Source organism: Artibeus jamaicensis, unplaced genomic scaffold (genome assembly GCF_021234435.1).
Source record: "Artibeus jamaicensis isolate MK-2021 breed Jamaican fruit bat unplaced genomic scaffold, CSHL_Jam_final contig_729, whole genome shotgun sequence".
In the NCBI taxonomy this organism is placed as follows: domain Eukaryota; kingdom Metazoa; phylum Chordata; class Mammalia; order Chiroptera; family Phyllostomidae; genus Artibeus; species Artibeus jamaicensis.
The window spans coordinates 6,581,146-7,154,601 of record NW_026521939.1 but is presented as its reverse complement, the minus strand read 5'-3'; the positions used below and the strand labels follow the sequence as shown (position 1 = coordinate 7,154,601).

At 47.2% G+C, this 573,456-nt stretch overlaps 10 protein-coding genes, 1 non-coding gene and 2 pseudogenes across 21 annotated transcripts; 5 read left to right on the top strand and 8 right to left on the bottom strand.

Annotated features, from left to right (window-relative positions):
* The first annotated feature begins 6,267 nt into the window (after window positions 1-6,267).
* Window positions 6,268-24,631, top strand: NUBP1 (NUBP iron-sulfur cluster assembly factor 1, cytosolic). Its single transcript, XM_037151201.2, has 11 exons — window positions 6,268-6,314; window positions 6,397-6,501; window positions 8,638-8,771; window positions 14,629-14,697; window positions 18,555-18,587; window positions 19,215-19,305; window positions 19,974-20,128; window positions 21,902-22,012; window positions 22,240-22,342; window positions 23,550-23,633; window positions 24,354-24,631. Exons 1-11 carry the CDS (start codon window positions 6,296-6,298, stop codon window positions 24,452-24,454), a joined length of 1,005 nt encoding a protein of 334 aa, XP_037007096.2. The 5' UTR covers window positions 6,268-6,295; the 3' UTR covers window positions 24,455-24,631.
* A 29-nt stretch (window positions 24,632-24,660) lies between these two features.
* Window positions 24,661-55,669, bottom strand: TVP23A (trans-golgi network vesicle protein 23 homolog A). 2 transcript variants are annotated; one of them, XM_037151202.2, is made up of 8 exons: window positions 55,611-55,669; window positions 52,690-52,769; window positions 28,369-28,513; window positions 27,711-27,800; window positions 27,393-27,521; window positions 26,285-26,413; window positions 25,583-25,642; window positions 24,661-24,747 (listed from the first exon to the last, which is right to left on the bottom strand). In XM_037151202.2, exons 1-7 carry the CDS (start codon window positions 55,650-55,652, stop codon window positions 25,583-25,585), a joined length of 675 nt encoding a protein of 224 aa, XP_037007097.2. In that variant the 5' UTR covers window positions 55,653-55,669; the 3' UTR covers window positions 24,661-24,747. The 2 variants fall into 2 exon arrangements, with proteins under 2 accessions (XP_037007097.2, XP_037007100.2); XM_037151205.2 differs by lacking the exon at window positions 25,583-25,642 and having other exon boundaries at window positions 24,714-24,747.
* A 46,372-nt stretch (window positions 55,670-102,041) lies between these two features.
* LOC119053600 (uncharacterized) lies at window positions 102,042-102,192 on the top strand (annotated as a pseudogene).
* LOC119053584 (serine/threonine-protein phosphatase PP1-beta catalytic subunit-like) lies at window positions 102,143-106,896 on the bottom strand (annotated as a pseudogene).
* Window positions 106,897-136,461: 29,565 nt separating this feature from the next.
* Window positions 136,462-188,369, top strand: CIITA (class II major histocompatibility complex transactivator). 4 transcript variants are annotated; one of them, XM_037151188.2, is made up of 20 exons: window positions 136,462-136,829; window positions 163,025-163,171; window positions 163,412-163,507; window positions 166,150-166,212; window positions 166,387-166,467; window positions 168,612-168,656; window positions 169,813-169,965; window positions 170,423-170,563; window positions 171,508-171,672; window positions 172,623-172,691; window positions 173,532-175,182; window positions 176,007-176,165; window positions 176,855-176,926; window positions 179,576-179,656; window positions 180,225-180,317; window positions 181,642-181,728; window positions 184,044-184,127; window positions 184,291-184,374; window positions 185,008-185,105; window positions 185,685-188,369. In XM_037151188.2, the coding sequence occupies exons 1-19, from the start codon at window positions 136,547-136,549 to the stop codon at window positions 185,081-185,083; spliced, it is 3,630 nt and encodes a 1,209-aa protein (XP_037007083.2). In that variant the 5' UTR covers window positions 136,462-136,546; the 3' UTR covers window positions 185,084-185,105; window positions 185,685-188,369. The 4 variants fall into 4 exon arrangements, with proteins under 4 accessions (XP_037007083.2, XP_037007084.2, XP_037007085.2 ...); XM_037151189.2 differs by lacking the exon at window positions 136,462-136,829 and adding an exon at window positions 147,468-148,040; XM_037151190.2 differs by lacking the exon at window positions 136,462-136,829 and adding an exon at window positions 149,499-149,592.
* Window positions 188,370-189,588: 1,219 nt separating this feature from the next.
* DEXI (Dexi homolog) lies at window positions 189,589-202,424 on the bottom strand. The gene is made up of 2 exons (XM_037151191.2): window positions 201,582-202,424; window positions 189,589-190,254 (listed from the first exon to the last, which is right to left on the bottom strand). The coding sequence occupies exon 1, from the start codon at window positions 202,021-202,023 to the stop codon at window positions 201,736-201,738; it is 288 nt and encodes a 95-aa protein (XP_037007086.1). The 5' UTR covers window positions 202,024-202,424; the 3' UTR covers window positions 189,589-190,254; window positions 201,582-201,735.
* A 2,171-nt stretch (window positions 202,425-204,595) lies between these two features.
* Window positions 204,596-423,902, top strand: CLEC16A (C-type lectin domain containing 16A). 4 transcript variants are annotated; one of them, XM_053672128.1, is made up of 24 exons: window positions 204,596-204,831; window positions 217,539-217,667; window positions 220,712-220,845; window positions 226,099-226,247; window positions 229,402-229,507; window positions 231,175-231,298; window positions 234,060-234,234; window positions 235,743-235,796; window positions 239,703-239,816; window positions 264,251-264,482; window positions 280,193-280,322; window positions 284,307-284,407; window positions 299,128-299,250; window positions 302,727-302,836; window positions 303,584-303,628; window positions 306,649-306,699; window positions 308,659-308,787; window positions 316,931-317,051; window positions 369,908-370,059; window positions 372,279-372,483; window positions 374,142-374,309; window positions 411,040-411,201; window positions 417,702-417,825; window positions 421,183-421,266. In XM_053672128.1, exons 1-23 carry the CDS (start codon window positions 204,752-204,754, stop codon window positions 417,776-417,778), a joined length of 2,871 nt encoding a protein of 956 aa, XP_053528103.1. In that variant the 5' UTR covers window positions 204,596-204,751; the 3' UTR covers window positions 417,779-417,825; window positions 421,183-421,266. The 4 variants fall into 4 exon arrangements, with proteins under 4 accessions (XP_053528103.1, XP_037007088.2, XP_037007087.2 ...); XM_037151193.2 differs by lacking the exon at window positions 417,702-417,825 and having other exon boundaries at window positions 264,251-264,434; window positions 421,183-423,902; XM_037151192.2 differs by lacking the exon at window positions 417,702-417,825 and having other exon boundaries at window positions 421,183-423,902.
* Window positions 423,903-462,464: 38,562 nt separating this feature from the next.
* Window positions 462,465-464,218, bottom strand: SOCS1 (suppressor of cytokine signaling 1). Its single transcript, XM_037151238.2, has 2 exons — window positions 464,119-464,218; window positions 462,465-463,569 (listed from the first exon to the last, which is right to left on the bottom strand). Exon 2 carries the CDS (start codon window positions 463,517-463,519, stop codon window positions 462,887-462,889), a length of 633 nt encoding a protein of 210 aa, XP_037007133.1. The 5' UTR covers window positions 463,520-463,569; window positions 464,119-464,218; the 3' UTR covers window positions 462,465-462,886.
* A 10,757-nt stretch (window positions 464,219-474,975) lies between these two features.
* On the bottom strand, window positions 474,976-475,332 carry TNP2 (transition protein 2). Its single transcript, XM_037151227.2, is given in 1 exon segment — window positions 474,976-475,332. A coding segment is annotated over 1 exon segment (357 nt).
* Window positions 475,333-479,207: 3,875 nt separating this feature from the next.
* On the bottom strand, window positions 479,208-479,506 carry PRM3 (protamine 3). Its single transcript, XM_053672117.1, has one exon. It carries the CDS (start codon window positions 479,504-479,506, stop codon window positions 479,243-479,245), a length of 264 nt encoding a protein of 87 aa, XP_053528092.1. The 3' UTR covers window positions 479,208-479,242.
* A 1,894-nt stretch (window positions 479,507-481,400) lies between these two features.
* On the bottom strand, window positions 481,401-481,694 carry PRM2 (protamine 2). The gene has a single exon (XM_053672135.1). It carries the CDS (start codon window positions 481,692-481,694, stop codon window positions 481,401-481,403), a length of 294 nt encoding a protein of 97 aa, XP_053528110.1.
* A 39,621-nt stretch (window positions 481,695-521,315) lies between these two features.
* Window positions 521,316-562,270, top strand: RMI2 (RecQ mediated genome instability 2). Of its 4 annotated transcripts, XR_008392805.1 has the most exons (5): window positions 521,316-521,631; window positions 525,639-526,569; window positions 543,017-543,095; window positions 557,778-557,971; window positions 562,177-562,270. XR_008392805.1 is itself a non-coding variant. In XM_053672191.1 (4 exons), exons 1-3 carry the CDS (start codon window positions 521,331-521,333, stop codon window positions 557,920-557,922), a joined length of 525 nt encoding a protein of 174 aa, XP_053528166.1. In that variant the 5' UTR covers window positions 521,316-521,330; the 3' UTR covers window positions 557,923-557,971; window positions 562,177-562,270. The 4 variants fall into 4 exon arrangements, 2 of the variants coding, with proteins under 2 accessions (XP_053528166.1, XP_037007126.1); XR_008392806.1 differs by lacking the exon at window positions 543,017-543,095; XM_053672191.1 differs by lacking the exon at window positions 525,639-526,569.
* LOC119053599 (small Cajal body-specific RNA 4) lies at window positions 531,594-531,720 on the bottom strand. Its single transcript, XR_005083332.1, has one exon. It is a non-coding gene; the product is annotated as a small Cajal body-specific RNA 4 (non-coding RNA).
* Window positions 562,271-573,456: the final 11,186 nt, after the last annotated feature.

The following is a 573,456-nucleotide window of genomic DNA, read 5'->3' as shown; positions in this document are numbered from 1 at the left end:
CAACACCTGTAGTGTATAGCCAGTGAAGCCATGTACTCTCTGATTAGGGAGGAGAGGCATAAACCATTCACTCTCAAGTGTCCTTGATTGGGGGAAATAAGGTCTTGCTATTCACCAGCAGGCTGTAAGTTGCTCAAACTCTTTGGCCTCGTTTAATTTTCTTGTCTCAGTTTCCCCATTCTGCTTGCCCAGGAATCTTTCTAGCTTCTTACTATTCTATCTCAGTTTGACCCAAGCGCTAGTCTTGTTTCTGCTATTAACCTGCCATGTGACTTGGGGCAACTTTCTCCATGAAGGCCTTAATCCCCCACCTGTAAGTCGTCTCGCAGGAGCTCACCTCCACAGCTGTCATCTACTACCCTGCAAACTGCACAGGCAGCCCTTCATTTTCTTGCTCTTGGCTTTATAGCTCTTTACAGGTGTTACGTTTTTCACAACATAAAGGCAAAAATGATTATGACTTGTTTCATTGCAGCACTTGCTTTATCATGGTGGTCTGAAATGGAACCTGCACTGTCTCCAAGTTATGCCTATACTGGAGCTTTGCTCTCTGGATGGTCTGTGCTTGATGCTTTGCATGAGTTAAATTATTTTATCTCTCCAGCAACCACACAGGGCAAATGCTTTTATTATCCCCATTTTAAGATGAGCAAAACAGAGGCTGGGGGCATTAAAAGGATTTGTCCAGTGTTTTTGTAGCAGGGTACAGCCATACGGCCACAAAGAGGGATTTGTATTTGGGTCCACAACTTGGGGTGTCCAGGAAATATTGAAAATATAGGATGTCCTCACCCCCACCAGTCTGAACTGGGGAATGGGACACATAGAGCAGGGCCATTGAGAGTTATTTTGCATATCAACAGTTCTGCAAATAAACACAAGAATGGTCATATAACATATCTATAACTTTTTACTGCTTTCATAGATATGTTAAGTAGCTGTGGCCAAGCCTTGAGCCAGGGAGTGACTTTGACCCCAGGACCTAACTGGGAAGCAACTCCCCCTGGTTACAGTACCTGTGGCAAGAGGTTGGAGGTGGTTCCCTCCATGCCACAGGGCCGCGCCTGCCCGAACTTACTATGGCAGCCCAGAAAAGCTGGAAAAATACAGGAATGCTGGCAGATGTAGCTGATTGTGGGAGGAGTTGGAAGTAGGGATGCAGAGGAAGATTCACACTGGGATTTAAACCCAGGTGTGGCAGCCACAAGGGTGGTCTTGAGGTTGGGGGAAACATGTGATTTGTGGCCAGGTGTGGAACCACATGTTTTGGGGGGGAACCACACAGTTTGGGGGCTCCCTTTGCCACACAGCTTAGGAAGCTGGAAAGTGAGATGCAGCAGTGATGCAGAGCTCTCTTAGCAGTGTGGAAGGATGCAGGAGAGACGCTGGAGGAAGGAAAGGGGTGAAAGGACCCTTGCTGGTGGGCCATGAGAAGGTGCCATGCAGTTTCAGATTAAGAACTAGGGATCCTGGCAACACAGCTGATGCTGCTGGGAACCATGGGAGGCCTGCAGCCGAGCAGCACAGATTACTGGAAGGAACTGGGAGAAGTGCTCTGTGCACTTCTGTTCTTCTTCTTCCGGAGGACTGTACTTCTGATTGGCATGTTCTGAGACTGGCCTGACTGGGCGAAGTGGGGAAGAAAAGCTATGTGTCTGTGGGTGTTTTAAGGGACTTTGGGATTTTAACGAAGACATTAAGTCATTATTCTAAGTCTGTATAACTTTTGAATAAATAATTCCATTTCACCGAACTCTGGCATTGAGACCCATAATTCCCTGGTGTCGGGCAAGGTACACCTAGTACAGGGGGACCCCAGAAGAAGGGGGATCCATTCCATAACAGTATTTTGCCCCCCCCAATCAGGTCCATTCTGTAACATTTTCAGCTCATAATGGTTGGTTGGAGTTAGGTTGTGAACATGAGTCATATGCTTTGAGTGTCAGAATGTCCTGGGACTTGGAAAACCTGAGCCACCGCCTGTGCTGAAACAAAGTGGGCTTGTGTCACAGGCTATGTACCTGCCTATGAGGATCCCTCTTATCGGAGGCTACCGGGGCATGGCCACCAGCATCCTGCTGGAAATGAGTCGAGCCCCCACTGCCCTCTCCCCTCTCCTTTGAGTATTCCCCAGAAACAAGGCCCATAACCCCTGGACTTTTTCTCACCAAATCAGTCATTCCTGACCAAAGGACATTGTTGTTTCGCAAACGCCTATACCCTGGACATCTGGAACAGACCAGCAAGGTGACTCACACTCCTGGGGGTGTGCTCTGCATCCTTAAAAACCCTTCCACCCCTTCCCTTGGGGCTGCAGTCTGTTCAGACTCAGCCTGCCAGATTGCAGTGTCTCCCCTCTGATAAAAGCCCTTAACTGGACTTTTCTGACTCCGGGTCCTTTCTTAGCCACTTCAGTTACCTAACACAGAGCATGAGCTGTTAGAGCAGTTGGTGACGTGGGCTGCGAGAGAATTCACAAAGAGAAGAAAGTGTAGCAAATGAAGTTTATTCACTCTCCAAGAAAGGAGAGGGGCATGGTGTGGAGAGATGCACCAGCACTAAGGGGTGAGGCTTTGAGATTTTACTGAATTATAATCGGATTAAAAAGGGTGGGGGGATTGCTGTTGTGTGGCCCCTGGGCTGTTGTAAAGAGGCTGCAGTTTGTTCCCATGTTATCTTCTGCCTGTGCCTGTAGGCGGCCATTAGTTCTGTTTTTGCTTTCTAGTAATTTCCAGTCCTGGAGACAAGCTTAGAAGAGTAAAATGGGAGTCAGGTTTAACAAGGTCACAGGCCTGCTAGGCAAATAGTGTCACATAGCAAATGGCGCTAACTTTGCCCTTTCATGAGCTGCACAAATTATGTAATCGCCCCTCACCCACTGCAACCATCTCCACCATGGAAGCTACAGTGCGTCTCTAGAACGCCCCCCAAAAGTTTTAAAACCATGCTATGATGTTATGACTTGTGAGAAATATATTTTTGGTCTTTTCCCCCCATTCCTAGCACAGAGCCCCTAAAACCCCAGTAATTCCCTAAGTATTAAGAGTGATAAATGTGTCTCTTGTTATATTAATGAGTGACTTTTGGATCTCACTTAAGGGTGGGAGCTGGTTCCCCTTGACAGCCAATCATGTGATTGAAGGGCTGGAACTCTGAGTCCCACCCACCCCACCCCACCCCACCCTAATGTCCAGGGAGGAGAGGAGGCCTGGAGGCTGAATCAACCACCAGCGGCCAATGATTAAATCATCACTGCTTTTGTAATGAAGCCTTCATAAAAACCCAAAGGATGGTTCCGAGAGTGTCCAGGTTGGTGAACCTGTGGTGGGAGGGTGGCAAGCCTGGAGAGGGCATGGAAACGCAGTGCCTTTTCCCCGTACGTTGCTCCATGCATCTTTTCCATCTGGCTGTTCTTGAGTTATATACTTTTATAATAAACCAGTAATCTAGTAATTAAAATGTTTCTCCAAGTTCCTTAAGGCGCTCCAGTAAATTCAAACAGGGAAAAGGTCATGGGAACCTCTGGTTTATGGACAGTCCACCAGAAGCACAGGTAACAACCTGGCCTTTAAACTGGTGCCTGAAGCATAAGGAGGAGGTCCTCGGGACCCCCAACTGATAGCCCGTAGGTCAAAAGCACGGATGACAATGTGGTTTGCAACTGGTGTCTGAAGTGGGTGTGGGGAAGCAGTCTCTCGGACTTTGGTGGGATCTCTGGCACAGTGTCAGAACTGAGCCGAATTGCAGGACACTCAGCTGGGTTCCTTGGAGAGATGGCTGAGGCAGGGAAAGCAGAGGGGAACCTGGAACATCAGCCAGAAAGTGCTCAAAGCAATTAGATTGGTGTTCAAAACACAGATGTTGGTTTGATGAGGCTTCGCTGGCCAAATTCTGTGTGTGTGGTGGGGACACTGACCAGAAAAAATAATGGTAATGTACTAGTGTGGGGTCAGTGGATGTGGCCCCCCTCCTTCACATAACTGAGGGCTAACCAGGGGCCTCTGGTCAGAAGAAAGGTATTGTTTTGGAAATGGATTGTAACTTCCTCCTTATCACTTTTTGGGAGTGGCTTCCTGTCCTGTGGCTGCTTCTTGACCTTTTCTTTACACTGAGGTAATGCAGTTTAGAGGCACGTGTAGGACATGTGCCTGCTCTGTCTGGGACCCTTTAAAACAAGTCTCGTACCCAGAGGGGTGTGGTCCTGCTTCGCTGACCTGCCACCGTCAGTGCTCCCTGTAACGTGAGTAATAAAGGCAATGTTTATTCCACCCAGCCCTTGTGGATTTTTTTTTTTTTTTGGCTTATCCGAACAAACAGTCAAGGTTACCAAGGCTTGACCTCCTGCATTACAACTATAAAACATAGAATGTTTTAAAATCCATAAATTCATAGTGATTCTTAAAAAGGAGGTGGGTGGTGAGCTCTTATTTACAGAAGCAATGTCAGTTAATAAAAGTGGATATGAATAATGATGGAGTTAGCAAAAAAGCACACTTTGGCAAATAATGATATGAATGATTCAGGCAAGAATAATGCTAAAACCACTTAGTAAAAGGTTGAGGAACATATTTTCAACAAATTACTCCAGAGAGACTTCATAAATTACAAATGAAAAAGGATGCCATTTGTTAGCAAAACAGGGCATACATCATCTTTACGAAGTAACCAAGGTTCATGTATCATTTAAAAACAAGACACAGGCCCAAAGTGGGGTCACTGCTAAGCCCCATATCATCAAACCAAGACTTAATTACAGTTTTGGTCTCTGGTTCTAGAGATGGAATCTTAAACTAGTCAATCAGTAATTACCTGATCATCACTAGTAAGGTAACCTGCATAAAAGGCCCTTGCCATCCCCTAAAGGAAAGTACCCTTGCCACAACCAATCCACTTTTGCTAGCATAACTTCTTTGTCCTGCTTCCTTCTGTCTTTCATTTTATACAGCTCCTCAGATCTCCTTTCTGTCTGCCAGACAGGATGCTGCTTGATTAATTAATCATTAAATAAAGCTGCGAGCCATGAGAAAAGAGACACCTGCTAAGAAGGGCTCTTGGTGGCCAACTGAGCTCAGATTTTAAAAAACAGAGCCTAGCAGCTACTTCCATACAAGGGCCTCTCACACAAACTGCATTTCAAGGAGAAAGCACTGAATTACCTGCCTGCTTCCACTGTGTTTTTGCCATCTGAGCCAATTTATAAGGGAGTTCCTGGAATCCTATTTCAACCAATAGGACTGAGGTTTTTCTCTCCAATTGGAGCCATCAACCAGAGCAGCTCTATGGTGATTAATCGGCCTTTGGACCAATCAAACCATGAGGATTTAGAGTCTTCATTTGCATGAGGACTGACCAGCCAGGGAGCAGGTACTCCTGTATGAGCCGGCTTTTCATTGGCTCCGGAAGTGCACTTTCCATTTCCACCGAAGACTGCGTTTTCCCAGCTGAGCTGAAGTGCTTGAAGCCATCTCACTGGGAGCAGAGATGTCTAGTCAGAGAGGGGCCTGATGTCATGGCTGCCTCACAGCTGTGCTGTTTTCAACTTGCTCTGTCCCAGCTGAGCTGTTTTGCAGTGAATATTAAGTTTCTTTCACCCAAAATGCGGGTTCCTATTGGCATTGAGCTGGCACCAAAGACTATTGGTTAACAAAACCAGTAAGATCTTTAAAATTTATTCAGTTGAATTTTTTCACATCAGCACACAATTGGCATGTCCCTCCTGCTGTGAAACAAGTGCTGTATGTTACTCAAGTGTCTTCTGACAAAAATTCAACCTGAATCTAATCATGAGGGGTGGAGGAAATCAAAGATTACGGCTATTCTACAAAACAATTGGCCTGGACTACTCAAATTTATTAGTCTCACGAAAGACAAAAAATGTGGCCAGAGGAAGGGGAGAGAGCTGTTCTGGATTAAAACAGACTAAAGAAAAATGAAGGGAAAGGAGCGACTCTGGACTGGATCCTGTATAGGAGCATTTGGGACAATCGAGCAAATTGAATAGTGTATATCGGATAATAGTTTTGCATCAGAGTTAAACCTCTCGGGTATCAAAATCGTACGGAGGTCACGTAAGATAACGCCTTTGTTCTTAAGAGATACATACTTGGGTATTTACGATAGAAGTTTGTAGCAGTTTCGAAGCAGATAGTAACAAAACCACCGGCTTACGGCTCACGCGTGCGCATTGGTCTCTCCTGAGACAGCGCTACTCTAGGGTCAGATTGGATGCGACAAGGCGGATATACGCAAAAGGAGTTTCCGGGGATTGCGTAGTTCTTGCGACTAAGGCGGCAAAATGGAGGAGACGCCTCACGGTGAGCGCGCGGAAGGGGCGTGGGCAGCGGGTCTGAAAGGACAGGAGCTGCTCTTACTGTCATTGATTGTGTCTCTGCGCAGACTGTCCCGGGACCGGCAGCGCCCAGGCGGGCCGAGGGTCCGCATGCCAAGGGTGCCCCAACCAGCGGCTATGCGCATCAGGAGCCGGCGCAGTTCCGGACCCGGGTGAGGAAGGGGCGAAGCCTGAATAGGAAGTGAAAGCCTCTAGCCCGGAAGAAGCGGGGAGTATGGGAAAACTTGGCGGTGACGGTAGGAGGGATCTGAAGAGTGATTGACAAAGACGGGGCGTGGAGAAGTCAGCAGGGCTGAGGGGCGGGACTTGAGAAATAAGTGGCTGAGGCGGGGCCCGAGGGGCGGGACTTGAGAAATAAGTGGCTGAGGCGGGGCCCGAGGGGCGGGACTTGAGAAATAAGTGGCTGAGGCGGGGCCCGAGGGCGGGGCCTTTAGGCAAAAATCACGGAAGGTGGCAGAATGGGGGTGGAGCCTAAGGATCAGTGACTTGGGTGAAGTCAAAAGGTCAAAGGGACGGGGCACTGGAGAAAGTTGGCTGGATTGAGGCATGCGGTTAGAAGTTAGAGGTTTGAGTAACAGTAATTGTCCTAGACGAGGCCACTAGCGGAATAGGGTACAAACTTTGAAGTCTGGGAGTTTGGGGTTAAATCCTGGCTCCATCAGCTACTTACTTTGGACAGAATTTCTTTTAAAGAGCGATTCTTCCATCCACCCAACAGAAATATATATTAATCGGCCCCTAGGCCGAGCACAGTGCTCTGTGCTGGGAATATAGCTGTGAAAAAGAGGTTATAGCTTACTTAAACAAGTAAGCAAGCAAATAAGACATTACAGCAATAAGTACTATGAGGGTCAAATTGGATGGTGGGGAGGGCTCTGGGAACCTACTAAAAGGAACTTTAAAACAGGAGGCTGCAGAAGAATTTTGAAGGAGTTGAGAGAGAGACTTGGGTTTGATTCTTGGGTCCCACAACCAATATTGACCTCGAGCAAGAGTCTTAACCTTCCTGAGCTTGTTTCCTCACCAGTAATGGGGAGAAAAAGTTACTTCACAGTTGTTTGAAGGATTTGAAATAAGGCGAAATAGTGAAAGCACAGCAAATGTCTGATAAGTGATAGTCATCCGTGACAGGTACTTACCAAGTGCCTGCTGCGTGTCAGGGTTTCTCACCTTGGGCACTGTTGACTTTGGAGCTGGATAATTCTGTATTGTGGGGGCTGTACTGAGCATTGTCAGATGTCTAGCAGCATCCCTGGCCTTGGCCCACTGTATGCCAGCAGCACCCCTTCCTTGTGACAACTACAAAAGTTCCCAGACATTGCCAAATGTCTTCTGATACGTTTTGCCCCCAGGTTGGGAATCATTACTATAGTCATACCCTGAATAATGACATTTTGGTCTATGATGGACTGCATATATGGCCATGGTCCCATGGATTAAAAGGGGACTGGAAATTCATCTCAAAAAGCATTCCTCACATGTTTGTGGTGATGTTCATGTAAACAAACCTATGTGCTGCCAGTTGTATAAAAGTACAGCACATATAATTATGTATAGTACGTGATAATGATAATAACCATGTTACTGGTTTATATATTTACTACAGTATATTATACTTATTATTTTAAAGCAGCATGCTGTGTTACACTGACAGCTGCCTTATACTTCTCATGTTTACCTTTTTTAAAAACTTATTTATTGTTCAAGTACAGTTTTCTGTTTTTTACTCCCATCCCAGCCAGTGCTCATGTTTACCTTTTGATTACATCATCTTTGTGCTTGATTTAAACTTGGGTTATTTAATGCAGTAACATGCTGAATAGGCTTGAAACCTAGGAGCAATAGGCCATACCATATAGCCTAGGTTTATAGTAGGCACTGCCATCTAGGTTTGTGTGAGTGCAATCTATGATGTTTGCAGGATGAAGTTGCCTAACAACACATTTCTCAGAATGTATCCCTGTCATTAAGTGATGTATGGCTGTATATTTAAAGCTCTGTTTTGGAGCCAGGAATAAAGTGGTAAATGAACACTTCAGGACAGAGTCCCAGCCTTATGAAGCTTATATTCTAGGAAGAGATAACAGGTAAACCAGTAAGTAAAAAAATGACAGATATGATGATAGCCTTATTTTCTTTGTAGCTCTCATTACTATCATTGACTAGGTGGTATTTCAGTCATGATCCTTTGAAACAGCCCTAATGACTTAGCTCCTCCTAGCCCTTTGGAACAGTCACATCCAGGATTTAGTTGGAGAATGTTATCACCTGAATTGCTTTCTTTGCAGCCGTGGAGGAAATCAAAGAGAAAATGAAGACTGTGAAACACAAAATCTTGGTGTTGTCTGGGAAAGGCGGTGTTGGGAAAAGCACGTTCAGCGCCCACCTTGCTCATGCCCTAGCGGAGGATGAAAACACACAGGTAGGACCTCCAGAAAAACTAGGAGAAGCTCCTGTCTGACGGTTCGTGATAGCTTGTAGAGAACTGGTTCCTTAGACTCAGTTGAATTGGCCTCTTTGAATTTAGCTCCCTGCAGAAGGATGAGGAAACAAACACTTAGCAGTCAAGCAGTGAAATGATACATTTCATTGGATGCTCTAGTTAGGAAAGTGGATAGCAGGTGTACATTTCTCTTGGCATGCTGATTATTTAATACAATATGTTCAGGCTTCTTTCTCATTATTAACTCATTTTTGCCTTTTTCTAGGCCAGGGATCTACTAACTATAGCTCACAGCCAAATCCAGCCCATCTCTTATCTTTTTATGGCCTGTGAACTAAGAATAATTTTTATATTCATAAATGGTTGCTTTTATTTTATTTATTAATTGTTTTTGTTATTTTGGGCCTTTTGTTTGTTTTTAAATAGTTGCTTTTAAATAGTTATGTAGGTGCCTACATAGTATTCTTAATTTTTCCCACTAAGCCTAAAATGTCTTTTATTTAGCCTTTGAAGAAAACATTTGCTGGCCTCTGTAGTAGACCACTAACTTATACCCAGGTACACAGATGAGCAGGAACATTCAGTACCCAGGGCTTACTAAAAAGTATGGTAGGGCAAGGAAGAAGAAAAATACTTTTTACCAAAAAGGTCCAGTGGAAATGTACAGTGCCTGTGAATTTTCAAATACTTTGGGTCATTCATTTGGCACTCCTGGTAGTTTTGCATTGATTTTAGACAATGATCCCAATATTCACTTCATCATTTTATATCTAATAAAACCGTGATTATTACAGTTTTCAGGTTTGTTTGTTTTTTTAAATACAGAACACGTTCCACCTTTTTGTTGTTTTCATACATGTCAGAACTGTTAGAATAGCATGGGTGTCTCTCAGAACCCAGCTGCCCAACGTGTTGACACCTGGAGTGAGGGGCCTCGCTGAGGACTCGTGTGCTCACGCTGTGCATTCTGCGGGTTAGAGAGCTCACTGGTCACTCCCTTTCAGTCGCCAACTAAATGCCATTTTCTCCTGGATGAAAATGGCATTTAGTTGGCAACACTTTTGGGGGCCTACAGAAGAGTTCTCTGCAACCCAGTTTTATTTTGTTTGTGTTGAAAGCCACTCCCTACCCTTTCATGGTCTTTGTGTGTGCCTTCATTCGTACATTGTCTTATGTCTGAATATTATTTTTCCAACATTTTGAATATTGAGAGTTATTTTTAACAGATTTTATTTATTTATTTTTAGAGAGAGGGAAAGAGAGGGAGAGAAACATTAATGTGTGGTTGCTTCTCACACGCCCCCTACCGGGGATCTGGCCCAGAACTCAGGGATGCGCCCTGACTGGGAATCAAAGTAGCAACTCTTTAGTTCTCAGGCCCATGCTCAGTCCTCCGAGCTACACCAGCCAGAGCTGAAAATTATTTTTATATATAAGGGCTAACACTTTCACTTCAAGTTTCTTTGTTTACTCGTTGACAAATGGCCCTTTTCTTTTGTTTGATTTTTATTTTTAAAGGTAATGCTGAAAGGGACTGTAGAGGTACATTTAATATTGAAATTTCAAAATTGCCACATATTACCTCTTAAAATTCTAAAAGCTGAATAAATTTCAGTACTTTCTGCTTGTGTGAAAACCATTCTACTTCAGCATGCAATAGCACCCTGAGGTCTCAATATGATAAAGACCTTATTTTCTCCACAAAACAAACAAACAAAAACAGTAGAGCCAGCTGCAGTGAGCAAGGGGGATCAAGCCCACTATTCTCACATGCACTCAAACACACATACATGGCCCCTGAAACACCTCACCGGTATCTAAGAACTCCAGAAATACATTTTTAAAATTGTTGGATTGCAAAATTACAATAGAATTTGCTTCAGGGGTTTGCAGACTTTCTATGTTGGGAGCCAGATGGTAAATATTTTAGGCTTTGCAGGCCATACATTTTCTGTAGCAGCTCTTCAGTTCTGCCCTTAAACATGAAGGCAGCCATAGATAATCTATCAACCACAAGCTCGGCCATGTTCTAATAAAACTTTACTGCTACTGAAATTTGAATGTCAAATATTTTTATAACATAACAGAAGTGTCCTTTCAATTTTTATTTTCCCAACCCTCTAAAAATGTACTAGCTTGTGGGCTGTACACAAACAGGTGGCAGCCTGGGTTTGGCCCTCCGGGCTGCAGTCTGCTGGCCCCTGGTTTAGTTTGTAACACCAGGAGCACCAGTGCTGGCTGGGGAAGAACGTCTTTGGAGGACTGAAACCTTAGGCAGGCCATAGCCTTCTTGGGGCAGCAAAGTGGCTGCACTAGGTGATCTGTAAAGCTCAGTATTCCTGTCACTCACTAGGGCTCTGAATTCTGCCTAATCCCTCATTCTGTTCCGATCATTTTATAACATGTGGAGCTGCTATCACTGGCCTATGTGGCTTATGTGGGCTTCTCTAGAATCTGGTATCTGCCATCCAAGGGTGTGGTAGGGATTTAGGGAAAGAGAGAGACTAGTGGGGGTGTGGGACACCTGGGTTTTGGAGAAGACTGCATCTGGACTGTGATGGGGACTGATGAATGGGGGTGGCTGAGGTGCTGGCAAATGCACAGAAGTGGAGCCATCAGGGCAGACATGGAAAGGCAGGCAGTCTGGGGGGACTGCTCCAGTGAAGGGAGCCAGGATGAGCCTGAGCCAGACCAGTACTTCAGAGTACCGCTGTGGCAGTCAGCCAAGTGTGTGGTTGAGTAATGTTAGAGGGTGGTGGGAAGCCAGCCAGGAGGTGTTGCTCATGTCTCCGTGGGAGGCCCCAATGGTCCAGACTAGGGCAGTAGCTGGAACAAATGGCAGAGAACAAATGAGGGCAAAGTTGGGGAGACAGAAGAAGCAGAACCTCCCAACTTTTGGAGAAGAGAGGAGTCAGAACTCTAGTTGAGCATCTGGGGTGCAGTCAAGCATGGTGACCAAGAACACAGGCTCTGGAATCACGCTACCCAGGTTCACACCCCACCCCCACCCATACCACTGCTGTGACCTCAGTAGGTGAGCAGGCTCTCTCTTCCTTGGTTGTCTCATCAATAAAATGGGGCTCAGGCTGAGTGAGGTGATGCATGTAAGTGTTGAGTGCTTAACACGGTACCTGGTATGTAGTAAGTGCTCAACAGATGTCCCTGGTAGCAATCATTATTTATTTCACCACTGAAATCTAGAGGAGTGATGATATTTCTGCTTTAGTGATAATGAGTTTGTAGCCTACCCAAAGTACAGTGCTGAGCAGGTTCAAAATATGCTTGTTAATTCATTCTTCTACTAATCAGCAATCTCTTGCCATTTGAGGGTCAGATTTGTATTGGTCCATTGGCTAGCCAAGAAATCTATTTTCTCAGCTTGCCCAGATTACCCAGAATAATTGTTGCTTTTAGAAGCTATTGGGCATATCCTTCACAGCTCTGTGCAGATGGGCTTTCACCAGGCCAGTTGCAAGTAATCACTTGTGGATCAACAGCTGTTTCCATATAATTACACTTCCATATAATTATGCCCAGAAGTCCCCACTGCTTCTCCACTGTAATGTCTAGACTTTACAAAATACTGAAGGAAAGCACACCATCCAAGGATGGCTAGATAAGCTGAATTTCTTTATGTCGTGGTGTTTTTTAAAAATGCCAGCACTTGGGAAAGTGTATTTTCCCCAGCAGACTTACTTGTATCTGAAAACATCACTGTCTCCAGAAGGTGCACGGTGTCAGCACATGGTGTATCTTGTAGATGACAGTCAGGTCGCACACATTCCTCCCTCCCTAAATTCAACAGAATGGTGGGAAGCACCCTCTCCCTTTTCTAACTCTGGGGAAGGCTGTTTGTGTTAGCACTCAAGGCAGGCAGTATCTGACAGATTTTTGCAAAGGGTGTCGCAGTAAGAGGCAGCAGAATTGGGAAACACTCCTGACTGCTCACAGGTGGGCTGGGAAATGTGTTCAGCTGTGGTTAAGGATGGCGGAGGAGCCTGCCCTGTGACATCAAAGAAGCACATGCCATCTTTCCACTGCAATCACCAGCTTCCATAAATTACCACTTCATCTTGCCTAAAGATGAACTCGATCATTAAAAGAGCCACACTAAGTGCTTCAGGACTACAGAGTTTTTAGGCCCATCTCTGGGGTTTGTAGACTCTAAAGTTGGAAGGGCCCTAACAATCTCCCGAAACACTTTTTCACAGGTCAGAAGCTGAGACAGAGAGGGCTGGTGGAAGAGAAGCAATCCGTACGGTGACAGCCTTGGAGTGCCAAGAGTTGGGACTAGACCCCACTCCACCACTCCACGGGTGGGAGAGGTGTGTCAGGGCTTCCTCTTCCCCGCAGGCTCTAGCACCTTCCACAGAGGCCCTGGTGAGAATGAATGCAGGCACGTGTCTCTTAGCTAGGGTTCTCAGGCTTAACGTGAGTAGAAGGTGAATTAATTGGATGGATATTGGGGGTAGTGACAGAATCAACAGGAAGTTTGGAAGGGACAGGACACAGGGTCCCTGTGGAGATCTGGATAGCAGGAACGTGTCACAGCCTTTTTGGTGCCACCACAGGAGATAAAACAGTCTGTTTCTTGTGTCCATCCTTGTGTCATTTCACTCACTCCCTTGGTTGTGTGAGTTTAACGCCTCAAAAGGAAACTGATTAGATTGTTCCCAAAGAACCTGGAGGCAGGGCTAGAAACCACAAGTGTGGGTGAAAGTCTCTGCTGGGGTCGTAATGATGGTATGATTTCTAAAATCATGAAGTTGTGATGTAAAATGTCTGTGGATCATTGACATACATCAGTCCCCAAGTATCAGGGATCAAGAAGACCAAGGAAGTCAGGTTGTCAAGTTGTGTCATTCTGTTGCACTTCATGCTGAGTCCAGCAGAGAGCACATGAGGTATTTGGCTGATCTAATGTATGAGAAGCTCTTCTGACCCGGATCTGAGAGCGCGTGAGGATGTAGGAGGTTGGGATCTGTTGAGAGGCCTGTAGAGGCAAGCAAGAAGTGAATTTGGGGCAAGTTCAACGTTAATCCAGAGATGCTGCACTTCATATCTAAGACATTAGAGCCTGCGAGATGAATACTAGCCAGCTTCTCAGAGAGTTGCTGAAGGCCACTTCAGACCTCATTTATCACACAGGGAAAGCAGGGTGTTTGGGGCAGAGGGAGTCATCCAGGGCTGTACTTACACTACTAGCAAAGAGGTTTTCTAGATTTCCTTCTTATTTTCACTTCCTTTTCTGGAAGTTGAGCCTAAGGTATTATTAAACTTGAGGATCACAGGAGAATGGGATTTGGTCAGAGCCCAGCTCCTCACCAGGCCCCATCAGGTAGTGGAAAGAACCCTGGCATTGGAGTCGGAAGACCTCAGTCTATATCCCAGCTCTGCTCCTTGCTCATTGAACAAGTCACGGGGCCCCTCTGAAACTTTGGTTTCCTCTTCTGTAAATCAGAGATGACACCCACCCCCAGACACATGATAAAGGCTAAGTAGACAGTGCCAAGACCTGAATTTCCAACTGACCTGACACCTAGGTCCACAGGATTGCCCTGGAGCCAGGTCAGACTGGGGCCAGGACAGGGAGTCCGAATGGATGTGCGCTCCCAAGTTCTCTTTCGGAGTCTTGGACTGTATCTCCATGGCTGGGATGATAAATGTTGTAACTCTTCCTCATGAGATTCTACTTGGTCCATGTTTGACCCAAGTTCTTCCCACCTTCTCCCATCCCTCTTTCTCTTAGAGGCAGGACCCTAATGCTCTCCCAACTGTGTATTTGTGGAGGATTGTATGTTGTTTGTTACTGTTCTGGTCTCTTTTTGTTTCCCAGGTTGCTCTTCTAGACATTGATATATGTGGCCCATCAATTCCCAAGATGATGGGATTGGAAGGAGAACAGGTAAGAGCTATGTGACAGAATACGGTAAAGTGGTCTCCTATAGCTAAACTATTCAATCTAAACAAGGGGGTTAGCAGAGCCCATGAATTTTGACATGGACATGAAGAAACCAGGTAAATGTTCGCTAATCCATCTGTCTACTTTAACAATAACTGGATTGGGAGGTCGGGGAGCATTATATATAAAGTTCATCCAGACCATTCAAGAAGTTGGTTTTGGTACCTTCCCAGAGAGGAAGGGAAACAGCAAGTGAAATGAAGAAGTAAGACACGGAAACTTAGCTGTGACTGGGAAAGCTAGACCAGGGTTGGCTGGGGGTTTGTACCCTGGAAGCAAGGGAATGTTTCTGCCTTGTGGTCACCTTTGGGGAACTGAGACTGTGAAGCAGGCAAGTGACTGCTTCACAGTCTCAGTTCTGTGGAGTAGGGGTAAGGGCAGAGCCACAGCAGTCAGTTCAGGTGCTAGTGCCTCGCTCTTCAGAGTAGCAAGAAGTAATCCAAGGAGGAGTTCCCCGAGGCGTGGTGCATTAAATCTGGCTGGAGGGCTAGGCTGTTCCAGGGGTGTCAAGATTGATTCATTGTTTACTTAAGCACTGGCTCTATTCTGGGTTCCAGGGTACAGTGGTGAGTAAGGCAGAAAAGACCCCGGCACTTATGGAAAGGAGCAGGTGATAACAGAAAACTAAGGCAGGGTGGTAAGAGGACAGACAGGGTGGAGCAGGGCAGGCAGGGAGCTGCTCTCTGGGAGGGGGTACTCCAGAGCAGCCTGCTACAGAAAGCCTAGGAAGAGCCTTCTTGGCTCAGGAAAGTGCAGGAGCCCTGCGACAGGAGAGTTGTCATTTTCTCTGCAAAGTGGCCAGTGGGGCGTGGCCTCAGGGAGCTGGAGAATAGCCAGAGACCAGTGGGGTCATTCCTGGTGGGCTGTGCTCAGGGGTTGAGGTTTATTTCTGAGGCTACTGGGAAGGGTGTGACCCCATGCAGAGTCAGGGTCCAGCAGTAGGATCAAATGTCTGTGACCGTATACGCTTGAGTACCAAGCTTTGTAGCAGACACCCACAGTGTGGGCATACATTCATTGTATTTACTTATAAGTGATATACATCCACTATTTAGTGTACCAGTGTATAAGATTTTATAAAAATTTGAAATTTGTAAATGGTGAGATGAAATAGAATCTCAACTGTTTTCTTCTCCTATACTATTGGGTCATCATATTTAACCCTTTCTGAAGACCAGTGACTTAAAGAATGAGAATAAGTAGGAATGAGTGAGTTTTTTAAAAAATGAGACTTCGGAGCCAGACACAAACGAGGTGGTTGCATTTCTGTGAGATGCCTGAAATAGGCGCATTTGTAGAGACAGTCTGTCCATGGTCACCTAGTTCTGGGAGGAAGTGTGGGATTGGGGGTGACAGGAGGTACAGGGTATCTTCTTGGAGTAACGAAAATATTCTAAAATTGACTGTGGTGATGGTTGTACAATTGTGTGGCTATCCTGAAAGCTATTAAGTTGTACACTTTAAGTAGGTGCATTGTATGGTATGTGAATTATATCTCAGTAGAGCTGTTTTAAGAAGTAAGACTTCATTAAGAAAAACAGACTTTCTGTTTTGGCTCCTGTTGTTGCTCCAACTTCTAAGATTGATGTGTAATTGGGAGTTGCCTAAGTTCTAGCTTTATAACAGAGGTGATGTGGGGTTGAACCCTGGCTATCGATGAACACCTGTGTGTGTCTGACTCTTGAAGTAGCCCCAGTGAGCTTCCCGTTCACACCCTTTCTCCCAGTTCTTGCCCCTGGGAAGAGTAGGCCAGAGCTAAATCCCAGGCCACTGACAGGGCAGGTGCTGTGTCACCTGGCTCACTAAAGGTACTTTCTTCACTCCCAGACTTTTAGAGGCAACCTCGCTGCTCCACAATTACCTGCATTTTCTCAGTATCCCCTCAAAGAATTTGTCACTCTGAAAATACCTCAGATCCCAAATTATATTTGAACTCAGGTAACTTTGGTTCCCTGACTCTATGTCTAAGCAGAGTTTCAAAATAATCCAATTTGGTGGGGAAAAGGGTATTTTTTAAGTATATTTTATTGATTATGTTATTATAGTTGTCACTATTTTTTCTTCCCTATATCCCCCTCTACCCTGCACCCCCCCTCCCTCCAGCACTCCCCTCTTAGTTCATGTCCATGAGCCTTATGTATAAGTTCTCCCATCCAAGTACTAACCAGGCCCGACCCTGCTTAGCTTCCGAGATCAGACAAGATCGGGCGCATTCAGGGTGGTACAGCCGTAGACCTTATGTATAAGTTCTTTGGCTTCGCCGTTTCCCATACTATTCTTAACTGCCCCCCCCATCTATTTTGTACCTACCATTTATGCTTCTTATTCCCTCTACCTCTTCCCCCATTCTCCATCTTCCCCCTCCCCGCTGATAACCCTCTATGTGATCTCCATTTCTGTGATTCTGTTCCTGTTTCAATTTGCTTAATTTGGTTTTGCTTTTAGGTTCAGTTGTTGATAGTTGTGAGTTTGTTGTCATTTTACTGCTCATAGTTTTGATCTTCTCCTTTTCTTAGATAATTCCCTTTAACGTTTCATATAATAAGGGCTTGGTGATAATGAACTCCTTGAATTTGATCTTATCTGAGAAGCACTTTATCTGCCCTTCCATTCTAAATGATAGCTTTGCTGGATAGAACAATCTTGGATGTGGGTCCTTGCCTTTCAAGACTTTGAATACTTCTTTCCAGCCCCTTCTTGCCAGTAAGGTTTCTTTTGAGAAATCAGTTTATAGTCTAATGGGAACGCCTTTGTAGGTTACTGTGTCCTTTTCTCTTGCTCCTTTAAGGTTCTCTCCTTATCTTTAATCTTGGATAGTTTGGTATGATGTGTCTTGGTGTGTTGAGACTCACTTTTTGGACTTGTGCGTCAGTTTCCTTTGCCAGACTGAGGCAGTTCTCCTTCATTATTTTTTCAAAGGGGTTTTCAGTTTCTTGCTCTTCCGCTTCTCCTTCTGGCACCCTGTGATTCAGATGTTTGAACATTTAAAGTTGTCCCAGAGGTTCCTAAGCCTCTCCTCATTTGTTTGACTTCTTGTTTCTTCATTCTGTTCTGGTTGAATGTTTATTTCTTCCTTCTGTTCCAAATTATTGATTTGTGTCCTGGTTTCTTTCCCTTCACTGTTGGTTCCTTGTATATTTTTCTTTTCTTTTTTTGACCTTGGAGATTTCTGATTTCAATTCACTGACTATGACACTTATTCTCAGGAGTTCCAGAGTGTTATTTTTCCCCCGTGTATTTTTCTTTATTTTACTTTTTATAGCCTTCAGTTCTACCTTTATTCTCATCTGTACTCAATTGTTTCTGTGAGCATCTTGATTACCAGTGTTTTGAACTCTGCATCTCATAGGTTGGCTATCTCCTTGTCACTTAGGTGGGGGTTTTTTTGGAGTTTTGATCTGTTCTTTCATTTGGGCTACATTTCTTTGTCTTGGCACACCAGTCTGTATGAATGTTTCTTTTTTAACTCCTCGATAGTTGGACTTCCATACAATTCAATTTTCTGGCGGTTCTGATTGTTTTTTGTTTTAAAATTAGTTGTCATCCATTTTTTGGTTGTGCGAGGAAGCAAAGCTTGTGTACCTATGCCTCCATCTTGGCTGGAAGTCCCAGGGTATTTAATTATAGCTTTCATTAACCCCCATCCCCCAAGCTATTCCCTCCCTATTAAGAGTTTAGTAGTAGCATTTTGGGCAAATTGTATTTTATAAAATTGTCTTACTGCGTAAAATTTGTCTTTACATAAAGTGTGACCAGGGTGCAGAATTAACAAGTGAATCTTGATGCCCATGTTTACACAGGTTCACCAGAGTGGCTCGGGCTGGTCTCCAGTGGTGAGTTTTCACCTGTTTGCCTTATTCTCAAGGTATTAAAAGTATGGGCCATGTGTGCATAATAGATTATGTGGTGGGCTGGCAACATTGTTTTCAACCCACCTGTTTATCAGTCAACACATATCTGTTGAGGCACCTTTCTAGGCATAGGGACCACATTTAGGACCAGGGATTGGCAAACCGTGTCTGTAAAGGGCAGGCAATACATATTTTCAGCTCATGGGCCATACACCCTCCATTATTGTAGGTCAAAAGTAGTGATATGTAAATGAATGACCATGGCTGTAGTCCAGTAACACTTTATGTACAAAAACAGATGGTGGGCCAGGTTTGGCCCATGGGCCATAGTTGGCCCCCCAGGTTCAGCCTGTTGAAGATGAGATACTCATTTATTCAGCCGAGTGGACTGTCGTCGCAGCTGCAGCCACACGATAGCTCTTTGCATCCCCCCAATTTGGTAACTTTCTTTTTTTTTTTCGAAAATGATTTGAAGATTGCATGAGTGAATATACTCATAGATCTCACGGTAATATTGTCCCCCAAATTTTTTTTCCAACCAGAAAAGACATAGGGAAGTGCCTTATGCTATGGCTTTAAGTAAAATGTTTCCTCCCTCATCCTCTCCAGTTCCTGGAAGACAACCTGGGGGTGATGTCAGTGGGTTTCTTACTCGGCAGTCCCGACGATGCTGTTATCTGGAGAGGACCAAAGAAAAATGGTTTGCCGCTCTGCTTTTCTGTCTTTTATCACATTCTTCCAAGGGCAGAACTCTGGGTCTCCTCTGTGTCCCGACCTGTCCGGAGCGGTGGTCTCCTGCTGGGCTCCGTAAGGCAGGATTTTTAAGCATCCAGTTGCCTCTTTCTTCACTGGTTGAAGACAGCTAATAGAAATATCGGTTTTTGTTTTACAGATTTTAAATTCTTTTATGGGTTTGTTTCTCCAGAAAATGATGTAGCCCTGAAATTATTTGTGTTGTGGTTTTGTAGTGGCTTATTTGTGTCAGAGAGAGAAGTGTATGAGGTGAAGTCCATACCAGGTTGATTGGGCACTCAGGCTTTGGGTGACAGTATGAAAGTGTCACTTAAGGCAAGATTCCTCAAACTAGGCACTGCGAACATTTGGGGCCAGACAATTCTTTGTTAGGAGTGGGCGGACTGGGCTCTACACCACGGATGTTAGAGGCACTCCCGGGCACTGGATGCCGGTAATACCCTCTCCCTCATCGCGGCAACCAGAAATGTCTCCAGACATTGCCGGATAGCACTGATATCGAGTACAGACCAAATGTACATGTACATGAGAATCAAAACTGTGTTTCTTTAGAGAGTCCTAAATACAGTAAATGGAAAAGAGAAATCTGGCATCATTGTGGATTCCTCCCTTCAGGCATGATCAAGCAGTTCCTCCGAGACGTGGACTGGGGAGAGGTTGACTACCTCATCGTGGACACCCCACCCGGGACTTCCGACGAACACCTCTCGGTCATCCAGTACCTGGCCGCGGCACCCATCGATGGGGCGGTGGTGATCACCACCCCTCAGGTGAGCAAGTGCCCAGAGGGAGCGGGGCCCAAAACACGCCGCCTGGAAAGCTTTCTTCCTCACAGGGCCTGGAGACCTTGGTCTCCGAATGGCCCTGCAGAAACCTCATTTATCTTTGGTCCAAGCATTTTCCATCAACAAATAAGCATTCCACAGTCGCATTTTTGACTCCAGTAGTGGTTTAGTGTTGCCTTTCTATTTCCCCTCACAAAGCCAGTGAGACCGTTGGTGCTGTTACAATTTGGATTGGCCCTCGTGTCGCTTCACCTTTATTGTGCTCATGCCTCGGGTCCCCACAACCTGCAGGGCCTCTTTACATTTCAGAACAACTCAGGAACTCTCCCTGGTTTTCTCCAGAACCAGTCCTGGGCGTAGACGGGGACTTCTGGGCAAGCTACTGTGGTCCTTGCCTCTTCTTTGGTCTTTGCCAGCTCCTTGTATCCCACGAGGCTATGGGATAGAGGCTGCCACAAGGCTGTGCTGAACCCAAACTGAACATAAATCCAGCAGGCAATAAAAGCAGTCAGGTCTGTGTTGTGCTTTATTATTATTGCCATTGATCTTAAGGGGCCCCAAGAAACTAACAGATAATTCTCTTCAGTGATGCTTCTCTTCACAGTATTCTTCTCCACTCCTGAGAAAGCATAATAAAGAGGGTATATCTTAGTTTGCCTCTAAATCAGTCAGTGCAACCCCTGATCCTTTACCAAGCCCTCACTGAGCACTTACTATGTTCAGGCCCTGGGCCAGGTACCAGGGCAATAAAACAGACTGGTCCTCCCTCATGGCCCATGCGGTTCACTGAGGAACGTGTCACAGTGGGCCACGTGAAGGGTCCCAGATCAGGGAGTGGTGTGACGGGAATCGTGTCGGTCAGATCACTCTGGGCCCCTATGGAGAGAGATGTTGGGGGCACATGGAAAAGCAAGACACTGCTTAGGTGGCTAGAGACAGGGCATCTGGCTCGGGGATGTGGGTGGAGAGAAGATGGACTTGTCCTCAGGAGTGTTTTCTACTAAATTTTGGGGACCTAGCAAGGGCCCCGATGAAATTACTTAAAAGCTGGAATGTACCACTCGGGATGTAGATGTTAGTAGGGAAGGTTTTCTGTGTGGAAGCAAGGGGCCTGTGAGAGGCCTCAGCACTTTCTGCTCAGTTTTGCTATGAGCATTAAGCCGCTCTAAAAATAAAGTACTAGGAAACAACAACAAAAATCTAGTTGACACAAAGATGGTTTCTCCCATATCACAGCGGTGAACGGAAATGAGGAGTCCCGCTAGGGTTCAAGAAGAGGGGGCAGACCGAGCAGGTGCTGGCTTTTCCTCAGGAAGCCATGGGGCACACTGTACAGCTGTGTGTGCCATTTGTAGAGAACTCTGGGAAATGTGACTTCAGGCTAGGGACACCCACTTCCTCCGAGCTCTTCACATCTGGCGCCTGATCCAAGAAACAGTGCACACACTTTGGGTCGGTGTAGTGTGCTGACGAGAAAGTAGACACTGAGATACGTTAAAAGGTCACTTTCCTGTAGATTCATTGTACATTTGATATTTGGCTGTTTGGGTTTATCCTATCGGGGCTTGGGGGAATAATTACAGCCTGGACAGAGCGTAGCATATGCTTGGCACTAAATAAGTGCTCGTTGAATAAATGGCTCATACCTCTAAGACTTTATGATGATAACCCCCTGCACTGCAACCATCCTTCAAGCATACAGACACTCTCTTTCTTGTACTTTAACCTGGAAACGGTCGGTCTTTTGAATCTTGACAGGAGGTATCCCTCCAGGATGTCCGGAAAGAAATCAATTTCTGTCACAAGGTGAAGCTGCCCATCATCGGGGTGGTGGAGAACATGAGCGGCTTCATCTGCCCTAAGTGTAAGGTGAGCCTGCTGCCTGACCTGCCCCTTCTGGAGTTGAGGAAGGTTCCGCTTGCCCCATGGTCTCCACAGGTGGGATCCCAATGAAAATCCACCATTGCTGCTTTAATGAAAATTCTTTTGGTAGTTAGTATTTCACATTCAAAATTTAAAGTTTCTTTAAAATGTGGTCTAGTCTTATGATTCTGAAACAAAGTCATGATTCTTCTTCCATTTAACTTGCCTCACAGAAAGAGTCTCAGATATTCCCGCCAACCACCGGGGGTGCCGAGGTCATGTGCCAGGATCTGAAGATACCTCTCCTTGGCAAAGTGCCTCTGGACCCACACATAGGTGGGTGAGTCTAAACACCCCAATTTGGTTGCTCTGTGGGCCTTCACGCTCTGAGGCATGGCCCCCAGAACCTGCCCTCCAGGAGCTGACCCTCCAGCAGAGAGAAGCTGTGAGACAGGCGGCAGGTAGCCAAGGGAGCAGGCAGACCTCAGGGAGGAGGGTGGTAGGCTTGGGGCTGGAAAAGCAGAGTAGAGATCGGTCAGGCAAATGCCAGAGTGCGGAAAGGCACTAGGAAAGGAGCAGAGTGACTCATAGGGGACTGTTCTGGGACCTCTATTTCCTGGACCTAGTCCTGCTACTGTTCCACAGTGGGCCTCACCAGGTCCACCTATGGTTGGGGAGCAGCTGTGGGTCATGGAACCCTGGCTCCTGCTTCTCCAGCAGTGCTCAGCATCTGGGGAGCGGGGGGAGGGGGGCGGGGGAGCTGACCGCAGGGGTCCACCCGGGATTGGGGGTGGGCAGAGCCAATGGAGGAGGTAAGAACACCACATGGCTCCTGGGGCAGGTACCCGGAAAGTGGGTCAGCATGTGGTCCCAGGGGCAATACATGTCCACAGGAAGGCGCTGGACTGGACAGTTTTGTGAAAGATTAGTAGACAGATGGATACCAATGTGGAAGGCCCCCCAAGATGAACTTATGCAAGGCAGAAGTAATGGGTAGAACATGTATAGTTTATGCTCCCATTCATTGTCTGTTGTTTTTTTTTTAAGTGTATGGCTAGGTATGTACACATACGCCATATTGATACGCACATATCATTTCTAGAAGGACATCTGAAATACCGGTAGTCTCTTTTGGACTCTCTTTTATGGTATAACATTTTGTATTCCATTCTTTTTTACCACGGGCATTCATTATCATTTTACTCAAAAGAACTAATTAATCTTTTAAAATACAGACACCCAGGAGCTGCTGAACTGTTCTTCATGGCACCCTGGAATCTGGTTTGTAGGCACTCACACTATACACCATTGGCCAGCTGAGGGTCTGAGCTGTGTTGAAATGCTAGCTAGGGCCCCTGCTGGATGGAGAGGAAGCAGATGAGGTCCTTTGAGACCCCTGGCGTTCTTTCTGGGCTTTGCTCTTCCTCATGAATGTGGTGGGTTCAATATCTTCTTAATATCACAGGCACAGGAAGAGCCCCAGGGTCATGTTACCACTTTGTTTTCTTTAGGTATTTAATTTTCTTTCATTTGTTTCTTTAAGGTAAGAGTTGTGACGAAGGACGGTCTTTTTTGCTTGATGTGCCGGATTCACCAGCCACATTAGCCTACAGGAGCATAATTCAAAGTAAGTGGTTATGTGAGTCTTGTGAATCCAGATGGCTATGGAGCCAGGAAGCAGCATAAATGAGCAAAGTGGGCTGGGTGTGAGAAGATCCCATTTGGGATCACAAGTGGTCACTGCCACACAACAGTACGGACGGGGGTCTGGGATGACCTGGAGAGTGTCTACCTCAGCGCAGGAAGCCAGGAGTCAGTGAGACATCTTTCAGTACATCAATATTGTGAAATAGGTCATAGTTTAAAAGACACAGTGAGGGTGAATTTTATAGCATAAGAAACACATCTAAGTAAAGCTGTGAAAAGAAAATTTAAAAACCCTGTAAAGCCTACTGAGCCAAACCAAGCCCACATGCAGGCCTGATTCCACCAGATGTAGGGCAGAGGTGTCAGTATTACAGATCAGAGGCTTGGTGTGTGTCAGTGTCGGGTTTTATTACCTAGTGAAGTGGTGTCAGGGGCAAATGACATCATTCCCAGGCTTCTTGACCTGTAGAATGGACCAAGGAAAGGCCTCCAGCTGGTAGTTTAAAGCACAGATGGGCTTTGCGAGGTATTCAGGTCACTTCGAAGATTCAGGGCCTCAACAGAAATGGGGCTTTTTAGGGCATCCAGCCCTCTGGGGATTCCATCCCTGTCTAGAAGTGCCCTGGCCGGGCACGGGGCAAGGCTGGCTGGGGGACTGAGGAGCCATCACTGCCTCTCTGCCTGCCATCTTGTTTCCCAGGAATCCAAGAGTTTTGTAGTCTCCAGCAGCCACAAGAAGAGAGAACCTCGTTAGCTCCTGAAACCCAGAGGAACATTTTGGACGAAAGCAGCCCATCCTGACCAGCCCAGGCAGAGTGGGGGTCGCAGGCAGAGGGACCAGACTCTGGAGTGGTATGAAGTCACTTTTGCAGAGACACTTTAATCATCTAATATTTGTACAGTTTTCTTTAGAACATATGTAAAGGGCATCCTTTACAAATGTGCCATTAAAAAAATAAAAACATTTTCTCAAACCTTTCCCCAGGCCTCCTTCACTGAAAATCCAACAGTTTGTTGGTCATGGAATTTTTTCCTGCAAGCTTGTTTGATTACAGACCCTCTCACTTCAGCTACTGTCGCCTCCGAAGATAAGCCTGGAAAGGAAACGAAGATGACATGTGGCTTCAGCGCAAAATACAGGGCCATGGTCCTGGCAGTCCATCGCCTTAACCACTCGGCCACCCATCCCACTCACAGTCATAGTTTTAAACAGCACAGTCCACAGTTACTCTTCAGCTTGAGGAACAATTAGAATATTAATTGAGCCTCAAGCTAAGGCTTGTTCTGAGGGGAAGCATGTGATGCAGCCAAGATAGTCAAAACACCCATGAGAAGCCCGAAAATCACCCACATACACAGAGTTGGGGGTCTGCGTCAACCCTGTGTGGTCATGTTACACCACATTCAGCAATTCTCAAATGTCATACAATACCTTTCATAGGGGTTTTGTCAATTACATAAAAAGGGAAGGCAGATGAAAACTCTAGAATTATCTGTGTTGCTGCGAGATGCTCACTCTTTGCATGACGTGCACAGGAACTGAAGACGGCCAAGAGAAGAGTAAATTCCTGTTGGGCATCTTACTGTGGCCATAAGTGGAAGGGTGGGCAAATCCCCCTGTTCTTTCCCTCCCATTTTTCTCATTTCCTCCCTGACCCCCTGCCCCTATCCCCTTCGTGTCTATACATATGGCCAAATTGGACAAGTCCAATGTGAGGAAGTTGGGACCCTGGTCAAGGGTGTTAAGGTCACAAAACCCCAAGAATGCCCAACGCCCAGGCTAGTTCCCACCTGGCTCTGCACCTGGCCCTCAGGCCTTCGGGGGAAGCCCACCCAGACCACAGGCACAGCTGAGCCCAGGGAGGCTGCTCTTCTCACAGGCCCCCCAGCACCGCACAGTCCAGACCCTGCCTGGGTCCCACCTCTCACCTAGCACTTGTGAATCTCCAGCCCTTCCAGGCCAGGCTTCTGAAAGTCACTCGGGCAGGCCTACAAGGGGAAAGTCAACCATGGTTTTCAGTCTCCACCTGTGCATGGCCCGATGCTGATTCAAATCCAGAGCAAACCCATAATGTACCCAGAGCCCGCAAAGCTGGGTGCTCAATGTGTTGGCATAAAGCAGCACCGTAAATATTTAACAGGTTCAAACCACTCCAAGATGAGCCTGGTCAGATTTAAAATATTTCTCACTTGTGGAAACCATATGCGAGGTTAAAAAGTTTTTTGCGTGGTTCTTAACCCTACAGGTTTTAAAATTAACAATAATAGTCACAGAAGGATAAATACCATATGATTCCACATAAGTGAGGTCCCTGGAGTCACCACAGTCGTAGGAGTTGGAAGGAGAATTTTGGCTTAATGGGTACAGAGTTTCAGTTTGGGAAGGTGGAAGAGAGCTGGATGGAGACAGATGCTCACACAGCACTGTAAATGTACTCGATAACACTGAACCGTGCACTTAACATAGTTAAAATGGTAAACTTTATGTTTGTGTATTTGAACACAATTTTAAAAGCTAACAGCGGCAGACTGGCTGATATGGAAAACATTAAAAACTGCAGTTGCCAACAGGCCTCCTTCACTTGAGCTTCCGGAGAGCAGGGGTCCAGGAGTCGGCATTCAGCAACTCACCGTCTGGAACACTGTCTGGGACAGAAAACCGGCTGTGACTTTGCTGATGTCACTCTCACCTCCCATCTTACAAAGGATGTAGCCGTATAGGTTAGCGGCCTGGAGAGAAATCCCAGCTATCACAAGGGCCTGCACTCAGAAAAAGCAAAGGGAAGTTTGCTCAGCATATACTGAAACGCTCCTTCCAACCCAAGCAGCGGGGGCTCAGGCCTACATGTAAGCAACAGCTAACCTTTACTGAGCATTTACAAATACTCATTGACACCTCTCAATGATCAACACCCTGATAAGCTGGTGCCATTATCATCCCAAAGAAACTAAAGTTGCCCAAAGTCCAAGAGCTAATGTGTGGCCAAGCCAGGATCCTCACTCCAGAGTCCACACCTTTAAGCACATTGTTGCCTGTACCATCTGTGGATATTTTGTCTTCTCAATGAATGAACCCAGTCATGGCAACAAATACAGTAACTCTAAAGAAAACTTCAGAGCTATGAGGCTAATTTATCCCCTACTGAAGAAGGGTTCTCTGTCCAAGGTAGGATGTCATATGCTTTTTCTAAAAATGCCTCTCTTAGCCACATCATTTGTATGTGCCATAGATGGAAACAACCAGTGGATGAAGGGACAAATAAAATGTGGCCTATCCATATAATGGAATATTATTCAGCCATGAAAAGGAAACATCGATGCATGCTACAACAGGGATGAACCTTGAAAATACTATATTAAGTGAAAGAAGTCAGTCACAAAAGACCACATATTGTAGGATTCCACTTACAGGAAATGTCCAGAATAGGCAAATTTATAGGAACAGAAAGATAAGTGGGTGTTGGGCTAGGTGAACAGGGGCATAGGGAGGTGGTGAGGATGAAGGGTATAGGGTGTCTTTTGGGGTGATGAAAACATCCTGAAATTGATTGTGGTTGCACAACTGAATATACTGGAAACTACTGAATTATACCCGTTAAATGGGTGTACTGTATGGTATGTGAATTATCTTGAAACAGCTATTTCAATAACTCTATTGCTAATAAATAACAATCCACTCCTGTGACCCCAGATTCTGTACAGATGTCAAAACAATGTCAGAATCAAGATGTTGTCTTACCAGCCACTTCAGCTTCAAGGAAAACAAGGTGCTAAAAAAGAACACAATCCAAATCATCGGGCAAATAATGAGGCCAAGCCAGAAGATTCGGGCTTCAGCTTCTGTGGCAGCAATATTATTTGGAGAGACCTGTTGTGGGAAAGTGATCATGCTATCATTTTCATTTATTTTACCATGTGCTTCTGTTACATGCTGGGGCACTAGCAGCAGAGAGCTTTGTGCAGGGCAGACATCAGATCTGCACGAAGTCCAGAAGGAACCCAGAGACTTTCCACAGCCGTTTTCCCCCATGCTGGTCAGAGGCGTCATGGAGAATACCTTTTTGGCTTCAAAAATCCAGTGGCTTTTCCCATCTTCATCTATCTGGTTCCACCAGCGGAGGCCCACCATGAGCCTTCCGGTTACATTCTGAGGGAAATGGACAAAAAGACTCTAAGCACGTCACGGGTAAAGAGAAGGTCCTTACCTGTTTATTGGCGAATAAAAGAAAAGTCACCAATTCAGTCAGGTTAAACTTGTACTGGGAGCAGAGAAGAGGGGAATTGAACTGTGGTAGTTTCAAAGTCATCTTTTAAGGCTTCTAATTTTTAATTAAGCTTACCTTAAAAAGTGACGGACTCCTCAAATATATATATATATATTCATATTATATAATACTTTTAAATATTTATATATTTATTACATATAAATTTTACTAAAAATCCAAAGCCATATGGAGTTGTCATGCTCACATGGCTCATATTTGTAACCATGACAATTGATATCCCGAAGCCATTTAATTAACACCAAACAATGTCTTTTTTTCCTCTAATGTTAAGTGTGACCGTAGCTCAGTCATTCTTAAGTGTGTATCAGCAGTTTCAACCAGAACACGTCCTGGCTCAAATCAGCCACGTTCATCGGGACAGTCACCATCCAGAAACACAGCCCGCATGTGTCGGGAGCAACAGCATCACAGGTGAGGGGACTGACTTACCTTCACAGACCAGAAGTCAAAGGACAGAAGGAGGAGCACAGTGACAAAACAGCCCACAAAGCTTCTGCTGAACCAGTCACAGCACACGTAGGTGACGATGGCACTCACTCGGAAAAACAGGTGGAAAAAGGTGGCCAAGGGATGCCTAGGAGACAACCCAGAAGGCCCTCTCACTCCAAGGGCCAAACGGGCAGTTGCTGAGCTCACTCCGTGCTTTCTGACTTTCCATGTTCTCGCTAGTGCTCTTCAAGCCAAACTCAACCAGGACGGACGCGTCACTAAATTAGGAGGTTAGCAACAGTCATTACTACACTAGCTTGTTTCTTTCTCCCTCTCAAAGAATCCCGTACTTTCCCCTAATTTGATTCCAAATATTACTTGCCCTCTTTGAAACTGGGTCACATTTGAAGTGAAATGTGACTGACCGCTCACTGCCTTCCCACCTAGCAGTGACAGTCACCAGTTCCCTAAAGGTAAAGGTTGGGTTATTACCCAGTAGTGGAGCAGCGAGGCCACGTGCAGCCCATGGGTGCTGTCTCTTGTCATCGGGGCATGCACATTCCTGGATAGAGGGAAATGAGAATGACGTGACAATGACCAGTCTAACTTGTAGTTGCTCATAATGAGTGGTACTTGGATGGTGAAATTTAATCTAAGGGATGATGGTTTTTGTTCACTGGGCCTGTAGGCACAAAAGAAGGGACAGAACCAAGAGGTTATATGCTCATCCTACATCCAGTGCTTTAAAAAATGAGCCTGAAAGATGAGAGCCCCAAGGGTAATCACTAACAAGGGTCATCCATCTATCTGGAGCAGATAGATAACACATGCCTGTAGGGGTCAGACAGGTGGCGGCCATGGGTGACATGGGCCAGGTAAAGACACTCATAGATTTCTATTTCTTTTGTAGAAATCCACTTCCAGTAGAGCACAGGTAGAGAAAAGCACTCAACCAAGATCAAGAAAGCGACGGTGCAAGCCCAGTGATGATGGCAATTAAAGCGCCACCCCACTGCCAAGGAGGGGGGAGGGGCAGGCCTCCCCACAGGGCAGTTGACTCTTCTTGGCCAGCCTGCCCTATTCCTGCCAAGTCCAGTATTTTGTAAGAAGCCAGAAATCCAGACTTGTGATAGCAAATAGGATTTTTAAATGATGTCTACTAATTATGTTAATAAAATAATGAAGGCTATGTATCTCCCTGGCCCACAAACTGCCAGCTTGCAGCATTTAGGTGATTGAAGAGGCGGCCAGCAGACCTGCACAGGGATGAGTTTGCTGGGTCTTCCCAAAAAGAAGTGTGGTTAGAACAAGCAGACCAGGGGCTCCCACAGAACTGAGCTGTTTCGAACTCCCAAGGGTCCATGAACTCAGGTTCAGAAGTGGAATTTAGAGTGACTTCTGCATGTACTCATGATGTTCCAAAGGAAGGGGGCCATGGCCAAACACCAGCTGTGCACCTGAACGCTTTTCATCTGTGCCTTTCTGATACTGAGCTCTCCTGGCAGCCTGGTAAAGCCAGCCTAGGAAGAGCACCCAGCATTTCAGAATTAGAAGTGATGACATTGATATTCTGAATCTGGACTGTTCCAGAAGACAAGACCCTTGGCAACCTCTTACAGTCTTTTTGCCTTAAATCTTACTGAAGATTTTCAACAAACTGTCTCAATACGATTTCACCCCTTCGCGCTGAAGATAAATGAGTCTTCTTGCCATAACTGAAAGTTCTTCAAAAGCAGAAACCATGTTTAAGATAATTTTTTATCCCAACAATGAGCAACATTTAAGATTCTGGGCAAATATTTGCTGTGTCGGAACTGCAATTGGTTGAGTCCATTGAGGACCGCTGGGACAGCTGCCCTCTCTGTGGAACAACACAGACCTAGAAGATGTCAGAGACCCAAGTGTGCAGTGATCCAGGGTAAAACCTGGAAGTTGATGTATTCGAATAAATCCCCTGCCCACCACTTTTTTCTTTCTTTTTTGGCTGTGGTTTCCTGAAATAAAACAGAAAAATTTCCAATTGTTGGAAAGTTCTGCTTGGTTAAGAGGTATTACTACTATTATTCAATCAAGTTATTATTATTCAAACAAAGTCCAAAGCAAGTAGAAAATGATGCCAGTTGCACTTTCAAATATTGCTTTAATCCCGTTTGGTGCAGGCTGTTTGTTCTCTGGGCAACCCCACAAACCCTCACTCAGTCTCTCTCTGGAGTCTGGCCTTTGCCCCCAGCTAACCTTGATCTGGCCTCAGACCAGTTTTCTAGCTTTGTGAGTTCTGAAGGCCATGGCTTAAACCTGTCCACTCTCCCCTTGCACAGGGTCCTCCGTCCTCCCAGCGTTCTCTCCTGCCACCTTTGCAGCTGCAGAGTAAACACACGCACCAGTCGCTTTCACATCTCCATGCCACTGGCTGCCAGTTCAACCCCCCAAGGCCCCCACCTGGTCGCCTCTTGAGAGGTGCCCAACTGCCAGGGTTCCAGTCCTGACTCCAGCCTCTGAGTAGCTCTACGGTTTTCCTTAAGCTGTGTAACCTCGAGACACTTCGGTCTCTGCTTCTGTACAATGGGAATGCCAACAGCAGCCGCTTCCTGGGACACTAGAAAGATCAAGTGAAGCTGGCACGTATGCAGTGCTGGAGACGCAGGCTGTGCTCGGTAACTGTGAGCAGCTGTTGTTGTCTCAGCCCTCAGAGTCACTCGAAACTGCTCCACCTCGAGGAGCCACACTAGAAAAGTCCCCCCCTGACCACAACTTTCCTTCTCTCTCTCCGGGGGAAGACTTTTCATGCCAGGGATCCCCCAAGACTCCAGATTCCATATTTCCCCAGCCCCAGTGCTTTCACTGAAGAACATTGTTCACTCCTCCACTTGAACACAGACCATTTCCCACTGAGTGGCCAGCACTCCCTCCACCTGGCCAGGCAGGAGCCTGTTAAATCCAGCGGAGGAGGTGGAAAGAATGACATGGCGAAAGGGGGAAATGAGACAACTTCAAGTGTTGTCGAGATGGGAAGAGTCTCAATGGGCTTTTGTTTAAGTTTAAATCCATTTTCATAGTTCTGGGTCCCAGGACACCTATTATCTTCCTCCTTAGAAGAAAACCCAAAAGGTTCTCAATCTGAAATGTGTGGGAAAGTCTCCCAAGGGCTTAAAATGTGCACAAGCTACTCCTGTCCCAAGACACATGGGTCTCGATTTAGAATGGGGCTTAGATATGAATTTTGCAAAGGAAAAGCACTGCTCTATACTGGATTCACCAACTCTGACCCAAGGGCCACATCAGGCTCACTTCCTGTTTCTGTGAATAAAGTTTTATCGGAACACAGCCATGCTCCCTCACTCGCTGGCCTGCCAAGCTGAAAATATTTACCCAGAAAGTGTGCTAATCCCTGCTACAGACCAGCAGAAACAATTTGGTGATGAAAATCAGGCTCCATTCAAAACAAAACAAAAATGAAAAAACTGCCTCTTTCCCCTAAAAAATCCACTTTTGAAAGTGGCAATGTGGGAGCTGCCTGACTAGCCATACCAACAGACTATGCTGCATGTCAGGCCCCTGTTATCTCAGGACGGTGAAGGGCCCTGACGGGGAAGGTGCACAAGGAACCTCAAGGATGAGGATCTCGTGTGCACACATGTATGCAAATCCATCAAACCGTATGATTAGGATTAGTGTACTTGACTGTGCACCATACCTCAATTAAAAATTTTCTGATTGAATCCACTGACCAAAGAAAAATCTTTCCAAGTCACTGTAAAAATTCCTCCTGTGATATAATCCAGCAATTGCACTCCTCAGTATTTACCCAAATAAGTTCAGTAAACACCTATATCTGCACACAGATGTTTATAGCACCTTTATTCATAATTTTCCACATTAGGAAGCAGCTAAGATGTCATTCGGTAGGTGAATGGATGAACTGTGGAATGGACAAACAATGGAATATTATTCAGTGTTAAAAAGAAATGAGCTATCGAGCCATCAGAAGACATGGAGGAAACTTAAATGCACATTACTAAGTGAAAGAAGCCAGTCTGACCAGGCTCCATACTGTATGATTCCAACTCTATGACATTCTAGAAAAGGCAGACAGGAAAAAAGTCAGTGGTTATCATGGTTGCCAGGGCTTGGGGGAGGGCAACCTCTCCCAAGATGGAGCACAGGGGATTTTTCGGGCTGTTGGAATGTACAACACCAAGAGTGAGCCCTGACGGAAACTATGGACTTTAGTTAATAATAATATGTTGCTTCATTGATTACAACCAATTATGACACTAATGTTAGAGGTTACTAATAAGGGGAAATTTAGGATGGGGAGAGGCTTATGGGAACTGTATTTTTGCTCATTTTTTCTATAAACCTAAAACCACTCTAAAAAATACATTCAGGTCAGCGCAGGGGTGTTCCGTCTAGACAGTACAAAGAGTAAAATTGGGGAAGATGCCATAGGCATGCACGTCCTCTTTCCCACAAGCTTCTAAGGCAGGTTTGGTTTGGGGAGCAGGGGAGGTTGATTTAATCCTAAATTCAGCAGTGATTGAATTAAAATTTGCCCTTTACTTAACTGTTGAACAGATGAGTAAACTATACTCAGTTTGAAAACTGTACTCTGATTTTTTAAGAATGTCTCCTACTTGAATTCCCCATTGAACATCTTATTTTAAATTCTCCATCATGTTTCAGACACTCTGCAAAGTTTCTGACTTTTTCCGGAGGTGAGGGTATGAGGAAAAATGGTATCTTTCCTCTCAGGTTTACTTTGCCACTACACACAAAAAAAGCACCTGTGCCCTGGCTCGTGTGGCTCAGTGGATTGAGTGCAGGCCTGTAAGCCAAAGGGTTGCCAGTTCAATTCCCAGTCAGGACACATGCCTGGGTTGTGGGCCAGGTCCCTAGGAGGGGGTGCAAGAGAGGCAACTACACATTGATGTTTCTCTCCCTCCCTCCCCCTCTCTCTAAAAGTAAATAAAACCTATTTTTTAAAAAAATATATCAAGAATTTGCTTCACGATAATTCAGGGGTAGGCAGTGAATGGGTGAAGATGAAACAGGATGGCCATGTGCTGATCACCACTGAAGCTGGGCCACCGGAACACCAAGTTCATTGTTCTATGTACTTTTATGTAAATTTGAATTAAAAAGCAGAAAATAAAGAAATCATCAGAGGAAACCTCAATTTGCATTGAGGCAAGACACCTTTCAGAATAAACCAAGCCCATTGGTTGATATTCTGGACACCATGTGGTTAAAACACACACACACACACACACACACACACACACATGAAAACCTAAAATTCCCCAATTGGGTAATTGGCCATTACAGTTGGATGCATAAGACAAATTCCAGAAAGCAGGTCTTTTCTTCTGGACTCACCAGTCCCTCTACAAAGAAAGAGCCAGTGTGGTATGGAGTACAAGTGCCCACCTGGCCCCCACCCCAGGCCCCACCCAGACAGTGAAGGTTGGTGAGCTTAGATCCACATTCGAGCCCCATCTGTGCTGTGTAGCACCCCAGAAAAGCTACTACACTGCTCAGAGCTTCTGTTTACTCATCTGTAAAATGTAAGAACATTTACCTCAGATGTCTGAAGCTTCCAGGAAATAAAATACCTACAACGCCAAACCAGAGGGTGGTTGTGACTAATAGTAATCTACTGGTTTGACTTCTTAACGATCAAGATTTTTGAGAACTGGGAAAGTTAAAAAAAAAAAAAGCCTTGACCAGCGGTGCTCTTTTTTGGGTATTGTCTGTCAAATATGTTTTCCCCATTGTTAAAAATGATCAGGGTGCTACTATTTATTTCTTCAGCCCTGACGCCCACTTGGAGTCAGGTGGCTCTTCTGCTAACATCGGTATGTCCCCGTGAGGATGTGGGAGGGAGGGGACCTTCAGTGTGAGAGGGCCACAGCTAGGATGGCATCTGCCTGCCTGTCCCCGCCAGCCAGATCTCCATTTATGAGCTCCCCACACACCCTGGAGCTTGTTAGGAATGCAGGGTCTTCATTTTAACAAGACCCTAGGTGACTTGTGTACTCATTACAATTGAGCCATCCTCTGTTCCATTTTCCAGATAAACTCAGCTCCAGGAACAAAGCAGAAAGGCACTTAAGGGTTCCATGCTTAAAAAAGGAAACTGCTAGGAGCCCTTCAGAAAACACATAAGGACCAGCTAACACAGGGGTTGAAGCCTCTGCATGGAATCTTAACTTTCCCTCTCCAGAATGCTCCAGACACAATGTTAGCAACATCGTCCTTCAGGCTCTGACTTCTTGCTTCAAATGACAGCACCTGCTCCTCCTCCCCCAACATCTGAGCCTGGGACTGGCAGGTTTTTGGACTGTGGGGATGTCTAAGTAGATGCTGATTGCCAACTCCTCATAGCTCTGATTCAAAGGTCAGCACAACAGAGGTTTGCATGTGGAGGAAATAGAACACACTTCCCTCTGGTTACCAATGCTTTCCCTCTTGTTTGTTCTTTATTTCTTTTTAAAGAGACATCCCAACCTTAGAAGCTAGATATGCTCAGCCCTCAAAATGAAAGTGAACTCCCAGGGACAAGAGGCTAGGCCCTGTGTGGAAATCCTTACCTCTCTGCCTGGAGCACCCAGCAACTCCCATCCAGCCCACACTCTCCAGTTAATGCGGCTGGAGACGTGAACCATGTTTCTTAGCTAAAGGCCCAGGGTTTTGTGTTTTTTTTTTTTTAAAGCAAGCAAGAAAGAAAAAAAGGAGCCCTAAAGAGCTAAAAGAAGGACTCAAACGAAAACTTGTTTTTGAGTACCTGTAGCACCATTTACCAAAAGATAGAAATAGCCCAATTGTCCATCAACAGATGAGTGGATGAACAAAACGGTAGCCTAGCCATACAATGGAATATTATTCAGTCATACAAAGGAATGAAGCTCTGATACCTGCTATAATGTGGATGAACCTTGACAACATTAGGGTAAGTAAAAAAAGCCAGACCCAAAGCACAGATACTGTATGACTCCATTTAGGTACCTAGAATAGGCACATTTATAGAGACAGGAAGTGGAACAGGGGCTACAGAGGCTGGAGGGAGGAGGTAATGGGGAATTACTACCAAAGGTAATACCATATTTCAGGGTTAAACAAAAAAGTTCTGGAGATGGATGGTGGTGATGGTTACACAACAGTGTGAATGTGCTCAGTGCCACTACAAGCACATTTAAAAATGGGGAATTTTATGTTATGCATATTTCACCACAATTTTTAAAATTAAAAAAAGGAATGAATAGACTTCCGCCAAGATGGACGCACAGGTGGAGATGCCGTGCTTTCTCACACAACCAAGTTTAGAGACAACAAAATATTAGCAACAGAAAACACAGCCAGAACACAGAAAATTGACTTTTTGGAAGTCTGATAACAACAAATTCTTCAGCCTGACCGGTAAGAGGGACGAAGCCAGCAGCTGGAAGAGCGGGGTTGCACAGGAAAACTCGGTCAGACAGACTCAGGTGCATGGATCCCAGGTGTGGGGTTGCAAAAGGCTGACCCAGTGAGCGACCAGCAGACCCAGCAAGGGCACAGGGCAGTGGGTTGACTGTGGTCACACATTCCTGCGCAGATAGACCAGCGAGGGAGTGGGCAGTGAGATGGGACCGACCAGGCCCCAGCAGCCAGAGGCAGCAGAGGGAGCCACCATTTCCCCACTCGGACCCCGCCCCCACATACAGCATCACAATCCAGAAACCTGGGCGGCCCTACCCTGGTGAACACCTAAGGCTCCGCTCCTCATACTTAACGGGTGTGAACAGACCAAAAATGGCTCAAGAAGATCTCAAAGCCCCAGAGCCCATAACTCTAAGTGACAAAGAAATAGCAAAACGTTCAGATGCACAGTTCAAAACACTGGTGATCAGGATGCTCACAGAACTGGTTGATTTTAGTCACAAATTAGAGAAACATATGAAGGCTAAACTAATCGAAATGAAGGGAATTGCACAGGAAACCAATAGTGATGAAAAGGAAACTGGGACTCAAATCAAGAGAGTGAACCAGAAGGAAGGAAAAAAATAGCCAACCAGGAAAATATGAAGAAACAAGAATTCAAAAAAAAAAAGGAGAGACTTAGGAACCTCCAGGACATCTTTAAACGCTCCAACATCCGAATTATAGGGGTACCAGAAGGGGTAAAGGAACAGCCACCAGTGGAAAACTTATTTGAACAAATAATAAAGGAGAATTTCCCCAGTCTGGCAAAGGAAATAGACTTCCAGGAAATCCAGGAAGCTCAGAGAGTCCCAAAGAACTTGGACCCAAGAAGGAACACACCAAGGCACATCATCATTATATTAGCCAAAATTAAAATCAAGGAGAGAATCCTAGAAGCAGCAAGAGATAACAGGACAGTTACCTACAGAGGATTTCCCATCAGACTGTCAGCTGATTTCTCCAAAGAGACCTTACAGGCAAGAAGAGGCTGGAAAGAGGTATTCCAAGTCATGAAATCCAAAGACCTACAACCAAGATTACTCTATCCAGCAAAACTTTCATTTAGAATGGAAAGACAGATAAAGTGCTTCTCAGATAACATCAAATTCAAGGAGTTCATCATCACCAAGCCCTTATTATATAAAATGTTAAAGGGACTTATCTAAGAAAAAGAAGATAAAAAAGTTGAGATGAACAGTGAAAGGACAGCAAACTCACAGTTGTTAACAACCACATCGAAAACAAAAGCAAACTAAAAGGACAGCTAGATCAGGAGCAGAAACATAGAAATGAAGATCCCATGGAGGGTTAGCAACAGGGGAGTAGGAGGAGGAGAAGGGGGGAGAAGGTACAGAAAATAAGTAGCATAGACGGTAGGTAGAAAATAGATAGGGGAAGCAAAAATAGTATGAGAAATATAGAACCTAAAGAACTTGAGACACATGGTCATAAACTAAAGGGGGGAATGGTGGGGGCGGGGGGGCAGGGTGGAGGGGAATGAAGGGGGGAATAGAACAACTGTAATGGCATCATCAATAAAATAAAAAAAGGAATGACTACATGCTATTGTACAACATGACAGAAGCTCGAAAACATTCTGCTAAGTGAAAGAAGCCAGACACAAAGGGTCACCTCTTGTATGATCCCATTCATATGAAATATCCAGAATAGGCAAATCCATCAAGACAGAAAGCAGATTTGTGGTTGCCAGGGGCTGGCAGGACGGGAGGGGGAGTGGCAACTGGCTTAATGGCCATGGGATTCTCTCTGGGATGATGAAAACGTTCTGGAACTGAATGGTGGTAATGGGAGCACAACACTGGGAATGTACTAAATGCCATTGAATTGTTCTCTTTATTAAGGTTAAAATGGTCTGTTTTACATTATGTGTAGTTTACCTCAGTGTAACCAAGGGAGGGAAGAAGTGGGGAACAAGAGACGCCCCTTCACTGGCTCTCCCTTGGAAAGAAGGCAGCAGAGAGGGTGAGGTGTGTGTGGGGGGGTGTCATGGAGGACCTTCGTGACCTGGGGCGAGTGACTGAACCACAGCGTGTGCCCAGTTTCTTCCTCTGTAAACAGATAGGAGCCAGAGGTGCTGCAGTAAACAATGCCAGGAGGTGCCATTCAATCCTGGTCTCACTCCCCGGAGCAGTGCAGGCATGCCCGCGTGGCCACGCTCCCCGAGGATGGTACTGACCGCGTGGCGTTGCTGGGAAGACTACATGAGAATAACGGTGCATGTAAGGGGCTTAGGTTACTGTCTGGTGGGCAGCAAGTGTTCAATTAATGCCAGCTAATTAGTGGGGCGTGATCATACCACTAACTTCCTTTCGTATGAGGCAGTGCTTCACATAGGAATCAGCTGGTTTCTTCTTAAAATGAAGCTTCTGATTCAGGAGGTCTAGGGGTGAGGGGGTCTCAGAATCTACATTTTAATGTAGATCACCCAGGAGATGCCAGGGCTGCTGGTCCAGAGACCGAGGCAGGGAATAGAGGAAACACGCTGTATAAGTTTCCCAGGGCAGCAGCAACAAAGCAGCACAAACTGGTGCTGGGTGACTTAAAACAATTTCTTTCTCACGGTCTGGAGGCCAGGAGTCTAAAATCACATGTAAGTAGGGTTGGTTCCTTCTGAGGCCTTTGAGGGACAGTCTGTCCCAGGTCTCTCTCCTAGCTTCTGAGGACAGTTGGCACCTGGGCATTCCATGGCTCAGAGCTGCATGATTCCGATCTCTGCCTCACTGTCAAATGGCCTTCTCCACACATCTGTCTTCACATGGCTGTCTTTTTACAGGGACACTGGTCATAGTGGATTCGGGGTCCACCCAACTCCAGGATGACCTCATCTTAACTAACTACATCTGCACAGACCCTATTCCAAATGTCACATTTCAAGATACTGGGGGGTTAAGACTTCAACATATCTTTTGCGGGGAGGATATGAGTTAACCCATAACCCCTGCCTTGGGACAAAGGAACCCAAAGAAAGTAAGTGAGGTAAGAAGGGGACAGACAGCCATTCTGCAGATGAGGACATGGATGCTGAGAGAGGTGAAGTGAACTGTCCCAGGGTTGGCGCACAGAAGCAATCACACAGCTGGTGCAACGCTCTGCTGGAATCAGGCACATGCACTATCGGCCAGCAGCACATTCTAGGGGAAACTAACGCCCTGAGAAAGGGTCATCTTTTCTAGTTCACGTGAAGTATGGGCTAGCAGCTGCTCTGATGGCAGAATTAGCACCAGACCTGAGGTCTTCACTCAATTGCAGCCCAAAGTTTCTGCAGATCAACTGAAAGGGACATGTGCTTGATGACCTCAGTGACTTCCCAAAATACATCCACTAAGGGATGATAACCGGCCCTGCTTGTTGCACTTCCTAGGCTTGGAGGCTGAGAGCTGATGCAGGAGGCGAACCCAGGCTGTAGCTTCTAAACTCCATCCTCCAAAGGAGCCAGGACCCCTTGGAGAAAAGGCAGTTCCAGGGGCAGATGGAGAAGCGCATTCGAGGAGGCTGAAACCTCGGCATACCCCACGAAGCAAGGAGGCTGTCAGACACCAGAGTCAGGTCATAAAGACTCAGAAGCCAGCTGGAAGAGGCGCCCACGGGCCACAGGTGAGACCATTTAAAGAGCGATGAAAATACAAGGTCTGTCCAGGAAGTATCCATCCATGTACTATGAAAAGTAGAGATACTTATTGAAGGAAGATACAAGAACCATTATACACAGGACAATGACACCTCAGTCCCCTTCAAAGTGGGTACCTTGGGACCCCACACAGTTCTCCCAATCACCATCCTCTGCCCCATTGTATTTTCCTGAATCTCATGGTCTGAAATCTCTTTCCTTTCAAATAGTCTGATATCTCTTCTCTTTCAAAGGTGATTTTAGTTTCAGGAAAAGCCAGAGGTTGCAGGGTGCCAAATCTGGGCTGTAAGAGGGCTAAGTCACCTGGGTAATTTGATGTTTCACCAAAAAACTCTGCATCAGACGTGATGTGTGAGCAGGTGCATTGTCATGATGAAGCTGACAATCACCAGTTGCACAGAGCTGAAGCCTTCTGAATCATCCAAATAGTTTCCACAGAGAACTGTTCAAGCTTAACACAAAATCTGATGCAGATTCATTGCTCTATTCGCTCAGTCATTTTGAATGCAACAGCCACACAGTACACTGCCCAACTGGCTAGTACAGTGAAGTCATCATTGTTCATGCATGTGCATTCCAGTCCACCCTCTGTGGCTGCCAAGTTACATCAATGTTGAGCAAACCGTTCTCATTATATTAACAATGGCTGGAATTTTCCCGGACAGACTGTTATGTCTTAATCCATGAGTCATGTGATACTTGAACTCTCAGTGGTCACCTGTGGGGGATGCTGGGGAATGATCTCATTACTTGAAAACAACAACAACAAAAAAAACACAACAAAAAAGAAGGGTAAGAATCAAGTATCTATTTTACCATTTCTCTATAAAGTATGTCTTGCAATGGCTATCTATTTGAAGAGGGAGGGTTTCTCTTTCCAGATTTCTTCGGCTCACAGATGAAGACAGAATGATAGAATTAGAGTGCCACCATGATGCAGCCCTGATGTTACAGAGTAGCAGCTGAGGACAAGCAGGCAGTGGGAGCTCCTGATGGAAGAGCACAGTAGAACAACCCAGTGCAGCTGCTCCCAGATTCCGACCTTCAGGCACGGTGTGAGATGACAAATATTTTTTGTCTGAAGCCACTAAGTGAGATAATAAATATTTTTGTCTGAAACTGCTAAGTTTGGGGGTAATCTGTTATACAGCAATAGCCAGCTGATAATATAGGCTCCAGTGTTGCAGAGTTTTAACTCTGTATCATCCATGTTATATTTCGTCAGATGGTTCTCAAAGGCAGGAAGGACAAGGAGATCAGGTTCCTCTAAGAATCAGGGTGTAAAATGAAGAGTCCCAGACTTACTTAAAAACAGCCAAAGATTGGGGGGACCACTCACCCCTTTCAGAGAGGAGACTAGGAGTTACTAACTGAGGGAGAGGAAAAAAGCCAAGAGGCCAAGGACTGACTTTCCAGAAGGCCGGCGAGGAAGGCAGCCAGTAGGAAGGTGTTCAGAGCGGGTGGCGCCTCAGAGAGGTCCAAGAAGGTAAGGAACCTGGATTCTTATTTGTTTCTACCCTTGCTCTAAGTAAAGTGTCTCCCCCGCCCACACTGGAAGTAGAAAGTAGAATTTAGCCATTTATGTGCTTTTGTTTCTAAAGAGCTACTAGATTCTTCTAGAAAACGGGCAGAATTTGAAGGCATCAAATATTAGCTCTTGTGTGAGCTTCGGTCTGTTACTTGGCTCTTGGGAGCTTCGGTTTCCTCATCTGAAAAATAAACAGAATCCTGTCTAACTTGCATGTTTTTTATACTCACCCAAGGAGATTTTTTTAACTGCTTTTAGAGAGAGGGGATGAGAGAAAGAAACATGGATTTGGTGTCTCCTGTACACTCCTAGGTGTGTACAACACCTGGACCAGGGATCAAACCCACGGCCTAGGTGTGTGCACGACCGGGAATCAAACCCGCAGCATTTTGGTGTTTGGGATGACACTCCACCCAACTAAGCCACACTGGCCAGGGCTTAACTTGACTTTTTAAAAAATATTTTCTTTATTTATTTTTCAGAGAGAGAGAAAGGGAAGAAGAAAGAGAGGAAGAGAAACATCAATGTGTGATTGCCTCTGTCATGGCCCCCTGTGGGGACCTGACCCGCAACCCAGGCATGTGCCCTGCGTGGGAATCAAACCAGTGACCCTTTGGTTTGCAGGCTGGTGCTCAATCCATTGAGTCACACCAGCCAGGATTAATTTTTTTTAATTTTACCATTTTAATGTTTTTGGAATCAGGATATACCCACTAATAGTTGAAAATATTAATATGGTATTTATTTTCTACCCCCCAAAGCTATAACCAAACCAGTACACTTTAAAATGATAGCATCTTAGAAACAAAAAAGCTCAATATACAGATTATTTAATGGAAGAACCAAATAAAATCATATTCATTCATTCATTCATCAAATACTGATCAGTACCACAGCCTGACCTGTAGGGGCCCCATTAAGCTGGTGTCTTCATCCCTTATAATAGTCTGTGACGTTTAAAAAAATATGTGTGCTTTCTGGTAACAAAAGGATGTTCCCAATCCAGCTGAACTTGGAACTGACTCTCCTCTAAGGAGCCCTGGATTCTTTGGGTGGTGAAGAGAATCAAAGACCAAATAGGGGTCTGAGATGCAGACAAGAGGTGGTGCAAGGCAAAAAAAAGTGCCACATCTGGGCTACCTTTAGTAGTGACAGAGCTTGAAAACAAATGTTCTTTTAAGACAGAACATCATATTCATACTGTTTCGGCCCAAACTCATAACCTGGATCTAATCATGAGAAACATCAGACAGACCCAAGTCCAGGTACATGGGTCAAAATAGGTGGCCTTTACTCTCCAGAACTGTTCACATCACGAAGGACAAAGAAAGGCTGAGAACTGTTCCAGAATGACTAAATGCCATGGGCGAGCCTGGACTGGACCCTGAACGGGGGTAAAAAGGGCACCGGAACCTGAACTACAGGTAAGTTTCTCAGCCTCTGTCATTGCACCCTGCTTATGGGAGAAAATGTGCTATTCTTACAACAGCCACTGAAGCATTCAGGGGTGAGGGAGCATGGGATGCGCAAATCACCCTCAAACACTTCAGCAAACAAAAACACACGCATACACACATGAGAAGTTGTGAACAACTGGTGTGTCAGTTCTTCTTACTATTTTTGCTATTTTCTGGTAAGTCTGAAATTATTTCAAAGTAGAAAGGTTTTCTTTCCTAAGTCCTTACAAGGACATTGATTCAAAATATTATTTTCCAACTTCCAAAACTCCATCACGCTGAAAGCAGAGTTTTGTAATTGCCGTGCATGTGTATGTATTGTTGGCAAATGAATGTGGTACTCAACCAAAACTGAAATGGAAACTGTAGTTACACTGTTTAAGAACATAGAATTAAATTTGTAATCAACACATAAATGTCTTAAAATGATTTTCTAAGTTATTTAAGAAATACATGATCTTAATAAGTTGAGCTCAAAGCAGCAAAACCACACTCACTAATCACCTATACTATTTACCAGGCCCCGGGCTGGATCTGGGCCAAGTGCAGTGAACAAGATGGACTTGGCCCTGCCCTCAGGGACATCCCTAGTGACTGGTTGTTAGGGGGTAGGGGTGGGGCAGGGCAGAGAAGCAGGTGGACAATTTCAACTCAGTGCGAAAAGTGTCATTAATAGGGTAGAAAGAATCATGATCGGAATTTCCAACAAATGCCATGGCGTGACCACTGACTATGCAGAACAAACATCAGAGCAGGGTCCCACGAGCCGTCCACATCGCTGTTTCAGACGCCAAGCCTTTAGCATGGGAGTTGGGAAGGGCATCTATGAGGCTCTCAACTATTTACTGACATTGTAAGAAACCCAAGATATGGACACAAATTGGTCATCAGGCCTGGGGTAGACTCGGAGCTGTGGGGGCGGAGAGAAGAGGCACTTGGCCCAGAGTAGGGAGGGGCTGCTTCTTAACTGTGTAAGGGTTCACATCTAAAAAATATGGGGTTTCTCTGGGGGGGGGGTGGCAGCAGGGGGCACAGTGACAAAAAGGTCTGGGAATTAGGCAGTGATGATGGTTGCATACTCTTTTGACTATGCTAAGTGAAAATTACCAAGTTAAACTTCCTTTACTTCAAAGGGGTGCATTTTATGATATGTAAATTATATTTCAATTAAAAACATGAATTTTTAAAAATATTTTAATATCTAAGGGACAAATTTAGGTGCAAGAGAGCAAGGTGTATACAAAGGCTGGGGAATGAGCAGGAATGCAGGGGTCGGGGGAGACCGGCGCGGATGGCCATGCCCAGCCTGACCCCTGGGGCTGCCCCCGACCCCACAGGCCCCTCCATCACCTGGCAGCAGTGTCTAGTAGTTTGGGCAGAAAACCAGAGCATTAGGGAGGAATTCCAACTCAAAGCCTCTCGCACCCCTAGAAAGTGTAGAGATGCTCAAAGGAGTAATACTTGCTCCTTACTGTCCTTAAGAGGTGGGGATGGGCAGCCGGCGAACTCAGGTGCTTACAGGGCCAAGCTGGGCTGGTAAATAAGTCAACCAGGGAGGTGACGGCTGCAGCTCACCCAGGAGGGGAAGGCCCCAGAGTAAAACTGAGCCCACCCTTCCAACTCAAGCAGCTTCTCAAAAAAAGTCTGCAATCCAGATTTTTTTTATAAAAATGATTTAATTGCATGCTACTAAGTGAAAGAAGCCAATCTGAAAAGGCTATATACCATAGCGTTCCCAATACATGACATTCTAGAAAAGGCAAAAGTATGGAGACAATAAGTCAGTGGTTGCCAGGGGCTAGGAAGCAAGGGGAGAGTGAATAGGTGGGGCACAGAGGATCTGAGGGGCAGTGAAAATGTCTATACGACACTGTAATGGCGGATGCACATCACTTTATTGTCCAAAGTCATAGAACATATACCACCAAGAGTGAACCTTAGTGTAAACTATGCACTTTGAATGATTACGACATGTCAGTGTAGGTTCGTCCATTGTAGCAGATGTTTCACCTGGTGGGGATGATAATGGGGAGACTATGTGTTGGAGGGGGCAGGAAGGTTGTTAGGAACCACCCTGTCTGGTTTCAGAAACTGTAACCCTCCATGGCTAAGGCTGAGTGAGCAACCTTCGGACCATAAGCTGCTAAGGAGACAAGCTTATCTCCCTGGCAGGAGTGCAGCTTCTGCTCCTTTTACTTCATCCATAACTGGCCCCCAATGCCTGATCGGTTAGCCAATGATGGGTAAGATTCCCCAAGCGGCAAACGACCTAAGACAGGCATGATCACAGGGAGGCCCCAGGGAAGGACTTGGGGGGCTATGGAGAAAGGGGGTGATGGACCCTCACCCCTTGGCTTTGACGAAGCCTGACTCCCCTGAGTCTGAGAGAATTCTCCCAAAACTCCTTGGCTATCTGCCTCCTCTGCCTGACCTAAGCCTGAAACAATGACAAAGGGCAGTACAACCCTGTGCTGGAAAGGGCAGGCTCCCCAGGTGATCAGGCCTGAGAAAAAACATGTAAAATCCTGTGAAAACTGCTTTGCTAAGAATGCTCTTAATTAAATGATAATGGTTCAAGCGGGAAATGAGTTTGTTTTCCAAAGTTTTATAGCCCTTTAGCTAACAGACCCTGACTCAGGATAGGCCCTCAGAGTTCTCTGTATGCTATCTATTGTTTGATCCTTACTGCTGGACAATAATTATTGAACTTTTACTGTATTCCTGTGCTAACTGAACCCAATAAAAGCCTGTCCAGGCAAGGGTCGACACACTCTCCCCTTGAGAGTTGCCAGGCTGCTCTGAGGCACTCCCCCCCTTGAGGGAGCAGCTGTGCTGTCCCTTTTCCTCCACAGGACTTGGTAGTCCATGTGAATTTGTTTCATGTCTTATCCATAACACCGCAGACACTGTGGGCCAGGGTCTGTATCAGAAGGTATATGGAAAATCTCTGTACCTTCCGCTTCATTTTGCTGCAAACACAAAACTACTTTAAAAAAAAAAAAAGAAAGTTTAAAAAATAAAGGTAAAACAACAAAAAAAATTGTGGAGGTGAAATTCACATCACATATAATGAACCGTTTTAAAGTGAACAATTCAGTGGCTTTCAGCACTTCCCAATGCTGCTTCCAAAACATTTCCATCAGTGCAGCGTAAAACCCCACACCCACCTGGCAGTTGCTCCATTTGTCCCTCCCCACAGTTCCTGGCAATCACCAGTCTGCCTCCTGCCTCTGTGGTGAATCACATTTCTAATGTGACCCATTCCAATTTTTAGATTTAAATTCACATATATTTAAGCTGCCTCCCCAGGCCCTGACTGGTGTGGCTCAGTGCCATAGGCATTGTCTTGCAAACTGAAAGGTCGCCAGTTTGATTCCCAGTCAGGACACATGCCCGGGTTATAGGTCTGGGCCCTGGTTGGGGGCATGTGAGAGGCAACCGATTGATGTTTCTCTCGCACATCAATCTTTCTCTCCCACTCTCTCTCCCTCCTGTCTCCTCTCTCTAAAAAGAAATAAAAATTTTAAAATGCCTCCCTGGACCAACAGCCTATACCTGAGGCTTGCAGTCAGTCATCTGACTGTCTTTTTGCAATCCCTATTCTAAAGTATTTTAAAATTCAGGCGAGAGAAACATCTGTATTGACATGCAGGAAAAATGTGAGGATCCATTCATATCTGTGGCTGTTTCCGAGTCATTCTGGAAGCCTCCTTACTCCTGCAATGAGTGAGGAATGAGTCATCGGCCTTAAAACACCCAAGGCTGAGCCCCTGGGAGCATTTCCTTGGATCTGGCAAAGGGCTAGCCCCGGGGCTTTTCCCCTTGGATTCCAGCTAGTATTTATTAAGTTAGTATTTACTAAATGTCATTGGTATCAGTTGCCAGAATATCTGGCCCTATGTCAGCACCTGCTCCCGCCCCAATGAAAGTGAAACACACACACACTGGCATGTGCATTCCTTACTTATCCAGAAACAAACAACTAGAAACATATTCTGAGTCCTAGGGAACACAGCAGAATCACACAGCAGGAGCCCTTCACAATCATCTCTATACCTACGAGTCAGCATCCTCCAGAGAGAGAACCTGAAGTTTTGGGCCTTCCTTTGTTTGAGGTCCCTGGAGATGCTGATGAACTTAGGATCTCCTGGGAATGCAGATCCTGAGACCTGCACCTGGGAGCCCCTGCCCTCCACCCTCTAGCTCCAGTCTGCGGAGTCCCAGACCTACAGCTGGCAGAACGCAGATAAAGGTCAATGTCAGGAGTCCCAGACCTACAGCTGGCAGAACGCAGACAAAGGTCAATGTGAACCACGTTCACATCGCATCCCTGGCATCCAGCTAGTGTGGGTCAGCAGCATCTTTTACCCTTCCTTGGCCTCCTGACAGCCCTCACTGCCTCTTTTCTTGCCCTACAGGCCACACAGCGGTCGCGGGCAGCTTTCTCAAGTGTCACCCAGATCATACACGTCCCCTGCTCATCTACAAAGACTGGCCATCAAAAGCAGACAAAATTCCAAATTCCCCACTGGAATCTTCAGAGCTTTCCACATCCTTTTCCCTAACAAATCCCGAACTGTGTCTCTTCTTCCCACTCCCCCACTTTCTACGCCCTGGCCTGGTTCCAGTGATCTGCAGGGCCTTTGCACTTGCCATTTCCTCTGCCGGGACTCCCGTGCCTGGCTCCTCCTTCCCATTTGGGTCTCAGTCCAAATGCGCCTCCTCAGAGCCCTCCGTGATCTAAAGAAGCCCCCCGGTCCTGGGCCCCCTTTTCTCACATTCCCCTGTGTGGCCCTTACCACACTCTGATGTTACTTTGTCTAGATATTTGCTTACATGATCACTGTCTTCCCCCTAATTAAAATGCCAGATCCAGGAGGGCAGGGACCTCTGTGTCCCCTAGAACAGTGTTTGGCACACAAAGGTCTCTAAACCTGTTTGCTGATTTAATGAATAAATGAGTGGGCCAAAGAATAAACCAGTGGTTCTCAAAAGGGAGTTGATTTAGAGCTTCCGCAGCAATGTCTGGAAGCTCTGGTTGTCATGACTCGGGGGCCACCACTCACATCTAGTGGGCAGAGGCCAGGGAAGCTGCTGAACACCTTACAGCGCACAGGACGGCCCTTGGAACAAAGGATGTGCAGCCTCGCGTGTCAGAAGCATCAACCCCAGAGTGAAGGAGTGAGTTCACTCCTCCAGGTCCGTGCAATCGAGCTGTCCGATATCAAACATCAAGGGTCCTGACCACCATCCCCTTCCTGTCCCCAACTTCCCTGAACTGTGTGGATCACAGTTCAGCAGAAATCTCCCTTTAGTGAGTTGGGATGCCTTACGCAATCAATTTCATGCTAACAAAAAATATAAATAAGAGGAAGTTAAGTGACTGTAGATGTAAGGAGTTAATTTCAAAATATGTAATTCTGTGCCCTAATCAAAGAGAACCGAAATTGGTCTAGTTCCCTGATTCTGTGGGTTATTTTCCTTGGTAATCATGGACCTTCCTCAATGTTGGTGAGACCTGCTTATGTGTTACATTTCTACATTTTTAAAATAGATATTCGAGTGGAAGAGGGGCTGGGTGACTTGTTCCCCAAAGTCAGTGGGGACAGGGAGACCCCAGAGGACACAGGGTCCTCACTGACGGGAACATACTTCCTGGAATAACAATAAAAAAACTAGAAGTTCTCCTCCTCAGTGTGTTGGAGCATGATCTCTGTGTGTGTGTCTCTGTGTGTGTCTGTGCCTGCGCCTGTGTGTCTGTGTCTGCGCCTGTGTGTGTCTGTCTGTGTCTGTGTGTCTACATGTCTCTCTGTGTGTGCCTGTGTCCATGTGTCTGCATGTGTGTCTCTGTGCCTGTGTATGTATGTGTATATGTCTGTGTATATCTGCACGTGCGTCTATGTCTGCATATGTGTCTGTGTCTGTCTGTGTCTGCATGCGTGTCTGTGTGTCTGTGTGTCTACGAGAGGCAATTAGAGACGTGCCTGTGCTGATTTCTGAGAATAATGTGCAGCCTGTGCCATCACCTGTGCCCCCTTCTCCCTTGCCCTGCACCCCACCAGCTTCCCTGAGGTCAGTGTCAAACACAGAGGTGTCAGGAATGCTCTGAGCTTCTTCAAATGCAAGTTTAACTTTTCCAAATCCACACCCCAGAGAGCCAGGGAATAATCTAAGCCAGGTATCTCACCCGGGTGACTTTGCCCCTAGGAGACATCTGGCGACATCTGGAGTCACACTGGGGGGAACACTGCTACTGGCATCTTGTGGGTAGAGACCAGGGGTGTCACTGAAGTCCTACAGTGCACGGGGCAGCTCCCACAACAGAGTTATCCAGCCCCAAATGTCAACAGTGCTGAGGCTGAGAAAGCCTCCTCTAAGTAGGGGGGGCTGGCAGTCTGAAGCCCTGGAAATGCTGCTCCCACGGCAGAGCTCATCCCTGAGGGTCACCTACCCGACTACACACAGTGTAATCCAAGATGCAGGTCCGAGCGCCAAACTCCCCATCCTGCCACTTAAAAGCTGTGTGACATTCTGCAAGTCACTCACCCTTTTCCTCAATTTCTTTAATCTTGAAGCTGATGAAAATCAGTATCAACCTCATAGTTTTGTAATACAGATTAAATGAATTATTATAAGTAAAACACCTAGCATAGTGCCTGCATATAGTAAGTACCACGGAAGTGTTTGCTATTATTATTTTTCATTCACTATAACTTCCCCTAAAACACAGCCAGGAAATCCAGCTGCAGCTCATTTTGAGGAACAGCTTTTGTATCCAACGTGGGAAGATGAATGGACAATGAAGAACTACTCGAAAGATTAAATGTTGTTCTACTTGACAGGGTAGCTCGAGATTTGCAAGGAAAGTTTTGATTTCATGTTGTTTTTGCCTTAGGGCCTGGTCCCCACTAACACGTGAGTCCCTGTCACCCCCTGGGCTGACACCCCCTGATACCCCCTGGGCTGAATGAGGACCAACACTGACCCAACCCTGCCGACAAACCGGCCCTGACAACAGAGACCCAAACCAGGCCCAAGAAATCCGTCTGAGGCAAGACAAGAGCATCCTACTTTGGGTGAGAATTCACTGGAACCCATGACCTTTGGGTCCAAATGAATTTTGTGGAGACAGTGCCTTGAAAGCATACACATAACTTTCCACTGGAGGGACGGTCTCCAGCTCCAAGGACAACCCCAGTGCGACGTCCTGGTGTAGCTGAGGACCTGCCTCCACCCCAGTCCTCCCACAGAGACAGGACCTGGGAGCCCCACTTAGGGTCAGATAACAGGTACCATTTGGGAAGTTGGCTGCATAAATTACCGGGGTCCCACTAGCTTTTGTTACACATGTTTGTCACTTGATTTACTCCTCTGTACACAGCCCTGCAATGGAACTAACATTATCCCCATTTTACAAATGAGAGCACGGGGGATGGGGAAGGTATCCTGACTTGTTCAAGGACACGGTGAATGAAGGGTTAACATCAGACTTGCCTGGGAGTGACCTGGGTGGAACAGCCCCTGGGTCGGGGAACTATGAGCTGGCAAGCAGGCCGTGGATGTCAGTGGACAGAATCATAGAAAGGTTTGCAGGAAATAAAAGGCTGAAACTTCTAGGCTTCAGGGTGTCTCACAACACTCTGGCTTTTGCCTCTGGGAGCCCAACACGGCCCGTGTAGGAGACAGGACAGCAGGAATACTCCTATGTGTGGGGTTAGAGGCTGTGTTGCCAGCCCGTGTGTGTGCATCCTCTTGAGTCAGAGCTACGTAAGATTTGGATGCCCCTGCCCTGCGCCAATTCCAGCTCTTGGGCTGTACTGTCCCATATGGCAGCCGCATGAGGTTATTGAAATTAAAATCAGATGCTCAAATTTTTGACCCACAGTCACACTAGCCACATATCAAGGGCTCAGCAGCCATGTGTGGCTGGCGGCTACCACATCAGACAACACAGATATAGTATATTCCGCCCTCATAGGAAGTTCTAGTGGACATCGTGCCTCCACAACTTCACTTTCAAGGCCTGGTGCGGCCCCAGTCTCTGTCCAGACGAGTCCCCAGAGAACCACACTCTCAACTCCGGAAACTCATCTTACTTCTAAGTCTTTGCATCTGACACCCTCACTCCTTCCCTGCTTAGCTAATTCATACCCATCCTTACCCATCCATTCGTACCCATCCTGCAGGTCTCAGCTCAGCTGTCACTTCTTCCCCTGACCAGGATAACGATGCCCAAGCACGGAAACACTGAGTCGTAACAGGCATGGGCACACCTGCACCCTGTACCCCCACACCAGTGGTTTTCAACTGGGGGCAAGTTTGCCTCCTAGGGACATTTGGCAGTGTCTGGAGACGTCATGGGTGGGGTACTACGGGCATCTGGTGAGTACAGGCCAGGGATGCTGCTAAACATCCTACAATGCATGGGCGAAGCCCCATAGCGAGAAGTACCTGGCACGGATCATCGGCAGTGTCAAGGTTAACCATCTCTGCTCTGGACTGGGCAACTCCGTAAAGGCAGGAGGTGTGCACTTATACTGCATATCCCCCACCACCAGCCCAGAGTCGGGCAGACAGGAGGTGCTCAATCAAGACGGAACATGCGATGAGTTTAGATATTGTGTAAGATTCTTTCCCCAGGATGCCAGTTCTTTTACAATGTTTTTCCTTAGACAATCACTGATCATTGTGGTGGGCTGAATAAAGCCCCCGCACCAAATATGCAGGAACCTGTGAGTGTCACCACATATGGTGAAAGGGGCTTTGCTGTGTGATTAAGGATCTTGAGATGGGAAGGTTATCCCAGATCAAACTGCTGGACCTTAAATGTAACCACAAGTAACACTATAAGAGGGAGATTTGACACAGAGAAAAAAAAGGCAACGTGAGAATGAAGCAGAGAAAGACTGGAGGATGCCACACTGCTAGCCTCAAGGATGGAAGAAGGGACCCCAAGCCAGCAGCTGCCAGAACCTGGAAAAGGCAAAGGACAGATTTCCCCCTGGAGGCTCCAGAGGAGTGTGGCCCTGCTGACACACCTTGGTTACAGCCCTAGTGAAACTGATTTCGGACCTCTGGCCTCCAGAATCGTGAGAGAATATATTTCTGTAGTTTGAAGCCAACACGTTTAGGGTAGTTTGTTACAGTGGCCCCAGGAAACTAATACTGTCCTATTTCATTATTGGATCTGGATCAGAGGATTTAAGAGAAATGCATGTAGCTGCCAGGCCCACGTGCCTGCTGGCTGTGAAGGCGGGAAGGAGTGGTGGCAGATTCATTCATTCATTTACTCAAATTCATTCATTTACGTTCATTCACTCCCTCGCTCACTTATTCATTCACAATGTATTGAGCACCTAGTGTGTGACAGGCATAAGCTGGGGACACAACCTGGACCAAATCAGACAAAGTCCCTCCCTTCTGAAAAAAGGGAGGGACTCCCAAAGTCCCTGCCTTTCTGATGGCAGAAATAGGTGGGTGAGTGCAGCTGAGCTATGCGTTTCTAGGTGTAGCAGCTGTCTGGGTCATCAGCAATCTCGTTTATTTTACACACCTTATTCCTGCCATTTTCTGTGATGCTGAAGGGTCTCAGGCAGGTAAGTGATTTGACCTAGGACACTATGTTTGTCTGACTAGAACTGGAGCAGGGGTTAGACTAAAAATTCAAGCTTCTGCCTACCTCTCCAGCCTCCTGCCAACCCCTTTATCCTCTCCCACCATCCTCCAGACATAGAGGCTTTTCTCTGACCTTCCAACAGGGTCTTGGGATCTTTGCACCTGCGAACTGTTCCTTCCACGTGGGACACTTCCTCCCAGATCTCCCAAGACTGGCTGCTTCTCATCATTCAGGTCTCAGCTCAAATGTCACCTCTTCAGAGATGCCCTCCCTGACTGCGCTAAGGCAAATAGCCTTGCCCTGTTACTTTCCCTTTCATTGCCCTGTAGATTTTCTCCCCACTCTTCTCACAGGCAGTAATTAATTCTCTTAACATCTTTGTTTGCCTATTCAGTGTTATTCCCCTTCCCTCCCTTCCCCCCCAGACCGCAGGATCCAGGAACGGAGGGACTTTGCCTGATTCGGTCCAGGGTGTGTCCCCAGCCCAAGCCTGTCACACACTAGGTGCTCAATACATTGTGAATGAATAAATGAGTAAGCGAGTGAATGAACGTAAATGAATGAATTTGCAGCTTTGGGGGATGCTTGCCCAAAGCCAGTCCAAACATACCTGATCTTGGCTTTCCGAAACGCCAGCTCCTCCTCGTTGCCGAAGTCCAAGGACACATCCTCAGTATCGTCCACCAGGGCCTGGGAGTGGGGACACCAAAGGTGAATGGCAGACCCCCCCCCCCCGGGAGTGCACCGTTCCACCCCCACCCTCCCTGGAGGCAGGACCCCTCCCCTGCGTCTGTGATTCCAGGCCTTCCCCACCCTCATGCCCCTTTGGAGTCCAGCCCAGGCCCCTGACACGCCTGTCCCTCCTCCTCCCGGTTTCTCATAGCACTCCACCAGTCTCCTCCTGTCCTCACCGCCATCCTTCCACGCACAGCATCCCCGCGGCCCTACCTGCTTCATCCTCCCTTTGGGCCCGCCTGGAGCCCAGACCCCACACTCGGGCTCCACCTCTCCCAGTGAAGGGGTTGGTATGCCCCGAGAGCCACAGGCCGCAGACCTGGCGAGGTCAGAGCCTGCGGCCCGCAGTGCGGCCTCCGCGCAGATCTCCTGTGGGGGCGGGGCGCGCCAGGCCCAGAGCGCAGTCGCGGGGTGAGGAGGTGGGCGCAGAGGCCCCGGAGGGGGCGGGGCATGAAGGGTCTCGGGGCACTGGGATTCGTTGTGGACCCGACCTAGGAGAGAAAAAGCGGGTTCTCACAGTGCAGAGATAGCATAGGAGAAGTGGTGGCAGGGAGAGGACGATTCAGGCTCAGAGGGGGGGCTTGGGGACCATGAACTGTGATCCTGGGAGCAACACAAGGGTCAGATCAGTGAACGAGGTAATGTTCCATAAAAGTTCCATAAATGCAGAATGACCTAGCGAACGAACAAACGAATGAATGAATGAATGTCAGGGTTGAACAGCCTCATTCAGGGTTTGGAGAAGGTCGGTGTTTCCCAAAAGTCTCTGAACCCAAGAATTTCCCAGGGCCCTTACTGAACGCAGATTTCCAGGCCTGACCCTGGAGGGTCAGAAGTCTGGGGTAGCGCCACTGCTGTGGCCACTGCTTGGAAATCATTCGCTGACCACGGTGACAGCTGCATGCATCCGGGTGCCAGACACATACTGAGCACAAAGTAACTATTATTGGCGGTAATAGCAGTGTTCCTGGATGTAAAGTCCTTCCAGGTATCTCCCAGAAAAGAAGGCTTACCACCTGAAAATCTTTCCTGGCCCAGGACAAGGTCACTTCTCCTCCCTTCTGCCCTCTCGCTCTCCTGACCTCCCACCCGCAGTCAGAGGGCTAAGTGTCTAGATGCCAAGGCCCCTAGTCCTGCCTTTTGCCCTCTTGCCACAGGCAATAGGGGCCTGTCCCCCACCCCTGGTGACCCAGAGAAGGGTTGCTGGTCCACAAGCTTCTGACATATGCAACCACCGCTGGCACCCCACAGGGGAGATTGCCCTGGGATATGCCCAGGAGGAGGAGGAGGGGGCAGAGCTGCCGAAGTTCTGAGCCCTGCATCGTGGGTTGTCTCTTCATTCCCTAAACGGACCCCACAAAAGGCCTGCCAGGTGTGTATGGAGGGAGGGTGCTTTCTTCAGGGGACAGAATGTCACTTTAGGGGTCAAAGGGCTGGGCAGGGCCCAGATGCTGCGGCTCTAACAGGCTCTCAGGTGATGTGGAGGCTGCTGGCCCCTGGACCACCCTTTGAACTGGTAAGGATCTAAACCACCAAAGCCTGGTTTCCTACAAAGGCCTGTTGGCTCTTCCAGCCCAAAGCTGGCTCCAGGCACATAAGAATGCCACACTGAGAGGCTGGGCCCCAGGTGCCTGGGAGGGGTTTGGGGGGGAGGGCAGGTGGAGGTGAAAAGCCATTGCAGAACATTTAGGGGCTTTTCCTCTTACCCTGAGAGTCACCAGCTGTTAGTATCTATTAAGTTGGGGCTCAGAGAGTCCCCAAGGGGGTGAGGAGGTAGGAAAACCCCTTTAGAAGCCCCATTTAGGGACAAACTGTCATTGTCCGCCATCGGGTTAGAGGTGCCTTCAAAATCAGCCACATCTCCAGGCATGTGGAAGTCACTCCAAAACACAGGGTCATGCCGTCCCCAACTCCCAAGCTGTCCTCCTGGAGGCACAGGCTGAGGATGCAGATTATGGGGCCGGACCTGGGAAGTCCAGCCTTCCCTCCCCGGGAGAAATCCCCCTCCCATGGCCGCTGCAGAGTCCGCAGAATCTGAGATGTGGGCAGAGAGCTCAAGGCTTCTGCAGGGAATTCACCATTGGCTCTGAAACTGGTTGCCAGGGATTCCCTTGTGGCTGCTGGTTAAAAAGGCAGATTCCAGGGCCCCGTTTCAGACTTCTGAATCGCCAGGACCTGGGAATCTGCTTTTAATGAGGGCTTTGGGGAATTCTTGGGATCAGAGACTTTCAGGAAACACTGAACTTCTCCCCTGACACTATTACCACTGCAACTGGCCACTGGGATCCCGATACAACTTACCTTCTGCTGGTCTTTGCCCAATAGGGGCTTGGGGAGCAGAGCTATGAGGGGCAGGAGCTCCAGGCTTAGGCAGCGCTGGCCTCTGAATGGCCCTTGGAGGTCAACATCTAGAGCTGGGCAGGCCAGGCTGGGAATGGGCCTTCACCACCCCTTAGCCGGGCGGCCTTGGATAGGAGATTCCACTTCTCTGGCCTTAGTCTCCACATCTGTAAAATGGGACTATATCTACCCCCGCCTAGTAGGGATTTTGCCTCAAATAAAGAAAACATGTGCAAAATGCCTCCTCAGAGTAGGGGCTCAGGTAATAGTAGCCTTGGTGACAGTGACTTGTGGTCATCAGCAGAGGGGCCTGGGGTCCTAGGAACCCCATGGGCTTTGTAGAACACAGGAGGGGAGCTTCATGCTGGAGTCACTCCTTCCACTGAGGGGCCTTTGTCTTCATGGGGTAACAGGAGATGCACATCCGGCTCAGTTGGCTGTTTCCTGAGCACCTACCGTGAGCCCTGCACTGGATGTGTCGGGACAGAGGACGTGCATAGCCCTTCTCTCCAAATGGAAAAAGGCCCTGGACCGGAAGGCAGGGGCTGAGGTGTGAACTGAGTGGCTGAACGCTGGAGTCCAGAGTACGGCTGGACGAAGTGGGAGGAGGGGGATGTTGGCAGGGTTGCACCATGCCCAGCTCCAAGTCATCCAGACATCCCACTCTGTCCTATGGGGAAAGGGCACTTGGTTCAGAGGGTTAAATAGTGAGGGCAGGGGGTGCACATGATCAGACCTGGGGCTGGAGAAGGCCCTGAGTTGCACCCATTCCCCCATCAGGCAGGGTGGAAGTGGCACCCTCAGGCCTGCCATTCCCAGGCCAGTAGCCTCTCCTCACCCTCAGCCCCACACTTCCCATGGGTGGCATTCCCAAGATCCTGCTAGTCTCTAAGATCTGCCCACCTGGCCTCTGGCAATGGCCCTGCCATTCCCCCCCGGAAGGGTTGCCAGATCAAGCAAGTAAAAATAGGGGAAATTGAACTTCAGATAAACAATAATTTTTAGCATAAGTATGTCCCAGGCAATATTCGAGACATACTTATATTTTTTAAATTATCAATTGTTTTTCTCAAATTCAAATTTACCTGCTGTTCTGTCATTCATTTGCAACCTTACAGCTCCAGGCTAGGGTGTATCCAGGCCCACGAGGCCTGGGGCTCTCATGCTGGTGTCTGAGCACCTGCCCCTGCCTTTCTCCCCCTCTGCCTCCTGCAGAAGCTGTGCCATGTCACAGTGCTCCTTCCACCTGGCCTGGCCCCTGTTCTCCACACCGGCACCCAGGAAGGCAGAGCAGATTGCTAAGAGAAGGTGGGGCCCTCCTGTGAGATCCCCTCAGGGCCCGATGTAACCCACCCCACCATTCTTTTAACATTATTTCTGTAAATGACAACCTGTTCACTGATGTGTGACTGCAGATAAACAGCCTGTTTGCTTGAGCATTCTAGGAACTAACTTCAAAAGAAGCAGACTCCGACTTGCAGACATTTCAGCTTCGGGAGATTTGCTGACCTCCTTCAACCACGTATGTGAACAGACTGTGTTGGCTTACACGAAGTCCCCGCAGCGGAGAACTCTCAAGCCCCTCCTTTTGATTCCTCTGTTCTGGTTTTTTTTTCCTCCTCCCTCCTTGCAAAAACCCTTGCCCCTGTCCCAACTGTTAGGATGATCTCTGTGACCTGGGTCCACCATCTTCTCAAGCTGCTGCTCTTGAATAAACCTACTTTCCTTCCACCAGGCCTGGTCTTTCAATTATTGAGTTCCAAGCAGCAGGCAGCCAATCCTGGGTTTACTATTACCTGCTATGGCCAAGTGGTACGTGGGGTGAGCCCTGGATTTCTACCCAGATGGACCTCAGCTGTGCCTGGGCCTCCATCTCCCCACCTGTGAGATGGGGAATCGCTGCCCTGCACCCTCAGGGGTCCTTCACTCACCCACCTGCTGTGTGCTTGAGTCCCACCCTCACTGACCTGAGATTCTAGTTAAGAGAGAATAAGAATTACCAAGCCTGGCAAGATTTAAAAAAAAAAAAAAAGGAGAGATGTGAAAGGTCTCTGAAGAACAAAACAGAGAGAGCAAAGGTGTAGCGACACTGGTTGCATGGGACCTTCAGGAGGAGGTCAGGAAGGGCCTCGGAGCTTCACATTTCCCGCCTTATGAAAACTTGGTGTGTGGTGGGGAGCACTGAGTCAGAGCAAACAGCAGGCACAAAGGCCCTGAAGTGGGAAAGACCTGGGTGTATTCTGAGAATGATCACCTCTGGCCTGCCTAAAATATAGCACAGTGCCTCACGGAAGCCAATGGGGAATGGGAAGCCACTCCTGTCCTCCAAAGTTTCATGGGTCCCTGAGGGGAGTTGGGCGTCTACTTGAAGGGAAGGGGAAAGTCGAAGCCACCTGACTAAGGACAGAGACTCAGGTTTCTTGGTGCCCAACTCCGCACAGGGCCAGGAACAGCTCTGGCAGGATGGAAGGAACCTGCGAAATCCATGCCGAGTGGAAAGGTTGGAGGGCCTGAGAAGGGTTTTATCTCTTGGGGACCCCCTGGTCTCTCTGACAACTACCACAATTCACTCAGCAAATGGTTTGCAGATGAGGCCCAGCCCTTCCTACTCACCTGCACCTGGCTCAATGCCACCCCTAACTGGGCAACACTATTTCTTTGGCAAGTTGTCTGCCACATCACTAACTGCCCCTGAGGGTGAGGGGGGGTCCCCACAGGCTGAGAATGTGAGGTTTTCCACCCCAGGGACGCAACAAAACTCAGCCTGTGGGAAGACGCAAAGGGCCTAGGTCCTTCCGCTAGGTCCTAGGTTGCAAGAAAAATGTGGGAGAGGAAGTTTCTGATTTAAAGAGATTTATCACATGCCATGTGTGGACCTTACTATGATGTGACTTGAACAAACTGTGGGAAATAAAAATATTTATGAGGGAATCAGCTAATGAAAATTGATGGGATATTGGATAGTACTGAGGGTTATTATTCATTTTTTAAAATATATTTTATTGATTATGCTAGTACAGTTGTTCCATTCCCCCCCTTTATTCCTTAGGTGTTCACCAGGGTGGGGCAACCCACGTTGCTGGTGCTATATATGAGGGAGGGGTCTGAGAGGGAACAATGCTGCTTGTTCAGCTCTCTGCCAGCTTTCAGTCATTTCCCCCACTACCCACAGCCAAATTGGACCCTTCTGTTGCTGATTCCCCGGTGGGTGGGTTTGTGTATGTTCTAGGACCCTGTGGGTCTCTCCAATGAACTCTCCTGTGGGGCTGTGAGTTTCTCCTGCTGCCTCAATCCCCACAGGTTTTTTTAGTCAGAGGTTTTGAGGCTTCATTTCCCCAGGCTGGAAACCTGGATTATGTGGTCTCACTCCCCAGTTGTTCCTCCAGATTTATCTGTACATGAATGTGGGACCACCCTGTCTGCCAGCTGCTGCCTGGCTGTGAGTCCTCTCTGCCCAGCTGCCCTCCCTGCCTCTCCTACTGGTCTGGGTGAATGTTTTTTTCTTTAACTACTTGGTTGTTGGACTTCCATACAGTCCAATTTTCTGTCAGTTCTGGTTGTTTTTTGTTTTTAAATTTGTTGTTGTCCTTTTGGTTGTGTGAGAGGCACAGTGTATCTACCTACTCCTCCATCTTGGCCAGAAGTCTTCTATTCATTTTTTAAGATATGATAATGATATTGTGGCTTTAAAAATTTGATATATACAGCAGGTCCTCAAAAAGTATTGTTTCATGCAACATCATTCTGTTTAATGTTGGTGAGAAAAAGAATGTATTCCTTGCCTGAACCATGTGTGTGGAGCTTGTACCTACTCTCCATGTCTCTTTGGGTTTTCTCTGGAAACTTTAGTTTTCTTCCACATGTCAAAGATGTGCACATGAAGTGACTTGGGTCTGCACTGTCCCAGCCTGAGTGAGTGTGGGTGTGTGTGAACAGCCCTGTGACGGAAGGGTGTCTGGTCCACGGTGGGTCCCTTCTTGGGCCCCAAGCTGCTGAAATAGACTGTTCCCCTTGTCCCGCCCCCCAGGACCCCGAAGCAGAATAAGAATGTTGGAAAATCATGATCTTATCTGTTTTTTATTAGTCTTTTGTAAGTATGTATAGCTCACATTGATTTCAATGTTTAATATTAGAAGTGTTTGGAGTCTTTATTTAGAAATTTGGTGACGTTTCTGTGACCAGAAATCTGCCATAGGGACTTAACTGGTTTTTTTAAATCAATTAACCTGTGGGAAAATTGGTTTCATGATACCTCATTTCACTTAAAGTCAGTTTCCAGGAACCTATCAAAAATGTTAAGTGAGGACTTAATGTACAATTCACGCACCATAAAATTTACCCTTTTAAAGTCTAACATGCAGTGGCTTTTAGCACATTCACAAATTTGTGCGATCATCACCACTATCTAATTCCAGAAATTTGTCATCACCCTAAAGAGTGGGCAATCACCCCTCAGGCCCTGGCAGCCTCTAATCTACTTTCTGTCTCTATGGATTTGCTTCATCTGGACATTTTATACAAGTGGAATCATGTAATGTGTGGCTCTTTGCATCTGGCTACTTTTACTGAGCATAATGTTTGCAAGGTTCGTCCATGTTGCAGCATGCACTGGCACTTCATTGTTGTGGAACAATATTCATTGTGTGTACATGGCGCACTTGGTTTATCTCTTCATCCACAGATGAGCACTTGGGTTGCTTCTACCTTTGGGCTGTTATGAATAATGCTGCTGTGAACATTCCTGTACAAGGTTTTGTGTTGTGGACCTTCCTAGGAGGGGACTTGTTTTGTTTTTTACGAGTCCGTTTTTAGAACTGCATACCAAAATGTTCAGGTGGAATGATAAGATGTTGGGGTTTGCTTCAAAATCATACAGAAGGAAGAAGTAGCAAATGCATTAATGCAAAGAGATAGGCTGTGTGAACTGAGAATTTGGGGATGAGTATATGGGGTTTTGTTGTGCTGTTTACTATTGTTTAAATGTATGCATAAAAAATTTTTAATGATGAGGCTCAGAGTGACTTCCTGTCCTCCTTTCAATTTCACACCCAATCAGAATAGAAATGTAAAGGGACTTACTTGTCATTTAGATGGTCTAGTAGCTACATCTAGAAAAATACAAAGAAACAAGAGAAATTGATTTAAATCATTTTTCTTTAACCCAATGCATCAAAAACATGATCACTTTCACATGTAAGCAATGTAAAAACTATGAGAAGGCTGTTTTACGTTCTGTTTTTCCTGCTAGGTCTTCCCACTCCAGTGTGGGCGTCACACTGGTGGCTCTTCTCCACTCAGCCTTGCCCACTTCAGGGGCTCACAGTGACTCGTGGCTCCCGGACTGGACGGCTCAGCTTCATTTGGTGGCATTCAGTGCACTTTTCTAAAGGCTCTTGTGACTTCTTTTACTTCATTGTTTTCATCTATCTAAACTAGAACATTGGCCCAAAGAGGGCAGGTACCTCATCCGTCCCGCTGAGTGCTGTACCCCTGGGGCCAGCCCCGTGAGCCAGCACACAATGGGTGGCTGAATGAGAACCCTGGCCTGAGGGTGCAGGGCAGCGATTCTCTTCCCATCTCACAGGTGGGGAAACAGAGGCCCAGGCACAGCCGAGGTCCATCTGGGTAGAAGCCCAGGGCTCGTCTCATGTACCACCTGTCCCCAACAAGGTGAGCAGGGGTCCTGGGGGCAGCCCACGGGAGGGCCTCATCTTCTTCTCTCAGCAATCTGCTCTGTCTTCCTAGATGCCATGCTCTGCCCTGGCCCAGGAATGACAGGCCTGGGGGTGCCACTTTCACCCTGCCTGATGGGGGAATGAGTGCAGCTCAGGGTCTTTTCCAGCCCCAGGTCTGATCATACATACCCCTGCTCTCACTATTTAACTCTCTGTTTCAACTGCCCTTTTCCTATAGGATACAGAGCAGAATGTCTGCGTGGCCTGGGAATGTCCAACCTGTGGCCCGCAGGTCACGTGCAGCCCAGGATGGCTGTGAATGTGGCCAAACACAAAATGGTAAGTTTTCTTAAAACAGTATGAGATTTTTTGTGTGCTTACATGACACAATGTATTTAATGTGTGGCCCAAGACAATTCTTCTTCTTCCAGTGTGATCTGGACACGCCAAAAGTTGGGCCACCTCAGCAGTTGCTCATCTGGTTTGTGGCTGTTTTCTGGCTGGTAGTGTTCTAATGATAGGAACCCCTCCCTGGTAGGGTGGTGTGCAGGTGAGTCAAGTGCCTGTAAACTGAGGACCTGTGCTCTGACTGTGCTTTCTGCAGCTGCCGCTCCAGTCTCCGTGTGGCCTCTCCTGGCCACCCACCCTTACGGAGACCTCCTTCACTGCCATTCTGCGATGCTTTCCTGTCTGTCCTGGAAGCTTCTGCCCCTTCCAGGCTGCCCTTGCCTGGCATGGGAGGCCCTTGCTTGGGGCATTCCCCAAGCCAGGCATTCCCCTGAGGGGAAAAATTCCAGACTGGGGCACGGGAGGGACAGCCAAGCTTCAAGGTGTCCGGCCTGGCCTTTCAAGTAATCTGCCTTCCTACCAGGCCAAAGAGAAGTCAGCAAGTAGGGCAGAGAAAGCATCTTGTCACTCAAGGACTGGGACAGGGAGCAGAAATGTCCTGTCCAGTAGGACTGGGCCTTCTCTTCAGGAAGCTGGAGGAGTGGGCAGTGGTTTTTATCCCTCCTGCAGCCCTGGCCTCTGCCTGCAGTAGCGGGAGCTTGGTGGGCCCCTCCCAAGGGTCCGGTGCCAGGAAGATCATAACGCTGGTCTTGCCCCTAGCAGCTGGAGGTCTGCATGGGTAGTTCCCCACCAGAGAAGAGAGCCCCCACCACCATGGCCCCACTGGGCCCTGCTTGGTGTGGACCTGCCAACCTGCCCCACCTCATACCCCACCATTCATGGCCTGCTAGCACTGCCCAGACTGTGCTACCGGATTTCCAGATTTCCAGAAACTCACAACCCCCTTCCTACCTCAGGGCTTTTGCAACCTGCTGTTGCCCCTATTCTCCAGATTTTCTTAGGACTGAAAATATGAGGTCTCCCTTCCTTGACCCCCAATCACTCAGTCCCTCTCTAGGGTCTGGGATCTAGACATGTTTTTTCCTCTTTCTTGAACTTTCCATGATTTCCATCATGTTTTCTCATCAGTTTAGCAATCTGGCTCCTCTCCATCCCCTCACTTGGTTATATCTCCATAAGAGCAGGTGCCCCTTCTGTCCACCCAGCACAGTGCCAGGTGCACTGTGGACGTTGGACAAGTGCCTAGTGTGCAAGTGAAAGAAGAAATGACCAGCCCTTGGAGATGTGTGGGCAGTGACTCTCTGCCTGTTGTGCAGAGGAGGGTCCAGGCAAACAGAGGCCTGGACACCCACTCAGGGGTCTAGTCTGGATCCTGATTTTTCTAAGATAAACTCACATCACAGACAGAGACTGGGATGGGACAGGCAGTGAGGACCAGGTGGCCCAGGCCCCAGCTTGGGAGCCCTGCCCTGGCTTCACAGAGTATATCTAATCAAGGCCAGGCCTCTCTTGGCTGCCAACCAGATAGGACTACGAGCCAATGGGCAGGGAGCCATCACTTATGGGAAATGCTCGACTAAAGAGAAAGGGCGGATGGTTGTTTAGCTTAACGCTTGCCCCTATTCAGACCAGTCAGAAAGCCTGTTCAACCACATCAACCCACGCCCAGTTCCTCCCAGGGAACTTGGCTGCTGGCTGAGAGAGCGTCTTGGGAGAAGGCTAAGGGCCCCCATCCCCCCTTCCTCCCCATTTATTTAATTTATTTTTTTTAAACACACAGTTTGTAAAGTATTTTAACTTTACAATACAGTTTGAGAAAGTTTTGTCACAATACAATCTCACAAAACTGTTTCAAATGAAGTTAAAGACAACTCAGCACTACTAGAGCCATCATAAGGGAAAAACTGAACAAACTTTTGGGCCAGCCCAGTATTCACCCACATGCTCAGAACATTGCTTGCACATAGTGTTTGCTAAAGAAATTATGTCAACCTGCCTCCATGACCATCCCAGGAGGTGAGCAAGGTGCACAAGATGGTACCCACTTTCCAGATAAGTGGCTGAGGATCAGAGAGGTGTTTTTAAAGCACATATGCACAGCAAACAGATGGTAAATCCACGAGTAGATCTCAGGCCTCCCGCCTCTGACTCAGAGCACTTCTGAGCACAAAAGGCAGTGTGTTCAGTCCCTGCCAAGCTTTTGACCCGAGGTTGCAAAGCACAGGCCTGAGGAGAAAGTCTGGTCTCTGGACAAGACTTTGGCCTTGTTGGACCTGAGTAGTTTAAAAGAACAAACAAACAAATGGAGTCAATGGAGTTAATTGCCAGTATTTAAAAATCAGACGCTACTTTAAAAAAATCCATATTTCTGATTTCTCTTGAAAAGCTGGGACTCAGGCAACATTGCGTCGTATCCCCCATGGTGAGAGCTGAGCAGTGGCTGTCCCTCCCTCTTCAGTGGGGGTTCACTCCGCCCAGGAGCCAGTTAGCTCATCTGCACTTTCTGTCTGCCCCTGCTAAGTTGCCATCACTCCCTAGAACCTGCTGTCTTAGGTGGGATTTCCCAGAAGCAGACCATATGTACCTTGTGACCATGGTGCAGGTGGATGTGAGGTATTAGGCAGTGTCCCCAGGGAGCGTGGGGTAATGTGCTGGGGTGGGGGAAGGCCACGCAGGCGTGTGATAGTAGGTAAAGTCCCACAGAAGGTGTATTCGCTTCCTAGTGCTGCCATAACAAAGCACAACAAATTGAACGACTTAGCAACAACAATTATATGTCCCAGTTCTAGAGGTCGGAATGCCAAGACCCAGCTGTTGACAGGCCCGTGTGCTCCCTCTGAAAGCACTAGGGAGGGGTCTGTTCCAGCCTCTCTCCTGGCCTCTGGTGGTTCCTAGACTTGCGGCAGCACCACTCCAACCCTCACGTGGCGTTCTCCTGTGTGTCTGTGGCCAGATTTCACCTTTTTCATAAGGATACCTGTCCTAATAGATTAAGGGTCCATCCTACTCCACTATGACCTCATAATAAGTAATTACATTGGCCACGAGCTTCTTTCCAAACACAGTTACATTCTGAGTTACTAGGGGTTAGGCTTCAATCTTCATTTTGCAGACTCACGTGGTCTTCATGTCTCCAGGACATGGCATTCATCCTCCGTAATTGTACCTGAATTCACTTTTGGAAAAAAAATCAGCCACCCAGTGGAGGCTTCATTCTGAACTTGATTGGCCCAGGCATGGCCACTTCTGCCTCAGGGGCTGTGTTAAGACCCCTCCCTCTGCTCCAGCCACAGCCAAGGGGGCCCTCACCAGACTGTGCTCAGGGGCTTCGTGCTCAGGTGACCTCCACAATCACTGATGCCTTTCTGAGACAGATGAGGTCAGGCTTGTGGGCCTCACTTTTCAGATGGGAAGCTGAGGGCCAAAGAAGGACAGGGACTGGCCCAAGGCCACACAGTTGGGTGAGACAGAGTCAGGCCCTTCACAACACTGTCTCTCCGCTTTGACCCTGCCTCCTGCCCTGCAGTCCCTCCTCCACAGGGCACTCAAGGTGATTGTTGTCAAACGAGAACCAGATCCTGCCAATTCCTGCTTACAGCTCTCCAAAGGCTTTCTATTTTGACACAATCCAATCCCAGCTCTGGATGCTGCAGGATGTGGCCCCGGAGACTTCCAGCTCCTGCCACCTCCCTCCCCCTACCCCCTGCCCCCCCCCTGGCCTCACCAACTGCAGCCACACTGCCATCCTTGCTGTTCAAGGGGCCCACGCACTTGCTCCTGCCTTGGGGGTGTTGCTCTTGCTGTCTCCACATGCCCTGGCATGCTTGTCACGTGTAGCTGGCTCTTTTATACCCATGTCCTTCAGGTGGCAGTTCAAATGTCACTTCCTAGAGCAGCCGCAGTTGGCACCCCACCAGGACCTCTCAGCACTCATGGTTCCCCATCCGGTAAACACACTCCATTCTTCACTTGGGGGCTTCTCTGTCCTCTAGAACCTGCAAGGCCAGTGGTGGGGGGAGGGGTAAAGTCTCCAGGAGCTCCTCCAGCAATGACCTTCAGGAGTTGGTATCTGAATGCCTCCAGGAGAGTGGGTAGCTCTGAGGCTCCTGTTCTATGCAATATCCCAGAGGTCCCCAGTGGGACTGAGCCCCAATTGCCCACGATGGTCATCTGCTCAATAACACACCCCAAATTTGTTCTCTCCCTTCAATGTCTCCCAATAGCATTTCCTGCAGCCTCCTCATATCCTTCATGTGGAGTTGGCTTCTGGTTTGAGTTTCACTAAGTCTCGTCCTCAGGGGTCTTGCCTGCCCACCTCTCTACAGGGGGTTAGTTGTAGCCCCAGAAAAGATAGGTCCACATCCTAGCCCCTGGAACCTGAGAATGTGACCTTATTTAGATTAAGAATTTTTGCAGCTGTAATTCAGGATCTAAAGATGTGATAATTCTGGATGACCAGGGTGAACCCTAAATCTAGTGACCAATGACCTTATAAGGAGAGGAGAGGACACATAGAAAGAAAAGAAGGCCGTGTCAGGACACAGAGGAGAAGGCCATGGGTAGACAGAGGTGGAGATTGGAATGATGCATCTACAGGCCAAGGAATGTCCGGCATTGATGACGGTCCCCAGAAGTTAGGACAGGCATGGGACAGATTCCGTCTCAGAGCCTCCAGAGGAAATCAGCCCTCTGAACCTTGGTTTTGGACCTCTGCCCTCCAGAGCTGTTGGAAAATGAATTCCTGTTGTTTTAAGCCTCCCAGTCTATGGTAACTTGTTATGGCAGCTCCAGGAAACAAATGTACTAAGTAGTGCTGCACCCCACACACCCCAGTTCACTTGGCACATCACTCAGTTGAGCATCTTTCTGCAAAAGTATCCAGGTGGTGTCTTTGTTTACTGTGTGTGTCCTCCACCACAGTGGAAGCAGGCCCTGACTGTCCTCATCCCTCTACCCCATATCTCCAGCCCCAGGACAGTGCCTGACCCATGACGGACCCTCTGTACATAACTGATGAATGAACCTCTAAGAACCTCAGCCCAGTGGTCCTTGTTCACCTATGCTCACCTCCCACCTCATCTAGAAGACAAAAAAAAAAAATCATCCCCAAGTAAAGTTGGTACAGCTGCATTCCCTCCAGGACTAGGACCTCTCAACCCAGCTGCACATTAGAATTCCCTGGAGATTTTTTCACAAAACTTGTGTCCCACCCCTGAGACTCTGAAGGTGGGACCCCAGCAGCATATTAAAAAGTTCTTCCGGGTGATGCCAATGTGCAGCCAGAGCTGAGGAGTATTGGTGTGGAGGGAGGTCAGGGGTAGGAAAAGACAGGATCAGAGTGACCAATCACACAAGTCTGCCCAGATTGAGTGGGTTCCCAGATCCAGGAGTTGTGGACCTACAACGAGGATCATCCCCAGCAAACCAAGACTGTGAGTTGGTCACCCTAAGTGTTCTCTAAGCCACCTGAATGATATCCCACTCAGCCAGACACACCCGCAGTCCTGGCCATTTTTAGAAGAAAAGATCCCCACTGCCTCTAGGAGAAACTGATGCATACCTTGGATGGCAGGAAAGAGTGGCAGGGCAGCAGCTGGACAGTGTGGGGTGGGGCAGGGGCCCAGGCATCAGAGTAGGCAGCTACCTCCTGCCAGCCTCCCAGCAGGCATGATTCTAACAGAAGGATTTTCCCATGTGGCTTGTGGGTGCTGCAGATTCATTGTGAAAGTTTTCAGGGCAAGGTTGGGTTTGTTTCCTCCTCGGGCCTGGCACAGTGTAGTATATATAGTAGTAAACAGAGGTTGAGTGAATAAAGGCATACGAGTAACTGATAATCATATCAGCTGGAAACAACCAGGCCTTTCCCCACTTCTGCTCCACACACCCAGCACCTGCTGTTAGTCAAACACAGTATAGATGCATATTTATTGATTGACAAAAGAAAAACACTGACAGGGTTTTGGGGGGTTCTCTTTACACTACTTGGTCTGACGTGGCAAAAACTACTAGCTAACCTCAAAACCATATGATACTGAAAGAGAATTTTTAATTTTTACTCATACTCTGATCAACTAAAGACTACCTTTCTCAGCCTCCATTGTAGTTAATGTGGTCATGTGACCAAGCTAGTAGAAGTCAATTGTGCTTCTTTGGGGTTCTACCTTTACCTCTGGTGGGATGCAATTGTGATGACAGGAGCTGGAGCAGCCATTTTGGATAATGAGGTGGAAGCCATGAGTGAAGCTGGGAACATGAAGCAAGAGAGGGACCCTGGGTTTCTGCACCAGAGGGCCACTATTTTCTATTCTGGGTGGCTTGTACTCAGACTGTTATAGGAGCAAGAAATACACTTTCTACACTGGTCTTTATTACAGCAGCCACACCTATAGCTTTTCTCATATACTATATCATACATAAATAGCTAGGTAGATAGTCATCCACTGTAGGGTTATGTTTGAGATGGTTTGAGTTAAATGTTGGCTCCATAACCCAAGTTTGGGGACACCTCTTAAAAAGACAAGCAGTCATCCAGGCTCCGAAGGAGCAGAAACCAGCCATGATGAGTTCTCGAGACTGACAGATGAAGACACAGAACTTCAGGTTAACATGCTAACAACAAAAAACAGGGGTTTCCATGTGAGTCCCGATCTAAAAGCCACACAGGCTCCCCAAAATCTGAGTGGTGCTTTGTATGTGTGCTGCTTTTCCCATGGCCCAGGGAGGTTCAGCAACTTGACAAGGTTCTTTTTTTTTTTTTTAAGATTTTATTTATTTATTTTTAGAGAGAGGGGAATGGAAGGAGAAAGAGTGGGAGAGAAACACCAGTGTGTGGTTGCCTCTCACACACCCCTTGCTGGGGACCTGGCCTGCAACCCAGGCATGTGCCCTGACTGGGAATCAAACCACAACCCTTTGGATCACAGGCCCACACTCAATCCACTGAGCCACACCAGCAGGGTTGGGATTTGAGTTCAGGTGTGTGTGACCCAAAACCTGCACTTGCCTCTGAATCACACTGCTTAAAATTGGGGGTGCGTGTTGAAGAGTGGGGAGTCTCTACCGCTAGTTCCAGGCCCCAGCGATGGTGCTGGCTTCTTTTCTCATTGACCACCGGGGCATCTCTGGGGTTTGGGGGGTGGGGGACACAGAAGGTCTATAGCAGGGTTGAAGCTCACCAACCCAGGGCCTGGGAGCCCTGAGGGGAGAGTCATTCCTGGTTAGCATGAGGTCAGCCTTCTCTGGGTGCACTCAGGGCTTGCATTGTTCAAGCGGGAACTCACCTTTAGCTCCTCCCAGCCCAGGTTTCTCCACTGCAGCCCTATGGACACTTTGGCTGGATAACTGTACCATGGACTTCTGTTCTCTGTGCTGTAGATGTTTACCAGCATCCCTGGCCTCCACCCACTAGATGCCAGGAACTCCCACCAGTCAGTTGTGACAACCAAAAGTGTCTGCAGACATTGCCTGTGTTCCCCAAGGGGAACACTATATCCTGGTAGAGAATGCTGCCCTCATCACCTTCTCTTTGTACTTTCCAGATAGGGAAACTGAGGCCTGCAAGGCTGGGCACACCCAGGGTTCCACAACTCCTGAAAGCTGCCCTCCCACACCCCTTGGTACACACCAGTCCAGTACATGCCCAGTGTCTCACTGCAGATGCTGGCAACTCTCCACCTGCAGGCTCTCAGCCTGTGCTGGGGGATGGGGAGGCAATGAAGCTTCAGAAGTGACCCTGGGGTGTAGGAGACATATTCCAGAACCGTTACGCCGAGGTGGGACTGAGTCTGAGTTACTCATCTCCTGTTTTGGCTTCCTTTCCTTCATGTGATTCCTCCCTAAGTAAAATATTTCCATCCACATCCTTATCTCAGGATCCCTTTCTAGAGAGCCCAGGGATTGGGCCCAATTTTCCTACATTCCCTGCATTCAGGATTCTTAGCCCCATTTGTGCTCCCAAGTGTTCCTAGGCCTGAGAAGCCAACAGGCCACTCATTCTTTCTGAGTGCCTGGGGTCACCTGGTCAGCACAGCTGTAGCCCTGCAGGTGTGTCCGGCTGCTATTCTTTCTGATGTCTGGTATCCTTTCTAATGCTGGTGCCCTAGTGTACTTTTTATAACAGCTTTATTGAGATGTAATTCCCACATCATATAAGTCATCCATTTAAAGTGTACAATTTGCCATGGCTGGGTGGGGCTTAGTTGATAGTCATGTTGTCCTGTACATCAAAAGGCTACAGGTTCAATCCTTGGTCAGGGCACATACCTAGGTTGCAGTTTCGATCACTAGTCAAGACAGGTACAGGAGGCCACTGATCAATGTTTCTCTCTCACATCAGTGTTTCCTTCTCTCAAATCAATAAAGTGTACAATTCAATGGCTTTCAGTATATAAAGAGTTGCCTACCACCACCACAATCAATTTTAGGACATTTTCATTAGCCCAAGATACCCTGTACCCCTTATTTGTTACTCCCCAAACTCTTAATTTCCCCCTCACCCAGCCCTAGACATCCACTAATCAACTCTGTCACTGTAGACTTCCTCCTTCTGGACATATAAATGCAGCCATACAATACATGCTCCTATGCAACTGACTGGCTTCTTTTCACCAAGTGTGATGTATTAAGGTCCACCCATGCTGTGGCATGCATCAGTACTTTGCTCTTTTTTATTGCCAAATGATACTCCATTGCACAGATAGACCACAGTTGATTTATTCATCCACCCACTGACAAACACTTGAGTTGTGCTCACTTTTGGCTGTTATAAACATGCTGCTATAAAAATTCATGGGCAAGTTTTTGTGTGGATATGTTTTCATTTTTCGTCAGTAAATACTGAGCAGTGTAATTGCTAGATCATGTGGTAACTCCTTGTGCCTTCTGTACCTTTTGAGGAACTGCCAGACTGTTCTTCAAAGCCCTGCTAAATTAAAAAATAATTTAATGGAAGCATAATATAATGTACGTAAAAGTGCAAAACTATAGATGTACCACTTTATGTGTTTTCACAAACTGAGCGGTCCCGTGTAACCACCACCCAGATCAAGAGGCAGGCTGTTTCCAGCACTTCTGTCCCTTCTCAGTCCCCTCCCTCTAATGGCCCTGTTTTGTTTCCCTTTCTGGATTTAAAATTTTCCACCCTGGTGAGGAGCGGCAGCTCTTATTCATAAACATGACTTCCACCTCACTGCCAAGGAGCCTCTTTTTCCTGTTTCCAAGCCGAAGGAAGAAGGAAGGTCAGGGAGACTGGGTGGCCTTGAGCTGAGGACATACTGGGAGGGAAACTACACTCCCAAGTCTAGAGTCTCCAACCTCCCCTGGGAGTTTCAGGGGCTTTCCTGAGGTTACACAATCAAGAGACAGGAGCGTGCTTGGCCTCAGCTTCGCCTCAAGCTCCCCATTCAGATCAAAACCGAAAGTTGAGGCTTGGGCTGGACTGCTACTCTGGGATTGGGCACGGGCCAGACACAACAACTTAAAAGGCCTAACACGCCAGGCCTGAGAGGCCGGGATAGTGCAACTTCATCTTGATATAACAAGTTATCTGGAAGGCCCAGATGTCTTAGTGTGGCTGAGACACAGCTGAGGGCTAGTGGGGATCCAGTGCTTGGGAACACATTCTCCAGAAGAGGGACCTTTTCAGGACTGTGCTAAGGTAAAGCAACGACACAACGGTTGATAGACTGCAATGAGAAGACCCCAGAAGAAGCAGAGTGTGCCCTTCAGCTACCCTCCAAATGGGCCCTCCTGCCTCTGCACAGGGGGCTGACCCACAAGGACCACTCAGTGGACAAGCTCTCAAGTGCTCAAGCTTCCATTGACCAGCAGGGACCCAGACAGGAGATGGAAAGGTGGATGAGACTGACCTTGACATAGTTATTCCTCTGGTTCCCTCCAGTGATAATCAACAAAACTGGACACTAACTAATGAAGTGCTGAAGACAAGTTTTGTTCAGCAATGCTATTGCAATCAGCCAGAGGGACCCCAGCATGAACTGGAAAGAAGCCTGGGTTCTGCTGAGGGAAAGGCACTGAGGGGTTGGAAGGCAGTTTGTTCATGTGACTAGGCCCCTTGGATTCGTTAAGTGACACTTGTCTGGAGGAGAAACAAGCTTCTGCTCTCTGGGTGACAGGAGGCAGCTGTGCCCGTCGGAGCAGGCAGGGGCCCGGCAAGATTAGACCCTTCTCCTCACACAGGACCTGGAGAGGGAGCAGCAGTTCTCTCCTTGAACATTTGCATTTCAAAGAGACCACACTCTGGTCCTGGAGGAAACAGTTTTGGGTGGAAATCTTTACATCTCAAAAGGCAGAAAAAGGATTTAGAAACTCTCCTCCAGCCTTAGGTTAGACCCAGGTGACCTCCACAGCCCCAGCGCTTACAGATGATCTCCAATGCACTCACCCCACCCCAGGCATCTCCTGTTGGACAGGCACAGTCTCGGGCCAGACCCACTGAATGAGACTCTGCTTTCAACAGGGTTCCTGCAAGATTTCTGTGTGGATAAATACTGCTTTCAACTTTCAGTCAGTGGGGCTCACCTCGGCTGCTCATGGAAATCACTAGGTGCCTGGATCCCACTTTCAGAAGTTTGATTAGTGGGACGAGGTGCAGCCTGGACATTAGACCTTTTAAAAACTCCAATATGATGTTGATATGCAGCCAGAAGTGAGAATAACTGGTCTAAGTCTGTGTGTCTCAGTCTTGGCACCACCAACATTCATGGCAATTAACTTGTATTGTGGGACCACCCTGCATCCCGGGCCTCCATCCACTAGACACCAGTAGCAGCACATCCCTGTTTTATTAACCAAAAAATGTCTCCAGACATTGCCAATGTTCCCTGGGGGCAAAGTCATCTCTGATAGAAAATCAAGCTTCCAGATTTTCTACTAACCCCTTTCCAATGCACAGCCCAACAGCTTTCCTGCTTGTTCTCTTTGTTTCTTCTCTCTTAGCTCCCTTCTTAGTTTTCTGGAGTTGACTTTTTCCTAATTGGCCCAGTTCTAGGATAGCAATGGCTCTCTATGTGTGTTCTGGGACCCGCAGCATCAGCACCTCCTAGAAACTTGGTAACATGCAGGTTCTCAGGCCCTGTCCAGCTCTCCTGATCCAGAAAGGTTGGGGTTGGAGACCAGAAATCTGGGTTTCAACAAGCCCTCTGAGGAATCCTATGACTTGCTAAAGTCCAACAACCCTGTAAGAGTATATTCTTGTCTCCTTGTCCAGTTTGTGGAGGTGAGAACTGAAGTGTCACATGCAGAGTAAATTGCTCAAGATCACACAAATTTGAATCTAGCTCTATTTTTATCTTCCAGGGCTGCCACAGCGAATTCTGACAGAACAACATAAATGTATTATCTCACAGTTCCAGAGGTCAGAAGTCCAAAATCAAGGTGTCAACGAGGCCACACTTCCTTCAAGTCTCCAGGGGAGTGTTTGCTTGTCTCTTCTGGCTTCTGGTGTCTGCCAGAAAGCTTTGGTATTCCTTGGCTTGTGGCACTGTAACTCCAATTTCTACCTCCATCTTTTTATGGCCTTCTTCCTGTGTCTCTGTGTTCCAAATCTTCCTGCCCTGTTCTTTCTCTTATAGGGTACTAGTCCTTAGATGTGGGGCCTACTCTAAGTCTAGGCTGAACTCAAGATGCTTCATTACATCTACAAAAGCCCTACTTCCAAAAATGGTTGAATTCATAGGTACTGGGCATTAGAATTTGAACATATCACCAGGTGGACAAAATTCAACCCACGGCACTCTACCTGTCTCTATTTATTTCCACCACTCTTCTTTGCACAGACAGCAAGAGGGAGACTGGGGCAGAAACCTGAGCAGGTTCATAACACAGGCGGGTTTCTGGGGGGAACTGTGTAAAAAGATTTTATCAGCATAACTTGTACAGGAAAGGACCCCCAAAAAACAGAGAGGAAGGGGGGTGGGAGGAAAAGAATGGAAGAGGAGATAAAACTGGGCGAGAGAAATAACACATTTTTGGAAGATAAAAGCTAACAGAAAGGGATTGACTAGCAGAGCAGGCAAAGGGGACATCTGAGAACTGACCAGAAGAGATACCAATGTACTTTTTACCTCACCTCCTGGAAAGCAGAACAAAAAGACAAAGATGCAGAAAATAGGAGGGAAAGGATGAAACAATGACAGGAACATCCGGGATGCCTGACATCTGACTAAAAGGGGCTTCAGAAAGTGAGAACTAAAAAAATAGAAGAGGGGAAATTAGCAATGAGACAAAGATGTCCTGCACCTGAAGGAAACAGGACAGGGGATGAATGGCGGTTCCTGAAATAGCTTGCTCCTGCCAGTGTGGTGAGGAAGCATCCTGAATGGTTTGGCAGTCATAGGAGGTGGTGGATCAAAAGTAGTTCTTACCAAAACTTACAGGATACAGTGAAAGCAGAGCTAAGGGGGAAGTTAATAGTTACAAACATTTACATTTAAAAAAAATAAGATTTCAGCCTTGACCAGCATGGCTCAGTTGTTTAAGTATTATCATCAATTCAATTCCCAGTCAGGACACATGACTGGGTTGCAGCTGGTACCTAGTTAGGGGCATGCAAGAGATAACCAATCGATCTTTCTCTCACACAGAGATGTTTCTCTCCCTCGCATTCTCCCTCCCTCCCCTTCTCTTTAAAGTAGATAAATAAAATCTTTTAAAAAAAGATCTCAAGTGAACTTTGCAACTTAAAGAACTAGAAAAAGAAGAATAACCTAAACCCAAAGCTAGCAGAAGAAAATAACAAAATTATCATATTTTAATAATACACATTATAAAAATATTTTAATAAACGCATACAAATTAGAACAGAGAAAAACAAAGTAGAGAATAGAAATACAATAGGGAAAAATTAATAAAATCAAAAATTTTCAAGAGATAAAAAAATCAACAAACCATTAACTAGATAGACTAAGAAAAAGAGCAGACTCAAATTACTAAGTTACAAATGAAAGTAATGACATTACTACCAATTCAACAGAAATAAAAGGGGTTATAAGAAAGTACTATGAACAATTGTATGTCCACAAATTGGACAACCTAGATAAAATGAACAAATTCCTAGAAACACAAAATTACCAAGACTAGCTAATAAAGAAATAGAAAATCTAAATAGACATAACTAATGAGACTAAATTAGTAATCAAAATTTCCCAATAAAGTCCTGGACCTGATGGCTTCATTGGTGAATGGCACCAAACATTTAAAGAAGAACTAATACCAATCCTTCTCAATTTGCCTAAAAATATTGAAGAGGAGGGAATACTCCCTAACAAATTCCTTGAAGCCAGACTTACCCTGATATCAAAGCCAAAGACACTTCAGGAAAACTATAGACCCATATCCCTGATGAGCATTGATGAAAAATCCTCAACAAAACACTAACAAACCAAATTTAACAGCATGTCAAAAGGATTATATACCATGATCAAGTTGGATTTATTCCCGGATTGCAGCTATGTTTCAACACACAAAAGTTGATCCATGTAATTAGCACATTATCAAAATGAAGGGGGAAAATCATGTGATCATCTTATTTGGTACAGAAAAAATAATTGTCAAAATTCAACAACCTTTATGATAAAGACATTCAACAAACTAAGAATAAAAGGAAACTTCCTCAAATTAATAAAAACTATATATGAGAAATGTACAGTAAACATCATACTCAATAGTGAAAGGCTGAAAGTTTTTCCTTTAATATCAGAACAAGGCAAAAATGTCCACATCTGCCATTTCTATTCAACATAGTACTGGAAGTTCTAGCCAGAAAAATCAGTCAAGGAAAAGAAAAAAAAGGCATCGAAACTGGAAAGTAAAATTATCTCTGTTTGTAGATGGTATAATCTTATATGTAGAAAACTAAAGATTTCACACACACAAAGAACTGGTATAATTAATAAATGAATGTAGCCAAGTATCAGCCTACAAAGTCAACACACAAAAAATCAGTTGCATGTCTATTCACTAATAATGAATGATCCCAAAAGGAAATTAAGAAAAAATTTTCACTTACAATAGCATCAAGAGGAATAAAATACTTAGAAATTAGCTTAACCAAGTGTGTGAAGACTTTTACACTGAAAACTATAAAGCATCATTGAGAGAAATTAAAGATGACATAAATAAATAGAAATATATCCTACATTCATGGACTGGAAGACTTAATGTTGTTAAGATATAGGTATTACCCAGAAGCAATCTACAGATTCAGTGCAATCCCTATCAAAATTCCAATGGCCCTTTTTTTTTTTTTCAGAAATAGAAAAATCCAGCCTAAAATTCATATGGAATATCAAGGGATCCCCAAAAGCCAAAACAATCTTGAGAAATAACAAATTACAGTTCCTAATTTTAAAACTTACTATAAAGCTACACTAATAAAAAGTGTGGTACTGGCATAAAGACAGATATATGGACCACAGGAATAGAATAGAGAGCACCCCAAAATAAGCCCTCCAATATATAGTCAAGTGACTTTTTACAAGAGTATCAAGACCATTCAATTGGCAAAGGACAGTTTTCTCACCAAATGGTGCTGGGAAAATTGGATATCCACACGCAAAAGAATGAGTTGGCATCCTTACCTAACACCATCTACAAAAAAAGTTCATGCAAAATGGGTCAAAGACATAAATGCACGACCTGAAACTATAAAACTCTTGAAAGAAAATATAGGACAAATGCTTCACAACACTGGCTTTGGCAATGATTTCTTGAATACAACACCAAAGTCATAGGCAACAAAAGAAAAAATAGACTTGATGAATATAAAAAGAAAGATACTATCAACAGATTTAAAAGGCAACTGACAGGGCTTTGAAGATGGCGGTGGACTAGGATGGAGCAGATACCAGTTCCTAGTACAAAAGGGAGAGAAACCTGTCCGATCGGAGGAGGTGAAACCAGCAATCCAGCAGTTGCCAAGCATATATGAAAATAAGAGACCAGAAACCTCATTGGTCATGGAGGAACCAGACGGTAGGGAGACAGCATCGGTACAGTAGTCTCTGGGATGGAGCAAAGAGAAACAGCCAGTGCAGGGTAGGGGAACCAGCGCCCAGACAGCTCCCTCCCTAGGATTTTTGGGCCCGGGGACCTGCCAAGTGGCCCAACCAGAGGGGAGCAGAGGTGATTTCAGTCTGTGCATAGTTTGGAGGTCCGGCACCTGGTGGGAACTGTGTCTGGGAGAGTGCCTAATGGCGCCTGGGACAGCATTCAGCGCCCAGATGGCTCCCTCCCTGGGATTTTTCCACCGGGCAGGCCAAGTGGCCCAGGCAAAGAGGTGTGGAAGAAATTTCAGCCTGTGAGCAATTTGGGGAACTAGTCGCTCCACACGCAATATATCTGGGCAAGTGCCTGAGGGCGCCTAGGCCAACGTTCAGCGCCCAGAAAGCTCCCTCCCTAGGATTTTTGGACCCGGACCTGCCAAGAGACCCAACCAAAGGGGAGCAGAGATTTCGGCCAGCACACAGTTCTGGGTCCAGCGCCCGGCGTGGTGCTGCTCCATCCCTAGGGTTTGTTTTTTTTTTTGGCAGAGGTTGGCCAGGGGACCCAGACAAACACAGGAGCAGAAGGGATACACACCACGCAGCGTGCCATGATGTGCGCACAGAGTTTCTAGGTCGGCGCCCAGTCCTCAGATCAGCTCCCGGCTTCCAGTCCACCCCCCTCAGACTATCTGGAAGCCCCTGGCGCTGAGGGGTCCTGGGAAAAGAGCTGAGACCCTCAACCCCCTCTCTTTCTGGTCAAGCAAGGTGGGGGGCCAGGAGAGACTTGTTTGATAGAGTTTACAGAGAGGGTGCGGAGGACAAAGGGCCCCAACCAAAGACTCTGTGGTTGCCAGCCCAGGAGAACTCAGAGGTGCAGCCTGGGGCTCTGAATCCAGTAGACACCGCAGCCTGGTCTGCTTCACACTCAGCTTGGCAGCGAGCCCAGGATTGGACAGAGGGCCGGGGGCTTCCCAACGGAATGGGGGCAGGTCTGTGCTCAATCCCGAGGGAACCAGGCAACTAGGCCTGTGCAGGTGCCTGCAAACACAGCAAACCAGCCTATGGCGGTAACCCCTGGGAGGGGAGCGCTGTGAGGAAGTCCTAGTTCCCCATTGTAGGGAGCTGGGGAGAGGGGCCAAGTGTCTGGATCCTGAGAGGGGCTGGCTGAAAAAAATCACAACAATCGACCCTCAGCCAACTGCAACCAGAAAAACCGGTTCGGCTAGTTTGAAGCCAACAAGTGACATTTCCTTTTCTGATGTTGTTTTTGAGGGATTACTTTTGTTTGTGCGTTTTTTGTTTTTTGTTTCTTGTGGGTTTTTTTTTACTTTATTTTATTTTTATTCTTTCTTTTTTTTTTTTTTACTTTTCTTCCTTCTCCATTCCTTTTCTTTATCTTTTTGATTTTTTAAAGTAATCTGTTATTTCTTTTAAATTTTATTACTGTTTCATCTTTCCATACTTTTGTCCTCTTTTCCCGGATTTTCTGTTTTATTTCTTTTTCTTTTCTTTCTAAACTTATTGCTCTTTCTTCCATTCCCCTACCATTTTTTTCTTTCTTCCTTTTATTTCTTTCCTTGTCATTTCTTTCTTTTACCCACAAGAGGCACAATCAACTTGAAAATATGAAAAGACCAGAGCTGGACCCATAGAAGAGGCCTCCCAATAGTAGAGTCAGAGAGACAAATTGCACATTGTTGTAGGAGAGAAGCCAAAAGTTGCTGCATATTTGAGTAGGTGGAAGCAGAGAACGACAGGATAACCAAAAGAGACTGCACCACTGAAATTCACAGGCATTCCACCACAAAAGTGCACACCATAAACCCAGGGTGGCAAAACAGATTAATCTAAGAAGCTGAGGCTAACAAGAAGAGTCTCACAAACAATTGGAAGACAAAGAAATAATCCCCAAATGAAAGGAAAGGAGGAACCCTCAGAAAGAATGTTAGATGAAATAGAGGCAAGTCAATTATCAGATTCTGAATTCAAAGCACTGGTTATCAGGAAGTTCAAACAGCTCACAATCAGCTACCAGAAACTACAGGGGAGCTACAATGATCTCACCGCGAACTATATCAACATGAAAAAGGAAATGGAAATTATTAGCGACGGCCAAGAGGAAATGAAGAATACAATTTCTGAATTAAAAAACACAGTAGAAAGCATTAAAAATAGGGCAGATGAAACAGAAGATCGGATTAGTGAGTTGGAGGACAAAGTAGAAAGCATCTCACAGAAAGAACAGGAAAGGGAAAAGAGGCTCAGAAAGAATGAAGAGAGATTAAGAGAAATGCAAGACAATATGAAACGTAATAATATCCGAATAATAGGAATACCAAAAGGAGAAGAAGAAGAACAAGGGATAGAAAACATATTTGAAAGAGTAATGAGAGAAAATTTCCCTAATTTGACAAAAGAAAAAGTCACACAAATCCAGGAATCACACAGAGTCCCATTCAAGAGGAACCCAAGGAGGCCCACTTCAAGACACATCATCATTAAAATGGCAAAATTCCAAGACAAGAGAGAATCTTAAAGGCAGCAAGGGAGAAAAGAGAAATAACATACAAGGGAGTCCCAATAAGGTTAGCCACTGACTTCTCAATGGAAACACTCCAAGCAAGAAGAGAATGGCAAGAAATATTCCAAGTAATGAGAACCAGAGGCCTACAACCAAGGCTACTTTACCCGGCAAGGCTCTCAATCAAGATAGAAGGCCAAATAAAGAGCTTCCAAGACAAAAGAAGTCTAAAAGAATTTGCTGCCACCAAGCCAGCTCTACAAGAAATACTAAAAGGTCTGCTTTAAGGAAAGGAAGGAAAAGCGAGAGACAGAGAGAAACACAGGTACAAAAATGGCAATGAATAAGTACCTATCAATAATAACCTTAAATGTAAATGGATTAAATGCTCCAATCAAAAGACACAGAATAGCTGCATGGATAAGAAACCATGACCCGCACATATGCTGCCTACAAGAAACCCACCTCAGGACAAAAGACCATCACAGACTAAAAATCAAAGGCTGGAAACAAATTTTCCAAGCAAATGGACAAGAAAAAAAGCTGGGGTAGCAATTCTCATATCAGACAAAATAGACTTCAAAAAAAGAGCCATAAAGAGTGACCCAGAAGGTCACTTCATAATACTCAAGGGAAGAATCCACCAAGAAGACATTAACATCATAAATATATATGCACCCAACATAGGAGCACCAAAATATATAAAGAAAGTCTTAGAGGAATTCAAGAAAGATATAGACAGCAACACAATTATAGTGGGGGGTTTTAACACCCCACTATCAAAAATGGACAGATCTTCCAAACAAAATATCAACAAAGACATTGTGGCATTAAACAACACCCTTGATGAAATGGACCTAACTGATATATACAGAGCTCTTCACCCCAAAGAAGCTAAATACACATTCTTTTCAAATGCACATGGAACATTCTCAAAGATAGACCACATGATAGGACACAAAACAAGCCTCAAAAAATTCAAGAAAATTGAAATCATACCAAGTGTTTTCTCTGACCACAAGGGACTGAAACTGGAAGCCAACCCCAAAGGAAAAAACCCAAAATACCCAAAATCATGGAGACTGAATGGTATGCTATTAAACAAGGAATGGGTCAAGAATGAAATTAGGGAAGAAATCAAAAAGTTTCTGGAAACAAATGAAAATGATCTCACAACAACCCAAAACTTATGGGACACAGCCAAGGCAGTCCTGAGAGGGAAGTTTATAGAAATACAGGCCTACCTAAAGAAGATAGAAACATTTCAAACAAACAACCTTGCTCTACACCTGCAAGAACTCGAGGAACAACAACAAAAACAGCCCAAAGCAAGTAGAAGGAAGGAAATAACTAAGATCAGAGCAGAACTAAATGACATAGAGACTAAAAGCACAATTATAAGGATCAATGAATCCAGGAGTTGGTTATTTGAAAAGATAAACAAAATAGACAAGCCTTTAAGTAGGCTCATCAAGAAAAGAAGGGAATGAACACAAATAAACACAATCAGAAATGAAAGAGGAGAGATTACAACTGATACCACAGAAATAGAAGGGATTGTAAGAAATTACTATGAAGAACTGTATGCCAAGGAATTTGAGAACCTAGGGGAAATGGACACATTTCTAGAAAAATATAATCTCCCAAAACTCAATGAAAAAGAAGTGGAACACCTGAATAGACCAATAACAGCAAAAGAAATTGAAGCAGTAATCAAAAAACTCCCATCACACAAAAGCCCCGGACCAGATGGGTTCACAGGAGAATTCTACAAAGCATTTAAGGAAGAGCTAACCCCCATTCTTCACAGACTATTCCAAAAAATCCAAAAGGATGGAAAACTCCCAAACTCCTTTTATGAAGCCAGCATCATCCTGATTCCAAAAGCAGATAGAGATACAACAAAGAAAGAAAACTTCAGGCCAATATCACTGATGAACATAGACGCTAAAATCCTCAACAAAATATTGGCAAATCGCATCCAACAATATATCCAAAAGATTATACACCATGACCAAGTGGGATTCATCCCAGGGATGCAAGAATGGTTCAACATTTGCAAATCAGTAAATGTAATTCATCACATAAACAAAAGCAAAGACAAAAACCACATGATCATATCAATAGATGCAGAAAAAGCTTTTGATAAAGTACACCACCCATTTATGATAAAAACACTCAGCAAAGTGGGAATAGAGGGAGCGTTCCTCAATATAATAAAGGCCATTTATGAGAGACCTACAGCCAACATCATACTCAATGGGCAAAAACTAAAAGCCTTTCCACTAAGATCAGGAACAAGACAAGGATGTCCACTTTCACCACTTCTATTCCATATAGCATTAGTTTTGGCCACAGCAATCAGGCAGGAAAAGGAAATAAAAGGCATCCAAATAGGAAAGGAGGAAACAAAACTGTCACTGTTTTCAGATGACATGATAGTATACATGGAAAATCCTATAGACTCTACCAAAAAACTGCTCAAACTAATTAATGAATTTGTCAAAACAGCAGGATACAAAGTCGATATCCAGAAATCAAAGGCATTTTTGTATACTAACAATGAATCAGCAGAAGCAGAATTCAAGGAAAAAAATCTCATTCAATATAGCAAAAAGAAAAATGAAATTATCTGGGAATAAACCTAACCAAGGAGGTAAAAGACCTGTATGCAGAAAACTACACAGCTCTGAAGAAAGAAATCAGGGAAGACACAAACAAATGGAAACATATACCATGTTCATGGATTGGAAGAATTAACATCATCAAAATGTCCATACTACCCAAAGCAATATACACATTCAATGCAATACCTATTAAAGTACCAATGGCATATTTCACAGACAGAAAACAAACACTTCAAAAATTTATATGGTATCATAAACGAGCCCGAATAGCAGCTGCTCTTTTGAGAAAGAAGAACAAAGTAGGAGGGATCACGATACCTGATATGAAACTGTATTACAAAGCCACTGTAATCAAAACAGCCTGGTACTGGCATAAAAACAGGCACATAGACCAATGGAACAGAACAGAGAGCCCAGAAATCACCCCAACTCTCTACAGTCAATTAATATTTGACAAAGGGGGCAGTAACATAAAATGGAGTAAAGATAGCTTCTTCAGCAAATGGTGTTGGGAGAACTGGACAGCTATGTGCAAAAAAATGAAACTTGAGCACCAACTTACACCATACACCAAAATAAATTCAAGGTGGATAAAAGACTTAAATATAAGCCGTGACACCATTAAAGTCCTAGAGGAGAACATTGGCAAGAAATTCTCAGATATTCCACGCAGCAACATTTTTACCGATATGTCCCCTAGAGCAAGGAATATAAAGGAAAGATTAAACAAATGGGATCTCATCAAAATAAAAAGCTTCTGCATGGCTAAAGAAAACAGTATTAAATTAAAAAGACAACCAACTGTATGGGAAAACATAATTGCCAATGATACCTCAGACAAAGGTTTAATCTCCAAAACATACAAAGAACTTACACGACTCCACTCTAGGAAGACATCGAACCCAATTAAAAAATGGGAAAAGGACTTGAACAGACACTTCTCCAAGGAGGACATACAGAATATCCAGAGACACATGAAGAGATGCTCAATATCGTTAGCTATCAGAGAGATGCAAATTAAAACCACAATGAGATACCACTTTACACCAGTCAGGATGGCTATAATAAACGAAGCAACAAACAACAAATGTTGGAGAGGTTGTGGGGAAAAGGGGACCTTAGTTCACTGTTGGTGGGATTGCAGACTGGTACAACCATTATGGAAAACAGTATGGAATTTTCTCAGAAAAATAAAAATTGACCTGCCTTTTGACCCAGCAATTCCACTGCTAGGATTATATCCCAAGAATCCTAAAACATCAATTTCAAAGAACCTATACACCACAATGTTCATAGCAGCACAATTTACAATAGCCAAGAGTTGGAAGCAACCTAGGTGCCCATCAGTAAATGAATGGATTAAAAAATTGTGGTACATATACACAATGGGATTCTATGCAGCAGAGAGAAAGAAGGAGCTACTACCCTTTGCAACAACATGGATGGAACTGGAAAGCATTATGCTGAGTGAAATAGGCCAGGCATTGAAGGACAAATGCCATATGATCTCACCTTTGACAGGAAGCTAAAGAATAAAACAAACAAGCAAACAGAATAAAAACAAAGACACTGAAATAGAGAACAAGTGGGCAGTGACCAGAGGGGAGAGGGAAGGGAATTTAAGGGGAAAAATGGGGAGGGATTTTGAGGAACAAGTATGAAAGACACAGGGATGAGGACTGGGGGGGGGTGGAAATGGGAGGGAGGTGGGGAGACGGGGCAGGGGGTGGGGCTGGGATGGGAGAAATAGAGAAAAAAATGTACTTGAAAAATAACTAAATAAAAATTTTTTTAAAAAGAAATTTGATGGGCACACGTAAAATGTGTGATCATAAAAAAATAAAATAAAAGGCAACTGACAGAAAAATATTTGCAAATCATATATCTGATAAGAAATTAATATCCAAACTATATAGAAAACTCCAAAAACTGAAAAACAAAAACAAACAAAACAACCAATCCCCTCAAAAAAAAAACCCTAAACTGATTCAAAATGGGTAAAGAACTTAAATAGTTATTTCTCCAGAGAGAATATACAAATGGCCAATAAACACATGAAAAGGTGCTCAACATCACTAACCAGTAAGGAAATGCAAATCAGGATTGTGGAAAAAAAAAAACAGCGGTGAGGATGTGGAGACATGGGAACACTTGTGCACTGTTGGTAGGAATGTAAAATGGTACAGCCACTGTGGAAGGTAGTATGACAATTCCATAAGATAATAAAAACAGATTTACTATGTGATCTAGCAATTTCACTTCCAGGTACATGCCCAAGAGAACTGAAAGCAGGGTATGGGAGAGATTTGTACACCCATGTTCATAGCAGCAACACTCACAAGAGCTAGAGCGTGGAAGCAACCTGTGTCTATGGATAACTGAGTAAATAAGCAAAATGTAGTGTATTTATACAATGGGCATTATGCAGCCTTAACAAGAAAGGAAATTCTGAGATATGCTACAACATGAATGAACATCAAAGACATTATGCTAAGTAAAATAAGCCAGTCACAGAAAGACAAATACGGTATGATTCCACTCATACCAGGTACTTAGAATTGTCAAATTCAAAGGAACAGAGAGTAGTAGACAGCAGGGGCTGGTAGGCAACGGTGAGGGGGAAGTTATTACTTAATGAGTACAGTTTCGGTTTTATAAGATGAAAGTGTTCTGAGAAGGGTGGCGGTAATGGTAGCACAACATTATGAATGTATTCAGTATCACTGAACAGTACACTCAGAAATGGTTAAGATGATTCATTTTACGTTATGCGTATTTTACCACAAGAAAAAAAATTTGGGAGAAAAAAGTAGCCACCTTTTTACGTTTTATTTTATTTTATTTTTTTTATCCTCACCCAAGGACATGCTTAGTGATTTTGGAGAGAAGGGGAGGGAAGAAGACAGGGAGAGAACACTGATGAGAGAGAAACATCGACTGGTCCCCTCTTGTATGTACCCTGACACAGGCATGTTTTCTGACCAGGAATGTTTTCTGACCAGAAATAGAACCTGTAACCTTTCAGTTAGCAGGACAACATTCAAACCAACTGAGCTACACCAACCAGTGCAAGTAGCTACCTTTTTAACTTTCCACAAGTAACCTTTTAGCAGTATAAGCTCAAACACCATCAGGAGATAAAGAGGCAACAAAAATGAGTAAAGCAGGCATGTACAAGGCAATAGGGAGTGGTGGAGATTGTGTACAACTAAAGAGGACGTTTTCTCTGTATTAGTTTGCTGGGGCTGCCATAACAAAGTACCATAGGCTGGGTGGCTTAAACAACACAAATTGATTTTTTCACAATTCTGGGGCTAGAAGTCCAAGATCAAGGTGTCAGCAAGGTTGATTTCTTCTGAGGCCTCTCTCCTAGGCTTGTGGAAGGCCATCTTCTCCCTGTGTCTTCACATGGGTTTTCCCTTTGTGTTCTAATCTCTTCTTTTAAGGACAGCAGTTGTATTGGATCAGGGCCCACATTGATGACCTCATTTTAACCTAATCACCTCTCCAAAGACCCCCCATCTCCAAATACAGTCACATTCTGAGGTACTGGGGGCTAGGCCTTCAATATATGAATTTGGGGAGTGGGGCCCAATTCACCCATAATACCTCCTTCAGAATATTCCCTTTCACATTAAAAAGAATTTCATTCTGTACACTAACCACATATGCCCCTGAGAGTCTGCAGGCTCTGCTGCAACATGTTTGTTGACTGAAGAACAGTGAGCAATAAATGAGGCTGCTTCCTAGGTGGCAGGAGCTGGACTTTGCTGCAATAGGGGTGAATCTTTGTCTCCTGCACAGGACAAATTTGGAGAAGCAAATTAATAAATTTATTTGGAAAGAAGAACTTCCCCCCTTGGTTTCTCCTTCCTGGGAGGAAGTTCTATGAAAAGAAAAAACAAACAAAGCCTGTTTTCAGAACAATTTCTTCCAAAATATGTTGGATACTTAGAATTTCCTAACATTACCACAATCCAAGTGATGTGTGGAGAAGCACAGGCCCAGCCTCGTATGGGGACAGGAGAATTTCTAGGGCTCGGTGGGTCTAAGGCAGCAGCTCACCGCCACTTGCCTTTCTTGGCTTTTCCTCAGTATCTCTGTAGAGGGTCCTTGTCCTTGTGCACATTTATTGTCACCCACTCTTAGGTGGCAGCTTCAAATAAGCACAGATTGAATGCCTGCTGAATGCAGAACTTCTGCTGACAGGGAGAGGAGACGAGAGAAGGCATGCGAGATGGTGAAGGGTGAGTCTGGGATAGTTTTAATGATGCTTTTCCACTGTTGTACTATGAGACCATGGGCAAGTGGCTTTTCCTCTCTGAACCTCAGTTCTTCTGTCTGCAAAATAAGGATGCCTCTCACCCACCTTGTAGTGTAAAAACCTAGATGAGTGTGCTTTCAAAAGTCATGAAGATCTGGGAAGCCTGGGGCATTGTCATCAGTGTTAGGTGAAACCTGAAATCTGAGAATGACTCAAAATTCACACATGAGGCAAACATCAATGAGTGTAAAGCACAATATGAGAAAAAGAAAGAGTCCCTAAAGGACAAGGGGGAGCAGAGCAGAAAGGCCGGAAACTGGTTTTGAGTTCCAGCTCGCGACTGTGAGCTGCACACTCTGCTCCATCCCCTTGCTCCTCAAGTGTCTCTTCTGTAGACGGGAAATCAGAGAATCTACTTTGCAGCATAATTTGGAGATAATAATAACAAATACCAATGTGTGTTGCACTCGTACTACATGCTAGGCTCAGGTGTTTCATTTACCGTGTCTCGTTTTAGCCTCTGACAAGAGGTAGGGACTAATTTCTACTTCCATTTCACAGACAAAGCTCAGAGAAGTCAATTAACATGCCCAAGGTCACAAAGCTTGGGAGAGTTTACCAGGGTCCCCAATGCGAGCTATTTGATCTGCAAAAAATGCTTGTAAGACATCAAGCTTCCAGCAAACTGCAATGTTGTCAGAGATTGCAAGTGGATGAGGAGAGGGACGAGGAGAGTGTGGAAGTGGTGAGCAGTGAGCAGATTAATTTGAGAAGGCTTCCTGGAGAAAGCAGATGTAAAGTCAGGCAGTGAGATAATTTAGGGTCATTGACAAGTACAGAGAAACAGTAAGGGAATTCCAGGTGTGTGGATTTCCGAGGACAAAGACAAGAAGGGAGCAGGGAATTGGCATGCTCTGTGCATGGGTGTGGAAGCGGATTGTGTCTGATTGGAGGGTACTGGCAAGAAGGGTGAGATGAATTGAGGTTTGGTTAAAATGTTAAGTAGGAAGAACCCGTAAAAACAACCACAACAGTGTTAATTAATTGAAAACTTGCTTTGTGCCAGGTAGTGTGCCAAGAGCTTACCTCTCAACTTCAGTTTTCTATCTGAGAATATTCCACACTGGCAGCTTCCTGGTCCTCATGCTCTTGGGGGTGTTCCTGAGCATAACCTGTGTACACTTCATTTATTCACATATTCAACAAGCATTTACTGAGCATCTAGTAGATGTCGGATCCTGGGGGCTCAACAGTGGACAAGACAGAAAACATCCCTGTCCCTGTGTAGCTCACATTCAGGTGGGAGACACATGCTATGGAGAAAAGTAAAGCAGAGAAGGAGGGTAGGGAAGGAGAGAGCCATATGGATAATGGAGAGGAAGCGCATTTCAGGCAGACAGAGCAGCAAGTGCAAAGGCCCTGAAATGGCTCAGATGTGCCTTGAACTTGAGGAATAGCAAAGAGATCAGCAGGCCTGGAACATAGTGGGTGAGGTGGGGAGGGAGGAGCAGAGGGCAGAGAGGTAGTTGAGGTTGAAATGTTAGGGTCTTACAGGCACAGTGAGGGGTTGGGCTTTTCCTCTGAGCAAGATGGGAGCCATCAAATGCATGAGCAAGTAGAGGAGAGACATCCTCTTGTAGAACACCTACCTGATAGATCGAGAATACATTGTAGTGATTACAGGGAAGAGTAGTTGATCGGGCACAGACAGTGGAAGTGGAAGTGGTAAGAAATGATAAGAACTTATAGTATATTTGGAAGGTAAAGCCAGCAGTCTTCACTGATGGCCTAGATGGAGGGTATGAGGGACCAGGTGGGTGTAACTGTCAACACAGATGAAAAGGTTGGTGGCTGCGTAGATTTGGAGGAGGAAATCATGAGTTTGTTACATTTTTTTAAAATCTGGAAGCAGTTTTAACATCTTTTAAAAACTTTAATATAAATTCACATAACCCTAAAATTTACCCTTTCAAAATGTACTATTCAGTGGTATTTAGTATATTTACAAAATTGTGCAACCATCATCACTGTCTAATTTGAGAACATTTTCATCAGCCCGAAAGAAACCTCATTGGCTGTCGTTCTCCTTCCGTCTCTTCCCATCCCTAGCAACCACCAATCTACTTTCTGTGTCTGTGGATTTGCCTGTTCTGGATGTTTCATATTAATGGAATCATACAATATGCAGCTTTTTGTGACTAGAGTCTTTTGTTGAGCATTATGTTTTCAAGGTTCAGTCATGTTGCAACATGTATCAGGATTCCACTCCTTTTTATGGACAGTGTTCTGTGGTATGAGTATATCACCTTTAATTTAATCTACTCATCCATTGAGGGACATTTTGGTTGTTTTTACTTTTTGGCTGTTTTGAATAACACTACTATGAATGTTAGTATACAAACTTTTGTGTGTACATGTTTTCACTTCTCTTGGGTATACACCTAAGAGTGGAATTGCTGGGTCCCATGGTAACTTTCCATGTAACTTTTTGAAGAATTGTCCAACTATTTTCCAAAGTAGCTGTGCCATATTCCATTCTCAGCAATGTATAAAGGTTCTAGTTTCTTCACATCCTCACCAACACTCACCATTCTTCATCTGCTTGATTATAGACATTCTAGTAAATGTGAAGTGGTTTTCATTTGCATTTCCCTGATGACAATACTGAGCCTCTGTTCATGTGTGAGTGTATTACTTTAGAGTAATGTCTGATGGACAACTATAAGGAGATGATGCAGAGACTGTTAGACATACAGATCTACATCTAGAGTTCATGCTGGAGATCTGGGATGGTGATGTAAACACTGGAGTCCAGAGCAGATGGATGGCATTTAAAGCCGTGAGACTGGCTGTGATCACCGAGGGAGTAAGTATGTGAGAAGAGAAGAGGTCTGCGGACAGAGCCTTCAGTGCTCTAACTTTGATAGGTGGGGGTGATGAGGAGAAGTTATAGGAGGAGAACAAGCCCAGGTCAGGAAAGTGTTTCAAAGAGAGAATGATGGACTGTGCCCAACACTGCCTGTTGTTCAAATTAGCTGTGATTATTGATTTTCATGGCATGGAAGCAACGGTGATCTTGACAAGTGTAATTTCAGTAGGAGTGACAGCCTGATTGGAGAATATTTAAGAGAGAAGAAGAGGAGAGGACTCTGACACAAAGGTGTTTAGATAATGCTTTCAATTAATTCGACTTTAAAGGGAGCTGAGACAGATATTACCTCATACCTGTTAGAATGTCTATCATAAAAAAGACAAGAGATAACAAGTGTTGGTAAGAATGTAGAGAAAAGGGAACCCTTGTGCATTGTTGGTGGGAATGTAAATGTTGCAACCTTTAAAGAAAACGGTATGGAGGTTCCTCAAAAAATAAAAAATAGAACTGCCATATGATCCAGCAATCTCACTTCTGCGTATATATCTAAAGGAAATGAAAACAGGATCTCAGAGAGATATCTTTGCTCTAGTGTTTATTGCAACATTATTCCCAATAGCCAAGAGATTGAAATAATCTAAGTGTCAACAGATGAATGGATAAAGAAAATGTGGTAAATATTTACAAGGGGATATTATTCAGTCATAAGAAAGAATGAAATCCCGCCATTTACAACACGGATGGACCTAGAGGACATTATGCTAAGTGACATAGTCAGACAGAGAAAGATAAACACTGTATCATATCATTTATATTTGGAATCTAAAAAAGCTGAACTCATAGAAACAATAGATGGGTAGTTATCAAAGGCTGGGGTGGGGGAAATGAGGAGATATTGATCAAAGGGTACACACTTTCATTTATAAGATGAATAAGTTCTGGGGGGATCTGATGCACAGTACTGTGAGTATAGATAACAACACTGAAGTATATACCTGAAAGCTGCCAACAGAGTATGTGACACTATAGAAGTATTAGCTAACACTGTGGTGGTAATCATATTGCAATATTTAAATGCATCATCACAAACAATGATATGCCAAGAAATTTGAATACCTGGGTGAAATGGACAATTTTCTAAAAAAATATAATCTTTCAAAACTGAATCAGGAAGAAGCAGAAAGCCTGAACAGATAGATAACAGCTGGTGAAGTTGAAGCAGTAATAAAATGACTCCTGGCATGCAAAAGCCTCAAACCAGACAGTTTCACAGGAGAATTTTACAAAACATTGAAGGAAGAGCTAACTCTTATGCTTCTCAAACTATTCCAAAAAAAAACAAGAGGAGGGAAGACTCCCAAACTCTTTTTATGAAACCAGCATTATCCTAATCCCAAAACCAGATAAAGACACAACAAAGAAAGAAAACCACAGGTCAATATCACTGATGAACAAAGATACTAAAATCTCCAACAAAATATTAGCAAACCACATCCAGCAATACAGTGAAAAGATTATACACCATGATCAAAGGGGATTCATCCCAAGGATGCAAGGATGGTACAATATATGCAAATCAATAAATGTGACACATCACATAAACAAAAGGAAAGACAAAAATCACATGATCATATCAATAGATGTGGAAAAGCATTTGATAAAGTACAGCATCCATTTATGGTAAAAACACTTGGCAAAGCAGGAATGGAGGGAGCATTCCTCAACATAATACAGGCCATATATGAGAAACCTACAGCCAACATCATACTCAACAGGCAAAAACTGAAACCTTTCCCACTAAGATCAGGAACAAGACAAAGGTATCTGCTTTCACCACTTCTATTCAACATAGTATTGGAAGTTCTAGCCACAGTGATCAGACAAAAACAACAACAAAAAATAAAAGGCATCCAAATTGAAGAGGAGGAAGTAAAACTGCCATTGTTTGCAGATTACTTGATAGTGTACATAGAAAACCCTATAGACTCCACCAAAAAATGCTCAACCTAATAAGTGAATTTGACAAAACAGCAAAATGCAAAGTCAATATTTAGAAATCAGAGGCATTCTTGTATACCAACAATGAAATATCAGAAACAGAAATCAGGAAAAAAATTCTATTTGCTATGCAACAAGAAAAATAAAGTTCCTAGGAATGAGACTAACCAAGGAGGTAAAAAAACTTGTACTCAGAAAACTACACAACACTGAAGAAAGAAATTAAGGAAGACACAAATAAATGGAAGCAAATATCATGTTCATGGATTGAAAAAATTAACATCATCAAAATGTCCATACTACTCAGAGTGATTTATAGATTCAACACAATCCTTATTAAAATACCAATGCTATATTTCACAAATATAGAACAAACATTTCAAAAATTTACATGTAACCAAAATGATCCCTAATAGCTGCAATAATTTTTAGAAAGAAGACCAAAGTAGGAGGGATCGCAATACCTGACATCAAACTATATTACAAGGCCATGGTAATCAAAACAATGTGGTACTGGCATAAGAACAGACAGATAGACTAATGGAACAGAATAGAGAGCCCAGAAATAAACCCAAGTCTCTATGGTCAATATTCGACCAAGTGGGCAGAAGCATAAAATGAGTGAAAATAGCCTCTTCAACAAATGGTGTTGGGAGATCTGTAAAGCTGCATGCAAAAAAGTGAAACTTGATCGCCAACTTACACCATACACAAAAATAAGCTCAAGATGGATAAAAGACTTAAATATAACTTGTAACACCATAAAAGTCTTAGAGGAGAACATAGGCAGGAAAATCTCAGATATTCCATGCAGCAATGTTTTCACCAATATGTCTCCTACAGCAAGGGACATAAAGGAAAGAATAAACAAATGGGACTTCATCAAATTCTGCACGGTTAATGAAAACATTATCAAAATGAAAAGGCAACCAACCATATGGGAAAACATAGTCTCCAATGATACCTCAGACAAGGGTGTGATCTTCAAAATATATAAAGAACTCACACAATTCCACTTCAGAAAAATACAAACATTCCAATTAAAAAATGGGCAAAGGATCTGAACAGACACTTCTCCAAGGAGGACATACAGAGGGTCCAAAGGCATATGTAAGGATATCTAGCCATCACTAGCCATCAGAGAGATGCCAATTAAAAGCACAGTGAGATACCACTTCACACCAGTCAGATTGGCCATCATAAACAAATCAACAAACAATAAATGCTGGCAAAGTTTGGAGAAAAGGGAACCTTAGTGCACTGTTGTTGGGAATGCAAACTGGTGCAGCCACTGTGGAAAACAGTATAGAATTTCCTAAAAAAACTGGAGGACAAGTGAAACTGCCTTTTGACCTGGCAATTCCACTGCTGGGATTATACTCCAAAAATCTGGAAACACAAATTCAAAGAACCTGTGACCCTGGTTGGTGTAACTCAGTGGACTGAGATCCAGCTTTCAAACCAAAGGGTTGCTGATTCCATTCCCAGTCAGGGTATATGCCTGGGTTGAGGGCCAGGTACCCCCAGAGGAAGGCACATGAGTGACAACCACACACTGATGTTTCTCTCCCTCTCTTTCCCCTCTTTCTAAAAATAAATAAATAAATAAATTTTAAAAATAAATAAAAATACATCTTTAAAAAAAGAACATATGTACCCCAATGTTTATAGCAGCACAATTTACAATACCAAGTTCTGGAAGCAACCTAAGTGCCCATTAGTAAATGAGTGAATCAGAAAACTGTGGTACAATTAGACAATGGAATTCTATGCAGCAGAAAGAAAGAAGGAGGTCCTATCTTTTGCAATAGCATGGGTGGATCTGGTGAGCACGATGGTAAGTGAAATAAATCAGGCAGTGAAAGTCAAATATCATATGATCTCATCTGTAAGTGTAACCTAACCAGCAAAACATACAAGCAAGCAAAATATAACCAGAGACATTGAAATAAAGAACAAACTGAAAATTACCAGAGAAGCAGGGGGAGGGTGATAACAAGGGGAAGAAGGGGAAGGATCATTAAGGAATATATATAAAGGACCCATGGACAAAGTCCAAAGGGGGAAGATTGAGGGTGGGAGCTGGGAGTGGGTGGGGTAGGGGAAAGTGGTGATGTGAAAATAGAGACGACTGTACTTGAACAACAGTAAAAAATGCAATAAAATGCATTAAATAAATACACTGTACACATTAAATTTATAGAATATTACATGTCAATTATATATCATTAAGTTGGAAAAAAAAGAAAGGGAGCTGGGGCTGGGAAAGGATGTGCAGCTCGATGAAGTACCTCAGAGCATTGTCTTCTCCTCCTGGCCATCCATCATCATCTTCCTGAACCCTCCTCCACTTGACATCTCATGTGGGCTTGGCATAAATGTTCATGAAATAAATAATGATTATAATAGCAACATCAGTAACTGGTTCCATTGTCCCCATAATATTGTTAGGGGATTGCTGGAAGTAGGACAAAAACAGCTTTAAATACTCATTGCCCAGTGAAGTTTATTATTCTCCTATATGGCAAACATCATCATTATGGGTAATGTGATTTTTTTCTTTGAAAACTCAGCTTCATTGCCATATGCTGTAGGTGGGAGTGAAAACAGGTGCAATGTTTTGGGAAGGCAAGTTGACACTAGCCAGCAACACGTAGGCATTTTGAGGTGTATGACCACTACAGCATTGTCTGCAACAAAACCAGACCAAAATCATGGCTGTCATTAAGGGGAACTGGGTAGGTAAACAATGATATAACCATTCCATGCAACATTATACAGCTATGGAAAGAATGAAGGAGATGTACACACATGGACATAGAAAGATGTCCAAAATGTGAAAATGAAGTTGCTTAACCATATGCACAATATGATGTTAGAAAATTTCCCTAAATTGCCTCTAGGAAGAGGAACTAAATATAAGTATCAGAATTTATTTTTTAATCAGTTTTATGGAGAACAAAGGAGGCAAGGACTGTGCCAGAATTGGTACTGCTTTGAAGACAAAATTGTTCAATACCAGGAGAGTCCCTTACTGGGCCTGAGAAGGGGAAGCATGGGAAAGAAGTGATTTGTAGCTTCAGGGCACCTTCCAGGAGGCACTGGAGGTGGCTGCACCCAAAACTGGGCTTTCCCAGACATACCACCCCTGAAATTCCCCAAGCCCTCCTCACTGATTAGGGTAGCCAGGAGAGGTATGCGCATAAGCACCACCTGCTTGTATCTGCTAAGAGCAAGCAGAACATGTCCTGGGGTCAGGCTTCCCTTCCCCTGTGGCAACTATTGTTACATGGGAATCTCACACCATACCACCTCTAGAGGAAAACATCATCAACACTGTCCTTCTCAGCCAGGGCTTAGCTATGCAGGGACCAAGTTAGAAACCCAGTCTTTTAGTTTCTTTGCTCACATCTTCACTCATTCATTCACTCATTAAGTTTATATCATAGGCTTAATCTATGCCAGGCCCTACAATAGGCATTCAAAACAGAATTATGAGTAAGATCCATTCCTAGATTGTAAGGAGCTCACAGTCCAATGGGAGAAGGTAAATAATTAGATATCAGACTTCCGGCCAAGGTGGAGGCATAGGCAGACACACTGTGCTTCCTCAAACAACCAAAAGAAGGACAACAACAATTTAAAAACAAAAAACAACCAGAACTGACAGAAAATCAAACTGTATGGAAGTCCAACAACCAAGAAGTTAAAGAAGACACATTCATCCTGACTGGTAGAAGGGGTGGAGTCGGGCAGCTGAGGCAGAGAGGACTTGCAGCCAGGTGGCAGCTGGCAGACCCAGTGAGGTGGCAGATTGTGGACTAGGGTGCTCAAGGCTGAAGCTGGTGGACTGGGTGGCCTCACACTCACATGCAGATAAACCAGGAAAAACAGAAGGGGAGTGGGAACACCCACCCTCACAGGAGAGTTTGTTGGAGAGACCTACAGGGTCCTAGGATATACACAAGCCCACCCAAATGGCCCAGAAAGGCCCAGTTTGCTTGGGGGAAGCAGGGGAAGTGACTGAAATCAGCAAAGAGTGGAGAAGGTGCCATTATTCCCTCTGAGACCCCTTCCCCACATACAGTATCACAACCCAGTGACTTGGATTGCCCCATCCTAATGGACACCTAAGGCTCTGCCCCTTATATGTACCAAGTGCATCAAGATGGAAAAAAAATGGCCCAAATGAAAAAACACATCAAATCTCCAGAAAAAATACAACTAAGTGACGAAGAGGTAGCCAACTTATCAGATGCACAGTTTAAAACACTGGTAATCAGGATGCTCACAGAATTGGTTGAATTTGGTTGCAAATTACATGAAAAAATGAAGGCTATGCTAACTGAAATAAAGGAAAATGTACAGAAAATCAATAGTGATGGGAAGGAAACTGGGACTCAAATCAACAGTGTGGACCAGAAGAAAGAAAGAAACATCCAATCAGACAAGCATAAAGAAACAAGAATTCAAAAAAATGAGGACAAGCTTAGGAACCTCCAGGACGTCTTTAAACATTCCAACATCTGAATTATAGGGGTACCACAAGGAGAAGAGGAAGAGCAACAAATGGAAAACTTATTTGAACAAATAATAAAGGAGAACTTCCCCAACCTGGTGAAGGATATAGACTTCCAGGAAGTCCAGGAAGCTCAGAGAGTCGCAAAGAAGTTAAACCCAAGGAGGAACACACTAAGGCACATCATAATTACATTACCCAAGATTAAAATGAAGGAGAGAATCCTAGAAGCAGCAAAAGAAAAGAAGACAGTCACCCACAAAGGAGTTTCCATCAGACTGTTGGCTGATTTTTCTAAAGAAACTTACAGGCGAGAAGGGACTGGAAAGAAGTATTTCAAGACATGAAAGGCAAGGACCTACATCCAAGATTGCTCTATCCAGCAAAGCTTTCATTTAGAATGGAAGGGCAGATAAAGTGATTCCCAGATAAGGTCAAGTTCAAGGAGTTCATCATCACCAAGCTGTTATTATAGGAAATGTTAAAGGGATTTATCTTAAAAAAAAAGAAGATGAAAACCATGGACAGTAAAATGACAGCAAACTCACAATTATTAACAACCACACCTAAAACAAAAGCAAACTAAGAGAACAGCTAGATCAGGAGTGGAACCATAGAAATGGGCATTACATGGAGGGTTAGCAACAGGAGAGTGGCAGGAGTAGAGAGAGGGAAAAGGTACAGAGAATAAGTAGCATAAATGGTAGGTAGAAAATAGACAGGGGGAGGACAAGAATAGTGTGGGAAATGTAGAAGCCAAAGAACTTATATGTATGACCCAAGGACATGAACTAAATGGGAGGAATGTAGGTCAGAGAGGGTGTGCAGGGTGGAGGAGGGCAGTGAAGGGTGAAAAATGGGACAACTATAATAACATAATCAATAAAATATATTTAAGAAATAATAATTAGATATCCATAGAAGAATTTAGTGAAAACCCAAATATTTTGTTAAAACTCCTTCTCCCCACATGGTGATGAAATTGCCTAGGAAAGCAAAAGTGATCATTACAAGAAAATTTTAATGAAGTATCCAGTCATTTATAAGTTTAACTGATAAGTTTTATTGTCATGCATTTAGCCCCCATGTTTCCTTAGGCTTCCCTTGGCTGTGAGTTATTTTTATAATATTTTAGCTATTCTTTTTCACAATAAGTATAAACTCTTAAGATGTGGCAAAAATAGCACCAATTGAGGGGCTGTGACCCTCAGCCCACTTCCTCTAGTGGCAACAGCTCACGTAACTACAGTGCATTGTTAGACCCAGGCAACTGCCATTGGTCCAACAAAATTAATTGCACTATGAACCAGAGGAATGCCAGCACCTGCCTCTGTCCATCACACCAGCATCCTCTTTCTTGGGTGTTGGCCAGACTGTCTGAGTGTTTGCAATCCTCTGCAAAATAAAATTGCCATCCTTGCAAAGTTACAGAATTTCCTGAAGTTGATGTAAATGATGTTGGAGAAGTACTCAAAGTATGCCCAACAATATTGACAAATGAGCATCTGACTGATGTAATCCTCAGACCAAGAAACAACTAAAAAAAGAGGATATTAATGCAAAGAAGACAGGGCAGATTCTTAGAAGAGAATAATTGCATTGTAAAATACTAAGAAAGGCTTGCTTGGAAACTGACAACATCTGCTTTTGCAAAAATGACTCTGCATGATTATGGTATGAAACTTGTAAGAAAAGGATGTCATTTCATGCTTTCAAAAAAATTGTCAGGAAATGATGCCAAAGAGAAAAAACACATGTATGTGTTTAGTCTAAGAATTCATAAAGAATTGCAGTGCAATTTTGTTAGCTAAAGGTGGACGAATGTCCATAAAATAAATTTTGATTTTATTTTTTAAGGTAGACTCTCAATCAAATCTTTGATATTTACTATGAAATTTTAGTCCCATTCTAACTGGATTTGTTTTTGCCTGACTTCTTCTGGTCCTAATAATCCTCGAAGATCAAGAATTTCCTGCTGATGTATCATAGAGTGAAGGACACAATGACTAATTCTACCTGGGGGAGGTCAGGAAAGTTTTCTACTAACAGGTGAGCTGAGTATTAAAGGATTCGTGGGAGGAATTCTCCAAGTTTGAGGAAGAGGATACAATGTGTGCCATTGGAGAACAGTGTGAGCTGAAGGCACAGAGGATGGAAACTGGTGGTGGCTTCCCTTCAGATACTGTGAGTGGGCTGCATGCGGCAGCAGCAGAGTAGACTGGGGCAAGGGGCAATTCTGTGCAGCAGAAGATGAAGCTGCAGAGGCAATAAACATGAGCCTTACTGAAGAGCTGACGCTTTTTCCCAAGGCTGTAGGGAACCACAGGAGGGTTTGAGCTGAGGAAGGACACGAGCAGTGTTACAGTTTAGAAAGATCCCTCTAGCTGCCATGTGGGGAGAGGGAATTAGAAAAGATGAGGCTGAAGGCAAGAAAACACACTTAGAGAATGGTAGCTAAGATCCAGGCTCTAGATTAGACTGTTGTGTGGAGTCAGGCTCCAACACTGACTAGCCCTGGGACCCTCATATAACTTTTATAAACCTCAGCTTCTTCTTTTTTTCCATGTCAACTAGACAACTTTTACTAAATCAGAAAACTACATTTAAAATGTTCTTTAAAACAAAATGGAATTAGAAAAGAAGATCTGTGCACTTGAGACGGCTATGCACTGTGCTGAAAATCAGATCTCCTGCAATAGTAAAACACACCAATTCATAAAATGTAAGTTAAAAGAATTCTTAACTTAACATTTTCAAAGATGATTTTAAGGTCAAGAATTTCACATCTATGGTAGCACACATAGAAGGGCATTATAAATATGTTGTCCATCCCTATGAAGCTTACAAACTTGACAATGTTCAATAAAAGTTTTTAGAATCACATCCAAAATCACAAATCTGTGTCCTCTAAGCTCTCCTTATAAAATATTTATGCTCACTTTTCTACTCTTACTATTTGTTTTTTTTTTAAGAGAGATAACAGGAAAAGAAATGCTGCAATAAACACTTGATCATGTACAGAAATCAGTGCTACCATAGTTCACCACAAAGCATATCTATATAATACCACATGAACTTTGATCATTAAAAATAAAAATGTTTAGTAACATAAGCTTTACAATCATAACAGAAGTCCCCAACATCCAGGCCACAGACCAATACTGGTCCCGGTCTGTCAGGAACTGAGCCACACCACAGGATGTTAGCTTGAATGTAATGCCCTTGAACATCCCAAAACCATCCCTATCCCCCTCACCAACTGTAGAAAAATTGCCTTCTACAAAACTGGTTCCTGGTGCCAAAAATGTTGGGGACTGCTGAACACAACATTCATATGGCAATTTTAGAAGTTAAGTACCCAGTTTTTTGATCTACTTGTTTACTGATGGCCACTTAGGCAGCTTCTAGCACTTGGCTGTTGTAAATTGTGCTGCTATGAACACTGGGGTGCATAGGTTCTTTTGAATTGTTGTTTCAGAAGCCTTAGGGTATAATCCCAGCGGTGGGATTGTCGGGTCAAATAGCAGTTCCATTTTTAGTTTTCTGAGGAAAGTCCATGCTGTTTTCCACAGTGGCTATACCAGTCTGCACTCCCACCAACAGTGTACTGGGGTTCCCTTTTTTCTACAACCTCTCTAACACATGTTGTTTGTTGATTTGTTTATGAGTGGATCAGAAAATTATGGTACATTTACACAATAAAATACTATGCAGCAGGAAGAAAGAAAGAGCTTCTACCCTTTGCAACAGCATGGATGGAACTGGAGAGCATTATGTTAAGTGAAATAAACCAGAGATGAAAGACAAATACCATATGATCTCACCTATAAATGGAACCTAGTCAACAAAACAAACAAGCAAACATGAGACAGTCAGAGACATTGAAATAAAGAACAAACTGACAATAACCAGAGAGGAGAGGGGAGAAGGATAATGGAGGAAAATAGGGGAAGGGTCATCAAGGAACACGTGTAAAGGACATATGGACAAAGCCAAAGAGGGTAGGTTTGAGGGTGGAAGGTGGGGATGAGAGGGACAGGGGACCATGGTGGAGTGAAAATGGAGACAACTGTACTTGTACATCAATAAAAATAAAAATTAAAAAAAGAAGCTAAGTACCCAATACCTGTAGTCGACAAAATGTGCCACTGACCAGCCTTGATTTAAATTCATCCTTTATACAGAGGAAGGAAAAAAGAGATAATGTCAGCTTTCTAAAGATTTTCATGTTTTATGTATCTAAAAACAGAGAAGCAAACAAAATTCGACCAACCCCCCAAACAAAATTGATGTAGGTGAGGGTGTTACCAGAAAGTTAAGCATGCCAAAGGGTGTTTCATGCACATTAAAACATAAAATCAAGGCACCACAAAATCACATCACCAACTAGCTGGCTAATATTATATGAGCCTTATCTTAAAGTTAAATGGAATGGTACTGCACTACAGAGCATCAGTAAGTTAAAAATTAAAATGCACAAATCCAAGTCAGTGGCAATTTCTATAGGGAGCAAAATATCTGCCATCAGCTGTAACATTTTCCCAAAACAGATTAAATCACTGGATTGAATGATTTGCATATTTTTTAAAAGATCAACCTCTAAAATTCCTTTTTATGGTAATGATGAGGCATAAATTTTTTATGGTAATGAGGTACATAAGTAAATAAGAAAGAAAACAATAGTTGGTAAATGTCTGCAAAGCTCACCCCACATTTAACTTGTAAAAATGTTTAGAAAAAAACATTTAAAATGCTCTCTATTATCCTATTAAAAACAAACAAATGAAACAAGGTCAACATAATTAACCAACCAAGAAACACCAAAACCACATTACACAGAGGGATTATCATGCTTTCATCTGGTTTAACTCTCGAATCTAGTTTAACTGGGATGCATTTCAACTTTATAAACTGGTAAGTGAGACTTCCGGCCAAGAGGGAGGCGTAGGTGGACACACGGTGCCTCCTCTTACAACCCAAATTAAGAACAATAAAAATGTAAAAGCAAAAAAACAACAGACAGAAAATTAAACTGTACGTAAGTCCGACAAACATTCATCTAGACTGGTAAGAGGGGCGAAGTCAGTGGCCAGCCGAGAGGGATCATGGCAGGAAAAAGTGGCGGTTGGCAGACCCCAGACATGGGGAGTCAATGAGCAGACCCAGTGAGGTGCACAAGGTGGAATCTACACAAGCCCACCCACTCGGGAACCAGCACCAGAAGGGCCCAGTTTGCTTGTGGGAAGCGACAGAGGGTGTTGGGAACCTTACACCTGGCTTCTAGCTAAAAACATTGCATTGATTACAGGAACCTGTGCGCTCCACAAGCCAATCGGCTACAGGTACATGAGGTGTGCATGTGCTCCACAAGCCAATCAGCTACAGGCACATGAGGTGTCCACGAGTACCAGTTGCACCCAAGTAATCAATAAGCGGGCCCTTCTTTGTCTCAAGCTAGCCAATAGCAAGCAACCTAATCTCTCCCTCCCCCCCCCCCATATATATATACCCAGTTCGGAAAAATAAAGTTTGCAGCTTGATCAGAATCTTTTGTCTTACTGCCATTCTTTGAGCCTCTTGTCCCCCCAACTCATTTGTTCTAGGTAGGTGGTCAAGCCCCAGTTGATTGCTCCGCGGGCCGGAGCAAGAGGGGACTAAAATCCAAGAGAGAGAGCAGAGCAAGTGCCATTGTATCCTCTCTGACCCTGCCCCCAAATACAGCATCACAACCCACCGACTGGGTCTCCCTGCCCAGGGGAACAACTAAGGCTCTGCACCTCACTTACGTAACAGGTACAACCAGACCAAAAAAAAAGGGGGGGGCTCAAATGCGAGAACAAATCAAAGCCCCAGAGCCAATACTTTTAAGTAACCAAGAAATAGCTAACTTATCAGATGAACAGTTTAAAGCAGTGGTGATCAGGATGCTCACAGAATTGGTTGATTTTGGTTGCAAATTAGATGAAAAAATGAAGCCTATGCTAAGTGAAATAAAGGAAAATGTACAGGGAATCAATAGTGATAGGAAGGAAACTAAAACTCAAATCAATGGAGTAGATCAGAAGGAAGAAAGAAACAACCAACCAGAACAGAATGAGGAAACAAAAATTCAAAAAAATGAGGACAGGCTTAGGAACCTCCAGGACATCTTTAAACATTCCAACATCTGAATTATAGGGGTACCAGAAGGAGAAGAGGAACAGTCACGAGTGGAAAACTTATTTGAACAAATAATAAAGGAGAACTTCCCCAATCTGGTGAAGGAAATAGATTTCCAGGAAGTCCAGAAAGCTCAGAGAGTCCCAAAGAAGTTAAACCCAGGAAGGAACACACTAAGGCACTGCATAATTACATTACCCAAGATTAAAATGAAGGAGAGAATCCTAGAAGCAGCAAAAGAAAAGAAGACAGTCACCTACAAAGGACTTTCCATCAGACTGTCAGCTGATTTTCCTAAAGAAACCTTACAAGAGAGAAGGGACTGGAAAGAAGTATTTCAAGACATGAAAGGCAAGGACCTACATCCAAGATTGCTCTATCCAGCAAAGCTTTCATTTAGAATGGAAGGGCAGACAAAGTGATTCCCAGATAAGGTCAAGTTCAAGGAGTTCATCATCACCAAGCCATTATTATAGGAAATGTTAAAGGGATTTATCTTAAAAAAAAAGAAGATGAAAACCATGGACAGTAAAATGACAGCAAACTCACAATTATTAACAACCACACCTAAAACAAAAGCAAACTAAGCAAACAACTAGAACAGGAACAGAACCACAAGAGCAGAGATCACATGGAAGGTTAGCAATAGGGGAGTGGAAGGAGGAGAGGGGGGAAAGGTACAGAGAATAAGTAGCATAGACAGTAGGTAGAAAATAGACAGGGGGAGGGCAAGAATAGTGTGGGAAATGTAGAAGCTAAAGAATTTATGACACATGAACGTGAACTAAAGGCGGGAAATGTGGGTGGGAGAGGGTATGCAGGGTGGAGGGGAATGAAGGGGGAAGTGGGACAACTGTAACAGCATTATTAATAAAATATATATTTTTAAAAACTGGTAAGTGATATTTACCTGGCAAGGAGATACCATGATCACCATGGTGGTTTTCCCAGGGTGAGGCTTACCCGTCGCACGCTGGATGTGTTGAGCCCTGCACTTTCCCACTCAACTACCTGATTTGTGATAGTGGGGGAATGTGTTCATGCTCTCCCAAATTACAGATAAATAAATAAATAAATACTGATAAGTGAATGTGTAACTTTAATGGGTACTTTTAAATTTGGATTTAACTTTGAGTTGAGTATTATAACAGAGTATACTTATTACACTAAAGTGTAGTACATCTTTCTATGAGAAAAAAAAATGTAAGGTCCTTCACCCGTCTCTTTAAGTTAAATGTGTGACGTCGTGAAGGGTGTCAACTGGCTGGACAGTTTTACAGTGCACACATATATTATCAAGTGAGTTTTAACAAAGCTGGTGGTTAATTTACAGAGTTCCTGTCTTCACCTTTTTTTTTTTTGTGTGTGTGTGTGTGTGTGTGTGTGTGTGTGTGTGTGTGTGTGTGTGAATTAACTGTTTGAGGCAGAGTGATGGCACATTCCAAATTCAGCCTACCATGCGGGTACGTAGCTTTCTTTCCAGATGGTTCAATATCTGAAATACACAACTCAAACTTTCGTCCACATCCATCATTCTACCAGCACTATCAAGGTTGCCACAATAATTTGGGGCTGAAAATATGGTTGCCTATTGTCATTTAGCAAAAAATTCATATCCACTTTTCACCACCTGATTTTTACGAATCAAGTCTAAATCATGATGATTCAGATATCCTTACTGCTTACATCAGGGAGGAAATACCACAATTATTTTCTCCCCAGCCTTGCAGGTCCTTCTCTGCAAGGAGGTCAGACCACAGCAAATCACAGAGCCAACTTGTATCAGGAACATCAGTGCATCTCATAATTTTCCAAACCTGCTTCTTGGATTGCAGGTCTGTTGATAGTCCTCCGTGACAACACATCTTCTCATCAATGGCAGCTACAGGCAGACAGTTGAAACAATCCGTGAAGGCCTTCCATAATTTAATATCAAACCTCTGTTTGCATTCATCATAGAATCCATAAATGCAATTGATGCTAGCACACTCATGGTTTCTTCTTAAGAGAAAGAAGTTCTCTGGATATTTGATTTTTTAAGCCAATAGCGAACAAATGGTTTCCAAACACTGATTTCCTCTGTCCACAAAATCTTCTAAGAAAAGACAGTTGGATCCTGGCCAGATGGCCCAGCTGGTTGGAGCATCACCCCATGCACGAAAAGGTTTCAGGTTCATTCCCAGTCCGTACACGTACCTGGGTTGCAGGTCCAATCTCTGGTCAGAGTGCATATGGGAGGCAACCAATTGATGCTTCTTTCTCACATTTATGTTTCTCTTTCTCTGTCTCTCTCATCAATGAAAAAAATGTCCTCAGGTGAGGATTTAAAAATAAGAGAGTAACTTCTGCCAAGATGGAGGTGTAGGTGGAAATACCTTGCATCTGTGCACAACCAAATCTAAAAACAACAAAGTTTTAACAATAATAAATGCAACCAAACCACACAGAAAATCGACAATACGTAGTCCAAAAACAACGAAATACTCAGCTAAACCGGTAAGAGGGGCGAAGCCAGCAGCGGAGCGGGTTGGCCAAAAAGATCCCCGACCGGGGTGGTGCACAAGCAGCCGAAGGCGTGGATCCCAGGTGAGGGCTAGTTACGGGCAGACACAGGGAAGAGGCACGTCTGACTGTCTGCGGTCAGTCAAGCATTTGCGTCCAGATAAACCAGTGAAGAGGCGAGCATTAAGACTGACCACACAGGCCCTGGCCCAGGGTGGCGGGCTCGCACATTTCCACTCAGATAATAGGCAGTGGTGAGCGGTGGGATGGACTGGGCAAGTGGAGAGGACCACCATTGCTCCCTCTCTGACCCTGCCCCCACATACAGTGTCACAAACCAGCGACCTGGGTGGCCCCACCCTGGTGAACAACTAAGGCTCCGCTCCTCATACTTAACGGTGTGAACAGACCAAAAATGTCTCAAGAACAACTCAGAGCCCCAGAGCCAATAAATCTAAGCGATGAAGAAATAGCCAAACTTTCAGATGCACAGTTCAAAACACTGGTGATCAGTATGCTCACAGAACTGGTTGATTTTAGTCACAAGTTAGGAACATATGAAGGCTAAACTAATTGAAATGAAGGGAAGTGCACAGGAAACCAATAGTAATGGAAAGGAAACTGGGACTCAAATCAAGGGAGTAGACCAGAAGGAAGGAAAAATGACCAAACAGAAAAGAATGAAGAAACAAGAATTCAAAAAAATGAGGAGAGGCTTAGGAACCTCCAGGACATCTTTAAATGTTCCAACATTCGAATTATAGGGGTACCAGAAGGGGAAGAGGGACAGTCACGAGTGGAAACCTTATCTGAACAAATAATAAAAGAGAACTTCCCCATTCTGGCAAAGAAAATAGACTTCCAGGAAATCCAGGAAGCTCAGAGAGTCCCAAAGAAGTTGGACCCAAGAAGGAACACACCAAGGCACATCATCATTACATTAGCCAAGATTAAAATGAAGGAGAGAATCCTAGAAGCAGCAAGAAATAAGGGGACTGTCACCTACAAAGGAGTTCCCATCAGACTGTCAGCTGATTTCTCAAAAGAGACCTTACAGGCAAGAAGGGGCTGGAAAGAGGTATTCCAAGTCATGAAATCCAAAGACCTACAACCAAGATTGCTCTATCCAGCAAAACTTTCATTTAGAATGGAAGGACAGATAAAGTACTTCTCAGATAAGACCAAATTCAAGGAGTTCATCATCACCAAGTCCTTATTATATGAAATGTTAAAGGGACTTACCTAAGAAAAAGAAGATAAAAAAGATGAACAGTGAAAGGACAGCAAACCCACAGTTATCAACAACCACACCTAAAACAAAAGCAAAGTAAGAGGACAGCTAGATCAGGAGTGGAACCATAGGAATGAAGGTCACATAAAAGGTTAGCAACAGGGGAGTGGGAGGAGGAGAAGAGGGGAGAAGGTACAGAGAATAAGTAGCATAGACGGTAGGTAGAAAATAGACAGGAGGAGGGCAAGAATAGTATGGAAAATATAGAATCTAAAGAACTTGAGACACGTGTTCATGAACTAAACGGGGGGAATGGTGGGGGAGGGGTGTGCAGGGTGGAGGAGAACAGAGGGGAGAATAGAACAAATGTAATGGCATAATCAATAAAAAAAAGAAAAAATAAGAGAGTAGCTTCTGTGGAAACCTCCATATTCCAATATTTGTAGTAAATATGTATACCGTCCATGCATACCTTCACACATTCTCAGTGGTGCTTTCAACTCCAAGAGAATAAGGCCTCAGCTTCATCACTAAAATGGAATGATAACAGTACCTACATCATGGAATTGTCAGGAAGCTTAACTGTCACACAATGTGCCACATAGGAGGCTAGATGAGAGACAATTGGGAAGACTTAAATGAAGGATTATAATTTCATCTGGGCAGGGATGAAGGAGGAAGGTGGACGAGAAACTCCAGAAAAGTATTGGCCATATCGTTAAATGACCTGGGGGATGGGGAGGACATGGTACAGGAGGAAGGTGGATTCCAGGTCATTGACCTGGTGACTCAGGTGGAGGGATTATCATTTGCTGACTCAGGGAACAAAGGGGGAACAGAAGGTTTTTAGGTCAGAGCCACTGGGCTTCTTTTGAGCTTGTATAGAAGAATGAGATGTCATATGATAGTTAGATAGCTTTATTTCGAGGTTAGAAGTGATTTTATTTAATCCAAGTCATAAGTAATTCTAGAAGGAACTATAGCAACTACAGTGGCTATCTCAAATACTAAAAATTATGCCAAACTTTTATAGTCTGAGGAACAACGAACTTTGGTCAGGGAAAGAGAGGATGACTAAGAAAACATTCTAGTAAATTTCATACCTCTTGAAGTCACTTATATATTAAAATTAAGAAAGAGACTCCTAATTCTAGTACTCTGGAGGATGGGATACCCAGATACTCAGCCCACTGAAACAACTAAAATGCTGGATAAAATACTTGAATGTATCTTTTAAACACTTTGGTGATCTAGTACAAAGGTAAGGGATCAATAGAGTTCCCGGAGACATGAAGTCAGGGATGCTGATTGGTGAGCACCAACCAAAGCTGTTTTTTTTTTCCTGAGGGTTTCTTACAAACTTCAGAGAATTTGAGCTTCTCCTTTAAAGGCTGCAGAGGGTATAAGGGCAGAACACAATTCCAGGGCACACCCCAGGCAAGAGTTTAACAATCCATCCCTCACCGAGCTAGACCCCGAAAAACTATACCCTCTTTGCAAGAATGAATGATATGTAACTCCCACCACCCAGAGAGAAGAGATCGCTTATGAAATTTGTTCTCATTGGCAGAGTTGAGTGTCAGGAGAGAAAAAAAAATCTCTCCTGAGAATTGTCATCAGCAGGGGGTCCTCACTCATATTTGTGCCCTGAATTCATGCTACCTAAGTAGTAAAAAAAAAAAAACCTCAAGCAAAGAATTTAAAGATGTTACAACTTGGAAGTAGAGTCCCCAGAGATTAGCAAAATTGAAGTCAAGTCAATTAATTACATACTAATGGAATGTTACACTAAGACTCAACGGTCACCCACAATAAGGATCTAAAGAAATGTACACCTCACAGACAAAAAAAAAATCACGCAAAGAGAAAAGGAAGCACAGGACCATGAGGGTAAACAAGTAGAAACAATGGACAGTAGAAACAGACCTGAAAACTTCAGACACCAGAATATAAATACAAATGTTTCAAATTGGTGAGGTGCTTAAGCCAGCTGAGGCCATCTCACCAGAACCGATGGTGGACATCTCTTCCCAACTCCATGTTCAGTGGTATCATGTCGGTCACTTGAGATTGGCTGTGGTGGGAGTATTCCTACCATGAAAGTTGGCAACCACTATAATATAGGGTATTTATTTGTATATTTAAAATGTACTTTTGTAGAGCAAGCTCATTGTTAAACATTGACTAAAAGACCAGTGAATATATTCAAGGGTTAAAAGAGAAGCTTGAAAAAAAAATCAAAGAACTATTGCTTTGTAACCTCTTCAGGAGCTTTCTGAATGACATTTGAAACTGGCACCCATACACAGAGGATAGGGAGGGACCAGAGAAGGAGGCAGACCACTACACATCGGTAAGTAGCAGGTATAATAAGCAAGGGGACTTACTTATGAGGCTTATGGGCAGCTGCAAAGCAAGTAGTTTTGTACACCTGACTGCCAAATCTTAAAAGTTTATGTGGCGGTCCTAATTGGGTTTGGTGATGTACCCTGGGGCCTTAACTAGGATTAGTCGCATACCCAGTCCAGACAGTCTCGTCACCACATTTCTATCTCAAGGCTGTATCCTTGGAGCAGCTCAGAGAGCAGGGAAGGCAAGCAGAGCATCACCACATTCCAATTATGTGGGAGGGGATGGAGAGCCTCCTGTTGCCCAGGGCCAGCTCATGGATTAAACCAGCAGGAATGTCTTTTGATGACCTCTCCCAAACTCCACACTTTGTGACCAGCTCTTACAATGTCACAACTCCCCCCTTCCACAATGTGCTTTGAGCCATCAGCAAGGGCTGTCACTAACATGGAGGTGGCCTATTTGGTTGATATCTGGCTATATGGGAGGCAGATACCACAGCAAAAATACAGAGAAAATACAGCTGAAGACAACAATTCCCAAAATCAGGGGCAACTTTTCTTAACCAAAAGCTTCATGATTTGAACCATTGGTTTACTAAGTCCCTTAGGCTGAGACGAGATAGATCACTCAGGAAGTCCCCTTGTGCTCTCATGTGATTTAATCAAGATGACACATTAACACTAACAGGTCTGAGCAAACAGCATTCTGTTTAGGTAATAACACAGGTGCCTCCTTGCAAGGGAATAATAATGTCCAAGGCCACACTATTTAGAACAACTTTTATCATTAGAGACAGTTCAGTGTTCAGTAAGGACAGGCTTTGTTGGCTCTCATTGAAGGCTTGCTGGGTGTGTTCAGTAAGGATTTCCATGTGTGCTGTAATGGAACAAAGATGGTAGCCAAATGCTCGTACCAATGGGAAACAGAAAGGTGGAGTGGACACAATATATGTGTCCACCTGGCCTGGAGGAAAGGGAGGTTGGTAGCTTTAGGAGCTTGACCTGGTTGTGCATGCCATCCATGTCGGCAGCACTGTTAGGAGTGAGGCGATGGCCTGGGGGTGGGATATGCCAGACCTGAACCCCTGTCTTCCTCCCACTTTCAGCAGTTCTTGTTCCATTCCAAGTATAGTGCATTTCAATAGGCTCAGCTTGCAGCAGGACAACAGGATCCCAGTGGAGACTGACTATTTCCCCCTCCCCCAAGGGCGCAAAGTAACTCCCTCTACCGGATGGGGTATCCCACTGTAAATTCCAGCCGCTAACTCCTTTCCCAGATGTGATGGGGCTCAGTGTTCTCAGCAGCACAACACATTGATCCACAGTGGGAATTGGGGAAATGGCTGCTTCCTGAAACTTCCATGTCTTTACAGTACTGGGTGCCTTGGCAGGGGTCCCCACTCTGGCATATGTGGCAATAGTCTTACTAGTTGATCATTCAAATGTATTAAAGACCGGGATAGTACATTAGTCTACCCAGCCACAGTACTTTGCTTGTTAGTAAATTAATCTGCTGCTTTAACATTCTACTTTTCCTTTTTAACAACCCTGCTACTTGCCAGTTATAGGGGAGATGGAACCTCCATTCAACATTATGTTCTTTTGCTCAGTCTTGCATGTCATGACCTTTGAAATGTGACTCCTAATCACTACCTATCTAGCAAGGGTATCCATATATGGTGCTCAGCTTCTCTAATCCCCTAGTTGGTGGCCTGGTGTGCATGGTGACAGGGAAAGCTTGGGTTAAACCAGAGATGGTGTCCACACAAACCAAGGCGTATTTAGAAGCCTCACTCACAGAGAGTGGCCAGTGTAATCAGTTGCCAACCCCTTACCTGTTGGGAACTCCTGTGGATAGGCTCAGGCTCCTTGGGCAGTTGCCTTGCATGTTGGTTAGAACACACATGACGTGCTGTTACTACATCAACCAAGTCCCTGTGTTTCAATGGCAATCCAGTATCCGTGGCAATATGCCACCCTGCCTGGGCACTGTGATGACCACTGTTTTCATGCACCTTTCCTGCTGTATCACAGGAGCAATTGCGAGGGCTTATACCCAAACTAGGGCATCAGCTTCTTGATTGCCAGGGATGTCAATGCCTTATTAGCTGGGGCATGAAAGTAAGGATCACCTGAGGCTCTTGCTGGTGAATCTGGATGTCTCCCCACACATCCTGACCCTACAAAGCCCACTCATCAATCATCCACCCCTCAGCATCCCATTGTCCAAGCCATAGGGTTGATCTGTTTACAATAGCCTGATCGTCAGTGCAAAGGGTTAACAGCCAGGACTCATGAGTGGTCACCAGCCAAACCTCACTGAGTTCAGCCCACTGGCTGCTATCTTCCCTTCCTCCTGAAAGGCTCCATGTAGAGGGGTACTGTGTACTTGCTTCATGGACTATGTAGGATTTCTGCCCCCTTCCAGAAATCCTCAGAGCACTCTCCCCTTCTGTGGTCTCAGTCACAGTTCCTGACCCATGCCTTCTGGAGTCACAGACGCATCTGACTCAGATGGTAGCCCCGCTCAGGAGAGGCCTGGAGCTCTAATGGCTTCACTAGTATTTTTGCCTTCTCAAAGGCAGCTCATTGCTCTGATCCCCAGTCCCACATGTGCCCTTTTTTTACCAGGCAGCATAAGGGATGGAGGCACTGTGCCAGGTGAAAAATGAAAGCCCTCCAGACCCCCAAATTTCTAGTCTTGCATCTCCTTTACATTCTTTGTGGTTGGATGGGGTGGCACCTTATCATTCACAGCTTTTGGGACAACACAGGTCTTACTTGGCCAAATGACAACCAAAATCTTCTGGTGATGCCTAGGCCTTGAATTTTCTGTGAGTTCACTGCCCATCTTCTCCCTAGATGTTCCAGTAAAGCCTACAGAGTTTCCATAAAGTCATGTGTGTCACATGTTAACATTCTGTCAACAGTGCCATGGTCTCATTTTCCTCATGTGAGGAAAGAGAACAGAGCCAGTCTTGGGCTACCACCCCATGGCATATTGTGGGGCTGTGCAGGTAGTCTGGGGGAAGCACTTGAAAGGTTCTTTACTGTCCCTTCCACATGAAGGCAAATTGATCCTAGTTATCAGAAATCTGTACTTGTCAGAATCTTTTCATGAATCTCCAAGAAGGTGAAGCACCTTGGCAGTAACACTTTTGCAAAAGTGTCAGAGGAAAACAATAACTTTCTGCAAATGACAAGATTTTAAAATGGCCTCGATTAAATATCTAGTAAGATTTCATTACACACCAAATGATACAATTGACTCAGTTATCCATTTCCCTCTTACCCTGGCCACACATATAATTCCCTCTCAAGATTCCTTTGCTTGGGACATTCTGCAACTTCTACAAACCTACTTCCACTTCCATATACCTTTCAACTTTTGTTCTTTTTCTTTCTTATTTTGAAACATTCATTTTATGATAAAATTACTTTCTTTTTTCCCTTAAAAAAATCCCCCTAAAGTCCCATGTCCTTTATATTTCCTTACCCCCCAAAAATACATTCTGTATTGCTTTCACTCAACATGCACCCCCCTTTTCATATTCCTTTACCAAAAACACACAACCTACTTTCCCTATACAGTCATTATTTTTCATTCTTATTATTTTCTGGTAGTTTGAAAAAATACTTAGCTCTTTTTTTAAAAAATCAATTTGGCAAGAGAACTGTATTTTGGTGGAGGGGGTTGTAACATTTGTCTTATTTTTTAGATATACTTTATTGACTATGTTATTACAGTTATCCCAGTTTTTCCTCTTTGCCCAGTGTGGCTGATAGCCTTTGCATCCCTGTTCCTGGGCACCAGATGTGGCTGTACCCTGTCCAGCAAAATCTGCCTGTTATTGCTGACAGTGAGAATGAATGCACAGGCAACAACAATCCTGTGTGGAAAAAGGGAACAGGCATGACTACTCTCTCAAGGGGAGAGTGTCTATGGGTGCCTCAACTACTCCCTCAAGAGGGGAGCACCCCAACCCTTGCCTAGATAGGCTTTTATTGTTTTCCTGGAGTCTTACATCAGAGAAAGATTTACTATCTATTACATAGAATATTATTGTCTACATTTTAGGTACAATCAAGAAAATGAAAATAACATGCAGAGGGGAATGGCGATGAGCTGATTAGCTCTGTCCTTGGGAAAACTCATACAGGCTTTGGAAATTACCTTGAAGATAGACAGTACACATTTGTTGTTTTAGATCAGGGTGATGGAGTTTTAGCAAGAGCAAGCCATAACAGTCTGTATGCATTTTCTAGGCCTGATTCCCACAGGAAAACTCAGTTCGAAGGTCTGGCTCCTGCCCACCACTTTGCTTCTGTAGGTTTTCCATACAGTGCTGAGTCACGTTTGCCAGGCCAAAACAAACTGGTCCCCTACAATTCCCCCCTTTTTTTTCTTTTTGTTAAGGCTATTGTGGTGACACATCCCACGAGACTCGCTATTTGCTGGTGTCTTTTGGGACCCTGCGTAAATAATTTGTAAATGCATCGTAATATGCAAAACATTATTAAAATCAGTAAACAAACAGGGGTTCCAGTGACCCACAATTTTAGGTTGAGTCCATCAAACCAGTGTTTTGGGTTTAACAAACCAAGATTATCACTAAGGGTTTGAAGAATCTTCTGTTTAGTTAAGTGTTGAATGTCCTGCAACTGTTTGTGTAACTCTAGTTGCAATTTATTGATTTTTCCCTTTAAATTATTAGAAAAAGCTCCTTTTAGGTGATGTTGAATATCACTCCAGGAGTATTGGCTGGAGTTCCATTGTAGTGGGGTGACACACAGTTTGGAGAAACCAGAAGCACAGGTCAGCTGCTGATGAGTCACTAGCACATCCTGGCATTCACCATTCCAGTTGAGTGCTGATTCGACTGCAGAAAGTCAAGTCAGGATTTCTTGATCAATCTGGGCCTGTTGAAGCATTTGTAAAGTGGAATTGGTTAAGAGAATATCAACAGTATGAGCAGTTTGAACTGACCCAGTGAGGGCAGTGGTTGCTGTGGCTGCAGTAGCCACAACTATAGCAGAAACAATAAATGCAATCAAAGTGCCAACAAACTGTCAGACTCAAAGAGGCCAGCGCATCGTTAAGCACTATTATGCCATGGGGATCTTCCCATTCTCTGGTTACATTAACTGGCACCCATATCTGAGTTTGTCTTCTGACTGTATAAACTGTAGTGAGGCTTAACTGAGTAATATTGAGATGAGTAAGACAGCTGGCATATATGGAGCCTGCAGGAACAGGCAAAGAATAAATTTTTGCTGATTCGCTATAATAGACTTGAGCTGTCCCTGGAGTTGCCAAAAACAAGTAAGGGTGACAGGTACAAACTGTGACCCAATCTTGTTTCAGAGGGCCATTCTGATAGAGGTTTTTTTAAATTTTTTTATACGGGTGTTTTCTAGCAATAAAAAGCAAGCCCATTTTCTATGAGTTGTAATGCCAAGGGCCAGTGTGGTTGGGAGAAACAATTCTGATTATAGGTGTCTCAGTACTGGTCCCCTCCCACCACATATCAGTATATGGGATTTCAGGCAGAGCCCAAACTATTGTTGTGCCAAACTTAGCCAGTACTTTCCAATTAGCTCCCCAGTTCTCCACTATAAAAGGACTTTGGGGAAGAAAAGCAATACAAGCATTCTGTCCTCTGCACAAAGACCAAGAGACTGAGTCTTTGTGGCTTTTGTTTAAAGTACAAAGTGGAACCAGAAGGGGATTGAGAGTATGATAAATCTCCTCCTGCGTACACAGGCCAATTATAGTTACTATGGAAAACTAATAGTAATTACTGTATTGCTCTTTGCTTGCAGCATAAAGTTTTTCCTTTAAAAGAAAACACAAAGTGTCAATAAGAACAGAATAATAAATTAATAAATACTTAGTAACATAAACTGCATTTTTTGGCACCAGAATTCAATGCTTGTTCTCTTCTAGTTGGCCAGTGTCAGGTGGGCCACCTGGTGTGCTAGCTGATTAGTTTTCATCTCCAGGTAGCAGAGCTTGATGTCTATTTTGTTATAAAGTTTTGCACTTTTAGCTGGAAGCCAGAAAGGACCTGTAGGGATGGAAACACATGAACACCCTCTTCCCCATGTTAAGAGGTGTACAGGACCCTACCAAGTACCATCTCCCAGCAGATGTCTATATAGAACCTGAAGATAAGATGACTTTGGTTCTTTCTTCTGAAAATGTTTCTCAGTTGGAATACAGAGTGATTCATCACAATTTAGAAAATTATAGGTAAACATAGCTAACAGTCAAATTTTGGGGGATAGACTCCTGACTCCCCCTTTTTTGTTTTTTAAGAAGATTTTTAAAGGTATGATGTGCCCGTTCAAAAATTGCCTGACCTGTTGGATTATAAGGTATTCCTGTCTTATGTTTGTTGGATATTCCAACACTGAAGGAAGGCTTGGGTAGAATGGGCAAGATATCCTGGGCCATTATCAGTTTTAATTTGCTGAGGCTGACCCAAATGACTGAAGGCTTCAAGCCAATGGGCTTGTATATTTTTAGCAGATTCTCCTGTTAAAGCAGATGCATGTAGGGCACCAGAGTAAGTATCAGTAGAAATGTGAATGTATTTGAATTTTTCAAAGGGAGCATAATGAGTGACATCTGTTTGCCAAATCATTTGAGAACTTAGTCCTTGAGGGTTAACTCTTCTGGATGGAGGTGCCTTAGTAAGGGCTTGACACTCGGGGCATTCTTTAATAATTTGCTTAGCTTGAGAACAGGGAATATCAAATTGTCTTTGAAGTGCCTGGCTGTTTTGATTGCGGGGTTTGTTTTGGCCTGGCAAATGTTACTCAGTTCTGTATGGAAAACCTACAGAAGCAAAGTGGTGGGCAGGAGCCAGACTTTCAAACTGAGTTTTCCTGTGGGAATCAGGCCTAGAAAATGCATACAGACTGTTATGGCTTGCTCTTGCTAAAACTCCATCACCCTGGTCTGAAACAGCAAATGTGTACTGTCTATCTTCAAGGTAATTTCCAAAGCCTGTATGAGTTCTTCCAAAGACAGAGCTAATCAGCTCATCGCCATTCCCCTCTGCATGTTATTTTCATTTTCTTGATTGTACCTAAAATGTAGACGATAATATTCTATGTAATAGATAGTAAATCTTTCTCTGATGTAAGACTCCAGGAAAACAATAAAAGCCTGTCTAGGCAAGGGTTGGGGTGCTCCCCTCTTGAGGGAGTAGTTGAGGCATCCATAGGCGCTCTCCCCTTGAGAGAGTAGTCGTGCCTGTTCCCTTTTTCCACACAGGATTGTTGTTGCCTGTGCATTCATTCTCACCATCAGCCATAACAGGCAGATTTTTCTGGACAGGGTACGGCCACATCTGGTGCCCAGGAACAGGGACGCAAAGGCTATCAGCCACATCTGGCGCCCAAACAGGGAGTCAAAGGCTATCAGCCACAGCCCAGCTCTGCTAGGTACCCCCATTCCCTCCAGCAATTCCCTCACTCAGTTCATGTCTGTGGGTCATACATGTAAGTTCTTTGGCTACTCCATTTCCTATACTGTTCTTAATGTCCCCCTGTCTATTTTGTACCTACCATTTATGCTTCTTTTTTAATATATTTTATTGATTATGCTATTACAGGTATCCCATTTTCCCCCCTTCACTCCCTTCCACCCTGCATACCCTCTCCCACCCACATTTCCCCCTTTAGTTCATGTCCATGTGTCATACATATAAGTTCTTTGGCTTCTACATTTCCCATAATATTTTTGCCCTCCCCCTGTCTATTTTCTACCTACCATTTATGCTACTTATTCTCTGTACCTTTTCCCCCTCTCTCCTCTTCCCACTCCCCTGTTGCTAACCCTCCATGTGATCTCCATTTCTATAATTCTGTTCCTGTTCTAGTTGTTTGCTTAGCTTGTTTTTGTTTTGTTTTCTTCAGGTTCAGTTGCTGATAGTTAGTTGTGAGTTGTTTTTGTTTTACTGTTCTTAGTGTTTGATGTTCTTTTTCTTAGATAGGTCCCTTTAACATTTCATGTTAATAAGGCTTTGGCAATAATGAACTCCTTTAACTTGACCTTATCTGGGAAGTACTTTATCTGCCCTCCCATTCTAAATTATAGCTTTGCTGGATAGAGCAGTCTTGAATGTAGGTCCTTGAATTTCATGACTTGGAATACTTCTTTCCAGCCCCTCCTTGCCTTTAAGGTCTCTTTTGAGAAATCGGCTGACAGTCTTATGGGAATTCCTTTGTAGGTGACTGTCTTCTTTTCTTTTGCTGCTTCTAGAATTCTCTCCTTCATTTCAATCTTGGGTAATGTAATTATGATGTGCCTTAGTGTGTTCCTCCTTGGGTCCAACTTCTTTGGGACTCTCTGAGCTTCCGGGACTTCCTGGACATCTATTTCCTTTAACAGATTGGGGAAGTTCTCCTTCATTATTTTTTCCAGTAAGTTTTCAGTTTCTTGCTGTTCCTCTCCTTCTGACACCACTATGATTCAGATGTTGGAACATTTGAAGATGTCCCAGAGGTTCCAAAGTCTCTCTTCATTTTTTTGGAATTCTTATTTCTTCATTCTCTTCTGGTTGAATGTTTACTTCTTCCTTCTACTTCAAATCATTGATTTGAGTCCCAGTTTCCTTCCCATCACTGTTAGTTCCCTGTACATTTTGCTTTATTTCACTTTGTGTAGCCTTCACTTCTTCCTCTATTTTGCAACAACACTTAACCATTTCTGTGAGCATCCTGACTACAAGTGTTTTGAACTGTGCATGTGATAGGTTGGCTATCTCTTCATCACTTAATGGTATTTTTTTGTGAAGCTTTGATCTGTTCTTTCATTTGGTACATATTTTTTTGTCTCAGTGCACCTGTTACATAGTAAGGGGTGGAGGCTTAGGTATTCTCCAAGGCAGATCAACCCACATTGCTGTGTTGTGGTGCTTTATCTGGGGGAGGATCCAAAAAGGAATAATGCCACTAGCTTGGCTCTGGCTGGCTTTCAGTCACTCCCCCCGCTACCCACAAGCAGATTGGCCCTTCTGGTGCTGATTCTTACATGGGTGCTCAGGGGTGCAAGTTGTATACATTCCAGGATCCTGTGGGTCTCTCCAAAGAACTCTCCTGTGAGGCTGGGAGTTTCTTTTGCCACCGCTGTTCCCACAGGTTTTTACAGCCAGAGGTTTTGAGGCTTTACTTTCCCATGCTGGAACCCTGGGTAGCACAGTCTGTCCCACTGCTCAGTTGTTCCTCCTGGTTTACCCACACACAAATGTGGGACTTCCCAGTCTGCCAGCTGCCACCCCACCTTCCCCACTCCTCCAGCCATCACCTTGCCATGTGTCCTCTCCACTCTAGCTGCCCATCTCTGCCCCTCCTACCAGTCTGGATGAATGTTTCTTCTTTAACTCCTTGGTTGTCAAACTTCCATATAGTTTAATTTTTCTGGCAGTTCTGGTTAGTTTTGTTTTTTAATTTGTTGTCCTTCTTTTGGTTGTGAGAGGAAGCAAAGTGTATCTAGCTATGCCTCCATCTTGGCCTGAAGTCCTCCCTCCTGGTTTTTATCCACCACACATGGATGTGAGACTCCCCCATTTCATGTCTCTGTGCCTCTCTGTGCATCTTTGCATCTCCACCCCTCCTACCCATGTAGATGAATGTGGCTTCTTTAAATTCTTGGCTGTCAAACTTCCATACAGCTTGATTTTCTGACAACTCTAAGTGACATTTGTTTTGTAGTCTAGTTGTATTTTTTCTTATAGTTGTGCAAGGAGGCAAGGCATGTTTACCTATGCCTCCATCTTAAACAGAAGTCCTGGGCATTGAAGAAAGCACAGCTCTGATGTCACATGCTTTCTGTTGTTTTCTCTTTTGGATAGAAGTTACATTTGGTGCTGCTGCAGTTCCTCTCTGATGTCTCCATGGCAATATTCACATGGATTTCATAGAATATAAGATGTTTGACCTGGAAGGGACCCTGGAGATCAGCTCCTCCTCATTTCACAGAGAAGGCAGCAGGCCCACATAGGGAATGCCACATACCCAATGTCACACAAGCCAGAGACCCTGCCAGGACCTCTACTTCTTGGCACCATTCCCAAGCAGGGTCTCTTTCCCTGAGATTGCAGACAGCTGAATTCCATAGGATGGACTTGTGAGAGTGCTCTGCAGGCAGCTGGTGGCCTGTGACCTCATTGAGACCTCTCTATGGAAGCACAATGCCTGCTGTGTCTTCTCAAGGAGCAGTGGCCTGAGGGTAACCATGTTGTAAACATATCATATTTCTGGGTTGCGCGTTCAATCTAGCTGGGGCTACAGGAGGCAACAGATTGATGTTTCTCTCTCCCTCTCTCCTTCCTTTCTTTCTTCACTGAAAACCCACTGTACACTGTGGGTTCTGGTGGCCAGGACTTCAGACATCAAAGTCAACAGTGAGGCCCAAACACCAAACAACTGGGCACAATGTGGGCCATTTCAGACTAAAGAAGCTCCTGTCCCAAGAACTGTATTTTTAAAAGTCCTCTTTTTTTCCTCTTCTGTCTCTATGGGCAATATTTTGGTTAGCAACTGTGTGTTTATGTGTCAAAGATGTGATAAGATTTACGACTTTAAGGGACAGACAGAATGCAAGTTTACTCCTAGGAGTTTTGAGGTGTATTTCTCTATTATCAGAAGTCTAGGGTAATTGCTCTTTAACATTTGCCTTTGTATTAAGGGTTGGATGTCAAGGGGAACTCCATACATTTCATTGTCAATCACCACTGCATTCTCCTCTTCATTTTCCTCACTTTCCCAGGATTCCATCTCTTAGCTTTCCATAATCAGACTTTGTCATAAGTTCTTGATCTTATCCTGTAGCAGCTTGTGCCCTTCTAACTTTGCAAAATGGCATGGTAAGTTCTCCAACTTATCATCCTGCCCTCCCACTTTGTTTGCCTGCCCTAAATTTAGCATGGTAGGGAAAAGCTGCGGGTCTTTCTCTAATCTCAGCTCATTTTCCAGCTTTCTAACTGGAGCTTCAGCCTCTAGTTGGGCATTGATGACCAGCTGAACTACCTACTGTAGAGGCCAGCCCACTGAACAGTCATGTTTCCCTTGTCCACTGCAATGTGTTATGTGCAGTTCTTCAAACAATTAAATTAAAGCATCCAGCATCTTCAGGGTGTGCTTATACTCACATAGCAGCCCACAAGTATCTTGCATCCAAGCCACAACTCCCTACATAGGAGTCATGGCCAACTCAAGATTTCCCCTGTGAATGCCTCTTTCCCAAGGCCAACTTCTTTGATTTCCTCATTCGCTTGCCAACTATTGAGTTACAACTTCTTTGGGAGCTTCCCAAGTGTAATCTGAAATTGGCCCCATACACAAAGGGCAGGGAGAAACCAAAGAAAGAGGCAGGACCCTCCACATTGATAGGTAACAGGTTTACTAAGCAAGGGAACTGATATGAATGGCTTGTCTTTAGTGCCTAACAGATGAGTGGTTTTTTTTTTGTACCCACTCAACAAACTTAAAAGTTTCTACAGAGGCCCTAACTAGGTTTGTCACATATTAAGGGGCCTTACCTGGGGTTAGTCACACAGCCACTGCATACAGTCTCATCACCACATTTCTATCTCAAGGCTGTATTCTGGGAGCAACTCTAGGAGCAGGGAAGGCAAGCAGAGCCCACAGTGCAAGGGGGGTTGGAGGGGGAAGCCAGGGTCCAGCTGCTGGGTCAGTGTAAAGAACAACTGAACATACTTCAAAAAATTGAAAAATACAATAAGGAAAAATTAAAAATTAGTAGGCAGGTTAAACACCAGATCATCATATTTTCTGGTTCATTTATTCTTAAGAAGAAGGATGTGAAAGATATGTTAAAAGACATGGAGAGCAGTGTGATAAGTCTAATGTAAAACAACTTGGAGTTTTAGAAGTAAATAATGGTAAAAATGGGAAGGGGGCAATATTCAAATATGTGACTGAGAAATCTTCAAAATGTCAAAAAATACTAGATATTGCCTATAGGTATCTCACTGAATCCTAAGCAAAATAAAAGAAAAAATGGAAACTACAGAGCAAGAAAGAATAAGAGAAAATCTCAAAAGAAGACAAATAAAGGGCAGATCTGCCAAAACTAGCAATTAGTCTGACAACTTTTTACTCAACAGCAGCATGGAGGTCAGAAATAAAAAAGGAATGGAGGAAGGGGAGAAATCAGTACTGAGAGAAAATCAATTCAAAAGTTTGTAACCGAAAAATTATCTTAAAAAAAAATACCTAAAGGAAGATAGTTTCAGACAAAAACAGTTTACCATTAAAAAATCCTCATTAAGGAAGATTCTAAAAGATGTTTCAGGAAGGAAATCCAGGCTGGCAGGCCTAGGATTCAAGTTGGAATGGTGAACAGATATTGGTAAATATGTAAGTAAATTGAAACAAAAATTAACTATAGAACAATAATAATGTCTAATTTGGATTAGAACTAAAAGACTTGATAATAGTATTATACATCTTCAGAGGGAGTAATTGATGTTAAAGTATTTTAAGTTTCTTATATTGTCTGAAAAAAAGTAAAACTATTGATTAGATTTAGGCTTTGTTAAATATTTATTTTTACATAGCTAGAGTGACCACTGAAAGAATGGGCATAGTGAGGGCAACTTCTGCTTTCATTCCAAACTGTAGAATGAGAAATACAAAAAAGAAACAATTCAGTACAAAAGAAGGAAAATAAGAAGAAAAAGAAACAAAAACAGAGAAACAAATAGGAAACACATGTTATATTAATATATAAAGGTAGATTGTGATTATAAATGTAAGTGGATCAAACACTCCAGTTAAAAGACAATGATTTTTAGACTAGATATGTTTTGTACAAGAGGTATATTTAAAACTTAAGGATGCTAGCCCTGGCTGGTGTGGCTCACTGGACTGAGCACTGGCCTGTGGACTGAAAGGTTGCCAGTTCAATTCCCAGTCAAGGCACATGCCTGGGTTGCAGGCCAGGTCCCCAGTTAGGGGCATGAGAAAGGTAACCAATAGTTGTTTCTCTTGTACATCATGTTTCTCTCCCCCTCTTCCTCCCTCCTTTCTCCTCTCTCTAAAAATAAATAAATAAAATCTTTTTTAAAAAGTAAGTACTCTAGAGAAATTAAAAGTCAAATGATGGGTAAAAGATATGCCAGGTGAACATAATCAAAACTATGTCATTATATTAGTATTAGACAAATAAACTCTAAGTAAAAGTATTATCAGAGGTCAAGAGAGTAATTCCACAATGATAAAAGGTTCAGTTCAACAAGAAAATGTGGGGGTGACCTCTCTGCAAGTCCCCCCAGTGCCATGGACATGAGTGAATGAGTAAATATGGCTGAGAGATGCTGGATGTGTTTGGGGAGAAGGAGTGGGCTGTGGCCAGTTTCTCAGAGGAGACAAAGGCCAGCAGCAGCCAGTTTCTCTGAGGAGAAAAAAGCCCCTGCGCCCTCTTCCATAGCCTTTTATTGGGTTGTAATACACTGGAATACAGGGCAGCAAGGATCAAACAGTAGATAACATTTCACAGAGATCTGAGGGCTTCAGAGTCTGAGTCAGTGTCTGTCAGGAAGAGAGTTGCAGAAACTTTGGGAGACATACTCATTTCCTCTCGGACCCTTATCATATGAATGAAAGCACTCTTAACAGAGCAGATTTCACAGGTTTATCAGGAAGTCTTTGCAATGCCAGATTTTCCCACAGGACATGCTCTAGCAAAGTAAGGAGCTGCACCTCTCCCCTACAGGTATTCAGGCTTAAGGGGATTAGAGCCAGGAAGTGCTTCTCCCAGAGGACATGGGGACTCAGGCTTTGACAAAGCCCGGGGGGGGGGGGGGGTTGGTCCATTGCTCTTTGTTGAAGCCTGCCCCACCCCAGTCCTTCCATGAAGTCCTTCCAAGTGATTGAGTCTGGCTTAGGTTGCCCCCCCCCCCCCCCGTGAGGGGTCTTATTACCCGTCATTAACTTCCGACCAAGCTTTGGGGGCAGGGAGAGGAACTGAGGCAGCATTTTCTACCTGAGACAGGCTTTGTCTCCTGTGGCTGGCATTCCAAAGGTCATCTCTTGCCCTTAGCCACAAGGGGTAGATACAATTCCTAAAACTAGGCAGAGCGGTCTACAAGAAAAATGTAACAATCCTAAACTTCAATGCACACAGCCTCAAAATAATATAAGGCAAAAATCTGTAGAATTACAACAAGAAATTGACAACTCCACTATCATGTTTGGGAAATTTTAAGATTTGTTTTTTATTCGTTGATAGATGGAACAGACCAAGTCCAGTGTAGATCAATAAGATATAAACATCACAATTAATTTGTTCAATCTAAGAAACATTTGTAAAAAATTACATTCTAAAATTAGATGAATATACTTTATTTTCAAGTGCCCATAGAATGCTTGTAAACACTGATCATAAACTGAATAGTAAAACTGACCTTAACAAACATCATACAGACTTTATTCTCCCACCACAATACTATTAAATTATAAATGAATAATAAAATGATAACTAAAAGAATTAAAAACAGACTTCGTATACATTTATCTCTTCATACCTTGTGAAAATGGGACTTCATAAGAAGGAGCAAAATGCACTCTGACCTGGAAACTTTGAACCTTGCCTACTAAATTCAACTAACCAACTTTTACTATTCAATCTGTGCTCTCATTAAACTTTCAGGGCCGAGATAACTTGCTGCCCAGCACTGCGGACCAAATGTTCCAAGTGACTTCTTCCTGGTTTTCCTTTAACTGAAGTTAATTTCCCTCTTAAACGGATACTTACAGTTCTGGTCTCATAGTTTTTCCTTCTTAAAAGAGAGGCTCATCTTATTTGGCTTTTATATCTGTTAAGATATCTTCAAGATATTTCAGATTTAGCTTAAAGTAATAAGAGTATAAGTTCCATAAGGAATTTTTGTCTTTTTTGTTCACTACTGTATTCCCATGCCTAATATAAAGTGTTGCACTTGGGTGAGGCACTCAACAAATGAATAAATTTGTTACATGCCTATGATGTTTCAGGCCAAGTATACATGTATTATGCTAACAAATAATTTAGCTTTCAAAACAATCCTGGAATGTTAAGATGATTAACACCATTTCAGATGAGATTATGGCGTTAAGGTACAGAGAAGTAGCGTGGCTTGCTCAAGCTTGTACATGGTAGAATAGTTGATTTATAATAATTGTATAGTTGCTACAAGAAACAGTTATATTAATATACACTCATTCCACAGACCTAATGAGTGTGTGTGTGTGTGTGTCTAAAGTCTTAAGGCTAGGAAGGAAAACAAGTCCCTATGCTGCAATGGTACAAAAGTACACGTTTGTGTCATCTGAGATCCTCTAGGAAGCATATACTAAGAAAGAGTTGGGGTACAAGATATGTATAGAGAATGATGCCTGTTAAAGGTAAATGGGAGACAGCACAGAAATAAGCAGATAGGTATCAACAATGAAAAGAGGAAGAACACAGGAGGATTATGTAAAAACAGCCTCAGACTGTGGTTCAGCTCTGAGAAGGCTAAGCCAGGTCAACAGGGAGTCTGGGTATACAGATTGCCCTTGGAAGAGCCCCACACTGCCCAGAAATGGTGAGTCTTCATGTCACTGCCATGCTCAGTCATTGCCCAGGGACTGCCCAGGAAGCATCTGGCATGGACTTAGAAGCTGAGGCAGAGCCCAGAGGCATCCATAGCTGGAAGCTGTCAGATGACTGCACACCCTGTGGCTGGTTCTGTCTTGAGGACAGCTGAGTGGCACATCTCCATGGCTGTCACAGCCTTTGTCGAAGGACTTGTATCACCCAAGTTCTGCGACTAAGGCAGAGGTTAAGGTGGCAGTCTCGTAGGCTTTGACAGTGTACACTCTAATGAAATGCCAGCAGTTACTGGCTGTGTGACCTTAAGCAGAACACTTGGTGTCTGTGAGCCTCAAATTCCTGTAGTTCCCAAACTCCTTTGGCAAGTGTTAACTCTCTTGTAGAGAGCTGTCTGATCCTCTCTGCATCTCCAGAACTGACCCACTGGGAGAAACAGATGACATCTTTATATTGGGTCAAATTTGATGTCAATAAGTAGCCCTAAGACCTCCTTGTTAAGAATGTCAAGAGGAATCACATCCTGGTTTTGAATCTTAAAGCTTCGTTATATCTTGTTGGTAAGAAGACTATCCACTTTATAGCCTGGTGTAGAGGTTTCTCAATTGAAATAGATAATGCATAGTGCCAGAAGTAGTAATAATGCTGCCATTGGAACAGTGCTTATCATGATGGAGGGAGGGAGAGTGTGGAGATGATGGTGATTGTGAAGGTGCTAATGATAACAACAGAGATGGGATAAATGGTGAAAATAGTGATGGGGAAAGTAGAGATGATAGAGGTGTAGGAATGGTGATGATGAAGGTGGTGGAATGACGGTGATCATGGAAGTAATGGTGGGAATGATGGAGGTCGTAGAAGAGTTGATAGTGGTGATGATGGAAGGGGAGATGGTGGTGATGGTGACAGCATTGGTGGAGGGGGTTGGTGAAGCCGACTCCAGCAGCCCACTTGGCCCAGGTCTCCTGACTCCCACTTCTGGCCCACATGAGCCACAGTGAGTTGTGTCCTTCCCCTGTGAACTACATGCCAGTCCCCACCCACTCTCCCCTGTACCTCTGCAGTCACAAGCTAGGAATGATCTCCACCTGACTTGGGGAAAACCTAGGAAGCAAAGGTAACAGTCCACACGCCTGAGTGGTGACCAAGGTGACTTAGGCTGAAACACACCAGCCTGTTTGTCCTGGTCTGTGGGTGGACCCACAGCAGCCACAGGGACCAGCCGTCTTATGCTCATGAAGCCCTGTGGACCCAGGAAGTTGGTCTCCCTGGCCTCTCAGAAGGAAGCAGCCTATCCCTCTTCTCCTTTTGCAAACCCACAGCCCAACATTTCTCCCCAGGTTCCTGCTCAGTTTCTGTCACATGACATCTTTGGGCCCATCTCTTCATGGAGGTAGTTAATGCCTACCTTGTGGTGCCATCTATGGCAAGGCTATGAACAGGAGTGTCTAGCTCCCCACTAATCTCACTCAAGAAATGGTATTTAAATATTTTAATACATCACCATTATCATCATTGATCTCCAAATCAGTGGAACAGGAGATGCAAAGAAGGGATTGCCTCTCCCTCAACAGGTGGGTGACCTCAAGAACTACCTAAGCCCTGAACTTGATCTAGAGACCTGAAGCATGAGCATTTTGCATGTGACCCAGTTGCTCTGCCTCCTCTCTGCAGACGTCTCTTCAGACCCTTCTGCATCCTCTCTTTCCCCTGCTTCCGGTATCAGACCACAAGTTTCTCATCCCCAAGGCCAGACCATAGGTCATGATTTGTGACAGAGCCATGACAACATTCACTAAATCAGTGTTGCCCAAAGTGTGACTCCTGCCCCACCCCACTGGTAGCCAGATAACCAGAGAGGGAGGGTTCACCTAGAGGCTTTAAATAACAGTGAACCACATGGAAAGAAAAAGGGTCTCCTTTCAATTATTTGTAATCAGCACCATTATTATTATGAAATGGCTATTTTTGTAGATCAAAACAGACAAATACTAGCAATTTTTTATGATTAAACCTAGTAGGATATTTTAGGCATACAAGAAGTTATGAAGAATAAGAACATGAATAGTTATGTAATCACAACTCTGCTAATGAAATGAAACATTTAAGTTTTATTGAAGTCCCCAGTGAAGTTTTTTTGATGCCCTTCCCATTTTTCCTCCCATCTGCACACCCCCTTTGCTCTAGAAATAACCTGTCTCCTGAAATGACAGTTGGTAACTTTCATGCACATCCTCCCCTGTTATGAACCCCATCCCTAGATAATTCTTTGCAGACTACAGTTGGTTTTCTGCTCATTATATTTTTGAGCTCAGCATGTTAGTATATGTAGGCCTACTTTATGTGTTTTACTATTGTGTAGGATTCCATCATAAGAATATATAGCAACTTGTGTACACGTTCTACTTTAGAAGGCTATTTAAGTTGTTTCTAGGGGCTTCAGGTGATTTTTTTATAGTCAATGAAATGACTATATTTTTATTGATTTTTGTTTATGTGTGTTATGCTTCAACTTTCCATAATAAAATGCAATCATTCTGATTCTTTAAAACTTTGCTTTACACATTATTTTCATGTGGCAGCAGTCAAAAGCCATACAAAAACCTACAAGGACTTACCTGACTCTACACATCATCTATGAAGGAGCTAATCAAGTCACAGCTATTTAAAGACTAAATTATAGATATGCACAGTGTTTCTGTCACTATTCATAAGTATTATAATGTCTTCCTCCTGAAACAGTCATTCTTAAGCATGTACACAATATACAGTATAGACAGTTGTGTAAAATCACCCAACTTTATAACAAACATCAAACGATTCTAAGATATCTAGAATATAACTGGAACTGGGAATGGAACTCAGACCCTCCAACATCTTGCTCTGCTCCATATAGCTGCCATCCATGAGACAAGTTTAATTTGGTTGTTTTACTATGTTGGATGGTCAAACAGAAACCACTTTAAGACATTGTCCTTCAATACACAGAAAGATGAACAGCACTTTTATTTTAAATTATCAGTTTTTAATGGAAGTGTAGTAAGATAGGCCTAATGATACATAACTCGTGATCATTCTGGAAGGAATTGCAGGTAGACCATTGTGAATGACCACAGAAGGTGTGGAGAGTGTACTAGCCGCTGAGCTCATGAGGAGAACACCTGTAGCTAAATTCAGAGCCCTTAGTAACCTGTTTTACTGGTCTCTTCTTAGAAATAGAACACTCTCATGGATTTAGCAGATTATGGTTTTATGTTTACATGTAACACCATACTATTATGAAACAGAAGGAGAAGAAATTGTAAAGACTCAACCATTAAACTTTTACAGTTTGGGTTAGATCCCAATTTAACCTAAGTTCATTTTAACAATGATAAATTCCTTCATTTCAAGTGGGTCCATTATGTTTAATTTATTGAAGTCTCACATACTCCTCAATGTTTACAAAAGACATTTATATTTATTCTTGTGTTGATTTTTCTTTCTTTTTTCTCCCATTACAAATAATGCTGCTTCATGTGTCAAGTGCACCTGGGTAAGAATTTTCCTGGGGTATATACCAAGGAGTGGAAACACTGGGTGTATACTCCCATCTTCACAGGTATTGCCAAATTGTTACCCTAAGTGATGGCACTATTCTGTATGGTTTCCAGGAGAGTTGTCATTTTTCTAGGTCCTTACTAGTGGCTTTTAACTTTTTTTACTAATTTGCTGGTGCAGGCAGATTCAGCACGGTGCTAGTCTATAGTTAACATCTAACACTTGCTAACCACACTTTAACACTTGCTAACCAAAAACTTCAAGCAGAAGACTCTAAACTCTCATATTAACATTTTACTTCTCCTGTGTTTGTCACAGCTGCCTACTATTCTTTGGCAAATGATATGACTCCCCAACTGTGAAGTTTCCTTCTAGGATCAATTAAATAAATCAGCCAGATTAAAGCAAAATATCAGGTAGATAATAGTACAGGTGGCATGGGAAATGAAATCATGCAGGAGGATCTGAATGACTGTAGAAGGGGGAAATTCTACCCTCATGACTAATCACAGGGGGAATATCATGGAACTCTGACATCAGTGGGCTCTGTAGCTGAGTAACACGTCCCTGAAAATGGCAGCATTTCAGAATGGAAAGAGATCTTAGAAATCATGTAATACAACCCACCCATTTTGCAGGTGACGAAATTGTGGTCCAGAGAGAGGAAATGTCTTGCCTGTGGTGGCACAATGAGTCAGTGGCTGAGCAGAGGCTGGCATTCAGGCTTTCCTGACCAAACTCATGACTTGGTAGTGGCTGGATTGATAAGAAAGAGGAAGATGCCTTACAAGTGTCTAGGAGAACTTACCCTTATCCCTGGTTCAGTGTACCCAGTGTTCACCTTTTCATTCTCCATCATCCCTCCTTGGATGCTTGGATGCTCCCATGGTGGGGCCTCTCTCCCAAGAGCCTCAAAGGTGAGGTCCTTAAGAACACAACTTCCTTTTTCTAAAGTGGGCAACAGGCAGCAGGAGGGTGCAGGGGGCAAAGGGGAGAAATAACTAGAACAACTGTAAAACATATACATAAAAATAAATAAATAAAATAAAATTTTTGTTTCATTTACACTTTACATTCCATTTTATTTTGTATCAGTTTCAGGTGTACAGCATAGTGGTCAGATAATCGTATCATTTACAAAGTGATCCCCTCCCATATTTTCAGCACTCATCTGGCACCACACATAGTTATTAACAATATTATTGATTGGAGACAAACAAGGACTTCCGCCAAGATGGAGGCATTAGGTGGAGAGACCATGCTTTCTCACACAACCAAGTTTAGAGACAACTAAATATTAGCAACAGAAAATATAGTCAGAACACGGAAAATTGAACTTTTCAGAAGTCTGATAACATCAAATTCTTCAGCCTGACCGGTAAGAGGGGTGAAACCAGCAGCTGGTGGAGCGGGGTTGCACAGGAAAACTCAGTCAGATGGACTCAGGCGCATGGAATCCAGGCCCAGGGTTGGACCTGGTGGGCAACTCAGCAAGCGACCGCGGGGAAACAGCGAGGGAGCAGGGCTGTGGGTTGACTGTGGTCATGCATTCATGTGTGGATAGACAAGCAAGGGAGTGGGCGATTGGATGAGAGCCAGCAGCCCCAGTGGTGAGCGGCAGTGGAGGGCACCGCCATTTCCCCGCTCTGACCCCGCCTCCACATACAGCGTCATAACCCAGCGACCTAAGTGGCCCTGCCCTGGTGAACAACCTAAGGCTCAGCTCCTCACCCAGTGGCGCTAAACTGCAGAGGGGGCCGCCATTTCCCCGCTCTGACCACGCCCCCACATACAGCGTCACAACCCAGAGACCTGGGAGTCCAAGGCTCCGCTCCTCGTACTTAACGGGTGCGAACAGACCAAAAATGGCTCAAGAAGATCTCAAAGCCCCAGAGCCTATAAATCTAAGCGATGAGGAAATAGCAAAACTCTCAGACGCACAGTTTAAAACACTGGTGATCAGGATCCTCGCAGAACTGATTGATTATAGCCACAAATTAGAGAAACATATGAAGGTGAAACTAATTGAAATGAATGGAATTGCACAGGAAACCAATAGCGATGAAAAGGAAACTGGGACTCAAATCAATGGAGTGGACCAGAAGAAAGCAAATAATGGCCAAACAGAAAAGAGTGAAGAAGCAAGAATTCAAAAAAATTAGGACAGGCTTAGGAACCTCCAGGACATCTTTAAATGCTCCAACATCCGAATTATAGGGGTACCAGAAGGGAGAAAGGAACAGCCACCAGTGGAAAACTTATTTGAACAAATAATAAAGAAGAATTTCCCCAATCTGGCAAAGGAAATAGACTTCCAAGAAATCCAGAAAGCTCAGAGAGTACCAAAGAAGTTGGACCCAAGAAGAAACACACCAAGGCACATCATAATTACATTAGCCAAGATGAAAATGAAGGAGAGAATCCTAGAAGCAGCAAGAGATAAGGGGACAGTCACCTACAAAGGAGTTTCCATCAGACTGTCAGCTGATTTCTCAAAAGAGACCTTACAGGCAAGAAGGGGCTGGAAAGAAGTATTCCAAGTCATGAAATCCAAAGACCTACAACCAAGATTGCTCTATCCAGCAAAACTTTCATTTAAAATGGAAGGACAGTTAAAATGCTTCTCAGATAAGATCAGATTCAAGGAGTTCATCATCACAAAGCTTTTATTATATGAAATGTTAAAGGGACTTACCTAAGAAAAAGAAGATAAAAAAACATGAACAGTGAAAGGACAGCAAACTCACAGTTATTAACAACCCCACCTAAAACAAAAGCAAACTAAAAGGACAGCTAGATCAGGAGCAGAACCATAGAAATGAAGATCACGTGGAGGGTTAGCAACAGGGGAGTGGGAGAAGGAGAAGGGGGGAGAAGGTACAGAAAATAAGTAGCATAGACAGTAGATAGAAAATAGATGGGGGGGGCAAGAATAGTATGGGAAATATAGAATCTAAAGAACTTGAGACACATGGTCATAAACTAAAGGGGGGGTAATGGTGGGGACGGGGGGGTAGGGTGGAGGGGAATGAAGGGGGGAATAGAACAACTGTAATGGCATAATCAATAAAAAATAAATTAAAAAAAACAATAGTATTAACTATATTCCCTGAGCTATATTTTACATTCTTGTAACTATTTTGTAACTACCAATTTGCACTTCTTAATCTCTTTACCTTTTCCACCCAGCCTTCTAAACTCCCTACCTCTGGTAACCATCAGTTTATCCTCTGCTTTATATTAGTTTAAACAGCTTCAAAACAAAATAGTAAAGCTATTGTCGATGTGGAAAAAATAGATTATATAAATGTGAAAAGATATAGACAAGGTCCTGTATTGAAGTAGAATTTATAATGACAAAAAGATTGAACGCTACCTTAAAGACCAACAACTGTAGACTGGGCTAGTCCAAGCAATGCGATACTGTTGACAATAACATTTTTCAGGTATATTGTTGACATGGTATATTACTTTTAGAAATCAAACAAAAACACCACCGCATTTTCAATATGATCACAATATGATAAAAATTGGTGTGTGGCAGTAGAATGTATAATGTATTGAGATATAAATTCATTATTTTGTGTTTTGTTCACTAAAAATTAAAAAGAAAAAAACACAAATTCTTTATATGTCCAAACACCACTCCTCCCATCCCACCTACCCCCACCCCAACTCCCCACCAGCTCCTCCACAGCCATGGCTGGAGATTCCATGCCATCTATTTCATCTGTGAAAATTCTCTTTGGCTCTTTCTTTCCTAACTACCTAATTTTAAGCTCCTCAAATCTTCTTTTTCTCTTAGGTCTAATTGATGGGCACTATCACCTTGTCCAAGAAAATGCATGGTCTTCTAACTGCTGAGAAAAGAAATCTCAGAAAGGGGGCAAGCCGAGAGAGTGTCCTCATCCCCTCTAGCTGCAGTAAAGCAGCCGCTGTTCTGCATCACAAAGTTAGTTCTGGTAAAGTTGAAAACATTTGCACAAGTACCCATCACATTCTCCTGCTGTGAGAAAAGACCTGTGTAAAGATGCAAAGCTTTGTTTTGTGATTATAAAACTATTCTTTTTTAAAAATATATTTATTGATTATGCCATTACCATTGTTCTATTTCCCCCGTCATTCCCCTCCACCTCACACAACCCCTCCCCCACCATTCCCCCCATTTAGTTCATGAACACGTGTCTCAAGTTCTTTAGATTCTATATTTCCCCTACTATTCTTGCCCTCCCCCTATCTATTTTCTACCTACTGTCTGTGCTACTTATTTTCTGTACCTTCTCCCCCCTTCTCCTTCTCCCATTCCCCTGTTGCTAACCCTCCACGTGATCTTCATTTCTATGGTTCTGCTCCTGATCTAGCTGTCCTCTTAGTATGCTTTTGTTTTAGGTGTGGTTGTTGATAACTGTGAGTTTGCTGTCCTTTTGCTGTTCATCTTTTTTATCTTCTTTTTCTTAGGTAAGTCCCTTTAACATTTCATATAATAAGGGCTTTGTGATGATGAAATCCTTGAATCTGATCTTATCTGAGAAACATTTTAACTGTCCTTCCATTTTAAATGAAAGCTTTGCTGGGTAGAGCAATCTTGGTTGTAGGTCTTTGGTTTTCATGACTTGGAATACTTCTTTCCATCCCCTTCTTGCTTGCAATGTCTCTTTTGAGAAATCTGCTGACAGTCTGATGGGGACTCCTTTGTAGGTGACTGTCCCCTTATCTCTTGCTGCTTCTAGGATTCTCTCCTTCACTTTAATCTTGGCTAATGTAATGATGATGTGCCTTGGTGTGTTCCTTCTTGGGTCCACCTTCTTTGGTACTCTCTGAGCTTCCTGGATTTCCTGGAAGTCTATTTCCTTTGCCAGAATGGGGAAGTTCTCTTTTATTATTTGTTCAAATAAGTTTTCCATTGGTGGCTGTCCCTCTTCCCCTTCTGGTACCCCTATAATTCGGATGTTGGAACGTTTAAAGATGTCCTGAAGGTTCCTAAGCCTCTCCTAATTTTTTTGAATTCTTGTTTCTTCACCCTTTTCTGTTTGGTCATTTTTTTCCTCTTTCTGATCCACTCCATTGATTTGAGTCTCAGTTTCCTTTCCATTACTATTGGTTTCCTGTGCATTTCCATTCATTTCAATTAGTTTAGCCTTCATATGTTCCTCTAATTTGTGACTAAAATCAACCAGTTCTGTGAGGATCCTGATCACCAGTGTTTTGAACTGTGCATCTGAAAGTTTGGCTATTTCTTCATCACTTAGATTTATTGGCTCTGGGGCTCTGAGTTGTTCTTGAGCCATGTTTTGATCTGTTCGTGCCTGTTAAGTATGAGGAGAGGCGCCTTAGGTGTTCACCAGGGCAGGGCCACCCGGGTCACTGGTTTGTGATGCCGTATGTGGGGGCGGGGTCAGAGACGGACAACGGCGGTTCCGTCTGCCGCTTCCTGCACGTCTGTCTCACTGCTAGCTCCTTCACTGGTTTATCTGTGCGTGAATGTGTGACTGCAATCAGCCCTCAGTGAGTCGACCGCCTTGCACCCTCAGTGGGTCCAACACCTTGAGCCCTCAGTGGGTCCACCCACTTCTCCACACCCAGGATTCACCCAGGCTGCTGGCGCACCTGGGTTGTGTGCCCGGATTGGTCTGGTGGATCTTTTCTGCCTGACCTGCTCTGCTGCTGGCTCTGCCCCTCTCACCTGTTTGGCTGAAGGGGTCATTGTTGTCAGACTTCCATGTAGTTCAATTTTCTGTGGTTTGGCTGTGTTTTGGTTGCTAAAACTTTGTTGTTTTTAAACTCGGTTGTGCAAGAAAGCGCAGTGCTTCCACCTACACCTCCATCTTGGCGGAAGTCTATAAAACTATTCTTTTTTTTTTTTATTTAGTTATTTTTCAAGTACAGTTTTTTTGTCTATTTCTCCCGTCACAGCCTCCCCCGCCCCTTGCTCCCCACCTCCCTCCCATTTCCACCCCCCTTAGTTCTCGTCCCTGTGTCTTTCCTATTTGTTCCTCCAAATCCCTCCCCCTTTTCCCCCTTAACTTCCCTTCCCTCTTCCCTCTGGTCACTGTCCCCTTGTTCTCTATTTCAGTGTCTTTGTTTTTTTTTCTGCTTGCTTGTTTGTTTTGTTGTTTAGCTTCCTGTTAAGGTGAGATCATATGGTATTTGTCTTTCAACACCTGGCCTATTTCACTCAGCATAATGCTTTCCAGTTCCATCCATGTTGTTGCAAAGGGTAGTAGCTCCTTCTTTCTCTCTGCTGCATAGAATTCCATTGTGTATATGTACCACAATTTTTTGATCCATTCATTTACTGATGGGCACCTGATATCAAACTGTATTACAAGGCCAATGTAATCAAAACAGCCTGGTACTGGCATAAAAACAGGCACATAGACCAATGGAACAGAACAGAGAGCCCAGAAATCAACCCAACTCTCTACAGTCAATTAATATTTGACAAAGGGGGCAGTAACATAAAATGGAGTAAAGATAGCCTCTTCAACAAATGGTGCTGGGAGAACTAAACAGCTACGTGCAAAAAAATATAAAACTATTCTTGAAAGTGTTATTTGCACAAAGGAATCTTAAGATACAAAGTCTACAAAAATTATTGATTTACCCTCTGAATTTGCCTTTTAATGCCTAAAAAGTATGCAATTTTAATTATCTTAATTAATCACTTGTTGCCCTGGGAACTATATTTACACTGATGTCTCTGTTTACTTAAAAGCATAAATACTTTGCTAGATGAAAAGAAGAGCTTTGGAATTTCCCCTTCTGCCTTTATGCACAATTTATAATGCCATGATCTTGCTGGATTGGTTATTCAAAGAAAAAGTTGAGAGTCCATCTCATTTAAAAGTCTGCATTAATTTCTAATTGCTGTTTAGCTATACCCTTTGCATTATGTTTTAGTGATTGCCCAAGGGATGATAATATACATCTTCCATTTCTCCCTCTTGATGTAAAATATAGAAACCATGCAACTATATAGGTCTAACCATCCTTTATGCTCTAGTCATCATATGTATTGTTTCTACATATATTTAAAAGTTACAAGACAATAATATAACTTTTGCTTTAAGCAATTGTGTTTTTAAATAAGAAAAAATCCTTTTATTCTCACCCAAAGACATTTTTTCATTGCGTTTTAGAGAGAGGAAGGGAGAGAGAGAAACACTGATGTAAGAAAGAAGCACTGATCAGATCATTGCCTCTAGTATACACCCAGACCAAGAATCTGGGATTGAACCTGCAACCCAGGCATGTGCCCTGATTGGGAATCGAACCTGCATCCCTTCGGTCACCAGTTGATACTCCAACCAACTGAGCCACACTGGCCAAGGCGAGGTTACTATTTCTACTGCTCTTTGATCATCCCTGTAGATGTGGATTTCTAACTGGTATCATTTACCTTCCACATAAAGAGCTTACTTTAGCATTTCTTAAGTGTATAGGCCTGCTACAACACATTTTTTTAGTTTTCTTTTATCTGAAAATATCTATGTTTTCTTCATTTTAGAAGGATATTTTCACTGGATTTAGAAATCTGGGTTGACAATGTCTTTTCCTCTTAGATCTTTCCAGATACTGTTACATAGTCTTCTGGCCTTGATGGTTTCCAGTGCTCTCCTGTACGTAATATGTTGTTTTGATCTGGTTGTCAGCAGTTTGGCTATGATGTGCCTAGGTGTAGTTTCCTTTTATTTTCACAGAAAATTTGGGCTCCATTTCTTTAAGTCTTTTTCCTGCCTTATTCTTTCTCTTTTCCTTCTGTGACTCCAAATATGTATAAGCAGGACCTTTTGACATTGTTCCTAAAATTCTTTTTTTTTAAAATATTTTATTTATTTATTTTTAGAGAGAGGGGAAAGGAAGGAGAAAGAGTGGAAGAGAAACATCAATGTGTGGTTGCCTCTCGTGAGTCCCCTGCTGGGAACTGGCCTGCAACCCAGGCATGTGCCCTGACTGGGAATCGAACCACGATACTCTGATTCGCAGGCCCGCGCTCAATCCACTGAGCTACGCCAGCCAGGGCTGTTCCTAAAATTCTTGAAGCTTATTTTCTTCAATCCTTTTCTCTCTGTTATTCAGATTAAATAATTTTTATCATTTCGTCTTAAAGTTTTTCTTTCTTTGTCCTTCCCTAATTTCCTCTTGATCCCAAACAGTGACTTTTAAAATTTGATATATTGTACTTTTCACTTGGATAATTTTCATTAGTTAATTTTTAAATATTTTCTATTTTTATGCTGAAATTCTACATCTTTTTATTTTTATGAGCATATTTTTCTTTATATTCTTTATGTCTTTTTTCATTCATGGTTATAGTCACTGCTTTAAAAATCCTTGTCTGCTCATGTTAACATCTGGGTCACCTCTGGGTCAGTTTTAATTGGTTGTCTTTTTCTTTTGCAAATGGGTCCCTTTTCCTGCTTCTTTACAGTCAAGTAATTTTGAATGTATACTCCATGTCATGAATGATCAATTGTAAATAATCTGGACTCTGTTATAATAGAAACAGTGCTAATTTTGTTTTCCTTTTTTGCAGGCTCATAACTTGGCTGGCATCAAATGCAAAATCTCCTAGCCCCTCCCCACATCCACAGTAGGTTCTAACTCTAATCTCAGTTCAGTTCCCTTAGCCTTAGCTGAGCTCTTTGAAGTCTGATCATAGATATGTATATGGTTCAGCGGTTGGCTGGATAAATTTGGTCAGTTTATACATAGAATTTGGAGCAACTTCTCTCTGTCTCTCTCCCTTCTCAAACTACTATGCCCACTTTCTAGCAGGGATTGTCACCCTGAATTTTGTCCTCTGGTCATTTAGGGCAGTAACCCTTCGTATGTTTTAACAGAGTTTGAGTTGCCAGTATAGCAGTAATTGACGCCTGCCTTCAGATTAAACATGTGAGCTGAGAATACACCAGGGATATTCTTGTCCTTCACAGGTTGACTCCCTTCTAGTATCTGTCTTCTCTGGTCACTCTCCAGTGGCTTTAGGTAGTTACTTTCTATATTTTTCCCCAGAGTTGATAGTTGTCATCTATGGTAGAGTTGATCAGATAGAAGCCATTCAGTCATACCGGAGGTGGCAATCCTTATTTGGCTCATTTAAATGAGCAAATGCAAATGGTCCCAATCTAAGAGATGGTAAATCTGAGGCCAGGAGAGGAAACAAGGTCACGGGTCTTTCAAAATGGGCAGGGGGAACAGTCAGCTATGATTAACAAAAATTTTTGGTTTGGGGATTTTTAGCGTAAAATCCTAAAAGAGAGTGACTCCTGTGCAAAACCTCTGTTTAATGCACTAGTAAATTGGGGATAATATTAGTGTATAAGCAATGTTCATTACGTGCTTATTAGGTCTAATGCTAAGTTCCTTAAATGCATTATCTCTTTTAATCCTCAAGACAACTAGATGAGATGGAACCACTTTTAACAGAATATTTTACAGGGGAGGAGACTGAAGTTTAGTGAGGTTAAACCCAACATGATACAGAGTTGTTTGCATGATTAATCAATAATCATAATAATGAAAATAAAAATTAAAGGTAATGGCTCATATTTATCCAACTATTATATTGTTAATAATGTGATATGTTCTATAGACATTATCTCACATAATCCTCCCAACAAATCTATGAGGTAAGTACTATTATTATCACTCTACATTCTCCTGTAGAAGACTGTTGGCTAGAAGAGGCTGAGTGACTTGCCCAAGAGCATATAGTTGTAAGCAGTGGATCTGGAATTTGAACCCAAGCAGATTAGCTCCAAACCCAGTCTCTCAACCTTTATGCTCCAATTGCCTTCTTATAAAACATCTGAAAAGGCCTTTCACCTTAGAGGTCTCCAATCAGAAGATCTCTAAGGTTTCCTTCTTTTTAGTAAATATAGGATTACATCAAATGGAATTCTCAAGGCTGCAGGTTTCTCTGGCATGTGCACACTGCTAGTACCTGCAACAATCTATGGGGTCTGAATCCAGTCAAGAGCCCATCTCCAACCATTCACCAGACACCCCAGCCTACAATGCAAATGAGGAAATCTTCCTAAGCAGGAATAAACTACGATAAACTGCAGAGGTTCCCTCATCCTGTTTTTCACTTCATGTTTTAGATGCTACAGGCTGCCTAAGCAGAAATCCCAGGCTCTGGCCCCAGGCAGCTGCCCTCCTCTGAGTGCTGCCATGAACCACTTCCAGACCATCCTGACTCAGGTACGGATGCTGCTCTCCAGCCATCAGCCAAGCCAAGTGCAGACCCTTCTAGACAACATGCTACAGGAGGAGCTTCTCTCCAGGGAGTACCACTGTGCCCTGCTACATGAGCCTGATGCAGAGGCACTGGCCAGGAAGATCTCCTTGACCCTGCTGCAGAAAGGAGACCCAGACTTGGCCCTCTTGGGGTGGGCCTGGAGTGGGCTGCAGTGTCCTGTGGTTGAAAAGGATCCCAGCTACCAGGACCATGGTGGTAAGTTGACACCCCCTTTGCTCCAGGAACAATGACTAGCCCTAGGCACCTCAAGGATTTTCTTTCCTCTCTGAAAGGGAAGTCAATGTGAGCATTCCTGTTCCAAGATGGGAAGGCAGAGCTGGACAGGAATCAGGGCTTTTGGTGCAGCTGGCAGGAGCAGCAAGGGCTTAGGGACCTCATTCTATGATGATGTGTGTGCTGGAGGCTTGCTCCCCACTCTGCTTGAGAGGAAACCCTCATGGAGGCATGTAGCCAAATGTCCTCTTGATTTCTATTCTTTGAGTTGCCTTGATGTGTGAGGCACTGTACTGAGCATGGGGGGTAGGGGCACAGATGGGCAGATCAGTTCTTGCATGTGCAAGGAGCTCACAGTCCAGTGGGGAAGACAAATGCAGGCACAGTCAGTGTGGTTCGGTGATGGAGAAATGAGGTGCCACACACAGGAGGGGCCGAAGTGCTGGAGAGCAGAGAATGCTGTGTGCCCATTTGTGCAATTATATGTATGGGGGGATGTATGGGTCAGATGTGTGCATGTACATGCACTTTTATGTGTGTGCGTCTGTGTCATGGAGAGAGACAGAAATGGAAGGACAGACAGGGAGAGAGAAAGGGAGGGAGAGACAGAGATAGAGAGGAGGGATGCAGGGAGGAAGGGAGGGAGGGAGAGAGATGAGGGGAAAGACAGAGAAAGAAGGTGGGGGAAAGAGAAAGAGAGGGAGGGACTAAGGAGTAGGTCAGAGGGAGAGAGTAGCTTATTTAGAAAGTTGATGACACTTGATGTACCTTAAATCAGAAAAAACTTACACCATATGTTTTAGTCACAGCCTTAGCTCTTCAAACATGTTAGGTCTTCCCAGAGTTACAAAGAGTTTCTCTTCATTTCAAACAACCTTCTTCCCAAAGACATGTGTTTGTTCTGTCTGGATCTTTATGCAAATCTGTGCTTTTTCTGATTTTATGACTTTGCATCATAAATTCCTAATCCCCCTTGGTCCCTTTATTGTTTTAGAGTAACTTGGAAACTTGAGACAATGATTCACATTTCTTGAGTATTTACTGTGTGCCAGGTACAACCTAAACACATTAGAACATCTTGTTAGGTTGTTCTCACATCCGTCCTAAGCCCTTTGGTGATTGAGCTTCATTCCATCTTGACTTTACACAAAAAGAAGAAACAGAGGCTGCTCAGAGGAGACACATGTCTGAGTGCCCAGGTGGGAAGGGGTTGGGGTGCAAAGTGGTGGAGTCAGAATTTAAAGACAGACAAGCTTTTATCCTCAACTTGGCCTTGAGGGGTAAAAAGCCTTTTGATGGTCTTGTCTTTGGCACCAGGATGGTGTAGTGATTTCTCCAACCCTTCTGCCAAGACGTTGGAGAATGTTTACCTGGGGTTGGCTCTCCTGTGGTTAAATTCTCATCCAGAAGGTCTCATGGACACATCTTTTACTTTCTCTCCTAACAAACCTGTGGGGAAACAGGCATCTTTACATCTGAATAATCTCTCTGACTTCTTAATCAGCAGCTAGCTGCCTGCAGCCCATGTGGGGGTGAAGGGAGCAGGGTTTCAGAGACCAACCTTGGGGGAAGTCAAAACCTTCCTCTCTCCTAGACACATCCCCTCTGCAAACTGCATGCTCCTTCAGACACCTCTGCCCCTCCCATCTCTCTCTGGTTCATGTTACTTAACTGCATTTCCTCCCTGGGGATATAATATTTTTATTTCTGATACCATGTGACTCTAGAAAAGGAACTGGGCTCAAGGTCACATGACCTTCAGGAGGCTGGGAGAGAGAGAGAAAAGGATAAATCTCTTTCTTTCCTGCTCCTTCTGTCTTCCAGGTCAGCTGTTCTCTGGGACCGAAGGCTTGACACAGGCCTGGGCCTTTATGTTGCTGTGGTGCAAGTGGGGAGTGAGCAGTTGTCAGAGGGGACAAAGAACGGGAAAGACAGTTGTGTGGTTTATAAATAAAGGCATGGGCTTTAGTTTCACTGGGGGTTCAGAAAAGGAAATCATCATGTGAAGTTTTGTAACTCTCTCCACAACCCTATAACGATCTTCACCCTTCACTGCTCTGAACCTTGCACTGTCCCCAGCCACACCCCATGTTACTCAGAGAGAAGCTAAATCTGAACAATGGCCCAAAAAACTCTTCCTGATCAGGCTTTTAAAACCACCGTGCTCTCATCACCTACTTCTGCCTTGCTCATACTCCAGGCATGCTGGCACCCTGGCTGTCCCTGGAGCAAACCTCAGGACCCCTGCACCTGGAGTTCCCCCCACCTAGAACCCTCCTCCAGATAGCCTCTTGGCAACCACCTCATGGCCTTCAGGTCTCTGTCTAGATGTCACCTTTTCAATGAGGCCTGACCCAACCATCTCATTTAGAATTGCAACTCCCGCTCCATACTCTGAACCCCCTCCCTCAATTATTATTTTCACCTTAATATATTTTACTTTTGTATGTTTATTGTCTGGTTCTCCCACTGGAAAATAAGTTCCATGTGGTCAGGGATCTATGTTTTGATCACAGGCACCTCCCAACTGTCGGATATAGGATAAATATGCAATATGCAATATATGTTTGTTGACTGTTGGATGGATGGATGGATGGATGGATGGATGGATGGATGGATGGGACACTGGGTGATGGGTGGATGGATGGGTGGATAGAGAGATCAATGGATGGGTGGGTAGATGAGTGAGTGAGCAGGTGATCCGGTGTGGCGGACTCCAGCCAGCAGAGTCAGCCTGTTGTGAGTGATGACAAGAATAAATGCACAGGCTACAGCAATCCTGTGGAGAAAAAGGGGATGGCACAGCCACTCTCAAGAGGAGAGTGCCCCGACCCTTGCCTAGACAGGCTTTTATTGTTTTTCTCAGGTCTTACATCAAAGAAGGATTTATTATCTATTACATAGAATATTATTCTCTACATTTTAGGTACAATCAAGGAAATAAAAGTAACATGCAGAAGGAAAAGGTGGTGAGCTGATTAGCTCTGTCCTTGGGAAAACTCATACAGGCTTTGGAAATTATCTTGAAGATAGACAATACACATTTGTTGTTTTAGACCAGGGTGATGGAGTTTTAGCAAGAGCAAGCCGTAACAGTCTGTATGCATTTTCTAGGCCTAATTCCCATGGGAAAACTCAGTTTGAAGGTCTGGCTTCTGCCCACCACCTCGCTTCTGTAGGTTTTCCATACAGAACTGAGTCACATTTGCCAGGCCAAAACAAACCAGTCCCCTACAGTTGGGTGGGTGGGTAGGTGGATGGGTAATGGGGGTGGGTGGATGCTGAATGGGTGTGTAGATAGGTGGGTGGGTAGGTGAATAGTTTGTGTACTGTCATCATTCCCACTTTACAGATGAGTAAACTGAGGCACAGAGAGGTTAAGTAATTTGCCTCAGGTCATGGCCTAGGGGAGGGGGATATTGTATCTCCTGAATCAAAATTTATTGCCGCTTGGCTGCCTTTTGCTTGGCTTCCTCTTTTAAACAACCCAAAGGAATACCGTAAAAGTATCAAAAACAGGCTAACCAGCTTCAGACTGAAACTAGCCAGATGATTCAGAAAGTACCTTCCGATACTATAGCAAATTTGGCTGCAATTTTGCAGAAAGCCCACTTCTGGGGATGTGGCCTTGGGAGTTTGACTCTGTGCTACACAAAGCAGCACGTGTGCATCCAACCCTAGGCAAGCTCGGGGTGGTGGGGAGGAGGTGGTAGGGAGGCCCAAGAGTTGAGGTCCTTGTCCTGACAGAACTCAGCTTTACTGGGTAATCAGAGCAAATGCTCAGGCATTCTTTGGTCCACAGAGGGTGACAAGCCCTGGAAGGGCTATCTAAGGCCAGAGAAGAGAGTTAGGAGGGCAATGATGATAAAAGAACCCAGCTGGAAGCTGGATTGTTCTGGGTCTGAGGCCATGCTCTGCTATGCACAACCCCTGTGACTCTGGCTATGTAACTAAACCACCCTGACCCTTCGTTTCTTCATCTCTAAAATGGGAGTGATGATATAAACCGACTGGTAGGTAGCAGCTAGGAATGAGTGGCCACAGTGGAAATAAGGCAGGGCCTTTGCCATCATGATCTAACAAAGAACTTAATACAGGAAGCTAGACACAAAAGAGAGACCTGTCTAAACAATTAACTCAGCAGTCCTGAGATCAGCTTGATAAGATTGCCAGGTGTCCTGAGCATTACAAGCAAAATAGCGCAGGAGAAGGGGAGTTCTTGAGTCTATGCTGAGAAAAAGGGGGCTTCATAACAGTTTTACTAAGATTGTGGGATACTCTGAACATCACAAGCAGAAATTGCATGGGAGGAAGAGGGGGGCCTATGCTCGGAAAGGGGGCCTCTGTGACAATTTCACTAAGACAAAGAGCCTTGACTGAGAAAGAAAGCCTTTGCAGCTGTACACTGTTCCCAAGGGGAAGAAGGAGGAGAAACCTGGAAGCTGACCCCAATGGTCAGCGTATTTAGATTAGCTAAGTACCCACTTGTAACCTCCACTCAAGTGTATAGAACAAACTTACTAATAACGTTCTTTCCTCTGTGGGGCATTTAGACTTGCCAGGTGCCTGCTTGCAGCTTTGTGCTCGCATGTGTGTCATAAATAAACTTGCTGTCTCATTTCTACTACACAGTACACATGCTTGTCTCTCACATGAACTGTTCTCTTGCAGGCGAGATAAGAACCAAGGCAGAGGAGAGATCCTCTTGATGCGGGTCTGTCTCTCCCCTCTGGAACACTCCCAGGGCTCCAGTGAGGCGTAAATGAGATGGCAGCTGGGAAACTTCCCAAGGCAGTGCTTGGCTTTAGGCAAATGACTCTAGGAAGATAAACAGCAAGGAGAACTGGACAAGGAAGAAATAAACCAGCAGTTTGAGGAGCTGAGAAAACAATTGTGCCTGTAGTCTCATTGGGAACCCCACATAATATCTAGATACTCATTTCGTGTGAAACACAGTGCTGAGTGTTTGGGTGCCATCAGCACCTGAGCGATGAATGAGTCAATGTGGCCCCTGCCTTTCAGATTGGCACATTGGTTACTTGGGCTGTGCCCTCAGAGGGCCTGAATTCCAGTCATGGCTCCCTGATTCCAAGGGTTGTGACTGGAAGCATTTCCTGGGACACATCTGGGCCTCAGTTTCCTCATCTACAAGATGGAGCTAATACTAGTGCCCAGAGCAGTGTTCTGAGGATTCAGTGACCTCATCCAACATAAGGCACATGAATTTCTGGCCAGAGGAAAGCTGGCTCTAACTCATGAGCCTTGAGGGTATTGGTGGGGCAAGCACAGACTTGAGGTGAAGAGAAGGATGATTAGGGGAGGTCAAATGTAGCCGGCCTTGGGTTTGTGAACTGGTGAACAGAGTGAGGGGCAGCAGTGCATTTTGTGCATGCTTTCCCCGAGGCTGTAGGACATGTCCTCCTCCTCCTCCTCCCCTGCCACCCTGTTTTATATCTTACTGTTTTCTTCGGCTTTCCTTTGTTGTTTTATCACTCTCTATTTCCAGGATGTGATATTTTTGCCCATGAGAACTCTGTTTTAGAAACCATAGAACAAAGGCTTCCTTTATGATGTTGCCTGATTTATTAGAAAGGGAGGGACACACTCCAGGCTGCCAAGCTCTTCCTCTAGCTTCCTTCCCCATTTGGCCCATAGGATGAGAGCCACCAGGCCTAGGGCCACAGAGAAAAGCACTGCACCCTCTCTCCTTCTTCCTTCCTTCCCCCAAACACTGTGCTGCTCTTATTGGGAAGTCTCCTTTTTCTTGCTGGAAGGAGACACGTTGTGTTGGTGAGAATGACTGTTGTCCTTTCACCTTGGGCAGCTTCTCAGCCAATCAGACCCACTTCACCTTCACCCCAAGAACCACAGAAGGAGAAGAACCTGCCCCCGGAAGTTGGCACTTCCCCATGGGTTTTCCCGGGCTGACCAGTTGCCTATTCCACACTCAGCTTGGCTCCAAGCCTAGTGCCTGACTCAACCACAGACGGTTTCTGTTCTCTATCATTGTTACCTTGACCAGCACACCTGTGTCCTTACTGTCTATTGGTCTCTCCAGCTCCTGCCCAGCCACCCACTTGCCTACCCTCAAATTTACTTGGTTTATCTACCTATCTACTATCTACTTATATATACTATCTAGTTATATGTACTTACCAATTTATCAGTCTTTCTACTTATATATTTATGTATCAACTTATTTACCTGCCTTTCTACCAACTAATCCATTTGTATATTACCTACTAAAAGGCTTAAGTTCTCATATACCTCCCTACCTGCCTAATTTGGATACATACAGTTTTATGATCTGCATTTACCTACCTTTATATCCATTGATCTCTTTTTCTTCCTTCCCTCCACTTCCTTCCTCCTTAATCATTTATTTAGTACCTACTAAATATTGGGGTGGTCACAGAAAGCGTAAGAAAAAGCACTTCCCACTTAGTTAGGAAGGACTCTTCATCCATTTGGAACTTGAGTCCTTGATCTTTCAAATTCAAACTTCATCCCATTCATTCAAATAATCTTAGAGTAGTGTCTTTTAAGTCAGAAAACAAAACACTGGCTTCTAGACATTAATGACTTAATGATCTAATGGGGCCGATATTCATGAAATAGGAAGTTCACAATGTATTGTAAAATGCATGGCAACAAGTTTTCTAAAAATGAATAAAGCAGAAGATTGTTGTTAGCTGGGAAAGTAAGGAAGGTGGGAACTCATGCCTTGAAGGACGGCTAAAATATGGGGAGAGGAAGGAGTGAGGTCCTGGGAGGAGATACTGCTTGAGCAGAGGTACACAGGTAGGGCCAAGCCAGGTTTGTTTGGGGAGACTGCAGCAAGGGATGGTGAGGTTTCTGAAGTGATAATCTTACTTGGAAGATCATGTCCCCCCCCCCACACACACACATCTCACTCATTTGGATACCAATCTGGCAACTTTAACAATGCTTCTACTGGTAGCTAGCAGCCTTTGTCATGCTAGATCCTAACTTAAGACAGAGACATTCAGATGCCCAGGGTAAGGTTGGCTTCAATAGCACTGAGAGGGCCCCCTGGTGAGGAAGGGATGGAGCCCTGAGCTCAAGAGCATGGTTCCAGACTTCTGGCAAAGATGGAGGCATAGATAGACACACTGTGCCTCCTCTCATGACCAAAAGAAGGACAACAACAATGTAAAAACAAAGAAACAACCAAAACTGACAGTAAACCGAACTGTATGGAAGTCCCACTACCAAGGAGTTAAAGAAGACAGATTCATCCAGACCAGAAGGAGGGGAGAAAATAGGCAGCTTGGCAGAGAGGACTTGAGGCAAAGCAGTGGCTGGAGGACCATGGTGGGCAAGGCAGCAGCAGGCAGACCCAGCAAGGCAGCGGATTGCAGACTGTGCAGTCCCACATCCGTGCACAGATAAAGCAGAATAAACAACTGGGAAGTGGGATGGACTGTGCAACCCAGGGCCCCAGAGAGGGGAAATAAAGCCTCAAACCTCTGATTAAAAACACCTGTGGATGTGGAGGCAGTGGGAGAAAACTCCCGGCCTCACAGGAGAGTTTGTTGGAGAGACCCACAGGCTCACAGAACATACACAACCCCACCCAACCAGGAATCAGCGCCAGAAAGGCTCAATTTGCTGGTGGGAAGCAGGGGAAGTGACTGAAATCTGGCAGAGAGCTGAGCAAGTGCCATTGTTTCCTCTTGGACCACTTCCCCACATACAGCATCACAATGCAGCAATGTGGGTTGCCCCACCCTGGTGAATACCTAAGGCTCCACCCCTCACTACATAACAAGCACATCAAGACAAAAAAAAAAATGACCCAAATGAAAGAACAGATCAAAGCTCCAGAAAAAAAATACAACTAAGCAACTAAGAGATAGCCAACCTATCAAATGCACAGTTCAAAGCACTGGTGATCAGGATGCTCACAGAATTAGTTGAATTTGGTAGCAAATTACATGAAAAAATGAAGGCTACACTAAGTGAAATAAAGGAAAATACAGGGAATCAATAGTGATAGGAAGGAAACTGGGACTCAGATCAATGGTGTGGACCAGAAGGAATAAATAAACAATCAACCAGAAAAGAATGAAGAAACAAGAATCAAAAAAAAAAACAAAAACTGAGGAGAGGCTTAGGAACTTCCAGGACATCTTTAAACATTCCAACATCCAAATTATAGGGGTACCAGAAGGAGAAGAGGAAGAGCAACAAGTAGAAAAGTTATATGAACAAATAATAAAGGAGAACTTCCCCAATCTGGCAAAGGAAATAGACTTCCAGGAAGTCCAGAAAGCTCAGAGAGTCCCAAAGAAGTTGGGCCCAAGGAGGAACACACCAAGACACATCATAACTATACTACCCAAGATGAAAGAGAAGGAAAGAATCTTAAAAGGAGCAAAAGAAAAAAAGACAGTTACCTACAAAGGAGTTCCCATAAGACTGTCAGCTGATTTCTCAAAAGAGACCTTATAGGCAAGAAGGGGCTGGAAAGAAGTATTCCAAATCATGAAATTCAAGGACCTACAACCAAGATTGCTCTATCCAGCAAAGCTTTCATTTAGAACGGAAGCACAGAAAAAGTGCTTCTCAGATAAGGTCAAGTTGGAGGAGTTCATTATCACCAAGCCCATATTATAGAAAATGTTAAAGGGACTTATCTAAGAAAAAGAAGATAAAAAATATGAACAATAAAAGGACAGCAAACTCACAGTTATTAACAACCACACCTAAAACGAAAACAAAAGCAAACCAAGCAAACAACTAGAACAAGAACAGAACCACAGAAATGGAGATAACAGGGAAGGTTAGCAACAGGGGAGTAGGAGGAGGAGAGAAAGGGAAAAGGTACAGAGAATAAGAAGCATAAATGGTATGTAGAAAATAGACAGGGAGAGGGTAAGAATAGTATAGGAAATATAGAAGCCAAAGAACTTATATGTATGACCCATGGACATGAACTAAAGGGGGGAACGTGGGTGGGAGGGGGTTTGCAGGGCAGAGGGTAGTGAAGGGGGGAAATAGGACAACTGTAATAGCATAATCAATAAAATATATTTAAAAATAAAAGAAAAAAAGAGCATGGTCCCCACCTCTGGGGGAGTTTTGAAGAGGAACATCAGCGGGAATGCAGAGGGTGCTTTAACAGGGAGGAAATCCAGGCTTGGCTTAACCTTTCTACCCCACTCCTTGCCCTTATCCACTCAGTCTGGGATGCTTGTATTCTACCTCTATGCTAGTCTGCCCCTCTCCTCATCTCTCCATCTCCTGCTGGGTATCCTCATGCCTCTGCTGGGATTCATACCCCCATCAGCTAGCTCCTGGCTGGGCAGCATGGTGCCTCCTGCCAGGTGCCTCTACCTCAGGCCCTCCTTGTACTGATCTACAGCCTATGTCATCAGCCGAACACACAGGCCACCTTCTGTGTTGACACAGGCATGATCACATTCTGGTCTTGTGGAGAGGCCGGGGAGAATGTGGAGAGACCTCACTCTGTGGCAGGCTGCCGCTATCATCCAAGCAAGAGAAGATGGCATGCAGGCAGGCGCTCCTCCAGGCCTGGCTGACTCTCACTGTAAGACCCTGCCATGAGGCTGATTCAGAACTGCTTTGGCCATGGGGTTTGGGGCTGGCTACCATTGAGAACAGGAAAGGACTCCCATACGTGGCCTCAAGATAGCTGAATAGCCAGGGATGCCTCTCTCTTGGCATCAGGTCACAGGACAGTGAAACATCTTAGGATTTCTAATATTCATCCCTTCTGTTAGCCTACCAAAACAAGACTCTGTTTCAAATTGACTCTTTGCATTTCTTATTTGTCTGCCTACTTCCCCCCTGAGACTTCTGAGAGCAGCAACTGTTTCGAAATAACCACCATGCAAGGATAGGCATCACCATGCTCACTACATACGTGGGGAAACAGATCCACACAAGGGAAGTGAGGGATCCAAGCTCACACACCTGCCAGTGAGAGCAGGGGCTACACACTAGCTCATCACCCTACCAGCCCAGGGCTTTTTCAGTAAAAATACATGAAGCACTTACATGATAGTTTCCTGAACTTCATTTATTTCAGTACCATTCTCGTGATGTCTGCCCACCACCTATACCATTATTTACTTGACAGTTTTTTCAAACCACTCCTATTTTTTATTCAACTTTATTTCCTAAGAAAAGTTTGTATCTATCATAAATGAAAAAGAATGCCACATGTAGAAGGAAACTATGAAATAGGAAAGCAGAGCAATGTTATTCAATTCTAGCCAAACACTGTGGCCTGCCAGAGGCTTGAGGCTGGGGGCTGCTCTCTGTGAAATGGGGACATCATACGTTAGAAGAGCTGTTAAAGACATGTTAGCCCCAAACTGAGACTTTCTCCTTGATGCCAGTAGGAGCATGGGAAGGGGACTTGAAAGGGCACCAACTTTCTCCCTGTGTGAGTCAATGTTATCTGGTACCACATCTGCATGTCACCCCAAACCACCTGGCATATATCCCATATTTGGGGGATAATTTTTTTATGTTTCAGTCCAATGTCTTGGAGTAAAACTGATGGGCTAACCATATATGATCTGCAGGGAAATGCAGGGCAACCTGGAATGGGGGTAGCTAGCAGTGGAGGGGAGGGAAATCTAGAAGTCTGCTGGAACCCAGCAGGGACTCAGCTTGTCTGAGACATTTGCGGGGCTCTCATCCTGGCCCCGCCCCGCAAAGGATGGCAGATATTGGCAGCCAGCACCACTGCGGTCTCCATCATTTCAGAATGTTAGTGCTTTGAAGGTCCTCAAAAACAAACAACTTTGCAACCTTCTTCAGTCACCCTCTTTTGCCCACAACAAGGAACTGAAATTAACACTAGCGGCTTGGGGAGAGTTTAGGGAGTGTGGACAAATTAGAGCATGTAGAGACCAGTGAGATCTGAGAGCTTCATGCCACCTCGAGGCAGGAGTTTCCTGCTGGTCCCTTACTTTCGTCCTTTGCATTCTAGCTTAATTTTGGCGGGCTGTTGATCTGCATCTAGGGAAGAAACACGCTAGAGATGAGGCTGCCTGCTCCTGAGCTGGGCATCTGAAAGCACCATCCTCCAGCAGTCTGAGGGTACCAACAGGAGGGGCTGCCAGACCCACTGCGTTTCCCACGCCATGCGTTGCCTGGCTCCACGCCCTGTCGGGTCTTGTCTGCCAGAGCCCCAAGGTAAAACAGCGGGTGGTGGAAACTGGGGCTGAGAAAGCTGCTTAATTTAGGGTGAGGTCTCAGCTGGTCTGGCCATCCCGGATAAACAGACATGCTCTGAACTGGGGGATGGGTCAGAGAAGGGGTCCTTGTCCTGCGATGGCTGTTGAAAGAAGTGAGGTGGTTCACCATTTTCTTCCACTGGAGGGAAACTCAGGTCAGTCCAGATACCTGGAATGTGAGAGGGTTTTATCAGTCCTTGAAGGTTCTAGAGGGCCCACTTTCAAAGTTAGCTCTCAGCATTGATGGCCCGGCTTGGCCAACCACAAGGTCCTCTACCAGACAGGTAAATACTGAGGGTGCCCATAAAGGATGGGACCCCTGCCAGACCCCACCCTGTCCCTGGGGATCCGGGAAGGCAAAGCCAGAGTCGGCCCCTTGGTATACTTGTTGAGCCTCAGCTAGCTAGCAATAGCCAGTCACCCAGACAGATAGTGCCCTTTCCCCAGTTTGCAAATGGTGTGTTGAGGAAGAAGTGCGGGACAGGGGACAGATGGTGAGAGACAGCACAGTGCAGAGGACTGGCACCAGCTCTGAAGCCAGGGGGTCAGGTCTCAGCCCAAGCTCCACCGTTGGCTGGGTGTGGTGTGACAATGAGCGTGTCATCAACCCCATCTGGGGCTGTTTTCCTGGGCTGTGAAATGGGGTTAGGGGAAGTGTCAGATGACAAGAGAAGGGTGAGGAGTTAGAGGGTCTAGCGCAGTGCCTGGCACATTGTAGGAACTATCATCTTAAGAGCCCAATATTATTGGTGTCGCAGTTGTGTGGTTGAAAGGGGTGGGATTCCTTTTCTCAGACACCGCCGAAATGTGTGGCTTCCTCTTGAACCCCAGAATGATGACAAGTTTTCCAGCTCTCTTGGATGCAGCCAGAACGTTTTGGGGGAGTTTGTGAGGGGGGAGAGACAGGTCACCTTGACCCACTCCTCCGTTCCAGATAAGAAATCCAAGCCTGGGAAGGAAAGTGACCTCCCCAAGTTCTCACAGTTGGTGGGGCAGGGGTCCAGGGCCTCTGGAGGAGGAAGGCAGGGGTAATGCTGCAGGGATTATGGTGTTGGAAATGCCTGGTTGCTGGGCTGAGCCTCAGGGGGCAGTCTCAGTGTTCCCATGCCCTGGAGGGGTGGTTTGCCTCCTTCAGGATAGGGATGAGCTCCCTGCAAGCCAGGGCTTGCGAATCACATGCCCCAGGGGCAGGCTGGCTCCCCACCAGCAGGGGACTGGCCATTTCAAAGAAGAGCCCGAGTGGCTCTTCTGGAAGCACCCAGGAGTGTATGGGGTGCAGCGAGGTCTTTCTGAGAAAACACGTGGTGGACGCAGCAGAGGCTTGGATGCCTGCCTGCTCTCCAGTGTGACCCAAGCACCGCTGTGCAGAGAGAAAGTGAAAGAGAAAAACCACTGCTGGTGGGGCGGGCAGGGGGGAGGAGGTGTGGCCAGGTAACTCACAACAGCCCCAGAGTTGCCCGCAGGCAGAGGTCACCATCAGTGCGGCTGTCCTGGGAGTCCGAGAAACAGCGGTAGGTGAGCAAGGTCCCTAAAGCTGGGCTGGGAACAGAGACACAGAAATAGGCAGCTACTTGCCCGGGTCACGCAGCACTGCTGGGATTAGCAGGAGAGAATGCACGGAGTGTGGGAAACTCCTCGTTTCCAGCTGCGATGCCGAGAGCGCTTGGGCTGAGGGAGGCAGGCGGAAAAAGCCAAGCAAAAGCCAAGCGGGAGCAGGGAGCGTCCGCAGAAGGACTGGGACGAAAGGCGGAGCACAGCGCAGAGACTGGTGGTAGGTCCAAGCCACGGTGCCCCAGAGTCTGTGGAGGCGCGCAAGGGTGCGCAGAGGAGACTTGAGAGGCTGTTCCTATGAGGGGAACCTTGGACCAGGGCTGTCCTTCCCGGAGCCTTAGCTTCCCTGTTAGATCCTATTTCTGCTCAGACTCCAGAGAAATCCTCACCTCTCTTTGATTGTACTGGGGGGTGCGGTTTTTCCTCCACTACCTGTGAGGATTGGTATCTCTACCTCACTTTGGGGACCCAGCCCCTCCATCTAAAGAGAGAAATAAGGGGTTTCTGGAAGGGGGGGTATGGGGCTCTCTAGGGTCCCAGAATGCTGAAATTGGAGCCACCACTTCTAGCTCTGTCTGGGACCCTTAACACCGAAGCTGAGTCCCACAGTCTCTTTCTCCACTTGCACAGAGGAGGGGACAGGTGCCCACAGTGCCCCACCCTCAATCACCGCCAGGAGCTCCTTACTTCGGCAGGAAGTCTTCCATCTGCGCACCTCCCCGACAAAAGAAATACTCCTGGTAGATCAGAAGGTTAAGAAAATTGGTGCTTCTTACTCTAGGGCTGATGGAGCTGAAGTGGGAGGGGAGGACACTCAGGTAAATCATCATCTTCCAACCCCAGGCTGCCTTAGGCCAGGACCTGAGCTCCAAGGTGCCAGGCTGTGCAGTGGAAGGGTCCTCAGAGATAACTGTGCCGGGGGTCGCAGACTTCCCAAATGAGGGAATCACTGGGGAGGCTGTTTAGTGTGCAGGTTTCTAGACCCCACCCCTAAACCCTATTGGCTAGGCCTGGGGTGGGGCTCAATGTCAGGTTAAACCATTTATCTTGGTGATCCTTACATCAGGGGACCAGTGGTCATACAACTTTAAGAGGCACAGATGTGGCCCAAACCCTCTACTTTGTCCATGTTCCAAAAATTCTGAGAACTTCCCCTGGAGGTTTTGTCAAAGACCACATAGCTGAGTAGTTGGTTGAGCCAGTAGTTGGTAAAGCCAAATAGTTGGTAGAGCAGAAGGGAGGTTTTCTGAGCACTGTGGGGGTGACTTCTTCACGAGTCCCCCCGGTGCCACGGACATGCATGAATGAGTAAATGTATGGCGGAGACATGCTGGATCTGCTTGGGGATGGAGGAGTGGGCTGGGGCCAGTTTCTCAGGGGAGACAAAGGCCAGCAGCAGCCAGTTTCTCCGAGGAGAAAAAGGCCTTGAGCACCTTTCTCCATAGCCTTTTATTGGGTTGTAATACACAGGAATACAGGGCGGCAAGGATCAAACAGTAGATAACATTACAAAGAAATCTGAGGCCTTCAAAGTCTGAGTCAGTATCTGTCAGGAAGAGAGTTGCAGAAACTTTGGGAGACATACTCATTTCCTCTCGGACCCTTACATATGAATGAAAGCACTCTTAACAGCAGATTTCACAGGTTTATCAGGAAGTCTTTGCAATGCCAGATTTTCCCACAGGACATGCTCTAGAAAAGCAAGGAGCTGCACCTCTCCCCTACAGGTATTCAGGCTTAAGGGGATTAGAGCCAGGAAGTGCTTCTCCCAGAGGACATGGGGACTTGGGCTTTGACAAAGCCGGGTGGGGGGGTGAGAGTCCATTGCTCTTTGTTGCAGCCCCCCCCCCGTCCTTCCATGAAGGCCTCCCAAGTGATTGAGTCTGGCTTAAGTTGCCCCCTTCTGTGAGGGGTCTTACCGGTCATTGACTTCTGACCAAGCTCTGGGGGCAGGGAGAGGAACTGAGGCAGCATTTGCTACCAGAGACAAACTTTGTCTCCTGCGGCAGATATTCCAAAGGTTGTCTCTCGCCCTTAGCCACAAGGGGTAGAGATATAATTCCTAAAATCATGCAGAGTGGTCTACAACAGAGGACTTTGACATACACGTGGTGAGTGGTCCAAAGACAGTTCTCAAAGTGCCTTCATTGACATCGGTTCTCACAGGGAGGAAACTGGTGCTTTTCTGATCGGTTTTTATCCTTCTTTTCTGTTGTTGTTGTTGTTGTTGTTTTTGTATAGGGATCTTTAACAGCATTCTAAATACCATATTGTACTCACTAAGTTTTCTTTTAAACAAATCGGTAGGGCAGCAAACATTATTTTGATAACATTGTTTTGTTTTCAGTGGCAAATGATACAGTTTTGGGGTTTTTTTCAATCTGAGGTAGTCATAGAAAGTTTTCTTCTTCTAAAATAATTACAAACTTTGCCCCAACCTTTGTGTCTCAGTTGGTTGGGTGTCATCCTGTAAACTGAAAGGCTGAGGGCCCGATTCCCAGAAAGGGAGCATGCCTGGCTTGTGGGTTTGGTCCCCCGTTGGGGCACATAGGAGAGACAACAATGAATATTTCTCCTCCCTATCGATGTTTCTCTCCCTCCCTCCCCCTCTCTCTGAAATCAATAAGCATGTCCTCATGTGAAGATTAAAAAATAAGTAAAATAAAATAATAAACTTTACCAGTGTGTCCTTGTAAATGTACAATCTAACAGCATTAAGTACCTTCACAATGTTGTGCAGCCATCGCCACCATCCAGTTCCAGAATTTTTCCATCTTTCCCGACCAAAGGTCTGTCTCCACTAAACAATAACTCCTTATTCTCCTCTCCCTACAGCCCCTGGAAACCAGCATCCACTTTCTCTTTCTAAGAATTTGACTACTTTAGGTGCTTTGTGTAAGTGGAATCATGTGTCTGTCCTTGTGTCTGGCTTCTTTCACTTAGTATGACACCTTCAAGGTTCATCTGTGTTGTCGCATGGGTCAGAATCTCATTCCTTTCTACGGCTGAGTAATATTCTAATGTATGGCTAGATTATGTTTTGCTTATCCATTTATCTGTCAATGGATGCTTGAGTTGTTTTCACCTTTTGTCTATTGTGAATAGTGCTGTTATGAACACTCATGCATGTGTTTCCTTGCATTCAGTTCTAGAAAATTTTCCTTTTAAAATGAATATATTTGTTTCTTTAAAAATTAATGTAAGGAAAATACTAAGGCAAAATATAGAGTAGGTGATATGACCATATGATGAAAAACTGTAATGGAGGCAGATACATGGCTGAAGTTTGGGAGACTGTGGATTAGCAAAAAGACCTGTAGCTATTATACAGTCTAGAGGGTGGGACTGAGGGCTGCTAGATCAAGGGCATGGCAGCTGAGGGACTTTTGGAAGGAAACATATAAGAATTGAGGAAGTGTCCAGTGGTGGCAGAAATGGGTGGTCTAGAAAGTTTGCTTTGGGTAAGGAGAATTGTAGCCTTCTTAGTGTTCAAAAAAAGCCATGCAAGGCAAGAGAGTTAGTGTCTTCTTGGCAAGTAGAAACTCAGGCTTCCTTGGAAATCAAACCTCTCAGATCTCAGAATCACTAATGTGTGTGTGTGTCTAGGGGAAGGCACAAGGGGATGCTCATTTGAACATTCAGATTTCTGGACCCCGCCCAAGACCTACTGACTTAGAACTTAGCAGGGGCGAGGCCCAGGCTGCCGTATGGTTAGCATCCTTTCAAGGCAGTTTTGATTGACAGCCAAGCCTGCCTACTGCTGGACTCTGTAGGCAGATTGTGGCGGGCAGGGCCAGCCTATAATTTATCTTGGAATCTCCAGCACCCCACCAGAGGGCATGGTGCTGGCTTAGGTACCATGTTAGGTGGAGCTAGGGGTCAGAACTGGAGCTGGGGTCCTGCCTTGCTAACTGCAGCCACAGCATCCTCATTCCCCACCCTGCCCCAGAATCTGGCTCAGGTTCTCTTCCCCAAACACTTGCTGGACTCCTTTTGTGGGTGATTGACTGCAGCTAGGAATATTGGGACATGCAGAGGGAAGGCCACTGGATGGTGGGAGAGGCCAGGTGAGCTGGAAGAAGGACTGCATCTGGACTAGCACTGAAGGCACTCCTCCACCCCTGGCTGCAGCTCTTACAGTTTGTCTCCTCCCTTTTTATCCCAGGACTACCAGGCTCCCCACCCTGCAATAACTATACCATTTACAAGCACATGCACAAGCTCACATGGTTTCCTTTGAGTTCTAAGATTCCCCAAGTTACGATGAGGTGGATGTCATCAATGGGGGTCCAAAGAGATGGGTGGGTTACCTGACCACGCAGAGATGGTCTCTTTGGGGCCTTTTGTGGGCTTCTTTATAATTTCCAGAGCTGTGTTGTCTCAGGTATGGCTCTCTAGGAAGCAAACTAGGAGATAGAGATTTGTACACGGGAGGTTTACTGGAGAGGTTACGAGGGGTAAGGGGCATCCAAAGGGTACAGCAGGAAGCAAGACTGGGCAGAGGGAGGAGTTAGGATGCAATACAGTCACGACAGAGGTCTCAGCCAATCCCATGGGGAGCACTGATGCTGGGACAGACCACAGGGTTATCTCAGAGGACTACAGGGTTACCTCAGGTTGAGGCAGGGTGACCAGACCTTTGCACTCCACTGGGACTGATCATTACATGTGGGCTACCCCTACCAAAGGGCATGACTTTGGGCTATTCAGAAAGAGCCTGAGCTGTGAGTTTGAGCCACTTACCCTTTGGCAGCTGGTGTTAATGGGGCTGATCTGAGCAGTACAACACAGCATCCACTACACAAGTAAAAATTGTCAAGGCAGAGAGTACCTGGAGGCCAAGGCCTAAACTGTTGCCTGGAGTTGTGTCTTTCACTTTGGCAGCCTTTTTTGGGGAGGGGAGGTTCAGGGCTCCCCATCCTCTTTAATCAAACAGCTCCATCACCTGTTCTAAGATTTGGGCTCCTCGTTCAATTTCATTGGAAAGCCACTGCTCTAGAGTAACATTCTTTCATAACGGATGAGGGCACTGAAGACCGGAGAGGAAAGGGGACTGGCCCAGGGTTCCACAGACTGTTAAATGCAGAGCAGGGCCCAGAGCTCAGGTCTCATGAGTCCCTGTGTTGACCCCATGCCACCAGTGTGTTGTAAACTCATCTGTCTCCATGGCCACGCCATCCCACTTCCTCTGCTCACCCTCCAACTTCTGAGAAGCCCTGTGAACAGGGCCTGAAGCCAGTCATGCTTACAATTTTCGGCTTTCCTGGTCTGAGGTCCCTTTGTCCTACACAGGCTAGTCCCAGCACAGAGGGGCTGGGGAGCTGTGATGGAAATGTTAAGATACTTTAGGGTGCTGGAACTGGGGGGAGGTGGAGCATCAGGCTGGATCCAGTGGCACTCCATGCCCCACTGTTCCCAGACAGTTTATCTCTTAATCTCCTCCAAGCTCTTCCATTGGAATGGACCCTCCTGTGCATTTCAATTCCACTGTGGGGCAGGACGGAATTTAATCCTGTCTCTTTCTGCCCCAATCACTCGCCCATGCCAAACCATCATCTTTCCAGCAGATCAGGGATAGAAGGGAACTTGGAGAGCCTCCAAGACAAGAGTTGCAAACCCAAATGCCCAAGGGGCCATAATTGTGAAAAATGGGGTCAGGCAGAAGGCAATACGGGGCAGTGGGAACTTTGGCAACAATCGTGCACTCTATATAGAGTACATGACTGTGAGGGTAATTAAGACACACATACATAAACAGACTCAAATTGCCTTGGGAAATAAAACAGCTAGGCCCTCGGGTGGGCCTGACTCAACCCTTATTTTTGAGTCCATACTCCAAGCCAAGCCCCCTGGCACAGATGAGGAGCCTCCCGTTAAAGGCGAGTACCAGAGCTAACCAATAGCAGCATTTCCAGACCTCTCCTGACATGAAACTTGTCTGGCCCTATTACTTGTTCACACACATGCATATGTACATGCATGTACACACATGTTATCTGATCACCCTCCTGAAATAGAAGCCCTTAGAACCTCTAGCCACCTTTTACCCCTACAAGCCCCTTAGCATGGCCACATACCTCAGTTTCCCTTCTGTCTCTCGTGACTTCCTCAAGTCCCTTCAGGAAGTGAAAGTCTTGAGTGAAACCAGCAGTTTCTCTAAGTCTTCTCTGACTCATTTTCCTGGGATGCCCACGCTGGGCTGGCAAACAGCAGGTCAGAGTGCTGAGGCTTCCATCTCTGACGACAGTACCTGCCTTCCCCAAGTCCTGAGTATTCCTGTCTCCTCCCCCAAGAACTTGGGGTTCTTGGGCCCAGTTCAGCTCCTCCTGGGATGGCCTTGAAGGGATGTCCAACCCTCTTGTGTCTCTGAGCCACACTAGAAGAAGAGTTTTCTCTGGCCACACATTAAATATATTGCAACACAAGTCACAGGAAAAGCTCATAATGTTTTAAATAAATTTAGAATTTTATGTTGTCCCTCATTCATGGCCATCCTGGGCTGCACGCAGCCCATGGGTTGGACACCCCTGACCTACAGGGCCACAGGAATGCAGAGGCTGCTTTTTGAGCATCTAGAGAGCCAGGCTCTGTGCAGGCCCTGTTGGGGAGTCACAGGGATACCCCATGAAGCTTCTGTTACGTTTGCTTTTGCTTTGTTTCTTGTGAACTGCAGGAGACTTTCAAACTTGGTGTCGCTGCACACCTTACTTCGTGGTACTCATATCTGGTCTACCTGAGGCAACTCTCACTTCCCCTTTTCCCTCTCTGGCACCCATTCTAATATATTCATGGAGTATCTTTTTGTTTGTAAGTGTCCTTTTTTCAAAATTAAGTTTATTGGGGTAACATTGGTTAATAACATTGTATTAGTTTCGGGTGTGTGATTTGATAATGCATCTGTACACTGCACTGTGCGCTCATCATCCAAAGTCCAGTCTCCTTCCATCACTGTATATTTGACCCCCTTGCCCCTCTTTGTCCTCTGTGTATGTGTTCTTGTAAAATATGTGTTGCTTTTTCTATGTGCATGCTGTCACTCTGCACGTCTAGAATTGGGCTATCAGAGTTCATTCTGATTTTTACTTTTTACCTCAGTACTGTGTTATTAAGATCCACTTGTGTTTCTCTGTGTGCATTGGTCTGCTTCTTCTAAACACTGTGCTATCCTCCATGGATTGCAGCTACTACTTTTTCCTACCCATCCCGCAGCAATGGACAACCAGTTGGCTTCCAACTTCTCTATCACCACAAATAGCACAGCAGTGAGTATCCTCAGATGTGTGACCTTGCAGAGTTGTGGGAATATTTCTTTGAGGTGTATGTATCCAGGAACTGAACTGCTGGGTTGTAAAATCTACACACCTGTAGGTATGCTAAGTGGTGCCAGGTTCTCCACTGGGATGGTCCTACCAGCCCACACCCACCAATCCATTCAAAAGTATTGCCCAGCATTTACATTTTTGTCAAGTGTAGAGTGTCAAGTGACACCTTGCTGTTTTCATTTAGGAGCTTATGTCTTAGTAGCACATCCTGGATGTATCACTTTAGGCAACTCAAAACCAACTGTTGAGGTAGATACTATGCCAACCAAGTACAGTAAACTTCACAACTCCTCTGAGGAGCTGAAAAACATATGTGAACTCACACAGTTAGTGTAGAACTGAGGTTTGAACCCAGAGCTCACCTTTTTAACCACTGCACTATTATTATGTTTTGTCTGTCTTCCAAATATTATCTGGGCCTACTACACTATAAGCTTCTTGGCAGGGACTGTGTTTTAAACCCCTTTAGGGTCCCTGGAGACCTGGGCTCAGGGATTTTCTTATGGGAGATGCTCAGTAAATCATTGGGTTACAGATTTGGAGAAAAAGAGTACAAGAGGTTTCTTGGAGTTTATGTGGAGGCCTACAGGGTACAAGAGGAAAAGAGGAACTTATTTGATGTATGATCCCCACAATGATGCTGATTGGGAGCTGGTTATGGTAGATAAGTGTCTCTGGGCTCCTGCTTCTACCACCATCTGACCTCCAAGGAAGCAGCTTGTTATTCGGTTGTGGAGCAGGGTGGTGTTAGGGGGGCCTTGAGGGGAAGAAAGCAGGGGAAGACTGACAGGCAGTGGGGAACCTAGAATCCCAAAATCCTTTAGCTGTGTGGGCTCCCACACCCAGCTGGTGAAACTCAGGCTCAGAGGGGTAAAGAAATGTTCTCGTGATCAAAAGCAGAGTAGGAACTCAAACTCCTATCTCTAAACACACAGTTCAGAGATTTTTCCATTCCTTCCTCAGGAAGAGAAGCTCATAGTTGACAAATAGGGAAGAATCCCCTCTAACACTCTTGTATTGTAGTGCAGAGCAGTGCTGAGGGTTTTGGGGGCAGCAGAGGAGCCCCTTACTCCCTTTCAACACTACCTCAGAACTTCAAAGATATATGCCCTCTGACTGGGAAGAAAGCATCTGTTAAACTGACCCTAACCTCATTGTCATCATCTGTAAAATGGGTATAATAATACCAATTCCCAAGAGTTGCTATGACAATGGAAAGAAAATAATAAATACAGAGCATTCGGCACAACACAGTCACAAAAGAATCTCCCCAGCAGAGAAAGGATGCTACGTTGGCACAAGAAGAACTGCATGAACTGAATGTCAAGTTGCACCAGTCTGAGTACAGACATTCTCGTCACACTTGATTTCCCTCATGAAAGAGAGAAACAAATTTTTATTTTAGAAAACAGTTTGGTGCACCTGCTCTTAAAAAGACCTACAGTGTAGTGTGAAATGTGGATGGAAATGAACCCCAGAAGGAACATGGAAAGTGGCGGCTCAGGGGCAAGGGTGTGTTCAAAGAGGACCTTCTAAAAATACTGCGCATTTACTAAAAACATAGTCTACTTCTCTGCTGCAACCCAGGAGCTCCTCAAAAGGAGAAATTATCTTGCCTTCTCTCACTGGGTGAGAGCAGCTCCCCAGGGAAACTATGAGGTCAAGAGTGACTAGAAGAAGCTGAGAATTTGGAGCTAGGCAGTTGGTTCAGATCCCAGGTGCCTACTCTTCTCTCTGAGCCTCATTCTTCATCTGCAAAATGGAAATATAGATAGCTAATGTGTCAGTTAGACCAAATGGGATAATGTTCACATATCATATCATTTAGTACCTGGCACTGAGAAAACACCTGTGAATTCTAGTTACACTTCATTCTTGTTGATGCAGGGAGCCCATTACATGCTGCAACCCAGGGACAGGGTAATGAGATGGACAGGGTCCTGTCCTCCCAGGGCTTCTGGCCTCTAAGATCTGCCTTGTGTAGGCCAGATGAAGGGGACTCTCTCCTCTGCAGGTCTGTCTCTGCCTTTCTGTTCTCTCTGGAATTGCAGGTGGGAGAAAGAGTTCAGTTGATGGGCCTTTGAATAATATACTAAGCATCCAGGGACACAGGAAACATGGTTGTGGGAACACCTGAGGGGAGAGGGGCTAGACCAAGATGCTAGTAGATCTTAGCATGAGTGGCAGGCACTGTGGAAAGATCTAGACTATAAACCTATAGCCTTGGGTCTGATTCCTAGCACCAAGACTTCCCAACATAATGGGCTTCCTTTGTAAGCCTCCTAGTGTACCACCCAGAGTCCTGCCCACTTGGCCTTTTGATGGTCCCACAAAGTTAACTTCATTATCCTGACCTACTGGTGGGAAAATAGATACTCAGTTAAGTCACTTGCTAAGGCTTCCCAGCCAGAATTCAAACTCTAGCTCTCCAACCAGGTGACCTTGGGTAAGTGTTTGAGTATCCTTCTCTGCCTTCCTGTCTTCTCCCTGAGGCTCTTTGGGAGCTCATATGGGGGCACGGGGATGGAGGCAGAAGTCTATTGTGTCCCTGTGTACTTGAGAAGAACGGTGCAAGGTGCAGGGTTCACCTTGGGGAAGGGAGGTATCATGGTACATGTTGGAGGTGTCCAAAAGTAGGTTTCTTCTTGTCCAGGTTGATCCAATGACACAGAACTCAGGCCCTGGGGTAACCTCTCAGCTCCCTTCTCAGTGGTGGTGATAGAGGTGGGGGCAGTGTTATAGGACCTTCCAGGTTACACTGCTGACTGTGGGGCCTTCTTGTTCCTTTGGGGTCTCTGAGGCCTGCTTATGCAAAACAACAGAAATCTTGGCTTGGCAATATGCTGAATCAGGCAGGAGTGGAAGATAAAAAGTCCCTTAGTCAAGCTCAGAGGTAAAAGGTGAATTATAATAAAATAATAATGATAATAAGGGCCATCACTCATTGTGTATATGTTACATGCTGTTCTGAGCTTCTCTTTATTAAGTGCTTACTAAGCACCAGTCACCTTCCTGAAGGCTCTACATGGGGTGCAGTACAGTGACAACAGAGGTCTCAGCCAGTCCCATGGGGAGCACTGATACTGGGACAGACCACAGGGTTATCTCAGAGGACTACAGGGTTACCTCAGGTTGAGGCAGGGTGACCAGACCTTTGCACTCCACTGGGACTGATCATTACATGTGGGCTACCCCTACCGAAGGGCATGACTTTGGGCTATTCAGAAAGAGCCTGAGCTGTGAGTTTGAGCCACTTACCCTTTGGAAGCCGGTGTTAATGGGGCTGATCTGAGCAGTACAACACAGCATCCACTACACAAGTAAAAATTGTCAAGGCAGAGAGTACCTGGAGGCCAAGGCCTAAACTGTTGCCTGGAGTTGTGTCTTTCACTCTGGCAGCCTTTTTCGGGGAGGGGAGGTTCATGTGGGCTACCCTTCCAGAAGGTCATGAATTAACATGCTCTTCTACATGAATTAACTTACCCAACCCTTATGAGCTATCAATCATTATAGTTCCCATTTTATTTTTAAATATTTTATTTATTTATTTTTAGAGAGAGGAGAGAGAGGGAGAAAGAGAAAGAGAGAAAGACTGATGTGTAAGAGAAATATCGAATGGTTGCCTCTCACATATCCTTGACCAGGGACCTGACCCACAACCCAGGCAGGTGCCCTGACTGGGAATCAAACCAGCAACCTTTCCATTCATAGGCTGATGCTCAATCCACTGAGTCACACCAGCCAGGTCTATAATTCCCATTTTATATGTGAGAAAACTGATGCTCCAAGAGTTTTAAAAATCTTTCCCAGGTTGCAGTGAGTTGGTAGGTAGGAGTGGTTTCAGAGTCAGGCAATTTGACTCCAAAACTTGTGTGAATTTCCTCCTTCTCTCTGTCAGCATATTTTCCTGGTGTTTGACTTCATTTGGCAATGTTGCCCAAAGTTGGAAACTGAGCCTGTCGATAGTGAGCTGGGCTAGACTTTTTAAGGCTCCTTTCCATTGTACCTCCTGCCATTGTCCATCTGTAAAAGGAGCTAGTCCTTCTTCTTGAGCCTAGACACAAGGGGGGGGGTGTTCATTTCAATGGAAATATCTTGTTTGGCAAGAAAGAGCACTGGGCTGGGAGTGTCGTGCTAGGGGATCAGGTGCAGGCTTGCCCACTGGCAGGCTGTGGTGACTCATGCAAAGCATATCCCCTCTCAGGGTCTCATCTTTGAAGGATAAAGGAGATTGAAGGTCCCTGGCAGCCCTGAGTCCCTGTAAGAAAACAGACATTGGATAACTTGACAAAGAACATACAACTCATTCCTGGAATTGCCGGTGTCAGCCCCCAAGGTATTGTCAACAGATCTCACTGCCTGGAGAAAGAGGCAGATGACTACAAGGTAGATTCTTAGTAAATAGCATAGACTGAAAGTGGAAGGCAGGCAGCAGGAAAGATTTGGGGCAGGAAGTCTTTTCTCACCATCCTTGAGAGAGCAGTAGATTGCTTGGCCGGCTCCTCAGCCACACTGTTGAGAGGGGTGCAGCCCTTCTCCCTCCCCCACCTCCCAGCCTTGGCCCCAGTCCAGGAAAAGGGCAGCATCTTTCATTTCTGCTTTCTCGAGTCATGGCTGGCTAGGCCTTTGATGCAAGCCTGTCGTTTGGGTTTCTGTAACCACTACCTAGCCCATCATAAATAAATAGCTCCAGCCAGGACCTTATGTTGAATTGTAGATTACCTGAACTAGGGAGTAGGTGGGGCATTTCAGCCACACAGATGAGGCTTCAGATTGACTCTAGCCAGCAAGAGCTTAGCTTTCCTTCTAGGCGTTAGTGTTTCGTTTCATTTTTAAAACTTTATTGGGATATAATTCACACATCATACAATTCACTCATTTAAAGTGTACAGTTCAATGGTCTTTTTAGTATATTCACAGAGTTGTGCAACCATTCCTATGGTCAACTTTAAAACATTTCCCTCTTCCTCCCACAAAGAAACCCATACCCATTAGCAGTTGCTTCCCATCCCCCCTGACAACTCTTCCCCAACCCTAGTCAACCACTGATCTACTATTTGTCTCTAAAGATTTGCCTAGTCGACATATCTCATACAAACAAAATCGTACAATATATGGCCTGTTGCATCTATTTTCTTTCACTTAGCATAATTGTTTCCCAGTTTCATCCATGTTGTGGCATGTCAATACTTTATTTCTTTTTATGGCTGAATAACATTACACTGTATAGATTTGCCACATCCTGTTTATCCACTCATGCACTAGCGGGCATTTAAGTTGCTTCATTTTGTTATGAATTATGCATCTATACACTTATGCTTTGTGTACAAGAATTTGTGTGGGCATGTCCAAGGTTATTTTAAAGATTAAATGAAGTAGAATCTAAGGTATTTGATATGTCTTTTAACAAATAATAATGAAAGATCTTACAGAGAATCTGCCCAACTCCTTCAATTTACAGATTAGGAAACAGGCACAGAGAGGAGCAGAGAATTGCTGGAAGTCACCCACAGCAGTAGAGCAAAACAGTTAAATGCAAGTCCTTGAGTCACACTGTCTAGAACCAGATCCTAGTTCCACCTGGACTCAGGTTACCTTATGTAAGTCACTTCATATCTCTGAGACGTAGTTTACTCAGGCATAAAATAAGTATAGTAATAGTACCTGCCTTGCGTGGTTGTTGGTGTGAGGACTAAATGTGCTAGCTTCTGTGTTTGGCACATACTAGGTGCTCTTTCAGTCTTAGTTGTCATCACTTATGACAATATGAGATGCGGAACTCAGGTCTCCTGGCTCACAGGTGTAAGATGTCTCAACTCTACACTTCTCCAGTTTCCTCTCCTGTATCACAGGCATCTTTCTGGTATAATTGTAAGTCTCTTGGAGGAAGGAAGTATGGCCTTCTCTTCCCACTGTCCTGAGCATATACAAGGTTGCGAATGAGCACTTTTGCTCACTTTCTTCAGCTTCTGCTGCCCTATCCTTTATAAAGTGACTCAGCTTGGAACTATGTTAATTCTTTGCATCTTTGCGACATTCTGTGAGATGACCAAGTATGTCTCCCTTCCAGGCAGTGGACAGTGTGCCGCCATGGATTTGGGGCCTCTGGAAGGCGGGTACCTGGAGCTTCTTAACAGCAATGCTGACCCTTTCCAGCTCTACCACCTCTATGACCAGATGGACCTGGTTGGAGAAGAAGAGACGGAGCTTTGCTCAGGTGGGCTCTCTTCCCTCAGTCCCCTCCCAACCCCTCAGCCTGCAGCGTGACATGACAGGCCGCAACAACCGCAGTAAGTGCAGCCACTGAGCTCCGGTCAGCACCAAGGACAGCTCCCACGGCCGACAGAAACTCGCTCTTAATGAGGCTGTCTCCCAGCCCTACCTATCTCTCCCACCTTCCCCACTAGCCCTCTTCCCAGATCTTTCCTGTTTCATTCAAGGGGCTTTTCTCCCACAGAACCTGACATGGACACCATCAACTGCGAACAGTTCAGCAGGATGTTGTGTGACATAGAAGGTGATGAAGAGACCAGGGAGGCTTATGCCAATATCGGTGAGAAAGTGCTCTGAGCCAAGAAAAATGACAATTGAGGGGAAAGGTTCTTTTTTTCTCTTTTGTTAATCTTACCCATTCACCATGAGCCACAGAAGGCCCCTCTCTCAGAAATCATGGCAAGGGGGATGGGGAGCGAGGGCTAAAAGAACAGAGACTTCTCCAGGGAAGACTCCAAGAAGATGGAGAGTAGTAAGGGAAATAGACCCCTGCACTAATGACCTGCAGGCAAACAAAATCTCACGTTTATGTTCTCTGCCTCCATTTCTATACCTTTTTCTATTTCTTGTTCTGTCCTTCCTTTTCACAAAGCCCATATTGTACATCCCTCCCTCTCTTTCTCCCCAGCTCCTAAGCCAAACTACCCTAGTATTTGCACTTGCTTTCTAATCGCAGGATATGTGGCATCTCTACAACAAAGGAAGTAGATATTATGAGTATCTCCATTTTACAGCTAACAAAGTTGGGGTTCAAAAGGGTGAAACAATCTACCCAAGGCTACATGAGAGATAGTAATGGGCAGGTCTGAAATTCTAACCTGTGTCTTTCTCATTGCAAAGTCCTATTAACCACAAAAAGGGAAGTATCTGCGGTGGGAAGGTTTGCCAAAGCGCAACTGGAGAGGCTACTTTGCAGCTTTAAAAAGCACTTCCTAGCTGGTGTGCCTCAATTGGTTGGAGCATCATCCCATGCACCAAAAAGTTTGGGGTTTGATCTGTGGTTAGGGCACACATCTAGGATGCAGGTTTCATCCCTGGGGTGCATGTGGGAAGAACTAATCAATGTTTCTCTCTCACATCGATGTTTGTCTGCCTGTCTGTCTGTTTCTACCTCTCTTTCTCAGAAATTAATAAACATATCCTTGGGTGAAGATAAGAAAGATAAGAAAGAAAGAAAGAAAGAAAGAAAGAAAGAAAGAAAGAAAGAAAGAAAGAAAAGAAAAAGAAAGAAAGGAAGAAAGGAAGGAAGGAAGGAAGGAAGGAAGGAAGGAAGGAAGGAAGGAAGGAAGGAAGGAAGGAAGGAAGGAAGGAAGGAAGGAAGGAAGGAAGGAAGGAAGAAAAGCACAGCTTTCAGAGGTGTTTCCATTGTTGCTATTTTGGGGGTGGAGGTGGGGTAAAGGATCCCTCCGAACCAGAGTCACCAGTATTTCATACAAAGACTTTGTTAAATTAGAAAATGGCATCCCTTTTCTGGAGGATGCATTCCCCACTGGGAGGTAACACCTTAGCTATTGAAGAGCAGCCTGAATTTCCTGCCCCATTTGCCCTGTTATCTGGGCACCCTTGTACAGTGAACAATTCGCCCAAGTGTTCTTACCTGCCCTTTCTCTGGCAAGCCAAGAAGCACATCACTCAGGAGGTCTGTGCTCAGCACAGATGTGGCCAGTCTTTCCTCAGGGCATAGTGTAATCATCCCAGGGCAGAAAATGGAGAGGTGTCTCAAAATTGCATAACTGAAAGCCTGCCTGCTTCCTTTTCTTCCTGGGAATATACTTGCAGGAAGCAGAATGGTTTGCTTCTGAGGGCACCCACCCTTCCTCACAACTGGAGGCAGTAGTAAAAGGTTTGGGCATTACTTAGGATCTGGGGGTTCTTCCCTTAAGGGCATCTTCACAGGAATTGGAGCTGCCTAAGCAAGTGGAGGAGGATGCAGCATTACTGGAGTGTGCTCCTCAAGTCTGCGGGTTTTCTCTGTGTTCCCAGAGGACCACACATTGGCCTGAACATGCAGTCATTTGAGCCATCCTGAAATGTTACATTGGCTTCCATATGTGTAGTGGGAATAATAATCATACCTACCCCATGGGATGGCTGTGAGGATTCAATAAATTTCTGTGTGTAAAGAAGTTTAGGAATTTACACACAGAGAAGGAATTTGCAATTATCATCATTATCATCTTCATTTCTGCCCTTACTCCATTCTTCAGCTCACATGCCTTTTATGGCTCCTCATTACCTATCAAGTCTAGTTCTAAATTTCTCCAACACAAAACTTCTGGTGCAGATACCTGTCTTTCAGCATTTCCCACACATAGGGTAAACACCTTTCTTCACTCTGTTCCTGCTATCCAGAAAGCCCTCTACTTTACACCTCTCAGACATTGCCCCATCTTTCAAGGCATGGCTCCAGGATCTCTTCCTCTGGGGATCACTCTCTGAATGCCCCATCCCATTCTCTCCTTTGACCTCCACCATGATAATTGTCTTCCCATTGGTTCCAAGCCATGTTCTACTCCATATGACTAGGCACCATTTATGAGTGCGTACTCTGTACTGACTACTCTGTGGGATGCTTTAAATGCAGAGCTGCTAATCCTTGTCATCCACCTCTGGTTGCAGGCATTATTTATTCTCATTACACAGATGATGAAGTGGGGGCGCAGAGAGGTTAAGTAACTGACCTGAAATCATACAGCTTGAAGGGTTAGTGGAGGACAGAGCTGGAATTTAAACTCAAATCCCCAAGATAACTCATTCATGCTGCATTGTACTACCTTAGAGCAATAGATAAGTTTTCATGGATATGTATCCCATCCCTTCAATAAGATTAAGAGCCCATGAAGGTTCAGTTTTCTTTTGTTAATTTGATTCAGCAAACACTGAGGACTCACTGATTCACTGCATTTTTCCTTGTCTGGGCAGCGGAACTGGACCAGTATGTATTCCAGGACTCGCAGTTTGAGGGCCTGAGCAAAGACATTTTCAGTAAGTTGGAAACTCTTGGCTGAGCCCACATTTCTTTCCTTATTCCTTGGACCATAAGAACTGATGGCCACCCTTCAATGGGTAGTCAGATCCCTTCCCAACACAGGGACAATGCAGGTTCACCTGGGGCATCCATTGACTGTGCATGTTGGTGTCTTTGGTTTTTCTTTAAAGTTGAGCACATAGGATTAGAAGACATCATCAGCGAGAGTGTGGAGATGCTGGAAGAAGCAGGACAAAAAAGTCAGAAAAGACGTGAGTAAGCCTCTCCCTCATCCTACCCAGCCTTGCTTGACTGCCAGCCCTACCCTGGCTCCAAAGCCTTTTGCGGATTCCAGTGGCTGCATTGGCTGCTATTTCCAAAGGACCTTTGGGCTCTGACTTCCCTGTTGCACTTAGTTTTCACCACTGTATTTGAGGTGGGTCTCTTCAAGCACAGGATTCAGCAATAACTGGGTTTTAATTCTGTACCTGCTTCTTCTGCTCTCTGTGACTATGGCAAGTACCTGTACCTTTTTGAGCTTTCTAGTTAGTCTCCCTGACTCCTCAGTCTGTCCTCACCTGGCAGCCAATGTGAACTTTTAAATACAAATCAGATCATTTTGCTTTCCCGTTAACCTTCCAATGGCTACAAGATACATACCACAAGGCCTGCATGATTAGATCCTTTCCACCAGGCCAAACTCCCCAAATGCCACTATGCTCCAGCCACACTGGCTTTTTTTCCATTTCTGTAACTCACCTACCTTTTCTAGCCTCAGGGCCTTTGCACTTGCTGTTCTATCTGTAATGTCTTGAACCACTTCTTTGCATGGCCAGCTTTTTCAAGTCTTCTAGGTCTTGGCTAACTGGATCTGGAGGCCTTTCTTGTTCACCTTTTTCGCATAGATTACCTCATTTATTTTTACCTTGTCATGTGTCTCCTAGCACCTTAACACTTGCCATAATCTGAACTTACTTTATTTATTGCCTTTTGCCTAGTTCTCCCACTGTGAGGACAGGGACCTGGTCTTTCTTACTCATTACTATATCCCCAGCATCTAGCACAGTGTCTGGCATGTAGTAGCACCTCAATAAATACCCATTAAATGAAAATATCAGTTAATCTAAGTGCATATTATGTGCCAGACCATGGGTAAGCCTTGTACCAGTTTATTTATTTTCATATAGTTTTCCTCAGTTTATTTCCCTCAGTTTCCCTCCTTGAAGACAACCTATGTTGTCAGTTTCCTTTTGGCCTTGTTAGAAATATTTTATTTATCTATAGGTCAAGTCTTTTTAAAATTTTTCTGCACAAATGACCACATTTTTACCCGTACTATTCTGCACCTGGCTTCCTTCATGTAACATGTATGGAAGATCTTTTCTTTATCACTGATGGAGAATTGTCCTGCCTCCTGGGCTTTCTTTATTTCTTTTTCTTTCTTTCTTTCTTTCTTTCTTTCTTTCTTTCTTTCTTTCTTTCTTTCTTTCTTTCTTTCTTTCTTTCTTTCTTTCTTTCTTTCTTTCTTTCTTCTTTCTTTCTCCTTCCTTCCTTCCTTCCTTCCTTCCTTCCTTCCTTCCTTCCTTCCTTCCTTCCTTCCTTCCTTCCTTTCTTTCTCTCTCTCTCTCTCTCTGTCTCTCTCTTTCCCCTCCTTTCATTTTCATTTGGCAAATATTTTTTCCAAGATTTTATTATGAAAAATTTCTATATACATAAGGTAGAAGAACTGTACTACAAACCATCACATACCTACCACTTACATTCTAGAATTAATGTTTGGCTGTATTTCATCCCTCTATCCATCCACCCATCCATTCATATTATATTTGGAACATTTCAAAGTAAACTGCAGATGCTGGTACACTTCCCTATACATCTTTCAGCATCCTTATTCATTTTCAGGGCTGCATGGTATTTCGTTGGTGGATGAACCATAATGCCCCTTTGCTAAGGGACACATAGGGTTTTTCTCCATTAGTGTGCTAAGTGCTTAATTCTCACTGATTTCCAGTGTACTTCTGCAGGGTAGGAATCACACCCCCCACTCCTCACCCCCATTTCAGAGTTGAGAGATCACAGTCTCATAGAGGCTGTGTTGCAAAGGCACACGGTGAGGAAGAGATCAAAAGCAGGTTGTTTTTTATTTCCTTAAACTCAAACATCTTGTTTGTTCCTTCTGTGTTTCTTCCACTTCCAGTGCCTCACTTTCTATGAATTTCAATGTGGAATTTGATCACAAGCAGACAGACAAGGGGACAAGAATGGTCAGGGGAAGCAAATGGGACTCCCAAGGCCATTTCCCAGATGTTTAAGGCAAAGCTATTTGGCCTGCTGGGGTTCAGGCTGGGGTTCAGGCTGGGGTTCTGGCTTGGAACATCCCCTCCCTGGGGTGATGACCACAGTGTTCTCTCTGCAGCCTTCCCAGACGAACTGCCTGGAGACCTGAAGCACATGAAGCTCGGTGAGCAGGGCTGGTGGGCCCAGGGAGACTGCAAGGCAGGAAAGCTTGGGTCTCCTCAGGTGCACATATAAACTGGCATTTAAAAGCCAAGGGTCAGAGAGGTGAAGCCCCTTGTCCACAATAATACACTTAGTGAGAAGTGGAGCTGGGATTGAAACCAAAATCCATGATTCCATAGCTCATATAGTTCATGGGCCACTGGGAGACTCAGCTTCTTCTGCAAAGACTCTTCTCTAGCATCCCCTCTTCTTTATGCTGAGTCAGAGCTGAGAGCCTGCTCCACGCCACCATCCCCCACACACTCCCCTCACCTCGTTCCACTGCCTTCTCTTTTCAGAGTGGTCACCTAGGGTTAGCTGGTTACTCAGTGCCCTCTTGCCTCCCCCCACACCCATGACTCAGTGAGCCTCTTCCTCCAAGCTCACCATCTTCTCCCACCAGATGCTTCCTCCCCTTCCTTCCCCTCCTCTCTACTCTCCTCCCACCCAGTTGTTATTGCAAAAGTCAAACATCCAATCCCTGAGTGGGGAACAGACTGAGGAATGAAAGGCTCATAATCTGATGGAAGAAGCCTAGTTCCCAACCTCAGAGAGTTCCAATCTGATGGGAGAGATAGGGACTCTGCCCTTGAAGAGCTCATGATAATGAAGTAGTCCCTGTCTCCAGGGAGCTCCCAGTCTGCTGGGGGAGGGAAGTCTCTAACCTCTTAGATCTCCCCATTAAATAGATGACAAAGACCTCTGTACCAGTCCGATAGAGGTATATCCTCTCCTTTCTTTGGGAAGTGTTTGATGCTTCTTAAGCCCCTCACCCCAGGGACTCTGTGACTAATTGTAAAAGGTGGTAGGGGCCTTGGCCAATGGCCTACTTATAGATCTCTCCTGCCTTAGTGGCCTAATGGTCCCATCACGAGGTCTCCATCTCAGGAAGCTCTAAGGGCCCAGTCACAAGGAGAGGGCTGGGAGCAGGGGCTGCCTGGCATAGAGTAATTGCTGATCAAACCAGCTTCACCCAGGGCTGAGAAGAGGACAGGAGTTTCCTCCAGCTGCCAGGAGAGAGGTCTTCTGTGCTCCCAGAGTGCTCCCCATCCTAAGAAGGCCCTTCCAGAAACCCACCTAGATCTCATGCAGCCTCTAACATGGCTCCTTCCACACAGCCGAGCCCCTAAATGTGCCCATGGTGACTGGCACTTTCCTAGTGGGTCCAGCGAGTGACTCATCAGCTCTGCCCTGCCCATCACCATCTGCTCTGTTCAACAAGGAAACAACATCTGAACAGACCCAGCTAGAGGAAACTGTCCTAACTTCTGGTATGTAAGGGGTTTGGAGAAGGTGGGCTTCCCCCCTCCCTGTGCCTGACAAGTGACTAAGGCAGGGGCCACCAGGGACAGGAATCCTGATCTCAGCCAGTGTCTCCTACTTCTGTCCCAGCCCATCTCATTCTTTGGGTCCCCATCAATTCCATCCCAGCCAGAAAACATGCTCTAGAAGGAGCCCTGTCTCTAGGAGGCACAACATGAAATCCCCACCAATTAGAGAATTCACCCACTAGCCCAATGCATTCATCATCTGTGAATGGAGCACCTCTTGGTACCAGACACTCTGTTAGGTGCTAGGGACACTACCGTGGTCAAGACAGACACAGCTGCTGCTCTTTGGGAAATTGGAGCCCTTTAGAAAGGGAGTCAGGTGTTAATCCAATAATCACAAAGCAACAAACTGTAGGTGCTGCAGAGGATCCCACCTCACTGCCTTTGTCTCTTGTAGTGCCTGCCTCCAGTTCCTTGTTGAGTTGCCTGAGCCTCCCTGCTGGACCCATCCACATCATTCCCACTCTCCCACTGCCCCAGGGGCTCTGGCAAATCTCAGGAGCTGGGGCAGACGTGTCCAGTATACTCATCTACCAAGGTGAGTGAGTGAGACCTGGCCCTGGTGCCCCTACCCCCTCTCCCTGCTACCTGACTATTCCCTGATTCTGTCCTCCCCCAACCCCAGGCATTTGGTGGTTTTGGCCTAATACCTTCTCATGATCTGCCCTCCTCATAACACTTTTCTCTGTCCCTATTTGCTAAGAATCAAAGTAGAGGAGCAGAGCTCCTCAAGGTAGTCTGGGTGAGTGAATGGCTGTGTGTCCTTCTTCTATGTGTCACTTTCCCCCTCTAAGCCTTAGTTTTTTCTCCCCACTACTAAACATTATTATATTTTTAAACTATAGCATCAATGCATACTCATTAAAAAGCCAAATAATAAGAGATGCTTACAAGTGTTGGGTTACTGAGTCTCTCACTCAACTCTTTTAGTATACCCTTGTGAACGGTTTGGTGTGCATGCTTACACAGCTCTCTCTGAATTACCTTGTTTCCTGATCAGTAAAATGATCCCTTCTGATTGCCACACTCATGGATTGTGAATTGCTCAGAAAAGGCCATGTTTGGGCTTTCAGGAATGGGAGAGAAAATGAGACCAGGGGTACACTTCTGCTCAATTGAAAAGCATCCTTTGAAGGTCATATGCCAGTTTTTGCGTAATGCACTGGTACCCCAGAAGCAGGGGAACATTCTGGGCATCTAGGAAAATGAGCACAGACAATATAGTAGAAAACCTGCCGTAGTAGCACTTGCCCTAAGCTCCCCATGAGCTGGTGTGTCCACATCGCAGATGGGAACACCCGGGCTTCAGGAGCTAGATGTAACTCCAGAGCTCTTTCCTCAACTCCACCCTGAAATGCCATCCTTTGGAAGTTCTCTCTCTAGACTCCCCAAGCCCCACAGCCTGATTTGAGGTTGGATGACTCAAATGGGTTCCTGAATGGACACCTGGTTGTTCTTATACTCCCTTCCCACCTAATGTAGGCAAGATGCCCCAGGCCAGCCAAGCACCCCCCTCCAGCAGCCCAGTTATCCACAGCCTCCCGAAGTCCCCAGACCGGCCCGGCTCCACCAGCCCCTTCGCCCCATCTGCAGCTGACCTTCCCAATATGCCAGAACCAGCCCTGACCTCCCGTGCAAATGTAACAGGTAAGGACCTCAGAGCCTGTGAGGGTTACTGGAAGAAGGATTTAGGCCCTGGGGGCAAAATTGCTTCAGTTGGGTCCACAAACAGCTGCCTGCAGGGGCAAGCAGGCCATGTATTTGTAAAACAGGGAGAATCTCCAGGTAAAACAGGGAGAATCTCCAGTGAGTGGAGGGCCTGGGACAGTGGGCGAGGAAGACAACTGGGGAATCCATGTCCCATCTAAACAAGACCACCGGCCTTCACCAGCTGGTCGCCCAGCAGGAAAGCCCAGTGTGGCCAGATCTTCTGAATTGTCAGCAGAATCTGGAAATCTTGATTTTTATGTAGATGTTGTGATTTTTAAAACCATAGTAAGCGCCCTGGCCAGTGTGGTTCAGTTGGTTGGAGTGTCACCAGGGGTGTCCAATCTTTTGGTGTCTCTGGGCCACACTGGAAGAAGAGAGCTGTCTTGGGCTACACATTAAATTCACAAACGCTAAGAAAACTGATGAGCAACACAAAAGGTTTTAAGTAAACTTACGATTTTGTGTTGGGCTGCATTCATAGCCATACTGGGCCCCATGCAGCCTGCGGGTCGCAGGTTGGGCACCTCTGCAAGGTTTGATTCCTGGTCGGGGCACACGCCTACGTTGTTTGGTCCCCAGTCGGGGTGTGTACGAGAGGCAACTAACCCGTGTTTCTCTTTCACAATGTTTCTCTCCCTCCCTTATCTGCTCTAAGCATGTCTTTGGGTGAGGATTTAAAAAGAAAACACAGTAGTGAGATTTTCTTTTAAGTAAAGCTGGCCAAAGACATCTTTAAGCGGGATACAACCACAAGTCCCCACCTTTTAATGCCCCCAGCCTTTGTCAGCTCTGCCCTCTGGGTACTCAGAGGACTGAATGCCTCAGAGGGAGGGAAGACCCTAGGGTGCCCCTCACCCTAACTCTGACACCACCTTCTTCATCTGCAGAGAATGAAACCTCCCCCACCCAATGCCCTGCAACTGGAGAGGTCTCCAGCAAGCTTCCAAAATGGCCTGGTGAGTAGCAGCTGGGTCCCTCTGCCCTGGGTGCTGAAGGCAGGAGCCCAAATCAGGCATCACTTCACTCATTCACTCAACACATATTCAACCTCTTATGTGTTGGCACTCATTCATTCATTTACTCACTCAATTACTCCTCGGGTTGTACCATCATGTCAGCGTTCATTCTGGCACTCACTCACACTTAAGTAATGTTTACTGAGGACCTGCCCCTCAGTAAGGCCCCCTAGGTCTGCCATCTTGTTTGGGGGGCTGAGAAAACAAACGAGGGAAGAGTAGGTGGCTGAGTGAGGGGGTGGAAGTAGCTGACGAGTGTGGGGCAGAAGACGAGAGTGGAGGAGCAAATAGAGGATGGCCAGTTACCGAGTGCTTACTCTGTTCCAAGTGCTCTTCTAAGCACATCCGATATATTAAATCTTAGCATCACAAACAGCCCTCATATTACCCCCGTTTTACAGACAAGGAAACTGAAGCATAGTGGGGTGTAGAACATGCTCAAGATTACACTAATTGGTGAAGCTAAGATTTGTACCAGACACATGGATTCCACAGCCACAACTCTTAGCACCCCCACCAATGCCCTCCCTATTGTGAGGGAGCAAAAGAGGGTTAATGAGTAAACAAAGGAGTTGATAGGTAAATGAATGAGAAGATAAGGAATGCATGGGTGTGGGAATGAATGAGTTAATAAGTGAGTATCTGGTTACTGAACAAAGCAGTGAATAAAGAAGGCAGTCGGTGAAGGTTGTGTGGTGAACAAATGAAGAAGCTAGAGTTACGTGGCTAGTCCTGCCATTAGCATCCTTCCCTCACCTGACATATCCCTTGGCTTTGCAGAGAGTGTGGAGCAGTTTTGCCGCGCACTTCGGGACAAGTACCAGGCCGAGCCTGCAGGCCCAGAAGGAATCCTGGTGGAGGTGGACCTGATGAGGGTACGGCTGGAGAGGAGCAGCAGCAAGAGCCAGGAGAGGGAACTGGTCACCCTGGACTGGGCAGAGCAGCAGCCAACCCGCAGGGGTCTGGCTGAGGTGCTGCTTGCTGCTGCTGACCGTCGGCAGCCACGTGAGACACAGGTGATTGCTGTGCTTGGCAAGGCAGGACAGGGGAAGAGCCACTGGGCTCGGGCAGTGAGCCGGACCTGGGCCCGTGGCCAGCTGCCACAGTACGACTTTGTCTTCTACTTGCCCTGCCACTGTTTGGACCATTCAGGGGACGCCACCCGCCTGCAAGATCTACTCTTCTCCCTGGGCCCCCAGCCACTACCAGTAGACAATGAGGTGTTTGGTCACATCTTGAGGAGGCCTGACCGTGTACTGCTTATTCTGGATGCCTTTGAGGAGCTCGAAGCCCAGGACAGCCTCCTGCACAGTACCTGCGGACCCACATCAGCGGAACCTCGCTCCGTTCGGGGGCTGCTGGCTGGCCTCCTCCAGCGCAAGCTGCTCCGAGGCTGCACCCTGCTGCTCACAGCCCGGTCTCGGGGCCGCCTGGCTCCGAGTCTGAGCAAAGCTGACGCCCTGTTCGAGATGGCCAGCTTCTCAGCCAAGCAGGCTGAGACCTATGTGCTGCGCTACTTTGAGCAGTTGGGGGCCACTCACCACCAAGAGAGAGCCTTGGTGCTCCTCCAGGGCCAGCCACTTCTCCACAGTCACAGCCATAGTCCCACTGTGTGCAGGGCTGTGTGCCAGCTCTCAGAGGCCCTCCTGGAGCTGGGAGAGGAGGCCGAGCTGCCCTCAACACTTACGGGACTCTATGTTGGCCTCCTAAGCCCAGCAGTCCGTGACAGCCCCCCAGGGGCCCTGGAGGCACTGGCCAGGCTGGCCTGGGAGCAGGGCCGCAGACACCACAGCACCTTGCAGGAGAGCCAGCTCCCATCGGCGGAGGTGAAGGCCTGGGCTGTGGCCAAAGGCTTGGTGCAGCATATCCCTGGGGCCCCAGAGACTGAGCTGGCCTTCTCCAGCTTCCTCCTGCAGTGCTTTCTGGGAGCACTGTGGCTGGCTCTGAGCAGTGAGATCAAGGACAAGGAGCTGCCACAGTATTTGGCATTAACCCCAAGGAAGAAGAAACCCTATGACAACTGGCTGGATGGCGTGCCACGCTTTCTGGTTGGGCTGGTCTTCCAGCCTCGCACCTGCTGCCTGGGAGCCCTGGCAAGGTCAGTGGCAGCCACCGTGGTGAATAGAAAGCAGAAGGTGCTCACCAGGTACTTGAAGCGGCTACAGCCAGGGTTGCTGCAGTCAGGGCGGCTGCTGGAGCTGCTGCACTGCGCCCATGAAGCATTGGACACTGGCCTTTGGCAGCATGTGGTGCAGGGTCTCCCCACGCACCTGTCCTTCCTGGGTACCAGGCTTATGCCTCCAGACACCCACATACTGGCCAGCACCTTGGAGACAGCGGGCCGTGACTTTTCCCTGGACCTCCGCAGCACCGGCATTGATCCCTCTGGACTCAGGAGCCTTGTAGGACTCAGCTGTGTTACCTGTTTCAGGTGGGGACAGGGGATAAAGAAGGGGGCCTCTTTGCATTGGGCACCTGTAGGGTCGTGACACCATGCTGGGATCACGGCTGGGGCTCATGTCGTATGCACAGTGCCCAGGTCAGGGCAGAAGCGCTTCCTTCATTTTTTTAAGGTGAAGAAACTGAAACTCAGAGAAGGATAGCAGCTTGCCCAAGTCACACAACCAATGAGGGATAGCATCATTCTTTCAACCGTATGCCAGGCACTGGGCCGTGTCTAGAATCTAAGACTGACTGGGGTTCAGATTTGCTTTCTTCTCTCCACCTCTTGATCAAGCCATCATTTTGTCATGGTTGGAGTAAAGCCACAGCCTTCTGTCGATCACCCTACCTCCATCCATTCTCTCCTCTTCCACTTTACTGTATTTAATCAGAACTTGAATCTGGTCATATTTACAATGCTTTAGAGGTCTTCCACCACCCTCAGTATGAAGTCTAAATTTCTTAATTTGGCTCATTTAAATCCTTCTACGATCTGTTCATCCACTTCAGCCTAATGTCCAGAGAATCTCTCCCACTTTCCCCCTAAGTATACTTTGCCTGGTCTGTAAGGTCCTACATCATCGTACTGGTTCAATCAAGAATTTAGCACTGAGTTTCCTAGTAGCCAAAGCAAAAAGGGAAATAAAAGCACTCAGAGAGTGCTGGAGTGGTCACTGAAAGCTTTCAGGGGAAGTAGGGGTTAAGCTGAAGGAGGAAAATATCTGAGTAGGCAGGAGGGTCCTTCATGGAGCTGCCCCTCCGTTACGGTCTAGCCCAGTCACTGTGCCTGGGTCTGAGGCCCTCCCTCCACAGGGCCTCCTTGAGTGACACGGTGGGACTGTGGGAGTCCCTACAACAGCATGGAGAAGCCAAGCTACTCCAGGCGGTGGAAGAGAAGTTCACTATCGAGCCTTTCAAAGCCAAGTCCATGAAGGATGTGGAAGACCTGGGCAACCTTGTGCAGATCCAGAGGTGAGGGGGAACGGTATGGGAGGTGGTCCAGGCCATGCATGTTGAAGGCACATAGGACCCAAGATCAAGTTTGCCATTAGCACTTCCAATGCTTCCTCTCCTTTAGGACATCCCATGCTCTTGTCCTGGGCAATGGCTCCCTGGAGTCTCTCAGTGCAGGTACCACCCAGGCAGAGGCCCCAGGACTTGTCACTTTGTCTCATTTTAAACTTGATAATTAAATCGTGTATTTAATTATTTCTTAGCTAAAGCAGAGACATAGCTTCCTTGCTAGGAGTTAAAGAGCTGCCTTCTGGATCTAGTAACAGAAGTGAGACCTATGGCTGCCTTTTAAGGCAGCCAGGACCAGTGTCACCCCCATTTGACAGATTGCAGAGCTCTGAAGTCCAGGGAGTAGAGGCAACCTGACCACCGAACAACTGTCTTTCACTCCTGCCATCTTCCCACATTGTTATGTGCTGTCGGGGATGGGTGCCGGTAGGTGCACACACAGTAATGACACACAGAGTAATGCCCAGGTTAAGTCCTGTCACGAGCTTTTCCTTTCCAAAGGTGGGCTATAGTAGCCACAAGAAAGATAGTCTTTTAGGGGAATTTGGGCACTGGGGCAAGCATCCTGGGACACATAGGTAGTGGCTCAGCAACAGGCAAAGAGCTTGCTTCCAACTAACATTGCCCATTCTCTCCAGGACTAAAAGCTCCTCTGAAGACACAGCTGGGGAACTCCCCGCCATCCGGGACCTAAAGAAGCTAGAGTTTGCGTAAGCAAAGGGGTGGATTGCCTCGGGTCCCTATGACATTTCTTCTCTGACGTTAGCTTGGCTTGTGCCACCAAAATGGAAATTGTTTCCCAGAATCATTCTTACCCTCCCACCTCACCCCTCTGGAAACTAGCTTCTAACAGCTGGGGCATGGCCAGTCTGGGCTCGTGAAGATTATTGGCCCATTTACTAGTGAACACGCTTATTTGAATTCATTCACTCAAAAGGCCTATTCGGATGAACAAGGCCACTATCCTCAAGGAGCTTGCAGCCTACTGTAAATGGCTGTCATGGCTGTCGGGAAACTCAAGGGTTGTAAGAGCGCAGACTTAGGAGAGATCATGGGACTTCCTGGAGGAAGCAATTGTAGCAAAAAAAAAAAAAAACTTGATGAAGGAGTAGGAATGAGTCAGGTGGAGGGGCCACACGGGGTGGAGGTATTGTTATTATGTCCCCATTGTACAGATGCAGACACTGAGGCCTACAGAGTATCAATTGTTTGTTTGTCCAGAGTCACAAAAGTCCGGGCAACCTGGCTTTTGCTTCAGTAAAGGAAAAAGCTACATTTGTGTTTGGCCCTTGTATGGAAATCTAAAGTCATCTAATGATTAGGAAGGAAGATCAAACACCTACAGTGAACTCCGTGTATTTTATAATCTCAATCATTTCAAGAGCTACTTGAGAAGATGGTCATTATCTTCCCCGTTTTACAGATGAGAAACCAGCAAAGTCAAGTTACTCACCCAAGGTCCCCAGCTGGTCACCCACCCACAGTCTATCTGCTCCTCTGGTCACTGGTCCCCCTGCTCCCAGAAAAAGAAGTGTTTCTTGTGTCAGACAGAGACAAGTTGTCAAATTTGTGCAGAGATAAAAATGTTCTGAAAAGAGGAAATGTATGAAAACAATCACCAAAAACCCCTCTAGCTTTGAATTATTTTCAGCTTCAAAAGCCCCTAGTTCAAGGTCGGAACTGTGCTCTGTGGAACAGCAGTCGTGGGGTGGAACCGCCCAGAACCAGGACACAAGCCACCTGGAGGCCGGAAACCCCAAGGCAGTTCTGAGGAAGGGAGGAAGGAAGGAAAAGAGTATTTTGGGCGTATGACCGGCAGCCACTGTTCCAGCCACTGCTCTGCTGCTGAAAGTCCTGCGGGGGCTCTACTGGCAGACAGGGTTCTTCTCTGATTCAGCCCTCATTGACCTCTTCAGCCTTACCTCCCACACTCTCCCTCACTCCCTCCACTCCAGTCTCACGGGTTTTCTTGCTGGCTTTCAATATTACTGAGCTCGATCCAGCGCCTGGGCCTGCGCACTGGCTGTGCCTTCTGCCCAGGACACCCTTCCCCAGATAGCTGCATGGCCCATGCCCGCACTGCCTTCTAGTTTTCACTGATGGAGGCCTCTTCTCACACCCATTTTTCAAAGTAAAATCCTGTCCCACTAGCCACCGTACTCTTCTCCATGCCACGTATTATCTCCGACACCAGATAATGTACCGATTTCTTTGAGTATTTGTCTTGCCCACTGGAATGCCCACTCCCCAAGGGCAAAGATTTTTTGCCTGTTTTGTTCACAGCTGTCTTGTGATGGGCTCTATGGCCCTGGCACACGGGGGGCAAATAATCAATGTTTGATGAATTAATTCCTCAGTCCTTCTAAAAACCTCCTATGATAAGGGCTAAATCTTAGGAGACTTGAGGTTCAGAGGTGAAAGGATTCGCCCAGAAAGCCCTAAGGGAGGGAAGTGGTAGACTCTAGATTCAAATCAGGTTTTGGACTCCCGTCTCATAACCTTTCATGGAGGCTAGTGGTTCTCAAACTTTGGGGTTTCAAAGACACAGTATTTCAGAGTGAATGTGAATGACTATGCAGTTACCATCTTTTAATTTTTATTAAGTATATTTATTCAAACAAGCAAAATAACCACTGTTGGCACCATCATTTTATCAAGGAATTAACATTTTAGTGTCAAAAAAAAAGTCCAAAGAATATAATTTCAGAATAAAGAACAGTTCTATCTTTACATTGAGTACATTTAACCATATTTTAAAAACAAAATACCTTTTCGCTGTCTTTATTTTTCTCCTTTCTTCAAAGTCTACTCTAAGCGGCAATCCAGGGTGTGTGACCTTGTGTGACCTCTCTGTGTCTCCATGTCCCCATCTGTAAAATGGGGACAAGAAGCTCCCTCAGCTTAGAGTCATTGTGAGGATTAAATGAGATCTAATCTCAATGAAGGTTATGAGGTGTTCCTGGCAGATGATAAGTGCGCAAGAAATGGTTCCACTTGTTATTAAGATGCAGGGGCAAATGCTTAAACCATCTTTCCTGGGCCTGGTAGTGGTCCTCAGGCCAGCACTTGGAACCACCTGCCCAGGTCAGGGCAGAAGAAGGGGGCCTGTAGATGTCGGCAGGAGTAAGAACCCCACTCTGGATGAAAGCTGGGGAGTTCCCAGCTGGCTGCTTGAGGGGGCTTTGTGAAATCTTCCCAGAGCAGATTTGGGGTCCTACCTGGTGGGACTGGGGGGAGGGGAAGGGGGGAGACCTCGGAGGGCCTGCCTTCTGTGCCCCGTCTTTATCCTTCCCCAGCCCAGGGCTGAATTGAGAGGCCATAGCTGTTTCAGGGCCTTACCTCTGCTCTTTGCTTCCTAGGCTGGGCCCTGTCTTGGGGCCCCAGGCTTTCCCCAAACTGGTGAGGATCCTTGAGGCCTTTTCTTCCCTTCAGCATCTGGAGTGAGTATAGACCCCGGAGCCGTCCCTGTGACCTCAGGCTTCGACATCCCTAAACCCTGCCCTCTCTGTGCGTATGTGTCTCTGTCCTGCTGCTTCCTTTATGGGGCTGGTGTGAGTGATCGGATGACCCCACTGCAGGGAAGCGATAATGGATGGGAATCCTCAATAATTTTTTTTACAAGTAAAATCCTTTTGTGATCTTTGAAACTCTTCATCTCATCTGTTGCTCCCAGCAGTGCCGCAGAGAAGCCAGGTCAGAGAGCATGACCCCATGGTGCAGTGGAGGTCCCAGGAGGTTGCCAGGAGTTTCCCAAGCTCATTGGGGCTCCCAGGAAGCAAAATAGGGATTCGGGTCCTTTAGGAGCTAGAACCATGTCCCCTGGCTAGTGAACTAGTCAGTGCCCCTTGGGGATAGAAATGTGCTCTCAGAAGCTCTGGAGCAGACATCTGCTATGGTGTGTCCAGGGGCTGGGGAATGGGAGGAAGCCCCAATGGGTCAGAGGGAGGGATGGGTCAGGTGGCTTCCAAGGTGCTGGCTGACGGCCCCCTCATCTGATTTCACCTGCAGCCTGGACTCGCTGAGTGAGAACAAGATTGGGGATGAGGGTGTGGCGCAGCTCGCAGCCACTTTCCCTCGGCTGAAGGCCCTGGAGACGCTCAAGTGAGTGCGCTGGACCTGCCTGCCCTTCCTGCTCCATTTGTCCCCCTGTGACCTCCTGGCTTTTTATTTTTTTATTCACTTACCCATTCAATCATTCATCCATGTACTCATCCATCCGTCCACCCATTCAGCCTTTCACTCATTCATTTTTATTTAGTTATTCATGCACCCAATCATTTATTAATTTGATCAACATATATTTATGAATCACCTAATGTGCTTGGGCTCCATTCTTGGCCCTAGAGATCCAGTGTTAAGCAAAACAAAGTTCCTGACCTCAGGAGTCTTGTTGTGAGAAGGTACAATAAACAAACAAGCAAATAAATAAATCCATAATTAAAAAGTATGTAGTAATGAAAGTAAACAGTGTTTAGTGACAGAAAATTACATTGGAGGTGAAATGGGAGAAATAGATTAGGATCTATCAGCTAACCATTATCAAAATAGTATATCTTTTATTTTCTTAAAAAACTATTGTGGGCTTTGGGAAGTAGAATATGGCTATGATGTAAGAAGATCCATATCAGTTTTTTTTTTTTACTAACCTAGAAGGTATCATCAAAATTTATCCAAACTCCACTTCATAACTATGATCAGGATGGCCACAGAATTCACCAAAACTCACTTAGGCATTTCCTTGATTGAAAGACACTGAGACTTCTCAAGTAACTTACAGTGTTCTAGGTAACACTGTGAGTAAGCTAGCTTTTCTTCCTTGAGTCCTTCCTGCCTTCCTCCTGTCCTTACTTTTTTCCTCCCTCCCTCTTTCCCCTCTTTTTCCTTCCTTTCTCCCCAACCTCAGTGAAATTTTTATTGAGCACCTACTATGTGCTTGGCATTGCTCTAGGCACAAGAAAACAGTAATGAACAAAAAACAGACAGACTCCTTGCCTTGTGGAGACCATAGCCATTAGACAAATAACGCAAACATTTAGTTAGTCACAGTGCTGAAAAGTCGTTCAAAGGGAATGCTATAAGAATAAAACAGGTGTGGTGTAGAAAGTCCTCTCCCTCCCTCTCTCTCTCCCGCTTTCCCCCTCTCTCTCTCTCATGTGCATCCTCCCCTCTATCATCCCACTCAGCCATAGGACCTAACGGTATCCTCTTGTTTAGTAAGAGTTAGCACCAGTCTACCCACAGTGCCACCCACAGTTCATTACCCACAGCTCTCCTTGCTATGCGTTAGTTGCTCTGGGCCACCCTGTGAAGAAGTAAAAGTTTCTTGGCTCTGTCAGGGACGGGGGGGTGGGAATGAATGGACGCTGATGGATACAAGGGTGTACAAGTTTGGCCCTAAGCCCTTTCTCTCTCTGGGTCCCTGCAGCTTGTCCCAGAACAGTATCACGGATGTGGGTGCCTGCAAGCTTGCCGAGGCCCTACCCTCACTGGCTGCATCCCTCCTCAGGCTAAGGTGAGTGAGACCCTGCCATGGATTGGGTGCTGAGCTGGTAGGCGGGGGGGGGACAGACAGCCCCCCCTCTGTGCCAGTGCAAAGTCCCACACTGGGACCCTGGAGGCAGTTCTGCTGTGTCAGCGTGGCACAACTTGTGGGGGTGGTGGGCAGTCACCTAAAACCCAATATGAGCACAGCCCCCTGCCCTAGAGTTGGGCAGTGCCTCCATTTATTCATCTGGAAAGTTGGTACCATCCCAACGGCCTGTGGAAAACCCTCAGTGCAATACTGGGTCCTGGTGCACAGTGTTGGCCCTCTACCTTCAGGGGATGGCACGACTGAATTTTTTCTCGAGTCCAGGGGTGGCGATTACTAGAAGGCTGACCATTCTCTGCAGCTTTGGCTGGCTTTTATCACTCACACCAGCCAGTGCTTACACTGCCACCTTCTGGTAGTCCTTGGCATAGTACTTCTTGCTTTTGATTACTACTAGCCTGGCCCCTGGTGGAACCCAGGCTAATTAGGGAACTGTGTGCTTGGAGCAAAGCCCCAGTCATTCAGCTCAGCATGGCCAGCTCTCGTCTCTCTCACCGGCTGGGAGGAACTCACCTCTCCTTCCCTGGCCCTCATCACCTGGCAAAGACTGCCAGAGTCAGATCCCAGGGGAGATAGCATCGAGTTCATCAAGTTATCTATGTACCCATTCTTTATCTTTCCATTCAGGGCCACTGGGTACAGTTGAAACTCATGGTCTATGTGATTGGCACCCCCTAGAGTTGTGCAGGATATCTAATATTCTCTAATATCAACCATGGGCCAGAACCTGTGCTGGGAGCTTGAGATACAACTATGAGCAAAACTGGTGTGGTTCTTACTTTTGAGTTTCTTACATAATAAGCAAGGAAGCATATGCATACATAAAATATTTTAAAATACTGATTTATGCTGGGAAGGAAACTAACAACGGCCAAGGAGTTACAATAGGGAATACTGAATTCACCAGAGAGGTCAGACAACCTCTGAGGGGGCAGGAAACCCTTCTCCTTCCATGGGCAGCTCTAGGGAAAAGCATTCCAAGAAGAGGGAACAGAAGATGCAAAGGTGCTGAGGTAGGAAAGAGGTTGAGTCTTTGAGCGCCGGAAGGTCCACTGTGGCTGGACGCAGTAAATAAAGGACAAGGGGTGCGAGGTGAGAGAGGTCAGTGGAGGCCAGGTCATGCAGGGAGGCACTCATGGGACAGCAGGGGGCTTTGGAGTTTTTCTACTGTGAATGCAGAAGCAGGTGGGGCCTATGGAGGTGACACCTGATCCAACTGATGCTTAAACAAACCTCATATTTCATGCAACCTAAGATGCCATCTGTTGTAAGACATCGTTTAATGGGCAAAACACTGCAGATTAGATGACACTCCATTGGTTAATAGATCTTAATATCAAAGATACTCAAATAGATGAACATGTGCTTCTTGGCATCAATGAAGTATGGGAAGGAACCTCTGCCTGTGTGAGCAGGAAGGACCTCCTGGGACTTAAGACCCACCCCAGGAAGAGATTGCAAAACCCCCGCCTTGGTACCAGCCAAATCTTGACATCAGGGGATGCTGGAGTTTAGCCTGAATCCGCTTTGCCGTGGTGTAGACCTGCTGCTTTTACATACCGCCCTGCAGTGTAGCTCTGAGGCTGTCCTGGCAAAGTCATGGCCTTGAAATTAGAACCACAGCAGTCCCCGGCTTGTTAAAAGGATGCTTAATAATGAGTATGCAGCTTAAGTCAGTGACACTTGGCATGCTGTTTTCAACACTGCAAGTGGTGGCTGTGAGTACACCACAGAAACCTGAGCCAGCCCAGCAGTTGGGCTTTTGTCTCCTTCATCCTCAGTGCTGGTCACACCTTCTACAGTAACTCATTCAACCCCCCAGTCCACCCTGGGACATAGTAATAATAGCTAACGTTTAGTTTGTCCCACATGCCGAGTCTGTTCTGTGTGTTTTACCGGCATTAACTCAACTCTTTCTCACAATGACTCACTCTATCACGCCGATTTTGTGGAGGAGCAAACTGAGTCACAGAGGAGGTAAGAAATTTGCCAAAGGTGACATAGGCAGCAAATGGCAGAGTTGGGATTTGAACTCATGACGTCTCAGCCTGGCAGCTACTGCCTCTCAGTCCTGCCGCTTCCTTGGACTCACTGTGTCACCGTGGTGAAGTGTCCTCAAGTCTCTGAGCATCAGTTTGCCCTCTGGAAACTGGGGCAGTCATCCCAGTTCCGTGTGGGTCCCCCTGGGCCCCGAACCCCTGCACCCCAGACCCTGTCCTGACTTGTGTTTCTGGCAGTTTGTACAATAACTGCATCGGTGACGTGGGAGCTGAGAGCCTGGCACACGTGCTTCCGGACATGGTGTCCCTGCGGGTGCTGGAGTGAGTATGGGAACCTGGGTGGCACCTTGGGGAGACCGGGACCTCCATCTGGCACCATGGGAAGGAATGGGCTGAGGTCTGGTTGTCAGGAGTGTGGGGGTGGCCCTGGAATGGGGCTGGATGGTCCCGAGGGCCAGACCCCAAGATGGGTTTCTCTCTCCAGCGTCCAGTACAACAAGTTCACAGCGGCTGGGGCCCAGCAGCTCACTGCCGGCCTGAGAAAGTGCCCTCACGTGGAGACACTGGCGTAAGTCTCAGCTGCCCCAGTGGGTGGTTCCATGAGCCTTGAGCTCCGATCCTGCTCTGCCCCTCACCAACGCGGGACCTTGGGCAAGCAGGACACACTTCACCATTTTGACTTCAGTTTGGTACATGAAACAATGTCTGGCACGTGAAAATGCTCAATGTGTTGGGCTGAATGGTATGAAATTGCTTATATAAACCATTTTCACCTACAAAACTAGCAATTTCATATGGCTCCAACTTACTATTATATCACCATGATGTCTAATGTCCCAAACTGGTACTTTATATACTTTCTAGGCATTTTAATTTATGTAATCACTCATATCTTTTAAGAGGATAGGGTGGATCTAATAGACCCATTTTACAGGTGAGGAGAATAAGGCACAGAGAGTTTAACCAATATTTTTGAGGTCATACAGCAAGTCGGCAGCAGAACCAAGTCTAAAGAACAGGGTCTTGGGGTTCCTAGGCCTCTGTTGTTCCCATGTCCCCACACTGGTCTGGTCCTGCCAGTTGGGAAGTCCCCAAGGTTCCGGGCTGAGCAGGAGGAGAGATTTGGGGACCTCTTACGTTGGGGGCTCTAGGTCACACTCCCTCCTCTAACCTGGCGTCTGTGTCCCATGCCCCACTGCAGGATGTGGACACCCACCATCCCTTTTGGTGTCCAGGAACACCTGCAGCAGCTGGACTCCCGCATCATCCTGAGATGACCCCAGCTGTGCATGGGAAGAGGTAACTGGGGTGGACTTGGGAGGGGAGAACCACAGGGCCCCAAGGTCAGCATTCTAGGGAGGCAGAATCCATAAAAAGTGGGCAGGGCAGCAGGTAAGATCTGGGTGACCACGCCCAGACCATGCACCACCTGAGGACTCCCCTTCAATCCCTGTGGGGTTGGTGGAGGCGTCCTGAAGGCTTTGTGGCTCTGGCCCTGAGGACCCTCCGTGGGGCAAGGATTAGAGACCGGGGGCAAGGACAGGGTGGGCGGGCCGTCCACAACCCACAGCCCTCGGCATTGGGAAGATGTTCCTTCAGAAAATTCTAGACTATGTGTGTTGCTGTTTGGGTCTGTTGGCTGCCCGATGTCCTAGATTGTCCTCACAGGAACGTGCTCTGTGAGTTTCCTGCCTCTCACTGTGCAGATGGCTGTCCTCCCACCTCCCCGCTCCTCCGACCTGTGAGGTCCCCCTCCAAACCCTGTGTCTCTTCCTCCAAGTCCCTTCTATCCCCAATCTCAACAACACTTTCCGTGTGTCCAGCTACCCACTCCTATAGCTTCCTGACCTACTCCTTCTCTGGACCTCCTTCCTACAGCACTTTCTCCAAGGACGCTGACCACCCTGGACCTTGAACTGGTTGTCTGTGGACACAACTCTCCTCTGGTCATATCCTATGAGCCTCAGGGGCCTGGCACCGGGCCCCGCCAGCTGTGGAAAGGACTCACGGCCTGATATGTGGACAGACCCAGGCCCAGCTCTGGGCTCCTTCTGGGCTGAGGTTGATGCCAGCCCTGCTCAGCGGCTGCAGCTCTGGCAGAGAGGTAGGCAGCTGGTGGCAGCTGCGGTTCACCCTGGAGCCCTGGTACATTTTCTGCAGGCCATTCCAGACAGCCACAGCCAGGCCAGAGTGAAAAACTGAGACAGCCACCCAAATCCCTGACACCCTGGGAAGAAAGTACCTCTCCAGGCTGCTGTCTGAACAGGGCACACTTGGTGCTCTGAGGATACCAGAGGGCAACCCCCCCAACCCACGTATTCCCAAACTACGACAGGCTGGGATGCTGAGGCAGCTGCTCTCTGTCTGCAGGACTCACTGTTTGCACTAACATTGCTTGTCAAGGCCAAATGCTGGACCAGATGCACTGGACCTTGGCTGGCAATCAATTGATGGTACACTAATGGAGGAGAGGGAGGGAGACAGACTGGGAACACACCTGCCTTTTCATCTTCATTTCCTGCGTTTCTTCACTACATTCAATCCCACAGGCAGGTCCAGTGTTTGAGTTTATGTCGTGATTACCATTTTGGGGTGGCCAACATTCTGGTGATCTGATGCATCACAAACCATGCCAAAATGTAGTGGCTTAAAACAACGCACACTTTTATTCTGCTCACACACCTGTCATTTGGGCAGAGCTCGTTTCTGTCCCACTGAGTGTCCGCTGCAGTCATCGGAAGGCTTGTTCATTCTGTGCTGGCAGGTGGCTGGGAGCCTTTGTTCCTCTAAGGAACTGTCAGCAGAGGTCCTCTTTATGTGGGCTAGTTCGGGCTTCGCCATAGCATGATGGCTGGGCTGTAGGGTGATCACCCAAGAAGGAAAAGGGTCAGGGGAGAGAGGGAGAGAAAACAGACTAATGTTGTATCCTTTTTACAACCCAGACTTAGGAGTCATACAGCATCACTTCTGTCATATTCTTTGTCCAGTCTGACAGGAGCTGTCACTTGCCTACCCCCACCCCCACCTTGTGCGTGTGTGCACACATGCACACGCGCACAGGCGCTCCCACACAGCAGAGTCCGCCTCGGTCCGAGTCTTGTCTTTTCAGAAAGGATTTTCTTTACGGTGTCCTGAGATTCAGTGGGAAATTCATTATTAGGGGAGCACCAAGGTCAAAGCACCACGAGCCTTGCAGAGGGAGTTGCTTCCCTTCGCCTCTGAGCCCCACTCTGACCTGGGAACCATCCCTCAGCCCTGCTGGGATTCTGCCTCAGCCAACGCAAGCTGGGAAGGGAATTGGCAGCATTGCTCTCTACCCAGAGAGCTGCCCGTTCGACTGTTGTTGTTTTTCACTGGGGCATGGCCTGCTCGGTCAGAAGCCCTGGTTTGGGATGAGTTGGCTTTGGCAGCAGTGGAAGCTGTCTGTTCAGCTCTAGTGCGCCAGCCCTGATACCCGGGGCCAAACTCATCTCCTCTTCCCAGCAAGTGGGAATCGGGGGTAGGGTGGGTCTGAGGGTTTCAGACTCAGCTGCCCGGTTGGCAATTCTTGCAGAGAGGCGGGTACCTTCTGCCTTGGTATGGCTGCAGAGGGCATCAGGTGTTCTGACCCAGGGTTGGTTTCTAAATGGCTCGGGCACTACCTCTTAGTTTCCCCCTGTATTTGTGGGCTTTGTGACATCCACAAGACTCCAATTTGTGCAGAGGGGGGAACATGAAGCCAATCTCTCTCCATTCCATATGCCTAGCATACACCCTTGGCCAGACAGGGAGGGCACTACTGTACACACAGCTTTTGGTCTGTTCAGAGAGGACAAAATGAGGTCAGAGGCTAGAATTACTCATGGTAATGATTTTAAATGATAGCTAACATCTATTAAATGAATTGATGCATGTAAAGCACTTACCACAGTGCAAGGGACATAATAATTGCTCAGTAAATATTAGCAATGAGCACCATGCTAAGCTCTTCCTACTCAAGAGGGCCCACAGCCTCAGGCCAGTAGCACTGACTCAGGGCTAGGTCACTTGGGCTCAATGCCAAGCTCGCCACCTGTGCAAATTGCTTCTGTGCCTCAGTCTCTCATATGTGAAACGTGCCTACTCATAGTACTGTCTTCATTGTGAGGCGACAGGAGAGTAGAGCACTAACACCCTGAGAACAAGAGCCTGGCATACAGCTCAATCCATGTTTGTTGTCCTCATTGCCTATGAATATGTGTTTCACTCTCGCCTTTACCTGCAATGTTCTCTCTAGCTTTCCACGTGGCCGACTTTTCATCCTTCAGGACTAGGTTTAAAGGATGGCCCCTCAGGAAGGTGTACAAGATCACACCATCAAACACAGACAACTCCCCTTCTCCTGCTCAACTCTTTAACCTCACTAGTTTATCATTTTTACACTTATTTGTTGTGTTGTTTGCTCTTATCATAGGATGTGAGCTCCAGTAGGGCAGGTAACTTGCCTGTTTTTTTCATTGCTGTGCACTTCGCTCCCAGCAAAGTGTCAGTACATTTGTGCTCAATAAACGTTTGCAGAATGAACAAATAAGGCTCATCACAACTTTGCTTTATTCATCCCACAAATTTGTACTGTGTACACCTTGGTGAATAAGATGCTTTGGTTAAGTCTTGCATTTTAGTAAAATTTAAAAAAAACCCTCTGGGCCGGGCTGCCAGGTCCAGCTGGACAGTCTGTGTACTAGACAAGGGGATAAGTGGAGGTTGCAACCTGGTCTGGGCTCTGCTTGCTGAGCTGTGGGTCCTGGTGTGGAGCTATCTCAGCCCAGAGGGGCACCTTTGTTTTTAACACCAAGTCATCTTATGAAGAGGCCAAATTACTGTGCCCATTTTGTAGGTGTGACTTGCCTAAGGTCACGCCCCTCCTAAGGAGGCAGTCAAGATGCAAACTTGCCTTCTGACTTCTTTGGAGGGTCTCTCCGTGGGCACAGTGGGCTTGAGTTGCTCCCCGAGCCCCACCTGTCGGGTGGGAGAAGTGATGCTCACAGGACTCTGGGCACGTGATGTCTGAAGTCATGCTGTATGTGGTGGCATGATTTCAGGTTTAGTGGGTTTCAAGTGCATCTTTTCAACCCTCACTTTCTCCCCAGGGCTCTCTGGACATCTCCCTTCTCACACTCACCTTGGGCCTCTCCAATGTCTTCTGTTCACATTTGTTAGCCATCCCCTTTCTTAGAATCACATGGAGACAGATGGTGCCACAAGTGTCCTTTCTCTCCAGTTCTGCTGGACCTTTAGTCCCCCATACCTCAGCCTGCTTACCTGCAGGATGGAAGTAATCATCTCTACCTGGTTCAACATGGTATGCATGTGAAAGGGAGCTTTGAAAGCTGCAGGTGCTCTGCAAACTAGAGAGAATTATGCTATTGTTTTTCATGAAACTACAAGTGGACCCAGTTTCACTCACTCATTCCTCCCTCCATCCGCCCGCCGCCCACCCTTATCTTTACCGGAGTCTACCATGTGCCCAGCGGGGGAGGGTGGGGAGAATATCACACCTCTGATTCCTCTGGGATTTGGGCCCAATTTCCAGCTTGGCTACCAAGACTTTGATACCACATCCCAAAGGGTACTCGAGGCTTGTCAGAGCAGGAAGGAGACTGGTCCGGGCCTCTCTCGCCAGTCTAGTTTGGGTAGATGCTCCAAACCCAGCTGGACCTCCAACTTGGGAAGCCCTGACTCTTTTCTGCCCTGTATCAACTATGAGGTTTTCTGCTTATGAATTCCCTTCCCAAATTTAAAAAGAAAAGCAGGTCTCCAGGTGTTGAAGTTGCATACATTTTTTTAATTGAAAGAAATTAGCCTCCTAAAGTATTGCTTTTACAGGTTTATCAAAGTCTAGTATTCATACCATTCACATTTTCTAAAAATATTTCTGGCCAGAGGAGCAACACGGCCTTCTCTAGCCATGATGGATCAGTTTTGGCAACTGGATGAAGAAGCAACTTGAAATGAGTAAGTCAATACCCCGCCTTTAGCCCCCGGACCCATTTCTCGCCTCTTCCTCCGGAGTCGCTCCCTGAAACAGCCGCGGCATCCAAGATCAGCCTGGGCCGAACCCAGTCAGCCACAGGGCTCCAGGCATCAGCTGCAGTTGACTGTCGCTTTCGTGTCTGTGTCTGCAGTCTGAAGTGTTCTCTTGAACGTTAAGTGGGGAAAGCAGGTGCAGTCAGGGTTAAAGAGCAGGGAGGCATACGCTGGCTGGGTTGCTGTAAACATCCATCGCCACTGTGAAAGGTCAGAGCCAAGGCAAGGCCGTTTGTGCAATGCTGCAGGCGGGCAAGGTCTTCTGACATCCCCAACTTCTCCCTTTGGGGAGGGGAACAAATGTCTTCCCAACCTCGTCATTCAGTCTCAACCTCTCCGTCCCACCATCCTGGGTCTGGATGGGAACCTCTCTGTTGGCACAGAACTTTTGAAGGGAACAGGCCTAATAAAGAGAGAAAAAAAGGGTGTCACCAACATGGAAGCACCTACTGCCACCCACTCAGTGGGGATCTGGACCCATCCACCAGGCCTCGGGAGGCTTGGGCCAGGCAGGGGAGTCTTCCTTCCATCCCTCCCAGTCAGGGAACCACCAGAAGGCCCAGACTTAGGCCAGGGGTGTTTTCCAACAACTTTTATTAAAAACTCCTTTTAGTGAATTTGCCTGATTTCTAAGGATCCTGGGCTGAAGAACCAAAGCCATTTAACATGGGAGAGGAAGGACCGTTCATTATTGGAAAGGAGAGGAGGGGACTCCCGCTACCTGTGAAGAGGGCAGCCCATGCAGGAGTCATCCAAGGGTCTGCCAGCTGGCTCGAGCTCCAGGGCAGCCGAGCAAGCTCTGTGGGTAGTGGGCAGGGCTCGGCATCACCTCCCACCTTGCCTGGAAAATGCTTCACAGCCTGGAGGGAGCGTGGGCCACAGCCGCACTGCTCAGCAGCCCCGCTTGGCTCTCCCTCCCAGGACATGGCATCATCTCCACGGCCGGGCCCCAAGCAGGTCCCCACTCCCCGAGCCCTTCTCTCTCTCTCCGCCTTAGCCAGAAATAACGTCTCATACTCCCATGTTTGAGTCACATCTTTGCCAGCTCAGACCACTCCTTCTCTAAACATCATCAAGCATCAATCACAGAAAACTTTCCACTTTAAACTTTGGGATGTTTAAACACCCATCATGCCTCGCTCATCGGGGCGCTGTTGACATCTGGGGAAGGATGATGACCCAGTGTTGGAGCACTGTCCTTGGCACTGCAGGATGTTAGCAGCATTCCTGGCCACTGACAACTAACTGCCAGCAGCATTCCAGGTACAGTGACAACTAAAAATGTGCCCTGGCTCCATGCCCAAAGACCACTCAAAGCGGCGGAGCTGCTTCCACTGAGAACCATGCATCTCCTGCAGCCGCAAACTGCCAGTGGTTCTAGGACCGCCTCCCAAATAAACAACTTGCAGTGGAGTCTTTATCCCAGCGTCTGCTCCCAGCAGAGTGTGCCTGAGAGCAAACCTTACACAGGCGATTTCATTCCACCCTCCTAACAACCTCAGGAGTTAAGATACTATTATGCTTCCGTTTTACAGGTGAAGATGCTGAGAGTCTAAGGGTACCCACCTCTCCAGGGCTTTGTCCCACTGGAGATCTTAAACACTACAAAAATCTCATCCCTCCTGTGTGCCAGGTCCTGAGCAGGGCTAGGGGACCCCATGAGGAGTGCAGACCCTGCCTTCGACACACAATATAGTGAGCGATCTTAGGCCAAGGTAACATACCCGACAACAGGAGGACGCACAGGGGATGAATGGAGCTCGGAGTCTGGGGAAGGCTGTGCACAAAAACCATGCCTGGGCCCCGACCAGTGTGGCTGAGTTGGTTGGGTGTCGTCCCGCAAAGCAAAAGGTTGCCGGTTCAATTGCTGGTCTGGGCGTGAGCCTGGGTTGTGGGTTTGGTCCTGAGTCACGGTGCACACAAGAAGCAACCAATCGATGTTTCTGTCCCTCTCTTTCTCCCTCCCTCCCCCTCTCTCTAAAAATAAATAAATAAAATATTGAAAAAAAAAAAAAAGGCAAGCCTGGTAGAGGGCAGGTGACCAGGGCACAGCAGGTCCTGGAACCTCCTATAATTTGGCATGGGGTGGGGGGAAGAGGTTAGCAGCAGCCAAATTGCTCAAGTTTCTTGTGTCCTCTGCCAGGCTTATGTCCCAAAGGCCAGCTAGGAACTCGTCCTCCCACTGCTCAGACTTCCCTGCTTCCACTAATGACATCCTGGTAGGTAGGTCCTCGAATCCTTTGGTGCCATCCCCCCTCCCCACTAGACCTGGCAAGCAGGAGTGGGAGCTGGGACCACAGCCAGAGAGCATCAGAGAGCTCAGCCCTCTAGAGAGGGGTTCACGGGTATCCCTTCTGCTGACCTGTCTCCTCCAGGTGACCTTGGAGGTTCCTGTGGGGTCCGTGGTGCTCCTGAGAGCCCTGGTATCCATGGACCTGGAACAGAATTCCTTACTCAGACTCACCCTCTCTGGGGCTCACTGAAGCCTCTCCAAGGTAGGAGATCATACTTGAGTTCATATCAGACTTCTGTGGACGGAGTGTTAGAAAACACAGAATCACCCCATGAAACAGACTCACTCCTTTCCCAGTCCTTGTGACAAGCAGCATCAAGTCCCAGATGCGTGTCGGTCAGGCTGACCTCCAGCTGGGTGGGCTCTGGGCCTCGCGGGTGCCAGCTGCAGCAGGAATTCACTAGCTCTTCCGTTTTCATGATGTTTATCTCTAAGGTCACTTTCTATTTATAGCAAATGATGCCAATTTCTACTTCTGGAAGTAATATAAAGCTCCTTTCTTCTCAGAACACTAACTCCACTTGAAAAATGTGAAGAGCCAGTTTAAAGAAAATAGCTACATAAATTGTTCAGGCAGCAGTTCGATAGGACAAAAATTGTTGATGGTGTCGTGTGAGGTCTGGGAAATCTTTATCCAAGTAGGTCCTACTCACTCCAGAGAATGGAGGGGCCCTGAGAGGGTAGTGACCTGCCCGCCCTAAGTCACACAGTAGGTTGAGCAGAGACTTTGTTCCAGGTCTCTGCACCCATGGCTAGAGGATGCCTGAGGACCTCCCATCTGGGCCACTTACAGCGGCTGTTGAAGGCCCAACCTCCTTGTTCCTCTGACTTGCTAGTCTGGTCTCACAGCAAACCCCAGAATGAGAGCGACGCCTGACACTGATCAAGCACATTACACTCACCTTACACTATCTGCTCTAACTCAATTATTCTTCAGAACAACCTGGGGTTGGCATGGGGCGCAAGGACCCACATTCCTGAATTTCAAATGGGGCTCAGAGAGGTTCTAAGTGAATTGTGCAAAGCCACACAGCACAGCCAGAATTTCAGTCTCTGTGGCCTAACCCAAAGTCTTAATTCCTCTCAGCATCTTTAGGTCCATCTCTTTCCTCCATGGCATCAGAAGCCCTAGCTGAAAAGCATCCTGGGGCTGCAGCTTATATAATCCAAGGAAGTATCTAACATCATTAGAACATGATGCAATTCATTATTCATTGGCTCTTTTCCCTTTCTTTCTGGGACTATAGCTTTATTCTAGGCCATTCTAGAGCTGGACAGAGGGAGTGAGTGGTTGACTTGTTTGTCATTGGAATGACCGTTGGACACTTGATCCATTTTAAGCAGCAATGTCCCAGCTTGATGCCTCTGCAGAGGCTTGAGCTTAAGTGAGAAAACGGTCCATGTATCTTAAAGGTGCTGGTGGGGTGATGCTCCGGACTTGCTAAAAGGGGCCCTTTTTTATAGTTCAGCTGTCCCACTGTCCTATTTCCTTAGGGGAGCCAGGGCAAGGTCTGGAACTGGCCTCTCTGGGTAATTCCAGCTGCGCGTTCCTCGCTGTGCGACCTCAGGCAAGTCACCTAATCTGTCTGGGTCCGTTCCCTCATCTGACAGGAGGACAACAGTGCCTACCTCACCCTGTTTGTTGCGAGGACTACATGAAATCATGCGGTAGACTGCCTGGCGTACCTAGCACACAGGAGGCATGGGTTCACGCTGGCTCCTCTCCTGGTCCTCGCCTGTTCCCAGCAAGGAAACACACTAGGCAAGATCTTTTCCTCCTCCAAAGATCTTTGCCTGCTGGAAGCCCATTACCTGTTTCTCTTTGCCCAAGTACCAAGCAATCAACTAAAGTGACAATGTCACCAGAGGTCATCCAGATATATTTGCCCCGAGTCTCCACTGTGGTCCCTGCGACAGGCTATGTATGCAGCAGGAGGGCCTCCGCTGTGTCTAGGTGACCAGTACGTGGCCAGAAGGGGATGAGAAAGGAGAAGCTGCCTGTCTGCCTGGGTTGGGTCTCTGAGGGAAGCCAGTGTTCTGGAGAAACACAGACCAGGTTCTCAAATGCGGTTCATAAGTCAGCTACTGACACTCATCTGCCGTGGGTTTTGTGAAGATTCTTCATCAAAACATGTTTCCTTTAGTGTTGGTGAAGATTCCATGAGCCCTTTGTAAAATTTTTTTATTTTTAGAGAGGGGGGGGAAGGAGAAAGGGAGATGAAACATCAGTGTGTGGTTGCCTGTTGCACACCCACTACTAGGGACCTGGCCTGCAACCCAGGCATGTGCCCCGACTGGGAATCAAACAAGCGACCCTTTGATTCGCAGGCCTGTGCTCAACTGGCTGAGCTACACCAGCAGGGCCCACAGGGCAGCACCTTCTGTGGGGCAGCACCTGCAACACCTTCGTGAGTCCCGCCACATCCAAGAACCATGTGCACTCCTCTTTATTTAGCATTTTCAACCAACACGCTTCTTTTAACTCCAAATTTTTAAAAGGAACCTTTGTGCCATTATCATGAATTAAAAAATGGTATCATTTGTCATAAACATACGGCAACTCTACAAACAAACATGATGGAAGTGAACCTATGAATTCTAGCTAGACACCCTGGCCTGCAAAGGCAAGCCCGGGCCTGGCTTCTCTGGTCAAAAGGGAAAAGAAGCAAGTGCCACAGAGGTGGCAGAGCACTGAGAGACAGATGGCGCTCTGCTTCGGGGCATTGACTGCCTCCGGGACGCCTGACAGACGACCTCACTGGGCAAGCACTGGCAGTGTGGCTGGGAGACCCAACTCCGCCACCAGATAGCTGGGCGGCTGGGGCAAGTCGCCGACCTTCCCAAGCCTCAGTGTCCTTCCCTGCACAATGGAGCAGATGAGCCCTGCCCTGCCCTGCCTGCTTCATGGGGTGACGCTCAGGGGAAGCTATGGAGGTATGGGAGAGGCGGTTATTTTTAACCACCTGGCACAGTCCCGTGCCAGGAAGGAATCCCAGGAATGAAGCTTGTCCCTCCCAGAGGTAATTGGAACTAGAACCCAGCCATCCCCAGGACTGGGGAAAGGGATGAGAGCTAAGGGCACCAGTTATCATCAGCCTTGGGCTGGTACAAAGGTTGCCCACACAGACACACCCTCCTTGGTAACTGGACCCCTAAGAAGAGCAAGGGAGCCAAGGAAAGGGGAAGGCTTCCTGGGCTAAGCCCCCTCTGGGTCTCACACACCATCGGCACTGACAGCAGCATTTACTAAGAAGCAACTATGCATCCTCTACCAGCTCATCCACGGTGCACAAGCCCTTCAACAGATACCATAATCCCCAGTTTACAAATAAGGAAACTGAGGCCCAAGAAGGTGAGGTCATTTGTCCAAGGTGTTGGTGGAACTGCGATTTAAACCCAAATCTGACTGCAAAGCCTCTAAGTCACACTTTCAGGGACTATATGGAGATGGCCTTAAATAACACCAAGTCTCACGACGCAAGCAAGCAATTCATTTTGTTGCTCAGTCAATCTTTATGATTAGTTTGAGGAGAAATTTCCATCTGGAGTCGGGGAATCTTTATCACCTGACAGTTTCTAACCTGCCCTTTTAACAAAGAGCAGGGCAGAGGCCCTGCACCTTTAGCGAGCTTTAGTACTTGGCCAGAAGTTAATGACTTTGGCACTTAACTATTTTAATTCCTGCCAAGTGAGGCTGGTTTCCTCCGTTTAGTGACATAAACATTGTTTTTTTCAAAATCCCCACCCAAGGGCACTTTTTCATTGGTTTTGGACAGAGAGGAAAAGAGAGAGAAAAAAACCATCGACGGGTTGTCTCTTGTACACACTGTGACCAGGGCTCAAACCCGCAACCAGGCAGATGCTCTGACTGGAGTTGATCCTCTAATCTTTCAATATACACAATGATGCTCCAACCAAATGAGCCACACCAGCCAGGATGACATAAAGATTCTTTAAAAACATTTTTCACATGAAAAATATTTTTAAAACATGAAGCCCTAAAACTAGCAGATTTAATCACAAACTATAAATCATAAAGGAAGAAGTAATAAACTTTGAAGTGGAAAGAACCGGCAGACACTACCTCAGCCAAGTGATCACAGTTAACGTCACCAGCAATGGGGCAGGACAGGTGTCAAGTGTCTTCTGCTACGACGCACTCAGAAAATCACGCACTCACCTCTCTGTGGTATTCCCGGTAAAACAGCATCGCCTAAATCTAACCTCAAGAGGAAGAATCAGACAAACCTGAACTGAGGCATTCTACAAAATACCAGACTTGTATTCTTCACAAATGTCGTGAAAGATAAAAGACAGACCAGGGAGCTGTTCCAGAGTGAAGGGAGCATGACACATGACAATTAACTCGCTAGCCTGCAAGGGCTGACCTGGGACTGGATCCTGTACCTCAACTCTACCCCCTTTTTCTTGTGAAAGGACACTATTGGGACAACTGATGAAATTTGAATAAAGGCATAAATCAGATGCTAAGATTGTATCAGTGTTAAATTTGCTGATTTGACAATTGTACTGTGCTTGTAAGGGAAGGTCCTTGTCCTAAGGATATTCACACTGAAACGTTTAGGAGTAAAGGAACGTAATACCTACAATCTGTTTTCAAAATAATTATACATGTATGTGTGTATACACATGCAGGTACATACACAGAGCATGTGTTGCATACATGAGCAAATGTGGCAACATGTTAATCAGTATAATCGGTGAATTTGGGTGGAGAGTGTATGGAAATTCTTTGTACTCCTCTTATGACTTTTGTGTAATTGTAAATTTCAAGTATTGGTTTTTTTTTAACTCAGAAAAAAGGAGGAATGGTGCACAAGGCAGGCCTGGCAGAGCTAGAGCTGAGAGTAGTACTCCAAGGACAAGGGTCAAACCCCTCCCTGAACCCCTTCCACCGCTCATATATCCCAAACACTGGGGGCAGGGCTCAGCTGTTACTCAGTTTTGCTCCCTTGGCCTTCACCCCCCCCCCCTTTCTGGGTCTGTTTCTTTATCTGTGAGTTGGGTTTCCCGAACCTGTCTTTTTATTGTGATCTTGGTTTCCCCAAAACAAACTAGGCTTCCAAAGTCAAAGAGGGAAAGTCAACAGATTAACCAGGAATACTAATGGTCAAGTTCAGATGAGCCCTTAATTTCTTAGTTTAACAAACAGACACAAGGCCTGTGAGGGTGCACATTGGAAGGAGTCTCGTTTGCATCACTCAGAACCAAGGGAGTGGTCCCTTGGCATTCAGCGGTCTTGAGACACATATTGGGGTCTTTTCAGTCCAAAGGGGTGGCCAGAACCAATGTACCCGGTGGACAGCGCCCTTCTGGGTAAGCCTTGTCAGGACAGAACTGGTGAGTCAGTAGGCCTGACAGTACACACGCCTCTCCTCATTTTTGCCTGTCTCTTGCCTAGATGACAGTCTCAACTGCCTACCTGGTTTCCCCATCAGACCAAATTCCCGGCTGGAACTCCACCAGTTGCCTGGGGTATCTCCAAGGACCTGAATCCACCATGACCATGCCCCCCAAAAGGTTTGGGTTTCTGAGCAGAGTGGCAATGCGCCCAGCTTCCTGTGTGTCCTGCTGATGGCACAGGCTACAGATTGGCACGAGGGAGCAGGACAGGTAGATCAGGAAGGAGTAACTTTAGTACCCAGTCCGGAGACTGAAGCCTGGGAAACCCTGTAATAAGTTGACTGCTGAGTCTGGTTACCCTTAACTCCAAATCTGAGCTCTGCCAGGCGACGCTGACTCTGGCAGCTGCGTGCTCCAGTCTCTCCACTCCCAGCACAGTGAGGCCCCTCTCCCACAGCTCTACCTTTATGCCAAGAGAGGGCTGGCAGGCATCATCAGCTTTCATCAGGAACCAGGACAAACCAATCCAGCTGAGCTCCCTCCACATCAGAACCACTAAGACATCAGGACTCACCCCAGCTCCCAGGCTAGCTGAAGTGACCCTTTCTCCTGGGAAGGAGGGAGCTCCTGATTCCCCACTCCTTGCTTCTGGGCAATGATTAAGATTGTAGGAAAACCACAGAGCTCTGCTGGCCTTTGGAGGCCACAGTGCAATGCACAAGGTCTCCAGATGGTCCCAGGCCTAGAAGGCAGAGTGAGAAGTCTGTCCCAGTAGTCTGGACCTGGATCTTCCCATCGCTCAGCCAGCCAGTCCTCTTTTGCTCATCATGGGATATAAATATCCATGCACAGGTTTATATACTCATAAGGGCCTAAGTGTATACACTTTCCACTACACGATAATAGTGATTAATTTTAATATATCACTTACTATACACAGGAAGGTCTAAGACCTTCACATATCTCTAGTTTAATCATCAGGAGGAGGTAGACTTGTTTTATCTCTGCTTTATAGAATAAGAATCTGACACAAAGGGAGGCATACAGCATGCCCAAGGTCACACTTAGGATTAAAATCTGAACCTGGGGCATCTGAATCTGAAGTATTTGATGCTAACACTATCTCCTTAACAAGTTCTCAACAAATGTTCGAGGACTGAATTATGTGGGTACACACATAAGACGAAAAAGAGAGAGAGGGAGCAAAAGTGAGTGCATCTTCAGATCTTGGTATCCACCCTCGTCCCCGCTGCCTGGCACACCCTCAGCGTTTCATGAGACTATGTCGATGTGAGAATGAGTGGGAAAGAACAAGGTTTGACCACCGGTGTTCTTCTGCTTAGGGAAAGGGGCCTGGAGATGAGGTGCAGTCAGACCATCTTTAATCGTTCCAAAGGCTCTTCTTGCTTCTACCCACCCCTCCCCTCCCCGAGTCTAGACTTCCGCAATCTTTGGGGCCAAAACCACACTGGTGTTTGGATTTGGGAGTGGGGGAGAAGTAATGCTGAGTGTGGCTTCCACCATTTCTCCAGGTATGAGTATTTCCTACAGCCCCAGACCTCCCTACTTCGCTGGGTCCAGCCCTGTCATTTTGAAAGCTTTGCCAGGGTGTTCCTGAGACACACTTCCTGTGTTTCTGCTCAAACAGTGTTTGCTGCAAAGTATGTCAAACATTTGGGCTTCAGTTTTTGGATTACAGTATGCCAATGTTTTCACTTGGAAAGGGAAGTGTTTCTCTTGATGTGGTGAAGAGATAAAATAAGACGGTTTTCACAAGTTACACTGTCTGAAAGTCAAGCACTTGGCCTGGGGACAGGGATTCATCTTGGGATCACCAAAGCCTAGCACAGGGCCTGGCAGGAGAGTAGGCAGGACTAACATTTGTTGAATGACTGAATAAGTGAATATAAAAAAGGCCTGGAACCAGGCACGGAAGATGATCAACACTCACTATAGCTTCTGAATGGATTCCATAGAGGCTATACTGAAAAGGTGTTTTTGCTCTGCTTGTGTTTCTCCATCTTTATTAACCTTGCCTCATCCAAGCCTCAGTCACCTCTGGCTTTTATAACTGAACAGCTTCTAACTGGCTTCCCTGCTTTCACACCTGCCTCTGTAGCCCATTCTTCCCACAATCGTCAAAGCCATCATCCCCTACCTAAATAAAACCTACCGATGGCTTCCCACTGCTCATGGCTGTGGTCCCCACCCGCCCCACTGACCTCTCCTGGGGCTGCTCTCCAGCCACAATAGCCTCCTCTCAGCTGATGGAAGAACCAGCTCTCTCCCACCAACAGCCTCGCCACTAGCAGTCCTCTGCCTGGATTGCTCTTCACCGGGTCTTCATGTCTGACCCCTATCAATTGAAGGTTCACCTCGAAGGTGTCACCTCCTCAGAAGGTCCTCTCTGACCTCCCTGTTTGAAGCAGCCCATCTCTATTCTTCTGTGTCCCTTATTCAACAGACATTTATTGAGTACCTACTAGATGCTAGGTGCTGTTCTAAGTGCTGAGGAAACAGCAGTGGACACACCCAGGAAGGTTACCTGCCTTCATAACTCTCAAAAAAAAATCTGATTATCTTGTTTGGGAACCCACCTGTCTGTCTCACCAAGTACCAGGAAAGCTGGGGATAAGTCTGCCTTATCACTGTGTGTGTCCACCAGGCACAGTAGGTACTCAGTAAACTTCTCTGTTCAATAAAAGAACCAATCCAACCAATGGATGAATGGATGGAAGGCAGGCAGACTGGACAGTTACACAGAGTAGCCCAAATGAAGCTTTCTTCAAAGAACTCTCACTATTAACCCCTCAGGGGAGCCCCTGACCCCCGGCACTAATGGCAGTAGGTCTGGCCCCACCTTGAATCACCCTCTGACTATGGTCATCTTAGCTTAGAAAGGCAACAGAGGGGAGGTGTTAATTCAGCCTGCTTGAGGTGAGTGGCATTAGTGTCTGTTTTCCAAAAGAAGCCCTTGCCCAATTCTTAAATATCCCCCTTCTACTGGCATTCAAGCCCTGTGCCTAGTGACACACGAATACTGGCTAGCTGAGGGGCTCCAGCCAAGGAGTTCCTGAATGCCCTGTGAACCCTCACCTGACCCGACAGTCTGCCTGTGCCGCCCTTTCCAGTCCAGCTGCCTGTCTTCCTTCTTTCCCTCTTTTTCTATTTTGTTTATTTTATTTATTTATTTAGGCTTTCCTTCTTGATGTGTTACTTTGGCCAAGTCTTTCTCCTTTCTGGATTTTCATTTCTCTCCCACCAACACACAGGTGGGGCTGGACACAGCTTCCTGGTTGCAGCCCAGAGGAAGGACTTTATTTAACACCTCAGTGCAGCGATCCTATAGTTTCTTCTGCTGGCTCAAGAGCCCCCTGAGGCCTTGCAAACACTGCAGGCAAAGCCAGCCCCAGCACCAGCCCCCAGCTTGGCTGCTATGAAGGCAGCCTGTGAAACTGGCAGCCCCTGCAGATTCCAACTGCAGAACTGCTGAGCTGGGGCACCCTGAAACCTGACTCCAAAACAGCAGCAAACCCAAGGCGGATCTAAACCCAAGGCGGAAGGAAGTACAGGGTTCTTTGCTGAAGAAGGATTCTCCTCTTACAGCCTCAACCAGGAGCCCTTGCTCTCAGTCCCCAAGGGTGATCACTGCCTGGCTTCCTACATTTTGTGACACTCCCAGTCTTTATCCTTCTAGGACTAGTGAATCCCCAAACAACCAAGGTCATCATCAAGCCAGGCTGAGGATAGCCTGCCACAAATGGATCTGGGTACAAAGGTGTCCCCCCTCCCCCAAGCTTTGGAAGTTGGTACCTTGGCTAATCCAAGCGCTGCTTAGGCTCTGCCTCCCTTCCCCTCCTCAACAGCTGTCACTTTCCTTAGGGGAAGCTTTTCAACTCCAACTAAGGGCCTAAGAGGAGCCCAGCCATTCCTGGCATCCAAATGGATCTGGAGGAGGTGGATAGAGCAATGAATCAGAAGCCTCAGGGACGGGTGCGTCCTGCTTGGAGATAACTCCCTCTTCCTCACCAGCGCCCCAACCCGTCCTCATTCCAAGCAGAGAGGGCACTTACAGGCCTCGAAGGCCGGAGAGGACATTGTCCTGGAGGTCCCATCCCTGGCCAGACGGTGCCCTCAACCAGCAACGGCGGCATGATCTGGATGGCTGGTCCAGGGGGAAGGTTGTAGGTCGTAGGGGGTAGGTGGGAGGAGGTGGGAGACTGAGACCTATTCCAAGTAACCATCGAAGACATCGAGCTCCGAGTCGGCATCATAGAGGCCCGAGCCGGGGTCAGAGAGCACGCCGAGGTCCACAAGTGCCTGGTCCATGTCTTCGGGCAGGAAGACGAGGCCCACGTTGAGAACGATGTACTCCATGAGGAAGGCGTAGTATAGGATCAGCACATTGACGAAGAACAGGCCCACGTAGAACATAGAGGGCAGCAGCGGCGGTGGCACGTAGGGGACCAAGGGACCCAACGCGTCCAGGTGGGCTGCGACCCGGGCTCCGGGCATGCAGGGGACCGCGAGGGCGGCAGCGGCCCGGGGATCCCTGCGAGCTCAGCTGCTGTGGCTCCCGGGCGGCCAGCGAGAGGGCAACTCAGCCATCCAGGGGCGCCCTGGGCTCGACCGAGGCGGCGCTGGGCCCCCGCGGTGACCTCTGGGGATGAGCGGCCGGACCCCCTAAAGTGGTTGTCCCGCTCCTCCGATGCGCCTACTCTCAATCACGGGCCCTCGCAGCGCTGGTGGGGACCCCGCCGCGGCTCAGCGTCCAGGGCCAGTCCTGGAGGCAGCCTCTCCAGGTTGACCCGGCAGTTCCTCGAGCCCCATTTGCGCCGTCGCAGGCTCACCGACCATGACTGCAGCCCCCGCGTCGCACTGCTGGTGGGGTTCCGAGCTCCGCCTCCGGAGTGATCCCGCTCTCATTGGCCGATCGCCCCTGACCGCGCTCATTGGCCGTCGCAACACTCACGTTCATTGGCCCGAGTGTTTGGGGGGCGGATACTTCTTAGCTCTGTCCCTACGGACGCTGGCCTTTGAGTTGCTTTCCGGGTTCTGGACTCCGCCCTGATCTCAATTCCAATTCGCTCTGGGAATACCCTGGGGAGTTAGAGGGAGTGGAAAAAACCAACATAATTCAAATCAAATCTAGATCTATCCTAAGGCGACAAAAGCTGAAGGAAATCGCGAGTTTTTTTCTGTACCTTGCTAGACTTAAATATGGCGCCATCCTTTTGGGGGACTCAGTTTACCAGATGAGAAAAGAGGCGGGGAAGGGGAGGGGTGGTGCACTTTAATAGTGAAAATTTTGGACTTTTCCCAAAGTGCCCATGTTTTATGGTGGGGATAATCAACCAGTGCCCCCTTCATTTCCAAATTCTGGCTGTTTAATAAAGGTCTGCCAATGGGCAAGGGTTCTGCATCATAGAGTTCATGGACATCTAAGGAAACAAATTCCCAGGCAGGCCAGACCTTTAGGGTTGCTTCTTGTTTCTTTGTACTTTGTAAGACATGGTTAAAAACGACAATAATGCACATGGTTAAACATTCAATCGAGAAGTACACAGAAAAGTGAGTCCCCTTCTAATGGGGAACCCTGGTACATCCTTTGGCAGACTGATCTTGCCCACAGGGTCTTCCAAAGCAGTTCAACAAAACTTTAAATCTCAGACACACTGAGCTGGGTGCTTTTCATGCATTGCTTAATCAGGGGTGTCAAACTCATTTTCACCGGGGGCCACATCAGCCTCGCAGTTGCCTTCAAAGGGCTGAATGTAATTTTAGGACTGTATAAATGTTAACTCCTCTTTAACAGTTAAGCGAGAGCTCAGCACTATGACCAGATAAAATAAGGTGGAGGGCCAGATTTGGCCTGTGGGCCTTGTGTAAGGGCATATTACAGGGCAGCGTAATATGTTTCTTCCTTTTTAGGGATGAGAAAACCAAGGCCCAGAGAAAAGAGCGACCCTGGAGGTTGATCTGCCTGCCTATGGCTGGAGGACAGAACCTGCCCCTTTTTCTCCATGACTGTTTCTTACCTCTTTAGATGAAATTACAGAACAAACCGTTAACCCTCCACTGGTCTCCATTTCTCCAACTGCAGAAGCTGAAACAGCCTTCAATTATTCATTCACTCTGCCAATGTTTGTCGACCACCTATTAGCACCAAGCCTTGTACTAGGGAAAACATTGGGGTATTGGAGAAAACATTGGCCCCTGGTCCAATTCTGTCCTGAGCACAGTAGATTATTCAAAATAGGCCTTAGATGTCTATGAGGTATAGAAAGAAATGAATGAATGGTGAACAGAGTCATCTTACATCCATGGAGCTTCTCACTACTTATCCAGAAGATAAATTTAGATACATATTCTTGGCTCATTCAGGAAGTTGAGTGTTTCCTTTTTTTTTAATTTGGTACTTTGGAAATGGTATGGATTTTGGATTGAAGACCAGAGAAATCCTCTGAAAGTACAAGATGTTCAGTTTTGGTACACTGCTGCTTGAGGACCTTTCTGTATGTACATTGATTGAAGTAGAAAAAAAAGGCGGCGAGGACAAAGAAAGCCATTAAGGGTTTGATCGTTTATTGGGGCATAAAACTAAGGGTGCCTGGGTTTTAACCCTAGTTCTGTCACTTACGAGCTGCATGACCTCGGGCAAGTCAACCCCTCTGTGATTCAGTTTCCTTGACGATAAATGGGAATGAATAATAATAGTATCCACCTCGTAAGGTTGTTTGAATTAAATAATTATACATATGTAAGCGGTTAGGATGGTGGCACATGGTATACACTATGCAAGTTACTCTTATAAGAGTATCATAAGATAATAATTGCTAATACTGCTATTACTTTTATTCACCCTACTTCCCCGATTTCCTTCTCTGGGTTCTTCGCACAGATTTCCCGTTTCCGCGTACCCGGAGCACTCTCCCCCCCTCGTTCCGCCGCAGGCCCGCAGGTGTGTCTGGCATGCCAGCCCTTGCAGTTGGTTCGCAGTCCTGTCCATCCGGGCCTCGAGAGAGAACTGCATATCCCAGCATTCCTTGTGGTGGCGGCCGTAAAGCGCGACGGTCGAACGGCCGGTTCCGGCTGAATGTCAGTGCGGGGCTGTGGGCCGGGGAAGAAGGTGGTTGGCGGTCCCTTCACTCTCTCCGCGGCTTGTGCTGCGGTCGCGGGCTCCCGGTCGCTGGGCCGCTGGGGCATGAGACCGTGAGGCGAGGGACCGGCCGGGGCTGCCGACATGTTTGGCCGCTCGCGGAGCTGGGTGGGCGGGGGCCATGGCAAGTCTTCCCGCAACATCCACTCCTTGGACCACCTCAAGTGAGTGTGTTAGGGGCCAAGGTGGGAGGCCTTGGGGCTGGATACTGGGATGGGGGTGCATAGACCCGCGATGGGGTCGCTGGGAGGTGTGAGAGCGGAGGTGGAGGGCTGAGAGAGGCGCTGGAGAAAGCTGTATGGTGGTTAAGAGCTAGGGCTCTGGAGTCAGGGTGCCTGGTTTCGAACCCTGACCCCGTCGGTTCTTGCTGTGTGACCTTGGGCAAGTCGCTTAGCTTCTCGGTGTCTCACAATCTCCATCTGTAAAGTAAGGGAGATTTCAGTTTACGAACACACACTTTGCTCTTGCTGAGGACAGGTCTTGGCCACCAGGCTTCCCTGAGTGGTGCTTCTTAATCCGGACAGCTTAGAGGTCAGAGGTCTGGATCCTGGAGTCAGACAGATCTGGGTTAGAATGTAAGTGTGAGAAGTTAGACCTTAGTTTCCTCAGTTGGAAAACGGATATTGTGACAGCAATACCCTGCTTCCCAAGATTGTTTTGAGGATTCCGTAAGAGAATGCACATAAAAATGGAAGCACATAAAGGTACTCAATAAAGGATAGTAATTAAAGTATTTTGGGGGGATGGTGTCTAAGCAGGGACTATCAGAAATAGAGCTCTAGGGGAGGACAGGTTGCAAAGGGTTCCTGGGAAGCAGTACAGCAGTCAGATGTGCATTCATGTCCTGATTTCACCACTTAATTGGTGTATGTAACCTTGGACAAATTACTTAACCTCTTTGAGCCTCTGGTTCCCCATCCGCAAATGGGTATTGTGAACATTGTGCAAGGATTCAGTAATGCCATGCATGGAAAGAGACTGATCCAGTGTCTGTAACACAGTTGGTGACCAGTAGTGGCAGCTGTGTTTATCAGCCAGTCCAGGCCTTCCCAGGCCACACCACCTAAAGTGCTTCCCCCCACTCCAGTTCCTTTCCATTTTTCTCTCAATTTCATTCAGTGCATTTCCACCAGCTGCATCTGCCCTGTATGGTTTTGTTGTTGTCGTTGTTTAGTTTTCTGTTTGTTTTGCTCATAGTTGTATCTCAGAATGTAGCGCTGTACCTGGAACAAAGTAGGAGCACAATGGATACCTAAAGAATGGGGGAAAAAAAAGAGAGAATGAACTGGGGAGAAATGCAGAGCCTGTGGGCAGAGCCTAGGAATTTGGGGGGAGGTGGTGATGATGGAAAATAGAGACTTTTGAAGAGGGAATAACTTCAGAGAGGACCATATAGTGTGGGGGGGGGTTGGTTGGGGGAGTACGCAAACCTTTGGTGGTAAGAAACAGGCTGATTTGCAGAGGGAGCTCCCAAGATTACTGGTGGGAAGAAAGAAGGATGGTGAGGGGAGGGAGAAACAGTAGGAGGAAGACAGGGGCCCATGGAAAGGATTGATGGGAAGGAAATTAGATGGGGGCTTCTCATTTGGCCAGGGGTGGGGATGCTGTGTTTCTCAGCTTTGTCCTTTCTAGCATGGACCATGCGTTTAATAAATGTTTGTGGGTCATGGAGAGTGGGAGGCAGGAGGGCTCATTATGTTGTGAGGAATGGTTTTAGGGGGTGGTGGTGAGAGAAGATATGGGGAGGAAAGAGGCATAGGACAAAAAGCGGGGTATGAAGGGAAGCAGGATTCTTAAATGGGAGGGCAGTTGGACCAAAAAGAGGCTTGAGGATTTCAGGAATGTAGAGTGTGGGTGGATGTGGCCAAGAAGAGGAGGATGGTTGGTATCCTGCCAGCACCCAAGTACCTGCAGGCTCTCACCTAACTGCCTGACTCTAGGCCTTTTAAATTACTTTAATATTTATTAAATGCATTTTTTGTGCTGGGTGCTTGCTAAGGACTTCCTGTGTGTTATTTCCTTTAGTTCTCGCTAGTCTATGAGTTATAAGAACTATTATTGTTTCCATTTTATAGAAGTGGAAACTAAATGACTTCAAAGAGGTTAAGTCACTTGCCCCAGGATGACAACAGCTGAAAAGTGTCAAAGCCATGATTCAACTTAAGTGCTTGCACTCATTACACTGCCTGTTTGAATAAAGCTTCCTTCTAAGTCAGTTTGGGAAGACCTTCAACTTGGTTGAGTTTCACTGCCCAGTGAGGCATCTTCATCCTCTTGCCAGCCGGGGAATGGTAAAGGTTCTCAGGTTCCTTGGAAGTAACCTGGGAACTGCCCAGGTACATTGTTTAGGTTGCATGGCCATCGATCGGGTGCTTTTTGGAAACATGAGCTGCCTGCCCTGGATCAGACCATCTGCTTAATCCATATCACAGCCTGCCTGAATAACCTGGTGGTTTGCTTACCGGTGTGAGCCTTAGAAGATCCCAAAGTGACTTGGAAAAGAGTGCCACAGTCAGCTAGTACCCACGTCAGTGATGGTGATGATCTTCATTTGGCTCTGATAGTAAACATCTTGGGTTTGAGATACAGAATAGCTCATTCCCTGGGGGAGTTCATAAGCTGATGGGAGAGACAGCCATGGAGCCAGTGACTGTGCAGCGTGAGAAGCACTAGTGTCTTTAGGCCCAGGGTTCTGTGGGAACGTTCTTGGGAGCTTTCTGGAGGAGACTACGCCAGAGCAGTGCCTTCTGGAGTCACTGTGCAGGGCAGCGGAATGCGGGGCTGGTAGCTGTGGAATATGAGGCTGGAGGCAGAATGAGCTTTGGGCTTCCTCTGACCCATAGGATGACCAACCATCTGGTGTGCCTGGAACTGAGGGGTTTCATGGGACATGAGACTTTCAGTGCTAAAAAGGGGAAGGTCCTGGACAACTGGTATAAATTGGTTACCCTACCAGTGACAAGTGACAGTTCCTAATACACTCTTGCCCTGATGTAGGGCATAGTGTTCGTGGAAAGGAGAGATTAAGATACTTACAAGCATTTAGAATTGATAATTTGGGGAGGGCATGCAAAGCATCTGGGAACACCACACACACACACACACACACACACACACACACACATTTTATGGACTTTAAGAACAGTTTGAGATTTACGGAAAAATTGATGATAGTCCAGAGAGCTAGAAACCCTTTTCTGAACCATGTTATTCTTTGTAGCATTCCCAGCTTTCAAACTGAAAAGGGATTTTCCTGGTAGACAGAGTTTTACTTTTAGAAAATTGTGTACCTGTGGTTTTTGTCTACTGAGTCAAGTTTGTGATTTAGTTGAGGCAGATTGAAATAGTAAGAGGTTATTTGCTACACACCAGGGGCGGTTTACTGCCCAGACTAGTGGTGAGACTGTGACGTTGACTGACAGATGCCCACCACTAAGAAACACCTATACTGATGGAGTCGTGTGCTTGCTGCTGAAACATCACCTGTACCAGGAACTGTTTGTGAGTTCCCAACTGATGGAACTTTTCTGTTCTTGAGTTGTGTGGTTGCCTTAATTCTGATCACCTTTTTGTGTGACTCAAGATCCTTGGTTGCAAGTGACAGAAAGCCAGATGGAATTGTTTTAAGCCCCAAATGGAACTGATTAGCTCCTGTTACTGAACAGGCTGTCCTGGCTAAGTCACGGCTGAGTCCAAGTGTTGAGATGAAGCTTTCACTACCTCTTTCCAGTTCTTGTCTCTGCTTTCTACTGCATTGGTGTCATTTTCAGCAGGTTCTATGCTTATGTTGTATTAACATAGAATTGAGTATCGATAGACCAGCCTGGGGTCTCATGCTCATTCCTGAGCTAGTGACTGTGGCAGGGGGCGTGGAGTGCCCCCTGATTGGTCTTTCCTTGGCACCAGGGTGGTGTCAGCTCCATCTAAGGTAGTGGACAGAAAATGAGAGAAAGAGAAAATCAGGGACTATTATCCAAAGACACGGAGAATGTATACCAGAAAGCAAACACTTATCTACTCTTGGTGTATTCCACTGTTGTCTAAAATAACACTGATGATACTCTTAGAACATGGGGTACAATATTGCCAGGTTCATTTTCTTAGAATATCCCACTCAACATATCATACATAGTGAGTCCAAGGCACCTGCTAGGTCACATCTGAGTTCTTCAGGCCTTCAGAGTGCTCCACACTCTGTTCCCACCCAGCTAGTTTGAGAGCACAGAGGAGGGCCCTGTAACCCAGGCTAGAGAGTCAGGAGCATCTTTGGTGTGCAGATACCCATTTAAATGGAAACCTAAAGATGAATGGTTACTACCAGATAGGGGGTGCAGGGTGGGACAGGACAGGGTTGAAGGGAGGACACTCAGACAGAGGAAACAGCATTTGAGAAGGTGGAAGGAAAGAGATTCAGGTCCTTCAGTAAGGGGTGGGAGGAGGTGTAGGACCCTAGAGCAGAGCAGTGAGGCAGGAGAAGTCACGGACGCCACACGCCCTGCTGTGCCTTGTAAATCATGTTAAAGGCCCTGGCCAGTGTGTCTCAGTTGGTTGGGCATCATTCCGCAGACCAAAAGGTTGTCAGTTTGGTTCCCAGTCCAGGTTGAGGGCCAGGTCCCCAGTTGGCAGTATGCTAGAGACAACTGATTGATGTACCCCGCACACATTGGTGTTCCTCTCTCTTTCTTTCTCCCTCCCATCCCTGCTCTCTAAAAATAAACTTTAAAAAATCCTGTTAAGGAATTTGGACATTAGGCTGAGAACAGTGGGGAGCCATTGAACATTTTTAACCGGAGAACTGCTGTAGTCCTGAAGTTCAGGGAGTGGATTGGAGGAGGGCCAGTGGGAGGCGGCTTCCACTGAGGGGATTGCTGCTGTTTTCTGGTAAGTTAGGGTAGCAGCTTGCCCTGGTCCAGGATATTCCTTGTGCCATTTCAGCTGATGGTCCTTTCTCACTCACTGCTATATGCACCTCATATGCCCACCTGTCTGCATGTTTTTGTCCCCCCACTTGAGCTCACCTCTTCTTTCTGCCCACCCAAATGCGAGTTCTTCTATAAAATTGCCCTTGTGACTTCAGCCAAGAAGTTTTACTATAATCTCTAGCTTCACTTGTTTATGTTCTTGCTGCCCTACTCAATTAACACATTGTCATATACAGTCTTCGTATCTCCAAGGAGCTCGACGACTGCTGGGTGCTCTGGGCTGTTCAGGCTTTATCCCAACCTTGAGTTAGATCCCCAGGAAGTTGGCCAGGGTTCCTCAGGCACGTCCATTTGCCATCAGAAATATTCTTACTTGGTTATTTATTTATTTGTTTGTCTTTCTCCCAGTTTGAACATAAGCTTCTTGAGGACAGGGACCTTCGTGCCTTGTTCACCTGGGAATTGTCAGATGCGGGGACAGGACCCGGCATGTAGTAAGTGATCAATGAGTATTTGTCACAGGACGGACAGAAGAGGCAGGTTCTGGTCAGGCCTTTCTTAACAACAGCTTGCTCTCGCCACTCTGATCGCAGCATCTGTGCTGAAGCCGAGACTGTTTCTAGGGCCGAAAACCCTTTCTACACACTCGCTGTGACTGCCGGCTCCTGGCATCTCAGATGCAGTCTTACTGGCTGGCCCAGTTTGACATCTTTCGGGGTGATTCATCAGGAGAAGCACCGCCTGTAATAACCTTTCTCTAATTCTCCAGTCTGATTTCATGCTGTGTGGAGTTTCTCCTTGACCTGCCAGCCGGAACACTGGATGCTGTCCAAATGGAAGTTTTCAAACCACAGTGTGGGGTGCTCTGGGGAATGTCTGGGAGTCTCTCTGCCTTGGAGCCGAGCAGGCCAGACAGACACAGGCTCTGTACACCCCTCCGCCCCACCCAGACATTGTTATTTTGGGGGGTATATGCTTTGGGGACTGCTTTTGAGGGGCTGCGCTTGTGGATTTCCAGTCCCCCCAGGCCTCTGTCTCACACTCTAGCTTGCAGAAAAGTTTCAGGATCTTCCAGTAGGAGCATCCTAAGAGGTATGTTATGAAATCTGTCATAAAACTTATATGAAACTTAAACTTAGTACGTCTGTCTCTGAAGTGGACATAATTGTTATTAACTGTAATGGTTTAACTTGTGAAGTAAGCGACTCTCTTGAGAAAGAAGGGTCTAAGGAAAAGGAATTTGTTTACCGTCCCTAGTCCTAGTCGACGAGCCTTTAGCGTGTTGGTTGCACGTTGGCAAACAGCTGTAGTTTTCTGGTCTCCAGACATTTCAGACTCTTCAGCTTGTTCTACAAGGTAGAGTTTGTTGATGTGCAGGGGTCCGATATTGGGATTCTGCATCCTGCACACCTTCTGTTGCAGATGTGGTAATGCTGACTCTTTCCCAATGAAATGGAGTAAGGTCAGTTATAAGGACTTACCTTAATATTTAATACGTGTTTTCTTGCTTTTTTGATTTGTTTATCTAGTTGATTTTCTTGTATGCTAGGCAGTCATGATTTCATCTAAATGCTTGGTTAATAAAAGTGTTGTTTACTTCATTGTTTGTATTTTCTATACTCTAATGATTACAAGCGTGGGGTCCGGAGTCCGATTGCCTGGATTCTCTTTGTGAGGACCCTGGGCAGGTTCCAGCGTCCCAAGCCTCAGCTCTCCACAGGGTCGATCCACAGGGTTGCTGTGAGAGTTTAGTGAGTGAATACATCTGGGCCACTCGTAACAGCAGGGCCTGGCAATGGGAGGCTGCAACAGTTTTTATTATGATGATAAAAATACACACAGAATTTGAGAGATAATGTTATTGTAACAACTGTTATCATTGTAAGAGAAAAACCTTAATTTTCTATTGTTAAGTGTCCAAGGTAATCATTCTGTCCTTGGAAACTTATCTGAGATAGGGACACAGCTTTGCACACAAAGATGGCCATCATAACATTTTCATCGCTTAGGGATCCTAATGACTAACAGAAGAGTAACTGCTGTGCTTGCCCTTTAAATGTAGGTTATGTAGGTGTTGTGGATGTTTGCAACACTTGTCAAAAGCAAAGATGCTTTTATTTTAGCCAGATGGGCATGGACATGGAAATACAACGTGAACCCAACTATACAAATATCCACAGCAAAAGAGAAGACCCAAGGAAATGCACGACAGCTCCAGCAGTGGCTGCCTACGGGCAGCTGCACGCTTGGCAGTTGCCATTTCTCTTGTTTTCTGTTGCTGTTGTTGAAGTTTCCAACCTTTTGAAAATGAGTGTTACATTTCTAATCAGAAAGTTATTACACTGTTAATATCCCTGAGGTGATGGAATTAGTTGGTCTTCTAAAGCTCTGGGATTAGATGCAGCATTAAAATATTAAGTCTTAACCCATTCACCTTCCTTTTTTTCTTCAGTACATTTAAGCAAACATGTATTGAGGGCCTCTTCCAAAACCTGTAAAACAGTGTGTGCTAGGGCATTATGGAGGGAAAAATGAGCAAGGTGCACGTATAATCATCATAGAGCTTGAGAGCTTGAAATCTAGTGGGTATTTCTATTTACCAACAACATACACTTAGAAAAGGAATATTTCAAGTACTTTTGTTCACAATAGCATCAGAAACATCAAATACCTAGGAACAAATCTAATAAAAGATATGCAAGGTCCCTACCCAACAAGCATCAAAAGAATGTAGATATTATAATGTTACACTGTTGTAAAGATGTCAGTTCTCTCTATATTTATAGATTTAGGTCAGTCTTAAAGGAAATCTCAGCAGGTATTTTTGTGGAAATTGAGAAGGTGATTTTTTTAATTATATGGAAATGCAAAGGGCCAAGAATAGCCAATACCATAATGAAAAAACAGAAGAAATTTGGAGGACCTATATTATTACATTGCAAGATTTGTTATAAAGCTACAGTAATCAGACAGCGTGGTATTGGCACAAAAGTAAACAAATAGATCAGTGGAACTAGAGTATCCAGAAAGGGTCCCCATGTTTAGTCACCTTATTAATGACAAAGGTAACTTGGAGTGGCATTGGAGAAATGAGGACCCTTTTTCAGTAAATGATGATGAGTCAACTAGGAATCTAGATGGAGAATGAATTTTGGCAAATACCTAATGCTTTACACAAAAATTATTTTCAGATGCACCCTAAGTCAAAATGTGAAAGATAGTAACTTTTTAAAATAAGAAAACAGTATTTCTTCATGACCTTTGGGGTAGGTAAGGATTTCCTAAGCTTCATACAAAAAACACTACTCAAAGGAAAGACATACATTAAAATTAAGAACCTTTGCTCATCAAAAGACAAACTATAAAGTGTGAAAAAACAGTCCTAATATTCACAGGATTTGTCATATGTATATTCAATATAGGATTTGTGCTTAGAATATAAAGAACTCCATCAAATAAGAAAAAGGTACTCTACCTAATTTAAAAATGGGCAAAAGACTTGCACAGGTACCTTGCAAAAAATATTCGGGTAGCCATAAATATGTGAAAAGGCATTCACCTTCAGTTACTAGGTAGTAATGACCTGGTGCAGCATCACTGTAGGCCCAGCAGAATGGCTCCACTGAAAAAGACAACGAATAGCAGGTGTTGGAGGGGGTGTGGAACAGTTGGAACTCTCAGACTGTCTTCTGCCCATTTTGCTGAGGCCAAGCTTCTAAATGTCCCTCAGTTGCTGTCCTGGCCTCTGCAGTTGTGGCCACAATTTGCACGTCCCCGGGTTACTGTGAGTATGAGGGTCACATACAATGCCTGGTTAGGCATGTTGGCCATGCACCACGTGTAGGAGCTTGTAGAATCTTCCTTTCAGGACTTTCTGTCCTGCTCTTTCCTCTGGGTTTGTCCGTAAGGGCCTCCTTGTAGTTACTAGAGTTCTTTTTTTTTTTTTAACTGTATTTACTTATAGAGAGAAGGAAAGGGAGGGAGGCAGAGAGGGAGAGAAACATCAATGTGCATGAGACACATTGATCAGTTGTTTCTCACACACCCCCAACCACCAGGGACCTGGCCCGCAACTCAGGCATGTGCCCTGACTGGGAATTAAATTGGATACCCTTTGGTTCACAGGCCAGCACTCAATCCACTGAGCCACACCAGCCAGGGCTAGAATTTTTTTCAGAGATTATTTAACAAAGGCAATGATGATAACAATAATGGTATCATCCGCAGTAACTGCCCGTTTAGATATCTGTCTAAAGTATGTCTATCTAGATATACTTGTCTCTTCCTCCTACCAGCACCATAGAGGTGGGTACTAAAGCATTGAGGTGCCATTGCTGCTCCCATTTTACAGCTGATAGAACTGAGGCGCACAGAGATTAATGACTTGCTCAAGATCACCGAGCTAAGTCCAGACTTTTCACTTCTTGCTCTGGTTTCTTTGGCTAGTTCCGTAACTTATCCCATGAAGTCCTCTTTCCATGACTGTTTGGATCCAGCCTGAGTTCTCCTTCTGAATGTCTGGAATATTACATCTACAGTTTAGTAATAATATTAATTATGGCCCCCATCACAATGACCACAGCATAATAATACTAGTAGCGGCTAGCCCTGCATCTGTTGAATGCATCTGTGTGCCAGAGGCCATGCTTGGCTCTATGTGTTATCACGTCGAGTCCCTGGCACAGCCCAGCGAGGAGGCCTTGACTGGTACTGGCGCATTATAGAGGGTGAGCTCCAGAGAGTGAAGTGTCTTGTCAAGGCCACAGTTAGGAAGTGGCAGGGCCAGGGGTCAAGCCCAAGTCTGTCTGTTGGACTTCAAACACCTGATCCCATCACTACGTCTCTGTGCTACCACTTGCTGTATTTGGCTTTTGGACCCTTGACCGTGTTCTGTCTTTGCATGCTGAGATATAGCATGTTCATCAAGGCGGTTCCATACCATCCTTCCATTCAGTATTTATTGAGCACCTATTGTGCCCAGTACATTTTGGAATTACGGAGATCAATAAGATGATGTTTCTGATCTTGAGGAACTCAGGTCTAGTAAGGGATGCAGATCATTGCAAATGAGGAGGTCTCTACAGCAGCAAACACATGTGGGTACAGAGGTGCCAGAGAGGAGGGAATAATCAGAACCCCTGGGGAAGGAGGGCAGGGAGGTTCTTTAAAGAAGGCTTTACCAAGAGGTGCTTGAGGTGGATTTTGAAAGAGAAATAAGAGTTTGCTGATTGGTTAGGGCAGCAGGTGCATTCCAGGCAGAAATCATGGTGAATAGAAGTCAGGGCTAGTCCTAAGGGTTTTAAACTCTCCTGTCCCTAATGGATATCATTCTATACAAGAAAGGAAACACCAGGGTGGGGAGAATCTGCCTCTTCCCTGGCACCAACAGTGCCTATCAGCAGGGGGTGGGCATGCTGTGGACTGCATGGAGAGTGTCACTGACGGCCATGGTGTGAGTGACACAGTGGCTCTGAAACTTTAGTGGAAGCTTGTTCAAAATGCAGCTGTGGGGTCCTGTGCCCAGAAGTCTGGTTGCTCTGAAAGAAGTGGGCGTGCCTCAGCACTTGATTGTGCTGCAGTGGAACTTGTGTTGTGGACAGGAGAGGAAGCCACTGTCAGGACAGAGTATGGAGAGACGGAATGGTTTCCTACAGGCAAAGGGACAGGGCGAATTTTATCTCCCTGTTTGTTTAATCTGTACACAGAACATACCCTGTGAAAAACTGGGCTAGACTCAGGAAGGAGGAATGAAAATTGGCGGAAGAAATAACACCTTCAGACATGCAGAGGATACCATCTTACGGCAGAAAGTAGCAGTGGTTTGAGGTGACTTCTGGTGAAGGAGAGAAGAAAGCAGGACTTACATGTGAACCTCAAGAAGACAAAAATCACGATGACAGAAGAAGTACACAATTTTAACATAGTTAAGATACTGAAATTGTTAAAGAGTTTGCTTACTTTAGTTCAATGATCAATTTAAGTGGGGACTGTAGTCAAAAAGAACTCAAGAGAAGGCGGAGATTCAGAAAAGCAGCAATGGAAGAATTGGGGAAGAGCACCACAAAGATAAGTGATTAGAGACCAAGGCCAAGGTCATCCACACCCTCGGATTCCCAATTACCGTGTACAGATGTGAAAGTTGGACAGTGAAGAAGGCTGATGGGGAAATGATTGACTTGAAATACAGTGTTGGAGGAGAGCTGTATAGATACCCTGGCCCACAGGAAGGTGAACAGGTGGGTCTTAGGGCGAATGAAGCCTGAAACATTGCTGGAGGTAAAAGGGACACAAGTGAAGCTGTCCTGCTTGCTGTAGGGATATCACGAGAGGGCAGGGTTCTTCGGGAAAAGACAATAATGCTGAGGAAAATAGGGGGCAGCAGGAAAAGATGAAGACACACACGAGATGCTCTGACTCCATAAAAGAAGCCATTGGTATGAATCTACAGGAGCTGAGCAGGGCTGTTGAGGACAGGATACTGTGGACATCACTCATCCACAGGGTCACGTAGGGTTACATGTCAACATTGCATAACACGCCTGGAGTCGGTTCTGTGGATCTAGGGTGGGGAGCTAGAATCTGCAGCTTAGGTGATTCTGATGCAGGTAGCCTGTGAACCACAATTTGAAAAACTCTGCTCTTCAGGCTTCATGGGGAGATGAGTCCAGGTGACATGAAGAAGGAGACTCATCCCAGGTGAACTTCTCCCCGAGGGAAACTGGCATCCACTCCCACGTGAAGCCCTGCCTGTAAATTTGGGCACAGGTGTTGGAGATTTCTGTTCTGGGAGGGCTGTTCTAGTTATTGCGTAGCAAATGTAAATCAAAACCTAGCCCCCTTAGTAGCAAATTGCTCCTTATTGTTCCACCCAAAAGATCCTAACTCTTACAGCTTGTATGTTTTTGGAGCTTTTCAGTGGGACAATCCTATCTAATCTTTCCCTGTCTTCCTCTCACCAACCCCAACCCCTGATTGCAGGGGGCTATAAAAGAAGTCGGGAGGTGACTCTTGGTATCCCCTTTGCTTTCCCAAGTCGGAGGCTGCCATGACAGCTCCTACCTCAGTCTGTGAGTCCGAGCGATGCCATCTCTTAAAAGCTGCTCCAGGTGGCAATCCCAGGCCAGCCAGCCAGGTTGCTGGGCCCAATAATGCTCAGGACTGGCCTCAGTGATTCAGTCACTGTCACCACCAGCAGAGGGCCTCAAAGACCGACTTGGGCCTTCCTATCTCTGCCCCAGCAGCTGGTATAGGTCTGGAGCAGCATAGGCCTTCCAGGGCCATTTTGGGGGTGAAATCTAGTGCCGTAGTCTCAAGCTCACTCGACTTTGTGAATTCAACAATCTGCACTCAGAAAATAGGATCAGTGCCCTGCAAGTAACTCCATGTGAGCTGTCAGTTCTGATGGGTGATCTGCACTTTGTGGGGAATAATGGATAGTCCAAAGGTAATCTTCTGACTGCACGTGATATTTACCCCAGGTGCTGGCTTTGCGACCCACCCTCCCTAAACTGTGACTCCATTGCAGGTCTCATGTTAGGCATTCAGACCTGAGCCGTGTGTCTCTTCTCGCTCCACTAGCATCCCACACAGCTGAGGAGTGTGTGAAAAAGGCCAGCGCCTGGACTCCCTCAGTGCCCCAAATCTGAATCTCTGGGTGGGCTCCCATGCTCCCACTTTACCCAGTTCTCCAGGTGGTCCTCTTACATATTCAAGTTTGAGGATGGCTGTCTTCAAGGGCTTGACCATTCTCTTGTCTCAGTTTGGGTTGGTGTGTTTCTGGTTGTCTGCCATTTTTCTTGAATGGTAAGTTCCGTCTCATCTGTCTCATGGAAATTGTACTAACTGGATCTGAAAAAGCACAGCCATGTTGTCCCCCAAATGTAGCTGGTGATCATTAGCCTGGCTTTCATTTCAGTCAGTAACCTTTGCTTTGCTTTTCTTTCTCTCAGGTATCTGTACCATGTTTTGACCAAAAACACCACAGTCACAGAACAGAACCGGAACCTGTTAGTGGAGACCATCCGTTCCATCACTGAGATCCTAATTTGGGGAGATCAGAATGACAGCTCTGTGTTTGAGTAAGGATTTAATTTTACTTCTTCCTTTGAGTATTTTTCTCAATGCACATCATGAATCATTCCTGATGATGTCAGAATTTGATGCCAACTTGGTCTTGTACAGATATCTGTGCTCTTTATCTATATAATAACAAGGAAGTTATGGAAATGAGTCTCTCTAGAAAATCTGAAAATATCATGCATATTTTTTTCTCATAGTGTCTGATTATCACCTCCAAGGAAGGAGACAGTGTCCTGGGTAGTTAGACCCTGAGTGAACTGGGGGAGACACCAGGGACAAACATCTGTTGTTTACCGATGGGCCGGGCGTGGTGCTAAGCTCCTGGTGAAATAATCCCCTGCATTTCCCAGGGACTCCAGGGTCGAGGCCTGGAGGCTTGTCCCCATTTACATGTGTGGTCACATGGCTGGTACATGTTGAAACAGCATCTCATACCAGAGCCCATGGGAGGGTTTATCCTTATTCTCATATTTTCTAGATGAGCAACCTTAGGCCTCAGTTTCCTCATCTTTAAAGGAGAGAAAGTTCCCTGCCTAGTGCCTGGTTTAGAGTAGGCACTAAGAAATGTTACCAGTTCATTAAAAAGGGAAAAAAAAAAGTAAAGAGGTGTCTCCATTGGACGATTGAAAAACAAAGGCCATAAACCATGAACTACTTCCTCAATAGACCTGTCTCAGCATCTGAGTGCAGAAAAATTTGGATTATGACAACTGCCAGGCAGATTTTATTTTTATATAAAAGGATCTCAATTAGAAGTATTGAGGCCACTTTTAAGACCATTCAAAAAAATAAAAATAAAGGTATCCTATTTCTAACGTGGCTTCTTATTAGATATCCTGATTTTCTGAATAGCCGTATGTTTTCATTAGTAAGCTTACCTAAGATAAAAGCTACTCCTGGAAAATGCAAACCTGTGACACTGGCCATGGTCCCCAAGGGGAAACGTGAGTAATGAAGTGAGGTGTGGCTTATAAACGGGACCAGCTTCTGTTAAGGCTCCCTGGGGGGTTGGTTGGTTGGTTGGTTGGTTGGTCTCTGTTTTTGGAAATGAGAGAGACCCTTGGGTTAAAGCTTAGTAACCATGTCCCCTTTTAATAGAATGGACTTCCTTAGTCCATCTGTCAGCTTAGAAGAACTCCTGAGCTCTGAGAGGCCCAGTGATTCTTAAATGGCTGCCTAACAGAGCCCCCAAAAGAATTTGTTTTTAATACATTTTTTATTTTGGAATACTTTTAGATTTACAGGAAAGGCATAAAGCTGTAAAGGTAGTACAGAACGTTTCCATATGCCATTTCTGCTGTTTCCCCATTGCTAACGTCTTAGGTTACTGGGGGGCATATCTCAAATTTGAGTAGCTGACGTTGGTGCCTGATTGTTAAGGAAACTCCAGACTTGATTTGGATTTTGCCAGATTTTCCATCAATAATCACTTTTTGCTCTGGGATCCCAATCCAGGCTCCCACAGTGAATTTAGTTGTTAATATTTCCTCACTTTTCTCTGGTCTGTGACCTTAGTTTCTTAGCTGTCTCTTGTTTTGGTGACCTTAGCAGTTTTGAAGAGTACCGGTCCTGCCAGGGAGCGAGGGAATTAGGCTCCGCCTTCTGGAAGAGGGTCATATCTGCACATGCTATTTGAAATTCTTCTGCATGGAAAATTTGTTTCTGCTTCCCTTTTTAAAAATGTATTCCATCCTTTATTTATATCAGTGTGAACGCATGGATATTTATTTTATACTTTGGATTACAATCCAGTACTGTTATTTACTTTGTTGCTGACTTTTTGTGGCTCTGGGCACTGGAAGCTCTTTCAGGTTGGTTCCTGTGTCATCCGACACGCCCCCTCTGTTTCGTTCTGAGCATTTCTTCCTTTCTGGTACCAGAACATGCTCCAGGTTCGTCTTCTTTTTTTTCTCCCCCAGCCCTAGAATTAGTCATTTTTCCGAGGGGCCCACCACACTCCTCCAGGGCATTTTTAAAACTCCAGGCTCTTGGATTTCACGATAGACCCAGGGTAACAATCTGTGGGCAAAATCCAGGTCCAGGCATTTTAACAAGTTCCCAAGCTGGTCATTATTCTGCTGCAGTGGGCTTGTTGGGGGATCCTTGGTAGACAAGGTAAACAAATAGATCAAACAATAGGAATATTCTGGGGGATCATCATGAATGGCCACCAGAATCAGGGTTGGAAAAGATTTTAGGAATCTTTTTTAGGTAGTTCGTTCATATGTTTACTCTTTCATGGATTCAAACAGAAGGTGTGCAGCCCACGATCCTGCTTCTGTGAAACTGGTAATTGAGGGGAAAGAGTCACCAAAGCTAAGTCGACCAGCAGATACGTGTTTCTGCAGCAACTTGTCTGGAGTGTTCCAAATGAGGGGTTATCTGCTCTTAGCTAGAATTCAGAGACCACATAACCAGAAACACCACTTTCTTCCTTTAAAGGAATATACCAGCGGGTCTGTCTTCCCCAAAAGTCAGTGCCCCGGGCCGCGTGCAGACAGATGTCCTAGCAGACTCGGAGAGTGCCTAGGGTCCTACCGCCGTGTTAGCATCTTCTATTTCCTTCCCGTCCTTTTTCTGCAGATCTGGAAACTACAAACTTGACAACTTGGAAACCAAAACTCTTAATATTCGCATCATTTTGCTCCTTTGTGGGGAATTCCCAACGGTAACAGTCAAAGACAGGGGGCGCAAAGAGGCTTAGTAAGGAAAGTGAAGGATATAAAATACTCGATGAAAGATACTGCTACTAGTTTTGTAAGCATGGATAGATAACTGTGTAACCATGTAGTAGGTAAAGATCTTTCCCCTCCTGCTAGAAATCTAGCACTCTTCTCACATTCTGGGGAGAGAACCTGGAAGGTTGCATTTGCCCATCCAGCATCATGGGTGCTGGGTAGCATGGAAGCTGGGGTTGTGCGGGTGGCGTGGTCTGGCCGCTCTGCAGATGCCTTGCGGGGTGCGGGTGCCCATGTGTGCTGTGCATGATTTGGATGTCCAAATGCAGAACCAAACCACTGATGCTTTCCCATTCTCTCCCCAGCTTCTTCCTGGAGAAGAACATGTTTGTTTTCTTCTTGAACATCCTGCGGCAGAAATCTGGCCGCTATGTGTGTGTTCAGCTGTTGCAGACCTTGAACATCCTCTTTGAGAATATCAGTCACGAGACCTCACTTTGTAAGGACAATCCTTGACACCTGTCTCTGCACTGCTGAGCGTCGGCAGCGTCTAGTTTGGCGTGATTTTTTTGTTATTTTTCAGATGTCTGTGCTTACTGTGTATCTTAGTGTGCGTGGGCTGCCATGACAAAGCACCCCAGACTGGGTGGCTTAGACAACAGAAATTATTTTCCAGAGTCTGGAAATCCCAAGATGTGCCTTGAGGGTTGGTTTCTGTTGAGGCCTCTCTTCCTGGACTGCAGATGGCTGCCTTCTCATTGTGTCCTCATGTGCTCTCTCCTACGTGTGCACAGTTACAGTGTCCCTTTCTTTTCTTCTAAGGGCACCAGTCTTAGTGGATTAGGGCTCTATCCTATGACCTCATTTAGCCGTAATTACCTCCGTAAGGCCGTGTCCAGATGTAGCCACATTGGGGGATAGGGATTCCACATAGAGATTTTGGGAGCACACAGTTCAGTCTGTAATTTCATGTTTATCCCTGCACGGTGGTGCTGTGAAGGGCTAAGGGAGGGTTCCCTACTGCTGAGTGATTCTGGGGCATTTGCATTTCTTGTTTATAATTTATTACTCAAGAGTTGGAGTCAATCAGCCAATACAACAAGCATTGGAAGCAGCCGGGGTGGGGAGGGGAAGAACTCAGCCCCAGAGCATGCAAGGTATGGGCTTCGGCACCTGCCTGCCCGGCACGTGTATGACACAGAGCTTATTGCCTGCGTTCACTAAGCCTCCGAGAGCCAGGGGCTGTCACTGCCCTCATTTAACACCCAGAGGGTTTGAGTCACTGGCCCAAGGTGGCAGCTCTAGCAGAGCTGAAATGGAGAAGGGGATCAGCCCAGGTTAGTTAGCTCAATGTTCCTTAACTGGGGTTGATTATGCCCCTGGCAGACATCTGTCAATGTCCAGAGACATTCTTGGTTCTGGTAATGATGGTGGTGGTCGGGGCGAGGGGGCTGCTATTGGCATCTCATGAGACCAGGGATGCTGCTAAACTTCCTACAATGAACTGGACAGCTCCCACAACAAAGAGTTATATGATCTGAAATATCAACAGTGTTGAGGGTGAGAAACCCTGATGTAGTTCCTAATTCTCAATGCTTGACCATTGATCAGCTTTATTATTCCAAGATGACCATACCAAGCCCCAAGCACTACCCACAGAAATTAGGAAAGAGAATACAAATGACTAACTGTCTGTGTCAGAGGTGGGCTGTAGGTCCCCAAGACAGATTAGAAAGGAGGTTCTGGTGGGTGGGAGGAGGTAGAGATGTCATTGACATTCCTTTGGGGAAGAAGAGGTAAGAAAGCAGTTGAATTGTGGCTCTTAGCAGTGGCCGCTAGATGGTGCTGCTGCTCCAGCCAGACTCCTTACACTGACTCATGAATGTGAGTTGACTCACTCTCAAGTGGTTTCTCCCCCGTTATCAGTGTTTGTTACACTGGGTATGAATTATGTGTGGTTTTTGAAAACTCCAAGAGGGGAAGACCCAGCTCAGTGGTGCTTAGGTTCCAACTGTACCTCAGGCTGGCTCTGCCACATATTCTCTGCATGTGCTCTGGGCAGTGAACTCTCCGAGCAGCAGTGGAGATCATGCTAGTACCTGGGGAATGGAGTAGTTTGAGGATTACGTATGACAGGGTGTTTGCAGAGCATAGTATGAGGTCTGGCAGATAGATGGAAGTGTCCAGAAGAGTTGATTTTATCATTACATCTAGCATTCCTCCAAATACCTGTTTAATGGTAACGCTTCCTAAGCACAGGCTACTGGACCAAGGATAAGAATGGGGCAATTAAAACTCTGGGGCTTCTGAGTCAGATGGCTTTTCTTATATTATGTCTAAAAAGGGTGCCCTTCTATGAGAAACCGAAGCAGACACCACCAGCTTTACAGGAAATTCACCAGAGTACTTTTGTGAGTCCTGCCAAAGTGGCAGAAATCACTTCCTTTTTATAGAAATTGGATTAATAGGGGTAAGAGGATAGATGACTTTTGCCTTTGTTTTTTATTTTCTCATTATAGAAAGAAAACGTCCTCATTATACAGCAACAACAACAACAACATCAAACATTATAAAAATACAGAAAGCAGAAGTTCTGGAGAATCTCAGCCTAATAGTTTGGCGTGCACACACTATTTTGCTATTTGTTTTACTTTTCCCCAACCTACCCGCATATCTTAGACCTTCTGGCGGTCTGTTCATGCATCCTTGCCTAGTTCGGTTCCAGACCTGCATTTTGCTGGGCCATAACTTAATTAACTTGACCATGGGCATTTAGGTGGTTTCCAGATTTTCACTATTACAAGCAGCCATTACACAAATGCACCTGTTGCCTGTTGGGTTTGGTGACCTAAGCGACAGAAGGCCTGAGAGACCGAGATTACGTATAGACTCCTGGGTTTATTATGAAAGGGTACCACAGAAAGTCGGCCACAGAGTGAGGGGGTAGGAGAAAAATCCCAGCCAAATAATAGAGGCACCTCCGCTGCCCCCATGGCGGCCCCCACCACCCACAGAATCATCTCATGCAGGCCCTGGAAAAGTCCCCGCTGGGCAATGATTGGAGCATGTGGCTTTTCCAGCTCGAGAATGCAGCCCAGAGGCTCAAGATCGAACATCTAAAGCTGCCAGCATTGGCGTCTGTGCCTGTGGTGGCCCAGAAGTCTCTAACCAGTCCCAGTGAGGCTCAGCATGACATTTCAGGGGCCCATTCTCCTGCCAGCTCATTCATCCTCATCCATAGCCAGAAAGACAGTGAGAAAGGAGTGCTCTAGGCGTCAGCATCACCTGGACTGCTGGTTACAGGTCAAGATTCTAGGTGGGCAGATTGTGGACCGTTCGAAGCTTGGAATACTGTATAGCATAAGGAGGAAAAGGAATGAACTCCTACCACTACATGCAGCAACACGGGTACTTCTCAGATGTGATGAGTGAAAGAGGCCAGGCAAAGAGTGCGCACGCTGTGACTCCATGCATGCGAAGTTCAGGGACGGACAACACCAGTGTGTGGTGGTGGGAGTCAGACTAGGGGTCGTCTTTGGAGAGCGAGTAATAACTGGTTGGGGGCATGAGGAGCCTTCTGGGGAGCTGGAATGTGCTGCGTCTGATCTGGGTGGTGCTTATGTGTCTATATTTGCAAATATTCATCAAACTGAACACTTAAGATTTGTGAAATATATATGTGTGTATGTGTGTGTATACACATATATATACCGGTACAAAGGTACATGTACTTACCATTCATATATATGTACATTCCCACATGTATCAAGCTATACACCCAAGATGTGTGGAATGTATTACCTCATTTTTAAACAGTAAGGCTCCAGTATCTCCCTCAGTAACTGTTCTGACCAGGAGATTGTGAAAACTGTTCTAAGACTGCAGACTGCAGGGCCCGTCTGCAAAGCCAGAATACCCAGTGTGCTTTTCTGAATGCTTTCCTAGAGAGCTTCTGAGGGGGAACCAGTTTTGTAGCCCAGGCTATAGCCTCTCATGGCCCTGGGCTGCCTGGTGGCCCTTGGCATTGTGTTTGGTGATTCCAACTTATCTTTTCAGTAATACTTTGGCCTAAGTTGGGTACCTCTTTGGCACCGAATAACTTAATGATTTATTTTCCACTCACCCAAGAGCAGCTGGTTTCACTCCTGGGAATATGATGGTGGAAATTATGAATTTCCATGCAATAGTAATAAGAATAATGGCAGCTAACATTGAGTGCTTACTGTGTGTCCCTGTTAGTGCTTTTTGTGTATTGTCTTTAACCCTCACAATCGCCTTGTAAGGAAGGTACTGTTATTTCGGTTTTCAGACAAGGAGACTGGGGACTGGGGAGGGTAAGAGGTTTGCCCAAGGTCACCCAGCTAGGATGTGGCAGGGGCAGTATGGATCCAGGGCCATGTTTGAACCCAGTGTCTGTCACATGGGGGCGTTTCTTACCCAGAGTCACAGAGTCCCAGGCCCGCTCCCAGAGATCTGACTAGGGGCCAGCTCTGGGGCCCAGGATTCAGCACGTCTGATCAACTCCAGGTGACGCTGCACTGCCGGTCTGAGGACCAGGCTCTGAACCGCTCGCTCCACTCTGCTGCCTTGCGTGTCTGCCTGCAGGTATTGATCACTCTCGGCCTTTGCCCCTTCATGGGGAGGCAGGTGGGGCGATGCAGAGCTCACCCCAGGCTAGCAGCCCAAGGGGCAGATTGTGGGCACAGCAGAGCCTGCTTGGCAGGGTGGCTGGCGAGGACTTAGAGGAGAACATGTCTAGCAAGGGCCCAATGCCAAGGTCATGAACTGGAGGCCCGTGGGCCAGGCACAGCTGGTCTACAGACCTGTTTCTACAGGCCAGCACAGCTCTAAAAACTAGACGATCCAATGACCAACATTGTAAAAATCAGAAGATGCAGCATTAGAATCTGTTACCCAGCTTCCCTTGCACAGTCGGAAGCTCTTCTTCTGCTGAACCTGCACTTCTGCAGGGACCAGGAGGGGTAGCCGTTTTTTGGTTGGCCCCAGTGCCTCCCAGTTTTTATTGTTGGCCCCCATTAGTGATGATATTAACACAGGCTTTGATACGGACCTTGGTTCAAGTCCCATCTCCGCGACTGTGTGTCTCTGATTCCTGGGGCAAAACTGAGCTTTTCTTACTCATCTGGAAAATGGGAAGAATGAGACCTACTCTGCAGTATCATTGTGACAATTATAGTGTAAAGCACTCAGCCTAGTGTCGAGCATGGAGTGGAAGTTCAGCATTCAGTGGCTTTTATGAAATCATTTTGCTGTATAGGGAGAAAAAAACCGTAAGTGTGAGGCCCTTGGCATTCAGGGATGATGGGATGACTTCTGATGGCAAAATGGGGCAGGTTTTTATAAAATGCTGTGCTTTTTACCCTCATCCGTGGGTCGTTTCTGAAATGCCCACGCAGCAACTCATCTGCCCTGCTCCCAGCCCACTGTTGAATTGTGCAGGCAATGAAAAAATGTTCAAGTGTTCTTTTCTGTTTGGTGTGGGAGGGCGGGGTAATCCGGGCCTTTCTCTGGCATTGCTTTTGAACTTTCTAGTGGTTACGTATAGTGGATGATTTATTTTCTGGGTAAAGGTTAAGCTGCTCCCCCTTAGCTTGTGTGACTCCACCCACCCAGAAGCTGAACTGGTTTGGGGTTTGGGTATATTCATGTGATTATTGTCTTGTTACCTGATTTTCTCTGCTTGTCTTTCCTCCACCATGAATTAACCTGTTTTTTTTTTTTCTCTCTCTAGATTATTTGCTCTCTAATAACTATGTAAATTCTATCATTGTCCATAAGTTTGACTTTTCCGATGAAGAAATTATGGCATATTACATATCATTCCTGAAAACACTTTCGTTGAAACTCAACAACCACACTGTCCATTTTTTTTACAATGAGGTAAGTGGCTGCTGGGGGAGGGGCTCATTCAGGTGCAAAGCCAGCTGGTCAGAGCGGCACCTGCTGTCCAGGTGGCCTGCTGGCTCTCTCCAAAGCAGTGATGTGCTCGTGTTTCCTGATTCTCATTGCAGCAGTGCTTGACCTTGGCAGGCATGCTGGAGTATTTTTTAAATTTAATGTTACCTCCCACTTTTGAGGTAAAATTCAACTAGGGCGAGCTGAAAGCATTATAGTTGGTGGGGAGAAGTGCTTGGGAGTTGACTTGGGGGTCGTGTTACCCTGTGGGGAACATAGGAACGCCAGCCAGACCTAGGTTTGCCACCTCCCTGCTGTGCGACCCTAGAAAAGTCCCAGTCCTCTGAGCCTCAGTTTCTTCCTCTGAGAAATGGGGATGATAACATATACCTTGTAGGTTTTTTTCAGGGATTGAATGAAATGAGATGATGCCCTCAAAGCACCTCGTATATACCTGGCTCCCTAAAATCATAGCTATTACTATTCTTAACAAGCTAACATCCCTGGTAATCCTTGGGAAAATTGCTAGAAATTTAAAGAAATAAACTGTTGTTCTCACAATTAAAAAAGTAGGTGGAGCAGGCCCTGGCTGATGTGCCTCAGTTGGTTGGAGCACTGTCCCGTAAACTGAAAGGTTGTGAAGGGTTCAGTTCCTGATCAGGGCACTTACAGGAGACAGCCGATATATGTGTCTCTCTCACATAGATGTGTTTCTCCCTCTCTCTATCCTTTCCTTCCCCTCTCTCTAAAGTCAAAAAGCATGTTCTCAGGTAAGGATTTTTTTTTTTTAAAGTAGCTTGAACAATAGGTCAGTTTGTCTCATACCAAATGGTACAGATCCACCTGTCCTGGGGCCAGTTCATCCTGTGACTCAACCATTCCAAGGACCCAGGCTTTTCCATCTTCCTGCTCTGCTGACCATATAGAAGGCATCTCTTCCTCAAGCTCAACCCTTTATGGTGTCAGAATGGCTGCAGCAGCTCCAAACGTCACATGTTCACATGCCGCTGCCAAAAAAGCCTGATGAGATCACTTCCCTTTCTGGTCTCTCTAACTTCCAAAAAACTTCTTTCCCAGAAGCCTTCCAGCGCACTTCCTCTCACGTCTCGCTAGTCAGAATTTGTCACATTTATTACACAGTGTTGTCTAGCATTTGGGAGTGCCCTGGCAGGGCATTTCTGGCTTGGCGTTTTGTGACGCTGCAGTCATCTGAAGGCTGGATTGGTATTGGAGGATCTGCTTCCAAGGTGGCTTGCTCATATGGCTGGCCAGTTGATTCTTGCTGCTGTCGGGAGGATTCGTTACATAGGTTTCTCCAGGGACTGTTTGAAGGCCCCCATGGCACGTTGGCTGGATTCCTCCAGAATGAATGGTTCAGGAGACCAAAGCAAGCTGTGATACCTTTTATGACCCAGCCTTAGTGAAGCCACATACCATCCCTTGTGCCGTATTCTTCAGTCCGCAAAGGGCCAGCCCTGATTCACTGCAGGAGAGGACGACACCAATGTGTGAATACAGGTTAGGATCACTGGGCCATCTTGGAGGCCAGCTGTCACATAGCCACATGCTGTTTGCCTGGCAGGTAGCTTCTGATCGGTGGTTACATAAAACCTGTGTTTGAAATCAGACCATACTCCCAAATATATCCTCTGAGTTTGGGCAGAATCCGTCTAGCTGTTCCCATAGGATGTGGAAACAGTGGCCTGAACCTTGATTTTCTTTGTCTAGATTAGTAGTGGGGAAGAGCTGGCCTTAGAGGGAAGAATTATTCGCTTCCAATCACAAAAACTGGCTCTTTGAAAAGACATTGTGTGGCCCAGTACCTGGTACACAGCAGGTACTCAATAAATGTGTTCAGCAACCAGATAGGTGATATTAGCATTTTCTGAGGGGTTCTCCCAGGTGGGAGAAAACCCACCTGCAGAGTTCAGATCAGAGAGAGGAGCGGACTCTCCCTCCTCCACTCACATGCAGCTGGGCTTCTGCGCACCCAGCTGGGAGGGCAAGACGCTGGGCTTCTGGGCCCAGAGTGATGCTTCTGGAAGAAGATCCTGCCGGTCACCAGAGGAGTGGTAGGAGCCTCATTTTGAGGTGGGCTTGGTTTCCTCTTTTATGTGGGTCAGTAGAGTAGCTACCGATTATTAAGTGAACGCTTCATTTCTAGTGCTCAAAGTCGTGTGTGTGCTTTTTTTTTTTAATTAGACAGTTGTCACCTCCCTGGAGGTGGCCTCTTCCCCACTCCCTCACTGCGTGTGAGCGCTCTGCAGTTGGCTCCGGAGCCACGGGGACACACTGGCCTGAAGAGGGCCGCCAGTACGCCACCTTTCTGTTCGAGACCCAGGTCGTGTGCTTTTTTAGGCTCCAGCAGTGGGGTTCTGTGGTTCTGAACTGTTTTGATCGGTCTGATGATCCCTTTTTAATGTCAGATTTCTAAGACCCTCCTCCATCATCATAATGTTTATATTTTCAGTATTTCCAAATAGAGGAATATACAGGATGGGGGAAAAAGTAGGCTCACAGTTGTACATGAAACAGTTTATTTTTGTAATATTATTTATTTATTTTTGTATTATTTTCCACATAAACAACCATAAACCTACTTTTGTCCCATCCTGCGTAATTGCCGAGGGAAATTCCAAATGTAGTAAAACTTGACACTTGACCTTTTTTCCTTTTCTTCTTTCTTTCCTTCCTTCCTTCCTTCCTTCCTTCCTTCCTTCCTTCCTTCCTTCCTTCCTTCCTTCCTTCCTTCCAGCAGCATCTAATAATAACTAGCATTACTACTGAATGCTTATTAGGTGTCAGGTTGCTGAGGTTAGCATTGTATTGGAAATAACCTCATTTAATCCTATCAGTTATCAAGCAGGAGTTATTTATCCCTATTTTCGAGATGAAGAAACAGAGGCTTAGAGATACCACGTCACACAGTGATGAAGTGGTAGGACAGGCCCCTGGTCTCCCCTCCCTGTCCCTGCCCACAGTCCCTGTGGGGAGAGAACTGCGGCCTTAGCGTCCGTGCTGGTAACTTCTTTTCTTTTTTGGCTTTCACTGAAGTCCGTGATAGGATTCAGAAAGCTGGGGTTGGGGCAGGTCTGTCTTACTGGTTTATAATTTCTTTTCGGTACTTCTTCTGTTTTAGCACACTAATGACTTTGCCCTGTACACAGAAGCCATCAAATTTTTTAATCACCCTGAGAGCATGGTTAGAATTGCTGTCAGAACCATCACATTGAATGTCTACAAAGGTGAGTTTTCCTTACGATTTCTACCTTTGGCAGCTAGTGCTCTCTCTCTGGAGTCTATAAATCCAACTTTCTGGTGATAACAGGGAGCTCACTTATTTTCAAGGCTTGTAGTCATTGAACGTGTAGCTGGCCCCTTACAGAAATTTTTGAACAACTCTTTTCCCTGCACACTCAGCTCTGCATGTTCAAGTCTCAGTGCTGGCGCAGAAGCAGTAGTGTCCTAAGAGAGGCATATGTGGGACTTGGAGCAGCTGTGTGGTCATCAGATAAAGTAGAGTTGTCTTTTAAATGTTAGATTTAAATTTTTGTGTTTTGGCTTATGAAATATACTTCCAGGGGGTATGTATCTTTAAATAACGTGTAAGAGCATTTCATATCATGAACAGCAGGGGGCAATATTGTACTCTCAGCCTGCTGCCAAAGCCACCTTTTTTTCCAAGATGTACTTAATGCCCAAATCATTGCCCCCAGGAGAAAGCCTTCCAGGGCTCCCTGCCCACACCAGCACAAAGGCTGGCTGCACAGAAGTTCCCTGACCTGGAATTGCCCTTCAGGGCGATGCTTTCTCTTCCTAAAGCTGGGGTTGTTTTCCCTGTAATCACCACACTGGAGCTGGGACTGTTTTCTCAGGCAACAGAGGGCTTTGACCTTCACAAAGTAGGATGTTATTACCTGAGGTGACCCCTAATTGGGTGGAGGTGGGAGCATCCCAGGGACTCGTGCAGCCTAACTCTGGGACTGTGTTAAACTGAGGGGCCTTTCTGAGAACTCAGCGGGACCTACCCAGAGGTCTCAATCTGAGGGACTATCAGCGAATCCAGCCCTCAGACAGGTTTTCATTGGTTTAGATATATATTTTTTTAAATATATAGTTTTCAGTATCTAAAATTTAGAAGATGTTGGGCAAAAATCTAGATTTCTGACTTGAAAGTGTAGATTTGGCCATTCCAGTGCTGCAGGGTGGTGGTGAGCTGGCGCTAAGAAGCAGTCGCCCGCTGTGGGGTGACGCTCCCAGTTCACAGGCTGGGCCTGCTGGCTTCACTCACTGAGTCACTGGCCAGCCCAGCGGACTTCTGAGTTCGAGGCCTGGTCCCAGCTGCAGTTCTGCAGCCTCCTGTTACCTGTTTTCTCTTGTTCTCTTCTAACCTGTGTCTTTCAGCTTAGACGCCTCCTGCCCCAACTTTCTCCCTCTGAGCAGCTGTCTCACCACCCCTGTTCCTAACCCTGTTAACCGTTGTCTGTTTTTTGCCTTTCCTTCAATGACGAATTCCGTGTTCCTTATCCCAGTGTCATGTAAGTTATTAACCTCTGGTTTTACACTTTCTTAACTTATCGTTACATGTAAATACAGGAAACTTGCTTAGAATGGCGTAGCTTTCCTTGTAATCTAGCTAAATACACTGCTGATACGTAGGCTTTCTAATGCACTATTAATATTTAGCCCAGTTAATTAATTTTATTAATAATAAACATAGCATACCTTGACAAATACAGTTTTATGAATAAGATAACCATTTTCAAGTACTTTCAGGATAGACAAGAGATTCAGATTGTAATAGCAAGCTTTTTCTTTATTTGTTGCTGCTGCTATTGTTGGTTTTAAATCTCTCCCAAGTTATTTTTGGTAGCTTGACTCTTTTTATTTCTTCTTTTGTGAATTTTCTCAGTGGATAACCAGGCCATGCTACACTATATCAGAGACAAAACTGCTGTCCCTTACTTCTCCAATTTGGTCTGGTTCATCGGGAGCCACGTGATCGAACTTGATAACTGTGTGCAGACTGATGAGGAGTAAGTGACCTTGTGGGCTGCTCGTGAGGTAGACAGAGTGGTTAGGGGAGAATTTCCTTTTTATTGGGGAAAAATAAACATTAGAACAAAACTTACTTGCCTACATGTCAGCAGAGTATGGACTTCTCTAAAAGCTCCCACCCATCAGTCTACTTTTTATAATAGTGGAAAACTGGAAACAACTCAGATACTTCCCACAGGGGTTAGGGTCCATACATTCAGTACACCTACAGATGGGGTGCTAGGCAGCTGGTGACAGGATAGGCCAAATGCGGTATTTGGATATGATAGAATAGTGTTCAGCAATAAAAAGGGGTGAAGCACTGACACATGCTATGCCACTGATGAACGTGGGAAGCATTATGTTCGGTGAAAGAAGCCAATCACAAAGGACCACATATTATATGATTGCACTTATATGAAATGTCCAGAATAGGCAAATCCATAGAGACAGAATGTAAATTAGTGGTTTTCTAGGACTGACGAGAGAAGTTTATCGGGGAAATGGAAAGTGACTGGCTATGAGTAAAGGACTTTTTTAGAGGAGGCAGGTAAAAAAGTTCCAAAATTATGATGATGGTTGGATAACTCTACAAATACACTAAAACCCATTAAATTTTGTAATTTAAATGGGTGAATTTTATGGGATGTGAATTATATCTCAGTGTATTAATTTTTTAAAGAAAGGTTAAGATGGCAGTTTGGGCCCTAGAGTGATGAATGGAAGTTCTGGAGGATTTCTCAAAGTCAGCACGGTTGGCCTTTTGAACTAGCTAATTCTGTGTTGTGGGGACAGGGCTGGCTTGTACATTGTAGGGTGTTCAGCAGCATCGTGGCCTTTACGCACTAGATGCCAGTAGCACCCCTTTTCCAGTAGTGACAACCAAACGTGTTTCCAGACATTGCCAAATGTCTCCTTTAAAATTGCTGTCAGTTGAGAACTGCTGTGCTGGAGCGACAGCTTTGCGCAGACCTGGTGAGAGGCACACTTAGAAGGGGTCAGGACGATAAAGGGACTCAGGGTGGAGGTCTCTGGGGGGTGGGATAGGGAGAGGGAATACTCAGTCTCATATCGAGAAAGAAGCAAGCTTAGGTGGATGGCAGATCTGATGGAGCGTTTGGGAACATATGGATATGAACAGGTGTAGATGTGAAACATAAGGAGTCATTTAACTTCCCAAAGAAGAAAGAGTTAACAAGGAAGGAAGTGAACCCCTAGCCCCCGTTAGTCTCTGCAGCGAACACTCCTGATGATATCAACCCCAACTGCCCAGACTGCTGGGGGAAGGAGTGGAGGGGACGCGGAAGGTTTAGTCATAACATAATGCATAGTGGCTCGGTCAGAAAATAGAGGTTCTCACACGTTACAGAAATATGGGAGGGACTGTCCACAGAAACTGAAAGAGTTAAACACGACCTCCTCTGGAGAGTGGGCGGGAGTGGGGGAGGCTGGGCCAGGAGCTGCTTTTTTTGTTATCAGCTTATCAGTACTACTTGATTTTTAAACCCACCTGCATATATTACTTTGATAAGATTTTCTTTTAAGTAAGGGTTTAAAAAGTAAAGTGCATTACATATCCTGCTAAAGAAAAATTTCCACAGTATTTAAAGTGGGGTAAAAGCTTGTGAAACACTGTGTATAAATATTCTGTGTCTCGGGTGAGCAGTGCGTTTGTATGCACTTATTATATTTTGTGGCTTTACAAAATGTATTTACTAAATATCATATTAAAGTATACTAAGAACTAATTATCCAAGAATATGTAAAAGAAGCAAAAGTGATCTTGCTTTTACTTATTTTTTAGAAGTAGAGATGATGAGATGGGTAGATGAGTTACACCTGCATTTTCAGTGTGACTGTGATCAATGTGATAGAAAATGGTAGATGCATTTTTGGTGTGATAATAGGGGGGAGCACTGTGGGACAACAGACTGTAGGGTCACAGGTCCCCAATATCAGTGCTGGGTCTACAGGAGACTTTGATTTTTTTTTTTTGCTTTTGTTTTCTTTTATAATATTCTGTCTTCTAAAATGGCTATCCATTACTGGAATGCTACAATCAAAATGTCTTGCCCTATCTAGATTGCTCTTTGCAGCAGATACCGTTTGGGGGGTGGGAAAAGTGTGCCCACCAGCTGTTTCAGGGGCTCTGCCATCCTTGGCGAGGTTGAGACTGACCCACCTGTGGGGCCCAACCAGCATGACTGTTGTCTCACTGCGAGGTAACAGAGACCTTCTGGGGCCTGGCGTGAGGTGTCCCGTCCTTGCGCTCTGCCCCACATATGGTCAGGGCCAGTGGGTCCCACACAGCTGCTGAGACATGCTTTTCTCTTCAGAACGCCTCTGGAGCATTTTAATTAGCATGGATTTATTGCTCCATTAATACTGCTTATCTTGGAAGCCATGGGATCTTGCCACATTGGCTTGTGGCTATTGTGACTTGCTAAGAGCTTAGCTTGTTTTTTCTTTGTTTACACATCTTGTTTTGTGGTTGTGGTGGTAGTGGAGGGTGAGTTAAACTGAGGCCCCCAGAGGATGTGAGGATCCCAGAAGTCCCCTAAAATCTATTGATTAGAGTAGACCTGCCCATTTTCCCTTTGTGCATCCCACTAGTAAGGGCCAGGACAAGTGTCTGCTGAAACAAATTCAGTATTTGTTGTTCGAGCAGATGCGCCCCAGTGATCAAGTCTCAGGCCATTGATTCTAGGCCCAAGCTTTGAGCTTCAAATTCCAGGCTGAGGTTGTCATTTTTATTGGCAGGCACCGGAATCGGGGGAAACTGAGTGACCTGGTGGCTGAGCACCTGGACCACCTGCACTATCTTAACGACATCCTGATCATCAACTGCGAGTTCCTCAATGATGTGCTCACAGACCACCTGCTCAACAGACTCTTCTTGCCCCTGTACGTGTACTCACTGGAGAACCAGGACAAGGTAGGTGTGGGGACCTGGTCCCTTAGCTCCTGCAGGCCGAAGGTCATCTTCAGAAGGGAGAACAGCCACCTTGAGTAGGGATCTTCACAAGGGTCCAAGGCTTTGTGCATGCAAGAGATTCCTTTCAAAGCACACCGGTTTTCTTTTCTTTTCCTCTTCCTGAGAGTAGTGGAGGGGGTGGACAGTGTGTGTGTGTGTGGGGGGGGGAGCATCAGACCGTAAAAACTGTAAAAGTGAATGAGAAAAGAAGACAGACATCAGAATGAAACAGGAAACCTCTACCCATTTAGGGTTTTGGCTTTTGTGCATCTTTCTCTTGAGGTGTTCTCATCCTACCAAGGATGAGAACACCTCAACTTTTTCTGGTAGTTCCAAGGCTAATTGATTTGGAGAAGACCCAGTAAGCCACAAACCTGGCACACTGAGTGGACAGGAAGAGATGGAGTGTACTTAAGGGAAGTTCTCTGGTCAGCGACTGTCCCCAGTCAGCAGGCCCACACCCCCTTGTGGGAAGAGTGCCTATTAGAAGTGCACGTCCTCAGGTGCTCTCCCCGCTCTCAGGGGTACGTCTGGGGGGCCCATAAGTTTCCACATTTAACTTGCCCCCCCTTCCCAAGGGATTCTGAGCTGCTGGTTCTGCACTTTGCCCATGAGAAATGCTGCTTCGGGAAGCGGAAGCCTTCTGTCCAGTCCCTCCCAGAGTTAAGGGGGCAGAGGCCTTGGTAAGAGGTGGGACAGAGCCAGACAGGTAGGTGAGGGGGCTTCGGCCTTGCAGATGTGTCTCACAGGGGCGTAGCTTTCTTTTTGGAGATAGAAGATGGAGATTATTACTAAAAATAAGTAAATGGAAGAAAGTTACAGCCCTAACTAAATCTAGTAGAGGCAGCTCTCGGAGGAAGACAGAAAGCAGGGAAGTGGCTTTTTTCAGACCTGGGTTCAAATTCTGTCTCTTCTCTTTCTTTACTCTGTCACCTTGGACAAGGCAGTCCGCCTCCCTGAGAAGAAGGAGGCTCCTCCCAGTGTCGGTGTGAGCTGGAGCTCGTCGAAGCTCAGTACAAGTGAGGGGCTTTTCCCAGGCGGCTGCAGGGCCCCAGTCTCTCCCTGCCCCGTTTTGAAAGCTCTTCCTGAGAACAGGCCTCTGGGGGACCTTTCCTGACAGGCTGCGCCTTGGACTTTCGATGCCCCAGCTGAGGGAAATTAACATTCTTGGTAATTTAAGGAGCCAGTTCTTCTTTTAGGTCTAGCCACTAATCCATGACTAATGGTGAAAGATTTCTCAGGTGGAAAAATCATGGTCTTGCAAATGGTATTGAATGGGATTAGACTGTGAATTTTTTTTGCAGAGTGGACTTTTGAATAACACCAGGCCAGAATAGCTCCAGGTACTGGAGGAAGTCAGGGGGGCAGGGTGCCTCTCCTTGAGACAGATGGCTTTTGGCTGCGTGTATTTTGTGCCGCTCACTTGTGTGACCCGGATTTCTCTCTCTTTCCCCTCCAACCTTCACTAGGGAGGAGAACGGCCAAAAATCAGCCTGCCGGTTTCGCTCTATCTTCTGTCACAGGTATGTGTGGTCACTTGCCCACGTCTCCACCACGTTCACACTTAGGGGGCCTTGGCACACAGCTGCACTCAGAAATTTCCCAGGCACATTGCCCTGTCTTCTCTCTCAGTGTCCGCATCTTGAAAATCTTGAAATAAAATAAAAGGAAAGGGGGTTCTGTTTTCTAGACACTGAGTAGAGGTGCCAGTGTCTTCTTTATGGTAGTGGATGAAAATTTAACAAGAAATGAAAAATAAATCTAACCTGGCACTGAGGTAGTTGAGTTTTACCATGGGGATGGAGGTTTCCAAAACAACCAAGGAGTGTTCTAAATGCCTAGGAAATGTGGACTGTCTGGGTCTTATTCACGGCATTTCGAAATAAGCCCCCAACTGTAGGACTCACTGTGTGTATACACACAGTGACCTTGGTTTTAAAAACTTCCTCTATTGAGGCTGTGTTTAAAGGCTTTTATCATGGTTCTAGTTCCCAGATTACCTTCTGGAAGGTGTCTTGTAGCAGCCTCAGTCCCCAGATTTGCATCTTGAGCCAATTTGTCTGCCTTCCCCTTCAGTGTGTTTCTTTCTCATAATTATGTAATATTTACAAGAAGGGAAAAACTCCATGGTGACCCAGTTACATAACTTTAAAAATATTTTTATTACAAGCAGTCCAGACTTTTAGGCCATCTCATTAGACTGTCAAATAGTCAAACGTTTGACCAGAGCTCTGTTCTCACTTCTGCAAATGGCACAGGTATTTGTTTGCTTTGCTGAGAGAATGTCCTTCTAACTTGGTCCCTGGGCCGATTTCAGTTTAAGGTGGGGCTGTCTCCCATTGGCCTGAGGAGAGATGCAGACCCGGCCTCCTCCCAGTGACTCAGCCGATCAGGATGCAGCGGCCTTGCTCACTGTTCACCCCTGGAGTCTTGTTCTAGGGGCTCTGTTTGCTTGGAGCTCTGCACTGGTTGCTGACTCCTTCTGAATGCCCCTCTGTGTGACGGAGCTCAGTGCAAACCCCAGCCTCTCCTGGCAGCTTTTTCCACCACCTCATTACAAATCCACCAGCATCTCCCACTTGGGATTCTGGGAGTCTGGTAGGACCCAAGCAGACCAGATGCTCAGCCACAGGAATCTCATGGAACACACCTTCAGGACCCTTCAGCTGTTGGAGCTTTGCACAGGCCGGGTCTCCTCTGAAGAGTAAGGGGTCAGACCACGTCTCTGCTATGAGAACCCTTTACCTTCTGTCTCTTATTGAAGCACCAGCAGCTCAGACACCTAATTACTTGTTTCAGTATTTCACAAAAAGTATAGCTTATAATTTGCTGTGCCTTAACTTGAGTAGCAGAGTCCTTCCTCCCCTGTGTTTTCATTTAGCTTTATTATAATGTTGCCTAAGTGTGTGAAAACCTTGAAACAGGTATAAATCCCATGTCCTAAGCCCTGTGTCGAAGCATCCTCACCAGCTATTTTACAAGCATAGCCACACAACCAAGAAAATTCCCATTAACAACATTGATTTAGTGTGATGGGATTCTGTCCTGAAGCTAAACTGCCACTGGTAACAAGAGTGTGGCACAGATAAGCTGGCCCAGCTTTTCAAATCTGGCCTGCAGACACTTCCATGTACTGTGTAGTGACTGGCTCTCCCCTTACTTTTCTCCATCCAGAGCCGAGGGAGGAGTGAGCCCTGTGTGCGTCCATGGGTGGGAGCTGGTCGGCCTTTGTCTGGTGGGCCAATAATAGGTGCTCACTGAATGTGGACTGAAAGATCACTAAATGATCATGAAGGTCACATTCACCCAGGTGCACAATAGGTATTTGTGGAATGAATGAACTCAGTGATTGGAGTTCTTTTGTGTGTGATTAAGTGTGGTAATAATTTGGCCATGTTGAAGGTGAGAAAACTTCTTTCATCATCATAATTGCTAACAGTTCAATGCCTGCCACAGCCCTGGACACTGGTGCATTCATGTGGTTATACTGTGTAGTCTTCAGGATAGAAAATGTCTTCCTGGTGTTTTAAAAACAGATGTTTTTTGTTTGTTTTTCTTTTTGTTTTTTAGGTAGGCACCAACCACATTTTGGCTATTTTGCCTGTACTTTTAATTTGAATTTTTTTTTTGAACAATGTATTCACCCTATTCAAACAATACAAAGTGACATGTAGGGAAAGTTTCCCTCTGACCCCTTACCTCCCGGGCACCCAGTCCTAGTCCCCAGAGGCAGCCAGTTTCTGTTTCTGCCTTTACTTTTTTTTAAAACAATATTTATTTTTAAAAACATTTTTGTTAAGTTAAAAAGTTCAGCCCTGGCTGGTATGGCTCAATAGATCAAGTGCCTGCCCGTGAATTAAAGGATTGCCAGTTCGATTCCCAATCCAGGGCACATGCCTGGGTGGTGGGCCAGGTCCCCAGTAGGGGGCACTCAAGAAGCAAGCGTACACTGATGTTTCTCTCCCTCTCTTCCCCTCTCTAAAAATTAAAAAATTTAAAAAATTAAAACAAGTAAAAACCAAGATTTCTTTCTACTTTCATTCAGCCCCCTGATTTTTATTCTCAGAGACTAGTTACGGGGATTTCTTCTGTCCTTCCAGAAATGTTCTCTACCAGGGGTTCTCAACTAGGGATGATTTTCTTTCTTTCTTCTTTTTAAAGATTTTATTTTTTAGAGAAAAGCAAAGGGAGAGAGGGAGAGAAACATCAATGTGTATGGTTGCCTCTTGCACCCTCTAGGCACCTTCTGGAGACCTGGCCTGCAACCCAGACATGTGCCCTGACTGGGAATCAAACCAGCAGCCCTTTGGTTCACAGGCCTGTGCTCAATCCACTGAGCTATACCAGCCAGGACTCAAATGGGGGTGATTTTCAAACCCTTCAGTAGGATATTTGGCAACACCTGGAGGCATTTTTTGTATCATAACTGGGTTGGGGGTGCTATTAGCATCTAGTGGGTAGAGACCAGAGATGCTGCCAAATATCCTACCATGCACAGGACAGCAAAGGACTATGGCCTGACAGTAGTGCCAAGGTTTAGAAACCCTGTTCCATGTATGTATAAGCAAATACAAATATGTGCACACACCCTTTTTATATATAAATAGTAGATAACCCCACACTGTGCTGTACCAGTTTTCCCTTTACATTTTAAAGCAAAGTAGCAGGTGTGTCTGAATCAGCTTTGTGAGGCAGTTTTGAATACGCTGATTCCTAAAGCCATTCCTCTGAATATTGGGCAACAGGGTGAGGTAGTGGGGCCATCCCACATGGCCCAGTGCCTTCTGATTTTGCATCCTGGCACAACTAGGTCTGCTTCTGGCTCGTGCGGCTTTTCTTCCCCACAGTTTCTACACCTACCCACACTGCCATGGAATTCTGATGTGCTGAAGCCCGCTGCAGGGGTCAGCACTCAGTCCAGTAATTTGGACCTCTGTGTAGCTGACTCTTTGCCAAGTCCTTGATTGGAACAAGACTAACCAGCCCTTTCTTTCCATATGACAAGACTTACCAGCCCTTTCTTTCCATATGTTGGGCTGGTACCTTCTAATCTTCATAATCAAATTTGACACTGAAATGCCTGTGGAGAGGAAGGAGTGTACTAGTTGGCTGCTCTTTTACCACATTGCTTCACTTCAGCTGGATTGGGCCTCACCCAGCCATGAGGGACAGTCTTGCTTTTAATGCATTTCCTTCCGCTAAAGACCAGCCAGCCAAATAGGCAACAGTCTGAATGAAAGGAGGGGGGACCCTAGAAGGAGAAACGTGTAACCGATTTCTCTTGAATGTGACCTGTTCTTCGGTTTTGTATCACAGGAGTTTCTGCTTATTATGGGGCTTGTGTAAGCCAGTGTTGCTACAGGTCAAGGAAGGAAGAAAGTGGAAAGAATGCACACTTTAATGCAAATCCATTTCTTCTTTCTCATCAGGTTTTCCTAATTATACATCATGCACCCCTGGTGAACTCGTTAGCTGAAGTCATTCTGAATGGCGACCTGTCTGAGATATACGCTAAGACTGAACACGATGTTCAGAGAAGTTGTGTAAGTAATTACCATTGGAACTGTTTCTAGACCTTGATAAGAAGCCATGGCTCATTTTGTTAACCTGTGTTTCTCTAAAACTGGAAACCAACATTCGTCTTATAGCAACAGGGATGTATACTGGGATTCAGGGAACCTAATTGGAGTCTTGAAAATGGTACCCAGGAAGATCTGGGGGTCTGTAATAAGAGTAGATTTACTGATTATATGTTCTTGAACATGGAGTTGTACTGCTCTGGGCCTCAGGTTGTATATCTGTGAGATACTATTATGGGGACAGAATGAGAAAATATCTTGTCTAAGGCACAAATAGCAATAGAGGCTGGACATGGACCATCTGTGAAGACATAGGCCCCACGAGAGGGCAATAGGGAGTGGTGAGGACTGAGGAAAATTGGAGAGTGTATGCATCCTTTGTGAGCAGCTGTTTGTTGTTCTACCCCAGCCTACAATCATTCTGCAGGAATATGGATGCAGTATTGCTAGGTTTGTCATGTTTCCAGAGAAGCTGGAAATCTGCATTTTGATGCAAAATGTTCTAAGTTTTTAACCACTCAACAGTGTCCTAAACAGACCATGTTTGTGGTTTGTGAATGTTTGTGTATTTTGTGCTCTGCTAAAGAAAAACACTGGATGACCAGTACAATGACTTCTCCTGATGCTTCCCCAGCTTGGCTTTTGTGTATCTTGCCTGCCTTCACCCCTCTCCTCTTGCTTATATGTACCGAGCTCCAGGCTACCTTAGTGCTGGTCCAGCTTGCTTTTTTCCAGTGTGCTCATGTTTCTGCCTTGGTACCTGTGCCCTTACCAAACCCCAATTCTGGAAGGCCCTTGCTGCTGGTCCCCTCTTATCAAAGATCTTACCAGCTTTAAGCAGCTTATGGTAGGCATCTTGTTTGTCATTGTATCTGCCGCTGCATGCACCTGGCAAACATGTCTGAGATGAGCCTGGTATGTAGGTACACGGGTAAAGGGCTGGCCTTGCCCCCAGGCAGTCAGCTCTGTTGCCATATCTGAAGGAGTGGGTGGAAGGTGATCCTGCAGCATGAAAGGCCAGGACTGTATGGTGCAACATTACAAGAGTCCCCTGCCCTTCTGGTTTGTCTGGTGTTCGATGGCTTAGCCAGGCCATTTTGTTCTTTCATGGAGCATTTTAGCCTCTGAAAAGGTTCCCAGAAACTTTCTGTCCTTGTTGTTGGTGGTGGCATTAGTTCAGCTGAATTGAATGGGGCCTTTTCATGGCCCCTGTCTGGCCCATCCTCTCTTAGATTCATTCAATACACGTTTTTTAAGCCCTTTCTTTGGATCGGGCATCATGCTAGTTCTGGGGATATACACAAATCTAAACAGTTTCTGTCTCAGTCCAGAGGAGCTTTCCAGTTCAGTAGGTGAGACAAATGTTGTTCAACTATATGAATGAATATACTATCTCGAGTCTTAGAAGGGCTCTAAAGAGGTGTAGTGTTTGGTGAGAGGATTTAACCTAGGGATGCTAGGAGTGACGAGTGTTGAGCAGGAAACACTCCCCTAGTGGTCCATGCCATGACATCACATGGTCTAGAAAACGTGGAGCTGATTTGGTATTTATGGGGCTGGAGATATTTTTTTGCAGCTTTTTAAAATTCACTTGCAGAATGAATGCAAGCAATGGCATGCTGAATCAGCAGAATCGGCCTCCCAATCAGAGCTGCTAAGGACCCCACCAGCCTGTAGGTTACCCTGGGCAAGTTGTTTGCCCCCCTGTAGAAAACAGGGAGAGCAACCCCTACTCCTCAGAGCCCTTGGTGAGGATGGGAAGCAAATACGTTTAAAGTGCCATCAAGTGCCTCACAGGTTGTATAGCCCGGTCCTCAGAGGTATTTGGTTTGGTTTGGTCTTCACAATGGGTAAAATAAAATTTTATGAATTGACAGCTTTAAAATTTAAGAAGTTTCACATGAAAATTGATTTCAGGATTGTCTTGGACAGTCAGAAGATCTGATCCCATGGTGCTCATATTTCTGCAAGGAAGCTTCTCAGAGGCTGCTGCCTTATCACATGAGGCGTGTGTTTGCCATTGAATTTGCCCAACCCCTACCCAGCCTGCTGCTGATTCATACTACATGTACATTAACAAGTTAGAATGTATTGGGTCCCTTTGGACTTTCTTTTGTCTCATGCTTTCCAGCCCCCAAAATAGCTCTAAGGCTTCACAGAATGTCTTCCTATATGACACTCATTGCTGAGGTTAGACTTCGTTTTCCAAGATGAACCCAGACATCACTGGGGTGCTGGGGTTTGCAGTTTTGTTTAATTTGCAAGTGATTGGCCTGCCTTTGTAAGAAATAATAATACCCTTTCCCTAGTTTTTCCCCATTGGTAACGTCTTGCAAAACTGGGTTAACATCTTGCAAAACTCTAGTACAGTACCACAAGCAGGATATTGGCATTGATACACGGGGTTTACAATTTGAGTAAAAGCAAATTGCAGAAAGTTACTGGTTACTTCTCAGTTTAGGACACCCACTTCAGTAAAACCCTCTCATCAGAGGGAGCATTTAGATCTGTTCTTTTCCCTGATGGCCTCCACATGGGATGAAGGTCGTTCCTCCAACGTGATAGACACACAGCTGCTCGTTGTGGTAGGCTCCTGAACTGAAAATGAGATCTTTTTGGAGTGTGGAAGGAATTGCCAGCCAAGTGAAAGTGCCACCTTTCTACTTCCGGTTTTTGCCTTTCCCTGGGTGTGAAATCAGAGTTTATTGTCTTCTGGTGACTGCAGTTGAAATTTGGGAAGAGCGGAGGGGAATCTCATTTATGACTTGTTTGACAATAGTCCTGGTAAGATTTACCTTCCTTCCCTCTGAGCAAGAACAGTCTCCTATTGTTTCCTGCCTAACTCGGATGTGGTTTGGTCATACTTGTTTTAAGTTTCTTGGTCTTTTTTAACCTACTTTCTCCTTCCCGTAATTTGTAGATAAGTTACTGGTATTGCTTCATTTTTACCAGCAGACCTTTCACAAAACCAAACCAAAATTGAAGAGAGAGAAGCAGAGGGAAGAGCAGAGCTATTTGAAAAGTCTATAATTTAGGGTTAAATTTAAAATACATCAGCATGGTTAGATAAATGTCTAATTGAAATTCGTCTGTGCATTAAAATAATATGGTTCCTGCTAAGGGATAATTTCTTGCTATAATTCTAATGCGGAGCAGATAGTGTATTTCTTGTCAGGGAAATAGAGTAAGAGAACACGAATTCTGAAACTGCCGCCATCTCATTATTTTTGCAAAATGAACATATAGATTAGATTATGGGATATGGCTCATGACCTGTAGGTACTTTTTTTTTTTTTTAAATAGGGACTTTTTTCATCCTGGGTTTCCGTGGATAGCTTCCTTAGTTTTTTCATTCATTCATTCATTCACTCCTCATCAGAGATGTGGTGGTGCACAGAAAAGACATGACCCCTGCCTTACCGGGCTTCCTACCCCGCACGGGAAGTCTCGGAGATGCTTACATCGTTTGCCAGAGATGCTTAGGGGGCACTCACTGCAGGAATGAATGACTCAATGGATGAACTGGTGATGGGGTCATGAGGGCCCTTTTGAGGTTCTTAATGACTCTCAGAAATAGCCTCAGGGCCTCACCCTCACATGCCACCTTCTCTTTGTTCACAGGCAGGCTTTTGGGGAAGGAATGCAAGAGTGGGTTGCTGTTGGTGCTGTTCCACATTCCACCTTAAGAGGCAGTCTAGTGGAGTGCACTCTGGAGCCAGACTGCCTGGGCTCCTCAAATCCTGCTTCCTCATCTTATTAGGTGTGCCCCTGGGTGAGTTAGTTCACCTTGTTCAGCCTCAGTTTCCTCCCCTCTCCAATTAGAGTAACAAGCATACAGAGCTCCAGTGGTGCAGTCGGTTAGCACACAGTATTTACAGAGTAACACACATGGATTTTTGGAGAGGGTTAAATGCAGCGTAAAGTATATGAATAGGAGACGTTATCATTATCATGATCTTAGTTTCTGAAGTTGCAGTACAGCCCTGTGTCCCCTACTTGGGGCATTTTTCTTGGTATGATTAACACAGAGGCACACTCACTACACCCTTAAGGAGGTGCCTTATGACAAGGCACAAAGGCATGGAGGACCAAGTGTTAGCAACAGCGATGGGATAATGACAGCACTAATAGTAAACGTGGCCGTTTAGTAGCAGTGGTCTGAGCCCTCTGTGTGCGTTCTGGGCCCTGGGATTCTGTCAGCTCCAAATACAGTTTCTGGAAAGTGCAAATGCTTAACCAGTTGATGTGCCTTGGCTGGCTAATAATTCAGAATGGGGTGGCAGAATAGGCTTATTTGTCCCAAAATGAGGGCACCAGCTGTCTCTCTGTTGGCATCATTTCAGCCATTTGCGATGGTCTCCAGGTGATTCAGTGGGGATCCTAAAGACTGAGTGTATACCTAGGATGTTAGCTACCAGTTCCTTATGTGACGCCTGTCCTTCCTGGGAACTGGGCTCTCTGCTAGCAGGACACTCTGCCAGGACATTGCTGGTGGAGCCAGCAGCTGTGAAAGCAGCAGCCTAGCTTCTCTGGCCTATGTGTTTGCAGAAGCAGCACCATGGGCTTGGGGCCCCCTGGTTGCTGCTTTAGGGCTCTTTTTAAATCAGGCTTGAGTCAGACAGCAGCAGTGCCTCCCACATATTGAATGCAGCAGGTAGACTAGACCCCCAGACTGGAGTGTCCCCACATCTTTCAGTGACTGACCTTACTTGTGACCTCTGGTTAATCAATGCTGGTTCTGAAGGACACACTTTTTCCTGAGAGTGGTAATAGGACTTGAGGAGAGGGTTGATTGCGAACACAGAAGACGAAAAAATAGACTTCTATAAGTCAAGGGCCTTAATTGGCACAGTTACAAACATTGCCATAAAAAAATTAGAACTCATGTGTATTCTCTCTTTTTTCGAAGCCGCTGTGGTTGATCCCATAATCCCTCAATGGAATTACAGCTCCCAGGCACCATTGTTGCCTGCAGAGGTATTGAGTGTGGAAGCTCTGATTCTCACATAAGAGTATTTGACAGAATCAAAGAGAGTACGGTATGCAAAGAGGGTGCAGTATGTTTCATGCATCAAGTAGGGCATCGCTGTAGATGAGAGACCCCTTAGAAACAGTCACCTCTGCCTTTCTCCTGTGTAGAAGGTGGGGCTGGACACCTGACAGAAGTCCTATAGTGTAGAGGCAAATGAAGGACAACCTTTATTTAGCCAGAGCTACAGGTGACTGGACCTGGGGGTCCAGCGGTGCTGGTCCTGGTTCAGTGAGCCATAGAAGGGCCAGGGGTTCTCGAAATGGTCACATCCAGGAGGAGCCAACAGGAGAACAGAGTGGGCAGAGTGGGGGTGGGGTGGGGGTGGAGTAGGTTCTGTGACTCAGACCCCAGCTGTTTTTTCTGTGTCTGCCTGGCAGCATGACACAGGGTGGGCTAGGGCGGCCAGAAGGCTGGAGGCCGAGAGCTCTAGGGTATGAGGTAGTGCCGTGTCCCCTGCGGAATGAGTCTGCAATGAGACTCGTCTACATTGAGCCATTGGTGACTTCTTCCAGGTTTCTGCTAAAATCAGGAAAATCAAGGGTAGGGACCAAAAAATGAGGCAGCCGTTACTTCTGGTGTGTCTTCCCTGGGCCTTTGTTAGTTATCAGCAGCTACCTGGCCCTTTTGGGTGTTTGAGTTTTTTTATCAGACTTTGAGTTCCTTGAAGCTGCATCAGTGTTATTCCTTATTAATTAATTTATTTAACAATTTACTGAGGATGTACCATGCTCTGCTCTAGGCACAGGAGCTACACCAGGGAACAAAACAAAGACCTCTGACCTCAGGAGCTTCCACTCTAATGGAAAGAGTGAGAGGAACAATATAACGGTACTAATAAATGTCCCAGCGTGTTAGAATGTACAGAGTGAAGTACATTCACTAGAAAAGCAGCCATAGTGAAGCAAAGAAGGGAGGGGGCAGTGCTAGGAGGCTCAGAGGGGGTACCATTCTCCATAGGGTGCCAGGCTAAGCCTCACTGGGAACGTGACACCTGAGCATCTGAGATTCGAAAGAAGTGAGGGAGCAAGTCATGTAGATAGCTGGGGGAAGAGCATTTTGGCCAGAAAGAAGAGCCAGTGCAAAGGCCAGTGCCTGGTGTGTTGGAGCAACAGAAAGGAGCACTGTGTTGAGGCAGACTGATTAGTAGGGAAGGGAATGAGGTTCCAAGGTATGTGGCACCTTGATCACCATTGGAGGAGTTGGAAGTTTTCACTGGCAGAAATGGGGACATCTTAACACTTGTGTCCCCAGTGTTTAGCATGGTTCTTGTGGTAAAAATTGATTGTCTTGAAGTAACAAATCTCATTGAGGGAACCAAGCACCATATTTCTAATGAGCCAAGGAAATCCAGTCTTGGTAGTGCCAAAGTCCTCCAGTCAGGAAACTTGGTTTTGCTTGGGGTGCTTCACCTGACAGGAGGCTGAGTGGCTGCACATGGGGGGGAAAGGGACACTTTGTTTACTTTTCTCTTCTGGGTGCTCCAGCAGCAACAATGGGCTGGGAAGGGAGTGGTATGCTGAGTCATTCTTTGCCTGACCTAGGACAATAGACATGGTAGGTGGGTATAACATCTCAGGATATGGTGAGTGGGGTTTCCCCAGTAAGTTCTGAGACCCTGGCTGACCTGAGAGTGACTGCCCACTGACCACTCACATTGATGTTCCTAACCTTACTTCAGGGGACCTTCCTTATAACCTCCAGCCAGGCACAGGGACAGATTCTTGGGGGTTTTTTTGTTTTTGTTTTTTTTATAAGATTTTATTTATTTATCTTTAGAGGGGAAGGGAAGGAGAGAAGGAGAGAAATATCAATGTATGGTTGCCTCTCATGAGTCCCCTGCTGGGAACTGGCCTGCAACCCAGGCATGTGCCCTGACTGGGAATCGAACAGGGACAGATTCTTAAAGGATCATGAGCAAAGGGAAGGAAAAAAAGTAATTCTCCCAAACAGTATTGTTTTGGGTGACACTTGAACTCCGGATGGGTCATTCCCTAGTAAGATCAGGGCTCATTTGTTGAGCACTTAATGCATTCCAGGCTAGCTGGCGCGCTCCTTTTTTCTGCTCCCTCCCACAAGGATTTCTGCAGCAACCACACTTTCCCTGCCTCCAGGAATACAGGAAGAACAAGATAGATGAAGTCCCTGTGCTGACATTCTGGTCAGGGGAAACAGCAAACAAGCATGTCAGTGCAGCCTTAAGAATGAATTTGGAAAGAAGTAGAAGACAGGTTTGGTTGGAGCCTGAATAGCCACCGCAATCTTGAGGAAGAAGAACAGCATTGAAGGAGTCATGCTACCTGACATCAAACTGTACTATAAGGACATGGTAGTCAGAACAGCATGGTGCTGGCATAAAAACAGACATGTGGATCAATGGAGCAGAATAGAGAGCCCAGAAGTAAGCCTAGGCCTTTATGGTCAGTTAAATTTTGACAGAGGAGGTAAGGACATACAATGGGGTAAAGATAGTTTATTTAATAAATGGTATTGGGAGACTTCCGGGCAAGATGGAGGCGTAGGTGGAAACACTGCCTCCTCGCACAACCAAGTTTAAAGACAACAAAGTTTTAGTAACAAAACGCAACTAAAACACAGAAAATTGAACTGTACGGAAGTCCGACAACAATGAACGATTCAGCCAGACCAATAAGAGGGGCGGAGTCAGCAGCTGTCTGAGCAGGGGTCGCACAGGAAAAGGTGGCCAGACTGACTCAGGAGTGCAGGTGGCAGTCGGCAGATCCCAGGCGTGGGGTGGCAACGGGCAGACCTAGTGAGGGTGCAAGGCGGCTGGCTGACTGCGGTCACACATTCACATGCAGATAAACTAGGTGAAAAAACGAACAGTGAGGCAGACAGCACAACCCAGGGCCCTAGCAACAGGAATTAAAGCCTAAAAGCGCCAATTGGAAAAACTTTCGGGGTTGAGGTGCTGGGAGAAGCTCCCAGGCTCACAGAGAGTTTGTTGGAGAGACCCACAGGGTCCTGGAGGGTGCACAGGCCCACACACCCAGGAGCCAGTGCCAGGGGAGCCCGGTTTACTTGTGGGAAGCAGCAGAGGGGACCGAAATCTGAGAGAGAGCAGAACAAATGACATTGCTCCTCTCTGACCCTGCGCCCACATATAGCGTCACAACCCAGCAACTGGGTCGCCCTGCCCTGGTGAACACCTGAGGCTCCTCACACCTAACAAGCACAAATGGACCAAAACATTATGGCTCAAGAAGAAGAACATTTCAAAGCCCCAGAGCCAATACTTCTAAGTGACCAAGAGATAGCCATTTAGTCACAAATTAGAGGAACAAGTGAAGTCTAAACTAATTGAAATGAAGGGAAGTGCACAGGAAACCAATGGTGATGGAAAGGAAACTGGGACTCAAATCAAGGGAGTGCACCAGAAGGAAGAAAAAAATGACCAAACAGAAAAGAATGAAGAAACAAGAATTAAAAAAAATGAGGAGAGGCTAAGGAACCTCCAGGACATCTTTAAATGTTCCAACATCCGAATTATAGGGGTACCAGAAGGGGAAGAGGAAGGGCAACCAGTGGAAAACTTATTTGAATAAATAATAAAGGAGAACTTCCCCAATCTGGCAAAGGCAATAGACTTCCAGGAAATCCAGGAAGCTCAGAGAGTCCCAAAGAAGTTGGACCCAAGAAGGAACACACCAAGGCACATCATCATTACATTAACCAAATTAAAATGAAGGAGAGAATCCTAGAAGCATCAAGAGATAAGGGAAACAGTCACCTACAAAGGAGTTCCCATCAGACTGTCAGCAGATTTCTCAAAAGAGACCTAACAGTCAAGAAGGGGCTGAAAAGAAATATTCCAAGTTATGAAATCCAAAAGCTACAACCAAGACTGCTCTATACAGCATACAGCAAAGCTTTCATTTAGAATGGAAGGGCAGATAAAGTGCTTCTCAGATAAGATCAAATTCAAGGAGTTCATCATCACCAAGCCCTTATTATATGAAATGTTAAAGGGACTTATCTAAGAAAAAGAAGATAAAAAATATGAACAGTGAAAGGACAGCAAACTCACAGTTATTAACAACTACACCTAAAACAAAAGCAAACTAAGAGGACAGCTAGATCAGGAGCAGAACCATAGGAATGGAGATCACGTGGAGGGTTAGCAACAAGGGAGTGGGAGAAGGAGAAGGGAGAGAAGTTACAGAGAATGAGTAGCATAGACGGTAGGTAGAAAATAGATAGGGGGGAGGGTAAGAATAGTAGGGGAAATATAGAATCTAAAGAACTTGTGACACATGGTCATAAACTAAAGGGGGGAATGGTGGGAGAGGGGTGTGCAGGGTGGAGGGGAATGAAGGGGGAAAGGGGACAACTGTAATGGCATAAGCAATAAAATATGTTAAAAGATAAATAAATAAATAAATAAATAAATAAATAGTATTGGGAAAATTGGACAGATAATGTGCAAAAAAATGAAATTGGACCACCTTCTTACACCATACACAAGAATGGACTCAAAATGCATTAAAGACTTAAATATAACACTTGAAACCATATAAGTCCTAGAAGAAAACATAGGCAGTAAAATCGTGGACATTTCTCCTAGCAATACTTTTTCTGATATGTCTCCTTGAGCAAGGGAAACGAAAGGAAAAATGAACAAATGGGACTACATCAAACTAAAAAGGTTTTGCACATCAAGGGAAACCATCAAAATGAAAAGAGAACCCACTGAATTAAAGAACATATTTGCCAACAATACATCTCATAGGGGATTAATATTCAGAATTTATGGGGGAACTTATATGGCTTAATACTAAGGAAACAAACAATCCAACTGGGAAATGGGCAGGGGACCTGAACAGACACTTCTCTGGAGAGGACATGTAGATGGCCAATAGACATATGAAAAGGTGCTCAACATTGTTAATCATCAGAGAAATGGAAATTGAAACCATGATGAGATATATCACCTCATACCTGTCAGAATGGCTGTCATCAATAAATCAACAAACAAGTGCTGGCAGGGATACAGAGCAAAGGAAACCCTGGTGTACGTACTGTTGGGAATGCAGATTGGTGTAGCCACTGCATGGAGTTTCCTCAGGAAATTGGAAATGGAACTGCCTTGTGACCCACCGATTCATCTTCTGGGAATATATCTGACGTGGCCTAAAACACTGATTCGAAAGAATATATGTACCCCTATGTTCATAGCAATGTTGTTTATAATAGCCAAGGTTTGGAAGCATCCCAGGTGCCCATCAGTAGATGAGTGGATAAAAAAGCTGTGGTACATTTATACAGTGGAACACAACATGGCCATAGAGGGGAAGGAAGTCTTGCCTTTTGTGACAGCATGGATGGACCTAGAGAGTATTATGCTAAGTGAAGTAGGCCAGTTGGAGACAGACAAATGCCATATGATTTCACTTATATGTGGACTCTGATGAACAAAATAAGCAAAACGAAAACAGACTCCATGGATACAGAAAACAGACTGAGAGCTATTAGAGGAGAGGGAGATTGGGGGCTGGGTGAAAAAGGGGAAGCAAAAAAAGAAAAAAAACTTAAAAACTCATAGACACAGGCAACAGTTTATGAGAGGATAGGGTGGAGGGGAGAGGTAGAAGAAGGTAAATGGAATAAATGGTGTTGGAATGAGGCTTGACTTTGGGTGTTCAACACCCAATATGATATACAGATGTTGTATTATAGAATTGTACACCTAAAACCTATACGAGGTCTGTCTGGAAAAAGTCCAACCTTTGTTAATATAACAAGAACCATTTGCACGACATCAGTGTAACCTGGTAGCCAAGGAGAGTGGACTGGAATGCGTATGTGTGAACAATGACAGCTTCACTGTTCTAGTCAGTGGGGGCAGTAGACACTGTGGAGTGAGCATGTGTACTGCGTGGCCACCGCATTCAAAATGACCAAGCACGGAGAGCAATAAAACTGCGTCAAATTTTCTGTTAAGCTTGAACATTCCTCCACAGAAACTCTTCAGCTGATTGAGAAGTTGCTAGGGGCAACTGGTGATTGGCAGCTTCATCACAACAATGCGCCACTCATGCAACACCTCTTGTGCAGATTTTTTTGGCAAAATGTTAAATCACCCACGTGGCTCAGCCTCCCTACAGCTGAGATTTGGAACCCTGTGATTTTTGGCTTTTCCCAAAACTAAGGTCACCTTTAAAAGGGAAGCTATTTCAGACTGTCGATGAGTTTCAGGAAAATACAATGGGGCAGCTGATGGTGATTGGGAGAACTGTATGAGGTCCCAAGGTGCCTACTTTGAAGGGTACTGAGGTGTCATTGTTCTGTGTAAAATGTTTCTTGTATCTTCTTCAATAAATGTCTCTATTTTTCATAATACATGGCTGGATACCTTCTGGACAAACCTCGTATAATTTTGTTAACCAATGTCACCTCAATAAACTCAATAAAAATTTTAAAAAGAGAAAGAAAACAGGTTTGAGAGATTATAGGGAGGAAATCCGCCCTGAGGTAATGACATTGGAGTTGAAGACTGAAGGATGAGTTACTCACTCACCCTCCTGAGAGCTGAGGGGTGGGTTGGGGGCGAGAACTGTGATGGTCAAGACATGGAAAATGGTGAGTGAGAGTCCTCAGCGGGAGTGGGCTTGCTGTCTCGGGTCAGAGGAGAGGCCACCATGCAAGAAATGTACCTGGTCAGTGGGAGAGCGGGATGTTTTTAATTTTATAGAAAAGGAACATGCTAGTTCTTCTCAACTGACGTCTCATTTAAGTCTCATAGTAACCCACAGAAGGAGGTAGTGTTATCTCACATTCCACATAAGGAAGCTGACACTCCCAGAGGTTAAGTGACTATTCTGTTGTCACCCAATTGCAAAAGATTGCAGGCATCCAGCCCCAAATCTTCATGCTGTTTCTGTGCTGTATCCTATGTCACTATGTGCAATGATAGTCACTTCCAGTGTAGCATAACATGTAGGGTTCTGGACCAGATATTTGGGGTACCTTAGGGTCACCAGTATTTCAGTCTATTATCTCTTTATAGAGAACGAAATATAGTCAAATACTCTTCCTAAAGAAGTATCAAATAAGTGCTTGTGTATGTCATTGTTTAATGAGTGTATATTTTATTTTGCTTGAGCATCAAACATGCCTCTCCAGTCATAAATATCTTGCAATTAATTCATCCCAAAAGCACTCACTGGCTCTTAGTTGATTGCTAGATGTGGCATTGAGGTGGACAGAGAAGATGACCTTGGGTGGAGAAGGCTAAGAGGATGAGGCTGGTCTCTTGCAGACCCAGCAATACCTCAGGAGTTGCTTTCTAGGAAGTTATAGTAGCACCATCTTGGTGATACCTGCTTTTTCACAGAGTGTTGAGCAAGTGTGCAGTGTGAGTCTTCTGAGCTCTAAGATTATTCTGATTCTAGATAAATGGCATTTCTTTGGTTTATGCCTCTCCAGCTACAACACTCCCTGATAATTGGCCAATTCATGGAAGAGAATGCCATGCTCCTCTTGTTAATGGAAGTGGCCTGTTACCTCTTCATGTTTTCCCCCTCACTAGGTTTTCTTTTCCCCATTAAATTTGGCAGCATTGTCCAGACGCCTTGCTGATGTGGTTGCGATTGTGCATTCTGGACATGCACTTGGGCTTTGGTTCAGCAGCCCCACATTACTCAGGGCTTGGCGTGTAGCACTTGCACCCATACATCACTCTCGAGTTTATTGTCTTATGTTTGCTTGCTGATCACCTCATTCTGGAGTGAGAAGAGACTCCCTCTGCTGCAATTATTGGCCCATTTCCTTCTGTAGCCAGTTGCAAAGCCATGCTTTGGTGCCATTAGTTATAGTTGGTAAACCGGGGCCACCATGGCCCCCATGACACTGGGAGCTCTGTGTATATAAGACAAAAATGGGAAACAATTATTTATTGTGGTCAGCCATAATGATAGGTCAGAGGGCCACCTGGTGAGTGATACATAAACTGTCCCTGAGCTTTTGCTTCACAGGGCCGACTACCTGCTTCTCTGAGTGGTGTTGCATACTGTCATGCCTTTACACCAGTCCTTTGGGGGACTGTCCCCATGTTGAAAGGCTTGGCAAGTGCTTGTTGTAGGGGTGAATGTTTGAGCAGTGCAGTGGGGTGGCTGAACAAGGGGCACTGAAGCTACACTTCCTGGATTTAAATCCTGGCTCTGCCTCTCACTAGCTGATGACCTAGGGCAAGTCCCTCACTCTCTGCAGCTCCCTGCCCCATTCAATTATTTGGAGAGTAAAGTGAGTCAGTGTAAACAAAGTTCTCACAACAGTGCTGGGCACATTGCAGATGCTCAATAGGTATTACTAATCATTGTTACCTAGGGAAAATAAGAAAGGTGTTCCCTCTTGGCACCACACAGCTTCTGGGTAGGGGGAATGCCGATATTAGGCCCACTCGATGCATGTGGAAGCTGAGGCCCAGAGAGAAGATAGTGAACAGCACAGCCAGAACTCAGATCAGGGTGAGTGGGGCACCGGGCCCAGCTCTCGCAACTTCAGGGCCCCTGAGGATCCCACGCTGCCTTTGTGCTGTACATCTTGCCAGTCCCAGCCCCAAGGCTGGAGGTTGGGGAGGTTGGCCAGTGGCCCAGGAGCACTTTTGGGAGTCTACTAACAAACCAGAAAGCCAGTGAACAGTAAGTTGCTAGGGAGTCAAGTTCAAAACAGAGTGTGATTGTGTTTTTAAAGGTTAGCTCCTCCCCTGTCATCTCTTCCATCCTCATGATCTTTTTGCAAAGGGGTGGGAGGTAAATAAATATTTCGAGTGCCTCTTTGTGGCTAGCATTATGCCAGTCATTTTTGCATTCAGGATCTCATTTCAGCCCATTACAGCATGTGATGGAGTTGCTATTGTCCTTGTTTTACCAGATGAGGAAACAGACTTATTGGGTCAGGGTAACTTGGCCAGTAAATGGGTCTGAGATCTGGGCTCAGGTCTGTCCTTAAATTGAGCATGTTTTTGTTACTCAGTATGGCTGAGCCTTTTTTTAGGGAAAAACCTTTCTCTTAGTAGTTTCCAAATTCCTTAGTAGAGCTGTTTGAACAAAAGGATTGTAGTTGCTTCTTCAAAAGGGGAGTGGGCTAGGCCTGGGAGAACCTGAAAGGTGAGCCCTCTTAGCTTCATCATTGTGACCACTTCTGTAGATCCAGACAGAATTCTGGGGTCATGTCATGTGTCCTTTCCCTTACCTGCCCCCTCTAGCCACCAGGCTCTTTTCGTCTCCTTTTCTTCCCAACCATGCTTCTGTCTGGTGTCCCTGCAATCCTCCCCTCTGCACTGCACCACTGACTAGGCACAAAGAAACCCAATATATCTACCAGGTACTGAGGCAAGGGCACCCTAGCATCTCTTCCCAGACCATGAGCTTGAGCTTCATCATGAAGAGCTGGCTGGCGAGGCTGGTGAGGCTGCCTAGCTGGCCCAGCACCACCTCCTGACTTCCCATGTGCATGTTGCTACCTGGGGAGCTGGCCAAGCATGTTGTGTCACCAAGCACACCACTTCCAGGGGATGCTGGCCTCGACAGAAGGAAAGGGTGGAGCTCTGAGCTGTCTTTCTTAGCATTCTCTTTTCCTGAGTGTTCCTGTGTACTGTTAATGTGCAAGACTCCAGCAGTCATGTCCATCTCCATGAAGCCTTTCTAGCGGGCCCCTCCCCTTTGCCCTAGCCTCACATAGTTCCCATCCTTCCTTTTAAATTTTAAATTATTAACATTTAGCGAATAATTTAGGCTCTCGGTGCCTGACTGCCCTGGGGGGCAGTGCCTTGTGTAAGGAGGAGGTGTGCCCCCAAGGACCTTTTCCACCTCGTTTGTGCATGGGACACATGACGGTACATTGCCTGCTCCTGGCTGCACTGTGAGCACCGCGAAGGTCTGGCCACAGCTTCCTGACTCTCAGTGAAGCACTTGGTGTCTAGTTGGGCCTCAGGGAGCAGCTAGGTGCGTCCCCTGGTGACTTCAGTGAACCAGCTTCCCAAGTTGTCTGATCAGCTTATGGCCTGGATTTAGGGCATTATGACCATCTGAATTTATAGAAAATCCTTTAGGTAAATTTTTAAAAAATATTTAGGGATAATATAAATAAAGTGCATAAAAGTGCAGTATCTTAATTATGGTGAAATACATATGACAAATAACATTTATGGTGGATTAACCATTTTTAAGTGTACAGTTCACTGACATTAGGTACATTTCTTCAAGGTATTTTTACATTGCAGTGTAACTGGTCATACCTTCTTGGGGTGAAACAACTGAATGATACAGAAGCAACTACAGTAGAAAGTGAAAGTACCCCCAACCTCAGTATCATCCTCAGAAGGAACCACTATTTTCAATTTGTGTATCCTTCCAGACCGTACTTGGTGTAGTGTCATGCAAATCTCTGTCAACACAGGAAAACGAGAGAGAGAGATACATGTTTTGAATCAATAGTTTTGTCTTTTAACTATAATTGAAATCATTGATCAATTGATTGCAATGAGCTTTCTTTTTTTGCAGTTAGCTTTTTTATGTGCAGTCTATGTCTGGACCCTTATATGGGGCACACCCAAACCTAGAGGAGAATGTTCTGTTTGACATCCTGGCCATCAGCTATGCTGCCTTTCCCCATTCACTCAGATGCCCAGGCTTGTGGGTTTCCGTCCTTCCTCCTGACCCCTTGCTCCCAACCCCTCTGGCTGTCCTTGTAGAACCTACTCTCAGATCCTGCAGTACCTGAAAGGTGTTAGTTATTGCCAACCTCTGGGGAATCACTGCAAGTATTTAACTTTTAAGGAAGGACCCAAGCCTTAGGTTGGAGGGATGAAGGCTAGTGGAAGGTGTCATTAACCAGCAGGCAAGGGCAGACACTTTAGATAGCAGTTAAGCCCTTAGACCACCCTGAAATCACATTGTTGGCCTTCAGCTGGCCCTGACCCCAGAAACCAGCCTAAATATTCAGCCAGACCCAAATCTTTCCCCCACCTTCCCCCTTGGGTACCTGGCAGAATCTGTGGTCAACAAGGAGAGCCCAGGATCTCCATGCTTCTGCTTAGCTCAGGCTCCAGGTCCCTGCGAGATGAGCCTTTGGTGAAACTCCACCTGCAGCATTTGGGAAGTAGACCTTATTTGCAGAATACTTTTCTCTGAGGCATGCATAGTATGCTTTCTTTATGTGAAGAAAAACCCAAGCCTTCCAATTCTTTTACTCTGAAGTGGGCTTTACCACTTTTGGTTAGTTTTATCACACTTGCTCTTCCTTTGTGTGGTTCAGCTCCTGGAGGTGTAAGGCAAGTTTTTTCCTTCCTTCCTTGCTTTTCTTTGTTGTTGTTCTCTCCTTCACATTGGATACAATATAGTACAAGAAGCCATGAATTCAATCAACAGCACATCCCATCAACCTCCTGCCCTGTTCCATATACCTGGTTTAGTGTTAAGAGCACAGTGGAGAGTAGGATGGACAGGACCCCTCTCCTTGGGTCTCCATCTGAAACATCTGGAGTGATCCAGCCTAACAAGGAGATTCCTGGGAGGCTGGCAGCCAGAAGCTCTTGAACAGAGCAGCAGGAATGATCTTGAATCTCTGCCTGTGTGTCCCAGCCAAGCTCTATCAGCTTTTCCATAGTAACTGTGGGATTTTAATGTTAGTATTAAGAAAAAAATCAGATTTTTAAGATATAAAACAAAAATAAATAAAGAGGGAAAATAAAGTTCATAATTCCAATGTGCAAGTGATTCTTGTTGAATTTTTTAAAGTTAATATGCATACATAATTAGAAATTTCAAACCTAATGGAAAGATACAGAAATGAAAAAATGTAAATGCACTTGTGTGGATGTGCACACACAGTGCCACCTGCCTTCTTTCTTTCCCCAAAGATGAAATCTTAATAAATTCGGAGGGAATTCCAGTCAAGATGGTGGTGTAGGCAGACATAGCTCGCCTCTTCTCACAACCACATCAGAATTACAACTAAAATGTAGAACAGCCATCACTTGGAACTGTCAGAAATCAAGTTGAGTGGAACCCTGACAACTACTGAATTAAAGAAACCACATCCATCCAGAGTGGTAGGAGGGGCACAGATGCAGAATGGGCTGGTCCTTCCCCCACATGTAGTGGATAAAAATTCAGGAGAGATATCTCAGGAGCAAGGAGTCCCAGCCCCACACTAGGCCCTCCAGCCCAGGGTTCCAGTCCCAGGAAAATAAGTCCCAACAACTTATGGCTGCAAAAACCAGTGGGGATTGACTTGGTGAGAGAAACTGCTGTAGCCCCAAGCAGCTACTCATAGAAAACCCACATTTAGACTCACTCCCTCTGAGCTCCAGCAGTAGGGTAGAAGCTTAAAAGGAACCATTGGTAAACAGAGAGAACCTGAAGTGTCTGCAGTCAAGGCAAGCAAAGGCCACTGTCCCTTTTCTAATCCTTCCCCAAATAGAGCCAGCAAGCTGGTACCACATCTGAGTCTCCATCAACTTGGCTAACACTGTTTGACCTGCCTTGGAGAGTCCCAGAGTCTCCACCCCACCTAACTTATGGGCCCACCCAAGGTACTTTTCCATATGAATGGTGGGTCTTGGCTCATGCTAAGTTTTCTCAAACAGGCAACAGCTGGCCTAAGTGAGGCACTAGCAGCAGCCAGCCTAGATTCATAGCTTGGCTTTACCTTAGAATCTCCAAGCCCAGCACAAGTAGCAGTCATCTCAACTTTCTTTATAGCTCAGGCAGGGTGGCCCCAGACAAAACACAGGTGGAGGCTGACTTTGGCCTGCACCATCCAGGAAAGCCCAGGGCCAGTGCACTCAATGGACAGCTCTAGGCCACGTTGGAGCACCACCACCCTGTCTGTCCCTATACAGCTGATCCTCCATGGAAGGCAGAGGTTGGTGGTAAGTGGGCACAACCAATCCCTGCAGCTACTGACCTGGGTAAATTCCTCCCATTAGTCTGCCAATAGCAACCAAGGCTCAACTGCAAGAGGAGGGCTTACTCAGCCCAAACAAAGAGTGTACCTTGAGGATCCAGTTTGGATGATAGTGGAGGCTGTGTCACTGGACACTGCAGGACACCTACTACATTAGATCCATACTACCAAGACATGGAATCAAAGCACCTCTACCTAATATATGGAAACAAATGCAGGGAGGCTGCCAAAATAAAGAGACAAAGAAACATGGCCCAAATGAAAGAACAGATCAAAACTCTAGAAAAAGAGCTAAACGAAATGGAGATAAGCAATCTATCAGATGTAAGTTCAAAACACTGGTTGTAAGAATGCTCAAGGAACTTAGTGAGGACCTTAACAGCATAAAAAAGACCCAGTCAGAAGTGAAGGCTACACTACTTCAAATAAAGAGCAATTTACAGGGAACCAACAATAGAGTGAATGAAGCTGAGAATTAAATCAGTGATGTAGAACATAAGGAAGCAAACACAACCAATCAAAACAATAAGAAGAAAAGCAAGTCCAAAAAAGTGAGGATCGTGTAAGTAGCCTCTGGGACAATTTCAGGCATTCCAACATTTGCATCATAGGAGTGCTAAAAGGACAAGAGAAAGAGCAAGAAATCAGAAATATGTTTGAAAAAATAATGAAAGAAAACTTCCCTAATTTGGTAAAGAAAATAGACATGCAAGTCCAAGAAGCACAGAGAGTCCCAAACAAGGTGGACTCAAAGAGGCCTACTCTAAGACACATCATAATTAAAATGCCAAAGGTTAAAGATAAAGAGAGAATCTTAAAAGCAGTGAGAGAAAAGAAGAGAGTTATCTACAAAGGAGTTTCCATAATATCAGCTGACTTCTCAAAAGAAACTTTGTAGGGTAGAAGGGATCAGCAAGAAGTGTTCAAAGTCTTAAGTCCCTGCAGTATGAAAAGCAGGGACCTACAACCAAGATTGCTCTACCTGGCACAGCTGTCATTTAGAATCAAAGGGCAGATAAAGAGCTCCCCAGACAAAAAAGGTATAGGAGTTCATCATCACCAAACCATTATTTTTTTCAGAAGTTTCTTTAAAAAAAAAGAAAAAAATATATGTATGAAAAATATATTTATAGATATAATTGATTATGCTATTATAGTTGCCTGATTTTTTTTCTCCCCTTTCTCCCCCTCTGTCCTATACACCCCTTCCCGCCAGCATTCCCCCCTTCCCCCTTAGTCCACACATCCATGGGTTGTACATTTAAGTTCTTTGGCTCCTCCATTTCCTATACTGTTCTTAACCTCTCCTTATCTATTTTGTTATTTATGCTCCTTACTTCCTGTACCTTTTATCCCATTCTCACCTCCCCACTCCCAGCTGATAACCCTCCCTATTATCTTCATTTCTGTGTTTCTTCTCCTCATCTAGCTGTCCTTTTAGTTTGCTTTCATTTTAGGTGTGGTTATTAATAACTGTGAGTTTGTTGTCCTTTCACTGCTCATGTTTCTTTAACTTCTTTTTCTTAAATAAGTTCCTTTAACATTTCATATAATAAGGGCTTGGTGATAATGAACTCCTTTAACTTGACCTTATCTGGGAAGCACTTTATCTGCCCTTCCCTACTAAATGATAGCTTTGCTGGTAGAGTAATCTTGAATGTAGGTCCTTGCCTTCCATGACTTGGAATACTTCTTTCCAGCCCCTTCTTGCCTGCAAGGTTTCTTTTGAGAAATCAGCTGACAGTCTTACGGGAAATCCTTTGTAAGTAACTCTCTCCTTTTCTCTTGCTGTTCTTAAGATTCTCTCCTATCTTTAATCTTGGGTAATTCAATTATGTTGTGTCTTGGTGTATTCCTCCTTGGGTCCAACTTCTTTTGGACTCTTTGATCTCCCTGGACTTTCATGTCTACTTCCTTCACCAGACTGGGGAAGTTCTCCTTTATTACTTTATCAAATAAGTTTTCAATTTCTTGCCCTTCCCCTTCTCCTTCTGGCACCCCTATGATTCATATGTTGGAATGTTAAAGTTGTCCCAGAGGCTCCTAAGCCTCTCCTCATTGTTTTGAATTCTTGTTTATTCATTCTGTTTCAGTTGAATGTTTATTTCTTCTTTTAGTTCCAAACTATTAATTTGAGTCTCGGTTTCCTTCCCTTCACTGTTGGTTTTCTGTATATTTTTCTTTATTTCACTTTGTATAGCCTTCATTTCTTCCTTTATTTTCTGACCATACTCAATCATTTCTGTGAGCATCCTCATTACCAGTGTTTTGAACTCTGCATCTGATAGGTTAGCTATCTCTTCATCACTAAATTGTGGGTTTTTTCTGGAATTTTGATCTGTTCTTTCATTTGGGCCATATTTGTTTGTCTCAGCACACATGCCACTGCCTTGCCATGTGTCCTCTCTTCCCTGGCTGCCCATCTCCACCCCTCCTACCAGTCTGGATGAGTGTTTTGGGTTTTTTTTAACTCCTTGTTTGTCAGACTTTAATACAGTTTGATTTTCTGGTAGTTGTGGTTGTTTTTTGTTTTTAAATTGATTGTTATCCTTCTTTTGGCTTTGCAAGGAAGCGAAGCATATCTACCTATGCCTCCATTTTGGCTAGAACTCTGGATGTTTCTATTACCAAACCATTATTATATGAAGTCCCTTATTTAAGAAAAAGATCAAGCACTGTTGGTGGGGTTGCAGACTGGTGCAGCCACTATGGAAAGCAGTATAAAATTTTCTCAGAAATGGACCTGCCTTTTGACCCAGCAATTCCACTGCTAGGATTATATCCTAAGAACCCTGAAACACCAATCCAAAAGAACCTATGCACCCCAGTGTTTATAGCAACATAATTCACAATAGCCAAGTGCTGGAAGCAACCTAGGTGCCCATCAGTAAATGAGTGGATCAAAAAACTATGGTACATTTACACAATGGAGTTCTATGCAGCAGAAAGAAAGAAGGAGCTCCTACAGCATGGATGGAACTGGAGAGCATTGCACTAAGTGAAATAAGCCAGGCAGTGAAAGACAAGTACCATATGATCTCACATTTAACAGGAACCTAATCAACAAAATGAACAAGCAAGCAAGATATACTGTATTTTTCAGACCATAAGATGCACCTAGGTTTTAGAGGAGGAAAATAGGGGGAAATTTTTTGAAGCAAAAAATATGGTAAAATATTTAATAACATAAATAACATAATATTTCACCAATGTAAATGTAAACAGAACTCAACAACAGCATTAACAACCATTATTCCCCCCAAATTTGGGGGGTGGAAGTGCATCTTATAGTCCAAAAAATACCCAAAGACACTGAAATTGAGAACAGGCTGACAGTGACCAGAGGGGAGAGGGGAGGGGATTATAAGGGGAAAGGGTGAAGGGTTTGCAGGAACAATTATAAAGGACACATGGACAATAAATAACAAGGTAGGGGATGGAAATGGGAGGGAGGTGGGAAGGACTGGGGTAGTGGGCAGGGGTGGGGGAAAAAGCAGAAAACTGCACTTGAACAACAGGAAAAAATGTTTATTAAAAAAAGGAAAAGTTGAAAACTATGAACAATAAAATGGAAAAAAATACAAATTAACAATTGAATCTAAAAATCAAACTAACCAAACAAGAAGAACAGAGACAGAATAATGAATACAGAGAGCATTTTGATGGTTGCCAGATGAAATGGGTGTATGGGGGAATGGGTAAAGAGGTGAGGGGTTAAGAAGTACAAATAGGTAGTTACAGAATAGCAATGGGGATGTAAAATACAGTATAGGAAATAGAGTAGTGAAAGAACTTATATGCATGACCCATGGACATGAACAATGGTGAGGGAATTGCCTGGAAAGTTGGGGATGCTGGCTGGAGGAGGGACAAAGGGGGAAAATGAGGACAACTGTATAGCATAGTCAGTAAAATACAATTTTTTAAAAAGGAAAAAGCAATCTTAATATATTCTTATGCAGCTTTCCAAGAAAAAAAAAATGTGTTTCTATGAACATCAGGTGGAGCCTTCAAAAAGCTTTCCCTGAAAGGAACCCTATTTGTTCCCTGTTCTTGCTTTTTCATCCCAACGCTGTTTCATATCAGTCTATCACTGTACAAAAAGACCATAATTACCTAACCACTCCTCTGCTGATGGACATTTAGGTTATTTCCAGCTGTTTACTGGGTAGGTTGCATTTTAAAGGTTTGAAATTTCCCCAGCAAGCATGCCTTCCTTTCTTCCACTCCTCAACACCTGATCACTGAGAAAAGCAGATCCCTTTGGAAAGTTTTAAAATTCATTTTCATAGTTGACTTTTTATTTTAAACATAGGCAGGGAAAGAAAGGTAACTCATTTATATATTGGATGCTTACTGTATTGCCAGACTCTGAAGGAACTTTGTATCCAGGATTTTATTTAGTTTAAAGTCAGAATTACTTTCCCCATGTTTTAGACTAGGAACCTGAAGCACAGAGAGGCCCCACAGCTACGGTGAAGTTCAGCTACAATTCACACAGCTCTGACCAGCCCTGGACTTTGTGCATGTTTTAATTCCCTTAGCTCTATCAGTTGGTCCATACATCTTTGTCCACACAGAGCTCAGAAAGAGGTTTCTACATCCATACTCGTGAATTTCTGCTCAGAACTTCTAACTGGGTGGTGCCTTGCTCCTTGTTAGGTCTTGGTTTTCTCTTTCTGAAAGCTTTGATTGTGTACGGTATGATCTAACATTCACTGGGAGTGAGTGGTGATCAGAGGAAGCTGGCACTTCATTTGGGGCCCTAACTAACTGGGTTCCGGTCCTTCGTGAGAGGATAGGGGGCATCTGGGGCTGTGTTCAATCACATAGCATCCCAAGTGAGCCCTGATGGATGCTGTCTGTCAAGTAGTGCATGCTTGGAATGCTCTGGGCTCTCGGTGGTTGGCTTCTGTAATGTGCTATCTGGGTTTCCTGAACACCAGAATCATGTCTCAATACACCTGTCATTTTTGTTGATGAATAATCCTAAGTGGGTAAATAAAAATTAATGTTTGTATTTGGATGCTAATTTAGCTTTCAATTACGTTTTGTTTGAGTGATATTGAAATTAATTTGTGTTCCTTGAGCACATTCCACTTATTGGCAAGGTACTGCAGCCCCCAGAATACAGTCAGTGGTTGTTTGGGGTAAATTCAGAAGATGGATAAACCATATCAAGATAATGGAAAAGTTTACTTGAAAACTTTTCCCTTTTTAAAGAACAAAATGATGTCTGAACATCATCCAGATCCCGGCAAGAGAAAAACTCTTCAGTCAGAATCCTGCCCCAAACAAAGCAGAATTTTCTTTTGTCTTTGCTTCTTTCTAGTCCTGGTCTATTTGCATGTAAATACCTCTTAGAGAGTGCTGAATATAGAACTGAGTTTGAGCTCCTGGTAAAGCACTGTTATTTTAGGAACAGCTTGGGCTTTGGGATTGGGCAAGCTTCTATGAAAATTCTGACTCTGCTGCTCGGTAGCTGTGTGGCTTTGGGCAAGTTGCTTAATACCTCTGAGCCTTTATTTTCTCATTTTTAAAGTGGGACTGGTGATCCTTCTATCTCCTGCTTGTTATACGGGCAGAGATACAGCCATGTTTTCCAGAATATGGGACATAACCACTGGTAACATAACAGGCCTTCTTCATTTTTGTTAGAAGCCTTCCTACTTTTTAAGGAAAAGCTTCTTCCTTTGGGGCAAGTGCCCTTTGGGTATGAGCTTTAACTGATACTCTCGGCCCTTCTAAAGAAAGCCAGCATTTGGCTGCGTTCAGTCCCCTTGCTTTTGATTTCTGTTATTTATTTTTACATTAACAAGGTACACTGGTATTTCATTTCCTTTAGTGATACACAGTTTCTTTTAAAATAAATTTATTTAAATAAGAAGTTAATGATAACATCACTGTGCTGTAGTCAAAACATAAATTGTGCATATGGCACGTTGGTTTCAATCCCAGCTTTGCCACCTCTTGGCTGCGTGACCTCGGATGGGTCATTTAATGTCTCTGAGCCTCAGTTTCCTCATATGCAAAATGAAGATAATAATAGTACTATCTCATGGGGTTGTAAAATTGTAAGTGAGATAATATAGTCAGAGTCCTTAAAATACATCTGGCACATACAAAAATTCCATAAAGTGTTAAGAGAAGTTTTTTATGCAAATGATGACCTTCAGGAATACCGAAGGGAGCTGGTGTTGGTGAAGTGCAGTTTCTGATTTAGGAGAGTGGGCAGTAAATGGTAGCTGGTGTTATTGTTTTGATTATATGATAATGATGATGTTAATAATAGTCATAACAACAAACTAAAAGGTAGCATTTGTTGTTTTGGAAATGAATTTCTTGAAGCAGAAACTCTCAGACAGCTTGATAGGATCCAGTGAGATACAAAGGTTAAAATCTTTGACCAAGGTTTGTTGTGTCGGTTCTACTTTCCTAGGCCAAGCCCAGCATTCGGTGCTTTATTAAACCCACCGAGACACTTGAGCGGTCCCTTGAGATGAATAAGCACAAGGGCAAGCGGCGGGTGCAAAAGAGACCCAACTACAAAAACGTTGGGGAAGAAGAAGATGAGGAGAAAGGGCCCACTGAGGATGCCCAAGAAGATGCTGAGAAGTCTAAAGGTACAGAGGGTGGTTCAAAAGTCATCAAGACGAGTGGGGAGAGTGAAGGTGAGTGCGCCCGTGAACCCTGCCCTGCTGCTCGCGCCGCCAGCCAGGCTGTCATTTGTGTCTGGTCCCCTCTGTGTGTCAGCAGGTGCTTCCCTTCCTTCCTGACACTGGTGTGCCTCACTCTAAACCAGCAATCTTCAACCTTGTGCATGTCATGGCACACACAAAGAAACTGCTAAAATTCTGTGGCACACCAGAAAATACAGTTTTTGCTGATCTGACAATAAAAAATAGGTACAATTTTGATTCATTCACACTAGATGGCTATTGTGTTGGCCATTGTCATTTTTGTATTTGACAGTCTAAGGGAAAAGAGGTCAGTGCCCCTGACTAAATAGTCAGGTATTGCATGTTTTCATCTTTGTGGCACACAAGTTGGAAATTGCTGCTCTAAACCACCCAGACATCCGAAGGCAGATCCTGTACAAGGACCGCCCTTACTGGATGGCTGACCTGCAGCAGGGTTCTGTCCTCTCACCCTGGGCTTCACTTTCCCCACTTGTAAAACGGAGGTAACAAATAGTATTTACTTTGTTGAATTAAATGAGTTAACATATGCAATGTGCTCAGAACGGTGCTTAGCCCATATCATAAACATTTGCTGCTACTACTACTGTTACTACTACTATATTATCATCATTATTTTTATCATTATTGCCGTTCTCCTTATTCCTGATTACTGGGTTATGATTTTTGACAGAAGTCACTGTTTGCAGTGCACAGCAGGGGGAAAAGGGGGCACTGTTTAATGAGCTTACTGCTTTTAATAAGATTGGTTTTTTGGAATCAAATAATGCAATATAATCCCTTGGATTCTTACATTAAGATTTTTTTAAAGGCCTGTGTGTTTACAGTGAGGTATACTTGTGTTTGTTGCCTCAGTGCTAAATGAGCAGAATAGTTAGGGCCTCTTTTTAGACTTTGTTAGGAATGATTCTGTTTTATTTTTCACCTCTTAGGTAGATGCTAAAACCTTCTCAATCTGGAGATAATGGTCTGCTCTTGGATTAAGCAAGTTTAAACTGTCCAGTTCCTTGTGTCATGAGCCAGGCACTCAGCCACACAGATGGGGTTCCTGGCCAGAGCCCTTGGCACTCAGGGTGAAAGAGGTGATGGGGTGGGAGCAGGCTGGAGGCTCCGGTCACTGAAGGTCAGCTCCCACCACATTCCCAGCACAGGCACGGGCTGTCTTCAGCTCCCAGTTGTGTTGTGCTGGCCATGTGGGGAGTACTTCCTGCAAGCTGTCCTCCTGGGTCCTGGGATAGCAGTGGCTGCTCTGAAGCCAGCTCTCTTTGGGCCATCAGCCTGGGCTATGTGAGTCCCCAGTCCTAGGCATCTGAAGCTGGGAAATGGAGTGGCTCAGCACATCAGTGACTGGGAAATCATTTGTTTGGGGGGATTTGCTGCCAAGACCCATCCCTGCCCCACCCCAATGGCCCCATTCTGATTTTCTTGGCAGTTGTCAGTGAATGTTGTGCTTGCATTTCAGTACGTGTCACCAGAGCTCCCCTTTGGTGCCACCTGGGCCTCTTTTGAAGGCTTAGATCTCCAGTATGCTTTTATTTCTGTTCAAAGCCTGCAGTAAGCATTCTGGCTCAGAAAACTTTTACCAACAAATATCACTTTGATGAGGAAGGGGATAGAGGGGAGAGGGGCAAACACAAGGGAAACCATACTAGTTTGCTTATTTAGATCATTTGGATATTTGTTTTAAACTTGGGACAAAATTGTCTGATTAAACCCTAGATTTAGTTGTCCTTTGGCCACATTGGAGCAAAGGGGTGACTTTATCTCATTTTATACTTTGTGTTTTTATGAGTTTTGTTTTGGAAAGATGCTACCCTCCTTCATTCCAGACCTTTTAAGGGCTGCTTCCCGACCAGGCCTGGGCTGTGACTGACTGGTGTGGACAGGGCAGTCTTGGCCTCTGTGCACAACCAAATGAGTCAGCCTGGTGGCCCAGTCCTCACACACAGGGGCTTCAGTGGCTGCGCAAGGCTGCCATTCCAGCTCCGCGTTGGGATCAGGATAAGGACTCTTGCACCCTAGGCCCATTTGCCCTGTGCAGAGGGCAAGGAGAGAACGTCCACCAGTTTCCCAAAACCCATGTTCCAGGCAGTCACTCCGCCAGCTTGTACCACACAGGATCCAGGAATTTCCCCAAAGGTTCATTCATTTGGTGCTGACTTCAGAGCTCAGTTGAGCATGGCTGTCAACAAGCCTCTCAGCATTTTGGTACCTGATTTTTTTAAATGCGTACTAGTCTTCCCATCCAGTTCATCAACAATAAATAAAACTGTCACATGCCTATCTGGAAAACAGATAGCTAACTGGGCAGCAGGAGTTGTACTCTGGGGCTTTGTGAACCATATATTTGATTACTTAGTTTCATATTTGAAGGTGTGGCTAGTGGGTGTTCTCTCCCTAGACTGTATCAGTGTTTCAGTAGAACTGCACGGCTGTTAATTCCTGAGACTTGGAAGGGTGTCAGGCACATTTCCTAATTCAGTTTCAAGCCAGAGGACAGTGTAGATGTGGGAGGTGCCTGGAAGACGTGAAACCTGACTTGCGGACTCACAGTCCTGTCTTGACATCTGTGTTTACTGGGGGCCTTGGATGGTCTTCCCAAGCTTTCGGCCTTTCCTTGTGGAAATTATGAGTATAGAAAATATAGTTCATGTAACAACTTTTTTTAAAAGTATATTTTATTGATTATGCTCTTACAGTTGTCCCAATTTTTCCTCCTTTGCAGTCCTCTACTCAGTACCCCCTTCCCTCCAGCATTCCCTGCCTTAGTTCATGTCCATGGGTCGTACATCTAAGTTCTTTGGCTTCTCCATTTTCTTTACTGTTCTTAACATCACTCTGTCTATTTTGTACCTACCATTTATGCTTCTTATTCCCTGTATCTTTCCCCCCATTCTCCTACCTCCCCCTCCCTGTTGATAACCCTCTGTGTGGTCTCTATTTCGGTGGCTCTGTTCTTGTTCTAGTTATTTGCTTAGTTTGTTTTTGTTTTCATCTTTTAGATTCAATTGTTGATAGTTGAGTTTGTTGTCATTTTAATGTTCATAGTTTTTATCTTCTTTTTCTTAGATAAGTTCCTTTAACATTTCATATAATAAGGGCTTGGTGATGATAAACTCCTTTAGCTTCACCTTGTCTGGGAAACACTTTATCTGCCCTTCAATTCTAAATGAAAGCTTTGCTGGTAGAGTAATTGTGTTGTAGGTCCTTGCTTTTCAATACTTTGAATACTTCTAGCTAGTCCCTTCTTGCCTGCAGAGTTTCTTTTGAGAAATCAGCTGACAGTTTTATGGGAACTCCTTTGTAGATGACTCTTTCCTTTTCTCTTGCTGCTTTTAAGATTCTCTCTTTATCTTTAACCTTTGGCATTTTAATTATGATGTGTCTTGGTGTGGGTCTCTTTGAGTCCAACTTATTTGGAACTCTCTGTGCTTCCTGGATATGTATGTCTGTTTTCTTCATCAAATTAGGGAAGTTTTCTTTCATTATTTTTTCAAATAAGTTTTCAACTTCTTACTCTTCCTCTTCTCCTGGCACCCCTATTATTTGGATATTGGAACATTTAAAGTTCTCCCAGAGGTTCTTAAGCCTCTCCTCATTTTTTCGAATTCTTGTTTCTTCATTCTGTTCCCGTTGAATGTTTATTTCTTCCTTTAGTTCCAATTATTGATCGAGTCCTGGTTTCCTTCCCCTCACTGTTGGTTCCCTGTGGTCTTTCCTTTACTTCACTTAGTGTAGCCTTCATTTCTTCCCTTATACTTCTGCCACACTCAGTGAGTTCTCTGAGCATCCTGATTACCATGTTTTGAACTCTGCATCTGATAGGTTGGTTTTCTTCATTTCATTAGGTCTTTTTTTTGAGATTTTGTTGTGTTCTTTCTTTTGAGCCATACTTCTCTGTCTCCTCAATTTGGCGGCCTCCCTGTGTTTGTTTCTCTGTATTAGGTAGAGCTGCTTTGACTCCCTGTCTTGGCACACCTGCTATGTTGTATGGGGCCTTAGGTAACCGCCAGAGTATGGCAATGCCCTTCACCACTTTGTGGCTCTGGCCATAGGGGAAGGTTCGGAGAGGGGACTATGCTGTGGCCAGGCTTCTGGAAGCTTGCTTGGCACTCACCCTGTTTGCAGTTACTTCACCCACTTCCCATTTGTGACTGGCACCCCTCTGGCTGTTGCCCTGGTAGTGGGTTTGCATACACTCTAGGACCATGTGGGCCCTTTAAATGGGCTCTACTAAGAGACTAGCAATTTCTTCCCTATCCCAAACCCCATTTGTTTTTACAGCTAGAAGTTATGAGGCTTAATTTTCCCAGCACTGGAACCACAGGCTGTGCAGTCTGGCCTGGGGCTGGGATGGCTTCCTCCCAGGCGTTCCTCCCAGTTTTTATCCACCACACGTGAATGGGAGATTCCACCCTTCCCACCAGTCGCCGCCACCGCTACCTCACCACCACCATTCGCCATTGCCACACCACTGCATCCTCTCTGCCCTGGCTTCCCATCTCCGCCTCTCCTACCCATTTAGATGAATATGGCTTCTGTAAATTGTTGGTTGTTGGACTTGCATACGGTTCCATATTTTCTGGCTGTTCTAAGTATTTTTTGTTTTGAGGTTAGTTGTGATCCTTCTTATGGTTGTGAGAGGAGGCTAAGTGCATCTACCTATGCCTCCATCTTGACCAGAAGTGCACAACTTTTTTTTAAGTGAGAATACATTATTATTCTTGAGTTTGCAAGATATAGAAATTCAGCTCAGATTGGCTTAAGCAAAAAGGATGATCATTGTTTCTGTAACTGGGAGGCTAGGCAGGGCAGGACCCAGGTGCAGCAATGACCATTGGCAGTGCCAGACTCATATCCTGCCAATTTACCAGCAAGTGGAGGAGGATCTACTTCTTCCCACTGGCTGCAGCTGAAGTCTGGGGCGTGATGGTTGTTAGGGGTGAATCTGGCTTGCCCTCCCCCCGGAGAGGAATATTCTATGCTGACTGGCCAGGGCTGGGTCACATGTTCACCTACAGTGACTCCCTCAGTAAAAAAGAGGTGTGTTCATCAGAAGAAGGGGGCATAGATGCTGGACCAGCACAAACAGTAGCTCCTCCCATAGCAAACCACAGTATTTCAGTGTCCTCATCCCTTTAGGGCCATCTTTTCCCTTCCTGTTTTAAAGTGGATATGTGGCTTTCTCCTCCAAATTATGCATTCTTAGCAAGCTTCTTACATTGTCTCTGGATCTAGGGGCTTATTGACAGCCTAGTCGTAACAGACAGGCACAGGTGACTCCTTCGTGAAGAGATGCTGACACCAGTTCCCCCCCGCCTACCCCGCCATCCCCATGTTAGTGGTGAAATCTTTACTAAAAAAAATAGGAGTAAAAAGACATGTGGTCACAAGTCACAATTTTGCCATGACCTGATTTGAATGTGGCATTAACATGTTTTTTTTCTACAAATGCAGCACCCCAAATTCACACCTCCTCCACATTTAAGTCCAGACGAGGAAGTTGTGTGAAATGAATGTGCACCCCTGGACCCTTCACTCCCATCCCCGGTTTGCAAAGAAATTTGCTCCACCTCAATGTGATGGGCAACTCATTCTGAAACCAAGAAAATCACAGGGCCCCTAAGTTTTCAGAAACTGAACACTAAAAGGAAGACGGAGGGGTGCCCTAGTCCCTGCAGCCAGAGGAGTGTTCACTCCGTGTGCGTTCGTGTCTTAGCTTGCTCTGCAGTCTGAAAGGGCAGTCATGGCTATTTGCATTCACTTAGAGCAGTGACTTAGTAAACATGCCTGAGACAAGAGAAAGAATCGTTTGAACTTCTTTGAAAAATAGGATTTAGCTTCTGATTTTTTTGCCTATGGAAAGGTAGGCATCAATTTCATGGCCTAACCTTCAAAACTTACTCTTGTCTTGGAATCTCAGCAAGGACACGGAGTGCAGGTGACAACACTGACTTTGAACCTTCCAGGTCAGCCGGGAGTTGAGGGATGCCTGAGAGCTTGAGGCCCCAAGAGTGTGTGTGTGTGTGTGTGTGTGTGTGTGTGTGTGTGTGTGTGTGTGTGTGTGTTGAAGTCTCTACTAACATGGAATGGAGGCTGGCCTCATTTCTGGCTCCTCTTGTAAAGTTAGAGTAAACCCCAGGCCCAGCAGTTTTTCATTTAGGGTGAGCCAGGGACTAGCTATCAGGAATTTAGGGTCTAAATCCCAGACCTGCAGGTCTGCTCCTGAGCAGCTGTGTGACCCTGGGCAAGTCATTGCCTTTCCTCTGCCTCTCCACTGAGAGGGGCTTCATAATGCCCAGCGCTTAGGGTGTCAGAAATAGAACCGTATTGCCTCAGCATTTAGCACAGGACACATGAGCACTGAATAGAAACCATGGCCAAGATGAAGAGTAGAGTAAGGAGTTTGGAAGCAGTACTTGAGCTTAGCTGGGGGGACTTCATGCTTTAGCACCCCAGCAAGTTCCTGGAGGGTCTGTTTCTCTGTTAATTTCTATAAGGAATAGAGAGGTGGCTGTGTGTGTGTGTGTGTGTGTGTGTGTGTGTGTGTGTGTGTTTGTGTTTGTGTCTGGAGGGAGGAGAAGGATGTGTAGGTTGGGCTACTGTTGTAAAGACTTGTGGGAGTGCCCACTTTTCAAATGGGCTTAACTAGTATAAGGAGAAGGATTGGAGGTTAGTTTAGACAAACCCTCTGAAAAGCAACTTCCCAGAAAAATATTCTGAATTTGACCTTGTGCTATTCAGTAAAAGATAATAAAAAACAAAGAAAGGGACACCCTAAATACTCCTTACTTACACACACTGTTGTTGCTAGGTCCCATTTGCCTCTTGAAATTCTGCTCCAAAGCCAGCCAGCAGAATGCACTTCCCGTGTATCCTTGGTAACCAGCAAGGGCATCTTTCTTCTTCTTCCCTTAATCTTTTTTTTAAAGCCTTCTTATTCTTCCCTTTCCCTCTTTTTATTGTCTGTCCTCGCTGTGATTGCTGGAATGTAGAACACTGAGGGCAACTGAGAAAATCCTGGAATTTGTGAAGTCAAAGACTGTTGGGAGGTCATGCCTGCCATTTCCCTGAAAAGGACTTCATTTACCAAATATTAATCAGATTAGAATGCACATCATCCTAAGCAAGTTGATGAATTATTGCTGTTATTAAAAAAATCAAAGTGTCAGAGTATTGGGGAAGCTCATGGCTTTGGCCAGAGTTGTCACAGAGAGGCAGAAATTGACATCCGTGTGTATTCAGGCTGATGCGCAACCATCACCATCATGCAGCCCCAGAACTCTTCACCCTCCCAAAGTGGAACTCTGTCCCCATTAAACAACTCCCCCTTCTCCCTCCCCCAGGCCCCTGGCAACCACCATTTCACTTTCTGACAACTCCAGGTGCCTCGTAAATGGAGTTATATAGTATTTCTCCTTTCCTGACTGACTTCTTTCACTCAGCATAATGTCCTTGGGGTTCGTGCAGGTTGTAGCAAATGGCAGAATTTCCTTCCTTTTTAAGGCTGAACAACATTCTGTTTTTTGGATAGACTACATTTTGCTTATCCATTCATTTGTCAAGGGACACTTGAGTTGCTTTCACCTTTTGGCTGTTGTGAATAATGTTGTTACAAATGTGGGTGCGTAAATCCTCTTCTTCTCCGGAGGCTTTTGTGGAAACGATATTGTGGAAGTGATAGAGGCCAAGGGGGGCCTGGCAGAGCCCTCCCAGCATCGCAGTCTCACCAGCAAGTTCCTTCACTCCCAAAGGCTCAAGCCTCTAGTGGTATAAATGGGGTCACTCTCTGGAATAGGTTGCTGGAGCCTTCAAGATTATGAGCCATGGTGCCTGGCATAGAAACTAATACCAAACAAATGCTCATTTATACAACTCAGCCCGTTGGGCAGTGCTGGAAGAAAAGCCCATAGCAGCTGGGTGGGGGGCAGCAGAAGCCTACCTCCTCTAAAAATATATATATATATATATCCCTCCATGCCTCAGTTTCCCCTTCAGAGATTATGTTAGATCTGTATTGTCCCGGCTGCGGGGTATGGAGATTTTTTGAGGTTGGGCAGAGTGGACCTTAAAGACCATGATGAGAGGATTCTAGTTGAGTGATGAGCTCCAGGGGAGCCTCAAGTTCAGGGGTGCCGGGTCTTTCACACCTCCCTCCCATTCCTAAATTTCTCTTTCTCAATGCACACAACTGTCCTGGGTGCCTTTTTATTTATGTATCATGTATATTATTTTCACAGTTGCTTTCTATTTGTATTGATTTTATACTTACAGTACTATTTCTGGTTAATAAAAAATTTTAAAAAGCAAAAATTGTATAAAGAGCACCCACTTACCCTTCACCCAGTTTCACCTTATACTCCATTCAACATATTATACCCCATTTGCTTTATTATTTGCATTTTCTCTGTCTCCTTACACACACACTCATACAAACACACACATGTGCACCCTCACAACATTTTTTTCATCTGCCTCTTCCCGCCTAAATCCTTCAGTGTACATTTGCTGAGGTTAGGGTATTCTCTTCCACGACCATAGTGCAGTTATCAGCTTCATAATAGTTTTGTGCCGTCCATGTTCCAGTCCATCCGTTGGCCCATTAATAATGTTCTTTATAGTGTATTTCCTCCCTCTAGTACAGAATTCAGTCTGGGGTCAGGTAGTGTCTTTAATCATCGTGTCCCTGTAGCTTCCTCTACTCGGGAACATTGCCACAGCCTTTCTTTCTCTTTTACAACACTGACATTTTTTAAAGACTACAGGACCTCTCCCCCCTTTGTTTTAATAAAATGTTCCTCATTCTGTCTTTGGTGTTTCTCTGTGATTAGATTAAGGTTATGTGTTCACTGGAATATGGCATAGGTGGCATCATGTCTTTCTTGGGGTGTTACATCTGGATGTCTCTTTGTCCCTCATGGGTGATGTTAATTTTGGTCACTTGGTTAAGGTATTGCCCAGGTTCTCCACCATGTAGTTACTTTATTTTTTCTTTGCAACTAATCAGCAGTCCATGGGTCATACTCTGAATATGCAGATAGCCTGTGGCTCATTAAAATTCCCCCTTAGACTTGGCATTCGCTGATGCTTGTTGCCTGATGCAGTCTTTACCAGGATGGTGGCAGAATGTTGACTCTCCAACATCAGCACTCTCTCCATGTTTAAAAGTCAGCCTTCAGCATTCCATTATAAACAAGATTCTTCTTTTCTCCACATTTATTTGTTTATCTGTCTACTTGTTCTTGGCATGGACTCATGGATTTCAGTTTTTTAGTGGTTTATATTTCATTACTGTATTTAATTAATTTTCTGCTCAAATTGTTCCAGATTTAGCCATTGGGAATCCTTTCAAGCTGGCTGCTTAGTCCTTGTGATAAACCCCTGCCATTTTTTCAAGCTGTCCTTACACTTTCTGGCATAACAAAGTATTCCAGGTTCATCTTGTATCTGCTCTGCCCATCTCTGAGATTAAGCATTTCTCCGAAAAGCTCTGGTTCCTCTCAATGAGCAATGGTATTAGAAGCCAAGATCTGGGCACTACATGTGCTCATTGCCACTGGCTTGTCTGGCTTTTTGGCCCTTTCAAGGGACAGAGCTAGGAAACATATGCCTGTCCATGCACAAAGCACACATATACATACATACAACTGTTATACGTTCGTATACATATGCATTTTAGAAATCATAAGTTTATACCAGTGCCTCCAGTTCTGATAATTCCCAGAGGCTTGTTTCCTGCCTTTCTCCATTTCAGATTTCTATCTCTTCTTCCACAGTGAGAACTCTTACTCCCAACATCGACTGATCTACTTTTCTCAATCCTTTAAAAACATCTAAAAAGTTTCAGAACTATTTATTTTTCAACAGAAAGAGTTCAGAATTATTTGTAATACCCACCCCAGCCCCAGTCTTTCACCTGTCCCTAGGCTGAGGGCTTAGAGTTAAGTATCACATTCCTAAACTACTTGGATTAGTCTTTCCTTTCTTTTCCCCTTCTGGGTAGGTATGATATTCATTTGAAATAAATGTGCATTTGTAAAAACTTTTCCATTTTAGGTCTTTCCCTTTCTATTCTTACTGATTCTGTTTGTTTTTTTTTAATGTATGGAATATTAACAAACTCAAAACTATGTTGAAAGGTGTGTTTAGAGATGTCCGTCACTCCCTTATTCCTTTCATCCATTTTCTCCACCTATTGTATATAAGTGATTTGATTGTTTCCTGGAATAGCCTTCCTATGTTTCTTTTTGTAAAAAGAAGTATATGTGTGTATGTTTTCTCATTTTCCCTTCTTCTTATACACAGAATAACACACTATATATGGTGTTTGGCAGTGCGATCTCTTTACTGAGCAATAACTCCGGAACTCACTCTGTATCAGTTCACGGGGTTCTTCCTCATTTCTTCCTACAGCTGCACTGTGTGTACCATAGTTTATTCAGCTAATCTTTCTGCTTGGATATTTAGGTAGTTTCCAGTATTTTGCAATTACAGATAATACTTCAGTGAATACCCTTGTGCGTGTGCATTTTATTGTTGCTGGAGGTGTATCTTCCAGATAAATTCCTGCAAGTGGGATCGCTGGGTTGAAGGGTATAGTAGTGATTTAGTTTCCTTTTTTTTTCTTTAACTTTAAAAAATGTTTTTTTATTTAGAAAGTTTTCTTTTAAAATGTATTTAAGTAAAAAAGTGAGTTCAAATAAAATGATTAAGTAAATAACAAATAGTATAGACAACACATGGCAGAACTGTAAAGGCAGGCATGTGACTAAAGTTGGAGCAGAACTGGGCTAGGTTATTGTTGCAGTCCCTTCAGACTCCCAAATAGAAACCTGTGTGGTCAGGGGCTCATGATCTAATAACTGAAGTTCAGATGGAGCCCCCTGGAAATTTATCATCAGGGCATGAGTCCTAAGTGGCCATCAGTGGAAATCTGAGTTCACATAAGCCCACTGATCTGCTTTCCCCAGTGGGGGAACATGGCATGTGCACCCTGGGAGGGAAGCAGGCATGATATCAAGGTGGCAGGGGTGGCAGGGGTTGCAGGGGTAGAAAGGCCATACACGAACATGCTAGATGTTCTGGTGCTGTACAAAGGGGGGTTTACTTTGACCTTGAATCACCAGGATAAGTCAAATCCTCTTTTAAAGATGCCTACAGAATGTTTTTTAGAGCAATGAGAATCTGGTGAGACCCTCTCCCCAAAAACTTATTACCCACCCCTCTCATGCCCATGTAACCTTTTGCATACAGGGAGTTGGCAGATCCTAGGTAAGAATCACTACTTTTAAGAGTTGTTTGGATAAAATTCTTAACAAGAAGCTAGGAAGAAACTGTTTTGGCATTGGAAGCACTGTTCTGTATTCATCTAGAAGAGTAATCTAAGTGGAATAGCTCACTCCACAGCTATGCTGGCTGGGTCAGGAGTATATGGGAGGGGTGGGGCTACTGCTGTGAGAACCGGGGTGACCCAGTCAAGCTTTGGACACCTCGTTCTGTATGGAGAGGCCCTTGTGGGCCTGGTTCTGCACTGGATGTGATGTGAGAGGTGGGAGAGGGAGCAGTTCTGGGTTTCCATTATCTCATGTACAGTATCCAGGACCAAGTCAGTGATTTTCAGGTAGTTTCGTGTGAAGTTCCAGAGTTTCACAAAGGAGCTTTAGAAGCCTCGATGGAGCGCATGAGGGAACCCATGGTTTGGAGAGGTTCGGGACCCACCCACTCTTCATCTAGAACAGCTCTGCTCTCATCAGCTTACTGTGCTGGTGTGCCATGGGAAACTGTCATTAAAAATTTACATCTAGCTGTTTACAAATGTTGATGAGCACTGAACTGCACTATCTCTAACCTCTCCCTCCTGTGCTCCAGAATTTTGGTAGTGTCCAGGGAGATTAAAAACTGAAAGGGGCCATCCAGATCACAGCATGCTTATTCTCCTGGCTGAGGCTCTAGGGCTTGGCTCCGGAACTTGGGGGAGAGGTGCTTGGAGCTGAGTTCCTGCCATGACAGCCAGGCCAGGAGGAAGGGGAGCTTGTAGTAGGGCAGGAGACAGGTCAAAGATCACAGGGCAGAAACCAGAGTGGGAGGCTGGTGCTGTAGTCTAGCTTGGTAGTGTTCGGATGTCCTTGTCGGCACACCCTATCAGTAATCACAAACAAACAAATAAATACGTAATTTATGCATGCATCTCCCAAATATAAATACATTTATTATAAATTATACATTTGACATTACTGAGCTAATGTTACCCACATTATAAAAACCAACAAAATAGCCCCAGCTGGTATGGCTCAGTGGATTGAGCAGGGGCCTGTGAACCAAAGGGTCACTGTTCGATCCCTAATCAGGGAACATGCCTGGGTTGCAGGCCAGGTCCCCAGCAGGGGGCAGGTGAGAGGCAACTACACATTGATATTTCTCCCCCTCTCTCTCCTTCCCTTCCCCTCTCTCTAAAAGTAAGTAAATAACCTTTTTTAAAAAAACAACAAGATAGATTTTTTAAGATGAAAATAATTATGAGTACCATGTGTTAACCAATTACAGATGAAACTGGACAGCATTATGCTAAGTGAAATAAGCCAGGCACTAAAAGACAAGTACTATATGATCTCACCTATAAGTGGGACCTAATCAACAAAACAAACAAGCAAGCAAACCATAACCAGAGACATTGAAATTAAGAACAAACTGACAGTAACCAGAGGGGAGGGGGGAGGGGGTAAAGGGGCAAAGGTCATCAAGGAACATGTATAAGGACACATGGAGAAACCAAAGTGGGGTAGGACTGAGGGTGGGAAGTGGAGGGCAGTGGATCAGGGGAAGGGGGGGGGGAAATGGAGACAACTACACTTGAATAACAATAAAAAAAAAAGATGAGAATAAGTAAAAATAAAACAGGTACTGCCTAGTGGATCATTTTTATCCACTGAGATATCTCTGTACCTCACTGTGGAAAAGCCTGGGGTAGCTGGGGGCACCCTAAGGGGGTCAGTGGAGGTACAGACGCAGGGACAAGAAAGATTGATGGTTCCCAGATAGCAGTCTGCACCACCTCCTGCTCGTTGACAAATCCATGTGCTACTTGAACTACTGTTTACTCAGTGGCTCTGTATGAATCCACTCATATTTTTTCCCTTAAAAATTTAGCCTTATCCTGAGCAGTAACATTCTCAAACGAGCAGGTTTTCTGTGCAGTTAGAATTTTCTTCTAATGCACATGAAAATAAATACAAAACTATGCAAAGAAAATATCTGTCCACAAATCACTTAAAAATCATGTCAGGCTCCACCTGTGTAGTGGGGGACAGCCCTGTGAGAGACTTCAGTCAATGGCATATGACTCCAGAACACAGTGCAGGGAGAGAAAGGGCTGGTGAGAGCAAGGCCTCCCCCCGTTCCCTGCCGAGGTCAAGGCCCACGTGGACATGTGGGAGGTGCTCTCCTCCACCCCACAGGATAGTCACAAATGCAGTCACGCTTAGCAGCTTCCTAGTAGGGTGGCAGGGTTGTCCGTGATTTCCCCCTGTGAGAACACTTCGCACAACTTAGACACAGGCTGGGCAGGGCTGTGGGTCACTTCAATATGTGTTGCCGCTGGCAGAACCTCCTTCCTTGGGCTAGGCCAATCATCCACTTGTCCATTCCAGAGATATTTATTGAGCACTTACCATGTGCCAGGCACTGGGCTAGACACTGGAGTTCTAGTGGCAAACAAAATAGCTAAGGCAACCACTCTTAGGAAGCCCACAGTTTACTAGGGAAAGGCAAGCAGGCAACAAGCAAACCAATAAACAGAAAATATAAAATCCAGGTAGTTATAAATGCTGTAAAGTGAACTCAAGGGTGGGGAGGGGACAAATCTATTCAGAATAGTTTCAAATAATTTATGTAGTTACTCCCCCATCAAGGAAATAGAACATAACTCCCCCTTCCTTAAGTGTGGGCTGTGCTTAGTGACTTGCTTCCAAAGAGTATAAAATGAAAGGAGAAAACTTCCTTTCCAATGGAGAAACCTGAGCAACATAACACTTGGCCAAGTGGTACAGATTGACATTGGCAGTCATGAGTCATGTTGATACCCTGTACCCTTGATATGATGTGATGAGAAGGGCACTTCCCCTCTGTGGTCTTCCTCCCAGAAACCTATAACCCCAATCTAATTATCAGAAAAACATCAGACAAACCCAGATTGAGGGACATTCTACAGATTTCCTGACCAGTTCTTCTCAAACTATAAGGTCATCAAAAGCAAGGAAAATCTGAGAAACTGTCACAGCCAAGAGGAACCTAAGGAAACATGATAATTAGATGTGATACAGTTTCCTAGATGGCATCCTAGAACAAGAAAAGGGGGTATTAGGTGGAAACTAAAGAAACCTGAATGAAGTATGTAGTTTAATTAATAACTTGAAGAGGTAAAGGAAACACAGGTGGAGTGGTCTTCAAGAGGTCTCTGAGGTGGTGACATCTGAGCCTTGAGTGATAGGATTGAGTCATGCCTGGGTAGGGAGGACCTGGGGTGAGGCATGCCAGGAAAAGGGGGCAGCTGCATAAGGACTCTGGGGCAGAAACATGCTTGGGCTGGTCAAAGAAGAGTGAGAAAAGCTCAGCACAGCTAGAGCGGTGCTGGGTGGAGAGGGCCAGGGGTTGAGGTCAGAGGTGGACGGGAGCCAGGCCGTGCAGGGCCTTGACACCACGGAGGTGTTTGGACTTCATGCTGAATGCGGTGGGAAGGCAGTGGTGGAATTTTGAAGAGAAGGGTGACACGAACTAATTTCTGCTTCAAATCACTTGGGTCTGTGCAGAGATCAAACTAAGCAAGCAACAAAGGAAGCCGTGGGCGAGTGGGGGCCCTTGTGTGCGTCCAGGGAAAGACAATGGCAGGGTCGTGTCGGAACCCCGATATGCTCCCATTTTTCCAGAAACAAATGCAGGTTCACATTTTAATATCTTGTTTTCCCCCATTTTTTCTCCCAGAGATGGAGGAAATAAACTCTGTGTTCCAAGAAATAAGTGTTTAGAGGTCTATATCCACGTGTGAAGGAATCTGTAGCAGGACACCTTGCAGTGTGACAGCGGTCTGTCACTAAGTCAGGATGTTTTCCTTGATTGGCTTACACCTTTTTATGAACAACAAAATGCACACCACGCTGAAGTCAGGTGGTACAAGTCGCCATTCTCTAATTGGGAAAAACAAATCATGATTCCTGACTTCTCTCTGCCATCCACAAGTTGTAAATAGAAAAGGAAAATAAAAGGCTCTTGTCACATCAAAGCTTTTTCTAAAGTATAAATAGTTTCAGAGTGTTTTCAGTGAATTTGGTTATGTTTTATCAACCACATATTTCTTCTGTGCTGTCTCAACTCCAGGAAGGAAGTGTGATATCAAAAAGTAAAATATTTTTTAAAACCCTTGAAATAAAATAAATTTTGGCAATTTGTGCTTTGTTGTCATAATCAGCGACTTGTTTCTTGATGATGCCAAGATGAAAGGAAAGAGAGTTTCTAGCCTTTGTCTTATTTTTCCCCCCAGTATGTTGCTGGTGCTTCTGTCACCGCTGTTGAATACTTGCTTGCTGTATTAGAAGCAGTTTACTGGAGCTTGGTCTCAAACACAAGTCTGTCTATAAATCTAGGTCTGGGAAGCTGTCTGGGCCCATTCCAGTCTCTGTATTTGCTTCCAGAGATAGAGATGGTGATCATGGAGCGCAGCAAGCCCCCAGAGTTGGCAGCCAGCACCTCCGTGCAGGAGCAGAACACCACAGACGAGGAGAAGAGCGCTGCCACAGGCTTGGAGAGCGTGCAGTGGAGCAGGTAGGTGCTGTGCTGGTGCTGGCGGTGCGGTGGGGCTGCCCACAAGCCAGTGTGGTAGGGGAGGGGTGCTGCTCAGTCTCTGGGCTGAGGAGGTAGGCTTAGCAGTGAGGATGGGTGCCTTGGCTGGGGTGCCACTAACGATAACTCAGGGCCTTTTTCCACCATCCAGATGGTCTCTTCTGCCTCTCAACCAAGCCATCCTGCCTCCAGCCTGTCTATCCTTTCACCCCTTGCAAAGAGAATGACTGAGACATGGCAACCCCCACCCCTGCCCCCACAAGCTCTGCAGTGCTCATCCCTGCCCTAAAGGGTGTGGGCTGCCTTGTAGCCTGTACTTCCCATTCCTGGAAGACTCTGTGGTTCTCAGGAAGGATCCCCTTGGGAGCAGCATTTGGATCTCCCTGTCTCATTTATTTTCTGCAACGCACATGGCCATCCACGAGGCCTGCCCTTCTGACTCAGCTGGCATGATTTAATGCTGCTCTACACCTTTGACTTTGTGCCTGGCTGTTCATTTCAGTGAGGGCCTGCCAAGGCTACATCCTCTCAAACCTTTGAGATGCCACATTTCCTGGAACCTTGCTATAGCACCACCCCTTTGGGAATGGACTTGGGTAGAAGGCTTCTCCCAAAGTGTGCAGTCAACTGCTGGGAGCCTAAATATAGGCTCCTTATCTGTTGGCCCCACTGCCCAGACCCTTGTAACAACCTGCTCTCTCCTACTGCAGTTAGTAAACACACAACAGCATGTCTCTCGGTCAGCCTCCAAGGAATGCACCTCCTGAACCCTGAGGGTGAGGTGGCTGACAGTCACACATGCCCCCACCCTACTTGAAGTGGAGAGTTGAAGCACACTATTTTTCCCCTCCGCATCTTATTCCTCTGTTTGGCAGATGTTGCAGTTACCCAGCAGGATTAATTTTTATCAGAAGCGCAAGGGAGCCACTTTTAGTTTTGGTTAAGTAGAACACACTGGAGTACAGTGTGGGCTGTTGGTCGTTGTAACTTACAGAGGCCTTTTTGATTTTTTTTGTCAGCAAAAAAATGTAACTCTGGAAGCTCCAAAAATTAAGGAAATCATTCTAAACACAGAAAAGGCGGGGGAAACAATTTTTAGGTGCTTGCACAAGATTGGTTAGAATATGAATAATTGGAAAAACTACACATGACTAGAAATGGGGGATTCTTAAGCAAATGAAGGTACATCTACTAAATAGATTATTGGCTACTGCTTTTCAGTGAATGTTGTTGTGATGTGTTCAGTTTCTTAGGATCTAATAAATGGAAACAGAGCACATATTTTACATAACATGGCAACACGATAGCTTTGCTCAATGAAGAAAATACCCCTTTATTGTCCAAAAAGCAAATCAAAAACAAAAACAAAAAAATGTGAACAGACCAAAATGTTATGTTTGAATGTTTGGGTTCAGGCTTCTTTTTTTCCCCTCTGAGCTTCAGTGAAGAGAAGGGCTTCCTTAGAGTTGATTGAGGTTGTTTATAAGGGAAGTTGATCCTGTAGCTTGAGTTGGGTCACATGCAGGCTTGTGTCCCCGGAACTTTGGGGCCAGAGCCCTGGCTCTGTCCTAAGACTGAATGCCAGAGAGAAACCAGCCCAGGTGGGGAGTTGCCTTCTCCTTTGCAATGCTATTGAGTTGTAGGTTGTCAGAAATACCGCCAAGGACTTTTCTCCTCCCAGTTCCCAGCACTGAGCAGGGAGGAGGGTACTGGGGGTGGAGGGGGGGACAATTTGTTCTTGACATGAATTGGATCTTGACATTGGTCTACTTGTCTGAAGAAATAGCACAGTACAAAGCGTAACTGTTCTTGCATATGGGTTATATCTGCATTCAGGGTTAAATATAGGCCAAGAAACTAAAACCATTCAAAACACGCTTTCTTTTCTTTAAAAAAAAAAAAAAAAAAAGCTTTAAAAATTATAGAACACACATTCAGAAAATGTAAAAAAAAACTTGAAAAGTATAAAGAAGGAAAAGGTTTCCATGATGCTGGCACTCGAAGGCAGCTGTACTGACATTTTGGTTATTTCCTGCCAGTTTTTTTTCCATGTCAATTTAGTGGGAATTCTGCTTTCCTTTACCCCAATAACTTATACCATCCCGTGTCTGTCACTTTTTTCTTCTTTTTTTCTGTCTAATCGAACCCCAAACTCTTTTTCTTAGTAAACAAAACACTAATGTCCTCATAATACCTCATCTCATAACAGATGATACATCCACCCAGCCCTCCCTTCGCATCTGGGTGTTTGGTTATTCATATTATTCCCAAATGAATATACAATCCAGAGTCTAAGCAGCTGGTTTACAAGAAAACATGTTCCACTTTATCCCACTGTTAATTTGAAAGTGTTATCACCGTGGGCTTACAAAAACTCAAATGCACGCATTGCAAAACTATTCACCCATCTGAAGGGTGATGCTCCATCTGGGGCTTAGGGGAAACAGCCCGAACGGAAACATCTTCTTTAAGAGTCTTTCTTTCATTTTTGTGTGTCCTGTGTTTATTTGAAATGTATGCCAAGTACGTTTTTACTATTTCTTTTGTATTTTTCAACGTAATATTCTGAATCAGTGGTATATTTATGGAGTTCAAAATTCAAAAAAGTATAACAGGTTATACTGTGCTTCTTCCCCTCACTGTTTCAGTCCCTCTAGACAGCTGTCGCTGACAGTAGCTGTGCGTCCTTCCAGGGGTCAGGTGTGACTTCGGTCACTCACTGAGGTGTTCTGTGTCTCAGCTTCAGCCTGGCATCCAGAGACAGGCACAGACAGTCACAAAATCAGACCCTCTGGCCTGTGGGCCACAACTGTGCGTATTCTGTTATCCTTGAAGAGTCTGTCCAGGCCAGTTCCTTCACCTTGAAGGACAGCATTTGGGGGGTGTGGTTTGCAATACCTGCAGCCACTCTATAAATCTCACCCACAGAGCATCAGAGGTGAGAGACTTCATAGATTCTCACCAGTCAGGGAAGGTCAGTCCAAGAAATTGCTGGGCCAGGACCTGCCGAAGTGAGATGATGGAGAAGTGCCCTTGCAGTATTCACAGTGGAAATCAAATAGCGGTTCCAGCGTACCAGCATTCTCCACTGCGGACCCAGCCCCGTGTTAAGTGGTTTAACACACAGGGCAACTGAACTAGTGCCTTTCAGTTGTCATTGGCTTGAATCCTCTTAATAACCTTGTAAGGTTTTAATCCCCATCTTAAAGCTAAGAAATAGGTTTTAGGTAACTTACTCAAGGGTTTATAGCTAGGAAAAGGCAGAATCAGAATTTGAGCCCATGTGGTCTGGCTCCATGGCCCACATTCCAAAAGTGTTCTGAGTGGTACCTTGTTTGATGGTATTAGCCTCTCACATTGCCCTGTTTTTTGTTTTTGTTTTTTTCCAAGATTTTATTTATTTAGAGGGGAAGGGAAGGAGAGAGGGAAATATCAATGTATGGTTGCCTCTCATGTGCCCCCTGCTGGGAACTGGCCTGCAACCCAGGCATGTGCCCTGACTGGGAATCGAACCGAGATCCTTTGATTCGCAGGCCCATGCTTAATCCACTGAGCTACCCCAGCCAGGGCTCACATTGCCCTGTTTTCTTCATTCTCTTGTCACTCTTTGAAGTGATGATGTGGTCTGTCTGTTCTCAGTCTCTGCCCATTGGCATGGGAGTTCCACAAAGCAGGGACTTTGTATTCTCTATTCCTCCCCAGTGTCTTGGACAACTGGTGAGCCATTATGGGGTGATTAAGTGGTCTGTTCCTCAGTCACTTTCCCCTTAAGATATCAGCTTCCCATGGGCAGGACTTGTTTTCCATTTGTGTGGTATCCTCAGTGCCGGGTGCTGGACTGGGCACAGAGTGAACTCCCCTGCATGCTGGTGGCAGAGCTGTGAGAGGCAAAGACTAGCACAGGTGGGAGAGAAGTGTTCACCTGTGTGCACCACAAAGCTCACCAGTATCCCTCTTCCTCTCTAGGCCCTTCCTGGACATGGTGTACCACGCGCTGGATAGCCCCGATGATGATTACCACGCGCTCTTCGTGCTCTGCCTCCTCTACGCCATGTCTCACAACAAAGGTAGGCCCGCTCACCTCCCTGCCTCTCTGGTATCCCTGCCCGCTGCGGTCTGGAGGGAGGGAGAGAAGCAGCTTTTCTTGAAGAATCAATCTCCTTTTTGGTTTTGGCGGGCTCCCTTAAAACTTCTCTTCAACCTTCCTAGAATTTCTCAGGTGCTTTTCTATAGACTAAAGCCACAGGAATTGGTTATTGAGACAATGTGGGGGGAAAAAGATTCAAGTGTGGCCGTTCAACCCAGACACTGTATTCACACTGTGGGTTTCCTTTGACCCCTTGCTTTACAGCTGACTTAGTGTCCAACCTCTTTCCTAACATCAAAAACTAAAATCAGTTGAAGATGTAATCTTAGTTTTGCTATTTATAATAGTAGATATTTTCATTCTGGGTTCTGAGCTAAAATAGACTCTGGGTGGATTGTGTGGAAGTGTAGGTTTCTTTTCTGAAGAAAGGTGTGGTTTCCAGCTTCCCCTGTTGAGGCTGAGCAGTCAGGATCGGACTCCCTCAGAGCTGACAGATTTGATTAGGATTCATTCATTCACTTCCTCCCTGGGAACAGCCTGGTGTGTGCCCCACTGACTTGACAAGAACGAGTTCTGAAGCCTCTATATCAGAACCTCTTCCAAGAAAGAATCAAGAATGTTCCTCTGGCCCCTGCCACTAAATGAGACTTTGCATCAAGGGATGTTTTAGTAGGTTTTTCATTAGCTTATTGGGAAATAAGTGGAGGTGGGTTTTACTAAGCTAGAGACATTTAAAAAGCACTCGATGTAATGCTCATCAGCACATCATTTCACATTCCTATAGAATTGCCTTTTTCTTTTTAATCATACATCTGTATCATCATTTATTCTGCCATTCCCTAGTTGAATGGCAGTGAAACTATTTCTAGGCTTTTTCTTTATGGACAGGACTGACCAATGATGCTGTTCTCCCTCCACTGTCTCATTCACTCCCATGGCTTCTGCAATCCCCTTCAGCTCCTGGCTTGGTGCCTTGCACACAGGAGCCCTCAATTACTGGGAGTAAACAGACCTCCAAGAGACTGGACTCCTGCTGGTTGCATGCCGGACACTCTACCTAGGTGTTTTGGCAATACCTTGAAACAGTTCGTCTGTACTATGCTCATCCTCATAAATATACCTTGAGCTCATCATACTTACTGTCATTTCTGGTTCAGTTGAAATTACAAAAAAAGGTTGAAACTGCCATGACCTTTAGCCTTACCCCCTTGGATTCCAGCATTAAGTCATCAAGTTTTATCAGTGCTCTCTTTTCAACCTCTCCGATCAGCAGAATTTAGCTCAGTGTGACTCAGTGCCTGGCTCTAAGCTAGGTAGGTGCTTGAGGGAAGAACCAAAGGCATAAGAGCAAGAAAGATCTGGGCATTTCATGTCAGTGGCTGTTATTGTAGCCTTTCTAAGGAGTCAAATGTATTTTATAATCTGTCCTCCATGGCACTGTGAGGTGATCCTGCATGACTGTGTTGACCATGTTCTCCACCATTTTGGAAACCTTTAGTGCCTTCTCTCCCTTAAACTTCCTCCTGCTGTGCCTGTCATTTCCAGTGTGCAGACTGAACCCAGCATTACAGTTTGATCCGATTCCCCTGACTTCACTTTACAGAAGTGTTAACCGTTGGCTCTGGCCCAGGGTTAACAGTTTTACATTGTGAGATAGAACTCTTTCATAGAGATAAACTTGCTGTCATTATGCTCACTGAACTCTTGAATGTTTTTTGGTAGCAGGCAACAGAATCCACTTTTCATTAACCAAACTGAAAGGGTAAGTCTATAGGAAGGCCCCAGGGACGGCTCATAGGGTCCAAGAAGTTGCTGAAAAGCTTAGGGAAGGGCAGGAAGTGACCAGCTCTGACAGTTCCCCTCAAGGTAGATCCCGGTTTGGCCCCTGCAAATTCCAGGCTGGGAGTTTGCCTCCATTCGGGTTTCAAATTCTTGGACAAGTGTCTGGTTGTCCATCTTGGTGGTATGTCTGACAGTCAGGTATGGCTGGGGGGTCAGGGTTATACAGCACAGACTTGGCCCCATGGGTTCAGCTCTGTGTATGGACTGTTCCCAGAGAAAGGAGCTCTTTGAAAGCCTGGCAGGCACCCCAGCCAGCGCCCACATGCCTACCTGGTTAGTCAGCTGCCTCCTTGTGTTTATTTGTATTTTTTCCTACCATTTCCTCTATCCCATCACCTCCACCAAGTAAAATTTTGCTTGCCTACCAAGAGTCCTCTCAGAAGTCACCTTCTCCAAGTTTTCTCTGATTTCTTTAGGTGATAATCACTCGGGGTTAGTACCGCCTCATGTGGCAGGCAGATTTTATACATTACTGGATTCGATTTCCTAAAATTTAGCTAAGGATTTTGCACCTGTGTTGACGAGTGAGCTTGGTCTGTGGTCTTCTCGTAAGTCTCTTGTTTACTCTCAGATACATACTCATTTCATGGAATAAATTGGACAGCATTCCCCCCTCTTGAATTTTCTGCAGGAGTTTTTATAGAATTGGTATTTCTTCCTTGCCTATTTGGTAGAATTTACCAGTGAAGCCATCTGGGCCTGGCGTTTTCTTTGAGAGAAGGTTTTTAAGTATTAAATTTCTTTAGTAGATATGGGGCTATTGAAGCCCCATATCTGTTTCTTCTTGAGTGAACTTTCATAGCTTGTGTCTTTCAACAAATTTTCATTTCATCTGCACTGGCAAGTTTATTGCCATAGACTTGTTCATTATATTTCTTTGTCATCCTTTTAATGTCTGTAAGACATGTAGTGATGGCCCCTTTCTAATACATGGTATAACTAATTTAGGTCTTTATTTCTTTTTCCTAATCAGTTTGGTGAGAGATTGATCAATTTTATATTGATGTTATTGATATTTTTAAAGAACTTTCTTTTGTTTTTATTGATTTTTCTGTGTTGTTTTCTGTTTTATATTGCATTAAGTTCTGTTCTTAGCTTATTTCTTACTTTCACCCATTTACTTCAGATTTAATTTATTCTTCTTTTTCTTGTTTTTTAAGAGGAAAGCTTTAATCATTGATTTTTGAGCTAATTTATTTTATTTTACTTTTAAAATTAACATAGAACAAAATGAACTTTTTTGTGGGTAGTGCTATGAATTTCAGTACATGTATGGATTTGTGTGAGCACCACCATAATTAGGATCCTTACAGTTTCCTCATCAACCAGAAAATTCCCTCAAGCTATTCCTTCCCAGTCGAACCCTTCCCATACCAGTCATTGATTTTTAAACTTTTCTTCTATTATAAAATAAGTTTAATGCTCTAAATTTCTCTCCAAACACTGCTTTAGCTGCATGTAATAAATTTGATAAATGTGGTTTTATTTTTATTTGTCTTAAACTATTTTGTAATTTTCCTCTGTCCTACCATCTGTACAATTTCTAGCTATTTCTCTTTTTTAAAATGTTTTTAAGTATATTTTATCGATTATGCTATTACAGTTGTCCCATTTTTTCCCTCCCCTTTGTACACCCCTCCACCCTGCACCCCTTCTCCCACCAGCATCCCCCTCTCTTCGTTCATGTCCATTATAACATAGAAGTTCTTTGGCTTTTCCATTTCCTATATTATTCATACCCCCCCCCCCCCCCGTCTATTTTGTACCTACCAATTATACTTCTTATTCCCTGTACCTTTTCCCCCATTCTCCTCCCTCTCCCTCCCTGCTGATAACCCTCCATGTGATCTCCATTTCTGTGATTCTGTTCCTGTTCTAGTTGTTTGCTTAGCTTATTTTTGTTTTAGGTTCAGTTTTTGGTAGTTGTGAATTTGTTGTCATTTTACTGTTCATAGTTTTGATCTTCTTTTTCTTAAATCAGTCTCTTTAACATTTCATATAAGGTCTTGGTGATGATGAACTCCTTTAATTTGACCTTATCTGGGAAATACTTTATCTGCCCTTCTGTTCTAAATGATAACTTTGCTGGATAGAATAATCTTGGGTGTGGGTTCTTGCCTTTCATGAATTTGAATTCTTCTTTCCAGCCTCTTCTCGCCTGCAGGGTTTCTTTTGAGAAATCACCTGACAGTCTTATGTGAATTCTTTGTAGGTAACTGTCTCCTTTTCTCTTACTGCTTTTAAGATTCTTTCCTTATCTTTAATCTTGGGTGACTTAATTATGATGTATCTTGGTGCGTTCCTCCTTGGGTTCAACTTTTTTGAAACTTTCATGTCTATTTCCTTCACCAGACTGGGGAAGTTTTCCTTAATTTCTTGCTCTTCCTCTTCTCCTTCTGGCACCCCAATGGTTCAGATGTTGGAATGTAAAGTTGTCCCAGAGGTTCCTAAGCCTCTCCTCATTTTTTTTCATTCTTGTTTTTTTATTTTGTTCCAGTTGAGTGTTTATTTTTTTCTTCTGTCCCAAATCATTGATTTGAGCCCCAGTTTCCTTCCCTTCACTGTTGGTTCCCTGTATATTTTACTTTACTTCATTTTATATATTCTTCACTACTTCCTCTATTTTGTGACCATACTCAATCATTTCTGTGAGCATCCTGATTACCAGTGATTTGAATGCTGCATCTGATAGGTTGGCTACCTCCTTATCACTTAACTCTTTTTCTAGAGTTTTGATCTGTTCTTTCATTTGGGCCATATTTCTTTGTCTGGGTGCACCTGTTATGTTGGGAGGAGTGGAGCCTTAGGTATTCACAAGGGTGGGGCAACCCACTTTAATTCGTTGTGACGCAGTTTGTGAGGGAGGGAGTCTAAGAGGGAACAGTGCCGCTTGCTCAGCTTTAGGAGGCTTTCAGTCACTTCCTCCGCTACCCACAAGCAAATTGGGCCCTTCTGGTGCTGTTTCCCAGGTGAGGGTTTGTGAACATTCTAGATCCTTGTGGGTGTCTCCAACAGACTCTCCTGTGAGGCTAGGAACCACCACCACAACCCCCACAAGTTTTTACAGCTAGAGGCTTTGTTGCTTTATTTCCCTCCGCTGGAACCCTGGGTGCATTGTCTGTGTTGCTCCCCAGTTGTTCCTCCTGGCTTAAATGCATGTGAATGTGAAACCCCTCGTCATCCGGCCTCCGCCCCACCCACCCAGCTCTCCAGCCACCACCTTGCTGTGTCTTCTCTGCCCTGGCTGCCCGTCTCCTACCCTCCTGCCAGTGTGGTTGAATGTTTCTTTACCTCCTTGGTTGTAAGACTTCCATGCAATTCAATTTTCTGGCAGCTCTGGGTATTTTTTTTTAATTGGTTTTTGTCCTTCTTTTCATTATGAAGAAGCAAAGCATATCTGCCTATGCCTTCATCAAGATTGGGAGTCTAGCTCTTTGTTTATTATTAATTTTTCTCCTGATTTGGTTTTGGGATGGAGATATATGAGGTCTGTCCAGAAGGTATCTAGCCATGCATTATGAAAAAGAGACATTCATTGAAGAAGATACAAGATACAAGAAATACTGTACATAGGACAATGATGCCTTCAAAGCAGGCACCTTGAGACCTCACACAGTTCTCCCAACACCATAAGCTGCCCCAACATGTTTTCCTGAATTTCACTGACAATCTGAAATCTCTCCCCTTTCAAAGGTGATTTTAGTTTTTGGAAAAGCCAGAAGTCGCAGGGTGCCAAATCTGGGCTATAGTGGGGTTGAGCTACCTGGGTGATTTGATGTTTCACCAGAAAACTCTGCCTAAGACGTGATTTGTGAGCAGGCACATTGTTGTGATGAAGCTGCCAGTCACCAGTTGCCCACAGCTACAGCCTTCTGAATCAGCTGAAGAGTTTCCACAGAGGAATGTTTAAGATTAACACAGAATTTGATGCAGTTTTGTTGCTCTACTTGCTTGGTCATTTTGAATGTGGTAGCCACACAGTGCACATGCTCGCTCAACAGTGTCTACTGCCCCCACTGACTAGTACAGTGAAGTCATCATTATTCACGCATGGGCATTCCAGTCCACTCTCCTTGGCTTCCAGGTTACATTAATGATGAGCAAACCATTCTCCTTGTATTAACAACGGCTGGACTTTTTCAGGACAGGTGTCACATCATCGTCATCATATATACATGTCACGCTTGGTCATTTTTTGGTTGACATTTGTGAATTTTACATTGTTAGATGCTAAAGTCTTTCTTCCTTTTGATATATTTTGGCTTTTTCTGTAATGAGGATAAGGTTCTTGGAATCAGTTTGCTTCTTTTCAAAGTTTGCTTTTAAGCTGCGTTGGTATGAGTCCAGAACGGCCTTTAGCCTCAGGCTAACTTGGCCCCACTCCTGAGGCAGTCCCCTTCTAAGGACTCTACTTGCCGAGCCATGTTTAGATGGTTTTTCCATGCTGGCCAGTGGAAACATGAGCTCTTTTCAGTCCTGGGTGAGCTCCAGGGCTTGTTCCACCTGCTTCATGCCAGTAGGTCTTTCCCCTTCCTTATATGCATGCACAGAGCAGAACTTAGCTTAAGCCTCAAAAAGAACCCTCTGTAGACCTCTGCAGCTCTTTCTGTTTAGCTCCCTCCTCTCTAGTACTTTTTCCCATCTAGTCTAGCAACCTTGGCCTCCCTGCACTCCAAACTCTGCTTTCTCATCTCAGAAAGACCAAGGGCTTTGTTTGGGTTTTCCCTGTATGTGCTGAGGCCTGGAAACTGATCCAGAGAGTGAGCTGAAGCACTGGGTCCATTGCCCTTGTTTCATCTCTCTGATAGTCACTCTCCTATGCTGTCGGTTGTCTTGTCCCTTGTCTCATTGTTTTATACATGTTTGCCTAGCTTTTTAGTTGCTTGAATGAGGAGAATAAATCCAATCCATCTTGGCTAGAAGCCATGGCGCTTTCAAAAAGTTTTATTGAGATATAGTTGATATACAGTAAACTGCTCATAGTTAAAGTGCATAATTTGTTAAGTTTTGGCATATATATGCACCCATGAAACCATCACCACAGTCAGGACAGTGTACATATGCATCCCCCAGATGTTTACTCCTTCCCCTTCATTACCCCTTCCTTCCTCTGCCCTCTCACCCTCTCCTCAAGCAACACTGAACTGCTCCCTATCACTTTAGATTCATTTGCATTTTCTGGAATTTCATAAAAGTAAAATCATGCAATATGTACTCTTTTTGTATGGCTTCTCTCAGTCTACTTCATTAGTTTGGGACTCTGCCATAATGTTGTATGTATTGGTAGTCATTTCTTGTTGTTCAGTAGTATTCCACTGTGTGAATGTGCTGCAATTTGTTTACGTATTCATCTGTTAATGGACATTTTGACCATTACAAATAAAACTGCTGTGAACACTTATGTACAAGTCTTCTGTGGACGTATATTTCCTCTCTCGGGTAAATACCAAGGAATGGGATGGGTGAATCATATGTTAGGCATAAGTTTGTTTGTTCTTAAGAAACTGCCTAACCATTTTTCAGAGTGGCTATATAATTTACATCCTGTTTTTAATTTCCAGGAAGTTGCCATGGTACTTTTTATACCATTTTTCTTTTCATGTTTCCTGTTCTGGACTACCAGGTCTCTGAAGGTAGAAAGAGACCATGTTTCTCCCAATTTGCAGCACCCAGCTTAGCGCCTGGCACCTGTCAGCACTCAGCCAAGGTTAGCCGATGGAGTGTCTCAGCCATGCAGTCACTCCCTTAGGCTGCCATCTTCCTCAGAGCCAGTGCTCAGGGCCTCAGCCAGGAAGGTGCAGTCTGGCGAGGGAAGGTGCTGGGCTCTGGAGGGCGAAGGGCACGTGATGGATGAGCTAGTCCTGTGGGCTCTCCCTGTGGGCTTTCTTCCTGGAGCTCCGCCCTCTGCTGGGGGGCGGAGAATCGTGGTCCAGCACAGGCTGCGGTGCTGCTCTGCTCAGTGCTGTGGCCCAGAGACAGGGCTCCCAAGGTCCTGCCTGGGGAGGCCTACCTTAGTTTCTTGGAGATTTCTTCCTAAAAGTGTGGGAGTTTATATTTCAGGGCATCTAATTCCATCTTTCATTTTCTGCTAACATTATTCATTTGTTTATTCACTCATCCTTCTAACAAATATTTTTGAAGCCCTTATTAGATGCCAGGCACTGTGATTAGTATTGAGAATATGGTGGTGACCCAAACAAATGTTTTTATGGGGGTGAGTGTGGCTGCTGTGGAGGGACCAAGGGGAGAGGGATCAAGGAGGGGAGGCAGCATGACAGGGGAGCGGAAACACATCACGGCAGGTAAGGAGTTTAGACTGTATTCTGGTGCAACAGGAAGCTCTGAAGGTTCTTCAAGGAAAGTATTGTGGAATCCACATGGCTTACCTGGATTTGCTTTGCTTTGCTTCGAAAGTGACTATCTTTTTTGTCTAAAATCTTCTTTGATTCCAAAAGATCATATAATCAGGTAGATCATGATGAATTTATTCATGTAGTTGCTCAACAAACAGATGTGGGGCCCCGCTGCCTGCCAGGCAGTGTGCTCACCACAGGGACTACAAACTCCAGGCCACCTGTAGCCCTTGCCTAAGAAAGCATCAGTATGATACAAAATACTGACGAGGAGATGGCAGCACAGTGGAGACTGATGTACCTGGTGGTGAGCATGGACCAGGCCTGTGATAGTCAGGGAAGACTTCCCAGGGACACCTGGGCCAAACAGTTCAGGGGGCTGGGGATACAGTGGCCAGAAGGTTGAATGGGTAACTAGAAGAGGGAAAAGCAAAAGGAGGCATAAGAGCCTGTGTTGATGCATCATCAGAGTGGTGGTCAATAAGCCCATGTTCGGCAGGTGCTCTGAGAGATGGCAGGCTAGCGCCAGTCTATAGGGGGCGGGGTACGGTGGGCAGCAACATGAACTGCATCCTAGTAGCTGGGTGGGGGCTGCTGAAGGAAAGTTCAGCCAGGAACTGATCTGATTGTCTCTGCATCCCTCGGAATGGGTTCACAGTAGTTCAGCCAGAAGACTGGCGGGATGGAGATGTGGGCAGGTGTGGGCAGTGGTGAGGACGTGAAACTGAAAGACTCTCATTGTTTGACAGATATTTGCTGAACAGTTACTATGTGCTGGGCGTGAGCACTGAAACAAGTTTGATGAGTCTTGTTCAAATGAGCAAGAAGAGAAATTGTGATTGTGGGGTGGTAAAGAGCGAACAGGTGGTAGTGGTACAGGGGTTACTAGCTAGGTTGGTCAAGGAAAGCTGCTCCGAGGAAGGAACAACCCATCTCAGGCATGAAGAGTGAAAAATAGTCAGGTCTGCAAAGGCCTGGGGCAAGAGTGTTCTGGACAAATGGAACAGCATGTACAAAGGCCCTGAGGTGAGAAAGAATTTACAAGTTTGAGGAGCAGAAAGCAGGCCAAGGTGAGGCTGACCAGGGGACCAGGACCAGATTGTGAATGGCCTTATAGGCTATGAAAAGGAGTTTAGATTTTTATTCTAAGCTCAGTGGGAATCCCCTAAAGGATTTTTTATTAGCAGAGTATCTTGATGGAAATTTTTGAAAGAACCCTGGGGCTGCTGGCTAGAAAGTTGATTAATTGGTGTAGGGGAGTGAGTTACAAGAGAGAATGCTGGGAGGCTTGTTAGGAAGCTGTTGCAGTGGTCCAGGCACTGGCTAATGTGGACCAGATTAGCACATTGGCTGTAGAGATGGGGGAAAATGGAAGGTTTTATGGTATATTTTGCAGCTGGAGCCAGACAAGCTGATGGATTAGATGTGGGGGCTGCGAAAGGAACACGAGCAACTATGTGGGGCCATTTACCGAGATGGAAAGACAAGGAGAGGAACAGGGCTGGGGGAGGGGCCACTGAGGAAGAAAGAAGTCTAGCTCATGCCCAGACCCTGGACTGCTGCCACTGTGTGGCTGGTTGTGCCATTTCTGGAACCAGTGAGCATGGGCCATGGAGCAGTTTGGAGAGGAAGCTGGAGAGTTCAAGTTTGGTGCCCTGAGGCCTAGGTGCCTGGGGGCCCCCAGGGCAAATTGCCCAGTAGGGGAGTTAACACCTGGTTTGTGCTCTAGTCCTGGCCTGTGGGCACAGTCTGCATTGGGGGGGGGGGGGGGGGGCGGTTGGTGGTTGGTGGTTAGCTATTTGGGTTTTTTGGTTAGGCAGCGGGCAGTGCACTTAACTTTCAGCCTCTCTTTTCCAGATCCATACCCTCCAAGCAGGCCTCCTAATGAAATGGTTTCTTTCTGATAGATTTTTCATCATAAGACAATTTTAACATAAAAGCAATGTTAATAAAAACCAAATGTTAGCTCAGGCCTTCCAGTAAATCATAATAGATTAGATGCTGTACCGAAATGAATATCCCACAGTAGAAAGGGTTGACCGGTGGAGGAAGGTTCTCGTGATTCAATTGGGCCACATAATGAATTCTAGTTCATATCTGTAATAGAAAATACGGCCTTCTCTCTTTTGTCAGGTCTGCAGAGCCTGGGCCTAAGGAGCGGGTGGGTGAGATTTACAGCTTTTGTATTCTTAAAGGTTCCCCCACTCCACCCTCCACCCTTCTGCTCCTGCCCCTCCATTTATTATTGTTTACCCAAGAGGAATGGGGCTTGTTCTGCTTTACTCAGAAGTTACTGGAACATAGATGAGAGGTATGGGAAAGGTTGATAGGTAATAGGATAAAGAAAGGCTTTTGCCATGCAGAGAGCTGGCAAAATAACATTTTGAATCTCAACTGACACATAATCAGAACTGGAAGTACATTGGAAATCAGCCCAACATCTGGTTAGCTTTCGAAATAGTTGGTCTGTAGTCTTCCAAAGCTGGCAGTGCTTGTGTGACTATAGCCAGGGAAACCTTGTGTGGTCAGAAGAAAAATTATTTTAACCATTATTTACCTAGCATTGTTGTGGTCTCTTTATCTAGGTTTGATTGTCTCCTTCTTATGTAATCTCGATCTGGGTCTTTTTCACCCTTTCCTGGGGACTACTGCAGAGGAAGGATCCAGAAATCAGAGCTTAGAGAGGGAAGCTTAGTAACTGGTTATTGACATCTTAGAACCACACCCTTCCCTTCTTTTTAGATTCTTTGAATTAGTTGGGAGTTCCACCCCCACCACACCCCCAACCCTGGGGTTGTTGGGTGGAAGCAATGAAAAGGAGAAACTTGTTCTGACTCCTCTGGGCAAAGCAGGATCTGACTCTGGCCAGAAGGGAGCAAGGAAGCTTGTGGTTTGCTGGAAGTCTGAAGTTGCTAGTGTGTCCTCCTGGGCCATGTAAAGTGCACCTGGGATTCTTTGGAATTTGTCAGCCCTTTTAAGGGTTGAAGCAAGTAGAACAATATATCCTCCAGTGTTTATTTCAGTCAGACGGAAATGGCTAGCAAGGAAACTCAATCAAGTTTGCAACAAAATCCACCTTTCGTGACTGAACATGCACACGCATATGTCTGCCTGTGCACATGTGTGCCATTTTCCCTTTCGTATGTGTATCCTTGTCATATGTGACATTGACCTTGTTCATTCAGCACTGTCACCTATCATTTTGTTTGGATCCGGAAGACTGTCTGGAGCTTTTGAATCGCTGCACAGGCCTTAAAAGCCCATTGCCAATGGCAATGGGATAATTCAAAGTAACACAAGGGGTTTTAGAGGCCATGGTAGAAAAAAAGAGAGACAGGAGGAGGAAATGAGGCACCTGGCCCAGAAGGAACTTTGGGGAAAGAATGAGGGTGTCCAAGGGTTTTTTTAGATAAAGTTTTGGCATATGTTGCATGGAATCAATCCTGCTCTCTCTTTCTCTGTGGCTGGTGATAAAATCCACCTCACATGGAATGTGTTAAAATGCCAAGTCTTTTTGGAGGAAAGTGTCGAAAGGGTGGAGAACCCTCTGGATGCTGACGAGAACCCTGGGGCACAGTTACTGTAATTATCCCATTGCACAGGTAAAGAGGCTGAAGTTTGAAGAGGTTAAGTATCAGAATTAAATTCCTTCAGCACTTTGCACTCAGCTCTCCCCACCTCCACCTGACCCCAGAGGAGACTGAGCCCAAGAGCACCACGAGACCCTGGAGGTGGTGGCTGGCGTCAGCACGGAGGCCAGGCCCCTCGTGCACTGCCCCTGCCCATGTGGATCCTGTCCACCTTTGTAATCTCATTCTGGTTCTAACCGTGTCTCTAACTTGCTCTGTGACCTTGGTGATGGGATCTAACATCTCTGGTCCTTACTTTCCTCATAAAGGAATCTGGCCCCGTAAAATTCTGGAAGTGTTTCAGTCCCCCAGGGTCTCCTGTCCCCCTTGACAGAGGGCAAAGCTGCCCGTCGAGGAAGGCCAGGATAACCTTGGAGTGTTCCTCTTCTTGTTGAGAGATTTCGCCACAGATTTCATCATTTTTAACACGTTTTAAGAGAATAAGGGCAATAACAGGAAAGAGACAAAATGGAGCTTTACCATAGAAATTCAAGCCCTGCTCTGAGTCTGTCTCTCCCTGTTGTTTTTTTTTTTTTTTTTAAGATTTTATTTATTTATTTTAGACAGAGGGGAAGGGAGGGAGAAAGGGAGGGAAACATGGAAGTGTGGTTGCCTCTAGCGTGCCCATTATGGGGGACCTGGCCCACAACCCAGGCACGTACCCTGACTGGGAAGGGTCTGCAGGCCGGCGCTCAGTCCACGGAGCCACACCAGCCAGGGCTCTCCCTGGTGTGCCAGCCACCACCACGATCCCGAGGGAGCCAGCAGCTGGGCTTCTTTGGAATGGGATGATAGATGGTCGGTTCATAAAGTTGGGTGATGCACTAGGCTGGCTGAAAACCCTTTTCTTTTTTTCCCAGAACCACTGACTGACAGTTCCCAAAAGGGCCAGAAATGAAGAGAGAGATGTTAAGATGGTGTTGACATCACTGGGAAAAAACAAATGCCAAAAAGATTTAGTTGACATTCTTGCCATTTAATAAACCAGAATGCTTCAGAGTTGAACATTTCACATGAAAATGGGATATAGAATCCACAAATTAAATTTTCGTTGCAATCAGCTTTTTTGACGGAAGCCATAGTGGTGGCCGTGAGAGAGAGAACTACCCAACTCAAGCCCTTCAGCCGTCCCTCACCCATGTCATCTCCTTGGCATGACTTAGCCTCCGGTTCAGAGCTGGAAGGAATTCAATAAAACAAGATATATTGTTATGGTTTCTTACGTCAATGTGGGGCGGCGGGGGGAGTGACTTAGAATCCAGACAATCAGCTCTTCAATGCTATCCTCCACTGTTTTGTCAAGGTTCTAAATGGAGCGTCATCTAGGACTCAAGGGGCCGTATTTCAAGAGTTCCCAGAAGTGCCACCTTCCCCCCTTTTGTAGAATAACAGGAAAAGACGTGCTTTGAGCACAAACAATCTGTTCAGCTCTCCCAGCTTGGATCAGGAGAAATGTTTGTTTCCCGAAGCGTATCTTTCCAAAGCTTTGTTAGACGAGAGGCTGAGGATTTGGAACACTCTCGTCCCACACCTGGCCTGTTGAAGCAGCCCTCACAGGTCCTTCCGTCACCCCAGCTTTCAGGTTTTGCTTTAGGGAAGACATCGCTCCATTCACAGTTAGATGTTGCATGCTCCCCCAGCCCCCGCCTTTCCCCCTCTTGTCTTTTGTCTTTTCCATGCTGTTAGCATGCACTGAAGGAAACGGTAATTCCTTTGATTCTTTTATTTTTAACAAATCCGTGTTATTTATTTACTTTTCAATAAGTTTAAATCCTCGAGGGTACAGCATTACACGGATTCTGTGCCCATGCCTTAGCAGGAAGGCTGCTTCAGAATTAGCAGGAACCAGGCCAGAGTTTCCACGAGCACGAGCTACCCCTCCCCAGATGACTCTGGTTTTGTTCGGTTTGCCACAGGGAGTCATTGTGCTGTTCTTCGCTTTGTACATGTAAGCACATCTCTTACCAAGAGAGAATTCCATTTCATCTCGAGCATAAACACCTTCAGTTTTAAGAAGAGCTGTGTGCTCCCTCTGGTCCCGAGACCCTGCTGGCAAAAATGGCCTCAGACCACAGCCTTCCAGATGTACTTGTCATTGTAGAAGTCCTGTTCCCGGCAGGCCCCCAGGCTCCAAGATGGCAGAGAAGGCAATTCCTTTGCCTCTGAGAGATAGAGCTTCTCCAGGATTTCACGCTGTTTGTACCTTTCTGTCGTAAGATTCAGCCTAGTCTCTCTGCAACGCCACCCGCTGGCCCAGGGTAGCACCTGCTGCTGCCCGATGGTGTGTTGAGTGGTAGACCCTGCTCTTGGAGTTCGGTGTTCAGAGCTTGGGGTGTAATTGTTGGGTATGACTGTTGTCTCCTTTCTCTTTGGTCTCTGTTTGTCTGGATCTCTGCCTCCCCTCATCGTGTCTTGTGTCACCTAGGCCACCCAGACCCAGCACAAAGTGGCAGCGAAGCACACTGCAGACGTGCGCTTCCCGTTCCATTTCCATTCCCTGTGGTTTTGTCCAGGACCGTGTCATCATTCGGGGCTAGTGTGTCTCCTTCCCCTTTGAAACACCGGCCAAACTCCCTGCTCTACACGGACAAAGTAGGCCTCAGGCCATTTTTTAAATTACAGTTACTGTCGATATTGCAGCAATGCTGATTTCCTATTTATATATAGTGATAGAAAATGTCTGTTTTAATATATTAACAGAAAACTGTAGGTGAGTTGTAGTACGGACAGCACCCAGTCGTGGCCAAAGTCCCAAGGATGTACCATGGATGACTGAGGTTGGGGAAGCCCTCCTCTAAGGGGCCTTTCAGGATGTGGAGAGCTCTCTCCATAAGATAGCTCCACTTACCCACCGTTTGCTCCTTTCTCTGCTCCAGGCATGGACCCTGAAAAACTAGAGCGAATCCAGCTCCCGGTGCCCAGTGTGGCTGAGAAGACCATTTACAACCACCTGCTGGCGGAGAGACTCATCAGGATCATGAACAACGCTGCCCAGCCAGGTACCTGGGGTGTGTTGACCGTTCACTGGGGCGGTAGAGTTAGAGGGACCGGGCCCCCGCACTCTGAGGCCATGGCCCGTCGGGTGGTCCGGGCAGATCTCAGCCACTCCCTCCGCTACGCACACACGTACCCTGGGCCACCCGTGCCCTTCCTGTCCTGCCGTGTCTTCATCTCTGGGTCTTCTCTCTTTCTTTTTCCACTGTGGTTTTTGTGCCAGAACCTGTCTTCTTTCTCCTTTCATACTCAACCCTTCTTTTGCCAGTTTTGCCAGTGTCTGCAGCCCTCATCTTGAGGTAGCCCAGGGTCACATTTGAGCTTGGACTGGGCTGACAGTGTGAGGGAGGGGGAAGAGTGGAAGGTTGCGGTCAGGTGCTTTTCATAACACAAGATGTGCCCCGTGTCTGGCCTTGTCAGCCTAGTTCTGAGGTTTTAGCCAATACCAATCTACTGCCACAGAAGGACTAGAAATAGCAGGGAGGACGATCTAGCACAGTGATTCTCAGCTGGGGACAGCCTTGCCGACCCAGGGACATTTGCAGTGTCTGGAGACAATTTTGGGGTTGTCACAGTTTGGGGACGTGTTACAACTGGGTGTTACTACCCATGTAGTGGGTAGAGGCCAGAGATTCTGCTAAACATCCCACAGTACACAGGATAGCACTGCAATGAAGGATTATCTGACCCAAGATGTCAACATTGCCAAGGTTGGGAAACCCTGACTGCAAGGCAGTTCTGTGCAGTCAGGGAGAGAGGCCATCAGGTTGGAATGAGTGCACAGGAAGAGGCCCTACTCAGATGTGGTGCGATTGAGGGAACCGCTCAGCTAAGCCATCAGGAGCAATCCAGGAATGGCCCAGGTCAGGCTCAGAATAAGGGCAGGGACAGGGGTTGTGATGGCTGAGAGGACTTTAGAAATAAAGGAGCATGGCTCCAAGATGTGACCAGAAGCACAGGGGGTTGCTGGGGAGTGAGTGCAGGATCTTGGAGAGCCAAGTTTATAGCCTCAAGGGTGACAGCAGGGGGTCAGTAAATTCACCAATTGTTTATTGAGCTACCCCTGCATGTCAGCTACTGTGTATGGGTGACAGGGGTACTGAAATGCAGGACAGACATGGCTCCTGTCCTTCAGGAGCCACAGCCAGGGGTCTGTGAAGTCCTGGTAGTCCGGGACTCCTTGTGGAGATGTAATCTGGAGCTCAGAGGGGCATCAGGGCCAGAACTAACACTCTGGGGCTCACAGACATGTGGATGGTTTTTAAAGCCACTGGAGAGAAGAGAGGCATGTGTAAGACCAAGCCCTGGGCCACTACAGGTATCTGGACATGACCTACAGGGGAAGCCGGCACAGGAGCCTGAGCCAGGCCCCACGAGGGAAGAAGAGGAGCAGGATGGGGGTGTCTTGAGTAGCAAGAAAGATGTGTGTGGCTCAGGACCAAGGGTGCTCAGCAGGGTTAGTTTGTGCTGAGAGGGCCAGTCGGCAAGGCAGAGTCTAGCCCTGAGGGTGGTGGCCAAGGGGGCAGTTGGTAGGAGCTGTGTGAACAAACGTGGCTTTGTGGTGGAGGAAGGCGGACTTGTGTCTTGGATGTTAGGAGAGGAACCTCCAGGGTGGGGAGGGACAGCGGGTGGGCTCCTTGAAGGCTGGCATATAAAACTGCCTGGATTTCTGAAGAGAAGAGGTTGGGGCAGCTCATAGGGACGGTCTGGAGCTGTGATGAGGACTAAGGAGCTTGCTGCTCCTTGTTTCCCTCACAAGACAAGCCCAGTTGGAGGCAGTCAGCTCCTTGGCAGGAGCTTATAAAGGGAAAAGGGTCTTGGTGGAAAATCACATTCCATTTCCCCGGAGGCAGCAGAAGGGGTGTTTCTGACAGGGCCGACAGCGTGGCTCAGTGGAGGGGCAGGCAGGAGTGAGGCTGGGCTCTGCAGAAACTGCTGGACTCAGAGGAGGGCAGGACGTGGGTGCCGCTGGGGCAGGGCAGCAGCACAGCAGTGGGGTTGGTTCTGGGCCGCCAGGTGGGGCTGCGGCAAGGAGGAGGACTGAGCTGAGACTAAGCAGCCTTTTTTCATGTGGCCCCTGGGTTTGTATCATGCTTAGGAAGGCCTGTTTCTGCTTACATATAGCCTATTCATCCTTGAGTAAATGATTCCCTCTTCTCCGTTTCCCGCCCAACACGTGAGGCCTCAAAGGTCGAGCAGGGGGCCAGGCGGCAGTGCATCCGCCCTGAGTTTTTCCCAGTGGCCCATCTTGGTCCCTGCTGTTTCTGAGGCCTCACGGTCATGGCCTGGCCTGAAAACTCAGTCCTCTTCTGGCCCTTCTTCCACATCGAGACATCTCCCCAGAACTGAGCTAAAAGCCCAGGGACGGGTTTGCCTTTCAGACAGATGCTTCTAAGAACAATGCCAAGCGTGGGTTTTTGACATTCGGCACACTTGGGGTTCACCACTGCCCAGGGTGAGACTTCGGACACTTCCCTCTTCTAAGCCTCAGTCCATAGCACCCACTGCAGTTGATTTGTATAGAGACCACTGAGGGAGCATCTGCAGAGTACTCAGCCGGTGCCTGGCTCACAACAAGACTGGGTACTGCTTCACTCAGAATTTGGTTACAATTGAGAGAAACCCAACTCAGACTGGCTGAAACAGTTCAAACAGAAACAAAACTGTTGGCTCATGTAACTTTGTGTTGAGTACTGTCTTCAGGCACAGCTAGATCCAGGGGTTCAAACAATGTTTTCAAGACTGTCTTTGGACTCTGCAGCCAGCAGCTTCAGCCATCTCTTTCTCTGTTGGGGCCTCAGACTTGCTCTAGGAGAGGCACTCTGGATACTCTGGTGGGAAAGGAGGTGTGGGGCTCAATTTGACGAACATTTTACAAAAGATTGAGAACACTGGTGAGAATGGGGATGTGGCCACTGTGGACTATAATGTTTATGCCACTGAGGGTTCCTCCTCTGTTCCTGTCCTCTCTGCCGGAAGCCCAGCGTTTCCAGCAAGTTGTGGGATTGAGCCTTTCTAGCTCAGAATGGCTCCCTTACCCATCCCTGACCCAGTCACTGTGACCAGCCTGGGTGATGTGCTCACCCCTAGGATCACATGTGCAGTGGTGGAGCTGGTGGTTCTCCAAAGGAAATTGGGGCTTCTTGCTCCTGAAGAAGAGGAGGGAATATTGGATAAGCAGAGCAACCACAGACAGCTCCTTTCTAGACCTATAGTAATAATTAAGTGCCTTCTTTTTCCTGCATACACTCTCCCCATGAAAAGACTAAAGGAAAGTATAAGGTCTAGGCAGTTTTAATGGGAATATTTAATTACAATTTACTGGAAAAAGGGTTTCCGAGGGTCGTACCCACTGGATGTCAGGGGCCTTGAGCAGTCAGCTGATCAGCTGACCTGTTAACCTCAGAGCCAGAAGGCAAGAAGCTCTGATTAAGGGCATGTAGCGCTGGATGTGTGAGGCTGACCCCAGTGTGCTCTGCAGATGGGAAGATCCGGTTGGCGACACTGGAGCTGAGCTGCCTGCTCTTGAAGCAGCAAGTCGTGACTAGCATGGGCTGCATCATCAAGGACGTGCACCTGGCCTGTCTGGAGGTGAGGGCCCTCTCCACTCCCAGTGCCAGTGAGCCACGGACACCTGGGAGAACGAGAGGGATCCCTGGTCTGTGGCGTCCACAGCACCAGCAAGAAGAAGCTGGGCCCAATAGCCCTGATGCCCACTACGTCCTGCTTGTTCCCACAGAACTTCCCTTCCACTGGAATTGGCTTGATGAGCCTGCTTAATTAGTATATTTTAGTAGTTTCTCTTATGACTGTTTGGCTTGTATGTGTCTCCATGTTTAAAATTGTTTTCCTTTTGTATTATAAAACATGTATACATATTTATAGTTTATTGTACTAATGTCTACATTTATTGTTTTAAATAGCTCATCTTGTTTTCCACCTTATTTTCCATATTTATTTGAGAAAATTTAGAAAGTACAGTTGTCAAAAATAACAACTGTAGTTGACACTTCGTTGTGTCTTTCCAGGTACACACAGATACTCACTCACACTTTTTTTTAATAAGAAGTGTCACTGTGACCAGGTTTTACAACCCACTGTCCCCCACTTGTAACTATAGTAACACTTTCCACGTCACATCGAATCACATACCCTCCACTCATTTTTAATTTTGAGCTCTCTCCCCTCTTTCTCCTTTCTCATTAAAAACTGTTTATAGATTAAGGATGTTAGCCCAGCATCTGTCGTATGTACATTCAGGTTTTAGAATCAGTAATTTACCCCATTCCCTTGCCCCAGGAGACCTGGCTCCCTCACATCTTCCCTCCCTTTTAACAGGGTGCGAGGGAAGAAAGCGTCCACCTCGCGAGGCACTTTTATAAGGTAAGGCGGCGGGGCCCGGGGGTGACGGCAGCGTGGTGTGCAGTGTGGAAGCGGGGTTGTAGGTCCGGCCCTCCTACACACGGGTCGCATGTCTTCAGTCATTCCTCTCCCTGTAGTTTCAGAGTGAAAATGCCCAATTTCGTGGTCCCCCGAGCAGGGGGTCTCAATTTTTCTGCCCGTGCCCCCTTATCAGTGTGACTCGATTTCAAAGACTCACCCCTAGTGTGAGCAATTTGTTTATCAATTTGATATGAATTTGTTTCTGGATGAATTCATATGTAAATGATGAGTTATATACATACATCATGTGTGAGTAAATTATACATATAAATTTATGTGCTTATGAATGGTATGTGCTTATACATATAAAAGTAATTTTGAATTACACATGAACTTATAAATTGTATACATATATATTACTATATTCATGTATGCTGAGAAAACCCATACAGGCTCCCAAACATTTGTCATTAAGTTTAGTGAGATTTTTGTCAAGAACCACCATGACTTTTCCATATCTGAAAAACTGGTAGGTTTGTCTTTGGATTCCAGATGATTATTAGTGTTGAAATATCTCAATGTGACAGCTTTGTCTAGCTCTTCTCTTAAAGCGTAGTACGTTCTTTGGCAAGGCTCACCATTCGTCGGCGGTAGTGGGCTGGTCCGTATGTCAGGCCTCCTAGGAGATTTCTGGTTTTTTGGCCTCCGTGTCACGTCTCTCCAGGTCCGGTTAGTGATGCTCTCCCCGCGTCGTTTAACTGGTGAAGAGGTCCTCTCAGGAGATGGTGTCAGCACTGCCATTGTCTTGTCACCTGTGCTTCATTTTGTGTATTCTCTCTCAGCTGCTGTCAATTATATGCATGTGTGCAAGGAGTCTGCTTCTTTGTAGGACACTCTTTAAGCTGGTGTCCGTTACTGTCAGTGTTCAGCGATATAAAACTAGGTCATGTCACCCGGAGGTCCACCTGGCCAGGGTCAGATGACTGCATGCAGCTGCGAGACAGTGGACATGCCCAGACCAGGACAGCAACACTGCGGGCCCCTGTGCCCTAGGGAGGAAATCCCAGCCTCCCCTTGGACTGTCCCAAACCACGCATGGCCTCTAAGTGAGGATGCATGTCCTCTAGCAAAGCTTTGAGGAAGGTAGATGTCTCACAACTGCATTAGTCATCTTCGAATCTCCAGTATAACTGTTTTTGGTGTATTTCCCCCCTAGAAGCTTTTAGATCGCAAAAACAGTAGTAGGCATTTTCCCTAGTGGTTTTTCTTTATCATTAACAAGAGGAGAGCTATACAGTGGGTTCTCAAATAACATTCTGTTCAGTGTCACTCCGTTATAATGTTGGGAGGAAAAAACATCTGTTCTTAGACAGTGGCGGGCCACTCTCTGTATGGAGGTTGCACAGGTTTCCTCTGGGGACTCCAGTTTTCTCCCACATCGCAGGGATGCGCATGGGAGGTGAACTGGCGGCGTGTCTGCACTGTTTCAGTCTGAGTGTGGGTGTGTGCGACTGGCCCTGTGACGGAAGGACGTCCTGTCCAGAGTGGAGTCCCGCTTTGTGCCCTGAGCTGCCAGGACAGGCTCCAGCCACCTGCAACCCTGAGCTAGAATAAGCGAGTTAGAAGAGAATGATCTGACTTTACTGTGGTTAATGTTTTTTAAATGTTCAATGTTAGAAGGGTTTTGGGTTTTTATTTAGAAGTTTGGTGATGTTTTTGTGACCAGAAATATGCTATTGGAACTTAACTCTTATTTATATCAGTCAGCCTGTAGTAAAATTGATTTCATTTTATATCTTCTCACTGAGAGTTACAGTTTCCTAGAACCTATCGATGACGTTAAGTGAGGACTTGGCTGTATCTGAATTGTAGCTCCCTTCTCCCGACCCAGCTTTCTCTCTCTTTCAGCCTATAAGGTTTACACCTAAGTATAATCTCAGAAGCTTTTGGGTTTTCAGGGGTTCTTATTTCTGTGGTTATTGCCTTGTACTTATACCATGCAAGAATATTCAAATTTTTCTGTAAAGAAATGTCTCTGTTCATCTGAAAACTGGAAAATATCTAAAGGACCTATCACTGTTCCCAACCTGACTGTGTGTGTGTGTGTGTGTGTGTGTGTGTGTGTGAGAGAGAGAGAGAGAGAGAGAGAGAGTTAGAGAGAGCAAACTCATGACAGAGAGAGAGATTCGGGACTTAGGAGAGAGATGGAACAGTTCTAACAGTCATGATGTATCTCCCTCCCCTCCCTAGCTGTGGGTCCGTCCAGCAGCGATTATAATGACTGTAAGCGCTAACACTTACCAGCCCTGATCAGGTGGCAGGCTCTTGGTTCAGCATTTTATGTGCGTTACCTCATTTCATCTTCACAAAGACCCACACAGACATGGGCTGTCATCCCAGCCTTGCAGCAAAACAAAGAGAGGCTCCGAGAGGTGAAGCTGGGATTTGGCCCCTGGTTTATATGTCTCAGAGCCAAGTTCATACCCACTACCCTGTTCTGAGAGGGACCTTCTGGACCGTCCTCAGGGCTGCAGGAACTACGAAACCTCAAAAACGAATGGAACAAGCCTGTAATTTCGGTGTTAAGCATGTTTAATTACACTCTTCCTTGCAGAGGTGTGGAGCCTCATCATTTTAACACGGCAGATTAACCAGGGTTCTCCTTTCCTCCACCCTTCTCAGCAAATAAAGGATGTTAAACACTTGAAATGTTAAGCATTTTAATATTTTAATTACGTATGGTGTTATTTTTGGTTTCTGTTTTTTAACTAACCACCTTGGCATAATAAATTACATGATGCTTTAGAAAGGGGAACATTGAGAGATGCAATTTAATATCCAGGCTTTCATTTGAGTGTGTGTGTTCGTGTTCACGTGTGTATTTTGCTTCCTGGTGATTTACGAGAACTCAGTAATGAGAAACAGATGGACCCAGAAGCCATGAACTGGAGTTTATAATACTTTGTTGTTTATGGAAAAAAATATGCATGATTTTCTCTCCTCTCTTCCTTTCCTTTTAGGGAGAAGAAATTTTTTTGGACATGTTTGAAGATGAGTACAGGAGCATGACAGTAAGTGAGGGGTGAGAAGGCACCTGTGTGCCTGCAAAGCTTGCCCTTTCCAGTGGGGAGAGAGACAGAGCACGCGCTCTGACCGGGGGCTTTCTGCCCAAATGGCAGAGGTCAGTGGGAAGGCAGATTGGAGATGGTGATCCCTGTCACTGCGAAAGCTTCAGAGGATATTCACACCCCCTGAGCTGCCCTGTGTCATAAAATGGGTCCGAAAGATTCAGTTTGATATGCATAGTATTCGACTGAGGACTTATTCCACATCAGACGTGGAAAGCCTGTTACACGTTAAAGCTCTTAATCCCCACGTCAGCCCAATGGGACACCTGCTACCTTTAGCTCCTTTTACTGATAAAGAAACGGGAGTCAGACTGAGTGAGGTGCGCACATGTGCCCAGCCAGTGAGGGGCAGAGCAGCTGGCCTCCCGGTTCCCTTTTCTTCGCTGTATATTGTGCCATGCCACTAGAACGTTCTGGAGTGTTCTTGGATCTGCAGTACCAGCCCGGAGCCTTCTTTTTCTCCGTGCAGCAGGCAACACTGTGGGACAAGCTAGGTTCAGAAGGTGGCAGCTTTCTGCCTTTTTTCTCTGCATCCCCAGCACCTGCCCCTTAGCTGACACTCAATAAATAAATGATAAATGATCCTTTTCATGGCCATTACTCACCAAAGAATTAAGTGATTTGGGAAGTTTATAATAAACCCGAGTGTTTAAAGTATTCAAAAGAAAAAGGCAGCAGCATGCATTAAGTGGCTTCTTGGCTTCTGGGCCCATTCACCTCGTTTCTGGACAGCTGGGCCCTCACCACAACCTTGCCCTGTTTAGTTAGCTTACGTTACAGGAGGGACAAAAAATATGATATGGTCAAAGCTCACATTCTTAAAAATAAGACAACAAATAAGTTTGATGCTCTAAGGAGTAAAAGGAATTCTATAGGAAATCTGCCTCTGTGAAATATCATTCCTTTATGATGCCAGGTGTAAATGAAGTGTCATCGTCCAACATGCATACATTAAATGGTCAGTACTAATGCAGGAGAGTACTTGGAGGGGGAGGGGTGAGATAACAGGCGTCTTAGTAATCAGGGAGGGCCTTGTGGAGTGCCGTGGAAGGAGGAGTCAGCTCTGCCCCGTCCGGCCCAGTGGTATGGACATCTATCTGCCCTTCTGCAGTATTCCCCTCTATAATATGGGACGGCACCAGCGCCTGCCATTTAGTGGGAGCTGAGCCCTGCAGTGCCTGGCACTTAGTAGATGCTCAATAAGTGGTTTTGTTATATTATCCTCCAGTAAGATGCTGAGGCGACCAGGAAGGAAGGGGGGATGCTGGTCGTGTGGTAGAAATCATAAGAAGTCTAGAGCCAGTGAGCCTGGCTCTGCGTCTTGGTTCTGCCACCATCTAGCTAAGTGGGCCTGGGTCCGTTCCTTAGCTTCTCTGAGTCTCTTTTTTCTCATTAGCAGATTGGGAAGCATTCCCTCTCGTTGTTGGGAGGATTAAACAGGATCATACATGCAGAGCCTTCAGCTCACCGCCCGGACCGTAGTCAGCTCTACTCAGTGGAAGCTGCCATCACTGTTTTGTCGCAATTGGAAATAGAGTAGAAAAAGAGTCAGGCAGCAGTCAGGCACACACACGGGGCAGAGCACCCTAAAGGGACCACTGTAAGGGTACCAGCCTCTTCCTGAGGGGCCCCTCTCCCTGCTGAGTGGAGGGGAGTGAGGATGAGAAAGCAAAACTCTTCATAGCAGGGAGGCCACTTTTCAAATGGAGGCAAAATTTGCACCTTGGAGAAAACAAAAAGGGCGCATCTCCCACGTCTCTGGCTGCCTCGAGGCTTCACCTCAGTCTTACTTAATCCAGGATTCGTGTGCTCATTTACCATGTGCAGATGAAGGTGAAAGGCCTGTGTGAGCAGCCTTGTCCCCTTCTCCCTTCAGTGAGGTCTGTAATGTCTCTCTTCCAGATGAAGCCAATGAACGTGGAGTATCTCATGATGGATGCCTCCATCCTGCTGCCCCCCACAGGCACACCACTGACAGGCATTGACTTTGTGAAGCGGCTGCCATGTGGCGACGTGGAAAAGACCCGGCGGGTGAGTGAGCCTTGGACCTGGCCTTCTGGACAGCTGTCTGCCAGGACCACTCACAGAGCAGGGAGGAGAGGGTCTCTGATCAGGTCAAGAGTCTGCCTTCCCACACGAGTTCAGATAGTAGGGACACAGACAACACCTCCAACACCCTGCCAAGAAGAGTAACTTCCCAAAGCGTGCTGCCCTCTGCTGAAGCAGAGACTGAAATCCCGTTGCATCTGGCACCGGATGTGGGTTGCAGGCAGGCTGCCTTTGCTGGTGCAGGCCAGCCCTGAGCTGCGGGAGAGGAAGCCAGGGGGCTGGGCTTCTGCGAAGAACGTGGGGGAGTAAGCAGAGTCAACGCAGTGCAGGTGAGGCTGGTGTGGGATCTTAGCCCACACAGGCTCGGGACACCCCGAGATGGAGTGGTGTTAAGGTATCTGAGAGATCTTGGGTGAGGCACACGCAAACGAAATGGTGGTTCTTGCCGACCTGCGGGAGAGACCTGTGTGCGAAGGGCAGATTAGTTCTCAGAACCCAGCTGGAGTGTGCGCTTCCGTTATCAGCATTTTTTTCTGATGCAGTCTCACAGGGCTGTTCATGGTATTTTATCACCCTCATAATATTACACTTACTTTCTTAGAAAGCACCATAGCCTTTTCCTAGAAAATCATTCCCTGGAGACATGAATGTTAGTGGATGAATTAGTGGAACTCACTGCACTCAGCTCTCGTTATCAACCTGCATCTTCCTCTGATTTAATCTGAGTGTACAGAGCAGTTGAGGTGTTTAACTTCTGGATTATCAGAAGCAGGAGGGACCTACTTGATCCACCTCAGACCGGAGGGTTCTGTGGCCTTCCTCCGCCCAGCCGGCTATTTTGCTGCAGAGGCCTGGTGGAGCAGAGGAAGTGGGACCTGTGCGTCTCCAGTCAATCCACGTTCCTTGTGTCTGACCAAACCCACAGGCCTCACCACAGGACACACCCTGGCCGAGCCAATGACGCCTTCCTTCCTTGTGCTCCCAGCCACTGCTGCAAGCCCTGCAGTGGGCACACGACTGTGTTTGTGGGTGGCAGTGTTTGCACAGGGCATTTTTGGCACCGGCTTTTACAAGAAGACTGGTTCTGATGAGTGTGAGTCAGAACCTCGCTGACGAGTGTCAGCGACTCCTTCGTGATGCAGGAACACTCACCCTTAGCCTTGGGTTAGCCCAGGAAGCGCTCCCCAGCAAGGTCGCAGTGAAGCTGCCCACCTGAATAGGATGTAGTGTCCCCAGGCCAGAGAGGACTCTGTCCCCAAAGCTCTCCTTGTCCCTTGAGCCAGAAAGTCCCAAATGCTGTGAATGCTAAGAGCCACTGCTCTGAGTTGTATCCTGCCTCCTCTCTGTGTCCTGGTCCATCGGGCTTGGTTAACACTTATACGAGCTCCCATTCTTTGATATAAAGCAGATCATTCATAGCAGTTCTTTATATGAATTTCCTCATGTAATTCTACAACGGTCCTAGGAGGTTGGCATTATTATTATTATCCCCATCTTACAGAGGAAGAAACTGAGGCATGAAGAGGTCAAGTGATTTGCTCAAGGTCACCCAGCTAATAAGTAGTGGAGCCAAGATTCCGCTCGGTTGGGGTGGCCTCCACAGCCACTCTGACCCCCTGCTTCCCACTGCTACCTTCATTGTATGTATTAGCCCTACTTGGCACTGGACACCGGGGAGATAAAAAACACAGCCTCAGGCTTCAAGGAGCCAGAGACTACAAGGCAAGGTGGGAAGAGGAAGAGTAAATCCATGTGGCTGGGGCCATTAGGAAAGGAACATGGGGTCAGGTCCCTAATCCTACCTGGGCGGGGAAGTGGAGCAGGCACCAGAGGGATGTGGCACATTCCAACACCTCCAAGGAGGCTGTGGCTGGAGCCAGAGTTTGGGAGGCTACGTGGAAAGTGATATGTCTGGAGGGACTGGAGGAACCAGATCTTGAGGGTCTTGGAGCCCAGCAAGAACCTTGGCATTGCATGTAGATTCCTGACGTTATGCCCTGCTGGCTTAGAGCAGACAGTCCTGATGCACAGGAGAGAATGGGAGAAATCCAAGGGTGAAGCGTATGGCAGAGGAAGGGTTGCTTGGGCCTTGGGTTCCTGCTCCCTTCTAAGCCACTCTCTCTTTGTCTAGAAAGCAGCATGAGCCTACCTTGCCAGAGTTAGTGTGCGGACTCAGTGAAAGGCAGAAGCACTGAAGGCCAGGGGCAGTTCTTGATGTCAGGGGCTTGCTTCTTTTTGCCCCTCATATCTCAGTTAGTTGCAAGTTCCCAGGGCTATGCTGCCCAAGTCCCTTGCCCCAGATGGATTGCACAGTCCAAACTGCCATCTGAAGCACAAACAGCCGCTGGGAACATCTTCCCTGGCATCTCTTGGTTGCCCTTTGTCTGTCTGACAAGTTTATAAGAGCAACTCTCCTGTACCAGGGTCTGTGGGTTTTGAGGCAGGGAGAAGGTGGCAGAGTGATATTAAAATGGGGCTGGCTACCTCCAAGCACAGTCTAAACAAAGCTTCCCCTTGCAACTTTAATAATCAATTTCTTTCTTTTTTTTAATTTAAGTATAGTTGGAATACAATATTAGTTTCAGGTGTATAGTACAGTGAAGAATCCGTTTTTGAAGGGGAGTTTCTGCCCCTCACCTCAGGCCCATTCCTGTTGCAAGGTAGCTGTCTGGAATCCTCTAGAAGCTTAGCTCCTCAGCCCATTTCGGGCATCGGAACAGAGCAGTGTGCTGTGAATTTGAGCTTAAGGAAGTGTATGGTTTAGCAAGCAGTTGAGGGCTTCTGTGGTTTCAAGTTCTTTGCTTGTATCCAAAAAACATTCCATTTCATCCTTTTGGATTCAAAAGTTTTCTTTTTGTTTTTTCTACAGACTGGACTTTTCTAACTTTTAGGAGGCTGAGCCTTTCAGAAATCCCACCTTTATTTTCCTTAAAAACTTTTTGGAGAAGTTCAAACAACATGACTAGTAAATTATTGCTAACTTGTAAAATATTCCTTCATACATTCATCAAAGAACCACTAGATTCCTATGCCAAATGCTGTGTGTGGGGGCGCAGAATGAATAGGGAAAGTGTCCCTGCCTTCTGGATCTCACATGAAGTCAGGAGAGGTAAAGTTTATTAACAAGTAAGTGAGTGACAAGTTTGTCATCACACTGCAGTGCAGGCTCCGAAGGAAAGAGGGGCGGCACTCCTCTAAAAACAGGACAATCAGGAAAGGCTGCTCTGCCAAGGTTGAGACCTGAGCTGAAACTGAAGAGTGGGAAAGAGCCAGCCATGCAAAGGCTTAAAGGAGGCACTTTCCAGACCGCGGAACAGTGAGTGTGAACTTCCCAAGATGGGACCGAGTACAGTGTGTCAAGGAGCAGGATAACGAGCGGTGGGTGAGGGGGAAGGGGGAGGGCAGGGGGACAGGAGAGGAGGGTGGCAGGGTCTCGCAGGCCGTGGCGAGGCATCTGGCAGTCAAGGCATGTTTTCCCTCTTGTATTTTGAAAATCATACTACATATTTATCCTTCCATTTGACATATTTATTGAGCTTTTGCTAGGTGCCAGGCACTGTGCAAGATGTAAGAATAATAGACAGAGGAACAAATAATATAAAAACGACCAAAATAGCAAGACTGCCACTGAGCCATGGTGGCTGAGAAGGGAAATTCGTGTTGAAATGAGGGTCACTGGCACGAGTGGGGTCTGATGAGAGCATGCAAGCAGAATCTTGGACTTGGACTGGACCTACCCCATGTGTAGGGGCATTTGAGAGAAGCAGTTAAGATAGAACACGGGTTCATTCATGAGGCAGACCAACTGAGGTTCAGTACCAACTGTGGCTGTGTGACCTTGAGCAAGTTACTCAATCTTGCTGAGCCTCAACTTCCTTGAGTGTCCTCCCTCTCAGCTCTTGCCCAAAGTAGATGAGAGATTGACTCCGAGGTGACAAGCCCAGTGTCTAGTAGGAAGTAAGCGCTCAGGAAGTGTTGGCTGAACAGTGGTGGAACATTCTAGCATCTTAGGTGGGAAAGAAATAGTCTCGATGTAAATCTACTGTAGGTTAATACTAGGGGAAAGAATGCTAGGGAGAGGATTGTTCTGGTGAATATCAGAACTGAATGTAAGTCACTGGCCCTCATTATGTAGTAATCTTGTAAACCGTTATGAAAATAAATTGTTTGCCTAAAGTTTGACTTGCCCCTTCATTCTGCTTCCCTGTTCTCACGCAAAAACCACAAACAATTTCTGTTTATCAGTAATGACTTTGAGAAAATAAGATATTTGGCTTTACTCTTTGGATATGTATTCCACATTAAAGAAAATACAGTAGTATCTCATAAAGTTTCAAAAGAATAGGGAGAGAATTTCCCGTAATTTCATCACCGTAAACAGTCGTCACTTAGACATCTTTGGTGTCTCCTCCCTGTCTCTGCAAACACATCTTTCATGGTTTCGGGGGAGAGTGGACCGTGACCTTGCTTTGATCCTCCACCCCTTTCCCTTTTCATTGTAGAACAAGAGGTTTGTCATGTGGTAATACATTTTTAGTAAGTCTAATTTCTTATTGGTAATAAAAGTGTATCTGGTGACTTCTGCCATAATTTACTTAGGCATATTCCTACTGGAAGACATTTTGGTTGCTTGCAGTATTACATTATTTTCAACTAAACTGTAATGAGCAGCTTCACAGTGTTTTCTTTCTGTTGGCCTATTTCTTTAGGATAAGTTCCCAGAAGTGGAATTTCTAATTCAAAGGGTATGAACATTTTTGTGTGTGTGACTCTCTACATGTTGCCAGATTGCTTTCCCAGTGGGCCGTGCCCACGTTAAAAACTGCTTCAGCACTCTTTTAAGAATGGCTGACTTTCACAGCCATGTCCATGGTCTTGGTGGGCTGCTAACCTGACTGTCGCCTAAACTCAGTGGCTTGCAAATGCAGCGAGGGAAGCAAGGGAGAGGGCTCAGACTGAGCGTTTGACCCACGGCCAACCCCCAGGGCTCTGTGTGTCACCTGTACAATGTCACTGCATGTTCATAGTGGCCCCTTGATCTCAGGGGTGGTGGGCCCTTGTTTCCAAAGCTCGAACCTGAGCTCGGAATTCATGGGACCCCAGGTTGAGTCAGGGTTTGTCTGACTGAATCTGTCCTTCTGCCCCACTAACCAGACTCATTCCCCCAGGACTCTCCTTGTCAGAGTTTGCTTCCATGAGAACTGAAGCAAACTGGAGAAGTCTCTTCTTTATACTTGAGCTTAGTCAGCTGTCACCCCTTTCCAATGTAATCTGTTCTCCAGAGTCAGTCTTCCTGGCATTCTATGGAAGCATCTGAAAGAATAACAATTTCTTTTTAACTTCCCTGTTTATTTAATGAAGTAAAGAAAAGCACTCAGTAAAAGCCTGGGGTGGGTCCTAAGCCTTAAATCTGTTGAAGGCAAAGGCATGTGGTTGGAAGAACATGGACTTAGGAGTCTGGTTATTATTAGAGTCGCCTTGAGCAGGCTGCCTAACATATCTGGGCTTTAGTTTCCTGCCTGTAAAATGGGAACCAAGCAGGTCCTTAAAAGGCTAGAAGGAGATGACACAGCATGGCCCCCACCCAGACCCGGCGGGCTGTGGGTAGCGGAGGGCATGGTTTTTGTTTTAGGGGGCGGTGAGATCAATTTGATGGCCTCTATCCTTGTTCCTTACTTCTTTTGTGGATTCTCGGGGTTGGGTCGCTGGTCAAGTGCTTGTCAGACCCTATAGATGCCCATGGGAGCCCAGCTTTCGCCCACATGGAGCATCCGGCCCTGTGAAGATCTGCCCTCCTCACAGTCATAGGCGTGAGCTTCTCATATACTGTTCCTTCTCTTAGGATTTGGGGCAGGGAACCAGAAAGAGTGTTTTAGGGGGTTCTATTTTCTATTTTACATTCTGCTTTGTATTTATTATTATTATTATTATTATTATTATTATTATTATTATTATTTTGTATCTCTGGAAATACCTGCAGTTTGTTGCTTCAAGAGCAAAAGCAGATATTTTACCAAAAATGTCTGCAGTAGGAGTCAAATTTTAAACTCCTTTTATATTGGAAGGTTTCTGATTTTCAGAATGATAGACAGGCTGTAAGCAGCACACATTTCTCTTCCCTTGTTCCTCATCTAGGGTCATGCTCACTTTCTGCCCGTAGAACCCCGAGAGGAATGGGTTTTTGACAGTGAGATGAAGCATACACTCAGCTTGGACCTGACTGTGATGGGCCTTTTTCCTTCCTTTTTTTTCCTTACCTCCAGGTCATGGTTCCCTATTTTCTCAAACTGACACATAGTTCAGGTGCCCACCCACATCTTGGGCTTTCTGCGCTTGGACTGGAGTGGGCACTTGAATTTCCTCGTGTGCTTGGTTAAGTGACACAGTGTCGGACGTTCCTGGGTTCCAGCTCCAGCCTAGCCACCCAGCAGCTGCATGAACTTAGATTTTTTTAAAAAACAAAGACCAGATCAGCCATCACCACTTCCACCATCATTATCATTACAATATAAAAGCTTATCTTTCTCTAGAATTTAGGGTTGATACAGGGGAATCATGACCTCAGAGTAGGTCCAGGAAGTAGGGTTGTTCTTCCAGTATTTCCCGTGAGATTAAGTAATTCACCCAAGGTCTCCTGCTGCTTCTGGGCCAAGGAAAGACTAGGGCTAGGCCTGCCGACAGGCATCTCTGCTGCTTGGGTCACCAGGAGCCCTTGTTCCAGGAGGTACCTTGTCATAGAAAGGGCAGCCTCTTTTCTCAATAGGCCAGGCCTATAGCCCTCAGAACTGTAAACAAGAAGACAGAAAACTGGGCTGGAATTCAGCTTCGTGTGGCTTGCTGGTGGCGACAGTGGTTTGTCCCCATGCCCACCCCCGTGCCCAGCTGGAGTGACTGGAGTAAAGGATAGCCACCCCTTTACAGAACATGTGCTGGCTGCTCTCCCCTGCCCCCTCGGCTTTATCTCAGGACCTCCAAGGAGCCTGGGGAGGCAGGGACTACCAGCCCCGTTTCACAGGTGACATTGATGCTCTTGGAGGTCAGAAGCCTTACCTAGTGGGGTGGAGCTGGGAGTCCAACACCAGTTATTTATGTCTGACTCCAGAGCTGTTTCCCTGTGGCCACCAGCTAAAGTCTGGAGGAGGCCTCTCCTGGGAGCTGCCCCTCTGCTTCCTGGCCTCTGGTTGGTGAGCAGGTCAGGCCCATCCTGGGACTCAAGGGAAGGATGCCACCAGGGTAAGCTGGCCTAGGGTGAAGGCTGCTTTCTGCACAAACTTCTCTGGCTTCCAGGGCCTGGGATTCTGCTGCTTTTCTGCTCTCTGGAAATGCCTAATGGCCGCACTGGGCTCTGCCAGATACCTCTTCCGCGGGCCAGGAATCCTGGTGCTAATGGAGCCACCTCTGCTCCCAGAGAGCTGGCTGGGGAGGCCTCAGGGGCACTCAGGACACTGACATCCTGGACACCTGCCAGGTGCCAGGTCTGCTGCTCCATCAGTGACACAGCCCTGGTGGAAGGCCAAGGGACTGAGACTTTGGGGTGAAGGGGCTCGTCCAGGGACGTGCAGGGCAGGGTTTTAATTGGGTCTGGCTGGCTCCAAGCCCCACAAGCATCTTCCCTCTTCTGGCCCTGCCCCACCCTTACATTCATTAGGTGGGTCCTTGAATCACTTGCACTCATGATTTGGATTTCTAAATTCCGTGCCGGTTTAGTGGGAAGAGGCCTGATTCTAGCCCTCCCTAGATGTGTGCCTGGGCAGGTCATGTCGCCTCCTTGGGTGTCAGTGCCTTGTCTGCCAAGTGGGGTGCCTGCTGAGCAGTGGTGTCATCAAGGTTACATGACACGAGGGGAAATGTCCTGGCAAATGACAGGTGCCTGGTTGAGGTAAAGTGGTCCAAGCCTGAACCTGTGGGTAACTGAAAAGAGACTGTGCCCTTAATGGTTTTTTTTTTTTTTCCTGTCTTGCTCTGAAAGTACCAGAGCCATGATACTGGGGGGGGGGGGGGGGGGGAGGTGGGCTTTGTTTTGTTTGTTTTTAATCAAATGTCATGGCATGACTTTTCCATGTGGAACATCTCACCAAGATGACTGCGGCCTCACCCTTCTCTGCTCTCTGTGCTGTCCGTTCAGGCCATCCGGGTGTTCTTCATGCTCCGTTCCCTGTCACTGCAACTGCGAGGGGAGCCCGAGACCCAGTTGCCACTGACGAGGGAGGAAGACCTGATCAAGACCGATGATGTCCTGGATCTCAGTGAGTTGACTAACTGAGACATGGCAGGGGTACATTGTCTGCATGACTCACATGTCACTGGGAGGGTCAGTGCATGATCTGCATTTTTGTACTGAGATTAATCCATGACCTTGAGCTGACAGACTGTGTATGTTCCATAAAACTCCCCAATGAGTCCCGGCTGGTATGGCTCAGTGGATTGAACTCCGGCTTGCATACCAAAAGGTCACCTGTTCAGTTCCCAGTCAGGGCACATGCCTGGGTTGTGGGCCAGGTCCCCTGTTGGGGGCATGCAAGAGATAACCAAACCAATTGATGTATCTCTTCCACAATGTCTCTACCTCTCTTTCTCCCTCCCTTCCCCTCTCTCTAAAAAACAAATAAATGAAATCTTTAAAACAAAAAAAAAACTTCCAATGAAAGGGACCTAGATTCTGAGCCTGTGGGTTCTGTTCTCTGAAGACCAGGTAGAACTGTGCAGGTGGTTTGCTCCAAGGTCTGTGTAGTGCTTTGGGAATCCTCAAGCTCCAGGATCCCTGTCCTCCATACAATCATAGCAGCATCAGTTTGATTGTTTTTTTCTATTAAGAGTTTTCTGTATGATTTCAACAATTCTGCTACTTGAAAAGAAGAAAAGAAAGCTTACAAAAATATGTCACCAGCATTTAGGTAGAGATGAAAGCTTTGGAGGCCAGAGAACTACATGCTCAGCCTAAAACCTCCAGCTATTTATTTAACCATACAGTGCCTCAGCTCTGCTCTCTGCAACATGAGACTGATATTTAAAGGAGACAACAGGTGTAAAGCCTAGTCATTTTCCCACCAGGAAGCTACCACCCTCCATCTCAGCTCTGCTTTCCTCTCTTCTGGCTTCATCCTCAAGAGGGCTCTCATCAGGTAGTGACAGTGTCCATCAGCAGCTCCAACTCTGCTGAACCAGCTAAGCAGCCCTGACAGAAATAGAGCTTCTCTTTATGTGTTACAGAAGTCTAGGGCAGTGCTCTCATTGGCCCAACTTGGATCATGTGATCATCCCTGAACCAGTCAGTGATCAGAAGAATGTGATTCACTAATTGGCCAGGTTGGGGTCCCATGCCCACAGCTGGAAGTGGGTCCTGTTACTTTCAAGCCCCATCACTTGAGAGTGAGGAAGAGGGACCCCTCAAGGGAAACTCATAAAGAATATATGGAAGCTGGGCAGGTAGGATCAGCGAATGGCCACTCTCGGTTGTGTACGGCGAGGACCACACAACGAAGAAATTATACTTCAGCTTTATGAAGTGTAACTTACATCCAATAAAATTCGCCACGTTTAGTATACAATTGAATGAGTTTTGACAAAACTCATTCAGTTGTGTGACCAGAGATTAGGATATAGAAAGAACACGGAGGGTTGGCTTTCAAGCCTCCTCAGTATCCCCTTGAGCAAAGGACTGAAACTCTCAGTGTCTGTCTTCTCACCTAGAAAATAGGGATGACCTTCCTTTTTATATTCAAGCTAGTTTTGACACTTGAGTGAAATATAATATGAAATGCAACTTGACCAAGCTTAGTGCCTGGCATATACCTATTCTCAGGAAATTGCAGCCAGTATTACTCACTAATTAAGTGAGGTGATACATATAAAGAGCAGAGCACACTGCCTGACGCACAGAAGGTACTCAGTAAATGATTATTATGAGTCCACTTCGTCATCTAGCTCCTCTTTCTGCTTTTCTTTTTCTTATTTATGTTCTTTTTTCCTTCTTTTTCTTGGAAGAATAAAGAAGCTATGTCCCCTCTGTTCTCTATGCCCATCTCCTTTGGCCCTTTCACTCTTGAGAAGTGGTCACAGAGGGTTCTTTAAGGGTTTAAGTTGATCAGTTTGTTAGAGAGAACTATAAACAAGTTTTTCTCTGATTTGATTCAAGGAAAGAGAGGGAAACAGCTTGCTTGAAAGAGGGCTAGTCTATTCTGTTTGAAAGTAGAATTAAATTTTATGCTGGGAACTCACATTTCCTCCTTCCCTTGCCAAGAATGGCCTACTGAAATAAAGGTTAAAAGTATTGCACTTATCAATTTTAATTTATTAGATTGCTAGTTGAGATCACCTAACTGAGCTTTTTGGGGTAGATGTCCATTAAGAAAGTAATAGCTGTCTGTCTTTACCCAATCCGATTGCAAAGTATGTCTTTACTAAAGAGGATGCCATCCAGAAAGTGCTGGGGATTACGGATTTTACAAGTACATGGTGCTGGAGTAAGATCTGCATGTGTTGTTGACCTTTTTTTCTTTCTTTTTTTTTTTGTTGGTGATTTTAAAAAATTTTTATCGTTATTGTTTTTTTAATACCCAAGGATATGTTTTTTTAAATTGATTTTAGAGAAAGAAGAAAAAACGGGGGTGTGGAGAGAGAGAGAAACAACCATATGAGAGAGAAATATCGATCACTTGCCTCCCATATGCACCCCATTTGGGGATCAAACCCACAAACTAGTTATGTGCCCCGACTGAGGATCAAACCCACAACCTTTTGGTGCACGAGACGGCACTCCAAAGAAATCGAACCACCTGTCCAGGGCATGGTGATTGTTTTTAAATGCTGGAGCTCCTTACCTTCCATTGGGGAAAAATTAGCATGGTTTGCATTTTACAAAATGCCTCTTATATATACAAAATGAAGGAAACACCATAATGTAGGTGAAGGCATTTGTGTTTGCTGAATGATTGGAAGCTGGGCACACTTCTTATGAGCTTAGTGTTTTGTCTCCCTAACAAAAGAAAAAAGGAAGCTGACTCAAGTAGAAATGTTTGGGGTCGGTCGACTTTTATCTGAGGTGATATGATCTGACAGCCTTAAAGGAATCTAGCTCTGCACAGCAGGAAAAGGTGGCTTGGGGTGTATTTACTAAACTTTGTCACGCTCTGATAAGAAACCACAGCTTAAGAGTCCTCAGAAGCTATCTCACGTCTGCTGACCAGCAGCTGGCCTCTAGGCCAGGTATGGCAGGTGAGCTCTGGTGGGGTGGCTTTTGACAAGAAGCATTAAAGATGCCATCAGTCTGTTGAAACTGGAAAAGTTGGCATTGAGCTGTCTGTCACTACTAGAGCCAATAAGTAGAGACAAGGATTGAATCTTATGGGTGCTTTATTCAGATGCTGGCAACCTGAGAAGACAGAGGGTTAGGTACCATCAAAAACCACCTTAACATCTCATTTTCAAACGGACCTCTTTATAAGGAGAAGAAAAGGGTAGATAAAGGGTTTGGAAAAAAGGTCAATCAGTTGAGTTGCAGCCAGCAACAATTTCTCTAGTATTTATCGACTGGTCAGCAATTCTTTATCTCAGATACCATCTCAGTGGATTGCTTGCAGACCCCCGGAGCTCAGAGGTTGAATTGCTTGCTTGTGGATCTCCTGGAGTCACTATTCCAGTTCTTAGAGTAACAGCTTTCCACATGCATTAATCACTTAAGCGTATCAACTATAACTACAGCTAAAATCTGTAACTCTTGAGTTCCCCTACCACTGCTATCACACCTCCTGAAGGAAGCAAACTGTGCTTACAGCCTGATTTGTTTACATTGGAGAAGAGAATGGCAGGGGCAGAGGTCACAAACTGGCAGCTGTGAAGAAGGAAGGGAGGGAGGAAAGAGACAGGGAAGGAAGGGAAGATAGACTAGACTAGGTAAAGTAGATTATATTTTTTACAGAGAACAACATGAATCTCTAAGTAACCAGTCTTCAGCTTTTGCTTCCATAGTATTGCTAAGTCTCATTTTATTTGCCCCATCATTTCTGTTTTTCAAATATGCCCACCTCTTGCAGTGTATTAAAGTGAGTGGAAGACATATTATTGCATCTATAAATACTTCAAACAGATAGTGACTTTCATTAATATATGTAATTGAATTGGTTGCCACCGTTGCAAATCATGAGCTTTTCTAACCCCTCTGCTGCTCTGGGTAGAGCCAGAGGAAGGGGGATGGCAGCCCCCAGATATGGGACCTGTGTTGCCCTGTGTTCTGCCACCTGGCCCCATTGACATTTGATTTTTCAGTCTCTGGTATAGTTGGAAGTAATCAGCTTTGTGACCTTGCTCAGGTTCTTAATGCTTGTGAGGCCTAGTGGCCTTGCCATTAAAGTAGTTCTAGAAGACTTTGCAAGGACTGTGGAAGATCAGATGAGAAAATGCACGTGAAGTACACAGCACTGTGCTTGGTACATGGTAGGTGCTCAGTGAACAAGAGCTGGCTGTCATTCTTGTTGTAGCTGCTGAATAATGACATATAACATACTGTAGGGCACCAATGGGGTGGGCCTTTTCTGCTTTTTAAAAAAATTTATCATTCTTTTATTTTTTTAATAATGTATTTTATTGATTATGCCATTACAGTTGTCCCCTTCCCCCCCTTCATTCCCCTCCACCCTGCACACCCCCTCCTGCCCATCCTGCCCACATTCCCCCCATTTAGTTCATGTCCATGTGTCATAAGTTCTTTAGCTTCTGCATTCCACACTACTCTTGCCCTCCCCCTGTCTATTTTCTCCCCACCCTCTATGCTACTTATTCTCTGTACCTTCTCTCTCACTCTCCTCTTCCCACTCCCCTGTTGCTAACCCTCCTTGTGATCTCCATTTCTGTGGTTCTGTTCCTGATCTAGCTGTCCACATAGTTTGTTTTTGTTTTAGGTGTGGTTGCTAATAACTGTGAGTTTGCTGTCCTTTCACTGTTCATATTTTTTATCTTCTTTTTCTTAGATAAGTCCCTTTAACATTTCATATAATAAGGGCTTGGTGATGATGAACTCTTTGAACGTGACCTTATCTGAGAAGCGCTTTATCTGCCCTTCCATTCTAAATGATAGCTTTGCTGGATAGAGTAATCTTGGATGTAGGTCCTTGCCTATCATGACTTGGAATACTTCTTTCCAGCCCCTTCTTGCCTGTAAGGTCTCTTTTGAGAAATCAGCTGACAATCTGATGGGAACTCCTTTGTAAGTGACTGTCTTCTTATCTCTTGCTACTTCTAGAATTCTCTCCTTCATTTTAATCTTGGCTGATGTAATTATGATGTGCCCTGGTGTGTTCCTCCTTGGGTCCAACTTCTTTGGAACCCTCTGAGCTTCTTGGACTTCCTGGAAGTCTGTTTCCTTTGCCAAATTGGGGAAGTTCTCCTTTATTATTTGTTCAACTAAGTTTTCCACTTGTTGTTTTTCCTCCTCCCCTTCTGGTACCCCTATAATACAGATGTTGGAACATTTATAAAGATGTCCGGGAGGTCCCTAAGCCTCTCCTCATTTTTTTGAATTCTTGTTTCTTTATTTCTTTCTGGTGGTTGTTTCTTTCTTCCTTCTGGTCCACTCCACTGATTTAAATCCCAGTTTTCTTTCCATCACTGTTGGTTCCATGTGTATTTCCCTTCATTTCACTTAGTGTAGCCTTCATTTTTTCATCTAATTTGCCACCAAAATCAACCAGTTCTGTGAGCATCCTGATCACCAGTGTTTTGAACTGTTCATCTGATAGGTTGGCTATCTCTTGGTCGCTTAAAAGTATTGGCTCTCGGGCTTTGATTTGTTCTTGCATTTGAGCCTTTTTTAATTTTTGGTCTGGTCGCACCCATTATGTAGTGAGGTGCTTAGCCTTAGTTGTTCCCCTGAGTGGGGCGACCCAGTCGCTGGGTTGTGACACTGTATTTGGGGGCAGGGTCAGAGAGGGTACAATGGCACTTGCTCTGCTCTCTCTCGGATTTCAGTCCCCTCTGCTGCTTCCCACAAGCAGATTTGGCCCTTCTGATGCTGGTTCCATGCTTCGTGGAACCAGCATAGAACCCGGTGGGTGGGCTTGTGTACCTTCTAGGACCCTGTGGGTCTCTCCAACGAATTTTCCTGTGAGGTTAGGAGTCTCTCCTAGCACCTTTCAGTCGGTGCTTTTAGACTTTATTTCCTGGTGCTGGAGCCCTGGGTTGTGCAGTCTGTCTCACTGCCCATCTTTGCCTAGTTTATCTGCACTTGAATGTGTGACCGCAGTCAGCCCTGTACCACCTGTGCTCCTGGGTCTGACAGCCACCGCCTTTTCCTGCCGCCACCCCTCTCCACTGGCCACTGACACCGCCCCTCTTACCGGTCTGATTGAATGGTTGTTGGACTTCCATACGGTTCAATTTTCTGTCTGTTGTGGTTGCGTTTATGTTTCTAAATCTTTGTTGTCATTATTTTGGTTGTGTAAGGAGGCACAGTGTTTCTACCTACACCTCCATCTTGGCTGGAAGTCCTATTGTCCTTTTCTGCTTTAAGGATGTCTTAAGGATCATATTCTGAAATATTTAAACCTGCGCGTCACTTGTAGCATGGCCCTGTTGGGGGTCAGGGCTGGTAAGAAAGACAGTTCTGGCTGCTTGGGCTGAGATGAAGGGAGCTGGACCCCCTGACCAGGCAGGGCACACCTACACATTCACCAACTGGCCTACTGACCGACAGTCTCTGGTAGGCTGCGAGGATAGGCAGGCTTCAAGGAGAAGCCAGATTCCTGCCTGGATTTGCATTGGAACGTTGCCTTTTTCCAAATAACATGGGCAGTCATGATTGGGGGAAATTCCCTCATTATCTAGACACCCTAAGGAGATATTCAGCAACGGGGCATCCTCAGGAATCTTCTGGTTTCCTTCCCAGCCTTATCCACCCAGGCACTTGACCTTTACATATTTATAGTCATAACATGTGCTTGCACACACTGAATTCTGTATTCTGATTTTTTAAAATCTATTTATGAAATCCATTCAGCGAAATCCATCCATCTGCACAACTACTTATTTGCACATACCTGCTGTATGCCAGGCACAGTGCTGGGAGCTGGGACGTGATAGTGAGGTAAAGCCAGACTTGGTCTCTGCTCTTCTGGTGCTTCTAGTTTGGGGGTGGGAGAAGGTAAGGAGGTAAACGCACAATCATTGAGATGGCTCTGTGGAGGTAATGCACAGGTGCTGTGCTAGAGACTAACTGGGAGAAAAGACCTTGCAGGCTGATTAGGGAAGGCCTCTCTGGAGAGGAGCTATGCAAGGAGGGACCAGAAGATTTTGAAAAAATGCAAAAATGAGGCCTGCCAGTTAGAGGGAATGGCAGAGGTGAGTCTGGAAGATGAGACAGAGCACGCTGTGGCTGTCAGGACCCAAAAGGAGGCGGTGTGGCTGGCAGGTAAGGAGCAGTGGGGAGAGGGGCTGAGATGAAACCGTCTCAGTTCCAGTGTAGTGGGAAGCTATCAGAAGGTTCCTGCAGAGACATCTGTCCTGAAAGTGCACGTCTAGAATGAGAACTGCTAGGTCAGATGGTCCCAGCCGGGACCTGTGAGCTATGACAAGGGGCTAGAAAAGCCACGGAGCACAGCAGTTATGAGCCTGGTCTTGGGAGCCAGGCTGTGGCCAGAGTGAAATCTCAGCTTTGCCCCTTGCCGCTTACCAGAGTATGACCTTCAACTAGTAACTTAATCTCTTGGTGCTTCAGTTTCCTCATCTGTAAAATGGAAGTTGTTGGGAGAGGTAAATGAGTTAATACGTGTGAAGTGCCTAGACCAGTGCCTGGCACCACTGCAGGGAGGCCATTTGGGAGGTTGTGGCAGGTTCGCAAGGGCTGATGACAGTGGGAAAAGGGAATGGAGGCAGAGATTTGTGACCCTCCCACCGTGGGGATGCTGCAGATTTAGCCTGACTGTGTGTTCTGAGCTTGAGAACAATCTGAGCAGCAAGGGAAGGGGGAACGGTGATTCCATAACCCAGGACCCAGCCTTGGGGGAGGAGGTCATTCCAAGTGGAAGATGACAAGGTTAGTTGGGTGGCCAGGTGAAAGGTTCTGGAAGGCACCTTGGCCAAGAAGTCCAGGGAGCAGGTTGGAAACCATTTCTTGTTCACCCCAGAAGCTGTTTTCCACACTATCCCGTAGGTTTCAGAATGGCCATGTTTAGTAGCTTGTGTAATATTCCACTTGTGTAACTGTGTGTAAAATGGTCTCATGTAACCATTCCACAGTTGTTTGCACTGCCTCTTCCACTCTGTTAGAACCAAAATGGCTAGTCCTCAAAGGCTTTGCAGCAGCTTGTCAGAGTCCTAGGTCAAGAGGTCTGTGAGGAAGGCCCAACCCCCAGACAGGTGTCCACTGACAAGCAGGTCTCTGTGCTCTAGTCCTGACTCCTCATCAGGGTGGGCGTATTTTCCAGGAACTGGTGACTAGAGAATGTCTATGTAGTATAGATCATTCACAGTTCCCAGACCTTGGGACTTCACAGCCCAGTGAAATGCCAAGCAAAAATAAAACCCAGTAAAGCCTCTGGGGATAGGATTGCCAACTTTGTATGTCACCAAGTAGCCATATTTTTTTTTAAAAAAGCATTTATGAACCATCATTTTATAAAAGAAAGGACACTGTTAACGTATGAAGGACATCATTTCAGAACAAGGGACAGTCTTTCTAAGAAACAGCCGTGGAACTGTTGGCCCACATACTGTGCTGTTACTGAAGTATCTTTAAAATCCTCAAGTGCAGACCAGTGACAAGGGTGAGAGCTGGTGCCTGTCTTTTCTAGTTTGGTTTCTTGTGGCAGAGGCGAGCACTGATTACAGCATCACACAGACCGAAGTCAGGTGCCACAGTGCCAAGTTCCGTGGGAGCAGCTAACAGCAGGGGCTTGACCCGCCCAGAGGTCGGAGAGGCCTCTGAGAGAGGCCCATCTGAAGGCTGCATGTGGATGTGGGTGACAGGAAGGGACTTTGCAGAAACAAAGGCCCTGGGGCCCATGGGGAGGTGAGGAAGGCGAGAAAGAGCAGTGTGGCCAGAGGGCAGGGCAGGACAGAAGTAAAGCAATGGTGAGGTAAGACTGAGGAGATTGCCCAGTGTGCAGGCCTTGCAGGTGTGTGAGGTGTGGGGTTTATCCTAAATATGGTGAGAAGAGTTTTTTACTGGGTGACATGACCAGATTTGTGCCTCAGAGAGCCCCCTTTGGCCTCTATGAAGAGTAGGTTTTTGGAGGTCATAGTTATAGCAGGGAGCTTCTCTGGGAGGCCAGCATGCAAGACCTGTCCTGCACAAGTGGCCAAAAAGTGCTCCCCACATGTTTCTCACACACCCTGGTTAGCCCCAGTGAGTGCTCCTGAGCTCAGCTGTGTTCTGCTCTATGGCCTGGGTGCAGGGACTCATTGCAAGGAGGCCCATCCTGTTTGATCTAGCTCAGGGGTCCTCACCCCAGGGCCAAGGACCAGTACTGGTCGGTGGCCTGTTAGGAACCAGGCCACACAGCAGGAGGTGAGTGTTGGGGAGCAAGCGAACTTCACTGGCCTTACTACCTGAGCCCTGCCTCCTGTCTCCCCTCCCCCACCCCACCACTGTCCATGGAAAAATTGTCTTCATGAAACTGGTCCCTGGTGCCAAAAAGGTTGCAGACCGCTGATCTAGCTTATTCCCTGGAACCCAAGTCATTGTGCCTTTGAGGCTAATTATGAACAACAATGCACTATGTCACTTGTGTTCTTCCCTTGGCAAGGCAGTCTGCTGTGGACCTTCCCTCTGCTCTACTTCTGGCTGTTCCTGGCCCAAGACCTGCCTCTTTAAGAAGGGGCTGAGGGTATGGTGGAACCCTGGGTCCCAGAAAAATACAAACAGGAGAGGACAGATCTGGCATCTGGATCCCAGCTCTGCTTTGTCACTGTGTTACCTTGGACTAATTGATTTGCCTTTCCGAGCCTGTTTCTTCATTGATAAAATGAGAGCAGCAATGCCCACCTTTGTAGAATTATTGTAAGGCAGAACAATGAGGTGTGTATAGAGGTTGCAAACTACCGGCAGATAGATCCACAGGTATAAGCTGATAGAATGTTTATGATCAACATTTATATTCATTGCTAACCTGTTAAAATCAGGATATTTTATTGTACAGACACAGGTATCTATCACTTTGAAAATGGGATGGCCTGCCCTCATGGAGCCTCCATCCCCACAGGCAGCAGCCAGCTGCCTCTCTTTCTCACCAGCTCACTGTCTCCAGCCATGAGCCTCCACTTAACCCCAGACCTGAGGACCCAGCTGCCCACTCAGCATCTCACAGTTCCATGAACACAGTAGAACTTGATCTCCCCCACAAACCTGTCTGCCACAGCCTTCTCATCTCCCAGTTGGTAGAGCTCCATCCTGGTGGCACAACATTTGGGCTTATACTTGCCTCCCTTGTTTTTCTCATACTGGAGTTCCAGTGGGTCAGATATCTATTCACCTCCTCCCTCCACATATATCCAGGTTCTGACCATCTCTGCCAGCCTCACTCTGAACACCTGGTTTGCGCTACCATCGTCTTTTACTTGGGTTGTTAGAATAGCCTCTTAGCCAGTCACTTGCTTCTGCCTTGTCCCCTATAGTTAATTCTCAACACAGTGTCCAATGTTACCATCTTAAAATATGTCAGATCATGTCCTTCCTGTACTCTACAGTGGCCTCCAATCCACTCTGACTAAAAACCAGAGACCTTTATGGTGACTTACGAGGCTGAGCATCAGCTGCACCACCTGGCTTTCTCTGCTCCCTCGCTGTTCTTCACACACACCAGTCGTGTTCCCACTCCAGGGCCTTTGCTCTGCCTGTGTCCCCCACCCCACCCCACCCCCTGCAAACTGCTCATTCTGCACAGCAGGTGCAGCTGCGGACACTTACTAGGCTCACACAAGCCCGCATGTGGCAACCATACTCCACATTCTCCACCCACGTGTGAATTCTGGACCAAGTCTGCACCAAGTCCCTCTTCTTTATTATTTTTTTGTTCATTGATGAATATGAATGTGAATGTCATGAACGACCCTGCAGTACTTCCCTGTTACCCCAGTTCCTATCACTCTTTGTGCTTCGTCCCAACACCCTTGCAGGCAAGAGCTTTTAGGCCAAGTGTAAGTCCCTGGCTGTATTCATCTGACTGCCTAGAAATTCATTTCCAGCAAGAGTACCATGAAGCTCCCCAAGCCAGTGATGTGATTTGATTGTAAGTCCCTGAAAATGTGAGCTCCTTGGTTTGCTTCTCTTGCAAGACCAACGATAGTTTTGTGGTTCTGTCTGTCAGTTCTGGATAATTCTCTATGTTGCCTTATTTTGACAATGTTCCAGTCATTGTCATGTGCCTCATCCAGGCAAAAATGAGAAACTAGGATAGAAATAATGAAGACTGTGAAAGACAAATCCAGAATGTGGGTCATTCTAGAAAACAACTGACTTGAACTTTTTATAAATGTGAATGTTATAGAAGACCTACAATATGAGGGGGAGAGCTGGGGTAGTGTTCCAGATTTACTGAAGTGACAAGAGGCATGACAACTGTCAACTTGGATAGGATCTTGGATTAAGGGGGAGTGGTTTTAAATACTTTTTTTTTAATTGGGAAAATGTTGCCTATAGTTGTAATGAGATAATAAAATTGAGGTCAGTGTTAAATTTACTGAGTGTGACAGTGATGTTGTAGTTCCATGGGAGGTGTCATTATTCTTAGGAAGTGCAGGCTGAAGTATTTAGGGGCCAAGTGTCATGCTGCCTACAGCTGGGAATGATTCACAAAACAAAAATGTGTAAGTGTGTGACTATAGTGAGAGAGGAAGAAAATGTACCTAAATATTAACAATTGATGAATCTAGGGGAAGGTAATGTGTTTATTGTACTATTCTTTCAACTTTTTTAGAAGTTTGAAAGTTTTCAAAATGAAAGCTAGAGGAAGTAGCAAAAGGGAAATCAACATTTGAAAATCAGAATTTTTGAAAACCCAACGTTTAGTTAATGACGAATGTAATGTTTAGAAACCAGGATCCTAGATGCAGAAACTTCTGGGTCTGAATCCCAGCTGTGTGACCTTACGCAAACTAGTTAACTTCTCTGAGCCTTTCTTTCTCACCTACAAAGTGGGGATGATTATTTCTGTTCCAGGACTGTTCTGTAGACTGAAAGAGAGAATTCATCAGAAATATTCAGCAGCGTCCCCCTGTGTGCAGGAGCTCTCCTAGTAAAAACAATCATCAGCATTCACCATCTGGACTGCACACTGGGCTTTGAACTCTTTTCTCATTAGAAGGTTCTCTGTAGTTCTGACAGAGCCAAGCCTCTGCTCTGTCCATGGGTTGCTTCAGAGGTGGAGGAGTTCACACAGGCTTGTTAATTAGATAATAAGTTTCTTAGAAAGATGACTTTTTAGGAAAGTGGGTGCCAGCTGATTGGAGAAAAACTGAAACCTGCAGGGAAGGCTTGATTCAGACCCAGATGGCTCCTTGGGGGCAATTTAGTTCAAGCGTTCAGGCCTGGAGCCCCAGAGAAGTGGTTTGTGTCGTGCTGATGCTGAAGTGGACTAATGTTGTTAACGTGAAACCCGAGAGGCGAGTATGGACATGGCGTTTGAAGTCTGCTCTCCAGGCAAGAGTGGTTTTGTGGTTCTTCAGCCTGCACTTTCCCCCTGAGTTTTGTCTGTGAAAGGGGTGCAGTCTGCACTGGGTCTCCTCACATGTAGACCTGCAGCAGAGGAACCCAGTGGGCATCCCCACCTGCTTGTCACCTGACCTGCCAAGTTGGAACCACTCCTGACCCTGCTTTACTCCATGGCCAGGAAGTCACTAGCCATCTGACCTCAGCAGCTCTGCCCCCTCTGTCTCCCATGTAGGATCCCAGCCCATGACCTTGACCAACTGGTCCATCCACCCTGCTGCCCGTGTCTAAAAGATCCAGCTAGCCCACCATCACTTCCTTGCTGTAAACTTTCAGAGCTGCTCAGCACAGCTGCCGGACCCAGCCTGTGCCTCTGCTCCAGTCTTCCATCTTACTGTAGCTGAGCCCACCTGGCTGTGGTACTGCCTGCAGTCCTGGACACAGCCTGCCTGCTGATTCTCACCTGGGGCCCTTTGCCTGGCTTGCCCTGCCAGACCTCACTCCCAAACCTCCTTCCCACTCACTGCAGAATTAGGTAGCCCTCCTCTTCCTCTTCTCTCCCTACGCACACCTCACACATGCACTGACCACTTCATATTCTATCCCTAGTGCCAGGTACAGGGTCTAGCACATAGGAGACACTCTAAGAGGGCTTGTGGAATTAAACTGATTAAAGCTTTAGCAGTCACTTTATTCATAAACACTTAAGGCACTTTCATTAACACAGAAATGACGTCTCTAAATGTTGTTGAGTCATTTGAGGCGGTCAGATTTGCATTAAAAGAATGGTATTTGTTCATCATTCCCATACATTTAAATACCAATGCAGACTTTCTCCCACCGATGAAATAATACCAATACTCTCAAACCTACCTTCGTGTTTTCTAAAAATACAGGTTGTCTCATTTCCACAGTTGAGCTATCCCAAATTATTTTATCTAAGGTCTAAAATGCTGCTTCCCTCTGCCCCTGCCTCACCCCCCCCCCACTGGCCTCTCTTGGAACTAAGACCCTAAACTAGACTAATCTGAAAAAATCATGTTTGAATTAAACCACCAATCCTCTAAGGGAATGGAAAACATGGAATTAACGTCTCCCCCCCTCTCTGTGATTAAGCTCCTTCTCCGTGTGCTTGATGAATAATGTTGCTGGCCCCTTTTCAGAAATGAAGTAGAAATATGGAGAAATGAAATTTGTATCTTATAAAGTGACTGGAAATGTGATTATAATACAGCTGTCAGTTTTGTTCAAGTGGAAAATTTTTAAGTAAATCCAATTGCAGCATTATTTGGTTCTTTTAAAGCAGGGTAATGTAGCTGTTTCCTGCGTATTGATTATTTGATTGGTACCTGTCTGTTGAACCTATTTTTTTCCTCAGTAACACTCATTGATGTGGTTTAATGTATATTCCTGTAATCTTTCCCTGTTTTATAAACTTACAATCATAATTGAGCTGCATTAGAGAGACATGTTCTGCTGAAATCACAAGGTCACCTAATGGCTATGCCCTCTGTTATCGGTTATATATTGAAGCAGTCCTAGGACAGTTCTTCTGAAAGAGACAGAAGTCATTATTTTTTTCCTCTAAAAGCAGAATTTCTAGATTCTGTTCTATGCACTGGGGAAATGAGGCATTTAAGTAGTAGAGACTGGGTTTTGAGCTTTTTCCTTCTCGGCCTATTAAAGTGATAATTTCTGCTGAACTCTACAATTTAAGTATTTTTTCCCCAAATCCCAGTCCTTCCCACACATTTGAAAATGGGACCACAGTTTTGATTTCTCCCACAGGAGGGGACCTGGTGGGAAGTGGTTGGATTCTGGATACAGCTTCACCTCAGGGCAGCCAGGAAAGCAGGCGGGACTCCGGTTGATGGTATTCGCACCCCAGCAGTCAGGCTTTGTAACCTTGGCGTGTCCCCCTAACCTCACATCTCTCTGTCTCTACCTCATGGGACTATTGGAAGAGAAAGATGCTGCCTGGTACGCTGAGCACAGTGCCTGGATGACTTTAAAGGGCCCAGCCAGCAAGGGCCAACGGAAGAGCAGCTCAAACTTGATAGTCTTCTCCAGCCAGTAAACAGAAGTTCCATCTTTCTAGTCCCTCACACCGAAAGCCTTGGAGTATACTGTTTGGTCTTTCTCTCATTGCTACAACAAAGCTGTGTGAAAATGCCGCCAGTTGTGGCGTCACGTAGAGCTAGAATCTGCCCCTGCTCGCTGCCCTCACTTTCTCCACCCTGGTGCTGACTCTGGAAACCTCCCTCTGACTGGGGTGCCCGCTTCCTCCACAGCCCTTTCTTCACCGACAGCCTGTTGTAACCTTTTAAACTGGCTTTCAGAGCCCTCCAGAGACCGTGGTTGCCCATCTCAGAGTTAGCTCCAAGTCTCCTATCTGTGATCTGCAGGGCCGGCTTGAGGAGTGTCCCCGCTCACCTCCCCCACTGCCACCCCTCCATGCTACTCCAACCATGAGGAGCACGGGAGATTCCCACCTGGGTTCTGGCTTCAGAATGGCTCCATTACCCCTGCTGTCTTGCTGTGCTACTGAAGCCACCCTCCTTAACCACATCTGGCTGGCAGGAGGAGGGGAGTGAGTTGCCACAGGAAATAGGAATCCGTGGGGGTAATGGAGTTGAGGGTTAACGTTGAGTTTCAAGACATCCCTCACTCCGACCCACTCAGCGAGGCTGTCTGGGGCTCTGCCTACACAGGGCTCCTCACCCCAAAGCTGCCAGTTTCCCACCCGCCTCCACCACCCAGCCCAGTCACCAGAAACAACAGAGAACTGCCCTGGCCTCAGGAGGGGAGGATTGGCTTCAGGCCCTGGTATCTCATCAACCACAGAACACCCCAAACAAATCTCTGGGGAGACTGAAGCAGCGACAGACAGCATGACCTTTACCAAAGGTCCACGACAGGAATAGGATGTCTGTCTGACCTGTGCTGTCCTCTCCCCTAGCCCAGGATACCAGTGTTACTTTCCCCAGTCTCTGTCCTCCTAGCAAGCCCACTCTGCTTTCAGCCAATGCTTACCAGCAGCCCACCCCAGTCCCCACTAGGAAAGACAGGAATGGGGGTAAGGGACCAGCATCTTCCTCCCTCTCTCTCTCAGGAGGAGGAAGATGATTCATTCAGGTTAGTGTTGCCACCTAGAAACCTTAGTAAAGGTCAAAGTAGAGGGATAGCAGGCACCTGGAATACCATGAAATGACCATAGAATCTCTAAGTGAAAAGAATGTCCTGATTTAAGACTTCAGGACTCCTATGCAAGGATGTCGTACTCCAAGTGCCAGCATGATGTGGGGCGTAGTGGGCAGTCTGGGATGATTTTTCAAATGAATGTCAAATGTTGTTTGCTCTGCTGAGCTTTTAAGAAATGTACAGACTACTGCTCTTAGGACATTTAAAAGCTGAAATTGTCATTTTACTTTGACCTGCCTGAAACTAGAAGTGAAAATTGGTTTGCCATGCTGCCCTTAGCTACCCATCAGAGGACCTCCTCTCAGGGCATCTGACTTGCCCCTGATTCTGTAGAACAAGGCAGGGCCCAGGCAGTGGGCGGATGGTGGGAAAGCTGGCAGTCAGCTGCTTCTGGCCTGGGGCTTCTCTGTGTCAGAAGGGGGAGACAACAGGGAGCTTCAATCCATGTTGTGCTTTAAAGTCACTTGGACATCACTTGAAAACTGTCTGTGCCCAGGCCCCACTCCAGAAGATTCTGATTCACTTGTTCCAGGGATGGGGCCCTGGCATCTCTATTTTCAGATGTTCCCTGGGGGATTCCATTGTGCAACCAGGGTTGAGAATCACTGAGTTAGACAGAATGGGGAATGTTCTGGAATTGAACACTTAGTCTCTGCTTTGCTGCTCTCCATGACTTCCAACTTTTTCTCAGAGGTCTCCTTGCCCACCTCATAGTCACCCAGATGTTTTCAGGCAGGCTGGCTTTGCTGGCATGGTAGGATGGCCGTATTTCTCTCCAGGTTCTGATGTCTGCTTCCAAGGTGGAAAATTTGTGCCATCCAAGTCACCTTTACAAATCCTTTGGAAAGTGACATGTAGGAAAGTGACATCTCTCAAGGCATCTGACACAGCTTATCTTCACTGCAGGGCTGTCGTAGACCTGTCCTTGAACACCAGCAGAGGGGAGGCCTCATTGTATGAGAGCAGGTATCTGTACCTGGGTGAAGGCCACTGGGCACTGGGAGGGTGCTCAAGAGAGAGGCGGGAGGGGCTCCCAGGAAGGCACCGCGTTCCACCTGCCCCTCAGGCTCACTTCTTCCGTGGGGTGGCAGCCAGAGCAGTTGATAGTATTTAAGCTGTTACCTTCCTCTCCCTTCTCCCTTCCTAAACATGCACAGTTGAGCTTATGTAAGTTAATCATGCATGTGGCCTGCCTCTGCCTTAGTTGAAGACAAATCACTTTATCTATCAAGCCCAGGGGCATTTTATTGGAGAGAAGGGCCTGGGTGAGGGACTGGGCCTCCTAAACCAGCCTCATCAACCCATGTGCTCAGGCAACCACTGTGCTTAGCCTTATTTATAATTGGCATGGGCTGGGTGAGAGGGACCCCTGCAGAGCTGGCGGTCTCTGCAGCACTGAGACCCCAGTCTGTGCCTGGCTCTCTGGTTGTCCTCACCCAGCACCAGTCCTGAAAACAGCCTGCTATGCTTCAGTCAGAGTTGTAAAAATGCCTCAGCGTAGACAGGCAGGCCAGGAGCCTTAGAAGTCATTTGCCTATAATTAAGAGCTGAAAGTTCTCATCACATCTTCCCCTCTTTCCTCTCATGATCTTGTGGGGTCACCTTTTTTTTATACCAGGTTCAACATGCAAGATGCTTTCCATCTCCCTGCAAAATCCTTGTGCTAAAAAGTCCCATGCAACTTCCTGGTTTCCAACTTGGCACATCCAAGTTATCTTCTCAATTCATTTGTTTTCATTGCCCATACCCAGGCCTTTGAGTTGTATAATATGCTTTGCGTTTTTCTAAATGCAATTGGGGTTTTCCAGCACTGTGCAAAGCCAGGAAATATGCATGTCATTTAAATGACTCCAGTTAACCTTTAGCCTTTAACTGGTTGCTCATAAAATTTGCCTCTCTCCCAGTGGTGGGTTGTATTCTCCGCAGCAGCAAAATTGATGAAGATCTACAGTTTTTTTCGTTTCATGCTGGGCCCCTCTTCCTCTGCTGCCTCCACCCCATAAGCTCCAGAACCAGACTCTAAAGGAACCTGGAGGTGGAAATTCGAGTCGCAGGTAGTTCTAGGCTAGACTTAAGTAGCCTTGTTGCCACTCCCTTGGCCCTGGTTCAGCTGTTTTCCTTCTGATTCAGGTATCCGCTGCTGCATTACGCAGTCCTGAGTGTAGTTACCATTTTTTGATCCATTTCCTTGGACTGCGAAGTTGTAAGCATTTTATTCAGATTAACTCATTTAACCCTCACAACCTGGCCAAGTAGGTCCTGTTATTATCCCCACTTTGCAGGTGAGGAAGCCAAAGCACAGAGGTAAAATATCGTGCCCAAGGTCATCCTGCCAGAAAGTGCAGAGCCAGGACACAAATGCAAGATTCAGATACAACTTGCCCACTTGACTCCGGGCTAGGACCCCTCTGTCCATTCAGGTACTAATGTGTCCAACTGTCCACCTGTTATTTACTGAGTGGTAGGCACTGTGCTTAGGTGCCAGAAATACACAAAAGAATGAAACAGCCCTTCCCTTCAGGCAGCTGCTGGCATCCTGGCAGGAGTTACATCAAGCAGATGGATCTAGGTGCTTTGATGGAAACTGTAGGGTGTAGCAGGGAGAATAGAGAGTAGTTGGGCCTCTGCTTCTCATGGAGGGTAAACAGGTATGGAAATTGCTGCTGAGAGCCTCAGCTGTTGAGCTGAGTGTTGTCCTAAGCAGGTGTTCAGCAGGCAGACAAGCTGGGCAAGAATATTCCAGGCAGGAGGGCAAGTGAAGTAACAAAGTTGTGTGTGGTGCCCCTGGTCAATACCCTGTGTCTAGAACACTGGGTGGTGTGTTTATTTCCTATTGCTGCTGTAACCTAATGACTTTAAAAAACACATACTTATTATCTTTTTTTTTCCTGGCTTAAATCACAGAAGTTTACTTTCTCACCATTATGTAGGCTACAAGTCCAAGATTAAGGTGCCATCAAGGTTGTTTTCTGATGAGGCCTCTCTTTCTGGCTTGTAGGTGGCCACCTTCTCACCGTCCTTGCATGACCTTTCTTTTTCATGCCTTGGAATACTTCTTTCCAGCCCCTTTTTGCCAGCAAGGTTTCTTCTGGGAAATCAGCTGCTAGTCTTAGGGGCACTCCTTTGTAGGCAACTGTCTTTTTTTCCCTTGCTACGTGGAGCATTCTCTCCTTATCTTTAATCTTGGCTAATGTAATTATGATGTGCCTTGGTGTGTTTCTCCTTGGGTCCAACTTCTTTGGGACTCTGAGTTTCCTGGACTTCCTGGAAGTCTATTTCTATTGCCAGATTGGGGAGGTTCTCCTTCATTATGTTTTTAAATAAGTTTTCAATTTATTTCTCTTCCTCTTCTCTTTCTGGCATTTCTATGATTCAGATGTTGGAACATTTAAAGTTGTCCCAGAGGTTCCTAAGCCTCTCATGTTTTTGAATTCTTGTTCCTTTATTCTTTTCTGGCTGAAGGTTTTATTCCTTTCTTCTCCAAACTGTTGATTTGAGTTCCGGTTTCCTTCCCTTCACTGTTGGTTCCCTGTACATTTTCTTTTATTTTACTTTTCATAGCCTTCACTTTTTCTCTATTTTGCAACCATACTCAACTGTTTCTGTGAGCATCCTGATTACCAGTGTTTTGAACTCTGCATCTGATGGGTCGGCTGTCTCCTCATTGCTTAGCTGTATTTTTTTTTTTCTGGAGTTTTGATCTGTTCTTTCATTTGGGCGATTTTTCTTTTTTTTTTTTTTTTGTCTCATAGTTAGGGACAGAGCCCTAGGTATTTGCCAGAGCAGGGCAACCCATGTTGCTATGTTGTGGCACTGTATGTGGGGCAGGGGTCCGAGAGGGAACAGTGCCACTTGCTCAGCTCTCAGCCAGCTTTCAGTCACTTCCCTCACCACCCATAAGCATATTGGGCCCTTCTGGTGCTGGTTCTTAGGTAGGTGGGTTTGTGTACGTTCTAGGACCCTGTGTGTCTCTCCCGCGAACTCTCCTGTGAGGCTGGGAGTTTCTCCTGCCACCTCATCTCCCACAGCTTTTTTCAGTCAGAAGTTTTGAGGCTTCATTTCCCCAACCTAGATCCCCAGGTTGCATAGTCTGTTTTGCTCCCCAGTTGTACCCCCAGTTTATCTGTCACAAAACAAGTGTGGGGCCATCTGCTTCTCCAGCCACCATCTTGCCCAGTCTTCCAGCCACTGACTTGACACAGGTCCTCTCCACCCTGGCTGCCCGACTTCGCCCCTTCAACCGGTCTGGATGAAAGTTTCTTCTCTAACTCCATGGTTGTCAGACTTCCATACCGTTCGATTTTATGGCAGTTCTGGTTATTTTTTGTTTTTAAATTTGTTGTTGTCCTTCTTTTGGTCGTGCGAGGAGGAAGAGTGTATCTACCTACACCTCCATCTTGGCCAGAAGTCCCACACTTATTATCTTACAGTTCTATAGGTCAGAAGTCTGACATGGGTCTCAGTTGGGCAAAAAGCAAGATGTTGCAGGCCTGCTATTCTTTCTGGCAGCTCTAAGGAAGAATCCATAGTCTAGATTTATGCAGGCTTTCCAGCTTCTGGAGGCTGCCTGCATTATTTGGCTCATCTCCCACTTCCATCCTGAAAGCCAGCAGTGGCGGGTTGAACCTTCTCCTGTCACAGCACTCTGACCTCTTCCGTTTCTTTCTTCCACTTTCGAGGACCCCTGCCTGATTAGATTGAGCCTACTCAGGTAATTCAGGCTTATCTCTCCATCTCAAGGTTTTTTAATTTAATCACACCTGTGAAATCCCTTTTGTAAAGTAACATCTTTACAGAGTTCAGGGATTAGAGCATGGACATATTTGAGGGTCATTGTTTTACCTACCACAGGTGAAATGTGGAATCTGGCAAGAGGTGGGATAGAGAGGTGAGGTGAAGCTCTGCATGACCTTCTGCAGTTAAGGAGTCCCCAAGAACCAATGGCAGATGAAGGTCTATGGAGAGTGACTCCATCTGATGCTCTTGGGCTGTGTGACTGAGCCCCACCCCCAGCCACATCCTTGGCAGATCCTTTTGACCTTTCAGCTCCCTGCAGGGCTGAGGCCTTCCCAGCAGGGGTCAACTTTTGGTGGTACAGTTTAAGACTCTTTTACCCTGTGCCTCCCCTCTTCCTGCCGCCATCCCCTGGGTGTCTCTGGTGACTGCCCACTGACATTCCCAAGTTGGCTCCCCAAGTTCCAGACACCCAGCCACTTCCTGTCTTTCTTGCCAGTCTTCTGCATCCTCCCGGGTTCCTGCTGTGGGCTTTTCCCTGTGATTGATACTCTCCCAGGCAGCTGAGGCTCACTTCTCCCCCAAACTCTCATTTTTGCCCTAAAAGGCTCAAATGTTGCTCTTTAATGGCCATCTGACCACCTCCCACACACCAAACACACATGAGGCACCACTCCCTTGTGTCCTCAAACCACTGAGGCCCTTCTTGTTTCTTCTCATGCATCAGTCCAGGACAGTGGTGCTGAGAATGGAGTTCTCTCCAGCCAACTTTAGTCAGGAGGAATTTTAATGAAAAGCCCTCGTTTGGTTTTGAGAGGAACCTTTCTCCAGAAAAGAATTAGAGAGTTCCAGTCATTAAATGCTCTTTTGCAGAATGTTAGTCCTTCACTAAAGTGGTTGGATGTAAAAATGAAATAAATGTTTCTGGTTTTTCATTTTTTTTAAAGAAATGAGAACATTGTTGACCATGATGGAAAAACATTCTGATTCAGGCCTTAAGTATATGTATGAAAATTGAGGTTCTGCAAAGTTCTGCAAATGCCCTTCTGGATCTTGATGGCTCCTATGAAACCCACAATAACCTTAGATATTGTGTGTATACACACATGTGTGTTTTTGTTCATGCATACATGCACATGTGTGTATATAACAGGAAGGCATAGTTGCTTGGTTTTATGGAAATCCAAATTCACTCATTTACTGTTACCCCTTCAAGCCAGGAACCATGGGCTCATGAGTGAGGCCACCTCCCCATGTGGACCACCCTTTCCCAAGACCCAAGTCCAGTCTTTCACCTCTCTTCCTGCTATGAAGAAAGTGTTTCTCTCCAAAACAAGTGACAGTCCCACCCCCACTCCCTAAATGATTAAAGAGTGACACCAAAGACAGGAACTCAAAGACAGGGTGAAAACTTGGGGGTTAGAAGTGAAAGTTGACAAAGCTTAGGCCCTGATGGGTTTACTGGTGACCTGGGATGAGTAGTGTGTCTAGGCAGTCATAGGGGCTCTGCCTTTGTTCAGCAGCATTTACTGAGGCCCTACTCTGTGCTGGGATTGGATTGGGAATGGCACTGGGAATAAAGATAATGGGTCTCACAGCTCTGACCAGAGCAGTAGGTTCCTCCTGCCTTGCATATACATTTTTTAAACTTTTATAATTGATGAATCTATGTCTTGGTTTTGTTGTTTGGTTGTGTGTGGCTATGAGATTATATTTAGCTCTAAAAATTTTGGGAAGTGGAGAACCAGCTGCCTATCCACAGCTTCTCTGCCCGGTGAGGGAGACAGTGGGATTTCCCTGTCAGGCCCCAAGCTTGCAGCTTCTCTTTCAGCTGATCTTTGAGTTTACTCTTCTGGCTCCAACCTCTGCAGAAAAGTGGCCCTTGGAGAGCCTAGTCAAAGACTCAGAAGTCCTGCAGACCCAAAGCACTGAGCAGGTGGGAGTAGTAGGAATTACCCCTCATTGGCAGCTCATTGCCAGGTACTGTATGAGGATTTACATGTAGAAGTCCTCAAGCAGGCACTTGACCCCAGGTCCATTCAGCTCCAGTACTCATGCTGTCTGCCACCAAGCCCGCCTTGTCCCATTCCATCCTAGCATGGCCCAGCCATTTTTGACCCTGAAGCCTTATTCATCCTCAGCACATGTAGTAACATCTTCAGTTTCCCAACATTGGTTTTGGTTGACAGTGGGGCGAGGAAACCAGGATAAACATTGTCCTGAGCCCCAGCCCTCTCTCCCAAGCTGGGGAGCCCCTCCTCCCAACCTCTTTCTGCCTATGGAGCTGCTCTGTCAGATGGGAGGCTGTCTAAGGGGAACCTAACATGGAGTTTATTGAACTGAGGGAGAAGGAGTGGCTCTGGTCTGTTGTTTCATGAGTTTAATCTACCAGGGATGGAAGCCAGGGGTGGGCTTGTTCACCTCATCAAGGAGGCAGGAGTAGGCGTGACATCCAAGTTCAGTCCTTCCTGGCTGATTCCTCTGTTCACCAGCAAGTTCAAGGCCCAAGCCCTATAGGGCCACAGGGCCCGCGCAGTCTGACCCCTCAGCCTACTCGCTGGCCACACTGCCCATTCTGGGAACCAGCCACACCACCCCTTTTAGTTTTCTGACCTGCTTTGCATGCTCCACTCTGCTTCTGACCCTGGCATGGTCCAGTCCCTCTGCCTGGGACACTCTCTCCTGCCACCATGGTCCCGTTTGCTTGGCTAACTCCCTGAGATCCTTCAGATCTCTCTAGGCGAGTCGCTTCCCAGCAAAACATTTCTACCAGGTCTCTCTCTTTTCACAACATTGGCCACCATTTGTAATTTTCTATTTTTGTGCTATTATTAGATTCACGTGGGCACCAAGCTGCTTGGAAACAGAAACCCTGACTCTTTCGCTCACAGTTGAATCCTGGGGCTGACAGCATAGTGGGTACTCACTCAAGATTTGCCAGATGTGAGTGAATGGAAATAAGAAAGTGGCTTAGGAACCGAGCCCATAAATGAGGACATCAGCCTTGTTTTAAAAAATCAGACCGTGATTCCAGGGCCCATGGGCATACTTGTAAACCTCGCTATTTATTTAAAAACCTGACATTCATACTCACTCAGGGTGGATCTCTTTTCTCACTGGGAAGTTGGAACGAGACCAAGACTGGATCCAAGGGCCCAGTGTTAGTGTTCTGAACTTGCCCGAGTGTGTGAGTCATCGCCATGGTGGAGAGAGGCAATCTGAAACTCGAAAGGTCAATCAATACGTCAAAATATGTAGTAAATCACACTGCCTCTTCAGGGTCTCCTTCCAGTTCCTTGAAATGCCTGCCCTTGTGCAGCTGCTTAGCAAGATGCTGCTTAGGAAGCAGCAGCCCAAGCACGGGTGGTGATTACCTCGAAGAAAATTAATACCATGCCATCAATTCTGGAGGCAGAAAGGGCCCACAGCCAGATGGCTGTGCATTGGCTGGAATAACTCACAGTCCTGGCCCTGTGTATAAATCAGAAGGTCCTCCACAGAGAGCCCACAGGTGCCTTTGACATGGGTGGGGGAAGGGAGCCAGCTCCAGAGCCCCTCTTTCCTGGGGTCTGTCTTAGTCTGAGGGGTTGAAAGGCGCCCGTCCAACACCTCTTTTCAGTCAGGGCCACGCTCTGAACTGGGTTCCTGGATGTGGCTGCTAAGCCCACGGCCTCGTCCCCAGTAGCATCATGGGAAGGGGCTTTCAGCCTGGCTGTCAGAGCCAAACGTGACAGACCCATTTTCGCACTGCAAGCCTTAATTGGATGGTCAGAGGGCACATCTGTGGCTTATAAAAAAAGTGGCCCAGTGATTTTTGTGAAGGAGAGAGAAAACTCATCTCAGACCAAATCCCCAGGGATGGAGATGCTGGAGGCAGCAGCAGGCAGGGAGGGACTCACGGACGGATTGGGTCCCGTCCCAGCTGTCACTCTCCGCGAGGCCTTGTTTGCTCTCTTCGTCTTCACAGGTCTTTGTTACTCCATCTGAAAAGTGAGGATACTGAGGCACAACAATGTAACACGAGGCTATAAAGAGGATTTGGTGAAAAAACGCATTTAAAATGATTTAACACAGTGCCTTTGTGCTATAAGTACTTACAGTCATTATTGCACCAACGTGGTCTTGGATGGCCAGACCGAGGACGGCCTCATACTTTTGTCTTAAGTGCCTTCATCTCACTGTCTGTGGGACCCTGGTCCAAAGTGTCACATGCCGTATTCTTCAGGTCAGGCCAGGCTGTCTGCAGGAACAGGTCGTCCTCCACAGCTCAACTCAGCAAAGGTTTATTTCTTGTTCACTCTACCTGTCCCACATGGGTCACCGGGGTGCCCTGCTCCCCACGTCACTCAGAGACCAGGTTGATGGAGGTGACACCATCCTGTGGTTGCACTGCCTGGCACACAGCCATCTCTCAGCACGAAGGGCAGGCAAGAGTATAACATCTGGAAGGCCGCGCCCCTGCTCTTAAATGCTTCTGCTCAGAAGGGACACGCTTTTTCCTCATTGTTCCCAAGGCCTCACAAAACTTTTGGGTGGGAAAATGGAGGAGGGCATGGCTATTTGTCTCCACCAGGCTGATAAATACACAGCCTCTGCTTGTCCCCTGGGAATCTCTTGTTTCAGTAGCTGGCACTCAGCCCCTTCCCCCACTAAAGCCAGGAAGAAATCTGAGGAACTAAGAGTAAGGCAAGAACAAAGACTAAAACTGAAAAGGAAAGGGAAGAACTCCATGAATTAAGGCCCTGGCTGATTTCAAGACAGGCAGGCAAATTCTGGTATAGGCTGAGATGGGGCAGGCCCAATATGGGCTGGGGGGTTACTTTGCAAAGGGCCATGTCCCTAAATCATCACTGTTGCTGGCTGACAGGCACCAGAGGAAGCTCCAGAATTGCCCTTGGGTTACCCAAGTTCCCCAAACCACTGCCAGAAAAGAGGGAAACTGGGACAGTGGAAATGCAGGTTGGCTATCTAGGTCGGCTGCCCTTCAGGGTTTCAGAGCTGGTTTGGACTGAGAGAGCGAGTACTGTGGGGAGCAAGGCTCCAGCCTGCATGGCAGGGAAGGTTGGAGAGTGTCGTGGGTATGAGCCTGCACTTTGGGGGCTGACGGGCCTGGGTCCCAACCCCCACTCTCCCACTTGGTGTCTGTGTGCCATGAGAAGTGACCTTACCTCTCAAGTCCCATTGCCTTCTTGGTGAACTAGGGAGATAATAAATAATGATTATTCACCGAGGTGTCATGAGTATGAAATAAGATGTGCGTAAAGCACAGAGCCACTATTGAAAGCTCACTGTTACTATTATTGCCTTCATTGTCATTGTGCTTGATGAAGATTTTTCTGTGCATCTGTGGCTTCTTTGATTTCTGGGGTATGCACACAAGCACCAAAACCAAGGATAAATCTTGAGTGGGGGTCCCTGGACTCACACTCTGGCCTGATGGCGGGGTGGGGACAGAAGTGTAATGTTCAGTGTGGGCTGAGCCAGCTGCACCTGGGGCCAGGTCCCCACTGCTATTGCTGTGCCCTGGGCAGGCTAGTAAACCTCATCTGTAAAAGGGGGATTGTGAGTGATTCCCCCTCCTTGGGCAGTTCAATATGAGGATTCAGTGGGACATTCCATGCTCTTTTCACAGTGCTTTACTATACTAAGTGCCTGGGATAGTAACTCGGGGTAACTGATTTTTCTGTTAAAGATATAACCTAGCCCTGGCTGGTGTGGCTCAGTGGATTGAGTGCTGGCCTGGGAACCAAAGGGTCGCTGGGTCGATTCCAAGTCAAGGGCACGTGCCTGGGTTGCGGGCCAGGTTTCCAGGAGGGGGCATTAGAGAGGCAACCGCTCATTGATGTTTCTCTCCCTCTCTCTCCCTCCCTTCCCCTCTGTCTAAAAATAAGTGAATAAAATCTTAAAAAAGAAAAAAGATACAGCCAAGATGTGTCATGTCAGATGATGGCAGGAGTTCAGATGGTGGCAGAAGCCAAGTCACTTTATATACCATTGCCCAAAAGGGACAAGCAAGCCTGCCTGGGTACCTGGATGCACAGCCTCTGTTCTTGCTGGAGTTCAGTGTCACTTTTAAAATCAATGCTACCCTAGCTCTTCCATTCGATTCATTTCACCTCCGCTCAGCAGGTGCAGTTCTGAGCCTGGGAATCAGTGCTTCCCACACAGGTGGCATTTAAGTTCACCTTGGAGATGCTAGCCATGTCAGAGAACCAACTGTACTATTGTTTATTTAATATTTTTAAAATCTATCCACAAGTTCTCCTACTCCAGGCCAGGGTGGGTAAGTTAAGCTAACCCTAACTTCTACCCATGAATCTTGGGATTCAAGAGCTAAGTGTATATTTTTCTCACTACATATGAAGATAAATATAGAATGATTAAACTAAAGTAACCATTCTCATGCCTGCCATCTAAAACCATCCCACGTCCATGTCCCCTGTGGTCTGCACGTAGTCACCGCTGAGCCCCTGCCCGCCCTCAGGGTCCCAGCTGTCCCCCAGGGCTTCCAGGAAGAAAGCCCCCTCTCTGGGGTCTAGGCTATGATTTTCATTCTACAGTGGTGGGCCATGAGGCAGTTGGTAAGACCACATGTAATAGTTGGCATTGTCATTTTTAATTTACAGAATTAACCTAAACTACTTCTTGTTTTTTATGGCCACCCATCGATGTTAAATGTGGACAAATTTTGCTTGATTGTGCATTGGTTTAGGAGAATTTGAATAATAGTAGTAGGATTCAACCCCAGGTTCTTTCGGTCCCAGGCAAGAAACTTCTATCTCATCAACACTTCCAGGAAGGCAGGGACCCCATACAAACCAATTATGTGTCATCATCAGTAGGGGTGGGTATATAAAATGCTGATTTCTTGCCTCACTGCTAGCTGGGGCAGGAAGAGGGAGGGTTGCCCAGGTGAGTGTACTGCTCCCGTGCCTGGTACGTGGGATGGAAGGCCTAGCAAATTTGAAACAGGAAAGGTCCAAGATGCTGGCCAGGGCTCCTGCATGTGCACAGCTGCCCTGGAAGCCTCTGTCACATCAGACACCTCATGCGCATGAGCCACTTGTACCTTCTGGGTCAAGTCCCAGGGCCTTTTGAGGCTCTGTGGTCCAGTGGCTTCAGGGTTCTTGTTGCCTTAGGGCCTATTATATCTTCTATCAGCTGGGTGCTCTCCATCCCCAAAGGGGCCTCTGCACTAAGACCCCCTTCCTCATCCTTCACTATCGGTAACATGCACGGACCCTACTCTGCAACAGGCACTCACTCCATGGACTACTCTATGTATTAGGTGGAAGGCATACGGAGGAGTCTTCCTGCAGTTCTGAAGCAGGTAACATCTTCAGGACCGAGGATCCCAGAGATCACGGGATCAGCCCACAGGTACAAAGACAGGACGTGGCAGAAACAGCCTCAGAGCCCTAGCTGCCTTGTCTCCAAGGCCCCTTGCTCTTCTCCCCATGGCCAGGCCTCTGCCCACAGCCTCACCCAGGCAGTGTCAGTGTGCCCTTAACTAAAGAAGGTGCCATGCTTCCTGTTCAGATACTGTTGCGATACTCATACGTCGTTCTCAGTGTACCACTCTCAGCTGGGAGTAGGTAGAGCTTTGATGAGGAGGAAGATGGAGCCCTGGGTGTTCTGTCACACCCAGAGAGAGCTGCTGGAGAAGTTCCACAGTGACACCCCACTGGGCAGGCTGAGAAAGCTTAGTGCTCTTGGTGTTTTCTGCCTTCTTATGCACAGACTTAGGCTTGAGGGGGTGCCCTGACCCCAGCTGTGGGCCAGCCTTCTCTAAAGGAGACTGTACTCCACAAACCTGTTCTTTGCAAAGCACCTGGAAATGATGCAAGCCCAAACTTGGGCATTGGTTGGAAAATTGGCCCCTACTTAATTCCGTCTGTGCCCCTTCAAGTGCCCTCCCCACCCCCGTCCTAGTCGTGTTTGGGGTCTTGCCATAGAGTCAGTGATTTCATGTTTTCCTTTTGTTGTTTAAAGGTTACCAAATAACATAGAAACACATTCACATTGTAAAAGCTCAAACAATACAGTGTATAAAAGTATACCCTTCAACCCTGACTTCCCAACGTTCAGCGACCCCTCCCCACCCCTCCCGCCTCTCCAGCAGGAATGCCCAGCTCAGTCTGGGTGTCTCTCCTTCCATACCCTGTTCTCCACACATGCACACATCTGAGTTTGCACTCCTAGACAAGGAATTTATCCTGTTCACTGTGTTAGTTACCCCAGGCACAGGGCCTGGTGCTTAGTAGATATGTGATCATTATTTATTGCCTGCCTGACTATTCCTGTTGTTTTTATACAAATGGGACCATGTTCCTTTTGGCCCACAACTTGGCTTTTGCAATTAAAAGTGGGGCTTTCCTGTGTCAAGGCTTATGGGTGGAGCTTATCTGCATGTCACTGCATTAAATGAAAGTGCCCTGAGTGCTGTCCTCATGCAGCCACTCCCATGATGGGCACTGGACAGCTTCCAGTTAGTTATTCACTCTTCCAAAGAACCCAGCAGAGCTGGGCCTCGAGGGCAGCTCTGGCAGGAGGGAGGCCGCGCTGTGAAACCGCTGGGTTAGAGCCAGATGTCCGGATATGCGGGCAGCAGTTCTCCGACTGCTCCTCACAGAAGCAGCTGGACCCCTCGTGCCTCCCGTGTCCTCACCCCCCACCCGCACTGACCACAGTCGGCCTTTGTAATGTGTGCCGGCACGACGGCACCAGCACGCCCATCTACTCAGTGTCACCAGCCTGGTGAAGTAGTCAAAGGGGGTGCAGGACTTTGGCCTCCCAGACCCCAGGTGGCCACGGTGAGGGGCTCAGCTTTGGGAAGTGTTGGGAGGGACGGCAGGGCAGCTTACGAGGAAGCATCGGGTGTGCCTCGCAGCTTGGGCTCAGCGCCCCATGGCACCGTCCAAACCAGAGAGCCCCGTGTCCTGCCTCTGCTGTTCCCGTCCGAGTCTCATCAGAAAAGACTTCCCGCGAGTGGCACTTCTGCCTCCACGCGTGTGCAGAGGCCCCGCAGCTGTGCTCTCTCACGCCTCTGCCGTCCTTCCCACTCCGGGCATCTGCTTAGACGTCCCCAGCCCTCTGCGTGGCAGTTGCTTATTTTAAAATAGTACCAGAAATATGCTTGCTTAGTTCTTTGGTTCTTTGCCAAATCTACATCATGTGATACAGTTCGGTCCCTCTGTGATTCTACAGAAAAACCACAGGATGGGACCTGCCTCATAAAACTAAAGCTTCAGCAGGTGATTCATCAGTACTAGTCAGAAAAGGGACCAGGGGGGACCCGAACTGGTAATCCTATGTGACAAATGTCCTCAGGGAGTGAAGTGGGATGTCAGTAGGCATCCAAAATACTGCTGGGGAGCTTCTGCGTCTCCACGGCGGACTACTTTATTACTGTGTCCTTCCAGTAACGCCCCTAGCTCCCCGGCGTCCGGCCCCGCCACCGTGGAACCGCAGCACTGTGTCTTAGGAGGCACCCTGGATTTTGCTTTTAACTCCCAACCCTCTTTCCCAGTAGAGGCCTGAGGTAAGCAGTTTTCCCTCCTACGTTATATCCACCCCAACTCATATCGTAGACGGCTTCTATTAAAAGAAACAGGAGATTGATGACCAGTGTAGAGGAAGATATCACTTGATCTGAAGAGTGAAAGGAAAGTTGTGTGTGGCCGTCAGTAAAAGCGTACTGGCCTTTTCAGCGTCAGCCAGTGAAGAAGGTCCACTCTGTGAGGGTGCTTTCTCCAGGGTCTGGAAGAGCAGGGTCAAGAGGTGAGAACACAGCTTTGGAGGCTGGGACTCTGGCCCAGCCACTTGGGGCCAGCAGGGCTGTGTGACGCAGGCAGGCCCTGCACCCCTGGGGCTCAGGGCCTCCCACCCACCTCTGCATGCTCTCAGGAGGCGCAGGCACAGCACAGGGCAGGGCTCTGGGGCAGTGGCAAGAGGGAGAGGACAGGAGAAGCAGTGCACAGGAGACCACCAGCCCTCAAGCCAGCTCTGCTGCTCAACAGCTGGGTGGCTTTGGCCTGAGGTTTTCTTCATCTGTAAAGTGAGGAGCATTGTCCAGAAGGCCCTGAGTGCAGTACCTGAACACAGCAGGCCTCTAAGGGGCGTGAACCAGTTTTATGACAGAGGCTGCAAAATGACCTGCTAGGCTTCTGGCAACAGCCACAGTCCATCAGGGGCCAGACCTCTCCCTTCTAAAGCACCACCTTCCTTTCCAGAAAAGGTGTGCCCAAGTACCCGGTCCTGAGCAGGGGCCCACCAACCCCCTAGCGACAATTCTGAGAGTTATCACCCCAGCTGCCATGGGTTGGCTTGGTCAGAAGGCTTCTCCGCCTGCCAGCCCAATCGCTATAGGGTCTGCTTGGGCTCAGTGTGCAGGAGCCCCACATACTCCATTGGAAATAAGGTCTTAAAACACGCTTAACCCATCCCCCAGCTTGGAGGCATTTCTATAATTTCTTTGAAAGCTGATTTGAAATACAAATTTAAACATAGTTGATTTCAGTTCTTACCCCCAAAACTTTGGATTTTGTTTCTTTGTTCGTTCTTTTGTTCTGGGCACAGCGGTAACAAAGGGCCTCTTGGAGTCAGAATCCATCAGGGTTTAAGCACCATCAGGTCCGTTGTCTATTCACTGTGTGATCTTTAGGGCAAATTCCTAAAACCCTCTGGGCCTCCGTTTCCTCATCTTTAAAATAAGGTTGTCGTGAGAATCAAATTACTTAATTACCAGAAAGTGCCTGGACCGTAATACAATACTCAGGGCAAGTCAGCTGTTGTTATTGTCCTCGCTGTCATGACCGTCCCCGGCATGGCGGAGACAGGCCAGGAGTGTTGAGGCCCCCACTGGGCAGGGAGAAGTCGTCTTCACCTGGACTGTCCATTTTTGGAACCTTCTTCTGCTGAACCCCCAGCTCACCCCGTGAAGCCCTCAGGGCATTGCATGGAGTACACCTTCGTCTCGCGTGAGTGCAGCTAGACCTGCTCAGCACAGCAGAGAAAGAGAGATTGAGATCCAACTTAGAGTGAGCAATAGAGTGGCCCGTCCCTGCAGTCCCTCACAGAGAGCCTGGCCCTGGAGCAGGAAGCCACTTTTCCTCAGCCTGTCTCAGTTCTCATGGCCATACTTACCCCAGCAAGTGTGAGTTCAGGACTCAAAAGTGTGTGTTTCAAGCACAGCATGGCCTCCTAAAAGCCAGCCAACGCATCCTGCGGTTCTCAGCCAAAGAAACAGCAGGCGTCCAGTGCCGAGGGCCATGGGGCATGTCCCAGTGGACGTGCCAGCGGTTTTGCCAGGACTCGGTTGTCTTTTTTCCCTCTGCTCCCGTGATGGAAGGAGGGCACTGATGGGTCAGCTTTCTTTCTCTATCCATGCTGCCTGGCACTGAGTAGCCACTAATAAATATCTCTTGAAGCAGAAGGAACTTACATTTGAAGTTCTAGGTGTCCAGGGTGGGCAGGAGCACCCTAGGCAGAGGGCACAGCACCGGCGGAGAAGGACAGGGTGGGAATGCAGTGTAGGGTGGGAATGCGGTGTAGGGTGGGAGAGCAGAGGGTATTGCAGACGCGGCAGAGTCAAGAGGGGGACCCTCAGATGGAAGGAAATTCTGTGCCTTGAGCAGAGGTGTGATGTACTAGGACATGTGCTCCAGAAAGGTCATTTCCACCAGTCAGCCCCTGGTGATGGTGAGAGAGCAAGGCTGGAGGCAGGTGACCGGTGAAAGGTGCGTCTCGTTAGACCTTGAGCAAGAGGATGGTGGTGTGAACCAAGGCAGGTTGCAGGGATGGGGCAGTGGGTCTCACAGGTAGACATTGGGAGGAAGGGCGTACTGGCTTCATGGCCAGCTGGAGAGAAAATAGGTGGGGCAAGTGCCTTTGGACAGCAGTCAGGCAGGTCTCCTCAGTCTCTTCAGGCACCTTGGCGGTTTAGTTCTGTCTCCTCTTACAACAGCAGCAGTAGGAAGCAGGACTGACCCCATTTTTCTAAGCGATGCCCCTGTCTAAACCTTTTCTTCAGGGTACTTACTGACTCCTCAGGGCCCTTCCTAGCTTGTGTCCTAATAAACTACCTTGTAACAAGTCCTACTGCTGTGTCACCTTTGGGTGACAGAAGATACAAGGAGATATGAGTCAGGGATTCCAGAGGCTTGACCCAGAAGCTCTGCACCAGTCCCAGTCAGGCCTTGCTTGAGAAGTTTCCAGCCATTTGTGTGATTACAGTAAACAGCTTGGAGGGCCCCTACCCAATCCCCGAAGGCTAGGCTTCACCTACAGGTGCAAGGTTTGTGGGAGGAGGCAGCAGGCGCTCTTGCGGCTTAACGGGCCCTCTAGGCACCAGCTGCTCAGACGGGGACAGCTGCGTCTCACAGGAGGCCTTGCCTTCTGAAGTTTGAGGCACTCGTAGCACCGCAACTCCCACCCACCTGATCGAAGTCTTGGTTGCCACAGTTGACCACGTATACCAGGCATTTCCCTTCTTGAGAACTGGCCTCGTGCATCTCTTTTGCATCTGGGTTCTTTAGAAAGAATCCCTCTCTTTCTCCCTCTGGGGCCCTGCCTGCCTGCCTGCGTTCTCACTGGGCCCAAATACGCCCTGTCTCATTTCTCTACTGCCTGGGCCATGTAGTTCATAATACAACTCAAATGTGAAAAATTAGCTTTGCATGGTCACCATGAATTTTGCATGAATCATATTTAAATCAATAAAGTCTGTAGAAGGAATCAGGTTATGCATATAAAGAAGTGGGGGCCGGTTTAAAGGGGCCGTGAGCCTTTAAGCACACCACCCCGTGTTAGAGGTGGAAAGAATTTGTCCACCCCTGGATCAACCAATGAAATAGAAAGTAACCTTTCACAGGTCTGGGCTCCCTCAGTCCCGGATGCCTTTGAAGTCTGCTTTCTTCTTGGGAGGTGTGATCAAGCAGAACCAGAACAAAAGTCAGATTTTCCATGACTTGTTTCTTTGAACAGTTGCTAATCTTTTTCTTTTTTTAAGTTGGTAGTCTTTTAAATGACATTCGGTTTCAAATGTGTGAGCTTGGGATCTTTGATGTAAATAGCAGGAAAAAGTGGGTGATAATGTTATAGAATGTGGAAAGCCAGCCTTTTCTAGGCCATACTTTAAGAGCAAAAACCAGAGAGAAGAAAGACAGGAAGAACAACAAGCAGAAGAGAGTGGAAAATGAACAAGAAAATAGCCCCTGTGAAGGACAGAGGCCGTACAAGCCCTAATCCCAGTCTGGCCACATCATGTTCTAACTCCAGGTCCTGCCTGTCCTCACCTAGAGCTGACCTGCCCTCCTCTCCTTGGCCAGCTCTGTGCTGGGGCAGCTGCGTGCTGGGCGGGGGGAGCGGGGGCCTGGACGACAGAGGGAGATGGGAGCCAGCAGTGTGGCAGCCACGTGAGATTGTCGCCAGACAGGTCTTTGCTTTGGAATTTAACGTTTTTCATTAACTTTTAATTATGTAAATATTGTGCAAATACATTGTCCTTGTAAGATAACAAAACCAAGAAATTCCTGCCCGTCCCCCACCGCCTCCTACCCATTTCCCTGAAATGTGTTCTTCCGGACCTGTCTCCCAAGAATGAGGACCCATAGGAGAAATACGGGCCATGGAAATTTTTATACATTTTTTTTTTATTAGAGTGTTACCAGTTCACTGTAGAAAATTTAGAAAATCGAGCTAAGCATTTAAAAATTCCCAAAGATAACCACATGAGTTTGTTTTACGTAAAACAAGGCCACCGTGGACATGCTGTCGGGCCACCCCTCTTTTCCTCCCCTAGGGGCACGCCTTCCTGGGGCACCAGCTTCGTAGCTGGACTTTTCCAGAGGAGGTACCTGAGACCGTGCGTGGTGGTGCTCCCGTGAGTGTTTTGTCCACGTGAACGGATATGTCCTCTATTGACAGATGGTGCCAATTATGCACTTATGTAAATGACACACAGTTTCCTTGTAAAATAAATTTAAAAGGGAGAGACGTAATTTAAGGAAAATATCAAATAAATGGTGCAGAGGCTGCAATTACGGAAAAATCCTTAGGGCGGTAAAGAAATGACTGAGGTTTAGAAAACAGCATTTTAAGAACATTTTTAAAAACTGGCTGTGTAACAGTCTATCATGAGGGTCTGCCAAGATTTAGCTTCCCTGTCTGCGTCTGCGAGTTTGTCCCTGTTTAAGTCCCTCCTGCCATCACACACACAAGTTTGAACTTGTCTGTAGTCAAATCTCTGTGAGGCTGCAGCATACAGTTCTCAAGGTGGACTTGCAGGTTCACGGGCAAGCTCCTTGAAAGGTCGTCTTTACCTGTTGCCAAGTTGCCCTCCAGGAAGGCTATACCAGTGTGAGCATCAGGATGGGTAACCAGGGGCTGTTTTCCTTATTTAAATTCACAGCCGGAAGTGCCTCCTGACCAGCCCCCTTATCTGAGAGATCTCATCAGTTCCCTGGCCCTTGGCAGATATCATGCCCCCTGTGTCCCGGGGGCCTCTGTAAGTGCCTTTTAATATTTCCATTGTGTGCCTTAATCTTTCATTAGAATTTGATATATCAGAAATATTTTTAAAAGGCTTACCTCAATTAATTTCATTCCCTGCCGTATTATTTTCCATATTTCTTTACCTGAATCATTAATGGCAAGGAGTGCTGACTTCAGGGCTGTTCTAATTAACTCCTGAGGATGCCGTAAGCGATCCATCAGACCTGGGATGGCATTACAGCCCCCGTGTACTTACTGGTGTTTTCTCAACACACCCTCCCTGTATGTGAGAACCTCACCGGCTTTCTGGCCCACTGGACATCTGTTTTATGAATGGTCTGAAACATCTTGCCCTAGTGTCTCCGAGTAAGACAAGGAGAAGGATGTCGTGTTGTGTTTTGAATTAATTGTGGACTCCAAAGTTCCTTGCATTTTATTTTCTTTTTAAAAATATTTTACTGTGTTTTTTCCATTACCATTTAACCCTCTCATACCCTGGCACCCCTGCAATCACCACACTGTTGTCCATGTCGATGTTCCTTGCATTTTAATAGTGAGACATAAGCTTTTTCATTAAGGCTGGACTCACTGTTGGTCAGGGCGTGGCCTTGGCCAAGTCTGCCTCCTCAGGTGATGCTGGAGAGCTTCTAAGACTCCCAGGGCCCGGGTGCCACTCATGTCAGTGAAATCAGACTGTCCAGGGGTGGAAGTTGAGTGACTCCACCTGCAGCAAAGTTTGGGAGGTGCCGCTGTAAGGTTCCACTGAGGCCTCAGAGGGGCGCTCTAGCATGGTGACAAATGGAAGGGTGCTCAGTGCCCACCCCTCAAAAAAAAAAAGAGTTGGTCTGGGGAGAGGGAGGTGTATTAGAAGTCAGGTCCCGCCCAGCTCCCTCTCTGAGGAAGAGCCAGGTGGATCTGCGTCCTGGGGAGGTTGCCCAAGCGTGCCTGGGACCCGGGAAGACACAGGAGGACTGAGGAGTTGTCAGCCTCTTATTCTGAGTTGCCACCAGGTATCTCTACATCCTGACCCGTGTGATGTCACTGCTGAGTCCCTCTGCCAGGGAAAATCATCCGCTTCTCAGTGAGGGGAGGTAGACCCAGCTGTGGTTTCATCAAGAGTTGTGAGTGCTGGGCCTCACTGTGACCTTCTATAATTGTATTTGGGCTCCAGCAGGTCCTCAAAGCCTCTTGGACTCCAAAGCCTTTGGGCTTCGTAGACTCTCCGAGGCCCCACCGGCTAAGTCTGGAGTCCTGAGATCCACACTGCCCAGGTGCCCAGGCGGTCAGTGGCCCTCACTGTGAGAAACCCCACGCCCCCTCTCAGCCCAGTGTGTCTGAAGGGCAGCCTTTTCAGTGTCAGAATGTCCCCTTCCAAGTGCTGGGTGCAAAGGGGGTAACTTTGCATTTCATTCGTTCCGTGAGCCTTTTCTGCCCGGCTCTGCCCTGCCACTGTGCCCAGCCCCATGTGGTGGCCGGGACAGGGGGAAAACGGGGCACGGGGCACACCAGACCCTGCTTTGCCTCGGGTCAGGCTGGAGAGAAGCAGACAGCCCATGCGTAATCCCCACCCAGAAGTGAGATAGGAGTGCAGCACCGTCGGCCTGTTATTGCCCCTAGTGCTCCGGAGAGCTGTATGGGACGGGTCCCTGTGTGGGACCTGCAGGGCCACAGCCGTGTCAGGGCCCAAGACAGGCTGCCCCCAAAATACCCTTCAATGGCATATTGAGTACTTTGAATTTAAGTTCCTTGACAAGCAGCCAGTGCCAGAAGGATATGTTGACCCTCCCTTGTCTCCTTGGATACAGGAAATAAATCTCCCCTGGGAACGGTGTCCTCTGCACTTGGAAGAGATACTTCTTATCTCGAGAGTTAAACAACTCACAGCCAAAAGCCTCTTTTCTAATGTATTATTTTATTTAAATTCCTCATCAGTGAGTACCCAGACCTTGCTTAGATTCCTTTCTAATGGGCGCTAACTTTCTTTTTCCTGTCAGTTTACCACAAATTCATTGATTCTTTTTGTCTAAAAAAGTTTGAAAGATGTGTCTGGTTTAACCATTTCTTTGAGCCCTGTTTTATGATCTGAGCATCATATCGTGGTTCTCCCATGCGCATGTATTAAATTGTTTTTTCTTCTGTTAATATAATTTTGTGCTGACTTTACTGTTGTACTAGTCTGGCCATAAGAACTAAAGCCAGGTTGGGGGGAATTCTCCTCTTCCCCAACAGCAGCTAAGGTTACACATGGATACTAAGGCTCCCACATCGAGTGAGCCGAGAGCCAAAAGAACTTGCAGCCAGAGTATCCCACTCCTTCTAGGTCAGGGAGCTCCCAGGTCCTGGGTCACGCTGCCTTGTGTCACCGAGGTTTCCTGAGAGAGATCATTCGCCTGCAAGCGCCTGGGCGGACATGAAGCTGGGCTGCTTCCCACAGTCTCCCACAGTGGTCAGTGTCTCTTCTCTGGTTTCCTCTAGCCACGAGCCGCATGTGACTAGCTAAATAGCAATTAATGAAAATAACATTAAGCTTAAATCAAACTAAAGATTCTGTACCTCAGTCACAGTAGCCTCATTTCAAATGCGCAATTGCCATATGTGTCTAACATGAAAGAGAACGAAATTTTCATTTTATTCTCATTTAAATAGCCACATCTAGCTGGTAGCTCCCGGACTAGACAGCATGGACGTACAACATTTGCATCTGAGCAGAGGGTCCTGTTGGGCAGCACTGTCTGACAGGTGGGGATAAAGTCAGGAAACAGGAAAAGCACAGGTTTGGGGTCTTCAGAATACCAGCTTTGTGTTTTTAATGCTGCTGAGCCTCAAGTGCCCTCACCTGTGGCCTGAAGGCAGGTGAAGAAGTGACAGAACAGTGGTGTTTACTGGGCATTGACTCCCTGCTTATTTATTCTTCAGTGCCTGGGAGCTAAGTGCTCTTATCACCCCTGTTCACAGATGGGAAAGTAGAGGCCCAGAGCCTGTATTGTGGGTGGGTACCCAGCACCTGGCAGGAAGTAGAAACAGTGAGGCTTGAGCTTCTCGTCCAGCCGGAGTTGCACCTGAGGGTCAGACGCGTGGCTGCACTGCGCTGCCTCGGTAGCTTGGCCATCTTCTCCTTTCCTCTGCCTGTGCCTTATTCTTATTTACTAGTGGACAACCTGACTGGCTCTCACGGAAAGCACACCTTTCCTTTCCTTTTGCCCAGGAAATATGAATCTCTGTATCCTAGCTCTGCAAATATGCTTTGTGCTCAAGAAGGCACAGGGTTTTCAGTGCCAGCTGCACTATAGCAAGGAGGGAGGTGTGCAGGGCGCCCAGCTCTTCAGAGTCTGGGCTTTCTTGCTACCTATTATTTCCTCCTACTGCACTGCCAACATCTCTGTCTCTCTTTAACCTTTCCCTTTCTCTCCCTGTTGGTGGATTTCCTCTGCCAAGAAATCAGCAAAGCAGTGATGTTCACACAGCCCGGCCAAAATGAAGTCACCCCAGTTCTTACACTAAAAGCAGCTGTGTCTTAACACAGGCAGTCAAACATTTTCCCGGCTGGTCCCAATTAGTCTAACAATACAGAGTGTGACCCGCAAGAATCTATCTGCAGGATTGGGGTTTGGTTTCGAGTATGAGGAAGACCTTGGACTTGACTCACTAATGGCTGTTTCCTGCCTGGGATCCTGGGAATTGACCTTACCAAAAAGTCACAGCAGCACAACGTCAGGCTGGTAAATAACTCTGTCAGGGTCTCAGTTTTCTCATCTGGAACCTCCTGCAGATAATAATAGTACCTTCTTCACTGCATAGCACAGAGTCAGGCACTTATTAAAAATACTCATACTCAGTAAACTGTAACTGTTATTATTTGAAATTAGCATAGACAGACATTTGCAAGCGGAACTTTTGAAAAGTCTGTTTGCAGGATTTGCAAGTGAACTTTTGAAGAGTTTCTTTATGAGCAGGTTTGGGGTTGCCTTCCCCTTGTGTAGCAAAATTGACACAAATAGATTTAAGTGATTTGTTTATGGTTCTCTGCATCCACCAGACTGAGCTGCATGAGGGCAGGGACCTTCTTTCTCACCCCTGTGTCCTTAGTGCCTAGGGCTGCGCTAGGCATAAAGCAGATACACGGAAATGTTGATGAATGAATAAAGGGATGATTGGAAAATGTTAATTTTTTTCATATCCTTAGTGGCCCTTTTTTATGTATAAGTCCCAATCCGGGTCTTAATTATAAACTTCCAATGAAAGACCTGAATTAAGTTTTAGTAAATAACCATAGGCAAAACGTTTAGTTGCCATGACAACCTTCCCTTAGTCCCAAGTTCTTGGGCATCTGTTTCCACTCCTTAGCTTGGCTTTAATAAACAGCCCTTTCTGACAGGTTTCCAGTTTCTGCAGCCTCACCCCCCACCAGCGCTTGCTGCCTTGTTCTACATACTTCGGCCCCACCGAAGGACAGAGGTTTCCCAAACTCACGCGTTCTCTCGTGTCTCTTCCCCTGCTGACTTCAACACGTTCTCAGAAGACTGTGGGGACCTGCCACCTTGATGACCAAAGTAAAATGAATGAGTGAGCGAATGAATGAATGAATGAGTGAGTGAGTGAATGAATGAATGAACAGAGTTCCCTTTCTCACTTTGTTCTTCATGATTTAATAGAAGACTCTGCGTTCAAGTTCATTTTTAAAAGAAAAAAATCATACGGAAAAATAGTTGAGATTCTTGATTTTTATCTTGTTTGAAACATAGTTGAATAATTTTCAAAAGGCCTTCCGATTGGGTGTGTAGGATGTACAGAGTTAGGCTGATAAGACTGAGTTTCATGTTAACCATATCACTTTAAATCACATGCCTTGGAAGTGTTGTTCTAGTGCCAAACATTTATTGACGCTCAGCTTGAGCACTTGAGATCAGAAACATAAAGCAGGCAGTTTGGTGTATGAAGTATACAGCTTTTGTTTAAGCCCAAAGGTATGGCTTGTCTCCACCAGAGGTCTCCCATATTTTACTGTTAATGTTTGAAGTATACTGAATTCCCACAAGCTAATTAAAAATCAGACTGCTATGCCGGTAAGCATTCACTCTGTGAACTAATTTCTGCCAAACAGCCATAAATGTGTCCCCTGGTATGAAATTTAGACGTTCTTTCCCATCAGAAGAGAGGCATATGGTTTAGTCCCAGCCTCTTCATTTGAAAGAGAAGAAAACTGAGGCCCCCCGAAAAAAGTCAACTGCCTTGACTAAGGCCTTGCAGCCTCGTAAGTGCCCAGCTGGGACTTAAACCCAGGCCTCTTTTTGTTCTCAGCCCTCTGTTCTCACCAAACCCTGTTTGCCTCCTACTCAGCTGAATTCAGAGAGCTTCTAACATTCCTTAGTGTCAGGCACTATTCTAGTTTGCAAATATCACCGAGTCCCCACAGCAGCCCTAGAGGGAAAGTTCTGTTATCATCGACCCCATTTGCTGGATGAGGTACCTGAGGACCGGAGTGGGAGCGAACTCACAGAGGCCCCACACCAAGCAGCCTGACCCCTCCCCCATGTGACTGCTGCCCCAGGAGGGAAGACCCAGGAGGGAAGACCCACGTGACGGGCAAGGGAGAGCACCTGGATACCCCTCCAGCCATTGCAACTAAAAGGAGGCAAACGGCCTGAAACCCCAAGGGGCTGGTAGAAAATGGGAAGCTAGCGGAAAGGGTGCAGGAGAGTATCAGAGAGGAGCCTGTGAGCCCTCTGGAGACAGACGGCAGCTTGATTCAACCTGAGGCACTGCTCTCCTCTGCTTAGTGAATTTCTGGGCTTCTTTCGGGATTCAGTTAAAACATCACCTCCTGCAATCAGCCTTCCCTGGACCCCTGAGCTGTGTCAGTAGCCCCTCTTTTAGCCTTCTACAGTCCCCTGGTCTTTCTCTGCCATGGCCCATGTCACACTGTATGAAATGGTCACCCGTTCGGTCTCCCCCACTGAACAGGAGCTGCCGTGGGGTGATGGTGAGTCTTACCCATTCCTCCTTTGCCAAGCACATAGTCTAGCGTAGAGGGAAATGCCACAGAAAGGCTTGAATGAAAAGTCTGAGACCCTGCGGGAGACACTAGGCATAAGCAGTTCCCTCTACAACGCCATTTTCCATCACTGTCCTATCTCAGGAGGGTCCAGGTTGGATATTAGCAGAGAGAGCATTTCCCACCAAAGAAGGGCCTTGAAGGCCAAGCTCTGAGCCACTGACCAGAAGAGCTCCCTGAAGTTCAGCTAGCATCTAGGGATGCACGGGTCCCCCACAGATGCCTATGTGGTGCCCACATATGCCTTCTGTAGTGGCATTAGCAATATTAAACCCTGGGGGTTTTAACACTTGGGGAAAGCTCCAGCTGATGTTCTCCCATGTAGAACACCCCCACCCCCTTCCACTCCTCCCCTGCCCGAGAAGGGAGAATTCCCTGAGCCAGGATCTGTTCTCTGGAATACCCACGTGCACTTTTCTGATGAAGTATCTTAAAGAGGAAATCCAAGGGAAGATTTGGCCCTATGTTCGAGAACCTTCTTTCCAGAGGAAGAAAGGAGACGTGTGCTCCCATGACCCATGCAGAGAAAAATCACAAGCTTTTTCTGCATCTCATTTGCCCCTTGTAGAATCCCCATGAAGTAAGTGGTATGTCCATTTTTCAAATGAGGAGGCTGGGGCTCAGAAACATCTCCCAGAGCAAGGATGTTTCTACCCTCCTTCATCCCTATAGCCCAGTCCCTGGCACCTAGTAGCCAGCGGGCCAATAGCGAGTGAAGAGACTGGTGGAAGAATAAAAGAAGGAAGGGAAAGGCAGAGCCTTGATTCGAGCCCAGGTCAGCTCGGCCACATCCTGTGCAGGGGCCTTAGAGCAGAGAAATCATGCAGGGTGGGAGCAGGACACATGGGCTCCAAAGACCGGGACGTCCCCACCTTCTGCTGCTGGTCTGCTGAGAAGCCGGAAGGAGGGAGCTGTACCGAAAGTCATTCTCAGTCTGTTAGACTCTCTTGCATTGTATAGTGAAGAGCTTAGGTATTCAAATCTTTTCTTGGAAATCTCAAGTATTCCATTCGGCTGCCACAGAGTTAGGTAACTTTATTTACTCATGCTAAACAGGGCCATTTTCAGAGAGGAAATTATGCAATGTACTATGCAAATGTGGCATTCCGGGGAGAGTGAGTGTAGAGATAAGTGTGGTCACCAATGCATTATAAAGATCAGATCGCTCTGCCTCTGGTGGCAGGCTGTGTGTCACTTGATAAGGGGGTATGCCAGGCTGTACTTGGAATTGCCGCTCATTTGGATTCTGTTTCTGGTAATTACGTTTTCACCAAGTTGTCTATCTTTGAACTTTGTTTAGTGTGAAGCAGGAACAAGGAATAAAGCTTTTGCAAGTTGCCCATCCTTATGTAGATTTGAGCAGTCAGAGGGAGCTGCCCCAAACGTGTCTGGACATGTGGCAATGGGAAAGTCAAATTCTCATTCTTTGTTCTCCCAAGAAGAGAATCTCTTCAAATTTTCCAAGACTGAAAGCTGAAGACATGTGACAGATTTTCTTGGCTGCCTTGCGAAAATTGGTCACGTTATATCTTACTAGGCATGGAAAACCCCTCTTCTGGAAACAGTCGGTGCTGAGCTGAAGCTCAGCCCTGTTCCCAGCCTGTGGGCACCTGGGGCAAGGTACCTCCTGACCTCCCCAAGCCTTAGGCTCCTGGCCTGAAAACGGTACCAGTGTCCTCCCTCCAGTTAATTACTGAACTTGGGTCATTTAACAGCCACCGAGACACTGACCCATCACATAGTAACTGACTGAATAATTGCCCAATGAATAAATGGCAGGCTTACCCACCTATACCAACAAATAATAGCATCCTTGGTGGCCCTGGAATCTACTGGATGACATCAAGATGCTTCCAGGTTAAAGATGCTAGAAAGAGCACTAACAGGTACTCCCTCCCTCATGTCCAAACTGTTAGACTGCCTGGTTTTCAAACTCAGAAACCACATAGATTTTCATAGCAAGGAGATCCTGTAGTAATCACCCAAAAACGTGATGTAAAGGTCAGAGTACTGGTAATAATCCGTCATGTTGATTGTCCAGTCCCTCTGTGTCTTGCACACTGTTGTGTATTTGTGTGACTTTTACAAAAATCTCAGGAAGTCACTTTTCCCCCCTAACACTTTATTTTGAAAAATTTCAAGCATACAACCAAGCCGAATGAATTGTACGGTGAACACTCTTCTACCTACTATCTGTTTTCCACCACAAACATTTTACTGGTTCTCTCAAATGTCTACTCTATTCAGCCATCAACTCACCTTTCCTTTTTTCCCCCTTTTTTATGCTTTACAAAGTAAATTGCAGACACCAGTACCTTTAATCCTAAATACATCAGCATGCATATCATGAAATAGAGCCATAATGTCTTTTGTCATTTTATTACCCTGGCTGACAGATGAGGCAACCAAAGCAAAGTCGCGTACGTGCCCAAGGTCAACACAACCAGAGTGGCAGAGCTACAACTCAACTCCAGGCAGCCAGCACTCAGGCCTGGCTAGCGATCGTTCCCTGCGTGGCTCCCCTGCATTTAGAGCTGTGGTTACAGGTTGGGCAGTGCAGTTGGAACATGTTAGAAGAGCACGGAACTCTCAGAGCTCTGGGTAGAGGTGGGAGAAGAGGAAGCCGAGGGCCAGGTCCCCAGTGCGGCAGCTGTTGGGTAGGCCCTGGTGTTCTTGTTTGAAATCTTGGAACTGAGCACTAGGTCCCAGTCTCCCTGAGTGACTGGCTTTCAGCCCATATCCTAGTATCTGTGTCCCCACTTGCTACTCCCCTTGCAGATCCCAGGGACAACACAGATGCACTTTCTCTCTTTATTCTCAGGGGGATCAGACTCTATGCCTGGCAGTAGAAATATGACAAAACTCCATCCAGGAAATATTGCGCTTTATACCTGCCCTGGTGCTATGCTGGGAAGAAGGGCTTTAGGGAGCTTCAAAGAAGACAAAGTAATTGATTGCTACTTGCAGCAAATAACCCATAAGCTGTTGCTGCGTTGATGGAGAAATGCTTACTTAATTTTCTTCGAAGGATTGATTTGACAGTCAGAAGCAGCCAACCTAATTGAGTGCGCTGCTTCACACCCTGAGTGGGAGTAACTGGATCTCCTTCTTGTTTTGACTTCAGAATACGATGGACCATGTACGGAGTCATCCCCTAGCATTGATCAGGCTCCAGAAGGTCTGGGTGTCACTAGTACAAGGCCATTGTCCCGTGCTGGGTTGGTAGAATTTACCAAGTTCCCTGTTGGCCCACTCTGCCGGGTTACACTTGAATCAGCACAAGGCTTCCTTCTCAAAGCACTCAGGGTAGCTCCCAAGGAAATGTTGTGAGCAACTTTCTTACGCCCCAGAACGGCAATCATTTTCATTCTTGTAGTGGATATTGATAGAGTGGTGACATTTGGGAGATGGATTGCACTTTCCCACTGGGCTTCTGATTGACTGCCTTGTACTGATGTGCCTGCCGCTCCCCTGCCAGCACCCCCTCCCCAACCCCACCAAGAGCCAACCAGTGTCTGATGATTCATCAGTCTCTTCCCAGCCATGCATTACTGGTCAGCTAAGGCCTCTCCCCTCCGCTGTATTCTGTCATCGGGGAGCCATGCCAGGCCAGTTTTCCCTACAGCCACTATCAAGGCTTTATTCCGTGCCACAGGGTACCTTCTCTGTCTCCCATAGCTAATTCCCAGTGTTGGACAGCTCCAGAGGGCCTCTGTGTGTGCACTGGTCTGGGAGCTCTGTGAGGGCAGGGGCTCGGCCCCTCTGTGCTGCTGGAAGGGGCCACCAGGAGCCTGGTGAAATGGGAACCTTGCCAAGGGCAGCCCGGGAGCAGTCAGGTGGCTTCACACCATCAGCCACCTGGGATCAAAACCCCTGGGGCCTGCCCGTTGAGAGCTTGGGTCATGTGACTGTCCCTGTCTCAGAACCAGCCAGCCACAGCATTGAGGGTGTCCCCATTTCTGAGGCAAACAAGAGTCAGTCCTCTCTCTGGTCCCATCCGGAGGACTAGAACCCAGGTTACAGCTCAGGATGGTGTGACAGTCAGTCACAGACCTCAGCCCTGAGTCTTTCAGTAGGTGGCTTCAGAGAACCAAAGGCCCGAATGGCTCAGGATCCCCACAGGCCAGTCAGTGATCCCATCATCTTAGGTCACCCTGCAAGGTCCCATAGGCCACTGCTGTCTCTCTCTCACTGATGCCTGGCACAGCTGCAGATCCAGGAGCACAAACCCAACCTGCTCTTGGATGCAAGGAGGAGTGGGGACCACAGGTTCTTTGCAAAAGGAACCATGTGCCTTCTGCTTACAAAGGAAAGCCTCGTCTCCTATCAGCTGTGAAGTCAGCCTGTGGGCCTGGTACCTTGGAATCCCACCTGGGATGAGCCTTCCTGACCTCTGATTAATAACACGTGCCTGAAAGACAAGGTCAAGAGGTTGTGTCTACAGAGTTGCTAATCTGAACTCCGCCCGTGGTAGTATTCCAGGAGTTGGCCCTAAAGCCCATGGTATTGGATTTCAAAGCGTTGGAACTCTGCTGGCTTTGAAACCTCACTGTAACGATAAAGACTTCATTCTAAATGTGTGTGGAACCACCAATGCCAAGAATTAAATTATGGTATTGGCACCCATATTTCATTACGAAGGAATCATTTAAATATAGCAAAAGTCAATCAGCCCCAGTTATTGCTCAGTAATGAGCTACGCTGTCAGAGGGGGCTGTGGAGGAAGGCTGCAGCCCAGGGGCTGGAAGGACAGCTGGTCGAGAAGTGGGAGGACCAGAAGACATTAGCATTCCTCCATCCAGGGACAAATACAGAATTCTGCCTCTGCCACTGCCCAGGCCCCCTCCGGGGGGCACGGCAGTGAATGACACAGGTCGGGGTAATGCCTTCTTGGGACTTATATCTAGATAGAGAGTGGGCCTCAACCAGAAAGGAGGGAGTGAGTGGGATAATTGGAGACTAGCTGGCATCAGGGCGCGTGTAGGGGAGGGAGAGCGGCTGTGTGGGTGGGGCAGCCACAGATGAGGGCTTGGGAGGGGATGGGGTAAGTCTGTGTAACTCACTGCCCGTGACCCTACAGGAGTTCTGAGGAACAACCAAAGCCATGATTCATTTTCTCCCCCTGTAGAGCCTGGCTCAGTCTCAAGCCTGCATTCAGGAAGCATGACTTCACCTCAGGCGGAAGGGTCTGACAAGAGTCATGGCTCTGAGAAGTCAGGGCACTTCTAAGCAGTAACCAGTGCTGACAAAGAGCACACAGCTTGCGCTGAGGGTGCTCGTCAGGTATGCTGCTGGGCCTAGCCTCCAGCCCCCCTCAGATCACCTGGACAGTCCGCAGAGGTTAGGTTGTAGTGTTACACGTGAGGAGCCTGAGGTTCAGGGAGGCAGGTGGCTTGTCCAGGGTCACTTAGTGAGGAATGGCACAGCTGGAATTCGAACCCAGGTCTCCATGGCTCCAAAGCCCAAGATACTCATACCAAGCCAGTTTGCTCTGATTCTGCACTTCAAGGTAAAGTGGCTCTTCCATGCTTTTTCCTCTTCTCCTCCTCTTTCCTAGCATCTTAAACTTTTGTTGGAAAATGGCTATATTCCTTTTTCTTCATTCTACTAAGCACTGCAGGACCTTCTGCACGTCCAAAATCGCTAGCCTTTAGCTGTTTGTTCAGGCCCCTCTTCCATAATCTGGTGTGTAGCCCCTTGGTGGTGCTGAAAGAATTTTGGTATTTTAAGTGTGACTGGACACAGCACTAAATTACATTAAATTACAATAAATCACTGTTGAAATTCTTTGTTTCTGGGTAACAAACCATCTTAAAACTTAGTGACATAAAATAACTGCAGTTATTCATTTTGCTCACAGGTCCGTAATCAGCCCAGAGCCCAGTGGGACGAGCTCCTCTCGCCCGCTCCACACGGCACCTGCTGGAGAGGCTCAGCTGGGCACCAGAGGGTCAGTCAGTGGGGGCTGGCTGTCGGCCTGGGGCCTCGGCTTTTCTTGGGCAGCTCCACAGCTGCCTGAGCTTGCCTCAGAAATCACGTGGGATCACTCACACTGTACTCTGTTGCTCCAGGCACTCGTAGAGTCCCACTTAGGTTCAAGGAGAAAAGACAGACCCCACCACCTGACAGAAAGAAGGTCAGGGTCACACTGAGAAGAGCTTGTAGGGTGGGAGATGTTGCTGTGGCCATCTTTGTGAAGGATCGCCCATAAGAAAACCCACTTCAGTGCCCCTCCGGCCCTTTTTGTTACATCAAGGAGAAAGTCTCAGGTTGGCACTAGTTAGGCTTAGAACTTTACTAACTCTTGGGTCTCCCTTTTTATCCAAAGAGCAGTCATTAGGCTGTTAAGTTAATGAAATTGTCTTCTAATTCTATTTTCGTGGTCACCTTATTGTAAGGACTTCTGGTGTTCTGTTCATGACAATGATATGAAGTTTCCTTTTGAAATTTAGTAAAACTTTGTGAGCACTTTCAAGAGAAAAATTAAGCACAAATTCTTTGCTGCTACAGATTTACTCTCATTGCACAGGTGAATAAGAATGTCTGAACATCTGATGAGTTGTTAAATCACTTGTCCCTATAGTGGGACACTGTGTGACTCTGACAAAGATTGAGGAGGGTCTCTGGGCTGACGGGTCACCAAGACTCCTGGTTAAGTGGCAAAAGTACATTGCAGAGGGTGTGACGTTCCAGCATTTGTGAAAGACGAGGCGGAGAGGATGTAGCTGCACATACACTGTGAGATGCATGATGGACGGAAAACAAGTCTGTGTGGTGCTTGCCTCTGGGAAGGACAGGGGCAGGCACTTTGTTTCCTTAAGTAAATGAAACAAAGTGCCTGGGAGTGGGAGGGACATGTCACCTCTGTCTGGACCGAGTGTCCGCTGGGAGGCATGCTGCACCTCTGTGGTCCTGGGGTGCAGTGGAGACACCTGTCATCTCACCTGCCCTGCCCATCGGGTGCCCAGATGGAAACCTGGTCTACACGGTGTTTGGGGTCCCTGGTCCCAGCACCACTGCCAGCCCCCGAGCACCTTGCAGCAGCGCTAGGCCTTGCTCTTTGAGGTCCGGTTCTCTAGTACAGCACCCAACACCTATGTGTTTGTTGAACTGGGTGCCAGAGTTCTTCAACTCACACCTGGCTAGATTGAAAAAGTGCACACCTAGAGGTGCTGTGGGAGAGCCCTCTGCTTGCCACCACCTTTTCAACACATTGTCATCTCCTTGGGAATCAGGCAGAGCCAGCTGGCCAACAGTGTAACCTGCTGCTGCTTTCTCCCAGGCTGGGCTCCAGGAGGACCTGAAGCCCTTTGTGTCTGAGTATGGAAAGGGGTCAGCTATTCTCTTTGTTTAATCTTAAATACACAATTAGCATGCCTCTTTTCCCTTTACAATATCAAAACATCACATAATAACCAAAATGACCTTGACCCTGTGCCCTGAATCCCACCTACCCCACCCTGACAGGTTTCACTGTGCACCTGCCAGACATTTTTTTAAAAGATTTTATTTATTTGCTTTTAGACGGGAAGGGAAGGAGAAAGAGACAGAGAGGAACATCTATATATGGTTGCCTCTCATGTGCCCCCCACTGGGGACCTGGCCAGCACCCCAGGCATGTGCCCTGACTGGGAACTGAACGAGCAACCCCTTGCTTTGCAGGCTGGCACTCAGTCCACTGAGCCACTTCAGCCAGGGTGCCTGCCAGACATTTTCTAAAATTTTCTTTCACATCCACATACTTTGAACCTATAATAAAATATACAGTTTCATTTTGTGTGATTAATTTTACACGAATTGTGTTACACTGGATGTGTCATGCTGCAAATTGCTTTTTCCACTCAACAGTATGTTCTTGAAATAGCTAGAGATCTCACTCGTTCCATGCCATACAGCTTTGCCCTGAATGAATGTACACATTTGTTTTCCGGCTTTCCTATTACTGGGCATTACAGGCCCAAATTCTGCCATCAACATTCTCGTTTGTGTCTCTTGGCCCACGAGTGTGTTTCTCTTGGGAACTTACCAATTGCAGGGTCATATGTTGTGAAACTTTCAGTTTTAATAAATAATGCTAATTTGCCCTTTAAAGTAGCTATGTTCATTGATTCTCCTACTAGTAGCACTTGAGAATGTCAGTTTTTCTTTGTCCTCACCAATACCTGACGTCATCAGACACCTTTGTTTTTGCCAGTCTGATGGGTGGAAGATGGTATCTTGTTTGAATCTGTTCCCTGATTTCTCTGAGGGTGAGCACCTTTGTGTGTGTTTGATGGCTGTCCCCATTCTCCTGTCTATGAATGACCTGGGGGAGCCCTTCACATTACCTGCTTTATTCATCTTTTGTCTCTTAGAGATAGTTTGCAAATATTTCCCCTAGTCTGTTTATTATACACAAAGTTACAAAGTCATTGTTATATATGAGTTAAATTTTAATGGAGCCCTGGCTGGTGGATTGAGCTCTGTCCTGCAAACCAAAAGGTCACCTGTTCAATTCCCTGTCAGGGCACATACCTGGGTTGCAGGCCAGGTCCCTGGTTGGGGGCATGCGTGAGGCAACTAATCGATGTTTCTCTATCACATCGATGTTTCTCTCCCTCCCTCTAAAAATAAATAAATAAAAAATTTAAAAATTAATGGAGTTAGTTTATTAATTTTATATTTATTTGTATATACTGATTCTTATTTCTTTTTAAAGAAATCCTTTCCTTCCCCTGAGGTCATATTGATGTTCTCCTCCTATGTTGCCTTCTGACAATTTTCTGTAATTTTTTTAAAAATAGAGTCCTGGGCCTCATCACTTTTGAAGTGAGGTTGGTGAGAAATGGCCTGTCACCTACACTGTCCTCCCTGGCCACAGGCCACTCCTGAGAGGCAGACAGGGAGGCTCATGAGGCCATCATGTACCCTGACATAGCCGCCTGCCTCCAAGTTCTCCCAGGTGCCCGCATCCCCACCACCCTGCCCCGGTACCTCAGCCCAGGGCATGGCTCCCCCAGCTCAGAGCGACATTCACAGGTGCCTGCATGAAGGTGGCAGGTGAAGGACAGACTGTGGGTAGAATTGGGTTCCATTCAGCAGCTCTCTGTCCTGTGTCCTCCTTCACCCGAGACATCATGGCCATTCAGGGGTTACCAGACAGCCCCTGTCCTCTAGGATAGAGCAGCTGTGGGCCAAAGTGGTCAAGGATTTCCCTAAAATGACACTCAGGAGGCCCACAAATGAGTCCCCCAACCAGCATCCTCTTGATCTTTCTGAAGGACGGCCGCCCTTCTCTTTGGTCCTTGGAAGTCCCTGTGTTTCTCCTAACTGCCCGCAGTTCTGGGAGCCAGGCTCCCTCCCTCTCAGAGCGGTCCTCTCATGGTGGCAGATGCTTTTAGTTTTCTTATGAAATCTCTCACCGGGCTTTGATGTCTCAATTGCATTGCTGAAAGTTGTTCCGCTTTGGGGTTTAGTTCTTCCTTTTTTTTTTCTTTGCGGCAGAGGTGGTAGGTCTTTTTTCCCCTGAAGCCCCTGGGGCTGCCGGGCTTTATGAGGGGGTTGCCTGCTGAGAAACCCCACTGTCATTCACACACCCACCGACAGCACAGCACGCAGGTCCCTGCGCCTGCTTTCCCAGGGCACGCCCCTCGTGAATGGAGGACGAAAGAGGGCAGCGCCGTGCTGTTTGGAGGGGGAGGGGAAGGGAGAAAAAGGGAAAAAGGAAAGGAAAAGCACCCTATATTCATTTAGTTTTGTTTTCTATTTTTAAAAAAATGAAAGATTCCCATTGAGGAACAATGTCTTAAGTGTTGAGTAAAGAAAATAAGCTGTACCTACCACAAAGAAAATGTTGATAAGAATGAAAATGATGACTTACATTTCTGATAATATAGAAGACTAGATGTCTTCCAGTATGGAACTAGAAATTCTGGATAAAATAATTTTTAGAAATCTTTTAACACTTGGCTGCACTATTGGGGAAGTGAGGAAGATTCTTGCCCTAGATGGTGAGAAAGTGCAGTCCACACAGTCAAGCTGGTCTGCCACTGGTGTTTCCCGCGGGGGTGTCTGGCTGGCTCTCCTAGGTGGCTCACACCCTGTGAAGCACAGACAGAAACACGAGGTCCGGAAAAGCCGAGAAGATGGATTGGAAGGCAGTCATCCCCAGGAAGAGAGAACCCCAGATAGACTGTGCTCCCAGAGGGTTATACTGAGGTGTGCATGAGCAGGGGGTGCCTGAGAAAGAGAAGAGAAATGTATCTATCATCTCTTAGATCTGAATGAAAAGTAAAAATGGGGGGGGAAAAACCTTGGCAAATACCTGAGCCCAAGTTTGTTGGCACATGTGTTTGGTGTCAGAATGTATACACCTGTGCTTCCCCCACTACCCCACCACCAGTAAGTTGAAGTGAGTTTAAGCTGAATGTTAGGCTACAGAGCCATGGTAGAACCCGTCAGGGTGAGGGAAATCCTCTACAACCGGGACGTGATTGTGCACAACTGTAAATTACTAAAATTCAAACTGTACACTTCGGGTGGGTGGATTTTAGCCCTGGCTGGGTGGTTCAGTTGGTTGCAGTGTCACCCCATATGACGGTGTCAACCTTTTGTCACCCCAAATGGTGCAGGTTGGATCCCCAGTCTGGCACCTGCAAGAAGCAACCACTGATGCTCTCATGCTGATCTCTCCCTCCCTCCCCCTCCTCACCCCTCCCCACCCCCAAAATCAGTAAACATGTCCTTGGATGAGGATTTTTAAAAAATGGATTGATTTTATGATATCAAAGTATACTTCAAAGTGGTTCATAAAAAAAAAAAGCCACCTACCATTCTTATAATCAGAGACTTCTTTCAAGTTTCAGTATATTTCTCTGCACTTGTATTCTTGGTAGGGATATCTTTTAACACACCAAAATCATAGTAAGAGTGCTTTCATTCTCTTTTTCATTTAAATTTTTAATGTCCTTTCCAATGTCACTGCAATTGTTGGTAAATAAGATTTTTAACTTGGGTTTTTAATATGTATTACAAGTGTACATCTTGAATACTTTCTCATTTTAAGATAATTTCAAGTGAAACAGTTGTATCTAGAGCAAAAATTAAAGTTCTCTCTCCAACCACACACACTCCTACCCCTATTCTCACTTCCCTCCCCATAGGTAACCACTGTTCACAGTTTGGTTAAACATAAGTTTTAAATGGGTATATAATTTTCCATATGATGGGGAAAAAATCATACTCAAAATGTTCCCTTATTTGGGGGCATTTAGGTTGTTTCCTGGTTTGGCTATTTCTTTTAAGACATGTAGCAGAGGATTCCATGGGAGGTAACTCAAAGCAGGCCACAGGATTTAATGATCCTGGCTGTTTCGTTGTCCTCAGAATAGGCACTGAATTAAACACTGGAGATAACTTTCAAGTAAGAGAAGGGATCCAGCATACACTGAGGACCCCATGCTGTCCTCGTGTAATGCACCAAACAGCTGCAAAAGAGGACGTTTTCCCCACTTACAGTTGGAAAGCCATGGCCCAGGGGGGCGAGTCCCTGCCCGGGATCACAGGTGGTCTAGTGAGGAGCTCAGCTGCCTGTTGCCCAACACCAGCCCGAGGGCTTGGTGGTTCTGTGACCTAGCAGGGGGCTCTTCCCTTGTCATCTTCACTTAATTTAGGCAAACACCATCCAGTGTAAACCTCCAGCGGTCTGCACAGAAGCATTGAATCGTTACTGAGATTCTCGGTCTGTTTGTTTTTTTAGCTACAGTTTAAGCACCTAATATGCAGTAAACATTGAACTAATGCTTTATGTACTTTAAATCAGGCCTCACAGATAGAACTTTGAGAGGGATGGGCATTACTCCCATTTCCAAATGAGAGCTCTGAAGCCCAGAGAGGTAGATAAAGTTGCCCAGTGTGCCTCAGAGGAGGGACTCCGGTTCAGGCATGTGTGTCTCCAGCAGGCTGGTGAAGCCGGACTGTGCCTCATGCTGCTATCTCCTTCCTTCCAGACAACAGTGACCTGATCGCGTGCACAGTGGTCACCAAGGATGGCGGCATGGTCCAGCGGTTCCTGGCTGTCGATATTTACCAGATGAGCTTGGTGGAACCCGACGTGTCCAGGCTTGGTTGGGGAGTGGTCAAGTTTGCAGGCCTCCTGCAGGTATGACGGCCAAGAACTCCAGAGGCTCTTCTCTACCAACTGTACCAACTGTACAGACACACATGAGTATCACCTTCACAATTAATTTCTAATGACACTAAGACCACACAAACAGATTATTACTAAAAAAAGTTAAACTAGCTTTCAGGTATGGGTCAAATTCTCTTTGACCCAAACACAGTTCTTACAGTCCACTCCTCCCATTATCAATAATCCTTCCAGATCTGCTCTCTGCCGAATATATATATAAATATAACTACCTCACTGTTTTTTAAAATTGTGCATATATACATGAGAGAGGGTGCGTATGTGTATTTTTTATAGTGTCACATTGAATGTACTCTAAACTTTGCTTTTTTCACTCAACGTACATCTTGGAGAGCTAACCACGTTAGTAAATGCAGACTTGCTGGTATTTTTCTTACTGCTGCCTGACTGTACCAGGGAAGGGTATGCTAGTGCCCTGTGGTTGCTTCTAGCTTTTTACCTTTGCAGACAGTGCTGCTGTGAACTGAGTTGTCCTTACTTCCCTGTGCGCTTGGGCAGACCCCAGGAAGTTGGGGAATGCCTGTTTTCAGTGGCCATAGACACTGCCAAATTCCCATCCAAAGATGATTGTTGCCGCTGGCAGTGTAACAGTTCCCTTGTCCTCACCCCCTCTCCAGCAGAGCTGGGCTCAAAATTGCCAAAAGCCAAGTTGAGGCTTGGATTTTCTCAGTCTTTGTCTCTATGATCGGTGACTAGTGCCAGCTGGGTGATTGAAGGAAGCACACCAGAAGAGCCGAAAACAGCTTTCTAGCTCCCAGCTCCATCAGCCCCCAGTCCCTGAATGTCCAGGAAGCTCTCACGGCCCGAGACTCGCCCTGCTCTGAGGCAGTCCCTTCCCCGCTGAGCAGGCCTGGTTGTTGGCGGGCCTTGCTCGGGCCGACCCACATCCGCCCTCCACACTGTGGCCTGCTGGCAGCGTGCCATCTCCAAGAGAACCACCCACGTGTTCGAAGGTGCTGTGGCAGCCTTTTCCCCAAACTCCTCTCTTTCAAGGTCTTTCCATTTAAGAAATATCTTTCACCAAGGGTGATGTGAGAAACAACTCTATGAAGGATCTTTTATTTATAAAAAGACTTCCATGGGAGTGGTTGTCCATTAGGTGACTTAGTGCTTCTTATTTATCTAGGCTTATGATCAATTTCCTGTAGAATTTAGCATTAGGAAAGTGTTTTTCCTCCCTCGAAGGATTAATATATGTCCTTTATCAGACAATGAAAGCCACATAAACCTTTTTCTTGTGGTTGTCTTCCAGTAGCCACTGTTTGTCAGGCCTTTGCTCCACGCCAGCTCCTCGTTGTAAATGTGTAGTTTCTCATCGGATCCCCGTGTGACGTGGCCACGCAGGTGCTGTTCCCAGAGCCTGGGCCAGACTGAACGCCTGTGAACAGCAGCCACCCTCATGAGCCGTTTTCAACATTTCTCCTGCCTCCTCTATTGCGTCTGACATTCACGTCTGTCTCCTGCCTCAGGCTTTTATCTTAAATCACCTCAAACCTTTGTGGGAAGCAAATTCTGTACACAAAATCTATTCTGAGATTTTAAATTGGACTTATCCTTATTACACTTGCTATATGCGAGTTCCTTCTCTGGTTTTCAAATGTAGTTTTCTTCAGATGCCTGCTAAGTGACCCTCTCTTCTCTTTTTCAGAGGTAGCTTTTTCCTTTAATAACTAGGAAATTTTCAGAGACATACAAATGGGTGCTAATGATGCCTCCTCCTTCAGAGAAACAAGGAAGAAATGGGTTTGTAGGTGGGTCAGTATAAGCTCGTGCCAGATAGCATAGAAATTTGGTTATCACTGGCTTCTCAGAAGTAAGACTGTTGGAGCTGGACTGGTGGGTTTCCCGTGTCCCCTTGGTGAGGCTGGCACACCCCTTCATGCACCAGCTCACTCGAGTCTTATGGGCGGTTGCCCCCCCACCACCAGCATCGCTCCTTTTGAGCGCTCAGTGCCCCCCGTGCTGTCTGCTCCTGCTAGGCCTGGTCTGGATTGTGTCCATCCTTGACTGTCTTAGGCTTGGGAAGCTGATAGTCTCCTTCAGAGCAAAAGCGAAGTCCAAATTGGGTGGGGGTGGAGGTCTCATAGATGAGACATGGATCCCACAGCTTCCGAGCAGGCACCCTCCTCCTGAACCTAATGAACCATTTTCTTTCATCTCCTCCCTTGCAGGACATGCAGGTGACCGGTGTGGAGGATGACAGCCGTGCCCTGAATATCACCATCCACAAGCCTGCATCCAGCCCCCACTCCAAGCCTTTCCCCATCCTCCAGGCCACCTTCATCTTCTCAGACCATATCCGCTGCATCATCGCCAAGCAGCGCCTGGCCAAAGGCCGCATCCAGGCAAGACGCATGAAGATGCAGAGGATAGCGGGTGAGTGTTCGGTCCCAGTGCAGTGTCCTCTGAGCCCTTGGGGACAGAAGCAGCCACGGGACTGTCAGCGTGGTGGTCACGTTTACCTTGAGAATCACCCTTACTGCTCCCAAAAAGGCCATATACGGTTCAGGAATTAATTGTGTTTTGGTGAGCATCTGTGCAGCCTTTCCCACTTCCTAGGTACTTGCTTTCTAGAGAATCTCTAGGGTTGCATGGAAGAGGAGATGCTCTCTCCCAGCCAGGGAAGGGAAGAGACTGTGAACGGGCGTCAGTGTGGACAGCAGCTCTCTCTCCTGCACGTGGCTGTTCTCCAGCTTCAGTGTTTATAAAATGCTTGGCATTCCTCTACCACCTTTGATTCTTAAAACAACCCTTGAGATCAGTGGGGCCTGTTCTGCCCATTTTTTAGAAGAATAAACTGAAGTTTGGTGACTTGCCCAATATCACACAGGCAGCCAGTTGGAAGAACCCAAATGCAGAACTTCCTGCTCTAAAGCCCATTCCTTCCCAGCGCTTATGAAAGGCCAGTCTGCTTGCTGAGGGCCCAGGACCCAGCCCTGAAATCAGAAGTCATTTCCCATTTCCCAGGAATTGTGGAGAATTTGTGAGGATGCCTTATACTGCCCAGGGTCTGGAAGGCCCCAGCTTTCTTAGAAGTAAAGGCACTGAGATAAGGGCATTCCATTCATCAGGACGGAAGCACAGCATTTTTCTTAGGGAAATGGCATTCTATCAACTACTAAAATTATAGTCTTTCTCAAGACACCAACGCCTTTCAGTTCCAGTGCTAATGTGCATTCTGGTGTGGTCTCTGGGGGCTTTCCAGCCCACTGAGGGGGGGAGGGGAGGAGAGCTTTCTGTACTTAAAAATAAAGACCTGGAGGGCAGCAGCAGGGTTTCTGGACGTTGTGGACTCTGTTACTTCCCGCTTGTGCCCCGTGGACGTGCGCAGGCCTGCATTCCGTGTGGTCCTCCTCTTCTTTCTCACCGAGCTGAGACTTGGCCTACAAAATCATTACAGAAGCATTTTGTAATGTGCAAAGTGACGTAAATCACTCAGCCCTTTCCTTTAAGATTTATTTTCAGAGGGTTTTTTTAATGTAAAGCAATTTCTCACAGCTGGCATGAAGGCTAAATATTTCATTTGAAAATGGAGAATTATGCCATAAATTGACTGTGAGAACTAACGCCTTGGGTATTTTCTTCTATTGATTTTTTTAAAGCCCCTCGAAATTGCTATATCATGAGATTTGTTTATGGAAGGGAGAGAGCAACTGTGACAGATAAACACATACTGGTAAATATACACATACATATGTGTGTGTCTTCTCTCTTACATGCTTTTCCCCATGAACACATAGATGTGAACTTTCAGGGCAGAATTGGCCCCGTTTCAGAGCCTGGGTGAAACCTGGCCCTGCGTCCATTTCTGAACCCTTCTCCAGGCACCAGCTGTGCTTCGAGACTCAGGCGGGACCAGTAGTGTCACTCTGGTTTCCCCAGCTTCAGGCGGCCTGTTGCCTGCTTAGGCCTCAGCCAAGGGGTATGCCTGACAGGGCCACAGCCACTCTGGCGAAAACCGCCCTGCCCAAAGTCTCCTGGCCTGCATTTCTGTCCCAAGCACTGAGCATGACCGTGGGTTTGTTTGAACGCAGCCCTCCTGGACCTTCCGATCCAGCCAACCACTGAAGTCCTTGGATTTGGACTCGGCTCCACCTCCTCCTCCCAGCACCTGCCTTTCCGATTCTATGACCAGTGCCGGCGAGGCAGCAGTGACCCCACAGTGCAGCGCTCTGTGTTCGCGTCCGTGGACAAGGTGCCAGGTGAGCCGGCCCCACCCTGTGCCACCAGTTGTCCCTCCACTGGGGGGTCCAGGGCTTTCCCTCTGTGGAGCCTGTGTAAACTTCTTCTCCCTTCTCAGAAATCTAGCCATTTGGAAGCACCAGATAAATTTCTTAGAATTTATCAAAGTGTAGCACAAAATTAAACACAAGCCACAGAAGGAAATCTTGGCTTTCTCTTCAGTGTTCTGCCGCCTGGCTTTGGTTTTCCAGAGATTTCTTGGGAGTGTGGAAGGACTTCTCAGAATTAAGAAAAAAAGTTTCTTGGAAATTTCTTGGAAATACTTAGATGATTAGTAATGAGGTTGTGGAAGAGTAATTTCCTTTTCCGTGTAGGATGACTAGAAAGAGATAGTGTGTGTGGTTCCTGCTCCAACCCCCTGAAGCACTAAGACTTCAGAAGAAGGGCCCACGGCCCACGGAGCAGCTGCCGGTGTCTCCTGTCTGGGAGCCTCTCTGACCCCCTCCTCCCCTCTCCCAACAAAGAAACATGAATAGAAAGTTCAAGGTCGGCTCCCTGAGAGCAGAAAGAACTGCTCCAGGAGGGAGAGCTCTCCCCTTCCTGCCTGACACTTGTGGTTTAAGTAAATCCATGTGCACCCCCGTCCCTCGAAAGAGCCTGGCTCTTCATTGCAGAACTGCTGAAGCGGGCCCTTTTGCCCCCGCAACTTAACCTCCCCACAGTTAGGGTTTCCGGCTTCAGTTGTAAATGTAGCAAAATGTTTTCAAAAGCAGTTATAGATTTAAGAACAAAATGCAGCCATAAGAACCAGTCCAAAATCAAGGCCTTAGTTCCCCTCCCCCACCCATTGATTTATTCTGTTTTCATTCTTTGATTTGCTTAATTCATTTTAGAAATATATATACTATAAGCGTGTGATATTTGAAAATCCAAACAGGATATGGCAAAATCAAAAATAAGTCTAATTTGCCCTCAAGTAACCACTTTTAACTATTTCTTGCATATCCTTTCAGAAATGTTTCTTTGTATGTCACGTACATACCTTTGCTTGTCTGTTTTTGCACTGCAGCTATTAACATACGCGATTCTGCTCCCATCCATTTTGCTTGATAGGGCAGCAGTACATTTTAGCACATATAAACTGACTTCATGCTCATTAACTACTGGTATTCTATTATATGGAGGGACCCAATAAATCTTTTATAACATTTAGCATTGATGGCCGTTTGGCTCTTCCAGTGTCACTGTGCACACCCTTGGGGTCTCTGTGCAAATCTGACGTGTCTGGGGGGTAAATTCCCAGTGGCGGGTGTGCCATCAGAGGGGAAGTTTTTCATCTTGATATGTGCAATCCCAGCGTGCACTGTGGAAAAAGTGCACCAGTTCAAGCTTCCACCCAACCCAGGGACTGGTCTCATTCTTAAAACCAGTCTTAGGCTATGAGACTGATTGTAGCACCACCTGCTTTCACCTGTGAAATGTGCGATGTAAACATTCTCCCTGCTGTTTCACGTTCTGTAGAGACGGTCGCTAAGTTAATATAAATGATGACCATGAGTCTAGGTTAACTAAATACGCACTGGCCTGGTAAAAAAAATCAGCCCTTCCTTCCTTCTTTCCTTCCATCCTTCCTCTTTTTTTTTATGCACAGTTATAATTTTACTTTAAATTTATAAGCACCACTAGTTGTAATTTTTTGATATATAATTGACATGTAATATTAGTTTAGAAATAATTTCTTTAGGGTCATTGGGGCTTCTTTCAGCTCGGAATCCAGTGGGTTAAGGAGAAAAGCTCAGGCCTCATTTCAGATCCATCCTTTTGGAAACAAGGCAAATGTAAATAAATAGAGCCAAATGTCACATTCTTCAGTATTTGCATAATCATCTCCCTGTTTGCAGTAGGCTTTACAAAGACTTACTGCTGGCTTCTCCCACCCTGCCTGGGCTGCAGGGTGGCTGTGCAGTCATCCGGCGCTGGAGTGTGGCCATGTCTACACTGGTGTGCTTGGCATGGGGGTTGGCCCAGCTAGAATGCCCAGTGTCCTATTGCTGGTCCCAGGGTCAGGGTATGTGAGGTTGCCCAGTTGGAACTAGGACAGTCCAAGATAGTTCCTTGAAGGCAGCCATCCACCCTTTGGCTGTGTCTGTCCCCTGGAAGTGCCACTCAGGTGTGGGGTGGGATGGGGACATTCTCGCAGATGTGCTTCCCAGATCTACTGTTCTGGGCCCTTGGCTAGAGAGGCCTCGCACGCCTCCTGCCTTAGCCTGGGCTGGAGATGTGACCTAAAGAACAAGTTGAAACCATTGAGAGTCAGTATCATTCAGAGGGAGGGAGGGAGGGGAGCGCTCCCTGGCTCCCACCAGCCTCACCACCTGCTGTCTCAGTAGTCAGCCCCACAGCCACCAGGCATCTCGAAATCATCCGAATTCTGCTCTTCCCTCTCCCACACCCACTGGCCTGCTCTGATCACAGAATGTATTACACTTTTTCTCCCCCTCCTGGCCCCGGGGTCTCTCCCTAGATCGTGGCAACAGCATCCTCAGTATTCTCTGGCTGTTAGTCTCATCCCCTCCCTCCCACTCAACTGGTGGGATCTTTCTAGAAGAGAAATCAGATCATACCACGCCCCTGCCTGCAGCCCTCCAGTAGCTCTGAGTTGCTCTTAGAACACACTCCACTTCTTTCACTGATGCTGTGTGACCTGTGAGGTCGGCCCTCAGACGCAGCTCGCATCCTCCCGGGCCTACCAGCCCCAACTGCCGCTCTACGTCAGCACTTGCCAACATTTGGGCTTCAGGGTGCATTTATACTCTTTTAAAACGTATCGAGGGACCCAAAGAGCTTTGATTTATATGGATTATATTTATTGACATTGCAGGATTGGAAATGAAAACTGAGAAATGCTTTAAGTATTTACTTATATATATTTTAAAAATAAACCCATCACATGTAAACATAACACGTTTTTTATAAGCAGCCACCTTTTTCAAAACAAAAAAATATTTAATGTTTTATATTTTTGCAAATGTCTTTAATATCTGGCTTAATAGAAGACAGCTGGATTCTTGTGTCTGCTTCTGCTTTCTATCTGTTGTGATAACATACATTATGTGACCTCTGGAAAACTCTTCTGTATACTCCTGGGAGAATGAAAATAAAAGGAAAATGCTGTCTTGTTACTTTTTTAAAGATTTTATTTATTTATGTTTTAGAGAGCGGAAGGGAGGGAGAAAGAGAGGTAGAGAAACATCAAACATCACATACCCCCTACTGGGGACCTGGCCCACAACCCAGGCATGTGCCCTGACTGGGATTCGAACCAGTGACCCTTTGATTCGTGAGCCAGCACTCAACCCCTGAGTTACACCAGCCAGGGCAGCCTTGTTATTTTAATGAAAGTAGCTCTGACTCTGGGAGGTCCCCAGAGTTCCCCAGGCCATTCTTTGAGAACCACTACTCTACGCATGGTTCTCACACCCTCTCTCCTGCCTCAGGACCTTTGCATCAGATGTTCTTCTCCAGATCTGCCTCCTATTTAGTACTCAGGTCTCAGTTTCCTCAAAGAAGTCTTTTCTGATCACCCACCCCCAAAAGGTTACCCCCTCCCCTCCATCACATTAACCTCGCATTTTCTCTGCGACCCTTGTGGGCAACATATTTTCTTTGTGGCCAACATATCTGTGTACCTGACCATGGTTTTTCTCCACCATGGGGAATGTCACTTCCATGGCAACCTAGTCTGTCCTGCCCCGACTGGGTGTCAGCACCTGGTTCTGTGCCTTCATTTACTAGTTGTTGAATGAAGAATGAGCACAACCTTGGAGCAGTTCCCACCTGGTACCTTCTCCCTGAGTGAACACCAGGAAGAAGAGGAAATTCCCTGAGTCCCTGGACGTTAGGTGGTTTAATCTGTGGCACTTTGACATGGGAACATGAGGGAACCTGGGAACATGACATAGGAACATGATGCTCAGAAGATCATAAGCATCATTCTTATGCTTAATTTCCATCACCAAAGTGAGCAAGATATACGTCCCAAGAGGGCAGATGCACTGGTTGGTATACTTGGGTCAGTTGCACATTTACTGAATTTCACTGGCCTCACATTTCTTAGAGGTTTTCAAAAGCCAGAGAGTGGGCTGGGGGCAGCCCCTGCTGGCCTCTGTTGCCGTGTCCTCAGAGCTGTCATCCAGGCCTGGGAGCCCGGTGGTATTGCTGTGTTCCCTGGCACAGGCCGCACTGTCGCAGACCCCCAGGCAGAGTGGGGTCCCCACACTGACCGCCCACCTCGGGGTGCCTGCTGGAGGAGCTCTCGCTGTCATGACACAGCTTCCAGTTCTATCTGCAGGCCCAAGTAATTGTCATAGAGCAGTTTGTCTCCCCTTTAGAAGCTATAAGTGATTATATTTGATGAAAATATACCTTTCATTTCCTTGGAAGAGATATTAAAGTAGAATATAAATCAGTGCTAATAGACAACTAGCCACTTCGGTATATTTTTCTTCTTCCATTTGGCTTGGAAAGAAATCACAAACTCTGTTTATTGGACGGTTTTATGTCAATGGCTGTTGCCCCCACAGAATGTCAGGCTCCAAGAGAGCAGAGGCTTGTGTGTGTGCCTGGCCTAGGAGGGCGGGGCCAGTGGTGACCGTGTGTTGGGGCGGGCAGGACTGGCTCTACACTCTGGCTCTGAGGCACAGTTCTCCATGGGCAGCACCCTCAAGGATCCATCCCCACTGACCCATGGTGACGGCAGATTGCCAGAAACTGCCAGTGGGGGAGGGGGCTGGGTGGATTTCCAAATGAGCCCACTAGGGCCCTTGCTCCATGAACACTGAGTGGACCAGCAGACCCCAGAGCAGAAGCTGCTCCTTAGAAGTGACTCTGGTCATCAGGGGCAGCGGCCTCCAGTCACAGGGCCAGGCTCTGGCCTCCCAGAGCAGCCCCCTCAAGTTCCGCTCCTGAGCTCCTTCTGTCCAGGAGGCGGCTCCCAGGAGTCCTTCCTGGGCAGAACACCACCGCCTCTCTCGTTCGGGTCCTCCCTAGGCTCTTCCTAATTCTGATCTAAACAGAAGGGCTCTACAGCCCAGGGGGCATTACAGGGTTTGAGTGGGACAGCCAGGCAAGTTGATTCCACTGGCCCTCACTGATGGGGGCTTAATGATATGGCCAAAGAAGTGAACCTTCCCCACCTTGTTTATCACCAGCCTTTTAGCTCCAGTGACAGTGCTTAAAATCCTCCACCACCTGTCCCCAGCCCTGCTCCGTGGCTCACTGGCCTGTGCTATGCTGCCCTGCCCTGCCCTGCCCTGCACCCACTATCCGTCCCTCTCTCTTCTCCCTGCTGGGCTCTCTTTGCATAATACACGCCAGCATTTCAGCTGCACCAGCTTTGTGTCTGCACCTCATAGAAGAAAACTCATCCCATTTAGGACCTCTGTCCTCATGCTTCCCTCTGGCTGGAACCCTCTATGGGGCTGGTTCCTTCTCAGCAATCAGGGCTCTGCTCAGATACTCCTTTGGGGCCCCTCCCAGAGGGCCCCACCCACTCCCCTAATCCTTCTCTGTACAAGAGCTGGTTTAGTTTTTTAATTGGCATAAAATTCACAGAACCTAAAACTGTTTGAAATTATGCAATTTAGTGCCATTTAGTAAGTTCACAATCTTGTGCACCATCACCTCTGCTAGTTCCAAAACGTTTTCATCACCCCCTAATAAAACCTCATACCCATTACACAGTCACTCCCATTCCCTCTGTCCCCTGCCTCTGGCAGCCACTAATCTGCCTTCTGTCCCTGCGAATTGATCTATTCTGGATATTTTCTGTAGGTCATACAACATGTGGCCTTTTGTGTCTGGCTTCTTTCACGTAGCACCATGATTTCAAGGTTTATTCAAATTGTAGCAGGTATCAGAGCTTCGTTCCTCTTCATGGCTGAATAATATTCCTTGGTATGGATGTGCCACATTTAGGTCATCCATTCTGTCACCCATCGGTGGCCATTGGGTGGGTTCTATGTTTTGGCAAATGTGAATAGTGCTACAATGAGCGTGTGTGTACAAATTTTTGTTTGAGCACCTGTTTTCAGTTCTTTGGGGTGTCTACCTAGGAGTGGCATTGCGGGGTCAAATGGTAATGTAACTTTTTGAGGAACTGTTTTCTCATAGTCTTCAGAGCTCTTACCATGAGTGAAGTTACCCTGTTTGTCTTCCTCTCTGCCTCATTGCCCTGCACCAGCATGGAAGGCACTGGGGGCCCCAGTCCTCCTGCCCTCGACTGCTGACAGTGAGAGAGCAGTGCTGAGTGACTATCCGTGGCAGGCGGAAACAAGGATTGGCAGGTGGAGGCGGGCTGGATGACTTGATCATTGTCCCAGATTGTAAACCCTGCTGCAGGGGTGGTGCTGTCTTGCTTACTCCTGGGTCTGGCACCTGTACCAGTTGATGGGGGCTCAGGGTGCCAGCCGCAGAGTCGGACTGTATCCCATTGGGACCAATTCTGCTTTACTCACTTCTTGTCCCAGCTTCTTGTCCTACTGAGTTCATGGCACCATCTGTCTCTGGCAAACATGTAAATCCTTGAGCACAAGGGGAAAAGCTGTGCTTTCCACAGATGTTATCTTTCTCAAAGGTGAGCAAACCCGCCCTATCAGTCACTGACCCAGAACACTTAATAGTTCTGTGGAAAAGGAGCACAGTTCCAGAGCCAGCTTTTGGCATCCGAGTAACTGAACAAAAATGCAAAGATTACAGTGTGCCTGGAGCCAGCTGAGCTGGCCACAAAGCCTCCGACTGACATCTAAAAGAAGGCGGGGCGGGGGGATCAATGTTTAATTCATAGACCTCGGTTCTGACTTCACCCCCTCGGGATAACACACTAGGTGTTAATGTCATCTCTTGGCGGTGTTTCCCAGAAACGAATTTTTTAGGCCTATTCTTCTTCTCGTTTCCAATTATAAAAGTCAATTATCTCCTTCCAGCTCCCCAAGTCAAAAAACACGATTTCTTTAGTCACACGGGAAGGAGAGCCGCCTGCCACCTTCCCCCAGTCTGCCTACTCCCTGCTCACCCCTCATACCCCTCTGCTCCCTGGTCAGAGACTCCAGCCACTGTGGGGTAAGTTACAAAAACTTGAGGACTTTTTTTTTGTAAGTGAAATGTATTGAGCTGGGGAGCAGGGTATCTGATATCTGGTCCTCCTTTACATGCAAAAAAAGGAAAATAGTAAAATCTTTCTTCTGAGCAAGGCTTTGAACTCAGATCTGCCTGGTCAGACCCTGAGCCCCAACCACCATGCCCTTTAATTCTTGACTGACTTTTGACACATCTGAAGTGAGTTCCCACTACCTAAGGCCTCACTGGTATCAGGCAAAACCACATGGTCGGCTCCAGCCCTGGGCATGTGTCAGACAGAAAAGTCATCTAAAGTCATCTATTTCTGGAAGTGCGGGGCGTAGTTTGACCGGAATAATTAGCTGTGCCAGGTGCTTTGTATGTACTCATTCTATCCTCTGAACAGCTCTGGAAGCTGGTATCAGTTGCTCTTCTCTACAGATAAGAGACTGAGGCTCAGATCAAGGCCAGAGAGCTCACACAAGGCCGAGGCCGGCTGAGATCCTTGCCTCCACTTTCTGCCTCTAAATCCCGTTTGCTCCAAGATTGGCATTATTGATGGCTGAGCAGCTTCACCCAGTGTTTCTGCCACTTGCCTCTGCGTGTCCGAGGTTGACAGGACAGGCCCTTTTTAGAGAGCAGACACTCAGAGTAGCCCAGCCGTACACAGAGCACTCCCCTTCCCTATCCTCTGCGTGACACACTCGCACATTGCCAAGCCTGCGTCCATCGAATCATGGACAGACCTACAAAGCAATGATACATAAAGACACTTTTTTCCCACAACCCCCACCTCCAAACCAGGTTCGACCTCACAGTCATGTGAAGGTCACTCCTCATGTTCCTGGCCTATCATGAACAAAAAGCAGGAATGAGGCTTGAGCAAAAATCCTGCCTGAGCAAAAATGGTGGTATTTAAGCTCCTTTCAAAGCTTTTTAACAATGGTCTCTAGGAGATCAGCCTCCAAGTGGTTGGGTCAGGGCTGTGGAGACCAGATTTCACTCAAAACTCAGCCCTGAGCTGAATCCACAGGTCCCTGCCCGCCAGATCTCTTCTCTGAACTCCCAGCTAAGACGTGAAGAGAGAGCCCGAGGACTTTGGGCGCGCTGCCGGGGAAGGAGCCTCATTCCTGAGTCAGGGCCCCCAAGGTTTCCTCACCTGGAACATGGCCCCCAAAGCCACTTTCCCAATAGAGGCACCAGCACTTATGTCTGAGGAGCCCTCGCCTTGTAAAATAGAGCACACAGCAGGCGGAGCCAGCCATCGCGCTCCAGACAGCTTTTCCTGGGGGCGTGGAGGCAGGGAGGAGAAAGAGTTCCGAAGAACTGAGTGCTGCCTCACTTCCCAGGGTCATTATGCACCCCAGACTGCTGACGTGACTGTGCCTTCCAGTGTTTCAGAGAGCAGGGAGCACTCCCTGGGTCCCTCGTGGAGAGGTGTGCAGGAGGTTGTGGGAAGAGACCAACACCCCAGCTTTACTCTGCCCTTGGACCTTGGATAGACCTTGGAATATTCTGTAGGCTCAGGCGGGCGCCTGCAGGGCAGCCTCGTCACAGCAGCAAAAGGGCAGGTACGTGCCAGAGCAAGTATGCACGGCTGTCCCTGTCTCAGAGAAGGCAGCTGCCATCAGTTCTCATCACTGAACTTCTTAGGACCGGTCAAGCACATTTATTGCAGAACAATTGGAAACAATAGAAAAGTACTAAATCTCAGACCCTCTGGTATCCATAAAGTAAACCCCAGTGTTCTTTATCATTGTTCTTTCTGTTCATCCTCTGAGGGGGTTCTTTTCTCAGCAGCAGAGTATTTGCCCAGGTGAGAGAGAGTCAGCAAAAGGAGAGGGCTTAGCACGGCCGTGGAGCATACAGTCCTGTTCAAGGCCCAGCTCCACCTAATACTTGTTACACGGCCTTGGGCCAGTTTGTTTACCCCTCTGGGCCCGTTTCCCTGTATAAAAAATAGGGACAGTGCATAACAATGTCAGTGCACTTAACACTACTGATCTGTAGTAAAACGTAATTAATGTGGTAAATCCTAGGTGTATTTTACCACAATTTTTTTAAGCAGGGATGAGAATGTCACCCACTTCAGTAGGTTGTCATGAGCATAAAGCAAATAAACTCACTTAGGTGCCCAGAAGGGTTCCTCACACATGTGCAGCAGGCAAGAAAGGTTGGCAGCGCTCAGTGTTTTTTGTTGTCATTAGTCAGGGCTGACGCAGGGATCCCAAATTATAGGTTCCCTGACTATACATTAAATAAGTTTGCACAAACAAGGTTGATAATCTAACAGTCCCATCTACTGTAAGTAACAGAGAGACCCTGAAGTTGTACAGATATGCTTATTTCAGAAGAGCCTTCTTTGGGTGCTGATAAAACACCTGGGCAGAGTTTGCCTCCTGCAGAAGGGCCATGAGGATTCTGACTATGGTTTGCCTGCGGCTCCCCAGCTCCTAGGGGCAAGGCTGGGGCCAAAAGAGAACAGCCCAGCCCAGCATATACCTGCTCACCCAAAATACGGACTGCCATCATTTTCTCCACGCCTGCCTGAGCTGGGCACTTCCCACTGCAACTTACAATAGCCCCAAGAGGCCAGTGCCATTCCTCAGTCTGCAGGCCAAGAACCTGAGCTCCGAGAGGGGGAGTGAGCACCTGGCCCAGTACCACACAGCTCACACGTGGCCAGCCTGGCATTCGCACCAGGCCACGCATTCTGCTTCCCACTCCATGAGCCACGGTGCCTCCTCCAGTCCTGAAGACCACTCGGTGACAGAACACCACGAGTGACTGCCGTATCCCATTTCATGTGCAAAACAGGAACTCGGAAGCCCGCAGAGGACGTGCTCGTGTGCCATGGGTGAAAGTTTCTGCATCCAAGGGCAAAGTCCATGAAGTTACTGGAAGAAACTTTCTGAGCCTTTTTCCATTGATGTTTTTTGTTGTTGTTGCTGAGTCATGTATTTTATCAACTGCAAGTTCTTATTAGCAGATAGGTATTAACAAGCACCAAGGATTGATGTCTCATTTGTGGGACAGAACCCAGAAACCGAAAACTCTAGCTGTTAATTTTATCTCTGAAGTAGGAAAAGGCCACCTTGATGTAATTTTTGCCTTAAAATATCTCCAACCAGCTCAAGGAACCCCAGGGCTCCCCCAGAGCGAGATTCGAGAATCACTTACTAAAATCCAGTCACAGTGCCTATCCTGGGATCCAGGAAAAGGAGGTGCAGTAGGTGGCATTGCTCAGTGTGCAGATGACTAGAAGAGTTGCTCATTCATGAGGACCCACGAAGAGCAAGAAGGACCAAAGTAGGAAGAGGGGGACACGATAGCAGTGCTGAACGTTCACACAGAGACATGAGTCCGTGAGTCCTCCACGTGTCCCTTTTCTTCAGGCCTCGATGGCCTCTTCGAAGTATGGCAGCTCCTAGGGCCCAGGGTAGGGGACTACCAGGAAGAGAGGAAAAAGGCGGGGTGAAGGAAGAACTGGCATTTTTAAAAGCAACTGAAGGGCCCTGGAGGCTGGCTCAGTTGGTTGGAGCATCATCCTGTACACCAAAGGTTGTGGGTTCAATCCCCGGTCAGGGCACATACAGGAGGCAAACCAATCAGTGTTTCTCTCTCGCATCAACATTTGTGTATGTGTGTGTGTGTCTCTCTCTCACTCTCTCTCCCCCCTTCCTCTCGCTCTAAAATCAATAGTAAAAACTACCCTCGGGTAGATTAAAAATAATAATGGCAACTACAAGAATTCCAGGGTAGGTACATGACGAATACACTAACTGAAGTCAGGAAAGGGAGGGTGCATTTAGCAAGTGTTTGCTGGGGTCTCTTGTGAATCAAATAAACGCTGTGCCAAGCGTACAGATAGGACCAGACAGGGGAGGTGAGCTTATAAACAGGTCATGTCGAGCAAAGGGGCAGATGTGGTGAAGACAGCATGTACAGAAAGGCATGAGGGAGTGACATGTGGTGGCATGGCCATGGGTTAGGGGAGTGACAAGAAGCTGGAAAGCTAGGTGGGGTCAGATGGCAAAGGGCTTCCAGCCTGTTGAAAAGTTAGGATTTTACCCTGAAAGCAACCAAATGTCATTGAAGGTTCTAAGGCAGAGGGGTGATGAGTCAGGGCACACAGGTTTTGATTGACAGGAGTCAAGAAGGGCAGGGGGGAAGGGGGTGGACAGAAAGACCCAAGGCACACTCACCCCTTCCCTCGGTGCTCACCAGCCGTGCATTAGGTGGTGCTATGCCCATGTTATGAATGAGGAAAAGTCTCTCCACAGATGTATCCTCTTCCTCAGCTTGACGTATGTCCTTGTATACCTTTTTCTGGGTATTTACATACTTTACTTGTACTATAATATTACCTTGCCTTTCTTTAACCTGAGTGAATGCTATTTTCACTCAAAAATATGTCTTAGATTTTTTTTGTAAGTCCGTAAGAGCACCTTCATTCATTTTTTGACTGCTGAAGGGCAGTCCATCACATGGGCAAACTACTGTTTAGCCAATCCCCCATTAATGGGTGTGTAGGTTGTGACAACTTTTTTGTCCTTAACAAATATTTGGAGCCTCCATGCACCCTCGTGCAAGGATTTCCCTGAGGTAAGTAACCAGGAAGTGAGTCCAGAAATATCTAGGCTGTGGAACTAACAGGATTTGGTGACCAGTAAAGTATGTGGTTGGAGGAAATGGGACACCACAGGGCTAGTTCAAGGCACAATATCAAAGGGCCTTAGTTTCCCAATGAATGTTCTCTGTGAATGTAGCTAACAAGGGCAATTTGATGATTCCCAACTTCTGACCCAGCAAAATTCTCATTCCTTATGGATCTTATTCCATCTAGGAGGCCTTCAGGAGCTGCAGTGATCAAAAAGATTTCCAGGGGCTCACAGGGGTCTCCAGGCCCTGGCCCATGGCTTGACTCGTCATCCCAGACAGAACGTCAGAGCTTGGCGCACTGGAGCCGCCAATGGCTTCTGCTCCTGCCTCCTGGCATCTCTGCTGAGGTTATGACTTTCTATGATTCTTTTCTCTCTGGAGCCAGCATCCCATCACTAGAATACAGCTTCCTTTATTTGTGGCTGTCCAGCCATAGCACTTTGTATAAGCGTGCTTCTCCAAAAAACACACAGTACTATTTTTTTTAACATCTCAAATTCCCAAAGGGCCACAAGTCAATATTATCCCAGTGTGACTGGAATGGCTATTTTGTGACATCTCTTCACACTTAAGCCCAAGAGTAATCACAAAAACAGTCTGAAGCCCATCAAATTGGGACCCATGAGTTGTTTTACTGTGTCCCTAGAGTTCAAGTCCTTGAAAGCCACCTACTCATGGCACGATTTCAGGAGAGAATGCGTCAGCCGTGTGAAGTAGTAAGTGTGGACTGTGATTTGCAGTGGCTTCACCCAAAACGCTGTTGAGTTGGTAAAATTCAGGTGCATAGTGTCTGTGGCATACTTTTAGCATCATAGATTTGTCTCGGCTCCAGGACAAAGGTCTCCTTTATTGAACACCAGCATGTGCGAGGCACTGGCTAGTTGTTTCACATAAAATGAGGAGTTAAATGTGTAAAACTGTCACGGCACTAATTCCACTTCCAGAGCTGGGACAAGTAATACTCAGAAAGCACAGGCACTCGCCTGTGGTCCCAGAGTTGATGTGGAGAAAGAGTGTGTGTGTCTGGTCTCAGGCTCCTGCTGTTTTGAATGCCTCACCTACCTGCTTCCTGAGAAAAAGGTTATCGCCTGCTGAGTGTTCTTTCCTTTCCTGCTAAGTTGACTTAAAGGCTCCGTGGAGCATCTGAGTTAAAGCTGCCCTTTGTTGTGGCTTTCTGAGCGTGTTGACTTCACAGGGTGACAGTTGGGCCTTAGGCACTGGGTTCCACGCACACTCCAGTCTCTTGGATTGAGCAGGTCCTCATAAATCATCGGGACAGCCAGGCAGCAGGAAGAATCAGTGTTGATGGAACGAACCTCTGCAAATACCTCTGCCACTACCCTTAGTAACTTAGAGAATGTTCTGAAATAGTTGACATTTATAAAATCTTGGGCGTTTTGGAAAAATGCACTTTTTTTTTTTGCCAAATTTCCAGCCTGAAGCCCCAGGGAAATGTCCACCGGCTCAAAGCAGCGTTCTTATTTCCTGAAACGGTGCCCGGGCTTGGTGGAGGCCACGGACTGCTCATCGTCCCCTTTCTCTGACCTCTTCACTGCACGCTCAGCAGAGAGCAAATGTAGAAACTACCCTACACTGACTCCTGTCCCCACTGAGTCACAGAGGGGCTCTTTGTGCTGGCCGAGACACCCACTTGGAAGCTGCTGGCCTCAAGCAACTTAAAGGCTACTAGCACTTGAGCGCCTACTGTGTGCCGGAAGTGCCACCATTCTGGTTAAACCATGTCACATCTCTGCCAGGGAGCTATTGCTATGAAGTTAGGGGCACATGCCCTGGACTCAGCCCATCTGGCTTTGTCAACATCTGTCCGTTGACAAATGTGTGATGTCAGGAAGTTCTCTAAGGCCCCTTAGCCTCAGTTTCCTCTTCTATAAAATGGGGCTGATAATAAGACCTGTTTCACAGGGGTAGGGACTGAGCCCTGGGCCAGTGCTCCGTAGGTGCTTCCTGCCAGCGTAGTATTGTAGTAGCCGCTGCTGCTATGGGAGTGAGTCGGGTGCTAGAGCGCCTGCCTGGGGCCTCTCACTTAGGGTAGCCAGCCAGGACTCAAGCCCCTTGCAGAACAGCTAGCCCAGCTGCCCACTTCACAGGCCATTCACAGGTATTCTAGCCAGCACTCTCGGGCTCTGCCAGGCACGGGGACTTCTGCCCTGCTGGAGCCACTGGAGACGCCTGCGCCCCATCACAAGCATCGTGCATTCTCCCAGCACGTGTGCACTGAGCGCCTTCTGCAGGCCCATGCCTGCCCTCATGCAGCTGGCAGCCACGCGGGGCAGGCAGATGTTGAAATGGGATGACCCCTGTGCCAGAGAGCACTGTGGCGGCCATCCCTGATAGGGCTGTCACCTAGAGGATCCACACAGCTGGAATGCAGTGAGTGAGGGATGCGGGGAGGAGAGAAGGCCCACCAGGGTAGGCCTGGGGGTAGGGGGGTGGATTTCATCCTGAGAACTCTGGGCAGCTTGGGGGGCTTTATGCAGGGGAGTACCCGACCTGATTCATGTTTGTCTAAGTTCATTGTGGCTACTGGGTGGGGGGCAGATAGGAGACAGCAGTGCGGGGGCACTGTGGTCCCCCAGAGGCCAAGAGCAGCTGGGCACTGCGTGCGGGGTTACATGTTGGCTTGTGTGGTCAGTCAGCCACAGGTGTGGGTATGGCTTGCCTCATGGCAGATCTGTTCCTGAGGATGGTGCTGTCCCCACATGTGTAGCACCTCAGGGTTGGCAGTGCATTACCCATCTGTGATCTCTGTGTGCCATGGGGAAGCTGAGGCTCAAGAGGTGAGGTGCACCGCCAGGTCCCGCCTCCAGGAAGTGGCGGTGTGCTTTGCATTCTGCTCCCTGAGCCATTCAGACATCGAAATGTCTGAATGGCACCCCTGAAGAAGAGTGTTTCTTGGGGCTCATGCATTGCCAGCATCAGGCTAAATGTCTTCACAATCAAGGGTCATAGCAATCTGGGGAGAAAGATCCTGTTACTACACACGTAACAGGTGAGAAGGCTGAAGCTCAGAGAAGTCAAGTAACTTGCCACGGGCCACACAGTGGCACCTGATGTTGCTAAAATCATTCCTAGGCTATCTCACCCCACAGTCTGCTCAGCCTAGTGTCCAGGGGTCCTACTCACAGCCTGGGGATCTAAAGAAATTCTTGGCCTTGCTTTGGGGCAGCATCAGTTGGAAGCTGGGGCTGCAAGCACGGTCTCAGTTGCAGCCCCTCACAAGTGGCTCCTGAGCTGCCGTCTTCACTACTGGGCGGAGAGAGCAAGCCTGTCAGGGCTTGCTGATAAATCAGGCCGAGATGCCTGTGCTTGGCGGCAGCACTAAGTGGTTGTCTAGGCTCCCGCAAGCCAAGTGACATTTGCCCAATAGGTGTGATGTATCAACGGCTTTTTCTCCTACTTTTTCTGGCCCAGGCTGGCTCTCAGCCAGAACTCTTTTTAAAAAATAATAAGGTACTGATCCGCCATGAAAAACACTGGTGCGCCAGCTGAGCACAGGAGCTTCTGCAGCAGGAATTTAAGGACTGCTGGTCAGGGATGAATTTAGAAAGTTTCCGGGAGATGCTGGGGCTGACCCAGAGTAGTTAAGCCCTTCAGTGATGCAAGTTTGGGGGTTTCTTTAGCTTTTTGTCCTTATGGATTCACAAAGGTGGGCTTCAGTGATATGCCATGGAGTTCGTCTTTTCATTCATTCCTTTATTCAACAAACATTTACTGAACATCTACTATGTGCCAGGTGCTGTGCTTGCGTTTGGGGTGACAGCCATGAGGAAACCAAACATTCATGGCCCTGCCACGTGGAGCTTATATTCTTTTCATAGTGACAGGCACTATTCAAATAATCATACCAATAAGTAATTAGCTGATAATGGGCAACCTGGCCCTCTCCACTGGGGATCAGGGAGGGCTTCCCTGAGTGGGTGTTACGGGCTAATAGTGGAAGGACTCATTGGAGCAGACCAGATGAGGAGGTGAGGAAGTGTTTCAGGCAGGGGACGTCATGTGCGAGGACCCTGAGTCTGGGAAGCACAAAGGCACAGACTGAGAGGAGGGGATAGGCTCCCTGGCCCCCATTGATGGGAGGGAGTAGTCTCGCTGGTCCCCTGGCACCCCTGGTTCCATCATTGACCGGGCTGGCGCTCCTGGCTCCCATTGATGGGACACCTGTGCTTCAAGCAGTACCAACTACATTCCATGGATTCATTATCATACCTTCAGAACCTCAGTGGGGAGAGGCAGGTGTACACTTATTTTGCAGTTGAGGTTTCCTGAGGTTCAGGGTGGCTGCATGACTTAGCTGGACTTACACAGTGATTCAGCAACACCAATGTTCCATCCCACGCTGAACCAGCCTGACCCTGTGGCCCTCAGATTGGCTTCGTATTTCTAGACACCCTGAAAGCATTTGAAAAACCCCACTGTCCCAGACCAGTGCAGCACAGTTAAATCAGAGTAAGGAGAGGGGCACTGGTGTTTTTGAAGCTTCTTAACCGTTCTAATATTCATCCAATCTTGACAGCACTAGTGGAGATGAAAAGATCTCACTGAATTGCTCTTAGGTGGCTTTTCAGGAGGGTTCTGGGTAAGCATTAGGGTCACATGCTATGGCCTGGTTGTCGTTTCTTTAATCCACAAATGTTCACTGAGTACTTTGCCATGGGCTTGTGTGGCATGAGGTCCCTTCTCCATGGAGCTGATGCACACCCAGACACACACACCCCTCCATTGGAGCTGCTGCTTCTAGCAAGTTTGGGGTCCTGGGGGATTCTGAGTAAGGGAGCAGGGCATTTGCTGCCCTGGGCTCAGTTTCAGGAGATGCCAGTTCTTCCAAGGTTTGTCATGCTTTCAGGAAACCCATGATGGGCACTGCTCCGCCCCATGCTGTGCCCAGAACTGGGGCATAGAAGGTTTAGGATGGTCTCCGCCCTCAAGCAGTTCGCAGTGTCCTGGGGACGGTGACCCCTAACCCACTAGTGCTCCATACTTTCATCTGCGTTGTGATGGAGTGAGAGCCCAAGAAGGGCGCTGGCCTTCCCAGAAATGGAGGGCGCGGCGGGCGCTGGAAGGAGGTCTTGATGGATGGATCCGGCTAAATGTGGGGCGTCCCTGGCTATGAAAACACAGTGGGTACCTGAGTTCTGCAAGCAGCCTGAGCCATTTGGGGCTGGAGTAGCAGGAGATGAGACCACACAGGGATGACCCGTGACTCCATCTGAGGGCCCAGGGGCGCACTGATAGGGTTCAAGCAGAAGGGCTAAAGGCTGCCCCCCAAACTGACCACACACAGCCCCCAGAGCAGTAAAGCAGTTGTTCACAGGGGCTGGCCCCAGGCCGAGCCTCCCTTGGGATCTGTTACCCACACTTAGCTGGGGAAAAGAGGCAGCTGAAAACGTGACTTCCCCCTAAGCAGCTGGAAACCAAATCACTGGTTCAACCCCTCCAGAGCCGAAGCTTACCCAGCCTGTCAATGCTGTTACATGGGAAGTGCAGCCAGAATCCAGTCCCCTGTGACCTACATCCCGTCTCCTAGGCCAGGGATTGGCAAACTTCTTCAAGAGCCAGGTAGTAAACAGTTAAGGCTCCGCGAGCCATGTGGTCTCTGTCGCAATCTGACTCTGCCATAGCAGCCAAGCAGCCATGGACAATATGCAAATGAGGGTGTGGCCACATTCCAGTAAAATTTTACTTCCAAAAACAGGCCCATTGCTGGATTTAGGGAATTGACCTGTAGAAATGGTTTGCTGATTCCTGATTTGGGTCTTCAAAATTTTGGCCTCTTCCGTCTCTTCTCAGCACCATAGCTGGAAAGATCCTTTTCAGATGTAAGTCAGATCATGCATCCTCTGCCTTAACCTGTCACTGGCTCCTGTTTCATTCCCAGTGAAAACCAAATGCCTTACTGTGGTCCTCAAGGGCCCACATACTCTGGTCCCTCTGCCCCTTCTAAGACTGACCTCACCTCTCTCCACTGTCCCTCTGACCCACTCCAAAGCAACCACGGGGGCCTCTGCCAGATGTGCCCCACCTTGCACTGGGTGGTCTCTGCTTGGAGCACTCTCATCTCAGGGCTGGGGGTCCTCTCTGACTGTCCTGTGTAAATCACAGCCCTGCCCACTGCAGACACTCCAGACACCCCCTGCCCTGCTCACTTCTCTTGGGAAAGCACTCATTCCCTCCCAGCATTTTCTTCAGTGTCCACCCCCGCCACCCTGCCTCTCCATCCTACCCCATCCCGTTACTGAATCGTAAATTTCAAGATAGCAGACACTACATTTTGTTTACTGCTAAACACCCAGCTTCCTGGAACTATACCAGGAGGCATATAGGTAGGTGGTGCTTGGGAAGTACTGGATGGATGGGTGGGTGGATGGATGGATGGATGGATGGATGGATGGATGGATGGATGGATGGATGGGTGGATGGATGGTGGATGGATGGATGGATGGATGGGTGGATGGATGGGTGGATGGATGGGTGGATGGGTGGATGGATGGATGGGTGGATGGAGCAAGCCAGCAGATCTTCAGTACCTTCTTCACATGCTACACATTGTTCACTGTGGACTCAGGTGAGCCAAACAGATTAGTCCTTTTGGAGCTCCCAGGCACTGTGTTTGCTGTAGGTAGCCCAGAACTGCCGACTGTGGCCAGGGCCCTAAAGAAATGGACTGAGAGCTGGGATAGTGTACAACAAAGGCATCTGACCAGGACAGGGATCTGGAAGGCTTCTCTGAGAAAGGGACATTGACCTGGGAGGAGGTGGAAGAGCAAAGCTGGGCAGGAATCCATCCCACACAGCAGCCCACGTGGATGGGAGAGCCTTGATGCCTCAGCCCACAGGCTGCCCGCATCCCCGAGGACTGACCACATTGCTGTCCACGTGACACCTGCCACTGGTTTGGCTGGGCTCCCTCCCGACAATGGCCCAGGTCTCCTCCCCTTGTTAGCAGTGAGCACGGAAAGAGGAATTGGACCCAGGGCATTTTTCTGCTGAATTCTGTTGGGATGGAAACTTCTTGTGCTCAGGCCTGATGTGAAGAACGAAATGTGTTATGCCTTATACAAGAGACTAAATGGCAGCGCCTGGAGTGGGCAGTCTTTAAAGGGCTCACTCAGCAGAGTCAGGGGTAGATGTGTTTGGAGCCTCATGCCACAGTTACGATCACAGCTGGTTCCAAAACGAATTGTAGCGGTGGCTGTGCAACTCTGGGAGTAGAGTGGGATTGTACCTTTTAAGTGGGTAGATTGTGCAGTGTGTGAATTCTATCTCCATAAAGCTGTTATATTTTTTAAAAACAGTTCTAAACTAGACAGACTGTCACTAAGTTGTCATCTTTTTCTAAAGTCCAGGTTATCTCACTCATGTCCCATTTTGATCATAAAATAGTCTCGTTTATGCAACATTTTCCTTAAAGCAGTCCAAATGTGAAAAAAAAGAAATTGGAACCCACAACACATTCTGGAATAACTTGGAAACCTTGATGCAATCCAGACTCACCTGGCACCCTTCCTCATCCCTAACATTTTCCTTTTTTCCATTTCTTTTTGACTTTGAAGAAAAATCTCTGTTTTTACTGGTAAAATAGCCTCTTGTTCCCTTTTCTTTCCTGTAAATTATGAGATAAGTTTGCATTTCATACCTTTCCAGAAATCTCTGTTGCTTGTGGTCTGACCTCAGAATCATGACTTCTGGGAAAGAAAGGAGGTATTAGAATCACTGCTGTGAGCGTTGTTGGAAACCTCTGAAGTGGCAGCCAATCTTGTTGTGGAATTAAGATGACAAACAGGTGAACAGTACCTGCTTGTTGCTCTGGAAGTCACTTCCCGGTGCTGCTAGATGATAGTCAGACACTCTGTCCAACTCACTTCAGTAACTTCTTTAAAATATGATCCCCGGTGCTCCGCGTTATTTCCTGGAGAAGATCAGGGCACGCTGTGCCCGTCCTTTCATGTGGGAGAAAGTCGTGAAGGGTGTCTGGAGAGAAATGCTCAGAGCCGTGGCTGGAGCTGTGACTTAGAATGCCAGCTGCTGTTTATTGAGCAGTTACTCTACAACGGCCCCTGTGCTAAGCATGGTTGTGTGCATTCTTGTCACTTAATCCTCACAACAGTGCGTGAAGTAGGAATTATTTCTTCATGTTGCACCCAGGGAAAGCAAGGTAGTTCAGCCCAGGCAGTCAGCCTTGACCTAGGATTTGGACCAGTGTGTCCATCTTCAGAGCCCACATTTGACCTCTTACATGTACCTCTGCTTCCCTGCCCATAACTGGCACGTAGACCTTCAGGCCGGTGCCCCACCCTCCAACTCCCCTCTCTGGAGGACGGCTGTGGAAGCACAGGAGTCTGGTCACATAGAGAGCAGCTCACATCATGAGAACCCCGTTGGCACCCTCCCTCCAAGTGAGGGACCAAAATGCTCTCCCTCTCGTGACAGGTGGTGTGCCTGCCCTTCACAGTCCCAGAAGGGCCCCAAAAGAAATGCTCCAGCAGTTCTTTTTAGGAGGCAGGATGTGCTTCTGTCCAAAGAAGTGCTCTCACAATTATTTATTAATTGTGAAAGGGAAGAAAAAAAGAATAGGGTTTCCTGGAAAGGGATAAAAGTTCAATATGATAAACTCCCCAAAAGCAATCAAAGGCCAAAGAGGGCAGAAAAATAAAGGACGGAGAGAGTAAGAGACATGATGAATCAAAGTGGCAAGTGTGTGAACAGGGCCCCTGAAAGGGTCCGTATTTCATGGCGATGGAGGTGAGGCGGCAGCTGGGCTGGGCTGGGCTGGGCTGGCGGAGCAGGAGCAAACCTGGGGTGGCGGTGGCCATAAGTCAGAGAGCAGTGGGACTTGGCCCTGCAAAGTCCCCAAGGCCCTGGGGATAAGCTGCCGACAGAAATGGGTGGAACCTCTCAGCTGTGCCGCTGTTCCTGCAGGCTCCTTGTATCTGTTGTGTATTCATTAATACACGAATGTAGAAAATTATCAATGAAACTGTTAAAGCACCAGGAAGAAGAAATCATCACACTGCCACCCCAGAAAAAAAAAGCATCATTAGTATTTGAGTTTTCTTCTCATCTATGTGTTGTTATTTTTTTCTTTATCCAAGAAATACATGAGTTGATTCTTCATTTTAAAAAAAATTAAAATGTTACTGACAGGACTTAGGTTTCCTTTGACTACTCCTCTCAATTTGGACCCTCCCCAGACAGCCTTCTGTTTGCAGTGGCAGGCTGTGTTGTGTGCCCACGGCCAAGGGACGGGGGCGGGGCCACAGCCCCTCTGCAGTCCTCAAATCCAAATACCACTGAACACCTGAAGATGTTTTATAACTCACTATTTGGCACAACCTGCCCTGAACTATTTATAGGCTGTTTGTGAGAGTTGCATGTGCCATTTATTGTGAAGATGAATGTTTTCTTCCTGCGGAAATTTAATATGTTCGGTTTTCGCTGCCTGAGAGCCAGCTGAAGGTGCCCTAATACACAAGGAAGCACCACATGGCCCTTTAACCTTAGAGGTTCTAAATTCCAGGGCACTTCTAGCCTCAAGGGCTTAAGATAAGGGATTATAAATCTGTAGTTGTCTTATAAATTGAGCTGCCATTTTATATTAACCTCAACAGAGTGATAATTCTGTATATCTTTCTGCAGCGTGATTTTCAGACACTGCCGTGAATGGAAAATCTTTCCGTGTTAATGCATACAGATTTTAGTCATTTCTTTATATGGCCATGTGTTCCAGTGTGGATACATGGCTTCTGCATTTCTGAGTTTCTTCTGTCTCTGACAGCCCTGCATCCTTGGATATACCTGTTTGTGCACACGTGCAGCCCGAGATCAGAACCACGGGGTTCTGATAAAAAAAAAAACCATGGCATTTTGTTTTTAACAACCTCACTACTATGTCAGGAGCCTTTCCCTGTGCTACAAAATACCTCTTCCTGAGCTTCCTTTTTAATGACTGCATAATAGTCCATTGTCTGTTGGTTACTTATGACTACTATAATGAAGTACCATGACTTGGGTGGCCTAAACAACAGAAATTTGTTATCTCACTGGTCTGGAGGCCAGAAGTCTGCAGTCAGGACTCAGCGGGGCTGGTGCCTTCTGGGGACGATGATAAGGAATCTTGCCTCTCTCCTAGCTCCTGGTTGTTGCTTGGCTTATAAAAGCATCATCCCAGTCACTGCCTTCATTGTCACATGGCATTATCCCTGCGTACGCCTCTGTGTCTCAATTTCCCCCTTTTTAGAAGGACACCACTCATTGGTTAGGGCCTACTCTTTTGACCTCATCTCAACCAATTACATCTACAGAATGACCTTATTTCTACATAAAGCTGCATTCTGAGGTACTGCAGATTAGGACTTCAATATCAGAACTGGGGCAGGGGCCAGAGAATTCAATTTGTAAAATCCTGGATTAGCCAAAATTTACTTAACCAGCCCACTTATATTGGCTATTTAAGTTATTTCTCCTGCACTATGAATCACCCTGCAGTGAACATCCTTATATAGAAATCTTTGTCCGTGTTTCCAGTTATTCCTTTAGAAACCATTCTTTAGGGTCCCTGGGAATACCTATATTTAGGTCTCTTGATAGCACCTTGTCCGGTTGTTTTCCAGAAAGCAGCGTGGGGGGTGCCCCGCCGGCCGTATCCAGACTCCGTATTTTCATCCACTGGGGCTCTCAGAGGTGTCGGCTGCTGGGTGTGTCAAGGCAAAGTCATCTTTACGACATGTGTGCACATACCTGCCAGCACAGGCGCCTGCATTCTTTCAGTCAGGTCTCATTTTTATTTGATTTCTTATTCCTATCAAAAAGAGAGAGTCACAGGTTAACTGCAAAATAGAAACTGCAGCTCAGAGTGTTTGTTTAGGGCATGTTTCTCTTGCAACTGCATATATGAATAAAGATTTCAGAAATACTGAGCTCTCTGGGCATCAGACATTAAATCAGTCAGGGCAGTTTCACTCACACAGCGTTACTTGCCAAGCAAGACCAGGACAGAGAAGTTCTCTGGTTTGGTTCAGTTTGCGGAGCCCATGGCAGCAGCCCGCATCGTCCCATCCCTTCCAAAGGCAATCGGATAATAAGCTTCAGCCCCTCAGGGTAGGGACGGTGTCCTCAAGAGCCATTGAAACAGAGGCAACTTGATGGCCTTTCAGGGTAGAATTGGAGAGCCAGGGCCAGCTAAAGAAGCAAAAGCTTAATTTGCAAGGACTCCAGAAAAGGAGGCAGCAGAGGAATCCTTAAGAGAACTGGGGGTGCTGTGTGCGTGATGAAGAGAAGCACAGGGGTGGGTGCTGGAGCGCTCCCGTCTCGGAGCGGCGTGGGAAGACAGACACTTCACTCAGCAGGGCAAGGGCCAGCGCCGCTCGCCAGAGAGCGGGATGCAGGGAAGGATAAATTTAGCCGGAGTTTCAGGGGAAAACATCGATCTGAAATGTAGTGCTATCTTTTAAAGGAAAGTGAGGGCTGTAGGCCAGTCATTTGGGACAATTTCACTTGAACGGATAAAAGCCAGGAAAAAATGAATGCTTATCACCAGCTTATCCTGATTGGAGAGCTGGAGGATCTTTTTTCTGACAGGGCAGCTGGTTTCTGCATGGGAATGGTGGCTGGGCCCCCTCCCCCTGCTTTATTTGTTCTCAAGAAGAGGTGCTGCCATGTTTTCTGGAGAGAGTTTAGGTTCATATTCCCAGTCCCAAGTGCTCGTCTTCCCACGGAATGGTGCTGGCCCAGGCTGTTTGTTTAGCTGCTGGTCCAGGCTGCTGACATCTATGTACTTAATGTGTCAGAGCAGGTCCTCTGCCAGCCCCCCTCACAGTTGTCTGGTAACTGAGCAAAGGACATCTGCTGGGAGTAGACGGATTTTTTTTTTTAAACAACCACTTCTGGCACTCATGTGGCATCATGGCATTGTTTCTACCTCAGCGAAGTTGAGGGTCATGTGTGCATCCCAAACGACAGAGCTCCTGTCTAATGACGTTAGGACAGCCTCTCTTGTCCAGTGGTAACACGCTTTCAAACAGCTGCCCTGCTCCCTTCTTTGGAAGGGGAAGTCTGTCAATATTTGGGGCTCTAATTATCTGCACTTGGGCGCCAGGGGTCATTGAAAGGCTGAGACGTTTCCAGGAATTCATGGCTCTAAGAACGCAGGGCTGACCGTAAAGGGTTTCCAATGAGGCCATGAAAGAAACAAACCCAAATCTCAGCTCCACCCCCACCTGCCAGCCCCGAGCATTGTCCATTGTGTCTTGGATTCTTGGGAAGAAATGGTCAATGTGCACAGTGATGTGGGTCCAAGTTAATAATGAATGTGGAGGAAGGAGAAAGGATGTTCAATATTTAAACATTTCAGAGCACTTCGTCTGTGTTGCCAGTTACTGCCCTCCACCCACTTCCTGGATGGGTTCTGTAAAACCAGGCAGGCGTTCCCCAACTCTGCACTGGCAACTGACACAGGTACTTAGATCAAGAGGGAAATAGAGTCTCTCGTGGGCAACCTCACACAGCAGTGCTGCTTCTTTTCAGTTGGCGTTCTTAAAGGAAGAAAGAGATGGCAGTGTGCAAACTGAGATTTTTATGAGTCCTGGAGCACTTATAAGGGGTTTCTAAGCTTTGGCTTCATGTCTGGAATTGTCTTAATATTCTCATACTAGTTTTCTTGGAGCCAACTTGTATTTTAATGCAAATCTTATGCTTTGGTTCTTACCTCTAAGAGATAAAAGGACTTAACAATGAGACGCCGTGGATATGTTTAGAAAATGTCTATCCACTATACCTACCAGATAACGCTCCTTCAAAGTTGCCTGTAATGCAGAATTCTGTGAATCAATTCCTCTTTTCTTCTTGACACACATTATATAAAAGGAAAAGCATTTCTTTGGGGGGAGGGAAAAACGTTTGGCCCCAAGACATAATAAAATCATGCTTAAGGATGCAGCAAACTTTAAAGTCTCTTAGTTAAAGGAAATCAATACTTTTATGATGAAATATTAATAATACTAAAAAAATAAGTCAAAACTACAAATGCAGAATAGCCAGAGTGATTTTAACATTGAAGGTACTAGCTTAACATTTGCAAGGGAAACAGATTGTGCTGGAGCACCTCCGAGAAGCCCCTTTGAGTCCTGTAACCCCCCTTTCGGGGCTTTTCCATCCAGAAGAGACGCCTCCCTGTGTCCTGACCGGTTCCAAGCATTTTGTTGCAGCTGCTGCCTTTTGGAAATGACATGACGAATCCAGGCCGGAGAGAGGTGTGTGCACGCGTGTGCACGCACACGCACAGACAGAGATGGACACCAAACAGGAAGAACTAGGGAAAGCTGCGCATGCGAATATACAGTTGGCTGTTTCTCCTCTCCTCCCTCCCTGAATGATTCCCAGTGCAGACCTTTAAAAGGGACAAATCCCAGCTAGGTTGAACTGTATGAAATTGCCATTTTGGTGGGTCGTGATGGTTGAATACAGGCAATTTCATACAGTTCCACCTAATACATTTCACTGTGTAGCAAAAAAATGCTAACTAACAGAACACAGTCACATGTGTCTTCAACCCAAGCATAAAAGAATTGAGGTAAAAATAGCCCATTTTCTCATCTACTGTTTTCATAGATATCCCTTAAACTCAGATATTTAAAGTCACTCACTTTGTTAACTCCTAAAAGCTTTAGTCACAGCAGCAAGCAGGAAGAAGAATTTTGCTTTGCGGGGTGGTGTTTTTTCTAGGGAGCTAAGCCATTCCCTCTGCCGCACACCCCATGTGTAAAGACATTTAAGGAAATAAAAATCCACACTTCATACCTCGCTGAGCCCAAGTTCCAGGGACCACAAATGCCAGTTACATAATCAACCCAGCTCATGGGAGTTGAACACCCAGACTCTGTGGACTCATTCAGCCTTTTCAGGCCTCTGAGGTGTGCTTTTGTCACCCCACTTTGTGCAGGCTTATGGGGTCAGCAGTTCCCCGCAGTGCCCCACAGGGTGGCCAGACCCAAGTATTTGTCCTTCTCGAGGCCCCTCCCTTGCAGATGACAGTGCCATGTGCACAGCCCCTGCTTGTGTGTCCCACAGGTCTGCCAAGACAACTTAACAGAATCCTGTCTTGACGACCTCAATGATGCTTTTGAAGCTTGTTCTGGGCCAATACCCATCGCGGTCTTTGTCACACGCTCCCTGATCCTCTCTGACCCACGTATATCCAGAGAGTGTCTGCAGTATTTTTGGTTGATGATATGTAGTAGTGCATCAGCCTCTGTCAGTCTGGCCTAACCCCAATCTGTTAAAACACTGTGGGAGAGGCCCCGCTTCAGGAGTTAACCACCCCACTCTGCAGAACCCAAGTCCTGGCGAACACAAGCAGATGGAACCAGGACCACAGGTGTGTGGTTCTGCTTTGGGAATGTATTAAGCAGGTGTCAAGTGTATGTGCCTTTTGCAGCAGATCCAGACTAATTCCTTGGCTTTTTTGCACAATGCCACCTTGGAGAACACACAAAGCTAGGCATACATGTCAGTGTAGAGCGGGCTCCCTGGGGCCTTCCTCACTTCCGGCCTGAGAACACAGAGCAGCCTGATGAGTTGAGAGACTTGCCAGAAAAAAAAATCCAGGCGATCCTTGGGCCCATGAGAATCTTAGGAGGTGTCCTTTGCAAGCAGGGCTGTGGCTGACCCATGCCAGCCCTGGCCAGTAATTCCAGGTTTGGCCCTGTTAGGCTCTGGGGCCAGAGGAGTCAGGGTCATGGCCCCCTTCCCTGTGTCTGGAAGCACTCCTTGATAACTGTCTAACCCACCTTCCTCTCACTGCCCTTTTAGCCCTGTTCTCTGCCTCAACAGAAAGGCAGCCAAGACCACTATTGATGGGCTTGCTAGTACCTGTGCTGAAAGACCCCTGTGGAGTTCTTTGCTTGCTAATGTACAGATGGTAATACCACTGGAAGAGGGTAGGGCCGGGCCAGGCAGGGACCTGGTCCTTGGGAGTAAAGAGCACATCCTGGTAACCTTCCGTTTTGAAAACCCAAGTGAGGTCATGTCACTGTAAGAGATCATCAGAGAGCTAGTGCACCTGAGTCTGCATACCACCCGACCCTCTGTGGCCTGGAGGACGCCCGTGTCCGAGGCTGCAAAGGAGTGCCAGCCCAGCTGAGCACAGCCCGGACACCCCCCGCAGCAAAGGGACATTTAGACTGTGGATCTCTCCCACGGGTGGCAGCCCACTCAGGCAGGCTTCCCCCGGGAGCTCAAACACTGTGAGGGGCAAAGTTGGGACAGAGATGATGCAAAGAGAGAAAGCAAGATACTGAAAGACCATTTTTTCTCTTCTGCACATTTTCAAATGTAGTCCTTAAAATCCAAGAGGATCTATCTATGGATAAAGAGCTATTGGCTAAAAGATTCTGCAGGTTCTAAGCTATTTTTATATATTGGACATGTTATCCCTTAAAAAGCAACCAGAAATAAAAGCCTGTAAGCATTCTGAGGTGCAGCCAGTCAGTGATCTAGGCTAAGGTTGCTCAGGCTTAGCCGAGGAGGCCATACATAGAAATGCCACCTTCCCAGACACATCCGATTTGCAAATCAGCCCTGGCTGGTGCGGCTCAGTTGGTTGGAGCATCATCTCATACACCAAAAGTTGGGGGTTCTATTCTTCTTTAGGGCACATACCTAGGTTGCAGGGTTGATACCCAATCAGGGCACATATGGGAAACAGCCTCTCTCTCTCTCTCTCTCTCTCTTTAAAATCAATGCACATATTTTTTAAAGACAATTGGAAATCACATAAGGTAACCGTTGTGGGGAAGCCCAAAGGTTGCCCCTAAAACCCAGTTTGTTCACACAGTCCTGAAACACCAACTCAGGTGCGGCTTACTAAAGGGAGATTGGAAGGACAGTCTCCGTGCAGGTGGTTGCCTTCCACCTTCCCTCAAGCGTCAGGGTCCTAGCAGTGAGTGAGGGGATTGGGAGGGAACCCCGGGGTCCTGCTGGCCTGCAGAGATGCTGCTATTCTGAACTTGCACCTGTGTTGGTAGAGTCCTTCGTTTTGTGTGAATTTCAAGAGAAGACCTGGGTGAGCTCCCAGGCCTCCCCTGGCCCGGTGGTTCACCGTTTGACTTGACTCTGACCCTGCTTCTTCAGCACCCCTCCCCCACCACAGCTTTGGGTAGTTTGGCTTTTGTGGTGTGGCCCCCTCTCAGTGTCCCCCGTCCCCCACTGCCTTCCAGCGTCTGTCTCATCTTCCCAGTGGCAGTGAGGAGGAAGCAGTCTCTTGAGTCTGAAGTAGGGGTGAGAAAGCCCTGCACTGCCTGCAGCCCCTGCGTGCTGCAGTCAGTCCGGAGCCACCAGCAGGCTGAAGTCCCAAACTCAGTCCCGTCCCACTCCCTCCTGTCTCACCCCAGGGACCTGGCTGACCGTACTGTGGGGTGAAAGGGCAGAGCTGAAGAAGAAACCAGCGAGGGGAGAAATAGGCCATGGCTGCACTTGCTGTCTTCAGTTCTGTGCGCGAGGTCACAAGGCCAATTGATTTTTTACTGTTTCCCAGCATCAGGGGGTGGTGAGAAAATCTGTACACTACATGGTGGAAACCTGAGCTGAGGCCGAGTGGGATGAATTTGCTAATGGAAGGCAAGTTCAGTGCACCCTTGCCCACCCTACAGTCCTCATTCAAGTCGGAGGTTGTCGAAAATGCATGGGTTGCTTCTCCTGAACCAACCCTTGCTGGGCTTTGTTTTATGCTCTTCAGTGTGAAACCAGCATAAATAGATTTTTTTGTTGTTGTTAGGACAGACAGCTCTTCCCTCAAAATCTTGAGGGCTTTATCCTAAAAGAGATCTCTTTAAAACTGTACTTCTTTGAAGCATGTTTGCTGAGACTTCAGTGGCTCAGGGTCGAGTACTTCAGACTCAGAAGCCTGTCACGTCAGGAGCCTGGGCAAGGGGACCTCGATGTGCAACACCCTGGAATCAACCTGGAGCAGAGGCTGTGGCCGATGGCCCCCCACAGACAGAAGACACTTGGTTTGGCTTGCCTGGGATTGCCTGCTTCTTGTTTAAAATGGGGATGTGAATTAAGTTGTTAACAATTTTAAAGACCAGGAGGTTCTACATAAAAATCCAGACACCTGCCCTGACCAGCGTGGCATAGTGGGTTGGGCATCATCCTACAAAGCGAAAGGTCGCTGGTTCAATTCTCAGTCAGGACACACGCCTGGGTTGCAAGTTCATTCCCCAGTCAGATGTGCAAGAGTCAACCGATCACTCTTTCTCTTTCACATCAATGTGTCTCTCCCTCTCTTTCTCTCTCCATCCCCCTCTCTCTAGAAAAAATTAAAATAAAAATCCAGATACCTGGCTTCTCTTGAAGAACGGGAAACCATGGCCGCACTAAGGCCCGTGTTCTCAGGTGGTAGCAATCAGGAGAGGCTGCGGCGCTGTACGGTACCGGTTTGCCCAGCCCCTATCATTTCCAGCACGTCTCTGTGTGCTGAGTCACAGTTAAATGGGGGAACTGATGGCAACGGGGAGGACTATCAGCCTTTCGCCCCTGGCCCCTCCTCACTCACTAATGTTACCCATTCAGCCCTGTGGTTCTAGAGGTAGGCTTGAGCCTTTGAGGTACCCACTCGCCTTGTGTGTGATTTTCAAAGGTAGGATCTGCAGAGGTAACTGGGAATAAACAGATACCTCTGCAGGTATAATTCCAGGTTCCGTTTTCATCCTGTATATGAACTGGAGTTTCACGGTTGAGGAAGAAAGTTTGCAGAGCACTCTGGTGTGGTGGGATCTTCCCAGCACTAGGCCTTAGCTCCAGCCAGATAGCTGTCTCTTCCAGGAAGCTGCCTTGGGTGACACCGCCTGGAAGGGTGCAGCGGGATGGGAACCTAGCACGTGCACTGGAATGTCTTGAGAGTCAGGTTGTCCTTGAGATCCTGGCTCCCAGAGACCTCAGAGCCAAGTGTCGACACCAGCTTCCCGTAGCTGGAAGTCCTGCTGGGGTAACTTCACTTTCTACCCACCTTTTATTGTTGGACTCTCGTCCTTTAGTTTGTGTTTTGATGGTGTCAGTATTGGGTATCTATGGCATTTGAGTTTGGGTTTTAAAATATAAGCCACCTCAAATCCTTCCGGGAAGCAGGTGATACAGAAGGGTGTCCGTAGGGGATGAGGCTGTGGGCTGAGCTTCCTGAGTGTGGAATCCCTGAGATGAATTCTAAGCCAACTGGGCTCCTTTCACTTCAGCTTTCTGAAGAGGTCCCTATGGAATCCCTCACATGCTTAGGTACTTTGCACATCTTCCAGATTTTATCCCGAAATAGTTGCACTTCAGTCACACAGCCAGTACCCTTGGAGGAATTACAGTCCGCCAGACAGCATAAGCTCTGAGCAGACTACAGAGGTCAGCCAGGGCCTCTCTGCCCCTTGGACATTGAGGAAACATTTGGCTCCACCTCTCCGTCCTCGAGTTCTCTGGCCCATGCACGTGCAAGCCTTACCACCCTTTAGTCTCTTGCACCCCCAGTGTTTCCAGGTATTGGCCTTTATGTGTAATCTCTGTGTGACCTGATATGAACCCCGAAAATACTCAGTCCCCTTCATTAGTTTTTACCAAAAATGTCCACTTGCACAATGCCAAGAAAGAGTTGAAGGAGCATTTCCTAAAGATATGGGGGGTTGTGGGAAAGTCACCTCCCATTTCAGCTGACCCTTCCCCTCTGTCCTCTCACACCACCACTCCCAGATTTCCCCCAAGAAGGGCAGCACAGCTTTCCCTACACTGGAAGCTGTGGGAATCAGCAAACCCCTTGTCCCTATGGAACTCAGCTCACATTCTCTGCATTAACAATGATTTTTCACAAATGTCAGTTAAGATTAGGTTCAACCACATAGTAAAGAAAAATCCAAAAGAGAAGTGTGTTACCCTCTCAGGCAGAGAAAACCTGAATGAAGGTAGTCAACGGCCCCACAAAGATATCAGGGATCCAAGCTCCTTCCTGTTCAATGTTCTACCATCTCAATGCTCCCTAATATGTGATTCATTCTTGTAGTCCAAGATAGCTGCTGGAGTTCCAGCCATCACATCCATGTTTCAGGTAGCAGAATGAAAGAAGGCACACATCTTTCCTTTTAAGAAGCCTTCCTGAAATCCAACATGCCACATTTATTTCTGTTTATTTGGCTACAACTTAGTCACCTGTCCATGCCTAGCTGCCAAGTTCTATAACTGCAGACAAAGGGGAGAATGAATATCAGGAAACAGCCCACAATATCAGAAATGCTGTCCAAAACCCTCTTGACTGCAGAGGATTCCAGATGCTAGCCGTGAAAGTAATGATAGTCATTGCACAAAATAGCAAAGCATCTTGGAAGTCAAGTTTCTTATTTCCTACTTGGGAAGGCCATCTCCTATATAGCTGATGAGGCCCCAAGGTGGACAGGGCGGGCACAGGAGCACAGGGGGAGAACAATTAAACCCACCAGGCTGCAGCTGGGCTGAGCTGACCCTAACCTGAGCGAGCCTTAAAGAATGGGGAGGGGATTTGTGAAAACTGAAGAGAGGCAGTGAGGAATTCTGGACTAAGAACAGAGCCCAGCTGAGGCAGAGAGAAAGTGGTTCTTGTCATGCAGTGTGAGGACCTGCCTAGGCTGCTAAAGGCAGGCGGCCCCCTCCCAAAGCATTCACCCCTCGGTTCTGAGGGGTCGGGTTTGCGGAGGGAGTTGATACAATAGTCAGGTTGGGGAGGGGAGGTGCCAGGTCACTCCCTCCCTCCAGATGTTGTCTTATGAGGATGGGGCCCCATCATGCCAGATCTTTCTGTTTTGTATGAAGCCAGAAATTCAGGTTTGCACATGAAATCTCCCAGTGTCTAGAATGGTGGTACCTAACACAAACAGACACACACGGGATGCGAGCCCGGCATATCACATGTGCAAGCCCCTGGGCTGCTGTTGGCCAGACCCGGGTCCAGACTCACACAGCAGCCTGGCTGTCCGCGGGAAAAACTTTAGTAGATGTGCTATCCAAAGGGAAGGGGTATGTAAACAGTGTATTCAAAGTGCATTTCTCAATGTCTCCTCACAGTTCAAATCAGATTCAGTTTAAAGGTAAAAAGAAACCTATTGACTGCTTAAGCCAAGAGATTCTCACTAACGTGGGAAGGGGTGTTTGTCCAAGATCACAAAGCCATTTGGGCAGAGTTAGGATTTGAACTTGGGGTTCTGACTCCCAGCCCAGTGCTCCCCTTCTATCAGTGGGCCTCAAATAGAAGGCTGACCTTTTTGTTGTATTTTTTGTACTTGACAAATGCCAGAGACTTACGCCTGAGTTCATCTTCCCAGAATAACTGGCAGAAGAGGGCCAAAGAGCAGCGGGACGGCCTGGCCTACCCCCAGGAAACGCGGACTCCTGGATATTGCCCGTGGCACGGGCCGCCTGGTTCTGGAGCATCACGCCTGGCTCCAGCGCTCGGGGAGGCTCTTAGTGAGTCAGGGGGAGAGTGTGGGAGCCGGAACGATTCCGGGGGCACGTGAGGGACCGGGAGCCTGAGCCCGTCCCGCTCCCAGGCAGCTTGTGCCCCTTCCTTCACCCTCCCTTGTTTTCCTGGTTTAAATTAACGTTTGTTATTGAAATCTTGAAAAATTCAGGCAAGCAGAAAAATAAAATTCACCTTAATAAAACCACTGTATTCTCCTACGACTTCAGCGCTGATCCCTTCAGTCCGTCTGCTCTTCTCTGTACAAGGAAGGAGACAGAGGCTGCACTTTATTTATTATTTTAGAGCAGTGGTAACGTATGGGACATATGCCTTTATGAACCTTTTTTTATGTACTATGTTCTGAGCGTTTCTCTTTACACTCTATCTTCTTGCATAGCAGCATTTTTATCAGCAGCAGAGGGTTTCATCATCTGGACATGTTAGCATTCCTTTGGCCTTTCCCTGTGCTTGGCTGTTCTGATTGTCTCCACTTCCCTGTTGCACACACCCAAGTAGTGCTTTGTGGATCCCTTCCACAGCACACCTTTCTAGGTGTGGAATCAGTCAGGTAGTGTGGAAATCTTTCAGCCTTTGATACACCTTTTGCAGGCAGCTCTTGAGACATACTCTGGGAGAGCCAAGCGTTATATTTGCTGGAGAAGCTGTTGGGGAGGCCTCTTTGCCTGTGCCCTTGTCCCATGCCCTCTGGCTTGCCTGCGCGTGTGCCAGTACTAGGCAGTCCATGTGTCTTTAACTCGTGCCCAGAAAGCCCTTTGGCTCCTCCGCCAAAGCCAGGTCTTCACCCAGATACACCAAGTACAGGAGGACGGACGCTGCAGTCACAGGCCCTTGTCCTGAGCTCTCTTCAGTGGCCTTCTGACTCTGACATGTCAAACTGACTCTAGGTGACTGCCACCTCAATTGGGAAGGAGCCCCCTGAAATTACAGGGGGGATCTGGGCACCCAGATAAAAACGCATTGTTGAGCCTCCGTGGGTTCCCAGTGCCACGAGGGGCGGGCGGAGGAAGGAAGGCAAGGTGGATTTTTAGTAGCAGCAGGTGAGGGAGAGATGGGTTCAGTGACCTCTGCCCACCTAGACCCTACAAACAGGTGATTTTTTTTTTTTTGTCTATTTAACTCTCAGCACATACAACAGATATGCAGTATTTATTGCCAGTCAGTGGTCTGACCCCCCAACGCATGCTGGCTGCTGCAGGGGCCCAACAAGCAGCTGTTGCAGGGGTCCTGGCGGGGACGCAACATTTTTAAAGATCATTTAAGAAAAAGATTTGTAAAACGGTTATTTAGGATATTTGTGATTTACCAAAACAAAGGGGTTCTACTAGTCTGACCGCAGCATCAGCATCTCATCTGCCACCCTCCAGGCTCCAGCTGCGGTGTCTTGTGGCAACAAACCACGGCTTTAAAACACTTGAGAAGACACATGTCTTGAGAGAAGGGGTGAGTGACTTCCTTGGTGACAGCACCATCGTTCATCCCCTCGGGCTGAGGCGAAGTCAGGAGGGTGAGAGGCTTCGTCCTAAGTCTGTTTCCAAGCTTGCAGGCCCCCTTCTCACGGCTCTGATAAATACGCGGCCCAGGAAAAGCCATCGTGACATTCTGATTTGTTGAGGGACGATTCATGTTCAAGGCAGGTAAACAGCCAGTGAAGTCGGGGGTTTACCACTTGAGTGATTAAGAAGTAAGCAGCTGTAACGCTGGTTCTGTGGGGCTGCGGCTGACTCCCTCTGGGGATCTTCCCGACTCGTGTTTGGATCTGTCTTTGCGTTTGTCATCATTCCTCTGAGGCACACCCTCCCCCCACACACACGGTGTATCACTCAGCGCCTGTTCCTAAGAACTCCAGCGCTCTGATCCTGCTCTTCTGACCTCCGCGCATAGGTGGAGGCGGGGAGTCTCATCCTCTACAAAAGAGGGGAGGGTGAACTGACCCACCGCGCTCCCTCCGGGCCGCACATCTGCCTGCCATCCCATCGTCCCAAACCAGAAGGGCCTGGCTGGGGATATAAGTAGAGGCATGACTTTGAAGAAGCTGATCCTTAGACAAAAATAACTTCACACAAATAGTACAAAATAGCCCCTCTGTGGTGGCCAGGTGTAGGGTCCTACTAAGTCCTGAAGGAGGGATAGAGCAGCGGGTCCCCTTGTAGACCCCACCCCCAGCCAGGCCCTGTGCCCACCGATTGATGGGCTGAGGGACGGAGGCTCAGGGAAGTGCAGCCTTGCCCAGCCCATAGCTGGAAAGTGAACTGATCAAGAATGGAACCCAGACTTCCCTGTTGGGTTCCCGGAGTCCCTGCTCCATCCTCTACCAGGCTCCGCTGAGGGCCAGAGAGTAAAATATTTCAGGCTTTGCAGGCCGTGTGGTTCCTACGGCAACTACTTGGTGCTGCTGCTATAGCTCCAAGGCAGCCACAGATGATGTGTAAGCAGAGGACTCTGGCTGTGCCAGTATAACCTCACTCACCAGCCACCCCTGCTCAGCACCCTGCCCCCTTCCCGAGTTCTGAAAAACACAAGGTCAGGCCCTGGAGAACTTCCAGAAGAACTGTCAGCAGGAGCTGGGCCCTGTGAGCTTCAGGCAGTGCAGATGGTGCGAATTAAGTTTGGGGCTGACTAGGGGAGTGCACTCAGGAAGAGGAGAGGCTTGCTGACCCCAAGAGGATCAGGATCCCCACCCTCAGCTGGAAGGAGGATTTGCCCCCCTCTCCCTCCCCAACTTGCTGCTGCTTCTGAATTACAGAGCAAAAGCAGTGGGGCCCCAGAGCACCTGCCGTAGTCCGGTCCAGCTCCCAGGGGCCGAAGCAGGAACCACCGAGGTCTGCACAGGCCTCTGGGGTCATTAATGGGCATTTGTTTCATGGGGGCTTTCATGTATTTAGTGAGTAAAATCAGAAGCTGTGGTCCTTTAGAAAAGCAGACTTTTCTTAAAAAGACAGACGTCACAGCCTGTAAAAGCACCGTCCACTGAGAGCGGCTTCTGGGGGGGGCCCCTGCAGCAGGGCCCCTTTTGTCATAAAGAACGCCTTGCTCTTACCACACACCAAGCCCCGTGCAGGAATTTGATGGACATTCTGTCATTGTGTCCCCAGCACGGTGGGGTGATAAGCAGTGGGTGACGACATGCCCAGCTAGCAGTCGGGAAATGGCACAGGACATGTGTTCTGGGGCCTCTGCATATGGTGAAGCAGGATTTGCCCAACACTGAGTGTCTCCAAAACATGGGGCTCATCCATCCCCCGTGTTGGGAAGGCCCCAGGCCCCAGCACAGAAACATGTCGCCCCCCTCTCCAAATCAAGTAGCTCGAGGGCCACATGAGGTTCTGTGCCGTCACAGTCACATGGTGGGCATCTGTTCTGAGAAATGCACCATAGGCGATTTCGTCATTGGATGAACACCACAGAGTGCCCTCACACAAACCAAGGCTGTGCATACTACCCGGCACGCACCTGGGCGTCATGGTGTAGCCACCAGCTCCTGGGCTACATACCTGTAGAGTGTGTTACCGTACAAAACAACACAAGATTAAATGGAGCACAAGGAAAGATGAGGCAGTTAAGAGACAAAGCCCAACACAGCTACTGCAAATGTGTTTTATAAGCAGAAAGAGTACATTCTAAGATAACAATAAAAAGTAAACACATAAGCCAGTACCATTGTCGTTTATCAGCAATGTTAAGTATTATGTACTGTACATAATTTCTACAGCTGGTAGCACAACAGGTCTGTGTGTACCAGCATCGCCACAAACTCGTGAGTAATGAACGCATCGCACTGTGACAGCTGTGACACTGCTAGGTGACAGGAATTTTTTAGCTCCTTATAATCTCATGGGACCACCATCGTTAACCAGAACATCCTTTTGGGGCACATGACTGTCACTGGTAGCTTTTCACCAAAGCCGTCATTCCTCCTGTGCCAAATTTGCTGGACATGCCAGGGCAGAGCAAATTCTCTAGCAGGGGGCATCTTGGGGGCTCTCCCCTCCCATCCGGTGTGGCTTCAGAGCTTGGATCTGGTGCCCTGCCCTTGGCAGGACTCAGACACTTTAGCAAAGGTCCCATGTCCCTGCGTGAACTTCTCCAGGATGCTTCTGAAGCTCCTCAGCTGTGTGTTCCCTCCAAAAGCACAGCTGGTGTGTTGCTGAGCCAGCACCAGGCACGCAGACTCACGGCTCACAGGCCTGTCCTACGTACTATGACTCACTGCCCCTTTTCCTTGAAACAGCTTCAGAGTGTGTCCAGGTCAGTCCCATAACCGGAGAGGTCAGCTCCTGGAGAACTGACCCAGACCTTCAAAGAGCTAGGTTTGGGTTGGTTCGCGTGGCCTTTACACTAAGGCCTCAGCCCCACCGTGGAGGTGAGGGCTTGCCCTGTAGGGTCCCACACCCAGTTGGGGCAGATGGTCCCCCTCCTGCCAGGCTGGCTGCTTTCCTCCCACTTGGTCACATTACCCACCACCTGTCTTACAGGCTTTGCCGTGGCCCAGTGCATAAACCAGCACAGCTCGCCGTCCCTGTCCTCGCCATCACCATCCGCCAGCGGGAGCCCCAGTGGCAGCGGGAGCACCAGCCACTGCGACTCAGGAGGAGCCAGCTCATCGTCCACCCCCTCTGTTGCCCAGAGCCCGTCAGGTATTGGCCGAGTGACACAGTGAGGGGGTTTGGGGGAACCTGTGATTCCTCAACACCAAGACTATCGAAATCCAGCCTCTCCTCACCACCTTGTTTGAGGCCACTGCCACTCGGGGGTTCCATGCTCTCTCTAAGGTGACACTGCCCACGGCTGGCCGATTTAGCTCCCTGCAGGGGAGGAAGTACTCCCAGCGCTGGCTGGCCCACCGAAAGGCCTGCCCCGACCACAGAGGCGGAGGGGAGAACAGTAGGCGGAGCCTGAATCTGCCCCCTCATCACCGCCAGAGTCTGAGGTGTCACAAGGAGGGGTCTCCTGAACTCAGTCACTTGAACCCTGGCCAAAGAATCATGTCCCCGCTGAATGCTTTTCCCTCCGTGACATACCAGTTTCCTCTTCAACCGTTTGGTGCAGCCCAGTCACTCTGACCATGGGTTCAGCTTGCTGCCTTCTGAGAGCCTGTCGGGGTGTGCTAGTGTCGTATCTTGCCCTCCTATAGCTTACGATCGTCACGCAAGTGTCCCAGACAGACCCCGTGAACAGGGAGCCTGGAATGGGACTTGTGAGTGGGTGTCCCCCGCACCCCCGTTCTCAGCTTCCGTGAGCCCCTCCCACGTGAGCACCTCACTGGGCCGCACGCAAACCCAGGAGTGAAGGCGCCAGGCTCACGGAAAGACATGGCTCCAAAGCGCAGCCAGAGGAGCAGAGCTTGCGCTGGGGCGGCGGCGAGGGCCTTGAGAGTGTGCGATGCTTCTCACACCCCAGAATCGTGACCCCCTGGGTCTGCCGGGCCCTGGCGACTCTGCTCTGCACCCCCATTTGGGGACCTTCAGTGTTTGCTGTTCCTGTGAGGTCCCGTCCAGAGCTCTCACCCATCATATTTCAGGGGCAGCTGACCAAACTCTTGTTTAGCTGTGGATCATGACAAAAGCCGTGTGCCAGGGCCTGAGCTACCTTGGCGCCACGGAAATTGAGGGCCCCTGGCTCTGTTCCCTCAGCTCTAGAGGCGGAGATCTCCTTGGGTGCTCACACCTCTCTCCGGAGTTTTTAGCTTCTGCAGTCTCTGGCAAAGGGTTAACCAGCGTGGTCTTCGTGCCTGTGGCTCACGGGGCACCTCAGCTTGCCTGCACCCCCCCACACACAAGCATCCGTTACCTCTGTCTCCTATTAACATTCACGAGGCCCAGGGAGCAAGGTCACCCTCAAGCCACCTCACCAAGACCCTTTTCCACTCAGCACCTGCTCCTCTCTCAGCCCCGGGGGGGTGGGGGGGAGATGACCGCCCCTTCTGAGCTGTTTCTGAGCCCTATTTAAGGTTGGCTGCATATCCAAGCAGCTGCTGCTGCCATTCCCAGGCTCATAGCTGGGAAATTCAGACAGAGCTGCCTCCAGAAGCCAACTACATCTCTCAGCCTCCCTCTGAAGCCTGGTCCCATGCTGGCTCTGGGGGCCAAAGTGCAGGGTTGTGTGTGTGCTTGTGTGTACACCCGTGTGCTGCCTGCATGTGCACATTTCTGTCTGTGTTGTGTGCACCCAAACTCATGCACACTTAAAGTCACGTTTTGGTCTCTTTCTTATGTAGCTAGGTGTGTCTTTCTTTCATTTGTAAGGCAGCAGAGCCAACAGTTAACTGAACAAATGAGCCTGTAGGCTTCTTTGCTTAAAACCGAATCCAGCAAAGAGCCACATTATCAGAATCCGGCCATGTATGCAGATGTTTCCCTGAGCCTGGCCCCAAGGGCTTCAGCGCCGCACCTCCCCCCAGAGGCTCAGGGTGCACTAGTTCTTTTTCCTGACCTCCCTCTGCCCTCCATCCCTACCCCCATCGTTCCCTGCACGGTGCCAACAATGTTGTCCCAAAAATGCAGGGGCTGTTAGCCTGGCTGTCGAGGAGCCAGGCGGTTCTAGTTGATAACTGACCGTTGGGCCCTCCTGGGTGTCTGCTCCCGTTTGGTGCCAGCGTGCAAGTCCCCGGTTTTTTTGCCACCTGACAGTAGAAGCCCGAGGCCCCGCCTGCCTGTCAGAATCTCTACAGGCACTGAAATAACTCACCTCTTCAGCAGCTTATGCTTCACTCTTAACCAAGGGCCCCACTGCTCATCCCTGGGAAGAGAGAGCGTCAGAGTGCACGAGCAGTTGCCCATCACAGGTACCCGGCCACAGGAACCGGCTCTGTCCCCAGGCCCATGAGCTGGAGCCGCAGGTCTCAGGAGGTCTCCCACTCGCTCGTCTCTGGTTGCCAACCTTTCAGGCCAGCCTCAGCCTCCCGGGTGCATCCACGTGACAGTATGTAGGGTTTCTGTGTTCCCTGTGGGGTCGGGTCTACCCAGATGGTTTCATCATCTGCCTGGTATCTTACTGAGCCACGCTGGGTGGGAAGCCAAGGGTAGAAGAAGGGAGGAAGGTTTCATTGGAACAGGTGGGTTTTAGCCAGTTTCCTGGTTTGATATTGGCCTGGAGCGGTGGCCAATGTTCGGGCCTCTGACTTGGAGAGGCTGTCCCTGTGTTGCCTTCTCAGCAGACTCTCCACCCTCAGGGCCTGGCCACAGTCTACCAGAGGCGGCTTCCTTAGAGGGCCAGCAGGCAGGGGGTGGGCCAGGTCCTCAACCCACAGCCCAGCCAGGGGGCCACTTGTCCCCAAAGTGGTTTTTGAGGGCATAGTGCTGAATCAGAAGCAGTCTTAGCCCTGTGTTTCCAGAGCCTCCAAGTCTAGAAAGTCCCCAGTGCAGAGAGCAGCTGCCAGGTCCTCCACAGCCAGAATTAGCAAACTCTGATGGCTTCTCTGCTCTTGAAGCCATGCTTTGCTCAGCCAAGTGTTTGGGAAAGCACACAAGAGGTGCCATCCACCAGGGAACAAGGCAGGCCCAGTTTTCTGTGTCTCTGCTCCACGGTTTTGAATCCCGGAATTGGACAAGGAGACCCGCGAAGCTGGGGGTGACCCTCCCACTGTCTGAGCAGTCAGCGTGGCGTGGCACCCACCACACAGCCTTCTCAATGCACACTGACTGCCGCGTGGGGTCCCAGTAGCTGCTCCTCCCAGATCTGAGCCCCGCCACTGCAGGCACTGGGCTCAGAAGTGCTTCACAGACACCTCTGCATGGAATCCCACCTCACGTTGTACAGTTGAAAACACAGGGGCCCACCCAGAGAGGTCGTGCAGCTTGGCCAGGATGCTGCTGCCAGTGAGTGGGGGAGCCCAGGTGTGCACCCTACTCGTGGCAGCGCCAGAACTCATGCCCCACCTTCTGAAACCACACTGCGGAATAGCAAAGAGATGCATAGGTCAATGTCAGGTACCTCTAAGGGGTGCCACAGAGACTTGGGCCCCGGGTTTGGGCACTGCTCATGAGGTGCACACATTCTCTTCCAGTGAGCACAGTTGCTCAAGAGTCCAAATGAAAATCCACAGTAACTGTGCACCCCACTCAGCAAAGGCTAGGCTTGTAGCCCCTTAGAGGAAAGCCTGGTGGTCCCCCCAGATCAGCAAAGTGGGCCCCAGACAGCCACATCTCTTCTGTTAGCCCAAATGGGTGCGTCCTCAAATGAGGACATGAACCCGTTCTGATACCCAGTTGTTTTTCCACCTCTACCCTCTGTCCAGCCCAGGGGACCTTAAATTTCCTGCCTGAGTTTGAATAGGGACAGGTTTATAGCAAATGCAGATTTTCTCAACTTCCCACGGGGCCTTAAGTACGAATGACTCAAATTTTGTGGCTGTCAGACCTGATCTCAGGAGGGTCCCTCCATTAGCCTGGCCCCGCACTCAGCCCCTCAGCCACTCAGCGCACTCAGCCACCCCTCAGAGGTGGCTCATCTCTCCGCATCTCCTCTGCCTCAGTCTTGGTACCCCACCTACACTGTATCAACTTCTTCTAAACAAACAGATTTTGTCGAGCCCCTGTGATTCGCAGCCACTAGGATACAGGGTGGCACAGACTAGCAGAGGAGTCTGTGTAGTCCATCAGGTGACCACACAGAGAAGTGTCCAGTTAGAAACTACAACCCAGGAAAGCAGCAGGGCCCGCAGCTCCCAGCAGAGGCGTCATGGGAATGGAAGCCAAAGGACGAGAGGCTGACCAGACCAGGGCTCCGTGAGGAAGGTGGCCTTTGGGTCACTCCCAAAAGGAGCCTGGAATCCAGCAGGAGATAGGCTGATTCCCTTTCCCCATCTCCCTGGGGTCTGTCTGTAAATTCTGCCCTTCCAAATATACAGATCAGGGTGGCCTGTTTCTGAAAAACAGTCCCCATGGCCACCAGGGCCAAAGCCTACGGCCGAGCACTGGCAGAGGGCCCCTCCCAGGGAGGGGAAAGGAGCCCACCCAGAGGGGCCACCGGTTCGCCAGGTGCTCAGAGAGCAGAGAGGGCCTCTGTGCTGGGAGCACCTGCTTCGGATGCTCTTTGACACTCCAGAGACAGGCCATGGATGCCTGTGAGGGGCTCTTCCCTCACAGGCAGGTGCTGACCCTCAAACCAGGGCCAGCGGATGCCCCCAACAGGAGGAACGGTCGAACCAAATTCTCCGGAAACCAAAGTAAACAACCATAAAGAGTTGGGAGCGAGGGATTTTATTTTCATCTTTAACTATTTACCTGTTAATGGTGTGCGGAGGGGACTTTACTGTCCGGTCTCAACACCCGATACACGAGTTGACTTGTTCCCAGTGTCCTTTCCCAACGTGCTTTGAGGTCTTCAAGTCCTTCTGGGGAGAGCTGGGCGTCCTGCACTGGGAAGCATCCAGGAACTGGCCCCTTATGCTCACCCAGCAGGGCTGTCCTGGTGGGCCTCAGCTTGCCCGTAGTGAGAAAATTACAGTGTGGGCATCAGCATATTTTTTCCTTAAACAGTTTATTGTTTTGAGAAGCTGAAATTGCAGAGAACATATGGTGGGAAAGAGAAAACAGCTCCAGCTTTGGAACCAAATGTAGGATCAGTAAGAATTCTTCAGAAACATTTTCTAAGTTATGTGTGTGCACACATGACAATAGATGCACATACAAACACACAAATGCGTGCTCACACATGCTTCCACACACAATTGCACACACATACGCAACACACACTCATGCTCTACATAGGGATTCTGGTAAGAAAATCATCTCAGAAAAGATCTCTGTGGCCTGCATTATTGCATCCTTAACCGGCCACTCGTGCCTCCTGTCTCCAGATGGTTGCATTTCGTGCGTGTCCTCAGGGAACTACTTCCAGGAGGAAGGAAAATTGTTTATTAAAGAAATGAAGTCAGAGGGAAGGGCGACCTGCTTTTTCTGATGCCCATTTCGTAGGCACATAGAATTAGGAGCTGTGGCCACTTTCTTCCCCGGGGCTTACAGAAAGAAGAAAGACTGGGTTCCTGCCTGGAGCCCGCTGGGGCAGGACACTGCTCGGCTGGCCCTCTCTCCTGGTTCCTCACCTGCTCCCTGAGCTGCCTGTCTGAATGTGTGACCGTCACTGCATGACACCGTCACATTCGGGCCAACTTAGAGCCACACAGCCCCAAACTGACCTTGGTGTCCCTGAACTCAGTAACTAGAGTCCGGCAGGATTTTCAAGGACAGAAACCCAAGTAAGAGGTATTGTCTTTTCTCCCCAGTTTTCTCCACAGCATTTTTTAAAAATTGGAGTAAGATACAGATAACATAAAATGTACCATTTTAACCATTTTTAAGCTTATACTTCAGCGGCATTAGTTGCCTTCACCTTGTGTTCTGCGGCCTTAATTTTAAGCTTTGCTGTAATTCTGACTCTGTCTCAGAGATGGTGGCTCCTTCCTTCTCAAGGAGATGCTCCTGACACGTTTGTTTCAGCCAGTTAGAGCCCACCCCCGGGCGGCGTGGCGCCGGGTCCCAGGTCTTCCCGCCACGGTTCAGTCTTGGTTCTCCAAGGCCCAGTTCACCCGAGCGCGGCCTGGCGAGGGCCACCCCGTGGCCGGGGAGGGGGTCTCCGAGTGCCCCGCCCCCGAGGCCTTCCCAGCACTGGCAGAGCCGCGCTGTTGGCTTTAGGGGGGTGGCACCGGGAACCATCGCCCTCATCATTTGGGTCAGAAATCTGCTTATTTCACCAGTTGGTTTGGCTCCGATCCCACAACCACACAGCCTTCCCTCCTCAAACTCTCCCTGGGCTGCAGGGTTTACGTCGTAACTGCTGGTTCGCACCGAAGCTGGTGGCAGTTTTGTTGTTCTGTCCCTGAGGCTTCTCCCTGAGACCAGAGGTCACCCCTGGCCCCACTCTCTGCTTTCCAACAGGACCAAATCTCCACTGTCTCCGCCAGGTTTCAGCTGCCCCCACAGTGCCTCGTTCTGGGGGGGCTGGCTGGGGGCTTCTTACCTGCGTGGGGGGCTGCACCCACGCCCCAGCCGACCCAGCTCCCGCTGGGGCACCGCCCCCTCCCCTCGCACTCTCATCGATGCTTAGTGTTCATCTCTGCGCTGCGCCCATCCTGTGTCACCTTTCTCTGTCCTGTTGTTAAAGGCTTTCTGTGACCTGTCGCTGTGTTTCCCTCTAGTCAGGAGTGGCAGGAAAGGACGCCGGCGAGTGTTCAGCCTGTCGGAGGCCGACAGTCACGGCGGCCACTGGGTTTAGTGCTTCGAACGGCAGCTGTCACGGCAACTCTGGCACAGTCAATTCAGGCAGGTCTCCTCCCTTAGCCTCCACGGGCCCGCGACGCCCCCGCGCCACGCTGCACTTCTGCAGCTAGTAGGCTCTGCATGGCAGGCCAGGCCAGGCTGGGCCCCGAGACACCAGGCCGTGACCTGAGAGCCGTCCTCCAAGTGGGCGTTCCCTCTGCTTCCCCTGACACTGGTCCTCCCGACCCCTCTGCGGCCTCCTCTCATCCGAGGATCAAAACCCCTGGCTCTTGCCCCTTTCCAGCCCCAGGCAACCTGGAAACGCTGTCGCTCTCTCTGCATCCCGAGCAGGCCAGTGTCAAGCGCAGCACAGGCCCTGAGCTGAAGGCAGGTTTCCTAGCCCAGCCCTCGCAGAGACCCCCAGTTTAGGCCACAGGGTTGGGTGGTAGAATTTGCAAAAGCAACAGTCAGATCTTTTTTTTTTTCTTTTTCCTTTTTTTTCCTGGTCTTGCTCAAAGCTAAGTGATACATTCAGTCATGTTCCAAGGCCAAAAGTTGCAGACACACCAACAAAGGTAACTCCGTCATCCTCCTTCTTCCACTGAGTGCTCCAAATAGCAACGAGGTTGGTCTGGCGGCCGCGGGGCACCTGCTGGGTCCATCTTGGCTGCCTTCACCCTCGGTGCTTCTTGGGCTTTCTTACATGTGCCCTGCCACAAGCGCCGGTCGGGAGCCCCCTGCCTTCTTTTTTGTTTAAAAGCTGTTCCTCTGAGCTTTGCCCTCTGACTCGCTGTGCTGTGTTGTGCTGTGCTGTTCATTTCTTCCCCACACCACTCAGGCCCACCTATTCCAGACTGAACACATCAAACCCAAATATTCACTGGAAATTGAACTCACTTGACAAGGGTCAGCCGAGCCCCTGCTCCAAAGCCAAACATCAGCTGCTGAGGGTGCCGGCCAGGGACGCGCTGGTCCTCGCGGGGCAGAGCCACAGGGGGGTCCGGCATCACTCACACAGACTTGGACTTCCAGGATTTCCCGCTCCAGCTCCAGTTGTCCCCCTGCCCCTCGCAGGGAGGCCAGAATGTTCTCCAAACCCCTCACTGCCTAGAGCAGCCTTAACTGTGGCCTTAGACCTCGAAAACACCAGCTGCAGTGACCTTTGCAGCTCGGTACTTGGCCAGAAAATGTGTCCTCACTGGGTAATTTTCCCCTGGCAGAGTCCACCCTCCCCCAATGGATGAATGTGAAGATCACATTCAGGAAGCAGTTCTTAGTTTAAAAATAATAAAGTAAAAATAAATTAAAAGTAAGGCCATATGGTGGGTGATGGGTAAGAGGAGGTTATTTTTTTCTCTCTAAAAAAAAAATAGAGGCTATTTTTATGGGGAGGGGTGGGAATCCGTCCCCTTTAATAAAATTGTTGGTTTTGGTTCTTTTCCTAAAAAAGAAAACAGTTTTGTATATATGGTATTATTTGTTTGTTTGTTTGTTTTTAATACATCTCATGGCAACTTTCCCATATCCTTGATTATTCTCATCAGGAAAAACTTTATTAGGGACCAGGGAAGGAGGTTTGCCAGCTTTTTTGAATATCTGCATGCAAATGCACATGAGCAAAGAGGCAAGTCTCACACAGAAGTTCTGAGAAAAACGGAATGCTTTGCAGCTCTGTCTCCAGATGGCACAAAAGTGCCATTTGGAGAACTAGTCATTTCTAAACTGCCCTGTCAGCAGCTGCACTTACATGTGTCTCCATACATACAAAGTTCACAGGCGTGCTCACGCTCATGTGAAGCGAGGTGGAGACCCCCAGAGCAGGTGAGCCCCTCTCAGGGAGCCGTGCACCCCGATGAATGCCGGCAGATTGCGCCGGGTTGGAACCTGAGCCTGGGTCTTGAAATCAGCCCATCGCCGCAGGCTTTCTTACTGAATGGAGCGAAGCCGTAGAAATTCGGAGAAACCAGAGCGCGTGTGGCGTGTTCAGCATTCTGGGCTCAGATCACACCCTGCTCGAATCACTTTTTCCGCTGGTGCCCACGGTGTGCCCTGCTACCACCCTCCAGGAGTGAGGACAGGCCCAAAGTCCCACACGGTGGTTTCCTCTGGCCTTATTTCACTTAAAAAAAATAAAAATAAAATAAAAAGGCCTTCTGAAGACATTAGCTGGGGCCTTTTAGTGCTCATCTTGCCTGAATGTCTTGTGGGAAGAAACGCCATCCCGTACTTCCGGGGACTCGATCTGTTGCTTGCACTTTCTCCCCACGATGGGGCTGCTGTCCTCTCTTTTATCCCATTCTGTGTGCCCTATGGTTTTATTTTGCTCTTTTTTTTTTTTTTTTTGCTCTGTGTTCAGTTTGCAATTCTGTTTTGTTTTTGGCAAACTTACAAGAAATAAAAAACTAGCTGGAATCACACTGGACAGAAGAATGCCTGCCACCAGCCCCAGGACCCAGAGCACTTTCAGACTCGTAGCTCGGCAGTGTCGTCGGCACCTCGGGCCGACAGCCTGTCAGCCCACAGTCTCTACAGTGGAATTTGCTTTCCCGAGGAGATGCCCATGGTCTTCTTGTCGATGCTGTCTAGTTACAGGCATGCGATGCCCCAGGAGAGATTTTCCAGTGCGCTCCCGGCACAGCTGGTGTTTCCACCCAGGCAAATTTGTCACTGGAAAGCAAGTTAGGCCATTGGGCTGTAATCTAATCAAGGATTTTGAAGAGCACCCAAAAAAGAAATTGCCGCTCTGAGAATAACTTTATCGGGCGCACCCCCGTACCTTCCTCCGGGCACAGCCCCTCTCCACGGGGAGCAGGAGCGGCCCCAGGCGGCCGCAGCCCTTTCTGGGTGCTGCTGACTCAGCACTCAGAGCAGGAACAGGAGGCAAGCCCGTCTGAGGTTTGGGTTTGGTTCTGCAAGTTAAAAACTTCTATAAAACTTCCTTTTAAAAAATTTTTAAATATTGCAGTGAGTCCCCTCTTGGCTAAATGTCACCAGGTTAGATGCTGGAAATGGCATGAAGTGATGAGCGCACCCAAGCCCATTTCTTTGCTGAACACGTGTCTGCCATCAGGCAGGTGGTCCGGGACCCGTGCAAACACACAGCCCACCTGGGCCACTCCCTGGCACCCAGGAAGGGGCTTCCATAACCCACCATTTGATTTTTGCACAACCCCCTCGTTTTTTCCTTGCATCACAAGTGAGGGTAACCCCTGGGCCCTGACAGATTTTCCACCAGGCCTCAGTCAGACTGGATTCACCAGCTTCTGTGTCCCTAGAAGGAGGAGGTGGAGCCAGCTGCTTGTCCACACCACCATCTCCCACCCAGATTCCCCTGGGCCTTTGTACAGGATGGGAGCAGAGGGTGCCAGCGGGAGCAGAATGCCTCAGAGCTAAGTGTCCCTTTGTTTTCCCTCCACCCAGATGACCCCATGACCATGGAACAGCCTCAGCCTAACCTTGCCGACCAGGTGGTGACCGTCAGTGACGCGGAAGCAGACACCAGGCCCGGCAAGAGCCTGGCAAGGAGTGTGGACATGGAGACAGTCAGCCTGTCCCCCAGCCTCACCCCAGCCCAGCAGCCCACCATCTCCCTGCTCTGTGAGGACACCGCCGACACACTGAGCGTAGAGTCGCTGACCCTCATCCCACCTGTTGACCCCCACAGCCTCCGTACCCTCGCGGGCATCCCCCCGGCCCCCACACTGGCCACAGAGGGCACAGTGACCCCAGACGAGGAGGCTGCGCCCCCAGAGCCAGCAGGCCCCATCGAGCACTAAGTGGGGGCTGAGCAGCCTCCCCTTTGTGCTTGCAGCCCCCGCGGGTAGGGACCCAGTGCCACCGACTCCAAAGACACATTGGGAGCATCCGCAGTGACCATCTTCGCCACCCACCCGTGTGCTCCTGGATTCCATTTGAATTCCTCTTTCACTTTGCACTTCGCTGAGAACAGCTGGACCTGGTGGAGACACCCCAGCAAAGCGGGGGCCCCTGGGGAAGGAGGTTGGGTTCCTGGTCTCTGAGCTCCCCCGGCTCGCGGCTCTGCTGTGGCGTCCCCAGTGTGCACGGAAGAAGTGGACAAGGTCACTTTAGGTAGAAATTTGTAGAAAAGTGAACTTTGATAAACATCTTCTTTGGGTATTTATTTCCGCTGTGGCAGCAGGTGAAAAGCATTTATTTAAAAAGCATCTATTTTTTAAAAGACAAAGTCCCAAAAAATCCTCAATGCTAAGGTTTGATGTCATGTAAAAAGTGTAGATTGCTGTTCAGATTTCATTTTCATTTTCCCTTGAACTTTCCAGTGTTTAGGTTTAGAGTTCTCAGTCTGGTGTTTTCTTTTTCCCTAAGTGATTCTTATTTCTCTATTGCTCACTGACTCTGCAAGCCTGTGGGATGATAAAGTACCTTCCTGGAAAGTTTAGAGTATTTTTTAAAGAAAATAAGGGAGATACATGCATTCTCAGGTACACACAGAGTGGAGAGAGCTGAAAGTTTCTCTGCTGCGGCAGCCAAGGGGCCTTACACTGGTTTACCTGAAAGGTCTTTTCACGAAAGGGGGCCAGGGCCCATTCCGCATCTCTCTGGACTGGAGGCAAACAGGACCGTTTCTCAGCATCACCTTCTGTGGCTGCCAGCTTTGTTGGTCTAAGAGAATTGTTGGGGACCGTGAGGACCCTGGTCCCAGCAGCTACAATGGGAAGCAGAGGCCATGGAAGCCGTCCTCTACATCGCCTGCTGCTCAGCTCCGTGCGCCTCCTCTCTGCGGCTACAAAAAGGACATGAGCTTGTTTTTAAAATGAACCCTCTGCCCGGTCCCTTCTCCCTTTGGTCTGGTTGTGCAGGGAGGGGCCAGTTCTCCACCGAATCCAGTAAAGCAGCCAAAGCGTTCCTTGCAACTTGGCACAGCCAAGCGACCCTCCCTTCCTCCTGGTCCATGCTAAGACCTCCCACAACTTTCCTCCATGTGTCCACCAGGGGTATCAGCACACAGCTGTTGGTGTCGGCCAGGTCCAGTTACCGGGCAGCCTCAGAAGATGCTGTGAATGCTCATCTTCCACCTATCAGAGGACGCCATCCTCACCGCCTCCCTCAATCCAGCTGTCACAACAGGGCCCGCTGACGCCAGATTCCAACCTCCTGACGCAAACACACATCCTGCAGAGGAGGGGCAGTCATGCCTGTGGGCGCAGGTCTCTGTCATCAGAAGCCTCCAGGAGCTGTGCCCACCAACCCCCGGTCTGGTTTTCAAATGACTCTGGGGCAGCAGGAGCAGAGGCCAGTGACTTCCCAGGCCAGCAGCAGCACTGGGAGGAACAAGCCCACACAGGCAGACCCAGGCCCTCCCCAGGACCACCGCCCACTGTCTGAAGTCCGCTTCTAGGTGGCTTTGTGGCCTCAGGGCACTGAAAGGGAAGGTCTCGGGCGGGGGAGACAGCCTGCCTCAGGGTAGGGGATGGTGCCCTCTGACCCCCCGGGTCCTTACACTCGGACCTCTGGGGTTTAGCCTCCGTCAACCCTTAGAGCCCCCATCTCCATGTCCCTACAGAAGGAGGGGCTGGGGTCGGTCTCACCCTCCCCAAGTCAACACCGGGCCCCTTGGGTTTGCCACGTCAGGGGACAGGGTTGGCACTCCCCAGGGAGGGGTGGACGGGAGGGCCTCTCCACCCCCCTTCCCCTCCATCAAGCCTGCCCTGCCCCGCAGAAGGCAGCTTCCCACCTAAACACTGGCATTACAAGTGACCGGCATGAGTGAAGAAACTCACGCCCTCACAGACATACACAAGATTTCTCCAAGGTCTCAAGATGCACTGTTTAAAAAAAAAAAAAAGCATGGGGTGAATCGATTCTCATCTTTTTTAGATGCAATAAGAAATGTTTCGTGTAGTCATGTTGACACTGGGCATAAACTGTAAGGGTTCCTGTTCCTAATGTTCCTCTGAGCTGAAAATATGTAAATAATTCTTGTCTTGAGGAGGAGCAGCATTAGGAAACCTCACGCTTCTGGGTTGAGGGACCGTTCCAGGGAAGAACCTGCTTACTGGTGTGACTCATGCTTCATGGGTACTGTACACCAGGGTGGAAACAAAAACTGGAACTTCCTTGTAAATTGTTACTTGGCAATAAAAGAGAAAGAGTTCCCAGAATGTGGCTGCTCTTCGTGGTGCTGTGGCACAGAGGCCGTGGTAGGCAAAGGGGAAGGTTCTCTGTGGTCTGACCCCTCAGCTTGTCACAGCCTCCTAGAGGGGTAGACAGCCTCTCCCTGCCCCCACCCTGGCCAGGTATTCCCCAATTCCAAAAAGGGAGGTGAGGCCGTTCCTACCCAGAGGTGGGAAAACTCAGGGGCAGTAGGTTCCGTCCAGAGGGTATCCCTGCCCCGCACCAGGTGCAGTGGGTTTGGTCCATGCTCTTTGTCCCTCACCCGTCAGTCGGGTGGTTCTCCACCTGAGCCTCCGGTGCTGCACCTGTGGGAAGGTGCCACTGGTAGTAGCCCTACCCCCTACAGGCACAGGGTACCTCCCCATTGTGGCTTTGATGTGCCGCTGAGCTGAGGGAAGGGGGAAGGGCCCAGGCATCAGTGACGTTCGTGCTGGGGTGGGCTGCTTCAAGGACACACTGAACACGCACCAGCATGAGCTCTGGAACTCCCTGGAAATGGGTTCTTAACAGCAACTCCAGACGTTCCAGCTCCTGAGCCAGAAACAGCCAGCCCCTTTGGGCCTTGAGGTAAAACCTAAATTGAGTCCCAAGTGAATGGCGCACCACCTGCCCTCCCCACCACAGCCTGAAGTGGTGCCACCGGGAGGTGGAGCCTGCTGCCGAGGGCCAGCTGCCCTGGATTGCCAGTCTTCCACTTGCCCCCAGCAGGGCTCCCTTCCCCTCCTGGCCCGGGTTTATCCGGACCAGTTCTCCGAAGCTGGCTCATGAGGCCCAGGGCCTCAGAGGTGCTGGGAGTCCCCGACCTGAGGCTGGACCCTGCTCTGCCCTGTGGCCTGCTCAGCGCCCAGCGCGGGGTCAGGGCCGGCTGCAGCCCTGCTCATCCCCATAGTGCCACGCTTCGAAGGCGCGTGGGCACTCGTGCATCATGATGACTTCAGTGTAGAAAAAGGATCTTCCTGGAAGGGCACCTTGGCAAAGGTGGGAGGTGGGCCTTGAGGCGGCAGGACCAGGAACAGCAGCTATGAGGAGACAGGTACCGAGGCGAGGTGCAGCTGGGCCAGGTGTCCCTGGGCTGGTCACGGGAGGAAGGGCTGAGGCAGCGGTTCTCAGGCGTGGATCGGTGACAGAACCATTCGGAACACTTGTTCACCAACCAGAACTACGAGCTGCCCCAAACCTGCTCAGTGAGTCCCGGAGGTGGTGCCGGGCTGACGGCGCTTTGCACCGTGTGGATACAGCAGGTGCTCAGCCTCCGCCACTTGACAGCTGCGTGGCTGTGGCCAGGTCGCCTCTCTGAGCTTGGGTTTCCTTGTCCACACAGTAAGGACAGGAACAGGCCTGCCCGGTCGGTGGTTTGGATGGAGGGGTCACGTTGGCAGTGTGTTTGGCTCAGGGCTAGTGGCCTGGGGCCTCAGAAGCAGCTTCCCCCATCCCTTTCCGAGCTCAGGCTCGAACCCAGGACGGCCTCCTTTGGTGGCCTTGAGCCAGTCTCTTTACCTCTTCCAGCCTCCTGTTCTTCATCCATAAGGCATGAGTGCCCTCCCTGCAGCTGGAAGTGGCCCGTGTTTCCCCGGGGCATATCCTGTGGCCAGCAAGAGTTGGGGGTTCTGTCCTGGTGGAGCTGCCAGCCAGCCTGTCCGTGCAGCCTCTGATGGCAGGTGAGGGTGGCAGCATCCTGCCTCTGAGTGACCTCGAGTCCTAAGATCGCTTTTCTGCTGGCTGTCTCCTGGAAACTCCCTTCCCGTCCTGTCCCGTCTCCCCCAGGCACTTCAGGGTGGTGGGAAAAAACCCTCCCTGTCTACAGTGCTCTTCTCCAAAGGAAGGTGGGTCTGAATCACTGACGGGGGAACATGTGGGCTTTCCTGCAAATGTACTCAAGGGTGTGGATGGGGCAGTGTGGGGCCTCCCTGCACACCACAGGCCGCAGGGCTCCACTGCCTGAGCGACCTTTGAACCAACAACCCCCCCAGATGCCTCCACCACTCCTCCTCCCGAGCCACCCGCCACCCAGCTCAGCCCGATCTCCCCCCTGGCAGCGGCGTGTGCCCACCTGAACACACGCGCCCCACCACCTGGCCTGTCACTTTCTTGATTCTTGACGTCCCTTATAAATGCAGCGCACGGCTGACCCTTGAACAACCCCGGGGTGAGGGGCACCCATCCCCCACGCGGTCAAAAATCCAAGTATAATTTTTGACTCCCCCAAAACTTTACCAGTAGCCTACTGTTGACTGATAACATAAACAATCAATTGACACATATTTTACGTGTGTATGTGTTATATACCATAGTATAATAAATAGGGAAAATGGTATTAAGAAAATCGTAAGGAAGAGAAAATACAGGATGGGGCAGAAGTAGGATTCCAGTTGTGAGTGTGCGAAACAGTCTATTCGTGAGTTACTTGTTAGTTACTGTATTATTTTCCATATGAACAACCGTAAACTGACTTTTGCTCCACCCTGTACATTTATGGCATTTATTTTTTTAAAACCCCACGTTGCTCAAGGATCAACTGCACTTAGAAGGGAGACTCTACCTCTGGAAACTGAAAACCAGCAGCGCACGCGCGTCTGTCTCCCAGGGCTGCCACAGAGGGTGCCCACAAGCTGCGAGGCTTACAGCAGCAGAGGTGGATCCTCTCGCAGTTCCGGGAACTGGAGGTCTGAGGTCACAGGGTCGACAGAGTTGGTTCCCAATTCCCGCCCCCCCGCCCGGGACCCTTAGGAAGACTGTTCCCTGCCTCTCTTGGCTCCTGGGGTTGCTGGCAGTTCCCGGCTTTCCTTGGCTTGCAGCTGCGCACTCCGATCCCTGCCTTTCTTCCATGGTCTTCCCCTTGCAGTACCTCTGTGTCCAATCTCCTTTCAATTAGGAGTGCACCAGCCCTGGATTTAGGACCCACTCTGATCCAGTATGGTCTCCTTTCAAGATCCTCAACTTCACCGCATCCACAGTGACCCTATTTCCAAATAAGATCACGTGCCCAGGTACTGAGGGTTAGGATGTGGACCTGTCTTTTTAAAGGGGGGGTGGGGGGTCACCGTTCAACACACTATATTTTCTAGAAGGAAAAGATACCATAAAAGTAAATACTATAAAAGCAAATCCACGTCATTAAATTTTAAGTGGGCTCTGAGCCTGAGGCCCGCCCTCTCCCTGTTGAAAGTGAGACTAGCCAGGGTTAGAGACCTGTCAACACTGGAGGAGGCTTCCTCGCCCGCTGAAGTCAGAGGGTGGAGCAGAGAGAAGCCGCAGCTCGCCCTGGGACCCAGCGTTTCAGCCTTTGTCCCTGTGCGCCTTCGAGTCCTCCCGGCCCCCCGCTGGGCGATGCAAGGGGGGGGGGCAGTCTGAGAAGAGCTGCATGGCTGCTGCAGAGCGGCCCGAAGGCGGCTCTTCCTTCAGTTTCTCTGTCCTTGTTCATTACTATTGATTGAGGTGAAATTCACCTACCGTAAAATTAACCATTTTAAAGTGAACAGTTCAACAGCTTTAGGTTCACTGATAACCTTGTGCATCTACCACCTCTACCTAATTTCAGAATGTTTTCATTGCCCCGACAGGAGATCCCGGGGGCGTTAGGCAGGCACTCCCCACGCTCCGCCATCCTGCTGTCTGCATGGTCCTTTCTGCCTGTCGAGTTTCCCACAGGTGCACTCACGCAACAGGTGGCCTTTCACGGCGGGCCGTTTCACTTTCCACAGGGTTCATCCACATTGTAGCTTGTGTCAGAATCTCATTCTTTTGTGAGTCTGAACAATTCTCCACCACACAGCTAGACCACATTTCACTTCTTCATTCACCCAGGCAGAAGACTCCTTGCCAGCTCCAGCTGCCTGGCAGGGCGCCTGCCCGCCCCCTCACCTGCCCCACAAATTCATAGGAACTGCTTGAAACTCGCCTTATCGCAGTGTCTTCTCTTGAACCTGCTTTTATCTCTGGCACTTTGTTGATGCTGAGATTTCCTGCCCATCCACCTGGGTGAGGACAGTCACTGCCAAAAACCTGGGGAATTGCACCCTCTGCCTGGCTTTGGTGGCATCTGTCTCTGAGAAGTGACTGTAAAGCCCCACCACCCTCGGGCCCCTCCCCACAAGCCCCCAGTGGGTGGGAAGACAGGTTCCATTTCTCTCATCATTTGCATATTATTCAACAAACATGGAACATCCACCGTGCAGCCAGGCACTGAGGAGGCAGCAGTGAACAGTCAGACCAAACTCTGTTGTGCCCCCTGGAGCCAACCCTCCAGTAGGGAAGGCAGGCGATAAACAAAGTAAATCCATCAGCACTGTAGTGACTGCAAAGTGCTGTGTGCTATAAGAGCCCAGAAAAGGAAAGATGAGAGAGACTGCAGTTTTAAGCAGGGAGATCATGGAAGGTCATGTTTAGAAAGGCCATTTGAGGAAGGATTGAGGGAGGTGAGGGAGGGAGGCTCATGGATGTCCGAGGACGGAAGTCCCAGGCCGAGGGAACAGCCAGTACGAGGACCTGGGGCAGGCGGGAGGAGCTGTGAGGGCCTGCGCAGCTGCAGAACAGCTGGGAGGGGTGAGTGGAGATGAGCGGAGGGATGGTGGGATAGGCCAGGGGTCCTGGAAAGCCACTCCAGGACTTGGACTTCTCTCTGAGGGGTACGGGGGTCCTTGGGAGGACTTTGAGTAGAGGAGGCCACATCCTGACCTGTGTTTTATCAGGACCACCCAGACTGCTGCTTGGAGAATATTCTGGATCAGGCTAAGAGTGGAGGCCAGAGGCTAGTTAGGAGGCAGTTGGCGAAAGTCCAGCTCAGCAATCTAACAAGGCCCATTAGCTTTGCCCTGAGAGACTCTGACACACACGTGCACCTGTGTGAACATGCACACGAGTATACTCTGTTCGCATTGGTGCCCACGTGTGCACAAGTGCACACACAGAGCTCTTGGAGCCAGATAGACCGAGGCTCAACTCCTGACTCTGTAACCAATTTTCAGTGTGATTGGGCGCAAGTGACTTCCCATCTCTGAGCCTCAGTTTTCCCTCCTGGTAAGTGTGGAAGTTCAGATGCCTGCTTTCCAAAGCGTTTGTCGGCAAACGTTCACACTTCCCCTGGAGGAAAAGTGGTGAGTGACTGGCCCCAGCGGTGCTCACACAATGACTCTCTGTACACTGAGGCCAGGGGACTGGTCACCCTGGCTTCTGACTTCAAGGAGTAGCCACTGGCAGGCACCACCAGGTCTCTGGAGCCTTCGTGCAGGTTTGCCCCAGACTGGGCAGGGGGCTTCAGAGGTCACTGCTGTCCTCCGGAGTGCCTGGCCTCTGGAGCGGCAGCCCCATAAACACCCCACCACAAGATCCAGCAACAGAGTCACTCACACGTCCCTGGATGCTTCTGGGTTGTGAGAAGGTCATCATGAAAAACACAGGTGGGAAAAACATTCTGAGTCCACGCTTCCCTGCCCTGCACTGTTCCACACATAGTTGTCATCATTACCATCGTCAGCTTTGTCTCCATCAGCAGCGTCCTTACCATCTTCCCCATCTCTATCACCAGCCTCGGCTAAGTCCCACCTCTGCATCAGGCCCTGCATAAAGTTATCACCATCATCCGTTTCATTTCATCCTCTCAATAACCTTACAAGGCGGGTACAGGGATTTCCTTCATTTTCCATATAAGGAAAACAAGGCACAGACAGGTTCTGAGATTTGCCCAATATTACCTATCTAGGAAACAAGGCTGAGGCTGATTTTCACCCAACAGGCCTGCTCCAGCACCCACGCCTGGTCCCCAGGGGAGAAGGGCAGCCTTGGTCTTGGCCAGAGTCTCGACCTGGGACCAGTGGGCAGCCTTCACTGGGATAGCCACACCCCCCTGTGTCTGCACCGATGCTGTCCCGAGCAGCGTGCGTGTCTCAGGTCCTCTCCCAAAGTGCCTTTCCCAGAGTGGGCGGCTGAGGTGGGGAAGAGGCAGAGACACGCTCCAGTCCCAGGGGTGGGACTCGAACCCAGGTCTCTTTCCCACACTATGCCCAAGAACGGCAGGCTGGAGGGGCGTCCTGTGAGGATGGGAACGGTGTTGTGTGCAGAGAGCAGCCTGCACCTCAACCTCCCTTAAAATACCCCCAGTGGCTCTCCACAGCCCCCCTGGGCTCCCCCGAAGTGTGGTGCTCCAGTGGGATTTCAGGTGTGTCATGGAACTTCCGATCAGAGAATAAAAAGCGATTCCCTGTTTTCCTTCCCGACCATTCCCTCAGGTGAAGGCAAAGAGGAGGTCTCTGTGGGTGCTTTGTTGGTCCTTGACAGCCATTTAAACATTTGCTGATCTCCCCTTTTTGCAAAAGAAAGAAACCCCCAATCTTCAACAGGCAATCTCTGGAGCCAGAACGGACTGATTTTATTTCCATGGTACTTGTTTAGGATGTCTGCTACTTATGGCAACAGGCGAGTGTTTCACTTGTGGCAATGGTGTGAAATGTCCTCTTCAATTAAAATTAGCTTTTCAAAGTATTGGGTTTAAAATAAAGTTGTTAGGCACAATGAGATGTCACTTCACACCTGTCAGAATGGCTATCTTCCAAAAGACAATGAACGGCAAGTGCTGGCTGGTGAGGATGTGGGAGAGTGGAACCCTCCCGCACTGTTGGCGGGGATGTAAATGGTGCAGCCACTGTGGAAAACGGTACAGAAGTTCCTCAAAAATTTTAAAATGTAACTACCAGGTGATCTAGCAGTTCTACCTTTGGGTATTTATCTGAAGAAACCCAAAACACGAATTCAAAAAGATACACTTGCCTGCGTCCCTCTGTTCATTGCAATGTTCTTCACAACGGCCAAGACATGGGATCGACCTAAATGCCCTTCGACGGGTGAATGAATAAGATGTGATATATACACGCAATGGAATGTTATTCAGCCATAAAAAGAAGAAAATCCTGCCACTTTTGACAATGTAAATAAACATGGGGGTATTATACTAAGTAAAATAAGCCAGACAGAAAGACCAATGCTCTATGATCTCATTTATATGTAGAAGGAAAAAAAAAAAAAACCACTAAGAAGAAGAGAGAGAGAGATCAGATTTGTGGTTGCCAGGTGAATAAAGGGAGCCCTGACTCAGGCCGGGAAGAGAGATGGGTGTGGGACTCCGGAAACCAGAGAGGACAGAGGGGTGTGGCTGAAAGCAGAGAAGGCTGGAGCCCTGCTTCTTGGTGGAACGTGGACAGGGCTGCGAGACACGTGCCGGCTAAGGGAGGGCCCGAGGCTGTGCCACCCCCAGTGCCCAGACCTTGCAAAGGGCCCACAGAAAAGCCAGTGTTATCATGTGTCTCAGTCCCCGGGGTCCCAGAGGCCTAGGGGCTGTGTGTCCACCTAGGTCAGGGTGGCCTAGGTTACGCTGCAGTCACGGGTGGCTGAACCCAGCCAGGTTGAGCTCTCCCCCACCACGTGTCCAGCACTGGGTGCAGCGCTCTGCCTGTCACAGTCATTCCGTTTCCTGACCGAGGGAGGCACCACGCGTGTCGGTGCAAGACAGCACAGAAGAGCAGCCGGGATCCCACCCGTCTGGAGGGTTTCAGCTCAGAGGTCAAAGATCACATCTGTTCACACTGCGCGGTCGAAGCAGGGCCCTGGAGCACAGTGACCTGAGAGAGGCTGTGGACCCAGGAGGGGAGGAGGACCAGACATCTTGTGGGGCTTAACGATGTCTCCCACCCCCAGAGGATCCCAGACCTGAGCAACCCCCTGCCCAGAATGAACTCCTCCACTGCACAGATGCCAGCCCAAGACACCCAGGGACAGGGACCTGGGGACTGTCAGAGTTGCAGAAGGTCTATCCCCCAACAGGATGTTACCCCTGGGAAAAGGGGTGGCGTGGGGAGGAATCAAAAAACAAGAGTCCTGACTCAAAAAAGTCGACACGAGAAAGACTGCATTTAAACCGTAGGTGTGACAAGAGAAGGTTCTCCTGCCATCAGCAGGAGTGAGGACGAAGTTGTCACTGTTTGCACGTCTGGGCTGTAATCAGTCTCAGTGCCACCCCAGACTCGCCCAGCCCGCTCTGGGCATTCTGCCTCCATCCCTCTCGCCTCCCCATCCCCGTAAGGAGGCCCCACCACTCACTCACCCATTTCACGGAGGAGGAAGCTGAGACCCGGAGAGGTCAGCCTAAGAATAAGCCAAACACATTACCTACCGGGCCTCTCACTCCAGCCATGCGCAATGCAGTCGGTGCTTTATCAGCGCCATTGTACAGATGGGCAAAGTGAGGGCCAGAGAGGGAGAGCAACCTGCTGAGGTCCCAGGGCTGCTCAGGGCAGCGTGGGGCCCAGGACCCAGTCCCTCTGACCTAGACCCCAGGCTCTCACCCCTAACCGTATGTCCTCCCTGGCAAAACCCAAATGGTCAGTGCTGCCACCTGCACAGCCCGGCACACAGAGTGGGTCCATAATGGAGGCCTGCCTGGGCCTCAGGGCGGCCGTGATGGGCGGGGCCTTGCCCACTTCTTTTAAGGAAATCCCCAGGCAGCCTGTTCCTAGAAGGAAGGGCCACACCCAGTATTTGCACATGGAGCACTGGTGCCAGTGGCCAGCCGGGTCCTGCCATGTGTCTGCTTCCTGGGGAGAGGCAGGGGGAAGGAGTGGTCACACAGCCTCAGACGGGCACCCAGAAGGTACCCATGTCAGGCTCCTCGTGGGAGTGTGGGTTTGCTTGGAGGAATTCACGGGAGGGCTGAGTTTCTCACTGGGGTTCAGGAGATGAGGAGCAGAGACCCTCTGGGTGGAAGACAGCGGGATCACTGGAAGTCTCCAGAAGTTCTTCCAGAGGCCCTGGTCCTCCGGAGGGGTTGGAATTCAGGTTTGGGGACCTTGTGTGGCCTCAAGGGACAGGTGGTTTCATGAGTCAACTCTACCAGCTGGGTGTTAAGACACCTGTGCAGAACGAGTAAGGGACACAGGTGGTCAACAAGGTCCCTGTCCTTGCAGCCTGGGGAGGAGGCTGACACAGTGACAATTGCCTCAGCATGTGGCACTGCAGCTGCACTGGGTGCCCTCAGGCTGTTTCAGAAGCACAAAGCAGTGTTCCCCAACCTGGCAAGGGAGGCACAGCTAGAGAAGGGACGGTGACATTTTACCTAGAGATGGTGGCAGGCCTGATTCAAGTCCTGCCTCCATGCAGTAGTGCTGAGTCTTCCCGTGCCTCAGTTTTCCTCTCTGTATAGTGGGGGAGACAGCCCTCCTCCCGGGCCCTGCAGGGATGCAGAAGAAACCACACTTGGCAGGGTAGCCACTGGGAAGACAGGCCACAGGAGGATGGCTGGGCTCATTACTAATGAATGAAGGGCTGGACCAGTTCATGAGTCACCCAAATGAGCCACTGTGATCGATCTAGTGCAATGAATGGACAAATGAGAAGAGTGAATCAATGAGGGAACCACTCAGGACCTGCCTCCCAGCGCTGCAGAGAGGAGGCCCGGCCCCAGGGAGGGGAGGAGAGGCCGGCTGAGTCAGAACAAGGTCAGGGGTGAGGCGGTGGCTCTCCACCAGGCACAGTGTGCAGCCATGACACCCCGCTTAATCACTCTCCAATGAGAACAGGCCAAGGAGCCCAGCAGGATTCCCCTGAATCATGTTTCCTGCTTCTATGCCTGCAACTCACAGTGTCCCTCACCCCTACCCCACCTCCCGTGCACAGAAGACCATGAATCAGGGCTTTTGGGAGGAAATAAGAGTCAAAGACTTAGTAAGGAGTTTCTAGAGAAGTCCGGGGCTGTGGCAGGGCCAAGAGAGGCTCCTGGCACCCCCCTGGATGAGGCTGCAGAACATGGAGACCCCGGGGGGTGGGGCCGAGGTGCCCTCTGCCTGCCGGAGCTTTGGGGTGCTGCAGTGTCACCTCGCAGTCAGCTCCACTCTACAATCAATCCGCAGTAGTAATTACAAGCAGCGTTTAGGGGACAGGCACTGCGCCAAGGGCCTCTGTCTACTTCCTCCTTGGGTCCTCACCCCAGCCGCCAGGAGGGAGACATCTGACTTTGCCCACATCCCACCTGCTTTTGATTCACAGACAAGACAGGCTCACGTGTTGTGCCATCCAGTAGTCTCAGCGTCCCCATCCTGCAGAAACGGAGGCTCGGAAGGGCTGAGCAGCCCGGAGGGGAAGCTGGGAGTGGGGAGCACTGGCTGCTGGGCCCAGACACCCTCAGGGAGTGTTGGGGAACAAAGGAACAGCAGTAAGGAGGCCTGTGGTGAGGGCGCTGGGGAGCAGGGCTGCCTGGCTACCAGGGGAGTTCGATGCTGGGGGTTCGAGCAGCTGGCTCCTCAGGCTGGGGCTCTCTTGCCCTTCTGCCGGGGCTCCTTCTGGAGTGGGGGCGTGGTGTCCAGCCCACCTGTCCAGCCCCAGTGGTGACCCTCACCAAAGCAGTCTGCAGAGCCTCCCTGAGGGGCTGTTTTGCATATGAAAACGGGACCCAGGGAGAGGTCTTGCAAACACAGAGTCGGGGAAGGATGGTGCTGCTCCAGACAGGCAAGAGTTAGGATTTTCTGCAGTGAGGGTGCCTTTCTAGAATGCTGCAACTCTGGGGCCGGAGGCACCCTGTAATCAGCCTGTGGGCTAACTAGCCCCAGATGGTTCTGGGACTTGAAGATCAGGCAAACTTGAAGAGATTCGTGATGCTTTCTCTGCCAGCGGGAGGCGGGCGGGGAAGGAGGCAGTAGCCCCACCCTCCAGCATTTCTCCCTCTGCCTCAAACTGTGGTCACATGGGAACCCTTCACTCCCCAGACTTTGTATTCAAGGTCGGTTCAAGTAGCACAACTCCCAACCTTTACCCCGTGGGTGGGATGTCTCCTGTCTGTCTTTCAGGGCACTGTCTGTCTACGGGGCACTGTGCTTAGTGAAGTGCTGCACACACAGGGTCTCCAGGAAGTCCCACCACAGGGTGTGAGCAGAGGCTGCTCTTTCCCCACGTTTCAGGAAGCCAAGAACAAACAGGCAGGTTTACTAATTTGTCCAGAGTCACACAGCTCTAAGAGATGGAGCCAGGATGCTCAGGACCTTGCTCTTTTTGGGCACTCACACCTTGGCTGCCTCCAGAAACGTTTGCTGAAATGAGAGACTTGGTTAAGTTCACTACACTCTGTTCATACCCTGGACTGTCCCGACCTCTGAAATGGTGATTTGGAACACAGCTGCTCCGGGGAGATGCCCGTGGTGTGCTGGTCCGGGGAAGAGCCAGCTGCCGGCATGTGAAACAACAGCCTCGTTCTTGTTCATCTAGAAAGCGTTTGCACAGAAACGTGACCAGAAGACTGTTGTACATTTTAGTGCACCGAAGGCAACACTGAAGGAGGGAGAGCAGGGTTCCACAGGGAAAGATGGGACCTGGCCCATCAGGCATAGTGCCACCAAGCCTCGAATGTGACACAGGCTCCCATGTTTTGGAAAAGGGAGTGTCCCCACTGATGGGAATCTGAAGACAGCAGACTTCGGTGTGGTATGGTGTGGTGTGCTATGCTGTGGTGCGGTGCAGTGCGGTGCGATGCGGTGCGGTGTGGGACAGTGGCCATTCATGTCCGGGCAGGGAGGCTTGGGGCAGGGTGGGGAGGGGAGGCACAGTGGGTGCCTGGGCTGACTCTTCTGCCTGGAATGCTTTCTCTTCCACCTTTGTCAAACCTGTCAGTTCTGGAGACCAGTTCAAACATTCCTCCTCCAGGAAGCCTCCCTGGATGTCCCCACCAGGCACAGGCCTTCCTGGGCCCTTCGCTGGATTCCTTGTGTGGGACTTAGTGCTTCTAAACCCCTCTCCTTGACGCTGACTTCTCTGAGGGCACAGCCACAGGTACATGCAGTTCATTTCTGTAACCCCAGCACCTCCCACGAGGGGTACTTCTATGTGGAGCTTAGCCCCTCGGTGGGCTCATAGCCACCTTAAATTGCCCTTCTCTCACCAGGCCCTTTTCATGCCCTCTCCCATTTAGCCCTCATCCCAAACCGTGAGTACCACTGTTTATTCCCATTGTGCAGATGCAGAACCTGAGCCTCAAGGGGGCTAGGGAGCTCACCCTAGGCCACACAGCCAGACAGACCAGACTTGCACTGTGTCTGCAGGGTGTCCCAGAGGGTGCTAACCTTGCTCCGCCATGCTTCATAGACAGTTAGTCTGGTTTCTCTTTCAGTAGCTGCCACAAAAAGTACCAAAGCATTTTGAGCTCTGGAACTGCAGTAACTAGCAGTTTATGGTGCCTTTCCTTGTTTCTGAGCTCAACTCAGCACATAGATGAGTGGGTCCCCATGTGGACCTTTAGCAGGACATCTGGGAAATCAGCTTTCTGCTCAAAGTCCGGGAGGGCTTTCGGGAAAGAGCTGGGGAGACCAAGAAGGGCCATACAGGGGCCAGGTAGCAGACAGGCACACTTCCTGCAGGTGGGAAGTCCACACATCCCTGCTGGGAACTGCGATGGCTCAGCGAGAGCACAGTGCACTTTGACCCTGGCGGAGCACCCAGCTGTCACTGTTAACTGCCCGCTTCCTTCCCGGGAAATTCAGTTGGCCTGGCTTGGAGTCTCCATGTCTGACATCCGGGGGTGCCTATCCAGCCACCTGTCTGGCCACCAGACAGAGCACCCAGCTGGGGCTTCAGCCAGCTGTCCCAGGACAAGCCGGGTCACAGTGCTGAGCCCTGAGTTGGCCTGGCCAGGCGCAGCGGTGTTGATGAGGCAATGTGAGTCCTATTTCCTGTTACTATGGCTATGCAAATGGGGGGAAATCAGGGCCTCTCCTGAGGCAGGCTTCCTGGAACGAGGGCATTGATTGTCCGAAGAAACCTGGCCCCAGTGGGGCCCCCTTGGGAGGGGGAGGGTGTAAATGGCTAAGATCCCTTTCTCTCCTGGTGCAGTTCTTGATGTGGGAGCCTGCCTGCTGGGCTAGGGCCCTGCTGGGAGAGCTGTCTTCAGCCCAGACTTGGCTGGATTGGCCACCTCTCCAGCCCACAGGGACCAGACTGTGAGAGCTGAGCGGCAGCTTCCACACCTCATCACTGCATCCAGCACAGGGAGTTAGGAGAAGGAAGCAGAGATGGCCTCACTGACTTTCGGTCCCTGTCCCAGAGATCACCACGCCCAATCCCCTCTATTTACAAATGAGGAAACTTAGGACACCAGACTGGGCCAGGGACTTGCCCAGGTCCCGCCCCTTTCCCACTCACCCTGACATGCCTTGGCAAACTTCTGCTTGCTACCAGAAGCCTACTGGTCCTCCAAATCTCTCTTCTGGTCCCTGCTGCCTCACCAGCCTGGCTGGTTGGGATTCTCACCCCACCTGGCTGGCCTCACTCAACCCCTGCCACAGGTCAGACTGTCCAAAGGGTCATTCTCAAGCTCACATCTGACCATGTCCCTGCACTACCCCAGTATCAAGTCCTTGCTCCAAGCAGGGTCCTAGAGATGACCCATAGTCAGGCCGCTTCCACCTCATGTAGCCTCCTGCCTCACACATACCTTGACCTGGGTGATGCCAGAACTCCTCCCAGTTCCCTCTTGCATCTCCATGGCTTTGCTCAAGCTGTTGTCTCTTCCTGGGATGGCATTTCCTCCACCTTTGTTTCTCTAACTGCTATTCATCCTTTAAGACAGCATCGTCACCTCCAGGAAGCCTTCCCAGATGCCCCCAGTAGGACCAGGTGCCTCCTCTGGGCTCCCTTGCTCCCTGTGTGTCCCTCCATAATGACATGTGTCACACTGGGCTGTCATTGTTCCTTTTGTATCTGTCTCCTCCCCTGGCTTGGGGGCTCTTTGAGGAACCAGCACAGAGAGGGCAGGGTAGGTGTGGAACTACACAGGCAGATGTAAGGCACACTTAGGACATTCAGCCTATGGGTTGGTGATAAATTGGATGTGAGTTGAGGTGGAGAGGGGTGTCAAGGCACGCCCATTGTGCCTTTCCCACGATGCGGAATGCTGGGGGTCGGGAGGATGCAGGAGCTTTGGTCATCTTTGAACCCTTCACCCTCCCTTCCCACATTTGAAGCAAGGTAGAGCTGTCTCCCACCAGAGAAGCCCAAATAGGCCACACTCACTTTCCCATCCTCCTTGGCTGCTAGAGAATGGCCAGCCATGTGACCTGAGCTCAGCCAATCAGAGGCACCCACTCCGGAGTTTGTGGGAGAAGCTGGTCCAAACTCGGTGTCTTCCTCCAGGGAGCCTCCGCAATGGTTAAGTTCCTCAGGGATCTGCAAAGATGCATGGGCGTCACCAGGCTGGCTCTGTGGCAGAACTGGGGTTGAGGTCCTGCCTCTCACCTCCAGCCTTCTTTTTCATGTGGGCCTCCTGCCTTTCCGGGGGTTCAGTAAACACGCAAATATCTGTATGTTCTTTTTTGATTTAAATGATTTGTAGTTGGTTCAATTGTTTGTCACTAAGAACCCTGAAGGGTCCTCCGGGGGACACCCTGGAATCACCCTTGAAGGAGGAGTCGGTGTTAACAGGAGGGACAGGAAGCATATTTCCGGAGAAGGGAACAGATGACCAGGGTCAAAGTCAGGCTTCAGTACTGGGGACGCTGAGGGGAACCACTCATCTGGGTTCAGAGTGTGGGGTTCAGGGTGGAGGATGAGGTCAGAGATCCTGGCCGGGATCAGATCCAAGACAGCCCCACATGCCAGGTCAAGAGCAAGCCTGGACACTATCTTGCAGGCAGTGAGGACCAGATCACTTGATCAGATTTGTGTTTTGGAAAGTGTGGGGGCAACTTTGCCCTCAAGTTCCCCCGTCCGCCATGGATTAAAGTAAACTACTAAGACACGATCTGCTTGGGGAGGAGAGGTGGCCAGTTTCTCAGGGGAAAAAGGCCTGGAGCCCCTTCCTCTAGGGGCTTTTATTGGGTTGTAATACACAGGAATACTGGGAGGCAAGGATCGAACTGTAGATAACATTTCCAAGAAATCTGAGGGCTTAGTCTGAGTCAGTGTCTGTCAGGAAAGGAGTTTGGAGAAACTTTGGGAGACGTACTCATTTCCTGCTCGGACCCTTAACATATGAATGAAAACACTCTTAGCAAAGCAGGTTTCACAGGATTTTTAGGAATTCTTTCTTATGCCAGATTTCTCCCCAGATACTGCTCTAGCAAGGCAAGGAGCTGCACCCCTCCCCATCACAGGTTTTCAGGCTCAAGTGGATTAGAGCCAGGAAGCACTTCTCTCAGAGGACATGGGGACTCAGGCTATGTCACATGGGGGGGGGGTGGCACGAGGGTCCATTGCTCCCTCTTTGTCGCAGCCCCCCAAGTCCTTCCATGATGGCCTCCTAAGTGATCAAGTCTGGCTTAGGTACCCCCTTGATGACCAGTGAGGAGTCATACTGGTCATCAACACCGACCATGGTTTTGAGGGCAGGGGAGTAAACTGAGGCAGAATTTGCTACCAGAGACAAGATTTTGTCTCCTGTGGCTCGAATTCCAGAGGTCACTTGCTCATCCTTAGCCACAGGGGTGGTTACAACCCCTGAAACCAGGCAGAGCAGTTCCCAACAAGAAAGCTCACTCTGCTGCTAGGGGAAACCGGACCAGATGGGGAGAGAATGGAAGAGCGAGACGCCAGGGAAAGACTACTGCAATGGTCCCAGCACACAGTCTTGAGAGCCCAAAGACTGAGGCAGTGGTGATAGGCAAGGACAGAACTGGGTGGCTGGCAAGGGAGAGCCATCGAAGGTCTGGGTGACTGGACATGACCATAAGAAAGTGGAGTTTGAGTGAACTCCATTTCTTTCCAAACACAGGTTTCACATATTATCTGATCCTTAAGAAGCCCTTATAGCTTCTCAGGGTCTCCTCATCAGGAGTAAGGCACTGGGTGACCCCAGCCAAGCTGATAAAGACCTTCAGATGAGATATGGGAACAGAAAGTGGGTCTATGAACCCCATACCACCGCCAGGGCTATAGGCTCCAGAGGAGGGGTGGAAACAGAGAGCCGCCTTGGCCCAGAAAGAGGGATTCAGACAGGGCAGTCGAGGTCTGGGAATGCGATGGTTCAGGAAACGGGAGGAGGGAGCGCAGAACTGCCCCTGCCGGCTCAGGGGTGGAGGGAGCATCCTGAGGGTGGTGAAATCTCCAGCTCAGAGGACAGTGGCAGATGGATACCAAGTCCAAGGTTCACCCCCTACCATTGACCCCAAATTGCACTGGCCTTGTCCCTTGGAATGAGAAAGAATATCTGGGCTCATTTTCCCATTTTATGGATGAAAACTTGGAACCCAGAGTTACATAAGGTACTTGATCTTTTTTTCCTTCCCCAAATCCCGGATTGAAAAGCCAGCGGGGCCCTGCGGCCCTAATGGGCTGTTTCTATGCCAGCACCTCCCTGGGGCTCGGTTTCCTCCTCTGGACAACAGGGACACGCACGGCCTTCAGCCAAATGCCTGGAGAATAAGCGCATCCTTGGAATGCCCCCTCCACGTTCCTTCCTCTCCCACTATCCACAGCAGCCCTGCTGGAGACCTCACCTCTTTTGGTGAAGACGGACAACCAACTTCACTTCGACAATCAGCATCAAGCCTGCAAGACAAGGATAAGGAAAGGCCCACACCAGGGGCAGCCCCCATTCTGGGCCGAGTTTTCTGAGGACCAGGGCAGGGGGGCTGGTGATGCAGCACTGAGGGGGACCATACCTGCATTGGCTGCCACACCCTTTCCCCCTGGCGGGGTGGACCCAGGCATAGTCCTCCCCTTCTCTGAGCCTCACCTGTGTAATGGGGAATTGCTCACCCACCTTGCACCACTGACCTCAGGTTGGACAGAGGGTGCCTGGCTCCCTCTGACCCTCCCCAGGCCAGGAACTCCTGGGTGTCCCAGCAAGAGATGAGGACAACTGTGGGGATGGAGACAGGCAAACCTTTCCTAGAAATAATTAAAGGTCAAATCTAAATCATTCGGCTGTGGCAGGAGGCACTGTGGGCGACCTACCTGGGTCCCCTCCTCCCTTCACTGCCTGCTCCTGGGGAACTGCCCCTTTTGCCACAACACCATCTGCTGCTGACAGTTCACACACCCGAGCGGGGCAGGCGTGAAGAAGACACGGGGGTGCAAAACTCTCACCGCTCCAGTGGGAGCCCCCGGGCAGGTCTGCTCCTGGCTGAGCTTCCTTCTGGCCCCACCTCCCCAGGCCCTTCCTGGAAACCCTGGAACCCTCCTCACAACCTGCTTCTGGGGAACCCCTAGAGAGGACAGTTGCTGATCCCATTCAGGGGCTGAGAAGAACGAATAGGCTGAGTCGAGGCCTCGGCTTGGGCAAGGGTGGCTGACGCTGGCCTGGGAGCCCCGACTGGGGGTGGGTGAGGAGTGCAGAGCCTCTTCGTGGACAAACAGCTCTGTCGGTTGTGTTGCCCAAAGTGCACCAGGCTGTTCAACACCCGGAAGAATGGTGACCGCATCCCAGTACGGCTCCTCTCCCAGCCCAGGGCTGACTAGCCTCTTCCTGGCCTGGGCTGAGTGCCACTGAAGCCTGGACATCTGCACAGGGCAGAGGGCGCCAGATGGGGGCCTTCTTGGAAAGTGCCTCCCAGGGGACAAGGCTGGTCCCAGAAAGCATGAGTCATGAGCAAAGAGACCCAATCAAGCCTCTCTCCCCAGCCAGGGCAGGGGTGCCTCCCAGGCCTGCCCCAAAGGGGCGCAGCCTCCGGTCATCCTCAGAGCCAGGCAGGCAGGCAGCCCGTCAACCCCACAGGACTCGGAGGACACACTCGTTCGGCAGATCGGGGCGCCGTGCCTCAGGACCTGCCCTGCTTCCCAACACCTTTCTGCTCTACCAGGCCAGTGCCCAGTTTTCCCACCTGAAAATCCCCCAGGCCCCCCACCTACCCTGTAGAGTCATCACAGAGTGTAGGTGCCAGTCATTCAAATACGCTTCCTGGCAAGAGAGAGGGGGAGAAGGGGAAAGAGAGACTGAGAGAGAAAGAGGAGAGAGAGCGCTAAGCTCTAGGTGGTCTAGGGCACCCGAATCTCAGAACCCCTTAGCCCCTCCCAGAACCTGTTGACACTCCTGCTCTGCCGAGTGAGGCCTCGTGGTTGGTGGGCCGGGCCCCGCCCCGCCCCCGCCCCGCCCCCGCCCAGCTGTGAGCACTGGGGCAAGGCCGGAATGCAAGTGTAGAGCACTGGACACATGCTGGGGCCCTGGGAAAAGGCGCACCACCTCCTTCTGGGGTGGGAGTTGCCTCCTGCTCTGCGCTTGCCCGCCAGACCTGTGGAGGGAGTAGGCAGCAGCAGCCATGATTTATTTTGTATAGTTCCATGGGCGTATGTCAAAACCTCCAAATCAGGGCTGCACCACCCACAGGTCCTGAACAAAGAAGGATAAGGGGATGGGTGGACAGGCGATCCTGCACTGGGGGCTCTCTCTCAGCCTCTGATCCCCCTAGCCTTGATAATCCTTTCATCTTCCCAGCTTCTACTCTGGGGGGCTGACTCAGCTGTCCCCTGTGGGCCACCCTCCCCAGGCATGAGGACAAGGGGCTCCACAGGTTCCTCACTTCTCCTGGCCCAGAGCAGGATCCTTGAAGCTTATTAATAATAACAGCCAGATCTAGTGTTTACCCCATGCCTGGCCTTTGGCGAAACACTTGGCCCCAGTCATTACACTGATCGTCCCCATTTTTCAGCTAAGAAAACTGAAGCTCAGAGAGGTTAAGCAACCCACCCTAAGGCACACAGCTAGTGCATGGTGGGGTTTCTAATATGATCGTCACCCCCTAGCCTTTCCTATTCTTCATAAATCCATATTGTATATTCAGTCCCGTACACTCAAGGGGGACTTCTGGAAGCTCTCAAAACATTTGTGGGGCCCTGGCTGGTGTGGCTCAGTGGATTGAGCGCCAGCCTATGAACCAAAGGATCACTGGTTCAATTCCCAGTCAGGGCACGTGCCTGGGTTGCGGGCCAGGTCCTCAGTGCGAGGCACAAGAGAGGCAACCACACATTGATGTATCTCTCCCTCTCTTTCTCTCTCCCTTCCCCTCTCTCTAAAAATAAATAAATAAAATCTTTAAAAATATATTTGTGAAATGAAAACTTACAGCAGCTACTCACTGAGGGCTGCTGAAGTTTTTATTTATGTGTTTGACATTCAGTCCATTTTCCTAAAAGATAGGCCAAAATGCCAACAGGAGAAAAAGGTCCCCCTGTCCTCTGTCCCTGAGCTGTGGGGCTCTCTCCCAGATACCAGTGTCTGATGGTTCCCTGTGAGAGTGTTAACATGTCAACTCCAAAATTAGGATACTGCACACACCATTATTAGTCATCTATGGCTATGTAACAAATTACCCCACAATTTAGCAGCTTAAAATAGCAATAACCCGGATTATCTCCCGGTTCCTGAGGGTCAGGAAGCACTCAGCTGGGGGTTCTGTCTCAGTCTTGCAGGAGGGTTGCCAACTGGGGCTCACGTCAAGTTGCCAGCTGCGGCTCTGTTATCTGAGGACTCACCTGGGGCTGAAGGACTGACCCACTTCCAGGATGGCTACCGCATGTGGCTGTTGGCAGGAGGCTTTAGTTCCTCACCACAGGGCAGCTGGCTGCCCCAGGGCAAGTGATCTAACAGGGGGCAAGGTGGAAGCCACACAGCTTTTATGACTGAGGTACAGGAGTCACACATTTCCGCCATTTCTCCTAATGACACCATTCTTTAGCTGATGTGAGAGAGGACCACGCAAGGGTGTGGAGGTTAGGAGGTGAGCATTACTGAGTCACCTGCAGGCTGCCTGAGACACATCTCACTACACACATCTCACTCTGTACCTTGCTTTTTTTCTGTCACTGAACAATGGTCTTCAGAATAGTTCCATATTAATATGCAGAAAGTGAGTTTATTTTTCTTACCTGCATAGTATTCCATACGGGTACAACATGATTTATGTACCCAGTCCTCTATTGAGCCCTCTGTTGAGGTTATTCCTAGTCTTTTGCTGTTACAGTCAAGGCTGTAATGACTGTCTTTGTACCGGAGTTATTTGGAGTGCGTGGAGGAGTAACACTCAGGGTTGGCGGTGGGGGCGTGGGGAAGGGGCGTGGCAGTCTGACGAAACCTTCTCACGAGCTAGAAATGTTCCAGATCTTGACCTAGGTGGTAGTTCCATGAGCATAAACCTGTGTAAAAATATATCAAGTAGGACAGTCTGTATGAATGCACGCTACTGATTGTATGTTTTACCTCGATAAACAATTTTACCAGTTCACTTCCCAGGCGGGGCACATGCCTGTGTTACAGGCCAGGTCCCCAGTGGGGGACCCAAAAGAGGCAACCACACATTGATGTTTCTCTTCCTCTCTTTCTCCCTCTGTCTACAAATAAAATAAAATCTTTAAAAACATAAACACTTTTAAAATAGGACTCATAGCAAAGAAGCGCTGGCACGTGCTACAACATGGATGGGCCGGGAAACATGATGTTCAGTGAAAGAAGCCAGACACAAAAGGGCACACAATGTATGACCCCATTTATGTCCAAAACAGGCACATGCGCAGAGAAGAGAGGGACGTCAGTGGTTGCCAGGGGCTTGGGGGCAGGGGCGGGGAGTGACTGCTGATGGCTACGGGGTTTTATTTGTGGGGATGAACATGATCTGAAACTAGATAGTGACGATGGTTGCACAACCTTGTGAATGTGTGAAATGCACACTTTAAATGGTGACTTTTATGTTATGTGTATTTTACCGTACTTTTTAAAAAAGGAATTGATGGTGAAACAAAATATTTTAACTTCTCTCTTCATACACACAATGCCCTGCAAGGGATGTCCTATTTTCTCTGTTTTGCAGGTAAGAAAGCTGAGGCCCAGAGGGGTGAGGAATGTGGACAAGTCCAAGGTCACACAGCCTCCCCAGACCTTGGCGGTGAGCCCTTGCCACTGCTACAGGAAGTGTTCCTGGAAAGCAAGCTGGCCCTGAGTTCCTCGTAGAGATCAAAGGAGCCACAAGGTCCCCAGGCCAGGGCAGAGGTCCCCACCCTGGACGCTGGTGACACTTCCCCTCAGCGGGTGGGGCTGGGACCCGCAGGTCTCAGCCCCGAACAGTGTGTCCTCTCGCCTTGCAGTTCTCGGTAGGCTGGGAACAGTCTGTCCTGTAGTTTCCTGTCCCCTCCTCTCGCTGCCTGCTGGCCACAAGTCTGCCACCCCCAGCCTGACCTTGGAGAGCCTAGTCTCCGAAGCTCTCAGCAGTGAGGAGGGTGGTCCTGGGGTCATCCTGAGCTGAAAGACCATCACGGCTTACAAGCCACCACCCCCTGGTTTGGCTGTCCTGGAAAACTTTTTTTTCAGTCAGCCCAAATGGTGCATGGCAGTGCGAAAAAAGTATAAAATACAGAGAAACTGGATGAATGTCCCACACCTGGAAATGGCATGCTCTCCTTTTCCTTCCCTCCTCACCCCTCCCACCCTTCTTCTTTCTTTCCACAAACATCTATTGAGCATCTGTTGTATGCCAGCCACTCACAGCTCCAAGCACTGGAAACATTAGCGAGCAAAATCAAGTCTCTGCTATCTCGCCATTTACATTCTGGAGGGACTTTCTGCACACGGGTGCAAGCATGTGTGTGTGTGTGTGTGTGGTTCACTATAGATGTGGTTGTTGGAGAATATAAGCTAAGATGTTTCTTGAGCTCCCCAGGACGCCCCCGTAAAGCAAACAGAGGCTGGGAGAGCCAGGATCAAACCCAGGCAGCTTAACCAGTGTGCTGAACTGCTGCGGGGGTCGGTGGAAGTGATGACGGAGATATTAATAAATCGGTTTCTCTTTGCAGCACAGGCTCGTGGTTCACAGGCTGTTTTTTTCTTGACAAGCTTTGTCAGTCCCCAAATCCTCCAAGCCCATTGTAATAGATGTCAGCAATGTTGAAGTCTGCATAGTCAGCCTTCCCAGACAGCCTTTTCACCCCCAATTTTGTTACCACAATTTGGGGCATCAGGGTCAGCTGAAGCCACAGCCCATCACAGCTTCCCAGGCGCGGGGTCACCGCCCCTTTCCTCCCTAGGGCCCATCCTGGTTTCTCTCTCTGGCCGCATCTGCAGTCCCCCACTCTGTCACCGCAGCTATTCTTGGCCACTGTCCCCTTTCACTTTCTGCCTCTTCCTGCCTCGGTGGTTCCCCGACATCACCTGCTCCCCCTGGCTGCCCCAGCTTTCTCTCCATGCCCCTCTCTCAGAATGGCTGGCCCCAGCTCGGCTTGAAAGCCATAGCAGGAGCCAGATGCAGAGTGCTGTGAGGTCTGCATTCAAGTCCCCGTTCTGTCCCTTTCTGGCCAGGTGACCTGGGCAAGTCTCTTCCCTCTGAGCCTCACATCTCCTGGAAAGGGGAGTGCTGTTTGTGCCTATCTCGCAGGACTGTTGAAAGGATGGAGGCTCCCAGGAGAACCTTTCAGGAACCCGATTCTGGTGCAAGACCTGGCACCCAGTAGGAGCACAGGTATCCTTTACCTCCCCCGCCTCAGTTGGACGCCACTTCTGGTGCCCCATGGGCTGAGGTGCCAAGGGAAGGACAGCAGCACAGGCTGCAGGTGGGGCGGTGAAATGCCCTGGGCTGGGCTGCTGCTCTGCTCTCCTTGAGCAAGTCACTTTCCCCTCTTGAGCCTGACTTTCCACGTTTGTGAGGTGAGGCAGCTGCAGTGGAAGATAAAGGGTAACCGTGCAGTGACGAAGGCAGGGCTAGGGGAAGCCCAGGGGATTGCAGCGGCCCCAAGGGGGCTCTCGATTTGGGTGGGAAGTGGTTCTGGGAAGGCTCCTGGGAGAGGGGACGGCGGCGCTGGGTCTCAAGGGAGAACAGTGTTTGTAAGTCATAGAAGGTGGGCCATAGCAGTGGAAAGGGAGAATAGCAAATGTATAGGCCCAGGGCAGAGAGTGTGGGGCTTGGGGGAAGGACAGAGGTGCCAGGGAAGGGGAAGGAATGAGGCTGGTTGGCAGAAACAGAAACACATAACCTGCTAAACTTTGGTCAGACCCTGTTCCCTATGCAGTGGACAGCGACTGGAGGGAAATAAGCTTCAGATGACAAATCTGTCCCCCGGCCAGACTGGGGGCTTCCTGAGGCAGAGGCCAGGCCTTATTGGACTTTGTGGTTCCTGCACCTAGTACAGAACCTGCAAGGAGTTGGCAGGAAGATTTGGGCAGTGAATGAATGACATTTCTTGCTTCTCAAAAGGCTTAGACTCCCATAAGTAGTTAACTGTGCAAGGTGGTCAGTCCTGTGTCAGGTAGCTACTGCTGCACAGCTGATCTCCCCAGAATGAGTGACTTAAAACAATAAGCATTTACTGCTGCTCAGGTGGCTGTGGGGCAGCTGGGTGGTTCTTCTGGTCTGGGCTGGGCTAGGCTGCTCTGGACTGGTACACTCTTGGGTCCACTGCCAGCTGTTGGGTCAGCTGGGGCTGGCTGATCTCGAGTGGCCTCAGCTGGATGTTTCCTCTCCTCTGCATGGCCTCTCGTTATGCAGCAGGCCAGCTCAGGCTTGTTCCCACGGCTTGTTGCAGAGTCCCAAAAACGGAACCAGAAGCCAGAGGCCTCCTGAGGTTTAGGTAGGAAGCAGTACAATTACTTTATCGCTTCCTATTGGCTAAAGTAGCCCAGGTTCTTTGGATGGGATACAGACTTCTTAATGAAAGAAGCAGCAAAGTCATACTGTCAAGGGCACAGATACAAGGAGGGATGGATTGGGGCCTTTTTTTTTTTTTTCAATCAATTTGACACCTTCTCCAATTCTCATTCCATGTTGATTAAGGAAGTTCCAGTCCCTGATTAGCGATTGTTTCAACAATGGGCAGGAACCCAGCTCTAGCTAATAAGACAGGAGGGTAGCTGCTGGAAGCTTTCTGGGAATGGTTTTCTTCCTCAAAGGGGGAGCCCCAGAAAGAAAAGGTTTCTGGTTTTCTTCTGGATGTGACGTCTGGAACTACATCAGCCACCCTGGAACCAGCCTCATGAGAAACCAATACTGAAATGCCAGAGCAGACAGACAGCAGGAGCCTGGTTGGCAGTGGCTGGGAGAGCTGCTGAGTCCATCAGTCCAGAAACCCACCCGACCTCCAGACTTCCTGTGGAACATGACATTACCTTTCTGGCTCTTTAAGCCACCTACATCAGGCTTTCTGCTCCGCGGACCAAAGGCATCCACTACTATGCCCTGGGATGTCTTTTTGTCCCTTCAAACCTTCTCTGCCTGTCTGGGCCAGACCAGAGCTGGTGGCTCCCAGCTTTTCTCTTCAAGGGTGCTGGAGTGTCCCAAGGGCAACCCCCACCCTTCTGCCTTTTTGTTTTGCACAACGACCATCGCCCTCGCACTGCACCGAGGACTCCAGCCAACAGCCTGGATTCAGAAGCCCCCAGGTCCTGGCGAGTTGGGACCTGACCCTTTGCACTTTGCAGCACCAGGCAAGTTTCCTCATCTCGCTGCACCTTGGGTCACTCTCCCGTACAATTAAGAAACAAAACCTACCTTTTGCATGGTGAAGGCTTAATAATGGCAACTTGGAAATATTTGAAAGGCTCTTTCAGGCAATGAAAATTTGTATGGCTATGGCTTTTTATTGTTTTCAATTCGCCTCCCAGTACCTAAACAATGATAATAATAGAAGCCAGCAATATGAAGCCCCAGTGTGTCCCACACAAACTGTGTGAGGTCAACGTTTACTGTCTTAAACAGCTGTATGGGGTTTTCTATCACTGCGTAACAAATGACCACAAACTTAGCAGCTTGATATAATGCATATTTATTATCTCACAGTTTTCCCAGGTCAGAAATTTGGGACAGTATGGCTGGATTCTCTGCTCAGGGTCTCAAGGGGAAAAAACCAAGGGTCAGCTGGAGTATCAGTTCCCAATCTGGAGGCTCTGGAGGGGAAATTTACTTCCTAGCTCATTCTTGATTTTGGCAATACTTAGTTTTTTTATAGTGTCAGGGCTGACGTTTCCATTTCCTTCTCAGGTATCCGCCAAGGGCTGCTCTTAGCCGTGGAGGTGCCCTGCATTCCTTGGTGCGTGGCCCCTCCCCCTCCACTCTAGCACCAGAGCATCAAATCTTTCTTGTGCTTCAAATCTCTGACTTCCTTTCCTGGCACCGGCAAGAGAAAATGCTCTGCTTCTAAATGGTTCCTGTGATTAAGTTAGCGCCCCCCCCCCCACACAACCTTCCTTGAATGAAGGAGTCATGCCATATGGCACCACCCGACCACAGAAGTGGAGTCCGCCAGACTCCTGTCCTGAGGACTGATTAGGCAGGAATACTGGGGCTATCTTAAAATCCTGCCTACCACGGCCACTAAGAGTTGGGTAACTTGGGACCCAGAGAAAATGAACACCATACTTGATGAACTTTTCCAATGTGGAAGCTCACAGTCGTTTGTTTCAGAAAATTTTTCCCTCCGTTTTCTCTGTTCTCTTTGTAACTCTCATGAGCCGGATGTGTTATCATGTGCCACGATCTTCTGCTTCTCTTATCTTTTCTCACGCATTTTCAATCTGTCTTCCTGGGAGACTTCCTAGCCTTCTCTTCCAATGCTAATATTGACCTTTTTATTTCCGTTCTCATCTCTTTAGTTCTTTCTTGATCTCTGAAATGTCTCTTTACACAGCCTCTTTCTTGTTTTATAGGTGCGACATCTTTTCTTTCTCTGAGGGTGTTTTGTGGTCTGGAAGAGGTTTCCTGTACAGGCTTTGTTTTCCAGAAGTTCTTTTCCTCTGTTGCTTTTGCTCTCTGCCTTTCATGTCACCTGCTTGCTTCCTGTGCCCAACGACCCTTGGCTACGATTTAGTATCAAAGAGCAGCAATCTGAAAACAGATCGTCCAGGCTCCCTGTTTGTGAGCAGGGCATAAGAACAGGTGAGACTCGTCTGAGTGACTGGGCAGGAAGGCTCTGGTTGTCACTGTAGGACCCAGGAGTCAGCATCTGCATTGTCTTCTCTTCGGCAGCTCAGTGTCCCTAAGGAAGCACCTCACCAAGCCACCTGCCTGGGGGAAGGCAAGGCTGCCAGCTTCCAGGGGCCAAGCAGGAGGATGGGAGAAGGGGTGTCTTGCTAACGGGCATGTGGCCTTCCCTTACTCCTTGTGTCAGGCCTGACCCCACCTTCAATTCAACCTGTCATCCTCAAGTTCAAGGCCTATGGCACAGTTTTTATTTAGATGGTATGCTTTTTAGGGGTGTGGGTGAGGGGCTGATAAAAATTGGAGGGCTAAGGGCCTCCCAAACTGTTCCTTGGCACCTCTGTGCTGCCAGGCAGTGGGGTATGAAATGTACCAAATACGCTCAGCCATCAAGGTTGAGGACCTACTAATTCCCGAGCACCTCCTATGTGCTAGGCGCTGAATTTAGATCAGGGTTTCGCCCCTCAGGGAACATTTGGCCATGTCTGAAGACATTTTTGGTGTCACAACTGAGAAGTGGGTGTACTGATGTCTAGTGGGTGGAGGCCGAGGGTGCTGCTAACCATCCTACAACACACAGGACGGCCCACACAGCCAACGGGGCCAAGGTGGAGAAGCCCTGCTCTGGAATGATGAAGGACACGGTCCCTGACTTCATGGGAGAAGAGCGAAGAATTTCTATTTCTCAAGCCTACTATCTGCTTTCGCAGCAACCCTACAGTCTGGGGACGCTCAGCCCCGTTTGCTGAATGCCTAATCGGAGGCCAAACTTACCACAAGGGGAACGCGGAAGATGCTCGGCCTGTGCCAGGTGTGTGTGTGAGGGGGGCGGCACAAATGCTCACCTTCCTGCCCAGCCCCCACCTCCCCCTTCAGCCTCTGGGGAGAGCAAAGAGTGGCAGCAGTTGCCAGAGTGCAAGCCTGCCCAGGCCTGTGGCCCTGCCTGACGTTGGTCCTCACCGAGCCATGTGACGAGACCAGGCCACAAGAAAGAGGTTTCAACAAGCGTTATCGCTTCCTGGAACTCCGACTCGGCGACTTCCCCGAAGACCGGCTGTGCCTGGCAGGCGGGCTGTGAGCAGCGGGGACCAGGCTGCCCCTTTCCTCCTCCGCTGTCTCCGCAGCTGCCACCCCCTATCTCAGTCTGACTACCTGGAAATACTCCACCCCCCCGGTTGGGCGCACAGCCCCGAAGATTGGTTGTCACTTCATCAGCAACCCTGGGACAGGGGGGTCAGAGTTGGTCCAGAGGGTCTTTCCAACAGCCTCTGGGAGGCTCAGGCCTGGCTGGACCAGGCTGGGACCCCCGGCTGTCCAGAAAGCCACCCCCTCTCCTCATAGCCCCTGCCAAGGGAAGGGCACTTGGCCATCAGGCTGGGCACAGATTTACTGGCAGCAAAATGGACACAAATCTCCCATCCATTTCATCTGCCCTCAGAGTGGACACTTGGCAGGCCCACAGTTTCTGATCCTGTCTTGCTAGTTTGGAAATCCAGGCTGCGGACGAATCCCATTTTGGCAGGGGCGAGGGGGCTCGTCAGAAACTTAGGGTTCTTGGATGCTGTTATCTCTGGGTGACTATGATGACTCTGGAATAAGTCACTTCCTCAATTCCCCAGTTCACAGAAACCGGAGCTATAAATATAGATCTGGCCACAATGGGGCGGGGTGGTGGGCACACGGGTACCCAGAATGACAGGTGGATGCAAAGGGGGAACCGAGGACAAAACCTGAACCTTTTGAGGAGGCAGAAGCCTCCAGGCCCTGCCAGCGAGGCTAACTTAATGCGTGGAAATGAAGATGGTGTCAGATTGAAGCGTGTGAGATCGCCAGTGCTCTTGTGTTTTTGATCTACAAAAACAGCAATTTCATGTGATTCAAGCCTAACGTGTTCTACCCACAAGGTTATTTTAAGAATTAAGACATTGTGACGTGCTTAGCACAGTGCTTGTATGTCACAAGTGCTAAATAAAAATAGCCCTTGCGTTACATTATAATACATACTTTCTGTCTCCTAACAGTATAGCACCAATGATAATGATGACATCAAACATGACCGCTTCCTCCATCCATTCTCCCCTTCTGGAGCCCATAGCAACTTCCATTTATTGAACATGTAGCGTGTGCCCACTGCGGGTGTAAGCATTCTTCATTGTCACCAACACTCACTGTCACCCACGATTCCTGAGCATGCACCAGGTGCAAGCATGATCCAAGGGCTCAACATTCGTGTTACAGAAGGTGCGTGAGCCGACACTGTCACTATGGATCACTTGTTCCTAGCATCCTTGAGGGAAGGTCCTGTTGCCACATTAACTTGTTTAAGTGGCCACTGTGCTCATGGTTAACCTTGAGCTTACACTCAACTATAGTCTTAGGGTCAGGAATCAATCCATAGCGGGGCAATGGATTTTCTAACCCCTATATAGGACTTTGTATTAATGTCTTTTTTCTTTTTAAAGATTTTGTTTTTATTTATCTTTAGAGAGGGAAAAGGAGGGTGAAAGAGAAGGAGAGAAACCTCAATGTGTGGTTGCCTCTCAAGCACCCGTACTGGGGACCTGGCCCGAAACCCAGGCATGTGCCCTGACTGGGAGTCAAACCAGCAAGCCTTCGGTTCACAGGCCGGCACTCAATCCACTGAGCCGCAACAGCCAGCGCTGTATTGTTTTAAATTTCGCCTTGGTACCCTTTCAATGTCTTAATCCCAGACTCATTCGGGACCCTGACCCTTGCCCAGTGGGTTCGCTGTTTTTGCGATATGCAGGTTGTCTGGATTCTTAGGAAGGAATCTAGGAAGGTGGCAGGTAGGGCGTAGCTGAGGCCAGGACCCTGTGACACACTCAAGGCTGCTCATGCGGTTGGTGCGTATGTGCACGTGTGTGTGATGGACAGTTTACAAAGTCAGAGGCCCCAGCCTGGGTGATGATGCTCTGTCTGGATTCAGACCTCGTGAGGTCCAATTTTGGTTTTACCACAAGTGAACTGTGTGAGCCTAGGCAAGTTATTTCACTTCTCTGGGCCTCAGTTTCCTCATCCGAGAAATGGGGATGATGCCAGTCCTATCCCTCTAGGGTAGTAAGAAGGATTAACTGAGACGGGGGTGTAGGGAGCTTCCCAGCACACAGTAGCTCCTTAGCACCCAGCCCATCATCTCAGGGGGCTCCTCGGTGGCCAGCCTCCCTCTTCTCATGGCAGAGCTCCCAGAGCCCCCTGCTTTCCCTAGTTTCACGGCTGCTGACCAGCGGTCCCTCCCCAGCCCACCCAGGGCCCCCAACCAGAGCCACTTCTCCTCTCTGAACAGCAGTTTTTCCATCCTTGAAAAAGGAAATGACCCTGACTGGGGTGGCTCAGTGGGTTGGGCGTCATCCCACAAACTGAAACGTTGCTGGTTTGATTCCTAGTCAGGACACATGCTTGGGTTGCAGGCCAGGGCCCTGGTTGGGGCGCAAGAGAGGCAAATGATCAATGTTTCTCTCCCTCTCTTTCTCCATACCTTCCCTTCTCTCTGAAAATAAATGAATAAAATCTTTTAAAAATGTTTAAAAAAAAAGGAAAAGGAACAAAACTTGAGTGGACAATGGAGAGCATTTGATGAAATGTGCATCACCAGGTCCTCACTGGGCCCTTTCCTGGTCCACTGGCCCTCAGCTCCCTCGGTGGTCACGTGGGCACAGTCCTCACTACCTCACCAACCAGCGATCTGCAAGGCTGCTCATGAAACGCTCAGTAGAAAAAGTAGGTTACAATATGGGTCAGAAAGGAGGGTGTCTTTTTTTAAAGAAAAAATATATGTATCTGCAGGAATCAGGAAGATAACATTATTGGCAGAAACTTTAAAAAATTTAAAAACAAATGTGGAAATTAAAAAGTAACGTGGACAGGTATGGGGCACTGGCAGTGGGAGAGGCTGTGCGTGTGCAGGGCGGTGGGTATGCAGGCCTGGGGTTTCCACTCAGTTTTGATGTAAGGCTGAAGATGCTGTAAAAATAGTCTGTTTTTAAAACTGGGAAGACGATTTTGTTTTATTGTGGACTTTTTTTTTCTACGTGAAAAAAGTAAGTTATTGAGAACAACCATGAATCGGGAAGTCTGAAAGTGCCCGCATTCCAGCTTTCCTCGATCACAGACGTCAGTGAGAGGGGAGTCAAAGTAGGCCCCGAGTCCTGGCAATACTGGCCTGTCTCTGCCGGACCAGCAGTTGTTTTGTCTCTTCCTAGGACATATCGCTCTATTTCACTCACTTGCCCTTTGTTCCAGACAGACCCGACCCCTGACCCTTACTGCTCTTCGAACTTTGACTACCCAGGATTCAGGGTTGCAAGGGAGAGAAACATAACTCAGACAAACATAAGCGAAAAAAGGAAACCTGTGGTATGTGTAATAGGTAAGTCCAGAGGTGGATGTCAGGCATGGCTGGATGCAGGCGTTCATGAGTGCCTCTGTGCTCTAGCCTGCGTGCTCCTTCTCTCCAACTTTTTTGACATGTTGGGCACAATGCTCCAGGTTATAGGAAAGAGTTCCTTTTCGTTTCAGCATTAAAATCCCAGGAGGGTCTCTTATTGGTGCAGCTTAGACCTGAACCTGGGCATGGGGACCTCAGATCAGCCAAGTCTGGTCGTGCACACCTTGGCCAAGGCTCTATGACTGACAGCCCTTTCAGGACCTTACAGAACTGGGCGGGCAGTTTCTTCAGAGAAAAGCTCTAGCTCTTGGTACCCATCGTATGTGGACCCTGCTTTCCAGCTGCAGAGGCTTTGTGCTTGCTGCTCCTTCCACCTCTTTAAAATGTGGAGGCAGAGGCTGTCAGCTCAGGTCTGTGTCCTGTGAGGGCCAAGATACCTCATTTGTGGGGGAGGGGGCACTCTAGGATCCCACACACCTGGGTGAGAATCCCGGCTCTTTCCCAGCAGGCTGTGTGACCTAAGCAGGTCACTTTACCTCTCTCGGCCTTATTTTTCCTCTCAACCAGAGGGGTGCCGAGGATTTAAATGAGGTATGTGGGAGTCCAAGGCCTGCGGCAGAAAGAGCGCTCCAGGCGAGACAGCCATGACAGGGGTCCCAGGGGCTATGAGAGTCCTGAGTAGGAGAGGTCTGCACATGGGCTGCACTCGGATCTCCACTGTGGCTGTGAGGTCTTGGGCAAGTGATTACTACACCTCTCTGAGCCTTAGTTTCTTCACCTGCAAAAAAAGGAGAAACCTGCTACTTCTTGGGCAGTTATATGGATTACAAGAGGTAAAATAGATCACTGTCCCCTCTGCCTGAGATGCTCTTTCCCACGGAGGCTGCCAGGGTGCACTCCTTCCCCCTCGTATCAGAAGACTCAGACAGCCAGCCTCAGGGGCCTCCCCTGACTCCACATCTCCCACCCTCCTCCCCATAATTCCTGGGCCCAATTAGGTACTTTTGGTGCCCCCCACCCAACCAACCCTCCAGCCACCTTCCTGTAGGCCTGGATAGGGTGATACCGAAACCATGGCCAAGTCCTTTTTCTTCTAACTCTCTGAATGGCTCAGATTCATCTGCTCCCTGCACAGCTGGCACACAGGAAGCCAAATAAACGTTTGCAGAATCAATGTACAATCCCAGTGCTTTATGGTCCCCACTCCGGCACAGGTCTCTTGCCCTGTCACTGCTGGCAGCATGGCGCCCGCTAGGGAAGGGGGACCTTGGGTGAGGGAGGAGTCCAGGCTGCATCTGGAAGTGAGTGCAGGCGGCTGATTTCTAAGAAACCAACTGAGGGACAGGAAGGCCAGGGCAAAGCTCAGGACGGCTTTCACTTTCAGTTTTCTGGGGCCGGAGTGGAATAGGTAGGTGCCCAAGATATTGGTTAGGAGGGGAGGGTTACAAGCTTAACAGGTTACAAGCACTTCCGTTTAATCCTCTATACCCCGTGAGACCGGGATGCTTACCCCATTTCACAGGTGAGGAAGTTGGGGCTCAGAGTCGGTAAAGGGACTGCTTGCCCAAGACATACAGCTGGCAGCCAAGCCGGGCAGTGTTTCCCAGACGTGGGATGGGTGCCCTGGAGGGTCTCTGGGTGATGGTTTAGGTGGGACACAGGGATAGTTTTATAAAACATTGAGCCCCGCCCCTGACGTGAAACAGCAATTCCCTATTTTAATTCTCTTGTAGTCTTTCTGCTAAAGTCAAGAAGAAAGTCTCATATGGGTGCTATTGTGACTTAAACACATGACACTTCAAACTTTTCTCCCTCTCCCCTTTCAGTGAAACGCGGAGTAGATCTGCTCTCAAAGCAGAGCAAGACACCAATATCTAGCTCAAACTCACTAACATTGTTGGAATTTCATTGCATTTTTGTGAGGGTTACCTCTTTGTGGCAGGCGATTCTGGCTTTCTGTGTAGAGTAATGATGTCTCCCCTTAAAGAAAACTTACAAATCAAGTACCTTGATTTGAAGAAAATAATAATTGAATAACAGAACAACTGGAACTTGAATAGATCTGGCAAAAATCATAAAAGGGGAGGTCCAGTGTCTGATGGCTTATCAAACTCAGCTTAGAGCTGAAAATGCAGGAAGGGCTATCAAAGTGGGCTCCCTGCGTTAGAATCCCCTGGGTCGTGCCACCTCTCCATGTGTGACCCTGGGCACTTTAGCCTCTCTGAGCCTTGGTTTCCTCATCTGCAAACTGAGGATAACAATAGTAATTGTACCTGTTTGATATGGTTCTCGCGAGGTTAAATAAGATACTGTTCATGAATTACAGAGAATGATGCCTCGTGTCTTGTGAGCATTGGACATGGTGAGCTGGTAGCTATGGCCGTTCTTAGCAAATGGCAGGCTGGGAATGGGACCGGGTCTGTCTGACTTCATGGCTATGCTGACTCAAATATATCTGGGCAACCTGTGTGATGAAAAGTAGTAACTATTATGATTCTTTTATTTGGGTGGTGATTCATTTTGCTTCCACTTATATTAAATCATTTGATCCTCATGACCCTTTTGAAACAGAGCAGTGGGTCTGTTTGAATCCAATTCTCGTTTTCGGGATGAGACCACCGCGGTCACATAGCCCTGAGTTCCAGCCCTTTCTGCTCCTCCACGCTGTCAACCAGAGGGAAATGGTGGGGGGAGGGGCCCTCCAAGGCTGATTCAGCCAGGCCTTGCCCCCTCCTCTCCTTCATCATGCCTCCGACTGCCCCTCCCAGCTGCACCCTGGTGTGGAAGGGAGTCTGTGTCTCACCACGCAGGCCCCTGCAGGTCCCCAGGTGGGGCCGGCCCTGGATGTCACCCTCCCAGCCCTGCCCTTGCACGGGATCCAGCTCTCTGCTTCATACCTTTCCTGTCCTCGCCCATCCTCATTTGCACCCATGGCCCCCCACCAGCAGCCAGGTCTGTCCCAGGGCCACGCCCCAGGGTCCCTTCTGATCAAGCAGCCCTGACCACTCTCCCAGGCTAAATTCCGACTCAGGCTTGCAGTTAGGTTATCAGTCCTTTGTCTCTCCCGGCTCCCCAGACTGTGCTGTGAAGAAAGGGCAGGGGAGTGAGATGCTCTGAGCCCTGGCTGGTTCTGAATATCCTCCAGGGTGGTCCTCGGTGTTAGAAATTAAGCATAAACCCATGAACCCTTGAGCTTTGTCGCGAGTAAGATCATGAGCGTGGCCATCAAGCACCTGGAGTCAAACTGTGTCTCTGTCATTTATACTCGCACGGGGCAACGTCTTCACCTTCCCGAGCCTGTTTCTTCATGATGCAAACTGGGTGAAGTATTAGCACCCATGAGGTGCTCAGTGAATGGCATTATTTTAAAACAGCAGCAATGCAAGAGCCAGGAAACAGACAGCCAGTCCCAAGTATTACATACCTATCGTGTATAAGGCACTTTACAGACATCTTCATACTTAATTTCGCTCATGGGATTAGTATAATTATTAATCACATATCCAGGTGAGAAAAAGCGTGTTCGAGCTCTAAGGTTGGGGCAGGCAAGGGTCGGTGTGGACTGGGACGGGGTGGAAGCACTTTTTTTGTGGGGGATGGAGGAGTGTTTGCGGACTCCAGGGGGCAGGGGAGGGCCCGCTATCATCGACTTGCTCAGGCTTGCCCTTAGTATGTGCGCTCTGAGTCAGAATGCATAGTTCAGCGTTAGGGCCACGCTGAGGAGAAAGGGGCTGGGCCCGCAGGGCATCAAGAACCTAAAGGGAACTGAGTACGGCCGCGCTGAACAGAACCGAGCATTGCCGAGTGCTGCATTGCCAAGCGCTGTCGGTGGGCTCAGCAGTGGCTGCTGGTGCCGGCGGCGTGGTGATGTCACCAGAGTGCGGCATGTGGCTACTGGGCAGCGGGGTAGTCGGTTGGAGCCTTCCGGCATTGGCAACAGCACCTTTTATTTATGTAACTTTGAAACCAGTTGGGAAATGTCACCCATGACGCAGGGGATGAGGGAACAGCATGTGCAAAGGCCCAGTAGCAAGAGCGAGCATGGTGAGTGCTGAGGCTAGACCTGTGGGTAGGGGCCACCTGCAGGCCTAGAGGGTCCTCCTGAAAGGTGGGCTTTCTCCTGCGTGAGGCTGGGAGTCATCGGAGGGCTGGGGCTTGGTGATGCCAGACTGCACACTGGGTGTGTGTGGGCGGCGATGGTTGGGGTTCCTACTAGGGCCAGACAGTCGGAGTCAAGTGTGGAACCCAAGTTTCCCTAAAGGGTGTCTGGCTGGTTCCAGGGCCAGGACCAGGACCAGGACCACGACCACGGTTGGGAAGCACAGTTTGAGCGCCTTCCTGGAGCACCATTGTCCCCGTGTGCTTTGTTGAAAACTGCATCCCCTCTCTGAGGGACTTTGAGATTCCCCCCACCCCCGCCCAGCCCCAAATCAGGCCAAGCCTGTTATTCCAGGGAAGCCTAGAGCCCATGGGAGTGGATGACGTGGTGGAGGCCGGGTGAGGGGGATGCAAAGCAAGCCTCCAGGTGATACTGGCCACACCCACCCTGTGTCAGCCTGAGCCACTTCCTCTGAGGTTTTACACAGCCTTTCCCAAAGTTGAGGCAAGTTCTGCACTGCATAGGTGAACGCTGCTCCAAGAAGCCCCTCATTGGAGTCTGGGGCCCATGCCCTGGGGCTCTGGGGCCTCTCTTCAGACCCATGCTGGGGTCTGGTCATACTTGGGGTTTCTGAGGCCTGCCTCACCCTGAGTCTCAGCATTCAGCCAGGTCTCAGCATTCCTGCAGCGGTCCCTCCCTTGCTGTTGGCCTGATTGGCTGGAGCTGAGGGGGGTCTGGCCGAGAAGGAACCACAACCCCCTCCATTCCACCCCATCCCCAAGTACACACATAGGCAAGAAGCTTAGGCTGTCTCCCGAGGCCTCCCTGCCTGAGTCCCTGTCTACCTAGCAGTCAGAGGATGTAGTCACAACACAGATTAGATCCGGTCGCCCCCAGGCTCCCTACCACACTCCAGATCCACTCATCTAACCCTGGCCTACAGGACTCTGTCCCCTGCCCCTTCCTATTCCAACTCATCTGCTACTTGCCTTCACTTGATGCCTTCCAGCTTGGCCAACCTTCTGGAATGCACTGAACTTATCCCGGCCTTTGCATTTGCTGTTTTTCTGCCTGGAGTGCCTGCCTCCCCATCTGGCTCCACCCTGTCATTCCAGGCACAATTTCACTGTCCCCTTAGAGGCGCCTTTCTAACCTTTCCTTCTAAAGTACGTCACTCTGCCCCGCCACCCGCCTGCCCCCGCTTCAGCCAACCTTGTGGTCTTCATCTGAGCACTGTCACTACTTGAAATGTTCTTGTTCTTAAGTTTCATGTGTCGTTATTTACTGTCTGAGGCCCTGAATGTGAACTTCATGGGACCAGGAACAGGACTCCCTCAATTTTGTTCATTCCTGTATCCTTTGGGCTTAGAGTAATGCCTGGAACACAGTAGGTGCCCCGTGGATGTGTGTTATACGGACTTGGCTGTCGTTTATTGAGCAGTGCATCATTCAGAGATGTATTGCCAGGTTGTGTGCTAAGTGCTTTAGGTGCACAAGCTCAGGAAGAGGCTCAGGGCTCCACTTCCTGGCTCTGGGACAATAACAGTTCTGCTAAGCTTAGGAGGACCAAGCAGGCTGAGGTGAAGCTTTAGGAACATGCATTTCCCCAGCATTCCTCCCCCTTCCCGCCCCCACTCTTTAAGAACCCAGTGGTCTGTAGAGTGGGATGGACCTGGCGCAGGTCTTGGCTACCACGTTTGCACTGTGTGTCCCTGAGTGACTGTACTTCTCTGCACCTCCATTTCATCTCCATAATGGGGATCAGAGTCCCTGGCTCAGGGGTGGCTTTGATGCGAGTTGGAGTGTTCTTGCACCTGCGTGCAGTCCCCATCATGCTGAAGAGCTGCCCCTTTCCCATTCTCTGTGCCCCGCGCTGCCCAGATCACCAGCTCTCATTGGGGAGGGTACCTCCTCAGCAGCACCTGGGCCCCCAACGCATCACTCCCCACACAAACCCTCCTCTCACTTTTCATTCTTGTAAACTGACGTCAGTGCTGCTGAATCATGAAGCTGAGGGATGAGAGAGAATCTGCACCGCTGGGGAAGCCACATGGCACACACGGCGCCACCCTAACCCTTTTCCTCTGCACTGGTGTCTGCACAGGGTCTCGGTCACACGGGCCTGGAGTGCAGCTTCCAGAAACTTCTGGGTCCTGCTGAGCCACCGTACATGTTAGTATAGACTTTTTTAAACAAAGAGAAGGGGCCAGCTCTGGGAGGTGTGATCAAAGGGGTCTTCATTCTTAGCTGCTTTGCTCCTGGTTTTATTGTGGGGAATGGGTTTGTGTAATGAAGATGCGGTTTTTAAACTTTTTTAAGAGGAGGAAAAAAAACCTGAAAATACTGTCAACTACCTTCTAATGCGTCCTGTTTAGATGAAGACCTGTTTCCTCATCTGTAAAATGGATGTTAATAGTAAGTCACAAGGCTAGGGTGAAGGGTGAACGTTTTAATATAGGTAACTAGGGGCTTGGAATAGTGCCTGCACAGTAACGCTATATGTAAATGTTAGCAGCTGCTGCTGTTATTATTATTGCGACCGTTAGGTCCTCATGGGAGGCTGTTACCTAGTGGTACCCAGCCTCTGAGGCAGCTCAATCTAAGTTTGAACATCTGGCTCCACCACTTGCTATGTGCCCTACTTTGCTTCTCCAAGCCTCAGTTTTCCCACCTACAAAATGGGAGGTTTCTGACTTACAGGCTAGTTGGTCAGGATTAAACAAGGCAGCACAGGGTCCTGCACATAGTACGTACTCACTAAGTGTCTGTGGTATGCCCCAGCACTGCCTTCTTAGACTTCTTTGTTTCTTCAGGAACTGTCAGACTAGGTAGGAGACAGGGAAAGTCAGAACGAGGACAGAACTTGATTCACACAGAAGAGAACAAAGGGCAGAAAGGTGGTTAAAAGGAAAAGCAGTGATTCCTTGGAGCCAGAGAGAAGACATCACCTCATTCCGTCCCATCCCACCTTATTAAAGGATGAAATTTCCAAAGCTCTCTGAGATCCTGTATCTCTCCTGGCCACCCTTAACTTTGAAGCCTGGAAACTATTTAATATCCAAGACAAGTATGGGCAGCTCCAGGTCTCAAGTTAATCTTCTGCCACACTTTCAAGTCTGAAAGGTATTATTAAATATCAGGACACTCCAATATAAGCATGTCCAAGTTTGCAGAGGACCGTGCTAACTTCTAAAAGTGAAGTGCAACGTCTGCTTAACCCTCAACCTGAGAATGACTCAATTCATTGGGTACGGCAGCACAGCAGAGCTGCCAGCATGGCTTATCTGTCAGGCTGGTCGCAGACAGAGAAGAAGCCATAAAACCCAGGTCGTGGAGCAGCCATTCCCTCCCCTGGCTCCTGAAATACCACTTTCTCTGTGATGCCTGGACACCTGCTGCTGAGGGTTCCACCTGCTCTAGCAAGCCCATTTTTGAGTTCCATGCTGAGGCCCCAAGAGGCAAAGGGAATTGCCCAAAGCCACCAGCAGGGCCCTCCCATCACCACAGACCACAAAGCCTCTTTGAGACTCCAAGTTGTGCGTTCACCAAAAAGTACACAAGACAGAACTGGATGGGAAGAGGGAAGACAGGCCCAACCCTGTATCCTCCATCCCATCTAAGATGTTGGGATTATTATATATTTGTTGGGAACCCTTGATGCTGAGTTTAGAATGTGCCACACCTCCTTCTAAAACCCCATCAAGCCTCCACTCCCCCTCCCTTCCTGGAAGTTATTGTGGTCACAGAATGGAAATTTCTCTCTGTCATCCAGTTCAAACAGATTCTGTGTGGACAGCCAAAAAAGGCCCAAGTGTCTTTCTTCTTTGACACAGGAATGACCAGAGGCAAATCTACCCCTGCACTTGTTTTCTCTGTACAATGGGTTAAGAGCCTTACTTCATAGAACTGTCTCAATAGAATTAAGTAAATAAAAGCAGGTAAAAGTCTGAATAGGGCCTGGTACACATTAAGTGCTCAACCACGAGTTGCCATTTTACCCAGACACACAATACCAAAACTAGACCAACAGTACCTAGACTGTGGGAGGAACCAAGCAGGGTTCTTAGCCACAGAACATGGACCACACACCACTTCCAGCCAAACTGCCAGTCTTAGGATCCCTTTCCCCAAGACCCATTCAAAACCAAGGAAAACCTTTGACCAAAGCACATGCTCTAGAAACCTTTTTTCTTAAAAAAAAAGTTTTTTCATAATAAAGTTTATTACCTAAACTGGTTGTAAAAAATATAAAATAGGATTCTGCACAGCAGAAAAATAAAGCCAGAGACCCTCCCCAACCCCTGGTTTGTGCAAAGATACTGGGTATATGTAAACATGAAGAGGTAGGAGGTACAAGTTCAGGTCCTGGCCCCAGATACAGTTAAGCTGCTACTACAACCAGGGGGACCCAGAGGGAGCACCAGGAGGGGGCACGCCCCTAAGAGTTGGGGAGGGGTCAGCGGCCTTGTCTCCAGCTGAAGAGGGGGAGGGGCCTAGCCCCCCTCACCCCAGCTCCCTTCAACCCAGGCGGGGAGGGCACTCACGTGGTTCCAGGGAAATAATAATTAATTAAAAATAATAACAAGGAGCCCCAGTTAATGCTGCCTGCGCGGCCCGTCAGATCTGGAAGGGGAAGGAGCTCAAGTAATCGCGGAGGACAGGGTTGAGGGGGATGCGGGCCAGGTTCTCGCGGCCCACAGTGGCCACGATGCGCTGGCGACACAGCTCCTGCAGCGGCCGGACGCGGCGCTGGCGAAGAGGGGCCCCCAACATGCGGCGCGGCGCCGCCACGTAGTGCTCGAGCAGCTCAAAGAGGCAATCGAAGCTCTCGCGGCTGCCGTCCAGATGGAAGCGGCCAGCCTGGAAGTGTACGCGTATGCTCGTGGGGCCCGAGGCCATCTTCACGCTGAGGGCGAAGAAGCAGTTCCGCTGGCGGCTGTCGCGTACCAAGAAGGTGCCCACGGGCTCTGCGCGAAGCCGCTCATGCGCCCCGTGCACGCTCAGGGGTCCCCAATAGAAGCCGCAGGCGTCGAGGAGTGCACTGGTGCGGGTGATGCGCCGGTACTCGGCGTGCGAGCGGAACGTTCGGAAGTGTGTATCGCCTGGGGCCGGAGCTGGGACTGACGGGCAGGGCCGCGGGCGCACAGGGGCCACAGGCGAGGAGGAGGAAGAGGAAGGCTCTGGCCGCCGTCGGGGCTCTGCTGCCGTGGAGATTGCATTGTCGGCTGCCACCTGGTTGTGTGCTACCATCCTACACGAGGGGCCAGCAGGAGGGGTGGGCCATAGCGTCCGGGGGTGCGCTGACAGGGGAGACAGAGGCAGTGAGTGGAGAGTTTGGGTGGGCTGTACAGGTGAGGGGCCGCGAGGCAGCCGGGAGTGTGTGGAGCTTAAGGCTGAGCCTCCGACACTAAAGGGTCGAGGTCATAGGACCAATTACGTGCGGCCCCTTAGAGCCTTAGGGGGCTAGAAAATACACTTCCCAGTACGCAGAGCACTTCCAGGCAGTGGGGGCTTGGTGGGGGCAGGGTCCAGCCTCAAGCCGCCTCAGAGTTTGGCTAAGCGGAGGGGGGCGTGGAGAGAGCTGCCAGGGACAAGCCTGCCTGGACTATGGGGCTGGCCCTCGGCTCGCCGCCTGCTGGCTAGGCGGGGGACTGGCACCTCTTCCTAGCGATCTGGGAAAGGCAGGAGAAAAGCTGTGCTGCGAGAACCCCACGCGCGCGGGGGGCTGCCAGGGCGGAGCTGGCGGGGGCTAGGGGCCTGGTGCCTCTGAGGTCAGTCTGGCACTCGGCTGTCCTTTCCTTTTAGTTTACCCCTCTCCCTCCCGCTTCCTTGCCCAGTGCCCAGCTCACCTGGCGGCAGGGCGAGGGGCGCCGCGGGAGGGGCGGCAGGGGGATCCGGGGCGGCTCTCACGCATGCTCCGGGACCGGGAGCCGTGCAGCTGCCACGGCCGCAGCTCGCTCTGCTCGGAGCCCGCCCCTGCACCAGCCTTTTAAATCGGCTTGGGGGGGCGGGGCCCATCTACAGGAGGCCCCTCCCCTTAGAGGCTCCACCCCCCTGCAGGCTTCTTCCGCGCCACTTTCGGTTTCTTTTTCAGCGTTGGAAGCCACACCGGCTCCACCTTTTGCATACACTGGAGACTCTCCCGTGGGAGGCCCCCTGCCCTGGCTTAACGTCGCACCTGCCCTAGGAACCCTCCATCAAGGTCTCTGGCCCCGCCCCTGAACCCACTAGCCACTTCTCGGATGCCTCCTTCGGACTTGGTGCCCCTGTTTCGCCCCCCCCCCCCCCCCCGCCTTTGGTCGCGGATTTCTGCAGCCTAGCCCTTCGGGGTGCCCTAGGCTAGCCCTGACACGCCTCTCCCCGCCAGGTGTCTCAGCACCCAACTCGGCAGATCTTTGCCTTCTCTGCTCGAGCCAGACCCCTCCACCCGACCTGGGGTCCAGCCTGAAGATCCCAGCCTCTGATCCCTCGGGACTACGGCTGTTGCCCTTACCCTGTAGTCCATGAGCCTGGGGGGTGGGAGCCCACCCCGGGAGCCCACCCCCACACTCCTCCGGGCCTGCTGCTGTCCCTGGTCTTGGCTTGGGCTTCCCAGGAAGTCGTGGCCTAACCACAAGGCTTCGGAGGAACCCTTTGGTAGCGCAGGAAGGGCACCTCCACTGCGCTTCGAGTTCCTCAGAAACCGGGCGGGGCCGGCAAGGTCCCAGGAGGACTTGGCTCGTCCTCCCCTGGTGGAGAAACTGAGGCTCGGGGAGGGGCTCAGATTTGCAGTGCCCGGCAGATGGGAAGCTCTGGAGGAGGCTCACCCGACTCCTTTAATTTTGGTGAGATAGCAGCTGTGCACCTCCAAGTGCACTTCGGAGCCCAGTGAAAAGATGGTTCATGTGATGACTCTTAAAACCTACTGTTTTATCCCGGGCAGCCCTCCTCTTCCCCAACTTCCTTGTAGATTCCCCTCCCACTCTCAGTTAAGCATCTGCTTTCACCTGGCACTCACACCTTGGGCTTGGGGGGAGGTGGGGGCTATACTTTGTACATTTATGTGTGATCCAGTGTTCCTGTCTGTGGTAGAAAGGCATGGAGTAGGTACCTGACTGGAACATGTAGCGCATGAGGGTTGGGGCTGGTGGGTGGGTAGTCTCAGAGTCTGGAGGGGGTTATGCAGAACACTGGACTGGCTGAGGGCACGGTGGCTGGCCTCACGCTGGTACACACTGCCCTCTACAGGCGGCTCTCAAGCAGCCTAGCCAGCTCCTCTCCTTGAAGCCCTGATGCCTGGTTTTTCTGCCTGCCTCCTGGCCTGATGTTTCCCCCCTCCTGTTTCCCCTTGAACCCAGGAGGTGGCCCAGAATCAATCTTGCTTAGGACTCCATTGCCTCCCTGATTTGTGTGTGACAGCAGCTAGTGCTGGTCATTGATGTGGTGGTCCCGGGTTGTATGTGCATGCATGTGTGTGTACTTGTGTGCAGAGGGTGACAAAGATGCAGAGCCATTCATGTGCCAGTGGTCAGGTACCATGGTCATTCCAGAGCTGGACCGTGGGTCCAAACTACCTGGGTTCTAATTCTACATCTTCGACTTTCTAGCCTTGTGCCCTTGAGCATGTAATTAACCCCACTGCTTTGGTTTCGTCACCTGTGAAATATAATAATAGTACCTCCCTCATAGCGGTGGGGATTAAATGAGTGATCATGGGTTGGTCAAGTGCTTAGAATAGTCCCCGGCTTATAATGAGCATTCATTAGGTGTCTTGTTGCTGTTGTTCACCCAAGGGTACCTGTGGGTATGGCAGCACATTGGAGCCCACAGACACATGGCCTTATTCCTTATGCCCATCTTAGAAGTCCTAGCCCAGGGAGCACAGATTAGAAGAGGCACAGGCAGAATCGGAGAACAGTTTCACCGGACAAGCCAGACTCCTAGATGTTGGCCATGGAGAGGGGTAGCACCTCCTTTTCTTCTCACTTGAGCTGGGGCAGGTAGCCCAGGCCCAGAGAAAGTGGCCGGGCTGGTCTGGCTCCTGCGTGACTTGTCTTCCTGCCAACGTGTCTCCTTGCCAGGCCTCTGGGCAGAGGGAGATCTATAAATAGCTGATGGCCCATATGTCCTCAGCCCCCACGGACAGTCTCCGTGGCTACTTGGGAGAGTCACCCCTTTTCCATCGGGACTAGGGCCTCCTTCTCTCGCTCCTCCCATCTTGCTGATATCCTCCCATTTATTCCTGTGGAGCCCCTTCATTTCATTTGTTGGTACCTGTGATGTATTGGCCTAAGCTGACTATGTGATAAATGCTTTATATTCCTTAGACCATTGGATTGGCATACAACCTTCCAACCTGCCCATTTTACAGAGAGAGAAACTGAGGCCGAGGGGAGTCACTTGCCCAGGGGTACACAGCTTAGAAGGAGCAGAGCTGAGATTAATACACAGGGTATTAGACCCCAGAGCTTTTGTCCTTGCCCACTGCATTGTAAACTCCCTCCCCCTGACCCGGTGTTCTCAAATCCTGGTCTGTCTTCTGGAAAAATAGTAGATGCCACAGAAATAAATCAGAGATTCACTTGGATCCTGAGCCAGCCTGGGAAAGAGTGGGTGCAGGTGTGCCAGCTTCCCTCTTATTTATGAGCTTGGTGAGCGCCAGGGCTTGGCATCCAAGCCTCTGTCTCGCCCTTTGTGGCTTTGGGCCCTACTAGTCTCAGTTTCCTTGCCTGCACAATGGGACTAGCCCCGTCCTCCAACCCGGCCAGATCCTGGTTGTGAAAGCGTGGTGAGTCAGGTCCCAGTTGCTTAACCCACGTGGGTTCTCTTCAGTGCCAACACTGACGGTTACTATAGCTTTGTTTTCATTTTCTGAAGCCCTGAGTTCAAAATGAAACCAAATCTAGATGCCAAAAGGGAAAAAGAAATATGCTGATTGCCAAGTATCTGCCTCCTGGCCGTTCTCCTGGAGGACTGGTGCTAGGCTCACATGAAGTAGGCGGCATGGCAGCCCCAAGGAGCTCTGAGTCCACAGCAAGATGGGGCTGCATGTGGACTCCAGGCCTGCTGCTTCCCAGATGTGTGAGCTCAGGCAAGCAGCTCTCCTCTTTGGGCCTCATTTGACCCATGCAAAATGAGTTCTGGAAAAAAAAAAAGTGTTCTGGAAGTATCATACCTCATAGAGCAGCAATGCATGCAAAGCCTGAAGCAAAGTGCCAGGCACAGAAAACGTGCTCAGCATAAGTGACTTCTTGTCACAGGGTCATCCCTGTGTCCACAGCTTGCTTGGCCACACCCAGACATGTGATGTGGTTCTCTTCCCCAACTTGGCGGGCCCTGGCAAACCAGAAGTAAGGGGCCCAGCCTGCGGAACTCAGTTCTGTAGGGTTCCGCCCCCCCCCCCCCCCACGCCCAACTTTGGCAAAGTCCTGCTGGGAAAAGCGGCACCTGGTCAGGATGTGTCATCCTGAAACCGCTCTCTCACCCAGTTCTCCTCAGCACTCCTCTTCCAACTCGGGGGGCAGCCAGAGTTCCCATGGGGGTCTGTGCTTCTGGGGGCCCCAAACCATGGGGTGGAGAGCATAGATTCTGCTCTCAGCCATCCTGGGCTTAAATCTGTCACTTAATAAGCATGTGACCCAGAGCAGGCTTTACTTTCTCTGTGCTTCAGTTTCTTTATCTGCAATATAGGGGTAAAAACATATCTGTTTCACTTCAGTATATATTCAGCAGGCATTTATTGAGTGCCTACTGTCTGCTAGGCACTGAGGACTTATAGGTCTTATAGCAGACCTAGGGGAGACAGAGAGTAAATTCACAGGGTCTTTTTCACATGTGGTAAGTGCTATGTGGGAAATAAACATGGAGAAAGGAAGTCACAAGGTGTTTATGGGGCAGGAGGAGGAGTGAGGTAACGCAGTCACGGAAGCCTCTCAGAAATGGTGACATGAGAATTGAGGTCTTTCTAAAAGCATGTGACGAGGACTGCAGGTAGAAGAGCCAGTGCCGAGCCCTGAGGTGGGAGTCAAGTAGCCTGCTGAAGAACCAGGAAGGAGGGGTGTGTAGGGAGCAAGGGGTGAGTGCAGGGGTGAGGCCTAGGGCTCGGCCAGCTGATGGGGCGGGGCCTTGCTGGGAGTCCACCCTGAGCCCACTTCCCCGGCTCGGGATGTCGGCACCCCACCCCCTGAAGTGGGTGTCAAGACTCCTCTAAGGAAGCACTGGGACTTGCATGCTGTGGGAGGCCTGAGCTCTGGGGTTGGCTGTTATGCCCCTGGAGACCTTGGGAAAGGGATTGCCATTTGCTGGTGACAGTTTTTTGGTATTTTGTCTTATTTCCTTTTTCTCATGGTTCTCCAAATTAGGCGTCGCCACTTACCAGATGAGAAAAGCACCATTTAGGGAGCTGGCGGAATTTGGTGAAGGTGTTTGGGGGGGAGCCCCACTTCACTGTGTGTGGTAGACTGTGGTCCGAGCCCCTCCCAACAGCAGGAAGGATTGTGTGCTATCATGGATGGGGCGCTTTGCGGCTAGCTGGGGATGCTCGAGTCCCAGAAGAAGCTTCTCCTCTTGGACAGAGGAGACCGAAAGGCCGGGGAGTGATGACACGAGCCGGTGGCCGGACTCCAACGTGATGACAGGCCGGCTCCTCCACAGTCCTGGGGAGACGTGATGAGAACCTTCCAGCAGGCCCATTTATCCCCGTGTGACAGGTGAGGAAAGGACAGATTGGTCAGAGATGAGAAGTAGCTGGTACTAACCAGCTTTCAGAAAGTAGCCACTATTATTGTGTTCATAATTGCACAATAGGAGGGGCCAGAAGGAGGATTTCTGAGAGCACTGGTTGTGGGGTCCAGGCAGACCTGGTTCCAGTGGCAGGTCCTCCCCCACCCCTCTCAGCACTGGGGCTTCAGGCAAATCCACTTAATCCAGTGGCTCTAAGAATTTGCTCACAAAGCTGGTCCAGTGCCTTTTCATCAGCAAATCCTCGGGACCTTGCCTGAATCTATTCACAACTATCTTTACGTACTTCCCTAATAAGCTGCTCTGGTTCCCACCCTACCCTGTTTCAGCAGCTGACAACAAGAAGCAGTAGCAGATAACCTTGGCAGTTGACATGGGTGGGGGTGGGAAAGAATTTGCAGAATCTCTGAGATTAGACAAAAGCACTGACACTCTGCAGGCTGGGCCCGTAGAAAGTAGGGGCAGGAAGACTCCTCAGCTCATTGACTCCTCACTGTGAGAAAGCTGTTAGGGGCGGGAGCCACAACAAGAGGTTGAATTTGGCCTGGTTCTCTCAGTGGGAGGAGCTATCTCCTTTCCGGGCACACTGACCAGCAGCAGTTTTAACCATGCCCATGATATGGCAAAGCCCAGTGTCTGCTGGTGCTAGAGTAGGCACCTGGCCAAGCCAGCAGGGCCCTGAGCAGGCTCTGGAAGGAGGTGACCCTTGACCAGAATTTTAAAGAGCAAGTGGGACTTAGCCCAAGGCAAAGAAGGGAGGCCACTCCTGGCAGAGCACAGTACAGACACAGGTCTGGAGAACAAAACTGAGGACCTGAGTGGCAGAAGGCAGGAGATGAGCCTAAGCTAAGCAGGAGAGGCACTCAGGGCCACTGTAATGGTTTACAGGCAGAGGCTCAGCTGCCAGAAGGCAATGGGCTGGACTGAGCCTCTCCCTGCCCTAGGGCAGGTGTCCTTTGGGGAAAGCCTTCTGAGTCACCTTGCCCAGACTACCAAGCCCAGGAAGGGTCGATGCCATTGGCTTGAGTGAAGATAGCATTTTGCAGTAACAGAGTTTATGCTCAACATTCTTGTATTATCTCTTTTCAGGGCTAACAAAGCTTTGCTGAGCAATTGCTGTCCTAGTAGATGCTTCACTGCTGCACATTTCTTTTCTGTCCCTTAATTTACTTTATTATTTCCTTGTGTAAAACAACTAAAGCATTTTCCCTCCCCAGACCTGTGTCCTTCCAGACCTTTTTGAATGCATTTACATACTGCATTTTCTCCTATAAGAATAGAGTGTTGCTTTGTGTAGAATTTTTTCCTTTATACACGTTGGGTCTTTCTCTGTATTGCCCTATATTTCTCTATCTTTCTCTATATTCACCCAACAACATATCCTGGCAACCTGGATAGATCACATATAGATCAACCTCATTCCTTTAAAATACATGGTATTTTTTAAACTGCCGCGTCCATGTTTATTTAGCTCTCCCCAGTGGATGGGCAGATACATTGTTTCCAGTTTTCTGCTCTTGTCAACAGTATGGCCCCCAGCCTCCCTGTAGAGCATCTCAGCACACGTGTGAGAAACACTGTAACGGACACCGTCAGCGGCCCGCCGACCTGGCGTGCGTATTCACCCTCTTGGCAACAGCACTTGGCCTGATGTACTTCCCCATGCCTTCCCCAGTTTCTATCAAACCATTTCCACTGTGGCCCATCAACAGGTACCCAAGTGGCATCTCGCCATTGCTTTAATGCCTGCCCTTTCGTGTATTCAACAAATATTCACTGAACGTCTAATGTGCACAAGCACTTGGGATGCAGCAGTCAAGAACAGCATGGTACCTTGGACCTCTTCACAAAGCATGAGGTACAGAGAGGCTCAGAGAGGTTAAGAGACAGGCCTGGCATCACCCAGAGAGCGAATGGGGGAGCTTGGCATTGACTCGGTCTGTGTAGCTGTAGAGTTTGATGTATGTTTTCATCCTGAATCCTTTCTCAAATGGGCATCTCATCCCAGGCACTGCACCCTCTTCCTTGACTGCTCCCTCCTCCCCCAGGATTGCTGGGTGTCCTAGTGACATCTAGGGCCTGCAGCAGTGACAGTGCCCCGGGCAGCTGAACCCAGCCCTACCACGGGCGGGGCTGTGTCTGTTACCCAGACCTCACCTTACTTCAGTACCCACCGAAATTAACCAGAAAGGCAAGACAGGGTGCCTTCAGGATCCGCGTAGCCTCTCGGTGGCCGAATCGGGTGTCTGTTTCTTTTTCCTGAGTTTGGGTTTCCAGCAGGCCTGCCCTCAAACTACTGCTGCCCCACCCCAAACCAAACAAGTGAAAGAATGAATCTGTGGTTTGATGTTTTTCCTCTTGTCATCATGTGTCTGAGTGTGGGAGGCTGGATGTGTGCCTGTGAGTGCTTGCTCGTTTCAGTGTGAGGGGAGGTAGGTGCAAGCCTGCCCGCATCTATGGGAGGGTGTGTGTGGATTTGGGGGTCTTCACGCAAACTGAGGTCACTGGATGTGAGTGGGTTTAAGTGGCGACTTCTTTGACATGTGACTGGGTATTTGTGTGTGTGTCCCTTTTTTTTTTCCTGCATGTTTAGTTCCAGGGAAATGTGGGGTTAAGGGTGGGTCTGTAAACCATGCATGTGACCCAGTCTGTCTGCTTCCCAGTTCACTTCCTCTGTTGTAGAGATGGTGTCTCTACACCTCCAGTGGTCATATTATAAAAGGCCCTGTTCAGAGAATAGGGAAGTCCTCTGGTGAGCGGGGCTCAGAGTCCCTGACCCAAGGGACTCTCTGCCCAGGCCCGCTCTCTCTACCTTCTCCCTTAAACGTGCTCCCTAGAAGTGCTCTCCAAACTCTTTTGCACTGTGGCTTCAATGACTGTCATGGGAGTGTGTGGTTTTACATTTTTAGATAGGAACCGGGAGGTTTGGGGCAAAGGATGAATCTCCAGTCCTAGACCTGCCCTCCAGCAGACCTTGATCAAATCAATTCACTTCTGAGTCTCAGCTTCTTCATCTGTAAAGTGGGAATAGTGATGCCCCCCGCTGAGGGCATGTGGATTCAGTGGAAGTGTATTATGTCAAAGGGTCTGGCACCTAGTAGGTGCTCAGTAAATGGTCACTTCCTCAGCCTGATTGGGCCCTTCCCCACACTCTAAGAAGGTGCGTGGTGTCAACCTGGAACACTCCCTGCTGTAAGTGCCGACTGTCCCAGACCCTCTGCTAGAGGCTTGCATGGTTATCGTCTCAGCGAACTCCCAGGGACTCCTCAAGGGAGGTATTTTAGCCCCCAGTTCACAGAGGAGGTGACTGGGGCACAGAGAGGAAATGACTTGCTAAGGCCACACAGTGGAGCTCTGGAAGAGGACCTTCCACAGCATGCCACTGCTCCTTCTGCAGAACTCGGACTTCCTTTTTTACTGAGCTGTGACATATTATATTAGTCACAACGAAATGGCAAATGTAACTAAGTGGAAGAGATACAAATCATTTTCTTAAAGAAATGATATATGTATCTGTTACGAAAGGATCTCCACAATAAGCCCCCTTTCGGCCCCTCTCCCTGCACTGCAGGCACCCCCATCATGTCCACGTCTGATTCATTCTCCATCACCACGTGCTCCATCTCGTTCCTTCAGCCCAGGTGCCAAATCATGCACAAAAGGGAGTGAGAGCAACCACATGCCAGTCCTGGGCCAGGTGCCTTTACACACCTGTGGCTGCTGATCTCCCTGAGGCTGGAATGGTTACCCAGCTACACAGATGAGATAAATCAGTCTCAGAGTGAGTGTGACCAGCCCAAGGTCCCCAGCTAGGAGTGTGGGAGCCAGTGTAAAACAGAGTCTGACCCTAAAACCACGGTTTGTGGGTTTGAAGGTCCAAAGGTAATTTACACAGGACCCCGACCATTCCTTAATCCTTTTATCTGGCAACTAATGTTTTAAAAAATTGTCTAGTGCTTTATATGCCCAGTTAATAATAGTAAAGTGTCACTGAGTACCTACTATGTGCTGGGCCTAGTAGGTCCACAACTTCACACACCTGGTCTCCTTGAACCCTCCAGCCTTCCAACAAGAGACCCACTTATGGATGAGAAGACCCAAGTTTTCTCTTGATAATTGGTCTAATCATTTAATGACACAGTATCTTATCTCCTCATTCATTTGGAACCTATGCGCCTGTAGGGCTCTCCTCACCTCTCTCTTCCCTCTAACTCTTACTCCAATGCCTTTATAAGCAGGCGCCCAGTAAATGTTTGCTGAAGGAGGAACTCGCTCCTTCAGCCCATGTGTGGTGGAGATCTCCAGTGCCATCCTTCTGTCCCCCTCTCCCGGCCACAGTCTAGCAATGGTTCTTCCTCTTGTCCCTTGTGCCCTCTGCAATTCAGCCTCTACACAGCAGCCAGCACAGTCTTTAAATACACGTTAGACCTTGTCACACCAAATATAATGTCCAAGCTCTCCACAGCCTGCACACCCCTGCACAGCCTGGCCCCTCCTGGCACTCCCACCTCCTTTCCTGCCGTCTGTGTACCCTCTACCAGCTACTCCAATCATTGGGACACCCCGAGTTGTTTCCCCTCTTGGGGCTCTTGCACGCGCTGTTTCCTTGGTTGGAACCCCATCAGAGTTGCTCTGCGTCATGTTACCTTGCTTCACCACTCTTCCCACCTGTCTCCTGCCATACCTCTGGGCTGGCTACTGTGTTTGGATCACGTCAACTGTGTGTGGGCCTGTGGGATCCTGTGTGTACATGCTTGTATACACAGATGTGTGAGCCATAGGGCAAAGGAGGGCTCTGCACAAGCAGAGTGTTGCCCTCTACTTTGAAAACTTCTCGGCGTCTCCACCCTCCATTCATTTCTGCTCCCATGATGCCATGGCGCCTTACGCTTTCATGAGGTCTCACCACAAGGTGCACGTCCCAGCTTTTCTGCTTTGTGCTCTTGAAACACGACACCTTCAGTGAATTCAAAATGCTGACTCAAGGAAAGTCATCCAGGGTACAGCTTTAATCATTGTCACATAGAAAACACTTATAACATCTTCCTGCAAAAAATTTTATTTCCTTCTAGCATTCCACGTGCGATGGTGTTTCTCATTGGGGTGGAGCAGGCACAGGAGCAAGCCGTGCAGTGCAGTCTTGGTTGCGTTTCTGCCCTAAGTGAAAGGAATAGGAAAGGGACCTTTAATAGTTGTACTTCATGAAGTTACTAGCCCCCTTCCATGGGTCTTGTACTGCTTGTTTGTAATCAAATATGGGCATGGGTAGAGCATAGACTTTCACCAAGTTCCTTTTGATCTATGAATCCATCCATCCCAACCATTTAAAAAGACAAGACTGGGATGACTCGTGGCCCATCCATGAGTCATCCCAGTCTTTTTATCCAACATTCATTTCATCCTTTCAGCTATATCCAGGCTACCCATCTACTTTCAGTCCAAACCTTTGTTCTTCCATCCATTGGTCCATTCAATTCATCCATCCCGTTAACCATCTGTCAGTTCACCTACCTATTTTTTTGTCCACAGTGATCTAGTCATCCACCTACCTGGTCAATTATTTAACCAATTCACCATCCATTCACCAACCACATCCAGACTCCACTCATTTAATTGATGCATTCTTCAGTCTATCCATCCACCTGTCTATCAGTGCACTTAAGCAATTATTAACCTTTCTACCATATCTCTTTACCTAGCCACCCTTCTAATGAATTATTTATCCACCTAGTCTCCTGTCTACCATTCATCCTTCCACCTAGCTAACTTGGCGCTTGTCCACCTTCCCAATCAACCCATCTAGCTTATTTGAAGAACTAGTCCAGCAAAATGCATTATGTATAAAACTTCCATAGTTTTTACTCTCCTTCTTTATCACTGCCTGTGGTTCCTCTGTGCTGTAGCCAGCAGGCTGCAGGCTTCACCTCACTGCCCCAGAGTCTGGCTGGGCAGCTCCCCCTCACCTGGGGAGTTCTGTGGCCTGAGCTTCACCTCTTAGTTTTGTACACCTATTGGTTCCTCTTGACCGCCTTCCTCTTGTTCACTTTTCCTTTCAAGTTTTTTCTCTTCTTGGTGCAGCTGCAGGAATGTGCGGTGGTTTGTGTGCGGCAGTGGTAGGAATGCATAGTGTGTCTGTGCCATCTTGGTGGTGGGCTGGGGCTTGGACTCTGGCTCTGGTGGCCAGGTGGGCTAGGGTGGCTGGAGCTCCTGCTCCGGCTGCAGCTGTAGCTGCAGTTCTGGCAGTGGTGGCTGCAGTCGCACTGTTTGCAGGTGTGGCTTTGGGGCTAAGAGTTGTTCTAGGGCTGGGTGTGGATGATGGGAAGGTTCTGTGTCCCGGTGTCCATGGGAGGCCACACTTGGAGGGGCAGAAGCTGCCTCCTCCTCTTCTTCCAGCACAGCAAGCTTTACAGAGTCCCTGGCATCCTCTCGTTTTATAGTCAGGCCCAGTTTTGACAAGGGTGTAACAGGTGTGGCTCAGTAGGACAAAGCCCTCTATTACATACCCCAACCCCCAGGGTGGGGCAGCTTTCAGGAGCCCTCTGGGGTAACCCCATCTGCTGGTTAAGGGTAGGGACCCTTGGGTCACACTGAACTGAGTCCACATCACAGATCTGCTTTTTCCTTTCTTTATGAGTCATTCAGCTGGGCATTCACCTCTCTAAGCCCCAGTTCCCCTATCTTTATAGAGTGGGGACAATAAGAATACCTACCTCCTAGGGGTGCCAGACAAATTAAATGAGACCCTGTGTCCAGCAGTTGATTCAGGGCCAGCCCACAGGAAGAGCTCAGTAAACATTGGCTAAGAATTCCAGCTCTTTCTTATTCCACCCAGGAAGTTTAGAGGCCAAGGGCACAGTCCTGACCCCAGTGATAGTTGACTGCAGGGTGGGTAGTTGATACTGTTGAATGGATTGGATGGCTTATCAGATGAATGATAAGGATAATGGATGAAATAGGCTGACCGGTGGTCCTGGGGCCTGCAGGGCAAGCCACTTTCTAGCAAGATTTAGAGCCAGGTTCAATCCTAGTTTGGGCTGCTGTCCTATCTTGGGTTTATCATTTTGTTTTTAAGGCGTGGCTTCCTTATCTGACAAAGGGATGTCATTCCTTCCTTCCTGGTATTCTTGTGAACCTGAGGCGCCTGTCAAGCCACAAGAGGTCCTTGAAAACTCTCTTCCTCTTTCATATCCCTGCCTCCTGACTCTACCCCTGCTCCCTGCTAATGAAGCCCCATCTATAGTTGGAATCACACCAGCCCCAACCCAGATCTCCCAGCACCTATGGAAGAGAGCCCAAACCTGTGTTGTTTAGGAAGTCCTGTGAGCAATAGCAGCCCAACCCTGCCTACACCTTGGCCAACGCCCTGGGGTGTAGCTCTTGACCACTCAAGCCTGCATCTTTCCCCTCTTCCCCATGAAACCCCCTCAGTCTCCATCCCCCCTCCCCTGGCAGGCCCCTCACCCATGTCTACTTCTTCTTCTCTGTCACTCATGCACACTTTGCCTCTTGTTAGGAGGCTTTGCTGTTATCTACTTTCATTACAGTCGATTTCTTTTTTTTTTTAATTTTTTTATTGATTATGCTGTTACAGTTGTTCTATTCCCCCCTTCATTCCCCTCCACCCTGCCCCCCATCCCCACCATTACCCTCCCTTTAGTTTATACCATGTGTCTCAAGTCCTTTAGATTCTATATTTCCCATACTATTCTTGCCCCCGTTTTTTTTTGTTGCAACTTTGAGATTATTTGAGAAGCATGTCATTTCACTCACAGTGAAAACCACCCTCATTTACTGAGCACTTCCTATAGCTCTGCTCTGGGCAACCCCCTTTCTTTTAGGCAGCTTAGTCCTTGAGTCTCACAGTGGCCTCTTGTTGTGGAGGCTGAATGGTGGCCCCTGAAGATATATCCAGGTCCTAATCCCAGAACCTGTCAATATGACCCTATTTGGAAAAAAGCATCTTTGTAGACGAGATTAAATTAAGGAGAGTGTCTTGGTCACCCAGATGAACCCCGAGTCCAATCGCAGTATCTTTATAAGAGGCAGAAGAGAAGACACACAGGGAGAATAGACCAGGTAAAGGCAGAAGCAAAGAAGGAGCCGCCGTGAGCTGTACAGGGCAAGGAAGTGTTCTCCCCTAGGACCTCCAGGGAGAGTACGGCCCAGCTGACTTCTTGATTTCAGATTTCTGGCCTCCAGAATGTGAGAGGATCGATTTTTGTTATTTTTTTTAAAGCTTTTATGTATTTTTAGAGAGAAGGGAAGGAAGGGAGAAAGAAGGAGAGAACACTGATGTGTGAGAGCAGCACTGATCAGTTGCCTCTCGCACGCGCCATGACAGGGGCCTGCACCCAAACCTAGGCAATGTGCCCTGACCGAGAGTCGAACGGGCAGCCTTTCCCTTTGCAGGATGACACTCAACTGAGCCACGCTGATCTGGGCTAAATTTCTGTTATTTTAAGCTGCCAACTTTGTGATCATTTGTTGCAGCAGCCCCAAGAAACTAGTGAACCCTATAAGGCAGGTGTGGTTATTACATTTTACAAAGAAGAAGCAGACTCAGAGAGCCCGGGGACCTAGCCCGGAGTCTTGCAGCTAGTCAGTGGCAGAGCCGGCATCCAAACCCAGGTCCAGCTCCCCCTTGTCCTGCCCTGTGGTTGCTGAGGGGTCCAGAGGGGTTACGGAAGGCACATGTGGCTCTGTTCTGTGGCCTTGCCTTGTGTGGGCTCGGTTGGGCTGGTTGGAGGCCATGCTGTGAAAACTCTTTCCGGGCCCCCGTCTTCCCCCCACACCTCCACTGCTAACCCCCCACTTCCACATGCTTGCATGTGCAGTGGGACAGAGACTGCGCTTTATTCATCTCAGAGCCCGTAGAGACTGGCACATACAGAAGAGGCTGACAGATGTTCACCGGGTGACTGCATGGGCAGGCAGATCTCTGGGAATTGGACAAAAGGACAAAGCTGGTCGACCAAGTTACTCGGTCAGGGGTATGGGTAGGAATCAAGGACAGCAGGGGCCTCTTCCTTCAGACATCACTTGCCCTTTGCTGTCTACAAGTCTCGGCAGTGGCCTCCCCCCTGAGTAACCCAAGGCCTCTCCTTACCCCTGACACATAATCCCCACTCTAAAAGCAGCTGAAATTCCCTGGGAAGACTGTCCCTTCCCTCCCCCAGCAGCCCTGATCAGGATTCTTCTTGGCCAAATGGCTTGTTGTTGGGGACCTCCCAAGGGTAGAGATCACATCTGTCATTTCTTCAGGGGCAGGATGGACAAAAGACACATTCTGTTGCTTCTCTAAGTGAACAGAGTATTTGAACATGAGGCCTGGGTTCTGCATCTGTGATTGGTAGCTTCTCCGGGCTTCCTTTGCCCGTTGCTCTAATGAGGACACAGGTGCTGCCCTCACAGCCAGACCCCTTGATAAAGGCACACAGGATCCTCTGAGGGCACAGAGGGCCACCCTGAGTGTGAGGTGGCAGCCAAACCATCACCGGCTGAGCAGCACTCAGACCCCTCCACCCACTCTGATCCTAAAAGCAGGGCCAGCGAGGCAGATGGGGCCACCACACTCCAGTGACAATACCGTCTTACACATTCACTCTGAGCCAGGCCTGGGCCCACCGAACATTTCAGTTAATTCTCCTGACCCACCGACTGACTGGTACTAGTAATCTCGCCCTTAAGCTGGGGAGAGCAAGCCAAGGCTTAAAGGCAGACAGTGACTTGCTCAGGTCACACAGCTGGCAGAAGGAAATTTGAACCCAGGTGTGCTGAACTCCCAAGCCAGTACTGCTGAACAAAACTGTCCGTGGCTAGAGCAGCAGAATGGAGGGTTTGTTGAGAGCAAGTGCCTGTGTCTGCTCAGACTTGGAGAGGAATCTCCCCTGACTCACCTCTACCGCCTGGCCCGTCATACATATACCCTGAGATGAGACTGCCTGCGGTGACTTTCCAGCCCAGGCTACCACATTTTCCCCGCCCCTTCCCAAACGGGAGGGCAGATGAGAAGCCACAGAGAGGAAACCTGTGAGAACGTCTGGCTGGACATCAGGAGCAGGGCCACCGACTCCTCTTCAACCTTCCTAGACACACACACACACACACACACACACACACACACGCAAGGTACCACAGACACTGGGTTGGGGAGACCAGAAAGGAGGAGAATTCCTTTGGAGATTTTACTGATTCTTTTCTGAAAGTTCTCACTGGAACAGCAGCAGGTACCTCTTCCTGGGTCATCAGCTGGGATCAGGAGAGTGTCTGCTTGGGCTTGGGGCTCTGCTGGGCCACGGGGTCGTCTTCGGTGCCCTCCTCCTGCCTTTCGGGCTCCATCAGCAGCAGCTTGCCCTGTACCGGGAGCTCCTCTTCTTCTTCCTCTTCTCCTTCCTCCTCTTCCTCACCCTCTGAAGACAAGGAGAAGTTATCTTGGCTCACGCAGGCCACGAGCTTCTTCATGGAGGATTCGTGGCCCCGGCTGTGGCTTGTGCTGAGCTTGGCACAGTGGGAACCCATTGCTTGCTTCGGTTGCCTCTGTGGACTGGGAGGGAAGGCCACTGGAGGGCCATGCAGAGTGGAGGGGCCATGAGCATTGTAGGCAGGGCACTGACATCACAAAGGAGCCCCTGGAGTCCCCCGCCCTCAGACACCTGAGTCACAAGCAGCCCCTGTGAGCTCTTGCCACCTACAGAGCAGGACAGAGACAGAGTCCAGGCCAGTGCCAATGCCAGTGCCAGGGCCGCCTCCCCTTGCCAGGTGGCCTCCTCCACCTGGACCCATTTGTCCTGATAAAAGTCCCATTTTTAGCCCCGACCAGTGTGACTCAGTTGGTTGGGCATCGTTCCTCAGAGTGAAAGGTCACCGGTTTAATTCCCAGTCAGGGCACATGTGTAGGTCACGGGTCAGTCCCCTGTCAGGGCTCGTGTGAGAGACAGCCAAGTGATATTTCTCTCCCTCTCTTTCTCCCTCCCTTCCCCTCTCTCTATTAAATAAAACCTTTAAAAAATAAAAGTCCCCTTGTAGCTGGGATGACAGTTAGGGACAGAATTTCCAGGAGCAGGAGAGTGCACAGACTCCTCCCCCTATCCCAGAAATACCCAGCCTAAGAGAGCTGTTGACAATATGCGACAGTTCAGTATGGTGGCTACCTTTTGGGACTGGGGACACAAAGGAGCCTTCTTGTGGGAAGGGCTGAAAAATACTTTCTTGACCTGGGTGTTGTCTATACAGGTATACTTAAAATTTGCATCCTCTGTATAAACTACACTCCTAGAAAACTAAAGAAAACCCCTTTCCTGTCTTCCTAAAATCACCCTTTAAAGACAGTGCTCCTAAGATTTCGGTGTCATAGGTCTTCTTAGCTCCGCATGCCCACATGACCCAATTTCAGCACGGGAGCGGGAGTTAGGCCCAAAGAGTTTTCCAACATGTAAATCAGATCTTGCTAGTTTTCTGCCCCAAATCCTCTGTGGCTGTGGTAGGCTGAATAATGACTCTGAGGGTCACGAGATGGGGAGGTGACCCTAGATCAGCCTGGCGGACCGAGTGCAATCACAAGTATCCCTGTAAGAGGGAAGCAGATGTTTCACAGAGGCGGCCATGTGACCACAGAAACAGGCTGGAGTGACGCGGTTACAGCACAGGAACACCAAGGATGATGGGGGACCGTCAGAAACTAGGAAAGAGGGAAGAATGACGCTGGTATACAGGGTCCTGTGTCAGAATCTGAGTGGCCCACAGGGCTCACACAAAGCTGCTCCTTTGATTTTGTCTCCTCCTGCTTCCCGAGCTACCCAACACGTCCTTAAGATTCTTCAGGTTGCCCCAGGAGATGTGGATGACAAGGAAACAGGAAGGTCAAGGGGGGACTAATGTAGCCTTTGGCATCACAAAAGGCGAACCCTGACTCTGGGTGACAGAGGATGTCACAGGTGACACTGGCCTGGCTGCTAGGAGCACTCAGGGCTGAACCCCCTGCTTTGGCCCCCAGCCCCCTGCCCCCAGCCCCCAGCCTCTTTTCTCCCCAAGGAAAGGAAGCCATATTTGTGCCATTTGCATAAATGAGACCCTGACAAGCCAACACATTTCTTATCTCGAACTTTATTTGGCAGATGACTTTTGCTCATTTTACTCAAGAACTTCTGGGCCTGAGGCATGGCCACCCAGCATGGAAAGATTGCGGTGCTCTTGTGAGGTGTTCTTTGGCAGGTGACTTTTCCTTCATTTCCAACCAGGGGTGTGACGGGCCTAGGAAGGGTTAGTGACACCTTCTGTATCTCCTCCTCCTGGTCCTTCTGCCTCCTTTCAGAAAAGAAACCTCTGGTCATAGGGCCGTCTAGGCGACCTGGGCAGGGCTGGGGTTTGGGGACTGTCTGATGGGGTGGGGTCCCAGGGCGTCACGAGCCTCCCACTACCCTCCTGTGCCGGGGCCTGGAGGCATCAGGGATGCCAGAGGGCAGCTGGGACGAGCCGAACCTCTGCAGCGCCTCCGGCGCCTGCAGGTGCGTCTTCGGCGGCGTCGGCATGAGCAGCGCCGCCTCCTGTACAGCCGCCGCCTCCGGGAGCAGTGCCTGCGTCTGTAGTGATAGCAGCCCCGGAGCGTCCGTCCCTCCGCCTGGGACTCCTCCGCATTCGGGTCCTGCTCCTGCTCCTCACCCTGCCGCTGTGGACTTTCACTCAGACTCCTCTTGTGGTGTCGGACCATTGTGATCACAGGTCAGGCACTTAGGCTAAGGCTGCAGCTGGCTTTATGGGCAGGGGAGGAGGGCTGAGGCCTGCCCACCTGCTCTTGCTGTTGTTGGTCTGGTCTGCTGGCAGCTCTCTGGGCACTTGTATATAAAGGGGGCCCCCACTATGACTTGGCAGCCCCACCCCACCATTGTCCTCACCCTGGGCCCCCCCTCTCTGTGAAGAAAACATAGAGCAAGGGTCCGTCCATAGCCAGTGGGGCCCGGATGGGCAAGCCGATCCTTCCTGGTTCTTTGTAGCAGGTGGGACTCTTGCCAACCTTTTATTGTCCAAATCTAAGCCCTTTTCTCACCCAGCTGGTGGGAGTCCACACACAGCCATTTTTGAAGCTTCCTTATCACCTTAGAGGCTGTGCCATGGGTGGGACTTCATTATTGCTTATCTGTCCAATAGTTATTCAGTGGTTACTATATGCCGGACATTTAAGTCATTTACTTCCCATACATTTGCTCATTTAGTCCTCACTGTAATAATCCCCTTTTCATAGGGAAAACTGAGGCACAAAGAGGTTAAATGACTTCTTCAAGGTCACTGCAAATAAGGGGCTTCGGAGTCCATGCCCCTTATTTGGGGGCTTTCCCAAAGCCCTCAAGGGGGATTTCCACTCCCTCCCCGGCCCTCTGTACTTTAATGATCCCATTAAAGCGGAATCTGAATGATAGCAACTGGTTTCCCTTTCATACACAAAGTTATCCATGCCCTAAGCCCGTGAATATTACTTGGCAAAACGGACTTTCTGGGTGTGAGTTAGGGGTTTGGAGATGGGGAACTCATCCTGGGACTATCCTAGGTGGGTTCAAAGGTAGTTACATTTATCCTTAAAAGATGGGGAAAAGAGGCAGGAGGGTCACATCCTTGAGATTCTTCAGGTTGCCCCAGGAGATGTGGATGACAAGGAAACAGGAAGGTCAAGGGGGGACTAATGTAGCCTTTGGCATCATAAAAGGCAAACCCTGACTCTGGGTGACAGAGGATGTCACAGGTGACACTATGGCTGGGCTGCTAGGAGCACTCAGGGCTGAACCCCCTGCCCCCAGCCCCCAAGCCCCTTTTCTCCCCAAGGAAAGGATGCCATATCTTTTCGATTTGAAGATCCTATGCCACCGGCTTTGAAGACGGGAAGGAAGGAAAAGCTTGCTCCTGTGGTGCAATCGGTGAGCACGTGGTCCTTACCCAGCAGTGTACGTGCTGGTGATGCCGAGGCTGTGAAGATGGAAAGGGGACGTGGCTCCACCCACATCCTGATTTTAGCCCCGTTGAGCCCCATGTTGGAATTCTGTCAGATAATAAATTTGAGTTATAAGCTATGAAGTTTGTGGTAATTTGTGACAGTGGCCACAGGAAACCAATACAGAGACTTAATTTCATCTTGGTGTTCACATGCATTGAGGTGGTGACGGATTTGTCTAGCCATCTGCCATTATTGTCTGACTGGGGGCAGGAAGCCGTCTCAGATCCCCATTTAATGCCCTCACCTGAAAAGATGGTCATCCATACCAAGCTTGCAAGATTCGGTGTGAGGGCTGGAAGGGGTGAATGCACGCTGCTTCTACACTACCGTGCCTGACACAGGGAGGGCACTGGCATGTTTCTAGGTGGCCCTGTCACACTGGGGAATAAGTCTCCGCCTGGGGCTTTGCTTTGCCACCAGTGAGATTGTGAAGTGAGCCCAGTAGACCGATGTCTGAAGCATCTTGTGAACCATCTCCACGTCTGACTGGTTTAAGCCGTCAGTGTGTCACATGAGTTGAGTGGGCAGACGAGACGGTCATGTTACCATGTTTTCCCCTTCATAGGTTCAATGTGAAAGCTTAACGGAACCTGGGCAAGTGACCACCACTGTACCCAAACCAACAGCTTTGGCAAGAAAGAAACCTGTGGGCATTGGGGGGAACTGGTGGGACAGTGTTGAGCTTGAGCTGGACAATGTTTATCTGGCTCTTTGGGGCAGGGGCAAGGGAGAACAGGGTCCCCCAAGGGGCAGGGAAGGAGAAAGAGGGACAGATTCAGTGTGTAGTTGCTTCTCGCACACCAGCTGGGTACCTGGCCCGCGCAACCCTGGCACATGCCCTGACTGGGAATTGAACTGGTGACCCTTGGGCTCGCAGACCCACGCTCAGTCCACTGAGCCACACCATCCAGGGTTCAGTGGTTCATTTCAAGCTGCCAACAGAGTCATGGAGTGGACAGTTGCAGGAGAGATGCACTCAAACTAGTGTGACCTGCCTCCTGTGCCCACTGTGGGGGAGATCCATAAAGGGGTGGTTGGAGAGGCAGATTTTGATTGACTGGGTAGTCAAGAGTTTGAATTCATCGTGACAACTGTCACTTATGTCCCCCCTTCCCGGCATCACCAAGCCCTCCTCTCCCCCCGGTCCCCTTCTCAAGGCAAAAAGGACAAGAGTGGGGTTATTTTTTCAACGTTTATTGACAGGCGGCGTTGTTCGTTAGCAGGCTCCTGTTCATTTCATTGGCATGGTGGCATGTTCAAGATGTTGCGAGAGGGTCTTGTGGGCCGGTAAAATTCAGGCAGGAGTGTGGTGGACTTGCTGGCTTGTGCCTTTAGCCTCTTATCTTCTCCTACACCTCATGGTGTAGCGGCGGCAGCACACTGGGGAGCAAGATGAGGAGAAAGGAAATTTCAGGGTGCGGTGAGCCCCCAGCTCCGCCCAACTCCTCTGCTTTCCTACCAGCACGGGGACCCCCTTTACCTCTCCTCCGCCTCCGACAACAGCGCCTCCTTCGTCTGCGACATCTTCGTCTACGGCGGCGGCATCTGCTCCGGCTTGGGCTGCGGCAGCATCTGTACCTGGCCATGGTGCTGGATGGATTCGGCCTGGATGCTCAGAGCAGGGGTACCACCTTGACCGAGCCAGCCAACCTGTGAGCAGGTGGAACTTTGTGGGCTGTGAGCCAGGGGCTGGCTCCTGGGCCTTTTATAGACATAGCAGGACCCCGGGCGTTGTGAGGTCGCAGAGGTCTGCACCTCAGATGAAACCAAAGGGGTCCTGCATCATGTCCATATATGGGCATGTGGGAGGCCCTTGGTGAGGGCAGGGTGGGGCTGCCTGTGTCACTAGCCACAGGATGACTTCTCTGTAAAGATAAGCACTCATTCATTCAGTCAATTAACAAAATATTATTGTGTACCTACTAGGTGCCAGATTCTGGGCCGGATCCCAGCATACATGATAAATAAGGCAGATATGTTTTTGTCTAATAAAACTTCTAGCTACAGGAAACACTAATGAAATAGCCACACAGAATCATTGTGAAAAATGCTGACAAGAGAAACTTCAGATTTTTATGAGGGTATATGTTGGGGGGACTTGACCTCATGGGAGGCCCTGGGAAAGCCCCCTAGGCAAGTGCTGGGGAAGTGAATTCCTAAAGGCTTTGCTAGAGTTGGAGGATGGAAAAGCATCTGGGAAGGGGGAATGGCCAGTGCAAAGTTCTGAGGCAGCACGGAATGTGTGATTCCACTTCCAGGAAGTGTCCCAAAGAGGGAAATCCACGGACACAGAAGGCCATTTGTGGTTGCTGGGAGTGGAGGGACTGGGAAGTGACTGCTTAGTGGGTACAGTTTCCTTCTGAGATGGTGAAAACAATTTGGAACTGGACAGAGGTGGTGGTAACACAACACTGTGAACATGCCAAATGCCACTGACTTGTTCCCTCTGAAATGATTGGTTTTATGTGAATTTTACCTTCATAGAAAAGTTTTGAGGCCAAAAGATGCTTGGCCGGTGTAAGGAATCAAAGGGAGGCCCACAGATTTGGAGCAGAGGGGTGGGCAGATGAGACCGGACGACTCTGAGCTTCCTGCGATCTTTCCCAGGTCCCCCAGGAATTTCAGGAATACAGAGGGTAGCACTTTTTATTAGATTTGGTTACTTTCATTTTTACTGGAGTGACATTGCAGATTTGGTTACTTTTAAGAGCAAACCAAAATAAATGACTTTAGCATAGAAGTTTTATGTTTTACTTCAGAAGTCAGAGGACACTTGGATGGTCGTTAGAGTGGCCTTGTTTGGAGGTGCCCACGCTGGAGTAGTTAGGGATGAAGGGCATCATGTTTGCCAAGTGCTCGCTGGTGACCCAGAAAAGGTAGAGGAACGGCGGGTTCACATCTACACAGAGAAAGAGGCGAGGAGGGTGGTGGGAGAGGGGAGTGGGGTAAATGGAATAGAATGGTAACAGTTGACATATTGGTAACATGTCATGGAATAGAATGGTAATAGAATGGTAACAATGAAATAGAATGGTAACAATGGTCTGGGTCAGGGGGAGTTCTTTGCATAGTTCCTGCAACCTTTGAAGTTATTTCAAAATAAACCATTAAACTTTTTTTTTTAAACGGAAGGAGAAGAAGTCAGGAGGAAGGCCTTCCAGGCTGATGTAGGGCTCCACCCTTACCAAGGGCCCGGGGCTTCTTTCATCCTTCGGCTCTGCCCTCAGCAAGCACTTTCCATCCTCAAGCCTTGTAGGCCACAGTCGGGGCTGCCAGGGACGGCTTTGCAGTTGGTGTACTGCTCAGAACTCTCAGCCTAGGGATTGATGAGGATGGAAGTGCAGGCCCAGGGCCCGTAGATGTGCGTCCCCCAATATGGCTGCTTACCGTGGAAGTCTTTTTCTAATTTGAAGAAAGGCACACTAAGGACTAGCCTTGGCCCTCCTGGGAATTCCTCCATGTTTACTATCCAAGCAGGAAGTGAGAAGAAGAGGAGGTAGGTAAAGTGAGTCATTGCCCTGTGAAGAGTAATGACTATGTGAGCACCCTGCCCCTCAGGATAAAGCGGAAGCTTTTAGAAGGAGAAAGGGGTCAGTGGGTAGATAGTTAGTGCTGTTTGTCCCAGTGGGGTTACAGCCAGAACCTCCCAGAACCTCCCCACAAACTCACAGCAAGGTAGAACTCAGGGGACTTGAAACTAAAGTTCACTGAGTTACCAAGAGGGCTGTACCTGGCATGTAGTATGTTTTAACAATACATTTAAATTTTTTATTTATGCTTGGATCAGCTATGAATGATCACTCCCAATCTTGTAGCAATACTTTTTAGAGACAACCTACATGGTCCTGCAGGAGCCCCAAGAAATGGTGGAGTTTGGTATTTACCCCATTTTACAGATAAGGTGTTTGAAACATATGGGCTGGATCGCTCATTCATTCAGGTTTTTATTGAGCATCTCTTATGTGCCAGATGCTGTTCTAGGCAGAGGGAATACAGCATGAGCAAGAGAGATGAGAGTTCCTGTCCCTCGAGAAGCTTACATTCCAGTTGAGACACACAGTATTCAAGTGAGCAAATAAATGAACAAAAGACTTTGAAGTTTACCACAAATATGCATAGAATCAGTTGACGTATGAGAGAACAACTGGAAGGTGTTGGAAGAGGCCTTTCTGACGTTTGAACTAAGTGGTAAGTCGAATGGAAGGGTGATAGGAAGGAGCCGGCTGTGTCAGCTCCTGTTCAATGTGGTGTCCCTGTCAGGGAGGGAGCCAGTGGCTCTGCCCCACGCAGTCAGTCAGGATGACTGCAGCTCTGCCTTCTTGGACACGGAGCTCCCGGTGTGTCCTGGATATTCACATCCAGCCACTGGACAGAGGGAGAGAGGGTAGGGAAGCCGCTTCTTGAAAGGCCTGGGAGTCAAGTCTGTGGATTGCTGCTTCCCAGAAATGTCGTGCTGTGGACAGGGGAACGAGAATCTTTGGTGTGCTTCCCTCCCTCTGCCACACAGCTGAGGGGACACAAGAGCTGGTGGCAAGAGGAGTGGCTGGCAGGACCCTTGTACCACAAAGAGGTCTGAGAAGTTGGCTCTGTGGAGGGCACATGAGAGCTGAGGCTTGGCTGATGGGAGCAGTCTGCTGGTGTGAAGACTTAGCAGGGGCACAGGAAAAGCTCAGAACTGAAAGATGGCCTTACAGTTTTTGGGGGGGCGGGTGGACAAGCATTAAGCAAATCATCACAGAAATAGGTTCTATGTCTTGGAAGAAGAGGCCCTTGGGACTATGAAGTAGGGCGCTTGGCCTAGTCTGAAGTCAGGAGGACTCCGGGGGCCTTTTGAAATGTTGTGGTTTACTTGGTTCTCACAGCTGCTGCTACCCTAAACAGTGCAGCACTTGCCACTAACTGATACTTACTGCGTTTATTATTTGCCTCCAAGTAGAATATAAGTTCTGTGAGATCAGGAACTTAATTTTGTTCACTGTGGCAATCCTTGTACTGAGAGTAATCAGTATGTAAACCCAAATATTGTTGAAGAACTGAATGATAAATGGATGCATTGTATGAGAAAGTTCATTTGTTGTCATTTCCCAAATATTAAATTATGGTGTCATGTTTGAATTTTGAAATGTTGCAAACCCTCTCCCTGTCCTCTGCCCTGGTTCTGTTGGATACAACCCCCAGCTGAGGAACAGCATTAATCACAAAGACTCCTGTCATCTCAGCCACTCTCTGAAAGGGAAGGTTGGGTGTTACTTGTCCCCTGAGGTCCTGCTCAACGGAGCAGACGTGTGTATTGCCCCGCCCCCTACTTCTGTGATGTTACAATGCCCCCTGCCCCACCTGCCCTCTTGTTCACCTCTTGTCACCAAAGAGGTGAAGGCAGGGGTTGGAGCCAGGCAGTTAATTCTCAGGACAATGAAAGGACAATTTAGCAGTAAATTATTTACTGACGGTGTTTTAAATGTGCCGTCACATCCTCAGTTCCATTGTCAGGAATCTGTCTCGCAAAAATTCTCTTACACGTGTTCATAAAGATCTGTGTAGGAAGGTTTTCACCGGAACATTGCCTGTGGGAAGAACATAGGCAGTAAAAGGTTTACCTTAAGGAAATGGCCAGTCACTTGTCACATCCATGTGGCAGAACAGCTCGAGCTGTCCAGAAGAACCTGTGGAGGCAGGTGCACAAATGCGGGGGGGGGGGTCCGCAATACAGCAACAATAGGCAAGTTGTAAAATGTAGGGTGTCGTCCCATGCTTGTAAAAAAAGTTTTAAGTAAACGTTCATGTTTGCCTAGGAAAGAGTCCAGAATATAATACATTCGCTTAACAGTGGAGAGTAGAATAGTGGAAAGTTTCATTTTCTATTCATTTGGTATTCATTTTGGTATTGTTTGAAAATTTTTACCTAAAAAATTTTCAAGGCATTGAAAGGGCCAAGGCATTGCTAAATGTCTATGAGGTGGGGCACTTGGCCTAGTAATGGGTAATATTGGCCTAGTAATATTCAGATAATACAGTATTGGGTATTATTATTTTTCACTTTTTTTTCTGGTGACTTTTTTTCTATTACAGTAATACCCATTACTGTATTATCTGAATATTTGCTGTGTCTCATGATCCCATTTAGTTGTGAGGTTACATATTTTTTTCTTTAATGAACTTTTTCTTTTGAGAACAGTTGAAAAGTTGGTTACAGAGAGCACCCATATCTCTCCCCCACTTTCCCCCACTGATAATACTTTATTTACATCACCATGGCACATTTGTCACAGCTAAGAAACCAATGCTGGTCCGTCTCTAAACTAGGAGGAAGATGTCAGAGGGGAAGGGCTGTTCTCACCTTCTCTCAAGGACACGTGCTCTCAAGATGACTTACCATGATTGATGTTGACCTTGATCACCTGGCTGAGGTGTGTTTATCAGGTTTCTCTATGGTAGAATTACTCCTTTTCATGCAATGGTCTCTGGGTGGAAGTCACTGCGTGGCCCACCTCCATGAGGGCAGAGTGTGTACATAAAGCATTTGAAATTTTTCTGCACTGGATATTTGTCTCTTCTGCTTCATTTATTTGTTTAATCATATATTTATATCAGCCTAGACTCATGGAAATTTCACGCTTTGGGTTATAATCCAGTGCTATTTTATTGTTCGAGTTGTTCCCGTTTGGGCCATTAGGAGCTCTCACAGTTGACCCCTGTGTCCCTTTGGTCCCACCCCTCCTCCCAATCATGTGAGGGTTTGAGCATCTCCTTATTTTCAGGTCCTACGAGATGCTCCAGGCTCATGTTATATATTTCCTGTCCTAGGCCTAGTATGGGCTATTTCTCCAAGGAGCCCTGGGTCCTTTCACTGGAGAATGGTGGTGTTGTTACGGGGCGATGCTGTTTCTAGGCCTTCTTGGCTGACAGGGCAATGAAATATATATACATATATTAACCTAAGTATATCTATATCTATCTATCTATCTATGTAGATATTCTATACACGACTGTCTATTACTATTAAAATACACAAGAGTTCGTCCTGATGTCTCCAACTCTAATCCACCACCACACGAATCATGCTGGCCTTCCCCCTTGCTTAGCTGCAATGTCCTCGCCCAGTAGTGGGAACCCTGGCTTCTGGCAGTCGTCACCCATTTACCTAATTATTCCTGTTCGGTATACATGTAGTGGTCATAGAATTGTTTACCTTCACCCATAACTTCCCATTCATGAATTTATCCAATTAATATTTATGGAGTGCCCTTCGTGCTGGGCACTGATTAAGTACAGTCAACAAAACGAAGCTCCCTGCCCTCATGCAGTTTACGTCCTAGAGCAGGAGATAGAGCAGTGAGCACGATAAATAAGTGAAGTATGTAGTGCGTTGAAAGAAAACAAAAACTAGAGCAGGATGAGGATGGCCGGGCGTGCTGGGGGCGGTCGGGGCAAGAGGCAGTGCAGGTGATCAGGGCAGGCCTTGTTGATTTGCTGATGCTTGAGCAAATCATGAAGGCAGTGAGGTGGTCAGTCACATGGACATCTGGGAAGGGTGCCACAGGCAGAGGGAACAGCTGACGCAAAGGCCCTGAGTGTAGGGACGTATCTGTTGTGTTCAAGGAATGGCAAGGAGGCCGGCGTGGCTGGGTCAAGAGGGGTGAGGGGTCAGTAGCAGACGGGTCATAGAGGGGGGGCACCAAGTTACGGACGGCTTTGTCAGTCACTCTAAGGGTTAGCTTTTATTCTGAATGAGATGGGCACCAGCAACATTATCTGCTGCTGTCAAGAAAGACATTGAGGCAGCGGTGGAGGTGGGGAAACTGTTGCTGCCAGAGGTACTCCTACCAAGAATTCATCCATGAGTTAGCAACATGGTGGACACCGATAACCTTCAGAACAGTCTGTGCGAAACATGGAGCAAGGAGAGCTAACGGGAGTCGGTTTCAGGGAGGGGGACAGGAGAGGGACCTGAGAGAGCCAGACTGACAGGTTTTGCAGGGACTTCCACTGCAAAGGAAACTGGAAAACAGGGATGCAGCCGGCAGAGGACGTGGAGTCGCAAGGAGGTTTGGCTGAGCATGGTTTTGAAATAGGAAAATAGAGCAAAGTGACACTCATGCTCACTTTTCGGGAACAAAAAGTGTCGAGACTGAGCTAACAGTTATTGGAACCCTATCCTGGAGCAGGCAAGAGGGGATGGATGCAGCCGGACACGAGTGTTGGAACTGGCTTTAGAGAGGAGCGAGGTGATCGTCCAAGTACTTGGCAAGAAGGGAGGAGGTGTGGGAGCAGGTGCTGCAGGGCAGGCAAATGTGGGCTGGTGCGGCACAGGGTCCCCGCTGAGGGCTTGCCCTTTCCAGTGAAGGATGGGGATCAGGTCTGTTGTGCCCACTGCCAGGCTTCTGTCTGCCTTTCTGGCACGTTGTTTGATTGCAGCTCTGTGCAGTCAGGAAGGATTAATTTCACGTTATAGAAGGGGAATGGAATGAAGTTCAGAGGTTCAGGGTGTTGTCCAGGGTCTCACAGAGTCAGGATTCAAACTCCTGCTGAATCCAGCCCCACCCATCGCTCCACCCACCAGGATGGAGGTGGAAAGTTACACCTAGGTCCTGCTTCAGAGCCACATGGACCTCCACTTAGAGCGCCATTGGCTGAAACCGGGGGCTTGGCCATGCTCTTAAACATGTTTTTCTTCCTAGGGCGACTTTTTGTTACTCACTAAATGAGGGTATCCTTATAAAAAAATATTGATACCACTGAGAAGGAGGTGGAGTAGGCAGCAATGGTCCCCTTCTACCAGCCCCTCTGCCTGGAGAGCCCGTTGAATAGCCTGGTGGCTCCTTCCAGACCTTTGCTGGTACGCGCGCGCGCACACACACACACACACACACACGCACGCACACAACATTGTCATTAAAGAGAAGTAGGTCATCCCACCACATTGCTGCAACATTTTTGTTCACTTACTTTTGTTCACTTAACGACATATTAGCAACATTTCCCAGGGAGGAGCTGTTCCGTGCCTTCTGCTTAGCGTCTGGTGTGGTCGGCAGCCCTGGGCGTTCTTGGCTGGTAGATGCATCAGTCCGGCTTCTGCCTCGTGGTCACGTGGGGTTCTCCCTGTGTGTCTACGCATCACCTTCTCTGTGTGTGTCGGGTCTTAACTTTTAAACTAATCTGTTGGGTGGCTTACCTTCCTCTTTTTATTCTTTATTTTTTAAACTAAATTTATGTTGCAGTTAGATTTGCAGGAAAGTTGCATGCAAGGTTAGTGTAGGAAGCTCTCATCTACTCCTCCCAGTTTCCCCATTTTAAAATTTATTTATTTTTATTTAATCTCTACTGCATTTTTTTTCCATTACCATTTAGTTCCCTTATATGCTCTCCCCCCAGTTTCTGCATTTTAGTGTGAAGAGTAAGCATACAACATCGGTACATTACCACAGGGTCGGGCAGAGTGGGTTTACAGTTGTTCGTATGGAAAGAGACAGCAGGTTACGATCACCACAACAGCTTTATTACCTTGTTTCATGACTCACCACGGTAAACCTCCTTTTGCCCACCCCTGAATTAGGACACTACAGTTTCAGGTTTCAGGTCTTTCTACTAACGTCCTTTTTGTATCCCACCATCCAAACTAGAATCCCACACTGCATTTAGTACATTCCTGTTAAAACTAATGTAATAAGCAAACCTCAGGGAAACCCTGAAAGTGCAGGTGTGTTTGGTGAGAGGGACAGAAGGGCAGAGCTGGAGGCCCGGGCCTGGGCTCCACGTGCAGGGCTGCCTCCTCTCCAGCCAGGCTTTCCACGGCTGACGGGGGCTGCTGGGTGGGGCGTGGGCCTTGTCAACCTTGCAGGCCCTGGGGGCCGCTGTAATTAGTGGGATCGGGGATGGCCTGGGCTTTTACATCTTGGCCTGGATAGCTTTTACCTATCCCAGGATAGGGTAGGGAAGGGGACTCGGGCTCCCCTGTGTGGAGGAGGCCGGACTCAGAATCCAGGTCTTCCACTTGTATCAGGTTGTAAGGGGGAGGCAGGTGGGTGTGCCTAGTTTAAATGGGGGAGGGAGCAATCCGAGAGACCTCTCTGATACGTGACCTTTGGCTGAGCCCCCACATTGGTGGGTAGGAGCTGGTTGAGAGGAGCATGGGGGAAAGGCATTCCGAGAGAGTTCAGGGAGTCGGAGGACCAGCGAGCCCCCTCCTCCTCCCTTGCACGCACCCATTGTCACCCTCTTCACTCTGGGCTGCAGAAACCGGGATCCTGAGGGCCTCTTGGCTGGTCTGCCAACACGAGCAGGTGTCCCGTTGCCTCCGCACAGAACACCACGGCTTTGCCCGGCTGCCTGCTTCTCAGAGAGGTCCTCCCTGGGCTCCCTGGCTGATGTTCCGCCTCCTCCTAACGTTCATTACACTCCCGTTTCCACTCGTCACAGCCCCGATCGTGATCTGAACTCACCTCCGTGCATCGCCTGCCCCTGGACCTGGTCTGCCATGCTCCCTAACCCACCCCCACACCCGGAGCCCAGGGCGGGAGCAGAGGCGCGCTCCGGCGCTTGTTGGACAAATGTTCTCCATCCCCTCTCTGGCTTTCCATGGTCATAAGTAATTGCTGTCCTCCCCCAGGAAACATTCCTTCCAGGGCCGTCAAAGATTCCCCTTCAAAACTCTTTGGGGGATTACAGACAGCTTCCCTGAGAACTGGAAAAATGTGGCCCTTGCCCCCAGCACCCTGTACTGGGCACACAAATTCAAGGTGGGCTCTGCTTCTCTGTCCCCCAGCTCGGCAGTTCTGGGTGAGGACAGCTGCTATGCAAATAATTCTGGAAAAATCTGTGCAGCAAGCAAGTGCCCGGTGTCCAGTGCAGGCTAGGCACCAGGCAGGTCTGAGGTGGGCCCTGTCCCCAGACACAGGCTCCTCAAGTGCACTGACTGTGATGGCGCCAGGGCTCTCTTCCAGGGGACGTGACCCTGAGGTCACACACAGGCTCTGGACTTGGTGAGGGGTCAGGCGGGGGGCTGCAGTTCCCTGGACCTAGACGGCCGGGTGGAGATATGGAACTTTGAGTAGGGTTTTGAGGGCTAATAGAAGTTCACAAAGCCAGTGAAGAAGGAAAGAACATTCATTTAGATGCTAAGTGTATTATTCATAAAAATCTCACTCCAAATGAAAACAGTTTGGGGGTTTTGTCTCTTTTGTCAGACTGCCCAAATCCGATTGCTCAGTCACTCAGGCAGACCCACGGAGCAAGTACTCTGGGGCCAAATAATTTCAAAAAGCAAAATTAGAAAAGCCTCTGTAAAAGTATTTTTACACGAAAAAAAAAGACGTTTCATGTGGCTCACAGGTTGTTTTGTAGGTTTGCTGTGATGTGCAGTGGGGCCTCTAAGGTCTTAAAGCAGCTCTGTACGGCCAGCGAGGAAAACTATGCGGCAGTTTCTTATAAACACACACCTACCCTGTGACCCAGCAGCCCGACCTCCAGGTATTTACTCAAGAGAAAAGAAAGTGTATTTTCACACTGAGACTTTGACAAGAACGTTCGCAGCAACTTTGCCCCTGATACCCCCAAGCTAGAAACATCTGCAGAAGATGGAACAGATAGAGGTACACCCACGCGACAGAGCACGGCCTGGCAGGTAAAACAGCGCACTGTCACCACATGCAGCATCACACATGGCCCCACATGGGTCACATCAAGTCAAAGAAACTGGACAAGGAAGGGTCACACCATGTGGCTGTTGCTTTGTATACACTTTAAGAACAGACCAGTTTTTGATATTTACCCAAGGCAGAGCAGTGGTTACCTCGGTTAGGAGTGGGTGGGAAGGGGCACAAAGGAACCTTTGGGAGGTCGGGAATGCCTTTGATCGTTATTCAAGTGCTGGATACATATCTATTTTAAAAAAGCATCCAGGTGGACCTAAAAGGTCGATACAGTTCATACACTTTACTATGTAAATGTTATTCCTTAAGAAAATAGACACAGCCCTGGAGGGCCCGATAACACATACAGCTAATCCCGATAACACACACATCCAGCCCTGGGTGCAATAAGGCACTTGTTTGCTGGGAAAGAGAAACTCAGCGGCCAGCTAGGGTTTGTTTTCACTTTCCCGCCTGGTCTGCAGTTGGACTGTGCAGCACCACCCACCTGGCAGAGGAGGCTGCCAGTGAGGATTCTGCAGCCACAGAGCCAGCTCCTTGCACGTGCTGTCCCCAGGAGGGCTGCCTGCAGAGACCCGGAGTGCCACACTGCGGGCCCAGTCCCTGAGATCTCCTCCTCGGCTGCCCCCTCTGCTTGAGCTCACTCCAGCCTGAGGCCTCAATTTCTCTACCTGCAGAAGGGAATCAAAGTTTGTTAACAGCATGAATTTGTGCTTTGTGTTTTGATGTTGGGGCTGTCAGAAAAAGAATGCAGGTAGCATGGATGGCTATGAGACCTTCTTATAAATAAAAATAAAAATACCTCAGACAAGGGTTTAATCTCCAAAATATACAAGGAACTTACACGACTTCACTCCAAGAAGACAAGCAACCCAATTAAAAAGTGGGCAAAGGACTTGAACAGACATTTCTCCAAGGAGGACATGCAGAAGATCCAGAGACACATGAAAAGATGCTCAATATCACTAGCTATCAGGGAGACGCAAATTAAAACCACAATGAGATACCACTTCACACCAGTCAGGATGGCTATCATAAACAAAGCAACAAACAACAAGTGTTGGAGAGGTTGTGGGGAAGAGGGGACCCTAATCCATTGTTGGTGGGATTGCAGACTGGTACAACCACTATGGAAAACAGTATGGAATTTTTCTCAGAAAACTAAAAATGGACCTGCCTTTTGACCCAGCAATTCCGCTGCTGGAATTATATCCTAAAAACCCTAAAACCAATCCAAAAGAACCTGTGCACCCCAATGTTCATAGCAGCACAATTTACAATAGCCAAGTCTGGAAGCAACCTAGGTGCCCGCCAGTAAATAAATGGATCAAAAAATTATGGTACATTTACACAACAGAATTCTATGCAGCAGAAAGAAAGAAGGAGCTCCTACCCTTTGCAACAGCAAACGATGGCACTGGAAAGCATTACTCAGTGAAATAAGCCAGGTGTTGCAAGACAAATGCCATATGATCTCACCTTTAACAGGAAGCTAGCAACAAAACAAACAAGCAAGCAAAATAAAAACAAAGACACTGAAATAGAGAACAGGGGGACAGTGACCAGAGGGGAGAGGGGAGGGAATTTCAGGGGAAAAAGGGGAAGGATTTACAGGCACTAGTGTAAAGGACACATGGACAACAACTCAGGGGGGTGGAAATGGGAGGGAGGTGGGGAGCACTGGGGGGGGGGGGGGGGGGGGGGGGGCGGGATGGGAGAAATAGACAGAAAACTGTACTTGAACAATAATTAAATTTTTAAAAGATTTAAAAAACAAAAAATAAATAAAAATAACAGAAGGAAATCCAAACTATGTCCAAATTTGTCTGAGAAAAGTGTGAAGTTTGTATTACACGAAATTGTTAACATGGTTTTCCCCATAAGATTGGATTAAAGAAAGGGAGAAAAATAGCGCTTTAGCACACCCACCTTTGTCCTGGGTGACACGTTTCTGTATGCAAGGGTGGTAGTTTTGTGGTTTAAAAAAAAAAGTTAATAAAGCGAGAGAAAAAAAGTGCTTTGGGAACTATTTATAGTCCCCAGACCTGTGGTAAGAACCTCCGGGGACATTTCTTATGATGTAGAAGCCTCCGTTTCCAGGAAACGCCAAATTCATCTTCCAGTGTGTGTGTGTGGGGGGTGCAGGCAGGGCTGACACTTCCCACATGTCTGCTCTCTGGGAGAAGCCCTTGGGATCAGCACTGCTCTCCCATTTGAAATGAGGACACTTAAGGTCAGCACCATTTTGAGACTGGCCCAGGTGCCCACAGTCAGGGAGGATCGGAGCTGGCTCCTTTATGCCCAAAGCCCCTCTTGGAAGCCTCCATGTTACAGGTACATCTGCTGAGGTGGAGGGGGATGAACTGACTTACCTCAGGGGAGGGCCAACTGGGGAGACTTGGGTCTGAGGTTATTTTTATTCCCTTGGGGGGATAATGATCTTACCCTCCCAGACCCTTCAGCCTTGACCTGAAGCCTGATTTCTGTAGCCCCACAGCCTGGAGAGTCCTGGCCTGAAATTCAGATGGTGGCCCTTTGGCTGTCAGGACAATGGGAGGTCATCCCTCGTTTTTCTGCTGGGATAACTCCAAGTGTCAGCTAACCCTCAGGTAAACAGGTTAGCAGGGCCCTAGGTGAACACCAACAGCCTGGGCTTCCTGGCCACGTGCTGTCGGGTCACCCTTCCCTGGCTCCCCAACCTCAAATCCCACTTTTAGACCAAAGGACCCTGCAGAGGGAGGGAAAGGAAGCCACCTACTGAGTCAGGTGGAAATTAGACAGGTGTGTTCAGCCCCTTGAGCCTCAGTTTCCTCATCTGGAAAAAGGGCTGGTAAACTAGACCATATAGGTTCTGTGTAAGGATTACATACAACCCCAGAGAAAGGCCTGGCATCTGTGTCAAAAGGCAGCAGAGGGTAGAGGTTATGGCCAGGGACCCAGAGCAAGGCTGCTTGGGTTCAGACCCCAGCTCTACCCTCACCAGTCCTGTGAGCTTTGGCACAAGACTTAAATCCCCTTTTATCCATTCAGTTCACACCCAGCAGATGTTTACTGGGCATCTGCGGTGTGGCAGGCACTGTGCAGGTACTCTCTCAGCCTCAGTTTCTTTATCTGCCACCTGGGAATAAAGAGCCTCCTGGGCTTGTTGGGAGGATTAAATGTCATTTTGCTTGTGAAGCCTGAGAGCAGCGTCTGGACAGGGACACTTGGTTTGCTGCTCCGGGAGCAGAGGCCTCCCAGAATGCTGCTGGGCGACAGGAGGGCAGGAAGCGCGGGCTTGGCCAGCACCGCTTTCCAGATGGGGCCTCTGCTCCCTTGCTGGTCTGGACTGTGAAACCCCCTCCCTCCCCATTCTCCTCCTGCAGGGAGGAGACTCACAAGGTCCCGCAGGGCTTGCTGAAGCCCCGAGGCTCTGAGACTACAGTCACTACGGTGGAAGTCCCAGCGGCTGGCACTGATGGAAGATTTACCCTCGGATTCAGTATTTCACCTAGTCCGCGGGTCGTCTCGGGCAGACCTGGAAACTGCAGATCTGCCACAGAACCCGCAGATCCTGTCCAAGGCTACACAGCGAGTGGCAGATTCAAAACCAGACAGCGAGGGGTCCCCAAAAGTTTTTGATATTCTTCCCCACATCTATATAAAATATCAGCAAGAATCCTCACGTATACAACCTTGTTAATAAATTATGTATGTCCTATTCATTTCCTAGGGCTGCTGTAACAAATTTCCACAAACCAGGTGGCTTCAAACAACTGAAATTTATTCTCTCACTGTTCTGGAGGCCAGCAGTCTAAAACCAAGGTGTCGGCAGGGCTGGCTCCCCGAGGCTCTGGGGGAGGACCCACTCCCTGCCTCTCGTCCAGCTTCCAGGCACTGCAAGCAACCCTTGGTGTGCCTTGGGTCATAGACGCCTCGTTCTAGTTCTGCCACTGTCTTCACATGGCCTTCTCTTATAAAGACACTTGTCATTGGACTTAGGGCCCACCGAGATAACACACTTTGGGGTCCTTAATTACATCTACAGAGACCCTATTTCCATATAAGGTCACCTTCACAGGTTTCGGGGGTTAGGGTAGACACATCTTTTTAGGAGCACTATTCAACCACCACACCTGAGATATAGATAAAGGCTGGAAGGAATCAGAGGAAAATGACAACAGAGATATAAATAATAGTAATATCTTAGCATATGTCCCAGCACCAGGCGTATAGTTGGACTCAAAATACATACATATATTACATAGATAATTGTTCAGTTAGAGAAAATGTTCAGAAGTCCCAGTTTTGCCTCGTTTAGAAGTTTCAGCAAATGCTAGCAGTTTGGCTCCAACAGGTTGGTGCAAGCCCCATGTGTGACACTTTACCTACAAACAGCCCTTTGTTTGCCGTCTCAGGTCTTTATTCCCGCCGACCTTGGCTGGATGCCTCTGCCTCCTGCCTCTGGGCTGGTGAGATGGATTTTGTAAGAGTGCTCACTCTCTGTCCACCCCCAGCTCCACGAGAAGGCTCCCCAGCCCGGCCCAGTCATTACCAGCCAGACACATATTTGTCACTCGAGAAGTTGAGCCCTCCCCTGCCTCTACCCACCTTCCTCACTCTTGCCTCCGCCCTCCTCTCATCTCTTATGTTTCAGCCCCTGGATCCCCTTTCAACTCCTGGAATCAAAATCATGTTTCTGCCTCAGGGTCTGTGCCAGGCTGTCCTCTCTGCCTGAAATGCCCCGATCTCAGCAGAATGTCACAGGCCTGCCCAGCCCTCCCAGTCACAGCACCTGCTAACATTCTTTGCCTGCCCCACACCAGGACGCATCCAGATGGATCTTTTTGTCCTTTGTCCCGAGCTGCTGTTTTCTACCCTTGAGAGCAAGGATATCATCTTGCACCCAGCTGCAGCCCGGTGCCTGTCAAATCATAGGCGCTCGGAAAATAATCTGGCCAGTGTATGATTACATTTTTCTCTCTCTTTAAGACAAGGAGTTTCGTTTCTTGTGAACCAGTGTGCTTCAGAGGATGGAGAATCAATCCCTTGTAAATGTAAGCAAAACATGGTCCCTGTTCAGCTTTTTCTTGGCGACAGGGTCCCAGTGTGTCTATCGGATTCTCAACTGGGTCAGCACTCCCCAAGGACGGAAAGCCATCACTTATTAAAAGCACTGATTAAACCATCACTTACCCTCACCATCACTGTTCTTTTCCACTCTGGTTTCACCCTACTTGTTACTAAACACAGCCCAGGCTTTCTGTGTCAGTCAAGGACACTAATAACATAAGGGAATGTCTTGGATTTGGGTCTCATGGTGCCAGGCCTACAGTTGGTGCCTCATTAATGCTGGCCAAATGGAAGGAAGAAGTCAGATCATTTTTGCTGCTCTGTCTGTGGAACCCTGGGCTGGTGAGGTCCTCTCTCTGAGCCAAGAGTTCCTGGTCTAGGAAATGGTGCAATGAGACCTACGTGGAAACTTGAAGGAGCAACAGCAGGAATGATAAGCCCAGGCAGCAGGGACTGCCTACGGATCCTTACAGATTTTGCTGCTTTGCCCGAACCCCTCTGACTAATTGGATCAGTGTGTCCGGGTTGGGGCACCAGCTTCAGTATGTTTGAAAAGCTTCCCCAGTGTATGCCAGAATAGTATTTGTCAATAAAAAAGGAATGAAGTACCGATGATACCTGCTACAACACAGATTAATCTCGCAAACGTGCTGCATGAAAGAAGCCAGACACAAAAGACCATATAGTGTAGCATTCTATTTCTGTGAAATGTTTAAACAGGCAAGTCCATAGAGACAGAAAGGTGATTAGTGGTTGCCTGGAGCTGGGGGGAGGGGGGATAGGGAGTGACTGTAAATGGGTACAGGGTATCTTTGGGGTGATGAAAATGTCCTCGGATTGATTGCGGTAATGCTCACGTGATTCTACGACTACACTAAAACCACTTTAAATAGGTACAATCATGGGATATTGGTTATAGATCAATAGAGCTGTTATTTGAAAACTTCCACAAGTGAAAAACTTCTCGCCTCTGCTGAGAACCACAGAGTGGGCTGATGAGCAAGGAGGACCAGCCCCCACAGGCCCCTAGCAGCTGAGGAAGCTGGGGCAAGGTGGACATGGGGTAGTTCAAAATGGGGGCAGTGGCCGCCCCCCCCCAACAGTTTTTATTAAAATGCAGGTTCTGGGCCTTCCCAGTGAATCCCACGCTGTGGAGAATGGGGGCCAGGAATGTAGATTTTGACAAATCTCAGAGTTGAAAGGACTAAACCCCCTGGTTAAGACAGCAGTGTTTGTGTGGGGGACACGGTTGCCTTTAGACAAGCCGCTCTTGCCCTGGGCCCTCTGCCTAGACTGTGCACGATGCATCGTGCCGCGATTTCAGGGGGTCGAGGCCCCCTGGGCTCTGGGGACATGGGACACAAGTGGCGAGCAGCTTGTAACGGGAGGTAACCCGTGAGAAATCAGCGTGGTGATAATAAAAAATCAAAGGGGAACAAAGAAGTTAAAACTGTCTCCCTTATAAACAACCCTCATTAACACAGTTTCTTGTCAGAGGCCCTTCACCCTAGTGAACATGGTTAGAAACCTACTGAATCCTAGAATCGAAAGCCGCTTGATTTTGGGAAAGCAGGCGCCCTTTGCACTGTGGATCATTTGACGTTCCTTCGGCTCCTCCTGGCTGCTGCCCTGCTCTGTGGCATGACTGCGCTCGGGAGGTCCAAATTCCCTCTGGGGTCTGGGGAACCAAGTGCAGAGGCTGTGCGGGGAGTGATGATGATGAGAATGATGACGATAACTAATAATGATTGAATGTCTTCTCTGTGCCAGGTCTAGGCTAAGTGCTCTCCATTGCTCACACTCTACAGACGAGAACATGAGGCTCAGAGAGGGAAAGTGCCTGACCCAAGGTCACACAGCAATGAGTGCCTGGCTGATCTCCACCTTAATCCGACTCCAGAACTCAGCGTTGGAACCTCGGCCCTGCTCCCTCCTCATGTGTGTGTGTGTGTGTGTGTGTGTGTGTGTGTGTGTGAGAGAGAGAGAGAGAGAGAGTTAAAAAATACAACAGAATTGCAGTCTCATGATCATAGCAACGTTGTTAATTATAGCCGAAAGGTGGAAGTAGCACTGTGTCTATCAGCAGATGAATGGATAGACGAAATGTAGTGCAGTAGTTTTCACTTCTCAGATCTGAGGTTTTGGTTGCCTGCAGTCAACACATTGTCACAAGAAGAAAGATGAGTACAGTACAGGAAGATATTCTGAGAGCCCCGACCAGCATGCCTTAGGTTGGGCATCGTCCTACAAAGCAAAGGGTCCCGGGTTTGATTCCTGTCAGGGCGCATGCCTGGGCTTCGGGCCAGGTGCCTAGTTGGGGGTATGCGAGAGACAAGCAAGCAATGCTTCTCTCACGCATCGATGTTTCTCTCCCTCTCTTTCTCCTTCCCTTCCCCCTCTCTGAAAGTACATTTAAAAAATCTTTTTTAAAAAGATATTTTGAAAGAAAGGCCATACTTACAAAACTTTTATTACAGTGTATTCTTATCATTGTTTATTTTATTAATAGTTATTTGGTTAATCTTTTAGTGTGCCTAATTTATAATTTTATCATAGGTATGTACTTATAGAAAAAACATAGTATATATATAGGGTTCAGTTCTATCTGTGGCCTCACATATCCACTGGGGGATCTCGGAAGTATCCCCTAAGGATACAAGGTGGGGATTACTGTATATCCATACAGTGGAATATTATGCAGCCTCAAAAAGGAAGGAAATGCCCACACACATTACAACACATTACACACACATTACAACATGGATGAACCTTGAGGACTTTATGCTAAATGAAATAAGACTGTCCCAAAAGGACAAATATAATCCCACTTCTATGAGGTACCTAGAATAGCCAAATTCACAGAGACAGAAAGAAGAATGGAGGGTACCAGGGGAATGGGAGTTACCGTTTAATGGGGACAGGGTTTCAGTTTTGCAAAATGGAAAGAGTTCTGGAGATGGATTCACAGCAACATGAGTGGACTTAATGGCACTGCACTATACACTTAAAAATGGTCAAGATGATACGTTTTGTTATATATGTTTTACTATAATTAAAGATTAAAAAATAAAAGAAACGATTGTCTTATACCATACAGGTGGTTGTCCCCAACTCTCTGATGGAATTTTACATGTGGACACTCTGGTGTGGCCACCACCCAGACTAAGAGAAGATGCAGCTCCCAGCGGCTCCTGCAGGCCCTGCCCCATCGACAGCTCTCCCCCCAGACAGGTCCTTCTTGACCAGACTCTGTCACCAGAATCCTACCCCTGTCCTCACATGTCACACATGCGCCACCCGGCACACCCTCTGTTGTGTCCGGCCTCTTCGTCTGAGCGCCACGTGTGCACTCGCTGTTTGCCCGTGCTGTCACGGCCATTCATTCTCACCACCGCGTGGTGTTCTGCCCTGTGGCTAGACCACGACTTATTTATCCGCTCTATTATTGATGAGTTCCATGTTCCCAGTTTGGACTGGTAAGAATAGTGCCGATTCTTGTCAGAACGCTCAGACTGGCACTATGGACAACCTGCCTTTTGACAACCATGCAACCAAATTTCTCCTGGGCATATACTTGGCAGGGAGATTGCAGGGTCACAGGCCACGTGCGTGTCCAGTCTCAGGAAGTGACGCCAGACAGATTTCTGCAACGTAGCAACTCACGCTCCCAGCAGCTGCTCACAGGAGGCCCAGCGGTGCCCATGCTCAGCATTCCCGCTCTCATCTTCTTCCTCACGTGCCTCTGGTAGGTGTGCTGCCGGAGACCTTTCACGAAGAATCACGATCTGAGGCCTGCTGACCAGCTCTCGTCCAGTAAAGGATCCTACAGCGTGTAGAGAGCCTCCACTAACTGGCCTGTTTTGAAAATGTTCTAGATGACTTACGGTCAGTGGTTCTTACGGTGTGGTCCCTAAGCTTTAGCACAGCACTGCCCAGACCTTGTTAGAAATGCAGCATCTGGGGTCCCACTCCCCCTGGGACTGCCGGGTCCACAGCCCGTAGCTTCATGTTTGTGTGGACTTTGCCCCTGACCAGCTGTGTCTCCTGGATGTGGTTCTTAACTTCCCCGGCCTCAGGTCCTCGCCTGTAATATGGGCATAATAACCATACTGCCGCATAGTATGTTTTGGAGCATTAAGTGAACTAATGCCTGTACTGTGCTTGAAACAGCCCTTGATACCCAGCTAGCACTTGGTAAAGCGGCAATAAAATTGACAGATAGAGAGTTCTGCCTGATCTAAGGGAGCTTGGCACCAACACGTCCTGACACCCTGGTGCCATGTATCTGTTGGTTGAGCGAATACACAGAAAGGCTTGTGCTGCCTTCCAGGCCCTAGTCTAAGACAAACTCAAGTCTGAGAGGCTTAGAGGTACGTGAATGGGTAGGTGCAGGGTAGGGTGTCACCCCAGGATGTTCAAAGGAAGGGAGGTTCCCAGTCCTCATTTCTGGAGAAGTAGCTGAACTCTTCTGAAGAAGAGTGAGGGACACAGCCAGGTCCCTCACTCTCAAGGTGCCTGTAGCCCTGCTGACACCTTTCTCTAGTTTACTTTTAGTTTCTTGGAAAGCCCAACTTGCCCTACTTGGGCCCCTCCTTTCAGCCCCCACCCAGGATCCGGGCACAAGAGGCGCCAGAGATATTGAGTCCCATCCAGGCTGGCAGATAAGAAATGCCCCTTGGATCTCCCAGGGTCAATCTCACATGCCAGGGTCGGGCGGGGCCGTCCTGGGAGGCATCTTGCAGAAATGCTCACAGGAGCGATGCTGTGGCTGTAAAAGATTGAAAACAAGCGGTGTGCCCGGCAGTCTGAAAGTGAAAAGGCAAGTTATGATACATGCATACACTAAGCCCGGCTTTATGTGCGGATAGGGAGACAAAGTGCAGGGTGATAAAAGCCAGGGCAGGTCTGGGTGTAGACTGCACTCCCGTTTGTGTTGGAAAAACCAGTATGGTTTCCACGTGCTGGCACGTACAGAGCGTCTTTTTGAAAAGGCCCACCAGAGACGAGTCACGGCAGTTGCCTCCGGGGAGGACAATGGGAGGCTGGGGATGAGGTGGGAGGGAAGCTGACATATTTTTCTGCAAAGCCCTTGGATGCTTTGAGTTTTTGCTTACACCATACACATGCATTGTTATTTTTTTTAAAGGAAGAAAGAAAAGAAAGACGCTCTCTCCCCTAAACTAGCTTGCTGGAGGGACATCCTATGTTGCTCACTTTTTGAGAGATTTAGGTTAAAATCAATTAGGGCTTTAGATCACATAGTTTGGGTTCAAATGTGGGCTGCTTCACTTTGTAGCTATCTTGGGCAACCTGCCCACCCTACCTGAACCATAGTTTTCTCTCCTGTAAAATGGCACATTATTGACATTCACATTGATATGGTATTGATATTAATGTAATAATGATAGTTCCTGCCTTCTAAGACCTGCAGACAAAAGTGCCAGGAACATCACAAGCCCCCAGTGTACCAAGGTTCCCACCCCCGTGGGAGACAGGTCGGGCAGAGATCTTTATGCCTATTTGCTGATGGGTAAGTTGAGGCACAAAGTAGCAAAGTCCAGGGCAAGAGGCCTGGTCCGGGCTTCTGGTGCCTAGACCAGTTAGTCACCTGCTGTGTGACTCCCTCCCCCTCTCCAAACTGGAAAGGCCCTTCTGAGGAGCAGTGACATGCTGGGCCTCCAGGCCCCTGGTCTGGATGATTACCCGCTTCCAGGACTCAGGACACGAACCCTCTGGGGTCTTGTTCGACCCACAAGGTGCTGGTGGGCTTGCAGCTCTGAGTGTCCAACAAGCTCCCTGGAAACAGGGGTGGGTGCTGCCGGCCTGAGGGACCATGCGTTGAGCAACCAGGGCCCTTGTCGGGTTGCCGCTTTTGTGCACACGCACATGTGTAAAAATGTGTCAAGCCACGTACTTCAAATGAGTGCACTTTCTGTGGGTGGGTTACACCGTGAGGAAAAAGAGCACACACACACACACATGCACACCCAGAGGATTTGGGATGCCACACAGACAAGGAATTAGAAAACATTAAATAACATTGAGAAAGAAACCCAGAATGGTCTCAAGAGGAACCCGGAATGGTTAATGAGCCATCGCCTGGGCCTGGCCACCCACAGTGCCCCTCAGCCTTCCTCTCCCCAACCCTCTCCTCTCAGTATCTGCCCCACGCTCCCGACACACACCCTTCCCGCCGGGTGCTGGGGGAACAGGACAGCAGCACACCCCAGCCAGCCTGCCTTTCTCAGGAAATGCGTGTGGTCCCTGGGCAGGGAGACAAAGCCATCTGCATTACTGTTTGGCCCCCAGGAAGGGGAAGGGGAGAATTTCCTTTGGAGAGGTTCCAAGAAATGGGATTACTGCTTCAAAGGGAGTGCACGGTTTCGGGCAGCCGGTAATTGCCGTGCTGCTTTCTGGAAGGGCCACTGACACTCCTTCCTTTGTTCACGTGGCCTGGGAACCCACTGATTCGGCAGCAAGTCCCACTCTCCTGGCTCTTCCTCCCTTGTTGTTGGTGACTCCTGGGCCTTTCTGTGAGTGGCCTCTGCCCTCTGCCCACTTCGCCCCTCCTCCACCAGCAGCCCTCTGGCTGCCTTCTCTGTGTCCTGCCTGGCTCCTCCCCTCAGAGCACCTGGCCCCACAGGGCCCTGGAGCTGTGTGTAGGGAGTGTGGGCTCTGGCCCCGGAACCAGTGTGTGTGGTCAGAATCAGCTCCACACTGACTTGCTGTGTGTCTGTGGGCAACTAAACTTCTCTGTGCCTTGGTTTCCTTGCCTATAAAAAAATAACTCCTTGAGGTTGTTTGTGAAGATGAAATACGCAAATACAAGTAGAGCCCTTAGAATTCTCCACAGTAGTAAGTGCTGAGTAACCACCCAGGTGGCGTCCACACCGTCATTCGCTCCCCTGATGTTTGGTGATGCCCTGTCCCTCCTCAAAGGGCCAGTGGGGCTGCGGGTGGTGCTGGGGAGCTGAACCTGCCCTGGTGTCGCCTTTCACAGGTGCCAGCGTCTCCTCTGTCTGCAGAACCCGCATTTTGCAGATGCAGACACTGAGGCCTGACTGCCTCTGTCACTGAACCCAGTCGGCCCACTTGCCTTCCGCCTCTGGGTCAGCAGCCTGGCGCTTGGCCCCCTGTTCAAGACTGCTGAGCCAGGGTGGCCCGCCTGGAAATCAGGCAGAGTGGAGGGACCCCTGTGGGTGCCCTCTGCCCTTGTGAGGTTCCGAGGGCCCCAGGAGCTGGAGATGGCCCATTCCCGTTTGCTCGGCAGGACCAGCTCCGTGAAGTTTCCTTGGCAGCCAGCGTTACTTCCTGTGGGGTCGGCACCCCCAGCAGGGCCCAGAACAAGCCCCTGGTGCCAGCTGAGTTCCCAGGCAGTTGCCAGAGAGCCCGGTTTACCAACTTGTGAAAGAGCTTGTCACAGTGACCTCTGACCTTAAAGCACTGGTTCCTGACTTTAGATTTCAAGGATCGGCAGACTTGACTGGTGGGATTAACTACTAATGTTAAAAATATTTTAAAGTATTTAAAGTATGCACTTTTGAAGCAAAGCAATGGATGTCTACATTTCTAAATTCCTAAAATTCCTAAAAAGGATATTTTGTGTGCACATGTGCACACATGTGCGTGTGTACACGCACAGACACACACACAGAAGCTCGCACTGTCAGATGACAGCTGGTCACTAAGGTGGAATAACTGCAGTGATCAGCACTCGCACAGTGCCAGGTACGAGCTCATGGAGGCCTTGGTGCAGCCTCATGAGCCTCACCTCTATTTCCAGCCGGGAAGTGGGTGCCTGGGAACATGAAGTGTGCTCAAGGCCATACAGCTTTAGGTGGCAATCCAGGATTCTCACCGGGGGGTGGCTCCCTGGGATAGCGGTCCTCAAACTTCAACATGCATCCGTGGTATCTTAAGAGCTGCCCAGGGCTCTTGCACCTCTGGGGCAGCCTGAGAACATGCGTTCCTGACAAGCCTCTCAGTGACACTGACGCCATTGACCTAGGCGCCAACCTTTGAGAGCCGCTGCTCTTTGCCAGACTGTTCTGAGGCCTGGCTTTCACTTTATTTTAGCTAATGAAACACCTACTGACTTGTCCTGCTTTTCTCTTTGTGCTTGGAAGATAGGGTCGGGGGTCAGACCTAGTCTGAAAGCCAGCACAAGGGACCTTCCACTGGGGCCAGGACACCAAGTTTGGGGCTGACCCCCTACCCCCACCCCTGCACTGGGCCTTAATGTTCCTGTCTGACAAGTGAGACGATTCTGACCTTCTTTGCCTTTCTGAATGGGGGCAGAGGAGTGAGAAAGAGAACCCAGGTTGTCACTTGGTGAAGAATCCTTTATACCAGGTGCCTTTAGACAACAGTCAGCATTTACTGAGCCTTCATAGTATGCCAGATATGATTTTATGTATTTACCTATCAAATATTGATTGAGAGCTTTCTAAGTTTTAGGCAAGCACTGTCTTATCTTCATTTTACAGAAGAAACCGAGGCACAGAGAGGGTGAGCTACTTACCTGAGGTTTCACAGCAAATAAAATGTAAGATCGAGATACCAAGCCAACCCTGGCTGGGTTGGTCAGTTGGTTAGAGCATTGTCTTGATATGTTAAGGTGGTGGGTTCAGTCCCTGGTCAGGGCACGTACAGGAGTCAACCAGTGAATGCATAAATAAGTGGGACAAAAAAAAAAATCAGCGTTTCTCTTTTTCTCTCTGTCTCCCTTCCTCTTTCTCTCTCCCGTCTTCCTCTTTCTCTCTCTAAAATCAATAAATAATTAAAAAAAAAAAAGCCACCAAGCCAGGCTGGGAAGCTCCACAATCTGTCTCTTATCCTAACCCTGGTCTTGCTAATGATATTCCAGACATGGAAAGGGCTCTGCCTGGTAGTAGCCCCGGCTTTACTGGTACAAGTGGTTGCAGAGTGGTCCCTCCAAAGATAGGTCCGCACCCTAACGCCCAGAACCTGTGCATGTGACCTTATTTAGAAAAACAGGTCTTTGCAGATATGATTAAGGACCTCCAGATGAGAAATCCCTCTGGATTTAGGGTGATCCCTAAACCCTGCGACAGATGCCCCTGTCAGGGAAAGTCAGAAGGAGATGTTCAGACACACAGACATGGGAGGGGGCGTGTGAACATGGAGGCAGGTCAGAATCACACAGGTCCAAGGCAAAGGCGGCCTGGAGCCACCAGGAACTGGAAGAGTCAAGGAAGGGTTCTCCCCTGGACCCTTCGGAGGGAGTGTGCTCCTGCTGACACCTGGATTTCAAACTTCTGGCTTCCAGACTGTGAGAGAAGCAATTTCTATTGTTCTAGCCCAGTGTGCGGTAACTGTTATAGCAGTCCTAGGAAACAGGATATGCTGGGTAATCCTGGGCAACTCCCCTCCCCTCTCTGGCCTTTGGTGTCCTTAGCTCAGTCCCCACCATTCAGCCCCTGGGTTCCCTGCTCCCCGGCCCCTAATGCCAGTTGGCCAGAGACCTTTCCAGGACCTGTGGGGAGCGTGGTAGGCCAGGGACACTCCCATGGGATGGCGCCAGGCAGGCCCCAGTGAGTTCATGCCTGGACCTGCCTCTCCCTAGAGACTGCTGGCTGGGCCGAGGTCAGGACATGTCGGCTCCACTGAAGACCTTAGTGACTCAGACGTCATTAACCCTCAGGGCCTCAGTTTCCTCTGCTGTAAGATGACAGCCCTCTTGCCTCCTGGGGCTGCTGTGCACATTCCCAGGGTTCTGTTTGTAAGCATGGCAGGCCCTTCCATCTGTTGTGAATTCGTTTTCATTCCTTTAATGAGCTTTTACTGAGCACTTGCTTACTGCTTGGCTGGCCATGTTGCCTCTGAAATCCAGGTGTCTCAAGCAAGCAGGTTGTTAGTGTTGTGATTATCTCCACTTTAGTGATAATGGAGACTGATGTTCAGAGAGGTTAAATCGGGCACTGAGCCAGCAGGGACACAGCCAGAACCCCAGCCCAGGTCTCTCTCCCTCACTTCAGATCAGCTGTGATTGCTGGGGGCTGCTTCCTGCTGGGTGCGGGTAGTGAGAGTCCCCATTTGGGAAGGGGGGCATTGCAGGGAGAGGAGTGTGTGTGCCTCATGTGTGTGCATACACAAATGTGTACCTCTGGGTACCTAATCGTGTGTGTGTGTGCGTGCGTGAGTTTTGCTTTCACATTCAGTGCTGCTCAACGGCCCTGATTCCTGTAAATCTCAAGGTCTAGTTTCCAGCAGATACTGCACAGCAGTGGTGGTGGGCACTGTGACCAGGTTTGGCCTGGCCTGTGGCTTCCCCTTCTCACTACTCGAGCTGCAGGGTGTGGAGGGGATGTAAATGAAGGCAGGACATCTGGCCCCACTGTCAGCTACAGAGGCTGGGACATCTGTGACATGAAGCCAACCACAGGAGCCCGAGGAAAGTCATGCACTACTGGGGCTGGTGAGAGCAGAGCTGCCTCAGGAAACGCGGATGCGTCCTGCGGGCCGGTCTCAGGGATCACCAGGGCCCAAATCACCAGAGAGAAAAACTCCTGAAGGAATGAATCTACCCACAGCATCTCCAGGTGTGCGGGCCTGGACCTTTGTTTAGGTAAAACCAGGTGGGATGTCCTCCATGCAGGGAGCAGAGATGAAGTGCACCAGGTGTTACCGGACAGGGGCTGGGCCCTGAGTGGGTCTGCCTGGGGCCAGCTGTAGTGTGTGGGTCCTTGCCTTGGTGCGGGAAAGATTTCACAAGTCCAGTTGACACAGGCAGTCATCCATGAGCCCATCAGGTGAGACCTTCAGGAATGGGACAGTCCTACGGTGGGCCCAGCCTTTTCGTACATCCCCGTGTGCTTCCCTGAGCTATAGCACATGGAACTGCCAGAGAGTGGTTGCTTCCCCACATGTTTTCGTTCCACTTGAAAATAACACTGGCTAACAGTTGTTGGATGTCTCTTATATCTCAGGAGCTAAATGAGTGAGAGCTCCTTCTTTGACCTTGCAGCCACCCCCCTGTGGTCAGCACTTACATCTTCAATCTCCTTTTGTAGATGACATTGAGTCTTGTTACGGAACTTGGTCAGGATCACACGCTAAAGTGGTCAAGTTGGAATTCGCATCAAGTAGGTACTGGCGTTAGAGCCACTGGCCGACACAGCCCTTTAGAGGGGTCTCGGGAGGGGACGAGGCTTCCACTCAGCCTGCAGGAGGAGGAAGGGCCCTTTGGCAGGAGGAATGGAGCGGGCGAATGTGTGGAGGGGCCCCAAGCACGACATATCGAGGGAGAGAGTGGGAAGAGCTCCGTGCCTTGGGGAGCAGTGTGAAGTCAGGGGGCAAGGCAAGAGGAGGGAGAAGTGCAGAGGTCCCAGAATGCTGGTGTGAGCACCCTGGGCTTTCCTTTGAGGGGATGAGAGTTCTAGGGAGAAGGAGGGACGGTCACCTGGCTGGGTCACTTGCTCAAATCATCCTGGTCTCAGTCAAGAGAGCATCCACCTCAGACTCCAAACCCAGGGCATCATCTTCGACTCCTCTTTGTCACCCTTCATGAGGCTGCTGGGGTGGGGGTGGGGGCGGGGACTGAAACCAGCCACTTACCTTCATCTCCCCATACCACCCCACTCCAGGCCACAGCCATCTCCAGTTACTGCAGTTACCACCTCTGGGCTGGTGTCCCTGTTTCTCTGCTCCCACAGTCCACTTTCTACACAGCCTCCTGTTAAAATGAAAATCAGAGTCAGTCAGTCTCTCTCCCCACCCCTCTCATCCCTGTTGCATTTAGAATAAAGCACCTCCCCACCTCATCACTCACTGCACCCAGCCACACTAGGCTTTCTGTTCCTCAAGCACACAGGGTCATTCCTACCCCAGGGCCTTTGCATTTGCTGTTCCCTCTGTCTAGAGTGCCCTCCCCTGGATCACTGGCTCCCTCTCATCATTCAGGTCTCAGACTAGCTTTGCCGGCTAACAGAGTCTTTCCAGATAAAGAGCCAATCTCCACCCGTCCTGGTTTATTTCTTTTATGTGCAGACACATCACCCAAAACAACCTCTGTCTCTCTCCCTACCCCTCACCAAACTGTAAACTCCACAAAATCAGGAGCCTTTTCTGCTTTATACACTACTGCATCCCAGTGTCTGGTACACAACAGGCATTCAGTAAATGTTAATACTTGTTGAAGGAAGAAATGAAAAGATCAGACTCTGTCTTTCTCTCTGTAAAATGGGGCCACATCAAACCTCCCTGGCAGGATGATGGTGTGGCTGAGGTAACCTTTGCACACAGTTGGTGTTCCTCTCCCCTCATCCAAGGGCTCCCCCTGGCCACCCCTCCTGGAGCCTGGTTCTTTCCAGCTTCCTCAATCCCCTCTCCTTGTTCCTGGGCACAGTGGTTCTCCCTCAACCTCCCTGGCTAGCACTGTTCAGCCCTCTACAGTCACCCTCTGCCTACCCGACAGGACCCCAAGAACAGCTGCGGGGGGGGGGCACCCAGAGTTCATATCTGAGCTCATGCAAACTTGACCTTCCTGTGGTCCCAGCCCCCTGTGGTACCCTAATGCAGCCTTCTGTTCAGAATCTCTTAGGGTGAGTCACACTTCCTCTGTCCCCAGCTGGGTTCACTCAAGAGTGTCTGTTTTGCAAGGCTGAGGTTTTTGAGTTTTTCAGGTGACAGTGCTGTATGCCTCAGTGACCCTGCCATGAAAGTCATGCCCCCTCTCACTCCCCAGAAAAACTCAGCCCCAGGACAGTTAAGTAAGAAACTACCTCTTTCTGGCAGTTAGGGTATTCTGGTTCAGAGAAACAGCTTTAGACTTGGACGGGTGGTCATCATGCCCATCCGTCCACCTCTCAGCCTAAGCCCACCTGAAACCCACCAAAGAATGTACCTGCTGCCTTTGGGGTGCTATTTCAATGACCTGTGTCCCCCACTTTTCCTCCCTGTCCCATGAAATAAGGCATTCCTATTCAGTGCCTTGTTCAAAGGGGTTGGGTTTTTTTGGTGTGTTTCTTTTCTGTACAAACATGCAAGATGTTGCTTGCTCAGTCTCAGTTTTCTAGAACAGTTACACTTTCTCAGAACTGTCATCATTTTGGGAAAAGGGATCCACTACAGGTACAGTACATCAGCTCTGTTTTCCTGTTTACACCCCTGGAAGATACATTCGGTCACGTGACTCAGGGAGGCGGGGATCCTGGCCTGGACTGTGCCTCCAGTTTTGGTTGGGAAAAGGTGTTCTTAGAAACCACACGCACATGGACCTGAGGTCATCTGTGGTACAGAAGGAACAGTTGGTCAGGGCTTCCAGGTAACACCGAGTCACTTTCTGGGGTGACATGTAACCCAGTTTATCACCTACGTCCGGTGGAAAGAACTCAAGCTCTGGAGGCAGATGGATTCAGGATCTGCCTCTTATTGGCTGTGTGTCCTTGGGTAAGGCATTTAACCTCTCTGAGGTTAACTCCAAGGACTAAAACCAAGACTCAGAGGTCTTGGTTCCTTGGGTGTAAATTTAGGACATTTTCTCTTTCTGGTTTGAACCTTTAAAAAAGTACAGCTGAGCCCTGGCTGGTGTAGCTCAGTGGATTGAGCGCGGGCCTGCGAACCACACGATCGCGGTTCGATTCCCAGTCAGGGCACATGCCTGGGTTGCAGGCAGGTTCCCTGCAGGCCAGTTCCCAGCAGGGGGCGCACAAAAGGCAACCATACATTGATGTTTCTCTCCCTCTCTCCTTCCCCCCCTTCCCCTCTAAAGATAAATAAATAATAATAAAAAAAAGTACAGCTGAAATTCACATATTAGTCACTTTAAAGTGCAGTTGGCTGGTATTTAGCACATGTACAGAGTTGTGCGGCCACCACCACCATCTAGTTGCAGAGCCTCTTCACCAGCCCAAAAGCAGCCGCTGTGCCCGGTGGGCAGCCACACCCCACTCCTCACCCCTCAGTACACTTCAAACATTAACTCACACACTGTCATACTTTCTTGGGTCTTTAGGCTGAGTCCCCTGAAGGGGAAATGGTGTTTTCTGGCTGGGTCACATCTGGTGACAATAGAAAGCCTGCTACCATTTACACGGAGTCAGCAGGGGCTGGGATTCTGCTCTGTGTAAGGGAGAAAGAGTGCTATGAATGTTCACACAGGGGGAGGTTCATGTGACTCCCACCGCAGTCAGGACACAAAGTAACTCCATCACCTCAAAAGTACCTTCCTCCTGCCTCTTTGTAGGCAGTCCCCCCAGCCTCTCCTAGCCCCAGCCACTATATAATTTTAGCCATTGCAGAATGTCATGTGAATGGACTCCTACATTATAATGTTAACTTCTTTTGTTGACACCGTTACAAATGTCCCCCATTTTCCCCTTTGCCCACCTGCGCCCAGCCCCCACCCTGCCCCTGACCTTCACCACACTGTTGCGTGTGTCCTTGGGCTACTCATATATGTTCTTTGGCTAATCCTTTCCTCTTCTTTTATCCAGTCCCCTTTCTCCCTGCCCCACCTGAGACCCGTCAGTCTGTTTCACGCACCCACACCCCTGGTTCTACTTTGTTTGTTAGTATATTTTGTTCATTAGATTCTACATATAAGTGAAATCCAATGGTATTTGTCTTTCTCTGACTGGCTTATTTCACTTAGCTTAATACTCTTCAGGTCCATCCATACTGTTGCAAAGGGTAAGAGTTCCTTTTTATAGTCGTGTAGTATTTCACTGTGTAAATGTACCACGGCTTTCTTTGAGCCACTCACCTACTGATGGGCACTTAGGCTGTTTCCAAATCTTGGCTATTGCAATAGCCGAGGCTGCTCTCACTAGTGTAATGCTGCTATGAATGTGGGGGTACATATGTTCTTTCTGACTGGTGTTTTGGGGTTCTTAGGATATATTCCCAGAAGTAGAATTGCTAGGTCATAAGGCAATTCTGTTTTTAATTTTTTTGAGGAAACTCCATACTGTTTTCCTCAAAACCAGTGGCTGCAGTGGTCTGCAATCCCACCAACAGTGCACTAGGGCTCCCTTTTCTCCGCATCATGGTCAGCACTCGTTGTTTGTTGATTTATTAATGGCAGCCTTTCTGAACGGTGTGAGGTGATATCTCGTTGTAATTTTAATTTGCATTTCTCTGGTGATTAGTGACATTGAGCATTTTTTCATATGTCTACTGGCCATCTGTATGTCCTCTTTGGAGATGTGTCTGTTCAGGTCCTTTGTCTAGTTTTTAATTGGATTATTTGTTTTCCTGGTGTTGAGTTTTACAAATACTTTATATATTTTGGAGATTAACCCCTTATCAGATGTATTATTGGCAAATACATTCTTCCATTCAGTGGGTTTCTTTTTCATTTTGTGGATGGCTACAGTACATTAATTTTTGAATCTGGCTTATTTTGCCCAACATAATGCACTTGAGATTCATCCAAGTTGCTGTATTTTTTCCTTGCTGAGTAGTATTTCATGGTGCAGGTGTATCCCAGTTTGCTTCTCCATTCACCTGTTGAATAATATTTGCATTGCCTCCGGTTTAGGGTTAGAGCGCTCATAGACGCGTTAGAGACAGATTGGGGAAAGCATAGCTCTTCTCAGTAGTTTTGTGGTTTATTGAAAAACCAGGGAAAATGTGGGTAAGTTATGCCCAGGACCATGTTGCCAGCAGCTGAGGGGGCCCTGCCTTCCACTACTCAGAACTACACTAACACAGTAGCCGTGAGCCACATGAGGCAAGTGAGCACTTGAGCTGTAGTTAGTGTGGGCTGAGATAGGCTGTCAGTGTCAAATACTCGGTGGATTTCAAAGACTTGATATGTGCAAAGGTCCTGAGGCCAGAGGGTACAGGTGCATTTGAGGCACAGCAGGGAGACAAGTGGGGCTGGAATGAAGGGAGAGAGAGGAGGAGATGAAGGCAGAGAGGTGACCTTATGGTACTGTTTCTATGTCTGTCCCCCAACTTGATTGCTGCTCCCTTTGGACAAGGGCTGGGTCTGCCTTGTAAGTCTCTATAACCCCAGGGTCAGCACAGTGTCTGCCACAGAGTGGGTGCCTGCTACCTGCTTGCTGAATGAAAGAAGGCATGTTGATGGGCACTAAATGCAGCTGAGATGAACCAAGCAGCCTGGAGAGAGAAGACAAACTGCCTGCTGTAGGGCCACCGTGGTGAGTGTGTGGATGGGATACACCATCTGGACTCAGGCACTCACACCTCAGCTGCTGGGAGGGCTGGTAGTTGATGATTCCCAGCTGAGTCCCTCTCTGGGAATGGCCCCCAAGTCACACCCTCAACTCCTACGACTAGTCAACATGGAGTACAAAGGTCCAACCCCCTTCCCCAGATGGGACACTTCTGCAGGGCTGTCCCAGCTCCAGAACTTCTGGTGGGACAGCATCACACTTCAGCTCCTCCCTCTGCTTCTGCTTCTCTCACTACCAGGCAGGTGCTACTTCCAATATACCTGCTTGCCAGTCTGCCAGCTTCCCAGAGAACCTGTCAAGCCATAACCTTGCCATTCATTCATTCATTCATTCATTCATTCACTCATTCAACAGATATGTATTTAACAACTACTGTGTCCCAGACATTGTGCCGAGATCCATCAGTGACCCCAAAGAGACAGGAGTTTGTTAGAGTGATGAGCCATCAGGTTTTCAGATTTCACTGACGGTGACTCATCTCCCAGCCCCACCAGTGCCATGCAGCCCCCAGGAGATCTGACCTTGTTTCACCTCCCTGGACTGGCCCTTAGAAGATGTGGACTAGTGTTGGAGGAGTGAGGGAACAGACTCAGGAAGCTCAGGCCTCTGGAGTCAGACAGATGCAGGCTCAGATTCCAGCTTAGTGCCTTTTTGCATTTCCCTAATGATGAATAAATGATGTGGAGCATCTTTTCATGTGCTTAGTGGCCATTTCTATATCCTTTTGGGGAACAATTCTAATCAGGTCCTTTGCATGTGTTTAAATTGGGTTGTTTGTCTTTTTGTTGTTGTGGTGCAAGTATTTATTATATATTCTGGATATTGGACTTTCATCATATTATGATTTGCAAATATTTCCCTCATTCTGTAGATTGTTTTTTCACTTTCTTTACAATGTCTTTTGATGTGCAAATATTTTTAATTTTGGTGAAGTCCAATTTATTTTTCCTTTTGCTACTTGTGCTTTTGGTATCATTTCTAAGAATCTATTGCCATATCCAAAGTTACGAAGATCTATCTCCATGTTTTCTTCTAAGAGTTTTATAGTTTTAGCTTTTACATGTAGGTCTTTGATCCATTTTGTATGTGCATGAGGTAGAGACCCAACTTCCTTCTTTTGCATGATGTTCCAGTACCATTTGTTGAATAAACTATTCTTTCGCCATTGAATGATCTTGTCGATCCATATCAAAAATCAACTGGCCATAGATATATATTTCTCTGAAATGCATCAAAATGTAAGGTGGACAGGTGGGTGTAGAGAGGACAGGTGGACAGAGATGCGATATGGTGCGTTAACTGTTCACTGTGGAATCTAAATGGTGGGATGTGCGCAACTCTTTCAGTAACACAATCTTGGTGGTGATAATAAGTTGCAGACCTGCACCACAGCCTTCCCGTATCAGAATCCTGCATCACCACATAGGTTTGGTTGCTTTACGCTTAGTGCATTTGAGCTTCTGTTTCCTCCTCTGTAAAGGTCCCTGGCAGGAGTCTGTGGATGAAATGAGCAGGCATAGCGATAGCAGCTGGCACCATGCATGGCTTGTAGTAGTAGTGGCAGAAGCAGTTGCTGCTGTTATTATTAGCCTGGAAGGATGGTTCTTACTTCCAAAAAGTAAATTTTGCTTACAGGTTCCTCCACTAAGCTAGGAGTAGAGCTGGTCACCTCGAGTGTGCATGGAAAAGCAGGCATCACCATTGGTGCAGGGGGCCCAGGAGTATTGGTCATTGAGGTGTGTAATTCCACCTCTCCCCAATGTGGCCTGGGCCTGCAGTTTCCATGGCTGGGGCCTGTGGAAAGGAAGGCCCCATGCTCTGGCTTGGAGTCAAGAAAAAGGGGCACCAGAGGCCAAGAAGTTTCTGTCTGTCCAGTGACCTTCCGGTAATGTTATGTGAATGAGTGCATAGGAAGCCTGCTTGTCACTGGGTGGGGGAGGGCATTAGTGACCAGTAAGTAGGGTGGGTCTCAGAATCACTTTAGCATCTGACTCACCCTGACATTGTATTATTATTGAAAGAGCTGTATGGTGAACACCCATGAGTGCACCATTTAGATTCTACAGTGAATAGTTTACTCACCTTATAGCACCTCTGTCTGCCTCTATCCACCCATCCCCATCCACCTTACTTTTTGTTGCACTTCAGAGAAAGTTGCATTTATATACTCCCAAACGCTCTGCATACTTTGGCATGCATCTCATTAAATTTCCAGTTGTCTGAGCTTTTTGGTTTTTTGTGGGGGTTTTTTTTGGCCAGAACCTGTATTTTTTGTTTTTTAAATCCACAGGGAATTTTTCCCTAATGATGACCCAGAATAGTGAGTAAGAGTCCCCTTCCCCCTGGGGCCTTATTATTGTAAGATATCTGAGAGAGACCCTTTGTTCCACGTGGGGATCAGAATCCCAGGCTCCACCTCTTACCACCTGTGCGATCTTGGGCAGGTCACATCACCTCTCTGAGTTTCAATTTCTTCATCTATAAAATGGGCTTAAGGGAAGTACTTTCTTCTTTGGGTTGTCTTCAGACTGCACTTGAAACACCTGGCATGGCACACCTGGCATGGTACGCAGCTCAGCTAACTACTGCTATTTTGAAGATGCCATTACATGTATATCCTTCTAGAACAAGCCCCTATTCTTAGGGTGGTAGGGTTTGGTCTTTATTCCAGGCAACCAGAAGCATTTTTGACTTGCCTAGAAACTGGTAAATGGGTAGGTTAAGAGTGAGGCCAAGGCCCTGAAGTCCCCTTGCTTTACCTTTTTTCCTCATGGGCCAGGAAATCCATTTCTGGGCGGTTTTGATCTCACTTGGAAGCTGGAGCCCAGGTGGTTATTTCAGGCCCAGAGTGAGGGTGGTGGGTAGCGAGAGATAATCTTCTGCGGAGGCGAGTCTCCGCAGCGTGTGTCAACAGACCCCAGTTGTCTGTTCACAGCAATAATTTAAGACTCCAATTGTGCAACTCTGGGAGCTGTTGAAACACAGCAGCCCCTTGGATATTTTTCAGGAGGCTCCAAGGAGCAGCATGTTAGTTAACACACAACTGCCCAGGCAATAGAAGAGCTCACATTATAGGGACCAAATTTGTGGACTGCCTGCCCACAGGCCAGAGTCACCCACAAATGGCACATAACCTTTGTTAGACCGGTATAGGCTGTCAACAATGTTACAATTTTTAATTAATTAATTATTTTTTATCCTCACCCGAGGACATTTTCTCATGGCTTTTTAGAGAGAAGGGGGGTGGGGAAGGGAAAGGGGGAGAGAGAGAGAGAGACAGAGACAGAGAGATATAAGACAAATATCAATTGGTTCCCTCCCATGTGCCCCCACTAGGGTTTGAACCCACAACCTAGGCATGTGCCCTTATCAGGAATCAAACCCACAACCTTCACTGGATGATGCTCCAGCCAGCTGAGCCACACTGGCCAGGGCACCAACAATTTTTTACAATGTGGAGATCACCTATTAAAATGTCTTGAAATATCAAACTGGGCAATACAGGGCCCATTGGCTGAGTGTGATTGGCCTCTTTATTGTGGCACATGAAAGCCAGTTTGTCCCTGCTACATCAGGGTTACCTGCCTGGCCACTGTGGGCATCTAAGCATGAGCAAATGTACAGAGGAATCTTTGACGCAGGAGGTGAGCAAGTGTGGGTAGTAAGATGGCATATATGGTTCAAGGAGCATGAAGTTTGGGGTCAGACGGACCTGGCTTTTAGTCCCGGCTGTATTCCTCACTAGCCATGTGGTTTCCAGCTTGTCATTGGCCTTAACCTCAGTTTTGTCACCTGAAAAACTGGGATAAGCAGCAAGGTTATGTGGATACAGCCTTGTCTATCCACACTCCTCCATTGGCATTCTGCATCCCAGCTGTTCTGAAACACTGGCAGTTTGCCCAGTATTTCCATTCTCTCTCTTCTCTGGGCCCTCCATGTGCAGTTCCCTGTGCCTACATTCCAGACATATGGATGACACCATCAGGAGCTAATAAACCAGCATCAAGGCATGGGGCGTGAGGTCTTTGTGTATGTATGTAAACTTGAAAGCCAAGAGAATTGAGGGATATTCTCAGGCTTAGAAGAGAGGCCTGGGAGCCTCTGTCTTTACACCAGCTCCCTTCCTTGTCACTTCTCTGGCCTTCGGGTGCCTTGGGGAAGGCCAGTGGGAGCACACCAGGCATGAAGGGGTGGAATTCTCTCTTGGTTAATGTCCCTGCTCCCTACTCAAACCAGAAGCCTGGCTACTCTACAGCTCTGGATTGAGGTATACAGGCCATGACCCCTCAAAGGTTATTGTCAAAGAGGCCATGGGCAAGTCACCCAGCTTCCCCTAGCCTGTTTCCTCTTCTGTGTAGAACAGTCTTTAGAGGGTGTGGGGATTCATGAGATACTGCCTATAAAGCTCTTAGGACAGGGTCTGACTCAATATGTCTTAGCTGCTTCATAAAAAACAAGCTGCTGCTGAATACCCTCGGTATGCCCAGTATTGCAGGAAGTCCTGGGTATACAGTCTCCTAAGAACTGGTGACTTTAAGTTTTGACTTTAAAGTTTTGTCACTTTAAGGACTGGTTTAGGATTTCTGGATTTTGCTGATACGGGACATGAAATTTTTAGGGAGCAGTTCCATTTCTAGAAATTTATCTGAAACATATGCATAAAAATGTAGCTGTAAGCAGGTACAAAGTAACAATTTTATAAAGTGAAAAACTGGAAATAGCCTTAATGTCCAACTCTAGGATATTGGTTAAATGAGTAGTGAGACAAGTAGAGTATTATGTGGTCATTCAAGAGGAAGCATGGAAACGTGTTTATTATTAAGTGAAAACAATATACAAAACAATATTTGCACATCATAATTATATATCCATATATATTTTAAAAACTTGAATGCTAATACACCCAAATATTAGCAGTGGATACATATGAGTGGTTTTTACAGTTTTTCTTAGTTTTTTATTTCCTTTCTTAAATTTTCTACAATAATGTGCATTTCTTTTGTGAAGAAATATAGTAATATATTTATCAACTTTAAATTATTTAATAGTGTTATTAAGGAAGGTCATCTTTACTAGTTGTCCCGCCCTTCCCATTCTTCTCTCTTGACTCGATTCTTAATCATCCCCAGTAAACATGGGCTCATCCTGCTAACATTTATTAACTTCAGAGTATCCTCCTACGGAAAGTGATGTAAAGATGAATACTCACTCCAGGTGACTTGCATGCACGTCAGATTCTGAGGTGCATTAAACAGGGAGCTCTTTACCTGCCTCCACTTACTCTTTCTCTTTCAATTCATTTCATCCTTTCATTCCTAGTTTGGGAGCGTTTATTTACTTTACGTGCGCATGCGCACTCCTGACGGACGGCTAGTCATCAGGGCCACTCAGACGGGAGGTCCCGCCTTCTGGCCGACCATTGGCCGGCTCCACCATCTGGCCCCTGATTGGTGCCCGCGGGCCTCTCAAAGTTGGCGGGAAACCAGCCGCCTAGCGGAATGGCTGCAGCTGCGACCAACTCTTTTTCCGGCGGCGGCCCGGCGGCGGTGAGGCTGCCGTCGTCACCGCCGGTCAAGGTGTTGGCGGAGCAGCTGCGGCGCAACGCGGAAGGCAGCCCGGGCGCGTGGCGGCTGTCACGGGCAGCGGTTGGCCGCGGGCCGCTGGAGCTTACGGTCGTGTGGATGCAGGGCACGGTGGTGGCAGCAGGCGGCGGCGAGGCGCGGCTGCGGGACCCGAGCGGGGCCTTCTCGGTTTGCGGCCTGGAGCGGGTGCCGCGCGGCCGGCCCTGCCTCGCCCCAGGTAATGGCCGCAGTCTAACTGGGGACTGACCCTTGTTTTGTGCAGCCAGAGAGCAGGGCTTGGTCGTCCCTTCTCTGGCCTTTGCTGGTTTCCCTCCTCAGGACCCTTCTTCCTTCCTGTCCTAACCTCAGTCAAGCGTCATCCAGGCTGATCTGACTATAAGCATCACTTGCAGGGTTTTTTAAAGTGTAGGTTTCTAGGAACCTTACCCCAGGCCTCCTAGTCGTAATCTCCAGGGAGGGGATCACCCCAGCAGTTGTATTTGTAACGAGCCCCTTTCTGGTAGGTGATCCACCCCCCCCCCCATCAAGTTTTGGGAAATACTAAGAAACGTCTGTTAATCTTTTATGTCTCAGAAGCCCTGCAGAACCCCCAGGAATGGGACGCCTCACCCGCACCTGTCCTTTATGGAACTGCCTTAGTCTGGAAGTCACTGAAGTTTGCGTCTTTTAAACCAGTGATGCTCAAAGTAGGGAGTGCATGAGACTCACCCCCAGGGCTGGTGAAAACTGGCTGGGCCCCACCCTCAAGTTTAGTGTCTGTAGGTCTGGGTGGGGATGAGATTTTCATTTCGTAGTAGCCTGGAGCTGAGCTGTTGTGTTGCTAGCTTGGGTGTCACACCTGGAGAACCACTGGGCCAGAGAGCTAAGGGGGAGATCATGACCGTTCTTTTCTTTTCTGTATCTTCAGCATTAGGTTTAATTCCTAGCTCTGCCTCTTTCCAGCTGTACTGCCTGGAGCACTTACGTTCACTTTTCTGGCTGCCCTGCCTCTGTCAAAAGGGGCTCATAATTTCTGCCTGCTGTGTGGATTCAATACATAAAATGCCTTCACACAGCTCCTGGCTCATAGTGAGGGTTCAAACAGTTGTGACCATTGTGCCTTACTCTGAAGTACTCCTGTTCCCTTCTCGCCCTCGCTCCTGCCCCATTCTTCCGCCTCCCTCCCTCTGTGCCCTCTGTGCCCTCTGCAGCAGTGTTAGTCTGACACAGGATCAGTGAACTACAGGCTGCCCCATCTTTTCACACGGCCGCTAACCTAAAAATGGTTTCACGGTTTCAAGTGGTTGAAAAAAATTAAAAGACTTTTTCATGACACGTGAAAAGTATACAGAATTCAAGTATCAGTGTCTATAAGTAACATCACGATGCATTCATGTTCATAATATCTAGGGCTGTTTTTATAGTACAAGTACCGACTTGAGCTGCAACAGACACTCTATAGCCTGCAAAGCCTGAAATATTTAATATCTGGCCCTTCAGAGAAAAATTTGCTGACCCTTGCCCTAGCATGTAACTTGACCTGCTCGGTGTCTCTCATGTCTGGTTCCAGCCCTGGCATGAGGTTGGCACCAGTGGTTGTCTGACTTACCTACTGCCTGAATGCCTGCGGCAGGGGCCATGCCATTTCCTCTTGTTAATTCATACTAGGTCTTAATTGACAAATCCTAGTGAACTGCCTTCAGGCAGGGAGCCAGGAAAGTAAACAGACCACTAAAACAGAGTAATATCTAGGCTTGAGCAGAGGCGGGACAACTGACTCGGATGGTCAGGGAAGCCTTCCTGAAGGAGGTGTTCGTGAAGAATGTGTTGGAATTAACTGTAGGGATCAACCCTCCCAGGTTGCCTAGGACCGAGGGGGATCCTGGATGGTGGGACTTACAGTTCATACATTTATCCTCACCTGAGCACATTTTTTTAAATTACTTTTAGAGAAAGAGGAAGGGAGAGAGAGAAACATTGGTGGCCTTCTCGTATATGCCCCAACCTGGTTATGCACCCCTACCGGGGGTTAAAACCATACCCTGGGTGTGTGTCCTGACCAGGAATTGAACCTGCAACCTTTTGGTCTGCAGAACAATGCTCCAGCCAACTGAGCCACACTGGCGAGGGTGAGACTTTCCATTTTAAAGCCGGAAGAGTTGGTCACCCTATGTCCGTCTGAGGCAGGATATCGTCCAGGTGTATGGAACAGCATGTGCAAAGGCTCAGAGGTGAGAGCCCTGTGCCTTTGGGGAGCCTGAGACAAAATGTGGAGCAGCAGTGAAAGGTGGGAGGGCTCCCATCCTGCTGAGCTGTTTGTGGAAGGACCTTCCTGTTTCAAGGTAGCTGTTAGCTGTGTTCATCATATCAGCAGTGTGTTTCCATAAATGTCAGGTGCTGCATGTGCAGAATTGAGTCAGAACTCTTCCTGCTCTCAAGTTGCTCCCAGTCTGTAGGGCAAGAGGGGAGAAACAAACAGTGACCTAGAGTGCATTGTGATCAGAGGGTTCTGAAGGCTGGAGCTGCATTTGAGAAAGGTTGCTGCACTAGGGCAATGGTATTGTTTGTGAAGAGGAAGCAGCTGGAAGTAGACTGGCTGGAAGTCATTGAAGTGGCCAGAGGATAAAGGCTTGACCAAAGGGAAGGAAAGGGAAAGGGAGACAGTGGAGAGACACGGGAGGGAGAATGTACTGGGTAGAATGAACAGGACTAGCAGCCAGGTTGTCTAATCTTGGGGAGGAAAGCGCACGTGCCTTTGGGCTTATCCTGTGGGTGCCTTCATTAGTGTGTCTCCTGTGAACCTCTTCTGGTTGGGATCTCCTTGGGCTTGTTCTTCCTTTCCTGGGTCTTTAGTCATTCTCTGTTTGAGGGTTTGATCTCTACCAGCACTTTAGAGCCATTCAGAGGGTATGACAAGTGTATTTTTAGAACTGGCCTCTGTCATTGAGGAACCTCATGTTACTTGCTCAGTAGACTCTGGAGATGAGTTCAAATAAACCTAAGTACATACTTCCAGGAGTTCAAAACCAGAGCATCAGGTGCCAGCTTGCCTGGCTTCCTTCAGTCAGAGCCCTGGGGCCCGTGTGCGAACTCAGCCCTGCCACTGGAAGCATTGTGATGGAAGTGACCTTGAAGGGGCATGCAGCAGAAGCTGGCAGCGTGCCTGCCCTTCCTGCTGTGTTTGGGGTTTTTTACACAATTGAGTTTTGTGTGGTTAAGACCTGCCAAGTTTTGCTTTCAAGGAGAGCCACTTCCCCATGGGGATGGGAAGAGAGTCGCAGTTAATTTGTCATTAGATCATCTTGATGGCAGCCTGCCCTCTTGTCGATTTGCTTATGTGTACCCAGCTGGTGGTCTGGACAAAGCAGGAGGTGGCAGGGGAGCAAGGGGGCTGCTGTAGAGTGTCCAGCTTTTTTGGTAACATTGAGGGAAAATTGGATTTGCTTTGGGGCCATTGCGGGGGTGTCTTTGCAGAAAGAGGGCTGGTCCCGTGCGCAAAGACCAGCCACATACACTGTGGCATTGAGTAAGGAATAAGGACAAGAGACAAGCTTGGGTTTTCTGCCCCTTCCTGAGAGCAGTCTGTCTAATTGCAGCTTATACTCTGATGTAAGTCTCTTCCATTCTTTTTTTTTATATTGATTATGCCATTACAGTTGTTCTATCCCCCCCACCCTGCACCCCCTGCCCCCACCATTCCCCCCTTTAGTTTATGACCATGTGTCTCAAGTTCTTTAGATTCTATATTTCCCATACTATTCTTGCCCTCCCCCTATTTTCTACCTACTGTCTATGCTACTTATTCTCTGTACCTTCTCCCCCCTTCTCCCACTCCCCTGTTGCTAACCCTCCACGTGATCTTCATTTCTATGGTTCACTCCTGATCTAGCTGTCCTCTTAGTTTGCTTTTGTTTTAGGTGTGGTTCTTAATAACTGCAGTTCCATTCTTTAGCATGATTGTTTTGCACATGATGGTAGCTTGCTGCAATTTTTTTTTTAGGATTTGAAAATTAGACACAAAGAAGATACACATGTCATGTTCCAAGTTAAATATTGAACTCAGTGTCAGTATATATAAGTATTGATCACTGATTGCTTTGACGATTTGATGTCTATTCTGTTTTTTTTTCTTTTATGTCTAAGTTGCCTCTCTGATAAAGTTAAGCCCTCTAAAGGACTGAGTCTGTTTTGTTTTTGTTTTTTTTCTATTAATATGAGCATTACCGTGGCCTTTTTTTCTTCTAGGAAAATATGTGATGGTAATGGGAGTGATTCAGGCCTGCATTCCTGAGCCATGCCTACAGGCTGTGAAGATGACGGATCTTTCTGATAATCCCGTCCATGAAAGCATGTGGGCACTGGAAGTAGAAGATTTACACAGGAATATTCCTTAGGAGATATTGGAGGTGTCATTAAAAACAACTGCAATTCTGAAAAGACTTAGGTTCTTATACCATGTGGACTTCAGGGACATTGTTCAATGTGTATTTCTCAAAAATTTCTCGGAGAGCTGTGCTCTGGCTCACCAGGGAGTCCAGATGTAGGATTTCTAAATGCTGGGACACACACTGCAGTTCACTCAGCCCCTGCTGCCCCTGCTGCCCCTGCTGCCCCTGTGCTTTGATGGCTGTTGGCTGATGAAAAGCAGATGTGTTCATTCTCTCTCTCTCTGCTTTGGTTTATGTGTGTTCATTCTTTCTAAAGCACATAGAAATCTCATGTTGCAGTTTTCAAGTTTTACTAGTGACGATACTTTTTCTGTTACCACCGCAACCCTATTTTACGATGCAGACTTGGCATCTCAGTCTTTGCCCTTGGTGATTAAAGTGAATCTCAGTCAGGTGTGGTTATGGGCAGGAAAATAGACTGTGTGAAAGAAGAAGGACATCATGGGCCCACGTCTTCTCCATCAACAACTTCCATGGCCAGTTTGCAAGTCAAACGGTTCAGCAACCTCTCCAAGACATAGCTCCCTTCCGAACACCACTCAGCCTTCCTGTCCATTTCCCTTAGATGTGGGTGATGGTAGGAGCTGCTGAAATGCTTTCAGGATTTCATATTGAAACTAAAGATTGATTGAGAACAACTCTCAAGCAACTGCTAACTTCTGCCTCTTAACTTTTGATGAGACACTGCATTGGGAGCATCCTCCTGGTACAGAGCTCTTACATTTTTGGTATGGAATGACCTTTTGTTGTGATTGTATTGAACACTGGGTTTCTGCTCTCTGCTTCTAACCCAGCCCTCTTTTCCCCTTAGATTGTAAGTGTCAAAGGAGCCAGGTTTTGTTCCAACAGTGCTGTAGAGTTTTGCTGCATTATGAGTCATCTACCACTAATAATTGTTTCATATGCTGTATGTTTCTTAAATAGATGTTTTAAAGAGCATCTTTAGATTTACAGGAAAAAATAACAAAAAGTATATAATTCCCGTATACCCCTTTCCTCAGTTTCTCCTATTATTTTTTTAATTTTATTTATCTTTAGAGGGGAAGGGAAGGAGAGAGGGCGAGAAATATCAATGTATGGTTGCCTCTTGTGTGTCCCCTGCTGGAAACTGGCCTGCAATCCGGGCATGTGCCCTGACTGGGAATCGAATTGTGATCCTTTGGTTTGCAGGCCCGCACTCAATCTGCTGAGCTATACCAGTCAGGGCCCAGTTTCTCCTATTATTAGCATCTTGTGTTGGTGATACACTTGTTATAATCGACAAACCAACACTGATACATTATTATTAACTGAAGTTTGGGTCACTCTTTGTGATAAACAGTTCTGAGTTTTACACTTACCTACCATTATAGTATCATACCACATAGTTTCACTGCCCTAAAAATCCTATGTGCTCCACCTGTTCATCTCTCCTACCCCTTTACACCTCATAACCACTGGTCTTTTTTTACTATCTCCATAGTCTTGCCTTTTCCAGAATATCACAGAGTTGGAATCATACAGGATGTAGGGTTGGTTTTTTTTTTCAGATGGCCTTCTTTCACTTAGTGATATGCATTTAATATTTCTCTGTGTCTTTTTGCAACTTGATACAGATTTCTTTTTTTGCTGAATAATGCTCCATTGTATGGATGCACTATGCGTTGTTTATCCATTCACCTCTGAAAGGCATCGATTTGATTCTAGTTTTTTATTAATAGAAATTTTTAGAGAGAGGGGAAGGGATGGAGAGAAAGAAAGAAACATCAGTTGGCTGCCTCACACGCACCCGGACTAGGGACCGAACTCACACTCAGGCATGTTCCCTGATGGGGAATCAAATTGGCAACCTTTTACTTTGTGGGATGACTCCCAACCAACTAGACCACACTAATCAGGGCTGTGGACATAGTTTCAGTTTACTGGGGTAAATGCCTGGGAGCACACCTGGTGATCATGTGGTAAGCCTATGTTTAGCCTTGTAAGAAACTGCCAGACTGTCTGTCTCAGTTCATTTGGGATGCTATGACAAACACCATAAACTAGGGGACTTAAAACCAATTTAGCCCTGGCTGGTGTAGTTCAGTGGATTGAGCACCAGCCTACGAACCAAAGGGTTGCAGGTTCAATTTCCAATTGGCACATGCCTGGGTTGTGGGCCAGGTCCCCAGTTGGGGACATGAGAGAGGCAGCCACACATTGATGTCTCTCTCCCTCATTTTCTCCCTCCCTTCCCCTTTCTCTGAAAGTAAATAAATAAAATCTTTTAAGAAAACAATTGAAATTTATTTTTCCACCGTGTTGGAGGCTGGGAAGTCCAAGATCAATGTGCTGACAGAGTCAAGGTGCTGCTTCCTGGTTCATAGATGGCGGTACTCTCCGTGTCCTCACATGGCAGAAGAGAGAAGGGAGACCCCACATTTCTCTGGGGTCTCTTGCAAGGGCACTAATCCCATTCATGAGGGCTCTGCCCTCATGATCTAAGTCCTCCCAAAGACCCCACATTTCAACGTGGGGTTTTGGGGGAACTCATATCCAGTCTATGGCACTGTCTTCCAAAGTACAATTTTGCTTTTCCATCTGCAGTAAGTGAGTTTCTGTTGTTCTACATCCTCACCAGTATTTGGTATTTTTAGTGTTTTGGATTTGCTATGTTTTTAAACTATAGCATTTTTTTTTAAAGGTGGGCCAATTGGAAATAATGCATTGTTTTTATTACTGATCTGGGTTTGTTGACCTCTTGAAGCTTGCTTTGTGCAGGTTTATGTTCAAAGTTTGGGGATTTTCAGGCCATGTTTTTTTTTATTTATTTATTTATTTATTTATTTATTTATTTATTTATTTATTTATTTATTTATTTTTAGCGAGGGAGAAACAGGGAGAGAAACATCAATGTGTGTGGTTGCCTCTCACATGCCCCCCACTGGGGACCTGGCCCGCCACCCAGGCATGTGGCCTGACTGAGAATCAAACCAGCAACCCTTTGGTTTGCAGGCTGGTACTCAATCAGTCCACTGAGCCAGGCCATGTTGATGAGCTGTTTCTGGAACTTTGCAGCCTTACAGACCTGAATATGAGCTCTTCATCTCTTAAACTTGTTGTGAGACTGTAAGGAAGTTACCTAACCTCTCTGGGCTTTAATTTCCTCATCTATAAGGTGCAGATTATACCCAGCTCATAGTGCCAATGTGAGGAATAAATGAAGATGCATTTAAATCACTTTCATATGTGCCTGGCACATGGTGACCACCAAATAATTGTTGTTGGAAGGAGTAGGAAGTTCTTACTTATATCCATCAGTTGCCTTTAAAAATACTTATTTATTTAGAACAGTTTTATTTCTGCAAAAAAAAAAAAAACCCTGCAAAGACAGTACAAAGAGTTCCCATATACCACATCTAGTTCCCTTTGTAATTATTAACCTCTTATATTATTAGTATGGCACATATGTTAAAATTAATGAACCAATACTGAGATGTTATTATTAACAAAAGTCTATACTTTAAATTTAGATTCCCTTAGTTTTTTCCCCCCCAATTTCCTTTCCCTGTTCCAGGATCCCACCCAGGTACCCATTACATTCACTCCTCGTGTCCCGTTAGGCTCCTCCTCGCCGGGGCAGTCGACCAGTTGCTTTGATTACATTGACATTGGATGTGGTCCATGGGATCTCTGTTACAGGATTCTTAGGTTCAAGCTTTATTCCAAAATTACTGTGGAGTTCCCCATAGTAGCCCTTGAGCTGGGTATGTGATAGTCCTCTGAAGACCTTCTACTGAAGTTCCCCTTATCCAAAACCTTTTCTGCCACAGCACTGTGCCAGGCTGCTGAGAGTCTTTTGCACCATATTCTACTCATTGGTCCTCACCTAACTTCCAGTAAACAATGCCCAGTTGAAGTTCCAATTGGGCTGGTACTGCTTCCTGAGCAGTGAATGAACTCAGGAGTGTGGGAGGTGGGCAAAGGACAGTGCCCTGGGTTTTGCTGACAGTCCCCACAGCTTGGCAGTGGCTCCTGGTGGCTTCTTTGGAAGTGTGCCACCTCAGCATGTTAGCTGAGCTCTTGTGGTTTCCCTGAATATTAATAACTCTCACTGTTTGGGCTAGCGTTTCCTCACTGACATCACCAAATGAAAACGCGTCTCGGGTGGGGGTTTTAGTGTTCTGGTGCCAAATCAAAGTTGGTTTATCACCAACCACCCCTCTCCAGACAAGGGCAGGCTGTGTGCTTGGGCTGCGCTGCTTCCCTTTTGAAATTGGCTCTTTTCTAAGAACTGAAAATAAGCACCCTAGGCTGTGACTTCACTTTTCTTGGAACTGCTTTACATTAGAAGAAGAAAAAAAAAAAGAAAACCCTCATTTAGATGGTTTTGGATCTGAGTTCCCTAGTTCTTTCTGTTGCATATTCTTGTAAAGCCTATGTTTTACCACAAAAATCTTATGTAGCAGGTGAAGAAGGAAGGGGAAAGAATGACCATGTGAACTAGTTGTGTTTTGCCTCCTGGTCTGTTTGCATATGATTTAATGGTCAAGGAGAAGAAAGACTTGGAAGACACACTGTGTGCAGTTGTCTTCAAACCCCAGGGGTGTTAGTCATCACCTTGTGGTCCTGAGATCGGTCAGGTCACTGAACGGCCCATGTTGCCTAGGCTGGTGTTGCTAAACCTCAGGCCACGGTCAAAACTCTGAAAAGCTGCCTGTCTGCAAGAATAAGGGTGAAAAAATGCATTTTCAGCCATAGTGACCTACATTTAGCAGGCATCTTGTAGCCTGTGCAAAATAACACCTTTTAGGGCCCTCTACCTGCTTAGGGTAAAGGAGAGACTTAGCCACAACCAGGCTTCAGTGCTGACCCTGTCCTGTCTGTGCTTGGGCGTGGAGGTCAGTCTGTGAAATGAGATAATTTGTCCACAGGATGGTACCTGCTAGATTCATGGGAACCAGATTAGAATCCTTCTGAGAACAGATCTCTGTTATGTAGAGAGGCACATTTCTGTCTACCCTGGAGGGGCCTCCAGTGATGTGATTGTGTCTTATTTTTCCATCTCTCCACCCAGTGTCAGGCCTTGTATAACATATATATGGGCAGTAAGAGAATGGCAGTAAGTGAATGACCTTGCATAACATATATAAGGGCAGTGAGTGTATAAACGTTCAGTGAATGATTGGGCTTTAGGTGGGAGGACAGGAAATATACGAGCAAAGGTATAACGTGTTCTTGAATTTACACTTGGCACACACAGTTTTCAAATGAAAGGAGCCCTTGCAGTCCATGCCTAAGTGTACCTTTTAAGTCAAGCACCCTGGGGTATTTTGTAACCAGGCTGAGGGTGCTTGCTAGAATGTTTTAGAATGTTCTGAAGTACAGATAAGGATGACTCGGTAAAGACAGAAAAGTCTGGAGGAAAAAAAAGAGAGAGACAGCTGAGTCACGGGGAGAAAAAGAATTCTAGTTCTACAGGACTCATTAACCAACCCTGGATAAAGAATGAGAATTCAACCAAGAGTTATGTGCCAGGGACTGCTAGAAGTTTTCTCCCGTGTTACTTCATTTTACCCTGCCACTGCCCGTATGGCTATGGAGACTGCAGCCAAGGGGATGGAAGTCCTTTGCCCAAAAGCATCTGGCCCTCAGACTGGCAGAGACAGGTCTCAGGCCAGTCGCTGTCCCACGCTGCAGGGGTAGGTGGCCAGGACCTCCATTTTGAGATGGCTCTTATGGAGAAATGCCTCAGACCCGCTCTGGAGCTCATGGCCTTGGTTGGTTTTTTTTGGAATGTTGGGTAGTACAGTCAGCCCTGTGATATTCTCCCATGAGGGCTGCTGTCTCCAGCGCTTTTTTCTCGGAGGATTGTGTCAGCAGTCTTGCTTCCCCAGATGCATCCTTCTTAGACCGCCAGTGAGAGCTCATGGTCTTTTCATTTAGGTACTAGCACCCCCTGCTGGCCTGTGCCATCCAAAATGGGACGGCAGCCAGGGACCACAGAAAGAAGCAAAGGAACAAAATGGTGCCATAGGCTTCACAGCTGTCCACCCTGGGGGTGTTGCCTATTGTGGCCAAGCCATCTTGGGGGTTAGGGGTGGGACAGGGCATTGGGTTTGGCAAGCAGATGGGTTCCAGTGGTCCTCTGAGCCCCAGCCCTACTGTTTGTTAATAGGGTGAGCTTAGGAAAGTTACTCCTCCCTCTCAGAGCCTTATTTCTGTCATCTGTAGTGAAGGGGTGATTAGGAGGCAGGTGAAGTAGCTTGTCCACATGGCTGTTCACTGGAATCCAGGCAGTCTTAGGTGAAAGGGCAAAGTCGGCACCATTTGCTATGTGGCATCATTTGCCCAGCAGGCCTGTGACCTTGTTAAGCATGACTCCATTTCACTCTTCTGAGCTCGTCCCCAGGGCAGGAACTTACTGGAAAGTAGGAACAGAATGTGAGCAACCACTCCCTACAGCCAGGGGCAGAAGATAATGTTGGACCCAACCTCCCAGGGGCCACACAACAGCAACCCACTCCACCCCTTTTAAATCCAACAAAAGCTTGAAGCCCCCACCCCTTAATGCTGGTGTGTCTCTCCACACCATGCCCCTCTCCTTTCTTGTAGAGTGAGTAAAATCTTTACTCTATACTTTCTTCTCTCTGTGAAATCTTTCACAGCCCCTGTCACCAACCACCCTAATATTATGTGCTCAAAAAAAAAAAAAAGTTCATTTCATTGGTCTTTCTGTCACCAAGCACTTCCTCAGCACCTGCCGTGTTCCAGACTCTGGGGACACACAGTAAGCAGAAGACACATGGCTGCTCCCTGTGAAACACGGGGTCCTCTTACCCCTCAAATCTCTCTGACCTCCCACTCTGCCTCACCTCTCCTGTTTACAGCCTCACCTCGGATTTTAAATACTCATGATTGGATTGGGCTCACCAGGATAATCTTCCCAGCTGAAGGGTTTTAGTCGATCTAGTCACATCCACAAAGTCCCTTTTGCCACATAAGGTATCATTCCTAGGTACCAGGGATTAGGACGTGGACATCTCTTGGGGGAAGGCATTCTACCTACCCAGCCTGCCTCTGGCCTCTGATGATGCAGGTCCATCCCAGATGCCAAATCCACTCACCCTGCCCCACACATCCCAAAGTTCTCATGCCATTTACATCAACTCAAAGCCCCAAACTCCTCATCTAAATCATCTATGTCTGCTGCTGCTGCTGGTGGTGGTGGTGGTGGTGGTGGTGGAGAACTCTAGATATATATAATCCATCCATCTGGGAACCTGTGGAACTCAGGAAATAAATTAATCTGTCACCAAAATGCAATGGTGGCAACTTAGAGGGGATGTAGTCTAGTTCCGTACTTGATCCAAGGGACCAGAGACCTGATATGAGGAAGAAGGATAAAGAAGTAATGAGGCTTTAGTGCCTGGAAATACCAAACTATTAAGTTTCTCTTCCTCCTAAGCAAACCAGATAAGGAAAGGAATTTCTCAGACCAGTTGTTAGCACCTAAGTTCGTTCATTGAGATGAAGAAAGAGCAGAGCCAGAGTTTTCATTAAATATTTAGTGTCTATTTTGGAAAGTGAGTAAGACTCAGGTCTCCACATGTACCGCTGTGCTGCCTCTGGGTGCAGAAACGTTCCCAGAATGCTGCCAAGCCTGGGCATCCCTAGGGCTGTAGGGGGTGTGACTGATGGTCAGCCCCACCTGGGATGCCTTCAACCTAGTCTCAACCCTATCTTTCATTGAAATCTGTGTGGGTGGGCTCAGGAAAATCTAAGTGTTGAGAGAGCTGTCTGGTGAGTCTTATAACCAACCATGTGTAGCAGCCATATACCCGTACTTTTTGGACTATAAGACGCACCCGCCCCCGCTTTTGGGAGGAAAGTGCAGCGGTGACCCTGCTCCTGCCTCCTGTGACCCCGCTCTACTGCCGCCCCCACCCCCCACGCACAGCCCCACAGTGAGCCAGGTAATCTACATTCGGACTATAAGACATACTCCCATTTTCCTCCCAAATTTTGGGGGGAAACTGTGTCTTACAGTCTGAAAAATACGGTATCTACAGTTTCCTGGCCTGAGGCAACTGGCCAGGAATCAGAGCTGCCCCCATGCTGGTGGACTGCTGAGCCCTTTGCCTCCTCTGGTGAGGACCCTGGAGGCCTGAGGATCTGGGCTTCAGCCAGAGGAAGGACAAATGAAGAACTGAGGAGCCCTTAGGTCCAAGACCAAGGGGCCACTTGTCCCTCAGCTTCCCTGAGCAGGAAGAGAAACTGGATGGAAAAAGCTCACACAAAGGAACTGGGCGAGACCCACCCACTGGCTGTTCTGGGCCAGCCTGGACCTTCCTTGGTGCTGGGCTGCCGCTAAGGGCAATACAAGGTAGAGATGTCAGGTTTCCCTTCGTTAAAGTGAGTCCACTTAAAGGAGAATATTAAGCAAAAAATAGTATGGGTGGTACATGAATGACCTATGTTTGGGTAGACAGTTTGCTTTTACTTGGTGTTCTAGAATAGCAACTTTCAACGTTTTTCATCTCATGGTACACATAACTAATTTCTAAAATTCTGTGGCACGCCAAAAATATATTCTCTGCTGACCTGACCAAAAAAGGTATATATTTGATTGGCTTATAAAAACAATAACAGTAATTATCTGCACTTTTTCCTCCAAAGTGACTTTTTAAAAAATCAGGTGCCTATACTTGTACATAATGATTTCTGGTACCAAGAAATTACCAAGATTTAACCAATCAGATGCAATCTTATTATGCAATATGACCAATAAGATGCAACTTTATTATATGCATGACCTATATATTTATGGTTCAAGGCAGGGCATTCACACCAGCAACTATTGTTGTATTGGCTGTTGTCATTTTTTAAATTTGACAATGTAAAGGAAAAGAGGTCAGTGCCCCTGACTAAATAGTTATGTACTGCATGTTTTAAAAATTCTTGTGGCATACTGGTTGAAAATCACTGTTCTAAAATATGATTGCACTGTCCACTAGCCTTGTGTAGCTATTGAGCACTTGACCCACTGTTAGGGCTGCCAAATTTAGTAAATAAAAGTACAGGATACCTCCTGGTCCTTGAGCATGGGCTGTGCATGGCGACTTCCCTCCAAAGAGGACACTGGAAAGGGGTAGTGAACAGAGTAACTTTACAACAGAGATACTTGACAAATACATCTCAGTCAGGTGATCTGGGTCGACATCAACAGTGGTAGGTCACGTTGACAGTATGTGCCCTTTATGTGGTGTGATGACAACGGCACTTTCCCTCTGTGATCTACCTCTACCAAACCCATAACCCCCAGTCTAATCGTGAGAAAAATATCAGACACATCCCAACTGAGAAAAATTCTACAAAATAGTATTCCTCACTCTAGTATTCCTCAAATTTGTCAAGGTTATCAAAAACAAGGAAAGTTTGAGAAATATTCACGGGGCAAACTGGATTGCCGTAGATCTGTGCTGATCAATACCACAGCCAATAGCCCCAGGTCGGCATCTAAATTAGGTGGCGCCTAAGGAGATGGGATGGCTCAATGTGACTTGAGATCCTGGAGAAGAAAAGGGACTCTAGGAAAAACTAGGAAATCTGAAATAGAGTATGTCCTTTAGATAGTAACAACAACAATAATATGTTAACACTGGTCCATTGGTTATAACAAAGGTATCATACTAATGTAAGATGTTAATGATGGGGGAACCGAGTGACTCTGCTCTTGCAACACCTTTTCTGTAGATCTAAAATTGTTCTGAAAAATGAATTTTATTAATTAAAAAAATTCAGGCTGCCCAGTCAAATTTGATTTTCAGATAAACTAATATATTTTTAGTATAGGTATGTCCCATGCAATATTTGGGATTTAGTTCTACTAAAATTATCTATTTATCTGAAATTCAAATTTAGCTGGATATCCTAGATTTTATCAGAGTTTGAATTTAAACATCCACGTGTGGCTGGTATTGGGCAGCACAGGTCCTGAGCTGTCTGGCTTGCCCTCAGGTCAGCAGTTAAGAAAGCAGGTGAGACAACTGAGGCCTGAGAGGCTCTAGACTTGCTTAGAACCTTCTAATCCCACCTAACCTGATTCTTGCAGAGAAGGAACAGTGTTGTTCTAAGGGGCTTATAGGAGCCCCGTTTGGCAGTGTTGGGCCTCTCGGATGTCTGGAGAGGCATTGAGGATGCAGAGTCTTTGGTGGGTGTGACAGCTGGGACTAGTGCATGGGGCCACTGGTCAGGTACCATGGTGCCAAGTGACAGGCACAAAACTAGCAATTTGTCTGACATGGCATGGTTGGGTTCTCTGCTCAAGGCCTCACTGGGCTAAAGGCAAGGTGTTGGCTGGCTGAGCTCTTTTCCAGAGGCCGTGAGAAGAGTCCATTTCCAATCTCCCTTGGATTGTTGGCGGAATTTGGGTCCTTGCAATTGCAGGGCTGAGGTCCCAGTTTCTTCACTGGCTGTCAGCTGGGGACTGCTTCTGACTCCCAGATGCCACTTCCATTCCTTACCACGGATGGCCCTCCATCCTCAAGCAGCAGCAGGGTCAAATTCTTGTGCTTCCAATCTCTGATTCCCTCGTCTGTCCTCCAGGCCCCAATTAAATATATATATATTTAATTTATATATATATATATATATATATATATTTATATTTATATTTATATTTATATTTACATTTTTTTTTTTTTTTTTTTTTATTTATATTATAATATTTTTTATATATTGTATTGATTATGCTTTTACGGTTGTCCCATTTCCCCCCTTTATTCCCCTCTGCCCTGCAGACCCCCTCCCAACCATATTCCTGCCCCCCTTAGTTCATGGCCATGGGTTGTACATAAGTTCTTTGGTTTCTCCATTTCCCATACCATTCTTAACCCACACCTGTCTATTTTGTACCTACCATTTATGCTTCTTATTCCCTGTACCTTTTCCCCCATTCTCCTCCCTCCCCTCCCCACTGATCACCCTCCATGTGATCTCCATTTCAGTGATTCTGTTCCTGTTCTATTGTTTGCTTAGTTTGTTTTTGTTTTTAGATTCAGTCGTTGATAGTTGTGAGTTTATTATCATTTTACTGTTCATATTTTTTATCTTCTTTTTCTTAGATAAGTCCCTTTAACATTTATTTTTTTCTTTTTTTATTTATTTTTATTTTTATTTATTTTTTAAAATTGATTATGCTGTTACAGTTGTTCTATTCCCCCCTTCATTCCCCTCCACCCTGCCCCCCCATCCCCACCATTACCCCCCTTTAGTTTATGTCCATGTGTCTCAAGTCCTTTAGGTTCTATATTTCCCATGCTATTCTTGCCCCCCCCCCATCTATTTTCTATCTACTGTCTATGCTACTTATTTTCTGTACCTTCTCCCCCCATCTCCTCCTCCCACTCCCCTGTTGCTAACCCTCCTTGAGATCTTCATTTCTATGTTTCCACTCCTGATCTAGCTGTTCTTTTTAGTTTGCTTTCGTTTTAGGTGTGGTTGTTAATAACTGTGAGCTTGTTGTTCTTTCACTGTTCATGTTTCTTTAACTTCTTTTTCTTAGATAAGTCCCTTTAACATTTCATATAATAAGGGCTTGGTGATGATGAACTCCTTGAATTTGATCTTATCTGAGAAGCACCTTATCTGTCCTTCCATTCTAAATGAAAGTTTTGCTGGATAGAGCAATCTTGGTTGTAGGTCTTTAGATTTCATGACTTGGAATATTTCTTTCCAGCCCCTTCTTGCCTGTAAGGTCTCTTTTGAGAAATCTGCTGACAGTCTGATGGGGACTCCTTTGTAGGTGATTGTCCCCTTAGCTCTTGCTGCTTCTAGGATTCTCTCCTTCATTTTAATTTTGGCTAATGTAATTATGATGTGCCTTGGTGTGTTTCTTCTTGAGTCCAACTTTTTTGGTACTCTCTGAGCTTCTTGGATTTCTTGGAAGTCTATTTCCTTTGCCAGATTGGGGAAATTTTCTTTTATTATTTGTTCAAATAAGTTTTCCACTGGTGGTTGTGTCTTTCTTCCCCCTTCTGGTACCCCTATAATTCGGATATTGGAGCGTTTAAAGATGTCCTGGAGGTTCCTAAGTCTCTCCTCATTTCTTTGAATTCTTGCTCCTTGACTCTTTTCTGTTTGGCCATTATTTGCTTTCTTCTGGTCCACTCCATTGATTTGAGTCCCAGTTTCCTTTTCAACGCTATGGGTTTCCTGTGGAATTCCATTCATTTCCCTTAGTTTAGCCTTCATATGTTTCTCTAATTTGTGGCTATAATCAACCAGATCTGTGAGGATCCTGATGACCAGTGTTTTAAACTGTGCGTCTGAGAGTTTTGCTATTTCTTCGTCGCTTAGATTTATCTCTGGGGCTTTGAGGTCTTCCTGCGACATTTTTGGTCTGTTCTGGCCCTTTAAATGTGAGAAGCGGCGCCTTGGACTCCCAGGTCGCTGGGTTGTGACGCTGTATGTGGGGGCGTGGTCAGAGCGGGGAAATGGCGGCGCCCTCTACAGCCGAATGACACAGGGACCGCCGGGCCTCGGTCCAACCGCCCACTCCTTCGCCTGTCCGCTCGCCCGCAGGTAGGCAACCACAGTCAACTCGCTGCCACCGCCTCCCCACTGTCTCCTCTGCAGTCGCTCACCCGGTGGGTTGCTCGGTCGCTCACTAGGTCCAATCCTGCGTTTGGAACCCGTGCGTCTGGATTCGCACGTCTGGATTCCGGTCCGACTCAGTCCTCCTGTGCAACCCCTCCCGAGATGCCGGTTTCACCCCTTACCGGTCGGGCTGAAGAATTTGTTGTTAATGGACTTCCGAAAAGTTCGATTTTCCGTGTTCTGGTTGTGTTTTCTGATGCTAATATTTAGTTGTCCCTAAACTTGGTTGTGTGAGAAGGCACGGCACATCCACCTATACCTCCATCTTGGCGGAAGTCCCTTTAACATTTATAATAAGGGCTTGGTGATGATGAACTCCTTTAACTTGACCTTATCTGGGAAGCACTTAATTCACCCTTCCATTCTAAATGAAAGCTTTGCTGGATAGAGTAATGACGGATGTGGGTCCTTGCCTTTCATGACTTTGAATACAGTGTGAGCAGTAAAGTGGGTTCTAGAGAAAGACAACGTGGCTTCCAATCCCAGCTCCACTGCCACTCAAGGGGTGTGTGCCCTGGAGCACACAGTCTTCTCGAGCCTCTGTTTCCTCCTCTGCAAAATGGGAATAAGAAAGCCTGTTAAGCTTGTCATGTGGACTGTATCTGACAGATTGATGCTCTTCTCACTTCCCTTGGCCAGGGCTGTGCAGCTTTGTCCTCACAGGCAGGAGAATTGTCTTTCCTCAGTCTCCCCTAAGCCCATCCTCCGCCTTTCTGGCTCGTGTCAAGGCTCTTTAAAGAGCATGAGCTCACTGCACTGGGATCTCAGTCTCCCCAGTTTGGCAGGCTGGACCAGACTTGGCATGGGAAAGAAATGTCAGTGGGAAAAAAATCTTTAAAAAAAATGTATGCATGTAGTAAAGTGTATATCCAATTGCGACATAAACATAATTGCACTCGTTGGTGTGTGTGAATGAGGCCAAGGTAGGGAGTGTTTGGTAGGTCAAAGTTAATTTCCACCCACTCATTGCCCGATCGTGAAGATGAGACCCTTGGCATTAATGTTCAAGGGGAGGCATTTTGCCATAAGCATCCCGTTTATTCCATGGTTATGGGCCTCTGGTACCCAATTTGCTTGAAAACCTTGTGAACTTATTAATGGAGAAAGAAAGAATGAGGAATTGTGGGTAATGTGAAAGCAAGCAGCCAGTTTTGCAAAAGTTCCAACATGGGTGGTTTATAACTAATTGGAAAAACATGTCTCTTCTCAGTTGCCTTAATCCTTTTTGCAGGACCTGGGCCTTAAGTGTTCCCAAAGGTTTAAGGGGGTGTAATCAGCTCCCAAAGTAGTGACCAAAGAGGCAAGGAGCTCATGCCTATATGTGAGGGTCCTTCAGGTGTTGCCAGCTCAGTCTGGGGCAGCAGGGACCCGGTCTGTCACAAGCCTTCCTGGCTAGGGCAAAGGTATAGGCGAGAGGCATAGCAGAGAGGGGATTCATTCTGGCTTTAAATCTGACCTTCAGAACTAAAAGTTCTGGAGGCAGAATTTGGGACTCAGACAGGAAAAGGAAACAACCAAAGTATAACTTTTTACTGAGCTAAGGACTTTAACTCTTGGATTATATAATAAGCACAGTATTTGGGTCCTTATATTCTTTTACAAAGTTATTTTTAGAAAAGCAAAAATTGGTGATCCTGTTCCTGCTTTCTCTTCCTCACTGGGCTTCTCTGTAAGAGAACAGTCCCAGGGACAGATCACCAGCTGGGTCATGGCCCCACCACTGTTTCTAACAGGAACACCTCTGTCAGCAGAGGGAACTCTGCCCTGACTGACACTGCTGATTCCTCTGGTCCAGGCGCTATAGAGACAAATGCCTGAGTTGAGGCCCCCAGGTCAGAGAGACCCCTTGTGTCCCTGTTGTGCCATGTCTCACTCGCTGCGCCTCATCTCTCAGAGCAGAGCTGCTGTGGTGTCACACAAGGAAGAACAACACGCCCCCTCCCTGGGGTGGCTTCAGGGTGAAGGGCAGCACGTGGAGCCCCTCCCCGCACCGCCTCCAGGAGAGGGCTGGGACCAAGAGGTGATACAGCTATTAGAGTTTTAAATGTTTGCAGTTTCCTCTGTCTCCGCTTCCTTCCTGAAAACTCAAGAGGTTTCACAGGAAAGGAAGGGACTTTCGGATCCCAGAGCAAGCTGGGAAAGGCTTTCTGAGTTAGTCTGGCTGCCTAGATAGAGCCCAGGGTGACTGGGCTGGCCTGTGAGTTACATCCACCAGGGCCAGCAAGGCGCAGATGGCCAACTGAACACTGCCAGCCATCCTGCAAACACCACCTTTGTTTTTCTCGAGGAGGTGCTCCCACAGTGACAAAGGGTTGTTGGGTCTTGTTGTGCTCTGGACAGGCCACTTATAGTAACACCGTGAGGACAGACTGGGTCCTGTGCCTCCCAGGAATTTTTAGCACGGAATGTCTACAACAGGTCCCAGCCCTTTGGCACTCTCCCCTCTTGTTACTATTAATTCCACAGTTATAGGAAATGGACCTGCTCTGGCTGAGGTGGGCTGCTAGTTATGAAAATAGTGGCGGCAGTTGCCCAAGGTGTTGAAGTCTCCATTAGGAAGTTGCTCTGAGATGGTTATTCTAGACTTAGGGACTAGAATAACCTGTTTAGAAGGGCTCCATGGCTGGCCAGTCTGTTGTTTTATGAAAATTGGCCTCTCTAGTCACCTTGAGATGAGCTAATAAGCCAGAACAAGTAGAACAGAGAAACTGGGACAGATAATTAAACAGGTAGTTTGCAGCCATCTAGTAAATTGCAAAATCCTATCATCTGTAGCCACAAACACTTAAGAGTAAGTGGTTTACACTTCTCCCCAACCAGAGGGTAAATAGCTAAAATCACCCTACTGAGGAAAATACCGTATTTTGCTGTGTATAATGCACACTTTTTGCCCAAATTTCTGAGGGAAAAAGAAGGGTACACATTATTACATGGGCTGTACTAATTCTCATGTATAATCTGAATTATACATGGGAATCAGCACTAAAATATGAGTGTGCATTACACACAACAAAATACGGTAGATAGCAGAAATCAGCCAAAGACAGATTGAGGGAATGAATCTTATTTTGGTACATCAGCGTAAAGCTGATGAATATTCCATTGAGATCCTCCCCAAGACCTTCCTTAACCCCCAACCTTTAAAAAACCCTCAAAAGGAAGGTCACTGCACTCCCTCCCCCTCCCTGGGGCACGCCTGTGTCTTTTCCTCCCTCCTCTTCCTCCACAGTCATGCATCTCCTAAACTCTGAGGGACCCCACAAGTCTTGCAACCAAGGAGCAATGGGCAGTGGCAGCTTGTCCTGGGGTAACCTCCTGACCCTGTCCCCAAGGGCCCCTTTCTTCTGACTTTTAGTGAGCCAAAGCGGCCCCACCTAGGCTCCTTTCCCCACCTAGTCCCTCCTTCTCCTGTTGCTTCTTCTATCTTAGGCCCTTCCTTGTTTCATTGTCCCCAGTTTTAATAAACATCTTCCAAAAATCACCTGGACTCATGCTGTAATAGCTCTCCTGCATGAAGTCAAGAAACCACACACTGACCCTTGGCAGACCTGCTCAGGGTCAGGTCCCATCTCTGGTAACGACCTGAGAACCTGTGTTAAGTAGCTCTGAAGGCAGGACTGCCTACATAATTTTCAGGGCCCAGTATTGAAAGAAAACACAGGACCCCTCGTTCAAAAATTAATATTCATGGTGGTAACAGCAGAGCATTCAGACGAGTGAGGGGGCTCTTCTGAGTGTGGGGCCCTGGCGTACAGTGTGTGTGTCCATGAAGTCTGAGCTGGAGAGTTCGAGGCAGACAGCTGGTCTGCAATGCGGATAAATTTGGTCACCCTACCTGTGGGTGAGTTGCCTCACTTCTTTTCTAAACTGTTCACTGACTAAGGCTAGTGAGGTGAGCAAGGTTTGCTGCAGTCCAGGCGGAAAGGCTGGCCGAGTGTGGGGAGTGAAGGTGGGCGTCAGCGGTGCGCAGTGGGGCTCCAGGCAGCATCTTTTCTCTAGAACAGGAGGTCTCTGAGCATGGATACCCAACACGGTCATCTGCCACAGGGTTCAAAGTAAAATCCCAAAGACCACCATTTCCTGCAAATGCTTTGCCCATGGCCAACCTTTGTGAAAACCTAAACTTTTCTTTCCTAAGTGAGATTTCAGAATGAGCTTTTGTGGGCTGGGAAAGGGCAGTCCCTTTCCTGGAGAGCAATTTGTATTTGAAGAGAATGGGTCAGCGGTTGCTAAGGAAACTATTGTTTGCAAAGTTTGGCTTATATAAATTATTGGCAAAAAAAGAAAAAACAAGCGCCATTTTGTTCTTCCTCCCAGTTGGTAAACAGGAAGAGAAGCCTGTGACTGGGTAAAGTGAGTCATGGAGTGTGGGAGGCTCAGGTCCTCACAGGACTCCTTTTGCTTGGGGGCTCCTTTCTAATTTACCCACCAAGCTCCAAATTAAAAGGCAAATCTGATTAGGTACCAGCGGACAAGAGATTGTCTGGGTAAGTGAATGGGGGCCTGAAGAAGTCTGCAGAAGTTTCTTCTTCTTCCTTATTTTTTCTTTCTTTTTAGAGGAAAAGAATCTCTTGTCTTATTATGAAATTGAAGCCAGAAAAGTTGGTGTCCATGCTGCCTGTCACTACCAGAACCAGTAAGTAGAGACAAGGATTGAATCCTTAGGGGCACTTTATTCAGATGCTGGTCATCTGAGAAGATGGTGGCTTATGCACCCTAAAACCATATTCACATCTCATTGCAAGCCAACCTTTTTTATAAGAAGAAGAAAAGGATAGGTAAAGGGTTTTGGGAAAAACACTTAATCAGATAAGAGTTGCAGCAATTTTCCTAGTATTTCTTTATCTGCTGATTGATAATTCTTTATCTGTGTCACTGACATTCCCTCCCTGGAACACAGTGGCTCAGATACCACGTCTACGTCAACCCTTGCAGACCCACTGGGGCACAAAGGTTAAATTGCTTGTTGATGTCCTGAAGTCACGTAGGTCATGCATTCCAATTCTTGGAATAGCAGCTTTCCACCTGCATTAATCACTTAAGCCTACCGACTATAACTAGATCAACAATCTTTAACTCTTGAGTTCCCCTATCAAAACCAAAATATCATTTGCAACCTTTTCCTTTTTTTACTGGTCTTTTTTATAAAGAATTGACATATAATATAAAATTCACATACCATGAAATTCACTCCTTTAATATGTATAATTCAGTGGTTTTTAGTAGGCACAAGGTTGTGCAATCATCACTGTTATCCAATTCCAGAATATTTTCATTACCGGAAGAAAGAAACACCATACCCATTAACCGCTGACACAGGCTAATAAGCCAGGACAAACAGAATAGGGAAATTGAGACAGTTAAAAGGCCAAGCAGTTTACAGCCATCAAGTAAATCACGAAATCCTGTCTTCCCTAACCAAGGATACCTCAGAGTAAATTTTATATTTGTCCTCCCCAGTCAGAGGGTAAATCGTTTAAATCACCCTCTTCAGGGAGATAGATAACAGAAGTCCAATTACTGTCATTTGTGCCAATCACCCAGAGAAAAACGAAATACCAGGAATAAATCTCATTTTGGTTCATTAGCATAGAGCTGATGAATGTTCTGTTGAGATCCTCCCCTAATACCTCCCCTAAACTCCCAGCCTTTAAAACCCTCCAGACGAAGGACCTGGGCCACTCTAGCCTTCTGGGGAGCACACCTGCGCCTTTCCCTGCCCCTCTTCTGTCCCCCAGGCACGTTACATTTGCCTTTCTCCTAAACTCCAAGGATCCTTTTTCTGCCTCTGTAACTTGTTTCCTCAGCTTACACAGCCCTGCCTTCGTAACTTTCTTCTACTAACTTCTACTACCTTTGTAACTTTCTAAGTACACTTTATCTTATAATTTGAGTCCCTGGCTCTGAATTCTTTCTTTGTCAAACTCAAGAACCAGGGTTCAACTTTGCTGGTAACGACTGGCGTTACGTGGCCAAAATCACCGGTAACATTGTCGCACCCCCACAGTCTTCCCATCCCTCCTCATGCCCTGGCAGTCACTAATCTGCTTTCTGTCCCTTTGGATCTGTCATTTCTGGACATTTCATATATATGGAATCATACAACATGTGGCCTTTTGGTCTGGCCTCTTTCACTTAGTGTATTGTTTTCAAGGCCCATCCGTGCCACGGCTTGTGACAGTGTTTCATTCCTTTTCCTGGCAGAATCCTACTCCATTATATGGATAGATCACCTGTCATTTGTGTCCTGGGATAAATCCCACTTGATCATATTTTATTGAGGATTTTTGCATTTATCAGGGATATTGGCTTCTTTTCTTTTTTTGTAGTGTCTTTGTCTGGTTTTGATTATCAGGTTAATGCTGGCCTTATAAAATGAGTTTGGGAGCCTTCTCTCCTCTCCAGTTTTTTGCAATAGTTTGAGAAGGATAGGTGTTAATTCTTCAAATGTTTGGTAAAATTTGCCTGTGAAGACATCCAGTCCAGGACTTTTGTTTATTAGGAGTTTTTCTGATTGATTAAATTTTATTAGCATTTATCCATCTGTTCAGATTTTGTTTCTTCTTGATTCAGCCTTGGAAGAGTGTGTATTTCTAGGAACTAATTCATTTCTTCCAGGTAGTTCACTTTGTTGGCATGTAATTGTTTGTAGTATTTCCTTATAATCCTCTGTGATTCTGTGGTGTCGGTTGTCACTTCCCCTATTTCATTTCCAATTTTATTTATTTGGGTCTGCTCTCTCTCTCTCTCTCCTTGATGAGTCTGGCTAAAGTTTATCAATATTGTTTATTTTTTTTAAGGAACCAGCTCCTGGGTTTATTGATCTTTTGTTTTTACACATCTATAGCATTTATTTCCACTCTGATGTTTATTATTTCCTTTCTTCTGCTCGCTTTGGGCTTTGTTCTTCTTTCTTCTGGGTTTTGTTTTTTTTCTTTTGGGTTTTTTGTTTGTTTGTTTGATATGAGGTTAGATTGCTTATTTGAGATTTTTCTTGTTTCTTGACGCAGACCTTTATTACCATAAATTTTTCTTTTAGAACTGCTTTCTCTGTGTCCTGTAGATTTTCTCCAATAGATTTTTTAAAGAACAGAACATGATTACATTTTAATGCACAACTTCCATATAACCAAAAAATAAAACCCACAGTAAAATAATAACAAAAACATGCTATTTCATTTGTAATGCATGACAAATTGTTCACATTTTTAGTCATAAATGGGTTCTTAGAAATCAGTAACAAAGACACTAATAATCCAAGGGAGCTAGAAAAAAAAGAAAATAAAATAGCACAAATAATGATTAAGGATTTGAGTATATGATGATTGAGGTGAACAATGACAGAAAAATAATTTCTCTGTAATATCACACGGTCAGTGTTACATAGATATTTTTTTAAATCCTCACCCAAGGATATGTTTATTGATTTTAGAGAGAGAGGAAGGCAGGGGGTGGGGAATGGAAGAGAGAGAGAAAGAGAGAGAAGGAGAGGGAGAGAGAGAGAGAGAGAGAAATGTTGATCAGTTGCCTCCCATATGTGACCTGACCAAGGACTGGAGATTGAATGTGCAACCTAGGTATGTGCCCTGACCAGGGATAGAACCCTCAACCTTTTGGTCTATGGGATGATGCTTCAATCAACTCAACCACACAACCTGGGCTCCCATAGATTTTTATTTTTATTAGTCTCAGGGTACTTTTGATTCATTTCCTTGCTCTCACTGTTAACCAATTCATCATTTAGTAGCATGTTATTTAGCCTCCATGTATTTGTGTTTTTCAGTTTTCTTTTAAAAAATTTTTATTTTATTTTAATTGTTCAGGTACAGTTTTCTGTCTTTTGCTCCCATCCCAGCCCACGCCCTCAGTCCTCCCCACCTCCCTCCCATTTCCACACCCCCCCCAGTTTTTGTCCATGTGAGTTTTCTTCTTGTATTTGATTCCTAGTTTCATATTATTGTGATCAGAAAAGATGTTTGACATGATTTTAATCTTAAATTTGAGACTTGTTTTGTGTCCTAACATGTGCTTTATCCAGGAGAATGTTGAAGTGCACTTGAGGAAAACATATGTTCTGCTGCTTTTGGATGAAATGCCCTAAAAATAACAATTACGCCCATCTGGTCTAGTGTGTCATTTAAGGCCACAGTTCCTTTGTTTATTTCAGTCTGGATTATCTATCCATTCATGTCAATGTGCTTTTAAAGTTCCCTATGATTACTGTATTATTGTTGATCTCTTTATTTTTTTTTAAATATATTTTATCAATTATGCCATTACAGTTGTCCCATTTTCCCCCCTTCATTCCCCTCCACCCTGCACACCGCCCCCCCCCACATTCCCCCGCTTTAGTTCATGTCCATGTGTCACAAGTTCTTTAGATTCTATATTTCCCACACTACTCTTGCCCTCCCCCCTATCTATTTTTCTACCTACCACTATGCTACTTATTTTCTGTACCTTCTCCCCCCTTCTCCTCCTCCCACCCCCCTGTTGCTAACCCTACTTGAGATCTTCATTTCTATGGTTCTGCTCCTGATCTAGCTGTCCTCTTAGTTTGCTTTTGTTTTAGGTGTGGTTGTTAGTAACTGTGAGTTTGCTGTCCTTTCACTGTTCATCTTTTTTATCTTCTTTTCCTTAGATAAGTCCCTTTAACATTTCATATAATAAGGGCTTGGTGATGATGAACTCCTTGAATTTGATCTTATCTGAGAAGCCCTTTATCTGCCCTTCCATTCTAAATGAAAGCTTTGCTGGATAGAGCAATCTTGGGTGTAGGTCTTTGGATTTAATGGCTTGTAATACTTCTTTCCAGCCCCTTCTTGCCTGTAAGGTCTCTTTTGAGAAATCAGCTGACAGTCTGGTGGGAACTCCTTTGTAGGTGACTGTCCCCTTATCTTTTGCTGCTTCTAGAATTCTCTTCTTCATTTTAATCTTGGGTAATGTAATTATGATGTGCCTTGGTGTTTTCCTCCTTGGGTTCACCTTCTTTGGGACTAAGCTTCCTGGATTTCCTGGAAGTCTATTTCCTTTGCCAGATTGGGGAAGTTCTCCTTAATTATTTGTTCAAATAAGTTTTCCACTTGTTGCTCTTCCTCTTCCCCTTCTGGTACCCCTATAATTCAGATGTTGGAACATTTAAAGATGTCCTGGAGGTTCCTAAGCCTCTCCTCGTTTTTTTTAATTCTTGTTTCTTCATACTTTTCTGTTTGGTCATTTTTTTCCTTTCTTCTCGTCCACTCCCTTGATTTGAGTCCCAGTTTCCTTTCTATCACTATTGGTTTCCTGTGCATTTCCCATCATTTCAGTTAGTTTAGCCTTCATTTGTTCCTTTAATTTGTGACTAAAACCAACCAGTTCTGTGAGCATCCTGATCACCAGTGTTTTGAACTGTGCATCTGATAGGTTGGCTATCTCTTTATTGCTTAGAAGTATTGGCTCTGGGGCTTTGAGCTTTTCTTCTGCCTGAGCCATAATGTTTTGGTCTGTTGGCGCCTGTTATGTATGAGGGGCGGAGGCTTAGGTGTTCACCAGGGCATGTCTACCCAGTTGCTGGGTTGTGACTGGGGGCGGGGTCAGAGAGGGAGCAATGACATTTGTTCCACTCTCTCTTGGATTTTGGTCCTCTGTGCTGCTTCCCACAAGCAAATTGGGCCCTTCTGGTGCTGGTTCCCGGGTGTGGGGGCTTGTTCTAGGACCCTGTGGGTCTCCCAGGTGAACTCTCCTGTGAGGCAGGAAGCCTCTCCCAGCACTTCAACCCCCGAAAGTTTTTCCAGTTGGTGCTTTTAGGCTTCACTTTCCATTGCTGGGGCCCTGGGTTGTGCAGTCTGTCTCACTGCCCTTTTTTTTTTTTTTTGCCTGGTTTATCTGTGCACAAATGTGTGTCCACGGTCAGCCAACTGCCTTTCATGCCTCACTGGGTTTTCTTGTTTCCTCCCTGCACTGGGGTCTGCCAAGCACCACCTCTTCCTGCCATGACTCCTCTCCACTGGCTGCTGACTTCACCCCTCTTACCAGTCTGGATGAATGGTTGTTGTCAAACTTCAGTACAGTTCAATTTTCTGTCTGTTTTGGTTGTGTTTTTGTTTCTAAATCTTTGTTGTTCTTAAATTTGGTTGTGCAAGGAGGTACAGTATTTCCACCTACACCTCCATTTTGGCTGGAAGTCCTGATCTATTTTATGTCTATCAATATTTGCTTTATATATTTTGGTGCTTCTATTTTGGGGGTATAGATGTTTACAAGAGTTATATCCACTTGTTGAGTTGACTCCTTTATTATTATGAAGTGCTTTTCATTGTCTCATTACAATCTTTGTTTTAAAGTATACTTGTCTGATATAAGTATTGCTACCCTGGATTTTTTGTTTGTTTGTTTGTTTCCATTTACATGAAATATCTTTTTTCATCTCTTTTCTTTGCATGTCTTTCAGTGTGAAGTGGGTATTATGTAGGCAAAACATGTTCAGGTCTTGATTTTTATTCCATTCAACGCCTTATGTTTTATGATTGGAGCATTATATCTATTTACATTTAGTGGAATTATTGATAGATAATTGGTTATTGATATATGGTTATTGCCATTTTTTAATCATTTTCTGATTGTTTTTGTCGCTCTTTGCTGTTCCTTTTTACTCTTGCTCTCTTTTGTGTGTTAATGACTTTCTATAGTGTTGTCTTTGCATTTCTTTACCTTTATTTCTTGTGTATCTTAATTGATTTTTGGTTTGTGGTTACCTTGTGTTTCGTATGTACTAAGCTATGTTTACAACACTGTAGTTAAGTTGATAGCCCACTGAAGTTTGAACACATTCTAAAATCACTATAATTATTACTCATCCCCTTTAGATATGTTTTTGTCATTTTTTACTTCTTTCTGTAAATGTGTATTTTTATGTATCTCTTAGTTTATTGTTGTAATTACACATTGCTTCCTACTTTTGCATTTTAACTTTTGTAATAGCTTCATTGTTGTATGATCCACTGCTTTTATTGCTTGCCTTTATCAGTGAGAATTTTTTCCTTCTTATGTTTTCTTATTTAATTTTTGATATTTTTCTACTTAAAAAAATTCCTTTAACTTTTCTTTTTTTCTTTAAATTTTATTCTAATCTCTTTTTTTTTCAAAGATTGTATTTATTTATTTTTAGAGAGGGGGAGGGAGAGAGAAAAACATCAGTGTGTGGTTGCTTCTCATGCGCCCTCCCACTGGGGACCTGGCCCACAACCCAGGCATGTGCCCTGACTGGGAATCAAACCAGCCACCCTTTGGTTTGTAGACTAGCACTCTGTCTACTGAGCCACACCAGCCAGGGCCTTTAACTTTACTTTAAATACTGGTTCAGTGGTGAGAACTCTTTTATTTTTTTCTTGTCTGAAAAACATTATCTTTCCTTTTATTCTAAATGATAGCCTTGCCAAGTAGAGCATTCTTGACTTTAGATCATTGCCTTTCATCACTTTGAATATTTTCTGCTAATTCCTTCTGGCCTACAAAGTTTCTGTTGAGAAATCAGCTCACTGTCTTATGGAAGTTCCCTTATATGTAACTAGCTGCTTTTCTATTGCTACTCTTAAGATTCTCTCTTTGGCACATTCTCTCTCTCTCTCTCTCTCTCTCTCTCTCTCTCTCACACACACACACACACACACACACACACACACACACACACACACACACAATTGCCCCTCTTCTTTCCTCAAGGCATATACCTTCATTCTTTCTGTTTCTTAAGCTCCAAGGGCCCTTCTTTTGCCTCCATAACTTGTTTCCTGAGCGCATGCAGCCCAGCTGGCTCGCTTTTTAGAAAAAAATCTTCTGTGATGTTCTAAATAAACTTTTGCTTGTATTATAAAAAAAGATTCCCTCTTTGTCTTTAACCTTTGGTATTATATTATGATGTGCCTGGGTGTGAGCCTTCTTGGGTTCATCTTGTTTGGGAGTCTTAATACTTTCTGGACTTGTATGTCTGTTTTCTTTGCCAGATCAGGAAAATTTTGGGTCATTATTTTTTCAAATAGGTTTTCAATTTCTTGCTCTCTCCTTTCTCCTTCTACCTCTATCATGAGGACATTGATATACTTGATGTTGTCCCAGTGGTCCCCTTAAACAATCCTCATTTTAAAAGTTCTTTTTCCTTTTGGCTGTTCCGATTAGGTATTCTCCGCTATCTTGCCTTTCCAGATTACTATTTGATCCTCTATTTCATCTAATCTGCTTTGATTCTTTCTAACGCATTCTTTAATTTTTTTTTCTTTTACTGGTTATAGAGAGAGGGGAAGGGAGAAGAAAGAGAGAAAGAGAAACATTGATTTGAGGAACCTCATCCCACAGAGTTCTCCTGTTTGTGGATGAAGTGAGCCCTCCCGGACACAGTCTGTTGTGGTGGGAAAGGGGGTGGTGATTCCCTCTAGTGGAGAATGCCCTAAGCCCTTCTCCAAAATGGCTTTTATTGGGATCGGTATGTGTAGGGGTATACAGCATGCACGCACAGCTCATCAATCGATGTCAGAAGGCTATAGTTATAGAAAACAGTGTTATCTATAGATAACGATTGAAGGAACATGGAGATCTGCCTCAGGTCAGGGTCTGTGAGACAGGCTAATGCCAGATGGTTTTTAAGGCATGTTTCATGAGAGAAGGAGTTGACTCCTTATGCTTTGAGCTTAAACATCAGGTTTACACCAACAGGGCTACACAGAGCAAAGCAAGCTTCAAAGGGTACAATGCATTCTTCAGGTTGATCTCCCACAGGAGCCCTCAGTGCTAGCCTCGGGTCATGGCTGCCTCCTGCATTTCTGGCTTTCTGGTCACGTCTTACAGGTCTCTTTTACGGCCTTGCTTGCTCAGGGCTACAGTCTCTGATACCACACAAAATGGTCCCCAACACATTGATGTGAGAGAGAAACATTGATGGGTTGCCTCCTGAACCTCGACTGGGGATCAAACACTCCACCCTGGCACGTGCCCTAACCAGGAATCGAACTGGCAACCTTTTGGTTTACAGGATGACACTGCACCCAACTGAGCCACACTGGTCAGGGCTCTAATGTATTCTTCATTTCTGACTGGTTCTTTTTTATGTTTTCTGTCTTTTTATTAATATTCTCACTGAGTTCATCTACTCTTCCCCTAAGTTCATTGAGCATCCTTATAACCAGTGTTTTGAATTCTGCATCTAGTAGATTGTTTGTCTCCATTTCTTAGAGTTTTTTGTTTGTTTGTTTGTTTGTTTGTTTTTGGATATTTTTCCTATTCTTTCTTTTGCAGCATGTTTCTCTGGCTCCTCACTTTGTCCAACTGCGTGTTTTTGTGTCTCTGTACGAGGTAGATCTTCTGTCTCCCGTTGTGGGCAGAGTGACCTTACCAGTGGTTGGCCTTTTCTTTAGATCCTTAGTTATAGGACTTCTGTTCAGCCAGTCTCCAGGTTGTCCCAGTGACGGCTGTTCTGTAATTTAGTTGTAATTTTGATGAGATTGTGGGAGGAGGTGAGCACAGCATTTTCCTAGTCCACTATCTTAACAGGGAGTCAGGAATTTAACTCTTGTTTATGGTAATTAGCCTCTGGTAAAATTGGTTTTGTTATGCACTGTTGCAGAACTTATCAGAGGACATTAAGTGAGGGCTTATTGTATACATTTCACTGATGTGTAGTGAATTTAAACTGAATAGCACATGTGCTGCCATTAATACAGTTCAGTCTTTAAATATTTCCATCACCCAAGGAGTCCCCTGTGCCCATTTGCAGTTACTCCCCTTTTCTCTCCCAGCCCCAGAGGACCACTAGCCTGTTTTCTACCAAATTTCTTTTTTTGGACATTTCATATAAATGGAATCATGTAGCATGTGGTTTTATTTATTTATTTATTTATTTTTGCATCTGGCTTCTTTCAGTTAGTATAATGTTTTGGAGATGATGTCTGCTCTGGCAGCTGTTAGTACTTTCTTTTTATAGCTGAACGGCATTCCATATGATGGACACACCGCATTTTTTTTACTCTTTTATTAGTAGTTGGGCAATTGCATGTACATACCACAATTTGTTTACTCACTTAAGAATTAATGGGCATTTGTGCACCAGTCTTTGTGTGAGCATATTTTTGTGTGTGTTTTGGGTAGGTACCTAGGAGTAGAATTGCTGAGCTACGGTAAATTTGTATTGAACCTTTTAAGAAATTGCTGAACTAGTTTCCAGGTGGCCACACCATCTTACATTCCCACCAGCATGTGTGAGGGCTCCAGTACCACATCCTCCCAACACTCAGTAGTGGTGGTCCTATCTATCTATCTAGCATCTATCCATTTTTATTAGCTTTAGAGAGAGAGAAGGAGGAGAGAGAGGGAAACATCGACTAGTTGTTCCACTTATTTATGCATTCGTTGCTGGCTCCTTGTATGTGCCCTGACCAGAGATCAAACCCACAACTTTAGTTTAGGGCTGTTTCATCTTGTTAATGTCAATCCTGTCTAGGTGAGAATATTTGCAGTATGGCTGTCTCTGCCTTTGAAATGTTTATATCCCTTCACAGCTTTTAAAAGATGTTTTCACTTTTTAGTGCATTTATTTCTGGGAATTTTATTTGGGGTCTTGCAGGGAGGCTATTGTAGGTGGGTTCTAACTGCTTGCTGTTTATACGTAGGAAGGCCAGGTGTTTGGTGTGTCACTTCTGTCCTGACCCCTTCTTTCAATCTCTTCCTGTCTGCCACATTTTTTCAATCGCTTCTTTTGGATTTTTCAATTTAAACATAATTATTTTACCTCTTTTTTTTTTTTTTAAATGCCTCACATTTTTCTCTTGCCTCCTTTCATCAGCTGGAACCTTCCAAACAAAATGACGGAGATAGTAGCCTTTTATTTCAGAGTCTCACCGAAACTTCTGTTGCTGCCAACCATTTCAGATGATGCTGGTTTTTGGCTTGACGTTTATGTGTGTCTGTAATTTTACATGTTCAAGAAGTATCCCTCTTTCTGATTTGATAAAAGATTTTGTAATGGTAAATTTTGTCAAATGCATTTCAACATCTATGACAATTATGATTTTCCTCCTTTAATATAGTGATATAAAGTGAATTAAAAGAGTCCTAATATTGAACCATTCATGTTATATTGTTACAAGTTCACTTAATTTTGGTGGTTTTTCATTTTAATGTCCAGGTGGATTTTATTTGCTAATATTTTATTTTGGATATTTGCATTGATTTTTACATAAATGAAGTTGGCCTATGGTTTTCCTTTATTGTGCTATAATTGTTGACTTTTGATATCAATGTTCTGTAGTCCCTGATAAAGAATTTGGAAATGTTTCTTGTTCCTCTAGGCCTTGATGCAGTTTAAATACCATTGGAATTGGCATTTCAACTGGTTAACTTCAGCCCTGGCCAGTGTAGCTCAGTTGGTTGGGGGTCATCCCATAAAACAAAAGATCGCTAGCTCGATTCCCGATTGGAGCACATGCCTGTGTTGTGGGTTTGGTCCCCATTGGGATGTGTATGAGAGGCAACTGATTGATGTTTCTCTCTCACATTGCTATCTCCCTCTCTTTTCCCTCCCTTCCTCCCCCCTCTAAAAATAAAATATTACAAAAATAAACTGGCTCACTTCACCTGGGAAACCATCATCACCTGGGGTCGGTCTCCCTGCCCCTCCCTTCTCCCTACATGTGACCTGGTGGTATTTTTCTCACAACTTTCTCAGTTTCTTCTGGTGTAGTTAGGTGTTTCTCTTTCGGTGCTTGTTGGTACTTTTATTTCCCCTGGAAAATAATCCATTTCCTACAGGTTCTCAAGTTTGCCTGCGTAGACAGTCAGTATTTGATGCCTCCTTGTTGCCTGGATTAGCTTAACTCTTCCCTTCCCACAATACAACAATTTTTGGATTAATTTAAGGCCACCATTTTCCTGTTAATTTATTAATGTGTGAAAGCCTGTATAGTCAGGAATTCGCACGTGCTTCCAGGCCGGCCTTGGGGAACCCGGCTAGGACACATCCAGAGCCCCTGAGGCAGCAGGAGGCCACTGGAAAGCATCCCTTGCCTTCAGCAGTCAAGGGTCTTCCTCTCTCCTGGCAGCTGAACTCCTGGCCTGCTGGCCAGAGTGCTTCTGTGTGACCTCACCTCTACCCACTCATTTCCTGTCTTTAAAGAATAATTGAGAAGAGAGGTTAGAAAATAAAAGCTGACTTAATTTTTACTAAGATGTTGTTTACTGGGTCAGTCTCCTCCAGGCTTCGACAGTGGTCAAATGGGAGCAGGTTTTCCCCTTTCTTTCTGTTCAGGCTCCACTCACTGGCTACACTTTTTCATTTTGGTCATAACCCTCCATGTGGCAAGAAAGGGAGTGAGAAGGTGGAGGGTAGCAGGCTATGGCACCTGAAAATATGCCACTTTGGCATAAGGATTATTTTGAGCTGAAGGCAATTGAGAAGCAGATAGGAGAAAAGTTCTCTGCCTTCCCCCTTATGCATAAATTTATAAACATATCTCTTCCCCTATAGATTCCAGGAAGGACGGAGGTTAATCCCTGGAGATAACTCTAGACCCTTATCAGCACCACAGGAATCTACAACAAGCCCTTCTGAAAACTAAACCTCATCTACCATTAGTTCCCCACATATTTACTTGCACAAATTTTCCAGTCTTGCTGTCACAGGCAGGCACAGGTAACCAGGTTCTTGGTGACCGGGACAAAGAATGGAATGAACGCAGAGTGTATAGCAGAGAACATGGGAGCAGGCCAACTCCAAGCAGAGATTGGACTCATGGGCTGGAGGGATCCTATTCTAACAAGGCGGATCCTTCCTGGCTAGTTTTGGCAGGATTTTACTGCACGTGTGCAAGTAGTTGTATTACTTTAAAGCTACTGCACATGTGGTCTCCCATGGTTTTCCCTGATTGGCCACCAGGGAAGGGGGTACCACAATGTTACCTAGTTGACCCCCCCTTCTCCTGGGGTCTCCCTGTACTAGGTTCACCTTTCCCTTTGCCAGAGAATTATAGCTCTCCATGTTAGAGACTGGTGAAAAGGAATTATTTATTCAAAAGTCATACAAACTTAAGAGTAATGACTTAACATCTTCATTAAAATCCCAAAGTCCCTTTAATCACCTACAAACACACACAATCCTTCCTTCCCCTGCTTTACCTGGTCTGGTTTACCATATCTCAGGAAAGGAAATAGAAGTCCGTTGCTCAGGCAGCCCCCAGTTCTTCCCAGTATTCCGTGCTTGGCTGGCAGGCCTCCCTCAATTCCCAGCACCATCAGCTGTGTCACCGAGATCTGCAGTTCTTAATCCAAAACTGCATGGCACCTTCTGACGGCCCACCGGCAAGAGTCCTTGCACCCCTTTCCTTCTTGCAGTGTCTCTTCTACATTCTTCCAAACTGCTGAGAGAGAGCTCTGCATCGCTGTGCATCTTCCTTTCTGGCTTCCTAAGCTGTGTGGCAAAAGGAGACCCAAAGCCACATGGTTCCTCTCTGCTAAAGCTGTACGGTTCTTCCTGAGAGCCTCGTGGTTCCTTTTGTCATGGCTGCCATGCCTAGGTTTAAATCCCAGTGCCAATCTTCCTCTGCAGCTCCACTTCCAACTCCCCCCACAATTGGCTACACTTGTCAGCATTTCCATATTTTTCCAGTTTTTCTGGGCTGCCGTAGTAAGTCTGGGCAGGTGTGGCCCTGTGGCATGGAGACAATCATCTCCAAGCTCTTACACAGGTGCTGCAACCAAGAGGAGTTACTTCCCAGTTACGTCCTGGGTGGAAGTCACTCCCTTCTCCCTGGCTCAAAGCATAGCCACAGCTATTTAACATATCTGTGACACCAGTTAAAGGTTATAGATATGTTAAATGACCATTCTAGAAGTTCTCTGCAAAGCTGTTGCTATGCAAAACAACTCCATGGCCCTGCTCCATGTGTCCCATCCCTCAGTTCAGACTTGTGGGGGTGAGGACATCCCATATTTTTAATATTTCCTGGGCACCCTGAGTTTTAGACCCCCATTACAAATTCTTCTTTTGGGGGCCCCCCGGCTGAACCCTCTTACATTGTCACTTTTCTAAACATGAATTGGTCTTGTTAAGATGCTGTACAAACCCAAGTCCTAACCACCCCGTTGAGTTACTCATCTCTGGGTGCTTCTCTGTGCCTGCTTGATGCAACATCCTGATGTTTATGTTTGTTTTTCTCTTGCCAGTCTAATTCACAGGCCTCAGCCAATGAACGTAACATAGGTAAAGAAAAAGATTTTTTTCCTCCCCTACAGAGCTTTCTTCCAGAAAATGATGGCATGTTATTCTCCCTAAAGATAGAACTCTAGCTTCAGGTGGTATTACCAGAAACAGACCTGGCCCTGAGCAGGTGGGCCTAGGGCCAGGACGGCAGTGTGTGGGTTCTCCACTTTGTGCAGGAAAGATTTCACAACACGAGTCCAGGTGACTTTTAGAAGATGTTTATTAAAGCTGGGAACAGTGAAACAAGGAAGCACTCAAGATATTGGAAGTCACAGGGGAGACTTAGCAGGGCTACCTTGGCTCACTGAGGAGTCCGAAAGAGGGGGCTGTGGTGACAGGGTCGGGGGCTGCCCAGGGTGAGCTGCTGCCGCGCCTGGCCCCCAGCTCCAAGCCGAGTGGGGTTCCAGTCTCCTATGGATGACTTTATGAGATGCCTGCCTGTGGGGAAGATGAAGAGACAGGAAAGGCACAGGGTGCGTGGGAGGAAGAGTGCACAGAGGCCTTCATTTTGAGGGGTTTTAAAGATCGGGGGCTTAGGAAAGGTCTTGGGGAGGATCTCAAAAAGAATACTCATCAGCTTTAGGCTGATGTACCAAAGTGAGATTTATTCCCTTAACTTCATCTGTCCTTGGGTGTGGTTGGCACAGGGCACTAATTGGATTTCTGCTATCTCCTGAGTAGGGTGATTTAAGCTATTTACCCTCTGGTTGGGGAGAAGTAGACTGTAAACCATTTAGTCTTAAGTGCCCTGGATTTAGTGAAGATAGGATTTACTAGATGGCTGCAAACTGCTTGTTTAACTGTCTCAGTTTCCCTGTTCTGCTTGTCCTGGCTCACCAGCCTGTCTCAGTGGGAAGGGCACCTGCCTCCTGACCGAGGCTGGTCCCCTCTCTTCCTCACCTGCTGCCGTCCCCACCTTCCTGCTCCCCCTCTAGGCTCTTGTCCCTGTAAACCGGCACCAGTCATCCCGCACCCTAACCCCTCGATTTCAGTAAAAATTTCATTTGAGCCCCTTATTTCCTTCCCTTTCTTTTTTCATTTTTTTCTTGTTGTAAAATACACATAACATAAAAATTACTATTTTAACCATTTTAGGCATATAGTTCAGTGGCATGAAGTCCATTCGCGATGCTGCGCAGTCGTTGCCACCACCCGTCTGCAGCACCCTTTCGTCCTCCCCGTTCATGCTCTGCACTCATCGCACACTGACTGCGCGTCCCTCTCTCTCTCCAGCCTCTGACACCCGCCACTCTGCTTTCTGCCTCCATGAATCTGACGAAGTACCTCATGTAAGTGGAACCCTACAGCATTTGTTCTTTTGTTAGTAGCTTATTTCACTCACCCATCCTCAAGTTTTATCCACGTTGTGACTTGTGTCTGAATTTCCTCCCTTTTTAAGGCTGAATAGGATTCTGCTCTATGGATTCCAGATTTTTATCCATTTATTTATTATAGACACTTGGCTTTCTTCCTTTTTTCTTTTTTCAAAAGATTTTTAAAAAATAGGTAGTTTTTATTTTTATATTTTAATTGTATTTATTTATAGATAGAGGGGAAGAGAGGGAGAAAGAGAGGGAGAGAAACATCAATGTGTGGTTGCCTCTCATGCACCCCCCACTGGGCACCTGGCCCACAACCCAGGCATGTGCCCTGATTGGGAATCGAACCGACAACCCTTCGGTTTGCAGGCCCGCACTCAATCCACTGAGCTACACCAGCCAGGGCTAAAATATCCTTATTTATTTATTTTTAGAAAGAGGGGAAGGGAGGGAGAAGCATCAATGTGTGGTTGCCTCTTGAGCGCCCCCTATTGGAGACCTGGCTCACAACCCAGGCATGTGCCTTGACTGGGAATTGAACCAGTGACCCTGTAGTTCACAGGCCAGCACTCAATCCACAGAGCCACAGCAGCCAGGGCCAGCTTTCCCCCCCCCCCTTTTAATTTTTAAAAATCTCTGGGCCAAATGGCATGATAACAATTATACAGGGAATTTTAAAAGAAGTGTCATTGCCCTTCTTATACAAACTGTTTCCATGTTCCTCCGTTCCCGACCAGTTTTGTCCATACAGAGTCACTCAGTGCAGATTTCTGTGCAGTCTTTTGTTTTCCTTGCCACCCTATCTTTTTCATGATAATACATTACCTCATTGGACTTTTTGCCAAACGAGTTCAAGAGAGTGCATGCAGTTTTTTAAAATGCACAACTTTGGCCCTGGCTGGTGTGGCTCAGTGGATTGAGCACAGGCCTGTGAACCAAAGGGTTGTCGGTTTGATTCCCAATCAGGGCACATGCCTGAGTTGTGCACCAGGTCCCCAGTAGGGGGCATGCCAGAGGCAACCACATGCCAGAGGCAACCTCCCTTCCCCCTCTAAAAATAAATAAATACAATCTTTAAGAAATACACGACTTTAAAAATCATTCCCTGTTGACTATTTGTAATTTTCATCATTTTGAAAAATGAAATTATTTTGAAATTTTTTGGAATCATGTATATTTTCCTTATTTTGGATGCAGAGTAATCTTATTAGAGAAAGGAATGAATGGTTTTTAGAGCTGTGAAATGTACCACCGATGTACAAACTGCAACAGCCATTTACAGAATTTGAGACGATCAGTTTGCTCACAGCCTCACCAATTCTGGGTATTATTTAAATCCTATTTTGCAATGTAATAGGGAAAGTTATAATAATTACTTTTATTCACATATGATTGTCAGTAAAATCAAATTCCTTCCCCATAATGTTTATTCCTCAGTTGTATTTCTCTTTTCAGTTGCCTGTTTTTTTTACCAAATTGTCTCAGAGACTCAACAAAAAGAATTCTATGTACTTGCTCTTTATATGCCATAGACGTAAACATTTGTAGGTATTTTAAGTAGAATCATCCCCTCCCCCATCTGTTTTTCTGTACACTCTGCACGTGTGCATGTGCACCCACCCACACCACACCCAAGGTTGCCAAGTGCTGATGTTCAGTCTGCCTTGAGAAAACTGTTTTTCCCTCCTTGGGTCCCAGTGGCGCCCATGCCGAGCCCACTTCCGTGTTCCTGGTAAGCACTTGATGGGTGGAGCATGGAAGCAGGTTGGGAGTACAGTTCTGCAGTTTTCTTTTCTCTTCTCTTCTCTTCTCTTCTCTTCTCTTCTCTTCTCTTCTCTTCTCTTCTCTTCTCTTCTCTTCTCTTCTCTTCTCTTCTCTTTTTTCTTTTCTTTTCTTTTCCCCTCCTCCTGCTCCTCCTTCTCCTTCTTGCAATTTTTTCCCTAGACTGAAATCACTGGTGCATTGAGCAGAAACCAACAGGTGTGTGTTACAAATTGTGGGCACATCAAACTCTGAAGTGCTCAGCTCCTCCCCCACCCCCATCAGTTTGTTTGCCACAGTGAAGCAACTCTTTCCTTTTATTCCTGGGCTGAGGTCCCAGCAACAAAGCCTAGTGCAGTGCCTCTGATAGTTGTGGGTGTATTTCTGATAATGCACATGGCTTATGTGCATTAAAATGCCCAAGAGGAAAACATGAACAACCACTACATATCATAGCCTGGGACAGGGCTAAAGTTCACTTGACTCTTTCTCAAAGTGAACGGTAGATGATACAAGGCTATTGTGAAAGTAGACAGTAGATGACTGAGGCTGGGCAGCCTTGGGAGGTGGACAGGCCCAGATGAATGCCAGCTTGGCCATGTGCTAGTTGTATGACCTTGAATAAGTCCCCTGAGCTGCTGCTTCTTCCATTACATAGGGTCATCCATGCCTCACTGGGCTATTAGAAAGTCTGAGAAAACATCAAACACCTTTCAAGGGCAATGTCTGGACTCTGGGGTCTTTTGGTTGTAACCACGACAACATAGCTCACACTCAATAAATCAGAGCACTCTTCCCTTCCTTCTTTCTTCCAGGATGTAGGAGCATGTAGGACTGGCTTCCTTATCCCCATTCACTCCATATTCTAAAAACTCTAAAATTCTCTAGAGTTTCTTCTGAGCTTTATTAAGCCCCTGCTGTGTGCCAGGAATTTCTGTGTGGGAGGCCAGGGACAACTGAGTCTGGTATCTGCCTTCTGGTTGCCCCGCTCCTCATGGTCGATACTTTCCCCTCTGCCCTGGAATCTAGACCTCAGAACTCAGGGTGGAGAGGGATCTAGGGGGCCCCCTACTGGTAGGCAGGTTTCACAGCCACCCATGCCTCCCTCATCTCTCCAGGGGGTAACAGCCCCCCCACCATCCAATGCACATGTTCTTGGATGCTGCCAGCTTTATTTTTCAGTTGAATATCCAAAGGATAAAGGATGCCCCCACCCCAGAAACTGAACAACTGTGAATGCAGTATCCTCGGGACTTGAGTGCCCAGGTGCCCATAGTATGTGTGGATGGAAATGCACCCTTCGAGAAGTTCTCTAGTGGCCCCTCAAATATTCAGTTCTAGATTCGCTATCTACCCCAAAGAGGGAAGCTCCCCACCCAGGTTTGTGATTAGAGATTTGGGACCAGCAGTCCCCCTCACAGAACCCTGTGACTCAGGGGAACCCCAGCCCCTGACCTGGCAGAGGGTGGGAAAAACCAATCCCAAGAGAGAAAGACCCAAAGGCCGCCCAGCTCATGCAGTGGAGGCCTCAGAAATAGCAGCTCAGTGAGTGAGAAAATATCCTGGGCAAGAGCAGCTGCTGATGGAGTTCCCTCTGCAGGGTGGGCCCTTTGGCCGCTGGCTCCTAGATTCCACTGCAGATTGGAGGAAGGTGCAAATTATCCAGACCAGGTAGAGTTTGTTGTCCCTGGAAGCATTTTGAAAGCATTCACAAACAGCTCTTTCTTTCCTGTATCTGGAGAAAGTGTGATCTCTGAGCCTCCTGGCCATTTCATGACAGTTCTGTCCCAACCAAGAATTTTGACCTTGCTGAGGAGTGGGTGTGTGGTAGGAAGTGAAGGAGCCTGAAATCCTTGGCAGCCTAGTGCTGGCTTAGGCGAAATCTCAAACTGTGAAGAGAAGAGAAGTCAGGCTGCAAAGTGGACCCAGAGGACAGGGGACCGCTGTGTTTCCCAGAACTGTGCTGTCATTGCCCCTGGCTCTCTGCAGGCCCAGCAGTGCCAGGCCTGGGGTGGCCCTTGTGCCTTCCCCCTCTCCCCCTCAGGGGCCACTAGAGACCTTCTCGAAGGGCGCGTTTCCATCCACACATACTATGGGCACCTGGGCACTCAAGGCCTCTCCCCCTGGGTCAAGAAACAGGTGTGGTTAGATGGTTCCCTACTCCTGACAGACAAAGAACCATTGTTTCTGCCACCCCCAGAGATCCCAGCCAAGGGGGCAGGCTGAACCAGCACAGGACAGTTTGGAGGACAGAGGATGAACCCCACCCAAAGTTAGGAAATAAAGAGACATTCGGGTAGTGATGCCTGAGCTGGACTCTGAACAAGGAAGAGAAGGTCACGAAAGCAGCAGGAACAATCGGATGGTTGTGGAACATTTGATGATCTCTCTGAATGATTTCTTTTTGCTTGCAGAAAGAGCCGGCCTTACCTTTGGATCTGAGGCACCTGCTGAAGCTTGGCGTGCTTCAACACAGGGTCACAGGTTCCGGCAGCCTCTCTGCACCTTCTCTAGGCAAGTTGCTATTAGCGGATGGGGTTGAAATTTTTTCCTTTCCAATCTCTCGTACTTCATTTTCTCTGGTGTTACTGAGTGAGATGGTGTCATCAATACAGTGTGTGGTAGAGGCAGAAACACCGTAGATCTTTATGTTGTTGCTGACTTTAAGTGGGATGCTTCTGATGTCCCCGCTTCAGCTGCGACGTTAAAGGCTGTGCACTGAACCCCTCACCTTAGCAGGTGAGGAAGGGTCCTCCTATCCCCCATTTGCTAGGAGAATTTTTTTAGTAAAATATGAGCATTAGATAACTTTATTAAATGCTCTTTCCATCATTTTTTGAGATGATATTTTTATTTCTTTTTCAGATGGACATTATTCTGCTAACGCCATTTAATTCCCTGCAAGAATTCACAGCCTGTGCCTGGTAAAGGCAGTTCTGAATTCCCGCGAGTTTGTGTCCGTTGTTTGTCTGTGCTGGTTCTTGCTCTTAGAATTTTGTCTCCTCAAAGTTAGTTGGTTTTTTTTTTTTGAAGTGTGTTAGTTTTTCATAACTACAGTGTTTATTGTATCACCACGCCCGGCACACAATAGGTGCTCAGTATGTGTTTGTTAATTTAACGTTTTTAATTGTGGTAAAACACACAGAACATAAAATTTACCATCTTAACCGTTTGTAAGCACAGCTTAGTACACTAGTGCACTAAACTTAATAACTTACTTTAGTACTAAATTTAGTCCTAAGTTTAGTATCTAGTACATTCTGCTCAGTGCATTCATACTGTTGTACAGCCAGGCTCCAGAGCTCTTTTTTCATCTTCTTTCTTAAATTTATTTAAAAATTTATTTATTGATTTATTTTTACAGAGAGGGGAAGGGAGGGAGAAAGAGAGGGAAAGAAACATTGATTGGTTGCCTCTTGCATGCCTCCAGTTGGGGACCTGGCCAGCAACCCAGGCATGTGCCCTGACTGGGAATTGAACCAGCGACCTTTCAGTTCTCAGGCCGGCACTCAGTCCACTGACCCACACTAGCCAGGGCTCGTTTTCTTCTTCTTCTTTGTTTTTTTTAAAAATTTATTTTCTTATTGATTATGCCATTACAGTTGTTCTATTCCCCCCCCCTATATTCCCCTCCACACCCCTCCCCCACCATTACCCCCGCTTTAGTTTATGACCATGTGTCTCAAGTTCTTTAGATTCTGTATTTTCCATACTATTCTTGCCCCCCCCATCTATTTTCTATCTACTGTCTATGCTACTTATTTTCTGTACCTTCTCTCCCTTCTCCTTCTCCCACTCCCCTGTTGCTGACCCTCCATGTGATCTCCATTTCTATGGTTCCCCTCCTGATCTAGCTGTCCTTTTAGTTTGCTTTTGTTTTAGGTGTGGTTGTTCATAACTGTGAGTTTGCTGTCCTTTCACTGTTCATCTTTTTTATCTTCTTTTTCTTAGGTAAGTCCCTTTAACATTTCATATAATAAGGGCTTGGTGATGATGAACTCCTTGAATTTGATCTTATCTGAGAAGCACTTTATGTGTCCTTCCACTCTAAATGAAAGTTTTGCTGGATAGAGCAATCTTGGGTGTAGGTCTTTGGATTTCATGACTTGGAATACCTCTTTCTAGCCCCTTCTTGCCTGTAAGGTCTCTTTTGAGAAATCTGCTGGCAGTATGATGGGAACTCCTTTGTAGGTGACTGTCCCCTTAGCTCTTGCTGCTTCTAGGATTCTCTTCTTCATTTGAATCTTGGCTAATGTAATGATGATGTGCCTTGGTGTGTTCCTTCTTGGGTCCAACTTCTTCGGGACTCTCTGAGCTTCCTGGATTTCCTGGAAGTCTATTTCCTTAGCCAGATTGGGGAAATTCTCCTTTATTATTTGCTCAAATAAGTTTTCCACTGGTGGCTGTTCCTTTCCCCCTTCTGGTACCCCTATAATTTGGATGTTGGAGCGTTTAAAGATGTCCTGGAGGTTCCTAAGACTCTCCTCATTTTTTTGAATTCTTGCCTCTTCACTCTTTTCTGTTTGGCCATTATTTGCTTTCTTCTGGTCCACTCCATTGATTTGAGTCCCAGTTTCCTTTTCATCGCTATTGGTTTCCTGTGCAATTCCATTCATTTCAATTAGTTTCGCCTTCATATGTTTCTCTAATTTGTGACTATACTCAACCAGTTCTGTGAGGATCCTGATCACCAGTGTTTTAAACTGTGCGTCTGAGAGTTTTTCTATTTGTTCATCGCTTAGATTTATAGGCTCTGGGGCTTTGAGATCTTCTTGAGCCATTTTTGGTCTGTTTGTGCCCTTTAAGTATGAGGAGCGGAGCCTTGCACTCCCAGGTCGCTGGGTTGTGACGTTGTATGTGGGGGTGTGGTCAGAGCAGGGAAATGGCGGCCCCCTCTGCTGTTTCTCTTGGCTGGGTGAGGAGCAGAGCCTTAGGTTGTTCACATGGGCAGGGCCACTCAGAGTCGCTGGGTTATGACGCTATATGTGGAGGCGGGGTCAGAGTGGGGAAATGGCGGTGCCCTCCGCAGCAGCTCGCCGCCGGGGCCGCTGGCTCTCGCCCAACCACCCACTCCCTCGCTTGTCTATCCACACACGGATGCGCGACCACAGTCAACCTGCAGCCCTGCTCCCTCCCTGTTTCCCGGAGGTCGCTCGCTGGGTCTCTCACTAGGTCCAACCCTGCACCTGGATTCCGAGCGTCTGAGTCCGTCTGACCGAGTTTTCCTGTGCAACCCTGCTCCGCCAGCTGCTGGTTTCGCCCCTCTTACAGGTCAGGCTGAAGAATTTATTATTATCAGACTTCCTAAAAGTTCAATTTTCTGTGTTCTGGCTGTGTTTTCTGTTGCTAATATTTAGTTGTCTCTAAACTTGGTTGTGTGAGAAAGCATAGCGTCTCCACCTATGCCTCCATCTTGGCAGAAGTGGTCTCGTTTTCTTCTTCTTAAACTGAAACTCTGTACCCATTAAACAACAGCTCCCCATTGCCCCTTCTACCAGCCCCTGGCAACCACCACTCTATTTTGTCTGCTATTGCTTCACAACAGTGAAATCTCATGGTGTTCATCCTTTTGTGACTGGTTTATTTCAATTAGCATAATGTCTTTAAAGTTTATCAATGTTGTAGCCTGGATCAGAATTTCCTTCTTTTTTTAGGGCTGAGTAATATTCCACTGTATGTCTAGTCCACATTTTCCTTATCCATTCATCCATCAGTGGGTACTTGAGTTGCTTCTATCTTTTAGCTACTGTGAATAATAGTTTTACAAATATATCTTTGAGACCCTCCTTCCAATTCTTTGGGGCCTACACCCAGACATGGAATTGCTGGATAAAATAATTTTTAAAATTTTGAAGAACTGCTACACTGTTTTTCATAACAGCTATACTATTTTACATTCCCACAACAGTGCACAATGGTTCCGATTTCTCCACATCCCATAATACATATTATTTTATCTTTTTGATGATAGCATCCTAATGGATGTTAGGTCGTATCTCGCTGTGGTTTTGATTGGCACATACCTAATGACTAATGATGTTGAGCATCTTCTCAAGTGTTTGTTGGCCATTGTATGTCTTCTTTAGAGAAATGTCTATTCAAGTCCTTTGGCCATTTTAAAATTGAGTGTAGTTATTTGTAGAAGTTCTTTATATATTCTCGATATTATCTCCTTATATGATTTGCAAATATTTTCTCCCATTCCGTAGATTGCCTTCACACTGTTGATAGTGTCATTTCATACACTGTTTTTAATTTTGATGAAGTTCAATATGTCTTATTCCTTCTTTTGTTGCCTGTGCTTTTGGCGTCATACCCAAGAAATCATTTCCAAATCCAAGGTCATGAAGCTTTCCTTCTATGCTTTATTCTAAAAGTGTTATAGTTTTAAGTCTTACATGTAGATATTTGACCTGTTTTGAGATAATATTCATATATGGTGTAAGGTATGGGTCCAGAATGTGTGAGCATTCTTTTGCATATGGATATTCATTTTTCTTAGCACTGTGTGATGAAAAGACAGTCCTTTCCCCATTTAGTAGTCTTGACACAAGTCATTTTGTAACAGGAGGGACACAGCCCACTGGAAATGGGGGAGGGGTTTGAGCTGCACACATGTGACTGGAAACTTTGCCCTCTTGCTAAACATGGCGCTGGAAGAGAGGCAGAGGCCCCTTCCCACTCTGGCCCCCATTGGCTAGAAGGCTGGACATTCCCACTGGCTTTTGGCACACATGGGATTCTGGGAGCGGAATTTTAAACAGAGCACACCAGCAAGCAAAAAGCCAGTTGGTTCTTTTTCCTCTCCCGGCTGGGTGGGCGTGGGGGTGGTTTCAGCTGTTGCTAGAATGCCTGCCAGCTGCGGCCAGGGCCGGCCTGTGAGCAGAGGCCTAGGGGCATAGACTCCGCAAGGTGCCTGGTGCTGGGCAGCAACTGGAGACCAGCTAAGCCACTTATGTTTATGATACTTTTAGATGGGAAAAGAGGCTTCTGGCACAACCTTGAAATGAACTGGCAGAGGGTGACAGGATGATTTTGGGGGGATTGCCTAGAGAGAACAGGTGTTGAGGCAGAAAACTGTCATTATTTTCCAAACCTTGGTGATAATAGCCAGCGCTGTGAATGGATTTTTGTTTTGTGTTATTTTCAATTCCTAGGTAGTAATTATAATGAGACTGTTTTTGATGTCATACTCTTTTTTCTTTTCTCTTACTTGTGTTACTCAGATATTTTAGGTCTAAACTTGCCATTAATTAAAAGGTGGCCTTTCTCTTCCAGCAAACCATCTTTGGAGTTTTGCCTGGTAGACAGTGAGCAGTAGGACCTTGATCTACTGTTTGGTTTCAGTAACAGTTTGGCCATTTATGAAGGGTTTATTTCTGGGTTCTCTATCCTATTCCATGGGTGTGTCTGCCTTTATGCCAGGGCCACACTGTCTTGGTCACTGTAGCCTTGTTAAAAGTTTCCAAATCAGGAAACGTGAGACCTCCAACTTTGTTCTTTTGCAAGATTGTTCTGGCTGTTTGGGGTCCCTTGAAATTCCGTATGAATTTTAGGATAATTTTTTTTTATTTCTGCAAAAAACACCATTAAGGTTTTGATAAGAATTGGATTACATCTGTAGATTACTAAGTAGTAATGACACCTTAGTGAGATTAAGTCTTCTAGTCTGTGAGCACGGCATGTCTTCATTGATCTGAATTGTCTTTCATTTCTTTCAGCAGCATGTTGTAGTTTCCAGTGTACACGTCTTTCACCTCCTCAGTTAGGTTTATTCTTTTTTTTTTTTTTTTTTGGAGTTCAGCAAATATTGATATTTTCTTTTTTTTTTAAATTAATTTATTTTTTTTAAATTGATTATGCTGTTACAGTTGTTCTGCATTCCCCCCTTCATTCCCCTCCACCCTGCCCCCCCATCCCCACCATTACCCCCCTTTAGTTTATGTCCATGTGTCTCAAGTCCTTTAGGTTCTATATTTCCCATGCTATTCTTGCCCCCCCCATCTATTTTCTATCTACTGTCTATGCTACTTATTTTCTGTACCTTCTCCCCCCATCTCCTCCTCCCACTCCCCTGTTGCTAACCCTCCTTGAGATCTTCATTTCTATATTTCCACTCCTGATCTAGCTGTTCTTTTAGTTTGCTTTCGTTTTAGGTGTGGTTGTTAATAACTGTGAGCTTGTTGTTCTTTCACTGTTCATGTTTCTTTAACTTCTTTTTCTTAGATAAGTCCCTTTAACATTTCATATAATAAGGGCTTGGTGATGATGAACTCCTTGAATTTGATCTTATCTGAGAAGCACCTTATCTGTCCTTCCATTCTAAATGAAAGTTTTGCTGGATAGAGCAATCTTGGTTGTAGGTCTTTAGATTTCATGATTTGGAATATTTCTTTCCAGCCCCTTCTTGCCTGTAAGGTCTCTTTTGAGAAATCTGCTGACAGTCTGATGGGGACTCCTTTGTAGATGATTGTCCCCTTAGCTCTTGCTGCTTCTTGGATTCTCTCCTTCATTTTAATTTTGGCTAATGTAATTATGATATGCCTTGGTGTGTTTCTTCTTGAGTCCAACTTTTTTGGTACTCTCTGGGCTTCTTGGATTTCTTGGAAGTCTATTTCCTTTGCCAGATTGGGGAAATTTTCTTTTATTATTTGTTCAAATAGTTTTTCCACTGGTGGCTGTGTCTTTCCCCCTTCTGGTACCCCTATAATTCGGATGTTGGAGCGTTTAAAGATGTCCTGGAGGTTCCTAAGACTCTCCTCATTTCTTTGGATTCTTGCTTCTTCACTCTTTTCTGTTTGGCCATTATTTGCTTTCTTCTGGTCCACTCCATTGATTTGAGTCCCAGTTTCCTTTTCATCTCTATGGGTTTCCTGTGGAATTCCATTCATTTCCCTTAATTTAGCCTTCATATGTTTCTCTAATTTGTGGCTATAATCAACCAGATCTGTGAGGATCCTGATGACCAGTGTTTTAAACTGTGCGTCTGAGAGTTTTGCTATTCTTCATCGCTTAGATTTATCTCTGGGGCTTTGAGGTCTCCCTGCGACATTTTTGGTCTGTTCTGGCCCTTTAAATGTAAGAAGCGGCGCCTTGGACTCCCAGGTCGCTGGGTTGTGACGCTGTATGTGGGGGCGTGGTCAGAGCGGGGAAATGGCGGCGCCCTCTATCGCTGCGGCGGCTGGTCCAACCGCCCACTCCCTCGCTCGCGCGCAATTAGGCAACCGCAGTCAACTCGCTGCACCGCCTCCCCACTGCCTCCTCTGCAGTCGCTCACCCGGTGGGTTGCTCGGTCGCTCACTAGGTCCAATCCTGGGTTTGGAATCCGTGCGTCTGGATTCGCGCGTCTGGATTCCGCGCCCGGGTCCGACCGAGCCCTCCCTTGCAGCTCCTCACCAGACGCCGGTTTCGCCCCTTACCGGTCGGGCTGAAGAATTTGTTGTTAGCGGACTTCCGAAAAGTTCAGTTTTCCGTGTTCTGGTTGTGTTTTCTGATGCTAATATTTAGTTGTCCCTAAACTTGGTTGTGTGAGGAGGCACGGCACATCCACCTAAACCTCCATCTTGGCGGAAGTCCTAGGTTTATTCTTAATTATTTTATTCTTTTTAATGCTAGTCTAAATGGAACTATCTTAATTTTCTTTTTGGATTATTTGTTGTTAGTGTATAGAAATTGAACTGATTTTTGGGCTGTGTTCTGCACCTTTGCCAACTTTGCTTATTAGTTCTAACAGTTATGTGTGTGTGTGTGTGTGTGTGTATGTGTGTATGTGTGTGTGTGAGAGAGAGAGAGAGAGAGAAATCTTTAAGGCTTTCTATATATAGGACCATATTGTCTGAGAACAGATAATTATCTTTTCCTTTGCAATTCCTTTGCCCTTTATTTCCTTTTCTTATCCAATTGCCGTGACTAAGACTTCCAGTCCTGTATTAAATAGAAGTGGCAAAATTAGGTACCTGTGACTCAGTCTTGATCTTAAGGAAAAGGCTTTAGTAATTTTCAATTGAATATGATGTTACCTGTGGCCTTGTTGTATATGGCCTTTATTACGTTGAGGTAGTTTCCTTCTATTCTTAGTTTGTTGAGTGTTTTTAATCATTAGAGTGTTGAAATTGTGTTAAATGCTCTTTGCATCATCGAGATCATCATGTGGTTTTCCCCCTCCGTTCTGCTAATGTGCTGAATTACACTAATTGATTTTTCTGTGCTGAATTGTCCTTGCATTTCAGGAATTAATCCCGGTTGGTTGTGGAATTTATAACCATTCAGTGTGCTCTTGAATTCTGTTTGCTAGCATTTTGTTGAGGTTTTTTTTTTTAAATTTATTTTTTTAAATTGATTATGCTGTTACAGTTGTTCTATTCCCCCCTTCATTCCCCTCCACCCTGCCCCCCCATCCCCACCATTACCCCCCTTTAGTTTATGTCCATGTGTCTCAAGTCCTTTAGGTTCTATATTTCCCATGCTATTCTTGCCCCCCCCCATCTATTTTCTATCTACTGTCTATGCTACTTATTTTCTGTACCTTCTCTCCCTTCTCCTTCTCCCACTCTCCTGTTGCTAACCCTCCTTGAGATCTTCATTTCTATGTTTCCCCTCCTGATCTAGCTGTCCTTTTAGTTTGCTTTCATTTTAGGTGTGGTTGTTAATAACTGTGAGCTTGTTGTTCTTTCACTGTTCATGTTTCTTTAACTTCTTTTTCTTAGATAAGTCCCTTTAACATTTCATATAATAAGGGCTTGGTGATGATGAACTCCTTGAATTTGATCTTATCTGAGAAGCACCTTATCTGTCCTTCCATTCTAAATGAAAGTTTTGCTGGATAGAGCAATCTTGGTTGTAGGTCTTTAGATTTCATGATTTGGAATATTTCTTTCCAGCCCCTTCTTGCCTGTAAGGTCTCTTTTGAGAAATCTGCTGACAGTCTGATGGGGACTCCTTTGTAGGTGATTGTCCCCTTAGCTCTTGCTGCTTCTAGGATTCTCTCCTTCATTTTAATTTTGGCTAATGTAATTATGATGTGCCTTGGTGTGTTTCTTCTTGAGTCCAACTTTTTTGGTACTCTCTGAGCTTCTTGGATTTCTTGGAAGTCTATTTCCTTTGCCAGATTGGGGAAATTTTCTTTTATTATTTGTTCAAATAAGTTTTCCACTGGTGGTTGTGTCTTTCCCCCCTTCTGGTACCCCTATAATTCGGATATTGGAGCGTTTAAAGATGTCCTGGAGGTTCCTAAGACTCTCCTCATTTCTTTGAATTCTTGCTCCTTGACTCTTTTCTGTTTGGCCATTATTTGCTTTCTTCTGGTCCACTCCATTGATTTGAGTCCCAGTTTCCTTTTCATCTCTATGGGTTTCCTGTGGAATTCCATTAATTTCCCTTAGTTTAGCCTTCATATGTTTCTCTAATTTGTGGCTATAATCAACCAGATCTGTTAGGATCCTGATGACCAGTGTTTTAAACTGTGTGTCTGAGAGTTTTGCTATTTCTTCATCGCTTAGATTTATCTCTGGGGCTTTGAGGTCTTCCTGCGACATTTTTGGTCTGTTCTGGCCCTTTAAATGTGAGAAACGGCGCCTTGGACTCCCAGGTCGCTGGGTTGTGACGCTGTATGTGGGGGCGTGGTCAGAGCGGGGAAATGGCGGCGCCCTCTACTGCCGCAAGCCACGGGGACCGCCGGGCCCCGGTCCAACCGCCCACTCCCTCGCCTGTCCGCTCGCCCGCAGATAGGCAACCGCAGTCAACTCGCAGCACCGCCTCCCCACTGTCTCCTCTGCAGTCGCTCACCCGGTGGGTTGCTCGGTCGCTCACTAGGTCTAATCCTGGGTTTGGAACCCGTGCGTCTGGATTCTGCGCCTGGGTCCGTCCGACCGGAGTCCTACTGTGCAACTCCTTACGAGACGCCGGTTTCGCCCCTTACCGGTCGGGCTGAAGAATTTGTTGTTAACGGACTTCCGAAAAGTTCAATTTTCCGTGTTCTGGTTGTGTTTTCTGATGCTAATATTTAGTTGTCCCTAAACTTGGTTGTGTGAGAAGGCACGGCACATCCACCTATACCTCCATCTTCCACCCACCTGTTTCTTACTGATCTTGTTGAGGATTTTTGCATCTGTGTTCATCAGGAATAGTGTTCTGTAGTTTTTGTGAATTATTTTTGTTTGGTGTTCATCTGTTGTCAGGTGGAGTGTTCTGTTTTTTTGTCTGGCTTCGGTATTGGGATATGGTATTTGGTATTGGTATTTATGGCTGCATAAAATGGATTTGGAAGTGTTCCCTCTTCTTCAATTTTTTGTAAGAGTTTGAGGAGGATTGGTTTTAATTCATTAAATGCTTTGTAGAATTCACCAGAGAAGCCATCTTGTTAGATATGGCCTTCAATTATGATTACTAGTTGAATCTTCTTGCTAGTTGTAGGTGTGTTCAGATTTCTGTTTTTTCATGATTCAGCCTTGGCAGGTTATATGTTTTCAGGAATTTATCCATTTTCATCTACAATATCCAATTTGTTGTCATATAGTTGTTCAGAGTACTCTCTTAATAATCCCTTTTATTTTGGTAAAAATTGGTTATAATGTTCCCTATTTCATTTTTTCTTTTAGTTATTTGAGTCTTCTTTCTTTTTTTAAGTCAATCTAGCTAAATGTTTGTTAATCTCATTAATTTAAAAAAAGACTTTGATTTTATTGATTTTTCTTCCTTGTTTGCTACTCTCTATTTCATTTCTCTCTGCTCTAATCATCATGATTTCCTTCCTTCTGCTGGCTTCGGGTTGCTTTGTTCTTTCTCTAGTGAAGATCACTTTGATTTGAGATCACTCTAGTTTATTCATGGAAGCATTTACAGGTACAAGTTTCCTTTTTATCACTGCTTTCTCTGCATTCCACACTTTCAGTGTATTTTCAGTTTCATTTGTTTCAAGATATTTTCTAATATATCTTGTGATTTCTTTGACCCATTGGTTATTTGAGTGTGGTTTTTAATTTAGTGCCATTTGTGATTTTTCCAGGTTTTCCTCTGCTATTGATTTCTAGTATTTTTCCACTACGACTGGAAAAGAGAGTTTGTATGAATTCAATTTTTAAAAATGTATTAGTACTTTTTCTGTGGCCTAACATATGGTATATCCTGGAGAATGTTCTGGATGTTTACCCTGTTGTTCCTAGTGGAGTGTTCTGTATTTGTTTGTTAGGTATAGTTGATCTGTCGTGTTGTTCAAGTTCTCTGTTTCCTTATTGGTCTTCTTTCTGATTGTTCTATTATTGAAAGGGGGTATATTGAAGTCTTTTACCGTTAATGTAGAGGTTTTTTTAGTTGTTTTTTTTCCTTCAAATTCTGCCAATTTTGAGTACACATATTTATAATTGCTATGTCTTCTTCATAACAGTTTAATTAGAATTTTCTTAAATTCTATTTGTCTGATACGTGTAGAGCCACACTGCTGTCTTTTGGGTTACTATTTGTATGGACTGTCTTTTTCCACCCTTTCGCTTTTAACCTACATGTGTCCTTAGATCTAAAGTGAGTCTTACAGACAACATAAATTCTATTGTATTTTTCAGCCCCAGAATTTTGTACTATAATTTCTGTCTCTTTGGTGATAATTCTATTTGCTCATATATTGTTTTCCTGTTTTGTTCTTCAGCTAATCAAGCATGCTTGAGACAGTTGTTTTAAAGTCTTTTTAATGTAAGTTAAGA

Excerpts from the sequence above, each read along its gene's own strand:
- NUBP1 (XM_037151201.2), top strand. Across the intron at positions 8,772-14,628 it reads CGGAGGATGAAAACACACAG|GTTGCTCTTCTAGACATTGA; the intron begins GTAGGACCTCCA and ends TTTGTTTCCCAG. Across the intron at positions 14,698-18,554 it reads TGGGATTGGAAGGAGAACAG|GTTCACCAGAGTGGCTCGGG; the intron begins GTAAGAGCTATG and ends ATGTTTACACAG.
- TVP23A (XM_037151202.2), bottom strand. The coding sequence starts at position 55,652 with ATGCACGTCCTCTGTCCCGACACATCCAGTGCAGGGCTCACG. Across the intron at positions 52,770-55,610 it reads CATCCAGTGCAGGGCTCACG|GCCCTGGTGGACGATACTGA; the intron begins GTAGGTGCTCAG and ends CCCCACTCCCAG. Across the intron at positions 27,801-28,368 it reads TTGACTTCTGGTCTGTGAAG|AATGTAACCGGAAGGCTCAT; the intron begins GTAAGTCAGTCC and ends CATTTCCCTCAG.
- CIITA (XM_037151188.2), top strand. The coding sequence starts at position 136,547 with ATGAACCACTTCCAGACCATCCTGACTCAGGTACGGATGCTGCTCTCC. Across the intron at positions 171,673-172,622 it reads CTCCCGTGCAAATGTAACAG|AGAATGAAACCTCCCCCACC; the intron begins GTAAGGACCTCA and ends CTTCATCTGCAG. Across the intron at positions 180,318-181,641 it reads AAGGCCCTGGAGACGCTCAA|CTTGTCCCAGAACAGTATCA; the intron begins GTGAGTGCGCTG and ends GGGTCCCTGCAG.
- DEXI (XM_037151191.2), bottom strand. The coding sequence starts at position 202,023 with ATGCCCGGAGCCCGGGTCGCAGCCCACCTGGACGCGTTGGGTCCCTTG.
- CLEC16A (XM_037151192.2), top strand. The coding sequence starts at position 204,752 with ATGTTTGGCCGCTCGCGGAGCTGGGTGGGCGGGGGCCATGGCAAGTCT. Across the intron at positions 284,408-299,127 it reads CGCCATGTCTCACAACAAAG|GCATGGACCCTGAAAAACTA; the intron begins GTAGGCCCGCTC and ends TCTCTGCTCCAG. Across the intron at positions 299,251-302,726 it reads GAACAACGCTGCCCAGCCAG|ATGGGAAGATCCGGTTGGCG; the intron begins GTACCTGGGGTG and ends TGTGCTCTGCAG.
- SOCS1 (XM_037151238.2), bottom strand. The coding sequence starts at position 463,519 with ATGGTAGCACACAACCAGGTGGCAGCCGACAATGCAATCTCCACGGCA.
- PRM3 (XM_053672117.1), bottom strand. The coding sequence starts at position 479,506 with ATGGGTTCCCACTGTGCCAAGCTCAGCACAAGCCACAGCCGGGGCCAC.
- PRM2 (XM_053672135.1), bottom strand. The coding sequence starts at position 481,694 with ATGGTCCGACACCACAAGAGGAGTCTGAGTGAAAGTCCACAGCGGCAG.
- RMI2 (XM_053672191.1), top strand. The coding sequence starts at position 521,331 with ATGGCTGCAGCTGCGACCAACTCTTTTTCCGGCGGCGGCCCGGCGGCG. Across the intron at positions 521,632-543,016 it reads CCGGCCCTGCCTCGCCCCAG|AGGAAAAGAATCTCTTGTCT; the intron begins GTAATGGCCGCA and ends CTTTCTTTTTAG. Across the intron at positions 543,096-557,777 it reads GCCTGTCACTACCAGAACCA|GCATATAGTTCAGTGGCATG; the intron begins GTAAGTAGAGAC and ends TAACCATTTTAG.